Here is a 428,518-nt window from a genome sequence, read left to right as displayed (position 1 = left end):
TTTTTCCTGATATATTAGTTTGATAACTGTGGTAATTCCAGAGCTAATACCTGCCAATGAGAGCTGACCTGTACGGTGCCATAAAGAACTTGTGCTGTGTACAAACACTTATGCCTTCTCAAGGTGTCATATCTGTTTTGATCAGTTTCAGAGTAAGAAATACACATTTATTTATAAAAATAATAAAAAAAATGTCAAGGTATTAAAATAATTCTAATTTATAATTTTCAAAATAAAGTTAACAAAGTCAGCAGGTGTCAGGCTGGCAGCAGGCAGCAGGCCTGCTTGCCATTCGTGGTGGGGGTGGTGTCACCCAACTCCAATGCAGAGCCACGCAGTGGAGACTTGCAAGCAATGGAACGCTTCTCAGCTTTTTTGGCTAAGATCGGGTGGAGTATCGGTTTTGGTAAGTTTCAAGGAAAGGTAGGTTATAGAGATGTAGAGAACGGTTCGCCGGTGAACGGTTCCAGGCGAACTTTGGGGGTTCGCGTTCGCCTGGACCAAGCGAACTTTTGTGGAAGTTCGATTCGCCCCATAATGCACTATGAGGGTCAACTTTGACCCTCTGCATCACAGTCAGCAGGCACATTGTAGCCATTCAGGCTACACTAAGCCCTGGAGCCCCACCCCCCCCCTTATATAAGGCAGGTTTGCCGGCCATTACACTCACTCATGTGCCTGCTAGAGACAGACTAGGGACAGCTGCTGCAGACTTGTTCTCCTAGGGAAAGATTAGTTAGGCTCTTGGTCTTGGCTTGCTCCTAGCTGATTGTTATTGCTAAAATAGCACCCCTCAACAGCTCTTTTGAGAGATAATGTTTTCCAGATGTGTTTTTTTGTGTGTGTTGCTCACTGACATTATACAGCCCTATCTGTTGCAGCTGGACCTTTGTAATTGTTGTTACTGTGCCAGCCAGGCCCTGCCTAACTATCTATACTGGGACACCTACCTATGCCTACCTAACTACTGGGGCACCTACTTACCTATACGGGGACACCTACCTACCTACCTATACCAGGGGACCTACCTATGCCTACCTACCTATACTGGGTCTCCTACCTATGCCTAGCTAACTACTGGGTCTCCTACCTATGTCTAGCTAACTACTGAGGCACCTACCTATGCCTACCTACCTATACTGGGACTCCTACCTATGCCTACCTACCTATACTGGGACTCCTACCTATGCCTAGCTAACTACTGGGACACCTACCTATGCCTACCTACCTATACTGGGACTCCTACCTATGCCTACCTACCTATACTGGGACTCCTACCTATGCCTAGCTAACTACTGGGACATCTACCTTTGCCTACCTACCTATACTGGGACTCCTACCTATGCCTACCTACCTATACTGGGACTCCTACCTATGCCTAGCTAACTACTGGGACACCTACCTATGCCTACCTACCTATACTGGGTCTCCTACCTATGCCTAGCTAACTACTGGGTCTCCTACCTATGTCTAGCTAACTACTGAGGCACCTACCTATGCCTACCTACCTATACTGGGACTCCTTCCTATGCCTACCTACCTATACTGGGACTCCTACCTATGCCTACCTACATACAAGAAGATAATAAGGTCGTTGCTTCATTGTGGACAGACCAAATTTGATCAGCTGGACACAGTCACTGTTGTTCTATCATTGAGCTACCACAGCCCGGCGACCATATGGGCTTGAAAAACGCCACGGCCTGCACTCTCGCCATGGTGCGCACCAGTCCAGCACGGCCGTCACTACGCAAACAGCTGTTTGCGGTGCATTACACAGTGAGTTTGGTGCGTCAGTGTGAAGCAGTACTCTAATTACACTACCTGATTGATGTATACACATGCAAGATGTTTGAAAGCACTTCAGGTCTGCAATTTAGCATTCAATGTGATTTCTGCCCTTAAAACGATGCTTTGCGTCAAATCCAGATTTTTCCCCAGGACTTTGGGCATGTATCCCACTCCGCGATGCCCCCTCCACGTGTTAGACCCCTTGAAACATCTTTTCCATCACTTTTGTGGCCAGCATAATTTTTTCTATTTTTCAAAGTTCGCCTCCCCATTGAAGTCTATTGCGGTTCGCGAACTTTTCCGCGAACCGAACCTTCCGCAAAGGTTCGCGAACCGGGTTCGCGAACCGAAAATCCGTGGTTCGCGACATCTCTAGTAGGTTATTGAAAAAAAAATATTTTGAAAGTTATTTATGGTTATGGACAGGGGTGTTTCTAGCCACTTTGTCACTCCAGGCAAGAAAACCTGTGGCGCCCCCCCCCCCCCACTCAAATCTCAGGGCCAGCCAGGGGAGAGTGGGGCATATAATATCAAGAGGGGTCACGCCACTCACTATGAGGGTGTCCCCTCTGCTGCTCTGTACACTGCGCAGCAAGTGTGTCTCCCTCCCTCCGAGTCCTGCCCAGACCCACACAGCAGCAGGCATGATGCTATATATGCCTGTGTTTAATATCCATTCCCAGGAGCCACTGGGCGAGCGGGGGGGATATGGGCGAGCGGGGGGGGGGGCGGAATCAGGGCCGGCCAGCCAGCCAGGATGCATATAAAAAAATTATCAAGAGCAGCAGTCAGATCTGAGGATTGGCACTCACTGTCTGTGTGTGTGTCGTCTCTCAGGCTCTGCTAGTTTGTGCGCTGTGTGCACACTGACTCAGGTCAGGTGTCAGCCGGCGGTAGCACTGGTCCCTCCGTCTGGCGTCACACACAGGGCCGCCATCAGAAATTTTGGGGCCCCTCACAAATCATCAGTCCGGGCCCCCCCCAACGAGGTGCAAGTGTCCGAATGGACGCGTTGCAAGCCTCAATATCGAGCACTTCCTCCTTCAAGCCGGAAGGAGAAAGTGCTCCATCATTTTTTTAGAACCTCCCAGTTTTATTTTCTGTTTGAAAAAGCTAAAAAAGTAGGTTTAATGCTATTGTCTCATATGGTAATGATTCAGCTTTTCCCATAGTCTCGCAGTTAGCAATCATGTGACCCCCAACAAGACAAATTCAGCAATCATGAGGCCCCCAACAAACCATGAGGCCCCCAACAAGACAAATTCAGCCATCATGAGGCCCCCAACCAGACAAATTCAGCAATCATGAGGCCCCCAACAAGACAAATTCAGCAATCGTGAGACCCCCAACAAGACAATTTCAGCAATCATGAGGCCCCCAACAAATCATGAGGCCCCCAACAAATCATGAGGCCCCCAACAAGTAAACATTCAATCATTAGGCCCCCAACAAGACAAATTCAGCAGTCATGAGGCACATAGACAGACAGCATTTCACATAAATAGGCAGAATGCCCCCTTATTATGGTAGACACCTCTCACCTGGATTCTGACAGGGACCCCCAGGTTAGGTAGTGAGTGACATGGAGCCCTTTTAGGTAGTGAGTGAGTGACAGGGAGCCCCTTTAGGTAGTGAGTGAGTGACAGGGAGCCCCTTTAGGGAGTGAGTGCCAGGGAGCCCCTTTAGGTAGTGTGTGAGTGACAGGGAGCCCCTTTAGGCAGTGAGTGAGTGCCAGGGAGCCCCTTTAGCTAGTGAGTGAGTGACAGGGAGCCCCTTTAGCTAGTGAGTGAGTGACAGGGAGCCCCTTTAGGGAGTGACTGAGTGACAGGGAGGCCCTTTAGGGAGTGAGTGAGTGACAGGGAGGCCCTTTAAGTAGTGAGTGAGTGACAGGGAGCCCCTTTAGCTAGTGAGTGAGTGACAGGGAGGCCCTTTAGGGAGTGAGTGAGTGACAGGGAGGCCCTTTAAGTAGTGAGTAAGTGACAGGGAACCCCTTTAGGGAGTGAGTGAGTGACAGGGAGCCCCTTTAGGGAGTGAGTGAGTGACAGGGAGCCCCTTTAGGGAGTGAGTGAGTGACAGTGAGGCCCTTTAGGTAGTGAGTGAGTGCCAGGGAGCCCCTTTGGGTAGTGAGCGAGTGCCAGGGAGCCCCTTTAGGTAGTGTGTGAGTGACAGGGAGCCCCTTTAGGCAGTGAGTGAGTGACAGGGAGCCCCTTTAGGGAGTGAGTGACAGGGAGGCCCTTTAGGGAGTGAGTGAGTGCCAGGGAGCCCCTTTGGGTAGTGAGCGAGTGCCAGGGAGCCCCTTTAGGTAGTGTGTGAGTGACAGGGAGCCCCTTTAGGCAGTGAGTGAGTGACAGGGAGCCCCTTTAGGGAGTGAGTGAGTGACAGTGAGGCCCTTTAGGTAGTGAGTGAGTGCCAGGGAGCCCCTTTGGGTAGTGAGCGAGTGCCAGGGAGCCCCTTTAGGTAGTGTGTGAGTGACAGGGAGCCCCTTTAGGCAGTGAGTGAGTGACAGGGAGCCCCTTTAGGGAGTGAGTGACAGGGAGGCCCTTTAGGGAGTGAGTGAGTGCCAGGGAGCCCCTTTGGGTAGTGAGCGAGTGCCAGTGAGCCCCTTTAGGTAGTGTGTGAGTGACAGGGAGCCCCTTTAGGCAGTGAGTGAGTGACAGGGAGCCCCTTTAGGGAGTGAGTGAGTGACAGTGAGGCCCTTTAGGTAGTGAGTGAGTGCCAGGGAGCCCCTTTGGGTAGTGAGCGAGTGCCAGGGAGCCCCTTTAGGTAGTGTGTGAGTGACAGGGAGCCCCTTTAGGCAGTGAGTGAGTGAGTGACAGGGAGCCCCTTTAGCTAGTGAGTGAGTGACAGGGAGGCCCTTTAGGGAGTGAGTGAGTGACAGGGAGCCCCTTTAGGGAGTGAGTGAGTGACAGGGAGGCCCTTTAGGGAGTGAGTGAGTGACAGGGAGCCCCTTTAGGGAGTGAGTGAGTGACAGGGAGGCCCTTTAGGGAGTGAGTGAGTGACAGGGAGCCCCTTTAGGGAGTGAGTGAGTGACAGGGAGGCCATTTAGGGAGTGATTGAGTGCCAGGGAGCCCCTTTAGCTAGTGAGTGAGTGACAGGGAGGCCCTTTAGTGAGTGAGTGAGTGACAGGGAGGCCCTTTAGTGAGTGAGTGACAGGGAGGCCCTTTAGTGAGTGAGTGACAGGGAGGCCCTTTAGCTAGTGAGCGAGTGACAGGGAGCGCCCCCTCAGCCGCCGCCGCTTTCCCTACCTTGCCAGCGTCAGACCTCAAGATCAGCGGCGACCCGACCAGAGCGGGCGCTGGACGCACCCGCTCTATATGCGGAAGTTACGTCACTTCCGCATATCAGTGCGGGCGCTGGGTCCTAGCGCCCGCACTATTGTCGCCGCCTGATCGGGGTCTGACGCGGCGGAGGCAGCGGCGGAGGCAGCGGCTAGAGGGATGGAGGGAAGGAGCAGCGGCCAGGCGGGGGTTGAGCGGCGGCCGGGCGGCACCCGCCAGGTCCGCGGCGGGGATGGGGCCCCCCTACAGGCCCGGGGCCCGTGACGGGAGTCACGGATGTCCCCCCCTGATGGCGGGCCACACGGTGCCTTCAAGCACGTGTGACAGGCGGGGGGCGGAGTTAGGGGCGGCGCCGGCGCGGCGTGTAAACAAACTAGCGTGCGGCGGCCGCACGCTCTAAACAGAGAGGGAGAGAGGGGGCGGGGAGAGGGGGCGAACCAGTAGGCGGCGGCACAGCACTCCCACATAAACTAATGTGCGTGCTGCTGCTGCTCGCTCGGAAAAGAGGAGAGGAAGGGGGCGGACCAGTAGGCGGCGCCGGGCACAGGCTGAGCTGCCTGTCACAGCCGGCGCCGACCTGGCTGAAAAAAAGAAATAAAATAAACACGAACAGAGCGGTGACTTGTCGGGAGGGCGCCCACTTCCACCAATGGCGCTATAGGCAAAAATTTAGAGTTGCCTAGTGACTCAGACGCCCCTGGTTATGGATAGATTTGTTATTTATAACAAAGTAAGGAATACAAATGTATTTATAAAAAAAAAAAATAGTTAAATATTAATTCTAGTTATAATATATTCTAGTTATTATAATTGTTCTGCTCTGCCACCATCTCAGGCAAGGATGTGGCATTCCCTCTCACTACATATGTGTAATGAACACTGCAAACCTCAGCTCTGACCATCTACAAAGGTTGACTGTTAAATTGTTCCATTGTGTTATTAACAAAGTAAGAAATACAAAATTATTTATAAAAAAAAATAGTTAAAGATTATTTCTAGTTTCAATGATATTTTTTCTGCTCTCCCACCATCTCAGGCAAGGATGTGGCATTCCCACTCACTACATGTAACGATTGGTGTCAGCAAGAGGCACAAATATCTGATTAAGTGGTGATATACAGAATCACCACTAATGCAGATATGTTAGAGTGAAATAGTCAGTATCTTCCTGATGGTAAATCAGCGGAAGGCTCACTAACACGGTAAGTGCCTGAAATGATCTACTCAGACCAGTGTCACACCCCGAACCTTGATTATTGGGGATCCGCAGTATCGCCAATAATACAAGGATAGACCCGATTATATAGCAATCTGCGGAATTGCTAATAATGCGGGTAGATGTAAAGCAGTGGACACACGAACAACATGGAAATAAACAAAACAGTAAATATTCACAAAGTTGTGGAAATATCCACCACACGGCAATTCCTCAGAGGTGTGGTTACCTCTGAATGGGAACCCCGTGTGTGAGATCCCCCAAAGTGGCAGTGGAGGAATCTCGGCCTCTGGCAGTAACGGTCTGCTAGGGCCGGCGTCTCAGGGAGGCAAGTCTCAGATAATAACCCAACAGTGGGAGACGTTCCACTGAAGGGAGCAAGGTCAGACAGAAAGAGGTTCGGCAACAGTACAGGCGGCAACAGTACAGAGACGTGAGACGAGAGAATAGTCAGGAACCAAGCCAATAGTCGTTAACGGTACGGGCTGGCAGAGTACAGAATCAGGAAGCAGAAGAGAAGTCAAGACAGGCACAGAATCATACACAGAGAATCAATAACAATAATAATAATAATCTCCTAGTCTAGGTGTGAAGTCCTTGGTTTCAACACCTGGGATCTAGTCTAAGGTCTGAGTGCTGACACAGGGTATCGCAAACACAGACGAAGTGTGACTGAAAAGCACTTCCTTATATACTGCCTAGGAGAGAAGTCTCCACCCCAGGCAGCAACCAATCAGAGCAGGCTAAAATGTCAGCTGACCTCCAGGTCAGCTGACACGCTTTCTAAGAGTATAAAGGCGTGTCTGGCGTGCGGCCGCACCCCCTAGAGGCAAGATGGCAGAACCCTGGTGAACAGCATGTTGGTGAGTTTGGAGCAGAGTGCTCGGACGGGTGTGCGCAGCGGATGCGGACGAATTTCCGCATCCCGCGTTGGAAGGTCCGCTTGCCGGACTGGATGCGACCATATTTCCGCAATCCATCCGGCGTTGCAGATTTTTCATTACAGTACCCCTCCCTCTAGGCGTGGACTCCGGACACGTCCCACCTGGCCTGTCAGGATGGAGCTCATGGAACCGTCTCCTAAGTTTATCAGCATGTAAATCACCTGCTTTGACCCAGGATCTTTCCTCTAGACCGTACCCTCTCCAATGCACCAAATACTGCACTGAACCCTGAACTCGTCTGGAGTCCAAGATCTCCTCAACCTCCCATTCAGGCTCACCATCAACCATGACAGGGTGAGGAGGGGGGGAATCCACCTGAACAGCTGGTTTCAGGAGTGACACATGAAAGGCTTTCCCCACCTTTAGAGAATGCGGTAACCTGACTCTGTAAGTAACACGATTAACCCTTTCGGAAATTGGATATGGTCCAATATACCTGGGCCCCAGTTTCGCGGATGGCTGCCTCAGAGCTATATGACGAGTTGATATCCAAACTCTGTCTCCTGGTTTAAACTCCCACTCCGCAGACCGTCTCTTATCTGCCTGCCTCTTCTGTATGATGAAAGCCTTTTTTAAATTTTCTCCGACATTAGCCCAAATCCTCTTGAAAGATTCCTGCCACTCCTCCAGGACAGGGAATGGAGAGGTCGACACTGGCAAAGGAGAAAATTTGGGAGATTTCCCATTGACAATTTGAAAAGGTGCATAACCAGAGGACTCATTCCTGAGATTGTTATGTGCGAACTCAGCAAATGGTAGAAACTCCGCCCACTGGTGTTGGGCGTCCGCCACATAACATCTCAGGAACTGTTCCAAAGATTGATTGGTCCTCTCTGTCTGGCCGTTGGTCTGTGGATGGTAACCTGATGAAAAGGACAACGACATACCCATCCCCTTACAGAAGGCCCGCCAGAACCTAGAGACAAACTGGACCCCTCTGTCTGAGACAACATTCTCTGGAATGCCGTGTAATTTAAAGATATTTTGAATAAAAAGATCTGCTAATTTTTGAGCAGTAGGGAAACCAATCAAAGGCACAATGTGGGCCATCTTACTGAATCTGTCTGTGACCACCCATATGACAGTCTTTCCATTGGAATCTGGAAGTTCTCCCACGAAGTCCATGGAAATATGTGTCCATGGCTCCTGAGGGGAGGGCAGAGACTGCAAAGTTCCAACTGGAGCCAGTCGGGAGGGTTTGCTCCTGGCACAGACGGTACAGGTCTTAACAAATTCCTTGCAATCTTGTTGTAGAGATGGCCACCAGACAGATCTACACAACAATTCTTGGGTTCGGGTAATGCCAGGGTGTCCAGCATTCTTGTGTCCATGAAACAACTGCAGCACTTTGGGACGTAAAGTACAAGGGACATAAAGAACCCCTCTTGGTTTCCCTTCTGGGACTTCTAATTGAAAAGGACTTAAGAGGCTAGGAAGGTCTTCAACTATCTCAGTGGCTGCCAGGATGATCTCTTTCGACAGAATACTTTCTGAGGAAGGAGATGGAGCAGTTTCAGGTTCAAAACAACGATAAAGGGCGTCCGCTTTAACGTTCTTACTCCCTGGTGTGAATGTAATTATAAAATTAAAACGGCAGAAAAAGAGAGCCCATCTAGCCTGTCTGGGGGTGAGTCTTTTAGCTTTTTCAATGTACTGTAAATTTTTATGATCCGTGTACACAGTAATTACATGCTCCGCCCCCTCTAACCAGTGGCGCCACTCCTCAAAAGCAAGCTTGATGGCTAATAATTCCCTGTTTCCAACATCATAATTTCTCTGGGCAGGGGAGAATTTTCTGGAAAAAAAAGCACAGGGATGAAGCTTGCCCTGAAGTCCTGAACGTTGAGACAATACTGCTCCTACTCCAACCTCTGAGGCATCCACCTCCACTATAAATGGGTAAGCAACATCTACATGACGTAATATGGGAGCAGAACAGAATGCCTCTTTCAGAGAGGAAAATGCCACAACTGCTTCTTCTGACCAATGAGTGGCATCAGCCCCTTTTTTTGTCAAATTAGTAAGCGGAGACACCACCGAAGAGAACCCCTTGATAAATTTTCTATAATAATTTGCGAATCCCAAGAATCTCTGTAGTGCTTTAAGCCCAGATGGTTGTGGCCAATCCCTTACAGCAGAGACCTTTTTGGGATCCATGGACAACCCTGATGTAGAGATAATGTAACCAAGAAAGGCAATCTCCTTTACCTCGAAAACACATTTCTCTAATTTCGCAAACAATTGATTCTCCCTGAGTCTTTGTAACACATACTTCACATGTTGGCGGTGTTCCGTGATATTTTTAGAAAATATCAAGATATCATCTAAGTAGACGATTACAAAGCGACCCAGTACCTCCCTAAAAATCTCGTTGACGAACTCCTGAAAAACTGCAGGAGCGTTACACAACCCAGAGGGCATCACCAAGTATTCGTAATGCCCCTTGGGAGTGTTGAATGCCGTCTTCCATTCATCTTCCTCCCTGATACGGATCAAATTGTAGGCCCCCCTTAGATCCAACTTAGTAAAAACAGAAGCCCCGGGAACCTGTGTAAATAAATCGTCGATTAACGGTAGTGGATACCGATTCTTAATCGTGATCTTATTTAGACCCCTGTAGTCAATACAGGGGCGCAAACCACCATCTTTTTTCTGAACGAAAAAGAATCCCGCTCCTGCAGGAGATCTTGAAGGGCGGATGAAACCCTTCTGCAAATTTTCCTGAATGTACTCGTCCATGGCCAATTTTTCCGGGGACGAGAGGTTGTATAGGTGGCCCCTGGGTGGCATGGTTCCTGGTTTCAAATCTATTGGGCAATCAAAAGGTCTATGGGGGGGTAATTGATCTGCTGCCCTAGGACAAAAGACATCAGCATATTCCTGATATTGTGGAGGTACTCCTTCCACTTGAATCTTAGTAGAACACAAAACTACATTCTGTAAACAATGTTGTGTACAATAAGGCGACCAAGTAGTCAACTGCCCATTCCCCCAATCAAACTGAGGAGAATGTAATCGTAACCAGGGCAACCCTAGTATCACCGTAGAGGTAGACATCTTTAAAACGAAAAACTGTATGACCTCCCTGTGCAGAGCTCCCACTTGCAGCGAGAGGGGAGGTGTCTGACACAGTGGGGACTTTCCTTGCAAAGGAGTGTCATCAATCGCTGTAACATATAAATGTCTTCCTACTGGAAGTACAGGGATATTTAAACTTAAAGCAAAGCTTAAATCTAAAAAGTTAGCTGTTGACCCGGAATCTACAAATGCTGTGGTAGGAAAGTTCTGCCCTTCCCAATTTAGGGAACAGGGCAATAAAATTTTCTCTTGTTTTGGAGGTAAAACAATTCCGCTTAGGGTGGTACCCCCTACCACACCTAAGCCGAGGAGTTTCCCGACTTCCTACCACAGTTTTGTGCAATGTGGCCCTTTTCCCCGCAGTACATGCAAAGACCCTCTCTGCGTCTTCTTGACCTTTCCGCCTCCGTGAGGCGCCCGTGGCCTAACTGCATCGGCTCCTCAGTCTCAACTGCTGCCGAGCTACTGGCCCCAGAAGTCCTAGAGTACATGGGGTACCTGCCCTTCTTGTTGTACCTCAGACGCCTATCTATTTTAATAGACAGCGTAATAGCCTCATCTAGATCTTTGGGTTCCGGATGACTAACCATCACGTCAGTTACTGCTTCTGACAACCCATCTAGGTATCTATCCAAGAGTGCATATCGCTCCCATCTAGAGGACACCGCCCACTTCCTAAACTCTGACGCATACTCCTCAGCAGTATTGCGTCCTTGTCTAAGGTTTTTGAGCTTACGTTCTGCCGTGGCGGCGCTATCTGGATCATCGTAGATGACCGCCATGGCCTTAAAAAACTCCTGGACAGAAGACAGAGCAGGATGCTCATCAGGTAAGCCATAAGCCCACGTCTGGGAATCTGCATGCAATAGAGTCTTGATAAGAGTGACCTTCTGAGCCTCGGTTCCCGAGGACACAGGTTTCATCTCAAAGTAAGACAGCACTCTGTGACGGAAATTCTGGAAATCTGACCTTGTGCCTGAAAATTTCTCAGGAATGTTCATTTTAGGCTCGCTAAGAGCCGGGGGAGGTAGAACGTTAAGTGGTGATTGCAACCTTTGGACAGTCTCATTTAACTGAGTAATCTGAGCCTGCTGTGCAGTTACAGTAATCTTCAGCTGTTCTAACTCTGCCCTTACAGTCTGAAGCTGGTTTATCACCCCCTCCATCTTACTTCTTTATGGTCTGTGTTTCTGTAACGATTGGTGTCAGCAAGAGGCACAAATATCTGATTAAGTGGTGATATACAGAATCACCACTAATGCAGATATGTTAGAGTGAAATAGTCAGTATCTTCCTGATGGTAAATCAGCGGAAGGCTCACTAACACGGTAAGTGCCTGAAATGATCTACTCAGACCAGTGTCACACCCCGAACCTTGATTATTGGGGATCCGCAGTATCGCCAATAATACAAGGATAGACCCGATTATATAGCAATCTGCGGAATTGCTAATAATGCGGGTAGATGTAAAGCAGTGGACACACGAACAACATGGAAATAAACAAAACAGTAAATATTCACAAAGTTGTGGAAATATCCACCACACGGCAATTCCTCAGAGGTGTGGTTACCTCTGAATGGGAACCCCGTGTGTGAGATCCCCCAAAGTGGCAGTGGAGGAATCTCGGCCTCTGGCAGTAACGGTCTGCTAGGGCCGGCATCTCAGGGAGGCAAGCCTCAGATAATAACCCAACAGTGGAAGACGTTCCACTGAAGGGAGCAAGGTCAGACAGAAAGAGGTTCGGCAACAGTACAGGCGGCAACAGTACAGAGACGTGAGACGAGAGAATAGTCAGGAACCAAGCCAATAGTCGTTAACGGTACGGGCTGGCAGAGTACAGAATCAGGAAGCAGAAGAGAAGTCAAGACAGGCACAGAATCATACACAGAGAATCAATAACAATAATAATAATAATCTCCTAGTCTAGGTGTGAAGTCCTTGGTTTCAACACCTGGGATCTAGTCTAAGGTCTGAGTGCTGACACAGGGTATCGCAAACACAGACGAAGTGTGACTGAAAAGCACTTCCTTATATACTGCCTAGGAGAGAAGTCTCCACCCCAGGCAGCAACCAATCAGAGCAGGCTAAAATGTCAGCTGACCTCCAGGTCAGCTGACACGCTTTCTAAGAGTATAAAGGCGTGTCTGGCGTGCGGCCGCACCTACTAGAGGCAAGATGGCAGAACCCTGGTGAACAGCATGTTGGTGAGTTTGGAGCAGAGTGCTCGGACGGGTGTGCGCAGCGGATGCGGACGAATTTCCGCATCCCGCGTTGGAAGGTCCGCTTGCCGGACTGGATGCGACCATATTTCCGCAATCCATCCGGCGTTGCAGATTTTTCGTTACACTACATATGTGTAATGAACACAGCAAACCTCAGCCCTGACCATCTACAAAGGTTGACTGTCAAATTGTGCCACATATTTGTGTTATTTATAACAAAGTAAGAAATACAAATGTATTGTGATGATCTGCTCGGCTGCCTGTGCAGGCAGGCAGCTTTTTGACCATTGTTTAGGTTTGCATGCTGCAGGACTCTGGAAAGAAGAGCTTCTGTCAGTTTTGCAGCTTGTGCTTGCAGAGGAATTTGCATACGTTGTCATGCAAATTGCCTGGCCACATTCATTGGAGGCGTGTACTATAAGTACTATGTGTTTCCCACAATGCTTGGCTGGTCATATGGATTTCTTCCTGTGAAACACTCCTGGAGAGTGTCAGCCATGCTCTTTGTTTGAAGATCAGCTTAGAGTAATTCCTGGAAACTGTGCTAGGCAGATTCCCTAGTGCAGTTAGGATTGTTTATCTGTTTTGTTTGTTCTGTTGCGGTTGTCCTGTCCCAACGGTGGTCAACAGGAAATCGTTCTGATCTCTGTTCTTGGAGTATAGCTGGTGCAGCGGTTGCTACCAGCTATCTCTTCTGTTCTGCCTCCCTTGGATCGCACTAGCATCTTGCGCTAGCGCTGTGGATCCTTCTATTCTGTCTCCTTAGATCACGCTAGCCACTTTCCGCTAGTGCTGTGGATCCTTCTGTTCTGCCTTCCTGGATCGCACTCACCTTGCGCTAGTGCTGTGGATCCTTCTGGTCTGCTACTCTGTTCTGCCTCCCTGGATCGCACTAGCATCCTGCGCTAGTGCTGTGGATCCTTCTGTTCTGCTACTCTGTACCTGGATCGCACTCGCTTCGCGCTAGTGCTGTTGATCCTTCTGTTCTGCCTCTCTGGATCGCGCTAGTCACTTTCGCTAGTGCTGTGGATCCTATCTCCCGCCTGTTCCTGTTTTCGTGTGTCTGTCTTGTCTGCTACGAGCGCTTGCTGGAGGCTCGATGAGGTAACCATTGAGCAAGCGCTCGCGTCCTCTGTTTCATGTTTGTCTGTCGATGGTCAGTTAGGCGTGCTTGTCTCTATTGTGCTTATCACGTGGAGACCGCGCATAACCGCATGCACTGTTGCGAATGAGTGCGGTGTTCGCGGTTAGCTAGCGTTTGTTATTTTCCGCATCTCCTCATTGTATGATTTGCTGTGCCTTTGCTATCCTCGTATTCTGTTCTGATCTGCCTTGTGTCACTTCTGGCAATCGCCTTTCTTGCGGTTGCGTTTCTGTTTCGTATCTGCTGTTGTGTGTGCGCGGTCGCGGGGTGGTGACTAGATTGGCGCACACACATACAACCTGTCCCTTTGCTCGTTCTCATTCGCAATCGCCTTCTCTTGCAATTGCGTTTTGCGCTGCGTACAATTCCTGTCTGGCATTTGTGGAGGTACAGAGGATTGGTTCCTCTGCACTCCCCAGCGCCATCTGCCAACAGGAATTTCCCTCTACGGGTGCGTAGCACCTTTTGCTGGGTGCCAGCAATTATACGCTTGTGGAGGATTTCCGCCGTATCAGCGCACGTGTTGTGCGCTGATCACGGAGAAAGTTCCACAATCGTTTCATGTATTTATTAGAAAAAAATAAAGGTAATAAATAATTCCAGGGACCATCCGAGTGCCAGCACTCTGCAAATATGCCCACCACAAGGCGGCTTTCCTGTCTGGGCAGTTCCTTCACCATTGAGCCTTCCATTCAGTTGTGTGATAAGCTCATCTTTCTTTAAGTGTTGGCAACAACGGGCATCATTTTTTGCCTATCGCCCACAAAATAACCTTGCTACGAATAGGTTTTTTTTTTATATTTGTGTGTTGCTTTTATTAATTTGCAATCAGGTGCCTTCGCAAAGCAGTTGCCCCTAGTTGGGTGTTGGGCTTCCCATGACTCATTTTCTTTTGGCAGAGGTTGCAGATGGCATTGCTAGTATCAGAGGAACACAAACAAAAAGAATGCCACACTGGTGAGCTTTGGAATTTTGGCATTCCGGTTTTGGCAACAGCAGGCATTGAAGGGCGTGTTGGCTGGATGACCCCAAGTGTATCACTAAATGCATCATGTGTGAATAACTCCTCTGACACATGAAGTGGAGCAGCTGGGTTGCTAGTGGTAGTAGTGTTAAGTTTTTATGTGAAACCAGAAGCGAAGCAGCAGGAGGGCGGTGCGTCATGGAGGTTCTGAGCGGAAGCTGTAGAAGATGTGATGCGCTGTTTAAGCCAATCAACCACGTCCTCAGAATTTTGGGCATTGAGGCAGGTACTTTCCCTCTGAACACTGTACTTTGGTTGAGGGCCACACAAAATCACGACAGCACGACCTCGAAAATACTTGCGGGGTGGCCTGCCGCTGACTGTTATTTGTCCCATATTGGGGGTATGCAGTAGTACTAACAATATGCAATAGTGGTAGAGAGTGTGTGTAATCACAAAGAGGCACACAATCAGTGTCAAATACACAGCAGCTGTGTGTGTGTGTGTGTGTGTGTGTGTGTGTGTGTGTGTGTGTGTGTGTGTGTGTGTGTGTGTGTGTGTGTGTGTGTGTGTGTGTGTGTGTGTGTGTGTGTGTGTATCACTGGGCTGTGTACTTAAACACACACAGAGAGATATCCTATATAGTACTTTCAATCACAAATACAGTTGCAAGCGAAACACTGCTTATGATAGACAGTGTATTGGCTTGCTTGCAGTAGTTAGAAGAGTATAGTAGAACTACAAGGGCCAGCAACTGACTGTGGCCTGTATGCAGTGTGTAACTCACACAGATATCAATAACAGATACAGTTGGAAGCTAAGCACAGATTATGATGATAGACAGTGTGCTGGCTTGTAATAGATAGTAGAACTGCAAGGCCCAGCAATGACTGTGGCCTGGCCTGTATGCAGTGTCTGTCTCTCTCAAACACACACACACACACACACACACACACACACACACACACACACACACACACACACACACACACACACAAAGACAGCTATGCTTTAGTAAGTTACATCACACATACAGTGAAAAGATATGCACTGGTACGGTAATACAATGTGCTGCCAGTGTGGGACTACAAATCCCAGCTGGCCTGGCAACTGTCTGTGGGCTCTATCTATGCAGTGTCACCCACAAAGACAGCGATGCTTTAGTAAGTTAAATCAAAAATATAGTGAAAAGATATGCAATGGTATGGTAATACAGTGTGCTGCCAGTGTGGGACTATAAATCCCAGCTGGCTGGCAACTGTCTGTGGGCTGTATCTATGCAGCGTCACCCAAAAAGACAGCTATGCTTTAGTAAGTTAAATTACAAGTACAGTGAAAAGATATGCAATGGAAATACAGAGTGTGGGCCTGGCACAGTAGAGCAACTAGGCCCAGCTGCGACAGGGCTATATCTATGACTGTGGTCACACACACACAAAAAAAAAAACGATCTGAACAATATTAGCTCTCAAAAGAGCTTTTTGTGGGGTGCTTTCAGCAACAACATTGAGCAAGGAACAAGCTAACAACAGCCCAACTAACGCTTTCTCTAGCTCTCCAGCAAGCTCTCCCTGCTCTCACTATAACAGCATCAGCAGACTGAGAACATGGCCAATGCTGCAGCTTTTTTATAGAGGGAACGGGGGTCCATGGGTGAGTGCAGCCTGATTTGCTGCCATGTGTCTGCTGAATGTGATGGGTCAAAGTTTAGCCCAATGATGAGGTATAGGAGGCGGGATGAATGGGCTATGTATTTGCTACTGTAGCTGATATCCACGTAGACTATCCGCCGGGCGAACCTGCTGCCTTTGCTGCTCCCACCACCAGGGTGCCACAGGCCACTGCTGCTGTGCTGATACCAACTATATTTAACCAAAAACATAATTGCTGCTTAATTTTCTGGAGGTGTCTGGGCTGAAAAGTGCCATGTCCTAGGTGTGCGGTTGGACTTTGGACACAATGTGGGCTGCACGACTGCTGTCTGGAACCTAGTCCTGATGTTAATAGACAGCCATTTTTTTTTTATTTAGGGGGGGGGGATTTTAAAGAGACTCCGTAACAAAAATTTCAGCAGTATTTCTCCTATCCTACAAGTTCCTAAGGCTGTTCCATTGTGCTCTGGCTTACTTCAGCACTTTCTACTTACACCATCTCTGTAATAAATCAACTTATCTTTCCCCTGTCGGATTTGTCGGCTGTGTCTGGAAGGCTGCCAACTCTTCAGTAATGTGAACAAGTTAACTCCTTCCAAGCCCCTCCAGTGCTCCTGTGATGATTATTCCTCACAGACAATGTCCCTTGCTCTCACTGTAAGCTTGTCTGCTATCTGTGAGGTTGATAAACACAGACTGATAAACTGAACAAAGAATAGCTGGCTGAGGAGGAAGCTGCCTGGCAGGCTAACACGACTCCAGGCTCTAACACAGCTTGTTATGCTTCATTGACACAGAGCTGTTTCAAAACTTGCACATAACCTCTGGAGACTGAATTCAATGTGTAACTCACTGAATTCTCTGTGTACTCACTGTGTATTAACTGAGTTCACTGCTCTGCTGATGTACTTCCTGTTTTGGTGGACATCTTTTTTGTTTACAAAACAGTTTATAAAACATTTTTTTACCCTCTTTATTGCAGCGGAGAGCAGCAAAAATATTACAGAGGGGGCTAGGAGATGACCCCAAACAGGCAGGGATGTTTGTTTATACTTCATTTTGTGAATACAGATTCTCTTTAAGTTCCCAAATCATCAATTAGTGTTTCCCTTTAAAAAATAATTATGCTACATGCCTCATATACCCTAAAAAACATTTTTAAAGCAATTTAAAGGCCACTTCTGTTTTTTCTATCCAGATATCCGAATTTGCCCAGATATCCCGGATACTGGGGTCGGATATCCGATCCTGGTCGGATACCAAAATGGTCAAATCTGGATATCTTATCTGGATCCGGATATCTGGGTATCAGTGGCATAGCTAAGGAGCTGTGGGCCCCGATGCAAGTTTTACATTGGGCCCCCCAAGCACTCTATATATAACAATTGATACGGCGCACCAAAACCTGCCAAAGACAACCACGGTGTCAGAGGTGCAAGAAGGAGATGGGGAAAAGCTTGATAAAGATTACTACTATTCAAAGTATCTATAGAAGTGGTTATTATGAGCACAGGACCAACAGAAAGCTAATACTGCAGTTGAAGGAAAGCCCCTCGGGGCCCCTCTGGTCCAAGGGCCCCAATGCGGTCGCAACCTATGCATCACCTATTGCTACGCCCCTGCTGGGTATCCGGATCTGGGACAATCCGGATTTTTAAAAGGGGTTTCCGAGCAGCACTGGTTGCAAGCTAAGCACAGCTTATGATACACAGTGTGCTGGCTTGTAATAGATAGAGGAGGATGGTAGAACTGCAAGGCCCAGCAGTGACTGTGGCCTGGCCTGTATGCAGTGTGTGTAACCCACCCACACAGATATCAGTAACAGATACAGTTGCAAGCTAAGCACAGCTTATGATAGACAGTGTGCTGGCTTGCTTGCAATATAGATAGAAGCATATAGTAAAAGTACAAAGCCCAGCAATTACTGTAGTCTGCAAGGCCCAGCAGTGACTGCTTATGATACACAGTGTGTTGGCTTGTAATAGATAGAAGAGGATGGTAGAACTGCAAGGCCCAGCAGTGACTGTGGCCTGGCCTTTATGCAGTGTGTGTAACCCACCCACACAGATATCAATAACAGATACAGTTGCAAGCTAAGCACAGCTTATATGATAGACAGTGTGCTGGCTTGCTTGCACTATATATAGAAGAATATAGTAGAACTACAAAGCCCAGCAACTCACTGTAGCCTGTAAATGTAACCCAAACAGATATCAATATCAGATACAGTTGCAAGCTAAGCACAGCTTATTATAAACAGCACAGCATGCTGGCTTGCTTGCAATATAGATAGAACAGTATAGTAGAACTACAGAGCACAGCAATGACTGTGAGCGGCCTGTATGCGGTGTGACCATTGTCTCACACACACACACACTAGAATAGTTTTATGGACAGAGATCACATTCAGTGCTAAATTGCAGGCCTACTACAGTACTGCATGTGTATACATCAATCAGGGATTGTAATCCTCCCTTCCTCCTCCTCCGGAGGAGGATCTTTTCATCCAGGGATTTGTAGGATGTCAAAAGCACACTCACATACATTGGCCAGGAATCAAATCCAGGTCAACTGCTTGGGGGCAGCTATACTCACCACTATACTACCAACACTACAGGCTGAAGTCAGCTTAGCTGGCCTGGGAAGGATGAAAAGCTAGGTGGCCATGCAACCATTCCTGCTAACCTAAAGCTTACTTGTGTCTTACAACACATTGGCTTAATACTTTACCAAATCCAATGCTCCAATATGGGGAAGCTTCTCTGTTTGCTGGCTTCAGCCTGTAGTGTTGGTAGTATAGTGGTGAGCATAGCTGCCCTCCAAGCAGTTGACCTGGGTTCGATTCCTGGCCAATGTATGTGAGTATGTTTTTGACATCCTACAAATCCCTGGAAGACAAGATCCTCCTTCGGAGGTGGAGAAGGAGGGGAGAAGGAGCTGTTGTAGGGTGGTATTTAACCTCTTGACGACCAGCTAACGCCGATTGGCGTAAACTGGTCGTCTGCGGGTTACTATGGAAACGGCCGCTCGATCGAGCGGCCTTTCCATGTCAGTTCACGGAGGGTGTCTCCGTGAACAGCCGGAGAGCCGCCGATCGCGGCTCGCCGGCAAAATGTAAACAGGCGGGGAAGAAATCCCCGCTGTTTACATCATACCGCGCTGCTGCGCAGCAGCGCCGTAAGGCAGATCGGCGATCCCCGGCCTCTGATTGGCCGGGGATCGCCGGCATATGATAGGCTGAAGCCTATCCTTCAATGCACAGGACAGAAATCCGTCCTGCGCAGCTCACAGGGGGAGGGAGAGGGAGGGAGCGGGAGAGACGGCGGAGAACGCTGCGGAGGGGGGCTTTGAAGAGCCCCCCCACACTAAGCAAATGCAGCCGGCGGCGATCAGACCCCCCCAGCAGGACATCCCCCTAGTGGGGAAAAAAGGGGGGTAGTCTGATCGCCCTGCTGCACTCCTGATCGGTGCTGCGGGCTGTAGAGCCCACGCAGCACCGATCAGTGAAAAATCCCCTGGTCGGCAAGTGGGGAATAACAATCAGCCAGGAGCAAGCTAACAAGTCTACAAGAGCCTAACTAAGCTTTCCCTAGCAGAGTCTGTCAGCAGCTGTCCCTTCACTAATTACTGTAGGCAGACCAGTGAGTAAAACGGCCGGAGAACCCTGCCTTTTATAAGGGGGGAGTGGCTCCATGAGTGAGTGTAGTCTGATTGGCGACAATGTGCCTGCTGACTGTGATGTAGAGGGTCAAAGTTGACCCTAATGGAACATTATGGGGCGAACCAAACTTCCGCAAAAGTTTGCCTTCGCTGGCGAACGCGAACCACCCAAAGTTTGCCTAGAACTGTTCATGGGCGAACCGTTTCGGGCAATCTCTACAGCCTAATTGGCTGCCATGCTGACTGTGTTGTAGATGGCCAAAGTTTAGCCCAATGACGAGGTATAGGGGAAGGGTCGCGTCCCACCGCGGAAGCTACCCGTCCAGCGAACCGTTCAGGCCATCTCTATAAAGTGATAATAACACAGGCCCTGGAGCACTATTGTGCTTGTAGTGGACACTGGGCACAATGGTGGTGGGTGCCTGTTGGCCGTAGCGAGGCCTTAAAGCTGCAGTGGACTAATTTATAAAAAATAGCCTGGTCTCTCGGGGGTTTAAGTCCGTGGTCCTTAAGTGGTTAAAGGACCACTATCGCGGAAAAAGTAGGCAGTTAAAATCTGACAGAACCAACAGGTTTTGAGCCAGTCCATCTCCTCATGGGGGAATCTAAGAGTTTTCTTTGTTTTCAACAGCATTTCCTGAACAGCAGTTGCAAAGTCTAACTGACAAAATAGTGTGCAAGAGAGTAGGGAGGCTGGCTGATATCTTACTATTTTGGCAGTTAAACTGATGTTCAGGAAATGCTGTTGAAAACAAAGAAAACCCAGAGAATGCCCTATGAAGAGATGGACTGCCCCCAAACCTGTCCCCATTATAGGTAGACAGTTATAGGTGCCCCTGTATAGGTAGCCAGGTACAGGTATAGGGACCCCCAGTATCACTCCAGGTATAGGTTCCCCCAATATAGGAAGCCGGATATAAGTGCCCTCAGATTTCATTCAGATACTTCATATTCTCCTACATCTTCAAAACATACTTATAAGTCAACTGGTTTCCCCCAAAACAATCCTATAGTGAAAATATTTGTCTATGACTATGGTAGGATTATACTATGAGCTCCTCTGAGAACAGTCAGTGACATGACTATGTACTCTTTAAAGTGCTGCAGGAGATGTCAGTGCTATATAAATACATAATCATAATATGGTAGGACATTAGATTATGACTATGGCAGAGATTAGAAAGTGAGCTCATCAGAGGACAGTCAGTGACATGACTACAGTGGGTTGCAAAAGTATTCGGCCCCCTTGAAGTTTTCCACATTTTGTCACATTACTGCCACAAACATGAATCAATTTGATTGGAATTCCACATGAAAGACCAACACAAAGTGGTGTACACATGAGAAGTGGAACGAAAATCATACATGATTCCAAACATTTTTTACAAATAAATAACTGCAAAGTGGTGTGTACATAATTATCCGGCCCCCTTTGATCTCAGTGCAGTCAGTTGCCTATAGACATTGCCTGATGAGTGCTAATGACTAAATAGAGTGCACTGTACAAAGTTGGCCTTTATGGAAGAGTGGCAAGAAGAAAGGCATTGTTAACAGAAAGCATAAGAAGTCTTGTTTGCAGTTTGCCACAAGCCATGTGGGGGACACAGCAACCATGTGGAAGAAGGTGCTCTGGTCAGATGAGACCAAAATGGAACTTTTTGGCCAAAATGCAAAACGTTATGTGTGGCGGAAAACTAACACTGCGCATCACTCTGAACACACCATCCCCACTGTCAAATATGGTGGTGGCAGCATCATGCTCAGGGGGTGCATTTCTTCAGCAGGGACAGGGAAGCTGGTCAGAGTTGATGGGAAGATGGATGGAGCCAAATACAGGGCAAACTTGGAAGAAAACCTCTTGGATACTGCAAAAGACTTGAGACTGGGGCGGAGGTTATTATTATTATTATTGATTTATAAAGCGCCAACATATTCCGTGGCGCTGTACAAAGTAAGAAACAAACATGGGGTACATAATACAGACAATGGTGTACACTAATATACAAGATACATAATTAGTGACAAAATACAAAATATGATACAGCATACTGAATACAAAATACAGAAGTGGTAATGACAGTGATAAAAGTAACATGATGAATAAAATGTATAATGATTTCCAAGACACAAAAGGGGGAGAGAACCCTGCCCTTGCGAGCTTACAATCTAAAGGGAATAGGGGGGAAACTCGAGGAGGGGTAGTATATGATAAAATATATTAAGGCAGTGTGTTTTAGGATACATAGTAGGAGTGCAATTTGGTCTTAGGACAAAGGGAAGTGGCCTAGGGTAGCGCATATGCTTGTCGGAACAAATGAGTTTTTAGAGAGCGTTTAAAAGTAACAAAGGTCGGTGAGTGACGGATGTGTTGTGGGAGGGGATTCCAGAGAAGCGGTGAAGCGCGTACAAAATCTTGTAAGCGTGAATGTGAGGAGGTGATTCTAGAGGAGGACAACAGAAGATCGTGTGCAGATCTGAGATTGCGATTGGGTTTGTATCTGGAAATTAGTGATGATATGTACCAGGGAGAGAGATTGTGGAGAGCTTTGTAGATTAGGGTTAGGAGTTTGAACTGGATCCTCTGGTTAATTGGCAGCCAGTGAAGAGCTTGACAGAGAGGGTCAGCCGAGGAAGATCGAGAAGAAAGATGAATGGGACGAGCAGCTGAGTTCAGTACCGACTCGAGCGGGGCCAGTTTGTTAGAAGGTAGTCCACAAAGTAGTACATTGCAGTAGTCCAGACGAGAAATTATAAGAGCATGTATTAACATTTTGGTTGTGTCTTGAGTGAGAAAAGGACGGATGTGAGATATGTTTTTGAGTTGGAGATGGCAGGAGCTGGTTATAGAGTTAAGATGAGGAATAAAAGAGAGAGAAGAGTCGAATATTACCCCCAAGCACCGTGCTTTGGGAACTGAAGTTATGGGAGTGTTATTAACATTTATAGTTACTTCAGGCAGAGAGGTGGCCAGAGACAGTGGAAAAATTATTAGTTCCATTTTACTCATATTAAGTTTTAGGAAGCGAGAGGACATGAAGGAGGATATAGCAGACAAGCAGTCAGGAACACGTTTGAGGAGGGAGTTAAGGTCTGGGTCCGAGAGGTACAATTGCGTATCGTCTGCATACAGGTGGTATTGAAACCCGAATGAGTTGATTAAGTCACCAAGACCGTGCATGTAGATGGAAAAGAGGAGGGGACCAAGGACAGAGCCTTGAGGAACCCCGACAGACAAAGTATGAGGAGAAGAGATCTGATCTGAGAAAGAGACTGTGAAGGACCTTCCAGCAAAGGCGTCTGAGCCACCAGGCAACTCTAAATTTTTGCCTATAGCGCTGTGGGAGTTGGAGAGCGCAACGCAGGGGGCAAGTCGTGTTTTTTTTTTTTAATTCTTTTAATCATGCTGCTGGCCGCAGCTGCTGCGCCTCTAAGACAGGCAGCTGTGCCGCCTACCGGACCGCCCCCTCCTCAGAGCGAGCAGCCGCATGAGTAGTTTGTTTACTAAGTGCGGTGCCGCCTCTAACTCCGCCCCCGCCTGTCACACGTGCACGCAGGCAGCGTGCTTGAGTGTGACCAGGTATTTTGATTTTGGGCGCCACTGCTGGCTGCACTACAGAGACAGCCTGAGCCTGGAGTCTGCCTGAGCCCGAAGCCCACCCACCCTGTTGCACATGGAGGATGGTGGCAGGTCGGAGGCAGAAACTGATTTGAAAGGAAGAAGAGCGCTGCCCCCCTGCCTGCCCCCTCTGCTATCACCACGATGGAATTGTCAGTGTGTCAAGCAGCCCTGCAGAGATGACGATACCCAGCCGCTGCCCGCCAGGAGTCTGGACAAGGGGTAAGCAAGACAGTCCTGTTTCTCCTGTTCACTATCAATCAATGGGAGAACGGAGTGGTCAGGACAGTAGCCTGTGTTTGCGTGGGGGCTGGGGGAATCAGAGTTAGGTTGTTGGTGTCCGTGTGGGAGCCTGTAATCATCATCATCATCATCTCACAGTAATCCAGGCAGCAGGGGTGACAGCAGCCAGGCCTGGTCCGAGGAAGCCTATATTGTCCCCTTGTGTGTCTGTTTTGTGTTTTATTTTTTAAGCCAGCCTATACAGTGAGTTCTACCTGGTTGTCCAACATTTCTATAATAGAAGGGGAGGAAAATAAGTCAGCAACGATCCACAGGTGGAGGCTGGAATACTGTGCTGCCCAAAAAAAAAACCAGGGGGCTCCCTGGTGGGGATTGGCTGAGGCTGTGTGAGACAGAATGACCTGAATATCAAAAGCATGCTTTGTGGTTAAGATCAGAGGAGCAAGGCATTTAGCAGCAAATGGCAATTGGTTACATTCCGATGGTGGAATGGATCAGAGGTCCTCAGAGCTGAGCTTTTTTGCAAAGGAATTCTCTCCCACCATTCCCCCCTGGGATTCCCTCTGTATTCCAGGATTCAGGTATACACCTCTGCCTGACCCCTGCAAGTCACCTGCCCACCAGAGACATCCCACCTCTGGTTTGTGATAACTGACATTTCAACTCCTCCAGCTCCCAACCTGCTTACAACCTATCTTCAAAGCCCACTGCTCATCTTCAGGCTGACAATTAGGAATTATTGAACATGTCATTTTTTTCAGGGACTGCAGACTGCTAGAAGACAGTTAGTTTGTAAGTGCACAGCTGGGAAAGTGGCTGAGCGCTGTAGAATCAGACAGGGAGCAATGGAATTCCTCTGAGGCATCTTTTACTAGCTGCAGTGTGTCCTGATCTCTGCTGCCTTTAGTATGTGCAGTATAAGTTGTTGGGTACACATGATGTGATTTCCTGCTCGATCGATTATTTCTGACATCTTCGATCAGGTCTTGATCGATGCAGCCATCAATTCACTCATGTTAAGTATGCAAAATCGACGGCTGTTTCGATCAAAACCCAATCGAACAGGTCAGAAATAATCGATCGATCCCGCCGATTGAGCAGGAAATCGCATTGTGTGTACCCAGCATTACTCTGTGCCTGTATTGATAGTACACTAGCTGCAGTGTGTGCTGATCTCTGTTATCTCCAGTATGTACAGTATAAGCTGTTACTCTGTGCCTGTACTGATTGTAAACTAGATGCGGTGTGTGCTGATCTCTGCTTCCTCCAGTATAAGCTGTTACTCTTTGCCTGCGCTGATAGTAAACTAGCTGCAGCGTGTGCTGATCTCTTCTACCTCCAGTATGTACAGTATAAGCTGTGACTCTATACCTGTACTGCAGTGTGTGCTGATCTCTACTAGTTGCACAGCAGAAAGGAGGAGGTGGCGCTGCTGTCCTGACTGGAGGAATGGAGGATGGACGACTGGCTGAGGGTGTGCAGTTTGTTTATCATAGACCCACAGCCAGCCACCCAACCAGTGTGTTATTGTGTTGTGGAATAAGGGTTGACGCTACGTGTGTGTATGAGAGGGGGGGGGGGGGCGCCAAAGGTTTTCTTGCCTGGAGTGACAAAATGGCTAGAAACGCCCCTGCCTTCCAGAGAGGTAGGAAGATAACCATGTGAGAGCAAGTCTCCTTAGTCCTACATTTGAAAGTATTTGTAAGAGTAAGGTGTGGTCAACCGTATCAAATGCTGATGACAGGTCAAGAAGGATGAGTATGGAAAATTGACCTTTGGATTTGGCTGTAAGAAGGTCATTGGCCACTTTGGTAAGGGCCGTTTCCGTGGAGTGGTTGGAGCGAAAGCCAGACTGGAACTGATCAAGTAGGGAGTTAGCTGATAAATAATGGCTTAATTCTGCATGTACTGTATGTGGTGTTCAATTAGTTTGGATGCAAATGGGAGAAGTGACACTGAGCGGTAGTTGGCGAGTGTGGTAGGATCTAGAGATGTTTTTTTTAAGTAGTGGTGTCACAACAGCCTTTTTGAGTGGCGACGGAAAGATGCCAGTGGAGAGGGACAGGTTAAATAGCGTTGTTAGTGCAGGCATGAGAGATGAGGATAGCTGCGGAATGAAATGGGAGGGAATAGGATCCAAAGAACAAGTGGTTAGATTAGCTTTGGATATTATAGAGGAGAGAGAATGTTCAGAGAGTGGAGAGAAGGCAGTTAGAGAGCAGTCAATGAGAGGTGTGGAGGTTGGATTTGAGGGCTGCTTGTCCAGCAGGACAATGACCCTTAACATAAAGCCAGGGCAACAATGGAATGGTTTAAAACAATGGTTTAATACTTTTGCAACCCACTGTATGTAAAGTGGTGCGAGTGATGGATGCGACAAAACCCCTGGCACTGTTCCCCAACTGTATACAGTAAATGGGCCCCCATGTGTGCATTTATAAATTACCTGTCCTGTGTCGTTTACCAGACGGTGCCCATCCATCTTCAGCTTCTTCTGTTCCATTTGTGGCTCACATGCCACCAGCATATAGTGTGTGACGCATGTGTAATGTCACGTGTGCTAAATGCCAGCGGCGTGTGAAGCGCAAATGGAGGAGCGGATGACGGATGGGCACCGCACGGTGGGAAACACGCCCTGTGTTTCCCATGTATGAATACACACTGGGGGGCACATTTATACACTAGGGGGTTGCGGCGGATACAGCAGAAGCAGGGGACTCGTCTGATTCCCAAGAGATGTCATGCTAAAATTGATGGTGAATCGGTCTGAGGTGTATGGACACCTGACAGATCTCTCTCTAATCAGATTGGATTAGAGAGAGGTTTGTCTCTTGGTGAAATCTGCCCATCATCGCTAGATGTATGGCTGCCTTTACTCTAGCATGGCAGCATTAGGACACTGCAGTGTCATTTCTGTAACTCCAGGTCCTTATCAGTACTAGGAGTGGAGGGGGGTAGGGAGAAGCACAGAAGCCTTTACAACCTGTCTTCCTGACTTCCAGAGCACAGCTTCAGGATAGAGGAAGGGCGCAGGGCTGCTCTCTCTGCGTACATCAAAAAAGGGCATCGGGAAAAAAGGGCGCGTGGTGTAAACGATAAACAGTATTATCGTTTATAGAAATATTGTGTAGAATTTCGTTTGGAAATAGTGTTTTAAGAATTTATAAATCACTAAATAATGTGTATGAGATCGGCAATTCTTAAAACGTTAATCTTCCCTGTTTGTAAACTGAAACTTATATTTACGTTTGTTAAAAACCCTCCCTGTACCTATCCCTAACCCCTAGACCCCCTGTTGGTGCCTAAACCTAAGACCCCCTAGTTGGTGCCTAAACCTAAGACCCCCCTGTTGGTGCCTAAACCTAAGACCCCCCTGTTGGTGCCTAAACCTAAGACCCCCCTATTGGTGCCTAAACCTAAGACCCCCCTGTTGGTGCCTAAACCTAAGACCCCCCTGTTGGTGCCTAAACCTAAGACCCCCCTGTTGGTGCCTAAACCTAAGACCCCCCAGTTGGTGCCTAAACCTAAGACCCCCCAGTCGGTGCCTAAACCTAAGACCCCCCTGTTGGTGCCTAAACCTAAGACCCCCCAGTTGGTGCCTAAACCTAAGACCCCCCTGTTGGTGCCTAAACCTAAGTCCCCCTGGTGGTGCCTAAACCTAAGACCCCCTATGGATAATAATGTTTTACAGACATTAATAAATAAAAAATGTAAATAATTTTTTTGGGTGGATAATAATGTTTTAGAAATGTTTTTGAAATAGTGATTTAGTATCTTTATAAACGTTATTCGTCACGGGCTCATTTTGTAAAGTTAAATCATCACAAACATAGTTATAAATCCTTAAAAATCTCTGGGCGCCGTTTGTTAAAACGTTAATAATCTCCAGCGCATTTGTTAAAACGTTAATAATCTCCAGCGCCTTTTTTTCCCCTGTTCGGCACCCATTAAACGATATTTATAATGGGAGTGAATGGGGCGCCCTTTTTGTCCACTTGTCTCATGCGCCCAAATCTGCTGCTTCCCTCTCTCTCACATACACACACACCACACATACCTTTCTCCTTCCCGGTTAGTATTCCATTCTCCATCAGCCAGCCATGCGTGACTGGGCGGCTTCCTGGGGGAGCAGCTGGATGACATCACTGACAGAAGTCAGTGAAGAAGCATTAAAAAAACAAACAAACTTGCAAGACCAGCTGAGCGCCCTTACTGGTGTGCTAGGAACTGTCTACCAATCTTACTAATCTAAACTATTTAGCTTTGAAGGGCAACAATGGTTAATTTGCATATATTCAGCAGTGATGCACTGGGAGACATCTCAAGCTCACTCCAACCTGAATTATCACAAATTATTTCTGTTTTAAGAAAGCAAACTAGTCACGAATGGGGCAGCTGCGGTGAACAGCGCCGCCGCAGTTGCCTCCACGCCGCCACCCGTCCTCCCGGCATCTAGGAGGCAGAGGACGGAACGTTTGTGTCAGGAGGTCGCCGTCTCTATCACTCTCTCCAGCTTGCTGGGGCAAGTTCTCTGTTATACACTCTGGTACTGATAGTACCTCACCAGCCCCTCTGGTGAGGTCTCGCCAAACTACTAGGTTACAGTCTGTGTATTATAGTACCTTACCAGCCCCTCTGGTAAGGTCTTGCAAAACTAATAAGTTACGGTTGCACCAAGCACTACACACATAGCATCCTTTCAGCTATACCAGTATTATTGGTGATTCTGCAGATCACCATATAATCAGACATCTGAGTTGCTATACCCAACCGTTACAAAACTCTTGTTTTCCTTAGTATTTTAGTAAGGTGGCTTTTAGGACCATTGTAGCCCCTCCAATGAGTTCTGGGTCACCATGAGCTTGCTGGTTAGTCTGTACCTCTCGGTGTTTCAAGCCCTACTCCATAGAGCCAAATTAATCCATGTGTGAAGAAACGCGGAAAAGCCGCCGCATGTACGCAGGATGAGGCGGCTGTTTCCGCGGCTGGCATAGCGGAACGCGGAAAAACCGCCGCATCTGACGCGGCGGTTTGCGCGCACAGGCCTGCTACTGACGGTCTGACCAGGCGTGGGGAGGCCACCGCATGTGCAGATAGCGGTGCATCTCACCCCGCGTGCAGGCCAGCAGAGACATTGCAAAACGGGACTGGTGTGGCTGGGACTGATAGTCCACACAGGTTCAGAATGACGCGCGCGCGCGCTGCGAGGCAGAGTTTATATGACAGCCAGAAGTAGGTCAGCTGACATTTCCACCACTTTTCATTGGTCCAGCACTTAGGGTGGCGCTGGAGAGCGCTATAGTATATATACTGGGTGCTGGTCATTCTCTGGTTGTCTGTCGTTGCGATCACTACGTGGTAGCACTCAGGCCTTGTCTGTTTCTGTGTTCTAGCATAGTTTCCAAAGGTGTTGATATCAGTGAGTTCACACCTTAGCATTAGGAATATTGAATTGTATTATTTGTTATGACCTTCTGCCTGCCTGACTATTCCTCTGAACTCTGATCTTGTACCTTGCTATTTCTGATATCCTGTTGCCGATCTCTGCTTGTTCCTGGACTCTGTACCTGCCTCCTGATTCTGTACCTCGTTATTCTGATTCTCCGTTGCCTGACCCTGCCTGTTATTGGATTCCGTATCTGCCTTCTGATTCTGTACTTTATCTGTCTGTGTGTTGACAACCTGGCTTGGCCGACCTCGAGAACTAGCCTTACTGTTAGAGGCAGTTCCCAGATCTGTTAGTGACACCCGCTCATTGGTGTCACTCACGCTCTGTCCTTCCCACATTCTGCTTAGCTCCTCCCCCGGGAGAGTCTAGGCTTACGGAAGGAGCTTTCTTCTGTGCAGTATTCCTTACTGCCACTGTGCCTACTCCTTAGGTACAGTCCACTGTGTTACTGTTACACCCAATCACTCACTTGTTATCTCAGGTGTCCAGAGGTTAGTAGATATATCTGATTATCGGTGATACTGCAGATCACCAATAATCGGGTATATTCTGTATTCTCGGTGATACTGCAGTTCACGGTAATCAGACCCTCTCTGTGTTACACCAATCGTTACAGAACGACAGACCAAAAAATGCAAATGGACGCACGCACTGACCGTCTGGGCGCACTTGCCACTTCAGTGGAAAACATCAACCAAGTGCTGGGTAGCCACAAGACTATGATTGAAGCCTTGTCTGGTTCTTTACAAACCCTCCAGACAGCAGTGGATGAGGTGCGATCCCCTCCTAGCTCTGACATACGTTTGCCTGTACCTGAGAAATTTTCTGGTCACAGATCTGACTTCCGAAATTTTAGACGTAAAGTGTTATCTTATTTTGAGTTGAGACCCCGTTCTTCTGGAACTGTGTCCCAAAGGGTCACATTTATTAAGACTTTGTTATCAGGCGATTCTCAGACGTGGGCGTACAGTTTGCCCACCGGAGACTTAGCCCTCACTTCAGTGGATTAATTTTTTAAGGCTATGGTGGTAATTTACGACGACCCAGACCTTGCTGCGACTTCTGAGCGGAAGCTCAAGCTTTTGCGTCAAGGCAAGGGTCCGGTCGAGGATTACGCAGCGGAATTTAGGAGGTGGTCAGTTTCAGCCAGGTGGGACACTTATGCCCTTTTAGATTGTTTCTTATCGTGACTGTCAGATGAGGTCTAAAATCTTATGTTGAGTCTGCCTGAACCTAAAACAGTAGATGAGGCCATTTCATCGGCCATTCGAGTCGACCACAGGCTACGTTATCAGAAACAGACCCGGGGTAGTAGTAACGTAAAGATGGTGTCCTACGCTGCGCCCCCAGTAACGCCACCTCCTCCCGTCTCGCCTCCACCCGAACCAATGCAGATTGGTCGGTCAAAGCTATCCCAAGTGGAGCGAAGACGTAGGATGTCTGAGCAGCTGTGTCTTTACTGCGCAGAGGGGGGTCATAGAGTACGTAATTGTCCCAATAAGTCGGGAAACGCTACCGCTAGGAGTTGTAGGGGGTAACACCCTAGGCGTGCGTCTCTTACCCCTAGAGGATAAACGGTTATTTCTTCCTTGTACTGTTACATGGGAAGATAAAACCGAGGATTCCGAGGCCTTTGTTGATTCAGGCTCTGCAGCAAATTTTATGGATTTCGAATTTGCAAGTAAATTAGGTATTCTGCTCACCCCGGTAAAACCACCTATTCAGGTTACGGCAGTAGATGATTCCCCCCTGCAAAGTAATCATCTGCTGTCTCAGACACCAGAGGTGGAAGTCACTATAAGGGTACTACACACCGAAAAATTACAGTTTTTTGTATTACACATGACCACCTCCACAATCATCCTTGGCATGCCATGGTTGCACCTTCACTCTCCACAGATCGATTGGACCACTGGGCAGTTAACTAGCTGGTCAACCCATTGTTTCCAGCAATGTTTAGGGAAGGTGACATTGGGCCAGACCAGGATACATGTGGAGGGGATACCAGTATAATATTCCGAGTATTCAGATGTGTTCTGTCCCAAGGCTGCTGATATGTTACCTCCCGCAGCTAATTGCCCCATCGATCTCCGATCTGGTTGTATGCCCCCAAGGTGTCATCTCTACAATTTATCTGGGCCAGAGAAAGTAGCCATGCAGGAGTACATTCGTGAGAATTTAGCCAAGGAGTTTATTCGCCCCTCTCGGTCGCCCGCTGGTGCAGGGTTCTTTTTTGTTAAGAAAAAAGACGGAGGCCTGCGACCATGCATAGATTACCGGGGCCTGAATAAAATCACAGTGAAGAATCGCTACCCTTTGCCCCTGATAGATGACCTGTTCACACAAGTTACCAACGCTAAGATCTTCTCGAAATTAGATTTACGGGGTGCATACAACCTGGTGCGGATTAGAAAGGGCGATGAATGGAAGAAGGCCTTTAACACGCCCGAAGGGCATTACGAGTACTTGGTGATGCCCTTCGGGCTGTGTAATGCCCCGGCTGTCTTCCAGGAATTAATCAATGAGGTATTCAGAGAGGTGTTGGGCAAATTTGTGTTAGTATACCTGGATGACATACTTATTTTTTCAAACAACCTCTCTGAGCACAGGTCACATGTCAAATTTGTACTGGACAAACTCAGACAAAACATGCCTTACGCTAAATTGGAGAAATGCATCTTCGAGGTGACATTTGTCACCTTTTTAGGGTACATAATTTCCACCTCAGGCCTGTCTATGGACCCTGCCAAGGTCTCTGCTGTGCTGGAATGGCCTCAACCTGTGGGGTTAAAGTCTCTTCAGAGATTCTTAGGCTTTGCCAATTACTATAGAAGGTTCATAAAGGGGTACTCCACGGTCATTGCACCCCTCACCAGTCTCACTAAAAAAGAGGCAGATACTACCCACTGGTCTCCAGAAGCTCTGCAAGCATTCTCCGCTTTAAAAAACTTGTTTTGCTCTGCACCCATCCTAAGACACGTTGACACTTCCTATCCCTTTATTGTTGAGGTGGACGCCTCGGAGGTCGGGGTAGGGGCTGTGCTGTCTCAGCGATCAGGGTTGCAGGGTAGATTACACCCATGTGCCTATTTTTCTCAAAGGTTCTCTACGGCAGAGAGAAACTACGACATAGGCAACAGGGAGCTCCTGGCCATCAAGTTGGCCTTTAAAGAATGGCGTCATTGGTTGGAAGGAGCAGAACATACGATCACAGTTTACACTGATCACAAAAATTTGGAATACATCGAGGGAGCTAAGAGATTAAGTCCCTGTCAGGCTCGATGGTCTTTGTTCTTCTCGAGGTTCAGATTTATAATTATGTACACTCCAGGTAGCAAGAACATTAAGGCAGATGCCCTGTCCAGATGCTTTGAGCCAGAGACAGCACAGCCCTCTACCCCAGAGACCATTGTCCCACAAAGACTGGTTCTAGCAACAACTTAGACATGGGAAGACTGGACGGAGACGTTAGGGCCCTTTCAGCAGGACATTCTGGAGGGGAAGCCTGAAGGGGTTATGTTTATACCACTGCCATTCCGTCTTCAGATCTTACAGATGTTCCATTCACACAGAAATGCGGGACATCCTGGGGCCTCCAGAACACAGGATCTTGTTGCCAGGTGCGCTTGGTGGCCTTCTCTGGCAACGGATTGCAAGGAGTATGTTAGAGAGTGTGCGGTGTGTGCAAAAAGTAAGCCCTCCCGGCTGGCACCTGTGGGAACGTTGCAGCCCTTGCCCACCCCGAGTGAGCCATGGACCCACCTGTCCATGGATTTTGTGGGCGAGCTTCCCAGGTCTGAGGGCATGTCGGTCATTTGGGTGGTAGTCGGCCGCTTTAGTAAAATGGCCCATTTTGTGCCCTTGAAAGGACTCCCCTCGGCCCAGGAGTTGGCCGATTTGTTCATCATCCACGTTTTCCAATTGCATGGCATTCCGGAAAACATTGTGTCAGATCGGGGAGTCCAATTTGTTTCGAGATTTTGGAGGGCATTTTGTCACCAAATGGGCATGGAACTGTCATTTTCATCGGGCTACCACCCACAGACCAATGGTCAGACTGAGAGAGTCAACCAATCATTGGAACAATTCTTGAGGTGTTACGTTGCAGAAGCGCAAAATGATTGGGTCAAGTTTTTGCCCTTCGCAGAATTTGTGCACAATAATTTGAAAAGTTCTTCCACGGGATTCTGTCCATTTCAGATAGTTACTGGGAAGCTGCCCAAATGTTCCCCATTGCCAATCGCTTCCACTCCGTTTCCAGCTCTGGAGGCCTGGCAAAAGTCATTTAAGGACGTGTGGGGGATCGTGAAAAATAATTTGGAGAAGGCGTTTCAAAGTCAGAAAGGTCAAGCTGACAAAAGACGTTCCTTGGAGTGGAGGTTTCAACCAGGAGACTTAGTCTGGGTGTCCACACGTCACTTGACCTTGAAACAGCCTTCAGCTAAGTTGGGGCCCAGGTTTGTGGGTCCATTTCCAGTAACTAGAAAGATTAACAATCTTACTTATGCCATTGATCTTCCTGCCAGTATGCGTGGCGTAAGATCTTTTCATGTGTCTCTGCTTAAGCCAGCAGTCCATGTGGGTCCCACTCCTCCTCCTCCTGTGATGATAGATGACCAACCTGAGTACGAGGTAGAGAAGATTTTAGACTCACGCATAGTTCAGAACTCAGTACAATACCTGGTTCATTGGAAAGGGTATGGTATTGAAGAGATATCATGGGTACCTGAATGTCGCATGCGTGCTGACAAACTGAGAAGGGAATTCCACGCTTTACATCCTGAGAAGCATGGAAGGATCTGTCCGGAGTCCACTCCTCAGGGGGGGTACTGTGAAGAAACGCAGAAAAGCCGCCGCATGTACGCAGGATGAGGCGGCTGTTTCCGCGGCTGGCATAGCGGAATGCGGAAAAAACGCCGCGTCAGACGTGCACAGGCCTGCCACTGACGGTCTGACCAGGAGTGGGGAGGCCACCGCATGTCCAGATAGCGGTGCGTCTCACCCCGCGTGCAGGCCAGCAGAGACATTGCAAAACATGACTGGTGTGGCTGGGACTGATAGTCCACACAGGTTCAGAATGACGCGTGCGCGTGCTGAGAGTGCTGAGAGCGTGCTGAGAGCAGTTTATATGACAGCCAGAAGAAGGTCAGCTGACCAAGCTGGTCAGCTGACATTTCCACCACTTTTTATTGGTCCAGCACTTAGGGTGGCGCTGGAGAGCGCTATAGTATATATACTGGGTGCTGGTCATTCTCTGGTTGTCTGTCGTTGCAATCACTACATGGTAGCACTCAGGCCTTGTCTGTTTCTGTGTTCTAGCATAGTTTCCAAAGGTGTTGACATCAAGGAGTTCACACCTTAGCATTAGGAATATTGAATTGTATTATTTGTTATGACCTTCTGCCTGCCTGACTATTCCTCTGAACTCTGATCTTGTACCTTGCTATTTCTGATATCCTGTTGCCGTTCTCTGCTTGTTCCTGGACTCTGTACCTGCCTCCTGATTCTGTACCTCGTTATTCTGATTCTCCGTTGCCTGACCCTGCCTGTTATTGGATTCCGTATCTGCCTTCTGATCCTGTATCTTATCTGTCTGTGTGCTGACGACCTGGCTTGGCCGACCTCGAGAACTAGCCTTACTGTTAGAGGCAGTTCCCAGATCTGTTAGTGACACCCGCTCATTGGTGTCACTCACGCTCTGTCCTTCCCACATTCTGCTTAGCTCCTCCCCCGGGAGAGTCTAGGCTTACGGAAGGAGCTTTCTTCTGTGCAGTATCTCTTACTGCCACTGTGCCTACTCCTTAGGTACAGTCCACTGTGTTACTGTTACACCCAATCACTCACTTGTTATCTCAGGTGTCCAGAGGTTAGTAGATGTATCTGATTATCGGTGATACTGCAGATCACCAATAATCGGGTATATTCTGTATTCTCGGTGATACTGCAGTTCACGGTAATCAGACCCTCTCTGTGGTACACCGATTGTTACACAATGCCATGCACTGATGAGGATCAAACAATCCGAAACAGTCTGTATACATGTTGGATTATTCTGGCTCTGTGAAAATTAAAAAGCTGACACATCATTGCATTCCAGCAGTTCTGGAAGTGTGTTTAGCTTCTAAGGGTAACAATGGTTAATTTGCATATAGTCAGCAGTGATGCACTGGGAGACATCTCAAGCTCACTCCAACCTGAATTATCGCAAATTCTTTCTGTTTTAAGAAAGCAAATTCTTGTTTTCCTTAATCTAAACTATGTATGACTCCTTATCAGGTGCAGTCTTTAGAACAACTGTGCAAACATCTTTTTATCTTCGCTCCCTTAGCTGTGTCTCTCATGACAGTGGAAAAAAAACACTTTTTTTTCTGGACTGCCTGTGCATTGAAATGCCTTTGAAAGTGCCCCATCCTGACCTGATGACCTGCCGCTCAAAGGCCGGGGCCTCTTCTGCCTATGTGTTGTCCCGGCCCTGTTGGGAGGTATGGACTTACCGAGCAAGGCTTAGTGAACTGTAGGATTTTTTTGGTGTATTTCTGAACTTTTACTGAATACGGTATTTAACTGGCCTAAATTCTTTTACCGAACTACCCTTAGTAAATTGAGGCCATTTAGAGTAATGCTGCAAAGGCTGATGGAAACTGGAATGTTTATATGCAAAACAAAGGAGGCTGAAGATGTAACCTACATTACTATTGGCTACTGGATTGGCAATGAAATAACAATAGCATTAATTAATTCTTGGGAAGGAGTCACCTGTTAAATGTTTTTAGCAGTAAAACTTTGAAATAATGTTCAAATCGACTTGGATTTTAGCTGTGATTGCATGTGATCACGGATTAGACTTTAACGTTAATAGCAAAGCCCCCATACATGCTACAATCACCAAAATTGCATGGGTTATAAAGGTGAGATGTGGCTACAATTTAAAATAAAAATTCAAAAATAACTTTTCGTTTTTGAGAAAATCGATTTTAAAGTTAGAGTAAAAAATTATCACTTTAAATGCACTGCGCACAGCAAACTGCACGCTGGCACAGTACAATGTCACTGACTACACTGAGTGACTAACTTAAAGAGGAACTCCAGTGAAAATAATGTAATAAAAAGTTCTTAATTTTTACATTAATTATGTATAAATGATTTAGTCAGTGCTTGCTCATTGTAAAATCTTTCCTGTCCCCGATTTACATTATGACATTTATCACATGGTGACATTTTTACTGCTGGCAGGTGATGTCACTGGAAAGAGATGGTGCTTGCCTTTTTGGAAGTTGTAAACAGCTGTTATTTCCCACAATGCAACAAGGCTCCCACAGTGTCATGTCAGTGCCTCAGTGCTGTGAGGAGCTGACATCATTTGTGGGAGGGGTTTCACCACAAAATCAGCCATACAGAGCCCCCCGATGATCCGTTTGAGAAAAGGAATAGATTTCTCATGTAAAAGGGGGAATCAGCTACTGATTGGGGTGAAGTTCAATTCTTGGTTATGGTTTCTATTTAAAGGAGTCATCAGGCAAAAAAAAAATGAGTTTCACTTACCTGGGGCTTCTACTAGCCCTATGCAGCCATCCTGTGCCCTCGTAGTCACTCACTGCTGCTCTGGTCCCCCTCCGTCAGCTTGTTTAGTTTTTGCCGACCTAGGGGTCGGCGGGCCACATTGTGTACATTTTTACGCATTCCCGTGGGTGCAGGAACATTATAACATACATTTTTACGCGTTAGTGGTTCAACGTATAAAATTTTACGCGTTGAGCCACTAATGCGCAAAAATGTATGTGTTAATGTTCCTGCCCCAGCGGGAATGCGTAAAAATGTACGCAATGTGGTTTGCCGACCCCTAGGTCGGCAAAAACTAAACGAGCTGATGGAGGGGGGGACCAGAGCAGCAGTGAGTGACTACGAGGGCACAGGATGGCTGCATGGGGCTGGTAGAAGCCCCAGGTAAGTGAAACTCATTTTTTGTTTTTTTTGCTAAAGACTCCTTTAACCACTTAAGCCCAACTGGACGAGATTTCTCGTCCAGTTGGGCTGTGCGCACTCCCGCGGGTCGCGCGCGCGCCCGCGGGCCCCCCCGTGCACGCCCCCGCTACTGGCCGCTAGCCCACCGATCAGTGAAAGGGATTATAAATCCCTTTCGCTGATCGGACCCCCCCGGAGAAAAGCCGACATCGTCTCTTCAGACGCTGCGGCTTTTCTGAGCTCTGGTCTCCTTTCTTCTGTCTGGGAGCGAGATCGATCGCTCCCAGGACTTTTTGATTCTGGCCATCTTGTGGCCAAATAGCAAATTACACCCAAAAAATTTTTTTTTAAGAATAAACCTATAAATATATTAAAAAAAACCCTGTTTACCTCCCACACCAAAAAATACCCACATACAAGTTTAAATTAAAAAAAAAAAAAAATACAATAAAAAAAAATAAATAAATAAATAAATAGTTACCTAAGGGTCTGAACTTTTTAAATATTCATGTCAAAGGAGTATATCAATATGATTTAATAAATTATGGGCTTCTAAACAGTGATGGACGCAAAACGGAAAAAATGCACCTTTATTTCCAAATAAAATATTGTCGCCATACATTGTGATAGGGACATAATTTTAACGGTGAAATACCCGGGGCATATGGGCAAATACAATACGTGAGTTTTAATTATGGAGGCATGTATTATTTTAAAACTATGATGGCTGAAATCTGAGAAATAATGAATTTTTTCCATTTTTTTCTTATTCTTCCTGTTAAAATGCATTTACAGTAAAGTGGCTCTTAGCAAAATATACCACCCACAGAAAGCCTAATTGGTGGCGGAAAAAACAAGATATAGATCAATTAATTGTGATGAGTAGTGATAAAGTTATTGGCAAATGAATGGGGGGTGAAAGTTGCTCGGATGTAAAAAAATTTCAACCCTTCGGGCTTAAGTGGTTAAGTTGATCACTGGCTGGCTAGCTAAATACAAGTATCAAATACAATCATAGAGCAGTAAAATCAGTGAACACATACCTGCCTGCACTAAGCACAGCACTCATTAGACTGTCCCTTACAACTACACTGACTACAACTAACTTACAGTAAGTTAATCACTGGCTGGCTAGCTAAGCACAAGTATCAAATACAGTAATAGAGCAATGAAATGAGTGACAACGCTGTGTTTTACATAAATAAGCACTCTTGCTGTGTGGCCTGGAGATGCTCTCAGTGCCACAGAGTCTAGCAAGGACGGAGCTCTGGAAATGGCCGCCGCTTTTTATACAGGCAGGGAAGGCATAGCCTCCCATCCTATGAATGGTATTGGGCCTACACTGGGGGCCTCTGATTGGCCCAGTGACATTATTAACCCCAGTCACGGATTACCGTCGGTGATCACGGCCGTGATCACGATTCGATTTTTCACAATTTTGGCCGAATGCGTGATTGAAATTCGTGATCGCGGACCGATCACAGATTCGGATCACGATGTCGGATAGTGAAAAAATACTCATGAATCACGGGTATGCCGTAATCACGAGCTCATGATGAGCATCACTGGTCTCCAGCGCGTCTGACTGTACTTTCCACTAATCAGGAAGTAGAGTCAGCGGCGTTGGAGACATAGAAGATAGGAAGACATATTTTATGATAGATAGACAGATAGGGCTCGATTCACAAAGCGGTGCTAACCCAGTTAGCACGCCTAAAAGACTTTAGGCATGATAACCATTGCACCATGCTGGTGAAAAGCCAGTTTAGGCGTGATAAGTTTAGGCGTGATAAGTTTAGGTGTGATAAGTTTAGGCATGCTAAGTTTAGATAAGTTTAGATCGCACACAAAGTCCCGCACGCAAAGCAGCGCCATTAAACTTTATACAAAGTGCACCAGTCTTTGCTAGCGTAAAGCTTTTGATCAGCTGTGCACTGCGGTGCTAACGCAGTTGCCGCTTAAACTTATCATGCCTAAACTTATCACACCTAAACTTATCATGCCTAAACTTATCACACCTAAACTTATAACACCTAAACTTATCATGCCTAAACTGAGTTTAGGCATGATAAAGGGCTTTTCACCAGCGTGCTAACTGTTAGCACCGCTTTGTGAATCAAGCCCATAGATTGATAGATAGATCTTATATTTGCTAACACCACAGGGACTGTGGAAATTCCTTCTGGAAGTGTATTTAGGCCCCATTCACACTTGCAAAACGTAAAACTCTAGCGCTTTTGTTAGCGTTTTGCTCTGGCAATTAACGCCCCCAAAAAAATCGCCATTCACACTTGGAGCAATTTTCCACGATCGTGATTATCGCTTCTATAGCACTAAATGCGATCGCCGGGAAATCGCCTGAAAATTGTGCAGGATACAAATTTGCGTTTAACGCAAATTGCCCAAGTGAGAACGGGCCCATAGGTTATTATTGCACTAGCACTTTAAATAGTGCTAGCGCTTGAGCGTTATGCCGAAATCTCAGGCAAAACGCTCAGGTGTGAATGGGGCCTCAAACTATTTTTCAGGGCAGAAAAAGCATTTTTTAAGTGTTCTTTAAAGTGAATAATACATGTTATTGTTACAGTACAAAATGGTATTTGAAAATGAATTGCAAAAACTCGGATGGAAACTTTTATTTGTTCATTTTATTATTTTTTGATAGAATACTGAATGGTGGTGACTATAACACCCACCCCAGTCATATCTCCATCACTGCCTAATTTGTCCCCAGGCAGCAATTTCACTCCTGGTAGCGCGTACCCCAAACACCTGAACTTCACACAGCACGAGGGGTTTCTGTTTATAGGGATTGGCAATGTTAACATATTGGCCAACCATATTGTTACACTTGAAGCTCAGATCTCCACTGTTCTGTATGGAGGAGATCACTGCACACCTATGGAAAATAAATAAAATAATTAATACATCAGACTTAAACTTCAGCCTAAACAAACATACTGTCATTAAGTTACATTAGTTATGTTAATTAAAATAGATAGGTAATATAATCTCTTACCCACCCTGTTTTAAAAGATCAGGCAAATGTTTGATTTTATGATGGCAGCCATCTTTTTGGTTGAAAGGAGGTGACAGGGAGCATGAGACACAGTTCCCAACTGTCCTGTGTGCTGATCATCCTTCCCAGTTGCTAGGCAACGCGAATAACAACATAGGAAATCCCATCATGCTCTGCACAGCATCAGGGAAAAAAGCCCGGGCTTTTTTTCTTTGATGTGTGGAGCTTAGCTAAAAATGCAGCTAAAAATGATGCTTTGGTAAGAAAAGTTCTGATGCTGTGAAAATGTTAAAGAAACACCAAGCCTTTTCAGTTCTGTTGAGTAGATTTTTAGTCCGGAGGTTCACTTTAAAGTAAACCTGAGATGGTGTAAAAGGAAGAAATGATACCTACCTGGGGCTTCCTCCAGACCCCTCCAGTCTAATCCCTTCTTCGCCATCCTTCTACACCACCTGGATCCTGCACAATTTGCATGGCCGGACTGTGAAGATTGTCTGGGGACACTTGTGGAGGATCCGAGTAGTGCAGAAGGACGGCGAGAAACCGATCAGCCTGGAGGAGCCTGGAGGAAGCCCCAGGTAAGTATAATTTCTTCCTTTTACACCATCTCAGATTTATGGCATGGCTGTTCAGATGCATTACTGCAAGCGTCAGCATTCATCTCGAAAAACGCACACTGGCACAGTGGAAATCATGTGTTCTGTTGCCATGGAGTGCGGAGGAGGGATGGAGATTGCCACAACGGAGTGGCCTCAATCGGTTGGGGGTCCTTGTAAAAAGCATTGCAAAGGTCATACATGCATCATGGGTGTTTAAAAATCCCAGAAGACTAGAGGTAGCCCGAACGGTTCGACCGTGAACCGATTCACGCGAACATCAGTGGTTCGTGTTCGTTTTTTTTAGGGGCCCACTGACACTTGCATATACAGCCCTATCAGTCAGTCGCAGCTGGCCCTTGGTAATTCCTACTGTGCCACTGCCAGGCCCAGCACAATCAGTGCCTACCTTTTCACTGCACGTGTGTGACAGCTGCGCATTTATAATACCACTCAATGCATACCTGTTCATGTTTACTGCAGCTGCGTGACAGAAGAACGCAGTGTTATATACCGGTCACTGCACCTGTTCATGGTACCTGTGTGTGTAACAGCTGCACATTTGTAATACCACTCACTTCCTACCTGTTCACGTTTACTGCAGCTGCGTGACAGAAGCATGCAGTGTTATATACCAGTCACTGCACCTGTTCAAGGTACCTGTGTGTGTGTGTGACAGCTGCACATTTGTTATACCAATCCCTGCATACCTGTTCATGTTTACTGCACCTGCGTGACAGAAGCACGTAGTGTTATATGCCAGTCACTGCACCTAGTCACAGTATCTGTGTGTGTGACAACTGCACATTTGTAATGCCACTCACTGCATACCTGTTAATGTTTACTGCGCCTGCGTGACAGAAGCACGCAGTGTTATATACCAGTCTGTGCACCTGTTCACGTTACCTGTGTGTGTGACAGCTGCACATTTGTTATACCAATCACTGAATACCTGTTCATGTTTACTGCACCTGCACATAGGCCCCAACCGTCCCGTTTTCATCGGGACGGTCACGATTTGGGGGGCCCCTCCCGCCATCCCGTGCTACCCCCCCCTTGTGTCCCGGCCACTGGGCAAGGGGGGAAAAAAACCTGATTGAGGCACCAGCCGCCGGGGATCCCGTATGCTATTTGGGATGGGTGGCCGCTATTTCTCCCTCCCTCCCTCCTAACGTGCCCCCCAGTGTCCCCCCAGTAGAGAAAAATGCGCAGCAGCGGAGCGGGCTGTCATTATTGCCTCTCCGACTACCGGCATCTGGATCTTCTAGGCTTCCGGCTTCCTGTGACGTCACAGGAAGCCGGAAGCTGAGAAGACCAGACGAGATCCCGGTAGTCGGAGAGGCAATGGTAAGATTTATGACAGCCCGCTCCAGCCAACACGCAGTGTTATTACCAGTCACTGCACCGGATCACGGTACCTGCGTGTGACAGCTGCACATTTGTAATACCACTCACTGCATACCTGTTCATGTTTATTGCACCTGCATGACAGAAGCACGCAGTGTTATATGCCAGTCACTGCACCTAGCCAATTAGGGGGTGTGACATTCAAAGATTGATGTTAAAACGTGAAGCTTTTTGGATTCATAGATTGGGCACTCGCACACCACAGGGTTTGAATAAGAAGTGGGATTTAAGCTTAGTTTACACATACTGAGTATTTGTTCCTCCTTCAATTGTAATATGTGCTATGCCCAATTATTACATTATGTGGTCTGTCACTGACGTTTTTCTCTTTCTTTTGCTTACATAGAATTTTGTATATTTCAGTGGTAATGAAACATTTTTACATCTTTTTATATGCCATTTTTCAATGATATTATTGTATTTTTGTATTTTTTGTATTGTACCTTTTGAGGATGTTTGTCCCTTTAAGGAGCATTTTGCATGGCTCCGGGGGTGGAGTCCACTCCTCCCTGGTCCCATATAAATTTCTCCTTGGACAGGTTCACTTTTAACTACGATTAAGGGCAGATGGTAGGCCCGATACGCGTGAGTTGATCCTGTGATTTTATTGCATGTCTGTGGATTTTTTGAATAAACATATCAGCCTTTTACCTCAACCTGGACTGCGGATCTTTCTGTGCATATCTATTGCGTTATGGCTTGGCTTGCCTGATCCTGCACCGACTGGTATGATGCCTGGGGGTCCTGAGCATATATGAACTTTTCTTGCTGCTGATACCTGTTCAATGCACCTACGTGACCGCACTCAGTGTTATATCATATACCAGTCACTGCATACCTGTTCACGGTACCTGTGTGTGTGACAGCTGCACATTTGTAATTCTAGTCAATGCATACCTGTTCAGTGCAACTACGTGACCGCACGCGGTGTTATATTATATACCAGTCACTGCATACCTGTTCACGGTACCTGTGTGTGTGTGACAGCTGCACATTTGTAATACTAGCCACTGCATACCTGTTCAGGGTACCTGTGTGTGTGACAGCTGCACATTTGTAATACCAGTCACTGCATACCTGTTCACTGCACCTATGTGACCGCACGCTGTTTTATATACCAGTCCGTGCATACCTGTTAAGTGCACCTGTATGACAGCTGCACATTGTATTGTAATACCAGTCACTGCATACCTTTCACTGCACCTGTGTGACTGTAAAATGTATTAGTCAAGTGCATACCTTTCACTTTATCCCCCCCGATATGGACAAAACAGGCAGAGGCAGAGGCAGACCCAGAGGCAGGCCACTCGGCAGGTCTGTTCGAGGTCGTGCTGACGGGATTTCGTGCAGCCCTGGACCAAAGTACAGTGCTTAGAAGAAGGCATGTTCCATCAACTCCCAAAATTGTCAGGACATGGTTGACTATTTAACACAGAACACCTCATCTTCCGCAGCCACCAGCACTACTCCAAGCACCCCATCCGCTACATTTGACACTTCGCAGGAGTTATTTGGTGGGGAATTCACTGATTCACAGCCATTATTTTTACAACAAGATGAAGGCGCAAAGCAAGTTACACCACCTCATATGTCTGAGTTAGGCGACACTATGGACGTAAGGCGTGAGGAGGAGGATGATAAAGTACCTGCTGTTGGAAAATTGAGCTGTGGAAAGGCCAACACCCTCATAGGGACAACTGCCTTACGAAGGCACATGCAGAAAAGGCAAAAACTGTAATGGAAAGACCACCTGAGGAAAAACAGCACACAAAAGCAAAGCCACCCTCTTTCTCCTCTTCGTCCTTCAGGTGCATCATCTTCAGCCGCTTTCTTCCTTACACCTTCACAATCACAGCCACCCTCCTCCACTCTGCCTTTCACCTTGAGCGGTTTCTGCTCCTCTGCCCACAGTAGCAGCCAGGTGTCCTGAGGGAAATCTTTGAGCGGAAGAAGCCAATGTCTGCTAGTCACAACCTTGCCCAGCGTCTGGCAGCTGGCTTGGCGAAACTGTTAGCTCACCAGCTGTTACCATACCAGCTGGTGGACTCTGAGGCACTGGGACACCACAGTGGAAGATACCAGGCCACAATTATTTCTCAAAAAAGTCGATACCCAAACTGTACCGTGAAGTTTAAAGGCAAGTGGTGTCATCTCTGGCACACAGCGTTGGGTCAAGGGTTCATCTGACCACGGATTCCTGGTCTGCCAAGCACGGTCAGCACAGGTACATTACTTACACAGCCCATTGGGTCAACCTGGTGACCGCTGGCAAGCAGGGAGTATGTGGCTGTGCAGTGGACCTAGTTGTGACACTTCCATGGCTTGCAGGCAGGTCTCCTGCCACCTCCTCTCCTTCTCCTCCTGCTACATCCTCTTCGCTGTCATCCTCCTCCTCTTCCTTGGCTGAGTGGCTGTGCAACTCTACTGGTGCTGCGATCTCCTCTCCAGCTACACAGCCCCAGCTCCCCAGGGCCCATGCTGCATACCAGGTACAACGGTGTCACACCATCTTAGACATGTCTTTGCCTCAAAGCGGAGAGTCACACTGGAGCAGCTCTCCTGGCTGCTCTTAACAGGTGGATCAGTTTCTGACCCCGCACCAACTGGAGTTCGGCAACGTGGTGTGTGACAACGACAGCAATCTCATTTGGGCTTTTAATTTGCGAAAGTCGACACATGTACCCTGCATGGCACATGTGCTCAATCTAATAATTCAGAGATTTGTGTGTAAGTACTCAGGCTTACAGGATGTCCTGAAGCAGTCCAGGAAGGTGTGTGGGCATTTCAGGCGGTCTTACACGGCCATGGCATGCTTGGCTGATATTCAGCGGAGAAACAACTTGCCGGTGAGGCGCTTGATTTGCGATAGCCCGACTCGCTGGAGTTCAACGCTCCTAATGTTCAACCACCTGCTACAACAGGAGAAAGCCATCAACCAGTATCTCTACAACTACAGTAGAAGGACATACTCTGGAGAGATGGGCATGTTCTGGCCGAAGTACTGGATACTCATGCGAAATGCCTGCAGGCTCATGCGGCCGTTTGAGGAGGTGACAAACATGGTGAGTTGCAGTGAAGGTGCCAACAGTGACTTGATCCCATCTGCTTTCTTCCTGAAGCGTGCCGCACATAGAGTGGTGGATGAAGCTGTGGAGGAGTGTGAACAGGAACAGGAGGAAGAGTTGTGGGATCAATTCTCAGCAGAACCAGATGTTTCCTCAACACCTGCGACAGAACAGAGGGGGGAGGAGGAGGAGGAAGAGGAGTGTGAGAAAGAGGAGTCAGATGATGAGGATGGTGTTTGTTTTGAGGAGGAGGAGGAGGCAGAAGAACAACCACAGCAGGCGTCGCAGGGGGCTTGTGCTGCTCAACGTTCCTGTGGTATTGTTCGTGGCTGGGGGGGGAGGAGAACTTACCTGACATCACTGAGAAAGAGCAAGAGGAGATGGATAGTACATCTGCATCCAAATTTGTGCAGATGGTGGCTTTCATGCTGTCCAGCCTGTTGAGGGACCCCGTATAAAAAAACTCAAGGAGAATGAGCTGTACTGGGTGGCAACACTACTAGACCCTTGGCATAGGCACAAAGTGGCGGATATGTTACCAACTCACCTGAAGGCAGAAAGGATGCAGCACTTGCAGAACAAGCTGGCAACTATGCTTTACAATGTGTTTAAGGGTGATGTCACAGCAAAATGGAATAAAGGTGCCACTGGCAGTAATCTTCCTCTTTCTCCCATGTCCACGCAGGCAAGGACAGGACGCTCTAGCGACCTCATGGTGATGTCGGACATGCGGACATTCTTTAGTCCAACGTCTCGCCTTAGCCCTTCCGGTTCCACCCTCCACCAACGCCTCGACTGGCAGGTAGCTGACCTTAAGCGTGGATGTAGACACTATGAGCAGCGATGAACCCCTGGACTACTGGGTGCGCAGGCTTGACCTGTGGCAAGAGCTGTCACAATTTGCCATCCAACTTCTGTCTTGCCCTGCCTCAAGCGTCCTGTCAGAAAGGACCTTCAGCACAGCTGGAGGCATTGTCACTGAGAAGAGAAGTTGCCTAGGTCAAAAAAGTGTTCAGTACCTCACCTTTATCAAAATGAATGAGGCATTGATCCCGGAGGGCTACTGCCCGCCCGAAGACTAAGTCAGTCCCCACACACAGCATCTCTGCCTGCATGCCGTGTGACTGACTGCCTGCTCCAAGACTAAGTCAGTCCCCACACAGCATATCTGCCTGCAGCCTGCTTGACTGCCTTCTCTGCTGCCACCAACAGGGTCCAGGACTCCAGGTGGATTAGCACCGGCAGCTATAATAATTTTTCTAGTGTGTGTACATGCTTGCCTAATTTTTCTGGCTGCACTGCGGGCGGCTGCAACAACAAAACAAAAGGCATGTACATGTGTCAATTCCCCTTCGTGATCGTTACCTTGCTGCGGTGAAGGGGCTTGCGTATCACAATGAAATAATGACCGCCGGTTATATGAGTGTCTCGGGGGATAATAAATAATAAGGTCGTTGCTTAATTGTGGACAGACCAAATTTGATCAGCTGGACAGTCACTGTTGTTCTGTCATTGAGCTACCACAGCCCGGCGACCATATGGGCTTGAAAACCTCTATTGCCTGCACTCTCACCATGGTGCGCACCAGTCCAGCACAGCCGTCAATACACAAGCAGCTGTTTGCGGTGCATTACACATTGAGTTTAGTGTGTCAGTGTGAAGCAGTACACTAATTACACTACCTGATTGATGTATACACATGCAAGATGTTTTAAAGCACTTTAGGCCTCCAATTTAGCAATAAAATGTGATTTTTGCCCTTAAAATGCTTGTGTGCATCAAATCCTGATTTTTCCCCGGGACTTTTGGCATGTATCCCACTCCGCCATGCCCCCCTCCAGGTGTTAGACCCCTTGAAACATCTTTTCCATCATTTTCTGTGGCCAGCATAAATGTTTCTAGTTTTAAAAGTTTGCCTCCCTATTGAAGTCTGTTAGCGGTTCGTAAGTTCACGCGAACCCAAACTTTTGCGGAAGTTCGCGTTCAAGGTTCGTGAACTGAAAATCGAAGGTTTAAGCCATCTCTACCCAAGACGGATCTTTAACAATGCTCGAGCAATATCAATTGGTGAGCACTGTACAAACATAAGATCAGTCACAGGACATGGGGTCTAAGCCAGCACAGGTCTTCACCCTGCAAGGGATGATGGGCAATCACCCCTAAAGGAGTACTTTGCTGCCTGCTGCTCGCCCAGTCATGACCCTCAGGACCACTGCACCAGTAACGAGAACAGAAGTGGTACCTTGCCGATGTGGGAAGGAGTACAGGACAGGAATAACTAACAAATTCACTGGACAGGACAGTGCGGACTGGATCAGACAGATGGGACAGGATGGACAGGAAAACCAGGGCAGACTGAACAGGATGGATGGGAGTGACTAGATGGGAAGGACTAGGCAGGATGGAATAGGCAGTGAAGGACATTCTGGATGGAACAGGCTGAATAGGGACTAGCTGGATAAGTACGTGGACTCTGGACAGGGGACTAGAGACAGTTCTCTCACGAAGCAAGAAAAAACACATGCATTAGGCGTAGAGATTACAAGGGAGGCATGTTTGTACTGTGTGTTTCTACTTGCAGCACAGAGAAAGCAAGCGAGGTGAAGAGGTCATCATTGAGGGAAGCAGCTTGTTGTGCTGTGTGAGGAGTCTGACAGTGAGTGAGGAGGGGGAAGGCAGGAGAGCAGCATTGAGGGAAGCAGCTTGTTGTGCTGTGTGAGGAGTCTGACAGTGAGTGAGGAGGGGGAAGGCAGGAGAGCAGCATTGAGGGAAGCAGCATGTTGTGCTGTGTGAGGAGTCTGACAGTGAGTGAGGAGGGGGAAGGCAGGAGAGCAGCATTGAGGGAAGCAGCATGTTGTGCTGTGTGAGGAGTCTGACAGTGAGTGAGGAGGGGGAAGGCAGGAGAGCAGCAGTGTTTTATTTGACTTGCACAACAGAAGGGAGGAGGTGGCAATGCTGTCCTGACTGAGGAGGAATAGAGGACGGCCAACTGGCTGGGGGTGATCAGTTTGTTTGTCACAGACTCACAGCCAGCCAGTGTGTTATTGGGTGGAGCTGCAGCATGTCATGGCTCAGGTTGTTGCATATGCTCCCTTGCTGACTGAGAACATTAAATGAAGCAGAATAAATTGTCAGGTCCTGTGTGATCATTCCAAATCATAAGGTCTAGAACCAGCCCTGCAGGGGACGCTGGGTAAGTACCAAAATGGTGGAGTGCGCAGCCTGGGTTTAGCTAGCCGGGTAGGAAAATCTGGGCTGTACTGACAGGGCTGTATAGACAGTGATGTACTAGCAAGGCTGTGCTGTCCAGGCCATAACTGGCGGGGCCGTATTGACAGGCTACAATGACAGGGCTGTACTGACAAGCACCAGACTGGCAGACAGGACAGACGGGTAGTAAAAGGTCACACTGGAGAAAATAGGTGCAAGGTAATGACAGACAGGCAAGTGACTAGGCTGGAAGAGTAGAACAGGCATGTCAGGACTGGCAGGAAACAGACTGACATGGACAGGACTGGCAGGGATCAGACTGGAGTGACAGGACTAACAGGATCAGACTGGAGTGACAGGACTGGCAGGGATCAGACTGGAGTGACAGGACTGATAGGATCAGACTGGATTGACAGGACTAACAGGATCAGACTGGCAGGGATCAGACTAACAGGGACAGGACAAACTGACAGGCAAGCAGGCAGTGTAGGCTGCCAGCACAGACTTAGCCAGGCAGGGAGCAGAGACAGCGAGCACGGATGCTGCAGCTGTGTGGGGCGATGCAACAGCACTGGTGGATTGAGAGTTCAGGGTTTAAATACCCTGACTCTCAGGCCAGTGCTGAAGCCACACCCACCACTGCCAGAACTAGAGGAGACGGTGCGCATGCCTGCCTAGCAACCGAAGGACACCTAACTCGGAATTCCTCCAGGTCAGTGTCCTGCCACCATTGAGGAGTCGGCGCTGGACTCTGGGATTGGTGAGTAATGAGCTGCATTACAGATGTGGAGATATTAGAGCTGGTGTGTAATAGGGATTAGGGAACACAGGAACCTCCTACCTCTTCGGGGAGCCAAATCAGTAGCTCATTATACCCACACGTCATTATTGCTTAGGGAGAAATCTGAGGGTAATTAATATACTTTACTACACTTGTCCTTTTATTTTCTTCTCATTGGCTACACAATCAATACTTTAGGGCAGCAAGCAGCCTTCAGGCCACAGTGACCAGTGACAGTGACCAGTGACAGTGACCTAAATCAATACAAGCATTAATAACATTGTAAAAGTTACATAAATAGTAATAGTCACCTTGGATTAAGATTTCCATCATTTCCAGGATTGTTCCCGATAAGGATACTGGCGCCAACCATGTAATCCCAGAATTCCCTATCGCTAATGATGATGACTTTTGAGATCTTATAGGGCCACCGTAATTCCAGCCTCCACCAGGGGGAGATATCATAGCGAGTGACGGAACAGGAGCCATCAAATAGGAGAGTGTTCAAGTTTCCATCAATGGCTTTGTTGGCAGTGTTCTGGGCATCGTCGTTAGAGGACTGATATGCTATACCATGAAGGGCAATATTTCCATCTGTATTAATAAAATACATCCAGATAAACATTAATACATTGGGGAAACATTGATGTTAACTGCTTATATGGTAAATGGCTACAACACCTTAAAGGACAATTATCAATCAGAACTTCTAATCTTTGCTGGAGAAGGTGTGAGAATAGGGGAATGATAGGGTACATTTGCTGGTATTGTCCAGTTCTCTCTCCTTTTTAGTTTTCAGTGATCCAAACCACCAGGAAAGTATAGGGGGCTAAAAGAGACCAAAAAGCCCTCCTACAAAAAAGCAATGTGATTTGCCTTCTTAAAACAGAAGGTACTTGCGATACATGACCTTTTTGACGTGAACTCCTGAAACTAATATCCGAGGTGTTGAGCAAATCTGTGCCTCTTGTCCCATATTCATGCTGTTGGGTAAGGCAGTACCTTCTGCTCGTAAATTTGATAAAATATTGATTAATCGCATACATCGGCTCACCATTGCTTCTAATTGGAAGAAGGTGACATCTCCAAAAATGTTTGAAGTTAGGGTGAAGATTAATTGGAATGATGGCGCCGTAGAAGCGCCAACAGCGTGAAACAGCTGTAAGGCTATCAGTGCCCAGCACGGTACATCCATTTTTTATGCATGTCACTTATGCACGATTTGTAAGAGATTGGAACCTATTGAATTGTTATATTAAAGCCACAGAAGCAATGCTTCTGTTGCTTTTATATCTTTACTTCTTTAACCACTTAAAGCGGAATATAACCCTGCATTTCAACTTTGCTCTAAAATATTATTTACAGCATATTATATGCAAAAAGCATTTTTACTAGATCAGCATTGGAAGGGTTAAACACAGAGGTTTAAAGTTCCATGGAGAGATATGCAGAAGTTCAGATAGATACCGTATATACTCGCATATAAGCCGACCCGCATATAAGCCGACCCCCCAACTTTTCCCTGAAAAACCAGGGGAAAATGATTGACCCCCATATAAGCCGGGGGTAGGAAATGCTGGCCGCCTTATTCCCCGAGTGTGTCCCAGTATAGCTAGTAAAGTGTCCAGTATGGGTAGGTAGTGCCCCAGTATAGCTAGTATAGTGCCCAGTATAGCTAGTATAGTGCTCAGTATAGCTAGTATAGTGCTCAGTATAGCTAGTATAGTGCTCAGTATAGCTAGTAAAGTGCCCCAGTTTAGCTAGTATAGTGCCCAGTACAGCTAGTATAGTGCTCAATATAGCTAGTAAAGTGCCCCAGTTTAGCTAGTATAGTGCTCAGTATAGTGCTCACTATAGCTAGTATAGTGCTCAGTATAGCTAGTATAGTGCTCAGTATAGCTAGTATAGTGCTCAGTATAGCTAGTATAGTGCCCCAGTTTAGCTAGTATAGTGCTCAGTATAGCTAGTATAGTGCTCAGTATAGCTAGTAAAGTGCCCCAGTATAGCTAGTATAGTGCTCAGTATAGCTAGTATAGTGCCCCAGTATAGCTAGTATAGTGCTCAGTATAGCTAGTATAGTGCCCCAGTATAGCTAGTATAGTGCTCAGTATAGCTAGTATAGTGCCCCAGTTTAGCTAGTATAGTGCTCAGTATAGCTAGTATAGTGCCCCAGTTTAGCTAGTATAGTGCTCAGTATAGCTAGTATAGTGCTCAGTATAGCTAGTTTAGTGCCCCAGTTTAGCTAGTATAGTGCCCCAGTTTAGCTAGTATAGTGCTCAGTATAGCTAGTATAGTGCTCAGTATAGCTAGTAAAGTGCCCCAGTATAGCTAGTATAGTGCTCAGTATAGCTAGTATAGTGCCCCAGTATAGCTAGTATAGTGCCCCAGTATAGCTAGTATAGTGCTCAGTATAGCTAGTATAGTGCCCCAGTTTAGCTAGTATAGTGCTCAGTATAGCTAGTATAGTGCCCCAGTTTAGCTAGTATAGTGCCCCAGTTTAGCTAGTATAGTGCTCAGTATAGCGCTCAGTATAGCTAGTATAGCGCCCCAGTTTAGCTAGTATAGCGCTCAGTAAAGCTAGTTAAGTGCCCCAGTTTAGCCAGTACAGTCCCCGCTCCCCATGGCCGCCGCCGCCGCTATTACCTGGCTGCATCTTCTATTTCAGTCTCCGTTCTTGTAAACATTTAGAGCAGCGCGCCCGGCGCTGCTACTGTGACGAGCGGCGAGCCAGGAAAGAGCTGTTCCCATAGTAACAGGACGCTCTTTCCTGCCTCGTCACAGTAGCAGCGCCGGGCGCGCTGCTCTGAATGTTTACAAGCACGGAGACTGAAATAGAAGATAATTACAGGTAATAGCAGCGGCGGCGGCCATGGGGGGAGCGGGGGACCCGCGGACCAGCGGAGGGGGGGACCCGCGGACCACCATGACTCTCATACAAGCCGAACCCCCAACTTTTGGCCCCCTTTTTGGGGGTCAAAAATTCGGCTTGTATGCGAGTATATACGGTACATTCTATTTAGTGAAATGTAACTATTGAGAAATGTTTACACACTCTTTGGCTGTCCTCCAGCTCTTCTCAGTCAGAGAGATGAGTCACATTCAACACTTAGATACATTTATGTAAACAAAATGTATCTCTTTCAGCTTCGGATGCGTCTGCAGAAATCTCCAGGAACTTTAAAGCCCTGTGTAACCCTTCCAATGCTGGTCTAGTAAAAAAAAAAATGCTGGTTGCATATAATATACTGTAAATAATGTTTTAGAGCAAAGTTGAAATGCAGGGTTATATTCCGCTTTAAGGACCGCGGTGTTAAACCCCCCCCCCCCCCCCCGGCCTTAGTGTCCAGGCCAATTTTTACAATTCAGACCACTGCAGCTATAACGGTTTATTGCTCAGTCATACAACTTACCACCCAAACAAATTTTGCCTCCTTTTCTTCTCACTAATACAGCTTTCTTTTGGTGCTATTTGATTTCTGCTGTGATTTTAGTTTGTATTATACTAATCAAAACAGACTGGAATTTTGTAAAAAAAAAATATAGTTTTAACTTTCTGATGTAAAATTTTTCAAATTAAGTAAAATTTCTATTTAAGTTTTGTCCAAATTTATTGTACTGCATGTCTTTAATAAAAAAAAATCTAAGTGTATATTTATTGGTTTGGGTAAAAGTTATAGCGTTTACAAACTATAGTACAAAAAAGTGAATTTGCACAGTTTGAAGCAGCTCTGACTTTTCTGAGCACCTGTCATGTTTCTTGAGGAGCTAGAATGCCAGGATAGTATAAAAAAAACAAATGACCCATTTTGGAAAGACAACACCCCAAGGTATTTGCTGAGGGGCATGGTGAGTTCATAGAAGATTTTATTTTTTGTCACAAGTTAGCAGAAAATGACACATTTTGACAAAAAAAACTAAAAATAAAAAAAGTGTTTCCATTTCTGCTAACTTGTGACAAAAAAATAAAATAAAATCTGCCTTGGACTCACCATGCCCCTCAGTGAATACCTTGGGGTGTCTACTTTCCAAAATTGGGTCACTTGTGGGGTACTTGTACTGCCCTGACATTTTTGGGGGCCTAATTGCAGGGTTGCTCGGGTAGTACTTTTTAATACCCGCCTGGATCCGGATCCAGGTACCCAGATACCCGGATCCGATTTGGGTATCCGACTGGATACAACCTTACAGATATCCGAGTGAATTCAGATATCCGACCAAATTACCCACGGGTACCCGACCTATTCATGTACCCGGATAGAAAAAAATGTAAGTGCCCTTTAAATAGCTTTAAAAAGGGTTTCTAGGGTAAATGATGCATGTAGCATCATGTTTTTTTTTAAAAGGAAACACTAATTTATTATTTGGTGGACATAAAATGAAAAAAAAAAAGCTGTCAATTAACATCAGGACTAGGTTCCAGACAGCGGTCGTGCAGCCCACGTTGTGTCCAAAGTCCAATCGCACAACTGGGACATGACAGTTTTTAGCCCAGACACCTCCAAAAATAACACCGCAAGTCCGCAATTGTGTTTTGGGTTGAATATAGGTGGTGGTATCAGCAGCAGTGGCCTGTGGCACCGTGGCGGTGGGAGCCAGCGCCAGCTTGCTTCAGCCTCATGAACTCCTCATGCTCAACAACATGTTTTTTGGCCAGATGGGTGATGAAGCTGGAGGTGCCATACTTGTAGGGGTCACAACCTCTGCTCATCTGTAGTTTGCACACATTGCATATGCCAAACTTGCTGTCCAATGAGGGCAGAGTGAAAAACCGCCAGATTGGAGAGGTGAACATTCCCCTGCGGCCTAAATGGGATGCTGTGGCTTTTCTCCCTGTGGCGGTTGGGGGTTGAGTGGTTCGGCTGGTGGTAGCGGCAGAAGGATGTGGTGGGTCCCGCATTCCACGGCCACTGTCTGCAATGCTGATCCTCCATGCCAAACCCACCGACGCATCCTCCTCCTCAGAGTCAGAGCTGACATCCCCATCCTGTGGATGGTAGTCACGGTCCTTCATCCCATCATCAACATCATACCCCCCCTCCTCAAAACCCAGAACATCCTTCTTAAACTCCTTGCGGCTAACAGCCCTGAGTTCAATCGTGGCGCCTGGAGCGAAAAGCTCGCTGACTGAGGGTAGGCTGCCTACTGGGGTCGACACTGACACGGCAGACCTTCTGAGGGTGGCCGTAATGTTGCTCCCTGTCCTCTTGCCCTTGCTGCCCCTCCCCAGGCTGCCGGTGCCAGCAGACATAGTACAACTTATACATGATGATGTCACCAGATGATGTGGGGTTCTTTTACTTTAGTGAAATCGGGTTTGGACTTTAAATCAAATCAGCACGGAGTGACAGACCGCAGAGTAGAGGACAGACAGTGCACACTATGGGCCTGATTTACAAAGCGGTGCTAACAGTTAGCACGCTGGTGAAAAGCCCTTTATCATGCCTAAACTCAGTTTAGGCATGATAAGTTTAGGTGTGATAAGTTTAGGTGTGATAAGTTTAGGCATGATAAGTTTAGGTGTGATAAGTTTAGGCATGATGGCCTCGATTCACAAAGCGGTGATAACCCAGTTATCACGCCTAAAAGACTTTAGGCGTGATGACCTTTTCACCACTGAGTTATCACCGATTTTTCCTGCTCTTCGCGCGAAGTTACCGCGCGTAAGCGCGTTCGCGCGTACGCGCGTGAGAGCGCGCGCAAAGTCCCATAGGGCTTAATGGGAGCTTCGCGCGAAGCGTCGGGTGTTGCGCGCGCACTTACGCGCGTACGCGCGTACGCGCGTACGCGCGGCAACTTCGCGCGAGTTTCTTCTTATCATGCCTAAAGTGACTTTAGGCGTGATAAGGGCCTTTTCACCATGGTGCTAACACTTTGCACCGCTTTGTGAATCGAGCCCGATAAGTTTAAGCACCAACTGCGTTAGCACCGCAGTGCACAGCTGATCAAAAGTTTTGCGCTAGCAAAGTCTGGTGCACATCGCATAGAGTTTAATGGCGCTGCTTTGCGTGCGGGACTTTGCGTGCGATCTACACTTATCTAAACTTAGCATGCCTAAACTTATCACACCTAAACTTATCACGCCTAAACTGGCTTTTCACCAGCATGGTGCAATGGTTATCACGCCTAGGGCTCGATTCACAAAGCGGTGCTAACCCAGTTAGCATGCCTAAAAGACTTTAGGCATGATAACCATTGCACCATGCTGGTGAAAAGCCAGTTTAGGCGTGATAAGTTTAGGTGTGATAAGTTTAGGTGTGATAAGTTTAGGCATGCTAAGTTTAGATAAGTTTAGATCGCTTGCAAAGTCCCGCACGCAAAGCAGCGCCATTAAACTTTATACAAAGTGCACCAGTCTTTGCTAGCGTAAAACTTTTGATCAGCTGTGCACTGCGGTGCTAACGCAGTTGGCGCTTAAACGTAGCATGCCTAAACTTATCACACCTAAACTTATCACACCTAAACTTATCATGCCTAAACTGAGTTTAGGCATGATAAAGGGCTTTTCACCAGCGTGCTAACTGTTAGCACCGCTTTGTGAATCAAGCCCCTAAAGTCTCTAACTGGGTTAGCACCGCTTTGTGAATCGAGCCCTATGGGCCTGATTCACAAAGCGGTGCTAACAGCACGCTGGTGAAAAGCCCTTTATCATGCCTAAACTCAGTTTAGGCATGATAAGTTTAGGGGCCTGATTCACAAAGCGGTGCTAACAGTTAGCACCCTGGTGAAAAGCCCTTTATCATGCCTAAACTCAGTTTAGGCATGATAAGTTCAGGTGTGATAAGTTTAGGTGTGATAAGTTTAGGTGTGATAAGTTTAGGTGTGATAAGTTTAGGCATGATAAGTTTAAGCGCCAACTGCGTTAGCACCGCAGTGCACAGCTGATCAAAAGTTTTACGCTAGCAAAGTCTGGTGTACTTCTTATAAAGTTTAATGGCGCTGCTTTGCGTGGGGGACTTTGCAAGCGATCTAAACTTATCTAAACTTAGCATGCCTAAACTTATCACACCTAAACGTATCATGCCTAAACTTATCACACCTAAACTGGCTTTTCACCAGAGTGGTGCAATGGTTATCATGCCTAAAGTCTCTAACTGGGTTAGCACCGCTTTGTGAATCGAGCCCTAGGGGCTCGATTCACAAAGCGGTGCTAACCCAGTTAGAGACTTTAGGCATGATAACCATTGCACCACTCTGGTGAAAAGCCAGTTTAGGTGTGATAAGTTTAGGCATGATAAGTTTAGGTGTGATAAGTTTAGGCATGCTAAGTTTAGATAAGTTTAGATTGCTTGCAAAGTCCCGCACGCAAAGCAGCGCCATTAAACTTTATACGAAGTGCACCAGTCTTTGCTAGCGCAAAACTTTTGATCAGCTGTGCACTGCGGTTCTAATGCAGTTGGCGCTTAAACTTATCATGCCTAAACTTATCACACCTAAACTTATCATGCCTAAACTTATCACACCTAAACTTATCACACCTAAACTTATCATGCCTAAACTGAGTTTAGGCATGATAAAGGGCTTTTCACCAGGGTGCTAACTGTTAGCACCGCTTTGTGAATCAGGCCCTAGGTGTGATAAGTTTAGGGGCTCGATTCACCAAGCGGTGCAAAGTGTTAGCACCGTGGTGAAAAGGCCCTTATCACGCCAGGGGCTCGATTCACAAAGCGGTGCTAACCCAGTTAGCATGCCTAAAAGACTTTAGGCATGATAACCATTGCACCATGCTGGTGAAAAGCCACTTTAGGCGTGATAAGTTTTAGGTGTGATAAGTTTAGGTGTGATAAGTTTAGGCATGATAAGTTTAGATACGTTTAGATCGCTTGCAAAGTCCCGCACGCAAAGCAGCGCCATTAAACTTTATACGAAGTGCACCAGACTTTGCTAGCATAAAACTTTTGATCAGCTGTGCACTGCAGTGCTAACGTAGTTGGCGCTTAAACTTATCATGCCTAAACTTATCACACCTAAACTTATCATGCCTAAACTTATCACACCTAAACTTATCACACCTAAACTTATCATGCCTAAACTGAGTTTAGGCATGATAAAGGGCTTTTCACCAGCGTGCTAACTGTTAGCACCGCTTTGTGAATCAGGCCCCTAAAGTCACTTTAGGCATGATAAGTAGAAACTCGCGCGAAGTTGCCGCGCATACGCGCGTACGCGCGTAAGTGCGCGCGCAACACCCGACGCTTCGCGCGAAGCTCCCATTAAGCCATATGGGACTTTGCGCGCGCTCTCACGCTCAAAGGGCTCGATTCACAAAGCGGTGCTAACCCAGTTAGAGACTTTAGGCATGATAACCATTGCACCACTCTGGTGAAAAGCCAGTTTAGGCGTGATAAGTTTAGGCATGATAAGTTTAGGTGTGATAAGTTTAGGCATGCTAAGTTTAGATAAGTTTAGATCGCTTGCAAAGTCCTGCACGCAAAGCAGCGCCATTAAACTTTATACAAAGTGCACCAGTCTTTGCTAGCGTAAAACTTTTGATCAGCTGTGCACTGCGGTGCTAACGCAGTTGGCGCTTAAACTTAGCATGCCTAAACTTATCACACCTAAACTTATCATGCCTAAACTTATCACACCTAAACTTATCACACCTAAACTTATCATGCCTAAACTGAGTTTAGGCGTGATAAAGGGCTTTTCACCAGGGTGCTAACTGTTAGCACCGCTTTGTGAATCAGGCCCAAAGTCTCTAACTGTGTTAGCACCGCTTTGTGAATCGAGCCCTATCTGTCTAACTGTCACACTGACAATGCTCAGCACAGCAGCACTGCAGTAATCTGTAGTAGGCTAACACAGTACTACTCTCTCTAACAACTAACTGCAGTACTAACTATATAATACAATACAATAACACAGTAATCCTATTCCCTCCCTAACCTATACTGTCCTGCTGGCCTGCACAGCACACATAGACAGGACTTAACTGAGTGAATGAAATCAAACAATTACACTAGCTAGCTAAAAAAAAAACAATAGTGTAGTGAAGGTGTTTAGCACTCAAAGCTTTAGGTTTATCACTGTATACAGGCAGCACTTGCTAAGCCAACAGCACTGGAGCAAGTCTGTCAGTAACCACTGACCAGCCAGCCAGCCAGCCAGCCACACAAGCGAGGACGATCTGTCTCATCATGCCAGCCCTCTTATTACACGGGGGGCTGGCCAGGGTTCCCTTCTGTGATTGGGTGCCAGGGCTTAGGCTGGGAGGCCTCTGAATGGCTGGGAGCCCTCTGATTGGCTCAATGACATCATCTTCCTTGTTAGAGTACCCGGATCCGGATATCCGTCGGATATCCATGGGTACCCGCGGGTATCCGGATTATGCGGCCAGATACCCGCATAGAGCTATCCGGATATTGGCCCAGGTATCCAGAATCTGGATCCGACCCGGATAGCGGAAAATGGTTGGATACCCGGGTTAATCCGGGTACCCGGAATCCGGATGAGCATCCCTGCCTAATTGTGAGCACCCCTGTAAAGCCTAAAGGTGCTCATTGGACTTTGAGCCCCTTTGTGCAGCTAGGCAGCAAAAAAAGTGTCACACATGTGGTATCGCCGTACTCAGAAGTGGTATAATGTGTTTTGGGGTGTCTTTTTACACAAACCCATCCTGTGTGTGAGAAATATCTCTGTAAATGACAATATTTTGATTTGTTCACAGTAAATTGTCCATTTACAGAGATATTTCTCCCACCCAGCATGGGTATGTGTAAAAATACACCCCAAAACGCATTATAATATTTCTCCTGAGTACACAGATACCACATGTGTGATACTTTTTTGCAGCCTAGCTGTGCAAAGGGACCCAAAGTCCAATGAGTACCTTTAGGATTTCATAGGTCATTTTTACTCATTTAGTTTCCAGACTACTCCTCACGGCTTAGGGCCCCTAAAATGCCAGGGCAGTACAGGAACCCCACAAGTGACCCCATTTTGGAAATAGGACACCCCAAGGTATTCTGTGAGGGGTATAGTGTGTTCATAGAAGATTTTATTTTTTGTCACAAGTTAGTGGAAATACTTTTTTTTTGTTTTTTTCTCACTAACTTGTGATGAAAAATAAAATCTTCTAAGAACTCACTATACCCCTCATGAAATATTCTTGGGTGTCTTCTTTCCAGAATGGGGTCACTTGTAGGGTTCCTATACTGCCCTGGCATTTTAGGGGCCCTAAACCGTGAGGAGTAGTCTGGAAACCGAATGAATAAAAATGACATGTCAAATCCTAAAGGTACTCATTAGACTTTGGGCCCCTTTGCACAGCTAGGTTGCAAAAAAGTGTCGCACATGTGGTCAGTGTTGCTCAGATACCTCATTATCCTATTCGAGTGAGCAGTGAGCACAGTACAACGTAACTGAAGGGTATCACTGGGTAATGAGATAATTAATACCAGTGAGCAGTGAGCACCAGTGTTGCTCGGATACCTCATTATCCTATTCGAGTTTGGTCGAATTTGGATAGTAAACTATCCGAATTCACTCGAAGTTCAATATTCAAGTTAATCGAATATCCGATTCGACCTCGGATAGCCGACATCACTATCCGAGTCTGTATTCGAGTAAAATATTCGAGCTGGCCTTAAATAGCTCGTAAAACTTGTATTGGAGGTCAATGATGCATGAAACCACCTTTTTTATGAAGAAAAACATCAAGTGATTATGTGGTGATGTAGTAGTTATAAAAAAGGTATCAAAAATAGTAAATTAACTTCATGAAAAGTGTTTGCATGAGAAGGTGTGTCCAAAATGGTTGTAAGTTGGAAGTCTTCATTTACGTCGTCTTCATCTTTTTCTTCTATATCTTCTTCTTCTATATCTTCTTCTATATCTTCTTCTACTTGAATCTTCTTCATCTTCTACTTCTTGTATTTTCTTCAATTATCTTTTTCTTCTTCTATATCTTCTTCTTCTTCCTCTTCTTCTATATCTTGATTTGACAGACATAATAGGCCCTGGTTCCTAGTGGTGGTACCAGGGCCGTAAATAAACAGGATGAGGTTCCAGACAGCGGTATATGTAGGTATATATGTATATATATATATATATATATATATATATATATATATATATATATATATATATATATATATATATATATATATATATATATATTATATATATATTAGTATATAGTATAGTATATAGATCAATTTCATATACAAGTATACATGTATCTAATCAGTGTGATATTAGGGTGTCTTCAGAACAACCAGCCTCACATCTGTGCAGGAAAACACTGGCTGTATGAAACCCAGAATAGGCAAATTCTCTCTGGGCAAATCCCCTGAATATCCCTCAAGCAACTGTATGTTCATAAATAACATATTTCCCCGTGATCATTGAACTGTGTTAATTCTTGTAAATCACATGACTTTCTGTAATTATGGTGACATATGATGATATACTGCGCATGAGCAAATCCTGTATTCTGTAGCATATAAGGAAGTCTGGAACTCATAATACAGAACGATTTTGGGCTCACAACTTCTGTGTGTGTGTGTCTTTTGTTAACTATTTGGTGTCCTGGCGCCAGGAAATTAAGTAGTCTAAAGCATCTGATATCTGACAAGGCCGTGACATGAACTTAAATAACAACCACTCCTTTCAGCTGGGGTCTCGCCGCGGATGGTCTTCTTCAGAATTCACGTAAGTAATATGACTATATTTCTCTTTTTTTTTTTTAAAGAGAGAGGTGTCTATATTATTTATGTGAAATTTCTGTTGATACCAAAACGAATCCGGTTTTGGAGTTTGTGTTTTTTGATAGTATAATTTTAATTATATAAATTATAAGGTTTTTAGAAGGCCTTAGTTTAAAAAAAAAAAAAATATTAGGGAGAAGGGACTTTTGGTAAGTCTATTGCACTTCTCTTAGTAGGTCTAAGGGAAATATAGATTTTTTGGGAAAAATCTAACAAATTTGAAGTCTGATCAACTTCAATAAATATTTTCTTTTAGTAAGAAAATAGTGTTCATTTGGGAAATGAACAGGGCACCATATGGTATGGATTTTTGGGTACTTGTAGTTCTTCTTAGGTTTTGGATGGGTTTATTATAGTTTATTTTTGTAAGGTTTTTATAATGTCAGATAAGATTCAGATGTTTTAGATTATTTGTCTGTGTTTGTTTTGTAAATAATAATCTGTTTTATTAGTAAGGTTAAGAAAAAAGTTATTCAATTCTAAGAAACAGTTTGGGTTTAGATAGGTTGTAGAAAGAAAAAAAAATCCCTAGACAAAGTTTGTTTTGTTCTCATGAGATGAGAATTATAGAATTATTGATAAATATTAGTTATTGATAAAAATAGTTTTGGTACGGCAATATCTTATATTTGTATTTGACACATAGATTTAATAGAGGGCCAATAAATTACAGTATAAAACTGAAATTAGATCAATGGGTCAAAATATTATCAAAATGTTTCCTATCCCAATCCCTAATATAAATGAAATTTATGAACCTTTGTGTTGCCAGAATATCTGGAAGAAAAATATTTTGTTCATCCTTGGTTAGAATATAATATAGTATATTAGTCTTGGGCTGTCATTCCCTTGGGGGGAGAGAGGAGTAATAGTTCAATCCATATACAATTGGCTCAAGAATTATGTCTAATGGTGATTAGAATTATATATGTCCAAGTCTGTCTTGTTTGTGTGTTAATCTTGACTAACAGTGTGTTTTTATGTATGTTCTCTGTGTATAGGTTGCGCAAGCGATGATAAATTATTATATAAATTGTTATAAGATCCTTACTGTGTTTCTGAGAGATGATTAGTAAAATTAATATTAAGGACACTCATGAAATTCAGATAAGAGCGGTCACTTACAAAAATCGCCAGTATAAATTCTATGTACGTACAAACTGGTTTCAGATGCCACCTTTGGAAAAAATCTGTTATACTGAAATTTCTGTAGAGACCGGTCATCCAAATTATCTGAATAAATTATGCATGTGTCATTTAATATAAGCCTTTCTGTAAGAGAAAAATTTCAGAAATATAGTAATGTAATTAATTATTGCAAACTTAGGTAAAGTTCATAAGGATATAGAATAACATGTATCATAATGTATTCATATGTATTGTGTGTAAATTGACACATATGTGTATAAATTGAGAATTGTATTGGGTACATGCCTGTGATATGTAAGGTATGGAGGAGGCACCCGTGAAAGTATGTGTGAAGTATGAATATATTTGTCTCATAAAATAATAGGTTTCTCTCTCTCCTTATTAGAAGAGTGTTCCTTTAAATTATTTAGACAGATACACACTCCTATGGGTAATGATTTTTAGATAAATGCAGATGTAATTTTGAAATAGTTAGAAATAAAAGACTTAAATTGTATCGAGATATGTCCGGTTATGTGACAAGGGATTCATTTTTTTCTTTAATTGGTGTTTCCGGGTTGCTGCGCGAAACACCTGCTTGTGGGTTTTTTTCTTCTGCCAGTAAAAGAAATGAGGAAGTAAAAGTTTATTGTTTTTTAATCTAACGGGGTTTAACATTAAACATTAGATTAATTAAGAACATATATGTCCGTATGTATGAAGTAATGTCAGGTATATTTGCCTTATGAAATAATAGTATTTTTTTATCTCTTTTTCTCTGTTAATAATGATTTCTGCATATATACGGATGTATTCTTGATAGTCAGAAATAAAATAGGAAAGTAAGAAAATTCTGGTAGTGAATATAATGTTTGTATAAAGTTATATTTTATATAATACTTTTAACAGAAGTTTATAACTCTGATATAATGTTCATTTGTGAGCTTAGAATAGGGCTAGAGTCTGGAAAGGGTTAAATGTCATTTTTAAAAGTGGGTTTTTTTTCTGGGGAAGCTATGCCACCAGCAGTAAAATGAGGAAGTAACTTAAGCGTACTACTTTGTCATTTTTTTTCTGCTGAAGGAAAAGAAAATGCATTTAAAAGTCTGTATGAGTGTAAAATATATCTGTATACATGTACAGTATACATACATATGTATATATGTATATACGTGTATAGAAGTAGAAAGGAATTTTGTGAGTTATATTATTGGATTGTTCGGAACAGTGGATAATTTATATGTTCTTTTTGGGAAATGTTTTAAGTTAATTGTCATATTTATCTAAACAACATCTTAGGTTTTTCTCTTAGTTAAATGTTAGAGGCTAGTAAATAATGACATAATAGGTTTTGTCCCTATCTTTCCTTAATAAGTCTTGTCCCTATTTTTCCTTTATAGTACGATCTTACTATTGTTGAATATACCTGCTGCTGTGTTCACTACACACGTGACAAGTCCAAAAGTTTAGTATAGAATTTTTTTTAATAAGAATGATTTTTCTCCTGAAACTTAGTGTCCTTACATTAAATTAGATTAATTAATTGATACCAACTGTCACCCAGGTCTATATGTATATGAATGAAGTTTCCCATATTGCAGAATAGATTTTTGGAATTTTTATATCATGACCAAAAGAGGTTCAGATTTTTTTTCATAGGTAGCATAGTGAAATCATATATCATAGTTTGGGGCCAATTTGGAAGGGAGCCGGTTGACTTGTCTGTGTTTTTTTTTTGGGTGAGGAAACTGGAATGCCTGGGGGAAAACCCATGCAGACACGGGGAGGACATGCGGACTCCTTGCAGATGTTGACCAGGCAGAGATTTGAGTAACATTGCAAGGCGAGAGCACTGGCCGCTACGCCACCGTGTTACCTTAGTTTTTTTGTGTAAAATGAATTGAGTTTTAGTACAACCTAAATAACCTTATGGATATGATGGCATTTGTCACTTGGACCCATAATATGTGTAATGAGAGTTAAAAGTTTTATCACATTTTTTAAAAGTAGTAGTTAGTAGTGTTCATTTGAACAGAATTTCTATGGACTACTGAAATAACATTATATTTCGGAGTCATATAGGATTCATATATTATATTCAGTGGTTCAATGCTATCATTCCTAGACATATTGAAGGGAAAATTTTTCTCATATGTTGATAGGGAATGTTTTAATTAAAACTCCTGACAGATATATATTTTATATAAAAATACACCTACTTTTTGTTGAAATGCTGCCTCTGTAAAGCCTCTGATAAAATCCTCCACAATTTGCTGGTCTGGTCCACCAGTATAAAAAAAAATAATAATAAGTCCTCATCATAAATCTATCTCTCTGCGCCACACAGAGGGAAGAGAAAAAACTGCTCCTCCAAGCCACATTGTTAAAACAAAATGCAAATGCCGACATTATGATTTAAATGGTTCTAAGTATCACTGTTACGGAGATATTGTATCTGATCTTAGATTTGTAAAACTATGAAGCAATTTGGGATCTTGCAGCAAGATTTGCATACAAACACTGAACTTTCTGTATCTGAGTATCTGTGGGTATATGCTGAAAACTGCATATGCTTTAGCAGAAACGCCATTTAAGGCTTAATATATGACCCAGGTCATTCTTGTGGTCATCTCCTGTATTTAGTAAGAATATATGTTTTTTTTAAGCCAAAGAAGTCCTTACACTCAGCATAGGAAAATAAGAACATTTTTTCATCCTTAGAAAAATAGTTTTATTTTAGTTTGCTTGAACTTCTTGACAAACTGTAGAATTATTTGATGACAATTATACTATAGATTTTTCACTGTTCTGCAGACTCCAGGAAGAAAAACACTGTTTAATTTTATAGTGTATTGAAACTTTATCTCTGACAGGATTTTAATTTCAGTTCTGCTTGTTCTGTAGTTCAGTGTCTGTTTAGTAAGGAGGCCTTAGTCTAGTCTCTCTAGTGCTGTTTCTGCCTATAAAGTGTGTCTCGGGGAAAACCATAGTTGTAGTACCTTAAGCGCACTATGGGGAAAAGGGACACTATAGATGTTCTTTGTATGTCTGTGGCTAAAAATCTGAAAGGGGACCCAACCCTATTACAGGGAGACAGTGCTGGCCACTGTTCTGCTGTACTGTGACCCTGCTCATATTATGCCATATAGCCTTTTACTAACTCTGACCAGACATTAAAATAACTTTAATGTATGGTCAAAGAGGGGAAAGAGCCCTGCCCAGGCCACCTAAGTTCTGTAAAAAGAAAGAGCCCTGCCTAGGGCCACCTAAGTTCTTTAAATACATCACTATTTAGGGTTTGTGGTTTGATTGTGGCAGGTATGATGGAATGAAAATGGAAAATGGGAATTCATTATGGTGTAAAAATTCATTGGGAGTTCATCCTTTCTGCCATGTATGGAGTCACATACTCGCACGGGTACAGCGACGTCATGCGAACGGGGTATTGCGAGAGATCCGTTGGGATCATAGAAAGATCCGCAAAGTATGTTTTGAAGTTCATGGTGGAGAGTATGAATAATATTAGTATTACAAGTGCTAGGAAAAATAAAGAATTTATTGCATTTTTGGGAAAACATGATGCTCGCACATTTTTCTTTTTCTTTCAGAAACAACTTGCCAGACATCTATCCTGAGGAGGATAAGAGCTGACTACCTGACCAGAGTCCATCCGGAGGTAATCCATCCAGAGGGAGCCTGTCTAGAGAGACCGATCCAGAGGGAGCCATCCAGAGGGATCCATCCAGAGGTAGTCTGACCAGAGGCTATCCTGAGTCTATCTTTACAGAAGGATTTCCTACTGGATCCACTGTATTGGGTGAAATAGTTCGACTAAGTCCTGAATTCCAAGTGGGAAAAGAGACTTTTCATCAGATGGACAGTGACAGTGTGCTAAGACTTTTCTGATAGAAGTTTCAAAGTTGCTTGTGTCATCTGTTGAAGAATGGAACAAGATCTGGATCTCAGACCCAGGAAGATTGTATGGATTGTGGGACATTCTTATGTGTATTGGGCTCGTAGGAAAGCTATTGATAGTAGCCATGGGGAAAACCTTGGTTTATCTAAAAAGAACTTTATGAACTATTGGTTCAGTACTAGAGGGATGATTTGGGATATGTTTTTCGGTAGGGTTACTTCTTTAATGCGGAACTTTCCTCCGCCAGACATTCTTATTTGTCATTTGGGTGGGAATGATGTGGGTAAAGCTGTAGTTGTTGTAAGTTACATTATGGGTTAATGCTTTCTGAATAGTAAAAGCCTTTATTTCTGCGATATCACCCTTTAAGTAAAGATTAGGATTAGGGTTTTTGTAAGTTAGATAATAGGTTGATATGTAATGAGCTGATATTTTTTTTATCTCAATTACTAAATAAGGCCAAGTGCTGATGATCCAGGGATTTTTTCTGATTGCCATTTTGGAGTCAGGAAGGAATTTTTCCCTTTCTGGGGCTAATTACACTATGCCTTATAAGGGTTTTTGCCTTCCTCTGGACCAGCAGTGAAATGGGCCGGTGTGGTGCTTTGTTTTTGGTCAAATTTTATGTACACACATCTTTCTTCAACCCAGATAACTATAAAACTGTATATTTATCAGACAGTAAAAAAATAAAAATAAAAAATAAATAAATATATATATATATATATATATATATATATATATATATATATATATATATATATATATATATATATATATATATATATATATATATATATATATATATATATATATATATATATATATATATATATATATATATATATATATATATATATATATATATATACGCATATGTGTTACTACACATATAATTCAGCAGGCCTGATCTTAGTGGGCGATTTTCAGGGAACAAGTCTCCTACTTTTTGATACCTTGGTCTTTAGTAGATTCAAGTTGGCCATAATTGTCTTGCTAAGTTTTGCTAGAGTATTATATTTTGTCCTATCCTGATTGTGAATATAGTTGGTGAGTGTCCATATGTGTGATTAGCAGAGTCCTTCTAGTATGGTTAAATCTGAAGGTAGCCATCATTACAGTTGTCCTGTTAGTCCTGACCTTGAAAGAGTATCTATGGCAGCGGTTGCTATTAGTTACATCTTTTTCTGCTTCGATTTGTAGTGTGTCTGTATAGATATTTACCATTACTGTGGTAAAAAGTCAATTAGCTAACATTCCCTTCCCCTACTAAGCTAGAGTTTGTTTATCTGTTTGTCTGAGCAAGCATAACAGGCTTTGGTCAGTATGATTGGTGTGATGGACTACAATTTTACAGCACCACAGTTGCCTTGAGCAACCCGATTGGTATATTTAATATGGGATAATTGGAAGGCCAAAGATGTTGAGGGTCTCATGTAGCCTTATTCCCTAGTCTCCTGCTGTGATCTGTGTATTCCCTTTCCCAGATATGTCCTGTACTGAGGCCTGTAGCTACGTTTGACTCGCCTGGTGAGTTCTGGCAGTACTCCTGTATTTCTGATCTCAGCCTCTGTACTCTGGGCATTAAGGCCTTAGTATGATTGTAGTTGGGTTGATGTTATCTTTCCACCCCCTGTTTTGACAGGAGTGTGTAACTTAGAGTAAAGAATACAGAAATAGCTTGGTGTACAGAGGCTGATGGAAGGTGAGAAGTCTGCCATGCCTCACAAACAGTTTGTGAACTAAACTGTAGAGTCAAGACCACCCTCCCCCAAATCTCATATCTTGTAACATAGCCACCTTATGCAGGAGTTAGTTGCCATCATAAGGGTTTTGACCTTGGCCTACCTGAGGCCTAGTATTTAGACAAGCCCTTTTCTAAAATAGAGCAGATGGAAGTTTCTCTTGGAGTAAGTGCTGAGATAAGAAAGCTTCTTATATTGATCTAAGAGAAATATCCCTGCCGCAGGCTAAGTTAAACACATGAGTGTGCTCCGTGCATGCAGTCCGCATAAGATTTTTACTAGATTACATCAGGAAAGAGAAATGTTCTTAGTTCTGATCTGCATCAGGAAAAATAATTATTGGGTTTTTCCTGATTAATTTCTGATTGGGTTCTTTTCTGATTTGTTTGACCATTAGATTGGCCAAAATTGTGTAATTGGTTGTTTAAGGTTACAGGTTAGTTAATCATTTTCTTTGTTATGAGTACTTTACCAAATAGTTAGCCGTGATTTGACCATTAGGAGACTTCGACCAAAATTTTGCCTACTGTGATGCTAGCTCTGCCTGTTTTAGGTATTGGCTTTAGTATGGTCATCTTCTTCCTTTGGAAGAAATGACCAAAGGGGGGACTGAAAGGATATGTAGGTATATATGTATATATATGTATATATATACATTAGTATATAGTATAGTATTTAGATCAATTTCATATACAAGTATACATGTATCTAATCAGTGTGATATTAGGGTGTCTTCAGAACAACCAGCCTCACATCTGTGCAGGAAAACACTGGCTGTATGAAACCCAGAATAGGCAAATTCTCTCTGGGCAACTCCCCTGAATATCCCTCAAGCAACTGTATGTTCATAAATAACATATTTCCCCGTGATCATTGAACTGTGTTAATTCTTGTAAATCACATGACTTTCTGTAATTATGGTGACATATGATGATATACTGCGCATGAGCAAATCCTGTATTCTGTAGCATATAAGGAAGCCTGGAACTCATAATACAGAACGATTTTGGGCTCACAACTTCTGTGTGTGTGTGTCTTTTGTTAACTATTTGGTGTCCTGGCGCCAGGAAATTAAGTAGTCTAAAGCATCTGATATCTGACAAGGCCGTGACATGAACTTAAATAACAACCACTCCTTTCAGTGAAGCCCACATTGTGTCCAATACACAATTGGGACAGCATAGTTTTCATCCCGGACACCTCTAAAATAATTTCAATTTTTTTTTTTCCAAAATAATGCAGGCAGCTATTTTTGAGCGTAATAGCTGTTGGCGCATGGGCAGCAGCACCTTGTAATGTGTTCCCTGGCAGTGGAGAGGAGACACAGACAGCAGGAGGAAATACAACAGCAGGCAGCGTGAGGAGGATGAGTGTGTGTGGCAGACTGGCATTTAGCAGCAGGCAGCAGGAGGGCAGGCAGCAAGACATAATAGACCCTGGTTCCTAGCGGTGGTTTCAGGGCCGTTAATACACAGCATGAGGTTCCAGACAGCGGTCGTGAAGCCCACATTGTGTCCAATACACAATTGGGACAGCACAGTTCTCAACCCGGACACCTCTAAAATAATTTCAAATTTGTTTTTTTTTTCAAAATAATGCAGGCAGCTATTTTTGAGCGTAATAGCTGGTGGCGCATGGGCAGCAGCACCTTGTAATGTGTTCCCTGGCAGTGGAGAGGAGACACAGAGAGCAGGAGGAAATACAACAGCAGGCAGCGTGAGGAGGATGAGTCTGTGTGACAGACTGGCATTTGGCAGCAGGCAGCGTGAGGGCAGGCAGCAAGACATAATAGGCCCTGGTTCCTAGCGGTGGTTCCAGGGCCGTAAATACACAGCATGAGGTTCCAGACAGCGGTCGTGAAGCCCACATTGTGTCCAATACACAATTGGGACAGCACAGTTTTCAACCCGGACACCTCTAAATTAATTTAATTTTTTTTTCCAAAATAAATAATGCAGGGCAGGCAGCTATTTTTGAGCGTAATAGCTGGTGGCACATGGGCAGCAGCACCTTGTAATGTGTTCCCTGGCAGTGGAGACACAGACAGCAGGAAGAAATACAGCAGCAGCAGGTGTAATGTGTGTGCGCCACTTCATGTCCCCCTCTCGCCGACAGGCAGCCAGAAGGGAGTCAGCTGACCAAGCCGGTCAGCTGACAATTCCACCACTTCCCATTGGTCCAGCACTTAGGGGAGGCGCTGGAGAGCGCCTTGCTATATATACTGGGTGCTGGTCATTCTCTGGTTGTCTGCCATTGCGATCACTACGTGGAAGCACTCAGACCTTTTTGTAAGATTATGTGTTATTCTTTAGACCAGTTTCTGGGTGTTGATGACCAAGGACCTCACACCTCAGATTAGGAATTCTGTATATCACTTGTGTTATTCTCTAGACCAGTTCCAGGGTGTTGATGATCACGGACCTCACACCCCAGATTAGGAATACTGTATAGTATCTGTGTTATTATTCAGACTAGTTCCAGGGTGTTGATGACTATGGAGCTCACACCCAAGACTAGGAATTAGCTTTACCATCCTGTTATATCTTCAGACTAGTTCCAGGGTGTTGATGATCAAGGAGCTCACACCTTTAGACTAGACTATTGTTGATTATTTGTTATGACCTTCTGCTTTTCCTGACCTCCCTTCTGATCTCTGATTTGGTACTTCGCTATATCTGATACTCCGTTGCCAAACCTTGCTTGCCTTAGGATTCCGTATCAGTCTCTTTCCTCTGCATCTGATCTGTCTGTCTGTTGCCGACCTGGCTTGTCCGACCTCGAGAACTATCTCCTCTGTTTAGATATAGTTCACAGATCTGTCAGTGACACTCCACCATTGGTGTCACTCACACTCTGGTCCTTCCCACTCTCAGCCTGACTCCTCCCCTTGGGGAGCCTCAGGCCTTGGAAGGAGCCTGTTCTTTGGGCAGTATCTCTTACTGCCTTGCACCCTCTATACGGAGGCTCTCCTCAAAGTATTACTGTTGCACCAAACACTCATATTACTCAGGTGTCCAGAGGTTAGAGATATATCTGATTATCGGTGATACTGCAGATCATCAATAATCGGGTATATATCTGTATTCTCGGTGATACTGCAGATCACCGGTAATCAGATCCTCTCTGTGTAACACCGATCGTTACAGTTATACTTGCATTATTGGTGATTCTGCAGATCACCACATAATCAGGTATAGTGTCTGCATTATTGGAGATACTGCAGATAACGCAATAATCAGACGTCTGTGTTGCTACACCAATTATTTGGTCATCAAACTTGCATTTGAGGAATGGCGACATTGGCTCGAGGGGGCTGAACATACTATAACAGTCTATACTGATCACAAGAACTTAGAGTATATTGAAGGAGCTAAACGTCTCAGTCCCAGACAGGCTCGTTGGTCCTTATTTTTAACGAGATTCAGGTTCATTATTACCTACAGGCCGGGTAGTAAAAACATTAAAGCAGATGCTTTGTCTAGATGTTTTGAGCCCAAGACAGTGCAGCCCACTACCCCGGTAGGCATCCTCCCTGAGAAAGTGGTCCTGGCTGCTGCTGAGATTCGGGAGGATCGAGCTTCTACGTTAGGCCCATTTCAGCAGAAGGATTGGAGACGGTCTAAGGAATGGGAGGTTGTTCCAGGTGACATAGTGTGGGCCCTGCCTTCCAGAATGAGAGGGGGTAGATCTTCCCATGTGTCCCCGGTTAAGTCTGTTGTGCAGGGGGATTCCTCTCCCTCCCTCCCTGTGATTATTAATGCAGAGGAACTTAAGGAAAAGGTTCATGACAGACCTGGTAGACCGTGTCCGGAGTCCACGCCTCAAGGCGGGGGGGGGTACTGCAATATTCCCTGAAGTGGCAGCTGCGGACACCTCCGCAGCTGCCCCGGTTTCCTTGGCGAGGGGTCCGCCCGTTCCTCCGGCGTCTAACACGCTGAGGACGGGATTGTCAATTGCTCATAGGGTCGCTGTATTGCGCGGGCGCGCGCTCAGACCGGACCTTTATGCTGGGAGGAGGCGCATTAGCTGACCTGCCGGTCGGCTGATGTCAGGGGAGACTCACGGCGCTCCTGATTGGCTGATCAGAGGGGGCGCATCCGTTGGGTCTCCTCTGCTTCATAAGCCTCTGGGAATCACTCGCAACTTGTCTGCTGTTGCAAATACTCTGTGTGAGCGCTCAGACCTTAGGCAGTATCCGGGGTGCTTTGATCCGGGAGGAAACCAGGGATTTCACACAAGACTAGGATTATTGTATTATTGTTATTACTTGATATTCTGTGTATGACTCTGGCTCACCTCTGACCTTGCTCTTGCTTATCAATTCTGTACTTCTGCCCATCTGACTCCGTTGCTGACTCTGCCTGATATATCACTATTCTCTTGCCTGCCAATTTTGTACTGTATCTGTCTGTCTGTTGCCGATCCTAGCCTGTCTGACCACTCTACTCACCAGTGAGCCCTTCTCACTGGTGAGGTGCTCACTGATAGTACCCACCAGCTCCTCTGGTGAGGTCTTGTCAAACTTATCAGTACTGTTGCACCAAGCACTATACACTCAGTATTTCTGCTAGTTATACTTGCATTATTGGTGATTCTGCAGATCACCACATAATCAGGTATAGTGTCTGCAATATTGAAAATACTGCAGATCACGCAATAATCAGACGTCTGTGTTGCTACACCAATCGTTACAAGTGCAGACCTCAACCCCTGTAGATACCTTCCCCGAGAAAGTGGTCCTTGCTGCTACTGAGACTTGGGAGAACTGGGCATCTATCTTGGACCCGTATCTGCAGGAGGTTCCAGAGGGGAAACCAGATGGGGTTCTGTTTGTGCCACTTCAGTTCCGATTAAAGGTTCTCCATGTATTTCATTCTCATAAGAATGCAGGTCACCCAGGGGTTGCCAGAACGCAGGAGTTGCTGGACAGATGTGTTTGGTGGCCATCTATCGTATCTGACTATAAGGACTTTGTCGGAAACTGTTCTGTCTGTGCCAGGAGCAAGCCATCCAGAAGAGCTACTGTGGGTACTCTACAGTCCCTACCGGTGCCTGATCAGCCATGGACTCACCTGTCTATGGACTTTGTGGGTGAACTGCCCAGGTCTGATGGGAAGACGGTGAAAGGATAGGACAGTTATCACTCCTTTATCATTCATTATTAGTTAATCAATATCTTTTGCTTGCTCATACACATATCCTTATAAGAGAAGTAGGATTATATTAATATACTCATACAATTATAATACATAGCTTAGCACAGTAACCACAAGGCAAATATACATCACAGCTTGGCATAAATGCTTAGCCGGGAGCCATTTTGTCTCTCAGATGTCATAGGGTCTGCATAAGAGACAATCTCTAGAATAAGCCTCTCAGATAATATTCAGTATTTAGTTTATAGGTTACAAGTTACCAGCTATATAGGACACGCTGTACTAATTGACTCCTTTTGATGTAGAAATTTAGTCTTTGAAGCACACACCGCAGGTTCCTCTTTTCCGCTCCACTTTAGACTACATGAAAAGTCTCCTAACATGTAATCACATTCTGGGCGTATAGCCAGGAACACTTGCTTTAAGTTCCTGACAGCTAAAACAGTATAATGATACTTTCGCTTATTTGCCATTATCTAACTGATATTCTATTTTTCCTTATATACATAAATATGCAAGGAAATGAAATAAGCATTGATATACCCATATAATCTTACTATTAGGGTACTATGCTCAGCTTATGGACTGTAAGGCATACACATTGAGGCTCAGCTAAAGTGCATAGTAAGGCCAAAGACGCCATATTAAGATGTGTTATTAGGATGTAGGTCATCTCTCTAGCACCTCTGTTTGAAGCCAACCACAAGAACATATCTGGAACATATTTGTTACTGAATCCTATGTTAAAATCCATTCTAGCATCCTGCCACATAGTCTGGGCATGATGCCAAAAAAAAACAGTGCACTTGCTGATATTTCCTGCTTACATATCCTGTAGAAAATGAACATTAAGTAATTTTTGAAAATGATGTATAAGATGTTCAAAAATCCCCCTACCTGTATTATAATTTTGTGCGTTTTTTGCCCTTTATAAGCCAAGGGCAGAATAAAGACTCCGTTCCTATCCACGATACCTATCTCTGTGTATCATTTCATGTGAAAAGGATCCTGACATGTCATTGCTATTGGGTCCAATTACATACTAAGTGTTATTGTTAATTCTTAAGTTTATTTTAGAATAGTGGTTAAGTTAGTAAACGCTTTCAGACGGTCATATGGGTGGTAGTCGATAGGTTCAGCAAGATGGCCCATTTCATTCCCTTGGACGGACTCCCCTCTGCACAAGAACTGGCAGAACTCTGCATTCACCACATTTTCCGGTTGCATGGTATTCCGGAGAATGTGGTGTCAGACAGGGGAGTCCAGTTCGTATCCAAGTTTTGGAGGGCCTTCTGTCATCATCTGGTTATGAACCTGTCATTTTCCTCCGGCTACCATCCACAGACTAATGGGCAGACTGAAAGGGTTAACCAGTCCCTTGAGCAGTTCTTAAGATGTTATGTGGCAGACGCTCAGTTGAATTGGGTGAAGTTTCTGCCATTCACAGAGTTTGCACATAATAATTTGAAATGTACCTTCTCAGGTTTCTCCCCATTTCAGGTGGTAACAGGGAGATCACCCAAGTTCTCTCCACTGCCCATGGTGTCGTCTTCTTTCCCTGCTCTGGAAGAATGGCAGGGAATATTGAAGGAAATCTGGATTATGGTCAAAAGAAACCTAGAAAAGGCCTTCCAGACACAAGCAGGCAGATAAAAAATGGTCTGTGGAGTGGGAATTTGCACCAGGTGACATGGTGTGGGCTTCTACTCGGCATTTGGCTTTGAAACAGCCTTCTGCAAAATTGGGTCCCAGGTTTATAGGTTCGTACCCCGTGTCCAAAAAGATTAATAACATCACTTATGTCATGTCACTTCCATCCAGTATGAGAGGTGTTAAGTCTTTCCATGTGTCCCTGCTAAAGCCTGCTGTGCATGTGGATTCCTCTCCCCCCCCCCCCCCCCCTGTGGTGATTGATGGGGAACCTGAGTATGAGATTGAACAGATTTTGGACTCTCGGGTAGTGCGGAATTCCATACAATACCTTGTTCACTGGAAGGGGTATGGGCCTGAAGAGAGATCTTGGGTGCCAGCTCATCGCATGCATGCGGAGGAACTTAAGGAAAGGTTTCATGAATTGCACCCTGAGAGACCAGGTAGACCGTGTCCGGAGTCCACGCCTCAAGGTGGGGTACTGTAATATTCTCTGGAGATGCAGCTGCGGGCAGTCAGGGTGCCTTTGCAGCTGCTTCGGTTTCCTTGTCGGGCAGTTCACACGTTCCTCCGGCATGCAGCACGCCGAGGACGGGGTTGTCAGTGGCTCATAAGGTTGCTGTATCATGCGCGCGCGCGTGCGCATAGACAGGACCTTTATGCTGGGAGGAGGTGTGTCAGCTGACCTGCCGGTCGGCTGATGTCAGGGGAGACTCACGGCGCTTCTGATTGGTTGATGGGAGTGGGCGCGGCCGAGGGGTCTCCTCTGCTTCTTAAGCCCCCGGAAGTCACTTGCAAACTGTCTGCTTTTGTGAATACTTCGTGTTAGCGCTCAGACCTTAGTCAGTATCCGGTGTGCTTTGATTCGGGAGGAAACCGGGGATTTCACACAAGACTAGGAATTGTTATATTGATATATATATATTGCTTGATATTCTGTGTATGACTCTGGCTCACTTCTGACTTTGCTTTAGCTTCTCGATTCTGTACTTTAGCCCATCTGATTCTGTTGCTGACTCTGCCTGATTAATCTCTGTCCTCTTGCCTGCCGATTTTGTACTGTATCTGCCAGTCTGTTGCTGAACCTTTACTGTCTGACCACTCCACTCACCAGTGAGCCCTTGTCACTGGTGAGGTGCCTACTGATAGTACCCACCAGCTCCTCTGGTGAGGTCTTGTCAAACTGATCAGTTATCTAGTTGCACCAAGCACCATACACTTCTGTTACCTGTTAGCTATACTTGCATTATTGGTGATTCTGCAGATCACCACATAATCAGGTATAGTGTCTGGATTATTGGTGATACTGCAGATCACACAATAACTAGACGTCTGTGTTGCTACACCAATCGTTACACAGACAGAATGAACGCTGGCTAATCTAGTCACTCCTCAGTGACAGCAAGCATTCACAAACAGGACAGACTAGAATGAGGCAGCAACTCGCGACCGCAGCGATGGCTTACCTCGCAAGAACAGGACTGGAAGGATTCGCTACTCCTCCACAGGAGATGGCGCAATCCACAAGGCAAGACAAAGGCAGAGGAAGAAACAAGTAAAGGAAATACACAAATAAATACAGTAATCCACATCGCAATATGGAAAATAACAAACGCGCTAGTATGCGTATATATTGGCAATGAACCAATATATGACACAACACTAACTAAAATGCAATAATCCGCGTCACAATATGGAAAATAACAAATGCGCTAATATGCGTATATATTGCCAATGAACCAATATATGATGCAAGACTAGCAAAATAACAAATCTAACTAAGATACAGATATTGGCGAACCAATATATATGCACGTATCAGGAACTAACTACGGTCCCGAAGGACACACATAAACAAGGACTAAGACAAACAGGAATGAACGCTTGCTAATCCAGTCACTCCTCAGTGACAGCATACGTAGACAAACACACAGAAGTGAGATAGTCAATAGCGACCACACCTATATGACTAATCTCCAGGAACAGGACTGGAAGGATTCACTGCTCCTCTGCAGGAGCCTAGTGCAATCCACACGAGATACACGAGAACCAGGAACAGAGGCCCAAGAGTAACAGCTTAGACAAACTGAGACTGAAACTATGACGGGCCGGGAGCACAGCAGGAAGCAAGTCTTTATGCTGAGGTCATCCACTGGGAGTTGACATGCGAATTCCCACACAGGTGAATGGTAATCAGTCACAAGCTGACAGCAGGAAAAGGCAGACAAAACTATGCAACCTGCATGAAAGGAATTGCAGCTCAGCTGCAACAGGCAATGTTTGAATTCACCAGAGAATCCCAAGCTGCCATGAACTGCATAGCAATTGCAGATGGAATCAACACTTAATGTGAGTGCAAGCAAAGCTATGCAAGCAAATGCATGTAAATAAATCAGAACTGCTTGGCTGCAGTACAACTGCAGCCAGCAGTACATGCTGCAGAAGCGAGCATGACACCTAGCTGCTGTGTTCAGTGAACCCACCTACCTACGTGAGTGCACACAGTGTGATCTACCACGCCGTGCATACCTGTTAACTGCTGCACCTATGTGACTGCACTTTGTATTAGTCAAATCAGTGCATACCTTTCACTTCATTCCCCCGATATGGACAAAACAGGTAGCGGAAGAGGTAGAGGCAGACCCAGAGGAAGGCCACCCGGCACCGGCAGGTCTGTGCGAGGTCATGTTGAAGTGATTTCGTGCGGCCCTGGCCCAAAGTACAGTGCTCAGAAGAAGGCACGTCCCTTCACCTCCCAAGATTGTCAGGATGTGGTTGACTATTTAACACAGAACACCTCATCTTTCGCAGCCAACAGCGCTACTACAAGCACTACATCCGCTGCATTTGACAATTTGCTGGAGTTATTTGGTAGTGAAATCACAGATTCACAGCCACTACTGCTCCAACAAGATGAAGGCACTAAGCAAGTTACACCACCTCATATGTCTGAGTTAGGTGGCAACACTATGGACGTAACGTGTGAGGAGGAGGATGATGAAGTACCTGCTGTTGGTGCAGTTTTGGAGTTGTCTGAGGCAAGCAAAGCTGGGCAGGATGATTATAAAGATTATGATGATACGGATCCCACATGGGTTCCTAAGAGACTAGATGACCAAGGAGACAATTCAGAGGAGGAGTCAGAGAGGAGTAGGAGGAGACAAATTGCTGAAAGAAGCAGGGGGAGCTCGTTGTCAGAAACAGCTGGTGGCAGTGTCCGGCGCCATGTATTGCAACCTATGGACAGCCAGCCAACATGCCCTTTAACATTAGCTGCTGAGGCCAACATAGTGCCCACACCCCAGGGGGGCTCAGCGGTGTGGACATTTTTTGATGTGTCTGCCTCAGATCGGAGTAAAGCCATCTGTTCTCTCTGTCTCCAAATATTGAGCCGTGGAAAGGCCAACACTCATGTAGGGACAAGTGCCTTACGAAGACACATGGAGAAAAGGCACAAACTGCAATGGGAAGAGCACCTGAGCAAAAGCAGCACACAAAAGAAAAGCCACCCTCCTTCTCCTCTTCCTCCTTCAGGTGCAGCATCTTCAGCCGCTTTCTCCCTTGCACATTCACAGCCACCCTCCTCCACTCCGCCTCTGCCCTTGAGTGGTTCCTGCTCCTCTGCCCACAGCAGCTAGGTGTCCGTGAAGGAAATCTTTGAGCAGAAGAAGCCAATTTCTGCCAGTCACCCCCTTGCCCGGTGTCTGACAGCTGGCGTGGCGGAACTGTTAGCTCGCCAGCTGTTACCATACAAGCTGGTGGACTCTGAGGCTTTCCGTCAATTTGTGGCCATTGGGACACCGCAGTGGAAGATGCCAGGCCGCAATTATTTCTCTAAAAAGGCGATACCCAAACTGTACCATGAAGTAGAGAGGCAAGTGGTGTCATCTCTCGCACACAGCGTTGGGTCAAGGGTCCACCTGACCACGGATCTCTGGTCTGCCAAGCATGGTCAGGGCTGCTACATTACTTACACAGCCCATTGGGTCAACCTGGTGACTAATAGCAAGCAGGGAGTACGTGGCTGTGCAGCAGACCAACTTGTGACACCTCCACGGCTTGCAGGCAGGCCTGCTGCCACCTCCTCTCCTTCTGCTACATCCTCTTCGCTGTCATCCTCCTCCTCCTCCTTGGCTGAGTGGCAGTTCAACTCTACTGGTGCTGCAATCTCCTCTCCAGCTACACAGCCCCATCTCCCCAGAGCCTATGCTGCATGCTAGGTACGACTGTGTCACGCCATCTTAGACATGTCTTGCCTCAAAGCGGAGAGTCACACTGGAGCAGCTCTCCTGGCTGCTCTTAACAAACAGGTGGATCAGTGGCTGACCCCGCACCAGCTGAAGATCTGCAATGTGGTGTGTGACAACGGCAGCAATCTCCTTTCCACTTTGAATTTGGGAAAGCTGACACATGTACCCTGCATGGCACATGTGCGGAATCTAGTCGTTCAAAGATTTGTGTCAAAGTACCCTGGCTTAGCAGACATCCTGAAGCAGGCCAGGAAGTTGCGTATGCATTTCAGGCGGTCTTACACGGCCATGGCATGCTTTGCGGACATTCAGCGGAGAAACAACTTGCCGGTGAGACGCTTGATATTTGATAGCCTGACTCGCTGGAATTCGACCCTGCTCATGTTCTCTCACCTGCTAGAACAGGAGAAAGCCATCACCCAGTACCTGTACAATTACAGAAGAAGGACACAATCTGGGGAGATGGGGATGTTCTGGCCAACGAACTGGACACTGATGCAAAATGCATGCAGGCTCATGCAGCCGTTTGAGGAGGTGACCAACCTGGTGAGTCGCAGTTAAGGCACCATCAGCGACTTGATCCCATATGCATTCTTCCTGGAGTGTGCCGTGAGTAGAGTGGTGGATCAAGCTGTGGAGGAGCGTAAAGAGGAACAGTTATGGCAGGAAGCGTTGTGGGATCAATTCACATCAGAACCAGATGTTTCCTCAACACCTGCAGCAGCACAGAGGGGGAAGGAGGAAGAGGAAGAAGAGGCATGTGGGGAAGAAGAGAAGTCAGACACGGATGATGAGGAAGGTGTGTCTGTGGAGGAGGAAGAGGTGGTGGCAGAAGAACAACCACAGCAGGCGTTGCAGGGCGTTGTGCTATTAAATCCCGTGGTATTGTTCGTGGTTGGGGGGAGGAAGAGGACTTACATAACATCACTGAGGAAGAGCAAGAGGAGATGGATAGTACGTCTGGATTTAACTTTGTGCAGATGGCGTCTTTCATGCTGTCCAGCCTGTTGAGGGACCCCCGTATAAAAAAAACTCAAGGGGAATGAGCTGTACTGGGTGGCCACGCAACTAGACCCTCGGTATAGGCACAAAGTGGCGGACATGTTACCAACTCACCAGAAGGCAGAAAGGATGCAGCACATGCAGAACAAGCTGGCAACTATGCTTTACAATGCATTTAACCCTCCTTGTGGTCTATTAAAACCGCCAGGGGGCAGCACAGCATTTTTTTTTATTTTTTTTAAATCATGTAGTGAGCCTAGGGCTCGCTACATGATAGCCGCTGTGCAGCGGCATCCCCCCACCCGCTCCGATCAGGAAATCCCGTTCAAAGAACGGGATTTCCTGGAGGGCTTTTCGTGATGACGTCATCGACGTCATCGGGAGTCCCGATCCACCCCTCAGTGCTGCCTGGCGCTTATAGGCCAGGCTGCGCAAGGGGTCTGGAGGGGGGGGGCAGCACGGCGGGTAGTGGCGAATCGGCGCGGAACGGTGGTGATCGGTGTGCACACGCAGCTAGCAAAGTGCTAGCTGCGTGTAGCAAAAAAAAAATTTGCAAATCGGCCCAGCAGGGCCTGAGAAATCCTCCTGCACGGCTTACCACCAGGAAGGTTAAGGGTGATGTCACACTACAATGCAAAGGTACCACTGCCAGTAAATCTTCCTCCTCCCATGTCCACGCAGGCAAGGACAGGACGCTCCAGCGACCTCATGGTAATGTTTAGGGATGATCAGAAAGGGGAAATTCCGTTCCGCCGGAATTATGGAAATTCCACCAGCGCTAAATTCTGTCGCTATCAGATTTTCGCGGAATTTTGCGGATTTCCACAGAATTCCGTATTCCGCCGGAAAAATTAAAGTAATCACAAATGAAACCTCTTTTATGCCAAATGGTAGCACAGGGATCATTTTTATTGATTTTTTTTTTTTTTGCAGCAGGAGGTGTCCCTTTAAGCCATGGGACCTATTGGTGGTCCCATGGCGGTCATTTTGGCACCGCAAGAGGTGTCCCTTTAAGCCATGGGACCTATTGGTGGTCCCATGGCGGTCATTTTGGCACCGCAAGAGGTGTCCCTTTAAGCCATGGGACCTATTGGTGGTCCCATGGCGGTCATTTTGGCACCACAGGAGGTGTCGCGTAACCTTTGGGACCTGGCGGTGGTTCCATGGTGGTCGTTTTGGCACCACAGGAGGTGTTGCGTAAACTTTGGGATCTGGCGGTGGTTCCATGGTGGTCGTTTTGGCGCCACAGGAGGTGTCGCGTAAGCTTTGGGACCTGGTGGTGGTTCCATGGTTGTCGTTTTGGCGCCAAAGGATGTGTCGCGTAAGCTTTAGGACCTGGCGGTGGTTCCATGGGGGTCGTTTTGGCGCCACAGGAGGTGTCACGTAAGCTTTGGGACCTGGTGGTGGTTTCATGGTGGTCATTTTGGCGCCACAGGAAGTGTCACGTAAGCTTTGGGACCTGGCGGTGGTTCCATGGCAGTGGTTTTTGGCGCCACAGGAGGTGTCACGTAAACTTTGGGACCTGGCGGTGGTTCCATGGCGGTCGTTTTGGCGCCACAGGAGGTGTCGCGTAAGCTTTGGGACCTGGCGGTGGTTCCATGGCGGTCATTTTGGCGCCACAGGAGGTGTCGCATAAGCTTTGGGACCTGGCGGTGGTTCCATGGCGGTGGTTTTTGGCGCCCCAGGAGGTGTCGCGTAAGCTTTGGGATCTGGCGGTGGTTCCATGGTGGTCATTTTGGCGCCACAGGAGGTGTCGCGTAAGCTTTGGGACCTGGCGGTGGTCTCATGGCGGTGGTTTTCGGCGCTGCAGGAGGTGTCGCGTAAGCTTTGGGACCTGGCGGTGGTCCCATGGCGGTCGTTTTGGCGCTGCAGAGGTGTTGCGTAGGCTATGGAAGCTATACAAAATGGTTGGAATAGGTGACATAGCTAGGGAGCTGTTTGCTAACATAGGATTGATTGGTTTTTGTTAAGACTGTAATTCCTGATGAAATAATTCCTATCTTCATGTGGGAAATCCGTTTTTTGTCACTTTAGTCTTGTTCTAGGGGCTTCTTTGTGATTAGCTCACAAAAAATTTGCATTCCGCGAAATCCGCATCGTTCTGCGGAAATTCTGCCATACCGCTATAGCAATTCCGTTCCGATACGACGGAACGGAACCACCAAATTCTGTCCGGAATTGCGGAAAACGGAATTCTGCAGAATTTTTTGAGCATCCCCAGTGAAGTCGGTCATGCAGACATTCTTTAGTACAACGCCTCACCTTAGCCATTCCGGATCCACCCTCCACCAATGCCTGGACCGGCAGGTAGCCGGAGGCATTGTCACTGAGAAGAGAAGTTGCCTAAGTCATGGATCCCAGATGGCTACTGCCCGCCCCAACACTAAGTCAGTCCCCACACACAGCATCTCTGCCTGCAGGCCATGTGACTGACTGCCTGCCCCAAGACTAAGTCGCTCCCCACACAGCATCTCTGCCTGCAGGCCACTTCACTGCCTTCTCCGCCACCACCAACAGGGTCCAGGACTCCAGGTGGATTCCTAAATTTTTAAGGCCGCTATACTAATTTTTCTGGTGCGTGTACATGCCTGCCTAATTTTTTAGGCTGCACTGCAGCTGCAACAAAAAAAACAAAAGGCATGTACATGTGCCATGTGTGATCATTACCTTGCCGCGGTGAAGGGGCTTGCATATCACAATGAAGCAATGACCGCCGGCTATATGAGTGTCTCGGGGGTTGGCACACCAAAGATAATAAGGTTGTTGCTTCATTGTGGTCAGACCAAATTTGATCAGCTGGACAGTCACTGTTCTGTCATTCAGCTACCTCAGCTCAGCGACCAGATGGGCTGGAAAGCCGTCATCACCTGCACTCTCGTCATGGTGCGCGCAGTAGTCCAGCACGGCCGTCACTACACAAACAGCTGTTTGCGCTGCGTTACACAGTAAGTTTGGTGTGTCAGTGTGAAACAGTACACTAATTACACTCCCTGATTGATGTATACAAATGCAAGATGTTTTAAAGCACTTTAAGCCTGCAATTTAGTATTCAATGTGATTTCTGCCCATAAAATGCTGCTTTGCGTCAAATCCAGATTTTCCCCGGGACTTTTGGCATGTATCCCACTCCGCCATGCCCCCCTCCAGGTGTTAGACCCCTTGAAACATCTTTTCCATCACTTTTGTGGCCAGCATATTTTTTTCTAGTTTTCCAAATTCGCCTCCCCATTGAAGTCTATTGCGGTTCGGGAAAGTTTGCGCGAACTGAACTTTTGCGGAAGTTCGCAAACCCGGTTCGCGAACCGAAAATCGGAGGTTTGTGACATCTCTAATACTGATCACTTAAATTAATAAGTCACATTTGAATTTCCTGTAGGATAAATCGATCATCTCCTCTTTATGCAAAAAAATAAAATAAATTAAAATGATATATATATATATATATATATATATATATATATATATATAATATATATATATATATTTTATTTATTTTTTTAATTTAATCTGTAATTTCAGTGTGAAGGAAGATGGTATGTTATTGTGTATAAGGCATCTAAAGGGTTTCATTATGTATTTTATATATTGTGTGTTTTTATGTAGTCACATCCAGCAACCATGGCTCCATCATTTCCTATAGAAGTACTCCACTTACCAAGGGGCACCCCAAACACCTGCACTTCACACAGGGCAAGGGGTTGGTGCTTCCCTCTAATGACGATATTCACATATTGGCCAACCATATCGTTACACTGGAAGGTCAGAGCGCCATTGGTCTGTATGGAGGAGATCACTGCACATCTGTGAAAAAATAATAAAGGCAAGTCAATAACTCTATGTGTAGTAAGTGTATATAGGGCCCAATTGGCCTCTTTAGGAGCGGTAATACTGACTTTTAGATCGTAGTAGTTTGGTGTCACACAGCTGCCACCAGCACGCAGCCAGTGGAGTTGGGGCCTGAATTACTAAAGTATATCCCAATGTTTAGGGACAGTTTTCCAGATGTTTCTATCTCTATTTCCCTCCACCAGTGTATAATTCTTTAATTGGGCTGAATAAGAAGTACTGACAGGCAGCAAGTGGTCTTCTTACCACTGAAACAGCACCGGGGAGCCAGGCCAATATACTAACTAATGACTCCATAACCATAATAGTAAGAGCTACATGAATAGTAATAGTTACCTTGGGTTATTATTTCCATTGTTCTCCAAAGAATTCCCAATAAGGATACTGGCGCCATTCAGCCGTTCCCTGCAGCAGTCAGCTCTGTTAGTGATGACGACTGTGGAGATTTTATGGGGCTGCAGCAAGTCCACCCTCCACCAGGGGGAGACATCATCATTGGTGTGGCTACAGGAGCCGGAATGGTAATTAGTGTCCAAGTTTCCATCAATGGCTTTATTGGCCGTGCTTATAGCACCATCGTAGGTAGAGGACTGTGATGCTTCACAATTGAGGGCAACATTTTCACCTGTGTTAATAAAATACAACCAGATAAACATTAATACATTTTGGGGAACCATTGATGTTAACTTTTTATATGGTAAATGGCTACAACACCTTAATTAACATGTTATCGGAATAGCTTGTCAGGTGTTCCTAAGTACTGCTGCATATCTCCCCGTTTTTCTAATCTATATATATAAAATCGTATGTATGTGTGTGTGTGTGTGTATGTGTGTGTGTGTGTGTGTGTGTGTGTGTGTGTGTGTGTGTGTGTGTGTGTGTGTGTGTGTGTGTGTGTGTGTGTGTGTGTGTGTGTGTGTGTGTGTGTGTGTGTGGTGTGTGTGTGTGGTGTATGTGTATGTGTGTGTGTGTGTGTGTGTGTGTGTGTGTGTGTGTGTGTGTGTGTGTGTGTGTGTGTGTGTGTGTGTGTGTGTGTGTGGTGTGTGTGTGGTGTGTGTGTGGTGTGTGTGCGTGTGTGCGTGTGTGCGTGTGTGTGTGTGTCTGTGTGTGTGTGTGTGTGTGCGTGCGTGCGTGTGTGTGTGTGTGTGTGTGTATGTGCCGCGATCACGCGAAAACGTCTTGACCGATTTGAACTAAACTTGGTATACAGATCCCTCACTACCTGGGATGATATGTTCTGGGGGTCTCGCGTCCCCCCTGCACACGTGGGCGGAGCTACAAACAGCAAATCAGATTTCACCCATTCAAGTCAATGGAAAAAATGGAAAAGGCTGCCATTCTCACAGTAATCAAGCCAGAGTTCCCACAGTTGGTCACTTGGTGACCGAGGTTACAAATCCAGGAAAAGTGGGCGGAGCATAAAACAGCCAATCAAATTTCAGCCATTCATTTTAAATGGGAAAATATAAACTGCAGCCATTCTTAGACTGTTAATCGCAGGGTTCTCAAACTTGCCACACTTGGTCACTGGGTGAATGCAATTAAGATTCAAGAAAGTGGGTGGAGCCTACAACAGCCAATCAAAATTCACCTATTGATTTTCAAGGGGAATATTTAAACTGCTGCCATTCTTACACTTTTAATGACAGAGGCTTCAAACTTGCTACAGTCGGTCATTGGGTGAATGGGGTTCAAATTCACTAAGGGGCGGGGCCACAAACAGCCAATCAGATTTACTTGCTGTATAAACTGCTTCCATTCACACATTTTTGATGCCAGGAGCCTGAAAGCTCAAAAACTTGGTCATTGAGTGACTGTGTGTCAAGGTTACAAAATGTGGGCAGAGCCAAAAACAACATTTACTGGGAAAATATAAACTGCAGCCATTCTTACACCGTTAATGGCAGGGTTCTCAAACTTTGCACAGTTGGTCACTGGGTGAATGATATTACAATTTTGGAAGGTGGGTGGAGCCTACAACAACCAATACAAATTCACCTTTTGATTTTCAAAGGGAATATTTAAGCTGCTACCATTCTATTATACTGTTAATAGCAGATGCCTCAAACCTGGTACAATTGGTCACTGGGTGACTGGGGTTCAAATTCAGAAAGGGGGGCGGAGCCACAAACAGCCCGATTTTTTTTATTTTTCAATGGGAATATACAAAGTATTGATACCAAGGACCCCAAAGCTGATAAACTTGATAATTGAGTGACTGTATGTCAAAAGAGGCGCCCTGGTGGTATATAAAAGCATTTAAAAGCAGTTTAAAACCGAGAAAAGGTTTGAGGTTGCTTACCTCAAGGACGACAAATCTTTGTAGGGACAAAAGATTATTGGTAGCACAGGCAACGCATTTCACGGGTCTGAGCCCGCTTCCTCAGGCCAATAGCAGTGCCTATATTAGTAACCATGAGACTCCTAAGCATACTAGTATTAAAGATATACATACATTTACAGCATCAGATTGTAATCAGCGATAGCATTGAATCCAGTGTTTCATTTCATATATATTATTACAGATTATATATATTATTACAGATGATATATTATAAATAAATAATGTACATATTATATTAGGAGTATTTACCCTTGTCTTACGGAGCTGCTGGCGTTTATCAGCCAGAGGTATATAGATAATCAAAACATGATTTTTCAAACATATGGAAAATTATGAAACATTGTTTAAATAAGGTGGGGGGGAGGGGGGTTGGGAGGAAAAAAAAAAAAAACTTTAGTTTTCCACCTTAATGTAAAAATATAATAAAAACTTCCTTTAATTTACTGAAACACAACCCTCATTTGTCACCCGTTTTTGTTCAAATCATAGCAACATACGGTCGGTCATTAACAAACACTGGCCAACACTACAAAAAGACCAGGGGCGTAGCAATAGGGGGTGCAGAGGTAGCGACCGCATCGGGGCCCTTGGGCCAGAGGGGCCCCAAGAGTCCCTCCCTCAACTACAGTATTAGCTCTCTATTGGTCCTGTGCTTATAATAATCACTTCTATAGATTCTTTGAATAGTGGTAATCATTAACAAGCTGCTCCTCATCCCCTTCTTGCACCTCTGACACTGCAGATGTCCTTGGCAGGTTTTCAAGCGCCGTATCAATTGTTATGTATAGAGTGCTTGGGGGGCCCCATTGTAAAACTTGCATCGGGGCCCACAGCTCCTTAGCTACGCCACTGAAAAAGACCCGTATTTGAGTTCCCATTTAGAACACAAACCCAAGCTAATCTTCAGAAGGGCAAAAACCCTAAAAAATATATTAGCGCCCAGTAGACCTCGAGCCCTTGCTTTGGATAATTCCCCTTCCAGGGACTCGCCTTGTATAAGAAGGTGCCATTCCAAGAAGTGCCTAGCATGTGATGACCTACACCCTGGCAACCTGACCTTCACATGTAACATCACAAATGAAACATTTAGTATCCATCAATCCTTTAGTTGCAATACCACGTTCATTGTTTATCTCATTACATGTCCCTGCAATAAGCAATATGTTGGCAGAACGAGCCAGCAAACCAGAGCCCGCATAGGCCAACACAAAAGAAATATTAAAAAAGCCTATCCCAAACATAGTCTGTCTAGACATTTTGCTCAACATCATAATTCCAATCCAAAACTGTTTACATTCATACCAATTGAACATATACCTGACAGCCTGCCCCACACAGAACGGATCACCCGACTAAGAGCACGCAAAATGTTTTGGATCTTCAATCTCAGAACACTAAAACCTGAAGGGTTAAATGAATGCCTAGAACACAATTATTAATCTCCTAGTATTAATTAATTTTTCTAGCCCTAACCTGCCCAACAGCCATCGCCCTATTAGCTAACTGCTAAAACAGTATAATTTCCCTTACTTTAGAAGCTTATTTCCATCTGGATCAATCGTTCCTCTATCCTAACTTCCTCCCTTACCTCACTCTTCTCCTCACTTCACCCACACACTAGTGTAATATCTTATCACAGTTCAAGTAACATCTTATTCTATTACTTCTAACCACTATACATTGATGGGGTTTAAACACCATCAAAAAATTGTCACAAGTAATATTGGTACAAAAAGATCACGCTTATTAATACATCGGGCTTATAAATCAATGATTAATATAACACACACGTCAATCGATTATTCACAGTTTTTCATCAATATCTGCTATAAAAAAATCCCATACATCATTTTTGCATCATAATTCATTCTGAAGTATGTTTATTATCAAATACTAGTTTATTATTATTATTACATCATTTAAAGTTCACTTATCCTACTAATTATACCCTTGGGGACCCTACAAACAGCGACCTAAATTAGAAACGTCTTTTTACCTTATAAAACTGCATTTTACAAACTATACATAGCTTCTAATTTAAAAGTTAGTTTACTGTGCATAAGAATGCAATTTCTTATCCTTTGGCGCCATCTAGTGGAAAAAATATGCCATTAACACATTCACAATGAATCCCATTCATTGAATGGGACTACTGGTAAAGTATACTATGAATCAATGGTGCGCCCTTATCCAAAATGGTGCCGCCAGAACTTCCTGTAGGAATGGCATAAGCGAGGACATCACAGTGTTGAGGCCACGCCCCTTCCTGTCCACCACGAGCCTGCAATTCAGCAGCTGTTCAGCACATTTGCTACATCTATATAAGCCAGAGTGGTATTCCCCCCCCCTAGAGGCTCCCTTAGCTTGCTATTTCAATTGGCCTGGTAAGTAAATGCTTACACTATATGTTTGCTCTTCATGCACTTCTGCTATGCCAGCACTCCCCCTGCTGCTAACTTATGTGTACATATGCACTATTTGTTTTTAGCCACCAGTGACCAGCTTACTTTTTAACACATAGAGAAGCGCAGCCTTTTTGAGCCCAGCACTCTCTAAGAAATGTCATTTTATCCCAGTAGCTGGCCAAGTCTTTTTAGGTCTAATTATATGTTTTCATTATTTATCTGTTTATCATGACAGCACACCTTTCTGGCAATCTCTTTTAATCCAAATTGTCCATAGTAATATGGGCAGAAAATTGTGTGCATATATATAGTTATTAAATTAAAGGAAGTTTTTTATTATATTTTTACATTAAGGTGGAAAACTAAAGTTTTTTTTTTTTCCTCCCAACCCCCCTCCCCCCCACCTTTTTTAAACAATGTTTCATAATTTTCCATATGTTTGAAAAATCATGTTTTGATTATCTATATACCTCTGGCTGATAAACGCCAGCAGCTCCGTAAGACAAGGGTAAATACTCCTAATATAATATGTACATTATTTATTTATAATATATCATCTGTAATAATATATATAATCTGTAATAATATATATGAAATGAAACACTGGATTCAATGCTATCGCTGATTACAATCTGATGCTGTAAATGTATGTATATCTTTAATACTAGTATGCTTAGGAGTCTCATGTTTACTAATATAGGCACTGCTATTGGCCTGAGGAAGCGGGCTCAGACCCGTGAAACGCGTTGCCTGTGCTACCAATAAAATCTTTTGTCCCTACAAAGATTTGTCGTCCTTGAGGTAAGCAACCTCAAACCTTTTCTCGGTTTTAAACTGCTTTTAAACGCTTTTATATACCACCAGGGCGCCTCTTTAAACCATTTAGTGCATCCCTAACCCCCATACGATACCCGTGTGAGGGGTGGAGGCAGAACATATGTGGTTTACACCACGGTGGACATCTGCCTCCCTTCTTTTTTCCAAGGAGAGCGACCGCATCCAGGTCCTTAGTGACCTCTCCGAGTGGAGTCGGGTTAATTGTCTCTTCCTGCTTCCTGTAGTCGGTTGCCCCTCTGCAACCCACTCTTGTGAGTAGATTTTTATCTTCTATATTGACAATTTTGACTTAACATATCACACTATTGGGCTCCCGTGTTTTTTGTTTCCTGTGCCTTTTCCCCAGAAGGTGTCCTGACACCAATCATCCACGACTGTATGTCAAGGTTAGAAAAAGTGGGAGGTGCCAACAACTAAATTTTTAACATGGCAGGGTTCCCAAATTTGACACAATTGGCCACTGGGTGACTGGGATGAATATTCAGAAATGTACGTGGAGCCTACAACAGCCAATCAAAATGTACCTATTGATTTTCAAGGGGAATATTCACATTGCTACCATTCTTACACTGTTCATGGCAGAGGCCTCAAACCTGATACAGTCAGTCATTGGGTGACTGGGGTCCACATTCACTAAAGGGGTGGAGCCACAAACAGCCAATCAGATTTGTTAGATTGATTTCAGCCATTCTGTTATTGGCAGGGTTCTCAAACTGGGTGGGTGGGTGACACAGTTGGTCACTGGATGACTGGGACTAATATTCAGGAACGTCGGTGGAGCCTACAGTAGCCAATCAAAATTCACCTTTTGATTTTCTAGGGGAATATTTACATTGCTGCCATTCTTACACTCTTAATGGCAGAGGCCTAAAATCTGCTACAGTCAGTCACTGGGAGACTGGGGTTTAAATTCTGAAGGGAGCGGGCCAAAAACAGCCAATCAGATTTGTTTAATTTCAATGGGAAAATGCAACTTATTGATGCCAAGGACCCCAAAGCTCATAAAATTGGTAATTGAGTGGCTGTATATCAAGATTACAAATAGTGGGCGGAGCCAAAAACAAAAACTTTTTTCATGGGAAAATGTAAACTGCAGCTTTTCTTACACTGTTAATGGCAGGGTTCTCAAACTTTGCACAGTTGGTCACTGGGTGACTAGGATTAATATTCGGAAAAAAAGGTGGAGCCTACAAGAGCCAATCAGAATTCACCTATTGATTTTCAAGGGGAATATTGAAACTGCAGTCATTCTTGCACTGTTAATGGCGGAGGCCTCAAACCTTCTACAGTGGGTCATTATGTAACTGGAGTTCAAATTCAGTAAAGGGGTGGAGCCACAAACAGCCAGATTTCTTTGATGGATAAACTGCTTCCAGTCACACAATTTTGATGCCAGGTACCCGAAAGCTCACAAACTTCGTCATTGATGACTGTGTGTCAAGGATACAAAAAGTGGGTGGAATTAAAAACAGATTTTTTCGGGGAAATTGTAAACTGCAGCCTTTCTTCGCTGTTAATGGAAGGGTTCTCAAACTTTGCACAGTTAGTTACTGGGTGACTGGTATTAATATTCATAAAAGTGGGTGGAGCCTAAAAATGCCAATCAAAAATCACATGTCGCTTTTCAAGGAGAATATTACATTTGCTGCCATTCTTGCACTGGTAATGGCACAAGCCTCAAACCTAATACAGTTGGTCATTGGGTCACTGGGGTTCAAATTCAGAAAAGGGGACAGAGCCACAGACGGTGATTCAGATTCATGGAAAAATACAAATTATTGATGCCAAGGACCCAAAAGCTCACAAACTTGGTTACTGAATGACTGTGTATCCAGGTTACAAACAGTGGGCGGAGCCAAAAACAAATTTCACTGGGAAAAAGTAAATTGCAGCCATTCTTACACTGTTTATGGCAGGGTTCCCAAACTTTGCCCAGATTAATATTCAAAGAAGTGGGTGGAGCCTATAATAGCCAATCAAAATTCACCTGTTGATTTTCAAGTGGAATATTTAAATTGCTGCCATTTTTACACTGTTAATAGCAGAGGCCTCAAACCTGCTACAGTTGGTCATTGGGTGACTGGGGTTCAAATGCTGGATAGGGGGTGAAGCCACAAACAGCTAATCTGATTTGTTTAATTTCCATTGGAATATACAAATTATTGATGAAAAGGACCCCGCTCACAAACTTGGTCATTGAGTGTTTGTGCGTTAGGGTTAGAAAGTGGGCCAACACCAGTAAAATACATTCCCGGGCAACGCCGGGTCATCAGTGGAAGGGGACAAATACAAATTTAACTGGGAAAATGTAAACTGCAGCCATTCTTACACTGTTAATGGCAGGGTTCTTAAACTTTGCACAGTTGGTCACTGGGTGACTGGGATTAATATTCAGAAAAGTGGGTTGAGCCTAAAAAAGTGAATCAAACTTCACCTATTGCTTTTCAAGGGGAATATTTAATTGCTGCCATTCTTGCACTGTTAATGGCACAGGCCTCAAACCTGCTACAGTTGGTCATTGGGTGACTGGGGTTCAAATTCAGGAAAGGGGGTGGAGCCACAAACAGGCAATCAGATTTTTTTAATTTCAATGCAAATTATTGATACCAAAGACCGCAAAGCTCACAAACTTGGTAATTGAGTAATTGTGTGTTAGGGTTAGAAAAAGTATGCAGAGCCAACACCAGCCAAATACATACCCGGGCAACGCCGGGCAATCAGCTAGTCCTTTAATATTTTTAAAGTGTCTCACTGATGGGTGCCAGGGATTGTTGTCGGACCAGTGAATCATGAGGGGAGGGGGGAATCCTCTAGCTATATCTGTTAACCCTGTGTGTACTTTCTAGCATTTGCATATGACAGGTCTGGTTAGCTGCCTTTCTCTCCCTGAATGAGCTGTCCAGAAAACATGTGAGTTTTTCAGTGATAGCTGTGGTTTCTGAGGAGAACTGGTGTGCAGCCTAAGACAGGGTTTCCCAACCCATGTGCCATGACACATTCATAGTATGTGTCGCCGCCCCGCTCTCTCCCATGCTGTCTGCCTCCGCTCCGTGCAAATAGAGCAGGGCAACGAAAAAATGGCCACCAAAATCCACAAGCGTGGCCGCCGGTGGCCATTTTGTTGTAGACCTGCTCTAATTATACACGGAGCAGAGACAGAGCAGAGAAGCAGAGAAGGAGACAGAGCGGGGTGCAGAAGAGACGTCGTTGCTGGAAACCACGGACCTGGGTGAGTGAGCTGCGGCCGCCGACTGCTCATGCTACTCTGGGGGCACTGGGCACATTTGCTTGGTTACCTACACCTGACTTCCTAAACTGAGGACCCCTATGATTGGCTACCTATACTGATGACACCGACATACCTATACTGCGGACAACTACATACCTATATTGAGGGCACCTACATACCTATACTGCAGGCACCTACATACCTATACTACGGGCAACTACATATCTATTTTGAGGGCACCTACATACTTATACTCAGGGCACCTTAATACCTATACTGTGGGCACCTACATACCTATACTGAGGGCAACTACATAGCTATAATGAAGGCATCTACATACCTATACTGAGGGCACCTAGATACGTATGCTGAGGGTACATACATATCTATGCTGAGGGCACCTACATACCTATACTGAGGGCACCTACATGCCTATACAGAGGGAACCTATGATGACACCTACGTACCTATACTGAGGGCACCTATGATGGCACCTACATACCTATACTGAGGGCCCCTACATACCTATACTGATGACACCTACATACCTATACTGAGGGCACCTACATACCTATACCGAGGGCATCTACATACCTGTACTGAGGGCATCTACACACCTGTACTGAGGGTATCTACATACCTATATTAAGGGTACCTACACCTGAATTCCTTTACTGGGGGCACCTCCTATACTTGTCTAACTAACTACTTACACTGAGTCTTAAGGGTTTTTTGTTCTTTCGAGGGGGGGGGGGACTACACCGCGGCTACAACACGCAGTGAAAATTGTCGGTGCTGGGGTGGGGGGGGGTGATGTGTCACTGTTGGACATCTGAGTGTTTGGCGTGATGTGTCATGACTTCAAAAAGGCTGGGAACCACTGGCCTAAGTAGAAAGAAATGTCTTATTTGCTACATGGAGATAAATAAACATTCTGTACTTTTCTATGTGAAACCTGACACCAAGGCAGGACTTTCATTCACGTTCTGTCAAAGAAAATTAGTTTGTATTTTTCTGAGTAACACAGAGACCAGCCGTGGCTGAAATGTTACGTCAAATAAAAAAATAAAAAAATTAATCTCTGCTAATGGATGCAGGTAAAAGCTACAGAAACCAAAGTACAGCTGTTGGCTCTGATTTTCAACATGAAAAGTAGGAACATGCTTACACAGCTATTAAATAATACTTATGTGGTAAAAAGAGTGGCACTCACTCAAAAGGGGGAATGGCGTGCTCAAGCCTCAAGGGTTCCCCACACCTGGGATCCAGTAGACAAAAATTCCAGTTGGAGGCAAGCACTTCCAAAATTATAAAAAGCTCTTTTATTGAATCATCAATAAAAACATGTGGCTATACGGCGACAGCCCGCTGTTTCAGGACTCAGCCCTTTCTCAAGCCGAAGTGCCCACAAACTGACAAAACAAACACCATCCTTATATAGTGATCTAACTTCCCCTTAACCAATGAATTCAAAAAGTCAGCAGCCAATCACCTTACCTGGTATCACAAGCGGACCTGAGAGAGAACTCCTGGCTTTATATGCAAATATCCACCTCTAGTCGCACAGACTATGTGGCATATATATTAACACTGCTGTATCTTTGCAACGGCGCAGAGAGGCCACCACTACTGACGTCAGAGCCAGTCCGGCTCCCGTGTGCTATACTATTCATCCCCGTCATGTGTAAGGCGGGGTCAGGCAATCCGCGCACAGTGTCGGCTGGCGTCATGAAGCCGACACCCCAAGAGGCGGGGACTCGTCACTCACACTCATCAGCCCCAGCGTGCACTTCGCCTGTTAAAGCAGCCAATCAGGGCTGTCCATCAGCACACGGGAAGCGCGTCCCTAGCAACCAGCGTCACACATAAACATAAACAGAACATTAGTACTTTACCTCTCAGCGGCGGCGCAGCGATTAGTGTTAAGCCATAAACTCTCCCACGATCCCCCCACAAACCAGCAAGATGAAGCTCTGCATATAAAGAGCAAATTTATACATTAAAGGAGCATGCAACACATTTTGTCCTAAACAGAGATCTAGTTAGATGCAAAAACCAAGGTCATATTCTCTGTTTAGCCCCCCTTCCCCCAACACTCCCAATCTTCTAATCCACCCAGCCTCCCTTTTTAATAGCTCTTTCACCCTACTATGTCTACCTCTCCAACTATGTGGAACTCCATCAATAATCTGTACACGGAGTTGGGATACATTATGATGCATTTCAAGAAAATGAGCTGAGACTGCCTGTTTCCTATCTCCATTCCTTATAGCACTCTTATGGGAACATATCCTGTCTCGTATTTTTTGGGTAGTCATCCCAACATATCCCAACCCGCAAGGGCATTTTAGTAGGTATACTACATAACTGGAATCACATGTGTAAAAATCCCTGATCCCATATTTAGTACCCTTAGAAGGGTGTCTAAACTCTGAGCCTTTTATGACATGTCCACAAAGATGGCACCCGAGGCACGGATATGTTCCCACTCTCCTACCTGTCTCCAAGGATGGTGTGGCATGATGGAACACCTTGTCCCTAACAGTAGGGGCCTTTTTAAAAGACAGAAGTGGAGGATATCTAAATTCTGGAATGCGTGGAAAGGCCTCACTTAATAGGCGCCAATGGCGTCTAATGATCCTCCCAACCTCCTGACTACATGTATTGTAGGTAGAAACAAATGGGAGCCTAAATTGCTTGTGGATCTTCCTAGGGGAATGAGTTTCCTCTCCCACTACCTGTCGTGGATATCCTCTCTGTCGAAATTTTAGGTCCATGTCCTGCTGTCGTCTCTCCAATGTATCTGGATCAGATATTATCCTAGATAACCTTTTAAATTGTCCCTTTGGAATGGCATCTTTAACATGAGGGGGATGAAAGCTAGCATAATGTAACAAAGAATTACGGTCAGTGTCTTTCACAAACAGATCAGAGACAAGGACATCACCCTTTCTCTCTATTGAAGTATCTAAAAAAGAGACTCTATCAGGGCTAATATGGCTAGTCAGTCTAATCTCATTGCAGCTTTGGGATAAATTAAACAGGAATGCATCAAGGGTCGACCGTGGCCCCGCCCACACGCAAAAAATGTCGTCTATATAGCGCAGCCAACATCTGGCATATTGCTGAAACAGACGATTTGTATATACAAAAGCCTCTTCATACAAACCCATATAGAGATTAGCATAGGACGGGGCCACGTTCGACCCCATCGCCGTACCCCGTTGCTGCAAGTAGAATTCACCCTGGAACGAGAAATAATTACAGCGTAAAACAATATTCAATAAGTCCAACAAAAACACTCGTTGGTCGCTAGACACATCTGACCTAGTCATCAGGAACCAGTCTATGGCCTCTACACCCCCATCATGTGGGATGGAGGTGTAGAGGCTCTCGACATCCAATGTCACCAGAAGGAGATCCTCCCCTATAATCTCTAAGTCCCTGATCTTTTGAAGAAACATATCTGTATCTCTGATGTATGAATCTAGAGTCAGAACAATAGGCTGTAATATCCTATCCAGAAATTGAGCAATGGGCACAAATACCGAACCCGTGCCGGCCACAATGGGTCTCCCCGGTGGACGGCACGGGTCCTTGTGAATCTTAGGCAAAGTATAGAACCTTGGAGTTATAGGGTTTTCTGCTATCAAAAATTTGGCTAGAGCCTCATCAATAATTTCTTTGGACTTTGCTTTTTCAACTATGCTTTTAATTTTTCCCTGTATAGAGACAATGGGATCCTCTTGTATCCTACAATAAATCTCAGACTGTGCCAATTGTCCCCTGATCTCCTCCTCATAGTAGATGCTATCTAGCACCACTACGGCACCCCCTTTATCAGCTGGACGGATGGTCAATTCAGTTCTCCTCTTGAGATTGTCCAATGCTATTCGTTCATCTCTGGTGAGATTAAATTGTGTCCTTGTCCTCTGCTGTGTTCGTTCTAGCATTTTAAGATCTTCCATTACCTTAGTGCAAAAATTATCTATTATCATATTGCCTGAGGGAGTAAACTGACTCCTATTTCTTAAACCTGTTTCTTTCAAGGTAAACTAAGGGTACTAAATATGGGATCAGGGATTTTTACACATGTGATTCCAGTTATGTAGTATACCTACTAAAATGCCCTTGCGGGTTGGGATATGTTGGGATGACTACCCAAAAAATACGAGACAGGATATGTTCCCATAAGAGTGCTATAAGGAATGGAGATAGGAAACAGGCAGTCTCAGCTCATTTTCTTGAAATGCATCATAATGTATCCCAACTCCGTGTACAGATTATTGATGGAGTTCCACATAGTTGGAGAGGTAGACATAGTAGGGTGAAAGAGCTATTAAAAAGGGAGGCTGGGTGGATTAGAAGATTGGGAGTGTTGGGGGAAGGGGGGCTAAACAGAGAATATGACCTTGGTTTTTGCATCTAACTAGATCTCTGTTTAGGACAAAATGTGTTGCATGCTCCTTTAATGTATAAATTTGCTCTTTATATGCAGAGCTTCATCTTGCTGGTTTGTGGGGGGATCGTGGGAGAGTTTATGGCTTAACACTAATCGCTGCGCCGCCGCTGAGAGGTAAAGTACTAATGTTCTGTTTATGTTTATGTGTGACGCTGGTTGCTAGGGACGCGCTTCCCGTGTGCTGATGGACAGCCCTGATTGGCTGCTTTAACAGGCGAAGTGCACGCTGGGGCTGATGAGTGTGAGTGACGAGTCCCCGCCTCTTGGGGTGTCGGCTTCATGACGCCAGCCGACACTGTGCGCGGATTGCCTGACCCCGCCTTACACATGACGGGGATGAATAGTATAGCACACGGGAGCCGGACTGGCTCTGACGTCAGTAGTGGTGGCCTCTCTGCGCCGTTGCAAAGATACAGCAGTGTTAATATATATGCCACATAGTCTGTGCGACTAGAGGTGGATATTTGCATATAAAGCCAGGAGTTCTCTCTCAGGTCCGCTTGTGATACCAGGTAAGGTGATTGGCTGCTGACTTTTTGAATTCATTGGTTAAGGGGAAGTTAGATCACTATATAAGGATGGTGTTTGTTTTGTCAGTTTGTGGGCACTTCGGCTTGAGAAAGGGCTGAGTCCTGAAACAGCGGGCTGTCGCCGTATAGCCACATGTTTTTATTGATGATTCAATAAAAGAGCTTTTTATAATTTTGGAAGTGCTTGCCTCCAACTGGAATTAAATAATACTTAGACATACTGTAATTTGTACATTGTACAACACTTGCTTATTGATAGTTATCCTTTAAAAAAAACCTGTAATAAAAAGAAAAGGTCCCCTGGGGGTACTCACCTCAGGAGGGGGATGCCTCAGGGTCCCAATGATGCTTCCCCATCCTTGTAGCTACAGGCAATCCAGCGCTGGCTCCCCCAAAGCGTCCCGCAATCCACCCTGACCAGTCTGACAAGGGATGGTTTATTTACAATACCTTGCTGGTATCCAGCACAGGTGCAGTAGCGGCTAGAAATGGCTCGAACCTCCGATTTTGGGTTTGTGAATCGCGAACGTGAACTTCCGCAAAAGTTTGCGAACCGGCGAACTCGGCAAACCGCAACAGACTTCAATGGACAGGCGAACTTGAAAAACTACAAACACTGTTTGTGGCCACAAAAGTGATGGAAAAGATGTTTCAAGGGGTCTAACACCTGGAGGGGGGCATGGCGGAGTGGGATACATGCCAAAAGTCCCGGGGAAAATTACAGATTTGACGCAGAGCAGGGTTAGAATCCCTAAAAGGCAGAAATCACATTGCATTCCAAAATTAGAGGCATAAAGGGCTTGAAAAAAAATCTTGCCTGTGTAGAGATGGATCAGCAGGTAGTGTAAGTAGTGTACTGCTTCACACTGACAGACCAAACTCACTGTGTAACGCACCGCAAACAGCTGTTTGTGCAGTGATGGCCGTGCTGGACTGTTGCGCACAGTGGCGAGAGCCCATATGGTCGGCGGGCTGAGGTAGCTCAATGACAGAACAACAGTGATTGTCCAGCTGATCGAATTTGGTCTGTCCACAATGAAGCAATGACCTTATTATCTTGGGTGTGCCCCCAACCCACTCGTATAGGTAATTGCTTCATCATACCTCCCAACATTTTGAGATGAGAAAGAGGGACACCTGCCACACCCCTTATCACACCCCTGTCACACCCCTAGTCACGCATACCATAAAGATTTCCTAAGAAAAATATGTGGTTTTATAATTCAAACCACACTGGTCTTTTCTATCCTGGTTCATTTTCCTTCATATTAACATTTTAAAATTAGTAATATATCAATTTAAAGTATCTCCACAGTGTATGTAGCCAGGTGTATAGGTCTCCCCAGTATATGTAGCCAGGTGTATAGGTATCCCCAGTAGATGTAGCCAGGTGTATAGGTCTCCCCAGTATATGCAGCCAGATGTATAGGTCTCCCCAGAATATAGCTAGGTGTATAGGTCTCCCCAGTATATGTAGCTAGGTGTATAGGTCTCCCCAGTATATGTAGCTAGGTGTATAGGTCTCCCCAGTATATGCAGCCAGGTGTATAGGTCTCCCCAGTATATGCAGCCAGGTGTATAGGTGCCCCCAGTATATGCAGCTCGGTGTATAGGTCTCCCCAGTGTATGCAGCCAGGTGTATAGGTCTCCACAGTATAAGCAGCCAGGTGTATAGGTGCCCCGAGTTTATGCAGCCAGTTGTATAGGTCTCCCCAGTATATGCAGCCAGGTGTATAGGTCTCCCCAGTATATGCAGCCAGGTGTATAGGTCTCCCCAGTATATGCAGCCAGGTGTATAGGTCTCCCCAGTATATGCAGCCAGGTGTATAGGTGCCCCCAGTATATGCAGCCAGGTGTATAGGTGCCCCCATTATATGTAGCTAGGTGTATAGGTCTCCCCAGTATATGCAGCTATGTGTATAGGTCTCCCCAGTATATGCAGCCAGGTGTATAGGTGTCCCCAGTATATGCAGCCAGGTGTATAGGTGTCCCCAGTATATGCAGCCAGGTGTATAGGTGTCCCCAGTATATGCAGCCAGGTGTATAGGTCTCCCCAGTATAGCCAGGCGTATAGGTCTCCACAGTATAACCAGGTGTATAGGTCTCCCCAGTATAGCCAGGCGTATAGGTCTCCCCAGTATATGCAGCCAGGTGTATAGGTGCCCCCAGTATATGCAGACAGGTGTATAGCTGCCCCCAGTATATGCAGCCAGGTGTATAGGTCTCCCCAGTATATGCAGCCAGGTGTATAGGTCTCCCCAGTATATGCAGCCAGGTGTATAGGTGTCCCCAGTATATGTAGCCAGGTGTATAGTGGCCTCAGTATATGTAGCCAGGTGTATAGGTGCCCCCAGTATAGCCAGGTGTATAGGTCTCCCCAGTATATGCAGCCAGGTGTATAGGTGTCCCCAGTCAGAGCCGGATCTTCAACCAGGCAAACTAATCAATTGCTTATGGGCCCCAGGAGGTCAAAAGGGCCCCATAAAGATGTCTTGCCTCTGTTCATGTAGTCTTTTAGTAACTCTTTCAGTCTTTAAAAACAAGATCTCTGCAGTAATTATCTACTAAAGAGATAAGAAGTTATACAAGCAGGCACACAAATAGTGTTGGGCGAACACCTAGATGTTCGGGTTCGAGAACGTTCGCCAAACATCGCCGCGATGTTCGGGTGTTCGCGCCGAACTCCGAACATAATGGAAGTCAATGGGGACCCGAACTTTCGTGCTTTGTAAAGCTTCCTTACATGCTACATACCCCAAATTAGCAGGGTATGTGCACCTTAGGAGTGGGTACAAGAGGAAAAAAAATATTTGAAAAAGAGCTTATAGTTTTTGAGAAAATTGATTGTAAAGTTTCAAAGGAAAAACTGTCTTTTAAATGCGGAAAATGTCATGTTTCTTTGCACAGGTAACATGCTTTTTGTCGCCATGCAGTCATAAATGTAATAAAGATAAGAGGTTCCATAAACAGGGACCGGTAACGCTAACCCAGCAGCAGCAGCAGCACACGTGATGGAACAGGAGGAGGCGCAGGAGGAGAAGGCCACGCTTTGAGACACAACAACCCAGGCCTTGCATGAGGACAAGAAGCGTGCGGATAGCATGCTTTTTACCGCCATGCAGTCATAAATGTAATAAAGATAAGAGGTTCCATAAAAAGGGACCGGTAACGCTAACCCAGCAGCAGCAGCAGCACACGTGATGGAACAGGAGGAGGCGCAGGAGGAGAAGGCCACGCTTTGAGACACAACAACCCAGGCCTTGCATGAGGACAAGAAGCGTGTGGATAGCATGCTTTTTACCGCCATGCAGTCATAAATGTAATAAAGATAAGAGGTTCCATAAACAGGGACCGGTAACGCTAACCCAGCAGCAGCAGCAGCAGCAGCACACGTGATGGAACAGGAGGAGGCGCAGGAGGAGAAGGCCACGCTTTGTGAGACACAACAACCCAGGCCTTGCATGAGGACAAGAAGCGTGCGGATAGCATGCTTTGTACCGCCATGCAGTCATAAATGTAATAAAGATAAGAGGTTCAATAAACAGGGACCACGCGGCAACGCTAACCCAGCAGCAGCAGACGTGATGGAACAGGAGGAGGCGCAGGAGGAGAAGGCCACGCTTTGAGACACAACAACCCAGGCCTTGCATGAGGACAAGAAGCGTGCGGATAGCATGCTTTTTACCGCCATGCAGTCATAAATGTAATAAAGATGAGAGGTTCCATAAACAGGGACCGGCAACGCTAACCCAGCAGCAGCAGCACACGTGATGGAACAGGAGCAGGCGCAGGAGGAGAAGGCCATGCTTTTTGAGACACAACAACCCAGGCCTTGCATGAGGACAAAAAGCGTGCGGATATAGCAGCAATGCTTTTTGCCGCCATGCAGTCATAAATGTAATACAGATGAGAGGTTCAATAAACAGGGACCGGAAACGCTAAACCATCCCAGATGTTCATTGGTCATGTTACTTGGTTGGGGTCCTGGAGTGTTGCGTAGTCGTTTCCAATCCAGGATTGATTCATTTTAATTTGAGTCAGACGGTCTGCATTTTCTGTGGAGAGGCGGATACGCCGATCTGTGACGATGCCTCCGGCAGCACTGAAACAGCGTTCCGACATAACGCTGGCTGCCGGGCAAGCCAGCACCTCTATTGCGTACATTGCCAGTTCGTGCCAGGTGTCTAGCTTCGATACCCAATAGTTGAAGGGTGCAGATGGATTGTTAGACACAGCTACGCCATCTGACATGTAGTCCTTGACCATCTCCTCCAGGCGATCGGTGTTGGAGGTGGATCTGCACGCTTGCTGTTCAGTGGGCTGCTGCTGCATGGGTGTCAGAAAATTTTCCCACTCCAAGGACACTGCCGATACCATTCCCTTTTGGGCACTAGCTGCGGCTTGTGTTGTTTGCTGCCCTCCTGGTCGTCCTGGGTTTGCGGAAGTCAGTCTGTCGGCGTACAACTGGCTAGAGGAGGGGGAGGATGTCAATCTCCTCTCTAAAGTCTCCACAAGGGCCTGCTGGTATTTTTCCATTTTGACCTGTCTGACTCTTTCTTCAAGCAGTTTTGGAACATTGTGTTTGTACCGTGGATCCAGAAGGGTATAAACCCAGTAATTGGTGTTGTCCAGAATGCGCACAATGCGTGGGTCGCGTTCAATGCAGTCTAGCATGAATTGAGCCATGTGTGCCAGAGTCCTACCAAAATCCTCATCATCCTCTTGTGAGCGTTGTGATAGTTGTTGTGATGCATCATAGTCGTCACCTTCTTCCTGGTCTGCTTCTGCTGACCATTCGCGCTGAATTGTGGAAGTCCAACGTGCACCGCTCTGGCCCTCGTCAGTGGTGGCAGGAAATTCCTGCTACAACTCCAGCTGTTCCTCCTCCTCTTCTTCGTCATAGCTGCTGGGGCCAGCGTTTCCTGAGGCGGATGGCCTGATGTTGGTACCATCACGCTGATTGTTTTCTCCTTCAGATTCCCCCAGTTGCATCATGACAGCTGTTTCCTTGATTTTCAACATTGACCTCTTCAGTAAACACAGCAGTGGTATGGTAATGCTGACTGAAGAGTTGTCACTGCTCACAAGCAACGTGGATTGCTCAAAATTTTGGAGGACTTGGCAGAGGTCCAACATGTTGGCCCAATCGGATCCACAGAAGCTTGGCAGCTGTCCGGATGCGCCTCGGTACTGCGCCGTCATGTACTGGACCACTGCACTCTTCTGCTCGCAAAAGCGGGCTAGCATGTGCAGCGTAGAATTCCAGCGCGTAGGGACATCACACAGCAAGCGATGGTGGGGGAGATTGAAGCGCGCCTGCATCTTGGCGAGTGCCCCCGAAGCAGTACTTGAATTTCTACAATGTTTGGCCACTCGTCGCACCTTCAACAGAAGATCGGCCACGCCTGGGTATGTCTTCAGGAACCGCTGAACTACTAGGTTCATCACGTTCGCCAGGCAAGGGATGTGTGTCAGCTTAGCCAACCTTAAAGCGCGAATGAGATTACTCCCATTATCACACACAACCATGCCCGGTTTCAGGTCCAGCGGTGCCAGCCACAAATCCGTCTGTTCCTTTATTCCCCTCCAAATTTCCTCCCCTGTGTGCTGCTTATCCCCAAGGCAGATCAGCTTCAGCAACGCTTGCTGACGCATGCCAACAGCTGTGCTGCACTGCTTCCAGGATCCTACTGCTGCTGGTGCTGTGTTCGCGTTTCCGGATGAGGTACAGCTTTGAGATGCGTTGGAGGAGAAGGAGTCAGAGAGGTAGGTGCTGCTGTTGTTATCCAGTGGGAGGGATGGCGGTGCAGCTGTTTGCGGCGTGGGCAACACCCGCGCCGTAGCAGGTGAGGAATCGCTGCCAGGCTCCACAAGGTTCACCCAGTGCGCGGTAAGGGAGATGTATCGACCCTGGCCGAACGCACTCGTCCAGGTGTCAGTGGTGAGGTGAACCTTGCAGGCAACGGCATTCTTCAAGCTTCGGGTTATTTTGCTGACCACGTGCTCATGCAACTCAGGCACTGCAGAGCGCGCAAAGTGGTAGCGGCTGGGAACCACGTAACGTGGGATGGCCACTGACATCATACCCTTGTAGCTGTTTGTTTCCACCACTCGATATGGCAGCATTTCGCAGGCCAGAAGCTTGGCTATGCTGGCTGTTAGTGCCACGGCCCGGGGGTCATTTGCTGGCAATTTCCTCTTGCTCTCAAACATCTCCGAGACAGACAACTGAACCGTAGGGCTGCACACTGAAGGGCTGTTGGTTGTTGTGTTTGATGAAGACTGGGAGACCTCAAGAGCACTACTCCGGAAAGTGACAGTGTCAGCGTCGTCTGATGTTTGTGAATGTTGTGAACCGCGCAATGGCTGGGCTACTGCTGCTGCTGAGGCGGGTCTGGTGGTGAGTCTGGTGAACCCAAGGGAGGCAGTGTTGCTGGTACCCTGTCCTGTCGAGTTTGCCCACAGAGTGGGATGTTTGGATAGCATGTGGCGGCTCATGCTGGTGGTGGAGAGGTTGTTAATACTTTTCCCCCTGCTCAGGCGGGTCTTGCACACCTTGCAAATCGCCATGGTAACATCCTCAGTGCAGTCTTCAAAGAAAGCCCAGACTTTGGAGCACCTGCCTTGCTGCCGATTTCTGTTTGCGCCTCTTTTGCCTCTCACTTGAACTTCCACGCTTGTGGTGCCTGAAATTGCGCGCCGCCTACCTTGTGGCACAAGGCGAACTCGTGCAGCAGTGGGTTATTCAACAGACTCATCTGTGCTGCTGCTACGACGGCGATGTTCTCGTTCACAAACAAAATCTGGGTCTATGTCCACATTGTCCATACCCTCCTCTTCCATCTCCTCAAACTCGTCATATGTCATTGTGGGGGGCCGCCGCCGTGGAGTAGAGCTCCCCAGAACAACCTCTGCGCAGCTCACTCCAACGTCGTCTTCCAGAGCTTCTCGGCCGACCTCCTGCAATTGCAACCCCTCCTGCCCAACTTGCTCTGGGATTTGGGTTTCAAAGTCCTCGGACTCGCCTTGTTGTATTTCAGTGCCCGGTGCATTTCCCACAGTTAATGGTTGTGAATCCGGGCACAACATTTCTGGCTGTTCCTCCATTGACCTTTCAAAGGTGGAAGTTTGTTGGCCTGGGAATAGCTCCTGCGAATACCCCATTGTGTCCTGAGGTAATTCATCGGACTGGTTATCTGGCAGTTGTGTGCGTGGTGTCGCTGCCGGTTGTGTCAGCTTTGTGCCCACTGGCTCCTTGTAACTGGCTGAGGACTCGGACCTCGTGCGTGATGTGCTGGTGCTGCTTAACCCACTGCTGGACGCTTGAGAGGTCATCCAAGTAATTATCTGGTCCTGTTCTTTTGGATCTGTGAGGGTTGTTGTCCTGGACAACATGGGCGGTATTGAGTGGGTTTTCTTTGGTGCTCCCCTGTGGCCTGTACGTGAACCGTTAGGGGAAACACCTCTTCCCTTGCCCCTCCCTCTTTCACCGGATTTCTTCCTCATTTCACTTATCCTTAAAGTACACGCTGACTGGCAGCAGTACAGTGGCAGTACAGAAATGCTATACAGTGGTGGGTGAGCGGTGTACCACTATTGCCAGCAGCGACACAGAGCACAATGCTATACAGTGGTGGGTGAGCGGTGTACTACTGTTCCCAGCAGACACAGAGTGGCAGTAAACACAATGCTATATAGTGTGGCTGAGCCGTGTACACACAGTGGCAGTAAACAATGCTGTATAGTCTGGCTGAGCCGTGTACACAGAGTGGCAGTACACACAATGCTATATAGTCTGGCTGAGCGGTGTACACACAGTGGCAGTACACACAATGCTATATAGTCTGGCTGAGCGGTGTACACAGAGTGGCAGTACACACAATGCTATATAGTCTGGCTGAGCGGTGTACACAGAGTGGCAGTAAACAATGCTATATAGTCTGGCTGAGCGGTGTACACAGAGTGGCAGTACACACAATGCTATATAGTCTGGCTGAGCCGTGTACACACAGTGGCAGTAAACAATGCTATATAGTCTGGCTGAGCCGTGTACACACAGTGGCAGTAAACAATGCTATATAGTCTGGCTGAGCGGTGTACACACAGTGGCAGTACACACAATGCTATATAGTCTGGCTGAGTGGTGTACACAGAGTGGCAGTACACACAATGCTATATAGTCTGGCTGAGCCGTGTACACACAGTGGCAGTAAACAATGCTATATAGTCTGGCTGAGCCGTGTACACACAGTGGCAGTAAACAATGCTATATAGTCTGGCTGAGCGGTGTACACACAGTGGCAGTACACACAATGCTATATAGTCTGGCTGAGCGGTGTACACAGAGTGGCAGTACACACAATGCTATATAGTCTGGCTGAGCGGTGTACACAGAGTGGCAGTAAACAATGCTATATAGTCTGGCTGAGCGGTGTACACAGAGTGGCAGTAAACAATGCTATATAGTCTGGCTGAGCGGTGTACACAGAGTGGCAGTACACACAATGCTATATAGTCTGGCTGAGCCGTGTACACAAGGTGGCAGTAAACAATGCTATATATAGCGTGGCTGAGCGAGGTACACAGTGGCAGTACACACAATGCTATATAGTGTGGCTGAGCGAGCGGTGTACTACTGTTCCCAGCAGCGACACACAATGACTGGGGGGACCCTGGCTAGCGTGGCTGAAGCGCGAACTACCCTGCCTGCCTACCCAAAGCTAAACCCACAGACAAATGGCGGAGATATGACGTGGTTCGGGTATTTATTTACCCGAACCACGTGACTGTTCGGCCAATCAGAGCGCGTTCGAGCCGAACCACGTGACCCGTTCGGCCAATCACAGCGCTAGCCGAACGTTCGGGGAACGTTCGGCCATGCGCTCTTAGTTCGGCCATGGGACCGAACGGTTTGGCCGAGCACCATCAGGTGTTCGGCCAAACTCGAACATCACCCGAACAGGGTGATGTTCTGCAGAACCCGAACAGTGACGAACACTGTTCGCCCAACACTACACACAAACAGTTACTCCCCCTCCCCTTAGCTCAGAGCTGTCAGACCCCGACTGGGGGCTGGAATTTGATCTCTTCATATAGGAGCTGCTTTCTAGCTTAGCAATGCTCTACCACAGAGATAAGAAATTCTACACACAGACACACAATGTTACTACTCCTCTCTTTAGAACAAACTGCTCTGCTGTAAAGCCTCTGAGTTTTACTTGTGATGTTCACAATTGGTTCCTGTCATTGCTGAACTTAAAGCGGAATATAACCCTGCATTTCAACTTTGCTCTAAAACATTATTTACAGTATATTATATGCAACCAGCATTTTTTTTTTTACTAGACCAGCATTGGAAGGGTTACACAGGGCTTTAAAGTCCCTAGAGATTTCTGCAACCGAATCCGAACTTGAGTTAGATACTTTTTGTTTACAAATATGTGTTTATTATGACTCATCTCTCTCACTGAGAAGGAGCTTGGAGGACAGCCAAAGAGATGTATCTATTGATAAACAGTTACACACTAACTAAATAGAATGTAACCATCTGAATGTCTGCACGGAACTTAAAACCTCTGTGTTTAACCCTTCCAATGCTGGTCTAGTAAAAAAAAAATGCTTTTTGCATATAATATGCTGTAAATAATGTTTTAGAGCAAAGTTGAAATGCAGGGTTATATTCCGCTTTAACCTTAATTTTATCACCCTAGTTGGCCAAAAAATATCTAAAGCTGGCTATACACACATCGATTTTGAACACTGATTGAATCTTCCAGTAATCTCTTGCTCATTTATATCCAATTGATTGGCTTTCAAGTGATATTGTGCTATTTATCAGTCTCTGTGGTGTGGAGGCAGGACAGGAGTGGTGGGGGATCGATGGTCCATAACTTTGCTCTGTATTAAGCAGTACAGCACTTGCAGTTTGATTGAAGCTTGTAGCTGCCCGCCCAAGCCAATCTAACAACTGAACAGCATAATCCATATGTTCTCTATAGTCACTGTTAATATATGAGAAGTTGATAGCAATTTAGTGCTAGTTTGCAGTACAGAACAATATATAAATATATATATATATATATATATATATATATATATATATATATATATATATATATATATATATATATATATATATTATATATATATATATATATATATATACCTATATAGGTCTGTTGTATAAGCAGAAAAGTTAGCCTGCTGTTAAAGTTCATTTGTGTGTAGAGTAACAGCCTGCAGCATCAGCTAATAATAGCTAGCTAAGCACAGGACATTACATGGTTAATCTGAGCACTCCAGTCACCTGACACTCTAGTCCAATCAGAACCCAGCCTCACTCTGAGATCTTCTAGAATATTCTAGCCAGACATGCCAGCAGCCATCTTACAGACAGAATCTTCAGAGCTTATGAGAGAGACAGACCAGAGAAACTGCCCTTAAGATCCTATGAGGTCAAAATAGGTGAGCTGTCTTGGTTTATGTGTACTGATTCATGCTGCTAATGGCAATGTTAGTGGTTATATGTTAGAGTCTATACTGAATACTGTTTTTGTATGTTTGCCCCTAGTTCTTCCGCTTCCTACGCTTGAAATCGCTTTCTACCACTTGAAACTGCTAAGATTGCATTCTACCATGTTCAGCCACCAATAATACTAAAACTGTGATCATCTTTATTCCTGATTCCCTATCCTGATGATGTTACCAATAAAGAAAGTTATTTTTGTACCAGCGGTATGTTCTTAAAGTCTTTCAAGGATCCGAGGACAGTTACAGTAGAACGATTTCCCTCTGAGGAGGCGAGAAGACGCACCTCATCAGAGCTAGAGCAGAAGCCATACCAAGTGTGCCTCAGAGTGTAATTGCAAAGCCCTTAAAGAGACAGCGCACAAAAGGTCAAAAAGCAATGTAAAGCTAACCTGCCTTCCCTGTGGCCACAGAGTTTACAATACACCACAGTAGAAGCAGAAATAGAGCCAAATATTGCACCCAAGTAGATGTATGCCTTTCCTGCGGCCTTCAGAGTCACAGCATTACCCCAGTGAGAGTACACATATCGACAAGCGCGCCACCACACAGAGTGAAACAACCACATGCTGCAATTCACCCCGAGCAACCGCACACAATCAGAGCAACAATCTTGACATCTCTGCAAGTAAAGACACAGCTGCATCTCTGCAATTAAAGACACAGACACTCACTGCTTCATCTCTGCAAGTAAAGACACAGACAGTCTGCATCCTGTAAGCAACTACAAGCAAATCAAAGTCCCTGAATCTACATCTGCAAAGACTGATCCTGAGTGATTCCTAACTTCTGTTTCAAAAGAGACTCTAATATTAAATCAGCAGTCAAGTCACTGTATCCTGCTCTTCATAATAAGGTCAGACTTTCCTGTTTATTCCTTATTGATGATTATGTGCTGAATTTGGCACATCAAGAGACATTTGCATTATAAGGACTTTATGTGTATTTGAACAAAGTTATTATTCCTTTGTGTTTAACTGCTATTTAACTATTTCAGGTCAAAATGTCTGTTTATAGTATTTCAATGCCATTGTTAGAGGGTGAAGAGTTAAATAGTGAGAGATATTCCTTACAGCAGAAGGTATTAGAGTTGAGGGAAACCTTAGAGGCAGAGACAGATCCTGAAGAGATAGAAAGGATAAATTGTGACATAAAAGAGTACCTGTCTAAGATAGAGAATTTAGAAGCTGAGCTTAGGGAGTCTCAGGCAGTCTCAGAACAGATAGGCCAGTTGAGACAGTCATCTCGTGAGAGAAGACCCACCCCCAAAATGCTAGATTATATGCAACAAGAGGCTGCACAAAGAGAAAGGAAATTCAACCAAATGTACATAAAATGGAAGACGCACACCAATGAGGTTGGCATGAAGCTAAAACTAGAGTGTGCAGAGGATGAATTATCCAACATGATGGATGCTATACAGAAGCATGAGTTAGATATGAAGACAATGTATGACGAGCTAAGGTCACACACAGCACCCTCCCAGGACATTAAGAGGAAGATTGACACATGCATTGCAATAACAGCAGATTTATTAGGGCTTATGAGAATACGATCAATTGAAACCGACTTTGATGCAGAGACAGAGAGGACAAGGCTACTACAGCTTTATAAAAGGGATTATGCCAAGTCTGTATATGGATCTACAGTTTCAAGAGTAACCTCTTCTAGCAAGCATTCTAGCCACGTATCTAAGTGCACAAGTACCTCAGCCAAAAGGGTAAAAGCATCTGCACGACTTGCCGCTAAAAGAGCTGAGATTGAGATGGACGCTGCAATTGATGCACAGCGCCTACAATTAAAAAAGTTGAAAAACCAAAGAGACATTGAGGTCATGGAAGCTAAACTTAGAGTATATGCTGAAGAGGAAATAAAAGAAAATGGTGATGGATCCAGAGCAGCACTACATGAGAGAACAGATCCCTGTCCTTCTGTCCTCACTGACGAAAATAGAAAGAAATCTAAATCAGTGTGCAGTGAGAGAACAGATTCCTGTCGTTCTATCCCCACAAGTCATCATAGTGACCAAGAAAATGTTGCAGCTATTGCCCAAGCAATACATGAGACAATGGTTCTTACAAGACTTCCAACTCCTGAACCCACTGTATTCTCAGGAGACCCACTGAAGTTCATAGAGTGGAGTACAAGCTTTGAAGCACTTATTGCACGTCGCTGCCCCAATTCAGCAGACAAGTTGTTCTACCTACAGAAGTATGTTAGTGGAAAAGCAAAGAGTGCTCTTGAAGGTAGCTTCTACAGGGAGGATGAAGAAGCCTACAAACAAGCATGGGAAAAACTAAATGCAAGGTATGGTCATCCCTTTGTAGTACAGCGAGCCTTCAGAGAGAGACTTAACAGTTGGCCACAGATAGGCTCTAAAGAGTATGTTAGGCTTAGAGAGTATGGTGACTTCCTGCAAGCATGTAGCAACGCCATTCCTCATGTAAAGGGTTTGCAAGTACTGAATGACTGTGAAGAAAACCAGAAAATGTTACTTAAGCTACCTGACTGGGTGACCTCAAGATGGAATCGTCATGTAACTAAACAGTTAGACCAAGGCAAGGAGTATCCCAGCTTTGAAGAGTTCTCTTCATTTGTCAATACAGAAGCACGCATAGCATGCAATCCAGTGTCATCCCTCCACATTCTGAAACCTTTGGAAGGAAAGCCAACAAGAGAGGTAAAGCGTGCAAAGGCAACTTCATTTGCAGTCAATGCAGTGGATAAAGGCCATGATACCAAGGAGAGTAAGTCTAAGGTCATTGATGTGAAGAAAAGAGAGAAAATACTGACAGATAGTCACACACCTCTTCAATGCATGTTCTGTGGAGAGAACCACTCCATCTACAAATGTCAACAAATAAAGGAAAGGTCTGTAGAGGAGAAGAAAAGATTCATACTGGATAACCGGCTCTGTTTTGGGTGCCTACGAAAGGGACACAGTGCTAAGGACTGTAAGAGAAGAGCCACCTGTGGCATTTGTAAAGGACGTCACCCAACCCCATTACATGAGGAGCGCCCAAAGAAGGATAAAGCTTCAACACCCAGTACTCTCATTGAGGGAGAAAGCGTATCCACACTATCCTGCTGTATGGTTGAAAGTGAGAGCAAGAATACTTCAATGATCATCCCAGTGTGTATCTCATCTCTAGGAACAGGAAGTAAGGAGGTACTTGCTTATGCACTACTAGACACACAAAGCAGTAACACTTTTATAGACCAAGAGGTCTGTCAGAAATTGCAAGTAGCCATGGAGCCAGTGAAGCTTAAGTTCTCAACAATTATGGGAAAAGACTCATTGGAAGATAGTCAAAGAGTCACAGGACTAAAAGTCAAGGGACTTTGCTCAGATGTCAGAATAGATCTACCTCCAGTCTATACAAGAGACTTCATACCCCTTGATCGTGAACACATACCTACCTGTGAAACAGCTAAAAGGTGGGAGCACCTATCAGTCATCTCTCATAAAATACCCCCTCTGAAGGAGTACAGTGTTGGGCTCCTGAAAGGTTATGACTGTTCTAAAGCACTGATGCCACAACAAATAATCGCAGGAGGGGATGATGAACCATATGCCATCAAAACGGATTTAGGATGGAGCATTGTTGGAGGGTCACAACAGGCTGCAAGCTCAACACAAATAACCGGGTTATGTCATCGCATCTCTGTCAAGATGTCACTAACTCCAAGTCCTGCTACAGTAATCAAGATTCTTGAGTCTGACTTTGCAGACACTAGCTCAAAGGAAAGGAGCATATCTCAAGAAGATATAAAATTCCTACACATCTTGGAAGGAGGCATTGAGCAAAACCAACAAGGACATTTAGAGATGCCCTTACCTTTCAGAAAACGCCCTTACCTTCCAGACAATAGGAATCTCGCCTTATTACGACTAAGACGTTTGGAGAGGAAGCTGGGAAGAGAGCCGAAATTCAAAAGTGACTATTTTAAGTTTATGGAAGGCATCATCCAAGACGGAGATGCAGGAAGAGCTGACAATCAACCAGACCTGGGAAAGGTTTGGTACATTCCACATCAAGGTGTCTATCACTCGAAGAAACCAGACAAGATCAGAGTGGTATTTGTCTGCTCAGCAAGGTATGATGGTGTTGCATTGAACGATTATCTGCTAACGGGACCAGACCTCACGAATATGCTTTCTGGAGTTCTCAGCAGATTTCGGAAATACCCCATTGCTGTCATGTGTGACATAGAAAAGATGTTCCACAGGTTTCATGTGAAAGAGGAAGATAGAGATTTTCTGAGGTTCCTATGGTGGAAGAATGGAAATACTAATACAGAGCCTGTAGAATATCGCATGAAAATTCATCTGTTTGGAGCAGCATCATCCCCAGGTTGTGCCAATTATGGTATGAAACACCTTGCCAGTCAAAACGAAATAAGTTATCCATCTGCAGCAAACTTCATTAAGAAAAACTTTTATGTCGACGATGGACTTATAAGCCTGGAATCTGCTGACTCAGCAATCAAATTAGTGAAAGAAACCCAAGAGTTGTGCGCAAAGGGAAATCTGCACCTTCACAAATTTATCTCAAACAACAGAGAAGTGTTGGAATCAATTTGTGAATCTGAACGTGCATCAGCAATGGAAAATGTAGACCTCAACTATGATGATCTTTCAGTCCAGAATGCACTTGGCCTGAGGAGGGATAATGAAAGGATGAGTTCTTCTTTAAGGTCTCTATTGAAGAGAAACCAGCAACAAGACGTAATATTCTCTCCATGGTAGCTTCTGTGTATGATCCATTGGGATTCTTAGCCCCAGTGATCCTCAGAGGAAAAGGAATACTCCAAGAGCTGTGCAGGCAGAAGCTAGGTTGGGATGACTCTATAACAGAAGAACTGAGGCCAAGGTGGGAGAGTTGGATTAAGGATTTGCAAGATCTTGAAGGGGTCAGAATACCAAGGTGCTTCGCACCCTACAACTTTGGAAAGTATGACAGAATTGAACTGCATCTCTTCTCAGATGCTAGTACTTACGGTTATGGCCAATGTTCCTACATCAGGGTGATAAGAGATGAAAAGGTACATTGCTCCCTTGTCATGGCCAAGACCAGAGTTGCACCTACCAATGTTCTCACAATACCAAGACTGGAACTAGCAGCTGCTGTAGTTTCTGCTTCAATAAGCAAGTTCCTGAGAGATGAATTAGAGTTCAAGATAGATGAAGAGTACTTTTGGACAGACTCGCAGGTTGTTCTAGGCTACATAAATAATGAAGCTCGAAGATTTCATGTCTTTGTGGCAAACAGAGTTCAAAGAATTAGAGAAATTACTGATCCAGACCAATGGTACTACATTGAGTCAGAAAAGAACCTAGCTGGTCATGCTTCAAGAGGTCTTAAAGTTTCAGAAATGAAGGACTCAAACTGGTTTACAGGCCCACAGTTCCTATGGGAAAGGGAAATAGTACACAAGAAAGGTTTCCTAGAGCTATCAATGTGTGATCCTGAAGTGAAGGTCATTCAAGCCTTAAACTCAACAGCCAAGGACCAAAAATTGCATACTCCTAGGAGAAATGTTCAAATAAATGACATAGTGATGGTCAAAGAAGAGGACATACCCAGAAATCGATGGAGAATTGCTAAAGTTCTTGAAGTCCAGAAAGACAAAGATGGATTGGTGAGAAGAGTGAAATTACAGATGGGAGATTCCAAATTAGGTAAGAGAGGAGAACGTCTCACCACTCCACTCATACTAGAACGTCCTATCCAAAAAATTGGTTGTCCTTATCGAGAATAATAAAAGCCATTCCAAAATGCCTAGCAAGAAGGAAGAAGTAAAATTCCCTTAATTTATGCAACCCCTCTCAACAACTTAAACATAAATTAGAGGTAATTTGGTGGGAGTGTAGCTGCCCGCCCAAGCCAATCTAACAACTGAACAGCATATTCCATATGTTCTCTATAGTCACTGTTATTATATGAGAAGTTGATAGCAATTTAGTGCTAGTTTTCAGTACAGAACAATATATATATATATATATATATATATATATATATAGGTCTGTTGTATAAGCAGAAAAGTTAGCCTGCTGTTAAAGTTCATTTGTGTGTAGAGTAACAGCCGACAGCATCAGCTATAATATAGCTAGCTAAGCACAGGACATTACATGGTTCATCTGAGTACTCCAGTCACCTGACACTCTAGTCCAATCAGAACCCAGCCTCACTCTGAGATCTTCTAGAATATTCTAGCCAGACATGCCAGCAGCCATCTTACAGACAGAATCTTCAGAGCTTATGAGAGAGACAGAGCAGAGAAACTGCCCTTAAGATCCTATGAGGCCAAAATAGGTGAGCTATCTTGGTTTATGTATACTGATTCATGCTGCTAATGAGAATGTTAGTGGTTATATGTTAGAGTCTATACTGAATACTGTTTTTGTATGTTTGCCCCTAGTTCTACCGCTTCCTACGCTTTCTTCGCTTGATATCACTTTCTACGCTTGAAATCACACTTACGCTTCCTACGCTTGAAATCGCTTTCTACCACTTGAAACTGCTAAGATTGCATTCTACCATGTTCAGCCACCAATATTACTAAAACTGTGATAATCTTTATTCCTGATTCCCTATCCTGATGATGTTACCAATAAAGAAAGTTATTTTTGTACCAGCAGTATGTTCTTAAAGTCTTTCAAGGATCCGAGGACAGTTACAGGCGGCGCGAAATTTCAGGCACCACAAGTGTGGAAGTTCAAGTGAGACGCAAAAGAGGCGCAAACAGAAATCGCCAGCAAGACAGGTGCTCCAAAGTCTGGCCTTTCTTTGAAGACTGCAGTGAGGATGGTACCATGGTGATTTGCAAGGTGTGCAAGACCCGCCTGAGCAGGGGGAAAAATATTAACAACCTCTCCACCACCAGCATGACCCGCCACATGGTATCCAAACATCCCACTCTGTGGGCAAACGCGGCAGGACAGGGTACCAGCAACACTGCCTCCCTTGGGGTCACCAGACTCACCACCAGACCCGCCTCAGCAGCAGCAGCAGTAGCCCAGCCATTGCGTGGTTCACAACAACATTCACAAACATCAGACGACGCTGACACTGTCACTTTCCGGAATAGTGCTCTTGAGGTCTCCCAGTCTTCATCAAACACAACAACCAACAGCCCTTCAGTGTGCAGCCCTACGGTTCAGTTGTCTGTCTCAGAGATGTTTGAGCGCAAGAGGAAATTGCCAGCAAATGACCCCCGGGCCGTGGCACTAACAGCCAGCATAGCCAAGCTTCTGGCCTGCGAAATGCTGCCATATCGAGTGGTGGAGACAAACAGCTTCAAGGGCATGATGTCAGTGGCCATCCCACGTTACGTGGTTCCCAGCCGCTACCACTTTGCTCGCTCTGCAGTGCCTGAGTTGCATGAGCATGTGGTCAGCAAAATAACCCGAAGCTTGAAGAATGCCGTTGCCTGCAAGGTTCACCTCACCACTGACACCTGGATGAGTGCGTTCGGCCAGGGTCGATACATCTCCCTTACCGCGCACTGCGTGAACCTTGTGGAGCCTGGCAGCGATTCCTCACCTGCTACGGTGAAGGTGTTTCCCACGCTGCAAACAGCTGCACCCTCGTCCCTCCCACTGGATAACAACAGCAGCACCTACCTCTCTGACTCCTTCTCCTCCAACGCATCTCAAAGCTGTACCTCATCCGGAATCGCTAACCCAGCAGCAGTAGGATCGTGGAAGCAGTGCAGCACAGCTGTTGGCATGCGTCAGCAAGCGTTGCTGAAGCTGATCTGCCTTGGGGATAAGCAGCACACAGGGGAGGAAATTTGGAGGGAAATAAAGGAACAGACGGATTTGTGGCTGGCACCGCTGGACCTGAAACCGGGCATGGTTGTGTGTGATAATGGGAGTAATCTCATTCGCGCTTTAAGGTTGGCTAAGCTGACACACATCCCTTGCCTGGCGCACGTGATGAACCTAGTAGTTCAGCGGTTCCTGAGGACATACCCAGGCATGGCCGATCTTCTGTTGAAGGTGCGACGAGTGGCCAAACATTGTAGAAATTCCAGTACTGCTTAGGGGGCACTCGCCAAGATGCAGGAGCGCTTCAATCTCCCCCACCATCGTTTGCTGTGTGATGTCCCTACGCGCTGGAATTCTACGCTGCACATGCTAGCCCGCTTTTGCGAGCAGAAGAGTGCAGTGGTCCAGTACATGACGGCGCAGTACCGAGGCGCATCCGGACAGCTGCCAAGCTTCTGTGGATCCGATTGGGCCAACATGTTGGACCTCTGCCAAGTCCTCCAAAATTTTGAGCAATCCACGTTGCTTGTGAGCAGTGACAACTCTTCAGTCAGCATTACCATACCACTCCTGTGTTTACTGAAGAAGTCAATGTTGAAAATCAAGGAAACAGCTGTCATGATGCAACTGGGGGAATCTGAAGGAGAAAACGATCAGCGTGATGATACCAACATCAGGCCATCTGCCTCAGGAAACGCTGGCCCCAGCAGCTATGACGAAGAAGAGGAGGAGGAACAGCTGGAGTTGGAGCAGGAATTTCATGCCACCACTGACGAGGGCCAGAGCGGTGCACGTTGGACTTCCACAATTCAGCGCAAATGGTCAGCAGAAGCAGACCAGGAAGAAGGTGACGACTATGATGCATCACAACTATCACAACGCTCACAAGAGGATGATGAGGATTCTGGCAGGACTCTGGCACACATGACTCAATTCATGCTAGACTGCATTGAACGTGACCCACGCATTGTGCGCATTCTGGACAACACCAATTACTGGGTTTATACCCTTCTGGATCCACTGTACAAACACAATGTTCCAAAATTGCTTGAAGAAGAGTCAGACAGGTCAAAATGGAAGAATACCAGCAGGCCCTTGTGGAGACTTTAGAGAGGAGATTGACATCCTCCCCCTCCTCTAGCCAGTTGTACGCCGACAGACTGACTTCCGCAAACCCAGGACGACCAGGAGGGCAGCAAACAACACAAGCCGCAGCTAGTGCCCAAAAGGGAATGGTATCGGCAGTGTACTTGGAGTGGGAACATTTTCTGACACCCATGCAGCAGCCCACAGAACAGCAAGCGTGCAGATCCACCTCCAACACCGATCGCCTGGAGAAGATGGTCAAGGACTACATGTCAGATGGCGTAGTTGTGTTGAACAATCCATCTGCACCCTTCAACTATTGGGTATTGAAGCTAGACACCTGGCACGAACTGGCAATGTATGCAATAGAGGTGCTGGCTTGCCCGGCAGCCAGCGTTATGTCGGAACGCTGTTTCAGTGCTGCCGGAGGCATTGTCACAGATCGGCGTATCCGCCTCTCCACAGAAAATGCAGACCGTCTGACTCAAATTAAAATAAATCAATCCTGGATTGGAAACGACTACGCAACACTCCCGGACCCCAACCAAGTAACATGAACAATGAACATGTGTGATGGGTTAGCGTTTCCGGTCCCTGTTTATTGAACCTCTCATCTGTATTACATTTATGACTGCATGGCAACAAAATGCATTGCTATCCGCACGCTTCTTGTCCTCATGCAAGGCCTGGGTTGTTGTGTCTCAAAGCGTGGCCTTCTCCTCCTGCGCCGCCCGCCTCCTGTTCCATCACGTGTGCTGCTGCTGGGTTAGCATTACCGGTCCCTTTTCCTGGAACCTCTTATCTGTATTACATTTATGACTGCATGGCGACAAAAAGCATGTTACCTGTGCAAAGAAAAATGACATTTTCCGCATTTAAAATACATTTTTCCTTTGAAACTTTACAATCAATGTTTTAAAAAACTATAAGCTCTTTTTCAAATATTTTTTTCCCTCTTGTACCCGCTCCCAAGGTGCACATACCCTGCAAATTTGGGGTATGTAGCATGTAAGGAAGCTTTACAAAGCACGAACATTCGGGTCCCCATTGACTTCCATTATGTTCGGAGTTCGGCGCAAACACCCGAACATCGCGGCCATGTTCGGCGAACGTTCGCGAACCCGAACATCCAGGTGTTCGCTCAACACTACCTGTCACTCACTCACTCCCTAAAGGGGCTCCCTGTCACTTACTCACTGCCTAAAGGGGCTCCCTGTCACTCACTCACTGCCTAAAGGGGCTCCCTGTCACTCACTCACTCCCTAAAGGGGCTCCCTGTCACTCACTACCTAAAGGGGCTCACTGACACTCACTCACTCCCTAAAGGGGCTCCCTGTCAGTCACTCACTGCCTAAAGGGGCTTCCTGTCACTCACTCACTGCCTAAAGTGGCTCCCTGGCACTCACTCACTGCCTAAAGGGGCTCCCTGGCACTCACTCACTGCCTAAAGGGGCTCCCTGTCACTCACTCACTCCCTAAAGGGGCTCCCTGGCACTCACTCACTGCCTAAAGGGGCTCCCTGTCACTCACTCACTGCCTGAAGGGGCTCCCTGTCACTCACTCACTCCCTAAAGGGGCTCCCTGGCACTCACTCACTGCCTAAAGGGGCTCCCTGTCACTCACTCACTGAATAAAGGGGCTCCCTGTCACTCACTCACTCCCTAAAGGGGCTCCCTGTCACTCACTCCCTAAAGGGGCTCCCTGTCACTCACTCACTGCCTGAAGGGGCTCCCTGTCACTCACTCACTCCCTAAAGGGGCTCCCTGTCACTCACTCCCTAAAGGGGCTCCCTGGCACTCACTCACTGCCTAAAGGGGCTCCCTGTCACTCACTCACTCACTCACTAAAGGGGCTCCCTGGCACTCACTCACTGCCTAAAGGGGCTCCCTGTCACTCACTCACTGCCTAAAGGGGCTCCCTGTCACTCACTCACTCCCTAAAGGGGCTCCCTGTCACTCACTCCCTAAAGGGGCTCCCTGTCACTCACTCACTGCCTAAAGGGGCTCCCTGTCACTCACTCACTCACTCACTCCCTAAAGGGGCTCTCTGTCACTCACTCCCTAAAGGGGCTCCCTGGCACTCACTGCCTAAAGGGGCTCCCTGGCACTCACTCCCTAAAGGGGCTCCCTGGCACTCACTCACTGCCTAAAAAGGCTCCCTGTCACTCACTCACTACCTAAAGGGGCTCCCTGGCACTCACTCACTGCCTAAAGGGGCTCCCTGGCACTCACTCACTGCCTAAAGGGGCTCCCTGGCACTCACTCACTGCCTAAAGGGGCTCCCTGTCACTAGTGTTGGGCGAACAGTGTTCGCCACTGTTCAGGTTCTGCAGAACATCACCCTGTTCGGGTGATGTTCGAGTTCGACCGAACACCTGATGGTGTTCGGCCAAACCGTTCGGCCATATCGCCGAACTAAGAGCGCATGGCCGAACGTTCCCCGAATGTTCGGCTAGCGCTGTGATTGGCCGAACGGGTCACGTGGTTAGTACCCGAACGCGCTCTGATTGGCCGAACGGGTCACGTGGTTCGGGTGAATAAATACCCGATCCACGTCATTTCTCCGCCATTTGTCTGTGAGTTTAGCTTTGGATAGGCAGGCAGGGTAGTTCTCTTTCCAGCCAGGCTAGCCAGGGTCCCCCCAGTCATTGGCCTCGATTCACCAAGCGGTGATAACTCAGTTATCACGCCTAAAGTACTTTAGGCGTGATAACCTCTTCACCACTGAGTTATCACCGCTTTTGCCTGCTCTTCGCGCGAAGTTATCGCGCGTACGCGCGTGCGCGCGTACGCGCGTAAGAGCGCGCGCAAAGTCCCATAGGGCTTAATGGGCACTTCGCGCGAAGCACGGTGCGCTGCGCGCGTAGCGCACCGCGCTACGCGCGCAAAACTTTGCGCGCGGGAGTTCGCGTGAAGCCCTGCTTATCATGCCTAAAGTGACTTTAGGCGTGATAAGGGGCTTTTCACCGCGGTGCAAACACTTTGCACCGCTTGGTGAATCAAGCTCATTGTGTCGCTGCTGGGAACAGTAGTACACCGCTCACCCACACTATATAGCATTGTGTTTACTGCCACTCTGTGTACACCGCTCACCCACCACTGTATAGCAATGTGTTTACTGCCACTCTGTGTCTCTGCTGGGAACAGTAGTACACCGCTCACCCGCCACTGTATAGCATTGTGCTCTGTGTCGCTGCTGGGAACAGTAGTACACCGCTCACCCACCACTGTATAGCATTGTGCTCTGTGTCGCTGCTGGGAATAGTAGTATACCGCTCACCCACCACTGTATAGCATTGTGCTCTGTGTTGCTGCTGGGAATAGTAGTACACCGCTCACCCACCACTGTATAGCATTGTGCTCTGTGTCGCTGCTGGGAACAGTAGTACACCGCTCACCTACCACTGTATAGCATTGTGCTCTGTGTCGCTGCTGGGAACAGTAGTACACCGCTCACCCACCACTGTATAGCATTGTGCTCTGTGTCGCTGCTGGAAACAGTAGTACACCGCTCACCCACCACTGTATAGCATTGTGCTCTGTGTCGCTGCTGGGAATAGTAGTACACCGCTCACCCACCACTGTATAGCATTGTGCTCTGTGTCGCTGCTGGGAATAGTAGTACACCGCTCACCCACCACTGTATAGCATTGTGCTCTGTGTCGCTGCTGGGAATAGTAGTACACCGCTCACCCACCACTGTATAGCATTGTGCTCTGTGTCGCTGCTGGGAACAGTAGTACACCGCTCACCCACCACTGTATAGCATTGTGCTCTGTGTCGCTGCTGGGAACAGTAGTACATCGCTCACCCACCACTGTATAGCATTGTGCTCTGTGTCGCTGCTGGGAACAGTAGTACACCGCTCACCCACCACTGTATAGCATTGTGCTCTGTGTCGCTGCTGGGAACAGTAGTACACCGCTCACCCACCACTGTATAGCATTGTGCTCTGTGTCGCTGCTGGGAACAGTAGTACACCGCTCACATACCACTGTATAGCATTGTGCTGTGTGTCGCTGCTGGGAACAGTAGTACACCGCTCACCCACCACTGTATACCATTGTGCTCTGTGTCGCTGCTGGGAACAGTAGTACACCGCTCACCCACCACTGTATAGCATTGTGCTCTGTGTCGCTGCTGGGAATAGTAGTACACCGCTCACCCACCACTGTATAGCATTCTGCTCTGTGTCGCTGCTGGGAATAGTAGTACACCGCTCACCCACCACTGTATAGCATTGTGCTCTGTGTCGCTGCTGGGAATAGTAGTACACCGCTCACCCACCACTGTATAGAATTGTGCTCTGTGTCGCTGCTGGGAATAGTAGTACACCGCTCACCCACCACTGTATAGCATTGTGCTCTGTGTCGCTGCTGGGAATAGTAGTACACCGCTCACCCACCACTGTATAGCATTGTGCTCTGTGTCGCTGCTGGGAATAGTAGTACACCGCTCACCCACCACTGTATAGAATTGTGCTCTGTGTCGCTGCTGGGAACAGTAGTACACCGCTCACCCACCACTGTATAGCATTGTGCTCTGTGTCGCTGCTGGGAATAGTAGTACACCGCTCACCCACCACTGTATAGCATTGTGCTCTGTGTCGCTGCTGGGAATAGTAGTACCCCGCTCACCCACCACTGTATAGCATTGTGCTCTGTGTCGCTGCTGGGAATAGTAGTACACCGCTCACCCACCACTGTGTAGCATTGTGCTCTGTGTCGCTGCTGGGAATAGTAGTACACCGCTCACCCACCACTGTATAGCATTGTGCTCTGTGTCGCTGCTGGGAATAGTAGTACACCGCTCACCCACCACTGTATAGCATTTCTGTACTGCCACTGTACTGCTGCCAGTCAGCGTGTACTTTAAGGATATGTGAAATGAAGAAGAAATCCTGTGAAAGAGGGAGGGGCAAGGGAAGAGGTGTTTCCCCTGACGGTTCACGTACAGGCCACAGTGGAGCACCGAAGAAAACCCACTTAATACTGCCCATGTTGTCCAGGAAATCAACCCTCACAAATCCAAAAGAACAGGACCAGATAATTAATTGGATGACCTCTCAAGCGTCCAGCAGGGGGTTAAGCAGCACCAGCACATCATGCACGAGGTCCGAGTCCTCAGCCAGTTACAAGGAGCCAGTGGGCACAAAGCTGACACAACCGGCAGCGACACCACGCACACAACTGCCAAATAACCAGTCCGAAGAATTTCCTCAGGACACAATGGGGTATTCGCAGGAGCTATTCCCAGCCCAACAAACTTCCACCTTTCAAAGGTCAATGGAACAGCCAGAAATGTTGTGCCCGGATTCACAACCATTTACTGTGGGAAATGCACCGCGCAATGAAATGCAAGGCGAGTCCGAGGACTTTGAAACCCAAATCCCAGAGCAAGTTGGGCAGGAGGGGTTTTAATTGCAGGAGGTCGGCCGAGAAGATCTGGAAGACGACGTTGGAGTGAGCTGCGCAGAAGTTGTTCTGGGGAGCTCTACTCCACGGCGGCGGCCCACAATCACATATGATGAGTTTGAGGAGATGGAAGAGGAGGGTATGGACAATGTGGACACAGACCCAGATTTTGTATGTGAAGGAGAACATCGCCGTCGTAGAAGCACAGATGAGTCTGTTGAAGAACCCACTGCTGCACGAGTTCGCCTTGTGCCACAAGGTAGGCGGCGCGAAATTCCAGGCACCACAAGCGTGGAAGTTCAAGTGAGACGCAAAAGAGGCGCAAACAGAAATCGCCAGCAAGGCAGGTGCTCCAAAGTCTGGCCTTTCTTTGAAGACTGCAGTGAGGATGGTACCATGGTGATTTGCAAGGTGTGCAAGACCCGCCTGAGCAGGGGGAAAAATATTAACAACCTCTCCACCACCAGCATGACCCGCCACATGGTATCCAAACATCCCACTCTGTGGGCAAACGCGGCAGGACAGGGTACCAGCAACACTGCCTCCCTTGGGGTCACCAGACTCACCACCAGACCCTCCTCAGCAGCAGCAGTAGCCCAGCCATTGCGTGGTTCACAACAACATTCACAAACATCAGACGACGCTGACACTGTCACTTTCCGGAATAGTGCTCTTGAGGTCTCCCAGTCTTCATCAAACACAACAACCAACAGCCCTTCAGTGTGCAGCCCTACGGTTCAGTTGTCTGTCTCGGAGATGTTTGAGCGCAAGAGGAAATTGCCAGCAAATGACCCCCGGGCCGTGGCACTTACAGCCAGCATAGCCAAGCTTCTGGCCTGCGAAATGCTGCCATATCGAGTGGTGGAGACAAACAGCTTCAAGGGCATGATGTCAGTGGCCATCCCACGTTACGTGGTTCCCAGCCGCTACCACTTTGCGCGCTCTGCAGTGCCTGAGTTGCATGAGCACGTGGTCAGCAAAATAACCCGAAGCTTGAAGAATGCCGTTGCCTGCAAGGTTCACCTCACCACTGACACCTGGACGAGTGCGTTCGGCCAGGGTCGATACATGTCCCTTACCGCGCACTGGGTGAACCTTGTGGAGCCTGGCAGCGATTCCTCACCTGCTACGGCGCGGGTGTTGCCCACGCCGCAAACAGCTGCACCGCCGTCCCTCCCACTGGATAACAACAGCAGCACCTACCTCTCTGACTCCTTCTCCTCCAACGCATCTCAAAGCTGTACCTCATCCGGAAACGCTAACCCAGCAGCAGTAGGATCGTGGAAGCAGTGCAGCACAGCTGTTGGCATGCGTCAGCAAGCGTTGCTGAAGCTGATCTGCCTTGGGGATAAGCAGCACACAGGGTAGGAAATTTGGAGGGGAATAAAGGAACAGACGGATTTGTGGCTGGCACCGCTGGACCTGAAACCGGGCATGGTTGTGTGTGATAATGGGAGTAATCTCATTCGCGCTTTAAGGTTGGCTAAGCTGACACACATCCCTTGCCTGGCGCACGTGATGAACCTAGTAGTTCAGCGGTTCCTGAGGACATACCCAGGTGTGGCCGATCTTCTGTTGAAGGTGCGACGAGTGGCCAAACATTGTAGAAATTCCAGTACTGCTTCGGGGGCACTCGCCAAGATGCAGGAGCACTTCAATCTCCCCCACCATCGCTTGCTGTGTGATGTCCCTACACGCTGGAATTCTACGCTGCACATGCTAGCCCGCTTTTGCGAGCAGAAGAGTGCAGTGGTCCAGTACATGACGGCGCAGTACCGAGGCGCATCCGGACAGCTGCCAAGCTTCTGTGGATCCGATTGGGCCAACATGTTGGACCTCTGCCAAGTCCTCCAAAATTTTGAGCAATCCACGTTGCTTGTGAGCAGTGACAACTCTTCAGTCAGCATTACCATACCACTGCTGTGTTTACTGAAGAAGTCAATGTTGAAAATCAAGGAAACAGCTGTCATGATGCAACTGGGGGAATCTGAAGGAGAAAACGATCAGCGTGATGATACCAACATCAGGCCATCTGCCTCAGGAAACGCTGGCCCCAGCAGCTATGACGAAGAAGAGGAGGAGGAACAGCTGGAGTTGGAGCAGGAATTTCATGCCACCACTGACGAGGGCCAGAGCGGTGCACGTTGGACTTCCACAATTCAGCGCAAATGGTCAGCAGAAGCAGACCAGGAAGAAGGTGACGACTATGATGCATCACAACTATCACAACGCTCACATGAGGATGATGAGGATTCTGGCAGGACTCTGGCACACATGGCTCAATTCATGCTAGACTGCATTGAACGCGACCCACGCATTGTGCGCATTCTGGACAACACCAATTACTGGGTTTATACCCTTCTGGATCCACGGTACAAACACAATGTTCCAAAACTGCTTGAAGAAAGAGTCAGACAGGTCAAAATGGAAGAATACCAGCAGGCCCTTGTGGAGACTTTAGAGAGGAGATTGACATCCTCCCCCTTCTCTAGCCAGTTGTACGCCGACAGACTGACTTCCGCAAACCCAGGACGACCAGGAGGGCAGCAAACAACACAAGCCGCAGCTAGTGCCCAAAAGGGAATGGTATCGGCAGTGTCCTTGGAGTGGGAACATTTTCTGACACCCATGCAGCAGCCCACAGCCACAGAACAGCAAGCGTGCAGATCCACCTCCAACACCGATCGCCTGGAGAAGAAGGTCAAGGACTACATGTCAGATGGCGTAGCCGTGTTGAACAATCCATCTGCACCCTTCAACTATTGGGTATCGAAGCTAGACACCTGGCACGAACTGGCAATGTACGCAATAGAGGTGCTGGCTTGCCCGGCAGCCAGCGTTATGTCGGAACGCTGTTTCAGTGCTGCCGGAGGCATCATCACAGATCGGCGTATCCGCCTCTCCACAGAAAATGCAGACCATCTGACTCAAATTAAAATGAATCAATCCTGGATTGGAAACGACTACGCAACACTCCCGGACCCCAACCAAGTAACATGAACAATGAACATCTGTGATGGGTTAGCGTTTCCGGTCCCTGTTTATTGAACCTCTCATCTGTATTACATTTATGACTGCATGGTGACAAAATGCATTGCTATCCGCACGCTTCTTGTCCTCATGCAAGGCCTGGGTTGTTGTGTCGCAAAGCGTGGCCTTCTCCTCCTGTGCCGCCCTCCTCCTGTTCCATCACGTGTGCTGCTGCTGGGTTAGCGTTACCGGTCCCTTTTCCTGGAACCTCTTATCTGTATTACATTTATGACTGCATGGCGACAAAAAGCATGTTACCTGTGCAAAGAAAAATGACATTTTCCGCATTTAAAAGACATTTTTTCCTTTGAAACTTTACAATCAATTTTCTCAAAAACTATAAGCTCTTTTTCAAATAATTTTTTTCCTCTTGTACCCACTCTTAAGGTGCACATACCCTGCAAATTTGGGGTATGTAGCATGTAAGGAAGCTTTACAAAGCACGAAAGTTTGGGTCCCCATTGACTTCCATTATGTTCGGAGTTCGGCGCGAACACCCGAACATCGCGGCCATGTTCGGCGAACGTTTGCGAACCCGAACATCCAGGTGTTCGCCCAACACTACCTGTCACTCGTAAAAAACAGAACAATTATTAATTGGCCTCATGCTCCATTTGATCTTGGTTCAAACATGGTTACTTTATTGCACAAACATAGGTCAAATCACAAAAGGGCTCCTTTATGGAACCAATACACAGGTGTCAGTTTAAAACTTTTTTCTGCGCAGAAAGTTTCTACATTAAAAACCACCAGAACCTGCCCACATTACCCCTCAATGGGTGCTAGGCTTGCGTGCATGGAGTCTGTCCTCAGACTATTCTGCTCCATGCACTCAAGCCCAGGCCACCTAACTGTCATTCAACAGCACACCACCAAACACACAGCAGCTGCCTCCCCCTATTGGGGATAAGTCATTTCAGGATATAAAGCACAAAGCTGCAGCACAAATATGTTAGCCGGCTTAAGCACAGAAGGCAGGTTAGTAGACTTGGCAAGCCACATAGAGACAATGCTGCCCAGACATTTTTCCTCCAGTATTAATCATGGATTGTTATACTTGCATTAGTCCACAGGGTATAGCTTCTCCCAGCTGAATGCCAGAGCGCTCTTTTCATCAGGTGATCTGTGGCTATTACTGTAGAGGGTGGTCACATATCGCTCATATTCTTTGTATGGGAGCTCGATCTCCTCCTGGCGCTTCCCAGTATTTCACCCCAGTACCACCTCACACATACCCCCTGTTTGTGGGTTGCTGCACTCGGCTGCCATCACCCTCTCATGTCCTTCAATCAGCGCTTAATATTGCCGGCTGGCTGTGTCAGTGTATGGTGGCGGGGAACGCTAGTGCAGCGTGGTGTGGGGTCAGGCTCCTCCCACCGACCAGTTTCGCGTCACATGTCACTCACCTGTCACTCACTCACTCCCTAAAGGGGCTCCCTGTCACTCACTCCCTAAAGGGGCTCCCTGTCACTCACTCACTGCCTAAAGGGGCTCCCTGTCACTCACTCACTCCCTAAAGGGGCTCCCTGTCACTCACTCCCTAAAGGGGCTCCCTGTCACTCACTCACTGCCTAAAGGGGCTCACTGACACTCACTCACTCACTCCCTAAAGGGGCTCCCTGGCACTCACTCACTCCCTAAAGGGGCTCCCTGGCACTCACTCACTGCCTAAAGGGGCTCCCTGTCACTCACTCACTACCTAAAGGGGCTCCCTGGCACTCACTCACTGCCTAAAGGGGCTCCCTGGCACTCACTCACTGCCAAAAGGGGCTCCCTGTCACTCACTCACTGCCTAAAGGGGCTCCCTGTCACTCACTCACTGCCTAAAGGGGCTCCCTGTCACTCACTTACTGCCTAAAGGGGCTCACTGACACTCACTCACTCACTCCCTAAAGGGGCTCCCTGTCACTCACTCACTACCTAAAGGGGCTCCCTGGCACTCACTCACTGCCTAAAGGGGCTCCCTGGCACTCACTCACTGCCTAAAGGGGCTCCCTGTCACTCACTCACTGCCTAAAGGGGCTCCCTGTCACTCACTCACTGCCTAAAGGGGCTCCCTGTCACTCACTCACTGCCTAAAGGGCTCCCTGTCACTCACTCACTGCCTGAAGGGGCTCCCTGGCACTCACTCACTACCTAAAGGGGCTCCCTGGCACTCACTCACTACCTAAAGGGGCTCCCTGTCACTCACTATCGGGGTCCCTGTCACTCACTACCTAACTGGAGGCGCCTGTCACTCACTAGCTAACCTGGGGGTCCATGTCACTCACTACCTAACTTGGGGGGCTACCATATTAATGGGGCATTCTGCCTATTTATGTGAAATGCTGTCTATTTATGTGCCTCATGACTGCTGAATTTGTCTTGTTGGGAGCCTTATGATTTGTTGGGGGCCTCAAGATTGCTGAATTTGTCTTGTTGGGGGCCTCATGATTTGTTGGGGGCCTCATGATTGCTGAATTTGTCTTGTTGGGGGCCTCATGATTTGTTGGAGGCCTCATGATTGCTGGATTTGTCTTGTTGGGGGCCTCATGATTTGTTGGGGGCCTCATGATTGCCGAATTTGTCTTGTTGGGGATCACATGATTGCTAACTGCGAGACTATGGGAAAAGCTGAATCCTTATCATATGAGACAATAGCATTAAACCTACTTTTTTAGCTTTTTAAAACAGAAAATAAAACTGGGAGGTTCTAAAAAATTTAATACATTTTTCAGGAGTACGATGGATGAAATTGTTTATCTTCACAGTTTATTTTCAACTTGGATTTTCCATAATGTTCATGTATGAGTTAAAACGTTTGTACAGTATTTAGTTTAAATTGCTGTTGCCACTTTGCGATAGATAAGTGACTTTTGGGTTGCAGTTTGGGCACTCGGCCTCCAAAAGGTTCGCCACCACTGTCATAATCTAATGTCCCACCATTGCTAGGTTCATGTAAATTTGTCTCCACCCATTACCACACCTATATTCTGGTCCATGGCCCACCCATTTTTCGGTGCGGCGCGATAAGCACGCCGCACAACGTAATCCTCATATTTTTGGCACGCTAGCTGCAGTGTGCTGAATTCTGCTCCCTACAGTATGTACAGTATACGCTGTTCTCTAGTGCCTGCACTGTGTGCTGATTTACCTCCAGTGTGTACAGTGTAAGGTGTTACTCTGTGCCTTTGCTGATTGTAAACCAGCTATATTGTATGCTGATCCCTGCTACTTTCAGTATGTACAGTATTAGCTGTAAAGCCTGGTACACACATACAATTTTGATTAGCCAATTTTAGCTCTGTTCATAAAATTCATTGTCTGTTGGCCCACTTACTGCATGGGGGTGGTAAAATTGGGGGTCAGTGATTGACCAATCAAAATTGTATGTGCGTATACATCTTTGATCTATGCCTATACTGATTGTAAATTATCCAAATAAAGGACAGGGGGCTCCATCCAATATTTCGATGGGCAGGCCCGTTATCTGTAGCTTACACCGCTGCTAAGTTCATGTACTTTTGGCCCCACACATGGCCACGCCCACTCACCTCATGGCCACGCCCATTTTTGCAGCGGCGCGCGGATATACCTCCCCGCCTCGTGCCCACAGGTGCCCCCGATCTCCAAGGACCCTAGAAACGCCCCTGGCTGCCGCATGTTCTGATCTCTGCTACCTCCAGTATGTACATTATAAGCTGTTACTCTGTACTTGTACTGATAGTAAACTAGCTGCCGCATGTTCTGATTTCTGCAACCTCCAGTATGTACATTATAAGCTGTTATGCCAGATGCACACCATGCAATATCCCATCAGATAGATGGGTTGACAGAATTTACCGACAGATCCGCTCAGATTTCTGATCTTTTCTATGGAAATCGATCAGAAAAAGGATTGGAAATCAGATCGGACCTGTCGGAAATTATCTAATCGACCCATCTATCTGACGGGAAACTGCATGGTGTGTACCAGGCGTTACTCTGTGCCTGTATTGATTGTAAACCAGCTGTATTGTATGTATAGTATTATCTGTAAAGCCTGGTACACACGTACAATTGTCATTAGCCAATTTTACTACTTCTAGGTATTATGAGAGTTCAGCTCTGTTAATAGTATTTATAGTCTGTTGGCTCTGATACTACATGGGGGTGGTAAAATTGTTCTGTGATTGATCAATCAAAATTGAATGTGTGTGTATGCATCTTTTCTCTATGCTTATACTAAGAGTAAACTATGTACTTAAAGCATAAAGGGCTCCATATAACATTTTGCTGGGCAGGCCCTTTATCTTTAAATTACACTGCTGCTAAGTTCATGTACATTTGGCCCCACCCATGGCCACATCCACTTTCTGAATGGCCATTCCCATAATTTTCTGCGACGCGCAGCGCACGCCGCTGTTTCTCTTTACCTCCTAGGACCCTAGCAACGCCCCTGCTATGAAGTCATGTCCAGCAACCATGACTCCATCATTTCCTACAGAAGTACTCCACTTACCAAGGGGTTCCCCAAACACCTGCACTTCACACAGGGTGAGGGATTGCCGCTTCCCTTTAATGACGATATTCACATATCTGCCAACCATCTGCCAACACAGGATGGTCACAGCGTCACTGTCCTGTATGGAGATTATCTCTGCACAGCTGTGAAAAAAGAATAAAGGCAAGTCAATAACTCTGTGTGTAGTAAGTGTAGATAGCGTGGCCCAAGTGGCCTCTTTAGGAGTGGTCATACTGAGTTTTAGATTGTAGTAGTTTGGTGTCACACAGCTGCCACCAGCACGCTGCCACTGGAGTTGGGGACTAGAGATGGGCCGAACCTCCAATTTTAGGTTCGCGAACCGGGTACGCGAACCGAACCTTCAGCGGAAATTCGCGTACCCGGTTCGCGAACCTAAAATTGGAGGCGAACCGCCATAGACTTCAATGGGGAGGCGAACTTTGAAAAATAGAAAAAATTATGCTGGCCACAAAAGTGATGGAAAAGATGTTTTAAGGGGTCTAACACCTGGAGGGGGGCATGACGGAGTGGGATAGACGCCAAAAGTCCTGGAGAAAAATCTAGATTTCACATAAACCCCTATTTTAAGTTCAATGTTCAATTACAGGCCTACATTGCTTACCCTCCTACCGGAAGGAGGAGGGTCTCATCTGACAGGGAATCATAGTATTTCAAAAGCCAACTTACATACCATGGCTGGGAATTGAACCCAGGTCTCAATGTGTGGTAGGTAACTAACTTAACCATTATACCACCAACACTACTAGCTGAAGCTAGCCTAGCATGTACCATTTATGCTCAATCCAAGAGAAAAATTAGACAAGACAAATAACATTTATATCGCGCTTTTCTCCTCGCGGACTCAAAGCGCCAGAGCTGCAGCCACTAGGGCACGCTCTATAGGCAGTAGCAGTGTTAGGAAGACTTGCCTAAGGTCTCCTACTAAATAGGTGCTGGCTTCCTGAACAGACAGAGCCGAGATTTGAACCCTGGTCTCCTGTGTCAGAGGCAGAGCCCTTAACCATTACACCATCCATTGTTGAACACAAAAGGCAGAGCCATGCCTGGCTAAAAATCCTTAAGCAGTGGCTGGATGGTGTAATGGTTAAGGGCTCTGCCTCTGACACAGGAGACCAGGGTTTGAATCTCGGATCTGTCTGCTCAGTAAGCCAGCACCTATTCAGTAGGAGACCTTAGGCACGTCTTCCTAATACTGCTACTGCCTATAGAGTGTGCCATAGTGGCTGCTGCTCTGGCGCTTTGAGTCCGCCAGGAGAAAAGTGCGATATAAATGTTATTTGTCTCGTCTAATGTTTCTCTTGGATTGAGCATAAATGGTACATGCTAGGCTAGCTTCAGCTAGTAGTGTTGGTGGTATAATGGTTAGGTTGGTTACCTACCACACACTGAGACCTGGGTTCAATTCCCAGCCATGGTATGTAAGCTGGCTTTTGAAATACTATAATTCCCTGGCAGATGAGACCCTCCTCTCTCCGGTAGGAGGGAGGAGGGAATGAGTAGGAGGATAGAGGGTAGGAGGGAGGAAGTAATATAAGGAACAAGCCTACAAGAGCCTAACTAAACTCTCCCTAGCAGAGTCTGTCAGCAGCTGTCCCTTAAATAATTAGTGTAGGTAGATGAGTGAGTAAAACGGCAAAAGGACCTTGCCTTTTATAAGGGGGGGGGGGGGGGGCTCCAGCAGTGAGTGCAGTCTGATTGGTAACAATGTGCCTGCTGACTGTGATGTAGAGGGTAAACGTTCTGCTCAATAGAGCATTATGGGGCGAATCGAACTTCCGGGAAAGTTTGCCTTCGCAGGCGAACGCGAACCACCTGAAGTTCGCCTGGAACCGTTCGCCGGCGAACCATTCGGCCCATCTCTATTGGGGACTGATTTAATAAAGTTCATTCCAATGTTTAGGGACAGTTTTTCAGATGTTTCTATCTCTATTTCCCTCCACCAGTGTATAATTCTTTAATTGGGCTAAATAAGAAGTGCTGATGGGTAGAGATGGCCCAAACGGTTCGACGGCGAACGGTTCCCGGTGAACTTCCGGGGTCCGCGATCGTGGAGAACCGCAAACTTTTCCGGAAGTTCGGTTCGCCCCCATAGTGCATCATGAGGGTCAACTTTGACCCTTTACATCACAGTCAGCAGGCACATTGTAACCAATCAGGCTACACTCCCTCCTGGAGCACCCCCCCCCCCTTATAAAAGGCAGGCAGTGTCAGGCTTTTCACTCGTGTGCCTGCAGTAATTAGAGAAGGGACAGGTCTCTGCTGCAGACAGCTTAGTTAGGCTCTTGTAGGCTCGTTAGCTTGCTCCTTGCTGATTCTTATTGCTAAAATAGCACCCCACAACAGCTCTTTTGAGAGCTAATCTTGTTCTTGTGATCCTTTTTTTTTTGTGGCCCACTGACACTTGTGTTGCATAGACAGCATTGGTAACTCCTACTGTGTGTGCCACTGCCAGGCCCAGCACATTCAGTGACTACCTGTGTGTGTGACAGGTGCACATTGTAATACCCATTACTGCATATACCTACCTGCTGTTGTTCACTTCAGTGCACCCACCTACCTACGTGAGCGCATGCAGTGTCACTGTTCCTATCCGGTACCTGTCTGTGTGTGACTGACAGGTGCACAGTGTAATACCCATTACTGCATATACCTACCTGTTGTTCACTACAGTGCACCCACCTACCTACATGAGCGCATGCAGTGTCACTGTGCCTATGCGGTACTTGTCTGTGTGTGACTGACAGGTGCATATTGTAATACCCATCACTGCATATACCTACCTGCTGTTGTTCACTTCAGTGCACCCACCTACCTACGTAAGCGCACACAGTGTCACTGTGCCTGTCCGGTACCTGTCTGTGTGTGACTGAGAGGTGCACATTGTAATACCCATCACTGCATATACCTACCTGTTCACTTCAGTGCACCCACCTACCTACGTGAGCGCACGCAGTGTCACTGTGCCTGTCTGCTACCTGTCTTTGTGTGACTGACAGGTGCACATTGTAATACCCATCACTGCATATACCTACCTGCTGTTATTCACAGTGCACCCACCTACCTACGTGAGTGCACACAGTGTGATATACCATTCCTTGCATACCTGTTAACTGCACTTGTGTGTCTACACATTGTGTTGGTCAAGTCAGTTCATACCTTTTACTTCACCCCCCCCCCCCCCCCCCCCGAGTACAGTGCTCAGAAGAAGCCACGTCCCATCAACTCCCAAGATTATCAGGACGTGTTTGACTATTTAACACAGAACACCTCATCTTCCGCAGCCACCAGCGCTACTACAAGCACCACATCCACTGCATTTAACAGTTTGCAGGAGTTATTTGGTGAGGAAATCACTGATGCACAGCCATTCTTGTTACAACAAGTTTTAGGCGCTAAGCCAGTTACACCACCTCATATGTCTGAGTTAGGCGGCGACACTATGGATGTAACATGTGAGGAGGAGGATGAGGAAGTACCTGCTGTTGGTGCAGTTTTGGAGGTGTCTGAGGCAAGCGAAGCTGGGCAGGATGATTGTATGATGACGATGATACGGATACAACATGGGATCTTAAGAGACAAGATGACCAAGGGGACATTTCAGAGGGGGAGCCAGAGAGGAGTAGGAGGAGATGAGTTGCTGAAAGAAGCAGGGGGAGCTCGTCATCAGAAACAGTTGGTGGCAGTGTACGGCACCAGCCAACATGCCCTTCAACGTCAGCTGCTGATGCCACCATAGTGCCATCACCCCAGGGGGGCTCAGCGGTTTGGAAATGTTTTGATGTGTCTGCCTCAGATCAGAACAATGCCATCTGTTCTCTCTGCCTCCAAAAATTGAGTCATGGAAAGGCTAACACCCACGTAAGGACAACTGCCTAACGAAGGCACATACAGAAAAGGCACAAACTGCAATGGGAAGAGCACCTGAGCAAAAGCAGCACACAAAAGAAAAGCCACCCTCCTTCTCCTCTTCCTTCTTCAGGTGCAGCATCTTCAGCCGCTTTCTCCCTTGCACCTTCATTGCCACCCTCCTCCACTCCGCCTCTGACCTTGAGCGGTTCCTGCTTCTCTGCCCACAGCAGCCAGGTGTCCTTGAAGGAAATCTTTGAGTGGAAGAAGCCAATTTCTGCCAGTCACCCCCTTGCCCGGTGTCTGACAGCTGGCTTTGTGGAACTGTTAGCTCGCCAGCTGTTACCATACCAGCTGATGGACTCTGAGGCCTTCCGTAAATTTGTGGCTATTGGGGCACTGCAGTGGAAGATACCAGGCCGCAGTTATTTCTCTAAAAAGGCGATACCCAAACTGTACCGTGAAGTTGAGAGGCAAGTGGTGTCATCTCTGGCACACAGCATTGGGTCAAGAGTCCACCTGACCACGGATGCCTGGTCTGCCAAGCACGGTCAGGGCAGGTACATCACTTACACAGCCCATTGGGTCAGCCTGGTGACCGATGGCAAGCAGGGAGTACATGGCTGTGCAGTGGACCAACTTGTGACACCTCCACGGCTTGCAGGCAGGCCTCCTGCAACCTCCTCTCCTCCTGCTACATCCTCTTTGCTTTTGTCATCCTCCTCCTCCTTGGCTGAGTGGCAGTTCAACTCTACTGGTGCTGTCATCTCCTCTTCAGCTACACAGCCCCAGCTCCCCAGGGCCTAAGCTGCATGCCAGGTACGACAGTGTCACACCATCTTAGACATGTCTTGCTTCAAAGCGGAGAGTCACACTGGAGCATCTCTCTTGGCTGCTCTTAACAAACAGATGGATTAGTGGCTGACCCCGCACCAGCTTCAGATCAGCAACGTGGTGAGTGACAATGGCATCAAACTCATTTCCGGTTTGAATTTGGGAAAGCTGACACATGTACCCTGCATGACACATGTGCTGAATCTAGTCATTCAAAGATTTGTGTCAAAGTACCCAGGCTTAGAGGATGTCCTGAAGCAGGCCAGGAAGTTGTGTGGGCATTTCAGGCGTACTTACACGGCCATGGCACGCTTTGCCGACATTCAGCGGAGAAACAGGTTGCCGGTCAGATGCCTCATTTGCGATAGCCCGACTCGCTGGAATTAGACCCTCCTTATGTTCTCTTGCCTGCTAGAACAGGAGAAAGCCGTCACCCAGTACCTATACAATTACAGTACAAGGACACACTCTGGAAAGATGGGGATATTCTGGCCCAACAACTGGACACTGATGCGAAATGCATGCAGGCTCATGCGGCCATTTGAAGAGGTGACCAACCTAATAAGTCGCAGTGAAGGCACCATCAGCGACTTGATCCCGTACGCTTACTTCCTGGAGCGTGCCGTGCGTAGAGTGGTGGATCAAGCTGTGTAGGAGTGTGAACAGGAACAGTTACAGGAGGAAACATTGTGGGATCAATTTTCATCGGAACGAGATGTTTCCTCAACACCTGCGGCAGCACAGACGGGGGAGGAGGAGGAAGAGTTGTGTGGGGAAGAGGAGTCAGACTCGGATGATGAGGAAGGTGTTTCTTTGGAGGAGGAGGTGACAGCAGAAGAACAACCGCAGCAGGCGTCGCAGGGGGCTTGTGCTGCTCAATGTTCCCATGGTATTGTTCGTGGCTGGGGGGAGGAGGAGGACTTACCTGACATCACTGAGGAAGAGCAAGAGGAGATGGCTAGTACGTCTGGATCCAACTTTGTGCAGATGGTGTCTTTCATGCTGTCCAGCCTGTTGAGGGACCCCCGCATAAAAAACTCAATTGGACTGACCTGTACTGGGTGGCCATGCTACTAGACCCTCGGTGTTGGCACAAAGTGGCGGACATGTTACCAACTCACCTGAAGGCAGAAAGGATGCAGCACATGCAGAACAAGCTGGCAACTATGCTTTACAATGCGTTTAAGGGTGATGTCACAGCACAACGCAATAAAGGTACCAATGCCAGTAATCCTCCTCCCATGTCCACGCAGGCAAGGACAGGACGCTCCAGCGATCTCATGGTGATGTCGGACATGCAGACATTCTTTAGTCCAATGCCTCACCTTAGCGCTTTTGGATCCACCCTCCACCAACACCTGGACCGGCAGGTAGCCGACTACCTGGCCTTAAGTGTGGATGTAGACACTGTGAGCAGCGATTGGACTACTGGATGCGCAGGCTTGACCTGTGGCCAGAGCTGTCACAATTTTTTTATACAACTTCTGTCTTGCCTTGCCTCAAGCGTCCTGTCAGAAAGGACCTTCAGCGCAGCTGGAGGCATTGTCACTGAGAAGTAGAGATGACCCGAACCTCCGATTTTAGGTTCACGAACCGGGTTTGAACCTACCGCGAAAGTTCGGTACGCACGAACTTTCGCGAACCGCAATAGACTTCAATGGGGAGGTGAACTTTGAAAACTAGAAACATTTATGCTGGCCACAAAAGTGATGGAAAAGATGTTTCAAGGGGTCTAACACCTGGAGGGGGGCATGGGCGGAGTGGGATAGACGCCAAAAGTCCCAGGGGAAAAATCCGGATTGGACGCAAAGTAGCGTTTTAAGGGCAGAAATCACATTGAACGCTAAATTGCAGGCCTAAAGTGCTTTAAAACAACTTGCATGCGTATACATCAATCAGGGAGTGTAATTAGAGTACTGCTTCATACTGACACACCAAACTCACTGTGTAACGCACCGCAAACAGCACTATAGTGAGAGTGCAAGCCATGGCGGTTTTCAAGCCCATATGGTGCGTAGTGACGGCTGTGCTGGACTGGTGCGCACCATGGCCAGATTGCACTTCCTCACTCAATGATGTCACGTAATGTCTGACTGCCTTATCAACTTTCAATGGTTCTTTCTCTAACATAGTTAAAGCTTACATCTATTTTTTTAAAGAGACACTGAAGCGGAAAAAAAATGATGATATTATGATTTGTATGTGTAGCACAGCTAAGAAATAAAACATTAAGATCAGATACATCAGTGTAATTGTTTCCAGTACAGGAAGAGTTGAGAAACTCCAGTTGTTATCTCTATGCAAACAAGCCATTAAGCTCTCTGACTAAGTTAGTCATGGAGAGGGCTGTTATCTGACTTTTATTATCTTAACTGTTCCTGGACTATTTACTTTTCCTCTGCTAGAGGAGAGGTCATTACTTCACAGACTGCTCTGAAAGACTCATTTTGAATGCTGAGTGTTGTGTAATCTGCACATATTATAGAAAGATGCAATGTTAGAAAAAACACTATATACCTGAAAATAAAAGTATGAGAATATTTTCTTTGCTGCTAATCTTCTAGTAATTATTCATAGTACACAACCAATTCACTATATCATATTTTTTTTTTCGCTTCAGTGTCTCTTTAAATTACGTTTTCTGCTGGCTGTTCACTGCCTGTAACGAGAATCTGTTATGGAGGGCAAGTCTGCAATTGTGAGTGACCACGGGTAATGGCCGGGGAATCCTGGTTCGATTCCGGTCCGGAATGGGAGCCTTAAGCTACGTACACACATACGACAACGATCGTTCGTTGTGAACGAAAAACAAACTTTTAATTGACGAAGGAACAACCTAAATAAAGTTAGCTTTTAAAGACGAACCTTCAGCGGAAATTCGCGTACCCGGTTCGCGAACCTAAAATTGGAGGCGAACCGCCATAGACTTCAATGGGGAGGCGAACTTTGAAAAATAGAAAAAATTATGCTGGCCACAAAAGTGATGGAAAAGATGTTTTAAGGGGTCTAACACCTGGAGGGGGGCATGACGGAGTGGGATAGACGCCAAAAGTCCTGGAGAAAAATCTAGATTTCACATAAACCCCTATTTTAAGTTCAATGTTCAATTACAGGCCTACATTGCTTACCCTCCTACCGGAAGGAGGAGGGTCTCATCTGACAGGGAATCATAGTATTTCAAAAGCCAACTTACATACCATGGCTGGGAATTGAACCCAGGTCTCAATGTGTGGTAGGTAACTAACTTAACCATTATACCACCAACACTACTAGCTGAAGCTAGCCTAGCATGTACCATTTATGCTCAATCCAAGAGAAAAATTAGACAAGACAAATAACATTTATATCGCGCTTTTCTACTCGCGGACTCAAAGCGCCAGAGCTGCAGCCACTAGGGCACGCTCTATAGGCAGTAGCAGTGTTAGGAAGACTTGCCTAAGGTCTCCTACTAAATAGGTGCTGGCTTCCTGAACAGACAGAGCCGAGATTTGAACCCTGGTCTCCTGTGTCAGAGGCAGAGCCCTTAACCATTACACCATCCATTGTTGAACACAAAAGGTAGAGCCATGCCTGGCTAAAAATCCTTAAGCAGTGGCTGGATGGTGTAATGGTTAAGGGCTCTGCCTCTGACACAGGAGACCAGGGTTTGAATCTCGGATCTGTCTGCTCAGTAAGCCAGCACCTATTCAGTAGGAGACCTTAGGCACGTCTTCCTAATACTGCTACTGCCTATAGAGTGTGCCATAGTGGCTGCTGCTCTGGCGCTTTGAGTCCGCCAGGAGAAAAGTGCGATATAAATGTTATTTGTCTCGTCTAATGTTTCTCTTGGATTGAGCATAAATGGTACATGCTAGGCTAGCTTCAGCTAGTAGTGTTGGTGGTATAATGGTTAGGTTGGTTACCTACCACACACTGAGACCTGGGTTCAATTCCCAGCCATGGTATGTAAGCTGGCTTTTGAAATACTATAATTCCCTGGCAGATGAGACCCTCCTCTCTCCGGTAGGAGGGAGGAGGGAATGAGTAGGAGGATAGAGGGTAGGAGGGAGGAAGTAATATAAGGAACAAGCCTACAAGAGCCTAACTAAACTCTCCCTAGCAGAGTCTGTCAGCAGCTGTCCCTTAAATAATTAGTGTAGGTAGATGAGTGAGTAAAACGGCAAAAGGACCTTGCCTTTTATAAGGGGGGGGGGGGGGGGCTCCAGCAGTGAGTGCAGTCTGATTGGTAACAATGTGCCTGCTGACTGTGATGTAGAGGGTAAACGTTCTGCTCAATAGAGCATTATGGGGTGAATCGAACTTCCGGGAAAGTTTGCCTTCGCAGGCGAACGCGAACCACCTGAAGTTCGCCTGGAACCGTTCGCCGGCGAACCATTCGGCCCATCTCTATTGGGGACTGATTTAATAAAGTTCATTCCAATGTTTAGGGACAGTTTTTCAGATGTTTCTATCTCTATTTCCCTCCACCAGTGTATAATTCTTTAATTGGGCTAAATAAGAAGTGCTGATGGGTAGAGATGGCCCAAACGGTTCGACGGCGAACGGTTCCCGGTGAACTTCCGGGGTCCGCGATCGTGGAGAACCGCAAACTTTTCCGGAAGTTCGGTTCGCCCCCATAGTGCATCATGAGGGTCAACTTTGACCCTTTACATCACAGTCAGCAGGCACATTGTAACCAATCAGGCTACACTCCCTCCTGGAGCACCCCCCCCCCCCCCTTATAAAAGGCAGGCAGTGTCAGGCTTTTCACTCGTGTGCCTGCAGTAATTAGAGAAGGGACAGGTCTCTGCTGCAGACAGCTTAGTTAGGCTCTTGTAGGCTCGTTAGCTTGCTCCTTGCTGATTCTTATTGCTAAAATAGCACCCCACAACAGCTCTTTTGAGAGCTAATCTTGTTCTTGTGATCCTTTTTTTTTTGTGGCCCACTGACACTTGTGTTGCATAGACAGCATTGGTAACTCCTACTGTGTGTGCCACTGCCAGGCCCAGCACATTCAGTGACTACCTGTGTGTGTGACAGGTGCACATTGTAATACCCATTACTGCATATACCTACCTGCTGTTGTTCACTTCAGTGCACCCACCTACCTACGTGAGCGCATGCAGTGTCACTGTTCCTATCCGGTACCTGTCTGTGTGTGACTGACAGGTGCACAGTGTAATACCCATTACTGCATATACCTACCTGTTGTTCACTACAGTGCACCCACCTACCTACATGAGCGCATGCAGTGTCACTGTGCCTATGCGGTACTTGTCTGTGTGTGACTGACAGGTGCATATTGTAATACCCATCACTGCATATACCTACCTGCTGTTGTTCACTTCAGTGCACCCACCTACCTACGTAAGCGCACACAGTGTCACTGTGCCTGTCCGGTACCTGTCTGTGTGTGACTGAGAGGTGCACATTGTAATACCCATCACTGCATATACCTACCTGTTCACTTCAGTGCACCCACCTACCTACGTGAGCGCACGCAGTGTCACTGTGCCTGTCTGCTACCTGTCTTTGTGTGACTGACAGGTGCACATTGTAATACCCATCACTGCATATACCTACCTGCTGTTATTCACAGTGCACCCACCTACCTACGTGAGTGCACACAGTGTGATATACCATTCCTTGCATACCTGTTAACTGCACTTGTGTGTCTACACATTGTGTTGGTCAAGTCAGTTCATACCTTTTACTTCACCCCCCCCCCCCCCCCCCCCCGAGTACAGTGCTCAGAAGAAGCCACGTCCCATCAACTCCCAAGATTATCAGGACGTGTTTGACTATTTAACACAGAACACCTCATCTTCCGCAGCCACCAGCGCTACTACAAGCACCACATCCACTGCATTTAACAGTTTGCAGGAGTTATTTGGTGAGGAAATCACTGATGCACAGCCATTCTTGTTACAACAAGTTTTAGGCGCTAAGCCAGTTACACCACCTCATATGTCTGAGTTAGGCGGCGACACTATGGATGTAACATGTGAGGAGGAGGATGAGGAAGTACCTGCTGTTGGTGCAGTTTTGGAGGTGTCTGAGGCAAGCGAAGCTGGGCAGGATGATTGTATGATGACGATGATACGGATACAACATGGGATCTTAAGAGACAAGATGACCAAGGGGACATTTCAGAGGGGGAGCCAGAGAGGAGTAGGAGGAGATGAGTTGCTGAAAGAAGCAGGGGGAGCTCGTCATCAGAAACAGTTGGTGGCAGTGTACGGCACCAGCCAACATGCCCTTCAACGTCAGCTGCTGATGCCACCATAGTGCCATCACCCCAGGGGGGCTCAGCGGTTTGGAAATGTTTTGATGTGTCTGCCTCAGATCAGAACAATGCCATCTGTTCTCTCTGCCTCCAAAAATTGAGTCATGGAAAGGCTAACACCCACGTAAGGACAACTGCCTAACGAAGGCACATACAGAAAAGGCACAAACTGCAATGGGAAGAGCACCTGAGCAAAAGCAGCACACAAAAGAAAAGCCACCCTCCTTCTCCTCTTCCTTCTTCAGGTGCAGCATCTTCAGCCGCTTTCTCCCTTGCACCTTCATTGCCACCCTCCTCCACTCCGCCTCTGACCTTGAGCGGTTCCTGCTTCTCTGCCCACAGCAGCCAGGTGTCCTTGAAGGAAATCTTTGAGTGGAAGAAGCCAATTTCTGCCAGTCACCCCCTTGCCCGGTGTCTGACAGCTGGCTTTGTGGAACTGTTAGCTCGCCAGCTGTTACCATACCAGCTGATGGACTCTGAGGCCTTCCGTAAATTTGTGGCTATTGGGGCACTGCAGTGGAAGATACCAGGCCGCAGTTATTTCTCTAAAAAGGCGATACCCAAACTGTACCGTGAAGTTGAGAGGCAAGTGGTGTCATCTCTGGCACACAGCATTGGGTCAAGAGTCCACCTGACCACGGATGCCTGGTCTGCCAAGCACGGTCAGGGCAGGTACATAACTTACACAGCCCATTGGGTCAGCCTGGTGACCGATGGCAAGCAGGGAGTACATGGCTGTGCAGTGGACCAACTTGTGACACCTCCACGGCTTGCAGGCAGGCCTCCTGCAACCTCCTCTCCTCCTGCTACATCCTCTTTGCTTTTGTCATCCTCCTCCTCCTTGGCTGAGTGGCAGTTCAACTCTACTGGTGCTGTCATCTCCTCTTCAGCTACACAGCCCCAGCTCCCCAGGGCCTAAGCTGCATGCCAGGTACGACAGTGTCACACCATCTTAGACATGTCTTGCTTCAAAGCGGAGAGTCACACTGGAGCATCTCTCTTGGCTGCTCTTAACAAACAGATGGATTAGTGGCTGACCCCGCACCAGCTTCAGATCAGCAACGTGGTGAGTGACAATGGCATCAAACTCATTTCCGGTTTGAATTTGGGAAAGCTGACACATGTACCCTGCATGACACATGTGCTGAATCTAGTCATTCAAAGATTTGTGTCAAAGTACCCAGGCTTAGAGGATGTCCTGAAGCAGGCCAGGAAGTTGTGTGGGCATTTCAGGCGTACTTACACGGCCATGGCACGCTTTGCCGACATTCAGCGGAGAAACAGGTTGCCGGTCAGATGCCTCATTTGCGATAGCCCGACTCGCTGGAATTAGACCCTCCTTATGTTCTCTTGCCTGCTAGAACAGGAGAAAGCCGTCACCCAGTACCTATACAATTACAGTACAAGGACACACTCTGGAAAGATGGGGATATTCTGGCCCAACAACTGGACACTGATGCGAAATGCATGCAGGCTCATGCGGCCATTTGAAGAGGTGACCAACCTAATAAGTCGCAGTGTAGGCACCATCAGCGACTTGATCCCGTACGCTTACTTCCTGGAGCGTGCCGTGCGTAGAGTGGTGGATCAAGCTGTGTAGGAGTGTGAACAGGAACAGTTACAGGAGGAAACATTGTGGGATCAATTTTCATCGGAACGAGATGTTTCCTCAACACCTGCGGCAGCACAGACGGGGGAGGAGGAGGAAGAGTTGTGTGGGGAAGAGGAGTCAGACTCGGATGATGAGGAAGGTGTTTCTTTGGAGGAGGAGGTGACAGCAGAAGAACAACCGCAGCAGGCGTCGCAGGGGGCTTGTGCTGCTCAATGTTCCCATGGTATTGTTCGTGGCTGGGGGGAGGAGGAGGACTTACCTGACATCACTGAGGAAGAGCAAGAGGAGATGGCTAGTACGTCTGGATCCAACTTTGTGCAGATGGTGTCTTTCATGCTGTCCAGCCTGTTGAGGGACCCCCGCATAAAAAACTCAATTGGACTGACCTGTACTGGGTGGCCATGCTACTAGACCCTCGGTGTTGGCACAAAGTGGCGGACATGTTACCAACTCACCTGAAGGCAGAAAGGATGCAGCACATGCAGAACAAGCTGGCAACTATGCTTTACAATGCGTTTAAGGGTGATGTCACAGCACAACGCAATAAAGGTACCAATGCCAGTAATCCTCCTCCCATGTCCACGCAGGCAAGGACAGGACGCTCCAGCGATCTCATGGTGATGTCGGACATGCAGACATTCTTTAGTCCAATGCCTCACCTTAGCGCTTTTGGATCCACCCTCCACCAACACCTGGACCGGCAGGTAGCCGACTACCTGGCCTTAAGTGTGGATGTAGACACTGTGAGCAGCGATTGGACTACTGGATGCGCAGGCTTGACCTGTGGCCAGAGCTGTCACAATTTTTTTATACAACTTCTGTCTTGCCTTGCCTCAAGCGTCCTGTCAGAAAGGACCTTCAGCGCAGCTGGAGGCATTGTCACTGAGAAGTAGAGATGACCCGAACCTCCGATTTTAGGTTCACGAACCGGGTTTGAACCTACCGCGAAAGTTCGGTACGCACGAACTTTCGCGAACCGCAATAGACTTCAATGGGGAGGTGAACTTTGAAAACTAGAAACATTTATGCTGGCCACAAAAGTGATGGAAAAGATGTTTCAAGGGGTCTAACACCTGGAGGGGGGCATGGGCGGAGTGGGATAGACGCCAAAAGTCCCAGGGGAAAAATCCGGATTGGACGCAAAGTAGCGTTTTAAGGGCAGAAATCACATTGAACGCTAAATTGCAGGCCTAAAGTGCTTTAAAACAACTTGCATGCGTATACATCAATCAGGGAGTGTAATTAGAGTACTGCTTCATACTGACACACCAAACTCACTGTGTAACGCACCGCAAACAGCACTATAGTGAGAGTGCAAGCCATGGCGGTTTTCAAGCCCATATGGTGCGTAGTGACGGCTGTGCTGGACTGGTGCGCACCATGGCCAGATTGCACTTCCTCACTCAATGATGTCACGTAATGTCTGACTGCCTTATCAACTTTCAATGGTTCTTTCTCTAACATAGTTAAAGCTTACATCTATTTTTTTAAAGAGACACTGAAGCGGAAAAAAAATGATGATATTATGATTTGTATGTGTAGCACAGCTAAGAAATAAAACATTAAGATCAGATACATCAGTGTAATTGTTTCCAGTACAGGAAGAGTTGAGAAACTCCAGTTGTTATCTCTATGCAAACAAGCCATTAAGCTCTCTGACTAAGTTAGTCATGGAGAGGGCTGTTATCTGACTTTTATTATCTTAACTGTTCCTGGACTATTTACTTTTCCTCTGCTAGAGGAGAGGTCATTACTTCACAGACTGCTCTGAAAGACTCATTTTGAATGCTGAGTGTTGTGTAATCTGCACATATTATAGAAAGATGCAATGTTAGAAAAAACACTATATACCTGAAAATAAAAGTATGAGAATATTTTCTTTGCTGCTAATCTTCTAGTAATTATTCATAGTACACAACCAATTCACTATATCATATTTTTTTTTCGCTTCAGTGTCTCTTTAAATTACGTTTTCTGCTGGCTGTTCACTGCCTGTAACGAGAATCTGTTATGGAGGGCAAGTCTGCAATTGTGAGTGACCACGGGTAATGGCCGGGGAATCCTGGTTCGATTCCGGTCCGGAATGGGAGCCTTAAGCTACGTACACACATACGACAACGATCGTTCGTTGTGAACGAAAAACAAACTTTTAATTGACGAAGGAACAACCTAAATAAAGTTAGCTTTTAAAGATGTGTAACGATCTGATCGTTAGAATGAACGTTACATCACGTAAAGCAACTATTGCGCTTGCGCATAAAAATGAAAAGTTCCATAGCGAAATAGCAAAATGCGCATGTCAAGCTTAGTACGAATGACCGTTTCGAACGATGTACTACTTTTGCAAACGATCGTCGTTGGAAAAAATCCACCAAGCTAGATCTTTCATTTTTAACGATCTAGCTCATCTGTCGTTAGACTTAATGGTCGTTGGCTGCTTTTTTTTAAACGATCGTCGTTTGAAATGATCGGGGAACAATCGTTTCAAACGACTATAGTCGCATGTGTGTACGCACCTTTAGAAACGGCTACCACCACCACACATCCAAGGAAGGCAGCATGCATGCTGTCGGCAAAGGAGCAGGAACGGTCTAACACACATATCCAAGGAAGGCAGCAGGCATGGCATGCACGTCCCGAGGTAGTGACCAAAAATAACAATACAGGAGGACTTTCGAGGCCCTACTGTATATGAAATGAATCAACTTTAAATCCTTTAACGAGAATCTGTTATGGAGGGCAAGTCTGCCATCCATTCAAGTGAAAGGTATGCACTGACTGTGACTGCCAGGTATAATACAATGTGCAGTCAAAGATGCAGTGAAAGGTATGCAGTGACTGCAAACAGCTGTTTGTGTAGTGACGGCCGTGCTGGACTGGTGCACACCATGACGAGAGTGCAGTTGATGGTGGCTTTCCAGCCCATATGGTCGCCGGGCTGAGGTAGCTGAATGACAGAACAGTGACTGTCCAGCTGATCAAATTTGGTCTGTCCACAATGAAGCAACGACCTTATTATCTTTGGTGTGCCACCCCCCGAGACACTCATATAGCCGGCGGTCATTGCTTCATTGTGATACGCAAGCCCCTTCACCACAACAAGGTACTGATCACGAAGGGGAATGGGCACATGTACATGCCTTTTGTTTTGTTGTTGCAGCCGCCCGCAGTGCAGCCAGAAAAATTAGGCAGGCATGTACACGCACCAGAAAAATTTGTATATCGGCCGCTGCTATCAGCGGCCTTAAAAATTCAGGAATCCGCCTAGAGTCCTAGACCCTGTTGGTGGTGGCGGAGAAGGCAGTCAAGCGGTCTGCGGGCAGAGGTGCTGTGTGGGGAGCGACTTAGTCTTGGGGCAGGCAGCCAGTCACACGGAGTGCAGGCAGAGATGCTGTGTGTGGGGACTGACTTAGTCTTCGGGCGGGCAGCAGCCCTCCGGGATCCATGCTTCATTCATTTTGATAAAGGTGAGGTACTGAACACTTTTGTGACTTAGGCGACTTCTCTTCTCAGTGACAATGCCTCCAGCTGCACTGAAGGTCCTTTCTGACAGGACGCTTGAGGCAGGGCAAGAAAGAAGTTGGATGGCAAATTGTGACAGCTCTGGCCACAGGTCAAGCCTGCGCACCCAGTAGTCCAAGGGTTCATCGCTGCTCACAGTGTCTACATCCACACTTAAGGCCAGATAGTCGGCTACCTGCCGGTCCAGGCATTGGAGGAGGGTGGATCCGGAAGCGCTAAGTTGAGGTGTTGGACTAAAGAATGTCCGCATGTCCGACATCATTATGAGATCGCTGGAGTGTCCTGTCCTTGCCTGCGTGGACATCAGTGGCAGCTCCAGGATTTTTTTGGGGGGTGCTATGCAGGTGCTGGACCAATTTCTGGGGTAGCTGAAGACCTGCGGCGCAGCAATAATGGGCGTGGCCATGACCGGATGAGGGCAGAGCTAACTGTAATTTAAAGTGAACCCAAGGTGGCTGCCATATTTATTTCCTTTTAAACAATACTAGTTGCCTGGCAGCCCTGCTGATCTATTTGGCTGCAGTAGTGAACTGAATTACACCAGAAACAAGTATGCAGCTAATCTTGTCAGTTCTGACAATATTGTCAGAAACCCCTGACCTGCTGCATGCTTGTTCAGGGTCTATGGTTGAAAGAATTAGAGGCAGAAGACCAGCATGGCAGCCAGGCAACTAGTATTGCTTAAAAGGAGAGAAATATGGCAGCCTCAATATTATTCTCACCTCGGGTTCCCTTTAAAAGTGCAACACAAAGACAGTGGGCCCAAGTTTTGGTGACCCTTTCCCCAGAAAATTCACATAATTGTGCAGGTTTTCTCAAGAAAATACGCGTAATGTGAGCAGATTTGCCCAGAAAATATGTTCAATCATGTTGGCAGATTTGACCAGAAAACACGTTCAATCATGTGGTAGATTTGACCAGAAAACACGTTCAATCATGTGGCAGATTTGACTAGAAAATACGTGCAATCATGTGGCTGATTTGACCAGAAAATAGTTTATTCATGTCGCAGATTTGCCCAGAAAATACATGCAATCATGTCAGCAGATTTGCCCAGAAAATACATGCAATCATGTGGAAGATTTGACCAGAAAATACATGCAATCATGTGGAAGATGTGACCAGAAAATACGTGCAATCATGTGGCAGACCTAGCCAGAAAACACTTCAATCATGTAGCAGACCTGGCCAGAATATACACGATACACCTGCTACTATAAAAAAAAAAAAAAAAAAAAACATTTTCTCACCTGAAGCAGACTTTCTGTCCCAGCCTCCGTCCTGCGCGCATCTCCCACAATCCTCTGCTGCCAGCAACTGAAACTCCCGCATTGAGAGCAGGGCTACGGGAAAATGGCCCCCGAAGCCCTGCACTGCAGACTCAAAGTCTCCAGAGCAGGGCTTCGGACGCCATTTTACTGTAGCCCTGCTCTGCCGCTGCCAGAGCTGCTGGCTGCTGCTGCGGTGAAATTACACGGTGTCTATTAGACGCCGAAAGTCAGTTTACGCTGGGGGGTGCTAATAATGCTTGGACGGCAGCGTCGGTAACGTCGAGCAGCACAAGCCCCCTGTAATGCCTGCTGTGGTTGTTGTTCTTCTGCCGCCTCCCCCTCCTTCTCCTCAAAAGAAACACCTTCCTCACCATCCGAGACTGACTCTTCTTCCCGACACGACTCTTTCTCCTCCTCTCCCCTCTGCGCTGCCAAAGGTGATGAGGAAACATCTGATTCTGATGTAAATTGCTCCCACAACCGTTCCTGCCGTAACTGTTCCTCTTCACGCTCCTCCACAGCTTGATCCACCACTCTACGCATGGCACGCTCCAGGAAGTAAGTTAACGGGATCAAGTCGCTGATGGTGCCTTCACTGCGCCTCACCAGGTTGGTCACCTCCTCAAATGGCCGCGTGAGTCTGCATGCATTTCACATCAGTGTCCAGTTGTGCCAGAACATCCCCATCTCCCCAGATTGTGTCCTTCTACTGAAATTGTAGAGGTACTGGGTGACGGCTTTCTCCTGTTCTAGCAGGCGAGAGAACATGACCAGGGTCGAATTCCAGCAAGTCGGGCTATCACATATCAAGCATCTCACCGGCAAGTTGTTTCTACGCTGAATGTCCGCAAAGCGTGCCATGGCCGTATAAGACCGCCTGAAATGCCCACACAACTTCTGCTTCAGGACGTCCTCTAAGCCTGGGTGCTTTGAGACAAATCTTTGCACGACCAGATTCAGCACATGTGCCATGCAGGGTACATGTGTCAGCTTTCCTAAATTCAAAGCAGAAAGGAGATTGCTGCCATTGTCACACACCACGTTGCCAATCTCCAGCTGGAGTGGGGTCAGCCACTGATCCACCTGTTTGTTAAGAGCAGCCAGGAGAGCTGGTCCAGTGTGACTCTTCGTTTTGAGGCAAGACATGTCTAAGATGGTGTGACACCGTCGTACCTGGCATGCAGCATAGGCCCTGGGGAGATGGGGCTGTGTAGCTGGAGAGGAGATTGTAGCACCAGTAGAGTTGAACTGCCACTCAGCCAAGGAGGAGGAGGAGGATGACAGCAAAGAGGATGTAGCAGGAGGAGAGAAGGTGGCAAGAGGACTGCCTGCAAGCTGTGGAGGTGTCACAAGTTGGTCCGCTGCACAGCCACGTACTCCCTGCTTGCCATCGGTCACCAGGTTGACCCAATGGGCTGTGTAAGTTATGTACCTGCCCTGACTGTTCTTGGCAGACCAGGCATCCGTGGTCAGGTGGACCCTTGACCCAACTCTGTGTGCCAGAGATGACACCACTTGCCTCTCAACTTCACGGTACAGTTTGGGTATCGCCTTTTTAGAAAAATAATTGTGGCCTGGTATATTCCACTGCGGTGTTCCAATGGCCACACATTTACTGAAGGCCTCAGAGTCCACCAGCTTGTATGGTAACAGCTGGCGAGCTAACAGTTCCGCCACGCCAGCTGTCAGACACCGGTCAAGGGGGTGACTGGCAGAAATTGTCTTCTTCTGCTCAAAGATTTCCTTCACGGACACCTGGCTGCTGTGGGCAGAGGAGCAGGAACCGCTCAAGGGCAGAGGCGGAGTGGAGGAGGGTGGCTGTGAAGGTGCAAGGGAGAAAGCGGCTGAAGATGCTGCACCTGAAGGAGGAAGAGGAGAAGGAGGGTGGATTTTCTTTTGTGTGCTGCATTTGCTCAGGTGCTCTTCCCATTGCAGTTTGTGTCTTTTCTCCATGTGCCTTGGTAAGGCACTTGTCCTTACGTGAGTGTTGGCCTTTCCACTGCTCAATTTTTGGAGGCAGAGACAACAGAGGGCATTGCTCCGATCTGAGGCAGACACATTAAAAAATGTCCAAACTGCTGAGCCCCCCCGGGATGATGGCACTATGGTGGCATCAGCAGCTGACGTTGAAGGGCATGTTGGCTGGCTGTACATAGGTGGGGATACATGGCGCCGGACACTGCCACCAGCTGTTTTTGACGACGAGCTCCCCCTGCTTCTTTCAGCAACTCATCTCCTCCTACTCCTCTCGGACTCCCCCTCTGAACTGTCCCACTGTTAATCTCCTCTATTGGGAACATACGTGGGATCCGTATCATTGTCATCATCATAATCATCCTGCCCAACTTCGCTTGCCTCAGACACCTCCAAAATTGCACCAACAGCAGGTACTTCATCATCTTCACACGTTATGTCCATAGTGTCGCCGCTTAACTCAGACATATGAGGTGGTGTAACTTGCTTAGCGCCGTCATGTGGTTGTAACATAATGGCTGTGAATCAGTTTATTCCCCACCAAATAACTCCTGTGAAGTGTCAAATGCTACAGATGTGGTGCTTGTAGTAGCGCTGGTGGCTGCGGAAGATAAGGTGTTCTGTGTTAAATAGTCAACCACGTCCTGATAATCTTGGGAGTTGATGGGACGTGCCTTCTTCTAAACACTGTACTTTGGGCAAGGGCCGCACAAAATCACATCAACACGACCTTGCACAGACCTGCCAGGTGGCCTTCTTCTGGGTCTGCCTCTACCTCTGCCTGTTTTGTCTGTTGTGTCCATATTGGGGGGGAAGTGAAAGGTATGCACTGACTTGACTAATACAATGTGCAGTCACACAGGTTCAGTTAACAGGTATGCACGGAGTGGTATATCACACTGCGTGCGCTCACGTAGGTAGGTGAGTGCACTGAACACAACAGGTAGGAATATGCAGTGATGGGTATTATAATGTGCACCTGTCACACACAGACAGGTACCGGACAGGCACAATGACACTGTGTGAGCTCACGTAGGTAGGTGGGTGCACTGTGAACAATAGGTAGGTAGGTAGGTATATGCAGTACTGGGTATTACAATGTGCACCTGTCACACACAGACAGGTAGCGGACAGGCACAGTGACACTGCATGCGCTCACGTAGGTGGGTGGGTGCACAGTGAACAACAGGTAGGTATATGCAGTGGGTATTACAATATGCACCTGTCACACACAGACAGGTAGCGGACAGGCACAGTGACACTGCGTGCGCTCACGTAGGTAGGTGGATGCACTGTGAACAACAGGTAGGTAGGTATATGCAGTAATGGGTATTACAATGTGCACCTGTCACACACAGACAGGTAGCGGACAGGCACAGTGACACTGCGTGCGCTCACGTAGGTAGGTGGATGCACTGTGAACAACAGGTAGGTAGGTATATGCAGTAATGGGTATTACAATGTGCACCTGTCACACACAGACAGGTAGCGGACAGGCACAGTGACACTGCGTGCGCTCACGTAGGTAGGTGGATGCACTGTGAACAACAGGTAGGTAGGTATATGCGGTAATGGGTATTACAATGTGCACCTGTCACACACACAGGTAGTCACTGAATGTGCTGGGCCTGGCAGTGGCACACGCACAGTATCAATTATCAAGGCTGTCTATGCAACACAAGTGTCAGTGGGACACACAGAAAAAAAATAGATCACAAGAACAAGATTTGCTCTCAAAAGAGCTGTTGTGGAGTGCTATTTTAGCAATAAGAATCAGCAAGGAGCAAGCTAACAAGCCTACAAGAGCCTAACTAATCTTTCCCTATGAGAGAGTCTACAGCAGCTGTCCCTTCTCTAATTTGTGCAGGCACACAAGTGAGTATAATGGCCAGCAGTGCCTGCCTTTTATAAGAGAGGGAGTGGCTCCAGGAGGGAGTGTAGCCTGATTGGCTACAATGTGCCTGCTGACTGTGATGTAGAGGGTCAAAGTTGACCCTAATGGTGCATTATGGGGGCGAACCGAACTTCCAGAAAAGTTTGCGGTATTCCGTAATCGTGAACCTCCGGAAGTTCGCCGGGAACCGTTCGGCGGCGAACCGTTCGGGCCCTCTCTACTGATAAGAGCCTAAGTCAAAAAAAGGGGTAAAGTACCTCACCTTTATCAAAATGAATGTGGCATGGATCCCGGATGGCTACTGCCTACCCGAAGACTAAGTCAATACCCACACACAGCATCTCTGCCTGCACGCCGTGTGACTGCCTGCCCCAAGACTAGGTCGCTCCCCACACAGCACCTCTGCCTGCACGCCGTGTGACTGCCTGCCCCAAGACTAGGTCGCTCCCCACACAGCACCTCTGCCCGCAGGCCGCTTGACTGCCTTCTCCACCACCACCAACAGGGTCCAGGACTCCAGGTGGATTACCAAATGTTTAAGGCCGCTGCTAGCAGTGGCCGCTATACTAATTTTTCTGGTGCGTGTACATACCTGCCTAATTTTTTGGGCTGCATTGCAGCTGCAACAACAAGACAAAAGGCATGTACAGTGCATGTGCCAATTCCCCTTCGTGATCATTACCTTGCCATGGTGAAGGGGCTTGCGTATCACAATGAAGCAATGACCGACAGCTATATGAGTGTGTCGGGGGGGGGGGGGGGGGGGCACACCCACGATAATAAGGTCGTTGCTTCATTTTGGACAGACCAAATTTGATCAGCTGTACAGTCACTGTTCTGTCATTCAGCTACCTCAGCCCGGTGACCATATGGGCTGGAAAGCTGCCATCACCTGCACTCTCGTCATGGTGCACACCAGTCCAGCACGGCCATCACTACACAAACAGCTGTTTGCAGTCACTGCATACCTTTCACTGCATCTTAGACTGCACATTGAATTACACCTGGCAGTCAGTGCATACCTTTCACTTGAATGGATGGCAGACTTGCCCTCCATAACAGATTCTCGTTAAAGGATTTAAAGTTGATTCATCTCATATACAGCAGGGCCTCAAAAGTCCTCCTGTATTGTTATTTTTGGTCACTACCTCGGGATGTGCATGCCATGCTTGCTGCCCTCCTTGGATGTGTGGTGGTGGTAGTCGTTTCTTAGGCTCCCACTCCGGACCGGAATTGAACCAGGATTCCCCGGCCATTACCCGGGATCACTCACAATGGCAACCTTGCCTTCCATAACAAATTCTCGTTAAAGGATTTAAAGTTGATTCATCTCATATACAACAGGGCCTTGAAAGTCCTCCTGTATTGTTATCTTTGGTCACTACCTCGGGATGTGCATGCCATGCCTGCTGCCTTCCTTGGATGTGTGGTAGCCGTTCCTGCTCCTTTGCCCACAGCGTGCCTGCTGCCTTCCTTGCACACCAGTCCAGCACGGCCATCACTACACAAACAGCTGTTTGCAGTCACTGCATACCTTTCACTGCATCTTAGACTGCACATTGTATTACACCTGGCAGTCAGTGCATACCTTTCACTTGAATGGATGGCAGACTTGCCCTCCATAACAGATTCTCATTAAAGGATTTAAAGTTGATTCATCTCATATACAGCAGGGCCTCAAAAGTCCTCCTGTATTGTTATTTTTGGTCACTACCTCGGGATGTGCATGCCATGCCTGCTGCCCTCCTTGGATGTGTGGTAGCCGTTCCTGCTCCTTTGCCCACAGCGTGCCTGCTGCCTTCCTTGGATGTTTGGTGGTGGTAGCCATTTCTTAGGCTCCCACTCCGGACCGGAATCGAACCAGGATTCCCCGGCCATTACCCGTGATCACTCACAATGGCAGACTTGCCCTCCATAATAGATTCTCGTTGAAGGAACTGCCCAGACAGCAGAAAAAGTAATTAAAAAAATAGATGTAAGCTTTAACAATGGAAGAGAAAGAACCATCGAAAGTTTATAAGGCAGTCAGACATTATTACCTGACATCACTGAGTGAGGAAGAGCAATCTCGCCATGTTGCGCACCAGTCCAGCACGGCCATCACTACACAAACAGCTGTTTGCGGTGCATTACACAGTGAGTTTGGTGTGTCAGTGTGAAGTAGTACTCTAATTACACTCCCTGATTGATGTATACACATGCAAGATGTTTTAAAGCACTTTAGGCCTCCAATTTAGCATGCAATGTGATTTCTGCCCTTAAAACGCTGCTTTGCGTTAAATCCAGATTTTTCCCCGGGACTTTTGGCGTGTATCCCACTCTGCCATGCCCCCCTCCAGGTGTTAGGCTCCTTGAAACATCTTTTCCATCACTTTTCTGGCCATCATAAATGTTTCTAGTTTTCAAAGTTTGCCTCCCCATTGAAGTCTATTGCGGTTTGCGAAAGGCTGCACGAATAGAGGTGTAGCGAACGGTTCGCCGGCGAACGGTTCCAGGCGAACATTGGTGGTTCGCGTTCGCCTGCACCAGGCGAACTTTTACGGAAGTTCGATTCGCCCCATAATGCACTATGAGGGTCAACTTTGACCCTCTGCATCACAGTCTGCAGGCACATTGTAGCCATTCAGGCTACAGTAAGCCCTGGAGCCCCACCCCCCCTTATATAAGGCAGGCTCCGGCGGCCATTACACTCACTCGTGTGCCTGCTAGTGAGAGGAAAGGGACAGCTGCTGCAGACTTGTTCTTCTAGGGACAGATTAGTTAGGTTCTTGGCTGCTTAGTTTGCTCCTTGGCTGATTGTTATTGCTTTATAGCACCCTAGCTTTTGTCAGAGCTCATCCTGTACTTTTTTTTTTTTTTTTTACTGTGTGTCAATCAAACTGACACTTTTGTTGCATGCACAGCCTTGCTAATTGATAGTGTGTGTGTGCCACTGCCACTGCCAGCAGCCCAGCACATTCAGTGACTGACTGCCTGTGTGTGTGTGACAGGGAGCTGCACATTGTACTACCCAGTACTGCATATACCCAGTACCTGTAGTGTTGAGTGAACCCAGCTCACTGCATATACCTACTACCTGTTGTGTTGAGTGAACCCAGCTCACTGCATCCTACTACTACCTGTTGTGTTTACTTAACCCACCTGTAGTGTTGAGTGAACCCAGCTCACTGCATCCTACTACTACCTGTTGTGTTAACTTAACCCACCTCATCACTGCACATAACTACATGTAGTGTTGAGTGAACCCAGCTCACTGCATACACCTAATACCTGTTGTGTTTACTTAACCCACCTACTCACTGCACATAACTACCTGTAGTGTTGAGTGAACCGAGCTCACTGCATATACCTACTACCTGTTGTGTTGAGTGAACCCAGCTCACTGCATCCTACTACTACCTGTTGTGTTTACTTAACCCACCTCATCACTGCACATAACTACCTGTAGTGTTAAGTGAACCCAGCTCACTGCATATACCTACTACCTGTTGTGTTGAGTGAACCCAGCTCACTGCATCCTACTACTACCTGTTGTGTTTACTTAACCCACCTCATCAATGCACATAACTACCTGTAGTGTTGAGTGAACCCAGCTCACTGCATATACCTACTACCTGTTGTGTTTACTTAACCCACCTCATCACTGCACATAACTACCTGTAGTGTTGAGTGAACCCAGCTCACTGCATACACCTAATACCTGTTGTGTTTACTTAACCCACCTCATCACTGCACATAACTACCTGTAGTGTTGAGTGAACCCAGCTCACTGCATTTACCTACTACCTGTTGTGTTGAGTGAACCCAGCTCACTGCATCCTACTACTACCTGTTGTGTTTACTTAACCCACCTCATCACTGCACATAACTACCTGTAGTGTTGAGTAAACCCAGCTCACTGCATATACCTACTACCTGTTGTGTTGAGTGAACCCAGCTCACTGCATCCTACTACTACCTGTTGTGTTTACTTAACCCACCTCATCACTGCACATAACTACCTGTAGTGTTGAGTGAACCCAGCTCACTGCATATACCTACTACCTGTTGTTTTTACTTAACCCACCTCATCACTGCACATAACTACCTGTAGTGTTGAGTGAACCCAGCTCACTGCATACACCTAATACCTGTTGTGTTTACTTAACCCACCTCATCACTGCACATAACTACCAGTTGTGTTGAGTGAACCCAGCTCACTGCATCCTACTACTACCTGTTGTGTTTACTTAACCCACCTCATCACTGCACATAACTACCTGTAGTGTTGAGTGAACCCAGCTCACTGCATCCTACTACTACCTGTTGTGTTTACTTAACCCACCTCATCACTGCACATAACTACCTGTAGTGTTGAGTGAACCCAGCTCACTGCATATACCTACTACCTGTTGTGTTGAGTGAACCCAGCTAACTGCATTCTACTACTACCTGTTGTGTTTACTTAACCCACCTCATCACTGCACATAACTACCTGTAGTGTTGAGTGAACCCAGCTCACTGCATATACCTACTACCTGTTGTGTTAAGTGAACCCAGCTCACTGCATCCTACTACTACCTGTTGTGTATACTTAACCCACCTCATCACTGCACATAACTACCTGTAGTGTTGAGTGAACCCAGCTCACTGCATATACCTACTACCTGTTGTGTTTACTTAACCCACCTCATCACTGCACATAACTACCTGTAGTGTTGAGTGAACCCAGCTCACTGCATACACCTAATACCTGTTGTGTTTACTTAACCCACCTCATCACTGCACATAACTACCTGTAGTGTTGAGTGAACCCAGCTCACTGCATATACCTACTACCTGTTGTGTTTACTTAACCCACCTCATCACTGCACATAACTACCTGTAGTGTTGAGTGAACCCAGCTCACTGCATATACCTACTACCTGTTGTGCTGAGTGAACCCACCTCACCGCATCCTAGTACCTTTACTGTTCAGTGAACCCAGCTCACTGCATATACCTAGCATCCCCCCGAGATGGACAAAATTGACAAACCAGGTAGAGGATGAGGTAGAGGCAGACCCAGAGGAAGGCCACCAGGCACCGGCAGGTCTATGCGAGGTGGTGTTGCTGTGATTTCGTGCGGACCTGCCCCGAAATACAGTGCTCAGAAGAAGGCACGTGCCATCACTTCCCAAAATCGTAAGGAGGTGATTGAGTATTTAACACAGAACACCTCATCTCCCGCAGCCACCAGTGCTACAACAAGCACCACATCCGCTGCATTTGACACTTCGCAGGAGTTATTTGGTGGTGGTGGTGGTGAAATCACCGATTCACAGCCACTACTGCAACAACAAGAAGAAGGCGCAGGTACACCACCTCCTACGTCTGAGTTAGGTGGCGATAGTATGGACGTAACGTGTGTGGAGGGGGCTGATGAAACACCTGAAGTTGGTGCAGTTGAGGAGGTGTCTGAGGAAAGCTCAGCTGGCCAGGAGGATTATGATGATGATTATACGGATACCACATATGTTCCCGGTAGAGGAGATGACCATGGGGACAGTTCAGAGGAGGAGTCAGAGAGGACTAGGAGGAGACGACTCCATGATAGAAGCAGAGGGAGCTCGTCCTCAGAAACAGCTGGGGGCAGTGTCCGGCGCCATGTATCGCCAGCTATGGCTAGACAGCCAACATGCCCTTCAATGTCAGCTGCTGATGCCACCGTAGCGCCATCACCCCAGGGGGGCTCAGCGGTTTGGAAATTTTTTAACGTGTGTGTCTCAGATCGGAGCAAAGCCATCTGTTGTCTCTGCCAGCAAAAATTGAGCCGTGGAAAGGCCAACTCTCATGTAGGGACAAGTGCCTTACGAAGGCACCTGGAGAGAAGGCACAAACAGCTATGGCAAGAACACCTGAGGAAATGCAGCACCCCTCAAAAGACAAGCCGCGGAGAACAACCGCGGCAGCCGTCACAGGGGGCTTCTGCTGCTCCACATTCCCATGGTATTGTTCGTGGCTGGGGGGAGGAAGAATGGCTACACTTAAACAATTTAAAAATACAACCATCTAAACTTTCAACCAATTTAAAAATACAACCATCTAAACTTTCAAACAATTTAAAAATACAACCATCTAAACTTTCAAACTATTTAAAAATACAACCATCTACATTTTCAAACAATTTACAAAAATGCCAACAAAAATTGCCCTCCGTAAAAAATTCTTGCCAAATGCTTTCGACTTGGTTTGTCTTCCGCTGGCTCAAGGGTCCATCTAACCACAGATGCCTGGTCTGCAAAGCACGGTCAGGGCAGCTACAGCATGGGTCTCAGCAGGCTCCCACTTCGGGCCGGAATCCAACCTGCATTCCCCGCGGTGACAATGGCAGACTTGCCCTCCATAACGGATTTCCGTTAAAGGATTTAAAGTACATTCATTTCAAATACACAGCAGGGCCTCGAAAGTCCGCCTCCTGTATTGTTATTTTTGGTCACTACCTCGGGGCGGGCGTGCATGCCTGCCTGCTGCCCTCCTTGGATGTGTAGTGGTAGCCGTTTCTCAGGCTCCACACCGGATTCCATCCCTCATTCCCCGGCCATTACCCGGGGTCACAAATGGCAGACTTGCCCGCCTCCATATGATTCTCGTGAAAGGAATGTGGTGTCATCTTTGCCCGCCATAACTGGTTCTCGTTCAAGGATTTAAAATACATTCATTTCAAATACACAGCAGGGCCTCGAAAGTCCGCCTCCTGTATTGTTATTTTTGGTCACTACCTCGGGGCGGGCGTGCATGCCTGCCTGCTGCCCTCCTTGGATGTGTAGTGGTAGCCGTTTCTCAGGCTCCACACCGGATTCCATCCCTCATTCCCCGGCCATTACCCGGGGTCACAAATGGCAGACTTGCCCGCCTCCATATGATTCTCGTGAAAGGAATGTGGTGTCATCTTTGCCCGCCATAACTGGTTCTCGTTCAAGGATTTAAAGTACATTCATTTCAAATACACAGCAGGGCCTCGAAAGTCCGCCTCCTGTATTGTTATTTTTGGTCACTACCTTGGGGCGGGCGTGCATGCCTGCCTGCTGCCCTCCTTGGATGTGTAGTGGTAGCCGTTTCTCAGGCTCCACACCGGATTCCATCCCTCATTCCCCGGCCATTACCCGGGGTCACAAATGGCAGACTTGCCCGCCTCCATATGATTCTGGTGAAAGGAATGTGGTGTCATCTTTGCCCGCCATAACTGGTTCTCGTTCAAGGATTTAAAGTACATTCATTTCAAATACACAGCAGGGCCTCGAAAGTCCGCCTCCTGTATTGTTATTTTTGGTCACTACCTCGGGGCGGGCGGGCGCTGCCCTCCTTGGATGTGTAGTGGTAGCCGTTGCTCAGGCTCCACACCTGATTCAAACCCCTCATTCCCCGGCCATTACCCGGGGTCACAATGGCAGATTTGCCCGCCTCCACAGGATTCTCATTGTAGCGGTACTGAACAAGTACACAGCAAGTAGAAAATGTAATTTAAAACCAAAACGTAAGCTTTTTAACAATGCCATGGAAAGTTGAGAAGGAAGTCACACATTACCTGACATCACTGAGTGAGGAAGAGCAATCTCGCCATGTTGCGCAGTAGTCCAGCATGGCCGTCACTACACAAACAGCTGTTTGCGGTGCGTTACACAGTGAGTTTGGTGTGTCAGTGTGAAGGAGTACTCTAATTACACTCCCTGATTGATGTATACACATGCAAGATGTTTTAAAGCACGTTAGGCCTCCAATTTAGCATTCAATGTGATTCTCGTGAAAGGAATGTGGTGTCATCTTTGCCCGCCATAACTGGTTCTCGTTCAAGGATTTAAAATACATTCATTTCAAATACACAGCAGGGCCTCGAAAGTCCGCCTCCTGTATTGTTATTTTTGGTCACTACCTTGGGGCGGGCGTGCATGCCTGCCTGCTGCCCTCCTTGGATGTGTAGTGGTAGCCGTTTCTCAGGCTCCACACCGGATTCCATCCCTCATTCCCCGGCCATTACCCGGGGTCACAAATGGCAGACTTGCCCGCCTCCATATGATTCTCGTGAAAGGAATGTGGTGTCATCTTTGCCCGCCATAACTGGTTCTCGTTCAAGGATTTAAAGTACATTCATTTCAAATACACAGCAGGGCCTCGAAAGTCCGCCTCCTGTATTGTTATTTTTGGTCACTACCTTGGGGCGGGCGTGCATGCCTGCCTGCTGCCCTCCTTGGATGTGTAGTGGTAGCCGTTTCTCAGGCTCCACACCGGATTCCATCCCTCATTCCCCGGCCATTACCCGGGGTCACAAATGGCAGACTTGCCCGCCTCCATATGATTCTGGTGAAAGGAATGTGGTGTCATCTTTGCCCGCCATAACTGGTTCTCGTTCAAGGATTTAAAGTACATTCATTTCAAATACACAGCAGGGCCTCGAAAGTCCGCCTCCTGTATTGTTATTTTTGGTCACTACCTCGGGGCGGGCGGGCGCTGCCCTCCTTGGATGTGTAGTGGTAGCCGTTGCTCAGGCTCCACACCTGATTCAAACCCCTCATTCCCCGGCCATTACCCGGGGTCACAATGGCAGATTTGCCCGCCTCCACAGGATTCTCATTGTAGCGGTACTGAACAAGTACACAGCAAGTAGAAAATGTAATTTAAAACCAAAACGTAAGCTTTTTAACAATGCCATGGAAAGTTGAGAAGGAAGTCACACATTACCTGACATCACTGAGTGAGGAAGAGCAATCTCGCCATGTTGCGCAGTAGTCCAGCATGGCCGTCACTACACAAACAGCTGTTTGCGGTGCGTTACACAGTGAGTTTGGTGTGTCAGTGTGAAGGAGTACTCTAATTACACTCCCTGATTGATGTATACACATGCAAGATGTTTTAAAGCACGTTAGGCCTGCAATTTAGCATTCAATGTGATTTCTGCCCTTAAAACGCTGCTTTGTGTCACATCCAGATTTTTCCCCGGGACTTTGTATCCCACTCTGCCATGCCCCCGTCCAGGTGTTAGACCCCTTGAAACATCTTTTCCATCACTTTTGTGGCCAGTATAATTTTTTCTATTTTTCAAAGTTTGCCTCCCCATTGAAGTCTATTGTGGTTCGCGAACTTTTCCGCGAACCGAACCTTCCGCGAACTGAAAATCGGAGGTTCACGACATCTCTATGCACGAATAGAACTTTTGCGGACATTCGCAATCATGAACCGAAAAGCGAAGGTTTGGGCCATCTCTACTGATGGGCTAAATAAGTAAAAGGGGGGAAGGTTTCGCATCCCTAAAAACATGCTGCAGTTGACTGGTTAATCGCTCAGGCATACACCACCTCTATTAGGCTGAAAATGCATGCTCTGCGTCCAAAACAAATGCTACATTTATTACATTATGGAGAAACTTTGGCTTCCACTATAGTTTGCATGCAAAGTATAATATACTGGACACTTGCGCCACGGTGAGGCAAACCTCCGGGCAAGTGGCCTAACCTAAATTAAAAACAACATATGTATAACCTTAGGAGCAGCTAAGCAAAAATGTGTAAGTTACATTTTAATGGACAGCGAGGAGAGGGCCAGCGCCTACCACAAAGGCATCATCTGAAATGACCAACAGCTCACATGTGCAGCACCTCTAATAAGCTATCTGCACACTTTGCATTCAATTCAGATGCAAATCATATGCATAACTACTATTACTTACCATGCAAACGGGAAACTCAGGAGTACGTCTGGGAGCAGCTAACCTGGTAAGCAGCTAACATACTAACTAAATAAGGAAAAGGGGGGGAAGGTTGTGCATCCCTAAAAACATGCTGCAATTGACTGGTTAATCATCAGTTTGCGTCACCGTGGTGCAAGTGTCCAGTATATTATACTTTGCATGCAAACTATAGTGGAAGCCAAAGTTACTCCATAGTATAATAAATGTAGCATTTGTTTTGGACGCAGGGCATGCATGTTCAGCCTAATAGAGGTGGTGTATGCCTGAGTGATTAACCAGTCAATTGCAGCATGTTTTTAGGGATGCGCAACCTTCCCCCTTTTCCTTATTTTGCTAGTATGTAACTACCAGGTTAGCTGCTCCCAGCCCGTTCTCCTGAGTTTCCCATTTGCATGGTAAGTAATAGTAGTTATGCATCTGATTTGCATCTGAATTGAATGCGAAGTGTGCAGACAGCTTATTAGAGGTGCTGCACATGTGAGCTGTTGGTCATTTCAGATGCAGCCTTTGTGGTATGCGCTGGCCCTCTCCTCGCTGTCTACTGACGGGCTGCATGTGGTCTTCTCAAAAACTGAAACAGCACCGGGGAGCAAGGCCAATATACTAACTACTGCCTCCCTTAAAGTAAAAGCTACATGAATAGTTATATAGTTACCTTGGATTATTATTTCCATTGTTTTCCACAGAATTCCCAATAAGGATACTGGCGCCTGTCAGCCGATCCCAGCAGCAGTCACCTCTGTTGATGATGATGATTTTAGAGATTAAATGGGACTGCAGTAAGTCCACCCTCCACCAGGGGGAGACATCATCTCTGGTGTGGGTACAGGAGCCGGAAAAGTAATAAGTGTCCAAGTTTCCATCAATGGCTTTATTGGCAGAGCTCTGGCCATCGAGGGTAGAGGACTGTGATGCTACACCATTGAGGGCAACATTTCCACCTGTGTTAATAAAATACAACCAGACAAACATTTATACGTTTTGAGGAACCATTGATGTTAACTTTTTATATGGTAACTAGCTACAACACCTTAACCATTTCAGCGCACGGGGATTTTTCACCTTATGCATCAGAGCAATTTTCACCTCCCATTCATTCGCTAATAACTTTATCACTACTTAACACAATTTGTTGATCTATATCTTGTTTTTTCCGCCACTAATTAGACTTTCTTTGGGTGGTACATTTTGCTAAGAATTATTTTTTTATAAATGCATTTTAACAGGATTAATAAGAAAAAATGGAAAAAATTCATTATTTCTCAGTTTTCGTCCACTATAGCTTTAAAATAATCCATAATTAAAACCTTTGTATTTTATTTGCCCGTTTGTCTCGGTTATGACACCATTTAAACTTTGTCCCTATCACAATGTATGACGCCAATATTTTATTTGGAATTAAAGGTGCATTTTTTCTGTTTTGCGTCTATCACTATTTACAAGCTTATAATTGAAAAAAAATTTGTAGTATACCCCCTTCACATGCATATTTAAAAAGTTCAGACCCTTAGGTAACTATGCTTTTTTTTATTGTATTTTTTTTCCCCATTTTCAAAAAAAGTTATTTTTAACTGACATTTCTTATAACAACGAGCGATTTATACAAAAGAATCATGACGATTAACAAGGATGCCCAAACTTTTGCATCCATATATAATATATATATATATATATATATATATATATATATATACATACATATATATATATATATATATATATATATATATATATATATATATATATATATATATATATATATATATATATATTGTAATTTCAGTATGAAGGAAGATGGTATGTTATTGTGTATATGGCATCTAATGAGTTCTGTTATGTATATTATATATTTTGTGTTTTTATGTGGTGACGTCCAGCAACCATGGCTCCATCATTTCCTATAGAAGTACTCCACTTACCAATGGTGACAGGGAAGGGCACTCCAAACACCTGAACTTCACACAGCTGGAGGTATCGCTGCTTCCCTCTAATGACGATGTTCACATATCTGCCAACCATATAGTTACACTGGAAGGTCAGAGCTCCACTGTTCTGTATGAAGGAGATCTCTGCACAGCTGTGAAAAAAATAATAAAGGCAAGTCAATAACCCCATGTGTAGTAAGTGTAGATAGCGTGGCCCAAGTGGCCTCTTTAGGAGCGGTCATACTGACTTTTAGATTGTAGTAGTTTGGTGTCACACAGCTGCCACCAGCACGCAGCCAGTGGAGTTGGCGACTGAATTACTAAAGTCCATCCCAATGTTTAGGAACAATTTTCCAGATGTTTCTATCTCTATTTCTCTCCACCAGTGTATAATTCCTTAATTAGACTGAATAAGAAGTACTGACAGGCAGCCCCAGGGAGCCAGGCCAATATATTAACTACTGACGCCTTTACCATAAAAGAAAAAGCTTCATTAATAGTAATAGTTACCTAGCAGTGCTGCTCACCCAGATTCCAGATATCCGGGTAGCCCGGATATCCAACCTTTTTTCAGCTATCCGATTCAGATTCAGAAGGGTAGCTATCTGCAGATAGTTGGCTGGCAATGCAGATATCCGCAGAAATCCGACTATTGAGATACTGTAACTAAGTAGATGATGTCCAGGACGTCATTGAGCCAATCAGAGGGCTCCCAGCAGAAGCCCTAGCAACCAATCACAGAGGGGAACCCTGGCCAGCCCCACCTGACCTCATTGAGCCAATCAGAGTGCTCCCAGCCTAAGCCCTGGCACCTAATCACAGAAAGGAACCCTGGTCATTCCCCCCCCCCCCCCCCCTGTATAATAAGGAGGGCTGCCATGATAAGAAATATCTGCCTAGCTTGTGAATGCTCACTGAGAGACATGCTCCAGTGCTGCAGGCCTAGCAAGTGTTGTATACAGTGATAAACCTAAAGCTGTTCAGTGATTAACACCTTCACTATCACTACACTATTGTTATATTGTTAATTAGCTTGATTTCCATTGTGTGACAGTCAGAGTGTATGCTGCAGGGCCAGTGTTGCTCGGATACCCCCTAATCACGGATCCGCATGCGGCCGTGATTATTGGAGCCGCATACGTATCAACTCGTGATCGCGTCCCGTATTTTTTGCCGCAACCGGAGCCACCCGTCTTTTGCCGTGTTCACTATTGTAAAAATCCGCAATGTCGTGTCGTAACTAGTCGTGACCCATAAATGTTCCATGCGTATCGCCATGCCGCCATGCGTAGAAATGTACGTGTTAACAGGCGAGATTGCGCAGGCGCATGCGTACCTGTTGGCCATGCGTACATAAAATCCGCATGTATGTACGTGTCATATTGTTCAATACGTAACTACGGCTCAGGACCCGTACTCACTAACTGCGCATGCGCATGCGTAACTTCGGCTCGTACACGTACAAACGTATGTGTTCATGTGCGTGCTGGCCAATGGGCATGCATACAACTATCTGGAACTTTCTGCAGGTAAAGCAGGGAAGCAAGGAGGTGACCCAGCCAGGACTTGCAGAGACCCCCAGACAGAAGGAACTATGGCTCCCAAGATCCCCCCTGAGATCAAGAGACTACTGATTGTTGTAAGTAATCAATATTAACAAAATGCATATTGCAGAGTGTTATTGAAAGTGATATATGGTGTACTTATATTGCAAGGGTACTGTTAACTATTGGGAGTGGCAGGGGCATAGCAATAGGTGCTTGCTGCTTATTGCAATTTGCAGTGTTAGTGGTGATATATGATGCAGTTAAATATATATTGTAATGGTATTGTAAACTTTGGGAGTGGCAGGGCCACCCGTAACAATAGGTGATTATTGCAGAGTGTTAGTGATGATATTATATATGATGCAGTTATATTGTAATGGTACCAGCATCAAACAGGCCCAGCGGACCACCGTCATTAAAGGGCACTAGGGCAAAAAATTGTGAAATTTAAAATATGTGCAAACATATACAAATAGGAAGTACAGTTTTTCCAGAGTAAAATGAGCCATAAATTACTTTTCTCCTATGTCGCTGTCGCTTGCGGTAAGTAGTAGAAATCTGACAGAAGCGACAGGTTTTGGACTAGTCCATCTCTTCTTCATAGGGGATTCTCAGCAAGGCTTTTATTCTTTATAAAGATATTCCCTAAAAGGATTTAAACAATGATGATGGCCAGCTTCCCTGTTCGCTAATCGCTACACAGTTTTTTTGGCAGTTGGACAGAGCAACTGACATTCACTAAGTGTTTTAGAAAATAAATAAATCTCCGAGAATCCCCCATGAAGAGATGGACTAGTCCAAAACTTGTCGCTTCTGTCAGATTTCTACTACCTACTGTAAGTGACAGCGACATAGGAGAAAAGTAATGTTTGGCTCATTTTACTCTGGAGAAACTGTACTTCTTATTTGTATATGTTTGCACATATTTTACATTTCACAATTTTTCGCCATAGTGCCCCTTTAAGTCCGGTCCCTCTTGCGGCTCGCCTCTACTCTCACTCTGGCCTCTGCACCTGGGATGATGATAGTGTGTGGAAATGACATTTGGCCAAAGGATGGGGGACCAGAGAAAATAGGGTGATATCAATTCAGTACCAACCAATGCATATTCACTCGAATTTCAGCGGGGAGTTCACTGGTAATTATGAGAACTGTCATTTTGAACTTGGTATAATGTATCATGTGTGCCATACCTTGGGCTTTGTACAGCCCACCGTAGGCCTGGAGGTCCCCCGACGTCGTCCTGGCTCCTCTTCGTGTCCCACAGGCGGCTGCGGTAACCGGCGACACTCGGGCCTAGTGCTGGGATGGTTACCTCCTGTTCTGAGGATGCTGGCTACTAGTACACGACACGTCATAGTGGTTGGCGGCCTGACACTCTGCACGGTTTACAGTTATAAAAACCGCGCACGCCTCAGACCACGAATTAGCCGTCCCGTCGACAGTAGTCCCGAGTGTCGTCGGTTTCCAGAGTCGACAGCAGGACCCAAAGAGAAGCCATGAGGACGCCGGGGGAACTCGTGGCCTACAGTGGGCTGTAAGAAGCCCCAGGTAAGTGAATTTTTTTTATTTTAAGTTGAATTCGGGATCCCTTTAATACTCTATTATTTATTTTCCAGAACTTTGGGATTGGAAATTACGACCTCAGCACTGGGCCTGCCAAGCGGGACATAGTCCCCAGGGTCCGGGAGATCCTGCGGACCGAGCACAACCGGGTCCTGTCCACCCAGCAGGTCCAGATGCTGTGGTCCAATCTAAAGAGGAGGGACCAGAACCTCATCAGGCGGGTGACGGAGGAAATCAGATGTAAGTCAGCAGACTATTAGTTGATGTACGTGTATCTTGGGCTTAATATGCTGCATCTATTTATCCTATAAAAATGTCATGGGCTGTGTGAATAGTAGAGTTGTGTAGTATATACAGTAAAAGGATCAGTAAGGTATTCATTATCACAGCGCATCACTTTTCCCACAGTGTTTTATTGTTATGGACTTATCCCAAATTGGGTTACCTAAATTATTTTTTGTGCTCCTGTGTGGGCATAGGCATAGTGATGATATTTGTGCAGTATTTGCTAATTGTTAGTTTTTGATAACCACTGATGATCGATCACCAGGCTTTTTCAGAAAGATTTGATAGGTGCTATCATCCATCATGACCCTAGATCTTCTCCAGGCCCTAGGCAACTGCCTAGGTTTGCCTTGTGGATGATTTGGTTCTGGTGCACAGCCATTTTAAGATCTCGCCAGTTATTCAGTTTTATTGATGCTTATGCTCTTGCTGGGCCACTTAAGGGCATACACAGAGTTGTCTCAAAGCCACTCCTTTGATATCTTTTCTGTGTGGACTGGATTTAGACACACCTGTGGCTTCCTACAGCCCCATGGGCATGGATCGCTCTCACGCCACCATCCTCAGTCTTCTCCATCTTCTGCACCGCGTCCCGTTACTTCGGACAGTCGTAGTAAGTCTGTGCAAGTCAAATTCGCCCACTACGTATCTCCCCAGAGATACGTCAAGAGTGCACTTGTCCTACGTCAGACTTTCCGTGACGGGCCCAAGTAACTGGACCAGGTGCAGGAGACTGAGGATGGCGTGTCGTGGAAGCGATGGAGGAAGCCCCATGTGTGTGTAAATCTTTTAGTTTATTTAATCTCTGGTTTCCCTTTAAAGTGAATTTTTACTGTGACGCTATTACAAAAGATTCACTTAACTGGAGCTTCTACCAACCTTCTTGAAGACGTACGGTACAGGCACAGTACTTGACAATCCTTTAGTTCCCTGCCACTTCAGAGTGTTGCTTTTGAGCCACTGCGCGTCCTCGCACCCGTCAATGTCCAGTGCACTGCGCAGTCACAGGTGGTAAAACCCCCAGATAAATTTTTTATTTTTTGCCACATTTAAGGTTCACTTTAAGTAGGGGTTTTTGAAACATTATTTTCAAATACAAATCAAAATAATTGTAGTTTGAGTAAAAAGTTTAAAGTTTTGTACCCATTTTATGACCAATTTAGTTCAGATTACATTATGTATTTTTTTTTATTACAGCTGGCAATGCTCCTCCGCAACCAGGGCGCCCACAGCCGCGTCGCCCCGCGAGAGCCAGCTCCCGCTCATCCTCCCCGGGTCCCTCACACCACAGTGAGCGGATGCACGCCGCAAGACATCAGTGTGGTAAATATCTTGCACTGTTTAATGTATTTCTCATATATATTAGGTTAACTGAAGACCTGTTCCATTTCTATTACATGCGGTACGATCCGGCACACCCAGTGGCGTACCTAGGGCATTTGGCACCCGGTGCTGGGTATTAAAAGACACCTCCCCCCCCCCCCTTAAAAAAACCAACTGGCAAAAAATTGGGCGTGGTCATGACCGGATGAGGGCAGAGCTAACTGTAATTTAAAGTATTAGCTAGTATAGTTGCCCCCAGTATAGCTAGTATAGTTGCCCCCCGTATAGCTAGTACAGTTGCCCCAGTATAGCTGCCCCAGTGAAGCTAGTATAGTTGCCCCCAGTATAGCTAGTATAGTTGCCCCCAGTATAGCTGCCCCCAGTATAGCTAGTATAGTTGCCCCCAGTATAGCTAGTATAGTTGCCCCCAGAGCTGCCCCAGTATAGATAGTATAGTTGCCCCGAGTATAGCTAGTTTAGTTGCCTCCAGTATAGCTAGTTTAGTTGCCCCAGTATAGCTAGTTTAGTTGCCCCCAGTATAGTTGCCCCAGTATAGCTAGTATAGTTGCCCCCAGTATAGTTGTCCCCAGTATAGCTAGTATAGTTGCCCCCAGTATAGCTGCCCCCAGTATAGATAGTATAGTTGCCCCCAGAGCTGCCCCAGTATAGTTGCCCCCAGTATAGCTAGTATAGTTGCCCCCAGTATAGCTAGTATAGTTGCCCCCAGTATAGCTGCCCCCAGTATAGCAAGTATAGTTGCCCCAGTATAGCTGCCCCCAGTATAGATAATATAGTTGCCCCCAGAGCTGCCCCAGTATAGCTAGTATAGTTGCCCCAGTATAGCTAGTATAGTTGCCCGCAGTATAGTTGCCCCCAGTATAGCTAGTATAGTTGCCCCAGTATAGCTGCCCTCAGTATAGCTAGTATAGTTGCCCCAGTATAGCTAGTATAGATGCCCCCAGTATAGCTAGTTTAGTTGTCCCCAGTATAGCTAGTTTAGTTGCCCCCAGTATAGCTAGTATAGATGCCCCGCAGTATAGCTAGTATAGTTGCCCCAGTATAGCTAGTATAGATGCCCCCAGTATAGCTAGTATAGTTGCCCCCAGTATAGCTAGTATAGCTGCCCCCAGTATAGCTAGTATAGATGCCCCCAGTATAGCTAGTTTAGTTGCCCCCAGTATAGCTAATATAGTTGCCCCCAGTATAGCTAGTATAGCTGCCCCCAGTATAGCTAGTATAGATGCCCCCAGTATAGCTAGTTTAGTTGCCCCCAGTATAGCTAGTTTAGTTGCCCCCAGTATAGCTGCTCCAGGAGGGGGGAAGCAGCGCTAGAAGGAGGGGCAGTGGGGGCAGCGGCGGGGAGGGGGGAAAGATCCCCCCCCTCCTTCACCTGGGTCCCCTCCTTCTGCCTCTCTTCTCCTCCAAATGACAGCGGGGGCAGCGGGCAACTTAGAGTAAGGGAGGGAGGGCGGGTGGGCAGAGACTACTCACTTTACGTCTGCGTTCCATCAGCTGGAACGCTCCGTCGCTGTCATGTGCCTCTGCGCCTCCAATGCGTGTCACAGCATTGGAGGCGCAGAAGAGGCACGTGACGGCGACGCAGCGTTCCAGCTGCTGGAACGCAGAAGTAAAGTGAGTAGTCTCTGCCCGCCCGCCCTGACTGTAAGTTGCCCGCTGCCCCCGCTGTCATTTGGAGGGGAACAGAGGCAGAAGGAGGGGACCCAGGTGAGGGGGGGGGGATCTTTCCCCCCTCCCCGCCGCTATCCCAGTCACCCCTCCTTCCAGCGCTACTCTACCCCTCCTGCACTGTCTGCAACAATGGGGGGTCGTGGCGACACCCCCCTGGCTGGCTGTCACCCGGTGCGCCACGCCCCCCTGCGCCCTATTGTAGGAACGCCACTGGGCACACCTCTGGTGTCCTAAAACTATTGAACGGCAATGGAATAGTTTCTATTGCGTTCAGGTTATGCGGAGCGGTGTAGACTGATCCAATAATCTGCAGCATGCTGCAGATTCTCGCAGGGCCCCATCCGCATCCTATCTCCTCTTTTTACTTATGCATCCAGACTCGGGAGATGTGGAATTGATGGCTGTAGGACAGCAGAAGCAATGCAATGCGGCAAGGTGGCTATCTTCGTATCACTTGTATAGTGGAACAGGGCCCAATAAACATCACAGGTTTATTTTTTTATTTTTTTTCTCATATTTAAAAGGTTAACCCTGATTGATACAATGATTATACATATTTTCCCCATTCTTTCCATAGTTTCTCTCTCTACACATCTCCAGCTCTGGAGGGAAATGAGGCGGGAAGTGGAGAGGCTTACAGCCAGACTAAGGAGGCAGGAGCGGGGAGGAGTACCCATGCGTGACTTCAGGATCATGCAGCAGCAGATCCTGGAGCTCAGGGAGCGCTCGGCCAGGCAGGCTGAAGAAATAGCCCAGCTGAGGGGCACTGGAGGCAGGCCGGACGCTTAAAGAGACTCTGTAACAAAATTTTCAGCCTTAGTTCTTCTATCCTACAAGTTCCTTTGCCTGTTCTAATGTGCTCCTCTGGCTTACTGCAGACTTTCTTAATTGCACAGTGGCTGTGTTATCTCTGTTATATGATCTAATCTGTTTCCTTCTGTTGGCTTTCTGGTCAGCACACTGTTAAACTGTAACATTGCCCACTTGAGCCATAGGGAAACATGGACATTACCGGGCATATCAGTTGTCCACTCAGCTATAACTGACAGCAACTGATGTATAACTGACAGCAACTGATATATTTCAGTTCTGACAAAATGTTGTCAGAACTGGAAGGTATCATTGTCAGAAGAAAATGGTGAGCTTCTGAGAGGAACTGAGGGCAAGGTTAACTATTTAATGTTCATTTGAAGTTACCTCATGTGTTTATTTTAAATAATTTTACTCAGTACAGGTTCTCTTAAAAGAGGAACTCCAGCCTAAACAAACATACTGTCATTAAGTTACATTACTTATGTTAATTAAAATAGATAGGCAATATAATCTTTTACCCACCCTGTGTTACAAGAACAGGCACATGTTTGATTACATGATGGCAGCCATCTTTTTGGTTGAAAGGAGATGACAGGGAGCATGAGACACAGTTCCCAACTGTCCTGTGTGCTGATCACCCTTCCCAGTTGCTAGGCAATGTGATTAACAACATAGGAAATCCCATCATGCTTTGCACAGCATCAGGGAAAAAAGCCCGGGTGTTTTTTCTTTGATGGGGCAGAGCTTAGGTAAAAATACAGCTAAAAATGATGCTTTGGTAAGAAAAACAAAGTTCTAAAGCTGTGAACCTGTTAAAGAAACACCAAACCTTTTCAGTTCTGCTGAGTAGATTTTTAGTCCTGAGATTCACTTTAACCCTTTTTTTTCTTTTTTGTTTTGTAAATTGTTATTTTATTATTTATGTTGTTGGCACTGCAGCTTCATAAATGCTTTTCTGCATACCTATGTTGTACTGAGTGGTTATTTCTGTCAACGTTGCTCTTCTATCAGCTTGAATTAGTTACCCCAATCTCATGATCTGACCTGTAGTATCACTATCAACAAGTCAGTTTCGCCCACAAGACTGCCTGCCACATACTGGATGTTTTTTTCTTTTGACACCAAAATTGAGGAGGAATCTGTGTGTTGAGTTGGACCCTGGCGGTGTCCAGCACTAACACACAATTGAATTGAGTAAGTGAAAATGTGGCAGAAGGGAGAACTGTGGCACCTATGATGGAACCACAGCATGGTTGTAATTTTGCCCCCAAAAATTGAGGAGGAATCTGTGTGTGGGGTGGACCCTGGCGGTGTCCATCACTAACACACAATTGAGTAAGTGAAAATGCGGCAGAAGGGAGAACTGTGGCACCTTTGACGGGACCACAGCATGGTTGTAATTCTGCCCAAAAAAATTGAGTAATAGAAATTGTTCAGCAATCATTAGCAGCATATGTGAGGCCATTGGACCTCACCTGACAGGTGGAACCAGGGGCAAAAAATCTGAAGATATTCCGTATACAGGGAAACAAAAAAGTAATAATATCCTTTCAGGTGTGCCACAAGTTAAACACCTGCATAGACTTTATACTGATAACAATAGGATATATGTAGCTAAAAACTGAAGAAACTTGAGGAGTTTATATGCAAAAATACAAAAGATTTTTATTGAAGACAACAGTGGCGCAAAAATATTTATGAAAAGTATCTGTCAGGAAACCTTTTCCATAGCAGAGAATGCCAAAAATGCGTCAGTTGTTGTTGTTAACATCAAGATTAGTGCAGTTGTGCAAAATGAGGCGACAACGTCAACTTGTTTCGGGATAGACCCTTCATCAGGCCTCCACAAATAGAGACAAATCTGTATAGTTAACACATGTTCCTAATAAACATCTGGATGAAATGAAGCCAGGTATAACCACTTATCCAATTTTCAAACCCGGGAACCGCACAAGGCAGGAGCTGGAGAGGAATTCCTCTCCAGCTCCTGCCTTGTGCGGTTCCCGGGTTTGAAAATTGGATGAGTGGTTATACCTGGCTTCATTTCGTCCAGATGTTTATTAAGAACATGTGTAAACCATACAGATTTGTCTCTATTTGTGGAGGCCTGATGAAGGGTCTATCCCGAAACAAGTTGACATTGTCGCCTCATTTTGCACAACTGCACTAATCTTGATGTTAACAACAACTGAAAATAAATCAACAAGAGGAAGAGCCCACTAATAACAGCACCAAACCACTCCAAGATAATCCAATATGTATAAACTTTATTGACAATCGATAACAAATTTTAAAATCAATTAAAAATCACACAAGGTGATTACAGCGGTACACGTGGGGATAACACCAATTTTACACCTCTCAAAACAAAGAGCCTCAATTTAATGCCAATCACAGGCTAAATAAATAAGTGCATTATATCATGTCATAAAGAATTCATTGCCATGAGGGTCATGTGTAAACCAATAAATAAATATATATATATGTATATAGGAATAAATATTTGCACAAAATCCAAATCCTAACAACAATTAATGTGGTCCTTGAAAGACACCATATATGTGATAACACAGTGAGTTAATTACTATTGTGTGTACAAAGAAAAATTTGCGCTTATAAAGGGGGGGGGGGGACCCCAAGAGCACCAAAGGATAGAGTGCAGATAGAAGGCAAGATTCAGGACTTACGTGGCAGAGGCTGGAGGAAAAGGTGGGCACCGCTGTGCACCTTAATGCATCTCGCGGGCTCTACCCGCTTCAGGAAGAGGCAACATCAAAACTGCGTGGAGCGCTTTTAAACCCCACCGGCCAATCAATGCAACAAAAGAACCCGCCCCCTCCAGACGTGACGCGGCCGCGTCATAACGCAGGAGATGTCGGGTTGCCATAGCACCCGAACGCCTCCGCGCCGTCTACAATGAACCATTTGCGTCCTCCGTAGCTAACAGGAGGACGCAACAACGCATGCACAGAAAAGGAGGGCAGCGGAAATTGACAGGGTTTAAAACGGAGATACCTTATGTCAATAAAGACATTTCTTTGAATAAGAAAAATTATAAAACATTTTTTATATATATATATAAAAAAAAAAAAAAACACACAAAAGAAATCTTCTTAAATTAAGCTAACCTGTGGAGAAAAAGAGGGGAGGAAAACAGTATATATATGGAGAAAGCGAAGGAAAACTACAATTGTGCATAGTTATGTATACATATACATACACAGCTAGGGAGATACGTACCACCTCAGAGATTGGCATCTAGGGGAAGAAAGTGGTATTACAGCGGGGAAACTAATTACATACAAAATTTGCATAGAGAGGACTTTTCAAAAATAGAGACATCTCAGACAATTATACATAGAGCCACAAATTGGGAAAGCAACAACATTTATGGTTGCGAGAAGGTCGATCCAGACGACTTTTCTCATATGTAATCTTCATTCATTCGTTGTTTTTTTTTATGCGTTGTTGCGTCCTCCTGTTAGCTACGGAGGACGCAAATGGTTCATTGTAGACGGCGCGGAGGCGTTCGGGTTGCTATGGCAACCCGACGTCTCCTGCGTTATGACGCGGCCGCGTCACGTCTGGAGGGGGCGGGTTCATTTGTCTCACTGATTGGCCGGTGGGGTTTAAAAGCGCTCCACGCAGTTTTGATGTTGCCTCTTCCTGAAGCGGGTAGAGCCCGCGAGATGCATTAAGGCGCACAGCGGTGCCCACCTTTTCCTCCAGCCTCTGCCACGTAAGTCCTGAATCTTGCCTTCTATCTGCACTCTATCCTTTGGTGCTCTTGGGGTCCCCCCCCCCCCCTTTATAAGCGCGGATTTTTCTTTGTACATACAATAGTAATTAACTCACTGTGTTATCACATATATGGTGTTTTTCAAGGACCACATTAATTGTTGTTAGGATTTGGATTTTGTGCAAATATTTATTCCTATATACATATATATATATATTTATTTATTGGTTTACACATGACCCTCATGGCAATGAATTCTTTATGACATGATATAATGCACTTATTTATTTATCCTGTGATTGGCATTAAATTGAGGCTCTTTGTTTTGAGAGGTGTACAATTGGTGTTATCCCCACGTGTACCGCTGTAATCACCTTGTGTGATTTTTAATTGATTTTAAAATTTGTTATCGATTGTCAATAAAGTTTATTTATATTGGATTATCTTGGAGTGGTTTGGTGCTGTTATTAGTGGGCTCTTCCTCTTGTTGATTTATTTGATGTTTAAATACCCACTTAGCACATACCACTCTATTATTATTATTATTATATTCTAATTTATAATTTTGATGGTGCTGTCCATACTTGTTGTGTTAATCAAATTGTTAACAACAACTGATGCATTTTTGGCATTCTCTGCTATGGAAAAGGTTTCCTGACAGATACTTTTCATAAATATTTTTGCGCAACTGTTGTCTTCAATAAAAATCTTTTGTATTTTTGCATATAAACTCCTCAAGTTTCTTCAGTTTTTAGCTACATATATCCTATTGTTAGTATAAAAAAATTCAAAATAACCAAGACAATATTAAGAGTTGGTAATGGTAACTGTAAGTTAAATTTAAATTCCCAGGCAGGCAGCCACTTCATTTCCCCCTGTCGCCGACAGGAGGGGCCAGGAACTCACCTTCCACCCAAGCCTGGTTCATTTTGAAGAAGGTACGTTTGTCCACAGAGTCCGTGCTCAACTGAGAGCGCCTCTCAGTGACCACGCCACCAGCCGCGCTGAAGCATCTCTCGGAGAGGACACTCAAAGGGGGGCAGGCCAGGACTTCGAAGGCGTACTGGGCAAGCTCCCTCCAGATCGACAGTCTCCTGACCCAGTATTCCATGGGGTCCACGGGGCGGTTGGTGTCAAGGCCGGTGAATGACCCCATATACTCAGACACCATGCGGGAAAGTCGCTGCTCCTGGTCGGTGGAGGATTCTGTGGCTGTGACCTCTACTCTGGGCAGCTCCACTGCATATAGAGTCTTGGTTAGGCTTAGCAGGTCTCCAAGGCGTATACTGCTGCTGGTGGTGGTGGATGGAGGCCTCTGTTGCTGAGATGGCGGAACAGCAACAGTGGGGGTGGTGGAAGGCTGGGGGAAAGCTTCCTGCAGTCTTCGCACGAGGGCTTCCTGCAACTCCTTTGTGCGGTTTGCGGTGGTAGATGGCGCCATAAACTGTCCCAACTTCCCCTTTAGACGCGGGTCCAGGATTAAGGAGATCCAGATGTCCTCCCTTTCCTGCATCTGGATCACCCGGGGGTCCCTGCGAAGGCATCGCAACATGTGGGCAGCCATGGGGAAAAGGCGGGCTTTGTTAGCGAAATTTGGGTCGTCTGCTTCCAAAATAACATTATTAGTGACCTCTTCTTCCTGCGCACTGTCCTCATGAAGCCGCCAACCCCGCACAACAGAAGCGGCACTCTGCAGCTCCCCCTCATTTTCTACATTTGGGACCTCCAACTCCACCCACACTGCCTGAAGGTCATGGTCCTCTTCCTCCTCCGCGGTGGACAATGCTGCTAGCTTCTCCTTTTCCAGCTGGCTCACAGCTTCCGCTCCTGTTTCCAGCAAATTATCCACCGCCCTCTCAAGCATGCAAATCAGGGGCACCCACTTGCAAACCAATGCCTGATCTCGGCTCACCATCTGGGTTCCCTGCAGGAAGGGAAGCAAGATCAGACAAACTTGCTGAATTTCTACCCACTGATCATTGGATATCACCGGCAACCTGATGGAGCTCTGTGACCGGCTGGTCCTTTTGTAATTGAAATCATAGATGTATTTATCTACAGCCTCCCTATGCTGCAACAGCCGCTTCAGCATCGCCAGGGTCGAATTCCAACGAGTTGGTAAGTCGATGATGAGGCGGTGTGATGGCAGGCCCTTGTCATGCTGCAGGTCGGCCAGGGTTGCAGTGGCAGTTGCGGATTTTCGAACATGCCTCACCACCTTGCGTGCCGTTTCCAGTAGCTGTTCCATCCCCGGGTAGGTGTGCAGGAAGTGCTGCACCACCAAATTGAGGATGTGGGCCAAGCAGGGGATGTGCTCCAGGTCTCCAAGGCGGACAGCTGCCAGCAGGTTGGAGCCGTTGTCCGACGCCACGTACCCCACTTTTAGTCCTCTGGGGGTCAGCCAACTCTCCTTCTGCTCCTTGAGGATCTCAAGGATGTATCTTCCGGTCAGCTTCTCCTTCCCCAGGCTGACCAATTTTAAGAGTGCTTGGCACTGCTTTGGCTTTATGCTGCTGCTGAGCTGGGCTTTCTTGCGGGGTGTGGAAGGAATGGGATCCCAGGAGCCTGCTGCATCCCCCTTCAATGCTCGTGGTGGCACCACCAACTGGCCTGCTGCCGTAGGGTTCTCACCTACTTCCACTAATGTCACCCAGTGGGCGGTAATGGACAGGTACCGGCCTGTCCCAAATCTGCTGCTCCAGGAATCCATTGTAATGTGGACCCGCTCACCCACGGCGTGGTCAAGTGAACGGACAATATTTTCCACCGCAAAAGCGTGCAGTGCTGGGATTGAAGTACTTGAAAAATAATGCCGGCTCGGGATTTCCCATTTTGGGACCCCAAACTGGAGCAAAGCACGCATATCACTCCCTTTGTTAACCAGGGAGTATGGCAGGAGTTGTGAACACATGGCCTGGGCCAGCAGGCCATTCAGCTTGCGGATGCGCCAGTTTTTAGGAGGCAGAGGCTTGATCGTACGCCCAAAATTTTCACTTAACAGGCTCTGGCGAAGCCCTGCCGAGGAGCACTGGAGAGAGAGGATGTTCTTTGTAGGATTTGCCCTTGCCAATGACCATGAGGGAGGGATGATGCTGCTGCTCCTCCTAAATGCTGCACGATGGTTCTTGTGCTCTCACCACCCGCTTTCTGTTCCTGCAGCCTCTTAAAAATGACATAATCATTTCTGTGCTTCGTCTTCAGGTGGGCCTGCAGGGATGAGGTGGTACTCTTTTTCCCACGGCTCAGTACTTTATTGCAGGTGTTGCACACTGCAAACTGCTTGTCTTTTGGAGACACAGCAAAAAAATTTCAGATGGGGGATGTAAGATTCCCCTTCTGGCTTGAAGTGGGTGCGGCAGCTTTGCCTGAGAGTTGCGTGGTGGTGCTGCTGCTTGTGATGGTGGTGCTGGCTGAAGGCTGTGGCTTCTGCCTTCCACGCCCACTTCTGGACCTGCCCGTGCCTGACATGTGGCGATTCCCACGCTGCTGTGACTCGTCCTCCTCTGAGCTGCCTCTGCCTTCAGAGAACTCGTCATCAGGCACATAAGGTGAATGTTCCTCCTCATCAATAGACAAATCATCTTGTCCTCCTGACCCAAACACCTCTTCCTCCACACACATAATCCCATTCCCCTCCGCCTCCTCATAAGAATCTTCTGCTTGTTGTAGTGCATCATCGTGCACAACAGGAACCATCATGGCATCATCGCCTAACACACCCATCAAGACATTTTCACTCGCCGGCCTCAACGGCGGAATGGTGTCATCCTCAGAGGGATTATCAATGACTGCTGGGGTGGATACAGCAGAAAGCGGGGGGCGTGCTGCTGGGAGTGCTGGCAATCACCGAGATCTGTGAACTAATGGGCTCTTCAGGTACGTCATCATCAACCGCCGTCATCAACTCCATCACTGCCTCTGAGTGCCTTTCCACATTGGCACCACGGTTGCTGAAAATGGATGCCATTCTCATTGGCAATGGCATACGCTGTGATGATGATGCTGTTTGACGCCTGGCTCCATCCCCTTGTGCCCCTACAGCTGAGCACACTCTTCCTGCCCGTGAAACAGTCCCAGAAGTGGTGGAACTGCCACTCCCTCTCTTCTTGGGTCATCCTTGTGCCCTTCCAGACATTCTTTGTTATTATAATAACTAACTGACAGTCAGTCAGTAATCACTGGCAGTGGCTACTGGCTAGTTAATACAGTACAGTACTATATATACAGCAGCACAGAAACCTGCGTGCAGTGCCGGCCTGCACAGTAGCAAAACAGCAGACACTAGCAGCACAGACAGTACACTCTGAACTACACTGACTAACTGACAGTCAGTATTCACTGGCTAGCTAATACAGTACAGTAGTATATAATATACAGCAGCACAGAAACCTGCGTGCAGTGCCTGCCTGCACAGTAGCACAACAGCAAACACTAGCAGCACAGTACACTCTGAACTACACTCACTAACTGACAGTATCACTGGCTAGCTAGTACAGTACAGTATAGAAACCTGTGTGCAGTGCCTGCCTGCACAGTAGCACAACAGCAGACACTAGCAGCACAGTACACTCTGAACTACACTCACTAACTGACAGTGTAATCACTAGCTAACTAAATAGAAGTAATATCAGCAATATGAGTTCACTGTAATGAGCAAAAAGCGCTGGGTTTTTACACCAAAATGCTCTTGCTTGTGACAGAAATGGCCTGGAGATACTCTCTCAGACCACAGTCTCTTGCAAGGACGGAGTTTGTGATAATGGCCGCTGGTTATATACAGGAGGGGAGGGCATAGCCTCCCCTCCTGTGATTGGTTGCTCTAGCCTGCGTCAGGGGCCTCTGATTGGCCCAATGACATGTATTGGGAAAAATCCGCATCACGGGCGCATCACGGCCGTGATTACGGGTCGTGACCCGTATTTTTGTACGCATGCCGTAATCCAGATTTGATGCGATGTCGTGATCCATGCGTATCACAGCATGCGGATCATGGCCTTTGTGATGCGGAAAAATGGCCGTGAATCACGCGTACCCGTGATCACGACCATTCGTGAAAGCACCACTGTGCAGGGCTGCTGCAGCTGCTATGTGTCTGTGTGTGTGCTGTGCACAGACAAGGCCAGCTGCTGCCTGCTGGCCAGCTATTAGCTTTAGCTAGCTACAGTATAGGTTAGGTTAGGGATTGGGGAATAGGATTACTGTGTTATTGAGTAGTTACTACTGTAGTACTGCAGTCAGTGCTAGTAGTTGTTAGAGTAGTAGTAGTACTGTGTTAGCTTGAACATATATGAAAAAGAAATGCTCCACGCGTGGCGTAGTCCACGTGACTACTTTGTCAGGAGGCACTTGGACTACGCCACACGTGGAGCATTCTGCGTGCCTGCCTCTGCCCTCCATCCGCTGCTGCTGGTGATTCATATGGGACCTTGTCCTGGGAATATGTATGTATACCACTCCCTGCATCCCCTTTCCTTATATGCATCATTCATTATCAACCATACATGTTTGTGAGCATATCTCACTCTATACCACTTGATTTTCATATGCACTGGGTTTTGCACTCCTGGTTTTTGCTGCTTAGTTTTTGCCGACATGCATTAGCATTTTAGCACAAGTTATTTCCCCCTGGACCCGAGTCCTACATACTTCTTGTTGGGAACTCTTTTGAACCCAAATGAAGATTGTGCAGCAATAGGGTTAATATTGTATATTGTGAGGTGAGGCACTATGACTGACTGTATTTCCTCCCACATTACGTTGTGTCCTGGAGGGTTGCTCATATTGTGCGTTGCACATTTTTAAATGGTTTTAATTGTTTGTACCTTAGTGTTTTTTTAATAAAGATGTTATGAATGTGTAAACTTGGTGGTGCAGCCTATTTTCATACAGGGGGGTTGCACGCCACAATTTCTATTTGGAGTGCGGATTTATCTTCCTTTATATACTGCAGTACTACTGTGTTAGCTTACTACAGAACTGCTGTGCTGCTGAGCAGTGCCAGTGTGACAGTTGGTGTCTTCTCCTCTGCTGTCTGATTGTCACTAGGCATGTGGTACTTGGCACGTGGCTCTTGGCACTTGGCACGTGTAACCTGGCACTTGGCACATGGCACTTGGCACGTGGCACTTGGCACGTGGCACTTTGCACTTGGCACGTGGCAGGTGGAACTTTGCACTTTGCACATGGCACTTGGCACGTGGCACTTTGCACTTGGCAGTTGGCATGAAGCGCTTTGCACTTGGCACTTTGCGCTTGGCACGTGGCACTTTGCACGTGGCACTTTGCACATGGCACTTTGCACTTGGCACGTGGCACTTTGCACTTGGCACGTGGCACTTGGCAGGTGGCACTTTGCACGTGGCACTTTGCACTTGGCAGGTGGCACTTTGCATGTAGCACTTTGCACGTGCCACGTGCAAAATGCAAAGTGCCACCTACCAAGTGCAAAGTGCCACAGGCAAATGGAAAGTGCCATGTGCAAATTGCCACGTGCTAAGTGCCACGTCCCAAGTGCCACATACCAAGCCAAGTGCCACATCTGGAATGCTCTTGGCAGACGTTACACCTGCTGCTGCTGCTGCATTGCCCTGCTCCTGCTGCCTTTGCTGCTCCCACCGCCAGGGTGCCACAGGCCACTGCTGCTGTGCTGATAACACCTATATTTAACCCAAAACACAATTGCTGCGTAATTTTTTGGAGGTGTCTGGGCTGAAAACTGCCATGTCCCAGTTGTGCGGTTGGACTTCGGACACAATGTGGGCTGCACGACCACTGTCTGGAACCTAGTCCTGATGTTAATTGACAGCCATTTTTTTTGGGGGGGGGTGGGGGGGATTTTAAGTCCCCACATCATCAGTTAGTGTTTCCCTTTAAAAAATAATGATGCTACATGCCTCGTTTACCCTAAAAAACTTTTTAAAGCAATTTAAAGGCCACTTCCGTATCCAGATATGAAAATTTGCCCAGATACCCCGGATACTGTGGTCAGATATCCGATTCGGATCAGAAAATTTGAACTCGGATATCCGACCCAGATCGGATATCTGGGTATCCGGATCCGATCCGGATTTTGAAAAGGGATATCCTAGCAGAACTGTTACCTAGGATTATTATTTCCATTGTTTTCTGTAGAATTCCCAATAAGGATACTGGCGCCAGTCAGCCGTTCCCAGCAGCAGTCACCTCTGTTGGTGATGACGACTTTGGAGATTGTATGGGGCTGCAGTAAGTCCACCCTCCACCAGGGGGAGACATCATTTCCGGTGTGGGCACAAGAGCTGGAATGGTAATTATTGTCCAAGTTTCCATCAATGGCGTTCTTGGCAGAGGTCAAGCCATCGAGGGTAGAGGACTGTGATGCTACACCATTGGGGGCAACATTTTCACCTGTGTTAATAAAATACAACCAGATAAACATTAATACATTTTAGGGAACCATTGATGTAGCCATTTACCATATAAAAAGTTAACAACACCTTAAAGGAAACATCCAAGGAGGAAAAAAAAGATCCACTTACCTCCAGCCCGTGGCAGCCATCCTGTACCCTCGCCGCAGCTTTGGTGGGTCCTGTGTTCTCTGCTGCAGAAGCCGACCTGGGCAGGTCGGGTTCCAGGTCGGCGTCTTCTGCACTCCACTCCAGCACAGTTCACGTGGTCTCAGTGACGTCATCGGGAACGTACTGCGCAGGCACAGTACTACTGCGCCTGCGCAGAACGTTCCTGATGACGTCATACAATTTCTAGGTGAAAGTGGCCAAAGATAGAGGGACATACGTGTCTACTTTTTGAAAAGATCATCTGCTATATAATCATAAAGACTACACAAGCACATACATAATGAAAGTATAAAAATATGGTTGCTTTATTAATCAAAATTACAAAAGAGTGCTTTAAAGCCAATGGGTACCACATTAAAAATAAAAAAGTCAGATACTCACCTAAGGAGAGGGAAGGCTCGGTCCTAATGAGCCTTCCCTCTCCTCTCCCGGAGCCCTTGGTGCTGCGCTGGCTCCCCCGTTCGCGTCCGCCGCCGCAGGGACTTCGGAGGTCTTCGGGAGCACTCGGGCTTCCGAAGACGTGCCGCTCCATACTACGCATGCGTGATTGCATCATAGAGGACGCTCGCGCATGCGTAGTATGGAGCGGCTCGTCTTTGGGAGCCCGAGTGCTCCTGAAGGCTTCCGAAAGCTCCCTTCGGCATGCGGAAGTGGCAGTATTTGACCGAACTGGTCGAATACTGCCACGGGGAATCCTGCGCGGGACTGGCGACCGGGACAGGAAAGGGAAGGCTCATTAGGACCGAACTTTCCCTCTCCTTAGGTGAGTATCCGACTTTTTTATTTTTAAAATGGTAAACACTCACTTTAAAAACAACATGGGATGGCCACCCCGCCACAGACAACCACATACACCCGCACACAAGCACACCATGGCCGTATACTGGGCACGCCAGGAGCTGGCATATAGCGGAAAAAGCGCTTGCAAGATACAATCTCCAAAACAGTTCCATAATTACACCTCCACAGCAAGAAAAAGTTAGTCCAGCAAGCTCGGTTAGTGGTTTTAGCAGTTTTCAGCAGGTCAGGAAAGCAGAAAAAGCCATATGCAATGTAAGCTCATAGCACACAGGCGGCCATCGCCGCAACAGATGAAATAAGCAGTTCCAAATTCATTGTATATTCAATAAAGTCTCACCACACCGGAACCTTGCTGGGTACTTGATGGTTGAGGCTGATGTTGGAGAAAGTTGGGGCTGGCACGCATGTAGTGTGCTGGAGAGATGTCCACCAGATAGAGCGGAGCGGCCTGCAGCCACGGGTCCAGGCACAATTGCCCAGTTAGCTACGCTGGGCAGAGTGCTATGCGGATGGATCTCGCCAAATGGATCCCGCTGCTAGGTGGCCCGGGGCGGTGCGGTGTCCCATGTGGGAGAGAGAGAGCGCTCCCAACAGTTTTGCTGGCTTCCGGCTTCCTCAGGGGGGCGTGGCTTCCCTCCGTATACACACTCGTCCTAAAAACTCCCACCACAACCAATAACACAAAGGCCGGGGAGGTGCATCCAGGGCAGCCAATGGCGGAGGTGCAGGACGACAGGTCAGCAGTAGTGTTGGGCGAACAGTGTTCGCCACTGTTCGGGTTCTGCAGAACATCACCCTGTTCGGGTGATGTTCGAGTTCGGCCGAACACCCGAACTAAGAGCGCATGGCCGAACACGTTCGGCAAGCGCTGTGATTGGCCGAACGGGTCACGTGGTTCGGACCCGAACGCGCTCTGATTGGCCGAACTGTCACGTGGTTCGGGTAAATAAATACCCGAACCACGTCATATCTCCGCCATTTGTCTGTGGGTTTAGCTTTGGGTAGGCAGGCAGGGTAGTTCGCGCTCCAGCCACGCTAGCCAGGGTCCCCCCAGTCATTGTGTCGCTGCTGGGAATAGTAGTACACCGCTCGCTCAGCCACACTATATAGCATTCTGTTTACTGCCACTCTGTGTACCTCGCTCAGCCACACTATATAGCATTCTGTTTACTGCCACTCTGTGTCTGCTGGGAATAGTAGTACACCGCTCGCTCAGCCACACTATATAGCATTCTGTTTACTGCCACTCTGTGTACCTCGCTCAGCCACACTATATAGCATTCTGTTTACTGCCACTCTGTGTCTGCTGGGAATAGTAGTACACCGCTCGCTCAGCCACACTATATAGCATTCTGTTTACTTCCACTCTGTGTACCTCGCTCAGCCACACTATATAGCATTCTGTTTACTGCCACTCTGTGTACCTCGCTCAGCCACACTATATAGCATTCTGTTTACTGCCACTCTGTGTCTGCTGGGAATAGTAGTACACCGCTCGCTCAGCCACACTATATAGCATTCTGTTTACTGCCACTCTGTGTACCTCGCTCAGCCACACTATATAGCATTCTGTTTACTGCCACTCTGTGTCTGCTGGGAATAGTAGTACACCGCTCGCTCAGCCACACTATATAGCATTCTGTTTACTGCCACTCTGTGTACCTCGCTCAGCCACACTATATAGCATTGTGTTTACTGCCACTCTGTGTCTGCTGGGAGTAGTAGTACACCGCTCGCTCAGCCACACTATATAGCATTCTGTTTACTGCCACTCTGTGTACCTCGCTCAGCCACACTATATAGCATTGTGTTTACTGCCACTCTGTGTACCTCGCTCAGCCACACTATATAGCATTCTGTTTACTGCCACTCTGTGTCTGCTGGGAATAGTAGTACACCGCTCGCTCAGCCACACTATATAGCATTCTGTTTACTGCCACTCTGTGTACCTCGCTCAGCCACACTATATAGCATTCTGTTTACTGCCACTCTGTGTCTGCTGGGAATAGTAGTACACCGCTCGCTCAGCCACACTATATAGCATTCTGTTTACTGCCACTCTGTGTACCTCGCTCAGCCACACTATATAGCATTGTGTTTACTGCCACTCTGTGTCTGCTGGGAATAGTAGTACACCGCTCGCTCAGCCACACTATTTAGCATTCTGTTTACTGCCACTCTGTGTACCTCGCTTAGCCACACTATATAGCATTGTGTTTACTGCCACTTTGTGTCTGCTGGGAATAGTAGTACACCGCTCGCTCAGCCACACTATATAGCATTGTGTTTACTGCCACTCTGTGTACCTCGCTCAGCCACACTATATAGCATTCTGTTTACTGCCACTCTGTGTCTGCTGGGAACAGTACTACACCGCTCGCTCAGCCACACTATATAGCATTGTGTTTACTGCCACTCTGTGTACCTTGCTCAGCCACACTATATAGCATTGTGTTTACTGCCACTCTGTGTCTGCTGGGAACAGTAGTACACCGCTCGCTCAGCCACACTATATAGCATTGTGTTTACTGCCACTCTGTGTCTGCTGGGAACAGTAGTACACTGCCGCTCACTCAGTCACCCCATTACTATATAGCATTGCTGGGATCTGTAGTACTCTGCTCACCCACCCATACCATTGTACTGCCAGTCACTGTGTATATTGCTGGGATCTGTAGTACTTCACTCACCATCAACCACTATATAGCATTGCATACTCTGCCAGTCAGTGTGTATATTGCTGGGATCAGTAATACTCCACTCAACGTCAACCACTATATGAGCTCACCATGAGTTCCTCAGAGACCTCTGCTGTGAGCAGCACTCCCAACAACAGCAACAGCCAACGCTCCACGCAAGCTATAACATCCACCCCAGCACCAGCAGCCAGTGGTCAGCAGCAGCCCTCCCCGGAGGAGAACGTTGTGTCCATCGGTCCGGCGCCAGAGCGATTATTGAGGGCTGCCATTGAGGAGATGATGGGGCCTGATGTGGAGGAGGAGGTCGGGCTCAGGCCAGCATCCCAAGTTAATGTTGAGGACGATGAGGGGTCTGTGTCTGGGGATGTTGGGGTGGCAGAGGTGGTGGATGGGTCAGACTCAGGAGAAGAGTTGTATGATGAGGATGATGATCGGGACCATCTGTATGTGCCTCAGAGTCCGACCCCGGAAAACATGTTGTATCGTGTGTTTAGGTACTAAAATCTGCGTTCCCACTTCCCAGTACTGCCCGGGTCCACGGCATTCTGTTTACTGCCACTCTGTGTCTGCTGGGAATAGTAGTACACCGCTTGCTCAGCCACACTATATAGCATTCTGTTTACTGCCACTCTGTGTACCTCGCTCAGCCACACTATATAGCATTCTGTTTACTGCCACTCTGTGTCTGCTGGGAATAGTAGTACACCGCTCGCTCAGCCACACTATATAGCATTCTGTTTACTGCCACTCTGTGTACCTCGCTCAGCCACACTATATAGCATTCTGTTTACTGCCACTCTGTGTCTGCTGGGAATAGTAGTACACCGCTCGCTCAGCCACACTATATAGCATTCTGTTTACTGCCACTCTGTGTACCTCGCTCAGCCACACTATATAGCATTGTGTTTACTGCCACTCTGTGTCTGCTGGGAACAGTAGTACACCGCTCGCTCAGCCACACTATATAGCATTCTGTTTACTGCCACTCTGTGTACCTCGCTCAGCCACACTATATAGCATTGTGTTTACTGCCACTTTGTGTCTGCTGGGAATAGTAGTACACCGCTCGCTCAGCCACACTATATAGCATTGTGTTTACTGCCACTCTGTGTACCTCGCTCAGCCACACTATATAGCATTCTGTTTACTGACACTCTGTGTCTGCTGGGAACAGTACTACACCGCTCGCTCAGCCACACTATATAGCATTGTGTTTACTGCCACTCTGTGTACCTTGCTCAGCCACACTATATAGCATTGTGTTTACTGCCACTCTGTGTCTGCTGGGAACAGTAGTACACCGCTCGCTCAGCCACACTATATAGCATTGTGTTTACTGCCACTCTGTGTCTGCTGGGAACAGTAGTACACTGCCGCTCACTCAGTCACCCCATTACTATATAGCATTGCTGGGATCTGTAGTACTCTGCTCACCCACCCATACCATTGTACTGCCAGTCACTGTGTATATTGCTGGGATCTGTAGTACTTCACTCACCGTCAACCACTATATAGCATTGCGTACTCTGCCAGTCAGTGTGTATATTGCTGGGATCAGTAATACTCCACTCAACGTCAACCACCATATGAGCTCACCATGAGTCCCTCAGAGACCTCCGCTGTGAGCAGCACTCCCAACAACAGCAACAGCCAACGCCCCACGCAAGCTATAACATCCACCCCAGCACCAGCAGCCAGTGGTCAGCAGCAGCCCTCCCCGGAGGAGAACGTTGTGTCCATCGGTCCGGCGCCAGAGCGATTATTGAGGGCTGCCATTGAGGAGATGATGGGGCCTGATGTGGAGGAGGAGGTCGGGCTCAGGCCAGCATCCCAAGTTAATGTTGAGGACGATGAGGGGTCTGTGTCTAGGGATGTTGGGGTGGCAGAGGTGGTGGGTGGGTCAGACTCAGGAGAAGAGTTGTATGATGAGGATGATGATCGGGACCATCTGTATGTGCCTCAGAGTCCGACCCCGGAAAACATGTTGTATCGTGTGTTTAGGTACTAAAATCTGCGTTCCCACTTCCCAGTACTGCCCGGGTCCACGGATCCATATAATTTTTTGGGCAGCACTATCAAACTGTGGTACTATGAGTTGCCATGGTCCTTCTGTGCTGTCACACTCACCGTCTGTCTGCAGATGGATTGTTCAACACAGCTACGCCATCTGACATGTAGTCCTTGACCATCTTCTCCAGGCGATTGGTGTTGGAGGACGTGGAACTGCCCGATTGCTGTTCTGTGGGCTGCTGCATGGGTGTCAGAAAATGTTCCCACTCCAAGGACACTGCCAATACCATTTCCTTTTGGGCACTAGCAGCAGCTTGTGTTCTTTGCTGCCCTCCTGGTCCTCCTGGGTTTGCTGAAGTCAGTCTGTCGGCGTACAACTGGCTAGAGAAGGAGGAGGATGTCAATCTCCTCTCTAAAGTCTCCATCCTCAAGGGCCTGCTGGAATTGTTCCATTTTTGACCTGTCTGACACTTTCTTCAATCAGTTTTTTAACATTGTGTTTGTATAAACTGGGTATAAACCCAGTAATTGGTGTTGTCCAGAATAATGAATAATAATGAATAGTGAATAATGCGCGGGCCGCGTTCAATGCAGTCTAGCATGAATTGAGCCATGTGTGCCAGAGAATCCTGCCAGACTCCTCTGTCTTCATGTTCTTGTGAGCGTTGTGATTGTTGTGATGCACCATATTCGTCACCAGCATCACTTTCTTCCTCTTCTGCTCTCCATTCCCGCTAAATTGTGGAAGTCCAACGTGCACCGCTCTGTCCCTCGGCAGTGGGGGCATCCAATTCCTGCTCCAACTCCAGCTGTTCCTCGTCCTGTTCTTTGTCATAGCTGGGACCAGCGTTTTCTGAGGCAGGTTGCCTGATGTTGGTATCATCACGCTGATCGTTTTCATCTTCAGATTCCCCCACTTGCATCATGCCAGCGGTTTCCATCTTCAACATTGATTTCTTCAGTAAACACAGCAGTGGTATTGTAATGCTGACTGTAGAGTTGTCACTGCTCAGTCACAAGCAATGTGGATTGCTCAAAATTTTGGAGGACTTGGCAGAGATCCAACATGGTGGCCCAATCAGATCCACAGAAGCTTGGTAGCTAGCTGCTGGAATGCGCCTCGGCACTGCGCAAAAGCGTGCTAGAATGTGCAGCGTAGAATTCCAGCGCGTAGGGAGGGACATCACCCAGCGAGCGATGGTGCGCTACATTGAAGCGCTCCTGCATCTCTTGGTGAGTCCTTCAGAAGCGGTACTGGACTTAAAAAATGTTTGTTTTTTTTCCTTCAACAGAAGATCTGCCACGTTGGAGTGAGGAGGACGCCGCCGACCCCGACACCAAGCTGAACCCCGGGGAACTCCAAGCAGAGGATCTTCAGGAACCCTCAAGGCTTTGAGCAAGCTGAGGAGGATCAGCAGTCCCGACGAGACCTCTCCTCATATGTGACTGTGTGCAGTGGAGTAGAGCTCCCCAGAACAACCTCTCACTTGTCACTTTGTCACTGGTCACTTTGTCAGTTTGTCACTTTGTCATTTTGTCACTTTGTCACTTGTCACTTTGTCACTTGTCACTTGTCACTTTGTCACTTTGTCACTTGTCACTTTGTCATTTTGTCACTTTGTCATTTTGTCACTTTGTCAGTCACTTTGTCACTTTGTCACTGGTCACTTTGTGACTTTTCACTTTGTCACTTGTCACTTGGTCACTTGTCACTTGGTCACTTGGTCACTTGTCCAGATGATCTCGGTACACCTCCTGCAATTCAAATTCCTGCACACATTGCTCTGGGATTTGGGTGTGATGAATGATGCATCTAACTGGCCACCGGAGGCAATTAAGGCCTTCAAAACATTGAAAGCAGCTTTCTGTTCCACCCCCATTTTGCGTCATGTTGAGTTGTTGACGTCATGTTCATCCTCGGCCTCGCCTTGCATTTCAGTGCGAGGTGCATTTTCCACAGAAAAAGGTTGTGAATCCGGGCACAACATTTGTGGCTGTTCCATTGACCTTTCACAGGTAGAAGATTGTGGGGGTGGGAATAGCTCCTCCGAATAGCCCATTGTGTCCTGAAAACTACTCATTGCATTGCTTTGCGCACGCATTTTTTTGTCCTCATGCAAGGCCTGAGTTGCGCCTGAAAGCGTGGCCTTCTCCTCCTGCGCCTCCTCCTGTTCCATCACGTCTGCTGCTGCTGGGTTAGCGTTGCCGCCCGGTCCCTGTTTATTGAACCTCTTTATGACTGCATGGCGGTACAAAGCATGCTATCCGCACGCTTCTTGTCCTCATGCAAGGCCTGGGTTGTTGTGTCTCAAAGCGTGGCCTCTCCTCCTGCGCCTCCTCCTGTTCCATCACGTGTGCTGCTGCTGCTGCTGGGTTAGCGTTGCCGGTCCCTGTTTATGGAACCTCTCATCTTTATTACATTTATGACTGCATGGCGGTAAAAAGCATGCTATCCGCACGCTTCTTGTCCTCATGCAAGGCCTGGGTTGTTGTGTCTCAAAAAGCGTGGCCTTCTCCTCATGCGCCTCCTCCTCCTGTTCCATCACGTGTGCTGCTGCTGGTGCTGGGTTAGCGTTACCGGTCCCTTTTCCTGGAACCTCTTCTCTGTATTACATTTATGACTGCATGGCGACAAAAAGCATGTTACCTGTGCAAAGAAACATGACATGTTCCACATTTAAAAGACAGTTTTTCCTTTGAAACTTTACAATCAATTTTCTCAAAAACTATAAGCTCTTTTTCAAATATTTTTTTTCCTCTTGTACCCACTCCCAAGGTGCACATACCCTGCAAATTTGGGGTATGTAGCATGTAAGGAAGCTTTACAAAGCACGAAAGTTTGGGTCCCCATTGACTTCCATTATGTTCGGAGTTCGGCACGAACACCCGAACATCGCGTCGATGTTCGGCGAACGTTCGCGAACCCGAACATCTAGGTGTTCACCCAACACTAGTCAGCAGTAACCAGGCAGAAAAAAAGAGAAAGGGTACATTGTGACAGACGCAAGCACCATAATAAAACTGGCGACTGAAAATGTCGCCCAACACAAGAGCACACTGCTCAGCATATCTACAAGTGTACCTCATCCGTCACAATGACCTAGGTCCTGCTAGATTCCCCCAAGGCGGAACCCAGGGTGAGCATCCCCAAGCCCAATCAAAAACAAGAGAGCAAACATTTAAACTAAAGCTAAAGCTATATATTTAAACTAAAGCTGGTGGGCACCACCAAGACAGTATCAAATTCAAAAGATTGATCGTCAAATAAGCCACATCATAGACACTATCGCTATAAAGCATATATAACTATGTAGATATGGTCCTAATATTCAAAAAATAGAAAAATGGTTTCAGTCCCAATAACTATATGGGATCAAAAACAAAACGGGACCCAGCACCGTAGGCACAATGGGTCCGAGGACCACCTACATAATCACTCATGTGCCTATACTCGATATATTAATGAACCTCATTTACGACAATGTGGCCCTATATAAGTTAGGAGGGATGTCGCAACCGGGACCCCCACACAAGACACAGGACGAGGGACAACAGCACACCGAAGCGAGAGCACAGTGCATGCAGACAAAAGGCTATACTGGAAAAAAATGGGCATAGTTGAGCTGTTCATTCAGACCTGGATGAGAGCATGCCTTTAAATTGTAAATCCATCTGGATTCGCAACGTAGCAGGAGGCAATCCAAATTCCCCCCTCTCATTGTAGGGTGGATGGGATCTAAACCCACAAATTTCACCGCCCTCACATTCCCATTATGGTGGAGTGCGACATGCCTGGCGACAGGCCTGATGACGTCAGCCAGACCACGTGACCCAGGCCGTGGAGCGCAGAAGACACTGACACGGAACCCGACCTGATGAGGTCAGCTTCTGCAGCGGAGAAGACCGGGAGCCTCCGGAGCTGCGGCAAGGGCACAGGATGGAGGAAGCCCCAGGTAAGTGGATCTTATTTTTTTTTCTTGGACCATTACTTTAAAGGACAACTAGTATTAATAAACATGTTTTTTAAACGGATATCAGAATAACTTGTCTAAGTGTTCCTAAGTACTGCTGCATATCTTCCCCTGCTTTTCTAATCCTTTAATGTTTTTAACGTGTCTCACTGAGTAGTGTCAGGGATTGGTATCAGACCAGTGAATCATGAGGGGAGGGGGGAATCTTCTAGCTACATCTGTTAACCCTGCGTGTACTTTCTAGCATTAGCATGTGACATGTCTCGCTAGCTGACTTTCTCTCCCTGAATGAGCTGTCCAGATAACATGTGAGGCTTTTAGCGATAGCTGTGGTGTCTGAGGAGAACTGGTGTGCAGCCTAAGCCAGGGTTTTCCAACCCATGTGCCGCGGCACATTCATGTGTCACGGCAGCCTCGGGTATGTGTTGCCGCCCCACTCTATCTCCCTCCCACGCTCTCTGCCTCTGCTCCATGCAATTAGAGCAGGGCTACAAGAAAACGGCCGCCGATATCCACAAACGCGAACGTCGGTGGACCTTTTGTTGTAGCCCTGCTCTAATTATACACGGAGCAGAGAAAGAGCAGAGAAGCAGAAAGGGAGACAGAGCGGGGCGCAGAAGAGACATCATCGCTAGAATCCACAAAGCTGGTGTAATGATCCGCTCAGCTGGCTGCACAGGCAGACAGCTGTTTGACCATTCCTCTAGTCTGTGGGCTGCAGGTCTCTGGAAGAGAGACCTGTCTTTTCTTTGCAAGTTTCTGATCTGCTCTGCTGCTGAGGGATTTGCATACATTGCTTATGCAAATTACCTAGCTGCCTCCTTTGTGGGCTGGCAGTATAGGAAGCTATGTTTTCCCAGAGTCCTTTGCTGGTCATTCCTTCATGGTTTGTTGAAACACTCCTTGAGTGTCAGCCGTGCTATTGCTTGTTAAAGTTATCTTCGAGTAATTCTTGGTACTGCACTAGGCAGCTTCCCTAGTGCAGTTAGCTTGCTATCTGTTTTGTCTGTATTGCCTCTCTGTTGCGATTGTCCTGTCGCCAACGGTGGTTGTCAGGAAATCGTTCTGTCTGTCTGGGGTGCTAACCAGAGCAGCGGTTGCTACTGGTAGCCCCTTCTGTTCATCTGTCTGTCTTCCTTGGATCGCACTAACCCCTAGCGGTAGCGGCTGTGGATCCTTCTGATCTGCTTTCTTGTCCCTGTACCCGGATCGCACTCGCTCTGGCGGAAAGAGCAGTGGATCTTCCCTATCCTTTTCCTGTACCCGGATCGCACTCGCTCTGGCGGAAAGAGCAGTGGATCCTGCTAACTCTGTTGCTGTACTTGGATTGCACTTGCTCTGGCGGAAAGAGCAGTGGATCTTATCTGACCTATACCTGTTTTCTGTTGGTCTGTCTGTCTTGTCTGATACGAACGCTTGCTGTAGGCTCGGTGAGGTAACCGTTAAGCAAGCGCTCATGTCCTCTGTAGCGTGTTTGTCTGTCGGTGGTTAGTTGGGCGTGCTTGTCTCTGTTGCATTTAATGTGCGGAGATCGCGCTGTAAACGCGTTCGCTGTTGCAAATGAAAGCGGTGTTCGCGTTTAGTTAGCATTTGTTATTTTCTTTATCATTCTCATTGTATTATTTGTTGTGCCTTTGCTCTGCTCCTGGTTTACCTCTGCTCTGTCTTGTGTCACTTGTGGCAATCGCTACTCTTGCGATTGCGTTCCTACTTTGCTTCTGCGGTTGTGTATTCACCGTTGCTGGTTGGCGACTAGATTGGTGCATACACATTTACCCTGTCTCTGTGCTCTCTCTTTAAGGGCTATCTTGCCCTACCTGGTTGCAATTCGGACACTTCTCATCTGGCATCTGTGGCAGCGCGGAGACCTTGCTTCTCTGCGCTCCACAGCTTCACCTGCCGGTGAGAATTTCCCTCTACTGGTGCTTGCACCAAAGTTGGGTTCCCCCTTCATACGCTTGTGGAGGATTTCCGCCGTGTCAGCGCACGCCTTGTGCGCTGATCACGGAGATTATTCCGCAATCGTTACAACTGGGTGAGCCGCAGCCGCCTGCTCATGGGGGGCATCAGGCACCTATGCTTGGCTACTTGCACCTGACTTCCTAAACTGGGGACCAGTAATGCTCGGATGGTGATGCCGTGATTCCACGACCATTTTTCAGCTATCCGCCACAGGTATTCATTGCCGTGAATCAATTTTCATTCACTAAAATCCGCTTCGGCAGACCGTGAATTAACGCATTCAAACTCGTATAAATGGCGCAGAACTCATGGTTAGGTCGTGAATAGCGGAAGAAGGCGGTAGTGACTTCCCTGGGTCAATCAGGGGCCCCCAGCCAGGCCCTAGCAACCAATCACAGGAGCGGAGGCTATGCCCTTCCCTCCTACATATAAAGCAGCGGCCATGATGAAAAAGCTATGTCCTTGCTAGATTCTGCTACTGAGAGGATCATCTCCAGACCATTGTTCCTTCAGCAAGTGCATTTTCTGTGACAAAACCAAGCGTTTTTACTCCTAACAGTGCTCTTATATTGTACTTGTCAGTTGTATTTAGTTAGCTAGCCAGTGAGTCATTGCTGTAGTCAGTGTACTGGTGATTAGTGTGTTTAGTGCAGGCAGGCAGGTTAAGAGTGCTCACTTGTATTCAGCTAGCCAGTCATACACTTCAGCTACTACTTACAGACAGTCACACTGCCACTGCCAGTAGTGTTCATTCAGTAAGTTTCAGTAGGGTATTGTACCGTGTTAGCCATCAGTAAAAGCAAGAAGTTTTAAATCAGGATGATACCATTTATTGGCTAACTAAAAACGAATAAAAATTCATAAAAATAAGCAAGCTTTCGGCCTTGCAGCCTTCGTCAGGATGTAAACCTGATGAAGGCTGCAAGGCCGAAAGCTTGCTTATTTTTATTCATTTTTAGTTAGCCAATAAATGGTATCATCCTGATTTAAAACGTCTTTCATTAAGTTTCGTTAGTGACATTGTGTACTGTGCTCACTGCTCACTGGTATTATTCATCTCTTTACCCAGTGATACCCTTCAGTTAGGTTGTACTCTGCTCACTGCTCACTGGTATTAATCATCTCATTACCCAGTGATACCCCCGGGTATTAATCATCTCATTACCCAGTTATACCCTCCACTTAGGTTGTACTGTGCTCACTGCTCACTGGTTTTAATCATCTCTGATGTCACAGCACAATGCCATAAAGGTGCCACTGCCAGTAATCCTTCTCCCATGTCCACGCAGGCAAGGAAAGGACGCTACAGCGATCTCATGGTGATGTCGGACATGCGGACATTCTTTAGTCCAACACCTCGCCTTAGCGCTTCTGGATCCACCCTCCACCAATGCCTGGACCAGCAGGTAGCCGACTACCTGGCCTTAAGTGTGGATGTAGACACTATGAGCAGCGATGAACCCCTGGACTACTAGGTGCGCAGGCTTGACCTGTGGCCAGAGCTGTCCCAATTTGCCATCCAACTTCTGTCTTGCCTTGCCTTGAGTGTCCTGTCAGAAAGGACCTTCGGCGCAGCTGGAGGCATTGGGCCTGATTCACAAAGCGGTGCAAACTTTTTCGCTGACTTTTGCGCGCGCAAAGTGCCGTGATTTGCGCGATCGCGGACTTTTGCGCGCGCAATTTGCCGCAATTCGCGCAAATCACGGCAAATTGCGCGCACAAAAGTCCGCGATTGCGCGAATCGTGGAAAAAAAGTTTGCACCGCTTTGTGAATCAGGCCCATTGTCACTGAGAAGAGAAGTCACCTAAGTCACAAAAGTGTTCAGTACCTCACCTTTATCAAAATGAATGAGGCATGGATCACGGAGGGCTACTGCCCGCCTGAAGACTAAGTCAGTCCCTACACACAGCATCTCTGCCTGCAGGCCGCTTGCCTTCTCCACCACCACCAACAGGGTCCACAACTCCAGGCGGATTCCTGAATTTTTAAGGCCGCTGCTAGCAGCGGCCGCTATACTAATTTTTCTGGTGCGTGTACATGCCTGCCTAATTTTTCTGGCTGCACTGCGGCTGCAACAACAAAACAAAAGGCATGTACATGTGCCCATTCCCCTTCGTGATCATTACCTTGCTGCGGTGAAGGGCCTTGCGTATCACAATGAAGCAATGACCGCCGGCTATATAAGTGTCTCGAGGGGGGGTGGCACACCCAAGATAATAAGGTTGTTGCTTCATTGTGGACAGACCAAATTTGATCAGCTGGACAGTCACTGTTGTTCTACCATTGAGCTACCACAGCCCGGCGACCATATGGGCTTGAACACCGCCACGGCCTGCACTCTCGCCATGGTGGGCACCAGTCCAGCATGGCCGTCACTACGCAAACAGCTGTTTGCAGTGCGTTACACAGGGAGTTTGGTGTGTCAGTGTGAAGCAGTACTCTAATTACACTCCCTGATTGATGTATACACATGCAAGATATTTGATAGCACTTTAGTCCTGCAATTTAGCATTCAATGGCCTCAATTCACTAAGCTTAACTCCTGTCATTAATAACTCTTCTGAGCTGTTTTATAGTTATCACAATCAGGGCAGTTTCTAGGCTGGAGCCAGGTATAGGTGCCCACAGTATAGGTTAGCTACGTAGGTGCCACCAGTATGTGTTAATTAGCTAGGTGCCTGCAGTATAGGTTAGATAGGTAGATGCCCCCAGTGTAGGTTAGATAGGTAGGTGTCTGCTGCATAGGTTAGGTAGGTAAGTGACTGCAGTATAGGTTAGATATGTAGGTGACTGCAGTATAACTTATATAGGTAGGTGACTGCAGTATAGTTTAGGTAGGTAAGTGACTGCAGTATAGGTTAGATTGGTAGGTGACTGCAGTATAGGTTAGGTAGGTAAGTGACTGCTGTATATGTTAGATAGGTAGGTGCCAGTATATAGGTAGGTGACTGCAGTATAGGTTAGGTAGGTAAGTGACTGCTGTACAGGTTAGATAGGTAGGTGAATGCAGTACAGCTTAGATAGGTAGGTGCCAGTATAGGTTAGGTAAATGACTGCAGTATAGGTTAGGTAGGTAAGTGACTGTGGTATAGGTAAGGTAGGTAAGTAATTGCAGTATAGCTTAGCTAGGTAGGTGACTGCAGTATAGGCTAGGTAGGTAAGTGATTGCAATATAGCTTAGATAAGTAGGTGCCTGCTGTATAGGTTAGGTAGGTAAGTGACTGCAGTATAGGTTAGGAAAGTAAGTGACTGCTGTATAGGTTAGGTAGGTAAGTGATTGCAGTATAGCTTATTAGGTAGGTGACTGCAGTATAGCTTAGATAGGTAGGTGCCAGTATAGGTTAGAAATGTAGGTGCCTGCAGTATAGCTTAGATAGGTAGGTGACTGCAGTATAGGTTAGGTAGGTAAGTGACTGCTGTATAGGTTAGGTAGGTAAGTGATTGCAGTATAGGTTAGGTAAGTAGGTGCTGCAGTATAGGTTAGGTAGGTAAGTGACTGCAGTGTAGGTTAGGTTGGTGCTGCAGTATAGATTAGGTAGGTAGGTGTTGCAGTATAGATTAGGTAGGTAGGTACTGCAGTATAGATTAGGTAGATAGGTGCTGCAGTATAGATTAGGTAGGTTAGGTAGGTGCTGCAGTATAGATTAGGTAGATAGGTAGGTGCTGCAGTATATATTAGGTAGGTAGGCGCTGCAGTATAGATTAGGTAGGTAGGTGCTGCAGTATAGATTAGGTAGGTAGGTGCTGCAGTATAGGTTAGGTAGGTAGGTGCTGCAGTATAGATTAGGTAGGTAGGTAGGTGCTGCAGTATAGATTAGGTAGGTAGGTGCTGCAGTATAGATTAGGTAGGTAGGAAAGTGCTGCAGTATAGATTAGGTAGGTAGGTGCTGCAGTATAGATTAGGTAGGTGGGTAAGTGCTGCAGTATAGATTAGGTAGGTAGGTAGGTGCTGCAGTATAGATTAGGTAGGTGCTTCAGTATAGATTAGGTAGGTAGGTGCTGCAGTATAGATTAGGTAGGTAGGTAGGTGCTGCAGTATAGATTAGGTAGGTAGGTGCTGCAGTATAGATTAGGTAGGTGCTGCAGTATAGATGAGGTAGGTAGGTAGGTGCTGCAGTATAGGTAGGTAGGTGCTGCAGTATAGGTTAGGTAGGTGGGTAAGTGCTGCAGTATAGATTAGGTAGGTAGGTAGGTGCTGCAGTATAGATTAGGTAGGTGCTTCAGTATAGATTAGGTAGGTAGGTGCTGCAGTATAGATTAGGTAGGTAGGTAGGTGCTGCAGTATAGATTAGGTAGGTAGGTGCTGCAGTATAGATTAGGTAGGTGCTGCAGTATAGATGAGGTAGGTAGGAAGGTGCTGCAGTATAGGTAGGTAGGTGCTGCGGTATAGGTTAGGTAGGTAGGTGCTGCCGTATAGATTAGGTAGGTGGGTAAGTGCTGCAGTATAGATTAGGTAGGTAGGTAGGTGCTGCAGTATAGATTAGGTAGGTAGGTGCTGCAGTATAGATTAGGTAGGTAGGTAGTTGCTGCAGTATAAATTAGGTAGGTAGGTTGGTGCTGCAGTATAGATTAGGTAGGTAGGTGCTGCAGTATAGATGAGGTAGGTAGGTAGGTGCTGCAGTATAGGTTAGGTAGGTAGGTGCTGCAGTATAGATTAGGTAGGTAGGTGCTGCAGTATAGATTAGGTAGGTAGGTAGGTGCTGCAGTATAGATTAGGTAGGTAGGTGCTGCAGTATAGATTAGGTAGGTAGGTAGGTGCTGCAGTATAGATTAGGTAGGTAGGTGCTGCAGTATAGATTAGGTAGGTGCTGCAGTATAGATAAGGTAGGTAGGTAGGTGCTGCAGTATAGGTAGGTAGGTGCTGCAGTATAGGTTAGGTAGGTAGGTGCTGCAGTATAGATTAGGTAGGTGGGTAAGTGCTGCAGTATAGATTAGGTAGGTAGGTAGGTGCTGCAGTATAGATTAGGTAGGTAGGTGCTGCAGTATAGATTAGGTAGGTAGGTAGGTGCTGCAGTATAGATTAGGTAGGTAGGTGCTGCAGTATAGATTAGGTAGGTGCTGCAGTATAGATGAGGTAGGTAGGTAGGTGCTGCAGTATAGGTTAGGTAGGTAGGTGCTGCAGTATAGATTAGGTAGGAAGGTGCTGCAGTATAGATTAGGTAGGTAGGTAGGTGCTGCAGTATAGATTAGGTAGGTAGGTGCTGCAGTATAGATTAGGTAGGTAGGTAGGTGCTGCAGTATAGATTAGGTAGGTAGGTGCTGCAGTATAGATTAGGTAGGTGCTGCAGTATAGATGAGGTAGGTAGGTAGGTGCTGCAGTATAGGTTAGCTAGGTAGATGCTGCAGTATAGGTTAGGTAGGTAGGAAGGTGCTGCTGGATAGGTTAAGTAGGTAGGAAGGTGCTGCAGTATAGATGAGGTAGGTAGGTAGGTGCTGCAGTATAGGTTAGGTAGGTAGATGCTGCAGTATAGGTTAGGTAGGTAGGAAGGTGCTGCTGGATAGGTTAGGTAGGTAGGTAAGTGCTGCAGTATAGATTAGGTAGGTAGGTAAGTGCTGCAGTATAGATTAGGTAGGTGGGTAAGTGCTGCAGTATAGATTAGGTAGGTAGGTGCTGCAGTATAGATTAGGTAGGTGCTGCAGTATAGATGAGGTAGGTAGGTAGGTGCTGCAGTATAGGTTAGGTAGGTAGGAAGGTGCTGCAGTATAGGTTAGGTAGGTAGGAAGGTGCGGCAGTATAGATTAGGTAGGTGGGTAAGTGCTGCAGTATAGATTAGGTAGGTAGGTAGGTAGGTGCTGCAGTATAGATTAGGTAGGTGCTGCAGTATAGATGAGGTAGGTAGGTAGATGCTGCAGTATAGGATAGGTTAGGTAGGTAGGAAGGTGCTGCAGTATAGATTAGGTAGGTAGGTGCTGCAGTATAGATTAGGTAGGTAGGTGCTGCAGCGTGGTGGGATCGGGCATAATAGTAATAACTCACCTTTTTCTTCAGCAGAATAGCCAATCTCATCCCACGCTGCTTCAATGTACTTCCTTTCCCGGCATCTGTCTCAGAAACAGCTCCCCCTGTGTTGACATGCGGAACATCAACACAGGGGGCGCTGTTACTGAGACAGATGCCGAGAAAGGAAGTACATTGAAGCAGCGTGGGACGAGATCGGCTATTCTGCTGAACGAAGGTGAGTTATTACTATTATACCGGCTCCCACCGCCACAGCGCCCCCCTTAGGCCGCAACAATACAGTGCCCCGGGCGATTGCACGCATCGCACGCCCATAGAAACGGGGCTGATCACAATTATATCACCATGGTGATAACTGTAAAACAGCTCAGAAGAGTTATTAAAGACAGGAGTTAAGCTTAGTGAATTGAGGCCAATGTGATTTCTGTCCTTAAAACGCTGCTTTGCATCAAATCCAGATTTTTACCCGGAACTTTTGGCATCCATCCCACTCATCCATGCCCCCCTCCAGGTGTTAGACCCCTTGAAACATCTTTTCCATCACTTTTGTGGCCAGCATAAATGTTTCTAGTTTTCAAAGTTTGCATCCCTATTGAAGTCTATTGTGGTTCGCGAAAGTTTGCACAAACCAAACCTTTTGCGGAAATTCTAGAATCGGAGGTTTGGGCCATCTCTAGTGGCCACTGACCCTGATGTCTCTGCTGGACGGACCACCCTGTTCCCCATGGCAGCGCTAGTGATGTTGCGAACCTCCGATTTTCGATTCGCGAACCTCCACGGAAGGTTCGGTTCGCGAAAAAGTTTGCGAACCGCAATAGACTTCAATAGAGAGGCAAACTTTAAAATGTAGAAAAATTTCTACCGGCTGGAAAAATTATAGAAAACATGTTTCAAGGAATCTAATACCTGGAGGAAGACATGATTCAGTGAAATACACATCAAAAGTCCCAGGCAAACATCTAGATTTCAAACCAACCCTTATTTTAAGGTCAATTCAATTACAGGCCTACCTTCCTCTCTTCTGCCAGGGAATTATAGTATTTTAAAAGCCAGCTTACATACTGTGGTTGGGAACTGAACCAAGGTCTCAGTGTGTGGTGGGTAACTACCTTAACCACTGTACCACCAACACTACCAGCTGAAGCCAGCCTAGCATGTACCATTTATGCTCAATCCAAGAGAAAAATTATGTTGCTTAAAGGGAACCTTAACTGAGAGTGTTATGGATGTTTCCTGTTAAACAATACCAGTTGCCTGGCAGTCCAGCTGCTCTCTGAGGCTGCAATGGTGGCTGAATCACACCCTGAAACAAGCATGCAGCTAATCCAGTCTGACTTCAGTCAGAGCACCTGCTCTGCATGCTTGTTCAGGGGCTGTGGCTAAAAGTATTAGAGACACAGGATCAGCAGGCGAATCAGGCAACTGGTATTATTTTAAAAGGAAAAATCCATATCCTTCTCAGTTTAGGTTCCCTTTAAGGATTTGTAGCATAAAAGCCAACTCACATTGGCTGGGAATTAAACCCAGGTCTCAGTGTGTGGTGGGTAACTACCTTAACCACTGTACCACCAACCCTACTAGCTGAAGCTAGCCTAGCATGTACCATTTATGATCAATCCAAGAGTCGTTTGAATCCGGTGTGGAGCTTGAGCAACGGCTACCACTACACATCCAAGGAGGGCAGCGGGCGGGCATGCAAGCCCGAGGTAGTGACCAAAAATAACAATACAGGAGGAGGACTTTCGAGGCCCTGCTGTGTATTTGAAATGAATTAACTTTAAATCCTTTAACGGGAATCCGTTATGGAGGGCAAGTCTGCCATTGTCACCGCAGGGAATGAAGGTTGGATTCTGGCCCGAAGTGGGAGCCTGCTGAGACCCATGCTGTAGCTGCCCTGACCGTGCTTTGCAGACCAGGCATCTGTGGTCAGATGGACCCTTGAGCCAGCGGAAGACAAACCAAGTCGAAAGCATTTGCCAAGAATGTTGTACGGAGGGCAAGTTTTTTTGCCTTTTTTTTGAAAATTATAGATGGTTGTATTTTTAAATTGTTTGAAAGTTTAGATGGTTGTATTTTTAAATTGTTTAAAAATGTATCCATTCTTCCTCCCCCCAGCCACGAACAATACCATGGGAACGTGGAGCAGCAGAAGCCCCCTGTGACGGCTGCCACGGTTGTTCTCCGCGGCTTGTCTTTTGAGGGGTGCTGCTTTTCCTCAGGTGTTCTTGCCATAGCTTTTTGTGCCTTCTCTCCAGGTGCCTTCGTAAAGCACTTGTCCCTACGTGACAGTTGGCCTTTCCACGGCTCAATTTTTGCTGGCAGAGACAACAGATGGCTTTGCTACGATCTGAGACACACACGTTAAAAAATTTCCAAACCGCTGAGCCCCCCTGGGCTGATGGCGCTACGGTGGCATCAGCAGCTGAGGTTGAAGGGCATGTTGGCTGTCTAGCCATAGCGGGCGATACAGGGCGCCGGACACTGCCCCCAGCTGTTTCTGAGGATGAGCTCCCTCTTGTATTGCGTTCCGGAGTTGGAGCCTGATCAACGTCTACCACCACACATCCAGGCAAGGAGGGAGGCAGGCAGGCATGCACGCCCGCCCCGAGGTAGTGACCAAAAATACCAATACAGGACTCAGGAGGACCTTTTGCGGTCCTAATTGAAATGAATTAACTTTAAATCCCTTAACGGGAATCCGTTATGGAGGGCAAGTCTGCCATTGTCACCGCGGGGAATGAAGGTTGGATTCCGGCCCGAAGTGGGAGCCTGCTGAGACCCATGCTGTAGCTGCCCTGACCGTGCTTTGCAGACCAGGCATCTGTGGCCAGATGGACCCTTGAGCCAGCGGAAGACCAACCAAGTCGAAAGCATTTGCCAAGAATGTTTTACGTAGGGCAAGTTTTTTTACCCTTTTTTTAAAAATGTTTTGAAAATGATAGATGGTTGTATTTTTAAATTGTTTGAAAGTTTAGATGGTTGTATTTTTAAATTGTTTAAAAGTGTATCCATTCAAGTGCAAGTTATGCACTGACTGCCAGGTATAATGTGCAGTCACAGATGCAGTGAAAGGTATGCAGTGACTGCAAACAGCCGTTTGTGTAGTGACGGCCGTGCTGGACTGGTGCGCACCATGACGAGAGTGCAGGTGATGGTGGTTTTTCAGCCCATATGCTCGCCCGGCTGATGTAGCTGAATGACAGAACAGTGACTGTCCAGCTTATCAAATTTGGTCTGACCACAATGAAGCAACGACCTTATTATCTTTTGTGTGCCACCCCCACCCGAGACACTCAAATAGCCGGCGGTCATTGCTTCATTGTGATGCGCAAGCCCCTTCACCGCGGCAAGGTAATGATCACGAAGGGGGATGGGCACATGTACACGCACCAGAAAAATTAGTGTAGCGGCCTTAAAAATTCAGGAATCCGCCTAGAGTCCTGGACCCTGTTGGTAGTGGCGGAGAAGGCAGTCAAGCGGCCTGCAGGCAGAGATGCTGTGTGTGGGGACTGACTTAGTCTTCGGTCGTGCAGTAGCCCTCCGTGATCCATTCCTCATTCATTTTGATAAAGGTCAGGTACTGAACACTGTCGTGACTTAGGCGACTTCTCTTCTCAGTAACTATGCCTCCAGCTGCACTGAAGGTCCTTTCTGACAGGACGCTTGCGGCAGGGCAAGAGAGAAGTTGTATGGCAAATTGGGACAGCTCTGGCCACAGGTCAAGCCTGCGCAACCAGTAGTCCAAGGGTTAATTGTCGCTTTTCGCAGAGTCTACATCCACACTCAAGGCCAGGTAGTCGGCTACCTGCCGGTCCAGGCGTTGGTGGAGGGTGGATCCGGAAGGACTATGGCGAGGAGTTGGACTAAAGAACGTCCGCATGTCCGACATCACCCTGAGATCGCTGGAGCGTCCTGTTCTTGCCTGTGTGGACTTGGGAGGAGGAGGGTTACTGCCAGTGGTACCTTGATTGCGTTGTGCAGCCACATCACCCTTAAATGCATTGTAAAGCATCATCGACAGCTTGTTCTGCAAGTGCTGCATCCTTTCCGCCTTTTGTTGAGTTGCTAAGAGGTCCGCCACTTTGTGCCTGTACCGAGGGTCTAGTAGCGTGGCCATCCAGTACAGGTCATTCGTCTTGAGTTTTTTGATACGGGGGTCCCTCAACAGGCTGGACAACATGAAAGAGGACATCTGCACAAAGCTGGATGCAGACGTACTCTCCATCTCCTCTTGCTCTTCCTCAGTGACGGGACGCAATTCCTCTTCCTCCCCCCAGCCACGAACAATACCACGGGAACGTGGAGCAGCAGAAGCCCCTGTGATGGCTGCCGCGGTTGTTCTCCTTCCGCCGCCTCTTCCTCCTCCACAGAAACACCTTCCTCATCATCACCATCATCAGAGTCTGACTCCTCTCCTTCCCCACACGACTCCTCTTCTTCCTCCTCCTCCCCCCTCTGTGCTGCCGCCGGTGTTGTGGAAACATCGGGTTTGTGTGTAAATGGCTCCCACGACTCCTGCTGCCCTAACTCTTCTTGTTCACGCTCCTCCACAGCTGTATCCACCACTCTACGCACGGCACGCTCCAGGAAGTAGGCGTAGGGGATCAAGTCGCTGATGGTGCCCTTATCGCGACTCACCAGTTTGGTCACCTCCTCAAAGGGCTCCATGACCCTGCATGCATTTCGCATCAGTGTCCAGTTGTTGGGCCACAACATCCCCATCCTCCCAGATTGTGTCCTTGTACTGTAATGATACAGGTAGTGGGTGACGGCTTTCTCCTGGTCTAGCAGGCGAGAAAACATCAGCAGGGTGGAATTCCAGCGAGTCGGGCTATCGCAAATCAGGCGTCTCACCGGCAAGTTGTTTCTACGCTGAATCTCCGCAAAGCATGCCATGGCCTTGTAAGAGCGCCTGAAATGCCCACACAACTTCCTGGCCTGCTTCAGGACATCCTCTAAGCCTGGGTACTTGGACACAAATCTTTGCACGACCAGATTAAGCACATGTGTCATGCAGGGTATGTGTGTCAGCTTTCCCAAATTCAACGCAGCAATGAGATTGCTGCCGTTGTCACACACCACATTGCCGATCTCAAGCTTGTGCGGGGTCAGCCATTGCTCCACCTGTTTGTTAAGAGCAGCCAAGAGAGCTGCTCCAGTGTGACTCTCCGCTTTCAGGCAAGACATGTCTAACACTGCATGACACCGTCGACTCGCACCTGGCATCAGAGCCGGGACAAGGTCCTCCAGCACCCAAGGCTGAGACACCAAAGTGCGCCCCTCCATTATTATTATTATTATTTATTTATTTATTTATTTATAAAGCGCCAACATATTCCGTGGCGCTGTACAATGTAAGAAAACAAACAAGGGATACATAATGATACAGACAATGATATACATGAAAATATGAACACTGATACAAGATACAGCACTGCTGATTGCAATTTGATTTAACAGGATGACTAAAATGTATAAATGTCTAACAGTGTGCAAGCAATTGAATTAATAACATTCCATGACACAAAAGGGTGAGAGCCCTGCCCTTGCGAGCTTACAATCTAAAGGAATGGGGTGGAAACAAGAGGTGGGGGAAGTATACAGTATATGTACAGGCAGTGCGTAATTAGGTTATTTAGTGGGTGCATGGCGTAAGCTAGAAAATATGCTTGTCGGAAAAGGTGGGTTTTGAGGGAGCGTTTAAAGATTTCAAAGGTGGGAGAGTGGCGGATGTGTTGTGGAAAGGCATTCCAGAGGAGGGGTGAGGCACGTGAGAAGTCTTGTACACGTGAATGTGAGGAGGTAATTGTAGAAGAGGATAGAAGAAGCTCGTGTGCAGATCTGAGATTGCGGTTGGGTTGGTATCTGGAGACTAGTGAGGAGATGTACAGGGGAGAGAGATTGTGGAGAGCTTTGTAGGTTACGGTTAAGAGTTTGAACTGAATCCTCTCATTAATTGGTAGCCAGTGAAGAGCTTGACAGAGAGGGTCAGCAGAGGAAGAGCGAGAGGAGAGATGAATGAGTCGAGCAGCAGAGTTCAGTACAGAATTGAGCGGTGTTAGTCGGTTAGTTGGAAGTCCAACAAGCAATATATTGCAATAGTCCAATCGAGATATAATAAAAGCATGAACTAACATTTTGGTTGTGTCATGGGAGAGAAAAGGTCGGATACGTGCTATGTTTTTCAGTTGGAAATGGCAGAAGCTGGTTAGGGAGTTAATGTGAGGAGTAAATGAGAGAGAAGAATCAAATATTACCCCCAGGCACCGTGCTTTGGGAACTGATGTTATAGACGTGTTGTTAACATTTATTGTAATATCAGGCAAAGGGGTGGACAGGGATGGTGGAAAGAGTATTAGTTCAGTTTTATTCATATTGAGTTTTAAGAAGCGAGAGGACATGAAAGAGGAGATAGCGGACAGGCAGTCGGGAACCCGTGTGAGGAGGGAGTTAAGGTCTGGGGCCGAGAGGTACAGTTGTGTATCGTCTGCATATAGGTGGTATTGGAAACCGAATGAGCTGATTAAGTTACCAAGACCGTGCATGTAGATGGAGAAGAGGAGGGGACCGAGGACAGAGCCTTGAGGTACCCCTGAAGACAGAGGATGTGAAGAGGAGGCCTGATCTGAATAAGAAACAGTGAAAGACCTTCCAGACAGGTAGGAAGATATCCAGGAGAGAGAGAGGTCCTTTATTCCTATAGATGAAAGGATCTGTAGGAGTAGAGTGTGGTCGACAGTGTGGAATGCTGATGACAGATCTAGAAGGATGAGTATGGAATAATAGCCTTTGGATTTAGCTGTGAGGAGATCATTAGCTACCAGCCGTCTCACACTGATTGCTATTAGACTAAGAGGGCCACAGGGTCCACAACCTCCCCAACACCTTAATATCTAGCTATCTGGCTTGCAGTCACTGCTATGTATCCCCTTTTCTTATTTCTTTCTGCTTCATACGCAATTAGGAATGATAGCTGAATGAATTGTGCGCCCCCTCCTACACTGCGCCCTGAGGCTGGAGCCTCTCCAGCCTATGCCTCGGCCCGCCCTGCCTGGCATGCAGCATAGGTCCTGGGGTGCTGGGGCTGTGTAGCTGGAGAGGAGATGGCGGCACCAGCCAAGGAGGAGGAGGATGATGACAGCAAAGCGGTGATAGCAGGTGGAGAGGAGGTGGCTGGAGGCCTGCCTGCAAGCCGTGGAGGTGTGACAAGTCGGTTCTCTGCGCAGCCACGTACTCCCTGCTTGCTGCCATCGGTCACCAGGTTGACCCAATGGGCTGTGTATGTAATGTAGTGGCCCTGCCCGTGCTTGGCAGACCAGGCATCCGTGGTCAGGTGGACCCTTGGCCCAACGCTGTGTGCCAGAGATGACACCACTTGCCTCTCAACTGCACGGTACAGTTTGGGTATGGCCTTTTGTGAAAAATAATTGCGGCCTGGTATCTTCCACTGCGGTGTACCAATGGCCACAAACTTACGGAAAGCCAACGACTCCACCAGCTTGTATGGTAATAGCTGGCGAGCTAATAGTTCCGCCATGCCAGCTGTCAGACGCCGGGCAAGAGGGTGACTGGCAGACATTTGCTTCTTACGCTCAAATACTTCCTTCACGGACAGCTGGGTACTGCTGTGGGCAGAGGAGAAGGAACCGCTGAAGGGAAGAGGCGGTGTGGAGGAGGGTGGCTGTGAAGGTGCAAGAGAGAAAGTGGATGAAGACGATGCACCTGAAGGAGGAAGAGGAGAAGGAGGGTGGCTTGTCTTTTGAGGCGTGCTGCTTTTCCTCAGGTGTTCTTGCCATAGCTGTTTGTGCCTTCTCTCCAGGTGCCTTCGTAAGGCACTTGTCCCTACGTGAGAGTTGGCCTTTCCACGGCTCAATTTTTGCTGGCAGAGACAACAGATGGCTTTGCTCCGATCTGAGACACACACGTAAACAAATTTCCAAACCGCTGAACCCCCCTGGGGTGATGGCGCAAGGGTGGCATCAGCAGCTGACGTTGAAGGGCATGTTGGCTGGCTGGCCATAGCTGGTGATACATGGCGCCGGACACTGCCCCCAGCTGTTTCTGAGGACGAGCTCCCTCTGCTTCTATCATGGAGTCGTCTCCTCCTACTCCTCTCTGACTCCTCCTCTGAACTGTCCCCCTGGTCATCTCCTCTACCGGGAACATATGTGGTATCCGTATAATCGTCATCATAATCCTCCTGGCCAGCTGCACTTTCCTCAGACACCTACTCAAGTGCACCAACTTCAGGTGGTCCACCATCATCCCCATCCACACACGTTACGTCCATACTATTGCCACCTAACTCAGATGTATGAGGTGGTGTACCTGCGCCTTCTTGTTGTTGTTGCAGTAGTGGCTGGGAATCAGTGATTTTACCACCACCACCAAATAACTCCTGCGAAGTGTCAAATGCAGTGGATGTGGTGCTTGTTGTAGCGCTGGTGGCTGCGGGAGATGAGGTGTTCTGTGTTAAATACTCAATCACCTCCTCACGATTTTGGGAAGTGATGGCATGTGCCTTCTTCTGAGCACTGTATTTTGGGGCAGGTCCGCACGAAATCACAGCAACACCACCTCGCACAGCCACAGACCTGCCGGTGCCTGGTGGCCTTCCTCTGGGTCTGCCTCTACCTCTTCCTCTACCTGGTTTGTCCATTTTGTCTATCTCGGGGGTATGCTAGCTATATGCAGTGAGGTGGGTTCTCACTCAACACAACAGGTAGTTAGATGCAGTGAGCTGGGTTCACTGAACAGTAAAAGTACTTAAGATGCAGTGAGGTGGGTTCTCACTCAACACAACAGGTAGTTAGATGCAGTGAGGTGGCCAGGTGGGTTCTCACTCAACACAACAGGTAGTTAGATGCAGTGAGCTGGGTTCACTCAACACAACGCTAGGTATATGCAGTGATGAGGTGGGTTAAGTAAACACAACAGGTACTGGGTAGTTAGATGCAGTGAGCTGGGTTCACTGAACAGTAAAGGTACTTAAGATGCAGTGATGTGGGTTCTCACTTAACACAACAGGTAGTTAGATGCAGTGAGGTGGCCAGGTGGGTTCTCACTCAACACAACAGGTAGTTAGATGCAGTGAGCTGGGTTCATTGAACAGTAAAGGTACTTAAGATGCAGTGAGGTGGGTTCTCACTCAACACAACAGGTAGTTAGATGCAGTGAGGTGGCCAGGTGGGTTCACACTCAACACAACAGGTAGTTAGATGCAGTGAGCTGGGTTTACTCAACACAACGCTAGGTATATGCAGTGATGAGGTGGGTTAAGTAAACACAACAAAACAGGTAGTTAGATGCAGTGAGCTGGGTTCACTGAACAGTAAAGGTACTTAAGATGCAGTGAGGTGGGTTTTCACTCAACACAACAGGTAGTTAGATGCAGTGAGGTGGCCAGGTGGGTTCACACTCAACACAACAGGTAGTTAGATGCAGTGAGCTGGGTTCACTCAACACAACGCTAGGTATATGCAGTGATGAGGTGGGTTAAGTAAACACAACACAACAGGTAGTTAGATGCAGTGAGCTGGGTTCACTGAACAGTAAAGGTACTTAAGATGCAGTGAGGTGGGTTCTCACTCAACACAACAGGTAGTTAGATGCAGTGAGGTGGCCAGGATGGTTCACACTCAACACAACAGGTAGTTAGATGCAGTGAGCTGGGTTCACTCAACACAATGCTAGGTATATGCAGTGATGAGGTGGGTTAAGTAAACACAACACAACAGGTAGTTAGATGCAGTGAGCTGGGTTCACTGAACAGTAAAGGTACTTAAGATGCAGTGAGGTGGGTTCTCACTCAACACAACAGGTAGTTAGATGCAGTGAGGTGGCCAGGTGGGTTCTCACTCAACACAACAGGTAGTTAGATGCAGTGAGCTGGGTTCACTGAACAGTAAAGGTACTTAAGATGCAGTGAGGTGGGTTCTCACTCAACACAACAGGTAGTTAGATGCAGTGAGGTGGCCAGGTGGGTTCTCACTCAACACAACAGGTAGTTAGATGCAGTGAGCTGGGTTCACTCAACACAACGCTAGGTATATGCAGTGATGAGGTGGGTTAAGTAAACACAACAGGTACTGGGTAGTTAGATGCAGTGAGCTGGGTTCACTGAACAGTAAAGGTACTTAAGATGCAGTGAGGTGGGTTCTCACTCAACACAACAGGTATTTAGATGCAGTGAGGTGGCCAGGTGGGTTCACACTCAACACAACAGGTAGTTAGATGCAGTGAGCTGGGTTCACTGAACAGTAAAGGTACTTAAGATGCAGTGAGGTGGGTTCTCACTCAACACAACAGGTAGTTAGATGCAGTGAGCTGGGTTCACTGAACAGTAAAGGTACTTAAGATGCAGTGAGGTGGGTTCTCACTCAACACAACAGGTAGTTAGATGCAGTGAGGTGGCCAGGTGGGTTCTCACTCAACACAACAGGTAGTTAGATGCAGTGAGCTGGGTTCACTCAACACAACGCTAGGTATATGCAGTGATGAGGTGGGTTAAGTAAACACAACAGGTACTGGGTAGTTAGATGCAGTGAGCTGGGTTCACTGAACAGTTAAGGTACTTAAGATGCAGTGAGGTGGGTTCTCACTCAACACAACAGGTAGTTAGATGCAGTGAGGTGGCCAGGTGGGTTCTCACTCAACACAACAGGTAGTTAGAGAGGTGCTTAATTTGAATCCTTGTGCAGATTGTTTGATACTCCTCCCTATATTGCCTGATGAAGCGGGGTTGAACCTGCGGGGTTGAACCTGCGAAACGCGTTGCATTTCTTTTTGGAGTTCCTAATAAATGTGTTTGACTGTCTGAATCGCAGTCGTTGTCGTGTCTGCTTGAGGGAGGTAAGACCACCACTTCCTCCTTCAATTTTGCCATTTAAGTTGGTTTTTAAGCTCATTTAATCTAATCTTATACTTTTGGCGCCTCTGTTCATTGTATACAATTTTGAGTCCACCCTTGGTGGAGGGTTGCTACCCTTTCTTCCTGTCTACAGAGAGCGACTTCTTAATCCTGAGTGGGGTCAGGACAATCTCCCCACCTGCCTTTACAGTGGTTGCCTGCTGGTGACCCTGACTTGTGAGTATTTAGCAATACAAACTTATTGCCACCTTGTCCAGTACGAATTACACTATTGGGGCTCTTGGTGTTCCCTGTTTTTATCTCTTAGGTAGTTAGATGCAGTGAGCTGGGTTCACTCAACACAACGCTAGGTATATGCAGTGATGAGGTGGGTTAAGTAAACACAACAGGTACTGGGTAGTTAGATGCAGTGAGCTGGGTTCACTCAACACAAAGCTAGGTATATGCAGTGATGAGGTGGGTTAAGTAAACACAACAGGTACTGGAGTATATGCAGTACTGGGTAGTACAATGTGCATCTCCCTGTCACACACACAGTTAGTCACTGAATGTGCTGGGCTGCTGGCAGTGGCACACACAATATCAATTAGCAAGGCTGTGCATACAACAAAAGTGTCAGTTTGACACACAGAAAAAAAAATGTACAGGTTGAGCTCTAAAAGGAGCTGTTGCTGGGTGCTTTAAAAGCAATAATATTCAGTCAGGAGCAAGCAAAGCAGCCTAGAACCTAACTAATCTGTCCCTAGGAGAAAAAGTCTACAGCAGCTGTCCCTTTCCTCTCTCTAGCAGGCACACGAGTGAGGCTAATGGCCGCCGGACACTGCCTTATATAAGGGGGGGGGGTGGGGCTCCAGGGCTTAGTGTAGCCTGAATGGCTACAATGTGCCTGCTGACTGTGATGCAGAGGGTCAAAGTTGACCCTCATAGTGCATTATGGGGCAAATCGAACTTCCGCAAAAGTTCGCCTGGTGCAGGCGAACGCGAACCCCCTAAGTTCGCCTGGAACCGTTCGCCGGCGAACCGTTCGCTACATCTCTACAGCTGGCACAGTATGCCCTGGAAGTTCTGTCTTGCCCCCCTTCCAGCATGCTGTCCGAGAGTGCAGCCGGTGGCGTGGTGACCGAGAAGTGCTCTCGTCTGTCCCCAGAGTCAGTGGACAGACTCACATTCCTGAAGATTAACCAGGCCTGGATTGAAGGCATGTTCCAGGCCCCTGTTGTCGGTGACAGGAGGACATGAGGTGCCTGGGAATTATTGTTTGACAACATCAACCTTCAGTCCCCTGCCAATTTGGCCTGGTTTTTCTTTAGGTGCTGTGGTACCACGCTAGGTACCATGACTCGTTACATTGCTGCTCCTGCTCCTCCTACTGCTGCTGTATTTAACCTCCTGCTGTCTGTGTTTCCACCGCCAGAGTCCACAGAGTTATGCGCCACTAGCTATTATGCCACTACAATAGCTATATACTGTTGTAAACAAACAAAAAAATTCTGAGGTGTCTGGGTTGAAAACTGTGCTGTCCCAATTGTGTATTGGACACAATGTGGGCTTCACGACTGCTGTCTGGAACCTCCTGCTGTTTGCTTGGTCTTTATTACAGCCGTGGTACCAACGCTAGGTACCATGGCCGGTTACATTGCCTGCTGCCACACGTCACTCCTCCTCCTCCTGCTGCTGCTGTATTTAACCTCCTGCTGTCTGTGTTCCCACCGCTAGGGTCCAGAGAATTATGTGCTGCTGCCATGTGCCACTAGCTGTCACGCTACTACAATAGCTATATTTTCTTGTAAAAAAAAAAATCAGAGGTGTCTGGGTTGAAAACTGTGCTGTCCCAGTTGTGTATTGGACTCAATGTGGGCTTCATGACTGCTGTCCGGAACCTCCTGCTGTTGGTGTTTATTTACAGCCGTGTTACCAACGCTAGGTAGCATGTCCCGTTACCTTGCCTGCTGCCAAACATCACTCCTCCTCCTCCTCCAGCTGCTGCTGCTGCTGTATTTAAGCCCCTGCTGTCTGTGTTCCCACTGCCAGGGTCCACAGAATTATGCACTGCTGCCATGGGCCACTAGCTATTATGCCACTACAATAGCTATATTTTCTTGTAAAAAAAAAATCAGAGGTGTCTGGGTTGAAAACTGTGCTGTCCCAGTTGTGTATTGGATACAATGTGGGCTGCATGACTGCTGTCCGGAACCTCCTGCTGTTGGTGTTTATTTACAGCTGTGGTACCAACGCTAGGTACCTTGGCCCGTTACCTTGCCTGCTGCCAAATGTAACTCCTCCTCCTCCTGCTGCTGCTGCTGTATTTAACCTCCTGCTGTCTGTGTTCCCACTGCAAGGGTCCACAGAGTTATGCGCCACATGCTATTACGCCACTACAATAGCTACAGTATATACTGTTGTAAAAAAAAAAATCAGAGGTGTCTGGGTTGAAAACTGTGCTGTCCCAGTTGTTTATTGGACACAATGTGGGCTTCACCACTGCTGTCCCGAACCTCCTGCTATTGGTGTTTATTTACAGCCGTGGTGCCAATGCTAGGTACCATGGCCCGTTACATTGCCTGCTGCCACACGTCACTCCTCCTCCTCCTCCTGCTGCTGCTGTATTTAACCTCCTGCTGTCTGTGTTCCCACCACCAGGGTCCACAGATTTATGCGCTGCTGCCATGCGCCACTAGCTATTACACCACTACAATAGCAAGAAGTTTTAAATCAGGATGATACCATTTATTGGCTAACTACAAATGAATAAGAATAAACAAGCTTTCGGCCTTGCAGCCTTCGTCAGGTTTACATCCTACAATAGCTATATTTTCTTGTAAAAAAAAAAAAAAAATCAGAGGTGTCTGGGTTGAATTGTATTGGACACAATGTGGGCTGCACCGATGCTGTCCGAAACCTCCTGCTGTTGGTGTTTATTTACAGCTATGGTACCAATGCTAGGTACCATGGCCCGTTACATTGCCTGCTGCCACGCATCAATCCTCCTCCTCCTCCTGCTGCTGCTGCTGTATTTAACTTCCTGCTGCCAGGGTCCAACCTCAGTATCCGGGGTATCCGGCCGAATTCGGATATATGGATAGAAAAACCGGAAGTGGCCTTTAAATTGCTTTAAAAACGTTTATTAGGGTAAATGAGGCATGCATCATCATTATTTTTTTAAAGGGAAACACTAATTGATGATGTGGGGACTTTATATCCCTCCCCCCCAAAAAAAAAATGTCTGTCAATTAACATCAGGACTAGGTTCCAGACAGCGGTCGTGCAGCCCACATTGTGTCCAAAGTCCAACCGCACAACTGGGACATGGCAGTTTTCAGCCCAGACACCTCCAAAAAATTACACAGCAATTGTGTTTTGGGTTAAATATAGGTGTTATCAGCACAGCAGCAGTGGCCTGTGGCACCCTGGCGGTGGGAGCAGCAAAGGAAACAGGAGCAGGGCAATGGAGCAGCAGCAGGTGTAACGTCTGCCAGGAGCATTCCAGATGTGGCACTTGGCAGTGGCACATGGCATGTGGCACGTGGCCCTTGGCAATTGGCACGTGGCACTTTGCACATGGCCCTTGGCACTTGGCACTTGGCACATGGCACTTGGCACGTGGCACTTGGCACGTGGCACTTGGCACTTTGTACTTGGCACTTTGCACTTGGCACTTGCACTTTGCAAAGTGCCACCTGCCACATGCAAAGTGCCACGTGCCAAGTGCCACGTGCCAAGGGCCATGTGCCAAGTGCCACGTGCCGAGTGACAGTCAGACAGCAGAGGAGAAGACACTAACTGTCACACTGGCACTGCTCAGCAGCACAGCAGTTCTGTAGTAAGCTAACACAGTAGTACTACTACTCTAACAACTACTAGCACTGACTGCAGTACTACAGTACTAACTACACAATAACACAGTAACCCTATTCCCTAATCCCTAACCTAACCTATACTGTAGCTAACTAAGGCTAATAGCTTGCCAGCAGGCAGCAGCTGGCCTGGTCTGTGCACAGTACACACACTGACACATAGCAGCTGCAGCAGCAGTACAGCACACACTCTGATTGTCACACAAGGAAATCAAGCTAATTAACAATACAATAGTGTACAATAAGGGTATAAGAGGTGCCCTGGTGTAATAAAAGCATCTAAAAGCAGTTTAAAATGGGAAATAAATAGAGATGGCCCGAACCTCCGATTTTCGGTTCGCGAACTTCCGAAAAAGTTTGTGAACCGCAATAGACTTCAATGGGGAAGCACACTTGGAAAATTAGAAAAAATTATGCTGGCCACAAAAGTGATGGAAAAGATGTTTCAAGGGTAGTGTTGGGCGAACATCTGGATGTTCGGGTTCGGTGTGGTTCGGCCGAACATGCCCCTGATGTTCGGCATGTTCAAGCCGAACCCCGAACCCAACCCGAACATGTCCCTTTGGGGCCCCTATAGGGTCCAAGCATAAAAGGAGAGCATGCCCCGAGCGCGGGGGGGGGGGGGGGGGGTTCGGAAATGCCCCCACCCCTCCCCGCTAAGCTCTCCCTTCTGCCGGTACCCTATAATTAAATTGAAGTGCCCAAAAGTACCTGAGGAGGAGGAGGGCAGGAAGAGGGCAGCCGGAGTTCTTGGGCACTAGTACCATCTGGTGCTTCCGCCCTCTCTTGACGCACTTCCTGTTTACATTTGTAGTCGCGTCAAGAGGGCGCAGAAGTACCAAGATGATGCGAACGAGGGTACGCGTCATCTACATGATGACACGTACCCTTGTACGCGTCATCGCGGTACTTCTGCGCACTCTTGACGCGACTTCAAATGTAAACAGGAAGTGCGTCAAGAGAGGGCGGAAGTACCAGATGGTACTAGCGCCCAAGAACTCCGGCTTCCCTCTTCCTGCCCTCCTCTTCCTCCTCAGGTACTTTTGGGCACTTCAATTTAATTATAGGGTACTGGCAGAAGGGAGAGCTTAGCGGGGAGGGGTGGGGGGCATTCCCGACCCCCCCCCCCCCCCCCCCCCCCGCGCTCGGGGCATGCTCTCCCTTTATGCTGGGACCCTATAGGGGGCTATGTTCGGCCGGACACGGCTGTGTTCGGCCGAACAAAGAAGGCCAGTTCGGGTTCGGGCAGCGTGCCCGAGCACCCTCCCAAACACCATGAGGTGTTCGGGGGGTGCTGAACCGAACCCGAACAGGCCAAAATCCGGGCGAACCCGAACAGTGGCGAACACTGTTCGCCCATCACTATTCAAGGGGTCTAACACCTGGAGGGGGACATGGCAGAGTGAATACATGCCAAAAGTCCTGAGGAAAAATCTGGATTTGATGCAAAGCAGCATTTTAAGTGCAGAAATCACATTGAATGCTAACTTGCAGGCCTAAAGTGCTTTCACACATCTTGCTTGTGTATACATCAATCAGGGAGTATCTTTCCTCCCTTCCTCCTCCTCCTTGCCTTGTCTTCCAGGGATTTGTAGGATGTCAAAAGCCAGCTTACATACATTGGCCGGGAATCAAACCCAGGTCAACTATTTTGAAGGCAGCTATGCTCACCACCATACCACCAACACTACATGCTGAAGCCAGCCTAGCTTGTACCATTGTGATATGCCCAAGAGAAAAATGAGCTTGCTTAGGGATTTGTAGGATGTCAAAAGCAACCTCACATTCATAGGCCAGGAATCAAATCCAGGTCAACTGCTTGGAAGGCAGCTATGCTCACCACTGTACTACCAACGCTACATGCTGAAGCCAGCCTAGCATGTACCATTGTGATATACCCAAGAGAAAAATGAGCTTGCTTATTTGCCTAATTTGCTAGATGAATGCAGTGGGACACATGGTGATACTGCTTACAGGCTTCAATTCAAGACTTCAGAAAGATCATGTGCCCCCCTGGATGATGCTGGTGTAACACACACAGCAAAGGACAGCAATTTGAAGTCTGGAAGATTCCAGGGCAAGGGTGGGAAGGATGAAAAGCTAGGTGGCCATGCAACCATTCCTGCTAACCTAAAGCTTACTAGAGATGGGCCGAACGGTTCGGTGAACTTTCCCGGAAGTTTGATTCACCCCATATTGCTCTATGAGGGTCAGCTTTGACCCTCTACATCACAGTCAGCAGGCACAGGGTATCCAATCAGGCTACACTCAGCCCTGGAGCCCCACCCCCCCTTATACAAGGCAGGCTCCGCTGGCCATAACACTCACTTGTGTGCCTGCTATAGCCAGAGAAGGGACAGCTGCTGCAGATTGTTTCTCCTAGGGACAGATTAGTTAGGCTCTTGACTTGCTAGCTTGCTCCTGGCTGAATCTTATTGATTTAATAGCACCCCTCAACAGCTCTTTTCAAAGCTAATCCTGTTTTTGTGATCTATTTTTTTTCTGTGTGTGTGAGAGAACGCAGAAAAGCCGCCGCGTCTGTCGTTGAGGAGGCGGCTGTTTCCGCATCCAATGCGGCGGTTTGCACGCGGACGCGTGCGTCTGGTGGCAGGGCAGAACGCGGAAGAGCCGCCGCTTGTAACAGCAGTAGGGCGGCGGATTCCGCGTCCAGGGCTGCGGTTTATGCGGAGCAACGTGGGTCTGGTGTGGCTGGATCTGTTAGTGCACACAGGCTTAGGAACACGCGCGCGCTGAGAGGCAGAACTCTTATGCTAAACAGAAGAAGGTCAGCTGATCACGCTGATCAGCTGACGCCAGGGCAAGGTTCTATTGGTTGATCATTTAGGGGTGGTGCTGGAGAGCACTGCTCCATATATACTTGCTGCTGGCCATTCTCCAGTTGTCTGCCGCTGCGATCACTATGTGGAAGCACTCAGACCTTAGTCAGATCCCACAGTGTGTTAGAACCAGGAGGACCTGGGAATTCACACTTAGCCAGAGACATTGTATTGTTATTCTGCTTATGCTCAGACTAGTTCCAAGGTGTAGAGACCACGGACCTCACACCCAGATTAGGGAACTGTATTGTCATCTGTGTTATACTCGAGACTAGTTCCAGGGTGCTGAGACCACGGACCTTGCACCCAAGACTAGGGAACTGTATTGTCATCTGTGTTATACTCCAGACTAGTTTCAGGGTGCTGAGACCACGGACCTCGCACCCAAGATTAGGGAACTGTACTGTCATCTCTGTTATTCCCCAGACTAGTTCCAGGGTGCTGAGACCACGGACCTCGCACCTAAGTCTAGGGAACTCGTGCAAATCATTCTGTTATTCCTCAGACTAGTTCCGGGGTGTAGAGACCAAGGACCTCACACCCAGACTAGGCATTGTTTGATATCTGTAATGACTTATTGCTTTCCTGACTACTCCTCTGTAATCTGATTCGGTACCTCGCAAATCTGATACTCTGTTGCCAAACCCTGCTTGCCTTGGATACCGAATCAGCCTTCTGTTTATGTACTTTATCTGACCGTGTGTTGCCGACCTGGCTTGCCCGACCTCGAGAGCTATCTCTCCCATTAAGAGATAGTCTCTAGATCAGATAGTGACATCCACTTTCAGGTGTCACTCACCTTCTGATCCTCCCGACCTTCAGCCTGACTCCACCCCTTGGGGAGCTTCAGGCTGCTGGAAGGCTCTGTGTTCTTCAGAGCAGTATTTCCTTACTGCTTATGTTCACTTGCGTGCAGGTGCTGTACTCAAAGTATTACTGTTACACCAAACACTCACATACCTTAGGTGTCCAGAGGTTAGCAACATATCTGTATTATCAGTGATTCTGCAGATCATCAATAATCCGGTATATATCTGCATTCTTGGTGATACTGCAGATCACCAATAATCAGATACTCTCTGCCTGCTGACACCAATCGTTACAGTGTGTCAGTCAAACTGACACTTGTGTTGCATAGACAGCCTTGATAATTCATACTGTGTGTACCACTGCCAGCAGCCCAGCACATTCAGTGACAACCTGTGTGTGTGACAGGGAGCTGCACATTGTAATACCCAGTACTACATATACCTAGTACCTGTTGTGTTGAGGTAACCCACCTCATCACTGCATATACCTACCTTTGTGTTTAAGTAACCCACCTCATCACTGCATATACCTACCTTTGTGTTGAGGTAACCCACATCATCACTGCATATACGTACCTTTGTGTTGTGTGAACCCACCTCATCACTGCATATACCTACCTTTGTGTTCAGTGAACCCACCTCATCACTGCATATACCTACCTTTGTTTTCAGTGAACCCACCTCATCACTGCATATACCTACCTTTGTGTTTAGGTAACCCACCTCATCACTGCATATACCTACCTTTGTGTTGAGTGAACCCACCTCATCACTGCATATACCTACCTTTGTGTTTAGGTAACCCACCTCATCACTGCATATACCTACCTTTGTGTTGAGTGAACCCACCTCCTCACTGCATATACCTACCTTTGTATTGAGTGAACCCACCTCACTGCATATAACTACCTTTGTGTTCAGTGAACCCACCTCACTGCATATAACTTCCTTTGTGTTGAGTGTACCCACCTCACTGAATATAACTACCTTTGTGTTGAGTGAACTCACCTCACTGCATCTAACTACCTTTTGTGTTCAGTGAACCCACCTCACTAGATATAACTACCTTTGTGTTGAGTGAACTCACCTCACTGCATATAACTACCTTTGTGTTCAGTGAACCCACCTTACTGCATATACCTACCTTTGTGTTGAGTGAACCCACCTCACTGCATCTAACTACCTTTAGTGTTCAGTGAACCCACCTCACTGCATATAGCTAGCTGTTGTGTTGAGTGTCCCACCTCACTGCATCTAACTACCTTTTGTGTTCAGTGAACCCACCTCAATGCATATAACTACCTTTGGGTTGAGTGAACTAACCTCACTGCATCTAACTACCTTTGTGTTGAGTGAACCCAACCTCACTGCATATACCTAGCATCCCCCCGAGATGGACAAAATGGACAAACCAGGTAAAGAAAGAGGTAGAGGCAGACCCAGAGGAAGGCCACCTGGCACCGGCAGGTCTGTGCGAGGTGGTGTTGCTGTGATTTCGTGCGGACCTGGCTCAAAGAACAGTGCTCATAAGAAGGCACGTGCCATCACTTCCCAAAATTGGGAGGACATGGTTGAGTATTTAACACAGAACACCTTATCTCCCACAGCCACCAGCACTACAACAAGCACCACATCTGCTGCATTTGACACTTTGCAGGAGTTATTTGGTGGGGAAATCACTGATTCACAGCCAATATTGCTACAACAAGATGAAGGCGCTAATCAAGTTACAACACCTCATAAGTCTGAGTTAGGTGGCGATAGTATGGACATAACGTGTGAGGAGGGGGGTGATGAAGTACCTGGTGTTGGTGCAGTTGTGGAGGTGTCTGAGAAAAGCGAAGCTGGGCAGGAGGATTATGATGACGATTATACGGATGCCACGTATGTTCCCAATAGAGGAGATGACCAGGGAATTCCTGAATTTTAAAGGCCGCTGCTAGCAGCGGCCACTATACTAATTTTTCTGGTGCGTGTACATGCCTGCCTAATTTTTATGGCTGCACTGTGGGTGGCTGCAACAACAAAACAAAAGGCATGTACATGTCCTTCGTGATCATTACCTTGCCACGGTGAAGGGGCTTGCGTATCACAATGAAGCAATGACCGCCGGCTATATGAGTGTCTCGGGTAGGGGTGGCACACCAAAGATAATAAGGTCGTTGCTTCATTGTGGTCAGACCAAATTTGATCAGCTGGACAGTCACTGTTCTGCCATTCAGCTACATCAGCCGGGCGACCATATGGGCTGTAAAGCCACCATCACCTGCACTCTCGTCATGGTGCGCACCAGTCCAGCACGGCCACCACTACACAAACGGCTGTTTGCAGTCACTGCATACCTTTCACTGCATCTGTGACTGCACATTGTATTATACCTGTCAGTCAGTGCATACCTTGCACTTGAATGGATGGCAGACTTGCCCTCCATAACTGATTCTCGTGAAAGGCAAGTGGTGTCATCTTTGTCTGCCATAACAGATTCTCGTTAAAGGATTTAAAGTGAATTCATTTAAAAAACAGCAGGTCCTCCCGAGTCCCGGATTGTTATTTTTGGTCACAAGACGTGCGCTGACACTGTGGAAATCCTCCACAAGCGTGTAATTTGAGGGAACCCAGCAAAAGGTGCAATGCACCTGTAGAGGGAAATTCCTGTCGGCAGAGGAGCTGTGGAGTGCTGAGGAACCGTTCCTCTGCCCTGCCACACACGCCAGACAGGAATTGCACGAAGGGAAGAAACGCAGGGCAAGATAGCCCTAAAAGGAGGAGATCAAAGTGACAGAGGGTATGTGTGTCCACCAAACTAGTCGCCACCCTGCGACGATGAACACACAACCATGAAGACAAAGTGAGAAGGCAATCGCCAGGGTTGGTGATTGCTAACAGCGACACAAGACCGAATAAGCACAGATGAGGAATGTATGGATGTCCACCAATCTAGCCGCCAACCTGCGACGGTGGACACACAACAGAAGAAACCAAAAGAGAGCGCAATTGCAAGAGAAGCGAATGCGGAAGAGAATAAGCACAGGGACAGATTGTATGTGTGTGCACCAAACTAGTCGCCAACCCGCGACGGTGCATACACAACAGCAGATATGAAGTAGGAACGCAATCGCGAGAGAGGCGATTGCCAGAGGTGACACAAGGCTACAGCAAGGCAGAGCACGAGAGTAGCAAAGGCACAGCAAATATACAATGAGAAGATAAGGAAAATAACAAACGCTAACTAAACGCAAACACCGCACTCATTCGCAACAGTGCACGCGTTTATGCGCGGTCTCCGCGTGTTAAGCACAACAGAGACAAGCACGCCTAACTAACCACCGACAGACAAACATTGAACAGAGGACGCGAGCGCTTGCTTAACGGTTACCTCACTGAGCCTCCAGCAAGCGTTCGTAGCAGACAAGACAGATACACGAAAACAGGAATAAGCGAGAGGATAGGATCCACAGCACTAGCGCAAGAGGCTAGTGCGATCCAGGAAGACAGAACAGAAGGATCCACAGCACTAGCGCAAGGCGAGTGCGATCCAAGTACAGAAAGAGAGATGGAGATCAGACGGATCCACAGCACTAGCGCAAGGCGAGTGCGATCCTAGTAAGACAGATCAGATGAGATAGCTGGTAGCAACCACTGCTCCAGCTATACTCCAAGAACAACAGATCAGAACGACCTCCCGTCGACCACCGCTGGGACAGGACAATCGCAACAGACAAACAAAACTGATATGCAATCCTAACTGCACTAGGGAATCTGCCTAGTGTAGTCCCAGGAATTACTCTAAGCTAATCTTCAAACAATGAGCAAGGCTGACACTTCAGGAGTGTTACACAGGAACTAACCCTTATGACCAGCCCAGGTCTGTGATATCACATGGTATATGTAGAGCAAGCCTACAAAGGATGTGGCTAGGCAATCTGCATGACAAACGTATGCAAATTCCTCAGCAGCAAGCTGCAAAACTGACAGAAGGTCTTTCTTCCAGAGACCTGCAGAATGCAGACCTGAACAGTGGTCAAAAGGCTGCCTGCCTGCGCAGGCAGCCACGCGGATCCTCACACTTGCCCTCCATAAAACATTCATGGCAAATGCTTTCGAGTTGTATTGTCTTCCGCTGGGTCAAGGTTCCATCTGACCACAGATGCCTGGTCTGCAAAGCACGGTCAGGGCAGGTACAGCATGGGTCTCAGCAGGCTCCCACTTTGGACCGGAATCGAACCTTGATTCCCCGGCCATTACCCGTGGTGACAATGGCAGACTTGCCCTCCATAACTGATTCTCGTGAAAGGCAAGTGGTGTCATCTTTGTCCGCCATAACAGATTCTCGTTAAAGGATTTAAAGTGAATTCGTTTAAAAAACAGCAGGTCCTCCCTAGTCCCATATTGTTATTTTTGGTCACTACCTCAGGGCGGGCATGCCTGCTGCCCTCCTTGCCTGGATGTGTGATGGTTAGAGATGTCGCAAACTGCCGATTTTCGGTTCACGAACTTCCGCGGAAGGTTCGGTTCGCGGAAAAGTTCGCGAACCGCAATAGACTTCAATGGGGAGGCGAACTTTGAAAAATAGAAAAAATTATGCTGGCCACAAAAGTGATGGAAAAGATGTTTCAAGGGGTCTAACACCTGGAGGGGGGCATGGCGGAGTGGGATAGATGCCCAAAGTCCCGGGGAAAAATCTGGATGTGACGCAAAGCAGCGTTTTAAGGGCAGAAATCACATTGAATGCTAAATTGCAGGCCTAACGTGCTTTGAAACATCTTGCATGTGTATACATCAATCAGGGAGTGTAATTAGAGTACTGCTTCACACTGACACACCAAACTCACTGTGTAACGCACCGCAAACAGCTGTTTGTGTAGTGACGGCCATGCTGGACTACTGCGCAACATGGCGAGATTGCTCTTCCTCACTCAGTGATGTCAGGTAATGTGTGACTTCCTTCTCAACTTTCCATGGCATTGTTAAAAAGCTTACGTTTTGTTTTTAAATTACATTTTCTACTTGCTGTGTACTTGTTCAGTACCGCTACAACGAGAATCCTGTGGAGGCGGGCAAGTCTGCCATTGTGACCCCGGGTACTGGCCGGGGAATGAGGGGTTTGAATCCGGTGTGGAGCCTGAGCAACGGCTACCACTACACATCCAAGGAGGGCAGCAGGCAGGCATGCACGCCCGCCCGCCCCGAGGCAGTGACCAATAATAACAATACAGGAGGAGGACTTTCAAAGCCCTGCTGTGTATTTGAAATGAATGTACTTTAAATCCTTTAACGAGAGGGGGGCGTGGCCGGAACGAGGATGTGAGCGGTCGCACCTCTCGGAGCTCTCCTCCTCGTGAGCAACCTCAGCTTTTATCCTGCTCTTATCCTGCTGCAATAGGGACTTCAAACTCACCTACAGCTGCTTATTTACCTCGCTGATCGTTAGCCGGAGCAAGATGGGTCCGAAGAAGGCAGATAAAGTTACTGGCCCGATGGATAAGTTCCGCCGCGCAGACCAAGATGGCGGCAGCCCGGCCGGAGAGGAAGATCCTGCTTCCCCATCAGACCAGGTCTCCTCCGCCGAGGCTCAATCCATCCTCGCTGGAATTTCTGCCCGACAAACTTCACTGACCGATACTTTTACTATCAAAATTGAAGAGGTCAAGGTCGACTTGCAACTCCTTCGTCAAGATGTCCGCAACCTCGGCGAACGCGTCTCTGACGCCGAGGCCCGAATATCTACACTTGAGGACAACTATAAATCGCTTCCATCTGATATGCGTACGACGCAAGGCCAAATCAAGACCATCATAGCTCGGCAGGAGGACATGGAGAATCGCCTACGCAGATCAAATATACGGCTGGTGGGCCTTCCCAAGAAATCGGAGGGAGACGACCCTTCCCGCTTCCTGGAGGATTTACTTATTACGCAGTACGGTAGGGATTCCTTCTCCCAAGCCTTCTCAGTTGAACGGGCCCACCGTATACCCTCCAAAGTCAACCCGCCCGGGGCTCCTCTGCGTACCTTTATTGCTAAACTCCTTAATTTTAAGGATCGCGACGCAGTCCTCCGATTATCCCGTGAGCAGGAAAACATTAAGCTGGACAATACCTCCATTTCTATATACCCTGATTTTGAAGTGGAAACCCAGAAACAACGCGCCAAATTCCAGGATGCAAAACGTAAGCTGAAGACCTTAGGCCTGCAATACGCCATGCTTTTCCCCGCCCGTCTTAGAGTCATTTCAGATAGTGTTGGGCGAAAAGTGTTCGCCACTGTTCGGGTTCTGCAGAACATCACCCTGTTCGGGTGATGTTCGGGTTCGGCCGAACACCTGATGGTGTTCGGCCAAACTGTTCGGCCATATGGCCGAACTAAGAGCACATGGCCGAACGTTACCCGAACGTTCGGCTAGCACTGTGATTGGCCGAACGGGTCACGTGTAGTGTTGGGCGAACATCTAGATGTTCGGGTTCGGGCCGAACATGGCCGAACTCCGAACATAATGGAAGTCAATGGGGACCCGAACTTTCGTGCTTTGTAAAGCCTCCTTACATGCTACATACCCCAAATTTACAGGGTATGTGCACCTTGGGAGTGGGTACAAGAGGAAAATTTTTTTTAGCAAAAAGAGCTTATAGTTTTTGAGAAAATCGATTTTAAAGTTTCAAAGGGAAAACTGTCTTTTAAATGCAGGAAATGTCTGTTTTCTTTGCACAGGTAACATGCTTTTTGTCGGCATGCAGTCATAAATGTAATACATATAAGAGGTTCCAGGAAAAGGGACCGGTAACGCTAACCCAGCAGCAGCACACGTGATGGAACAGGAGGAGGGTGGCGCAGGAGGAGAAGGCCACGCTTTGAGACACAACAACCCAGGCCTTGCATGAGGACAAGAAGCGTGCGGATAGCAATTTGCATTTTGTCGCCATGCAGTCATAAATGTAATACAGATGAGAGGTTCAATAAACAGGGACCGGAAACGCTAACCCATCACAGATGTTCATTGTTCATGTTACTTGGTTGGGGTCCGGGAGTGTTGCGTAGTCGTTTCCAATCCAGGATTGATTCATTTTAATTTGAGTCAGACGGTCTGCATTTTCTGTGGAGAGGCGGATACGCCGCCGATCTGTGACGATGCCTCCGGCAGCACTGAAACAGCGTTCCGACATAACGCTGGCTGCCGGGCAAGCCAGCACCTCTATTGCGTACATTGCCAGTTTGTGCCAGGTGTCTAGCTTCGATACCCAATAGTTGAAGGGTGCAGATGGATTGTTCAACACAGCTACGCCATCTGACATGTAGTCCTTGACCATCTTCTCCAGGCGATCGGTGTTGGAGGTGGATCTGCACGCTTGCTGTTCTGTGTGCTGCTGCATGGGTGTCAGAAAATGTTCCCACTCCAAGGACACTGCCGATACCATTCCCTTTTGGGCACTAGCTGCGGCTTGTGTTGTTTGCTGCCCTCCTGGTCGTCCTGGGTTTGCGGAAGTCAGTCTGTCTAGAGGAGGGGGAGGATGTCAATCTCCTCTCTAAAGTCTCCACAAGGGCCTGCTGGTATTCTTCCATTTTGACCTGTCTGGCTCTTTCTTCAAGCAGTTTTGGAACATTGTGTTTGTACCGTGGATCCAGAAAGGTATAAACCCAGTAATTGGTGTTGTCCAGAATGCGCACAATGCATGGGTAGCGTTCAATGCAGTCCTAGGCCGAAAGAGGTAGGGTCACAAAACCTGTTTATTTGGGCAATTTCAATGGTGGTGAGTCTGACGTACATAAATCGCAGCAATGGCCGTTAGCAACGTCTGAATCTCACGAAATGTCTCATGCAGGTAGAAGACATATTGTTAGACTTGGGCTCCAAAGATGGGTTCCCTACATCTCTGCAAACCAGAGTTACAGGGCTCCAAATTTGGTAAAATCCCCCATAGGCTTTCATTGGGCCTCCTATTTACAGTTCCAAAATCTCACATCTTTTCAAAGGGCAATTACTCAGCAGTGGCAAATTTTCTAGCATTGTAGGGACCCTTAGGGGGAACATGACTGGTGAGTTTTGGGCCCCTAGGCCAAAGAGGTCATAGCCTAGGGTCACAAAAACCTGTTTATTTGGGCTATTTCAATGGTAGTGATGGTGACGTACATAAATCGCAGCAATGGCCGTTAGCAAAGTCTGAATCTCACGAAATGTCTCATGCAGGTAGAAGACATATTGTTAGACTTGGATTCCAAAGATGGGGTCCCTACATCTCTGCAAACCAGAGTTACAGGGGTCCAAAATTGGTAAAATCCCCCATAGGATTTCATTGCCTCCCTATTTCACTTTCCAAAATCTCACATCTTTTCAAAGGGCAATGGCTCAGCAGTACCAAATTTTCTAGCATTGTAGGGACCCTTAGGGGGAACATGACTGGTGAGTTTCGGGCCCCTAGGCCAAAGAGGTCATAGCCTAGGGTCACAAAAACCTTTTTATTTGGGCTATTTCAATGGTAGTGATGGTGACGTACATAAATCGCAGCAATGGCCGTTAGCAAAGTCTGAATCTCACGAAATGTCTCATGCAGGTAGAAGACATATTGTTAGACTTGGATTCCAAAGATGGGGTCCCTACATCTCTGCAAACCAGAGTTACAGGGGTCCAAAATTGGTAAAATCCTCCATAGGATTTCATTGCCTCCCTATTTCACTTTCCAAAATCTCACATCTTTTCAAAGGGCAATGGCTCAGCAGTACCAAATTTTCTAGCAATGTAGGGACCCTTAGGGGGAACATGACTGGTGAGTTTCGGGCCCCTAGGCCGAAGAGGTCATAGCTTAGGGTCACAAAAACCTGTTTATTTGGGCTATTTCAATGGTAGTGATGGTGGCGTACATAAATCTCAGCCATGGCCGTTAGCAACGTCTGAATCTCACGAAATGTCTCATGCAGGTAGAAGACATATTGTTAGACTTGGATTCCAAAGATGGGGTCCCTACATCTCTGCAAACCAGAGTTACAGGGGTCCAAAATTGGTAAAATCCCCCATAGGCTTTCATTGGGCCTCCTATTTACCGTTCCAAAATCTCACATCTTTTCAAAGGGCAATGGCTCAGCAGTACCAAATTTTCTAGCATTGTAAGGACCCTTAGGGGGAACATGACTGGTGAGTTTCGGGCCCCTAGGCCAAAAAGGTCATAGCCTAGGGTCACAAAAACCTGTTTATTTGGGCTATTTCAATGGTAGTGATGGTGACGTACATAAATCGCAGCAATGGCCGTTAGCAAAGTCTGAATCTCACGAAATGTCTCATGCAGGTAGAAGACATATTGTTAGACTTGGATTCCAAAGATGGGGTCCCTACATCTCTGCAAACCAGAGTTACAGGGGTCCAAAATTGGTAAAATCCCCCATAGGATTTCATTGCCTCCCTATTTCACTTTCCAAAAACTCACATCTTTTCAAAGGGCAATGGCTCAGCAGTACCAAATTTTCTAGCATTGTAGGGACCCTTAGGGGGAACATGACTGGTGAGTTTCGGGCCCGTAGGCCAAAGAGGTCATAGCCTAGGGTCACAAAAACCTGTTTATTTGGGCTATTTCAATGGTAGTGATGGTGACGTACATATATCGCAGCAATGGCCGTTAGCAAAGTCTGAATCTCACGAAATGTCTCATGCAGGTAGAAGACATATTGTTAGACTTGGATTCCAAAGATGGGGTCCCTACATCTCTGCAAACCAGAGTTACAGGGGTCCAAAATTGGTAAAATCCCCCATAGGATTTCATTGCCTCCCTATTTCACTTTCCAAAATCTCACATCTTTTCAAAGGGCAATGGCTCAGCAGTACCAAATTTTCTAGCAATGTAGGGACCCTTAGGGGGAACATGACTGGTGAGTTTCGGGCCCCTAGGCCGAAGAGGTCATAGCCTAGGGTCACAAAAACCTGTTTATTTGGGCTATTTCAATGGTAGTGATGGTGGAGTACATAAATCTCAACCATGGCCGTTAGCAACGTCTGAATCTCACGAAATGTCTCATGCAGGTAGAAGACATATTGTTAGACTTGGATTCCAAAGATGGGGTCCCTACATCTCTGCAAACCAGAGTTACAGGGGTCCAAAATTGGTAAAATCCCCCATAGGCTTTCATTGGGCCTCCTATTTACCGTTCCAAAATCTCACACCATTTCAAAGGGCAATGGCTCAGCAGTGGCAAAACTCACCAGTCATGATCCCACTAAGTGTCCCTACAATGCTAGAAATTTTGGTACTGCTGAGCCATTGCCCTTTGAAAAGATGTGAGATTTTGGAAAGTGAAATAGGGAGGCAATGAAATCCTATGGGGGATTTTACCAATTTTGGACCCCTGTAACTCTGGTTTGCAGAGATGTAGGGACCCCATCTTTGGAATCCAAGTCTAACAATATGTCTTCTACCTGCATGAGACATTTCGTGAGATTCAGACTTTGCTAACGGCCATTGCTGCGATTTATGTACGCCACCATCACTACCATTGAAATAGCCCAAATAAACAGGTTTTTGTGACCCTAGGCTATGACCTCTTCGGCCTAGGGGCCCGAAACTCAACAGTCATGTTCCCCCTAAGGGTCCCTACAATGCTAGAAAATTTGGTACTGCTGAGCCATTGCCCTTTGAAAAGATGTGAGATTTTGGAAAGTGAAATAGGGAGGCAATGAAATCCTATGGGGGATTTTACCAATTTTGGACCCCTGTAACTCTGGTTTGCAGAGATGTAGGGAGCCCATCTTTGGAATCCAAGTCTAACAATATGTCTTCTACCTGCATGAGACATTTCGTGAGATTCAGACTTTGCTAACGGCCATTGCTGCGATTTATGTACGTCAGACTCGCCACCATTGAAATTGCCCAAATAAACAGGTTTTGTGACCCTAGGCTATGACCTCTTCGGCCTAGGACTGCATTGAACGCGACCCACGCATTGTGCGCATTTTGGACAACACCAATTACTGGGTTTATACCCTTCTGGATCCACGGTACAAACACAATGTTCCAAAACTGCTTGAAGAAAGAGCCAGACAGGTCAAAATGGAAGAATACCAGCAGGCCCTTGTGGAGACTTTAGAGAGGAGATTGACATCCTCCCCCTCCTCTAGCCAGTTGTACGCCGACAGACTGACTTCCGCAGACCCAGGATGACCAGGAGGGCAGCAAACAACACAAGCCGCAGCTAGTGCCCAAAAGGGAATGGTATCGGCAGTGTCCTTGGAGTGGGAAAATTTTCTGACACCCATGCAGCAGAACACAGAACAGCAAGCGTGCAGATCCACCTCCAACACCGATCGCCTGGAGAAGATGGTCAAGGACTACATGTCAGATGGCGTAGCTGTGTTGAACAATCCATCTGCACCCTTCAACTATTGGGTATCGAAGCTAGACACCTGGCACAAACTGGCAATGTACGCAATAGAGGTGCTGGCTTGCCCGGCAGCCAGCGTTATGTCGGAACGCTGTTTCAGTGCTGCCGGAGGCATCGTCACAGATCGGCGGCGTATCCGCCTCTCCACAGAAAATGCAGACTGTCTGACTCAAATTAAAATGAATCAATCCTGGATTGGAAACGACTACGCAACACTCCCGGACCCCAACCAAGTAACATGAACAATGAACATCTGTGATGGGTTAGCGTTTCCGGTCCCTGTTTATTGAACTTCTCATCTGTATTACATTTATGACTGCATGGCGACAAAATGCAAATTGCTATCCGCACGCTTCTTGTCCTCATGCAAGGCCTGGGTTGTTGTGTCTCAAAGCTTGGCCTTCTCCTCCTGCGCCACCCTCCTCCTGTTCCATCACGTGTGCTGCTGCTGGGTTAGCGTTACCGGTCCCTTTTCCTGGAACCTCTTATATGTATTACATTTATGACTGCATGCCGACAAAAAGCATGTTACCTGTGCAAAGAAAACAGACATTTCCCGCATTTAAAAGACAGTTTTCCCTTTGAAACTTTAAAATCGATTTTCTCAAAAACTATAAGCTCTTTTTGCTAAATTTTTTTTCCTCTTGTACCCACTCCCAAGGTGCACATACCCTGTAAATTTGGGGTATGTAGCATGTAAGGAGGCTTTACAAAGCACAAAAGTTCGGGTCCCCATTGACTTCCATTATGTTCGGAGTTCGGGTCGAACACCCGAACATCGCGGCCATGTTCGGCCTGTTCGGCCCGAACCCGAACATCTAGATGTTCGCCCAACACTAATTTCAGATGGTAAGACTTTATTTTTCGAATCTCCCGCTGAAGTTTACACATGGATTGATAAGAACAAACCACAGTCAAGCCTGGAGGACTGAGACACTTATTACAGCCTTCCCATCTTCAGGTCGCAAGCAATAACCCTCACCATTTCTGTTATTATTTGCTGCGTCACCCGGCATGACTTGCTGCTCTGCCGCGGACTACACCCTTCCTCTTCACCCTCCATGATCTACAGTTAGTAACTATGTGACAGCTTTTTGTCTTTACTTCTTCGGAACACTACACCGGTTATATTTTATCTACTAAATCTCCTTCCCTCTCCCTTCTTTGATTGTTTTCTAAACAGTCTGCTATAATGCCCGAGGCACAAGACTTCAGGTTGCTCGCTTGGTGTATAGAGCAAGGCTTTATGCGACACCAATCTTTGATGTCGCACCCACAGTTACTTTTATTTTGTTATGTTCTCCTAACATGTTTTTTTCCTAGCTTTTACAGGATACTGCATGTTACATACGCAATGTATACGTTAATATATGTTTTTGGGATAAAGCTCAGGCCCTATGTTTTGGGTTATGTGCTGGGTAATACTTTTCAGAGTTACATTCACCCCTTGTCTCTCAGCCGGGACCCCCCTACCTCTTCCCTGTACCCTACTAAACTGCATGGCCTCCTCGTCTATATAGTTTTTTAGTATGACTACTCTGTCTCGACCCCCTTGCGCTTCCCTGTCTTTTTTGACATGGAATGTTAGGGGCTTACGAGACAGAATTAAGAGAACAGTGGTATTGGAATTTCTACGCAAGCAGCAGGTGGATATACTTGCGTTACAGGAGACTCATTTAGATGGTGGTCTCCCTATGGCCCTGCGCCGTGCCTGGATCGGTTGGTCCTTTCACTCCATGTACACTTCACAGTCTAGGTGTATCTCTTCTAATTGCTAAAAGTGCTCAATTTCAATTAATAGATCAAGTCACTGATGATGAGGGCAGATATGTGTTCCTACACTGCCTACTGTGCAATGTCCCTACTATACTTATTGCCATCTACCTACCTCCTCCATTCTCCTTTGCTGTAGTGAAACTTGCACTGAATTTTATTGCTCTTCATCCACAGGTGCCCTCGATCTGGCTCTGGGATTTTAATTATGTCTTATATCCAAGCACTGATAAAATCCCCCGGCCGGATACTCCAACTCCTAACGTTCCCAGAGACACTAAACTGCTAACTCTTTTTACGGAGGTATCCTTATATGACACCTGGTCTGCAATATCCCCTGATACTCCAGCATTCTCGTGTTACTCTGCATCGCACAAATCTCACTCTCGCTTAGATTATATCCTAGTATCATCATCTCTACTTACTAATATACGCAAGGTCTGCTTCCTCCCCTCCCTCATGTCAGACCACTCTCCATACCTTATCCATCTAAATTGGTCCTTTCCTCCTAAGATACCCTTCTGGAGATTGCATCCCTTTTGGCTAACCAAAATAAGTGAGGCAAAATCAACTGAAGAAGCTTTATCTCGTTTCTTCGACATACAAGGTCAATCCGCATCAGTTACATCGATATGGGAGGTTTTCAAACAATTTACTAGACAGTACTTTTCCTCTGAAATAAAAAGCATCAAGATCAGCTCTGCTATGATCGAACATGCTGCACTCCTAGAGTTACAACAATCCCTATCCGACTTTGCAACCAATCCCACCCCCTTTTATAATGACTCCTGCAAGTCTAAACTTGCTGCTTATGAACAGCTCCTTCTAGTTAAGGCAAAGCGGAAAATCCTATTTTCCAAACAAAGAATTTATGAGATGGGTGAGCAATGCGGTGCACTCCTAGCTAAATTATCTAGAGAACTGACCGCCCCACAGGTTATTCTTAAAATAGAAGACGCGGATGGCTCTGTCCTTTCTTCCCCCCATGAGATACTGCAATGCTTTGCCTTTTACTACAAATCCCTATATACAAAGTCCTCCTCTGCATCCGTATCTGAAATAAATACATATTTAGAGGCCATCCCCCTTTCCTCTTTAGACGATTCTAATAAGTTGCTACTACATGCCCCAATTACAACTCAAGAGATCGAGGATGCTATCTCTTCCCTTCCTGCTTCCAAGTCTCCAGGCACTGATGGCCTGCCAGGCGAATTTTTTAAGCAATATAGATCCCTACTAGCACCTAAGCTTCTAGCATTATATAACCATGCTCTAGAACTGGGGTCTCTCCCCTTCTCTATGAGAGAAGCCTTAATAACTTTAATCTTGAAACCAGGTAAAAATCCTCTCCAATGTGATGCATATCGTCCAATCTCCCTAATTCAGACTGATACTAAGATCCTTGCCAAGCTACTGTCACTACGGTTAAACAAAGTAATAACCTCTCTGGTACATTCAGACCAATCTGGATTTATTCCAGGCAGATCAACCTCCTTAAACATTCGTAGACTGTTTCTCGCTATGCAGACAGAGCATGAGAATGTTGGAACTAGGGTGGTGGCGTCTCTTGATGCCGCTAAAGCCTTTGATACAATTGAGTGGGATTTCCTGCTGGCAGCCTTACATCGCTGTAATATTGGTCCACGATTCATTTCTTGGGTAAAACTCTTATATACTGATCCTCACGCCAGAATACGTATTAATGGTTTGATCTCCGACGTTTTTCCCATAACAAGAGGCACGAGACAGGGTTGTCCTTTATCCCCCCTTTTATTTGACCTGGCAATCGAGCCCCTGGCTGCCCTGATAAGATTAGACCCTTTAATTCAAGGCCTTAAAAAAGCTAATAACACTGACAAAATCAGTCTCTATGCAGACGATATGCTCTTATATCTAAGTGACCCTGGACCCTCACTACATCGCTCCCTCCAAATTATAAACAACTTTGGTCAATATTCAGGATTACGCATTAACTGGTCCAAATCTTACATACTCCCCATTGATGTGTTCCCCCCAACCCTGTCTCAGGCCTCTTCTCCTCTTCAATGGGCGTCAATCATCACCTATCTTGGTATAAAGATTTCACGTACATCTCAAGACTTCGTGTCTTTAAACTGGACACCGCTGCTACATTATATAACTGCTAAATTCTAGGCCTGGTCCAAACTCCCTATAGGTATAGTTGGTCGAGCTAATCTCTTCAAAATGATCCTACTTCCTAAGATGCTCTACGTTTCATGGAATGCCTCGATCTACTTACCATATGTTAATTTTGTTAAAATAAATACTCTTTTAACTCAATTTATATGGGGATCTTCGAGACACCGCCTTTCTCTTACTACTCTCCAAAACCCAAAAGATCTAGGGGGCATAGCAGTCCCTAACTGCCATATATACTACCTGGCCTCTCAACTGTCACACATATTCTTTGATCTCACCATCAACAGGAATCGCTCCTGCGGTCTGTTCGGTGACATTCCTCCACTCCACCACATGGACCCCCTTTCCATCATAGCAACTGGTGCCAAAAACTCCCCCCATATCAAGTCATTCCCGGATACTTTCCGCCAAACTCTTAAAGTCTGGGATACTGCACATACATTTCTTGAACCAGATGCCCCTATGGAATTTACTCCTCTCTGGGAAAATCGAGGCCTTCCTGAACTCCGCAAGCTTCCCAATAGCAGACTATGGGTTGACCGAGGTATACTCTACTTGCACCAGGTCATTGACTCTGGATCTATTGTCCCCTTTGAGCAACTAGTGGCCAAATTCCAAATGCCATCATATATGCAATTTTACCACATATTATCACATGCTCTAAAAACTCAGTTCTCTACAATACCACCTACTCTTTTTGTCTCCGGCATACTTATTATTGTTACAGGCCCCTCTTCCAGTCAGTTAATTTCTGCTTTGTACTCTGCCATTATGATAACTGGTGCCACGTGTAGAGCCTTTGTCAAGAAATCTCAGTGGGTGCAGGATCTTGGGGAGATCTCCGATGAAGATTGGGAGGAGGCTCTTGAAGATTCTGCTAGGGTTTCCCCCCACGTACCAGATAGACTACTCAGTCTCTACGTGATACATAGAGCCTACCTCACTCCGGTCCAACTGGCTAAGTTTCGACCCGGATACTCACCTCTATGTCCTAAATGTGCCCTAACCCGGGGTACCTACTATCACATGATTTGGTCCTGTCCTGAGGTGAACCTTTATTGGCAACAAATTATAAAATTTCTAAACGACAAAATGGGCTGTCCAGTAACTCTTGACCCCAAACTTTGTCTGCTCAATATGTTTTCGCACAATATCCATAACAAATTTACTAAACTCCTACTCAACGTGCTTCACGTTGCCCGCAAGGTTCTTACCCGGGCCTGGATACAACCACTGGTCCCTGAACTATCTGACTGGATTAGAGTCATAAACACTATGCTACCATTCCATAAAGCATTATATATACGTAGGGGAGCAGAACGTAAATTTCACTCCATTTGGGATACTTGGATCACTTCCCGCTACACTCGTTCTAGAGTCTAATCTCTATTAATGGACCATGTAACTATATGGAACTTGTATGGTGGGAGGGGGGGGGGGGGGCGGGGGAAATCCCTCCTGGATCTCGGCTGTTCTGTATATATTTTGTTTTTTGTTGGGTTTTCTTCTATGTTAATTAGTTTATAACATGTCACTTTGTTGGCTAACTCCTCCTTAGCTAGTGTTGGGCGAACAGTGTTCGCCACTGTTCGGGTTCTGCAGAACATCACCCTGTTCGGGTGATGTTCGAGTTCGGCCGAACACCTGATGGTGTTCGGCCAAACCGTTCGGCCATATGGCCGAACTAAGAGCGCATGGCCGAACGTTCCCCGAACGTTCGGCTAGCGCTGTGATTGGCCGAACGGGTCACGTGGTTCGGACCCGAACGCGCTCTGATTGGCCGAACGGGTCACGTGGTTCGGGTAAATAAATACCCGAACCACGTCATTTCTCCGCCATTTGTCTGTGGGTTTAGCTTTGGGTAGGCAGGCAGGGTAGTTCTCTCTCCAGCCAGGCTACCTAGGGTCCCCCCAGTCATTGTGTCGCTGCTGGGAACAGTAGTACACCGCTCACCCACACTATATAGCATTGTGTTTACTGCCACTCTGGGTCTGCTGGGAACAGTAGTACACCGCTCACCCGCCACTGTATAGCATTGTGCTCTGTGTCGCTGCTGGCAATAGTGGTACACCGCTCACCCACCACTGTATAGCATTGTGCTCTGTGTCGCTACTGGGAACAGTAGTACACCGCTCGCTCACCCACACTATATAGCATTGTGTTTACTGCCAATCTGTGTACACCGCTCACCCAGCACTATATAGCATTGTGTTTACTGCCACTCTGTGTCTGCTGGGAACAGTAGTACACCGCTCACCCGCCACTGTATAGCATTGTTCTCTGTGTTGCTGCTGGGAATAGTGGTACACCGCTCACCCACCACTGTATAGCATTGTGCTCTGACTCGCTGCTGGGAACAGTAGTACACCGCTCACCCACACTATATAGCATTGTGTTTACCGCCACTCTGTGTACACCGCTCACCCAGCACTATATAGCATTGTGTTTACTGCCACTCTGTGTCTGCTGGGAACAGTAGTACAACGCTCACCCGCCACTGTATAGCATTGTGCTCTGTGTCGCTGCTGGGAATAGTGGTACACCGCTCACCCACCACTGTATAGCATTTCTGTACTGCCACTGTACTGCTGCCAGTCAGCGTGTACTTTAAGGATAAGTGAAATGAGGAAGAAATCCGGTGAAAGAGGGAGGGGCAAGGGAAGAGGTGTTTCCCCTGACGGTTCACGTACAGGCCACAGGGGAGCACCCAAGAAAACCCACTCAATACCGCTCATGTTGTCCAGGACAACAACCCTCACAAATCCAAAAGAACAGGACCAGATAATTACTTGGATGACCTCTCAAGCGTCCAGCAGTGGGTTAAGCAGCACCAGCACATCACGCACGAGGTCCGAGTCCTCAGCCAGTTACAAAGAGCCAGTAGGCACAAAGCTGACACAACCGGCAGCGACACCACGCACACAACTGCCAGATAACCAGTCCGAAGAATTACCTCAGGACACAATGGGGTATTCGCAGGAGCTATTCCCAGCCCAACAAACTTCCACCTTTGAAAGGTCAATGGAACAGCCAGAAATGTTGTGCCCGGATTCACAACCATTAACTGTGGGAAATGCACCGCGCACTGAAATACAAGGCGAGTCCGAGGACTTTGAAACCCAAATCCCAGAGCAAGTTGGGCAGGAGGGGTTGCAATTGCAGGAGGTCGGCCGAGAAGATCTGGAAGACGACGTTGGAGTGAGCTGCGCAGAGGTTGTTCTGGGGAGCTCTACTCCACGGCGGCGGCCCCCCACAATGACATATGACGACTTTGAGGAGATGGAAGAGGAGGGTATGGACAATGTGGACACAGACCCAGATTTTGTATGTGAAGGAGAACATCGCCGTCGTAGCAGCACAGATGAGTCTGTTGAAGAACCCACTGCTGCACGATTTCGCCTTGTGCCACAAGGTAGGCGGCGCGAAATTTCAGGCACCACAAGCGTGGAAGTTCCTTTGAGACGCAAAAGAGGCGCAAACAGAAATCGCCAGCAAGGCAGGTGCTCCAAAGTCTGGGCTTTCTTTGAAGACTGCACTGAGGATGGTACCATGGCGATTTGCAAGGTGTGCAAGACCCGCCTGAGCAGGGGGAAAAGTATTAACAACCTCTCCACCACCAGCATGAGCCGCCACATGCTATCCAAACATCCCACTCTGTGGGCAAACGCGGCAGGACAGGGTACCATCAACACTGCCTCCCTTGGGGTCACCAGACTCACCACCAGACCCGCCTCAGCAGCAGCAGTAGCCCAGCCATTGCGTGGTTCACAACATTCACAAACATCAGACGACGCTGACACTGTCACTTTCCGGACTGGTGCTCTTGAGGTCTCCCAGTGTTCATCAAACACAACAACCAACAGCCCTTCAGTGTGCAGCCCTACAGTTCAGTTGTCTGTCTCGGAGATGTTTGAGCGCAAGAGGAAATTGCCAGCAAATGACCCCCGGGCCGTGGCACTAACAGCCAGCATAGCCAAGCTTCTGGCCTGTGAAATGCTGCCATATCGAGTGGTGGAGACAAACAGCTTCAAGGGCATGATGTCAGTGGCCATCCCACGTTACGTGGTTCCCAGCCGCTACCACTTTGTGCGCTCTGCAGTGCCTGAGTTGCATGAGCACGTGGTCAGCAAAATAACCCGAAGCTTGAAGAATGCCGTTGCCTGCAAGGTTCACCTCACCACTGACACCTGGACGAGTGCGTTCGGCCAGGGTCGATACATCTCCCTTACCGCACACTGGGTGAACCTTGTGGAGCCTGGCAGCGATTCCTCACCTGCTACGACGCGGGTGTTGCCCACGCTGCAAACAGCTGCACCGCCGTCCCTCCCACTGGATAACAACAGCAGCACCTACCTCTCTGACTCCTTCTCCTCCAACGCATCTCAAAGCTGTACCTCATCCGGAAACGCTAACCCAGCAGCAGTAGGATCGTGGAAGCAGTGCAGCACAGCTGTTGGCATGCGTCAGCAAGCGTTGCTGAAGCTGATCTGCCTTGGGGATAAGCAGCACACAGGGGAGGAAATTTGGAGGGGAATAAAGGAACAGACGGATTTGTGGCTGGCACCGCTGGACCTGAAACCGGGCATGGTTGTGTGTGATAATGGGAGTAATCTCATTCGCGCTTTAAGGTTGGCTAAGCTGACACACATCCCTTGCCTGGAGCACGTGATGAACCTAGTAGTTCAGCGGTTCCTGAAGACATACCCAGGTGTGGCCGATCTTCTGTTGAAGGTGCGACGAGTGGCCAAACATTGTAGAAATTCCAGTACTGCTTCGGGGGCACTCGCCAAGATGCAGGAGTGCTTCAATCTCCCCCACCATCGCTTGCTGTGTGATGTCCCTACGCGCTGGAATTCTACGCTGCACATGCTAGTCCGCTTTTGCGAGCAGAAGAGTGCAGTGGTCCAGTACATGACGGCGCAGTACATGACGGCGCATCCGGACAGCTGCCAAGCTTCTGTGGATCCGATTGGGCCAACATGTTGGACCTCTGCCAAGTCCTCCAAAATTTTGAGCAATCCCCGTTGCTTGTGAGCAGTGACAACTCTTCAGTCAGCATTACCATACCACTGCTGTGTTTACTGAAGAGATCAATGTTGAAAATCAAGGAAACAGCTGTCATGATGCAACTGGGGGAATCTGAAGGAGAAAACGATCAGCGTGATGGTACCAACATCAGGCCATCTGCCTCAGGAAACTCTGGCCCCAGCAGCTATGACGAAGAAGAGGAGGAGGAACAGCTGGAGTTGGAGCAGGAATTTCATGCCACCACTGACGAGGGCCAGAGCGGTGCACGTTGGACTTCCACAATTCGGCGCGAATGGTCAGCAGAAGCAGACCAGGAAGAAGGTGACGACTATGATGCATCACAACAATCACAACACCCACAAGAGGATGATGATGGTTCTGGCAGGACTCTGGCACACATGGCTCAATTCATGCTAGACTGCATTGAACGCGACCCACGCATTGTGCGCATTCAGGACAACACCAATTACTGGGTTTATACCCTTCTGGATCCACAGTACAAACACAATGTTCCAAAACTGCTTGAAGAAAGAGTCAGACAGGTCAAAATGGAAGAATACCAGCAGGCCCTTGTGGAGACTTTAGAGAGGAGATTGACATCCTCCCCCTCCTCTAGCCAGTTGTACGCCAACAGACCGACTTCCGCAAACCCAGGACGACCAGGAGGGCAGCAAATAACACAAGCCGCAGCTAGTGCCCAAAAGGGAATGGTATCGGCAGTGTTCTTGGAGTGGGAAAATTTTCTGACACCCATGCAGCAGCCCACAGAACAGCAAGCGTGCACATCCACCTCCAACACCGATCGCCTGGAGAAGATGGTCAAGGACTACATGTCAGATGGCGTAGCTGTGTTGAACAGTCCATCTGCACCCTTCAACTATTGGGTATCGAAGCTAGACACCTGGCACGAACTGGCAATGTACGCAATAGAGGTGCTGGCTTGCCCGGCAGCCAGCGTTATGTCGGAACGCTGTTTCAGTGCTGCCGGAGGCATCGTCACAGATCGGCGTATCCGCCTCTCCACAGAAAATGCAGACCGTCTGACTCAAATTAAAATGAATCAATCCTGGATTGGAAACGACTACGCAACACTCCAGGACCCCAACCAAGTAACATGAACAATGAACATCTGTGATTGGTTAGCGTTTCCGGTCCCTGTTTATTGAACCTCTCATCTGTATTACATTTATGAATGCATGGCGGCAAAAAGCATTGCTATATCCGCACGCTTTTTGTCCTCATGCAAGACCTGGGTTGCGTGTCAAAAAGCATGGCCTTCTCCTCCTGCGCCTCCTCCTGTTCCATCACGTGTGCTGCTGCTGGGTTAGCGTTTCCGGTCCCTGTTTATTGAACCTCTCATCTGTGTTACATTAATGACTGCATGGCGGCAAAAAGCATTGCTATATCCGCACGCTTTTTGTCCTCATGCAAGCCTGGGTTGCGTCTCAAAAAGCGTGGCCTTCTCCTCCTGCGCCTCCTCCTGTTCCATCACATGTGCTGCTGCTGGGTTAGCGTTGCCGGTCCCTGTTTATTGAACCTCTCATCTGTATTACATTTATGACTGCATGGCGGCAAAAAGCATTGCTATCCGCACGCTTCTTGTCCTCATGCAAGGCCTGGGTTGTGTCTCAAAACGTGACCTTCTCCTCCTGCGCCGCCCTCCTCCTGTTCCATCACGTGTGCTGCTGCTGGTGCTGGGTTAGCGTTACCGGTCCCTTTTCCTGGAACCTCTTATCTGTATTACATTTATGACTGCATGGCGACAAAAAGCATGTTACCTGTGCAAAGAAACATGACATTTTACGCATTTAAAAGACAGTTTTTCCTTTGAAACTTTACAATCAATTTTCTCAAAAACTATAAGCTCTTTTTCAAATATTTTTTTCCCTCTTGTACCCACTCCCAAGGTGCACATACCCTGCAAATTTGGGGTATGTAGCATGTAAGGAAGCTTTAGAAAGCACGAAAGTTCGGGTCCCCATTGACTTCCATTATGTTCGGAGTTCGGCGCGAACACCCGAACATCGCGGCCATGTTCGCAAACCCGAACATCCAGGTGTTCGCCCAACACTATCCTTAGCTAACAGTAAGACTACGGTCATTCTCCTGCAGGGTTTTTTCCTCTATATTAAAATCAATACCTTAAGATAATGCTTTTTACACCCTTTTCTCTACTCTTTTGTACCACTTACCTGCAATTGTATAATGCAAGCCGTCTGCGTACGGTCGATACCTGTATGTCTTATTTATATCCACAATAAAGCTGACTTGTTAAGTTAAAAAAAATCCTTTAACGAGAACCAGTTATGGCGGGCAAAGATGACACCACATTCCTTTCACGAGAATCATATGTAGGCGGGCAAGTCTGCCATTTGTGACCCCGGGCAATTGCCGGAGAATGAGGGGTTTAAATCAGGTGTGGAGCCTGAGCAACGGCTACCACTGCACATCCAGGCAAGGAGGGCAGCAGGCAGGCAGGCATGCACGCCCGCCCTGAGGTAGTGACCAAAAATAACAATACAGGACTCAGGAGGACCTTTTGCGGCCCTAATTGTCATGAATCAACTTTAAATCCTTTAACGGGAATCCGTTATGGCGGGCAAAGATGACACCACATTTCTTTCACGAGAATCATATGGAGGCGGGCAAGTCTGCCATTTGTGAGTGACCCCGGGTAATGGCCGGGGAATGAGGGATGGAATCCGGTGTGGAGCCTGAGAAACGGCTACCACTACACATCCAAGGAGGGCAGCAGGCAGGCATGCAATGCAGGACTTTGAGGCCCTAATTGTAATGAATCAACTTTAAATCCTTTTAACGAGAATGCGTTAGGGAGGGCAAGTCTGCCATTGTCACCGCGGGGAATAAAGGTTAGATTCTGGCCCGAAGTGGGAGCCTGCTGAAACCCATGCTGTAGCTGCCCTGACCGTGCTTTGCAGACCAAGCATCTGTGGTCAGATGGACCCTTGACCCAGTGGAAGACAAACCAAGTTGAAAGCATTTGCCAAGAATGTTTTACGGAGGGCAAATTTTTTTGCCCTTTTTTTAAGTTGTTTGAAAATGATAGATGGTTGTATTTTTAAATTGTTTGAAACTTTAGATGGTTGTATTTTTAAATTGTTTGAAACTTTAGATGGTTGTATTTTTAAATTGTTTAACCTCCCTGGCGGTAAGTCCGAGCTGAGCTCGGGCTATGCCACGCAGGAGGATTTCTCGGGATCTGTTGGGGCGATTTGCCCCATTCAAAGTGCTGTGCGCGCAGCCAGCACTTTGCTAGCCGCGCGCACAGCTCAATCGCCGCCGCTCTGCGGCGATCGCCCGCACGCAGCGGCGGAAGAGGGCCCCCCCGCCAGAGCCCTGCGCTGCCCGGACCAATGAGTTCCGGGCAGTGCTATGGGCTGGATCGAGTGCGCCTGATGTCAGGACGTCGGCTGACATCCATGACGTCATGCCGATCGTCGCCATGGCGACAGGAGAAGCCAAACAGGGGAACGTGTTATATACGCGCTCCCCTGTTTGCTATTGATGCCGGCGACGATCGCACTAGAGGGCCACATGCGCCCTCTAGTGGTGTTTCATGTAGCTACCACTCTGGTAGCTTTACATGAAACAAAAAAATAAAAATAAAAAAAAAGGATTTTTGCCCATTAGGCAAGATAAATTAACCGCCAGGGAGGTTAAAAGTGTATCCATTCAAGTGCAAGTTATGCACTGACTGCCAGGTATAATGTGCAGTCACAGATGCAGTAAAAGGTATGCAGTGACTGCAAACAGCCGTTTGTGTAGTGACGGCCGTGCTGGACAGGTGCGCACCATGACGAGAGTGCAGGTGATGGTGGCTTTTCAGCCCATATGCTCGCCCGGCTGATGTAGCTGAATGACAGAACAGTGACTGTCCAGCTGATCAAATTTGGTCTGACCACAATGAAGCAACGACCTTATTATCTTTTGTGTGCCACCGCCACCCGAGACACTCAAATAGCCGGCGGTCATTGCTTTATTGTGATGCGCAAGCCCCTTCACCGCGGCAAGGTAATGATCAAGAAGCGGGATGGGCACATGTCCACGCACCAGAAAAATTAGTGTAGAGGCCGCTGCTAGCAGCGGTCTTAAAAATTCAGGAATCCGCCTAGAGTCCTGGACCCTGTTGGTGGTGGCGGAGAAGGCAGTCAAGTGGCCTGCAGGCAGAGATGCTGTGTGTGGGGACTGACTTAGTCTTCGGTCATGCAGTAGCCCTCCGTGATCCATTTATCATTCATTTTGATAAAGGTCAGGTACTGAACACTGTCGTGACTTAGGCGACTTCTCTTCTCAGTAACTATGCCTCCAGCTGCACTGAAGGTCCTTTCTGACAGGACGCTTGCGGCAGGGCAAGAGAGAAGTTGTATGGCAAATTGGGACAGCTCTGGCCACAGGTCAAGCCTGCGCAACCAGTAGTCCAAGGGTTTATCTTCGCTGCTCGCAGAGTCTACATCCACACTCAAGGCCAGGTTGTCGGCTACCTGCCGGTCCAGGCGTTGGTGGAGGGTGGATCCGAAAGGATTATGGCGAGGAGTTGGACTAAAGAACCATTTGTTAGGCTACAACTCCAGACCGGAATCACACCAGGAAGGGTTCCCCCACCATTACCCTTGGTCACAATGGCAGACTTGCCCTCCATAATAGATTCTCGTTGCAGGTACTGAACAGCAAGTAGAAAATGTAATGTAAAAAAAAATAGATGTAAGCTTTAACAATGGTAGAGAAAGAACCATCAAAAGTTGATAAGGCAGACAGACATTACCTAACCAGACATCACTGAGTGAGTAAGAGCAATCTCGCCATGGTGCGCACTGCGCAGTAGTCCACCATGGCCATCACAACACAGACAGCTATTTGTGGTGCATTACACAGTGAGTTTGGTGTGTCAGTGTGAAGCAGTACACTAATTACACTCCCTGCTTGATGTATACACATGCAAGATGTTTGAAAGCACTTTAGGCCTGCAATTTAGCATTCAATGTGATTTCTGCCCTTAAAACGCTGCTTTGCGTCAAATCCAGATTTTTCCCCAGGACTTTGGGCATCTATCCCACTCCGCCATGCCCCCCTCCAGGTGTTAGACCCCTTGAAACATCTTTTCCATCACTTTTGTGGCCAGCATATTTTTTTCAATTTTTCAAAGTTCGCCTCCCAATTGAAGTCTATGGCGGTTCGCGAAAGTTCGCGCGAACCGAACCTTCTGCGAAAGTTTGCGAGCCTAAAATCAGAGGTTTGGCCCATCACTAAAGCTTACTTGTGTTTTACAACACATCGGGCTTGATTCACAAAAGAGTGCTAACTGTTAGCACGGCCGTTTTCGCGCGAATTTTCGCATTGCACGCGATCACGAATTTTCACGCGAAACGATAACGTTTTCGCGCGCAAACGCGAATTTTACCGCGAAATCGATAACGTTTTCGCGCAAAAATTCGCGTTTGCGCGCGAAAACGTTATCGTTTCGCGCGAAAATTCGCGATCGCGTGCAATGCGAAAATTCGCGCGAAAACGCCCGTGCTAACAGTTAGCACTCTTTTGTGAATCAAGCCCATTGGCTTAACACTTTACCAAATCCAATGCTCCAATATGGGGAAGCTTCTCTGTTTGCTGTTTTTTTTTTTTTTTTTAAGGGTGGTGTCACAGTTCACTCATCGCTTCAACTATAAGTAAGGCCCAGGAGGAGTCTTAGTTACCGTATTATCTATGTTACGGCAGGGCCCTTGTTACACTTTCTCTTACAGGGCTATTGAAACCGTTTTACCCATGCGATAAAGCGAGGTGCAAAAATGAAATCATGCCTAGCAGAGGTTGGTCAACCTCTGGGTTATGGGCCCTGCACACTTCTGCTGAGCCACTCTGCAGTCTGCTTACCTTTGTATATAATCTTCAAGTTTAAGAAGAGTACATTAGTTGAAATAGTTACACTACTATCTATGTTACTATCTATGCTACTATCTATGCTACTATCTATGTTTTTGTTGGGTTTTCTTCTATGTTAATTAGTTTATAACATGTCACTTTGTTGGCTAACTCCTCCTTAGCTAGTGTTGGGCGAACAGTGTTCGCCACTGTTCGGGTTCTGCAGAACATCACCCTGTTCGGGTGATGTTCGAGTTCGGCCGAACACCTGATGGTGTTCGGCCAAACCGTTCGGCCATATGGCCGAACTAAGAGCGCATGGCCGAACGTTCCCCGAACGTTCGGCTAGCGCTGTGATTGGCCGAACGGGTCACGTGGTTCGGACCCGAACGCGCTCTGATTGGCCGAACGGGTCACGTGGTTCGGGTAAATAAATACCCGAACCACGTCATTTCTCCGCCATTTGTCTGTGGGTTTAGCTTTGGGTAGGCAGGCAGGGTAGTTCTCTCTCCAGCCAGGCTACCTAGGGTCCCCCCAGTCATTGTGTCGCTGCTGGGAACAGTAGTACACCGCTCACCCACACTATATAGCATTGTGTTTACTGCCACTCTGGGTCTGCTGGGAACAGTAGTACACCGCTCACCCGCCACTGTATAGCATTGTGCTCTGTGTCGCTGCTGGCAATAGTGGTACACCGCTCACCCACCACTGTATAGCATTGTGCTCTGTGTCGCTACTGGGAACAGTAGTACACCGCTCGCTCACCCACACTATATAGCATTGTGTTTACTGCCACTCTGTGTCTGCTGGGAACAGTAGTACACCGCTCACCCGCCACTGTATAGCATTGTTCTCTGTGTTGCTGCTGGGAATAGTGGTACACCGCTCACCCACCACTGTATAGCATTGTGCTCTGACTCGCTGCTGGGAACAGTAGTACACCGCTCACCCACACTATATAGCATTGTGTTTACCGCCACTCTGTGTACACCGCTCACCCAGCACTATATAGCATTGTGTTTACTGCCACTCTGTGTCTGCTGGGAACAGTAGTACAACGCTCACCCGCCACTGTATAGCATTGTGCTCTGTGTCACTGCTGGGAATAGTGGTACACCGCTCACCCACCACTGTATAGCATTTCTGTACTGCCACTGTACTGCTGCCAGTCAGCGTGTACTTTAAGGATAAGTGAAATGAGGAAGAAATCCGGTGAAAGAGGGAGGGGCAAGGGAAGAGGTGTTTCCCCTGACGGTTCACGTACAGGCCACAGGGGAGCACCCAAGAAAACCCACTCAATACCGCCCATGTTGTCCAGGACAACAACCCTCACAAATCCAAAAGAACAGGACCAGATAATTACTTGGATGACCTCTCAAGCGTCCAGCAGTGGGTTAAGCAGCACCAGCACATCACGCACGAGGTCCGAGTCCTCAGCCAGTTACAAAGAGCCAGTAGGCACAAAGCTGACACAACCGGCAGCGACACCACGCACACAACTGCCAGATAACCAGTCCGAAGAATTACCTTAGGACACAATGGGGTATTCGCAGGAGCTATTCCCAGCCCAACAAACTTCCACCTTTGAAAGGTCAATGGAACAGCCAGAAATGTTGTGCCCGGATTCACAACCATTAACTGTGGGAAATGCACCGCGCACTGAAATACAAGGCGAGTCCGAGGACTTTGAAACCCAAATCCCAGAGCAAGTTGGGCAGGAGGGGTTGCAATTGCAGGAGGTCGGCCGAGAAGATCTGGAAGACGACGTTGGAGTGAGCTGCGCAGAGGTTGTTCTGGGGAGCTCTACTCCACGGCGGCGGCCCCCCACAATGACATATGACGACTTTGAGGAGATGGAAGAGGAGGGTATGGACAATGTGGACACAGACCCAGATTTTGTATGTGAAGGAGAACATCGCCGTCGTAGCAGCACAGATGAGTCTGTTGAAGAACCCACTGCTGCACGATTTCGCCTTGTGCCACAAGGTAGGCGGCGCGAAATTTCAGGCACCACAAGCGTGGAAGTTCCTTTGAGACGCAAAAGAGGCGCAAACAGAAATCGCCAGCAAGGCAGGTGCTCCAAAGTCTGGGCTTTCTTTGAAGACTGCACTGAGGATGGTACCATGGCGATTTGCAAGGTGTGCAAGACCCGCCTGAGCAGGGGGAAAAGTATTAACAACCTCTCCACCACCAGCATGAGCCGCCACATGCTATCCAAACATCCCACTCTGTGGGCAAACGCGGCAGGACAGGGTACCATCAACACTGCCTCCCTTGGGGTCACCAGACTCACCACCAGACCCGCCTCAGCAGCAGCAGTAGCCCAGCCATTGCGTGGTTCACAACATTCACAAACATCAGACGACGCTGACACTGTCACTTTCCGGACTGGTGCTCTTGAGGTCTCCCAGTGTTCATCAAACACAACAACCAACAGCCCTTCAGTGTGCAGCCCTAAAGTTCAGTTGTCTGTCTCGGAGATGTTTGAGCGCAAGAGGAAATTGCCAGCAAATGACCCCCGGGCCGTGGCACTAACAGCCAGCATAGCCAAGCTTCTGGCCTGCGAAATGCTGCCATATCGAGTGGTGGAGACAAACAGCTTCAAGGGCATGATGTCAGTGGCCATCCCACGTTACGTGGTTCCCAGCCGCTACCACTTTGCGCGCTCTGCAGTGCCTGAGTTGCATGAGCACGTGGTCAGCAAAATAACCCGAAGCTTGAAGAATGCCGTTGCCTGCAAGGTTCACCTCACCACTGACACCTGGACGAGTGCGTTCGGCCAGGGTCGATACATCTCCCTTACCGCACACTGGGTGAACCTTGTGGAGCCTGGCAGCGATTCCTCACCTGCTACGGCGCGGGTGTTGCCCACGCTGCAAACAGCTGCACCGCCGTCCCTCCCACTGGATAACAACAGCAGCACCTACCTCTCTGACTCCTTCTCCTCCAACGCATCTCAAAGCTGTACCTCATCCGGAAACGCTAACCCAGCAGCAGTAGGATCGTGGAAGCAGTGCAGCACAGCTGTTGGCATGCGTCAGCAAGCGTTGCTGAAGCTGATCTGCCTTGGGGATAAGCAGCACACAGGGGAGGAAATTTGGAGGGGAATAAAGGAACAGACGGATTTGTGGCTGGCACCGCTGGACCTGAAACCGGGCATGGTTGTGTGTGATAATGGGAGTAATCTCATTCGCGCTTTAAGGTTGGCTAAGCTGACACACATCCCTTGCCTGGAGCACGTGATGAACCTAGTAGTTCAGCGGTTCCTGAAGACATACCCAGGTGTGGCCGATCTTCTGTTGAAGGTGCGACGAGTGGCCAAACATTGTAGAAATTCCAGTACTGCTTCGGGGGCACTCGCCAAGATGCAGGAGTGCTTCAATCTCCCCCACCATCGCTTGCTGTGTGATGTCCCTACGCGCTGGAATTCTACGCTGCACATGCTAGTCCGCTTTTGCGAGCAGAAGAGTGCAGTGGTCCAGTACATGACGGCGCAGTACATGACGGCGCATCCGGACAGCTGCCAAGCTTCTGTGGATCCGATTGGGCCAACATGTTGGACCTCTGCCAAGTCCTCCAAAATTTTGAGCAATCCCCGTTGCTTGTGAGCAGTGACAACTCTTCAGTCAGCATTACCATACCACTGCTGTGTTTACTGAAGAGATCAATGTTGAAAATCAAGGAAACAGCTGTCATGATGCAACTGGGGGAATCTGAAGGAGAAAACGATCAGCGTGATGGTACCAACATCAGGCCATCTGCCTCAGGAAACTCTGGCCCCAGCAGCTATGACGAAGAAGAGGAGGAGGAACAGCTGGAGTTGGAGCAGGAATTTCATGCCACCACTGACGAGGGCCAGAGCGGTGCACGTTGGACTTCCACAATTCGGCGCGAATGGTCAGCAGAAGCAGACCAGGAAGAAGGTGACGACTATGATGCATCACAACAATCACAACACCCACAAGAGGATGATGATGGTTCTGGCAGGACTCTGGCACACATGGCTCAATTCATGCTAGACTGCATTGAACGCGACCCACGCATTGTGCGCATTCAGGACAACACCAATTACTGGGTTTATACCCTTCTGGATCCACAGTACAAACACAATGTTCCAAAACTGCTTGAAGAAAGAGTCAGACAGGTCAAAATGGAAGAATACCAGCAGGCCCTTGTGGAGACTTTAGAGAGGAGATTGACATCCTCCCCCTCCTCTAGCCAGTTGTACGCCAACAGACCGACTTCCGCAAACCCAGGACGACCAGGAGGGCAGCAAATAACACAAGCCGCAGCTAGTGCCCAAAAGGGAATGGTATCGGCAGTGTTCTTGGAGTGGGAAAATTTTCTGACACCCATGCAGCAGCCCACAGAACAGCAAGCGTGCACATCCACCTCCAACACCGATCGCCTGGAGAAGATGGTCAAGGACTACATGTCAGATGGCGTAGCTGTGTTGAACAGTCCATCTGCACCCTTCAACTATTGGGTATCGAAGCTAGACACCTGGCACGAACTGGCAATGTACGCAATAGAGGTGCTGGCTTGCCCGGCAGCCAGCGTTATGTCGGAACGCTGTTTCAGTGCTGCCGGAGGCATCGTCACAGATCGGCGTATCCGCCTCTCCACAGAAAATGCAGACCGTCTGACTCAAATTAAAATGAATCAATCCTGGATTGGAAACGACTACGCAACACTCCAGGACCCCAACCAAGTAACATGAACAATGAACATCTGTGATTGGTTAGCGTTTCCGGTCCCTGTTTATTGAACCTCTCATCTGTATTACATTTATGAATGCATGGCGGCAAAAAGCATTGCTATATCCGCACGCTTTTTGTCCTCATGCAAGACCTGGGTTGCGTCTCAAAAAGCATGGCCTTCTCCTCCTGCGCCTCCTCCTGTTCCATCACGTGTGCTGCTGCTGGGTTAGCGTTTCCGGTCCCTGTTTATTGAACCTCTCATCTGTGTTACATTAATGACTGCATGGCGGCAAAAAGCATTTCTATATCCGCACGCTTTTTGTCCTCATGCAAGCCTGGGTTGCGTCTCAAAAAGCGTGGCCTTCTCCTCCTGCGCCTCCTCCTGTTCCATCACATGTGCTGCTGCTGGGTTAGCGTTGCCGGTCCCTGTTTATTGAACCTCTCATCTGTATTACATTTATGACTGCATGGCGGCAAAAAGCATTGCTATCCGCACGCTTCTTGTCCTCATGCAAGGCCTGGGTTGTGTCTCAAAACGTGACCTTCTCCTCCTGCGCCGCCCTCCTCCTGTTCCATCACGTGTGCTGCTGCTGGTGCTGGGTTAGCGTTACCGGTCCCTTTTCCTGGAACCTCTTATCTGTATTACATTTATGACTGCATGGCGACAAAAAGCATGTTACCTGTGCAAAGAAACATGACATTTTACGCATTTAAAAGACAGTTTTTCCTTTGAAACTTTACAATCAATTTTCTCAAAAACTATAAGCTCTTTTTCAAATATTTTTTTCCCTCTTGTACCCACTCCCAAGGTGCACATACCCTGCAAATTTGGGGTATGTAGCATGTAAGGAAGCTTTAGAAAGCACGAAAGTTCGGGTCCCCATTGACTTCCATTATGTTCGGAGTTCGGCGCGAACACCTGAACATCGCGGCCATGTTCGCAAACCCGAACATCCAGGTGTTCGCCCAACACTATCCTTAGCTAACAGTAAGACTACGGTCATTCTCCTGCAGGGTTTTTTCCTCTATATTAAAATCAATACCTTAAGATAATGCTTTTTACACCCTTTTCTCTACTCTTTTGTACCACTTACCTGCAATTGTATAATGCAAGCCGTCTGCGTACGGTCGATACCTGTATGTCTTATTTATATCCACAATAAAGCTGACTTGTTAAGTTAAAAAAAATCCTTTAACGAGAACCAGTTATGGCGGGCAAAGATGACACCACATTCCTTTCACGAGAATCATATGTAGGCGGGCAAGTCTGCCATTTGTGACCCCGGGCAATTGCCGGAGAATGAGGGGTTTAAATCAGGTGTGGAGCCTGAGCAACGGCTACCACTGCACATCCAGGCAAGGAGGGCAGCAGGCAGGCAGGCATGCACGCCCGCCCTGAGGTAGTGACCAAAAATAACAATACAGGACTCAGGAGGACCTTTTGCGGCCCTAATTGTCATGAATCAACTTTAAATCCTTTAACGGGAATCCGTTATGGCGGGCAAAGATGACACCACATTTCTTTCACGAGAATCATATGGAGGCGGGCAAGTCTGCCATTTGTGAGTGACCCCGGGTAATGGCCGGGGAATGAGGGATGGAATCCGGTGTGGAGCCTGAGAAACGGCTACCACTACACATCCAAGGAGGGCAGCAGGCAGGCATGCAATGCAGGACTTTGAGGCCCTAATTGTAATGAATCAACTTTAAATCCTTTTAACGAGAATCCGTTAGGGAGGGCAAGTCTGCCATTGTCACCGCGGGGAATAAAGGTTAGATTCTGGCCCGAAGTGGGAGCCTGCTGAAACCCATGCTGTAGCTGCCCTGACCGTGCTTTGCAGACCAAGCATCTGTGGTCAGATGGACCCTTGACCCAGTGGAAGACAAACCAAGTTGAAAGCATTTGCCAAGAATGTTTTACGGAGGGCAAATTTTTTTGCCCTTTTTTTAAGTTGTTTGAAAATGATAGATGGTTGTATTTTTAAATTGTTTGAAACTTTAGATGGTTGTATTTTTAAATTGTTTGAAACTTTAGATGGTTGTATTTTTAAATTGTTTAACCTCCCTGGCGGTAAGCCCGAGCTGAGCTCGGGCTATGCCACGCAGGAGGATTTCTCGGGATCTGTTGGGGCGATTCGCCCCATTCAAAGTGCTGTGCGCGCAGCCAGCACTTTGCTAGCCGCGCGCACAGCTCAATCGCCGCCGCTCTGCGGCGATCGCCCGCACGCAGCGGCGGAAGAGGGCCCCCCCGCCAGAGCCCTGCGCTGCCCGGACCAATGAGTTCCGGGCAGTGCTATGGGCTGGATCGAGTGCGCCTGATGTCAGGACGTCGGCTGACATCCATGACGTCATGCCGATCGTCGCCATGGCGACAGGAGAAGCCAAACAGGGGAACGTGTTATATACGCGCTCCCCTGTTTGCTATTGATGCCGGCGACGATCGCACTAGAGGGCCACATGCGCCCTCTAGTGGTGTTTCATGTAGCTACCACTCTGGTAGCTTTACATGAAACAAAAAAATAAAAATAAAAAAAAAGGATTTTTGCCCATTAGGCAAGATAAATTAACCGCCAGGGAGGTTAAAAGTGTATCCATTCAAGTGCAAGTTATGCACTGACTGCCAGGTATAATGTGCAGTCACAGATGCAGTAAAAGGTATGCAGTGACTGCAAACAGCCGTTTGTGTAGTGACGGCCGTGCTGGACAGGTGCGCTCCATGACGAGAGTGCAGGTGATGGTGGCTTTTCAGCCCATATGCTCGCCCGGCTGATGTAGCTGAATGACAGAACAGTGACTGTCGAGCTGATCAAATTTGGTCTGACCACAATGAAGCAACGACCTTATTATCTTTTGTGTGCCACCGCCACCCGAGACACTCAAATAGCCGGCGGTCATTGCTTTATTGTGATGCGCAAGCCCCTTCACCGCGGCAAGGTAATGATCAAGAAGGGGGATGGGCACATGTCCACGCACCAGAAAAATTAGTGTAGAGGCCGCTGCTAGCAGCGGTCTTAAAAATTCAGGAATCCGCCTAGAGTCCTGGACCCTGTTGGTGGTGGCGGAGAAGGCAGTCAAGTGGCCTGCAGGCAGAGATGCTGTGTGTGGGGACTGACTTAGTCTTCGGTCATGCAGTAGCCCTCCGTGATCCATTTATCATTCATTTTGATAAAGGTCAGGTACTGAACACTGTCGTGACTTAGGCGACTTCTCTTCTCAGTAACTATGCCTCCAGCTGCACTGAAGGTCCTTTCTGACAGGACGCTTGCGGCAGGGCAAGAGAGAAGTTGTATGGCAAATTGGGACAGCTCTGGCCACAGGTCAAGCCTGCGCAACCAGTAGTCCAAGGGTTTATCTTCGCTGCTCGCAGAGTCTACATCCACACTCAAGGCCAGGTTGTCGGCTACCTGCCGGTCCAGGCGTTGGTGGAGGGTGGATCCGAAAGGATTATGGCGAGGAGTTGGACTAAAGAACCATTTGTTAGGCTACAACTCCAGACCGGAATCACACCAGGAAGGGTTCCCCCACCATTACCCTTGGTCACAATGGCAGACTTGCCCTCCATAATAGATTCTCGTTGCAGGTACTGAACAGCAAGTAGAAAATGTAATGTAAAAAAAAATAGATGTAAGCTTTAACAATGGTAGAGAAAGAACCATCAAAAGTTGATAAGGCAGACAGACATTACCTAACCAGACATCACTGAGTGAGTAAGAGCAATCTCGCCATGGTGCGCACTGCGCAGTAGTCCACCATGGCCATCACAACACAGACAGCTATTTGTGGTGCATTACACAGTGAGTTTGGTGTGTCAGTGTGAAGCAGTACACTAATTACACTCCCTGCTTGATGTATACACATGCAAGATGTTTGAAAGCACTTTAGGCCTGCAATTTAGCATTCAATGTGATTTCTGCCCTTAAAACGCTGCTTTGCGTCAAATCCAGATTTTTCCCTGGGACTTTGGGCATCTATCCCACTCCGCCATGCCCCCCTCCAGGTGTTAGACCCCTTGAAACATCTTTTCCATCACTTTTGTGGCCAGCATATTTTTTTCAATTTTTCAAAGTTCGCCTCCCAATTGAAGTCTATGGCGGTTCGCGAAAGTTCGCGCGAACCGAACCTTCTGCGAAAGTTTGCGAGCCTAAAATCAGAGGTTTGGCCCATCACTAAAGCTTACTTGTGTTTTACAACACATCGGGCTTGATTCACAAAAGAGTGCTAACTGTTAGCACGGCCGTTTTCGCGCGAATTTTTGCATTGCGCGCGATCACGAATTTTCACGCGAAACGATAACGTTTTCGCGCAAAAATTCGCGTTTGCGCGCGAAAACGTTATCGTTTCGCGCGAAAATTCGCGATCGCGTGCAATGCGAAAATTCGCGCGAAAACGCCCGTGCTAACAGTTAGCACTCTTTTGTGAATCAAGCCCATTGGCTTAACACTTTACCAAATCCAATGCTCCAATATGGGGAAGCTTCTCTGTTTGCTGTTTTTTTTTTTTTTTTTTTTTAAGGGTGGTGTCACAGTTCACTCATCGCTTCAACTATAAGTAAGGCCCAGGAGGAGTCTTAGTTACCGTATTATCTATGTTACGGCAGGGCCCTTGTTACACTTTCTCTTACAGGGCTATTGAAACCGTTTTACCCATGCGATAAAGCGAGGTGCAAAAATGAAATCATGCCTAGCAGAGGTTGGTCAACCTCTGGGTTATGGGCCCTGCACACTTCTGCTGAGCCACTCTGCAGTCTGCTTACCTTTGTATATAATCTTCAAGTTTAAGAAGAGTACATTAGTTGAAATAGTTACACTACTATCTATGTTACAGCAAGGCCCTAATGACACTTTCTCTTACGGGGCTATGGCCACCGATTGGCCCATGTGGTAAAGCAAGGTGTAAAAACCAAAGTACACCTAGCAAAGGATGGTTTCGATCCATCGACCTCTGGGTTATGGGCTCAGCACGCTTCCACTGCGCCACTCTGCTGCTGTACAGCAGATATTTCTTTGTAGGAAAAAGGGAGTGAGACCGCTTAGCCATACGGAAAAATGGGCACTCCTTTGCCTACATCTTTCTGGCCTTTGTCATCATGAAAGGATCATAGAAATATATGTAGAAATTTGATATATACAGGTTTTGTTTAAAGTGGCATTAAACTTCTTGGAGCAGACTTTTTACCTCCCTCCACAAGACACACATGTATCCACATAAAATCATTTAGCAACAACTGTATGCACAGTCTCTGTGGTGCAATCAGTTAGCGTGTTTGGCTGTTAACTGAAAGGTTGGTGGTTCAAGCCCAGAGAGAGAAAGAGATGATTCTACATGGCTATCTGGGGTTCTCTTTGGACAATTGATGAATGCAAAAGGCAAGGCTGTTTCTGGGTGGGCTTGAACCACCAACCTTTTGGTTAACAGCGGAATGCGCTAACCGATTGTGCCACAGAGACTGTGCATGTAGTTGCTGTTGAATTATTTTATGGGGATGTATGTGTGACTTTTGGAGGGAGGAAGTAAGTCTGCTCCAAGAAGTTTCTGCATGTAGTGTTGGTGATATAGTGGTGAGCATAGCTGCCTTCAAAGCAGTTGACCTGGATTTGATTCCTGGCCAATGTATGTGAGGTTGCTTTTGACATCCTACAAATCCCTAAGCAAGCTCATTTTTTTCTTGAGTATATCACAATGGTACATGCTAGGCTGGCTTCAGCATGTAGTGTTGGTGGTATAGTGGTGAGCATAGTTGACTTCAAAGCAGTTGACCTGGGTTCGATTCCTGGCCAATGTATGTGAGGTTGCTTTTGACATCCTACAGATCCCTGAGCAAACTAATTTTTCTCTTGGGCATATCACAATGGTACATGCTAGGCTGGCTTCTGCATGTAGTGTTGGTGGTATAAGGGTGAGCATAGCTGCCTTCAAAGCAGTTGACCTGGGTTTGATTCCCGGCCAATGTATTAAAGCTGGCATTTGACATCCTACAAATCCCTGGCAGACAATACAGGAGGGGGAAGATAGAGGGTGCAGGGGGGAAAAAGTACAAGAACTACAGGTCCCTAAAAAATTAGCATATTGTGATAAAGTTCATTATTTTCTGTAATGTACTGATAAACATTAGACTTTCATATATTTTAGATTCATTACTCACAACTGAAGCAGCTCAAGCCCTCTATTGTTTTAATATTGATGATTTTGGCATACAGCTCATGAAAACCCAAAATTCCTATCTCAAAAAATTAGCATATTTCATCCGACCAATAAAAGAAAAGTGTTTTTAAACCAAAAAACTCAACCTTTAAATAATTATGTTCAGTTATGCACTCAATACTTGTTCGGGAATCATTTTGCAGAAATGACTGCTTCAATGCGGCGTGGCATGGAGGCAATCAGCCTGTGGCACTGCTCAGGTGTTATGGAGGTCCAGGATGCTTCGATAGCGGCCTTAAAGAGAATCTGTATTGTTAAAATCGCACAAATGTAAACATACCAGTGCGTTAGGGGACATCTCCTATTCCCCTCTGTCACAATTTCGCCGCTACCCGCCGCATTAAAAGTGGTTAAAAACAGTTTTTAAAAGTTTGTTTATAAACAAACAAAATCGCCACCAAAACAGGAAGTAGGTTGATGTACAGTATGTCCACACATAGAAAATACATCCATACACAAGCACGCTGTATACAGCCTTCCTTTTGAATCTCAAGAGATCATTTGTGTGTTTCTTTCCCCCTGCAGCTATCACCCACTGAATAGTGACAGGCTCTTTCTTCCTGCAGAGTGCAGACAGCTCTACCCGTCTGTAATTCCTCAGTATGTGAAAGCCCAGCCAGCTCAGAGGACGATTTATCCAGCTTGTAAAAGATAATAGAGCAGAGAGAAGCTGCCCTAATTTAAATAACACACAGGCAGTGTGCATAGAGGGGCCTGGAGGGGGGAGATGCATCACAGAACCACAACACTGAAGAACTTGGCAGCCTTCCAGACACAGGGTGAGAAGTCAGACGGGAAAGATAAGCTGATTTATTACAGAGATGGTGATAGTAGAAAGTGCTGCAGTAAGCCAGAGCACATTAGGATAGGTTTTGGAACTTGTAGAATGGTAGAAAACAGGATGAAATTTTTGTTACGGAGTCTCTTTAAGCTCATCCAGAGTGTTGGGTCTTGCGTCTCTCAACTTTCTCTTCACAATATCCCACAGATTCTCTATGGGGTTCAGGTCAGGAGAGTTGGCAGGCCAATTGAGCACATTAATACCATGGCCAGTAAACCATTTACCAGTGGTTTTGGCACTGTGAGCAGGTGCCAGGTCATGCTGAAAAATGAAATCTTCATCTCCATAAAGCTTTTCAGCAGATTAGCGGCATTGACCCTGCCCTTGATAAAACACAGTGGACCAACACCAGCAGCTGACATGGCACCCCAGACCATCACTGACTGTGGGTACTTGGCACTGGTCTTCAGGCATTTTGGCATTTCCCTCTCCCCAGTCTTCCTCCATACTCTGACACCTTGATTTCCGAATGACATGTAAAAGTTGCTTTCATCCGAAAAAAGTACTTTGGACCACTGAGCAACAGTCCAGTGCTGCTTCTCTGTAGCCCAGGTCAGGCGCTTCTGCCGCTGTTTCTGGTTCAAAAGTGGGTTCATTCTTCTGGTATTAAAGGGGGTGACAGGCTGAAGAGAGGGTCTCTCTCTCTTTGCTTCCTGTCACGGCTGGTTTCAACCTTTTACTCTTATTTATGTCTTGTTGTCTTAGATAACTATATGCTGTATATAGTAGATAGGCCTCCGGGCTATTTAGTATAGATGTAACGTAGTATATGTAAGATCCTTAGAGGGTCTTGCAAGGTATGGCCCTTATGATAGCCAAAGTGACCTGTGTTTCAGTCAAAGATTATGTGCAGAGTTATCTTTCTATACAGATTCTAGAAGACCAGAGAGTGGAATAGAAGAGGGAACATTACAGGGAATAGTAAAGGTCAGAATGCAGTATTATCTATGTGATGTGCAGACTGGCTGTCTGAGCCTGGGATAGACAGGGCCAAAGAATGCCTGGTGTTTCTAAACACCAGCTTCTAAGTATTTAGGGTACAGGGCATAGGCTTCGCGCTTGCGCACTAGACGGATGTCAATCACAGAGTTCTGGATGTCAATCACAGAGTTCTATAAGCCAATAGCAAGTGTTTAATAGGGGTGACATCTGGGACCCACCCATATCCCACCGTCGGGGGCGTGTGGTTAGTTAACACTTGGGGATCTGGAGGTTTTTCCATATACAAGATTGATCCTTATAGGCCGGGGCTATCGCGCTCATATTAATCTCAGCTTTGCTCAATATCCGTATTATCCCATGCTGATGTTTGCTTTGCTTCGTATGTTTTTCAATATAAGTTTGTAACCAAGATTGTAACGAGTATCCCGCTTGGATACAATAAAGACTCTTAATTTGCTCTGGCGTTCCAAGTTCTGTGAAAGTTTGCTATTGGCTGTATACTTTCCGAAGGTGATAAGGACAAGCGCTGATCTAAAGGTAGTCACACACAGAGACTAAATATTTGATTATTACAGTGGTGCCGATTTAACCCGTGTTCTACGGTGAATGGAGAGAGCCGGTGACTGGCCTGTGAAAGCAGAATTGTCTCTTATCAAGAAGTGATAAGTGCACAACCCTGCACCGCAGAGGGAAAGTTCGAACAGCGGCAGAAGTTGGATCGTGTCTACGACTGTTCCGTACAAACAGTTTTTGCTAAAGGATTTCGTAGAGCACTCCTTGCACTGGGCCAGCAGACCTGTCACGGTCACTTACGTGTTTAGGGAAGGCGGCGGCTACAGACTGGTGTCCGTGGGCGTCCTGGCGTGGGTGGCCGGGCTCCTGGGGGCCTTGCTGTCCGTGCCCGCGGGCGTGATGCGCGTTAGCATGGCATGGGCGTGGAAACGCGTCTATGTGGGTGCGGACGTGCGTGCGCCCGTACGGGGCGTCCGCGTGTACATGTATTAGTTGAGGTGCGCGTGCGTGGCGTGACGCGTACTAATGTACGCGTGCGTGGCGTCATGCGTACTAACGTGCGCATGCGGGGCGTGATGCGTATTGACGTGCGCGTGTGTCGCGTACGTCACTTCCGTCCAAAGGCCTATTTAAACCTGGAGAGACTAACGATCGGTGCTGTAGTATTGCAGCTTGTCCGTTCGTGTTACTTGTCGTGTCTCCCGTGCTTGATCCTTGAATCTGTCCTCTGCTCCTGGAATGCTGACCCTGGCCCGGCTGATTACCCGCTCCGTTGCTGAACCCTTGCCTGTCCGACTATCCGCTCTGATACCGACCTCTGCCTGGCTGACTACCCGCTCCGTTGCTGAACCCTTGCCTGTCCGACTATCCGCTCTGATACTGCCCTCTGTCTGGCTGACTACTTGTTCCAGTATTGGATCCCTGCTTGTCTTCAGATCTGCTTCACTAAAGAACTCAACTTGTGCAACGAAGACTGAGAAACCTATTGAACAGTCATCCTCCGGGGTTACGACCTGCAGAATATACCAATCTTGCTGCAAGGTCATTGAACAACCCCCGTGGGAGTGCCGGAGAGTCAGTTTGGTCACGCTTCTCGACGTCACACCGGCTGTCTCACTAGCGCTCCTGCCCCTTGTCTCCCACTGGTCCCTGTTTCATCTTCAGGGCCTGGGGGTGGTAAGTCGCAGGGGAGGCTGTCCTCTACAAATCGGCCGCACCTGCTCCAGGTACGTAGTTATTCTTGTGACAGAATACTACAGCCAAAAAATGCAGGCCGAAGAGGCAGCTAAAGTTTTGTCCACATTATGCCAGCAAGTGACTACATTGACCTAGGCAATAAAAGAGCTACAGTCCAGCTACCTTGCTCTAGAAGGAAGAATGAACACCCTAACCGCAGCTCCTGCCTAGTGTTGGGCGAACATCTAGATGTTCGGGTTCAGGCCGAACAGGCCGAACATGGCCGCGATGTTCGGGTGTTCGAGCCGAACTCCGAACATAATAGAAGTCAATGGGGACCCGAACGTTCGTGCTTTGTAAAGCCTCCTTACATGCTACATACCCCAAATTTACAGGGTATGTGCACCTTGGGAGTGGGTACAAGAGGAAAAAAAAATTAGCAAAAAGAGCTTATAGTTTTTGAGAAAATCGATTTTAAAGTTTCAAAGGTAAAACTGTCTTTTAAATGCGGGAAATGTCTGTTTTCTTTGCACAGGTAACATGCTTTTTGTCGGCATGCTAAGGCTACATGTTTCTGCTCTAACAGTTGGTGTGCCCAGGACTGGGGTTCTCCTTGTAATAGAGATATAATAAATCCCACCTTGGTTCCTTCATCGGCAAAGGTGCGGGGTTGAAGAGCAAAGTACAAAGTACAGGAATGACAGAAGGCTCGGAAACTGGAACGTTTTCCTGAGAACCGATCAGGAAGTGGAACACGAGGTTCTGGTGGGAGGTTAACGGGTGCTGGAAGAGCTGGAGGTTCGGTAGGAGCTGGTGGTGGAACTGGAGCTTCCATTGGAGCAGGAACTGCAGGTGCGGCAGGAGTAGTGTTGGGCGAACAGTGTTCACCACTGTTCGGGTTCTGCAGAACATCACCCTGTTCGGGTGATGTTCGAGTTTGGCTGAACATCTGATGGTGTTCGGCCAAACTGTTCGGCCATATGGCCGAACTAAGAGCGCATGGCTGAACGATCCCCGAACGTTCGGCTAGCGCTGTGATTGGCCGAACGGGTCACGTGTAGTGTTGGGCGAACATCTAGATGTTCGGGTTCGGGCCGAACATGGTCGCGATGTTCGGGTGTTCGAGCCGAACTCCGAACATAATGGAAGTCAATGGGGACCCGAACTTTCGTGCTTTGTAAAGCCTCCTTACATGCTACATACCCCAAATTTACAGGGTATGTGCACCTTGGGAGTGGGTACAAGAGGAAATTTTTTTTTAGCAAAAAGAGCTTATAGTTTCTGAGAAAATCGATTTTAAAGTTTCAAACGGAAAACTGTCTTTTAAATGCGGGAAATGTCTGTTTTCTTTGCACAGGTAACATGCTTTTTGTCGGCATGCAGTCATAAATGTAATACAGATAAAAGGTTCCAGGAAAAGGGACCGGTAACGCTAACCCAGCAGCAGCACACGTGATGGAACAGGAGGAGGGCGGCGCAGGAGGAGAAGGCCACGCTTTGAGAAACAACAACCCAGGCCTTGCATGAGGACAAGAAGCGTGCGGATAGCAATTTGCATTTTGTCGCCATGCAGTCATAAATGTAATACAGATGAGAGGTTCAATAAACAATAAACAGTAATTGGTGTTGTTCAGAATGCGCACAATGCGTGGGTCGCGTTCAATGCAGTCCTAGGCCGAAGAGGTCATAGCCTAGGGTCACAAAAACCTGTTTATTTGGGCAATTTCAATGGTGGCGAGTCTGACGTACATAAATCGCAGCAATGGCCGTTAGCAACGTCTGAATCTCACGAAATGTCTCATGCAGGTAGAAGACATATTGTTAGACTTGGGCTCCAAAGATGGGTTCCCTACATCTCTGCAAACCAGAGTTACAGGGCTCCAAATTTGGTAAAATCCCCCATAGGCTTTCATTGGGCCTCCTATTTACAGTTCCAAAATCTCACATCTTTTCAAAGGGCAATTGCTCAGCAGTGGCAAATTTTCTAGCATTGTAGGGACCCTTAGGGGGAACATGACTGGTGAGTTTCGGGCCCCTAGGCCAAAGAGGTCATAGCCTAGGGTCACAAAAACCTGTTTATTTGGGCAATTTCAATGGTAGTTATGCTGACGTACATAAATCTCAGCCATGGCCGTTAGCAACGTCTGAATTTCACGAAATGTCTCATGCAGGTAGAAGACATATTGTTAGACTTGGATTCCAAAGATGGGGTCCCTACATCTTTGCAAACCAGAGTTACAGGGGTGCAAAATTGGTAAAATACCCCATAGGCTTTCATTGCCTCCCTATTTCACTTTCCAAAATCTCACATCTTTTCAAAGGGCAATTGCTCAGCAGTGGCAAATTTTCTAGCAATGTAGGGACCCTTAGGGGGAACATGACTGGTGAGTTTCGGGCCCCTAGGCCGAAGAGGTCATAGCCTAGGGTCACAAAAACCTGTATATTTGGGCTATTTCAATGGTGGCGAGTCTGACGTACATAAATCGCAGCAATGGCCGTTAGCAACGTCTGAATCTCACGAAATGTCTCATGCAGGTAGAAGACATATTGTTAGACTTGGATTCCAAAGATGGGGTCCCTACATCTCTGCAAACCAGAGTTACAGGGGTGCAAAATTGGTAAAATCCCCCATAGGCTTTCATTGCCTCCCTATTTCACCCTCCAAAATCTCACATCTTTTCAAAGGGCAATTGCTCAGCAGTGGCAAATTTTCTAGAATTGTAGGGACTCTTAGGGGGAACATGACTGGTGAGTTTCGGGCCCCTAGGCCGAAGAGGTCATAGCCTAGGGTCACAAAAACCTGTTTATTTGGGCAATTTCAATGGTAGTTATGCTGACGTACATAAATCTCAGCCATGGCCGTTAGCAACGTCTGAATTTCATGAAATGTCTCATGCAGGTAGAAGACATATTGTTAGACTTGGATTCCAAAGATGGGGTCCCTACATCTCTGCAAACCAGAGTTACAGGGGTCCAAAATTGGTAAAATCCCCATAGGCTTTCATTGCCTCCCTATTTCACTTTCCAAAATCTCACATCTTTTCAAAGGGCAATTGCTCAGCAGTGGCACATTTTCTAGCATTGTAGGGACCCTTAGGGGGAACATGACTGGTGAGTTTCGGGCCCCTAGGCCAAAGAGGTCATAGCCTAGGGTCACAAAAACCTGTTTATTTGGGCAATTTCAATGGTAGTTATGCTGACGTACATAAATCTCAGCCATGGCCGTTAGCAACGTCTGAATTTCACGAAATGTCTCATGCAGGTAGAAGACATATTGTTAGACTTGGATTCCAAAGATGGGGTCCCTACATCTTTGCAAACCAGAGTTACAGGGGTGCAAAATTGGTAAAATACCCCATAGGCTTTCATTGCCTCCCTATTTCACTTTCCAAAATCTCACATCTTTTCAAAGGGCAATTGCTCAGCAGTGGCAAATTTTCTAGCAATGTAGGGACCCTTAGGGGGAACATGACTGGTGAGTTTCGGGCCCCTAGGCCGAAGAGGTCATAGCCTAGGGTCACAAAAACCTGTATATTTGGGCTATTTCAATGGTGGCGAGTCTGACGTACATAAATCGCAGCAATGGCCGTTAGCAACGTCTGAATCTCACGAAATGTCTCATGCAGGTAGAAGACATATTGTTAGACTTGGATTCCAAAGATGGGGTCCCTACATCTCTGCAAACCAGAGTTACAGGGGTGCAAAATTGGTAAAATCCCCCATAGGCTTTCATTGCCTCCCTATTTCACCCTCCAAAATCTCACATCTTTTCAAAGGGCAATTGCTCAGCAGTGGCAAATTTTCTAGAATTGTAGGGACTCTTAGGGGGAACATGACTGGTGAGTTTCGGGCCCCTAGGCCGAAGAGGTCATAGCCTAGGGTCACAAAAACCTGTTTATTTGGGCAATTTCAATGGTAGTTATGCTGACGTACATAAATCTCAGCCATGGCCGTTAGCAACGTCTGAATTTCATGAAATGTCTCATGCAGGTAGAAGACATATTGTTAGACTTGGATTCCAAAGATGGGGTCCCTACATCTCTGCAAACCAGAGTTACAGGGGTCCAAAATTGGTAAAATCCCCATAGGCTTTCATTGCCTCCCTATTTCACTTTCCAAAATCTCACATCTTTTCAAAGGGCAATTGCTCAGCAGTGGCACATTTTCTAGCATTGTAGGGACCCTTAGGGGAAACATGACTGGTGTGTTTTGGGCCCCTAGGCCGAAGAGGTCATAGCCTAGGGTCACAAAAACCTGTTTATTTGGGCTATTTCAATGGTGGCGAGTCTGACGTACATAAATCGCAGCAATGGCCGTTAGCAACGTCTGAATCTCACGAAATGTCTCATGCAGGTAGAAGACATATTGTTAGACTTGGATTCCAAAGATGGGGTCTCTACATCTCTGCAAACCAGAGTTACAGGGCTCAAAATTTGGTAAAATCCCCCATAGGCTTTCATTGGGCCTACTATTTACCGTTCCAAAATCTCACACCATTTCAAAGGGCAATGGCTAAGCAGTGGCAAAACTCACCAGTCATGATCCCCCTAAGAGTCCCTACAATGCTAGAAAATTTGGTACTGCTGAGCCATTGCCCTTTGAAAAGATGTGAGATTTTGGAAAGTGAAATAGGGAGGCAATGAAAGCCTATGGGGGATTTTACCAATTTTGCACCCCTGTAACTCTGGTTTGCAGAGATGTAGGGACCCCATCTTTGGAATCCAAGTCTAACAATATGTCTACTACCTGCATGAGACATTTCGTGAAAATCAGACGTTGCTAACGGCCATGGCTGAGATTTATGTACGTCAGCATCACTACCATTGAAATTGCCCAAATAAACAGGTTTTTGTGACCCTAGGCTATGACCTCTTTGGCCTAGGGGCCCGAAACTCACCAGTCATGTTCCCCCTAAGGGTCCCTACAATGCTAGAAAATTTGCCACTGCTGAGCAATTGGCCTTTGAAAAGATGTGAGATTTTGGAAAGTGAAATAGGGAGGCAATGAAAGCCTATGGGGGATTTTACCAATTTTGGACCCCTGTAACTCTGGTTTGCAGAGATGTAGGGACCCCATCTTTGGAATCCAAGTCTAACAATATGTCTTCTACCTGCATGAGACATTTCGTGAAATTCAGACGTTGCTAACGGCCATGGCTGAGATTTATGTACGTCACCATCACTACCATTGAAATTGCCCAAATAAACAGGTTTTTGTGACCCTAGGCTATGACCTCTTCGGCCTAGGGGCCCGAAACTCACTAGTCATGTTCCCCCTAAGGGTCCCTACAATGCTAGAAAATTTGCCACTGCTGAGCAATTGCCCTTTGAAAAGATGTGAGATTTTGGAAAGTGAAATAGGGAGGCAATGAAAGCCTATGGGGGATTTTACCAATTTTGCACCCCTGTAACTCTGGTTTGCAGAGATGTAGGGACCCCATCTTTGGAATCCAAGTCTAACAATATGTCTTCTACCTGCATGAGACATTTCGTGAAATTCAGACGTTGCTAACGGCCATGGCTGAGATTTATGTACGTCAGCATAACTACCATTGAAATTGCCCAAATAAACAGGTTTTTGTGACCCTAGGCTATGACCTCTTTGGTCTAGGGGCCCGAAACTCACCAGTCATGTTCCCCCTAAGGGTCCCTACAATGCTAGAAAATTTGCCACTGCTGAGCAATTGCCCTTTGAAAAGATATGAGATTTTGGAAAGTGAAATAGGGAGGCAATGAAAGCCTATGGGGGATTTTACCAATTTTGCACCCCTGTAACTCTGGTTTGCAGAGATGTAGGGACCCCATCTTTGGAATCCAAGTCTAACAATATGTCTTCTACCTGCATGAGACATTTCGTGAAATTCAGACGTTGCTAACCGCCATGGCTGAGATTTATGTACGCCAGCATAACTACCATTGAAATTGCCCAAATAAACAGGTTTTTGTGACCCTAGGCTATGATCTCTTCGGCCTAGGACTGCATTGAACGCGACCCACGCATTGTGCGCATTCTGGACAACACCAATTACTGTTTATTGTTTATTGAACCTCTCATCTGTATTACATTTATGACTGCATGGCGACAAAATGCAAATTGCTATCCGCACGCTTCTTGTCCTCATGCAAGGCCTGGGTTGTTGTGTCTCAAAGCGTGGCCTTCTCCTCCTGCGCCGCCCTCCTCCTGTTCCATCACGTGTGCTGCTGCTGGGTTAGCGTTACCGGTCCCTTTTCCTGGAACCTCTTATCTGTATTACATTTATGACTGCATGCCGACAAAAAGCATGTTACCTGTGCAAAGAAAACAGACATTTCCCGCATTTAAAAGACAGTTTTCCCTTTGAAACTTTAAAATCGATTTTCTCAAAAACTATAAGCTCTTTTTGCTAAAAAATTTTTTCCTCTTGTACCCACTCCCAAGGTGCACATACCCTGTAAATTTGGGGTATGTAGCATGTAAGGAGGCTTTACAAAGCATGAAAGTTTGGGTCCCCATTGACTTCCATTATGTTCGGAGTTCGGCTCGAACACCCGAACATCGCGACCATGTTCGGCCCGAACCCGAACATCTAGATGTTCGCCCAACACTACACGTGACCCGTTCGGCCAATCACAGCGCTAGCCGAACGTTCGGGGAACGTTCGGCCATGCGCTCTTAGTTCGGCCATATGGCCGAACAGTTTGGCCGAACACCATCAGATGTTCAGCCGAACTCGAACATCACCCGAACAGGGTGATGTTCTGCAGAACCCGAACAGTGGCGAACACTGTTCGCCCAACACTACTCCTGCCGCACCTGCAGTTCCTGCTCCAATGGAAGCTCCAGTTCCACCGCCAGCTCCTACCGAACCTCCAGCTCTTCCAGCACCCGTTAACCTCCCACCAGAACCTCGTGTTCCACTTCCTGATCGGTTCTCAGGAAAACGTTCTAGTTTCCGAGCCTTCTGTCATTCCTGTACTTTGTACTTTGCTCTTCAACCCCGCACCTTTGCCGATGAAGGAACCAAGGTGGGATTTATTATATCTCTATTACAAGGAGAACCCCAGTCCTGGGCACACCAACTGTTAGAGCAGAAACATGTAGCCTTAGCTTCTACCACCACCTTTTTTGAATTAATGGCCACATTATATGATGATCCTCAACGAGCTGTCACAGCGGAAACCATGCTTCGCAATCTCAGGCAAGTGCGAAGACCTGTTGAGGAATACACCTCAGAATTTCGGCGATGGGCTGCAGATCTTGATTGGAACGAGGCCGCTCTGAAGTCTCAGTTCCGGATTGGACTTGCAGAATCGTTAAAGGATGAGTTAGCCCGGGTAGGTGTTCCTGAAACATTAGAGGCCTTAACTACTTGCTATACAGATTGACCGAAGGTTCAGAGAAAGACAGGCAGAAAAGACTGGTACAGGACATCAGCCTTGGTCTTCAGGGGCTTCCTTCAATCCTGCTCCAGTTGTTGGGCCAATACCCGATCAAGTTGAACCTATGCAATTAGGTGTCATGCGTCCAAGTCTGACTGCAGAGGAAAGGATGAGGAGGAGGAAGGAAAATTTGTGCCTTTACTGTGGGGCAGTGGGACATTTCTTAAGAACCTGTCCTGAGAGACCCACAGGTAAGAATTAGTGTTGGGCGAACAGTGTTCGCCACTGTTCGGGATCTGCAGAACATCACCCTGTTCGGATGATGTTCGAGTTCGGCCGAACACCTGATGGTGTTCGGCCAAACGGTTCGGCCACATGGCCGAACTAAGAGCGCATGGCCGAACGTTCCCCGAACGTTCGGCTAGCGCTGTGATTGGCCGAACGGGTCACGTGGTTCGGACCCGAAGGCGCTCTGATTGGCCGAACTGTCACGTGGTTCGGGTAAATAAATACCCGAACCACGTCATATCTCCGCCATTTGTCTGTGGGTTTAGCTTTGGGGAGGCAGGCAGGGTAGTTCGCGCTCCAGCCACGCTAGCCAGGGTCCCCCCAGTCATTGGGCTCGATTCACAAAGCGGTGATAACCCAGTTAAAGACTTTAGGCGTGATAACCATTTTTATCATGCCTAAACTCAGTTTAGGCATGATAAGTTTAGGCATGATAAGTTTAGGCATGCTAAGTTTAGATAAGTTTAGATCGCACGCAAAGTCCCGCACGCAAAGCAGCGCCATTAAACTCTATGCAAAGTGCACCAGACTTTGCTAGCGCAAAACTTTTGATCAGCTTTGCACTGCGGTGCTAGCCCAGTTGGTACTTAAACTTATCACACCTAAAAACTTATCACACCTAAACTTATCACACCTAAACTTATCATGCCTAAACAGAGTTTAGGCGTGATAAAGGGCTTTTCACCACGGTGCTAACTGTTAGCACCGCTTTGTGAATCAGGCCCATTGTGTAGCTGCTGGGAATAGTAGTACACCGCTCGCTCAGCCACACTATATAGCATTGTGTTTACTGCCACTCTGTGTACCTCGCTCAGCCACACTATATAGCATTCTGTTTACTGCCACTCTGTGTCTGCTGGGAATTGTAGTACACCGCTCGCTCAGCCACACTATATAGCATTCTGTTTACTGCCACTCTGTGTACCTCGCTCAGCCACAGTATATAGCATTGTGTTTACTGCCACTTTGTGTCTGCTGGGAATAGTAGTACACCGCTCGCTCAGCCACACTATATAGCATTGTGTTTACTGCCACTCTGTGTACCTCGCTCAGCCACACTATATAGCATTGTGTTTACTGCCACTCTGTGTCTGCTGGGAATAGTAGTACACCGCTCGCTCAGCCACACTATATAGCATTGTGTTTACTGCCACTCTGTGTACCTTGCTCAGCCACACTATATAGCATTGTGTTTACTGCCACTCTGTGTCTGCTGGGAACAGTAGTACACCGCTCACCCGCCACTGTATAGCATTGTGCTCTGTGTCGCTGCTGGGAATAGTGGTACACCGCTCACCCGCCACTGTATAGCATTGTGCTCTGTGTCGCTGCTGGGAATAGTGGTACACTGCTCACCCACCACTGTATAGCATTTCTGTACTGCCACTGTACTGCTGCCAGTCAGCGTGTACTTTAAGGATAAGTGAAATGAGGAAGAAATCCGGTGAAAGAGGGAGGGGCAAGGGAAGAGGTGTTTCCCCTGACGGTTCACGTACAGGCCACAGGGGAGCACCCAAGAAAACCCACTCAATACCGCCCATGTTGTCCAGGACAACAACCCTCACAAATCCAAAAGAACAGGACCAGATAATTAATTGGATGACCTCTCAAGCGTTTAGCAGTGGGTTAAGCAGCACCAGCACATCACGCACGAGGTCCGAGTCCTCAGCCAGTTACAAGGAGCCAGTGGGCACAAAGCTGACACAACCGGCAGCGACACCACGCACACAACTGCCAGATAACCAGTCCGATGAATTACCTCAGGACACAATGGGGTATTCGCAGGAGCTATTCCCAGCCCAACAAACTTCCACCTTTCAAAGGTCAATGGAGGAACAGCCAGAAATGTTGTGCCCGGATTCACAACCATTAACTGTGGGAAATGCACCGCGCACTGAAATACAAGGCGAGTCCGTGGAGGACTCGGAAACCTAAATCCCAGAGCAAGTTGGGCAGGAGGGGTTGCAATTGCAGGAGGTCGGCCGACAAGATCTGGAAGACGACGTTGGAGTGAGCTGCGCAGAGGTTGTTCTGGGGAGATACTCCACGGCGGCGGCCCCCCACAATGACATATGACGAGTTTCAGGAGATGGAAGAGGAGGGTATGGACAATGTGGACATAGACCCAGATTTTGTTTGTGAACGAGAACATCGCCGTCGTAGCAGCAGCACAGATGAGTCTGTTGAAGAACCCACTGCTGCACGAGTTCGCCTTGTGCCACAAGGTAGGCGGCGCGCAATTTCAGGCACCACAAGCGTGGAAGTTCAAGTGAGAGGCAAAAGAGGCGCAAACAGAAATCGCCAGCAAGGCAGGTGCTCCAAAGTCTGGGCTTTCTTTGAAGACTGCACTGAGGATGGTACTATGGCGATTTGCAAGGTGTGCAAGACCCGCCTGAGCAGGGGGAAAAGTATTAACAACCTCTCCACCACCAGCATGAGCTGCCACATGCTATCCAAACATCCCACTCTGTGGGCAAACGCGGCAGGACAGGGTACCAGCAACACTGCCTCCCTTGGGGTCACCAGACTCACCACCAGACCCGCCTCAGCAGCAGCAGTAGCCCAGCCATTGCGTGGTTCACAACATTCACAAACATCAGACGCTGACACTGTCACTTTCCGGAGTAGTGCTCTTGAGGTCTCCCAGTGTTCATCAAACACAACAACCAACAGCTCTTCAGTGTGCAGCCCTACGATTCAGTTGTCTGTCTCGGAGATGTTTGATCGCAAGAGGAAATTGCCAGCAAATGACCCCCGGGCCGTGGCAGTAACAGCCAGCATAGCCAAGCTTCTGGCCTGCGAAATGCTGCCATGTCGAGTGGTGGAGACAAACAGCTTCAAGGGCATGATGTCAGTGGCCATCCCACGTTACGTGGTTCCCAGCCGCTACCACTTTGCGCTCTCTGCAGTGCCTGAGTTGCATGAGCACGTGGTCAGCAAAATAACCCGAAGCTTGAAGAATGCCTTGCCTGCAAGGTTCACCTCACCACTGACACCTGGACGAGTGCGTTCGGCCAGGGTCGATACATCTCCCTTACCGCGCACTGGGTGAACCTTGTGGAGCCTGGCAGCGATTCCTCACCTGCTACGGCGCGGGTGTTGCCCACGCCGCAAACAGCTGCACCGCCGTCCCTCCCACTGGATAACAACAGCAGCACCTACCTCTCTGACTCCTTCTCCTCCAACGCATCTCAAAGCTGTACCTCATCCGGAAACGCTAACCCAGCAGCAGTAGGATCGTGGAAGCAGTGCAGCACAGCTGTTGGCATGCGTCAGCAAGCGTTGCTGAAGCTGATCTGCCTTGGGGATAAGCAGCACACAGGGGAGAAAATTTGGAGGGGAATAAAGGAACAGACGGATTTGTGGCTGGCACCGCTGGACCTGAAACCGGGCATGGTTGTGTGTGATAATGGGAGTAATCTCATTTGCGCTTTAAGGTTGGCTAAGCTGACACACATCCCTTGCCTGGCGCACGTGATGAACCTAGTAGTTCAGCGGTTCCTGAGGACATACCCAGGCGTGGCCGATCTTCTGTTGAAGGTGCGACGAGTGGCCAAACATTGCAAAAATTCCAGTACTGCTTTGGGGGCACTTGCAAAGATGCAGGAGCGCTTCAATCTCCCCCACCATCGCTTGCTGTGTGATGTCCCTACGCGCTGGAATTCTACGCTGCACATGCTAGCCCGCTTTTGCGAGCAGAAGAGTGCAGTGGTCCAGTACATGACGGCGCAGTACCGAGGCGCATCCGGACAGCTGCCAAGCTTCTGTGGATCCGATTGGGCCAACATGTTGGACCTCTGCCAAGTCCTCCAAAATTTTGAGCAATCCACGTTGCTTGTGAGCAGTGACAACTCTTCAGTCAGCATTACCATACCATTCCTGTGTTTACTGAAGAGGTCAATGTTGAAAATCAAGGAAACAGCTGTCATGATGCAACTGGGGGAATCTGAAGGAGAAAACGATCAGCGTGATGGTACCAACATCAGGCCATCCGCATCAGGAAACGCTGGCCCCAGCAGCTATGACGAAGAAGAGTAGGAGGAACAGCTGGAGTTGGAGCAGGAATTTCCTGCCACCACTGACGAGGGCCAGAGCGGTGCACGTTGGACTTCCACAATTCAGCGCGAATGGTCAGCAGAAGCAGACCAGGAAGAAGGTGACGACTATGATGCATCACAACAACTATCACAACGCTCACAAGAGGATGATGAGGATTCTGGCAGGACTCTGGCACACATGGCTCAATTCATGCTAGACTGCATTAAACGCGACCCACGCATTGTGCGCATTCTGGACAACACCAATTACTGGGTTTATACCCTTCTGGATCCACGGTACAAACACAATGTTCCAAAACTGCTTGAAGAAAGAGTCAGACAGGTCAAAATGGAAGAATACCAGCAGGCCCTTGTGGAGACTTTAGAGAGGAGATTGACATCCTCCCCCTCCTCTAGCCAGTTGTACGCCGACAGACTGACTTCCGCAAACCCAGGACGACCAGGAGGGAAGCAAACAACACAAGCCGCAGCTAGTGCCCAAAAGGGAATGGTATCGGCAGTGTCCTTGGAGTGGGAAAATTTTATGACACCCATGCAGCAGCAGCCCACAGAACAGCAAGCGTGCAGATCCACCTCCAACACCGATCGCCTGGAGAAGATGGTCAAGGACTACATGTCAGATGGCGTAGCTGTGTTGAACAGTCCATCTGCACCCTTCAACTATTGGGTATCGAAGCTAGACACCTGGCACGAACTGGCAATGTACGCAATAGAGGTGCTGGCTTGCCCGGCAGCCAGCGTTATGTTGGAACACTGTTTCAGTGCTGCCGGAGGCATCGTCACAGATCGGCGTATCCGCCTCTCCACAGAAAATGCAGACCGTCTGACTCAAATTAAAATGAATCAATCCTGGATTGGAAACGACTACGCAACACTCCTGGACCCCAACCAAGTAACATGAACAATGACCATCTGTGATGGGTTAGCGTTTCCGGTCCCTGTTTATTGAACCTCTCATCTTTATTACATTTATGACTGCATGGCGGCAAAAAGCATTGCTATATCCGCACGCTATTTGTCCTCATGCAAGGCCAGGGATGCTGTGTCTCAAAAAGCGTGGCCTTCTCCTCCTGCGCCTCCTCCTGTTCCATCACGTGTGCTGCTGCTGCTGGGTTAGCGTTTCCGGTCCCTGTTTATTGAACCTCTCATCTTTATTATATTTATGACTGCATGGCGGCAAAAAGCATTGCTATATCCGCACGCTATTTGTCCTCATGCAAGGCCTGGGATGCTGTGTCTCAAAAAGCGTGGCCTTCTCCTCCTGCGCCTCCTCCTGTTCCATCACGTGTTCTGCTGCTTGTGCTGGGTTAGCGTTACCGGTCCCTTTTCCTGGAACCTCTTCTCTGTATTACACTTATGACTACATGGCGACAAAAAGCATGTTACCTGTGCAAAGAAACATGACATTTTCCACATTTAAAAGACAGTTTTTCCTTTGAAACTTTACAATCAATTTTCTCAAAAACTATAAGCTCTTTTTCAAATATTTTTTTTTCCTCTTGTACCCACTCCCAAGGTGCACATACCCAGCAAATTTGGGGTATGTAGCATGTAAGGAAGCTTTACAAAAGCACGAAAGTTTGGGTCCCCATTGACTTCCATTATGTTCGGAGTTCGGCGCGAACACCCGAACATCGCGGCGATGTTTGGCGAACGTTCGCGAACCCGAACATCTAGGTGTTCGCCCAACACTAGTAAGAATGTGAATTTTCGGAATCTCGCCCAAAAATCGGCTATTGTACCAACTAATCACTTTGTTGTGCCTATCTCGTTTCAATTTCCCGGAAGACTACTTAGAGCCTTTGCCATCATCGATTCAGGAGCTTGTAGTTGCTTCCTAGATTCCAACTTCGCCGCCATCCATCAATTTCTCATCCGGCCCCGTCAGGAACCTCTTCATATCCGATTAGCCGATGGATCTTCTATTTGTTCTGGTCCAGTTCTCAGTGAATCTGTTCCTGTTATGACTTGTGTGATGGATCATCATCAAGAGTTGTTACGATTCGACCTGATTACTTCTCCTATGTACCCTATCATCCTAGGACTTCCCTGGTTAAAGGCACATAACCCTGATATCAACTGGTCCACCGGACAAATGTCATTCCCATCGACCTACTGTAACAACCATTGTAAGGACAACAATGGTCAAACTACTGAGGGATCTTTACTTTGTTCATCTCTGCCTCCAGATAGCCTTGTTCCTGTTTGTTATCAAGATTTCTCAGACGTTTTTGATAAGAGAAAAGCTGACCAATTGCCTCCACACCGCCCCTATGATTGCCCGATCGATCTGTTACCAGGATCCCGAATTCCGTTTGGAAGGATGTTCTCCCTTTCTGAAACTGAACAGGCAGCCCTTAAACAATATATCGATGAAAATCTGGAAAAAGGGTTCATCCGCCCATCAACATCACCTGCGGGAGCAGGCATTTTCTTTGTGGAAAAAAAAGACAAGACATTACGACCTTGTATTGACTATCGAGAGCTTAACAAGGTTACAATCAAAAATCGATATCCTCTACCCCTGGTTACAGAATTATTCCAGAAACTCCGAGAGGCAAACATTTTCTCTAAACTCGATCTGCGTGGAGCCTATAATTTGGTACGAATAAGAGAAGGAGATGAGTGGAAAACGGCATTCAGATCACGATACGGGCACTATGAGTATTTAGTCATGTCTTTTGGATTATGCAACGCGCCAGCAACGTTTCAACACTTTATCAACGATGTCCTTAAAGAATTTATCGACCATCTTCTTATTGTTTACTTGGATGATATCCTAATCTTTTCATCGTCTTTGGAGGAACATCAACAGCAGGTACGGAGGGTGTTATTACGACTCGGGGAGAATAATCTGTATGTCAAGGCCGAAAAGTGTGAGTTTCACAAGTCATCAGTCCAGTTTTTAGGTCTCATAATCTCTACCGAAGGTCTAACTATGGATCCACAAAAAGTACAGGCCATTTTGGATTGGCCTCCACCAGCAAATAAGAAAGCAGTACAGAGATTCGTGGGATTTGCAAACTTTTATCGGAGATTCATTAAGGAGTTTTCTGCAATAATCCTTCCCATTAGCCAGCTAACACAACAACATGTTCCTTTTAAATGGAGCCCTGAAGCCCAGACAGCCTTTGATAAGTTGAAGAAATTATTTACTTCTGCTCCTGTCCTCAAACACCCTGACCCTGCTCTTCCGTACACCTTAGAGGTAGACACCTCTGACTCAGCTGTGGGAGCAATTCTTTCACAAAGACAGGGACCCAAGTCTGTTCTGTATCCACTGGCCTTTTTCTCCAAGAAACTATCAGAAGCAGAGAGGAATTATGGTGTAGGAGACCGTGAACTACTCGCAATTAAAGAAGCATTAGAAGAGTGGAGATATCTGCTGGAGGGAGCACTTCAACCAGTCCTCATTTTTACAGACCATAGAAACCTTGAGTATTTGAAAACAGCGAAGAGACTTAATCCACGCCAAGCAAGGTGGGCTTTATTTTTTTCACGTTTTTCATTTCATATTACTTACCGTCCGGGTTCGAAAAATATAAAACCAGATGCACTCTCCCGCATGTATTCAGAAGAATCTCAGCCCATCATTCCTGATTAGTGATGCTCGGATACCCCTTTTTATAATTCGAGTTTGGTCGAATTCGAATAGTAAATTATTCGAATTCGGTCGAATATTCGAGTCGAATATTTTTTACTATTCGATTCGACCTCGGACTTCGACCTCACTATTCGAGTCGGTATTCGAGCTCATTATTCGAGCTGACTATTCGAATTGGCCTTAAATAGCTTCCAACACTTGTTTTGAGGGTGAATGATGCAAGAAACATCTTTTTTTCCAAGTAACAACAGCAAGTGATTATGTGGGGATGTTCCTTTAAAAAAAAAAAGGTGGAAAGAGAAGTTGTGTCCAAAATGTTGTTCAGTACTGTATATACTTCTTCTTCTTCTTTATCTTCTATATCTTCTTCTTCTTCTTCTATATCTTCTTCTTCTATATCTTCTTCTTCTATATCTTCTTCTATATCTTCTTCTTCTTCTTCTTCTTCTATATCGTCTTCTTCTTCTTCATCATCTTCTTCATCATCATCTTCTTCTTCATCTTCTTCTTCTTCTTCATCATCTTCTTCTTCTTCTTCATCTTCTTCATCTTCTTCTTCTTCATCTTCTTCATCTTCTTCTTCTTCATCTTCTTCTTCATCATCATCATCTTCTTCTTCTTCATCTTCTTCATCTTCTTCATCTTCATCTTCTTCATCTTCTTCATCTTCTTCTTCTTCATCTTCATCTTCTTCATCTTCTTCATCTTCTTCATCTTCTTCTTCTTCATCTTCTTCATCTTCTTCATCTTCTTCCTCTTCTTCTTCTTCATCTTCTTCTTCTTCATCTTCTTCATCTTCTTCTTCTTCATCTTCTTCTCCTTCTTCTTCTTCTTCTCCTTCTTTTTCTTCTCCTTCTTCTTCTTCTTCTTCTCCTTCTTTTTCTATATCGTCTTCTTCTTCTTCACTTATTTCTCTTTTATATTTTTTTTTTAAAGAAATGCAGCTATTTTTGAGCGTAATAAATAGCTGGTTGCGCACGCATGTTGGAAGCGCCATTGTATGTGCTCCCTGGCAGTGGAAACACACAGACAGCAGGAGGTAAATTCAGCAGCAGGAGGAGGAGGATGATTGTGTGGCAGCAGGCAGTCAATGAGGCAGGCAGCGAGACGAGACATATTAGGCTGTGGTACCTAGCGGTGGTACCAGGCCGTAAATACACAGCATGAGGTTCCAGACAGTGGTCGTGAAGCCCACATCATGTCCAATACACAACTGGGACAACACAGTTTTCAACCCGGACACCTCTAAAAATAATATCACACAGTATTAATAAAAAGTATATATAATTTTTAGTTTTTTTTAAAGAAATGCAGCTATTTTTGAGCGTAACAAATAGCTGGTGGCGCACGCATGTTGGAAGCGCCATTGTATGTGCTCCCTGGCAGTGGAAACACACAGACAGCAGGAGGTAAATTCAGCAGCAGGAGGAGGAGGATGAGTGTGTGGCAGCAGGCAGTCAATGAGGCAGGCAGCGTGACATAATAGCCCTGGTACCTAGCGGTGATACCAGGGCTGTAAATAATCACAGCAGGAGGTCCCAGACAGCGGTCGTGCAGCCCACATCGTGTCCAATACACAACTGGGACAACACAGTTTTCAACCCGGGCACCTCAGAAAAATTAAACCTTTTTTTTATGGTTTATTTGTTTTGTTTTTACAACAAATTACACAGACAGATATAGCTATTGTTTGACGTAATAGCTGGTGGCAGAGTGGCAGCAGAAGGTAATTCTGTGTACCCTGGCAGTGGGAAACACAGACAGACAGCAGCAGCAGCAGGAGGAATGGAGGAGTAATGTGAGCAACTATTGTTTGACGTAATAGCTGGTGGCAGAGTGGCAGCAGAAGGAAATTCTGTGTACCCTGGCAGTGGGAAACACAGACAGACAGCAGCAGCAGCAGGAGGAATGGAGGAGTAGTGTGAGGGTGGCAGCAGGCCAGGCAGGCACCGTGACATAATAGCCCTGGTACCTAGCGGTGATACCAGGGCTGTAAATAAACACAGCAGGAGGTCCCAGACAGCGGTCGTGCAGCCCACATCGTGTCCAATACACAACTGGGACAACACAGTTTTCAACCCGGGCACCTCAGAAAAATTAAACCTTTTTTTTTATGGTTTATTTGTTTTGTTTTTACAACAAATTACACAGACAGATATAGCTATTGTTTGACGTAATAGCTGGTGGCAGAGTGGCAGCAGAAGGTAATTCTGTGTACCCTGGCAGTGGAAAACACAGACAGACAGCAGCAGCAGCAGCAGGAGGAATGGAGGAGTAATATGAGTAACTATTGTTTGACGTAATAGCTGGGGGCAGAGTGGCAGCAGAAGGAAATTCTGTGTACCCTGGCAGTGGGAAACACAGACAGACAGCAGCAGCAGCAGGAGGAATGGAGGAGTAGTGTGAGTGTGGCAGCAGGCCAGGCAGGCAGCGTGACATAATAGCCCTGGTACCTAGCGGTGATACCAGGGCTGTAAATAAACACAGCACGAGGTCCCAGACAGCGGTCGTGCAGCCTACATCGTGTCCAATACACAACTGGGACAACACAGTTTTCAACCCGGGCACCTCAGAAAAATTAAACCTTTTTTTTTATGGTTTATTTGTTTTGTTTTTACAACAAATTACACAGACAGATATAGCTATTGTTTGACGTAATAGCTGGTGGCAGAGTGGCAGCAGAAGGTAATTCTGTGTACCCTGGCAGTGGGAAACACAGACAGACAGCAGCAGCAGCAGGAGGAATGGAGGAGTAATGTGAGCAACTATTGTTTGACGTAATAGCTGGTGGCAGAGTGGCAGCAGAAGGTAATTCTGTGTACCCTGGCAGTGGGAAACACAGACAGACAGCAGCAGCAGCAGGAGGAATGGAGGAGTAGTGTGAGTGTGGCAGCAGGCCAGGCTGGCAGCGTGACATAATAGCCCTGGTACCTAGCGGTGATACCAGGGCTGTAAATAAACACAGCAGGAGGTCCCAGACAGCGGTCGTGCAGCCCACATCGTGTCCAATACACAACTGGGACAACACAGTTTTCAACCCGGGCACCTCAGAAAAATTAAACCTTTTTTTTTTTTTTTTTTTGGTTTATTTGTTTTGTTTTTTATAGAAAATTACACAGACAAATATAGCTATTGTTTGACGTAATAGCTGGTGGCAGCAGAAGGTAAATCTGTGTACCCTGGCAGTGGGAAACACAGACAGACAGAAGAAGGGCAGTACACAGCAGCCCACTGTAGGTGTAAAATGTGTGGCTGCAGGCGACGTAATAGTCAAAGTGAACCAGGCTGGCTTAGTGAGCAGGAGCCAGGAGGTGGTAAAGGGTGGTAAGGCACATTAGCGATGGTTCTTCAGTTCATGTCCCCCTCTCGCCGACAACAGGGGCCAGGAACTCGCCTTCCACCCACGCCTGGTTCATCTTGAGAAACGTCAGTCTGTCCACAGACTTGTGAGACAGACGTGAGCGTTTCTCGGTGACCACGCCACCAGCTGCACTGAAGCAGCGCTCGGACAGCACGCTGGAAGGGGGACAGGACAGCACTTCCAGGGCGTACTGCGCCAGCTCGCTCCAGATCTCCAGGCGCTTGACCCAATACTCCATGGGATCAACAGGGGCATCGCTGTCAAGCCCGCTGTAGGACCCCATGTAGTCAGCCACCATTCGGGTCAGGCGCTGGCTGTGACCGGAGGAGGATGCTGCTGCATGCACCTCCTCTCTAGTCACTGCTGACGGAGCCTCTAAAGTCCTGTAGAGCTCGTTGCTGAGAGACAGCAGGTCTGTGGGGCGCTTGCTGCTGGATGCAGGCACCTGCTGCTGCCTCTGTGCTGGCTGGACAGTGGGGGTGGAAGGCTGGGGGAAGGCTTCCTCCAAGCGCTCAACAAGGGCCTGCTGCAAGCTCCTTATTTGTTGCGCTGGGTCTCCTCCTGCAGGTGGCAGGAACTGGCTCAACTTCCCCTTGAGGCGTGGGTCCAACATCATGCTGATCCAGATGTCCTCCCTCTGCTTCATCTGGATCACCCTGGGGTCCTTGCGCAGGCACTTCAGCATGTGCGCTGCCATTGGGAAGAGGCGGGCCACGTGTGCTGGCACATCGGCGGCAGTGCTGTCCTCATTCTCCTCCTCTCCCTCCTCAGCCTCATCCTCTCTCCACCCCCGCACCAACTCAGCTGCACTGTGCTGATCCCCCTCATCAGCAGCAAGGTCAGGGACCTCCACCAAGTCCTCCTCCTCCTCCCCCTCAGAGGTGGACTGTGCAGCTGCATGACGCTCCTGCTGGTCCAAGGCTGCCGCTCCCTGTTCCAGCAAAGCATCGAGGGCCCTGTTCAGCAGACAAACCAGGGGCACCCACTCACAGACCATAGCATGGTCCCTGCTCACCATGTTAGTGGCCTGCAGAAAGGGAGCCAGCACTAAGCACACCTGCTGCATGTGCCTCCAGTCATCATCGGGGACGATGGACGGGATGTTGCTGGTCCTGTCCCTTCTCTGAGCGGCGGACACAGTGGCCAGGGCAAGGTACTGGTTGACAGCGTGCTTCTGTTCAACCAGACGCTCCAACATCGCCAGGGTGGAGTTCCAGCGAGTCGGAACGTCAAGGATCAGCCGATGGCGTGGCAGCTCCAGCTCCTTTTGCACGTCTTCCAGGCTTGCACAGGTTGCAGCCAAACGCCGGAAGTGACGCACAATGTTCCTTGCCGTTTCCAGCAGTTCGCCCATCCCCTGGTAGGTGCGCAAGAACTTCTGCACCACCAGGTTCAGCACGTGGGCAAGACAGGGGATGTGGGTCAGGTTTCCCCTGTCTATTGCGGCAACCAGATTGGCCCCATTGTCGGCCACCACCTCTCCGACTCTGAGGCCTCTGGGGGTCAGCCAAATCCTCTCCTGCTCCTGGAGTTTGGCCAACACATGGGTTGCCGTCAGTTTGGTCTTCCCAAGGCTGACCAAGTGCAGCAGCGCTTGGCAGTGGCGGGCCTTCACGCTGCTGCTGAGGCGGGGGGTTTGGCCAGGTGTGCCGGAGGATGGCAGAGGATCGGAGGAACCTGCTGCAGTTCCCCTGACCCTGCGGGGTGGCACCACCCACTGTGTTGCTGCTGCTGCTGTGCCCGCTGCTGCTCTCCCATCCTCACCCCCTTCCACCAAGCTGACCCAGTGGACAGTGAAGGACAGGTAGCGGCCTGTCCCGAAGCGGCTGCTCCAGGAGTCCATGGTGACGTGGACCCTTTCACCAACCGCGTGCTCCAGCCCTCGCTCCACATTGGCCATCACAAAGCGGTGCAGTGCAGGAATGGCCTTGCGGGCGAAGAAGTGTCTGCTGGGGAGCTGCCAGTCTGGGGCTGCACAAGCAAGCAGTGCACGCATGTCGCTCCCCTCCTGCACGAGCGTGTACGGCAGGAGTTGGGAGCACATGGCCCGTGCCAGCAAGCCGTTCAGCTGCCGCACGCGACGGCTGCTGGGAGGCAGAGCCCTAACCACCCCCTGGAAGGACTCGCTCAAAAGGCTCTGGCGTGGCCTTTTGCTGGCACGGGAATCAGCAGACACAGCAAAGAGGCCACTGAGGACTGGCTGCCAGAACAGGCCTCAGTGTCGGCGGCAGGAGTTGCAGAGGGGGGAGGAGCAGTGCGTTTCCGCACTCCTGCTGGTGCTGCTGGAGGAGCAGGAGGGCGGGTGGCTGCTGTTGCTGCTACTGCTGCTGCTGAAGGCTGTGCAGTGATGGGTGTGGTGCCACTGCCAGCACCAGATGCCTTCAGCCTCTGGAACTCCTCATGCTGGTGGAAATGTTTCGCAGCAAGGTGGTTGATGAGCGAGCTGGTGCTGAACTTTAAGGGGTCTGCACCTCTGCTCAACTTCCGCTGACAGTGGTTGCAAGTGGCGTACTTGCTGTACACTGTGGGCATGGTGAAAAACCGCCAGATTGGTGACAAAAACAACCCCCTATGGCCTGAAGCCGCTGCTGCCTGTCTCCCTGTGGTGGTTGGGGCGGGGGCTTGGGTGCAGCTGGTGGTGGTACTGGCAGATGCTGCTGCTGCTGCTGAGCCTGAGACACCAGCAGGCTGTGGGACCTGCCTACTGCTGCCAATGCTTGCAATGATGCGCCTCCTTGCAAGGCCCACAAGCGCATCCTCCTCCTCCTCAGAGCTGCTGATGACGACATCCCCTGGAGCTGGTGGCACCCAGTCTTTGTCTGTCACCGTGTCATCATCATCCTCCCCCTCCTGAAACATGTCCTGCTGGGATGATGACCCCCCAAACTCCTCTCCTGATGCATGGATGGGCTGCTTGACTGTCGCCACAGTCTTGCTGTCCAATCCCTCCTCCCCCAAAGTGCCCATCAGCATCTCCTCCTCAAGATCGCCAACAACAGCAGACAATTTACTCATGATGCCTGGGGTCAAAAGACTGCTGAATGACAGGTCGGCGAGTGACGGTGAACTGGTTTCCTCCCCAGGCCCTGCTGGGCGGCTGCTGCGAACAGGGGTGGTGGTGGTGGTGAGGGTGGAGGCCTCGGATGCAGAGCTGATGGCGGGCTGCTCCTCTACTGTCATCAGTTGCACCACAGTGTCTGCATCCTTTTCCTCAATGGGACGTTTCCGACCCGGCTGGAGGAAAATCGGAGCAGGTGCTACACGCTGCTGCTGTGTCTCTGCAGCGTGAGTTGCAGATGCTCCTGCTGGGCGGCGCTCAAGGCGTCCACGGCCAGTGGCTATAGGAGGAATGTTAGCCACTGACGCTGCTGCTGCTGCTGCGGAACTGTGCATGGTGGCGCGGCCGCGGCTTGCCACAATGCTGCTCCCTCTCCTCCTGATTCCCTTGCTGCCCTTCCCCTTGCCCAAACCGCGCTGGCTGCCACTTCCAGACATCTTAGATGTTTTGGGCGTAAACACGAAAGTTTTTTAAAAGGGCGGGTGAAAAGTGGGGTACTTTAATGGAGTGGGTTGGTGGGTGAGGTGACACTAATCACTAAGTGATTAGATCGCTAACTGATTAGTACAGTACAAATACAAAATACAATAATCGGTAATCAGTAAGTGTGAACAGTGAACAGTGAGTGTGTCCCCTAGTACACTAACTAGAAATTACAATAATCAGTAGTAATCACAAGGAAATAGAGTGTGTGTACACTACAGACAGTGAGTGCACGCACGCGCACACACGCGCAGGAGCTAGCCTATGAACAGTGACTGAGTGAGTGTCCCTAGTACAGTAAGTAAGTAGTAACAGTCAGGAAGTACAGCTAGAAATTACAATAATCAGTAGTAATCACAAGAAAATAGAGTGTGTGTACACTACAGACAGTGAGTGCACGCACGCGCACACACGCGCAGGAGCTAGCCTATGAACAGTGACCGAGTGAGTGTCCCTAGTACAGTAAGTAAGTAGTAACAGTCAGGAAGTACAACTAGAAATTCCTGGTCTGGTGGGGCTGGTGTTGTGCTCGTCCTCGCCCGCCCCCTCCGGCGGCATGTCTGGGCGTGGGGGCGGGGCTTGGCGGACGCGCCGTGTTGGTTGCTTGGCGACTTTCGCGTGGTGTCTGCCTGCCCCGCCCCGTCGCCCGGCGGGTGTTCGGGCGGGTGGGCGGTGCCGTGCTGACGCTTCGGGTGGATGATTGGTACCTGCCCGTGGTGTCGGCCGGCTCCGCCCTCCCGCCCGGCATTGGCCGCCGGTGGGGGCGGGCGGGGTTTGGCCTCTCTGCCCTTGCCGAGACCTCGGGGGGAATAAATAGGAGGCGACACAGGAAGTGTCATACCTCCAGAGGAAGCCGGAAGTCCGGCGAAACCGGTCGAGGACGCATGTGCTGCGTCCCGGCCTCCCCGCACCACGCACCTGTGATTTGCCTGGCCAATGGCCGTACATCTGGGCATCTAGTCCACCCGGCAGCCTCATCCAGCATCCACTAGCCCCAGCCGAAGACCAGCCTGCAATGATTATCCAGCCGCAGACTATTGAGGCCATCTGGCGGGCAACTTCTGGTTGATCCTGGAGAGGAGCTACAGCATATGTAAGAACAATCCATGTTACTTAAGGCTTGCTTGCTCTCTTCTTCTTTGTGCTGCTGCTGCTGCCAAACGGATTCTATTGTGCTGGTGGCCTGCTTGCTGTGTTGCTTGTGCTGCATTAACCTGATTGAACTGTGCTGAGGCAATGATAATTACATGCATTACCCTATGAGGGAGAATTTGTACGCATGGATGGTTATCTCTACTGCTTGAACCAGAGGCTTATGCTACTGTGGCTTGCTACTCTTGTTGGATTTCCTTGCCTTACCTTTTTCTATTGGATAAGATGACCCTGGCCTATACATCTGCTGACTTAATGTCCCTATCTGTGGCTTATACACTAGGAATATATGAATCAACCTACCATCATTTGAAGATATTGCATCATCTTTGAACTATCCGCTTGTCCTATAATTGGAACTTTCATATATATTATTGTTTCTTTGCAGTGGGGCAGGTGCACATGCTTCACTTTATCTCTTTGATTACAGGTCCAATAGGGGCTAGTTATTGGATGAGGGTAATTGAAGGCTGTAGGGGAGGGGCTTTTTAGGTGGGGTGGGTGCTTCTTTGGGGAGGCTTGGGAGGCTCACATTTTTAAATTGTTTTTGATACAGTGATTAATAAAAGTTTGTGTAGATATTTTCTTAAAAATAGTCTGAGCTGTTTTTGTTTGATTTGGACCATACCCACCCATATATATCTCACAGTGTTTGATATAGAAATTACAATAATCAGTAGTAATCACAAGGAAATAGAGTGTGTGTACACTACAGACAGTGAGTGCACGCACGCGCACACACGCGCAGAAGCTAGCCTATGAACAGTGACTGAGTGAGTGTCCCTAGTACAGTAAGTAAGTAGTAACAGTCAGGAAGTACAACTAGAAATTACAATAATCAGTAGTAATCACAAGGAAATAGAGTGTGTGTACACTACAGACAGTGAGTGCACACACGCGCAAACACGCACAGGAGCTGGCCTATGAACAGTGACTGAGTGAGTGTCCCTAGTACAGTAAGTAAGTAGTAACAGTCAGGAAGTACAACTAGAAATTACAACTTAATCAGATTCAGTAATCAGTAGTAATCACAAGGAAATAGAGTATGTGTACACTACAGACAGTGCACGCGCACACACACGCAGAAGCTAGCCTATGAACAGTGACTGAGTGAGTGTCCCTAGTACAGTAAGTAAGTAGTAACAGTCAGGAAGTACAACTAGAAATTACAATAATTAATCAGTAATCAGAAGGAAATAGAGTGTGTGTACACTACAGACAGTGCACGCACACACACACGGTCACACGCAGGAGCTATGAACAAACAGTGACAGTGAGTGTCCTAGTTAGTCCTAGTACAGTTATATAACTACAATACAAAATACAATCACTCAGTAGCTAGTAAAGGACAGCAGAAATACTGGTATAGATGAGAAATAAACTAACAGAGTACAGGAGAGAACAGCTGAGCTGCCCACACAGGCAGGCCCTGAGGCCTAAAGTTGTGTAAGCTTGCTTTCAGCAGCTGGCTCTCTAGTAACACACAAGCTACTAACTAAAATACAATGTCTATCTAACTAACAACAATATAGGTGTATATAGGAGGTGTATGTGAGCAAAAACGCTAGGTGAATGACCACAATAAAGCTCTTGCTAAGCCAAAGCACAAAGGAGCAGATCTCTCTCTGTACAAAGTCAGGCAAGGACGGAAAAACCGAACATGGCGGCCGCTATTTATAGGGTAGGGGCTGGCCAGGGTCCCCCTCAGTGATTGGCTGCCGTCAGAGAGCCTGGGAGCCCTCTGATTGGCTCTGAGGACATCAATCTGGGCTATGATGCTATTCGAGCTCGGTATTCGAGCTCGAATAGCGCTGTTAGCTCGAATAGCGCGAATAGTGAATGTGCTTTTCGAGTTCACTCGAATAGCCCATTCGAATATCTCCAGCTATTCGGAGTTCGAATACCGAGCTCGAATAGCTGAAAAAGAGCTCGAATATTCGAGCTACTCGAATATTCGAGCTCTGTTTAGCACCACTGTTCCTGATACAATCTTATCTACTCAACATTTTTTGCTTCTACACACAGATCTAACGCAACAACTTCAACAAACAAGAGATCTTCCCCCAGAGGAATTCCGCTCCAAATTAGTGCTTAAGAACGGATTGTGGCTTTTTGAAAACAAGATCTTTGTCCCTGAATCACTTCAAATTCAAGCCTTTTGTCTATCTCATGACCACCCTTTAGCTGGACATATTGGATATTTCAAGACGTTAGATCTGCTACAACGATATATTTGGTGGCCAACTTTGAAGATGGACTGCAGGAAGTATGTTGACTCTTGTCCTACATGTAATAGATGTAAAAGTAGCAACAGTAAACCATGGGGATTACTAAATCCACTTCCAGTTCCTTCTCGACCCTGGCATTCCATCTCTATGGATTTCATCGTGGATCTTCCTCTATCCGAAGGATATAATACAATTTTCGTGATTGTGGATAGACTTTCTAAGATGGCTCACTTTGTTCCGATGAAAGGTACTCCTTCGGCCCGAATGACTGCATCTGCCTTTGTCAAGGAAACAGTGGCGGCGCCAGGGGGGTGCTTGGGGGTGCTCGAGCACCCCCTAGAATTGTCCAAGCACCCCCAAAGCACCCCCTGGAGTGAACTGACTTCAGGCGTCTAAAAGACGCCAAGTCAGTTCACACACCGGCAGCACGGAGCAGCAGGCAGGGCTACGGTAAGATGGCCGCCCGGAGCCCTGTTCTGCAGACTTCGGGCGGCCATTTTCCCGTAGCCCTGCTCTCTGCATGCAGGCAGGAAGTCTCGTCGTGACGTCGGGAAGGAAGAGGATCGTGGGCGCGCGGGCGCTGCGCGCCACAATGAGGTCGGGACTCGGGACGGGAGGTCGGGAAAGAAGGTCTTCTGGCTGTAGGTGAGTAAATGGGTTTTTCTTTTCTTTTTCAGGTGATGCGGATTGTGCATATTGGGGTCATATCTGCTACGGATTGTGCATATTGGGGTCATATCTGCCACGGATTGTGCATATTGGGGTCATATCTGCCACGGATTGTGCATATTGGGGTCATATCTGCCACGGATTGTGCATATTGGGGTCATATCTGCCACGGATTGTGCATATTGGGGTCATATCTGCTACGGATTGTGCATATTGGGGTCATATCTGCTACGGATTGTGCATATTGGGGCGATATCTGCTACCGATTGTGCATGTTGGGGTCATTTCTGCTACCGATTGTGCATATTGGGGTCATTTCTGCTACCGATTGTGCATATTGGGGTCATTTCTGCTACCGATTGTGCATATTGGGGTCATTTCTGCTACCGATTGTGCATATTGGGGTCATATCTGCTACCGATTGTGCATATTGGGGTCATATCTGCTACCGATTGTGCATATTGGGGTCATATCTGCTACCGATTGTGCATATTGGGGTCATATCTGCTACCGATTGTGCATATTGGGGTCATATCTGCTACCGATTGTGCATATTGGGGTCATATCTGCTACCGATTGTGCATATTGGGGTCATATCTGCTACCGATTGTGCATATTGGGGTCATATCTGCTACCGATTGTGCATATTGGGGCCATATCTGCTACCGATTGTGCATATTGGGACCATATCTGCCACCGATTGTGCATATTGGGACCATATCTGCCACCGATTGTGCATATTGGGACCATATCTGCCACCGATTGTGCATATTGGGACCATATCTGCCACCGATTGTGCATATTGGGACCATATCTGCCACCGATTGTGCATATTGGGACCATATCTGCCACCGATTGTGCATATTGGGACCATATCTGCCACCGATTGTGCATATTGGGACCATATCTGCCACCGATTGTGCATATTGGGACCATATCTGCCACCGATTGTGCATATTGGGACCATATCTGCCACCGATTGTGCATATTGGGACCATATCTGCCACCGATTGTGCATATTGGGACCATATCTGCTACCGATTGTGCATATTGGGACCATATCTGCTACCGATTGTGCATATTGGGACCATATCTGCTACCGATTGTGCATATTGGGGCCATATCTGATAACGATTGTGCATATTGGGGCCATATCTGATAACGATTGTGCATATTGGGGTCATATCTGCTAACGATTGTGCATATTGGGGTCATATCTGCTACCGATTGTGCATATTGGGGCTATATCTGATAACGATTGTGCATATTGGGGCCATATCTGATAACGATTGTGCATATTGGGGCCATATCTGATAACGATTGTGCATATTGGGGCCATATCTGATAACGATTGTGCATATTGGGGTCATTGGACGTGTTTTTTGTTAAAATCTGCTCACATTACGTGTATTTTCTTGAGAAAACCTGCACAATTATGTGAATTTTCAGGGAAAAGGGTCACCAAAACTTGGGCCCTCTGTCTTTGCGTTGCACTTTTAAAGGGAACCCGAGGTGAGAATAATATTGAGGCTGCCATATTTATCTCCCTTTAAGCAATACCAGTTGCCTGGCTGCCGTGCTGGTCCTCTGCCTCTTATTCTTTCAACCATAGACCCTGAACAAGCATGCAGCAGGTCAGGGGTTTCTGACAATATTGTCAGAACTGACAAGATTAGCTGCATGGCTTGTTTCTGGTGTAATTCAGTTCACTACTACAGCCAAATAGATCAGCAGGGCTGCCAGGCAACTAGTATTGTTTAAAAGGAAATAAATATGGCAGCCACCATATCACTCTCACCCTGGGTTCACTTTAAATTACAGTTAGCCCCGCCCTCATCCGGTCATGACCACGCCCATTTTTTCGCCGCGGCGCGCTTCGCGCGCCGCAGGTTGTGGCCACACCCATTTTTGGCGCGGCGCGCTTCGCGCGCCGCAGGTCGTCAGCTCCCCCGGAAATTGGTCCAGCACCTGCATAGCACCCCCTAAAAAAATTTCCTGGAGCCGCCACTGCAAGGAAATTATCAGGCTACATGGTGTGCCCAGTGACATAGTCTCCGACAGGGGGGTACAGTTTACCTCAAAATTTTGGAAAGCATTATGCAAACTTCTTAATATTCAGTTATGTCTTTCTTCAGCATATCACCCACAGTCAAACGGACAGACTGAGCGAACAAATCAAACCCTGGAACAATACCTTAGATGCTTCCTGAACAGTTTACAAGACAATTGGCTTCAGTTATTACCGTTTGCAGAGTTTGCCTATAATAATTCAGTTCATTCCACTACGCAACAATCACCATTTTTTGCAAATTATGGTTATCATCCAACTCCGTTACCCGACCTTATTTCTGAAACTACTGTACCAGCTGCTGACGAACTTATTAAATCAATATCACAGAATTTCAAAACTTTACAGAGGTTTATGACCAAGGCTCAGGAGGATTTTAAATCCCTGGCAGACCAACATAGAAGAGGAAACTTGGACTTGGAAATTGGGGATATGGTCTGGATATCTTCACAGAACTTAAAAATTCCTGGTCCATCCCGTAAACTAAGACCTAAGTTCATTGGTCCATTTCCGATCAGGAAGAAGGTGGGGAAGGTGGCTTATGAATTAACGTTACCTGAAAGTTACAAGATCCACCCTGTTTTCCATGTGTCACTACTGAAGCCAGTTTCCCCGAATGTTTTCCCTGGTCGAAGCACGGACCCTCCACCGCCAGTTTTGGTGGATGGTGATCAAGAGTTTGAGGTTGAGGCTATCCTGGACTCTAGAAGGAGAAGAGGACAACTTCAGTATTTAATTAAATGGAAAGGCTATGGCATAGAGGATAATACCTGGGAGTCGGCTTCAGATGTTCATGCATCAAGACTTATAGGAAATTTCCATCGGAGATACCCTGCCAAGCCTGCACCAGTAGGCATCCGGAGGCTGCCCTTTAGGGGGGGGGGCATTGTCACGGTCACTTACGTGTCCAGGGAAGGCGGCGGCTACAGACTGGTGTCCGTGGGCGTCCTGGCGTGGGTGGCCGGGCTCCTGGGGGCCTTGCTGTCCGTGCCCGCGGGCGTGATGCGCGTTAGCATGGCATGGGCGTGGAAACGCGTCTATGTGGGTGCGGACGTGCGTGCGCCCGTACGGGGCGTCTGCGTGTACATGTATTAGTTGAGGTGCGCGTGCGTGGCGTGACGCGTACTAACGTACGCGTGCGTGGCGTCTTGCGTACTAACGTGCGCATGCGCGGCGTGATGCGTATTGACGTGCGCGTGCGTCGCGTACGTCACTTCCGTCCAAAGGCCTATTTAAACCTGGAGAGACTAACGATCGGTGCTGTAGTATTGCAGCTTGTCCGTTCGTGTTACTTGTCGTGTCTCCCGTGCTTAATCCTTGAATCTGTCCTCTGCTCCTGGAATGCTGACCCTGGCCCGGCTGATTACCCGCTCCGTTGCTGAACTCTTGCCTGTCCGACTATCCGCTCTGATACCGACCTCTGCCTGGCTGACTACCCGCTCCGTTGCTGAACCCTTGCCTGTCCGACTATCCGCTCTGATACTGCCCTCTGTCTGGCTGACTACTTGTTCCAGTATTGGATCCCTGCTTGTCTTCTGATCTGCTTCACTAAAGAACTCAACTTGTGCAACGAAGACTGAGAAACTTATTGAACAGTCATCCTCCGGGGTTACGACCTGCAGAATATACCAATCTTGCTGCAAGGTCATTGCACAACCCCCGTGGGAGTGCCGGAGAGTCAGTTTGGTCACGTTTCTCGACGTCACACCGGCTGTCTCACTAGCGCTCCTGCCCCTTGTCTCCCACTGGTCCCTGTTTCATCTTCAGGGCCTGGGGGTGGTAAGTCGCAGGGGAGGCTGTCCTCTACAAATCGGCCGCACCTGCTCCAGGTACGTAGTTATTCTTGTGACAAGACCCCAGAGAGGAGGAATCCGTTAGGAGACGAGGCAACTCGTGGGAGCATCGTTGGGTTGCAGACCGAGATGTACTGAGATGCCTGGTGCCCGTATCTACACCTAGGAGGTGTGAGTATGACAATTACAGTGTAAACATATAAGTTTTGTTACTATTGCAGTGTTAACGTGTAAAGTCTAGTTGAAGAGACTAGGGTTAAACTCAGGGGCGTAGCAATAGGCCCTGCAGCGCCTGCGCCCGCGGGGGGGCCCGGCCCCCCCTGGGGCCCGCTCGGGGCCATTTTTTGGGGGCTGGAGGGGTGGCAGCAGGGGCGTAGCAATAGGCCCTGCAGCGCCTGCGCCCGCGGGGGGGCCCGGCCCCCCCCTGGGGCCCGCTCGGGGCCGTTTTTTGGGGGCTGGAGGGGTGGCAGCATGAGGGGAAAGCCTTGCCCACAGTCGGCGGGGAGAGGGGAAGTTCCCCCCTCTCCCTCACCTCGGGGCTCTCCCCTCTGCGCTCCCCTCCAGCTAGTGAATGTGTGTGGGCAGCGGGCAGCGGCGGCGGGATACATACCTTCTTCCTTGCGTTCCATCGCCGCCTTCTCGCTCTAGCGGCTGACGTCACTTCCGGAAGCGGAAGTGACGTCAGCCGCTAGAGCGAGAAGGCGGCGATGGAACGCAAGGAAGAAGGTATGTATCCCGCTGCTGCCCGCTGCCCGCTGCCCGCTGCCCACACACATTGAAATTCTGCAGGGGGATTTTCAGGTGTCTGCTGCCCACATTACGATTTTCAGGTGTATGCTGCCCACATTACGATTTTCAGGTGTCTGCTGCCCACATTACGATTTTCTGGTCACTGCTGCCCACATTGCGATTTTCTGGTCACTGCTGCCCACATTGCGATTTTCAGGTGTCTGCTGCCCACATTACGATTTTCAGGTGTCTGCTGCCCACATTACGATTTTCTGGTCACTGCTGCCCACATTGCGATTTTCTGGTCACTGCTGCCCACATTACGATTTTCAGGTGTCTGCTGCCCACATTGCGATTTTCAGGTGCCTGCTGCCCACATTACGATTTTCAGGTGTATGCTGCCCAGAGCCGGGACAAGGTCCTCCAGCACCCAAGGCTGAGACACCAAAGTGCGCCCCTCCATCCCTCCCACCCGAGCCATCAAACGCTGATTGCTATTAGACTAAGAGGCGCCACAGGGCCCCCAACCTCCCCAACACCTTAATATCTAGTTATCTGGCTTGCAGTCACTGCTATGTATCCCCTTTTCTTATTTCTTTCTGCTTCAAACACAATTAGGAATGACAGCTGAATGAATTCTGCGCCCCCTCCTACAGTGCGCCCTGAGGCTGGAGCCTCTCCAGCCTATGCCTCGGCCCGGCCCTGATGCTGCCCACATTACGATTTTCTGGTGACTGCTGCCCACATTACGATTTTCAGGTGCCTGCTGCCCACATTACGATTTTCAGGTGTCTGCTGCCCACATTACGATTTTCTGGTCACTGCTGCCCACATTGCGATTTTCTGGTCACTGCTGCCCACATTGCGATTTTCAGGTGTCTGCTGCCCACATTACGATTTTCAGGTGTCTGCTGCCCACATTACGATTTTCAGGTGTCTGCTGCCCACATTGCGATTTTCAGGTGTCTGCTGCCCACATTACGATTTTCAGGTGCCTGCTGCCCACATTACGATTTTCAGGTGTCTGCTGCCCACATTACGATTTTCAGGTGTCTGCTGCCCACATTACGATTTTCTGGTGTCTGCTGCCCACATTACGATTTTCTGGTGTCTGCTGCCCACATTACGATTTTCAGGTGTCTGCTGCCCACATTGCGATTTTCTGGTGTCTGCTGCCCACATTACGATTTTCTGGTGTATGCTGCCCACATTAGGATTTTCTGGTGACTGCTGCCCACATTGCGATTTTCTGGTGACTGTTGCCCACATTGCGATTTTCTGGTGACTGCTGCCCACATTGCGATTTTCTGGTGACTGCTGCCCACATAAGGATTTTCTGGTGACTGCTGCCCACATTAGGATTTTCTGGTGACTGCTGCCCACATTATGAAATTCTGGTGACTGACTGCTGCCCACATTAGGATTTTCTGGTGACTGCTGCCCACATTACGATATTCTGGTGACTGCTGCCCACATTAGGATTTTCTGGTGACTGATGCCCACATGGCGATTTTCTGGTGACTGCTGCCCACATGGCGATTTTCTGGTGACTGCTGCCCACATTGCGATTTTCTGGTGAACTCTGCCCACATTACGATTTTCTGTCCCACATTACGATATTCTGGTGAACGCTGCCCACATTACGATTGTCTGGTGAATGCTGTCCACGTTACAATTTTCTGGTGACTGCTGCTCACGTTACGATTTTCTGGTGAACTCTGCCCACATTATGATTTTCTGGTGAACTCTGCCCACATTATGATTTTCTGGTGAACGCTGCCCACATTACGATTGTCTGGTGAATGCTGTCCACGTTACAATTTTCTGGTGACTGGTGCCCACATTACGATTTTCTGGTGAACTCTGCCCACATTATGATTTTCTAAAGGCCCACATTACGATTTTCTGGTGAACTCTGCCCACATTACGATTTTCTGGCCCACATTACGATTGTCTGGTAAAATGCTGCCCACTTTATAATTAATTTACAGTGAAACGCTGCCCCATTACGATTATTTGGCACCTATGGGGGGGGGGCCCATCCAAATATTCGCAGGGGGGCCCAGTGATTTCTAGTTACGCCCCTGGTTAAACTGCAGTGAAGAAATGCTGGGTAGCGGCAGCGAAGTGACAGTTTATATTGTAGAATTGTGTTTTTTTCTTTCCTTCTCTCTCCGGTGTTATTGCTTGTTCAGTAAGACGGTGTTGACAAAACATGGAAGCCTTGCATTTCTTAGGCAATAAGAGCTCTGTGGTGTTTTCGCTACAAAGGAATGAAAACATTGTGAGAACGTGGGACCGCCTCTGTTCACAGCTCGTGGAAGAATGGGAAACATTGGAGGGGGGAGAAAGTTGTACCTCGCTTGGGGCTCGATATGTTGAGAAAGTTAGATTGCTGGCGAACGCAGTCCAAACTTTTAAAGCATTTGTGAGAAAAGCTGTGTACAACTGCAGAGAAATTCCAGACATAAGGGTAGTAGAGGGGTGCGATTGATGTCTGGATTTCAAAATTCAGGTTCAGCAGTTTAGAAATGCACTGGGAGGTACAGCGACAGTAGGGGTCCCCATTAAAGCAGAAGAGGAGGGGTCCTTTATGGGAATACAGGAAGAGCAGGAGGAACCGCTCTGGGGGGCAGAGGGAGGAGAGGAAGATGAGGTTTCAGAAAGTGAGGAGGCAGAAATGGGCCCGCAGCCACAAAGTTCCACCGCGATCTCAAGAGATAGCAAGGGGGGGAGGTGTGGGGGACAGCAAGGTAGGGGAGCAGAGGAGGAAGATGCGGGAATGCCTGCCCCAAGGGGAGGGGGGGAGGAATCCCACTCCCTGACATCAATCCACAAAGTTTAACAGGATACTTTGAGGATAATGAGTCTGCACGTGGTATCCCAACACCCTGGGCCCCCCAATGCCTTATAGACCTCGGTCTGCCCAAAGTTTACCACCACCTGGGCAGCCATCCGGGATCCCTAGAGCTCCTAATAAGCCTCCAAAACCTAGAGCTCCCCCATTGCAGACTCCAGAGTGGAAGATGGTTAAGATGGGAAGATGGTTAAAACCATAACACCATATAACCCCAATTTGAGTGCATTTCAAAATTCTCAGATTTTTGAAGTGTGGGCTAAACGCTACAAATGGGGGGATGAGCAGGCATGCCTTGCAATGTCTCTCTGGGTTCCATACAATGTAGGTACTCAGCTGGAATACAGTGGTCTGAACAGAGCACAGTATCTAAGTGGTTTGTATCCCAATGAGAGTGAGCGAACAAAGCTGCTTGTGGAAGCAGTCACAGGGGCTCCACTTGTAGGTCTAAGCGCTCTGGAATCCTTCAGGTTCTCAAAGGACGATAGCCTAGAGCAGGCCTCAGCAGTTTTTGAAAAAGCCTGGCGGATGGTTACTAGAGATGGGCCGAACCTTTGGACAGATTTTAGGTTCGCGGAAAAGTTTGCAAACCGCAATAGACTTCAATGGGGATGCGAACTTTGAAAAATAGAAACAATTATGCTGGCCACAAAAGTGATGGAAAAAATGTTTCAAGGGGTCTAACACCTGGAGGGGGGCATGGCAGAGTGGGATGCATGCCCAAAGTCCCGGGGAAAAATCTGGATGTGATGCAAAGCAGCGTTTTAAGGGCAGAAATCACATTGAATGCTAAATTGCAGGCCTAAAGTGCTTTAAAACATCTTGCATGTAGCTCAATGACAGAACAACAGTGACTGTCCAGCTGATCAAATTTGGTCTGTCCACAATGAAGCAACAACCTTATTATCTTCTTGTATGTAGGTAGGCATAGGTAGGAGTCCCAGTATAGGTAGGTAGGTATAGGTAGGAGTCTCAGCATAGATAGTTAGGCAGGGCCTGACTGGCACAGTAATAACAATTACCAAGGTCCAGCTGCAACAGATAGGGCTGTATAATGTCAGTGAGCAACACACACACAAAAAAACACATCTGGAAAACATTGGCTCTCAAAAGAGCTGTTGAGGGGTGCTATTTTAGCAATAACTATCAGCCAGGAGCAAGCCAAGAGCCTAAATAATCTTTCCCTAGGAGAACAAGTCTGCAGCAGCTCTCCCTAGTCTGTCTCTAGCAGGCACATGAGTGAGTGTATTGGCTGGAAAGCCTGCCTTATATGAGGGGGGGGGGGGGGGGGGGGGGCGGGCTCCAGTTCTTAGTGTAGCCTGAATGGCTACAATGTGCCTGCTGACTGTGATGCAGAGGGTCAAAGTTGACCCTCATAGTGCATTATGGGGTGATTCGAACTTCCGCAAAAGTTCAGGCGAACGCGAGCCACCGAAGTTTGCCTGGAACCGTTTGCCAGCGAATCGTTTGGCCCATCTCTAATGGTTACCCGCCAGGAGAACAAGCAGATGTCTCCAGGAGAGGAAGAGTTAATGGTTATAGAATTTTTGCGATGTTTGAAACATTTGGATCGTACTTTGGTGAGCTTAGCAGCACAATCCGGTACAATGGCAGGGGCAGTGAAAGTTCTCAGGACTGCTCAATTGTACGATGGAGGCCCTGGCATGGAAAAGAAGAAGATCCATGCAATGGCCATATGGGGGGGGGGGGGGCAGCTACCAAAGACAAACAGAAAATGGAAGCTCAGCAAGGAAAAGAGCCTCTGGTTTAAGAAGTAGGACAGAGAAGGAAGTCTCCATACACTGAGGCCATGAAGCTGATAGCTGCAATGTACCTTAACGATCAAAGCAGTGAGGATGCAGACACCGCCTCCGATTGACGGTGTACACCCCCCACTGCTTTGTCCTTCGTTGCACCCATTGTAATGGGGCGGGATAAACGGCCTTATCTTAAAGGGGCAGTGGAGGGGTTTGAGGAAAAAATGTTGTTAGACACAGGTGCATCAGTATCAACCACGGTCTGCCATTAAAAGAGAAGGGTTCCACAGAAACTACTAATCTGATTAGTTTCAATGGATACCAAAGCAAAGCCAGATTGATTCCGCAAGCACGGGTAAAACTGGGTGGATTCACTATGGTTGTTCCACTGTGGAAAACGGACATCAAGGGGACACTTCTGGGGTCGGATGCAATCCGAAAACAGGGGTGGCTTATTGATATGCCAAATTAGGTCATGTGGAGTACTGGGGTACCTGATCAGAGCATAAAATGTGTCAATCAAGAGGGTTGGCAAGATGTTTTCAAGGTGTCAAGAGAGGATCTGGAGGAAGGTCTGAACAATTTGATCCAAACCTTCGCCCGTATCTGGAAAAATATCCAAAGTTATGGGCAAAGAGCAAAACAGACATTGGGAGGATGAATGTGGTGGTCAGGATTTCTGGTCCGGACCTCCCATCCATTCGGCAGTACCGCCTTCCCCCAGAATCTGAGGAACCAGTGATTAAAATCATTCAAGAGTTCCTAGACAAGCAGATTATCAGGCCATGTAATTCGGTGTCCATAGCCGAGACTATGTGTGGATTTGAAGGCGGTGAACAAGGTAACTCCGCCTGTGACCACAATTGTGGCTTCAATGCTAGGCATTTTAGCCAGAGTTGATGCAAAATGCTGTGTGTTCAGTTGCTTGGATATATGTCAAGGTTTTTTCAGCATACGATTGCATAAAGATTCCCAGTACAAGTTCGCCTTCTACTTCCGGGGTAAACAATATACCTTCATGGTTTTGCCTATGGGATTGCACAGCAGTTCCTCTCTTTTTCATCAGGCGCTGGCACATGTTTTAGAACCCCTGAACGTGGGAGATGCATTGCTCTTTTATGTTGATGATCTTTTTGTCCAAAGTGTTACTGTAGATCAGCATAAAGAGTGTAAAGGATTGCGGAGATGAAGCCGCACGGTCTGGCAGCGGGGCGGCTGTCTCCACGTTCAGACCGCCGGTTTCCGCACAGCAGCATTCGTCTGGTTTGTCTGAGCCTTCTAGTGCACACAGATGGAGAGCTACGCGCGCGCTGGGAGGCAGGACCTTTATGCCAGGAGGAGAGGGATCAGCTGATCAGGTTGGTCAGCTTATCCCAGAGCGGACTGTCATTGGCTGAGTGGCGCTGGGTGGCGCTGAGGAGCGCTGCACTATATATAGATCTCGCCGCTCAGTCTCAAGTTGTCTGCCGTTGCGAATACATACATGTTAGCACTCAGACCATAGTCAGATCCCACAGTGTATTAGAACCAGGTGGACCTGGGAATTCACACTGAGCCAGATTACTCTTGTGTCAATTATTGTGTTATACTTTAGACCAGTTCCAGGGTGTTGTGACCAAGGACCACACACCCAAGCTTAGGGATACTGTGCCATTGATGTGTTATACTTTAGACCAGTTCCAGGGTGTTGTGACCAAGGACCTCACACCCAAGCTTAGGGATACTGTGTCATTACTGTGTTATACTTTAGACCAGTTCCAGGGTGTTGTGACCAAGGACCTCACACCCAAGCTTAGGGATACTGTGTCATTACTGTGTTATACTTTAGACCTGTTCCTTGAGACCACGGACCTCACACTCTAGACTAGGCCTTTGCTTATATGTTATGACCCTTTGCTCTCTAGACCTCTCTCTTGTCTTCTGATTTGGTACCTTTGCATATCTGCCTACCTGTTTCCAAACCCTGCCTGTACCTGGTTACCGAATCAGCGTTCTGTCTTTGTACCTTATCTGCTCGTGTGTTGCCGACCCGGCCTGAACGACCCTTCTGGCTGTCACTCTCCCCTTGAGTGTCAGTCTGTCTGTACTACCTGTGACACGTACCTGCTAAGTGTCAGGTAGCTGCAGAGACCTCCTGTTGCTCAGAGAGGCCTCTCTGCAGTCCAGCCAGGGGCTCTATTCCTTTGGAGTCCTTTGGCTGCAGTAAAGTCTGATTCCCAGTATTACAGGGAATCACTGGATAGCCAGTTATCTCTATCCCTTTTCCCAGGAGATAGTCCCTGCTCTCCCAAGGGCCACCTGCTCCTCAGGTGGTCCGTGCTCTTTTGTTATCAGCGTCTCCCGTTCCACGGGAGACAGCTGACTGTTGCACCAAACACTTACACGTTATCAGGTGTCCAGAGGTTAGTCATACTTGCATTACTGGTGATTCTGCAGATCATCAATAAACGGGTATATATCTGTATTGTTGGTGATACTGCAGATCACCAATAATCAGATTCTCTCTGGTTGCTGACACCAATCGTTACAGAACGGCAGACCTGAAAAGCAAAATGGATGCACTCCACAGCCGTCTTGATGCACTCACCACCTCGGTGGAGAATTTCATCAGAGTGCTGGACGGTCATCAGACCCAGATCACTGCCTTGTCTGGGTCTATACAGGTCCTTCAGATGGCTGTGAATTCAGTGCGATCTCCTCCAGTTACAGACTTACGTATGTCTGTACCCGAAAAGTTTTCTGGTCATAGATCTGACTTTCAGAATTTTAAAAATCGAGTAATGTCGTATTTTGAGTTGAGACCCAACTTGTCAGGGACTGAGGCACAGCGGGTTACATTTATTAAGACCCTGCTGTCAGGGGATTCTCAAACATGGGCATATAGCTTGCAAGCAGAGCATGAGGCTTTAACGTCAGTTGACGAATTCTTTAAGGCCATGGCCATAATTTATGATAATCCGAACATTGCCTCTACTGCTAAGCGGAAGCTCAAAACTTTGCGTCAAGGCAAGGATCTGGTAGAAGTCTACGTAGCTGAGTTCAGGAAGTGGGCTGTGTCACCTAGGTGGGGGACATTTGCTCTGTTAGACTGTTTTTTATCAGGGTTGTCAGATGCAGTCTCGGATTTGATGTTGGGACACCCTGAATCTAAGTCTATCGATGAGGCCATCACCTTAGCAGTACGGGTTGATCAGCGTTTACGCTATCAGAAACAAACCCGGGGGAAGAACACTGTAAGGTATGTCTCCTACGCCTCTCCTCCACCCGTGTCACCTCCACCAGAACCAATGCAAATTGGTCAGTCAAAATTGACACGGGTGGAAAAGAATCGCAGGAAAACAGAACAACTCTGTTTATACTGTGCAGAGGAAGGTCATAGGGTGCAGAATTGTCCCAAGAAGTCGGGAAATGCTGCCGCCTAGTTGTAGTCAGAGGTAATACCCTAGGCGCGCAGCCTTTACCTCTAAATGATAATCGTTTGCTCCTTCCCTGTTCTGTCACATGGGAGGGTCAGATGGTTTCCACTGAAGATTTTTTAGATTCTGATTTAGCGGCCAACTTTATGGATTACGAGTTTGCAAAAAAATTGGGGATTCCCCTACTTCCAATGGACCAGCAGGTTTTGGTCACTGCAGTAGATGACTCTCCTCTGCAAAGTAGACATCCCCTGTCCCGGACCCCGGAGTTGGGGTTCAGAGTTGGGGTACTACATAAAGAGAGTCTACAATTTCTGGTCATGTGTATGGCAACCAGGGCTGTGGAGTCGGTCCAAAAATCCACCGACTCCGACTCCTCAGTTTAGGATTCCACCAACTCCGACTCTGACTCCTCGACTCCGACTCCTCTAATTTGCATATTACAATTTTGTTGATTAAAAGTATGTAACATGAAATTTGTCTCTTAACTGCCAACGCTTAGGAATTTTACAAGACAACTGAAGTGAGAAGGATATGTAGACTACTATATTTATTCCCTTTAGACTAAAACTAGTCCTTGGTAAGAGTACTTGTAAAAGGTACAAACTGGAACAAAGAACATCTATCAGGCCCTAGGCAATGTAAGTGTGGGTACATGTAAGAATGATGTGCAGGTACTCTGCAGGGGAATGAGGAGATTCTTCCTCTATTACACATTCTTCATGCACAATCTGAACAAGGTTTATGGGTGACAGACAACACCTCTGTGTTCAATGTGCACAGCATTCTCAGTGGATTCCCTGCAGCTCTGTGGGGAGTGCATATGTAGAGTATAGTACTACTGTGTAGCAAAGTAAACCTGAGACAGAGGAAATTAAAGTTTTATACATACATGGGGCTTCCTCCAGCCGCCTTCAGGATAATCAGTCCCTCGTTGTCCTCCTCCACCACCTGAATCTTCTGCTATGAGTCCAGGTACTTGAGCCAGTCGGGCGTAGTGCGCATGCACACACTCCGCCGCCAGGAGCATACTACACCTGTGCAGCACTATTGCGCAGGTGCAGAATGTTCCTGGCTGTGGGAGCGGCATGCGGCTGGACAGCGCTGACTGGCTGAATTACCAGGACTCATAGCAGAAGATCTGGGTGGTGGAGGACAGCGAGGGACTGATTAGCCTGAAGGGGGCTGGAGGAAGCCCCAGGTATGTATAAAACTTTACTTTTCATCCGTCTCAGGTACCCTTTAATTTGCAGTCACCAAACCAAATTTTAACAACAGATCAAATTATTTGATTTCATCAGCAAAGGGAGTGCATACATTTGCATAAATCAGCATCAATGCAGAATTATTTCCATCTCATTGACCATCTCTATTAGTGACACAGCTACACATCAGGCTTTATTCTTACAGCATAGATGTTATTTAGTATATATAAGAGATTCCTGTGTACACATCATATATACAGCCACAATCAGATGTGTATATCTGACCTTAAAAATACGGGGACTGCTTTATTGAAGCAGCACAAGTAACTAATTTTGATTGGTTCATTTCATTTTTGCGGACGAAGCACAGCTATTACTGTATATATACTGTATATATACATTATTTTTAATGAATATTATCTGAGAAATAGAACATTTTATCATATTTTCTATTTTAATTACAGTTACAAATTCATTAGGAGTCGAAGTCGGTGCATTTTTTCCCGACTCCGACTCCAGGCACCCAAAATTGCCCGACTCCACGACTCCGACTCTACAGCCCTGATGGCAACTTCCACCGTTATTCTTGGCATGCCATGGTTACAACTTCACTCACCTCAGATAGACTGGGTTTCAGGTCAGCTATCGAGCTGGTCTACCCATTGTTATCATCACTGTTTAGCGAAAGTAACCGTGGGTAACACCAAGATCCAGGTTAAAGGTGTGCCAAGCCAATACGCAGAATTTGCAGACGTCTTTTGTCCCAAGTCAGCTGATAAACTTCCCCCCCACCGTACTTTCGACTGTCCCATCGATTTAAGATCTGGTTGTATGCCTCCCAGAGGTCACCTCTATAGTCTATCTGGGCCTGAGAAATTGGCAATGCAGGAGTATATCAAAGAAAATTTGGCTAAAGGTTTCATCCGTCCCTCTCGTTCACCAGCAGGGACAGGATTGTTTTTTGTTAAAAAAAAAAGATGGAGGCCTTCGTCCTTGCATTGATTACCAAGGTTTAAACAAGATTACAGTGAAAAATCGTTATCCTCTGCTCTTGATTGACGATTTGTTCACGCAGGTTACTAATGCCAAGATTTTCTCAAAATTAGATTTAAGAGGTGCGTACAACCTGGTTCGTATCAGGGATGGTGACAAATGGAAGACGGCCTTCAACACACTACGAGTTCCTGGTGATGCCCTTCGGGTTGTGTAATGACCCGGCTGTCTTCCAGGAGTTGATTAATGAGGTGTTCAGGGAGGTGTTGGGAAAGTTTGTCCTAGTGTATTTGGACGATATTTTGATCTTTTCGTCTAATCTCTCGGAACACCGAAAGCATGTCAAATTTGTCCTAAGAAAGTTAAGACAGAATCTGCTTTACGCTAAGCTTGAGAAATGTCTTTTTGAAGTGACCTCTGTTGCCTTCCTGGGGTACATTATCTCTACGTCTGGCCTCTCTATGGATCCTGGTAAGGTTTCTGCTGTCTTGGAGTGGCCTCAGCCTGTGGGACTGAAGGCGCTCCAAAGATTTTTGGGCTTTGCCAACTACTACAGGAGGTTTATAAAGGGGTACTCTACTGTGGTCTCGCCCCTCACTAGTCTCACCAAAAAGGGGGCTGATACTTACCACTGGACAGCAGAGGCGCATACTGCTTTTTCCACACTGAAAAAAATGTTCTGTTCTGCACCCATATTGAGACATGTGGATGTCACTTTCCCCTTCATCGTGGAGGTGGATGCTTCAGAGGTGGGGGTGGGGGCTGTATTGTCTCAGCGTTCAGGGTTACAAGGTAAACTTCACCTATGCACCTACTTCTCTCATAGGTTTTCACCCGCAGAGAAAAACTACGATATAGGCAACCGGGAGCTTTTAGCCATCAAGTTAGCATTCGAGGAATGGCGACATTGGCTAGAAGGAGCAGAACACACTATCACAGTTTATACAGATCACAAAAATTTGGAGTATATAGAGGGTGCCAAGAGACTTAGCCCCCGTCAGGCCCGGTTGTCTTTGTTCTTCTCGAGATTCAGATTTGTAATTACGTACACCCCTGGTAGTAAAAACGTCAAGGCCGACGCCTTGTCCAGGTGTTTCGAGCCCGAGACGGTACAGCCCTCAGCCCCTGAAACCATTCTACCTCAGAAGGTGGTTTTGGCAGCCACAGAAACCTGGAAAGATTGGACAGTCACGCTGAGCCCTTACCAACAGGATGTTCCAGAAGGAAAGCCTGACGGGGTTATGTTTGTGTCACTGCCTTTCCGTCTACAACTGTTACAGCTGTTCCATTCTCACAAGAATCCTGGGGCCACCAGAACTCAGGATTTGCTGGCCAGATGTGCTTGGTGGCCTACATTAGCAACGGACTGTAAGGAGTTTGTAAGAGAGTGTGCAGTGTGTGCTAGGAGTAAACCTTCTTGTCAGGCTCATGTTGGTACCTTACAAGCTTTGCCAGTCCCGAGTGAACCATGGACTCACCTGTCCATGGATTTTGTGGGAGAACTCCCCAGGTCTGAGGGCAAGATGGTTATTTGGGTGGTAGTAGACAGATTCAGTAAGATGGCTCATTTTGTCCCCTTGAAAGGACTCCCCTCAGCCCAGGAATTGGCTGATCTCTTCATCCAGCACATTTTCCGGCTGCACGGCATTCCGGAAAATGTAGTGTCAGATCTGGGAGTCCAATTTGTATCTAAGTTTTGGAGAGCTTTTTGCCATCAGCTGGACATGGACCTTGCATTCTCATCAGGCTACCACCCACAGACCAATGGCCAGACCGAGAGAGTTAACCAGGCCCTGGAACAATTTCTTAGATGTTATGTAGCAGATGCGCAATCCGACTGGGTAAAGATTTTGCCGTTTGCAGAATTTCCGCACAACAACCTGAAGAGTTCTTCCTCAGAGTTTTCTCCATTCCAGGTAGTGTCGGGAAGGTCACCCAAGTTTGCCCCATTGCCAGTGGCATCTACACCATTCCCAGCCCTGGAGGATTGGCAGAGGGCTTTGAAGGAGATTGGGGAATGGTTAAAAGAAACTTGGGGAAAGTCTTCCAGACCCAGAAAAAGCAGGCAGACAAAAGGCGGTCCATAGAGTGGAAATTCTCTCCGGGGGACTTGGTGTGGGTGTCCACTCGGCATTTGGCGCTGAAACAACTGTCACCCAAACTGGGCCCTAGATTCATAGGACCTTTTCCAGTGACCAAAAAGATTAATAATGTCACTTATGCAATTGATCTCCCAGCCAGCATGCGAGGTGTGAGATCATTTCATGTGTCTCTGCTAAAGCCGGCAGTGCACGTGGATCCCCCCCCCCCCCCCTGTGTTAGTTGATGACCAACCTGAATATGAGATTGAAAAGATTTTGGACTCCCGCTTAGTGCAGAATTCCATGCAGTATCTGGTTCACTGGAAGGGATATGGTGTGGAGGAAAGAACTTGGGTGCCAGATTGTCGCATGCATGCGGAAGAATTAAAGAAGGAGTTTCATGACTCACATCTTGGGAAGCCTGGTGGGAAGTGTCCGGAGTCCACTCCTCAGGGGGGTACTGTAAAGGATTGCGGAGATGCCGCCGCACGGTCTGGCAGCGGGGCGGCTGTCTCTGCGTTCAGACCGGCGGTTTCCGCACAGCAGCATGCGTCTGGTTTGTCTTAGCCTTCTAGTGCACACAAATGGAGAGCTACGCGCGCGCACGCCGGGAGGCAGGACCTTTATGCCAGGAGGAGAGGGATCAGCTGATCAGGTTGGTCAGTTGATCCCAGAGCGGACTGTCATTGGCTGAGTGATGCTGGGTGGCGCTGAGGAGTGCTGCACTATATATAGATCTCGCCGCTCAGTCTCAAGTTGTCTGCCGTTGCGAATACATAAGTGTTAGCACTCAGACCATAGTCAGATCCCACAGTGTGTTAGAACCAAGTGGACCTGGGAATTCACACTGAGCCAGATTACTCTTGTGTCATTATTGTGTTATATTTTAGACCAGTTCCAGGGTGCTGTGACCAAGGACCACACACCCAAGCTTAGGGATACTGTGTCATTGATGTGTTATACTTTAGACCAGTTCCTGGGTGTTGAGACCACGGACCTCACACTCTAGACTAGGCCTTTGCTTATATGTTATGACCCTTTGCTCTCTAGACCTCTCTCTTGTCTTCTGATTTAGTACCTTTGCATATCTGCCTACCTGTTGCCAAACCCTGCCTGTACCTGGTTACCGAATCAGCCTTCTGTCTTTGTACCTTATCTGCTCGTGTGTTGCCGACCCGGCCTGAACGACCCTTCTGGCTGTCACTCTCCCCTTGAGTGTCAGTCTGTCTGTACTACCTGTGACACGACCCTGCTAAGTGTCAGGTAGCTGCAGAGACCTCCTGTTGCTCAGAGAGGCCTCTCTGCAGTCCAGCCAGGGGCTCTATCCCTTTGGAGTCCTTTGGCTGCAGTAAAGTCTGATTCCCAGTATTACAGGGAATCACTGGATAGCCAGTTATCTCTATCCCCTTTCACAGGAGATAGTCCCTGCTCTCCCCAGGGCCACCTGCTCCTCAGGTGGTCCATGCTCTTTTGTTATCAGCGTCTCCCACCCCACGGGAGACAGCTCACTGTTGCACCAAACACTTACACGTTATCAGGTGTCCAGAGGTTAGTCATACTTGCATTATTGGTGATTCTGCAGATCATCAATAATCGGGTATATATCTGTATTGTTGGTGATACTGCAGATCACCAATAATCAGATTCTCTCTGGTTGCTGACACCAATCGTTACAAAGAGATACTGGACATGGTTTTCCAAGCTCTCCAGGATTCAGGCATAAATCTGAATCCAGGGAAAGCACAGATCCTGAAGGATGAGGTAACGTATCTGGGAGTTCAAATCTCTGGGACGGGCAGGAAACCGATACAAAAGAGGGTGGCAGCAGTTCTGGCACTCCCAAGACCCACAATAGTGACAGGGCTCAGGAAATTCCTGGGATTGGTCAATTTCAGCAGAGAATTCATAGAAGGGTTTGCAGAAAAAGCGAAAACCTTATATGAACTTCTGAGAGATCAGGAAGAAGCATCCAAAAGCCTCCCATGGACTGACGAGTGTCAGACAGCATGGGAAGGGCTGAAACAAGCTTTGGCACAAGCGCCAGCTCTGTGCACAGTGCACCTAGACTTGCCATTTGCCATACAGGTGTTTGCTTCAGAACAGGCCATCTCGGCCGTGCTGTTGCAAAAACATCCAGATGGGCCTAAAATCCTAGGTTATTTCTCCAGAGTCTTGTCACCTGTGGAATAGGTGTAAGTTCACACAGTGGTCGCGCTATGTCTGCATGTTTGTTCGCTCCGGATCAATCCTATCTTAGGGCCACCGTAGTCCCTTTCACTATGCGCTCAAACGGGGTTTCCGCATGGTGAAGCGCATTTACACATACGCACTGGTAGCTCTCACATACCCGGGCACCGTAGTTCATCTGAGCGCGCACCGGCCGGGCACTTCCGGCCTGTGTTGATGCACATCCGCTGCTTCGTGCGCCTCATTGACAGGAAGCATTTGCCGGAGCGTTCCACAGCAGACAGGTAATTACTAACAGGCTGCGGCTGATTACGCCGTTTAATTTTAGATATATAAGCATCCAATACCCCATAATCTTTAGCTCCTGATGAAGTGATCATAGAGATCACGCCACGCGTGGAGCTTCACATGCCTCCCTCAACCTGAGATCATCACCATTTATTCTGTGGAGTCCCTGGTCGGTACAGTATGCCATACCATTTGGTGGTCACATGTTGTCCGGCTGTATATCTGCTCACCATCATTGGATTGTTTGCATCACGCAATTTAACAGCATGTCAATGAGCATATGCCTTATTGCACGTTAGGTGATAGATCTTTTCACCCACCTATTCTTTCTTTCACTTACACTCTATTAGCAACTGTTTCCAGTGAATGACCTGGGTCTCCATTCTTTACTTGGGGCTCTTATTTTGAGCCTCAGGTTAAAGTGCATTGTTTTTACAGGCTGCATTATTATATTGAGGTGAAGCATTATCATGTGTCTTTATAACGGGGTTTTGACTTAGTGGGTTACAGGACCCCCTTTTTAAGTGTTTTTATGGTCTTTTGATGTTCAATAAAATTTGTATTTTTCTAAATATTGTTTTGGTGGTGCAGTTTGTGTACAGCCTTGTCCCCCTGTTCACAAGGTTTCTGTTTGTTAGACTACCTTGAGCCTCAGTGTGTTTGGATCGTATTGTCTACATTCTAGTGTAGTTAATATTGGGGAGTGCATTCGGCATCCTATTAGTGCAGTTAGTATTGTGTATTATTTGTACTGCCTAATCTTGTCTTGTCCTGAACTTGCGATCGCGCTGCCTCTGGCGGTGGCTGGTAGCGAATCGTTCTGTCTAGTCCTGTTTTGTCTTGCCGTGCGGATCGCACTCGCTCTTGCGGAAGAGCAGTGGATCCTTTCAGTCCCGTTCCTGTGTACGGATCGCACTCGCTCTTGCGGAAGAATAGTGGATCCTATCTGACCTGTTCCTGTTATCGGTTTGTCTGTCTGTCTGGAGCAAATGTTTGCTGTTGCCTGAGGTAAGGCAACCGATTAGCTAGCATTCCTGTTATCTACTTGTTTGTGTTCTCTGTGTTCATTTGGTTAGTCAGGGTTGGTACGCTTGTCACTGTTGCGCTTCTCGTGCGGTGACTATACCGTTAACGCACTTTGTCGCTGTTGCGCATAACGTGCGGTGACCGCATTTAGCTATTGCGTTTGTTATTTTCCTTGACGTTCTGATTGTGCTTATTTCCTGTGTCTTCCTCTCTCATTTCGTGCTCTGACTTTACTCAGTCTTGTGTCTCTGATTGCAATCGCCTCTCTCGCGATTGGCTTCTCTCTGGTCTGTTTCCTTTGTCTACCGTCCGCAAGGGGCGACTAGATTGGTAGACATTCGTAGTCTATCTCTGTTCCTGTTTTCTGCTGTCTGGCTGTCTTGTTCTCATTGCTCTGTTTGGTTTGTAGTCATGCAATTCCAAACTGACATCTGTGGACGTGCAGAGAGCTTGTTTCTCTGTACTCCACAGCACCACCTGCTGGTTGGAAATTCCCCTCTACATATATACATCTATTTACTGGGTACTCTGCTTCCGTGATTGTGGGGATTCTCATCTGTCAGCGCACACAGCGTGCGCTGACTCTGGAAATCTACCTCAGATCATTACAGTATGACGAGCCAAACCAAAATTCCCAGTGTGGAGGGAATTTCTGAATTGTACGATTTTGTTCCGTATGGGTCTTGTGTCTTTAAAAGATTTAAGACACTGAACTCTGAAACCAGAGATGATTTTATATCAGAGTGTTCCAGATTTTTGGTGAGTCCTGAATTCCAGGCCACTAAAATTTCCACTTGGAGTGCTCAGATTGCTTACAATCTTCTCCAAGGGGATCTGTTTGTGTGGGCTAGTGAGTATGCCAGACACTGGAGTCTGAGACATAATCCTCACAGATTTCTTGCTCATTTATTTTCTCGTAAGCTTGAAATTCCTATGCCATGCTATTTCAATGAGTTTTTTCCTGCAGTGCAAGATACTGATCAGATTGGTTCATGCAGCGCCTCTCAGTCATTACCATATGCTAATGAGTTGCTGGTTGTAGCCCAATCTGTTGATTCAGTAATTCCCTGCAGTTCTATTCAGTTCAAAGGTTCTTTTTCATCTGATCAGCAGCAAGCTAATGCTGTAAGGATAAAAAAGAAAAGATCTAGGAGACGTACTCACCGGAAAGAGACGCTTCCTGTAACGTTTGCAAGGGAAAGTTCCAAAGGATCTTCTTCTTCCGGCCAGCAGCAGCATATAACTGATACAAGTGAAAACTGTGCTCCAGTTGAATCTGGTGGAGTTTTTCACCCTGATTTTGCTGACACATCTGAATGTTATATGGGCAATGTCATTGCTTTTATTAGAGGTGTAAAAGATTCCCTTTATGTTCCTGACCCCAATCCGTATCAGTGCTTTGTGGATACAGGGTTGTGGGAGCCTCCATTTGCTCCTTGGGAAATCGGGGCACTGATTGAAAACTTTGACTCTGATTTGAAGTCATTTTGCGACTTCTATTTTAGAAAAAATAAAGTGTGCTTGGATGCCTGTATTGATTCTATGTGCACCTTGATTTAATCTGGTGAGTGTGTGGAATATTTGGTGTATCCGGTGATTTGTGTGTGTGGCAAACGATCTTGTCTGAATTACATACACATCAATCAGTTAATTCATGCAAAAACACATTGTCAACAGATGATTGTTCCAATCTTCCTGAGATGAAGCAAGTGAGTTTTGAGTGTGTTTCATTCCCCAAAGCAACAGATTGTGTGAATTCTGAAATGGCAACTGTTTGTGTGGAGTCTGAATCTGTGCGATCTGATGCCTTTATATCAGGTGTTTCTGCAAATCATGATCAAAAGGAATGTGTTATTTTTGCAAAAGATTTGTGTGTTCCCTTGTCAAATAAAAACAGATCTTTTCCCCCCAGTTCTCTAAGATCTTCTATTTATGAACTTGCTATGGGGAAAATTCCTAAACTATGCAACTTTAAGAATAATGTTGATGTGCCTAATAAATCTCCTTGCATGTCTGTCTCAATTTCTTCTGTTGAGAAATCTACGCCTCACTCTGACACCTGTGTAGACACATTGTCAGATGAAAGTTGTTCTTTAGAAACTTCAGTTCCACAACCGAAGGCGATAAGGGATCCGCAAATTTTGCGCTCTGACTCCCCTGATTCAACACAGTTGGCCGAGTTTAACCACTTGAGGACCCACCCTTTACCCCCCCTTAAGGACCAGCGCTGTTTGTTGGGATCTGTGCTGGGTGGGCTCTACAGCCCCCAGCACAGATCAGCGGGCATGCAGAGTGATCAGATCACCCCCTTTTTTCCCCCCTATGGGAATGATGTGCAGGGGGGGTCTGATCGCTCCGGTCTGCAGGCATGTTGCGGGGGGGGGCACCTCAAAGCCCCCCTCCGCGGCGAAATTCCCCCCTCCCTCTCCTACCTGTCATGCCCAGTGATCCGGGCTGCACAGGACGCTATCCGTCCTGTGCAGCCAGTGACAGGACGTCCCCTGTCACATGGCGGCGATCCCCGGCCGTACAATGTAAACAAATCGGATTATTTCCGCTTGTGTTTACATTTAGCCTGCGAGCTGCGATCGGCGGCCCGCAGGCTATTCACGGAGCCCCCCGCCGTGAATTGACAGGAAGCAGCCACTCGCGCAAGCGGCTGCTTCCTGATTAATTAGCCTGCAGCCGGCGACGCAGAACTGCGTCGCTGGTCCTGCAGCTGCCACTTTGCCGACGCGCGGTATGAGTGCGCGGTCGGCAAGTGGTTAAGAGTAGAGTTGGGCCGAACCTCCGATTTTAGGTTCGTGAACCGGGTTCGCGAACTTTCGCGGAAGGTTCGGTTCGCGTAAAAGTTCGCGAACCGCAATAGACTTCAATGGGGATGCGAACTTTGAAAAAAAAAAAATTATGCTGGCCACAAAAGTGATGGAAAAGATGTTTCAAGGAATCTAACACCTGGAGGGGGCATGGCGGAGTGGGATAGATGCCAAAAGTCCCCGGGAAAAATCTGGATTTGACGCAAAGCAGCGTTTTAAGGGCAGAAATCACATTGAATGCTAAATGACAGGCCTAAAGTGCTTTAAAACATCTTGCATGTGTATACATCAATCAGGTAGTGTAATTAAGGTACTGCTTCACACTGACACACCAAACTCACCGTGTAACGCACCGCAAACAGCTGTTTGTGTAGTGACGGCCGTGCTGGACTGGTGCGCACCATGGCGAGAGTGCAGGTTTTGGTGGCTTTACAGCCCATATGGTTGCCTGAACAGGTATACAGTGGCGGGTTCACTGAACAGAACAGGTATACAGTGGCGGGTTCACTGAACAGAACAGGTATGCAGTGGCTCGTTCACTGAACAGAACAGGTATACAGTGGCGGGTTCACAGAACAGGTATGCAGTGGCAGGTTCACTGAACAGGTATACAGTGGCGGGTTCACTAAACAGAACAGGTATACAGTGGCGGGTTCACAGAACAGGTATGCAGTGGCAGGTTCACTGAACAGGTATACAGTGGCGGGTTCACTGAACAGAACAGGTATACAGTGGCGGGTTCACAGAACAGGTATGCAGTGGCAGGTTCACTGAACAGGTATACAGTGGCGGGTTCACTGAACAGAACAGGTATACAGTGGCGGGTTCACTGAACAGAACAGGTATGCAGTGGCGGGTTCACTGAACAGAACAGGTATGTAGTGGCAGGTTCACTGAACAGAACAGGTATACAGTGGCGGGTTCACTGAACAGAACAGGTATACAGTGGCGGGTTCACTGAACAGAACAGGTATGCAGTGGCGGGTTCACTGAACAGAACAGGTATGCAGTGGCGGGTTCACTGAACAGAACAGGTATACAGTGGCGGGTTCACAGAACAGGTATGCAGTGGCAGGTTCACTGAACAGGTATACAGTGGCGGGTTCACTGAACAGAACAGGTATACAGTGGCGGGTTCACTGAACAGAACAGGTATGCAGTGGCGGGTTCACTGAACAGTACAGGTATGCAGTGGCAGGTTCACTGAACAGGTATGCAGTGGTGGGTTCACTGAACAGGTATGCAGTGGTGCGTTCACAGAACAGGTATGCAGTGGTAGGTTCACTGAACAGGTATGCAGTGGTGGGTTCACTGAACAGGTATGCAGTGGTGGGTTCACTGAACAGGTATGCAGTGGTGGGTTCACAGTACAGGTATAAAGTGGTGGGTTCACAGAACAGGTATGCAGCCAGGAACAAGCTAAGCCTTACTAAGCTTTCCCTATGAGAGACAGTCTGCAGCAGCTCGCCCTACTCTCACTAATGCAGGCAGTGGCACACGAGTGAGCGTAATGGCCGCCGCTGCCTGCCTTTTATTAGGGGGGGAGTGGCTCCAGGGGCTAGTGTAGCCTAATTGGCTACACTGGGCCTGCTGACTGTGATGTAGAGGGTCAAAGTTGACCCTCAGGGTGCATTATGGGGCGAACCGAACTTCCGCAAAAGTTTGCCTGCGGGACGCGAACGCGAACCACTAAAGTTCGCGTGGAACCGTTCGCAGGCGAACCGTTCGGCCCAACTCTAGTTAAGAGAGATACAGAGCTTTGGTTGTGCAAATCTGATACTGAGAAAATTCTGTTTTGTCCTGAAAATATTCCTGTGGGTTTGGTCTGTTCCATGAACGAAATAAAGTTGTCCAATCAAGTTGACATTTTTGAATCCATTTCCTGTCCTAAAGAAAGTACCGATTTTTCATCCTGTGCTCCGTATGAGTTCCTGCCTGAAGGGGAGGAGCTTTTGGGAGATACTTCCTGCCCTCTAAGTCCTTCTGAGGTTTTGCCCACTTCAGTGGGCATCGCTGTGATATTGACTACTTTTGCAGCCCTTTTGGAGCTTCAGTCATGTGTAGTCACAGAGACTTCTAAGTCTGATTCCGAATTTCCTTTTGAAAGTCCGGTACCAGTGACCACTGGTCGTGATGATTTTTTGTCTTGCTCTGAATCTGGTCTGGCTGTGTCGGTTTCTGAGGTCTACAGTTCCTCAGCCGGCCCAATGGTTGCTCCTGTTCCAGTGTGCCCAGATGTTTTCTGTGACTCAGAGTGTCCGGAGGTGCCCTCTGTGCTTGTGTGCTCTGATGTCCCCCTGGTGGTGTCTTGTCCAGAAGGCGTTAGTGGCACCACATGCCTCAAAACGGTTCTGATTCCTGAAATCTCTATTTGTGACAGTTGTCCTTGTGACTTTGGCTTGAGGATTTCCCTGAGTCATGTGGGGGGTCCTGTTGGATCACCAGGTGGCTCTCTGAGATCTTCTAATCTCTTGGGGTCTCTTTGAAATTTTGAGTTATTCTGGGAGATTCCTGGGGGCTCTTGCCTTGGCACTTTGGACTGGTCCAATAATGGGTATTATGCTGGAGAAGACAGTTGTAGTGGGCACAGTGCTGAAGGTCTTAGGTTCCTTGGACTTGACCTGGGGGACTGGGTGTTTCATGCCAAGGCTCTCGGTGGGCATTGTTCTGATAGTCACGGTACTCATGGGTATCACTTTGGAACTCGTTGTACTGGTGGGCATGGTTTTTGGGGTTCTGGGGCTGATTGTTTCTGTCATGGTTTGGTCAGTTCAGGAAGCATGCCCGGTTGGTCTGCACCGGCCCTGCTAAAAAACGTTTTTTGTTGTTGTTGTTTTGTGGCAAGGAGACTCTTTGGTGTGGAAAGACGTCTGGAGGCCGTCTTTAAGGAAGAGGGGGTAATGTTAGGATAAGCTTTTCTGGCCTTGTTTCCCTGGACATTTGGATGGTTTCTTATGCAGGTTGCATAATGCAAGTCCAGGGGAAACAGGCCTTTTCTGTCAGCTTGCTGCTGTGGATGGATTTGCATCCACTTGTCATGCAAATTGCTTGTTGGCTTCCTTGGAAGGTTTCCAGTATAAATGTCACTTCCTCCCAGAATTCCTTGCTTGTCATAAGGTTTCTGTTTGTTAGACTACCTTGAGCCTCAGTCTGTTTGGATCGTATTGTCTACATTCTAGTGTAGTTAATATTGGGGAGTGCATTCGGCATTTCCTATTAGTGCAGTTAGTATTGTGTTTTATTTGTACTGCCTAATCTTGTCTTGTCCTGAACTTGCGATCGTGCTGCCTCCGGCGGTGGCTGGTAGCGGATCGTTCTGTTCATCCTGTCTTGTCCGTACTTGCGATTGCACTGCCTCCAGCGGTGGCTGGTAGTGAATCGTTCTGTCTAGTCCTGTTTTGTCTTGCCGTGCGGATCGCACTCGCTCTTGCGGAAGAGCAGTGGATCCTTTCATTCCCGTTCCTGTGTACGGATTGCACTCGCTCTTGCGGAAGAGTAGTGGATCCTATCTGACCTGTTCCTGTTATCTGTTTGTCTGTCTGTCTGGAGCAAATGTTTGCTGTTGCCTGAGGTAAGGCAACCGATTAGCTAGCGTTCCTGTTATCTGTTTGTTTTTGTTCCCTTGTTAGTCGGGTTGGTACGCTTGTCACTGTTGCGCTTCTCGTGCAGTGACCGTACCGTTAATGTGCTTTGTCGCTGTTGCGCATAACGTGCGGCGACCGCGTTTAGCTATTGCGTTTGTTATTTTCCTTGACGTTCTGATTGTGCTTATTTCCTGTGTCTTCCTCTCTCATTTCGAGCTCTGTCTTTACTCAGTCTTGTGTCTCTGATTACAATCGCCTCTCTCCCGATTGGCTTCTCTCTGGTCTGTTTCCTTTGTCTACCGTCGCCAAGGGGTGACTAGATTGGTAGACATTCGCAGTCTATCTCTGTTCCTGTTTTCTGCTGTCTTGTTCTCATTGCTCTGTTTGGTTTGTAGTCGTGCAATTCCAATCTGACATCTGTGGACGTGCAGAGACCTTGTTTCTCTGTACTCCACAGCACCACTGTGAGAGAACGCAGAAAAGCTGCCGCATGTGCTGATAGCAAGGCGGCTGATTCCGCGTCCGGCGCGGCGGTTTGCACACGGAAGCGTGCGTCTGATGATCTGAAAGAATGCGGAAAAGCCGCCGCATGTATGGACAGCAAGGCGGCTGGTTCCGCGTCCAGCGCGGCGGGTTGCACGCAGCAGCGTGCATCTGGTGTGGCTGAGTCTGTTAGTGCACATAGGTTCAGGAGTGTGTGCGTGCGCGCTGAGAGGCAGAGCTTTTATGATGGCCAGGGAGGGATCAGCTGACCAGGCTGGTCATCTGACCTCGGAGCTGGTAACCATTGGTTCATCACTTAGGGGTGGCGCCAGAGAGCGCTGCTCTATATATAGTTGCTGCTGGCCACTCACAAGTTGTCTGCCGTTGCGAACACTACATGGAAGCACTCAGACCTTAGTCAGATCCAGCAGTGTGTTTGAACCAGGAGGACCTTGGAATTCACACTGAGCCAGATTACTTGTGTTATCATTCTGTTATACTTCAGACTAGTTCCAGGGTGTAGAGACCACGGACCTTACACCCAAGATTAGGGAACTTGTGTTATCATTCTGTTATACTTCAGACTAGTTCCAGGGTGTCGAGACCACGGACCTCACACCCAAGACTAGGCATTGTTTGATATTTGTTATGACCTATTGCTTTCCTGACTATTCCTCTGCTCTCTGATTCGGTACCACGCATATCTAATATTCCGTTGCCAAACCCTGCCTGTCTTGGATACCGAATCAGCTTTCTGTCTTTGTACTTTGTCTGTCCGTGTGTTGCCGACCTGGCTTGCCCGACCTCAAGAGCTATCTCTCCCCTTAAGAGATAGTCTCCAGATCTGTCAATGACATCCACCTTCAGGTGTCACTCACTCCTACCTTCAACCTGACTCCACCCCCTGTAGAGTCTCAGGCTGCTGGGAGGTTTCTGTACTCTCTAAGAGCAGTATTGTCCATACTGCCTAAGATCACCTGCTCAGCAGGTGCGTTACTCAAAGTCATACTGTTACACCAAACACTCACGATTACATACAGGTGTCCAGAGGTTAGTACTATATCTGTATTATTGGTGATTCTGCAGATCATCCATAATCAGGTATATATCTGCATTCTTGGTGATACTGCAGATCACCAATAATCAGATTCTCTCTGCGTGCTGACACCGATCGTTACAACCACCTGCTGGTTGGAAATTCCCCTCTACATATACACATCTATTTACTGGGTACTCTGCTTCCGTGATTGTGGGGATTCTCATCTGTCAGCGCACACGGCGTGCGCTGACTCTGGAAATCTACCTCAGATCATTACAAAAACACTTCAAAAATCACTATGTATAATTACAAAATTGATAGGCAAGTGCCTGAAACCGATCCGGAAACTCTTAAGAAAAATAGTTTTGTGATAACACTAGCGCTGTTAGGAGTGCACCAGCCCTAACAGTGTGTCTTTAATGGCTTTTTTTTTTCAGAGTAACACAGTTGTAGATTTACTTTCCGTATTTTGCTTATGTAGTTATTTTGTTTGTGAATGTCCATTTAACAACGTATCTTGATGTTATTTTTTTTCTTTTGCAGAGCAACGCACCTACAGTCGCAGATTTCCTTAGTCCTGTTCTGCTTGAATATTAAAATGTCCCTTTCATAATGTGTCTTTTTTGTTGTTTGCAAATGTCGCTTTAACAGCGACATGCGCAGAGCTGACTGTATTTTTTTTTTTTTTGTGTGAGCCGAGTCCGAGAGCAGTGCGAGAGCCGGCTCACATTCCTAGCTGTGCGCACTGCGTCCCTGTTGCCCTAGCAAAAGGGACACATGCAGAGCTCACTCGATTTTTTTTTTATCTATTAGAGCCGCGTGCGAGAGCCGGCTCACATTCCCAGCTCTGTGCATTGTGTCCTGTTGCCGGACACGCGCAGAGCTGACTGGATCTTTTTTTTTTTACCTGAGCCCAGGGACAGCGCGTGAGTCGGCTCACATTTCCAGCTCTGCATACTGCATCCCTGGTGTTGCTAAGGCAACAGGGACACGCGCAGGAGCTCACACCATTTTTTTTAAACTATCAGAGCTGCGTGACAGCCGGCTCACATGCCCAGCTCCTGCGCACTGCATCCCTGTTACCCTAGCAACAACAGGGACGCACGCAGAGCTAACGATCTCTGCGCACATGCGCAGTTGCTCTATAGGACACACACAGGGACATAAACATAGGGACGCAGAGACACATCCATCTTATATAATAGTGATGATCAAATCCGATCCGGGAGGTACCCGGATAGTAGCTATCTGGATATCTCCCAGTAAAGCTGTGCGGGGGGCGGGTGGGTCAATGTTCCTTGTCTGACGTCTTCTTAGCTCCGTCCTCGGCGCCTCCCACGATACGCTCCATGCGACTCCAAACACTTCCTCTCTCCGGGTTGAAAGAGGAAGTGTTTGGAGTCACGTGATGCGCGTGGAGCGCATCGTGGGAGGCGCCGAAGACGGAGCTAAGAAGACGTCAGACAGGTAAGTATATAAGTATATACACACACAAATATCTATATATATATATATATAAAATCGTGTGTGTGTGTGTGCGTGTGTGCGTGCGTGCATGCATGCGTGTGTGTGTGTATGTGCCGCGATCACTCGAAAATGCCTTGACCGATTTGAATGAAACTTGGTATGCAGATTCCTTCCTGGGTTGATATGTTCTGGGGGTCTCGCATCCCCCCCCTGCTCACCTGGGCGGAGCTACAAACAGCAAATCAGATTTCACCCATTCATGTCAATGGAAAAAATGTAAAAGGCTGCCATTCTCACAGTAATCAAGCCAGAGTCCCCACACTTGGCACAGTTGGTCACTTGGTGACCGAGGTTACAAATCCAGGAAAATTGGGTGAAGCATAAAATAGCCAATCAAATTTCAGCCATTCATTTTTAATGGGAAAATGTAAACTGCAGCCATTCTTAGACTGTTGATCGCAGGGTTCTCAAACTTGGCACACTTGGTCACTGGGTGAATGAGATTAAGATTCAGGAAAGTGGGTGGAGCCTACAACAGCCAATTAAAATTTACCTATTGATTTTTAAGGGGAATATTTAATCTGCTGCCATTCTTACACTGTTAATGGCAGAGGTCTCAAACCTGCTACAGTCGGTCATTGGGTGACTGGAGTCCAAACTCACTAAAGGGGCGGGGCCACAAACAGCCAATCAGATTTTCTTGGTAGATAAACTGCTTCCATTCAACATTTTTGATGCCAGGAACCTGAAAGCTCACTAACTTGGTCATTGAGTGACTGTGTGTCCAGGTTACAAAAAGTGGGCGGAGCCAAAAACAAATTTCATTAGGAAGATATAAACTGCAGCCATTCTTACACTGTTAATGGCTGGTGTTCTCAAACTTTGCACAGTTGGTCACTGGGTGACTGAGATTAATATTCAGGAAAATGGGTGGAGCCTAAAACAGCCAGTCAAATTCACCTGTTGATTTTCAAGGGGAATATTTAAATTGCTGCCATTCTTACACTGTTAATAGCGGGTGCCTCAAACCTGGTGCAGTTGGTCAGTGGGTAACTGAAGTTCAAATTCAGAAAGGGGGCGGAGCCACAAACAGCCAATCAGATTTGTTTGATTTCAATGGGAATATACAAATTATTGATAGCAAGGACCCCAAAGCTCAAAACTTGGTAATTGAATGACTGTATGTCAAGGTTAGAAAAAGTGGGAGGCGCCAATAACTACATTTTTACATGGGAAAATATAAACTGCAACCATTCTTACCCTGTTAATGGCAGTGTTCTCAAACTTGGCACAGTTGGTCACTGGGTGACTGGGGTTGATTTATTTTCAAGGGGATTATTTACATTGCTGCCATCCTTACACTCTTAATAGCAGAGGCCTCAAATCTGGTACAGTCAGTCACTGGGAGACTGGGGTCTAAATTCTGAAAGGGGGCGGGCCACAAACAGTCAATAAGATTTGTTTAATTTCAATGGGAAATTGCAACTTATTGATGCCTAGTACCCCAAAGCTCATAAACGTGGTCATTGAGTGACTGCATGTCAAGGTTAGAAACATCCAAAAACAACTAACTTTTTACATGGGAAAATATAAACTGCAGCCATTCTTACACTGTTAATGGTAGGGTTCTCAAACTTGACACAGCTGGTCACTGGGTGACTGAGAATTATATTCAGAAATGTGGGTGGAGCCTACAACAGCCAATCAAAATTAATCTATTGGTTTTCAAGGGGAATATTTACCGTATTTTTCGGGATATAAGACGCACTGGGGGGAAAAAAGTGGGTGCGTCTTATATTCCAAAGGTACGGTATTTTCGCCCCATAACGTACTTACCGGATCCTGCCGCCGCGATCCTCGCCTCCTTCGTCTGTCCGCCGTCATCCAATGTCGCAGCAGCCATCATCAGAGGGTCCAGCAATCCCATCCAGTATCCCCGCTCTTTAAGTGTCCAAGTCGCCGGCTCTTCTTCACTGCAGTCATGCTTGTATGCAGGCCCGCGGTGATCACGCGGTGATTATGCGCTGCCGGGGCCGCCTTCCTCCATAGTTACGGCGTCCTCTTCTTAGATACAGTGCCCCCTTCTGTGTGACGAGCGGCGCATGTGCGCTGGGGTCACGCATGACGTCAGGCGCACATGCGCCGCTCGTCACGCAGAAGGGGGCACTGAAACTAAGAAGAGGACGCCGTAACTATGGAGGAAGTCGGCCCCGGCAGCGCATAATCACCGCGTGATCACCACGAGGCTGCATACAAGCATGACTGCAGCGAAGAGGAGCCGGCAACCTGGACACTTAAAGAGCGGGGATACTGAATGGGATTGCTGGACCCTCTGATGACACCTAATGGGACCCTCAGATGACGGCTGCTGTGACTCTCGGGTGATGACAGGCAGATGGAGAAGGGGAGGATCGCGGCGACAGGATCAGGTGAGATGCAGCAGGGGTGTAGTGTAGTGTAGTTTGGGTTGGCTGGAAGGGTTACTTAGTGAAGTGTAGTGTAGTGTTGGGCGAACAGTGTTCGCCACTGTTCGGGTTCTGCAGAACATCACCCTGTTCGGGTGATGTTCGAGTTCGGCCGAACACCCGATGGTGTTCGGCCAAACCGTTCGGCCATATGGCCGAACTAAGAGCGCATGGCCGAACAGTCCCCGAACATTTGGCTAGCACTGTGATTGGCCGAATGGGTCACGTGGTTCGGACCCGAACGCGCTCTGATTGGCCGAACGTGTCACGTGGTTCGGGTAAATAAATACCCGAACCACGTCATTTCTCCGCCATTTGTCTGTGGGTTTAGCTTTGGGTAGGCAGGCAGGGTAGTTCTCTCTCCAGCCAGGCTAGCCAGGGCCCCCCCCCTGTCATTGTGTCGCTGCTGGGAACAGTAGTACACTGCTCACCCACACTATATAGCATTGTGTGTACTGCCACTCTGTGTACACCGCTCACCCACCACTGTATAGCATTGTGTTTGCCACTCTGTGTCTCTGCTGGGAACAGTAGTACACCGTTTACCCGCCACTGTATAGCATTGTGCTCTGTGTCGCTGCTGGGAACAGTAGTACACCGCTCACCCGCCACTGTATAGCATTGTGCTCTGTGTCGCTGCTGGAAACAGTAGTACACCGCTCACCCGCCACTGTATAGCATTGTGCTCTGTGTCGCTGCTGGGAACAGTAGTACACCGCTCACCCGCCACTGTATAGCATAGTGCTCTGTGTCGCTGCTGGGAACAGTAGTACACCGCTCACCCGCCACTGTATAGCATTGTGCTCTGTGTCGCTGCTGGGAACAGTAGTACACCGCTCACCCGCCACTGTATAGCATTGTGCTCTGTGTCGCTGCTGGGAACAGTAGTACACCGCTCACCCGCCACTGTATAGCATTGTGCTCTGTGTCGCTGCTGGGAACAGTAGTACACCGCTCACCCGCCACTGTATAGCATTGTGCTCTGTGTCGCTGCTGGGAACAGTAGTACACCGCTCACCCGCCACTGTATAGCATTGTGCTCTGTGTCGCTGCTGGGAACAGTAGTACACCGCTCACCCGCCACTGTATAGCATTGTGCTCTGTGTCGCTGCTGGGAACAGTAGTACACCGCTCACCCGCCACTGTATAGCATTGTGCTCTGTGTCCCTGCTGGGAACAGTAGTACACCGCTCACCCGCCACTGTATAGCATTGTGCTCTGTGTCGCTGCTGGGAACAGTAGTACACCGCTCACCCACTACTGTATAGCATTGTGCTCTGTACACTGCTCACCCGCCACCGTATAGCATTGTGCTCTGTGTCGCTGCTGGGAACAGTAGTACACCGCTCACCCGCCACTGTATAGCATTGTGCTCTGTGTCGCTGCTGGGAACAGTAGTACACCGCTCACCCGCCACTGTATAGCATTGTGCTCTGTGTCGCTGCTGGGAACAGTAGTACACCGCTCACCCGCCACTGTATAGCATTGTGCTCTGTGTCGCTGCTGGGAACAGTAGCACACCGCTCAACCGCCACTGTATAGCATTGTGCTCTGTGTCGCTGCTGGGAACAGTAGCACACCGCTCACCCGTCAATGTATAGCATTGTGCTCTGTGTCGCTGCTGGGAACAGTAGCACACCGCTCACCCGCCACTGTATAGTATTGTGCTCTGTGTCGCTGCTGGGAACAGTAGTACACCGCTCACCCGCCACTGTATAGCATTGTGCTCTGTGTCGCTGCTGGGAACAGTAGTACACCGCTTACCCGCCACTGTATAGCATTTCTGTACTGCCACTGTACTGCTGCCAGTCAGCGTGTACTTTAAGGATAAGTGAAATGAAGAAGAAATCCTGTGAAAGAGGGAGGGGCAAGGGAAGAGGTGTTTCCCCTGACGGTTCACGTACAGGCCACAGTGGAGCACCGAAGAAAACCCACTCAATACCGCCCATGTTGTCCAGGAAATCAACCCTCACAAATCCAAAAGAACAGGACCAGATAGTTAATTGGATGACCTCTCAAGCGTCCAGCAGTGGGTTAAGCAGCACCAGCACATCACGCACGAGGTCCAAGTCCTCAGCCAGTTCCAAGGAGCCAGTGGGCACAAAGCTGACACAACCGGCAGCGACACCACGCACACAACTGCCAAATAACCAGTCCGAAGAATTTCCTCAGGACACAATGGGGTATTCGCAGGAGCTATTCCCAGCCCAACAAACTTCCACCTTTCAAAGGTCAATGGAACAGCCAGAAATGTTGTGCCCGGATTCACAACCATTTACTGTGGTAAATGCACCGCGCACTGAAATGCAAGGCGAGTCCGAGGACTGTGAAACCCAAATCCCAGAGCAAGTTGGGCAGGAGGTCGGCCGAGAAAATCTGGAAGACGACGTTGGAGTGAGCTGCGCAGAGGTTGTTCTGGAGAGCTCTACTCCACGGCGGCGGCCCACAATCACATATGAGGAGTTTGAGGAGATGGAAGAGGAGGGTTTTGACAATGTGGACACAGACCCAGATTTTGAATGTGAAGGAGAACATCGCCGTCGTAGCAGCACAGATGAGTCTGTTGAAGAACCCACTGCTGCACGAGTTCACCTTGTGCCACAAGGTAGGCGGCACGAAATTTCAGGCACCACAAGCGTAGAAGTTCCTTTGAGACGCAAAAGAGGCGCAAACAGAAATCCTCAGCAAGGCAGGTGCTCCAAAGTCTGGCCTTTCTTTGAAGACTGCAGTGAGGATGGTACCATGGTGATTTGCAAGGTGTGCAAGACCCGCCTGAGCAGCTGGAAACATATTAACAACCTCTCCACCACCAGCATGACCCGCCACATGGTATCCAAACATCCCACTCTGTGGGCAAATGCGGCAGGACAAGGTACCAGCAACATTGCCTCCCTTGGGGTCACCAGACTCACCACCAGACCCTCCTCAGCAGCAGCAGTAGCCCAGCCATTGCGTGGTTCTCAACAACATTCACAAACATCAGACGACGCTGACACTGTCACTTTCCGTAATAGTGCTCTTGAGGTCTCCCAGTCTTCATCAAACACAACAACCAACAGCCCTTCAGTGTGCAGCCCTACGGTTCAGTTGTCTGTCTCGGAGATGTTTGAGCGCAAAAGGAAATTGCCAGCAAATGACCCCCGGGCCGTGGCACTAACAGCCAGCATAGCCAAGCTTCTGGCCTGCGAAATGCTGCCATATCGAGTGGTGGAGACAAACAGCTTCAAGGGCATGATGTCAGTGGCCATCCCACGATACGTGGTTCCCAGCCGCTACCACTTTGCGCGCTCTGCAGTGCCTGAGTTGCATGAGCACGTGGTCAGCAAAATAACCCGAAGCTTGAAGAATGCCGTTGCCTGCAAGGTTCACCTCACCACTGACACCTGGACGAGTGCGTTCGGCCAAGGTCGATACATCTCCCTTACCGCGCACTGGGTGAACCTTGTGGAGCCTGGCAGCGATTCCTCACCTGCTACGGTGCGGGTGTTGCCCACGCCGCAAACAGCTGCACCGCCGTCCCTCCCACTGGATAACAACAGCAGCACCTACCTCTCTGACTCCTTCTCCTCCAACGCATCTCAAAGCTGTACCTCATCCGGAAACGCTAACCCAGCAGCAGTAGGATCGTGGAAGCAGTGCAGCACAGCTGTTGGCATGCGTCAGCAAGCGTTGCTGAAGCTGATCTGCCTTGGGGATAAGCAGCACACAGGGGAGGAAATTTGGAGGGGAATAAAGGAACAGACGGATTTGTGGCTAGCACCGCTGGACCTGAAACCGGGCATGGTTGTGTGTGATAATGTGATTAATCTCATTCGCGCTGTAAGGTTGGCTAAGCTGACACACATCCCTTGCCTGGCGCACGTGATGAACCTAGTAGTTCAGCGGTTCCTGAGGACATACCCAGGCGTGGCCGATCTTCTGTTGAAGGTGCGACGAGTGGCCAAACATTGTAGAAATTCCAGTACTGCTTCGGGGGCACTCGCCAAGATGCAGGAGTGCTTCAATCTCCCCCACCATCGCTTGCTGTGTGATGTCCCTACGCGCTGGAATTCTACACTGCACATGCTAGCCTGCTTTTGCGAGCAGAAGAGTGCAGTGGTCCAGTACATGACGACGCAGTACCGAGGCGCATCCGGACAGCTGCCAAGCTTCTGTGGATCCGATTGGGCCAACATGTTGGACCTCTGCCAAGTCCTCCAAAATTTTGAGCAATCCACGTTGCTTGTGAGCAGTGACAACTCTTCAGTCAGCATTACCATACCACTGCTGTGTTTACTGAAGAAGTCAATGTTGAAAATCAAGGAAACAGCTGTCATGATGCAACTGGGGGAATCTGAAGGAGAAAACGATCAGCGTGATGGTACCAACATCAGGCCATCTGCCTCAGGAAACTCTGGCCCCAGCAGCTATGACGAAGAAGAGGAGGAGGAACAGCTGGAGTTGGAGCAGGAATTTCATGCCACCACTGACGAGGGCCAGAGCGGTGCACGTTGGACTTCCACAATTCAGCGCGAATGGTCAGCAGAAGCAGACCAGGAAGAAGGTGACGACTATGATGCATCACAACAATCACAACGCCCACAAGAGGATGATGATGGTTCTGGCAGGACTCTGGCACACATGGCTCAATTCATGCTAGACTGCATTGAACGCGACCCACGCATTGTGCGCATTCAGGACAACACCAATTACTGGGTTTATGCCCTTCTGGATCCACGGTACAAACACAATGTTCCAAAACTGCTTGAAGAAAGAGTCAGACAGGTCAAAATGGAAGAATACCAGCAGGCCCTTGTGGAGACTTTAGAGAGGAGATTGACATCCTCCCCCTCCTCTAGCCAGTTGTACGCCAACAGACTGACTTCCGCAAACCCAGGACGACCAGGAGGGCAGCAAACAACACAAGCCGCAGCTAGTGCCCAAAAGGGAATGGTATCAGCAGTGTCCTTGGAGTGGGAAAATTTTCTGACACCCATGCAGCAGCCCACAGAACAGCAAGCGTGCACATCCACCTCCAACACCAATCGCCTGGAGAAGATGGTCAAGGACTACATGTCAGATGGCGTAGCTGTGTTGAACAATCCATCTGCACCCTTCAACTATTGGGTATCGAAGCTAGACACCTGGCACAAGCTGGCAATGTACGCAATAGAGGTGCTGGCTTGCCCGGCAGCCAGCGTTATGTCGGAACGCTGTTTCAGTGCTGCCGGAGGCATCGTCACAGATCGGCGTATCCGCCTCTCCACAGAAAATGCAGACCGTCTGACTCAAATAAAAATGAATCAATCCTGGATTGGAAACGACTACGCAACACTCCCGGACCCCAACCAAGTAACATGAACAATGAACATCTGTGATGGGTTAGCGTTTCCGGTCTCTGTTTATTGAACCTCTTATCTGTATTACATTTATGACTGCATGCCGACAAAATGCATTGCTATCCGCACGCTTCTTGTCCTCATGCAAGGCCTGGGTTGCGCCTCAAAGCGTGGCCTTCTCCTCTTGCGCCTCCTCCTGTTCCATCATGTGTGCTGCTGCTGGGTTAGCGTTTCCGGTCCCTGTTTATTGAACCTCTTATCTGTATTACATTTATGACTGCATGACGACAAAATGCATTGCTATCCGCACGCTTCTTGTCCTCATGCAAGGCCTGGGTTGCGCCTCAAAGCGTGGCCTTCTCCTCTTGCGCCTCCTCCTGTTCCATCACGTGTGCTGCTGCTGGGTTAGCGTTTCCGGTCCCTTTTTACGGAACCTCTTATCTGTATTACATTTATGACTGCATGGCGACAAAATGCATGTTACCTGTGCAAAGAAAACAGACATTTCCCGCATTTAAAAGACAGTTTTCCCTTTGAAACTTTAAAATCGATTTTCTCAAAAACTATAAGCTCTTTTTGCTACATTTTTTTTCCTCTAACCCAAGGTGCACATACCCTGTAAATTTGGGGTATGTAGCATGTAAGGAGGCTTTACAAAGCACGAAAGTTCGGGTCCCCATTGACTTCCATTATGTTCGGAGTTCGGCGTGAACACCCGAACATCGTGGCCATGTTCGGCGAACGTTCGCGAACCCGAACATCCAGGTGTTCACCCAACACTAGTGTAGTGTAGTTTGGGTTGGCTGGAGGGGTTACTTAGTGAAGTGTAGTGTAGTTTGGGTTGGCTGGAGGGGTTAGTTAGTGAAGTGTATTGTAGTTTGGGTTGGCTGCAGGTGTTAGTGAGGGAAGTGTAGTATACTGTAGTGTAGTGTAGTGTAGTTGTAGTAGGGGTTAGTGAAGTAATGTGTAGTTGGTGGGGGCAGCAGGGGTAAGGGAAGTGTAGTGTAGCAGGTGTTAGTATAGATGGGCAGTGTAGCTTAGATCAGTGTTTTTCAACCAGTGTTCCGCGGCACACTATTGTGCCGCGGAACGTTGCCTGGTGTGCCGTCCTCTTCTCCCCCTCCCGCCCGTGCCGCCGCTGTTATTAGCTTAGCAGCGGCCGCTCTCCCCTCTCCGGCGCGTGTATATTCTAGCAGCGTATCTCCGGCTGCTCTGTCTGTGTGATGCGGAAGGAGGGAGGGCTCGGTTCCCATAGTAACGGCGATACATATCGCCGTTACAGGAAGCCGCTGCCCTGCTTCCTTCCGCATCACACAGACAGAGCAGCCGGAGATACGCTGCTAGAATATACACGCGCCGGAGAGGGGAGAGTGGCAGCTGTTAAGGTAATAACAGCGGCGGCCGCGGGGACGGGCGGGAGGGCACTATACCGGGGCACTATACTGGCTATCCTGGGGCACTATACTGGCTATCCTGGGGCACTATTCTGGGGCACTATACTAGCTATACTGGGGCACTATTCTGGCTATACTGGGGCACTATACTAGCTATACTGGGGCACTATACTGGGGTACTATTCTGGCTATACTGGGGCACTATACTAGCTATACTGGGGCACTATACTGGGGCACTATACTGGCTATACTGGGGCCAGAGCCGGATTCAGGCTAAATGGGGCCCTAAGCAAAGTAACTGATTTGGGCCCCCCCATCATGTTGTAATAGAACCAGAAGATGCAGCTGCACAGCAACATGCCGCACACACCGGGGCAGCCGAGCTACTGGTTGCTATGGGCAACAGCCCGCTTTCCTCTGTGGGTGCACAATGCAGGGAATAGCAGCGGCAAAATGCAGAGTGAGAGATGAATGGCTGGGACATTTGCACTGAGGGGCTGGGGCACCCCTGTGAAGAGGGCGCCAGATATCACAGCAGCAGCACTTTCCCCCTGCATCTCCAGCCTGGCAATAGCAGAAAGCTCTGGACACCGCCAAACCGGAAGCCGTTCCCCAGACAGAATTACATAACCACTCCCACCACTGAACAACCAATTTCCTCCCAAACTAGACAGCCACCATGCAGCCTCCATCCCAGTGAATACGATAGTCCAGCAGAGAAAGCAGCCGCAGCGGGGGAGAATGACAGCACCAGATGACTCACATTCACCTATTGCGATCCAAGCAATAGAGGTCCCGTCATCCGGAGCCCATCTGTCTCCTCTAGAGTGCTACCGCTCTGTTACCACTACTATTACTACTTCCTACTTCCTGTCTGATCTGAGAATCAGGATGTTCAGAGCGAGTGGCTGCACTGTAGAAGAGACAGATGGGTTTCAGATGATGGGATCTCTATCGCTTGGATCATGGATAGGTGAGTGAGCGTTTGCCATCTGCTGTTAATCATTCTTGCTGCAGCTGTGGTTCTCTGTGGGAAGGGAGGGCGGAGTGGGCAGCGGCAGAGCGCACAGTAGCAGGAGGGGGACCTAGGAGGAGAGCCTGGCTCTGAAGACAATCACGGCATCATTTGAAAAGACAAGACAAATAACATTTATATCTCGCTTTTCTCCTGGCGGACTCAAAGTGCCAGAGCTTCAGCCACTAGGACGCGCCCTATAGGCAGTAGCAGTGTTAGAGAGACCTGCCTAAGGTCTCCTACTGAATAGGTGCTGGCTTACTAAACAGGCAGAGCCGAGATTTGAACCCTGGTCTCCTGTGTCAGAGGCAGAGCCCTTAAAGGGACTCCGAGCAGTGCCTGTGGGTATGCCTTTAAGCATACCCACATCTAATTAATTACATCTTCACACCTACCAGCATGATGTTTGTAATTATATCCCCCTGGGTTCCTTATATTTCATTGCATTGTGCTGAATCGAGCTGCCGACTTTGGAGAAAAGTCGTCCTGTGGCTGCGATTTCGATCGCGAAAATAGCGAAAACTAAAAGGCATAGGGCAGCCGTTTATATATCGTTGGAAAGAGGAGAAAGGGAGCTTTAAAATGATATGCATCTTTCCATAGTTACTGCACTGCTCAGAGTTCCTTTAACCATTAAACCTTCCAGCCACCGCTGACTGGATGGCGAGGGCTGGTTTATGTGCTGATGGGGCCCCTTTGACTCTGAATGGGGCCCCAAGCAACTGCTTTTGTTGCCTGGTTGATAATCCGGCCCTGACTGGGGCGCTATACTGGGGGGCTATACTGGGGCACTATACTGGGGCACTATACTGGCTATACTGGGGCACTATACTGGGGCACTATTCTGGCTATACTGGGGCACTATACTGGGGCACTATACTAGCTATACTGGGGGCTATACTGGGGCACTATACTGGGGCACTATACTAGCTATACTGGGGGGCTATACTGGGGCACTATGCTGGCTATACTGGGGCACTATACTGGCTATACTGGGGCACTATACTAGCTATACTGGGGCACTATTCTGGCTATACTGGGGCACTATACTGGGGCACTATACTGGCTATACTGGGGCACTATACTAGCTATACTGAGGCAACTAAACTCCCTACACTGGGGCAACTATGCTAGCTATGCAGCCGCACCCCAGCTCCCCCCCCCCCTCATAGCCTGCTGCGCACAGCACTGTCCACTAGGTCGCGCAAACAACCGGGGGCCGCAACCCCGCCCCTCCCCCCCCCCCCCCGCGCCGTTCCCCGGAGAAAAATTTGGTCAGGCAGTGTTCCCCGGGCCGGAAAAGGTTGGGAACCACTGGCTTAGATAAAGACAGTTTTGGGGGAGTTAGAGGTCCATAAGAAGCCCCTGCACCATAGACGCACCTAGGTTTAGTTTTTTTTTTTTTCCTGATTTTTGCCCTCTAAATCTAGGTGCGTCTTATATGCCGGAGCGTCTTATATTCCGAAAAATATGGTACATTATTTATATATATATATATATATATATATATATATATATATATATATATATATATATATATATATATATATATATATATTATATATATATATATATATACAATCTGTAGTTTCAGTATGAAGGAAGATGGTATGTTATTGTGTACGGTGGTGCTCATCTGGATTCCGGATATCCAGGCAACCCGGATATCTGAACTGTTTTCAACTATCTGACCGGATACGGATTCCGGATACCTGGGCCCAAATTCGGATAGCAAACTGCGGATATTTGGTCGCATACCCGGATATCCGTGGATATCTGGCGGATATCCGGATCCGAATACTGTAACTAAGAAGATGACATCATTGAGCCAATCAGAGGGCTCCTAGCCTAAGCCCTGGCCCCCAATCACAGAAGGGAACCCTGGCCAGCACCCCATGTGGGTGCCATGATGAGAAATCTCGTCCTGTGTGACTGCTCAGTCACTGAGAGACATGCTGCAGTGCTGCTGGCCTAGCAGTGCTGTATACAGTGATAAACCTAAAGCTGTTCAGTGATTAACCCCTTCACTATCACTACACTATTGTTAAATAATTTATTAATTGATGTCATTGTGTGACAGTCAGGGTGTGTGCTGCAGGCAGCTGCTATGTGTCTCTGTGTGTGCTGTGCACAGACCAGGCCAGCTGCTGCCTGCTGGCCAGCTATTAACCTTAGGTAGCTACAGTATAGGTTAGGTTAGGGATTAGGGGATAGGATTACTGTGTTATTGTGTAGTTAGTACTGTAGTACTGCAGTCAATGCTAGTAGTTGTTAGAGTAGTAGTACTGCTATGTTAGCTTTCTACAGAACTGCTGTACTGTGAGCAGTGCCAATGTGACAGCTAGTGTGCACTAGTGTCTTCTCCTCACTTGGCATGTGTCACGTGGCACTTGGAACGTGTCACGTGGCACTTGGCACGTGTCACGTGGCACTTGACACATGTCACATGTCACGTGGCACTTGACACGTGTCACGTGACACGTGCCAAGTGCCACGTGCCACGTGACACGTGCCAAGTTCTACGTGACACGTGCCAAGTGCCACGTGACATGTGCCAAGTGCCACGTGACATGTGCCACGTGGCACGTGTCAAGTGCCAATTGCCACGTGCCACGTCCGGCATGCTCCTGGCACACGTTACATCTGATGCTGCTGTTTTGCCCTGCTCCTGCTGCCTGTGCAGCTCCCACCGCCAGGGTGTCACAGGCCACTGATACCACCTATATTTAACCCAAAACACAATTGCTGCGTAATTTTTTGAAGGTGTCTTGGATAGAGATGTAGTGAACGGTTCGCCGGCGAACTGTTCCAGGTGAACTTTGGTGGTTCGCATTCGCCAAAAGAAGGCAAACTTTGGCGGAAGTTCGATTCGCCCCGTAATGCTCTATTGAGCAAAACTTTGACCCTCTACATCACAGTCAGCAGGCACATTGTTACCAATCAGACTGCACTCATTGCTGGAGCCCCCCCTTATAGAAGGCAAGGTCCTTGTGCCGTTTGACTCACTCGTCTGCCTACAGTAATTAGTTAAGGGACAGCTGCTGCCAGACTCTGCTAGGGAGAGTTTAATTTGGCTCTTGTAGGCTTGTTCCTTATATTACTCACTCCCTTCCTCCCTCGCCCCTCCTACCATTGGGAGGTGGGTCTCATCTGCCAGGGAATTATAGTATTTCAAAAGCCAGCTTACATCCCGTGGCTGGGAATTGAACCCAGGTCTCAGTGTGTGGTACGTAACTAACTTAACCACTTGTACCACCAACACTACATGCTGAAGCCAGCCTAGCATGTACTATTTATGCTCAATCCAAGAGAAAAATTAGGTTGCTTAAGGATTTGTAGCATAAGCCAACATTGGCTGGGAATTTAACCCAGGTCTCAGTGTGTGGTAGATAACTAAGTTAACCACTTGTACCTCCAACACTACTAGCTGAAGCTAGCCTAGCATGTACCATTTATGCTCAATCCAAGAGAAAAATTAGGTTGCTTAAGGATTTGTAGCATAAGTCAACTCACATTGGCTGGGAAATGAACCTAGGCTGGGCTAGGAATTGAACCCAGGTCTCAGTGTGTGGTACGTAACTAATTTAACCACTTGTACCACCAACACTACATACGGAATCCAGCCCAGCATGTACCATTTATGCTCAATCCAAGAGAAAAATTAGGTTGCTTAAGGATTTGTAGCATAAGCCAACTCCCGTTGGCTGGGAATTGAACCCAGGTCTCAGTGTGTGGTAGGTAACTAACTTAACCACTTGTACCACCAACACTACATGCTGAAGCTAGCCTAGCATGTACCATTTATGCTCAATCCAAGAGAAAAATTAGGTTGCTTAACCACTTGCCGACCGCCCACAGCCCATGGGCGGCGGCAAAGTGGACGCCTTAAGGACCGCAATACGCCTGACGGCGGCGGGTCCTTAAGGCGTGTCCGGGGAGCGATCGCGTCATCTATGACGCGCGCTCCCCGCGGCGAAAGGTCCCGCCCACCTTGCCCGATACCCCGCCGGCCAATTAGCAGCGCCGGCGGGGTTTAAAAATACGATCTGGCCAATAGTATTGTATAATACACTTTGTTTACGTAACAAAGTGTATTATACAGGCTGCCTCCTCCTCCTCTGCACGCATCTTCGCACGGATCTCGGAGGAGGAGGCAGCCCTGTTAGAGCAAGCACAGAACAGGTTTTTTACACCCACAGACCCCCCGATCGCCCACCCCAGCCTTCAGAACCCCCCCTGACCACCCCAGCAGACCCAAGTTTGCACCCAAGCACCCCCTAATAAACCTATCAATCACCCCCTGCCACTATCTGCCGACGCTATTATTTAGATTAGGTCCCTAACTGCCCCCTAGGGTCCCTTGATCACCCCCCCCTACCCTCAGATCCCCCCAGACCCCCCCCCCCAGCCCCCCACCCCTGTACACTGTATACTGTACTGCATCTGCCTCACCCACTGACCACCTGTCTATCACCTGTCTGTCACTTGTCTATCACCCCTTGTCACCACCACCCATCAGAGCAGACCCTAAACTGTCCCTTGGGGGCACCTGATCACCCACCCAGACCCCCAGATTGTCCTCAGACCCCCCCCCTGATAACCTCCCCAGTGCATTGTTTACATCTATTCTCCCCTGTAATCACTCACTGACCTCCCATCGGTCACCCTCTGTGTCTGCCACCCATCAGATCAGGACCCAATCTGCCCCGTGCGGGCACCTAATCAACCCCCCTCACCCTCAGATCACCCTCAGACCCCCCCCCCCCCAATCACCTTCCCAGTGCATTGTATTTGATTGTGCTGTCATATTGTGCTGTCATTGTATTTGATTGTCCCGTAATTGTATTTGATTGTCCCGTGATTGGCCTGTGATTGTCCCGTGATTGGCCTGTGATTGTCCCGTGATTGGCCTGTGATTGTCCCGTGATTGGCCTGTGATTGTCCCGTGATTGGCCTGTGATTGTTCTGTGATTGTCCCGTGATTGTCCCGTGATTGTCCCGTGATTGGCCTGTGAGTGTCCCGTGATTGTCCCGTGATTGGCCCGTGATTGGCCTGTGATTGTCCCGTGATTGGCCTGTGATTGCCCCGTGATTGGCCTGTGATTGGCCCGTGATTGGCCTGTGATTGTCCCGTGATTGGCCTGTGATTGGCCCGTGATTGGCCTGTGATTGGCTTTGATTGTCCCGTGATTGGCCTGTGATTGTTTCTGATTGCTTCTGATTCCCCACTCGCCACCACCCCCTGTCACTATCCTAGTGATCTAAAAACAGTGATCAGTGGAAACTGTCACTTTTTTAGTATCACTAGTATTAGCAGTTAGGCCAGTTAGCTAGGCCCCTTTGTTAGTGTCAGTTAGTGCTCAGCCCACTGCACCACAGTCACTAATTAGCGTCATCACTGTCGCTAATCAACATTGTTACTATATAGTATCTGTAAGTGATCATTACTGATCGCAGTCAGATCTATTAGGGTCACTAGGATCCACTAAAAAACGCAGTGTTTGCCCGATCAGGTCTGATCGCTCGCCTGCACTTGCGTTCAGCCCACCCCACCGCAGTGACAGAATTTTTTTTTCTGATCACTGCAAAAACCACTGTACACTAGCTGTGCACTGTAAACATCAGTTTTGATTTTTTTTTTAATCAAAACTCAGTGATCACAGCTTTCTACCGCTCAAATACTCCCTTTCGCTAAGTAGGTGCTCTTTTTTCTGGGTAGTCTCAGAGGAATACCCCCTAAATTTAGCAGTCCACCATGGCAAAAAAGGGGTATTCCGATGATGAGGTTCTCAGGTACATGGCCCAGTCGGATGAGGACGATTGGGACGAACCATTCGACGAATCATCTGGGTCAGAGTTTGTACCTGAATTGAGCAGTGGCTCACTGACCGATAGTGATGACGAGGTTGAGGTCCCGGCTAGAGCCAGCCGTACCACACCCCATGTCGTTGGACCGCAGGTGGCGCAGGATCAGCCTCAAGGGCAGCAGAGTGGTGCTCGTGCTGGTCTGAGATTTCATGGTGGGGCAGGCAGCACAGCATCTCCTGGACCTAGAACCAGTACTTCCGTACACCCTGGTGAAGTGGCGAGCACCAGCGTGGAAGTTGAAACTGGTTCGGTGGCACGTGTAGTAACACCCCAGTCGCAGCCATCAAGTAGACGGGCCTGTACTACCCCTAGTTTACCAGAGGTGCTGGCAAATCCAAATTGGCAATCCCCTGATACCGCCGCACCCGTACTGCCCCCTTTCACCGCCCAGTCTGGAGTCCAGGTGATGACAGATAATCTAGGATCGCCCCTAGACTTTTTTTATCTGTTCATAACCCAGGATCTCTTAGACCTAGTCGTGGCAGAGACCAACCGTAAAGCCACACAATTTCTAACCGCCAATCCGAATGTCTTCCTTGCCCAGCCATTTCGGTGGAAACCAGTCCAAGTTTCCGAACTTAAAATTTTTTTGGGCCTTCTCTTAAACATGGGTCAAATCAAACAAAATGTGTTGCGGTCTTATTGGTCTACAGACCCATCACAACATGTTCCCTTGTACTCTGCTGCCATGTCCAGGACACGATTTGAGAACATCCTGCGCTTCCTGCACTTCAATGATGATGAAACCTGTCATGAAAGTGACCACCCTGCTTTTGACCGGCTCCACAAAATGCGGCCCCTCATAGACCACCTGTCATCAAAACTTGCAGATGCTTATACCCCTGAACAGCAAATCTGCGTAGATGAGTCCCTCATACGTTTTACCGGGCGCCTTGGCATCAAACAGTACATCCCAAGCAAGCGCGCCCGGTATGGGGTGAAACTGTATAAGCTCTGTGAAAGGGCCACAGGCTATACATCTTATTTTAGAGTCTATGAGGGAAAAGACTCCAAATTGGAGCCGGTCGGATGCCCTGACTACCTGGGGAGCAGTGGAAAGGTTGTGTGGGACTTGGCGTCACCCTTGTTCCAGAAGGGGTACCATCTTTATGTGGACAATTACTACTCAAGTGTGGCCCTCTATCAGCACTTAAAGTTAGAAGGAATCCGATGCTGTGGCACCGTGCGGCATAGTCGCCGGGGCTTCCCCCAACGGCTCATTACCACCAAACTTCAACGGGGGCAGAGGGCCGCATTGAGTGCTGACGACCTGCTCGCGGTGAAATGGAAGGACAAGAGGGACGTTTACTTTCTGTCCACCATTCACGCAGACACGACAGTCCAAATTCAACGGCGAACTGAGGTCATTGAAAAACCCCTTGTCGTCCACGAGTATAATACCAACATGGGAGGGGTGGACTTCAATGACCAGAGGTTAGCGCCCTATTTACTTTCCCGCAAAACAAGGCGCTGGTATAAAAAAGTGTCCTTTTATTTAATTCAATTGGCAGTTTACAACAGCTTTGTTCTCTACAGTAAGGCTGGGAGAACTGGATCGTTTCTACAATTTCAGAGACAGATCACTATGGAACTCCTGTATCCAGGAGGTGCCCGGGCCCAACCCCAAGATGCAACTAGCAGGCTGCATGGAAGGCATTACGCCTATCCGATTCCAAGTACCCCAGGTCACCGAATCCGAAGAAAACGCTGTCGTGTCTGCAGCAGGGCTGGAACAAGGCGTGACACCACTGTTTATTGTCCCCGCTGCCCTGACCAGCCTGGACTATGCCTAGGGGAGTGTTTTGAGAGGTACCATGAGCAGGTACACTATTAGAGAGTAGGGAACTACAGACACAGCGGTAGGCACACAAGGGTCTCTCAGTGCTATTTCACACTGCTGCGATGCGTTAGGGCAAAATGCCTAGCGAAAGTCACACTTTGCGGTCCCCCCCTACGCCGGAAGTGCTTGACTTAACACTAGTGCATGCCTACGTTACTGCGTGGCTTCTGTGGCAATTTCGATCGGCCCGGAAGTCATGTTAGTCTATGGCGACGCAGTTCATTACTAGGCCGAATGCTACTCTTGTGGTATTCCCTGAAGGTCTGTTTTGGACGATACGGTGCGGCGGGCTCGACCCACCGGATATGTCAATATGCAGTGTGAAACCAAACATCTGGTTTTGAGAGAGCGTAATACACAGGGCTGCCAGAAACCTCTCCTTTCACTTGGGACAAAATGCGTAATGTACTTCGCCACAACTCTGTGCGATTTGCACTTCGCACATTGTCCCATGGGGGAGGAGAGGTTTGTCCTCGGGAGGTAAGTTAAAAAAAACAAAAAAAAACAAAAAACAGGTAAGCAAAGAAGCTAATGTTTAGTTTGCAATGTTAAGGTTTTTATTAAAAAAGTTCAGTTTATTAATGTTAATGAAGTAATTGCTTTGCTGCTTGCCTGTTTTTTGGTTTTTTTTTGTATTTTTTTTCCTTTTTCCATCCAATAACCTTCCAGGTGGACCGAGCGAACGACTAACCAGCTGCAGCACTGATGGTGCATCCTGACAGAACATTGCGCGTCTGTCAGCTTACACATAAGTCGGTGCATGCAGCGCTGCAGGACGAGATTTCTCCTCCGCAGTCAAAAAGATACGTTTGCCGAGGCATATGGGCCGAGGAGTGGTGTTGGGGATTCATATGCTTTGGCAAACACTTTGTATCAAAAAAGAACTCTAGCAATGATTTGTTCATCCACATCGATCGGTGTGAATGGATAAATCAGGTTTGCCAGGGCATACGAGCTGGTGGGTTTGGATTTTTGGGGCGGCAGCTCCTATGTCCTGGCAGACGCCTTCTCCTCCTTTTTGTATTGTTTTGTCTTTTTTCTTCTCTCTTTTTTCTATCCAGACCGACCAATCAGCTGCAGCACTGATGGTGCATCCTGACAGAACAATGCGCGTCTGTCAGCTTACACATAAGTCGGTGCATGCAGCGCTGCAGGACGAGATTTCTCCTCCGCAGTCAAAAAGATACGTTTGCCGAGGCATATGGGCCGAGGAGTGGTGTTGGGGATTCATATGCTTTGGCAAACACTTTGTATCAAAAAAGAACTCTGGCAATGATTTGTTCATCCACATCGATCGGTGTGAATGGATAAATCAGGTTTGCCAGGGCATACGAGCTGGTGGGTTTGGATTTTTGGGGCGGCAGCTCCTATGTCCTGGCAGACGCCTTCCTCTTTTTTTTTTTTTTTTTTTCTCCAAAATTTTTTGGCAGATATTTTTTCATCCACATTGATTGATTGTTTGACGTTAATTTTTCCTTTCAGCCCACAGTGCATTACCCTTATGCCCAATATAAGGAGTATAGCAGAAACTCCTAATACTGGCCATACATGTAATGATTGCAGAGACCCTAAAATGCCAGGACAGACCCCACGAATGATGCCATTTTGGAAAGAGGACACCCAAAAGTATTCCGTGAGGTGCATGGTGAGTTCATAGAATGTTTTATTTTTTGTCACAAGTTAGCAGAAATTGTGGTTTTGTGTTTTTTTTTTGTTTTTTCACAAAATGTCATTTTCCGCTAACTTGTGACAAAAAATAACATTTTCTATGAACTCACCATGGCCCTCATGGAATACCTTAGCGTGTATTCTTTCCAAAATGGGGTCATTTGTGGGGTTTGTTAACTGTCCTGGCAAGTGGGCGGGGTGCTAAATTTTGAGCACCCCTGTAAAGCCTAAAGGTACTCATTGGACTCTGGGCCCCTTAGCGCAGTTAGGGTGCAAAAAAGTGCCACACATGTGGTATCGCCGTACTCGGGAGAAGTAGTACAATGTGTTTTGTGGTGTATTTTTACACATACCCATGCTGGGTGGGAGAAATACCTCTGTAAATGACAATCTTTTGATTTTTTTACACACAATTGTCCATTTACAGAGTTATTTCTCCCACCCAGCATGGGTATGTGTAAAAATACACCCCAAAACACATTGTACTACTTCTCCCGAGTACGGCGATACCACATGTGTGGCACTTTTTTGCACCCTAACTGCGCTAAAGGGCCCAAAGTCCAATGAGTACCTTTAGGATTTCACAGGTCATTTTGCGGAATTTGATTTCCAGACTACTCCTCACGGTTTAGGGCCCCTAAAATGCCAGGGCAGTATAGGAACCCCACAAATGACCCCATTTTAGAAAGAAGACACCCCAAGGTATTCCGTTAGGAGTATGGTAAGTTCATAGAAGATTTTATTTTTTGTCAAAAGTTAGCGGAAAATTGATTTTTATTGTTTTTTTCACAAAGTGTCATTTTCCACTAACTTGTGACAAAAAATAAAATCTTCTATGAACTCACCATACTCCTAACGGAATACCTTGGGGTGTCTTCTTTCTAAAATGGGGTCATTTGTGGGGTTCCTATACTGCCCTGGCATTTTAGGGGCCCTAAACCGTGAGGAGTAGTCTGGAAATCAAATTCCGCAAAATGACCTGTGAAATCCTAAAGGTACTCATTGGACTTTGGGCCCTTTAGCGCAGTTAGGGTGCAAAAAAGTGCCACACATGTGGTATCGCCGTACTCGGGAGAAGTAGTACAATGTGTTTTGTGGTGTATTTTTACACATACCCATGCTGGGTGGGAGAAATACCTCTGTAAATGACAATCTTTTGATTTTTTTACACACAATTGTCCATTTACAGAGTTATTTCTCCCACCCAGCATGGGTATGTGTAAAAATACACCCCAAAACACATTGTAATACTTCTCCCGAGTACGGCGATACCACATGTGTGGCACTTTTTTGCACCCTAACTGCGCTAAAGGGCCCAAAGTCCAATGAGTACCTTTAGGATTTCACAGGTCATTTTGCGGAATTTGATTTCCAGACTACTCCTCACGGTTTAGGGCCCCTAAAATGCCAGGGCAGTATAGGAACCCCACAAATGACCCCATTTTAGAAAGAAGACACCCCAAGGTATTCCGTTAGGAGTATTGTAAGTTCATAGAAGATTTTATTTTTTGTCAAAAGTTAGCGGAAAATTGATTTTTATTGTTTTTTTCACAAAGTGTCATTTTCCACTAACTTGTGACAAAAAATAAAATCTTCTATGAACTCGCCATACACCTAACGGAATACCTTGGGGTGTCTTCTTTCTAAAATGGGGTCATTTGTGGGGTTCCTATACTGCCCTGGCATTTTAGGGGCCCTAAACCGTGAGGAGTAGTCTGGAAATCAAATTCCGCAAAATGACCTGTGAAATCCTAAAGGTACTCATTGGACTTTGGGCCCTTTAGCGCAGTTAGGGTGCAAAAAAGTGCCACACATGTGGTATCGCCGTACTCGGGAGAAGTAGTACAATGTGTTTTGTGGTGTATTTTTACACATACCCATGCTGGGTGGGAGAAATACCTCTGTAAATGACACTCTTTTGATTTTTTTACACACAATTGTCCATTTACAGAGTTATTTCTCCCACCCAGCATGGGTATGTGTAAAAATACACCCCAAAACACATTTTACTACTTCTCCCGAGTACGGCAATACCACATGTGTGGCACTTTTTTGCACCCTAACTGCGCTAAAGGGCCCAAAGTCCAATGAGTACCTTTAGGATTTCACAGGTCATTTTGCGGAATTTGATTTCCAGACTACTCCTCACGGTTTAGGGCCCCTAAAATGCCAGGGCAGTATAGGAACCCCACAAATGACCCCATTTTAGAAAGAAGACACCCCAAGGTATTCAGTTAGGTGTATGGCGAGTTCATAGAAGATTTTATTTTTTGTCACAAGTTAGTGGAAAATGACACTTTGTGAAAAAAACAATAAAAATCAATTTTCTGCTAATTTTTGACAAAAAATAAAATCTTCTATGAACTTACCATACTCCTAACGGAATACCTTGGGGTGTCTTCTTTCTAAAATGGGGTCATTTGTGGGGTTCCTATACTGCCCTGGCATTTTAGGAGCCCTAAACCGTGAGGAGTAGTCTGGAAATCAAATTCCGCAAAATGACCTGTGAAATCCTAAAGGTACTCATTGGACTTTGGGCCCTTTAGCGCAGTTAGGGTGCAAAAAAGTGCCACACATGTGGTATCGCCGTACTCGGGAGAAGTAGTACAATGTGTTTTGGGGTGTATTTTTACACATACCCATGCTGGGTGGGAGAAATAACTCTGTAAATGGACAATTGTGTGTAAAAAAATCAAAAGATTGTCATTTACAGAGGTATTTCTCCCACCCAGCATGGGTATGTGTAAAAATACACCCCAAAACACATTATAGTACTTCTACTGAGTATGGCAATACCACATGTGTGGCACTTTTTTGCACCCTAACTGCGCTAAGGGGTCCAAAGTCCAATGAGCACCTTTAGGCTTTACAGGGGTGCTTACAATTTAGCACCCCCCAAAATGTCAGGACAGTAAACACACCCCACAAATGACCCCATTTTGGAAAGTAGACACTTCAAGGTATTCAGAGAGGGGCATGGTGAGTCCGTGGCAGATTTCATTTTTTTTTTGTCGCAAGTTAGCAGAAATGGAAACTTTTTTTTTTTTTTTTTGTCATTAAGTGTCATTTTCCGCTTACTTGTGACAAAAAATAATATCTTCTATGAACTCACTATGCCTCTCAGTGAATACTTTGGGATGTCTTCTTTCCAAAATGGGGTCATTTGGGGGGTATTTATACTATCCTGGAATTCTAGCCCCTCATGAAACATGACAGGGGGTCAGAAAAGTCATAGATGCTTGAAAATGGGAAAATTCACTTTTTGCACCATAGTTTGTAAACGCTATAACTTTTACCCAAACCAATAAATATACACTGAATGGGTTTTTTTTTTTATCAAACACATGTTTGTGCACATTTTTCGCGCTGCATGTATACAGAAATTTTACTTTATTTGAAAACTGTCAGCACAGAAAGTTAAAAAAATCATTTTTTTGCCAAAATTCATGTCTTTTTTGATGAATATAATAAAAAGTAAAAATCGCAGGAGCAATCAAATAGCACCAAAAGAAAGCTTTATTAGTGACAAGAAAAGGAGCCAAAATTCATTTAGGTGGTAGGTTGTATGAGTGAGCAATAAACCGTGAAAGCTGCAGTGGTCTGAATGGAAAAAAAGTGCCTGGTCCTTAAGGTTTAGAAAGACTGTGGTCCTCAAGTGGTTAAGGATTTGTAGCATAAGCTAACTCACATTGGCTGGGAATTGAACCCAGGTCTCAGTATGTGGTACGTAACTAACTTAACCACTTGTACCACCAACACTACATGCTGAAGCCAGCCTAGCATGTACCATTTATGCTCAATCCAAGAGAAAAATGAGGTTGCTTAAGGATTTGTAGCATAAGCCAACTCACATTGGCTGGGGATTGAACCCCTGCTGGGCATTGAACCCAGGTCTCAGTGTGTGGTAGGTAACTAACTTAACCACTTGTACCACCAACGCTACATGCTGAAGCCAGCCTAGCATGTACCATTTATGCTCAATCCAAGAGAAAAAAATAGGTTGCTCAAGGATTTGTAGCCAGGCATGGCCTTGCCTTTTGTGTTCAACAGTTGTCCAAAGAGAACCCCAGATAGCCAGGTAGATTCATCTCTCTCTCTCTCTCTCTCTCTCTCTCTCTCTCTCTCTCTCTCTCTCTCTCTCTCTCTCTCTCTCTCTCTCTCTCTCTCTCTCTCTCTCTCTAGTAGGGATGGTCAAATTGTATTTTCCTGAATTTTTAGGCGGAATTGGTTGGAACGGAATTGCTTTTTCAATCTGGCGGAATTCCGAAATTGCCTGTGAAATTCTGCCGGTATCCATTGATGGTTTTAAGCTGAAAATTCAGTTCAATGGCATCAAGTCCTAGAGAGAGAGAGAGAGCTATTTTTTCTCTTGGATTGATCATAAATGGTACATGCTAGGCTAGCTTCAGCTGGTAGTGTTGGTGGTACAAATGGTTAAGTTAGTTACGTACCACACACTGAGACCTGGGTTTAATTCCCAGCCAATGTGAGTTGGCTTATGCTACAAATCCTTAAGCAACCTAATTTTTCTCTTGGATTGAGCATAAATGGTACATGCTAGGCTGGCTTCAGCATGTAATGTTGGTGGTACAAGTGGTTAAGTTAGTTATGTACCACACACTGAGACCTGGGTTCAATTCCCAGCCAATGTGAGTTGGCTTATGCTACAAATCCTTAAGCAACCTAATTTTTCTCTTAGATTGAGCATAAATGGTACATGCTAGGCTGACTTCAGCATGTAGTGTTGGTGGTACAAGTGATTAAGTTAGTTATCTACCACACACTGAGACCTGGGTTCAATTCCCAGCCAATGTGAGTTGGCTTATGCTACAAATCCTTAAGCAACCTAATTTTTCTCTTGGATTGAGCATAAATGGTACATGCTAGGCTGGCTTCAGCATGTAGTGTTGGTGGTGCAAGTGGTTAAGTTAGTTACGTACCACACATTGAGACATGGGTTCAATTCCCAGCCAATGTGAGTTAGCTTATGCTACAAATCCTTAAACAACCTAATTTTTCAGTTGGATTGAGCATAAATGGTACATGCTAGGCTAGCTTCAGCTGATAGTGTTGGTGGTACAAGTGGTTAAGGTAGTTACCTACCACACACTGAGACCTGGGTTCAATTCCCAGCCATGGTATGTAAGCTGGCTTCTGAAATACTATAATTCCCTGGCAGATGAGTCCCTCTGGTAGGAGGGAGGCGGAAGGGGAGGAGGGCTTTTAATTGAACATTGACCTTAAAATAGGGGTTTATGTGAAATCTAGATTTTTGCCTGGGCCTTTTGATGTGTATTTCACTCAATCATGTCTTCCTCCAGGTATTAGATCTCTTGAAACATGTTTTCTATCATTTTTCCAGCCGGTAGAAATTTTTGTAAATTTTAAAGTTCGCCTCCCCATTGAAGTCTATTGCGGTTCGCGAACTTTTTCGCAAACCAAACCTTCCGCGGAGGTTCGCGAACAGGGTTCACGAACCAAAAATTGGAGGTTCGCGACATCACTAGTCTTGGACTTTGAACACAATGTGGCCTGCACGAACGCTGTCTGGAACCTAGGCCTCATGTCAATTGACAGCCTTTTTTGGGGGGGAGGGGGGGAATTTTAAGTCCCCACATCATCAATTAGTGTTTCCCTTTAAAAAACTAATGGTCATACATGCCTCATGTACCTTAACCCTCTGGGCGATACAATTATATCGCCCAGGAGGTGGCGCAGCACTATTTTTTTAAAATTTTTATTTTTTAAATCATGTAGCGAGCCCAGGGCTCGCTACATGATAGCCGCAGCGCAGCGGCATCCCCCCACCCACTCCGATCGCCTTCGGTGATCAGAGTAAGCAGGAAATCCCGTTCAGAACGGGATTTCCTGCTGGGCTTCCTCGGTCGCCATGGCGACGGAGCAGGATGACGTCACCGACGTCATGGACGTCGTGACGTCAGAGGGAGTTCTGATCCACCCCTCAGCGCTGCCTGGCACTGATTGGCCAGGCTGTGCAAGGGGTCGGGGAGGGGGGGGGCTGCGCGGCACGGCGGGTAGCGGCGGATCGGTGGCGAGCGGAAGTTACACGCAGCTAGCAAAGTGCTAGCTGCGTGTAACAATAAAAAATTATGCAAATCGGCCCACCAGGGCCTGAGAAGTCCTCCTGCGCGACATACCCCGAGCTCAGCTCGGGATTATTGCTCAGGAGGTTAAAAAACGTTTTTCAAGCAATTTAAAGGCCACTTCCGGTTTTTATATCCTGATATCCAAATCCGCCCGGATACTGAGGTTGGATATCTGATTCAGATTGGAAAATTTTGAACTCGGATATCTGACCCGGATCGGTTATCTGGGTATCCGGATCCAAATCGGATCCAAATTTTGAAAAGGGGTATCCAAGCACCCCTGATTGTGTATAAGGCATCTAATGAGTTCTGTTATGTATATTATATATTTTGTGTTTTTATGTGGTGACGTCCAGCAACCATGGCTCCATCATTTCCTATTGAAGTACTCCACTTACCAAGGGGTACACCAAACACCTGTACTTCACACAGGGTGAGGGGTTGCTGCTTCCCTCTAATGATGATTTTCACATATCTGCCAACCATATTACACTGGAAAGTCAGAGCGCCACTGTTCTGTATATAGTAGATCTCTGCACAGCTGTAAAAAAAAATAATAAAGGCAAGTCAATAACCCCATGTGTAGTAAGTGTAGATAGGGCCCAATTGGCCTCTTTAGGAGCGGTCATACTGACTTTTAAATCGTAGTAGTTTGGTGTCACACAGCTGCCACCAGCACACAGCCAGTGGAGTTGGGAACTGAATTACTAAAGTATATCCTAATGCTTAGGGACAGTTTCCCAGATGTTTCTATCTCTATTTCCCTCCACCAGTGTATAATTCTTTAATTGGGCTGAATAAGAAGTACTGACAGGCAGCAAGTGGTCTTCTTACCACTGAAACAGCCCCGGGGAGCCAGGTCAATATACTAACTACTGACTCTCTTACCATAAAAGTAAAAGCTACATGAATAGTAATAGTTACCTAGGATTATTATTTCCATTGTTTTCCACATAATTCCCAATAAGGATACTGGCGCCAGTCAGCTGTTCCCAGCAGCAGTCACCTCTATTGGTGATGACGACTTTGGAGATTGTATGGGGCTGCAGTAAGTCCACCTTCCACCAGGGGGAGACATCATTTCCGGTGTGGGCACAGGAGCCGAAATGGTAATTATTGTCCAAGTTTCCATCAATGGCCTTCTTGGCAGAGGTCAAGCCATCGAGGGTAGAGGACTGTGTTGCTACACCATTGGGGGCAACATTTTCCCCTGTGTTAATAAAATACAACCAGATAAACATTAATACATTTTGGGGAAACATTGATGTTAACTTTTTATACTGATATCGGAATGTAACAATCAGCGGTGAGGCAGCTGCGGTGAACTGCGCTACCACCGCAGCTACCTCTGCCGCTCTGCCTAGTGACTCTCCCGCTCCTCGTGCGTCTAGCACGCCGAGGACGGGTCTTTCTGCAGCACATAAGGTTGTATTAGCGCGTGCGCACGCTCATAGACAGGACCTTTATGCGGGGAGGAGGCGCCGTCCGCTGACCGGCCGGTCGGCTGACATCACAGGACACGCCAGCCATTTTCCATTGGCTAATCAGTGTGGGCATGCCGTCAGGGTCTCCTCCGCTTCTTAAGCTCAGCAGATTCACTTGCAACTTGTCTGCTGTTGAGAATACTTCGTGTTAGCGCTCAGACCTTTGTCAGTTCCCAAGTGTGTTAGAACCGGCAGGAGACGGGAATTCACACTTAGTTTAGGATCTGTTGATAGTTGTAATATTATCCTCATTACCAGGCTCGGACAGAGCCGCCGAACCACCGACGGTCCCATCGGTGGGCCCCGACCCGACTGCCCCTCCTCCTGACCTGGGGGCCCCTAGAAGGCGTGCGCTGCATGGGAGAGCCGGGGAGGGCAGCCCGACTGTTTTTTTTTTTTTTTATGTCCCTTAAAAAAAACTATTTTCCCCGGGGGGGGGGGGGGCCCTCCTATCCTCCCCCTCCCTCACCTCGGAGGGCCCCCCTCCTGTTACGAGCGGCGGCGGTTACAGCAAAGTTCCTGCGAGGTATAGCAGAAGATAGAGGTCCAGCTGCCTCCCGGGCTACGCTGTCTCCTCTATGCCGCTCGCACTGCTTCCTGGTTTAGTGCGAGCGGCATAGAGGAGACAGCGACTGGGAGGCAGCTGGACCTCTATCTTCTGCTATACCTCCCCGGAAGTTTGCTGTACCCGCCGGCCGCCGCTCGTAACAGGAGGGGGCCCTCCGAGAGTCCGAGGTGAGGGAGGGGGCCCCCGGGGAAAATAGTTTTTTTTAAGGGAAAAAAAACAAACAAAAAAAACAGTCGGGCTGCCCTCCCCGCGGCTTGTAAGGAGGGGGGACACCCAGGTGAGGGGGAGCATAGGAGTCGGGGGCCCCCACTGGCTACCCACCCGGCTACCTAACTGCCCACCCTCCCACCCGGCTACCTAACTGCCCACCCTCCCACCCTTCTGCCTACCCTCCCACCCTTCTGCCTACCCTCCCACCCGGCTACCTAACTGCCCACCCGGCTACCTAACTGCCTACCCTCCCACCCGGCTACCTATCTACCCACCCGGCTACCTAACTGGCTGCCCACCCGGCTACCTATCTACCCACCCAGCTACCTATCTGCCTACCCTCCCACCCGGCTACCTAACTGCCCACCCGGCTACCTAACTGCCTACCCTCCCACCCGGCTACCCTTCTGCCTACCCTCCCACCCGGCTACCTAACTGCCCACCCGGCTACCTAACTGCCTACCCTCCCACCCGGCTACCTATCTGCCCACCCGGCTACCTATCTGCCTACCCTCCCACCTGGCTACCTAAATGCCCACCCGGCTACCTATCTACCCACCCAGCTACCTATCTGCCTACCCTCCCACCCGGCTACCTATCTGCCCACCCGGCTACCTATCTACCCACCCGGCTACCTATCTACCCACCCAGCTACCTATCTGCCTACCCTCCCACCCGGCTACCTATCTGCCCACCCGGCTACCTATCTACCCACCCAGCTACCTATCTGCCTACCCTCCCACCCGGCTACCTATCTGCCCACCCGGCTACCTATCTACCCACCCAGCTACCTATCTGCCTACCCTCCCACCTGGCTACCTAACTGCCCACCCGGCTACCTAACTGCCCACCCAGCTACCTATCTGCCCACCTGGCTACCTAACTGCCTACCCTCCCACCCGGCTACCTAACTGCCCACCCAGCTACCTATCTGCCTACCCTCCCACCCGGCTACATAACTGCCTACCCGGCTACCTATCTGCCTACCATGCCATGGGCGTCCCTACATAGGGCAAAATGGGGCATGCGCACTCCCCTGGCTAGCTGCTGCCCCCCCCTAGCTACCCGGACGTGGCTGGCCCGCCCGCCCTGGGGTGGCAGCGGAGAGAGAAAAGAAGCGGCAGGCACAGCGGCGCTGCCTGCCGCATCACTTAATTCTAAAGGGGGGAGCGAGAGAGGGGGAGCCCCAAGGTGAGGGAAGGGGGAGGGGGAAACGTCCTCCCTTCCCCACCGCTTCTCTTCTCTCTCCGCTGCCACTGAGGACACCTATAGATCTGGCTATTTAAACTGGGGACACCTATAGACCTGTCTATCTATACTGGGGGGCCCTGTCACTACCTAAACTAGGGGCTCCTGTCACTATATACACTGGGGGGGGGTCCCTGTCACTGCATACACTGGGGGGCTCCTGTCATACCTAAACTGGGGGTACCTGTCACTAACTGAACTGGGGGGGCGCCTGTCAATACCTGAACTGGGGGCACCTGTCACTACCTGAACTGGGGGGCACTGTCACTACCTAAACTGGGGGCTCCTGTCACTACATACCCTGGGGGGCACCTGTCACTACAAACACTGGGGGCTCCTGTCACTACATACCCTGGGGGGCACCTGTTACTACCTTAACTGGGGGGCACCTGTCACTACAAACACTGGGGGCTCCTGTCACTACCTAAACTGGGGGGTATCTGTCACTAACTAAACTGGGGGGCTCCTGTCGCTACCTAAACTTGGGGGTCCTGTCACTACCTAAGCTGGGAGGCTCCTGGTGCTACCTAAACTAGGGTGCACCTGTCACTACCTAAACTATCCAGGCCAGCCCAGCATCACCACCAGCCAACCAGCCCAGAATCACTGTCAAAAAAGCCACAGCATCACCACCAACAGTCAGGCCAACATTTACTTCAACCAGCCAAGTACAGCCCAGCATCACCGCCAGGCCGGCCACAGCATCACCGCCAGGCCTTTCAGCCCACACATCATCCCCAATCCAGCCAAAAACAGTATTGCCTGGCACAGCAGCCAGTAGAGGAGAATTCAGAAGCCAGGTGAGAGGTGTCTACCATATTAAGTGGGCATTCTGCCTATTTATGTGAAATGCTGTTTATTTATGTGCCTCATGACTGCTGAATTTGTCTTGTTGGGGGCCTCATGGTTACTGAATTTGTCTTGTTGGGGGCCTCATGGTTACTGAATGTCTTGTTGGGGGCCTCATGATTGCTGAATTTGTCTTGTTGGGGGCCTCAAGATTGCTGAATTTGTCATGTTGTCATATTTGTCATATCTAACCTATGCTGAGTGAAACTATTCTGGCTACCTATATTAGCCCACTGCCTTACTGTTACAGTTACATTACAATTACCCCCCACCCATGTGATGTCATGTCCACACCCATTTTTTTTGTCGCTGCGCGCTTTGCTTTTTTGGGGGGGGGGGGGGGGTGTTGGTAAATTATCCGCACCGGGTGTCAAACACCCTAGCTACGCCACTGGAGGGGGGCACAGCTTGGAAGGGGGGGAATTGGGCACAGAGCGGCGGGGAGGGGGGGAAAGCGTCCCCCCCTCCCTCACCTAGGGCCCCCCCCCCCCTTCCGCGCACCCCCCTCCTCCAGAAGTGCAGCCAGCAGCGAGCGGAGAATAGCTACAGAGATGATGCTATCTCCGCTCCGAGTCCGCATGCCGCTGCCCTGCTGGTCTCTGACTGTAGTGTGTGACGCTGTCCAATCACGTTCTCGCAGTACTTCCTGCTAGAGCGTGATTGGACAGCGTCACTACAGGAGACAGAGACCAGCAGGGCAGCAGCGGCATGCGGAGCGGAGATAGCATCATCTGAAGCTGGTAAGCTATACTCCGCTCGCTGCTGGCTGCACTTCTCGAGGAGGGGGCTGCGCGGAAGGGGGGGCCCTAGGTGAGGGAGGGGGGGAGGCTTCCCCGCTGATCTGTGCCCTCTGCCCCCCCTTCCAAGCTGGGGGGGACTTGCATTGTGTGGGGGTATCTCTGCCACCAACCTGATTGCATTGTGTGGGGGTATCTGCAGCCAACCTGATTGCATTGTGTGGGGGTATCTGCAGCCAAACTGATTGCATTTTGTGGGGGTATCTGCAGCCAAACTGATTGCATTTTGTGGGGGTATCTGCCGTCATCCTGATTGCATTTTGTGGGGGTATCTGCCGTCAACCTGATTGCATTTTGTGGGGGTATCTGCCGTTAACCTGATTGCATTGTGTGGGGGTATCTGCCGTCAACCTGATTGCATTTTGTGGGGGTATCTGCCACCAACCTGATTGCATTGTGTGGGGGTATCTGCCGTCAACCTGATTGCATTTTGTGGGGGTATCTGCTGCAATTTGACTACTTGATGAATTATCATGAGGCATGTAACTACTTGAATATACAATGTATCTGGTCGGACCTAATCTCTGTGAATAACGCCGCTACTTATTTTGTGTTTTGTATTTTTTTTTTTTTAAGTCTGCCCATGACTCATCATGACCACGCCGATGTTCCAGTGCATGGTGACACCCATTTAGTTTCGCATTTAGACATATCCCTATTGGAGACTGTCCTCAGAATTGCTCACAATCTATTCCCTACCATAAAGTCATGCAAAATTTCTAAAGTACATGTGTATGTGAGCCCAAAATGGGGGGGGGGGGGGGGAGGGAGGAGGAGGAGGAGGAGAGGGGGGGGGGGGCCCAGGCTGAAACTTCCTTGGTGGGCCCTTGGTGTCCCAGTCCGACCCTGCTGTGTACTTTATTGTGTATGACTCTTTGCTTGTCTTGAAATACCTTCTGCCTTGTGATTCTGTACCTCTGCTCATCTGACCTTGTTGCCAACTCAGCTTGTTCATAGTTCTGCCTCTGCCTTCCGATTCTGTTCCTGATCTGCCTGTCTGTTGCCAACTCGATTGTCTGACTATTCTTCTCTCACCAGTGAGCCCTTGTCACTGGTGAGGAGTTTTCAGTACTGTCTGTATCACCAGCTCCTCTGGTCAGCAGCTCTGTCTGTCTAACCAGCTCCTCTGGTGAGCAGCCTGTTAGTATCACCAGTTTCTCTGGTGAGCAGCTCTGCCAGTGTCACCAGTTCCACTGGCAAGCAGCAACCTGTAGTATTGTCTCTACCAGCTCCTCTGGGGAGATTATATCTGTATTACTGTTGCACCAAACACCTATCTGTGTACATAGCTATCACATCATCTTTACGCTATACTTGTATTATTGGTGATTCTGCAGATCACCACATAATCAGAAATCTGTTACTTGCTGACACCAATCATTACACGGAATAGCTTGTCTAAGTATTCCTAAGTACTGCTGCATATCTCACCCTGCTTTTTCTCATCCTTTAAAGCAGTAGGATTAGCCATACTATGCCAGGGGAAAAAAAACACATATATAAGTAGATAAATACTTGATCTACTTACATAACACATGTATTATACTGTCCACGTTTTGATTTCAGTGAATGTTATATAGTAAATGACGAGAATTCTGTTCCTGGTGGGGGCCATGTCTTTTGCCCACAGTTAAGGCTAACTCGTGATGTCATTTCTGCTCTTTACTTGTTTTCTTGTCTCCTCCAATCGCTGAGTCGCCTCAGCCTTGCTTGTAAACACAAATGAGTAGGGGATTAGGTTTCAGATAAGCAATTGGCAGGGAAATAAAGGGAAGAGGAGGAATAGATTATAGATAAAAAGAACCCCCAGCATGCAATTCTTTGGCATGACTACTAAAGGGCCAGGGCTCCTTAAGTATGTGATAACTCCAAATCATAACAGCAGAAAAAGTTTTGAAAGTTTTGAATGCAGGATTAGCATCTTTATCACTTAATACACTCAGACCAGTTGCTGTTGAAATTTGATTTTTATGGTGACGATAACGCTTTAATGTTTTAGAAGTGTCTCACTGAGGAGTGTCAGGGATTGGTGTCAGACCAGTAAATCATGAGGGGAGGGGGGAATACTCTCACTACATCTGTTAACCCTGTGTGAGAAAATGCGGAAAAGCCGCCGCAAGTAATCAGAGTAAGGTGGTTGATTCCGCGTTCAACATAGCAGCTTGCGCGCAGACGGAGCGCGGAGAAACCCAGAGAACAGGGTGGCGGATTCCGCGTCCGACGCGGCAGATTGCACGCATAGGCCTACGCCTGTCAGTACTGCTGAATGCGGAGAAAACGCCGCACGCACGGACAGCGATGCGGCGGATTCCGCATCCAAAACAGCAGAGGCATTACAACACATGTCTGGTGTGGCTGGGACTGATAGTCCACACAGGTTCAGAAGGACGCGCGCGTGCACAGAGAGGCAGAGCATTTATGACAGTCATAGGGGTGTCAGCTGACCAGGCCGGTCAGCTGACAATTCTTTCAGTTTTCACTGGTCCAGCACTTAGGGGAGGCACAGGTGAGCGCTGGTGTATATATACTGGTTGCTGGTCATTCCTCTGGTGTCTGGCGTTGCGATCACTACGTGGTAGCACTCAGACCTTGTCAGTATCTGTGTTTATTAGACCAGTTTCTTAGGTGTTGATGATCAAGGAGCTCACACCTTAGTCTAGGAATTCTGTTATCATCTGTGTGGTTATCTAGACCAGTTTCCAAGGTGTTGATGACCAAGGAACTCACACCTTAGTCTAGGAATTCTGTACCATCTGTATTATCTATATTATCTAGATTAGTTCCAGGGGTGTTGAGAATCAAGGAGCTCACACTCAAGTCTAGGCATTGTTGATTATCTGTTATGACCTTCTGCTTTCCTGACCATTCTTCTGATCTCTGATTCTGTACCTTTGTCATTCTGATACTCTGTTGCCAAACTCTGCTAGTCTTAGGATTCTGCATCTGTCTCCTGTCTCTGTACTTTATCTGTCCGTGTGTTAATGACCTGGCCTGCCCGACCTCAAGAACTATCTCGCCTGTTAAGAGGTAGTTCACAGATCCGTCAGTGACACTCCCTCATTGGTGTCACTAACGTTCTGTCCTTCCCACTCTCAGCCTGGCTCCGCCCCTTGGGGAGCATCAGACCTGTGGAAGGAACCTGATCTCTAGCAGTATCTCATACTGCCTAGCACCCTTCTTACGGGTGCTTTCCTCAAAGTATTACTGTTGCACCAAACACTCTTATCACTCAGGTGTCCAGAGGGTAGAGATATATCTGATTATCGGTGATACTGCAGATCATCAATAATCGGGTATATATCTGTATTCTCTGTGATACTGCAGATCACCGGTAATCAGACCCTCTCTGTGTTACACCGATCGTTACACCCTGTGTGTACTTTCTAGCATTTGCATGTGGCAAGTCTTGTTAGCTGCCTTTCTCTCCCTGAATGAGCTGTCCAGATAACATGTGAGGCTTTCAGTGATAGCAGTAGTGTCTGAGGAAAACTGGTGTGCAGCCTAAGCCAGGGTTTCCCAACCCATGGGCCGCGAAACATTCACTTGTTACAGCAGCCTCGGGTATGTGTTGCTGCCCTGCTCTATCTCCCTCTAGAGATGGGCCGAACGGTTTGCCGGCGAACGGTTCCAGGCGAACTTCGGGTGGTTCGCCTTCGCAGAGAACCGGGAACCTTTTTTCAAAGTTCGGTTCACCCATTGACTTTAATGGCCGCCGACTTTAACGGTTAATAGCAAAGTCCCCTTACATAGTAAAAACACCAAAATTGTTGGGAATATTAAGTGGAATAGTGGGAACAAGAGGAATTTTTTTTTTCAAAAAGACCTTATACTTTTTGAGAAAATCAATTTAAAATTTTTAAAGTAAAATGAGCCGATTCATTAAAAAAAAAAACAACGATTCATTAAAAACAACCGGGTGATTCATGAACCGTTAGTATAGCAGAGAATGCGTCCTAAGCAGGACGTGAAGCTGCCGGCTCCGCTGCTGTCTCTCCCCACCTGCCTGCACCTGTCACCCTCACCTAGCCTGGCACCCGGTACACCCATGGGTGCCAGGCTAGGTGAGAGTGACAGGTGAGGAGGTGGGGAGAGACAGCAGGAGCCGGCAGCTATGCATCCAAAAGGACGCATCTCTGCTATGTGGGAGGCTCGGAGATCTTCAATCAACTTAATTGAAGATCGCAACATAAGAGGATACAGTTCGTTGGATTGTTTACAGTGGATTTTGGCATGGGAAAGCTTTTTTAAAGGTACAGGTAAGTATTTATGGTTAATTTAGAATAATAAAATACTTTTCTTGTGGGTGTGTTTTTATTTCATTTAACCCTTTGTGGAAATGGGTAAGGGGTACTTTGTACTCCTATACTCATTTCTCCTGGGAGGGGGTGGGCATCTGGGGTCCCCTTCTTAAAGGGGACTCCCAGATGCCACCATGAAATCCCCCCCCCCGGGAGTCATCACCCCCACCTCCTCCTGGGGCACCGGAGGTGGGGAAGAGCCCCTTGGCCATGGATAGGAGGATAGGACAAGGGCTCCGGGGGGGGGGGGGGGGGGTAGGAGGGGAAGGCTTGGTCGCCCCTCCCCCCCCCCCCCCCGGAGCCCCCTCTTACCATGGACCATGCGGGCTGGTATAGCTCAGGGTGCGAAACCCCAGTCGGCTGGGGCTCCGCATTCTGGCTATCCCAGCCTGCATGGGGGACAAGGGGTTACAGAGGCTCGGGAGGGAGGGGGGGGGGGCTACGCCGGATGCTGGTGGTGGCCTGTATGTGTTGTAACTCTTATTTAGTACACACACTACAGATGATAATAAAATCACACAGTAACAGTGAAAAAAAAATAAGTGAACGGGTACTAGTAGACTAGTAGTAGAGTAGTAGACCCTAGTAGTAGTACGCACGCACGCACGCAGGTAACTAAGAAACACCTAGCGTACTACACTATACGTAAGTCATGCGGCAGACAGTCGGGGACAATTACAATCGGTCACACACGGTCAGACGCAATCAATCGATCAATAGGCTCGGGCAGGTGACAGACAGTCACAGGTCACTCACAACGGATGCTGGTGGTGGCCTGTATGTGTTGTAACTCTTATTTATTACACACACTACAGATGATAATAAAATCACACAGTAACAGTGAAAAAAAAATAAAATTGAACGGGTACTAGTAGACTAGTAGTATAGTAGTAGACAGTAGTAGTAGCACGCACGCAGGTAACTAAGAAACACCTAGCGTACTACGCTATAAGTAAGTCGTGTGGCAGACAGTCGGTGACAATTACAATCGGTCACACATGGTCAGACGTAATCAATCGATCAATAGGCTCGGGCAGGTGACAGACAGTCACAGGTCACTCACAACGGATGCTGGTGGTGGCCTGTATGTGTTGTAACTCTTATTTATTACACACACTACAGATGATAATAAAATCACACAGTAACAGTGAACAAAAAAAATAAGTGAACCGGTACTAGTAGTATAGTAGTAGACACTAGTAGTAGTACGCATGCATGCAGGTACCTAAGAAACACCTAGCGTACTACACTATAAGTAAGTAATGCGGCAGACAGTCGGTGACAATTACAATCGGTCACACACGGTCACACGCAATCAATCGATCACTAGGCTCGGACAGGTGACAGACAGTAGTATATGGATATATATCAGTGCAACCAAAACATAAAATCACAATTTATATAATCAATTAATTGATATTAGCAAAAAGCAGCCAAAAGTCCAACACTTCAGTATAGTGTCCTTGACAGTAGTATAAAATCCTTCAGCGCTAGTCAGATAAGTCCACCACCACGTACACCATAGAAAATGGATGCGCTTACCAGATGGTGACAGACCTTAATTACAGGGTCTGTAGTAAAGCAAGATAGGTCAGCGGCTCGTAACTTCCCTGCTGGCCTCCTCCTCCACATAAACACTCAGCGATATCTCAGATTCTCAATGAAGTGCACATCAAAGTTTGCATAAAAAAATAATAATAGACACAACTAAGCGTATCTATCTTCAGTTTAATAAAACGTTTTGTTAAAAACAATGAATAAAAGTTGATCTTCAATCACTTACATCTGGGTCCTTTTTACAGGGACCCACAGCAGTAATCAGCATATAAAACAATACAGGACGCCGTCCAGCCACGCATCCGCCTCACCCGACCAGTTTCACTGTTGCAGTTTCATCAGGGGCTAGTAAACAGAATGGCTGAAATGGCTTACTTATATAGGGATATCCCTTAACAAGAGGGGAGTTTCCTAGTGTAATCACGCTGAAACATCGGCAATCACTTCCTGGAACATGGCGCTGCATTCCACGCGGCGTCATTTCCGCTTCCGCTTCACCTTCACATGGCTAATGTGTCATCCATAGCAGTAACCAATGGTGAATGCGGAATTACGTGCGCATCAATCCTACGTGATAAAAATGACAAAGTCATATACGCATAAAGCACCAGTATGCGGATAAAAGGATGTATATAAATATACGCTACATCATATTGTATTACAATTTATGGAAATTAACTGCAGGCAAGTGTGAAAATGGACGGCATCCTGTTTACAATACATCAATTTAAACCTAATCCTACACTGCCATCTGCTGGCCTAAAATTTCATTTACATCCAACACTATATCAAATTTCTAAAATCAATCCTATACTGCCATCTAATGGATTAAATCAAAACTACCCACAGAGAAGAAAACAATGTTTATACATTAGAAATGAAACAATTCAAGTCTAATTCAATGTTTAAACCATAAGGCGTCATACAGTTTAATTCATAGATCCATTTTGTCTTTAATTTAGATATTTCTCTGATTGTATTAGAGCCTCTCCAATTATCCAGATATTTTTGTATACCACAAAAAATTAAACCTGATGGATCCTTATTATGTTTTAATCTAAAGTGATCTGATACTGAATGACCCTCAAAACCATTTTTTTAATTGTTCACATGTTCCCCTAATCGTTCCCTAAGCTTTCTTTTTGTCCTGCCAACATATTTTAAACCACACGGACATATCAGTAAGTATACTACAAATTTCGATTCACAAGTTAAAAATTCTTTAATCTCATAATGTTCTGAAAATATGATTTGTTTTCTAGGGGTCTGAATGCATGTTGTACATACAATGCATTTTCTACATTAAGGCTAATTTCACACCAGGACGTTGCGTTAGAGGGGGCGTTAAGGTCGCATAACGTCCCCCTAACTCAACGCCTGGTGGTGCTGGATCTGGACGTCAGAGTGAGCCGCGTTGTGCAGCTCACTCTGGCGTCAGTGATGCCGTGATGCGCACTCTTGTGCGCATGCGGCATCACGTGGTCCCGCCGGCCAATCGCCGCACAGAGCGGCTGCTCCAGGAACTAAACACTGCACATCACAACGTGCAGTGCATATTAATTAGCCATGTGGACAACTTGAAAAGAGGTGGGCCGGCACTCAGAATGAACCGTGATGACAGTATGATCAGCTGTATAGATGGGCAAACTTCAGCAAAAACTGCGTGCTCAAGACAGTGTTGGAAACATGGCATCAAACGTAGAAAAGAAAAAGGAAATGATGTCTGGCACTGTAGTTTAATTTTCAGCAGCAAGTGTACAGCAGTAGAATACAAACATCCATACAGGGTATGTGACACAAGATGTGGTACTTATCGTGCTGGTTGCTGGAGGTGGGAGGCACTGTGGGCGCCAGTGGGTGCACGGCCTTACGACCGTTTCGCTTGGGGTGAGCCTTTCTTCCTCTGAGGCCTAACGTGCACGTTAGGCCTCAGAGGAAGAAAGGCTCACCCCAAGCGAAACGGTCGTAAGGCCGTGCACCCACTGGCGCCCACAGTGCCTCCCACCTCCAGCAACCAGCACGATAAGTACCACATCTTGTGTCACATACCCTGTATGGATGTTTGTATTCTACTGCTGTACACTTGCTGCTGAAAATTAAACTACAGTGCCAGACATCATTTCCTTTTTCTTTTCTACGTTTAATTAGCCATGTGCCTGGCCGCTCTCCGCTCCTCCCCAAAATTACTGAGCATGTGCAAGCAGTCTAACGCGGCTCAGCCGCGTCTAAAGTACTGCATGCAGTACGTTGTCTTGTGACGCAGCGTTACAATGTAACGCAACGTCGGCACTGTGAACAGCCCCATTGATTTTTCATTACTGTGCGGTGGGCTGCGTTACAGGCTGCTCTAACGTGCGCCTGTAACGTCCCACTGTGAAACCAGCCTTAAAGAAACCTTTTTCCCCACAAAAACTTAATCCCCGATAATGTGGTTGATCAATAGCATTTCCCGTGATCAGATCCTTCACTGTGGGTGCCTTTCTGAATATAACTTCTGGCTGCTTGGGTATTAGTGGGCCCAATACCGGATCCTCTCCCAAAATGGGCCAATGTTTCTTTATGATCTTCTTTAATTTTTTATGATGTACCCTATAATCAGTCACAAAGGGGCAAAACAACACCTTCTTAGCATCCTGTCCCTTATCTTCCAGAAGGATGGCTCTATCCATATTTATAATATCTCCTTCTATTTTTTCTAAGTCATTCCTATTATATCCTTTCTTGATAAAACGATCCCGTAGGACCTTAGCTTCTTCTCTATAATCATCATGATTACTACAATTCCTATAAAGCCTCATATATTGTCCCTTGGGAACGGCTCTCATCCAATTTTGGTCATGGCAACTACCCATTGGGATAAAACCATTTCGATCTGTAGGTTTAAAAAAAGTTTTGGTCGTTACTTCTTCATTATTCATTTTGATAGATAAATCCAAAAAATGTACGGATTCTCTGCTGAACTCACAGCTTAATTTAATATTTAGCTCATTGTTATTCAAATTTTCCAAAAATTCCAACAAAGATGACTCTCCCCCACTCCACATGAAAAGCACGTCGTCTATGTACCGCCCCCAGAAAACGAGTTCCAAGGGTGCAGTCTCATAGATGACCCACACCTCCCACTGTGCCATAAACAGGTTGGCCATGCTTGGGGCAAATTTGGCCCCCATGGCCACTCCCACCTTCTGGAGAAAATAATTCCCCCCAAACCAAAAATAATTGTGTTTCAAAGCAAAATCAACGCATTCCAGCAAAAACGTAATCTGTCTCTCTGAATATGAACCTGATCTCTCAAGGAAAAAAGAAATAGCCTCTAGTCCCTCTCTGTGACCAATTATAGTGTACAAAGAAGTAACATCAGCAGTGGCCAGAAATGGAGGGTTTTCAAATACCAAGGTTTGTAAGATATTAATCACATGTTTTGTATCTTTCAAATAGGATCTAGTTTTAACTACCAAGGGCTGTAAAAATTTATCAATGAATTCCCCCAAACGGTAGGTGACGGACTCTATCCCACTAACTATCTATCCCACTTGAAAAATAGGAAACAAAAGAAATTTTTAAGAGACCTTGATGATTATAAGCGAGGTAATGTATACAAATGGCAAAAAAACAGAAAAAATAGTGAAAGAAACAAATCCCCCCCAAGAATCCAGAAGAGAACCGTCCCATAGCTAGGAAGGAGGTGCAGAATAGAGATATTCAGAGTGTTCAAAATTATGAGGGAATGGGTGCAAGACCAAAAAGAACTTACCATGGGAGGAATTATGATTACAATAATCATTTTTATTATGATAACAGAAGGATTAACAACAAACCTAGACAAGATGATAGGAGACATAATAGCCCAGTAGAGCGCCCCCCTAGGAGGGTTTTTGAGAATCCCCCCCAAAAGAGAAGACAGCAGAAAGGGTGGAGACCAAGACCCACATATGTACCCAATGTGAAAACATAGCAGATAAAACCCCAAAATATTAATATCCAAAAAATTTTATCCCAATGGGTAGCTGCCATCACCAAAATTGGATGAGAGCCGTTCCCAAGGGACAATATATGAGGCTTTATAGGAATTGTAGTAATCAGGATGATTATAGAGAAGAAGCTAAAATCACACAGTAACAGTGAAAAAAAAATAAAATTGAACGGGTACTAGTAGACTAGTAGTATAGTAGTAGACAGTAGTAGTAGTAGTACGCACGCAGGTAACTAAAAAACACCTAGCGTACTACGCTATAAGTAAGTCGTGTGGCAGACATTCGGTGACAATTACAATCGGTCACACATGGTCAGACGCAATCAATCGATCAATAGGCTCGGGCAGGTGACAGACAGTCACAGGTCACTCACAACGGATGCTGGTGGTGGCCTGTATGTGTTGTAACTCTTATTTATTACACACACTACAGATGATACTAAAATCACACAGTAACAGTGAAAAAAAAAAAAGTGAACGGGTACTAGTAGTATAGTAGTAGACACTAGTAGTAGTATGCACGCACGCAGGTAACTAAGAAACACCTAGCGTACTACACTATAAGTAAGTCATGCGGCAGACAGTCAATGACAATTGCAATCAGTCACACACGGTCAGACGCAATCAATCGATCACTAGGCTCGGGCAGGTGACAGACAGTCACAAGTCACTCACAACGGATGCTGGTGGTGGCCTGTATGTGTTGTAACTCTTATTTATTACACACACTACAGATGATAATAAAATCACACAGTGACAGTGGAAAAAAAAAATAAGTGAACGGGTACTAGTAGTATAGTAGTAGACACTAGTAGTAGTACGCACACACGCAGGTAACTAAGAAACACCTAGCGTACTACACTATAAGTAAGTTGTGCGGCAGACAGTCGGTGACAATTACAATCGGTCACACACGGTCAGACGCAATCAATCGATCAATAGGCTCGGGCAGGTGACAGACAGTCACAAGTCACTCACAACGGATGCTGGTGGTGGCCTGTATGTGTTGTAACTCTTATTTATTACACACACTACAGATGATAATAAAATCACACAGTAACAGTGAAAAAAAAAAATAAGTGAACGGGTTCTAGTAGACTAGTAGTATAGTAGTAGACACTAATAGTAGTACGCACACAGGTAACTAAGAAACACCTAGCGTACTACACTATAAGTAAGTCATGCAGCAGACAGTCGGTGACAATTACAATCGGTCACACACGGTCACACGCAATCAATCGATCAATAGGCTCGGGCAGGTGACAGACAGTCACAGGTCACTCACAACGGATGCTGGTGGTGGCCTGTATGTGTTGAAACTCTTATTTATTACACACACTACAGATGATAATAAAATCACACAGTTACAGTGAAAAAAAAAATAAGTGAACGGGTACTAGTAGTATAGTAGTAGACACTAGTAGTAGTATGCACGCATGCAGGTAACTAAGAAACACCTAGCGTACTACACTTTAAGTAAGTCGTCCGGCAGACAGTCGGTGACAATTACAATCGGTCAAACACAGTCAGACGCAATCAATCAATCAATAGGCTCGGACAGGCGACAGACAGTCACAAGTCACTCACAACGGATGCTGGTGGTGGCCTGTCACAGTAAGTAACTAACTAGCACAGTACTGAAACTAATAAAGTAACAGACTACAGCAGTAATAATTAACTAAACTAGTACTACTAAGTACAGAACTAACTAGAATCCCTAACCTACCTAAGCTAGTAGTAGGCTAAGGCTACCTAGGCTAGCAGGCCTAGCCATGGGCGTCCGCAGAAAATTTTCCAGGGGGGGGCAAAAAGGGGGGAGGAACAAGCGGTATTCGGGGCGGCGTTGCGTGGCACGCGCAGCGCTCCAAAAGTGGGGTACGGCATGCGGCGCGCGGTGCCGAAAAATGGGTGTGGTCATGAACCAGAGTGTGGGTGTGGTCGTGGGTGGAGACAAGTTTACATGAACTTAGCAATGGTGGGACATTAGATTAGGACAGTGGTGGCGAACCTTTTGGAGGTCGAGTGCCCAAACTGCAAAGTCACTTTACTATCACAAAGTGCCAACAGCAATTTAAACTAAATACAAACGTTTTAACTCATACATGAACATTATGGAAAATTCAAGTTGAAAATAAACTGTGAAGATAAACAATTTTATCCATCCGACTCCTGAAAAATGTATTCATTTTTTTTTAGAACCTCCCAGTTTCATTTTCTGTTTTAAAAAGCTGAAAAAGTAGGCTTAATGCTATTGCATCATATGATCATGATTCATCTTTTTCCATAGTCTCGCAGTTACCAATCATGTGACCCCCAACAAGACAAATTCAGCAATCATGAGGCCCCCCCCAACAAGACAAATTCAGCAATCATGAGGCCCCCAACAAGACAAATTCAGCAATCATGAGGCCCCCAACAAGACAAATTCAGCGATCTTGAAGCCCCCAACAAATCATGAGGCCCCCAACAAGACAAATTCAGTAACCATGAGGCCCCCAACAAGACAAATTCAGCAGTCATGAGGCACATAAATAGACAGCATTTCACATAAATAGGCAGAATGCCCCCTTAACATGGTAGACACCTCTCACCTGGCAGCAGTTCCCCAAAATAAAGTCTGTGAACACCGCTGTCACCCACAGGAGCCGAGGCTGTGCACGACCAGGTCAGCAGGCCCACAGGAATACAGAATGCTATGATTAAGGGCCTGAATGGCTCGAAACATGTCAGCTCTCTGATGCTTGTCCTAATGTCTTGCTGATGTATATGTCCGAATAAAGCTTGGAACCTTGGACTGGTGCGGACCTTCTGTTTTTTCCCAGTTCCCCAAAATACACTCAATCTGACAGCAGTGGTTCCCCAAAAATAGGTAGCCCAGGGTCTATAGGTGTCCCCAGAATAGGTGGCCAGTGGTATAGATGTCCCCAGAATAGGTGGCCAGTGGTAGAGATGTCCCCAGAACAGGTAGCCAGGGGTAGAGATGTCCCCAGAACAGGTAGCCAGGGGTATATGTGCCCAGTATATGTAGCCAGGGGTATATGTCCCCAGTATATGTAGGCAGGGGTATATGTGCCCAGTATATGTAGGCAGGGGTATATGTGCCCAGTATATGTAGTCAGGGGTATATGTGCCCAGTATATGTAGCCAGGGGTATATGTCCCCAGTATATGTAGCCAGGGGTATATGTGCCCAGTATATGTAGCCAGGGGTATATATCCCCAGTATATGTAGCCAGGGGTATATGTCCCCAGTATATGTAGACAGAGGTATAGATGACCCCAGTATATGTAGTCAGGGGTATATGTGCCCAGTATATGTAGCCAGGGTTATATGTGCCCAGTATATGTAGTCAAGGGTATATGTGCCCAGTATATGTATTCAAGGGTATATGTGCCAAGTATATGTAGTCAGGGGGATATGTGCCCAGTATATGTAGGCAGGTGTATATGTCCCCAGTATATGTAGGCAGGTGTATATGTCCCAGTATATGTAGGCAGGTGTATATGTCCCAGTATATGTAGCCAGGGGTATATGTCCCCAGTATATGTAGCCAGGGGTATATGTCCCCAGTATATGTAGGCAGGTGTATATGTCCCAGTATATGTAGGCAGGTGTATATGTCCCAGTATATGTAGCCAGGGGTATATGTCCCAGTATATGTAGCCAGGGTTATATGTCCCCAGTATATGTAGCCAGGGGTATATGTCCCAGTATATGTAGCCAGGGGTATATTTCCCCAGTATATGTAGCCAGGGGGTATATGTCCCCAGTATATGTAGCCAGGGGGTATATGTCCCCAGTATATGTAGTCAGGGGGTATATGTCCCCAGTATATGTAGCCAGGGGGTATATTTCCCCAGTACATGTAGCCAGGGGGTATATGTCCCCAGTATATGTAGTCAGGGGGTATATGTCCCCAGTATATGTAGCCAGGGGGTATATTTCCCCAGTATATGTAGCCAGGGGGTATATGTCCCCAGTACATGTAGCCAGGGGGTATATGTCCAAAGTATATGTAGCCAGGGGTATATGTCCCAGTATATGTAGGCAGGGGTATATGTCCCAGTATATGTAGGCAGGTGTATATGTCCCCAGTATATGTAGGCAGGTGTATATGTCCCCAGTATATGTAGCCAGGGGTATATGTCCCCAGTATATGTAGCCAGGGGTATATGTCCCCAGTATATGTAGCCAGGGGTATATGTCCCCAGTATATGTAGCCAGGGGTATATGTCCCCAGTTTATGTAGCCAGGGGTATATGTCCCAGTATATGTGGGCAGGTGTACATGTCCCCAGTATATGTAGGCAGGTGTACATGTCCCCAGTTTGTGTAGGCAGGTGTATATGTCCCCAGTATATGTAGGCAGGTGTATATTAGAGTTGGGCCGAACGGTTCGCCTGCGAACGGTTCCACGCGAACTTCAGTGGTTCGCGTTCGCGTCTCGCAGGCGAACTTTTGCGGAAGTTCGGTTCGCCCCATAATGCACCCTGAGGGTCAACTTTGACCCTCTACATCACAGTCAGCAGGCCCAGTGTAGCCAATTAGGCTACACTAGCCCCTGGAGCCACTCCCCCCTTATAAAAGGCAGGCAGCGGCGGCCATTACGCTCACTCGTGTGCCACTGCCTGCATTAGTGAGAGTAGGGCGAGCTGCTGCAGACTGTCTCTCATAGGGAAAGATTAGTTAGGCTTAGCTTGTTCTTGGCTGCATACCTGTTCTGTGAACCCACCACTGCATACCTGTACTGTGAACCCACCACTGCATACCTGTTCAGTGAACCCACCACTGCATACCTGTTCTGTGAACCCACCACTGCATACCTGTTCTGTGAACCCACCACTGCATACCTGTACTGTGAACCCACCACTGCATACCTGTTCAGTGAACCCACCACTGCATACCTGTTCAGTGAACCCACCACTGCATACCTGTTCTGTGAACCCACCACTGCATACCTGTTCTGTGAACCCACCACTGCATACCTGTTCTGTGAACCCACCACTGCATACCTGTTCAGTGAACCCACCACTGCATACCTGTTCAGTGAACCCACCACTGCATACCTGTTCAGTGAACCCACCACTGCATACCTGTTCTGTGAACCCACCACGGCATACCTGTTCTGTGAACCCACCACTGCATACCTGTTCTGTGAACCCACCACTGCATACCTGTTCAGTGAACCCACCACTGCATACCTGTTCAGTGAACCCACCACTGCATACCTGTTCAGTGAACCCACCACTGCATACCTGTTCAGTGAACCCACCACTGCATACCTGTTCAGTGAACCCACCACTGCATACCTGTTCAGTGAACCCGCCACTGCATACCTGTTCTGTGAACCCACCACTGCATACCTGTTCTGTGAACGCACCACTGCATACCTGTTCTGTGAACCCACCACTGCATACCTGTTCAGTGAACCCACCACTGCATACCTGTTCTGTGAACCTGCCACTGCATACCTGTACTGTTCAGTGAACCCGCCACTGCATACCGGTTCTGTTCAGTGAACCCGCCACTGTATACCTGTTCAGTGAACCTGCCACTGCATACCTGTTCTCTGAACCCGCCACTGCATACCTGTTCTGTTCAGTGAACCCGCCACTGCATACCTGTTCAGTGAACCTGCCACTGCATACCTGTTCTGTGAACCCGCCACTGTATACCTGTTCTGTTCAGTGAACCCGCCACTGCATACCTGTTCTGTTCAGTGAACCCGCCACTGCATACCTGTTCTGTTCAGTGAACCCGCCACTGTATACCTGTTCTGTTCAGTGAACCCGCCACTGTGTACCTGTTCTGTTCAGTGAACCCGCCACTGTATACCTGTTCAGGCGACCATATGGGCTGTAAAGCCACCAAAACCTGCACTCTCGCCATGGTGCGCACCAGTCCAGCACGGCCGTCACTACACAAACAGCTGTTTGCGGTGCGTTACACGGTGAGTTTGGTGTGTCAGTGTGAAGCAGTACCTTTATTACACTACCTGATTGATGTATACACATGCAAGATGTTTTAAAGCACTTTAGTCCTGTCATTTAGCATTCAATGTGATTTCTGCCCTTAAAACGCTGCTTTGCGTCAAATCCAGATTTTTCCTGGGGACTTTTGGCATGTATCCCACTCTGCCATGCCCCCCTCCAGGTGTTAGACCCCTTGAAACATCTTTTTCATCACTTTTGTGGCCAGCATAATTTTTTTTTTTTTCAAAGTTCGCATCCCCATTGAAGTCTATTGCGGTTCTAGAACTTTTACGCGAACCGAACCTTCCGCGAAGACCAGAGTGCGGCACCAGAACTTCCGGCGCAGGAGCGAGACGAGGTAAGTTCCGCCCGCTGCCCAGCCGCTGCACACTTCGTTCCGGACTCTGGAGGGGAGAGTGAGGGCGGGAGGTAGAGCCCCCTAAGGTGAGGGAAGGGGGGGGGGGAGAAGTCCGCCCTTCCCCACTATGCCCATAGCTCTGCCTCTTCTCTGCGCTGCTCCCCTCCTGCTGGCCGCATGGGCACGCGGCCAGGGGGGGGGGGCAGCGGGCGGCCAGGGCCGGGCAGATGCCCCAATTTGCCATACGTGCGGACGCCCATGGGCCTAGCCTGCACACAGACTAACACTAGCCTAGCACAGTATACACTATACACTAGCTGACTAAAAACAATAAAAATACTAGCTAACTATATAAGACAACAATAAATGTGTTTAGGAGGTGTTTAGGAAGAAAAACGCTAGGTTTAGCAGTGAAAAGCACTTGCTCAGACACAGCACAGCACTGGAGAATCTTTCAGTACCAGCAGCAGTCACACAAGTGCGTGGCTCCGCAAGATGGCCGCTGCCTTATATAGAGGAGGGGAGGGCCAGGCTCCCCTCCTCTGATTGGTTGCTAGGGTTGCCAGGTCCTCGGCAGGAGGACCTCTGATTGGCCCAATGACGTCATCCCCGAATCCCGAAGCCGAAACCGAAACCACAGCTCCATCCGGCCGAATTCGAGTGCGCACATTCGGCAGGCTTCGTATTCGGGTTCGGCTTGGATTGCAGCATTCGAGTTCGGGTTCGCATTCGGCAAACCAAAAAAAACACCCGAATTTTCGTGGAAACTTCGCATTCGGGGTCCTGCTGAGCACCCCTGATCACTACTGCATTTCTTTACTTGTATCATTATTAACTGTATGTGTGCGCACCTGTCCTCTGTCCTCTTGTACTATGTCTATGCCATGTGTACCACAATCAATTCCGAGTATAGCCAGGGGCAAACCCAGGATTTTTAAGGGGGGGGATTTCTGAAAGGTCTCCCTCAGCCACGCACAATACAGTATAATAATGTGGTAGGACAGCATGCTGGGTACGCATAACGCAATTTCCCGTCCGACTGACAGGATCTGACAATTATTTCCTAAATGTCCGATCTGCTCCCTATCGACAATGGGATCGATCAAAAGCAGTTCACATAGCCTTCACACAGTAGGCTTATACCTGGCTCTGTTAAGTTCCCCAGAGCTGCTCCATCCAAAGTCAACTGTAGCAAGGAAAGAAAGGGGCGGTGCTATGAGCTGCAGGATACCTGCAGATATTCTGGTGTCTCAACTTGTGCCTGTCCCCCGACACTGCACTAGCCCTGAGGGGGGATTCTGGACAGCTGTAACCTCCCCCTGCATTTGCCTATGTATAGCTCTGCTGTACTTGGCGAAATAAAGTGATTCTGATTCTGATTCATATTGCCATACAAGTAGGAGCTGAAAGCTCTTAGTTTGTACTAGCCTACCAATCTCCTGAGAAGACACACGAGGCAGCAGCTACCTTCCCACAAGTGGTTCTAGATGCTGAAGAGATGACAGAGAAGGGGTAATATGCTTAAAAATATTCTGGTGATTTACTTTATTAATTTTTCAGCATTAAGTTCTGTTAAGATGTTAGCAAGAAGTTTTTTTAGAAGCTATTTTTTATGCAATTTCTTTAAGAAGATTACTACAAGTTTTACACAGATACTAGATACACAGCTATTGATACAGATGAGACTACTTTTGATCTTATTCTACATAACACAACTATTATATTCTTTTTTGAATGTGCTTAGAAGATTGATGATCGCTTGGCTATAAATCCTTGATGAGATGGAATACTGTTAGAAGGAAACACTACTTGGAACTGTTCATATTTTGTATATATGCTGTATGATAAGCAAATACAATTTTTTATATAAAATCATATACTGAGTGCTCTGATTCATTTCAAGGTATACCGACGATACCGTCAATCTATAATTACTGTTATAGAGGGTTCAGACCCCGCTATGCCGGATTTATATGATAGCAACGCTGTTGGATATTATTTTGTTGGGAAATATGGAACATGCAATGGACCAGGTGAATGAACTATAAAACCAGCTTGTGGTGTTTACAAGAAACCAAGATCAAAGAGTGAGACTCTCTGGCAGATCTGTGATAAACCAAGATCAAAGAGTGAGACTCTCTGGCAGATCTGTGATGTTAGCCTTAAGGATCAAAGAGTGAGACTCTATGGCAGATCTGTGATAAACCAAGATCAAAGAGTGAGACTCTCTGGCAGATCTGTGATGTTAGCCTTAAGGAGGAACTGGTGCAAAGAATGGGACCCTTAAAGCACAATCAATAGGCTTCCTGTTAGGAATGCCCTCTGGGCCAGCAGCCCGAGCACCACCTGGCTCCATAAACAATGATCTCTGTCGAAACAATAGGTTTCCTGTTGACAAGATAAGCAAGAAGCCGGAAAGGACAATATAACACCCCAGCAGGAGGTCGGTCCTTTGATGCATGAAAGCTATCTCAGTATGAGTCAAAGGTCACAGTCCAGACCCCAAACACCTGTATGATCAGGGTGCCCCCTGGTGGACAGATAACCAACATCACAGGACTTCATGGATAACACCATCTAGTGGTCCAAGACGTAACTGAGGAGGAGACCAAAAGGAGGCGGAATGATACCTGAGCTAGGGGTGGTTGTGTGGGTGTGTATGTGAATGAGTGAGTTTCAGTGAGTATTTAAGAGGCAAGCCTAGCACAGAGCTAGAGAGCAATAGCAACAGCAGCAACAGAAGGGGCAGCAGCAGCTTAAGACCAGCAGCATAGAGAGACAACAAGCCTCCATTTTGATGTAAGCAGCAGCCATCTTGATTAAGATATAGAGTGCCTGCATTGATACGCAATTAGTAGATAGGACTAGAGGAGCGCCTTATCTTGTAACTTTGCTGTCTACTTTGTTATATTTTTCTTTAATTTGGAAGAACAATAAATAACTTGATTACAACCAAGGACTGTTATTTACGCAAGTAGACTGGGAAACCAAGTAGCAGATATATCATTTGGCACCCCAGATAGCGTGTGGAATAGTCAAATCCACATAGAACTCCACAATATTGTAACTGCTACAGAAAACGGATCAAGAACATCCAGTCGCTGCAATCCAGGTTTCCTAGACGATTGATGAAATCCACCTGACGGTTACTACAGACGCCAGGACTCCTCAAAGAATCCAGGTCCAAGGGCATCGCCTGAGTTTCGCGCTGGTCGTGAAGACAGAGACGCCTGAATCGTTACCTGAAGTGCTGTGAAGTATTCCATCGCTGAGCGGACGCGCAAAGCTGGTGAAGTATGAACACTTTCTTATCTATGACTAATATGCATATATAGTGCTGTATTGCTGTTGTTGTTTTTTTGTTGTTGTTTGTTAGTTCTTAATTGTGTTAGTAAGCCTGTATTAGCTATTCAGTGGTTGCCGGCAGAGACAGGATTGATCACCCTGTGCTAACTGAAGTACCCATAGGATCTATAGGAATAAAACCAGACGTTTTTGAGGGAAAGTGAATTGGAATATTTTCTAGTGTTCACGTGAAGGGGAAGTAGCCTTCTGCCCAATAGGAAACCTCTCTGGCCTGGATCTGAGATCAGTAAGAAATTGGTCTGTGTATGTGGGATACGGTCAGTTAGAAGTAGGTAGAGCATTGAACCAATTTGTGTAATTGGATGCACGATACCTGTGGAACAGACTTGTATGTCTGAATTGATAGTAGAGATGGGACGACGAATCCGGCGAATCCACGAATCCCTCGAATATTGGGAAATATTCGAGATTCGTGGATTCGAATCCCGACGCCATTTTCCACTTTACGAATCCGCCGAATCCCGACGCTGCATCGCCGCGCATCCGCCGCTCGCACTCGTCCTCCTCCGACCGCCCCGCGCCTCCTCCGCCCGGCCGCCCGCATACTTTGTATCAACTCACCCGTCCAGTGGAGCGCAGACAGAGCGGCAGACCTCTCGCTGACTTCCTGGTTCCCTCTAGTGACGGCTTTTACAATGACGTCATCAGTAAAAGCCGGTCCGGCCACTAGAGGGAACCGAGAAGTAAGGACGAGGTCTGCCGCTCTGTCTGCGCTCCACTGGACTTGTGAGTTGATACTTATGCAGGGGTGAGCGAGGAGGCACGGGGGACGGAGGAGGCCATGGGGGGGGGGGGCGCCCAGGGAGCGACACCTACCTACCTACCTACCTACCACTTTACCTACCTACCTGCCACTATACCTACCTAAAGGCCCCCTATACGTACCTACCTACCTACCGGGCACTATACCTACCTACCTACAGGCCCCTATACCTACCTAAAGGCCCCCTATACTGCCTACCTACCACTATACCTACCTACCTACAGGCCCCTATACCTACCTAAAGGCCCCCTATATGTACCTACCTACCTAAAGGCCCCTATACCTACCTAAAGGCCCCCTATACTACCTACCTACCACTATACCTACCTACCTACAGGCCCCTATACCTACCTAAAGGCCCCCTATATGTACCTACCTACCTAAAGGCCCCTATACCTACCTAAAGGCCTCTATACCTACCTACCTAAAGGCCCCCTATACGTGCCTACCTACCTAAAGGCCCCTATACCTACCTACCTAAAGGCCCCTATACCTACCTACCTACATACCTACCTATACTTAAGGCCTTATACCCTGCTACCTATACTGAAGGTCCCTTTAACTACCTACCTACCTACAGGACACTATACCTACCTACCTACCGGCCACTATACCTACCTACCTACCTACAGGCCACTATACCTACCTAAAGGCCCCCTATACGTACCTACCTACCTACCTACCTAAAGGCCCCTATACCTACCTACCTACCTAAAGGCCCCTATACTTACCTACCTACCTACCTACCTAAAGGCCCCTATACCTACCTACAGGCCTCTATACCTACCTACCTACTTAAAGGCCCCCTATACGTGCCTACCTACCTAAAGGCCCCTATACCTACCTACCTAAAGGCCCCTATACCTACCTACCTACATACCTACCTATACTTAAGGCCCTATACCCTGCTACATATACTGAAGGTCCCTTTAACTACCTACCTACCTACAGGACACTATACCTACCTACCTACCGGCCACTATACTTACCTACCTACCTACAGGCCACTATACCTACCTAAAGGCCCCCTATACGTACCTACCTACCTACCTAAAGGCCCCTATACCTACCTACCTAAAGGCCCCTATACCTACCTACCTACATACCTACCTATACTTAAGGCCCTATACCCTGCTACCTATACTGAAGGTCCCTTTACCTACCTAAAGGCCCCTATACCTACCTACATACCTACCTATACTTAAGGCCTCTATATACCCTGTTACCTATACTGAAGGCCCTATACCCTGCTACCTATACTGAAGGTCCCTTTACCTACCTAAAGGCCCCTATACCTACCTACATACCTACCTATACTTAAGGCCTCTATATACCCTGCTACCTATACTGAAGGCCCATATACCCTGCTACCTATACTGAAGGCCCCTATACCCTGCTACCTATACTGAAGGCCTATATACCCTGCTACCTGTACTGAAGGCCCATATACCCTGCTACCTATACTGAAGGCCCATATACCCTGCTACCTATACTGAAGGCCCATATACCCTGCTACCTATACTGAAGGCCCATATACCCTGCTACCTATACTGAAGGCCCATATACCCTGCTACCTATACTGAAGGCCCATATACCCTGCTACCTATACTGAAGGCACATATACCTTGCTACCTATACTGAAGGCCTATATACCCTGCTACCTATACTGAAGGCACATATACCCTGCTATCTATACTGAAGGCCCCTATACCCTGCTACCTATACTGAAGGCCCATATACCCTGCTACCTATACTGAAGGCCCATATACCCTGCTACCTATACTGAAGGCACATATACCCTGCTACCTATACTGAAGGCACATATACCCTGCTACCTATACTGAAGGCCTATATACCCTGCTACCTATACTGAAGGCCCATATACCTTTCTACCTATACTGAAGGCCCATATACCTTGCTACCTATACTGAAAGCTACCAATATTGAAGGCACCCATACCTAGCTAGCTATACTGAAGGCACCTTTACCTCGCTACCTTTACTGCGGGCAACTATACCACGGATCGCACAATTCGTATGTGCAGGATTCGTTAGATTCGGGATTCGAAAGGTTCGAGATATTCGAGAACCTTTTTAGATTCGGATCCGGATTCGGATTCGAAGAAATTGTGGATTCGTCCCATCCCTAATTGATAGCTATAGGATACGTATTACATGTATAAGTGTTAATAACACTTGTGTAACTTGGTATTGACATTGGTGTAACTGGTTATTGAAACTAGTATAATCGGTATTGAAATTGGTGTTGTTTGTATTAAAACTGGTCTAGTTTTGTATTGAAGCTAGTGTATTTAATTGTTGAGAATTGTGTAAGTTGTCAGTCATTGAAACTTGCTAGCATTGTTGTGTTAAGTGGTCTCAAATTGTCATAGTGAGACGATAGTGAAGTACTGTTTGTGTGTTTTTGTAATCAAAGTTTTTTTTTAACTTTGAGCTGCGTTACTTGGAAATTGTAAAAATAGAAGTTGCTTCAGAATTCCTTAAAAAATATTCATCTGCAAATTATCGCTCATGTGTGGATGAGGCTTTGACTCATCAGTATAGTGATTTAGAAAAGCAGTGTGAAATGCAGAATGAAAGATTACAGACCAAGGTTTCTTCTAAAAAAAATAGAAAACAGAGAATGGCCAATCTCATTGATATGTTAATTAAGATGAAAGAGCTAGCGTTACAAAAGGAGTTGCAGTTTTACACTGAAAAAGCTCAGCTAAGAGAAGAAATTGATAGCATTACAAAAAATTGCTTAGCCATGGATATTAAAAATAATGCTTGTGAATGTGAGGAATTGAAGGAGGAAGTTGATAAACTTTTTGTAGAGAATGGTGATTTACAAGAGTGTTTAGATGATTGTGATTCTACATGTAGACTCAGGGAATTACAGATAGCATCTTTGGAACAAAGAGAGTCACAGAAAGACAATGTTATTCAAATGCTTACAGAGCAGCTGGCTCAAAAGGAACAATGTTTACAGTTGTTAAAAGCACAAGGTAACAATGCATGCAACCAGGGTAATAGCTCAAGTTACAGATCCCTGGGAAAGGAGCAAAGAGGCAGAGAGGAGCATCCGATTTGTACTGCAGATGAATCTCAATCTCCTCCTGAGCTGTCATTAAATCAAAATTCCACACTCTTTACTCCTATCCCAGACAGGATTGATCACCAACACAGAAATGCTCAAGGGCAAGGTCATGCAAATCATAATGTGCACTCCACAACACTCTCTATACAGGATCGCACAAACCTGTGCCAGATATTGGGGAAGTTTGACAATTCAGCCTCACCTGTCAGCCTCTCCAATAAGCTGGAAGCTGTAGTCACTCAATATAATTTGGGAAACAGAGATGCCTGTGCGCTACTGCGTGCATGGCTCCCTTCACAGCTGTGTGAGAAATTACTGCCTCCTGTGGGGACTCATACTGGTCTGTTGGCAGAACTGAATTCCAATTGGGGAAATGCAGCAGACAGAATGGGAGAGTTACAGAGAGTGATGGGAGGGAGAGATGCTAGAGGAACCAATGCGCTAGAAAATGCCAGATTTAGAAAAGGTGAAGACCCTGTTTTATTTTGCAGTGAATACTTGTCACTGTACAAATCCACATTTAATTGCCCAGATATGTCTCCTGACGACGGTAGTTTTCTTTACTCGATGGCTAACAAGTGTACCTTTGTGGATTATCACACAAAGATTGCACTCAGAAATGCTAATTCATACCAGACATTTCTGAACATAATAAAGGACTGGATTCAGGAGACAAATCAGGACAGTAAAGTGCAAAGGAAAATTGCAGAGGTAACTAAGAGTGAAGGAAGGGTCAGATCCACTGGCAAATGTTATAAATGTGGGCATATGGGACATTTCATGAGAGACTGTAAATTGAACAGGAGAGTAGGGGGTAACAGAAGTTTTTCTGACAGGAAAGATCAGAAGAGGCCTGGACCAGACAGGGTGCAGAGGGAAAAAGTCCAAGATCCCGATGTTACCCTATATGGTCCACTCCTAAAAGAGCTAGAGAGGGTTAAAAGTAAAATCGCTGAAATTCCAGAGGAATACAAGACCCCACCCCCATCCAATCCTTATGTGAAACCATAGGGATTACAGGCCCCACCCTTGTCCCCAGTATGTCAACTTGAAAGGGACAAGGGCAATAGACCACATATCCAGGGAGCGGTAGGGGGCCATCGCGCTGATATACTTCTGGATACAGGAGCAGCTGTCAGTTTGACAAATATGACATTGACAGCTGACCCTAATGGCAAGTCAATTTTTTTGGGAGGTTTTGGAGGTCAGGTAGTTCCTGCGTTGCAATCAATGCCAGTGCCCATAAACATAGGAAACATGGACATACAACACAGTATGTACCTGTCTCCTACACATGAGGGCACCATCATTGGATCGGATGTGATGAGAGCACATGGTTTCGTGGTCGATCTATGTAATTGGATGTTGTGGAGAGGGCCCAGGTACAAAGGGAAGGTTTGCATGATCACTGACAATTATGGGGTGGCATCAGTGAAACCCAGTGACACGATGGATCCCAGAGCATTGTTAAAAACGAATGATCAAAGGTTAGCTGAAATCTTGTGGCAGCATGACAAAGTGTGGGCGACATACAAAAATGAGTGTGGCAAGGTGACAAATATGATTGTCAAAGTAGAAGGCCCAGATCCCTTACCACAGAAACAGTACAAGATTCCCCCTGAATCAATTCCATTTGTACAGTGCACCATTGAAAATTCGTTGACACAAGAAGTGATTAGAGAATGCCAATCAACAAATAATGCACCCCTATGGCCAGTAAAAAAGGGTAATGGTTGGCGACCCTGTCTAGATTTCCGTGCACTAAACAAATGTACCCCATCTGTCACCAATGTTGTGGCCAAAATGCCCGATATGATGACAGCACTCAAATCATCTGCAGCAGTGTATTCGTCTATCGACGTCTCAAATGGCTACTTTTCGATCCCCATTCACCCAGATAGCCAATACAAATTTGCATTTTGTTTCCAAGGAAAGCAATACACTTTCTGCAGGTTGCCACAAGGGTTCAAGTCCAGTTCAACCTATTTTCATAAATGCATGATTGATGTTTTAAAATCTTTTTCAGAACCAGAATGTATCATTCAATACGTGGATGATGTGCTTATCCAGACAGACACTAGGGAGCAGCACTATGCTCTCCTTAATGAGTTACTAACATTAATTGAGAAAGCAGGGTTAAAGCTAAACCCAATGAAGGCCCAGTTAATGAAAGATTCGGTTTCCTTTTTGGGAGTTGTAGTTTCAAAGGGGGGGAGGACTCCTGACCCAAACAAATGTGAAACTATCCGGAAACTTCCAAGGCCCAATACAAAAACAGCACTGCGACAATTCTTGGGTGTTGTCGGTTTCTGCCGAGACTTCATTGAAGGATTTGCAGAAAAGGCAAAACCTCTTTATGAGTTATTGAAAAGTGACAAAAGGGAAGCAGATCCGCTAGAGTGGGCAGAAGAACAGGAACAGGGATTTAAACTGTTGAAAATCACTTTAATGCAAGCCCCAGCATTAAGGAATCCCAACATGGAATTGCCATTTGCTATACAAGTGTACACATCAGATGTAGCAATCACGGCTGTGTTGCTGCAAGAGAGGCAAATAAAATGGGTACCTGTTGGATATTTTTCTCGAGTGCTTAGTCCAGTTGAGAGGGGATTTGATGATTGTGTCAGGAACTTGATGGGTGTGCATTGGGCTGTTCTTGCAACTGAACACATTGTAGGCTTTGGGACGCTGACTCTACAGACACCCCATACTCCCATTAAGATGCTTCTAGAACGCACCCTCAGTGGAGTATCATCCCAAAGGGTAGCCCGATGGCTGATTGATCTAACGCCTAGAAACCTCACGGTGATGCACAATGTCACATACGTTCTTCCTCAGTTAATGCAATATGAGGGTACGCAACATGATTGTGGAGAATTCCACCGAACAAAAACACAGGAGATCTTCAGATTAGTGGAAGGAAAGGAAGATCTTAGAGTCTGGGTAGATGGATCTCGGTACTGGGAGGGAGGAAGTTTCCACACAGGATACGCCCTGTGGTGTCCACAGACACGAGAGGAAATTTTGATAAAATGTCCCAGGAATTTCTCAGCCCAAAGAGCAGAATTAGAGGCAGTAAGAGAAGCCATTATGCATTTCAGTGCAGGCCCAATTACAATCTTCTCAGATAGTGCATATGTCACCAGGTCACTGACTGAATACATGCCCTTATGGCACACTAGAGGATTCAGTGATGCTTCTGGTAAATCCCTAATGCATACTGCAGTGTTCCAAGACATTTGGGCCAAAGCAAGCTCTGAACCACAAAGAGTGGCCATAATCAAGGTAAAAGCACACCAGAAAGGCAGTGATGAGTTAGCAGTGGGAAACAACAAGGTAGATGAGCTAGCAAAAGAGGCAGCTTTGATAGGGGTTAAGTGGGCTCCCTATGACATAGAGGGGCAACAGGCTTGGGAAGAAGAGGATTTTGAAGGCAGGAAAAATGATACAGACCTAGCTGAACTACTGCCTGTACTTAAGACCCCTACCCCTTGTTTAGCCGAGGAGCAGGATAAAGATGAATCCTTAAAACATCTTAAAAATCTAGTTAGAGGCAAAGCGGCAGATGTTCCTCAGGATTTTGTAATGCGAGATAACCTTCTCCTTAAAAACACCATTGAAGGATTATGTTTTGTTGTGCCATCCCAGCATCAAAAGGACATAGCAAAGGAAAATCACCGACTGACAGGTCACATGGGTGTTCAAGGCACCTTAAAATTCATTCAGACAAAGTATTGGTGGGAAGACATGAATAACACAGTTCTGAAAATTGTTCAAGAGTGTCTTATTTGTGCTCAGATGAACCCCAGGCCAAAAGGCCAGAGACCTGTGCTTGCTAGAGTGCCTGTAGCTGAAGGCCCCTGGGAAAATCTACAAATTGATTTTATAGGTCCTTTACAAAGTGCTCCGGGAGGGTACAGATATCTGTTGGTGGTGGTGGATGTGTTTTCAAAATAGGTAGAAGCCCTACCTATGAGGAAAGACTCAGCTGCGGCTACCGCCAAGGCCTTATGGACAGAGGTCCTGTCCCGGTGGGGATTCCCAAAAACAATCGAGTCAGATAGAGGCACCCATTTCACAGGGAAAATCATGACCGGAGTTTGTAATCTGCTTGGGGTAGAACAGAGATTTCATGTACCATATCATCCCCAGTCCTCTGGCATGGTGGAAAGAATGAACAGAACCCTAAAAGAGAGGCTTAAAAAGTTGGTCCTACAATCGGGTAAAGATTGGTTGACTCATTTACCAACCATTTTAATGGCCATAAGAGGGTCAGCAGCCAGAGGCACGGTACTGACCCCATATCAATTGATGACAGGGAGAATCATGAATCTCAGCCACCCAGCTGATCCCATGCTCAGCACACCCCTGAAAGAGAGTGCGGAAAAGGAAAAATTCCTGAGTCAATTACAGGAGCAAGTGCAAAAGTATCTGCACTTTGCGGCCAGTAATATGGCTCCAAAGCAAAGGGAACACCCTAACAGACCACCGATTGCATTAAAAGTTGGGGATAAGGTGATGGTGAAAAATTTTGTACCCAAATCCTCATGGGATGCAAACTGGACAGGTCCCTTTGAGATCACCATAGCCTTAAGTGATCAAGTGGTCAAGGTTAAGCGTTTGGGCATTAAAAATGGCAAATGCATGAAAAGGAGGGAAGTGGAGAAATGGGTTCATGCAGATCAGTGTAAGAGATATGACTGTTAAGAACTGATACCGCACTTGTCTTCTTCTTTTCCAGAGCCCAGTGGAGCGAAAATTAACAGAACAGAGGCATCTGGACAATGTACATAAAAAATTTATTTTTCATGGTGCTGATTATGCTGTGTAGTAGTGACACAGTGGAACTTGAGGAGGAATACTCTGGGTATGGAGATGAAGAAATGGAATTACATAATCCAGAGTCAATAATGACAAAGCAGATAAAACAATGGATATATTTGCAACAAAAACATGAGGACAACAATAACAGGAGAAGAAAATCTAGACTGACAATGGATCGCCGTGTGCCATTGGAAACATACCAATGGGGCAATCAGGACGGAGATCAATATAGAAAGTTTTTTTCATTTGGCAGGTTTAATCCCAATTCCAGAGACAATAGGCTTTCATTTGTACACGGAAATCCTGAGTTTAAACTTGAATCTCTGCAGTCATATGTGAATGTTAAAATATATATGAACGAAACGGGTTATTGGTTGGGGGGTGAAAAAGGAACGCAGGTTCAAGAACACAAGGATATACACTATGGGATTATACATGAACACTTAAAGGAAGGAGAATATGTATTTATGTGTGGTGTATATTGGTATAGAAACCTGCAACCAGCAAACACACCCAAGGAGATTACATTCACATACACGGATGAGAATCTGGGCGGATTCCGAAGGGTTCCGATGACACAAGAACGGGGTGATAATTTCATAATCGGGTCAATATCCAGAGCCTATAAGTCATACAGAGAGGCAGTAGGCTATTGGAAATGTGAAACAGCAGACATAGAAGTGGGGGAGATACAAATCCTCGATGGGTCATCGGAGCACTTGGAAATCTGCACAGAGAGCAAGACAAATGACTCGAGGGAGTATGAGTACTTGGAGTTAGGACAACCACTCCAAGTAAATCTAAATTCTAAAAGAACACTTATCACTGAGGTACAATATGCCATGTCCACCTGGCACTTTAACATATCTCAGTGGTTAATAAAGACCTACTATCCGGTATGTGCTAAATACACCCGCAATCAAGTACGTGGTTTGTACAACTGGATTACTCCCAAGAGTAATACGGGTAGACGTGCAAGCACCAGAAATGGGCGCCTACTCTTGAGGAGTAATCGAGAGAAAAGGGATGTATTTGGCACTGTACTCGGAGGAGTTGGTACAGGAATGGGAATCCTAAATGAAGCCGATATTGAGATTATAAGGAATAAGTTGTCTGCCATAGCATTAGATAGCAAACAAGGATTGGTTAGACAGAGAGAGATCAATGATATTCTTGACAACATTCAGCAAAAACACATAAACACACAGGTGAATGTAGCTAGAGATTTCATTGAGAACTTCAAGACACTGGTCGACAACGTAGTGAGAAGAGGAAGGAATACATCATGGGCGTTGGTCTGCACGCAAGGACAGACAGAACTGTCAACCAACATCAAATTAATAATACAGTCACTGCATGAAGGTGAATGGCCTTTTGAGCTGCTTTCCCAAGTTGGTAAACATCTCCCAAAACACATAACTTTTACTAGTCCAAAATGGTGGGCGAGTTCGTGGTTGGGGTGTACTGATCCAGATTCTGAAAAATGCTATGCGACTTCACTTATAGTGTATTCAGAGTCGCGCCCGGTTATTATATATGATATTAAATCCATTGGTATACTAACCGGAGAATCTTTAATCTTACACCCGAGGCTGAACTTCCCACAGGTGATTAGGGAGAAGGGAAAATGGCAACAGGTTGATGTTTCCCTCTGTCTGCAGCGAAACCATGATGTATTGTGTTCCCCAGGTCAATTCAGGAGGGTAGATGAAAGATGTTGGGAGGATGCTTCCATTTGTGTGTTGGATGGGGAGAACATTGGCAGGGACAAGGCACCAGTGTACTATTTAGGACATAAAAGGGTTTGCTTTTTTGTCCTGGATACTACTAACGTAACATTAATCCTAGACCAAGGATGCTCTGTAACAGTATCTGTGGCTAGAGGCTCTTGGTGTACCCTTGGCAATGTTTCTGAAATCCAAACTACTAAATGGAACTATAGCATTCCTTCTGTCGCACGGTGGGTCATTGATTTTAAGTATAACAATCCTGTTGATATCCAGATGATGAATTTGGGAATGGGAAAAGAGTTACAGGATTGGTTGGAAAAGTTAGACAGAGAGGAGTATGTGCTGAGGGAATTGCAAGAAGAAGGTGCTAATGCAACTATAATGGTACACCATGATCAAAATGAACTTAAGAAGGTGGAACGTATGTTAGAAACAGACTCAGAGGGATACTGGTGGGAATATATCTTTGGTTATTCTGAAAAAGCTAATACTATACTGAACTACTTGATGCACCCAGTTGTAGTGTTACTAATTGTTACCATAACTCTATCAGTAGGACAGATAGGCATGTGTGTTTTTATGAGGTACTTGTATAAAAAGATGCAGTTCCCTCCTAAGATGACGGGAACGCCACCAAACAGTGCAGTCTCCTCCTTCCAGGCAGAGACTTTACTGTGTGGGGTAGAACCGGAACGAGAGCAGATCTGTAAAAATTGTCACAGAGAAGGGCACGGCATAGAGAACTGCTTCATTCCTTACCGAAAAACACAGATGTATATATGAGGAGTCTAATATGATGAAGGGATATAGGAAAGTGACAGATGAATGAATATAGGTATATGAAGAGTGAAGCATAGCCAATATGCCAGTGACGCACCCTTGTGTGCCACACATATTCAGAACGGTTGGATGACATAGAGACGAAATTGGCAGAAAAAATGGTAGCAACCGATGTAATGACTTTATTTGCATAATTTTTGTATTGTAATTTTTCTTGATTATAATGTATATGATAGTGAGTGTATATGATTGGGTGGCTCCTCTAGGTCCAGGCTATCATAGTGGGTATAATACATTGGCATGGTCAGTGTGAATTAATTTGAGTGAAAAGTGTGCGAATGGACTACCCTAAGCAAAGGAAGAGTTCTCGCCCCCAAGAGCGAAAGAGAACCCAGGTACTGCATACTACCTGGACAAGGATGAAGGACTGTGTGCCTTTCAGGCACAAAGCGGCATATGTTGGATATTATTTTGTTGGGAAATATGGAACATGCAATGGACCAGGTGAATGAACTATAAAACCAGCTTGTGGTGTTTACAAGAAACCAAGATCAAAGAGTGAGACTCTCTGGCAGATCTGTGATAAACCAAGATCAAAGAGTGAGACTCTCTGGCAGATCTGTGATGTTAGCCTTAAGGATCAAAGAGTGAGACTCTATGGCAGATCTGTGATAAACCAAGATCAAAGAGTGAGACTCTCTGGCAGATCTGTGATGTTAGCCTTAAGGAGGAACTGGTGCAAAGAATGGGACCCTTAAAGCACAATCAATAGGCTTCCTGTTAGGAATGCCCTCTGGGCCAGCAGCCCGAGCACCACCTGGCTCCATAAACAATGATCTCTGTCGAAACAATAGGTTTCCTGTTGACAAGATAAGCAAGAAGCCGGAAAGGACAATATAACACCCCAGCAGGAGGTCGGTCCTTTGATGCATGAAAGCTATCTCAGTATGAGTCAAAGGTCACAGTCCAGACCCCAAACACCTGTATGATCAGGGTGCCCCCTGGTGGACAGATAACCAACATCACAGGACTTCATGAGTGAGGGGATAACACCATCTAGTGGTCCAAGACGTAACTGAGGAGGAGACCAAAAGGAGGCGGAATGATACCTGAGCTAGGGGTGGTTGTGTGGGTGTGTATGTGAATGAGTGAGTTTCAGTGAGTATTTAAGAGGCAAGCCTAGCACAGAGCTAGAGAGCAATAGCAACAGCAGCAACAGAAGGGGCAGCAGCAGCTTAAGACCAGCAGCATAGAGAGACAACAAGCCTCCATTTTGATGTAAGCAGCAGCCATCTTGATTAAGATATAGAGTGCCTGCATTGATACGCAATTAGTAGATAGGACTAGAGGAGCGCCTTATCTTGTAACTTTGCTGTCTACTTTGTTATATTTTTCTTTAATTTGGAAGAACAATAAATAACTTGATTACAACCAAGGACTGTTATTTACGCAAGTAGACTGGGAAACCAAGTAGCAGATATATCAAACGCTTTAAGGGCTGGTCCTTTACTGAGTTAGCAATCATGAAAAAGGCAAGAACCGCTCAGGTTTTTGACAGTATTGACAGCTGCAGGATGGATGCCCTCATAGAGATGGGGCTACAGAGCAGCCACCATATTACATAGTTACATAGTTATTTTGGTTGAAAAAAGACATACGTCCATCGAGTTCAACCAATAAACACAGTACAACACCAGCCTGCTCCCTCACATATCCCTGTTGATCCAGAGGAAGGCGAAAAAACCCTTAAATTAACACTTAATAACTTAAATTAACACTGTCCCCCCACATAGCTCACATAATTAACAAACTATTTTTACAGTGACAGAGCACTACTTTACAGAGCACTTAAAGGAACACTTAAGTCAAAAAAAAAAATGAGTTTTACTCACCTAGGGCTTCCAATAGCCCCCTGCAGCTGTCCGGTGCCCTCGCCGTCTCCCTCCGATACTCCTTGCCCCGCCGGCAGCCACTTCCTGTTTCGGTGACAGGAGCTGACAGGCTGGGGACGCAAGTGATTCTTCGCATTACCAGACACATTAGCACCCTCTATGCTGCTATATGGTATATGATATATGCTATAGCAGCATAGATGGCGCTATTGTGGCCAGGAACGCGAAGAATCACTCGCGTCCCCAGCCTGTCAGCTCCTGTCACCGAAACAGGAAGTGGCTGCCGGCGGGGCCAGGAGGATCGGAGGGAGACGGCGAGGGCACCGGACAGCTGCAGGGGGCTATTGGAAGCCCCAGGTGAGTAAAACTCATTTTTTTTTTACTTAAGTGTCCCTTTAAAGGGTACTCAACAAGCAATACTGTAATGCCCCATAAGAATAACACTGTCCCATAACTGGTACAGCTACCACTATGACACAGAAAATTCAGAGCAAAGCTATAGGAAAATGTTTTGTTTCACACATTTGAGTTTAGTTCATTATTTATATGTGAAAGAACAAGAGACATATTTCACATGAGCAATACATCTCTTTTTTTGCTTATTTGAACATGTGTTGGAATTGATGGTGTATAAATTATTTCTGTTCTTATAATGTAATGATGTACTTCCCAGTGCTCCCAGTAGGGGGCAGTGGGAGGGGGGGTTCTGATTTCAACTGGCAATCCCCCCCCCCCCAAAAAAAAAAATACAGTATAGGTAGCCAGGTATAGGTGCCCCCAGAATAGGTTATCTAGGTTATCCAGGTATAGGTGCCCCCAGGATAGGTAGCCAGATCTATAGATGCCCCCAGTATAGGTTAGCCAGGTATAGGCTCCCCAAGTATAGGTAATCCAGGTATGGGTTTCCCCAGTATATAGGTAGCCAGCTCTATAGGTGCCCCCAGTAAAGGTAGCTAGGTCTAGGTGCCCCAGTATAGGTTATCCAGGTATAGGTGCCCCCCATATAGGTATCCAGGTCTATTGGTGCCCCCAGTATAGGTTAGCCAAGTCTAGGTGTCCCCAGTATAGGTTTTACAGGCATAGGTGTCCCCCATCGAGGTATCCAGGTCTATATGTGCCTCTAAATATAGGTTAGCCAGGTATAGGTGCCCCAGTATAGGCAACCAGGTCTATAGGTGGCCTCAGTACAGGTTTCCAAGTCTAGGTGCCCCCAGTATAGGTTAGCCAGGTATAGGTGCCCCTAGTATAGGTAGCCAGGTCTATAGGTGCCCCCAGAATAGGCTAGCCAGGTTTATAGGTGCCCTGTAACGATTGGTGTCAGCTAACAGATTTTCTGATTATTGGTGATCTGCAGTATCACCAATAATACAGATGCTATACCTGATTATGTGGTGATCTGCAGAATCACCAATAATGCTAGACCTTCTGCGATTCTTTTCCACTTGTGTCAATCTAGAATGTCCGATTTGCATCGGCTCGTCTGGAGATGACGAGGGTGGAGGAGAGGCGTAGGATACAGATCTTACCGTGGTTTTACCACGGGTCTGTTTCTGATAACGCAGGCGGCGATCTACCCGCACTGCCAAATAGATTTCTTCATCTATGGATTTGGGTTCGGGATGTCCCAACATCAAATCAGAGACTGCATCAGACAACTCTGACAGAAAACAATCTAGTAATGCATACGTCCCCCATCTAGCTGACACAGCCCACTTTCTAAACTCCGCAGCATAAACCTCCACCGGATTACGACCCTGCCTGAGAGTTTTTAGTTTCCTCTCAGCAGTAATCGCAATATCCGGATCGTCATATATAACGACCATGGCCTTAAAAACCCATGTCTGCGAGTCTCCTGACAATAGAGTCTTAATAAATGTTATCCTCTGGCTTTCTGAACCAGACAAGTTAGGGCTTAACTCAAAATAGGATAGCACACGATTCCTGAAATTCTGAAAGTCAGATCTATGCCCTGAAAACTTCTCGGGTACAGCCATGCGTAGATCTGTAACTGGAGGGGATCGCACTGTATCGACAGCCGTTTGAAGTACCCTGACTGTCCCAGACAGTTGGGTGATCTGAGTCTGCTGGGTATTAATCACCCCGGTGAGATTATTCACCGCGGTAATCAGGACTTCAACTTGTCTGCGTAGTGCATCCATATTGTTTTGGTCTGCTGTTCTGTAACGATTGGTGTCAGCTAACAGATTTTCTAATTATTGGTGATCTGCAGTATCACCAATAATACAGATGCTATACCTGATTATGTGGTGATCTGCAGAATCACCAATAATGCTAGTATAGCCAGATACAAGACTACTAATGTGAGATAGTGTTTAGTGTAACAGTAATTAGGATGAGCGGGTTCACCCGAGGAGCGGGTGACCCAGACAGTACTGCAGCCGGTGCTCACTATTGGGGAGGTGAGTCAGACCGTGCTGCAGCCGAGAGTGTTGGAAGCACAAACGCAAGTAGAAGATAATACAACCAGAGCTGAACAACTGATCACCTGTGGAGCAGGTGATTCAGGTAGTACTGCAGCCTAGTAGTGTTTGGTGCACAGCACAAGGAGGAGTAATACAATTAGTACTGCACTAACGATCCCCTGTGGAACAGGTGATACGAACTGTATTGCAGCCTAGGCGTGGTTGATACAGAAGGTACTGCAGCCTAAGTGTAGGCAATACAGACAGTACTGCAGCCTAGGAGTAGATGATACAGACAGTACTGCAGCCTAGGAGTTGGTAATACAGACAGTACTGTAGTCTAGATGTGGATGATACAGACAGTACTGCAGCCTAGGAGTAGATGATACAGACAGTACTGCAGCCTAGGCGTTGGTAATACAGATGGTACTGTAGTCTAGGTGTGGATGATACAGACAGTACTGCAGCCTAGGAGTAGATGATACAGACAGTACTGCAGCCTAGGAGTAGATGCTATAAACAGTAATTTCCCTCACCAGTGGCTAGAGGTGTACCGAACGGTTCGCCGGCGAACGGTTACAGGCGAACATTGGGGGTTCGCGTTCGCCTGCACCAGGCGAACTTTTCCGGAAGTTCGATTCGCCCCATAATGCACTATGAGGGTCAACTTTGACCCTCTGCATCACAGTCAGCAGGCACATTGTAGCCATTCAGGCTACAGTAAGCCCTGGAGCCCCACCCCCCCTTATATAAGACAGCCTCCGGCGGCCATTACAGTCACTCGTGTGCCTGCTAGAGAGAGGAAAGGGACAGCTGCTGCAGACTTTTTCTCTTAGGGACAGATTAGTTAGGTTCTAGGCTGCTTTGCTTGTTCCTGACTGATTAATATTGCTTTTAAAGCACCCAGCAACAGCTCTTTTCAGAGCTCAACCTGTACATTTTTTTTTCCTGACACTTTTGTTGCATGCACAGCCTTGCTAATTGATAGTGTGTGTGCCACTGCCAGCAGCCCAGCACATTCAGTGACTGACTGCCTGTGTGTGTGACAGGGAGCTGCACATTGTACTACCCAGTACTGCATATACCCCAGTACCTGTTGTGTTTACTTAACCCACCTCATCACTGCATATACCTAGCTTTGTGTTGAGTGAACCCAGCTCACTGCATCTAACTACCCAGTACCTGTTGTGTTTACTTAACCCACCTCATCACTGCATATACCTAGCGTTGTGTTGAGTGAACCCAGCTCACTGCATCTAAGTCTAACTACCTGTTGTGTTGAGTGAGAACCCACCTCACTGCATCTTAAGTACCTTTACTGTATACTGTTCAGTGAACCCAGCTCACTGCATCTAACTACCCAGTACCTGTTGTGTTTACTTAACCCACATCATCACTGCATATACCTAGCCTTGTGTTGAGTGAACCCAGCTCACTGCATCTAACTACCTGTTGTGTTGAGCGTGAGCCCACCTGGCCACCTCACTGCATCTAACTACCTGTTGTGTTGAGTGTGAACCCACCCGGCCACCTCACTGCATCTAACTACCTGTTGTGTTGAGTGAGAACCCACCTCACTGCATCTTAAGTACCTTTACTGTTGAGTGAACCCAGCTCACTGAATCTAACTACCTGTTGTGTTGAGTGTGAACCCACCTGGTCACCTCACTGCATCTAACTACCTGTTGTGTTGAGTGAGAACCCACCTCACTGCATCTTAAGTACCTTTACTGTATACTGTTCAGTGAACCCAGCTCACTGCATCTAACTACCCAGTACCTGTTGTGTTTACTTAACCCACATCATCACTGCATATACCTAGCCTTGTGTTGAGTGAACCCAGCTCACTGCATCTAACTACCTGTTGTGTTGAGTGTGAGCCCACCTGGCCACCTCACTGCATCTAACTACCTGTTGTGTTGAGTGTGAACCCACCTGGCCACCTCACTGCATCTAACTACCTGTTGTGTTGAGTGAGAACCCACCTCACTGCATCTTAAGTACCTTTACTGTTGAGTGAACCCAGCTCACTGCATCTAACTACCCAGTACCTGTTGTGTTTACTTAACCCACCTCATCACTGCATATACCTAGCCTTGTGTTGAGTGAACCCAGCTCACTGCATCTAATTACCTGTTGTGTTGAGTGTGAACCCACCTGGCCACCTCACTGCATCTAACTACCTGTTGTGTTGAGTGTGAACCCACCCGGCCACCTCACTGCATCTAACTACCTGTTGTGTTGAGTGAGAACCCACCTCACTGCATCTTAAGTACCTTTACTGTTGAGTGAACCCAGCTCACTGAATCTAACTACCTGTTGTGTTGAGTGTGAACCCACCTGGTCACCTCACTGCATCTAACTACCTGTTGTGTTGAGTGAGAACCCACCTCACTGCATCTTAAGTACCTTTACTGTATACTGTTCAGTGAACCCAGCTCACTGCATCTAACTACCCAGTACCTGTTGTGTTTACTTAACCCACATCATCACTGCATATACCTAGCCTTGTGTTGAGTGAACCCAGCTCACTGCATCTAACTACCTGTTGTGTTGAGTGTGAGCCCACCTGGCCACCTCACTGCATCTAACTACCTGTTGTGTTGAGTGTGAACCCACCTGGCCACCTCACTGCATCTAACTACCTGTTGTGTTGAGTGAGAACCCACCTCACTGCATCTTAAGTACCTTTACTGTTGAGTGAACCCAGCTCACTGCATCTAACTACCCAGTACCTGTTGTGTTTACTTAACCCACCTCATCACTGCATATACCTAGCCTTGTGTTGAGTGAACCCAGCTCACTGCATCTAATTACCTGTTGTGTTGAGTGTGAACCCACCTGGCCACCTCACTGCATCTAACTACCTGTTGTGTTGAGTGAGAACCCACCTCACTGCATCTTATGTACCTTTACTGTTGAGTGAACCCAGCTCACTGCATCTAACTACCCAGTACCTGTTGTGTTTACTTAACCCACCTCATCACTGCATATACCTAGCCTTGTGTTGAGTGAACCCAGCTCACTGCATCTAACTACCTGTTGTGTTGAGTGTGAACCCACCTGGCCACCTCACTGCATCTAACTACCTGTTGTGTTGAGTGAGAACCCACCTCACTGCATCTTATGTACCTTTACTGTTTAGTGAACCCAGCTCACTGCATCTAACTACCCAGTACCTGTTGTGTTTACTTAACCCACCTCATCACTGCATATACCTAGCCTTGTGTTGAGTGAACCCAGCTCACTGCATCTAACTACCTGTTGTGTTGAGTGTGAACCCACCTGGCCACCTCACTGCATCTAACTACCTGTTGTGTTGAGTGAGAACCCACCTCACTGCATCTTAAGTACCTTTACTGTTGAGTGAACCCAGCTCACTGCATCTAACTACCTGTTGTGTTGAGTGTGAACCCACCTGGCCACCTCACTGCATCTAACTACCTGTTGTGTTGAGTGAGAACCCACCTCACTGCATCTTACGTACCTTTACTGTTGAGTGAACCCAGCTCACTGCATCTAACCACCTGTTGTGTTGAGTGTGAACCCACCTGGCCACCTCACTGCATCTAACTACCTGTTGTGTTGAGTGAGAACCCACCTCACTGCATATAGCTAGCATACCCCCGAGATGGACAAAATGGACAAACCAGGTAGAGGAAGAGGTAGAGGCAGACCCAGAGGAAGGCCACCAGGCACCGGCAGGTCTGTGGCTGTGCGAGGTGGTGTTGCTGTGATTTCATGCGGACCTGCCCCAAAATACAGTGCTCAGAAGAAGGCACGTGCCATCACTTCCCAAAATCGTGAGGAGGTGATTGAGTATTTAACACAGAACACCTCATCTCCCGCAGCCACCAGCGCTACAACAAGCACCACATCCGCTGCATTTGACACTTCGCAGGAGTTATTTGGTGGTGGTGGTGAAATCACTGATTCCCAGCCACTACTGCAACAACAACAAGAAGGCGCAGGTACACCACCTCATACGTCTGAGTTAGGTGGCGATAGTATGGACGTAACGTGTGTGGATGGGGATGATGGTGGACCACCTGAAGTTGGTGCACTTGAGGAGGTGTCTGAGGAAAGCGCAGCTGGCCAGGAGGATTATGATGACGATTATACGGATACCACATATGTTCCCGGTAGAGGAGATGACCAGGGGGACAGTTCAGAGGAGGAGTCAGAGAGGAGTAGGAGGAGACGACTCCATGATAGAAGCAGAGGGAGCTCGTCCTCAGAAACAGCTGGGGGCAGTGTCCGGTGCCATGTATCGCCAGCTATGGCCAGGGAGCACACATGCCCTTCAACATCAGCTGCTGCTGATGCCACCGTAGCGCCATCACCCCAAGGGGCTCAGCGGTTTGGAAATTTTTTCACGTGTGTGTCTCAGATCGGAGCAAAGCCATCTGTTGTCTCTGCCAGCAAAAATTGAGCCGTGGAAAGGCCAACTCTCACGTAGGGACAAGTGCCTTACGAAGGCACCTGGAGAGAAGGCACAAACAGCTATGGCAAGAACACCTGAGTAAAAGCAGCACTCCTCAAAAGACAAGCCAAACTCCTTCTCCTCTTCCTCCTTCAGGTGCATCGTCTTCATCCACTTTCTCCCTTGCACCTTCACAGCCCTCCTCCACACCGCCTCTTCCCTTGAGCGGTTCCTTCTCCTCTGCCCACAGCAGTACCCAGCTGTCCGTGAAGGAAGTATTTGAGCGGAAGAAGCAAATGTCTGCCAGTCACCCTCTTGCCCGGCGTCTGACAGCTGGCGTGGCGGAACTATTAGCTCGCCAGCTATTACCATACAAGCTGGTGGAGTCGGAGGCTTTCCGTAAGTTTGTGGCCATTGGTACACCGCAGTGGAAGATACCAGGCCGCAATTATTTTTCTCAAAAGGCCATACCCAAACTGTACCGTGCAGTTGAGAGGCAAGTGGTGTCATCTCTGGCACACAGCGTTGGGTCAAGGGTCCACCTGACCACGGATGCCTGGTCTGCCAAGCACGGGCAGGGCCACTACATTACATACACAGCCCATTGGGTCAACCTGGTGACCGATGGCAGCAAGCAGGGAGTACGTGGCTGCGCAGAGGACCGACTTGTCACACCTCCACGGCTTGCAGGTAGGCCTCCAACCACCTCCTCTCCACCTGCTATCACCGCTTCGCTGTCGTCATCCTCCTCCTCCTCCTCCTCCTTGGCTGGTGCCGCCATCTCCTCCCCAGCTACACAGCCCCAGCACCCCAGGGCCTATGCTGCATGCCAGGTGCGACGGTGTCATGCAGTGTTAGACATGTCTTGCCTGAAAGCGGAGAGTCACACTGGAGCAGCTCTCCTGGCTGCTCTTAACAAACAGGTGGAGCAATGGCTGACCCCGCACAAGCTTGAGATCGGCAACGTGGTGTGTGACAACGGCAGCAATCTCATTGCTGCGTTGAATTTGGGAAAGCTGACACACATACCCTGCATGGCACATGTGCTTAATCTGGTCGTGCAAAGATTTGTGTCCAAGTACCCAGGCTTAGAGGACGTCCTGAAGCAGGCCAGGAAGTTGTGTGGGCATTTCAGGCGCTCTTACAAGGCCATGGCACGCTTTGCAGAGATTCAGCGTAGAAACAACTTGCCGGTGAGACGCCTGATTTGCGATAGCCCGACTCGCTGGAATTCCACCCTGCTGATGTTCTCTCGCCTGCTAGACCAGGAGAAAGCCGTCACCCACTACCTGTATCATTACAGTACAAGGACACAATCTGGGAGGATGGGGATGTTGTGGCCCAACAACTGGACACTGATGCGAAATGCATGCAGGGTCATGGAGCCCTTTGAGGAGGTGACCAAACTGGTGAGTCGCGATGAGGGCACCATCAGCGACTTGATCCCCTACGCCTACTTCCTGGAGCGTGCCGTGCGTAGAGTGGTGGATACAGCTGTGGAGGAGCGTGAACAAGAAGAGTTAGGGCAGCAGGATTCATTGGAGCCATTTACACACGAACCCGATGTTTCCACAACACCGGCGGCAGCACAGAGGGGGGAGGAGGAGGAAGAAGAGGAGTCGTGTGGGGAAGGAGAGGAGTCAGACTCTGATGATGGTGATGATGAGGAAGGTGTTTCTGTGGAGGAGGAAGAGGCGGTGGAAGGAGAACAACCGCGGCAGCCATCACAAGGGGCTTCTGCTGCTCCACGTTCCCGTGGTATTGTTCGTGGCTGGGGGGAGGAAGAGGAGTTGCGTCCCGTCACTGAGGAAGAGCAAGAGGAGATGGAGAGTACCTCTGCATCCAGCTTTGTGCAGATGTCCTCTTTCATGTTGTCCAGCCTGTTGAGGGACCCCCGTATCAAAAAACTCAAGACGAATGACCTGTACTGGGTGGCCACGCTACTAGACCCTCGGTACAGGCACAAAGTGGCGGACCTCTTACCAACTCAACAAAAGGCGGAAAGGATGCAGCACTTGCAGAACAAGCTGTCGATGATGCTTTACAATGCGTTTAAGGGTGATGTGGCTGCACAACGCAATCAAGGTACCACTGGCAGTAACCCTCCTCCTCCCAAGTCCACGCAGGCAAGAACAGCACGCTCCAGCGATCTCAGGGTGATGTCGGACATGCGGACGTTCTTTAGTCCAACTCCTCGCCATAGTCCTTCCGGATCCACCCTCCACCAACGCCTGGACCGGCAGGTAGCCGACTACCTGGCCTTGAGTGTGGATGTAGACTCTGCGAAAAGCGACGATGAACCCTTGGACTACTGGTTGCGCAGGCTTGACCTGTGGCCAGAGCTGTCCCAATTTGCCATACAACTTCTCTCTTGCCCTGCCGCAAGCGTCCTGTCAGAAAGGACCTTCAGTGCAGCTGGAGGCATAGTTACTGAGAAGAGAAGTCGCCTAAGTCACGACAGTGTTCAGTACCTGACCTTTATCAAAATGAATGAGGAATGGATCATGGAGGGCTACTGCACGACCGAAGACTAAGTCAGTCCACTCCCCACACACAGCATCTCTGCCTGCAGGCCGCTTGACTGCCTTCTCCGCCACTACTAACAGGGTCCAGGACTCTAGGCGGATTCCTGAATTTTTAAGGCCGCTGCTAGCAGCGGCCGCTACACTAATTTTTCTGGTGCGTGTACATGTGCCCATCCCCCTTCATGATCATTACCTTGCCGCGGTGAAGGGGCTTGCGCATCACAATGAAGCAATGACCGCCGGCTATTTGAGTGTCTCGGGTGGGGGTGGCACACAAAAGATATTAAGGCCGTTGCTTCATTGTGGTCAGACCAAATTTGATCAGCTGGAAAGTCACTGTTCTGTCATTCAGCTACATCAGCCGGGCAAGCATATGGGCTGAAAAGCCACCATCACCTGCACTCTCGTCACGGTGCGCACCAGTCCAGCACGGCCGTCACTACACAAACGGCTGTTTGCAGTCACTGCATACCTTTCACTGCATCTGTGACTGCACATTATACCTGGCAGTCAGTGCATAACTTGCACTTGAATGGATACACTTTCAAACAATTTAAAAATACAACCATCTAAACTTTCAAACTATTTAAAAATACAACCATCTATCATTTTCAAAAAATTTAAAAAAAGGGCAAAAAAACTTGCCCTCCGTAAAACATTCTTAGCAAATGCTTTCGACTTGGTTTGTCTTCCGCTGGCTCAAGGGTCCATCTGACCACAGATGCCTGGTCTGCAAAGCACGGTCAGGGCAGCTACAGCATGGGTCTCAGCAGGCTCCCACTTCGGGCCGCAATCCAACCTTCATTCCCCGCGGTGACAATGGCAGACTTGCCCTCCATAACGGATTCCCGTTAAAGGATTTAAAGTTAGTTCATTTCAATTAGGGCCGCAAAAGGTCCTCCTGAGTCCTGTATTGTTATTTTTGGTCACTACCTCGGGGCGGGCGTGCATGCCTGCCTGCTTCCCTCCTTGCCTGGATGTGTGGTGGTAGACGTTGATCAGGCTCCAACTCCGGAACGCAATACAAGAGGGAGCTCGTCCTCAGAATCAGCTGGGGGCAGTGTCAGGCTCCATGTATCGCCAGCTATGGCCAGACAGCCAACGTGCCCTTCAACGTCAGCTGCTGATGCCACCGTAGCGCCATCAGCCCAGGGGGGCTCAGCGGTTTGGAAATTTTTTCACGTGTGTGTCTCAGATCGGAGCAAAGCCATCTGTTGTCTCTGCCAGCAAAAATTGAGCCGTGGAAAGGCCAACTGTCACGTAGGGACAAGTGCTTTACGAAGGCACCTGGAGAGAAGGCACAAACAGCTATGGCAAGAACACCTGAGGAAAAGAAGCACCCCTCAAAAGACATGCAGCGGAGAACAACCGTGGCAGGGGGCTTCTGCTGCTCCACGTTCCCATGGTATTGTTCGTGGCTGGGGGGAGGAAGAATGGATACACTTTTAAACAATTTAAAAATGCAACCATCTAAACTTTCAAACAATTTAAAAATGCAACCATCTAAACTTGTAAACAATTTAAAAATACAACCATCTAAACTTTCAAACAATTTAAAAATACAACCATCTAAACTTTCAAACAATTTAAAAATACAACCATCTAAACTTGTAAACAATTTAAAAATACAACCATCTAAACTTTCAAACAATTTAAAAATACAACCATCTATCATTTTCAAAAAATTTAAAAAAAGGGCAAAAAAACTTGCCCTCCGTAAAACATTCTTGGCAAATGCTTTCGACTTGGTTTGTCTTCCGCTGGCTCAAGGGTCCATCTGACCACAGATGCCTGGTCTGCAAAGCACGGTCAGGGCAGCTACAGCATGGGTCTCAGCAGGCTCCCACTTCGGGCCGCAATCCAACCTTCATTCCCCGCGGTGACAATGGCAGACTTGCCCTCCATAACGGATTCCCGTTAAAGGATTTAAAGTTAATTCATTTCAAATACACAGCAGGGCCTCGAAAGTCCGCCTCCTGTATTGTTATTTTTGGTCACTACCTCGGGGCGGGCGTGCATGCCTACCTGCTGCCCTCCTTGGATGTGTAGTGGTAGCCGTTTCTCAGGCTCCACACCGGATTCCATCCCTCATTCCCCGGCCATTACCCGGGGTCACAAATGACAGACTTGCCCGCCTCCATATGATTCTCGTGAAAGGAATGTGGTGTCATCTTTGCCCGCCATAACTGGTTCTTGTTAAAGGATTTAAAGTACATTCATTTCAAATACACAGCAGGGCCTCGAAAGTCCGCCTCCTGTATTGTTATTTTTGGTCACTACCTCGGGGCGGGCGGGCGTGCATGCCTGCCCGCTGCCCTCCTTGGATGTGTAGTGGTAGCCGTTGCTCAGGCTCCACACCGGATTCAAACCTCTCATTCCCCGGCCATTACCCGGGGTCACAATGGCAGACTTGCCCGCCTCCACAGGATTCTCATTGTAGCGGTACTGAACAAGTACACAGCAAGTAGAAAATGTAAATTAAAAACAAAACGTAAGCTTTTTAACAATGCCATGGAAAGTTGAGAAGGAAGTCACACATTACCTGACATCACTGAGTGAGGAAGAGCAATCACGCCATGTTGCGCAGTAGTCCAGCATGGCCGTCACTACACAAACAGCTGTTTGCGGTGCGTTACACAGTGAGTTTGGTGTGTCAGTGTGAAGGAGTACTCTAATTACACTCCCTGTTTGATGTATACACATGCAAGATGTTTGAAAGCACGTTAGGCCTGCAATTTAGCATTCAATGTGATTTCTGCCCTTAAAACGCTGCTTTGCGTCACATCCAGATTTTTCCCGGGGACTTTTGGCATGTATCCCACTCCGCCATGCCCCCCTCCAGGTGTTAGACCCCTTGAAACATCTTTTCCATCACTTTTGTGGGCAGCATAATTTTTTCTATTTTTCAAAGTTCGCCTCCCCATTGAAGTCTATTGCGGTTCGCGAATTTTTCCGCGAACCGAACCTTCCGCGGAAGTTCGCGAACCCGGTTCGCGAACTGAAAATCGGAGGTTCGCGACATCTCTACCAGTGGCTAGGCCCACTGGTGCGGGTAGCGAGGTCAGACAGGCAGAGTAGGCAACGAGCGGACAGGTACAGTACAGAAACGGAAGACTGATTCAGTGTCAATAACAAGCAGGGTCGGCAACGTGAATCAGATGGCTGAGTTACAGAATCGACAAACAGGAGGATAGTCAGAGTAAGCAGAAAGTCATAACAAATAAACAATGCAATTAGTACTTTAAGCTATCAACATAATCTGGCTAAGTGTGGATCCCCGGCTCCGGCCGGTTGTAGCACACTTTGGGATCTGACTAGGGTCTGAGCACTAACACGATAGCATTTGCAACAGCAGACGAGGAGCTACTGACAGGCCTGTCCTATATATACCCAACCATGCTCCACAGCGCCGCCCCAGTCACTCAGCCAATCCGGACGCTGGCTGGAATCAGCTGACTGCGCGTCAGCTGACTCCCCTCCTAGATGCATAAAGCTCCTGTTGCTCGGCTCGCGAGCGCATAGCCCTTAACCACTTGAGGACCCACCCTTTACCCCCCCTTAAGGACCAGCGCTGGTTTGAGTGATCTGTGCTGGGTGGGCTCTGCAGCCCCCAGCACAGATCAGGGTCCAGGCAGGGAGATCAGATTGCCCCCCTTTTTTCCCCCCTATGGGGATGATGTGCTGGGGGGGTCTGATCTCTCCTGCCTGCTGTGGGTGGCGGGGGGAGGCACCTCAAAGCCGCCCTCCGCGGCGAAATCCTCCCCCTCCCTCTCCTACCTGGCCCCCTCCTGGAGATCCGGCTGCACAGGACGCTATCCGTCCTGTGCAGCCAGTGACAGGCTGTCTCCTGTCACATGGCGGCGATCCCCGGCCGCTGATTGGCCGGGGATCGCCGATCTGCCTTACGGCGCTGCTGCGCAGCAGCGCCGTACAAATGTAAACAAAGCGGATTATTTCCGCTTGTGTTTACATCTAGCCTGCGAGCCGCCATCGGCGGCCCGCAGGCTATTCACGGAGCCCCCCGCCGTGATTTGACAGGAAGCAGCCGCTCGTACGAGCGACTGCTTCCTGATTAATTAGGCTGCAGCTGGCGACGCAGTACTGCGTCGCTGGTCCTGCAGCTGCCACTTTGCCGACGCACGTTATGAGTGTGCGGTCGGCAAGTGGTTAACCTGTGAGCAATAGAAGGACCAGGCAAAATTTCAGCATGTAACCGCGCGGCAGAGGCTGCTGGCTGATACGCGGAGATAGCCGCCATGCCGCTTGTCTCTGCGGCGATATCTCCGCTATCTATTACATGCCCTAGTATAGGTTAGCCAGGTGTGGGTGCCCCCATTATAGGTAGCCTGGTCTATAGGTGCCCCAGTATAGGTTAGCCAGGTCTATAGGTGCCCCCAGTATAGGCTAGCCAGGTCTATAGGTGCCTCCAGTATAGGTAACCTGGAGGGGGGAGCAGTGGGCACACAGTGGTGGGGAGGGGGGCCCACTCCCCCCTCACCTAGGGCTCCATCTTTAGTGCTTCCCCTCCAGTAATTAGTGCAGTGGTGCGGGCAGACAGGGGACGGGACGCTAACTCACCTCTTCCTCCTGGTTCCATGTGAAGGAACTCTGCATGATGCTGTCTTCTTCCTCTACTTATGCTGCTCATTATACTTCATGATAAGTGGAAGTACAGTGAGTGGCATTAGGGAGATGTAGAAGACCCACGCAGAGCTCCATCGCATAGAGCCAGGAATCAGTGGCGGCTCCAGAAATTTTTTGGGGGGGGTGTTATGCAGGTGCTGTACAATTTTGCACGGGGGCTAAAAAAAGTTGGGGGCGTGACCAAAAAAGAGGGTGTGGTCAAAAAACCAAGGAATGGTCATCAAAAGGGGCGTGGTGAAGTGCTGGAGTATATTCCAGGCAGGCAGGCAGGGGCCCAGTCCCCAGCCCAGACCCCGGGATCCAAACCGCCCCACCCCGGCCCCCACCCTGCCCGATGCCCGCGCTGAACTGGCTGGCAGTGGGACTGAAAAATGACTGGCTGCTGTGCTGGCCTGCTGCGAGACGAGAGTGACTCACTCACACAACTCCGGTGTCCAGCAGCTCCAGTCTCGCTTGTCGTCTCGCTCGCTCCGTCCTCGCCAGTCAGTCGCTCGCTCGCTCTTGTCTCTCCACACGGCACGCCACGCAAACACACGCGTGTGTGCGCTGTTTTATACTGCCTGGGCCAGCCCAGGCCGAGTGACGTCACGTCAGTGTGCGCTGCGCACACAACGTCTGACATCGGCCGCCCCGCCCGCCAGTACACAGCAAGGGGGAGAGACAGGAGACAGCTGACCACAGCGCAGGCTCAGGCAGACTGGGCTTAAAGAAACAGAGCCCCCCCCCAAAAAAAAAAAAAAATCAGCACCTTTTTTTTTAGGGGGTGCTAATATGGTGCTTGGACAAATTTAGGGGGTGCTTCAGCACCCCCCTGGCGCCGCCACTGCCAGGAAGAGGTGAGTTAGCGCCCCCTGCCTGCCTGCTCTGCTACTCTAATTACTGGGGGCGGGGAAGTGCTAAGGGAGGAGCCCTAGGTGAGGGAGGGGGGAGTGGGCCCCCTTCCCCATCACTGTTTGTCTGCTGCTCCCACGTCGTGCTCTGCACCTAAAAATGGCCCGGGGCAGCCCCCCACATGTTTCTTCCCCCATGCCCCCCCAGCGCCGACTAGCCCTGACTGGAGAACTTTCTGGGCGAGTTGCGAAGATCCTGGAGGACAGGAAGGGAGCGATCAGAGTAGAGGGAGGTGGAGGAAGCCCCAGGTACGTATAGTTTTTCCTCTCCTGCCCATTTCAGGTACATGTTAAAGAATTTCCAGCCCTTACTCCTGCTGAGCCCGTGTGTCCACTGGCCTTAGAGCCAGCATGCTATGCACATGCCCCGACCGCGTGTGTGTGTGCCTTCTCCCCCTTTCACCATGAGCGTAGTAGTTGTAATATGCACCTGCAGCATTGTGGCAACACCTGCATATTACAACTGCCTTTTTAGATATATAAATTAGAAGAATCTGTAACCGAAGTGGATGCCCAGAGTCATCTCTGTAATTAATAAATACACTTACAAATTTCAGCACTACTTGCCAGAGTCCACAAGAGCCCAAACGTGAGCCAGATCATCCTTCTTGCAGTTGTCTTCATGTCTGATGACTTGGGTGATTTTACCTGAAAAAAAAAACGAGAGACATCGGTCACAAGGATGAAGTCAGAAGAGCTGGGACTTTGAGGTGTATTCCTAAACCAACATTAAAACTGCCATGTGCAAGCAGTGCACAGCATTGTAAATATTATGTAGAGATGGCCCGAACCTCCGATTTTCAGTTCGCGAACCGGGTTCGTGAACCTCCCGCGAAAGTTTGGTTCGCGCAAACTTTCGTGAACCGCAATAGACTTCAATGGGGAGGCGAACTTTGAAAACTAGAAAAAATTATGCTGGCCACAAAAGTGATGGAAAACATGTTTCAAGGGATCTAACACCTGGAGGGGGGCATGGCGGAGTGGGATACATGCCAAAAGTCCCAGGGAAAAATCTGGATTTGACGCAAAGCAGCGTTTTAAGGGCAGAAATCACATTGAATGCTAACTTGCAGGCCTAAAATGCTTTAACCTGCTGGGCGGTCTGGACGAGCACAGCTCGTCCAGTACCGCCGGAGGCTGCCGCTCAGGCCCTGCTGGGCCGATTTGGCTGAAATAAAAAGCAGCACACGCAGCCGGCACTTTGCCAGCCGCGTGTGCTGCCTGATCGCCGCCGCTCTGCGGCGATTCGCCGCGAGCAGCGGCGAAAGAGGGCCCCCCTAGCCGCCTGAGCCCTGCGCAGCCGGAACAAAAAGTTCCGGCCAGCGCTAAGGGCTGGATCGGAGGCGGCTGACGTCACGACGTCGGCTGACGTCGATGACGTCACTCCGCTCGTCGCTATGGCGACGATATAAGCAAAACAAGGAAGGCCGCTCATTGCGGCCTTCCTTGTTTATTCTGGGCGCCGGAGGCGATCGGAAGATCGCCTCCGGAGCGCCCTCTAGTGGGCTTTCATGCAGCCAACTTTCAGTTGGCTGCATGAAATAGTTTTTTTTTAATTAAAAAAAAACCCTCCCGCAGCCTGCCTGGCGATCTTAATAGAACGCCAGGCAGGTTAAAGCATCATGCATGTGTATACATCAATCAGGGAGTGTAATTAGAGTACTGCTTCACACGGACACACCAAACTCACTGTGCAATGCACCGCAAACAGCTGTTTGCGTAGTGACAGCCGTGCTGGACTGGTGCGCACCATGGCCAAAGTGCAGGCCGTGGCGATTTTCAAGCCCGTATGGTCGCCGGGCTGTGGTAGCTCAATGATAGAACAACAGTGACTATCCAGCAAATCAAATTTGGTCTGTCCACAATGAAGCAACGACCTTATTATCTTTGGTGTGCCACCCCCGAGACACTCATATAGCCGGCGGTCATTGCTTCATTGTGATACGCAAGCCCCTTCACTGCGGCAAGGTAATGATCACGAAGGGGAATGGGCACATGTACAAGCCTTTTGTTTTGTTGTTGCAGCTGCAGTGCAGCCAGAAAAATTAGGCAGGCATATACACACACCAGAAAAATAAGTATAGTGGCCGCTACTAGCAGCAGCCTTAAAAATTCCGGAATCCGCCTGGAGTCCTGGACCCTGTTGGTGGTGGCAGTCTGGCAGAGAAGGTAAGCGGCCTGCGGGTAGAGGTGCTGTGTGGGGAGCGACTTAGTCTTAGGGCAGGCAGTCACACGGCGTGCAGGCAGAGATGCTGTGTGTGGGGACTGACTTAGTCTTCGGGTGGGCAGTAGCCCTCCGGGATCCATGCCTCATTCATTTTGATAAAGGTCAGGTACTGAACACTTTTGTGACTTACGCGACTTCTCTTCTCAGTGCCAATGCCTTCAGCTGCGCTGAAGGTCCTTTCTGACAGGACGCTTGAGGCAGGGCAAGACAGAAGTTGGATGGCAAATTGGGACAGCTCTGGCCACAGGTCAAGCCTGTGCACCCAGTAGTCCAAGAGTTCATTGCTGCTCACAGTGTCTACATCCACACTTAAGGCCAGGTAGTCTGCTACTTGCCGGTCCAAGCGTTGGTGGAGGGTGGATCCGGAAGGGCTAAGGCGAGGTGTTGGACTAAAGAATGTCCGCATGTCTGACTTCACCATGAGATCACTGGAGCGTCCTGTCCTTGCCTGTGTGGACATGGGAGGAGGCTTACTGGCAGTGGTACCTTTATTGCATTGTGCTGGGACATCACCCTTATACGCATTGTAAAGCATACTTGCCAGCTTGTTCTGCATGTGCTGCATCCTTTCTGCCTTTAGGTGAGTTGGTAACATGTCCGTCACTTTGTGCCTATACCGAGGGTCTAGTAGCGTGGCCACCCAGTACAGGTCATTACCCTTGAGTTTTTTTATACGGGGGTCCCTCAACAGGCTGGACAGCATGAAAGACACCATCTGCACAAAGTTGGATCCAGGCATACTCTCCACCTCCTCTTGCTCTCCCTCAGTGATACATATCAAGCATCTCACCGGCAAGTTGTTTCTCCGCTGAATGTCCGCAAAGCGTGCCATGGCCGTGTAAGACCGCCTGGAATGCCCACACAACTTCCTGGCCTGCTTCAGGACGTCCTCTAAGCCTGGGTACTTTGACACAAATCTTTGAATGACTAGATTCAGCACATGTGCCATGCAGGGTACAAGTGTCAGCTTTCCCAAATTCTAAGCAGAAAGGAGATTGCTGCCGTTGTCACACACCACGTTGCCGATCTCCAGCTGGTGCGGGATCAGGCACTGATCCACCTGTTTGTTAAGAGCAGCCAGGAGAGCTGCTCCAGTGTGACTTTCCGCTTTGAGGCAAGACATGTCTAAGATGGCTTGACACCATCGTACCTGGCATGCAGCATAGGCCCTGGGGAGATGGGGCTGTGTAGCTGGAGAGGAGATTGCGGCACCACCCAAGGAGGAGGAGGAGGATGATGACGACAGCGAAGAGTATGTAGCAGGAGGAGCGGAAACGGCAGGAGGCCTTCCTGCTAGCCATGGAGGTGTCACAAGTTTGTCCCCTGCACAGCCACGTACTCCCTTCTTGTCAGCGGTCACCAGGTTGACCCAATGGGCTGTGTAAGTAATGCAGTGGCCCTGACCATGCTTGGCAGACCAGGAATCCGTGGTCAGGTGGACCCTTAACCCAAGGCTGTGTGCCACAGATGACTCCACTTGCCTCTCAACTTCATTGTACAGTTTGGGTATTGTCTTTTTAGAGAAATAATTCCGGCCTGGCATCTTCCACTGCATACATTTACGGAAGGCCTCAGAGTCCACCAGCTTGTATGGTAACAGCTGGTGAGCTAACAGTTCCGCCACGCCAGCTGTCAGATGCCGGTCAAGGGGGTGACTGGCAGAAATTGGCTTCTTCCGCTCAAAGATTTCCTTCACAGACACCTGGCTGCTGTGGGCAGAATAGCAGGAACCGCTCAAGGTCAGAGGCAGAGTGGAGAAGGGTGGCTGGGAAGGTGCAAGGGAGAAAGCGGTTGAAGATGCTGCACCTGAAGGAGGAAGAGGAGAAGGAGGGTGGCTTTTCTTTTGTGTGCTGCTTTTGCTCAGGTGCTCTTCCCATTGCAGTTTGTGCCTTTCCTCCATGTGCCTTCTTTGGCCTTTAGAGATGGCCTGAACGGTTCGTCGGCGAACGGTTCCAGGCGAACTTCCGGTGGTTTGCGTCCACTATCTAAGGCAAACTTTTCCGGAAGTTCGGTTTTCCCCCATAGTGCACCATTAGGGTCAACTTTGACCGTCTACATCACAGTCAGCAGGCACATTGTAGCCAATCAGGCTACACTCTCTCCTGGAGCCACTCCCCCCCTTATAAAAGGCAGGCCCCGCCGGCCATTACACGCACTCGTGTGCCTGCAGTAATTAGTGAAGGGACAGCTGCATCAGACTCTCTCATAGGGAAAGATTAGTTAGGCTCTTGTAGGCTTGTTAGCTTGTTCCTTGCTGATTTCTTATTGCTAAAATAGCACCCCACAAAAGCTCTGTTGAGAGCTAATCTTGTTCTTGTGATCTTTTTTTTTTTTCTGCGTGTCCCACTGACACTTGTGTTGCATAGACAGCCTTGCTAATTAATACTGTGTGTGTGCCACTGCCTTGCATAGACAGCCTTGCTAATTCATACTGTGTGTGTGCCACTGCCAGGCCCAGCACATTCAGTGACTACATGTGTGACAGGTGCACATTAAAATACCCATTACTGCATATACCTACCTACCTACCTGTTGTTCACAGTGCACCCACCTACCTAAGTGAGCACACTTAGTGTCACTGTGCCTGTCCACTACCTGTCTGTGTGACAGGTGCACATTGTACTACCCATTACTGCATATACTACCTACCTGTTGATTCTTTTCACGTATACAGCAGGGCCTCGAAAGTCCTCCTGTATTGTTATTTTGGCCACTACCTCGGGATGTGCATGCAATGCCTGCTGCCTTCCTTGGATGTGCGGGGGTGGTAGCTCCCAATTTGGAACAGAATCGAACCAGGATTACCCGGCCATTACCCACCGTGGTCACTCACAATGGCAGACTTGCCCTCCAAAACAGATTCTCGCCTCCTTGAGGAGGTGACCAACCTGGTGAGTCGCAGTGAAGGCACCATCAGACTTGCCCTCCATAACAGATTCTCAATAAAGGATTTAAAGTTGATTCATTTCACATATACAGCAGGGCCTCGAAAGTCCTCATGTATTGTTATTTTTGGTCACTACCTCGGTCATTAACTGCACGTAATGCCTGCTGCCTTCCTTGGATGTGTGGTGGTAGCCATTTCTTAGGCTCCCACTCCGGACCGGAATCGAACCAGGATTCCCCGGCCATTATCCCTGGTCACACGCAATGGCAGACTTGCCCTCCATAACAGATTCTCGATGCAGGTACTGAACAGCAAGCAGAATAAGTATTTACAAAAATAGATGTAAGCTTTAACAATGGTAGAGAAAGAACCATCGAAAGTTGATCAGGCAGTCAGGCATTACCTGACATCACTGAGTGAGGAAGAGCACTCTGGCCATGGTGCGCACCAGTCCAGCATGGCTGTCATCCTTCCAGGTGTTAGACCCCTTGAAACATCTTTTCCATCACATTTGTGGCCAGCATAATTTTTTCTAGTTTTCAAAGTTCGCCTCCCCATTGAAGTTTATTGCGGTTTGTGGAAGTTCCTGCGAACTGAACTTTTTGCGGAAGTTCGCGAACTGAAAATCGGAGGTTCAGGCCATCTCTATTGGCCTTTCCACGGCTCAATTTTTGGAGGCAGAGACAACAGATGGCACTGCTCGGATCTGAGGCAGACACATGAAAAAATTTCCAAACCGCTAAGCCCCCCTGGGGTGATGGCACTATGGTGGTATCAGCAGCTGATGTTGAAGGGCATGTTGGCTGGCTTTACATAGGTGACGATACATGGTGCCAGACACTGCCACCAGCTGTTTCTGATGACGAGCTCCCACTGCTTCTTTCAGGAACTCGTCTCCTCGTACTCCTCTCTGACTCCCCCTCTGAACTGAACCCCTTGGTCATCTTGTCTCTTAGGAACCCATGTGGGATCCGTATCATCATAATCATCCTGCACAGCTTCACTTGCCTCAGACACCTCCAAAACTGCACTAACAGCAGGTACTTCATCATCCTCCTTCTCACACATTACGTCCATAGTGTCGCCTAACTCACACATATGAGGTGGTGTAACTTGTTTAGCGCCTTCATCTTGTTGTTGCAGTAGTGGCTGTGAATCAGTGATTTCACCACCAAATAACTCCTGTGAAGTGTCAAATGCAGTGGATGTGGTGCTTGTAGTCACACTGGTGGCTGCGGAAGATGAAGTGTTCTGTGTTAAATAGTCAACCACGTCCTAACAATCTTGGGAGTTGATGGCACGTGCCTTCTTCTGAGCACTGTACTTTGGGCCAGGGCCGCATGAAATCACATCAACACGACCTTGCACAGACCTGCCGGGTGGCCTTCCTCTGGGTCTGCCTCTACCTCTTCCTCTACCTGTTTTGTCCATTTTGTCCATATCGGGGGGATGAAGTGAAAGGTATGCACTGAATTGACTAATACAATGTGCAGTCACACAGGTGCAGTTAACAGGTATGCCCTGAGAGGGATATCACACTGCGTGCACTCACGTAGGTAGGTGGGTGCACTGAACACAACAGGTAGGTATATGCAGTGGTGAGGTGGGTGCACTGAACACAACAGGTAGGTATATGCAGTACTGGGTATTACAATGTGCACCTGTCACACACACAGGTAGTCACTGAATGTGCTGGGCCTGGCTGGCAGTGGCACACACACAGTATGAATTAGCAAGGCTGTCTATGCAACACAAGTGTCAGTGGGACACACAGAAAAAAAAATATAGATCACAAGAACAATATTAGCTCTCAAAAGACCTGCTGTGGGGTGCTATTTTAGCAATAAGAAATCAGCAAGGAGCAAGCTAACAAGCCTACAAGAGCCTAACTAATCTTTCCCCATGATAGAGTCTACAGCAGCTGTTTCTTCTCTAATTAGTGCAGGCACACGAGTGAGTGTAATGGCCGGAGGTGCCTGCCTTTTATAAGAGGGGAGTGGCTCCAGTAGAGAATGTAGCTTGATTGGCTACAATGTGCCTGCTGCCTGTGATGTAGAGGGTCAAAGTTGACCCTAATGGTGCACTATGGGGGCGAACCGAACTTCCGGAAAAGTTTGCGGTTCTCCGTGATCGCGAACACCGGAAGTTCGCCGGGAACCGTTCGCCGGTGAACCATTTGGGCCATCTCTACTGGACAGTCACTGTTCTGTCATTCAGCTACCTCAGCCTGGCAACCATATGGGCTTGAAAACCTCCTCGGCCTGCACTGGGGTCATGGTGCGCATCGGTCCAGCACGGCCGTCACTACGCAAACATCTGTTTGCGGTGCGTTACGCAGTGAGTTTGGTGTGTCAGTGTGAAGCAGTACTCTAATTACACTCCCTGATTGATGTATACACATGCAAGATGTTTTAAAGCACTTTAGGCCTGCAATTTAGCATTCAATGTGATTTCTGCCCTTAAAACGCTGCTTTGCGTCAAAGCCAGATTTTTCCCCGGGACTTTTGGCGTCTATCCCACTCTTCCATGCAAAAACTCAGATGTTAGACCCCTTGAAACATCTTTTCCATCACTTTTGTGGCCAGCATAAATTTTTCTAGTTTTCCAAGTTCACCTCCCCATTGAAGTCTATTGCGGTTTGCGGAAGTTCGCGCAAACCAAACTTTTTGCGGAAGGTTGTGAACCTGGTTCGCGAACCGAAAATCAGAGGTTCGGGCCATTTCTAGTGGACAGGTGAAACCAAAGTTGAGTTGTTTGGAAGAAACACACAACACTATGGGGTTGATTCACTAAACCGTGCTATTACAAATATCACACCTTATCAAAGTTAACGCACCATATCAGAGTAGCATAGCAAGTGCTACAAACTTATTCCTGCTAATTGGCAATGACACTCAACCTGCGCTGAGCCCATGCGGGTTCGTAGCACTCACTATGCTACTCTGATAAGGCGTGTTAACTTTGATAAGGTGTGATATGTTTGATAAGGTGTGATATTTGTCATAGCACAGTTTAGTGAATCAACCCCTATGTGTGGAGAAAACGAGGCACAACACGCCAACATAAAAACATCATCCCAACTGTGAAGTATGGTGGTGGGGGCATCATGGTTTGGGGCTGCTTTGCTCTGTCAGAGCCTGGACAGATTGCTATTATTGAAGGAAAAATGTATTACAAACTTTTTCAAAACGTTTTGCAGGAGAACGTAAGGCCATCAGTCCACCAGCTGAAGCTCAGCAGAAGATGGATGTTGCAGCAGGACAACAACCCAAAGCATAGAAGTAAATCAGCAACTGAATGGCTTAAACAGAAAATACGCCTTCTGGAGTGGCCCAGTCCTTACCTCAACCCGATTGAGATGCTGTGGCATGACGTCAGGAAAGCGATTCACACCAGACATCCCAAGAATATTGCTGAACTGAAACAGTTCTGCAAAGAGGAATGGTCAAAAATTACTTCTGGCCGTTGTGCACGTCTGATCTGCAACCACAGGAAACGTTTGGTTTAAAGGGAACCTTTGTTTTTCTAAGCTGAGAAGGATATGGATTTTTCCTTTTAAAATAATACCAGTTGCCTGACTTTCCTGTTGATCCTGTGTCTCTAATACTTTTAGCCACAGCCCCTCAACAAGCATGCAGATCAGGTGCTCTGACTGAAGTCAGATTGGATTAGCTGCATGCTTGTTTCAGGTGTGTGATTCAGCCAATCCACAGCCAAAGAGATCAGCAGGACTGCCAGGCAACTGGTATAGTTTAAAAGGAAACATCCATATCCCTCTCAGTTAAAGGATACCCGAAGTGACATGTGGCATGATGAGATAGACGTGTATGTACAGTGCCTAGCACACAAATAACTATGCTGTGTTCCTTTTTTTTTTTCTTTCTCTGCCTGAAAGAATTAAATATCAGGTATGTAAGTGGCTGACTCAGTCCTGACTCAGACAGGAAGTGACTACAGTGTGACCCTCTCTGATAAGAAAATCCAATTATAAAACACTTTTCTAGCAGAAAATGGCTTCTGAGAGCAAAAAAGAGATAAAAAGGTCAGGACTGAACTTACATACCTAATATTTAACTCTTTCAGGCAGAGAAAGAAAAAATAGGAACACATGTCACTTCGGGTATCCTTTAAGGTTCCCTTTAAGTTATTGCTGCCAAAGGAGGTTCAACTAGTTATTAAATCCAAGGGTTCACATACCTTTTCCACCTGCACTGTGAATTTTTACATGGTGCGCTCAATAAAAACATGGAAACATTCAATTATTTGTGTGGTATTAGTTTAACCACTTCAGGACCAGCACCCTTTGCCCCCTTAAAGAGGAGCTGTTAGGTATAAGGTCTCAGAGAAAAAAAAACACATATATCAGTAGCTAAATATTGGCTGTACTTACATTACATATGCATTTCACTGTCCACGTTTGTACTTCACATAATTTTTGCAGAGAATGATGCTCCTGACAGCTCATGGCAGGTTCCATGTTTGTCTCCTATGAAGCCAAATGTGATGTCATATCCTCCCTGCTTCCTGATGATTTGACTCACAGAAAACCTCGTAATGAATAACACTACTGTGCAGTGAATATTAATTAGCCATGTGGCTAGGAACAATAGCGGACTCCTGCAGTGTACTCTGCCTGGAGATTTATCAGTGCTGTGCGCTGGACTGAGTTACATGCTGTTGTAACTTGACCCTGTAACTTCTCACTAGCAGCCGAGGGTAGGGCCCCAGAATGCTTTGCTGTATGTTATGCGGCCTCTCGTTCTTTTAAGAGCTTGGGAATACAGAGCCTTGCTGTCAGCACACATCAAAAGTAAGAGAGATTTTTAACTTCAGTATTGCCTTTTTGGCTTGCTTCTAAACTGTTTAACACAGGAGAATAGAGGTTTAAATTAGCTTTTGCAGCCTGACAGTTACTCTTTAAAGGGAACCAGAGGCCCCGAAAAAAAGCTTTTATACATACCTGGGGGCTTCCTCCAGCCCCATACGCACGGATCGCTCCCACGCTGCCGTCCTCTGCTGCCTGGATCCGCCGGTACCGGGTCCCGTCATGGCCGCCAGTCGGCCAGTCGGCCGGCAGACGCGGCCAATTGTCCGCATCACACGGGGCTCCCTCCATGTATGTACGCGTGAGGCTGCCTACTGCGCAGCCTCACGCGTACATACATGGAGGGAGCCCCTGTGAAGCGGACAATTGGCCGCGTCCGCCGGAAGTGACGGGACCCGGTACCGCCGATCCAGGAAGCGGAGGATGGCAGCGTGGGAGCGATCCAGGCTTATGGGGCTGGAAGAAGCCCCAGTTATGTATAAAAGCTTTTTCTTTTTTTTTTTTCGTTCCTCTCTGGTTCCCTTTAAGGACCAGAGGGTGCTGGTCCAGTAAACCGCCGCTTCCCGACGAATCGCCGCTAAAATTTGCCGCTCCCGATGGTCACGCCGCTCTGTCCCTGCCGCAGGCTGCTCTCTCTGCCGTCGCTATGACGGCAGAGCGCTGTGCGCCGGTCAGGAGCCGCTTTAATTGGCTCCTGACCCTGTCACTCCATGTAAGCCAATGGGAACGGCTTACATGAATGACAGGGCCAGGAGCCAATGAAAACGGCTCCTGCCCGGCTCACAGTGCTCTGCTATCATAGAGGCGTCAGGGCAGCACATTGCGGCGGAGATCGAGCAGCCGACAGCGGCGGGGACGGGCGGGGGCGCGCAGTCAATAGGACGTAGAGTTTATGTCCGGTCAGAACCGCAGCGCCCCCTGCCCGCCGTAGATTTATACTGCGGCGGTCCGCAGGCAGTTAAGCAGACTGTGATTGTCTATTGTTGAGGCTTAGATGAAGATCAGATCACATTTGATGACCTATTTGTGCAGAAACCCATCTAATTCCAAAAGGTTCACATACTTTTTATTGCTACTGCAGATTGAAGTATACCCCCCGATGTGCGTGTGCAAAGCTGGACCGGAGAGGAGAGACACATCAGGCTGTGCATTGCAGGCAATGACACTACACTTACCTCCCTCTGCTTCCTCCAAGATAGCATCTCCTTGTTGCAAAAAAAAAAAAATATATAGGAAAACAATCATGGTCATATTTTCTTAGCAATATTAATTTACAGCTGAAGGTTCAGTGGTATGTGCCTCCAACTCCAGACAGGATGGCGCTCTATAGCCAGAGGGGTGGTTATTATATTAATAACATACCTGAGGAGGAATTACTCTCTACAGTCAGGAATCTTCCTCCGCAATGATTGTGTGACTGCAGGTCTGCCTCGTGTTTATACTTACATAGGATGAACTGTCACCTCCATTGCACTGACCCCCCTACCACCACTCAGTCATAAAACACCATTTGCTCTCAGTGAACGTGGCTGTTATTATGAAATAGGGTTTCTTTAGAATTGTTTTTTGTTTGTTATTGAAATGACCGCTTATCTAATGTAAATACCCCAATGTCAGCACCGGTGATACAAAGTAACATTCCAGAGAACACAGGAAGATTTATCTACAGGGCCTGAGTAGTGTTGAGCCAAAATTTTCATAATTTTGCGTTTCCTTAATTACGGATGCGAATGTTGTCAGTACAACACAAATTGCCATATAAATCATAATTCAAAATTCCATAGGTGAAATTTCAATTTCGTAATTTCACGTTTAACACGAAATTTCGTCATTTTGTGTTTTCTATAGAAGCAAAGTTATTTTAATTACGAAAATGGACATAATTTTGTTTCTAATAGTAATTATGCACATTTAGGAAATGATTAAACTCAGGAAAGTCACTCATTGATTGCAATTACTGATTGCAATTACTGATAATGCAAAGGCCCCTGCATGTGCTGTTGCTTTAACTGCATCAGGAGGCTCTACCTGCAGCCACTTCTAAGACAGGTGCTCTTTTTTAAGGTGCACTTAATGTCATGCATGTTGTGACACTTGGTTTTGGGCCTTGCAATATCTGATAATGCAAAGGTCCCTGCAAGTGCTGTCGCTTTAAATGTATCAGGAGGCTCTACCTGCCACCACTTCTAAGACAGGTGCTCTTTGCTAAGGTGCACTTAGTGGTCATGCATGCTGACACACTTGATTTTGGGCCTTGCAATATCTGATAATGCAAAGGACTCTGCACGTGCTGTCGCTTTAAATGTATCAGGAGGTTCTAGCTCAGTGATGGCTAACCTTGGCACTCCAGCTGTGACAAAACTACAAATCCCATGATGCCTCTGCCTCCCCGAGTTATGCTTAGAGCTGTCAGAGTATTACAATGCCTCATGGGACTTGTAGTTCCACCACAGCTGGAGTGCCAAGGTTAGCCACCACTGCTCTAGCTGCCGCCACTTCTAAGACAGGTGCTCTTTGCTACGGTGCACTTAGCGGTCATGCATGCTAAGACACTTGATTTTGGGCCTTGAACATCTTATAATGTAAAGGTCCCTGCACGTCACTTTAAGGGCTTGATTCACAAAGCGGTGCTAACCTAGTTAGGGCTTTGGGCTTGTAAAGTAGGGTGCTAACTAGGTTAGCACCATTTTTGAAAACCAGTTTGCGCGCAAAGTCCCGCGCACAAAACTTTGCGTGCGCACAGTGCGGTGTGCGCGAAACGTCCCATTGTGGTGCGATAAAAACGGCGCACCCGATACTCCTATAAGGTCGCATGGGGTGCGACCTTAAAATGCAATAGTGTCTGACATCCTTGTCATCTTACCCAAAGGCGAGATAATGGGTGGGGCTAAACCTTGCATAGAGCACATGTACCAAAACCTCTTTCCAGTATATATAGGTCACCAGCCACTTTAATGTACAAAAGGACCTTTATTAATACATAATTCAGACACTCATTAATCCAATATACTATACAAAAATGGGACATAACATGATTTTATACATTAAAATCTGGCATGAAAGCAGATCATATTGCCATGAAGATATTAGATATTGGTGCTGTGGAAAATACTTAATTGCAGGGATGCTCGGATACCCCTTTTTAAAATCTGAATTTATTCAGAACCGGATACCCAGATATCCGGATCCGAATCGAATATCCGAATCCAAACTTTCCGGTACCCGAATAGATGCGGATATCCGAACGCATTATCCGACGGATATCTGAATAATTCGGATATCCGAATAGTAAACCGAAAGTGGCCTTTAAATTGCTTCCAAAACGTTTTTTTAGAGTAAATGATGCATGTAGCATCATGTTTTTTTAAAGAGAAATACTAATTGATTATGTGGGAGTTAAAATACAAAAAAAAAAAAAATAATAATAATAATAATAATAATGTCTGTCAATTAACATCAGGACTAGGTTCCAGACAGCAGTCGTGCAGCCCACATTGTGTCCAAAGTCCAACCGCACAACTGGGACATCCCAGTTTTCAGGCCAGACACCTCAAAAAAATTACACAGCAATTGTGTTTTGGGTTAAATATAGATGGTATCAGCAGCAGTGGCCTGTGGCACCCTGGCGGTAGGAGCAGCACAGGCAGCAGGAGCAGGGCAATGCAGCAGCAGCAGGTGTAACGTGTGCCAGGAGCATGCCGGAGATTGTACCGTGGTACGTAGCGTTGGTACCATGGCTGTAAAAAATTGTGAACCAGGCAGCTTAGTTAGTAATAGTTAACAATCAGGAGGAGCCAGGAGGTTGTGGTGGTAGTAAAGGGTGGTAAGGCAGGCATAGTGATTCCCAGCCACTTCATGTCCCCCTCTTGCCAACAACAGGGAAAGACTTGCCCAACAGGGTCTGGCGGCGTTTTTTCCTTGCACGGGAAGCAGTGGAGGGAGCAGAGGAGGCCACTGAGGACTGGCTGCCTGAACAGGCCTCAGTGTTGTCAGGAGTGGCAGAGGGGGTTCTGGTGCTGCTCCAAATCTGAGCACTGCCAGTGCCAGCTTGCTTCAGCCTCTTGAACTCCTCATGCTCAACAAAATGTTTTTTGGACAGATGAGTGATGAAGCTGGAGGTGCCATACTTGGAGGGGTCACAACCTCTGCTCAGCTTTAGTTTGCACACATTGCATATGGCAAACTTGCTGTCCAATGAAGGCAGAGTGAAAAAAACACCAGATTGGGGAGGTGAAGATTCCCCTGCGGCCTGAATGTGATGCTGCTGCTTTTCTCCCTGTGGCGGTTGGGGGTTGAGTGGTGCGGCTGATGGAAGCAGCAGAAGATGAAGCAGTAGGCTCTGGGTCCCGCATTCCACGGTTACTGCTGCTCCTACCACTGTCTGCAATGCTGATCCTCCATTCCAAACCCACCGACGCATCCTCCTCCTCAGAGTCAGAGCTGGCATCCCCCTCCTGTGGATGGTAGTCACGGTCCTTCATCTCATCATCAACATCATACTCCCCCTCCTCAAACAACTGCTGGTGGGATGATGACCCCCCAAACTCCTCTTCTGCTGCCACATGCAAGGACCCCCCTCCCCAACAACCACCGTCTGCATCTGTGACTCCTCCACATAGCCCAATGCGCCTGGAATATCCTCCTCAAACTCGCTGCGGGTAACAGCCCTGATTTCAATCGTGGTGCCTGGAGTGAAAAGCTCGCTCACTGAGGGTAGGCTGCCCGTTGGGGTCGACGTGATGACCGAGTCCCCAGGAACTGCTGGGCGGCTGCTGCTGCTCCTGCGAACAGGAGTGCTGGTGGGGGTGAAGGTCTCTGTTTTAGAGCTGGTGGTGGCCTGCTCATCCACCATCAGACGGAAAATAGCCGCTGCACGCTGCTGCGCCTCTGCAGTGTGACTCCCCCTAGCAGCTGGATGGCCAATGGCTAGCGGCGGAATGGACACTTACACGGCAGTCCTTCTAAAGGGTGGCAGCAATGTTGCTCCCTCTCCTCTTGGCCTTGCTGCCCCTCCCCCGGCTGCCAGTGCCAGCAGACATAGTACAACGTATACGTGATGATGTCACCAGATGATGTGGGGTACTTGTACTTTATTAAAATCGGAGTTGGACTTTAAAGCAAATCAGCACGGAGTGACAGACAGCAGAGTAGAAGACACAAGTGCACACTGTCTATAATCTGTCACACTGACAGCTCAGCACAGCAGCACTGAAGTAATCTGTAGTAAGCTAACACAGTACTACTCTAAGCACTAACTAGCAGTACTAACTATACAATACACAGTAATCCTATTCCCTAACCTATACTGTAGCTAGGGCTAATAGCTGGCCAGCAGCAGGCCTGGTCTGTGCACAGCACACGCAGACACAGGACCTAACTAGCAGCTGCTGCAGCACCCTTTCTGACTGTCACTGACTGAAATCGCACACAAGCTAGCTAACAGTGGTGCTCATCCAATATTCTGATATCCGAACTACCCAGATAATCCAAACTTTTTCAGCTATCCAACCTCGGATTCAGATTTCGGATATCTAGGCAAATCCGACTCCGAATCCGCATCGCATGAGGATAGCATGCGAAATCCGAAACGGAATTCGGATATCCAGTTCGGATATTCGAATCCGAATACTGTAACCATGGAGATGACTCCATAATGTCTTTGAACCTCCCAGGAGTCCCAGCCTAAGCCCTAGCAACCAATCACAGCAGGAAACCCTGGCCAGCCCCTCCTGTATTTAAGGAGGGGGGCCATGATGAGAAATTGTCCTTGCTTGTGACTGCTCAGTGAGAGACATCTCCAGTGTGCTGTGTGGGCTAAGCAAGTGCTGTATACAGTGATAAACCTAATGTTTTGAGTGCTAAACACCTTCACTACACTATCGTTCTATTGTTTGTTAGTTAGCTAGCTTGTGTCATTGTGTGAGTTCAGTCAGTGACAGTCAGAAAAGGTGCTGCAGCAGGTCCTGTGTCTGTGTGTGCTGTACACACACAGGGCAGGCCTGCTGCTAACCTGCTATTAGCCATTAGCCTAGCCTTAGCTAGTACAGTATAGGTTAGGGAATAGGATTACTGTGTTATTGTGTAGTTAGTACTGTTAGTTATGCTTAGAGTAGTACTGTGTTAGCTTACTACAGATTACTGCAGTGCTGTTGTGCTGAGCTGTCAGTGTGACTGATTTGCTTCGGTCCAACCCCGATTTTAATAAAGTACAAGTACCCCATATCATCTGGTGACATCATCACGTATAAGTTGTACTATGTCTGCTGGCACTGGCGGGGGAGGGGCAGCAAGGCCAAGAGGAGAGAGAGCAACATTGCCGCCATCCTCAGAAGGTCTGCCATGTCAGTGTCGACCCCAGTGGGCAGCCTACCCTCAGTGAGCGAGCTTTTCATTCCAGGCACTGCGATCGAACTCAGGACTGTAAGCCGCAAGGAGTTTGAGGAGGATATTCTGGGCGCATTGGGCTATGTGGAGGAGTCACAGATGCAGACGGTGGTTGTTGGGGGGGGGGGGGTCCTTGCATGTGGCAGCAGAAGAGGAGTTTGGGGGGGTCACCATCCCAGAAGCAGTTGTTTGAGGATGGGGAGTATAATGTTGATGATGAGATGAAGGACCGTGACTACTATCCACAGGATGGGGATGTCAGCTCTGACTCTGAGGAGGAGATGTGTCGGTGGGTTTGGCACGGAGGATCAGCATTGCAGACAGTGGCAGGAGCAGCAGTGTGCGTGGAATGTGGGACCCACAGCCTGCTGCTTCATCTTCTGCCACTACCACCAGCCGCACCACTCAACCCCCAACCGCCACAGGGAGAAAAGCAGCAGCATCCCATTCAGGCCACAGGGGAATCTTCACCTCCCCAATCTGGCATTTTTTCACTCTGCCCTCATTGGACAGAAAGTTTGCCATATGCAATGTTGCAAACTAAAGCTGAGGTTGTGACCCCTCCAAGTATGGCACCTCCAGCTTCATCACACAACTGTCCAAAAAAACATTTTGTTGAGCATGAGGAGTTCAAGAGGCTGAAGTAAGCTGGCGCTGGCAGTGGTCAGACTCGGAGCAGCACCAGAACCCCCTCCGCCACTCCTGCCGACACTGAGGCCTGTTCAGGCTGCCAGTCCTCAGTGGCCTCCTCTGCTCCCTCCTTCGCTTCCCGTGCAAGGAAAAAATGCCACCAGACCCTGTTGGGCGAGTCTTTCCCTGTTGTTGGCAAGAGGGGGACATGGAGTGGCTGGGAATCACTATGCCTGCCTTACCACCCTTTACTACCACCACAACCTCCTGGCTCCTCCTGATTGTTAATTATTACTAACTAAGCCACCTGGTTCACAATTTTTTACAGCCGTGGTACCAACGCTACGTACCACGGTACAATCTCTGGCATGCTCCTGGCACACATTACACCTGCTGCTGCTGCATTGCCCTGCTCCTGCTGCCTGTGCTGCTCCCACCGTCATGGTGCCACAGGCCACTGCTGCTGATACTGCCTATATTTAACCCAAAACACAATTGCCGTGTATTTTTTAGGAGGTGTCTGGGCTGAAAACTGTGATGTCCCAGTTGTGCTGTTGGACTTTGGATATAATGGGCTTGATTCACTAACCGACACTAAGCCGGTTAGTGTGCCTTATCACTTAGTGGGCGCAAACTACAGCGCTAACCTTATCTGAGGTTAGTGTGCCTTATCTGAGTTAGTGTGCCTTATCTGAGGTTACTGTGCCTTATCTGAGTTAGTGTGCCTTATCTGAGGTTAGCGCCCCTTAGGTAGCTTTGTGCACACTAAAAGATATAGCTTTGTGCATCTTTTACTGTGCACAAAGCTACTTAAAGGGCACTAAGTTCAGAAAAAGGCACACTAACTCAGATAAGGCACACTAACCTCAGATAAGGCACACTAACTCAGATAAGTCACATTAACCTCAGATAAGGCACACTAACCGGCTTAGCGCCGGAAAACTCTTTTTTACTCCGGTGCTAACACTTAGCGCCGGTTAGTGAATCAAGCCCAATGTGGGCTGCACGACCGCTGTCTGAAACCTAGTCCTGATGTTAACTGACAGCCATTTTTTATTTCTTTCTTTTTTTTTTTTTTTTTTTTTGTATTTTAACTCCCCACATAATCGATTAGTGTTTCTCTTTAAAAAAAACATGATGCTACATGCATCATTTACTCTAAAAGACGTTTTAAAAGCAATTTAAAGGCCACTTCCGGTTTACTATGCGAATATCCGAATTAGTCGGATAACCGCGGATAATGCGTTTGGATATCCGGAAAGTTCGGATTCGGATATCCGCGTTGGATTTGGATATCTAGGTATCCAAATCTGATTCAATTCAGGTTTTAAAAAGTGAATTCCGAGCACCCCTGCTAGCTAACTAACAAACAATAGAACAATAGTGTTGTGAAGGTGTTTAGCACTCAAAACGTTAGATTTATCATTGTATACAGCACTTGCTTAGCCAACACACCACTGAAGATGTCTCTCAGTGAGCAGTCACAAGCAAGGATGATATTTCTCATCATGGCCCCCCTCCTTATATACAGGAGGGGCTGGCCAGGGTTCCCTGCTGTGATTGGTTGTGTCATCTCCATGGTTACAGTATTCGGATTTGGATATCCGAACCGGATTCCATTTCGGATTCTGCATGCAAATCCGAATTCACCCGGATACTGATTTTGGATTTCCGCAGATATCCGAAATCCGAATCCTAGGTCGGATAGCGGAAAAAGTTTGGGTAATCCGGGTAGTTCGGATACCCAAAATCCGGATGAGCATCACTGCTTAATTGTTAGGAAGGAGCGAGTCTGAGGGGGAATGGAAGGGAGTTCCATAGGGTGGGGGCAGCTCTTGAGAAGTCTTGTAAGTGTGCATGGGAATGAGAAATGGGTGGGGAGGTCAGGCGGAGATCATTGGAGGACCGGAGGGGGTGGGCAGGTATATATCTGTTGACGAGCTAAGAAATGTAGGTTGGGCAGGTCTTGTGCACAGATTTGTAGGTAAGGCACAGAACCTTAAAAATGATCCTGAAGCAGATAGGGAGCCAGTGTAGGGCTTTGCAGAGGGGGGAAATGGAAGCAGAGCAGTGGGAAAGATGGATGAGTCTAGCTTCTGCATTCATGACTGATTGAAGGGGTGCAATGCATTTTAAGGGGAGGCCAGATAGTATGGCATTGCAGTAGTCAAGGCAGGAGATGATGAGGGCATGGATGAGAAGCTTGGTAGTGTCCGGGGTCAGAAAGGGGTGGATTTTGGAGGTGTTGCGAAGGTGGAAGTTGCAGGTTCTGGTAACATTTTGGATGTGTGGGCTGAAGGAGAGGGCAGAGTCTAGGGTGACGCCCAGGCAGCAGTCCTGGGAGGTAGGGCGAATGGTAGTGCTGTTGATAGTGATGTGAATATCTGGGAGGGGTGGTGCAGAGCGGGGCGTGAAAATTATGAGCTCAGTTTTATCCAGGTTAAGCTTCAGGAACCTAGCTGACATCCAGGAGGAGATGGTTGATAGGCAGGAGGAGACCTTGTCCATAGTGGAGGGGGAGAGATCGGGGGTGTGGAGATAGATTTGGGTATCATCGGCATATAGGTGGTATTTGAAGCCCAGGGAGGAGATGACTTTACTTATAGATGAGATGTAAATTGAGAACAGTAGGGGGCCCAGAACAGAGCCCTGGGGGACTCCAAACGGGAGGGGTGTGGGAGTTGAGGAGGACCCATTAAAAGAGGTGGTGAAGTGGCGATTAGAGAGGTATAAGGAGATCCAGGCAAGGGTGCTTTCACAAATCCCTAAGGACTGTAGGAATTGAAGGAGGAGGGAATGGTCAACTGTATCAAATGCTGAGGGTCTATAATGCAAGACTGATAGATGGGTTAAAATGCTAAAATGCTACCAAACACATCTTGTTAAAGCACAGTAATCGTTCAACACATACAGAACTTTTAAAGAGCTGAGGTAAGGGGTTCAGAGTTACCGCATGAACATCAAAGACCGTATACCATGCAGCCTTGTAAATGGCCCCCAGCCGCATTCATTGGCTCTGGGACAACTGCATGTCCACATAATCGTCACTTCCCGATGATCCATAACTTGCTGGAATTTGTCCTGCGGCACATCCTCCCACAAATACTACCAACCTCTGGAGCCCCTTCCCCTCCAACACGAGCCGGCATGACACCTCATGCCTGCGAGGCCCCTAAACTCAAAGCTCTCCGAATCCCATCCTCAATGCCTAAAGTCTGTACCAATTGCATTAAAGAGAATCTGTACTCTAAAATTCTTACAATAAAAAGCATACCATTCTCTTCATTATGTTCTCCTGGGCCCCTCTGTGCTGTTTCTGCCACTCCCTGCTGCAATCCTGGCTTGTAATTAACAGTTTTAGGCAGTGTTTACAAACAAAAGACTGGCTTCTAACCAGAGGAGCATAGGCTGAGAACAGCTTTCTGTGTGACTCATGCAGAGCTTGAAGAGGGTGTGTAAAGCTTCTGCCAATGACAAGCAGTGCTGCACATTCCACACATTCCAGCCTCAGCCGACAGAGCCGACAGAGGAAAGAAGAAAAGATTTATTACAGAGATAGTGCAACTAGAAAAGGTTGCAGTAAGACAGACCACGTTAGAACAGGCATAGGAACTTATAGGATAGAAGAAATAAGGCTCAGAATTTTGTTACAGAGTCTCTTTAAGATGCACTCCATCCCTCCTCAAGAATAATTGGGTATCTTCCTCTAATTACTTGTGTCTAATAGCAAAACTCCCATTCTTGATAACAAACCTGGACACCTCCTTGTTAAGCTTCACTCTGGTCTTGTTCATTTTCTGAACAGATCTGGCCAATCTCAATGAAGACCGAGCCACAACATCGGACCACACCACAATCGTATCTGGGAAAAACAATCTGATTCTCAGGAAGTAAAATTTTATATCTTTAATGATGGCCCAGGTAGACCTAGAAGCCAGATCGTTTCCCCCCCAACATGTAGCACCTATATATTAGGGGCTCTATCCAGCCTGGAAAACCTGTGCAGTTCAGGCATAACCCGTCCATGGTGTCACATAGGCAAAGGGGGCCGCCAATCCGGAAAAGTAACGGCCCTGCCTTTTTCCCCTTGGTCGGTTTTGGAACATCTTAAGTAAATGACCACCGAGTCACTGTGCAACGTGACGTCCTCCAAAAGAATGCCTCCCACTCTAGCTTTACTGCGACTGACCAACTCACCTACCCTAAAAGCGCCAAAAAAGGACAACACGAACCCCATCTTAAAAAAGGTTGACCTCATAAACAGAAGAACATAACCCCGTGAGCGACTGGACAAGCTTCCCCAGCAACTCGCATGTCACTGGACGTCTTGAATCTCTGCGCACCGAACCTGCCTTGAAGCCATTCAAATCCTGCCAAATCCTAAAATCTTTTGTGACATCCGGTAATCCTCTTAAATTAAACCAAAAGGCCAGTGCCGCTACCCTCTTGTACATGGCTGATATCGAAACACCCTCTGAAAAACTCTTCCCCACAAAATACAAAAGCAAAGTCTATTGTCATCGTAACGACAGCCTCCCACCTGAGTCATCAAAGCGTCCCACGTGTTCCATACCACTGTGTATGCCGCCTTTGATGATTCCAACAAGGATCTGCTGATCAGGTCGGAGACAGCCCAAATGGAATCTTCCACACCAATGCTGGGCAGGGCGCCCCACACTTGTCCACCGCCGGAGCCGCCGCCTGGAACCTGTCCCACTCAGGGCCGGATTTCTGGAAAGGCCAGAAAGGCCACGGCCTAGGGCGATAAAATCAGATAAGATAAGAAGGGCGGCATGACTTGGAGAGAGAAGAGGTCATATGTCAAAGTAAATCATCTCTTCTGGTCCCGCAGCGCAGCTCTGCGCAGCGCCCTGCTCTGCTGAATTCCAGAATTCCCCAATCCCTGCGTCTCTCTCTCACATTTCCTGATGTGTTATAACAATCAGGATCAATCATACCTGTCACCATTCCTCTGTATGATAGACATACAGATGATGTGATAAATGGCAAGTATACATTACAAAGCAGATAGAACTAAGTTACGCTGAGTTTTAATGCAGGCATTCACAGACATCAGTGAGCTCTGCTAGTTTCTTTACTTTCTCTTTTACAACTTTGACACTGACCCAGCAGTTGTAAATTACTTTAACTAATCCTAATTTATGACTCTCTCTCTTTTTTTCCTAGCTAGCAGTGATCCTTTGTCTGATTCAGTTAACTCTTTCCTGGCTCATTTCTGTTCTTCATCTCCTACCATCTATGAGAACTGCTTGCTTCCCTTTCATTGCTAAACTGTGACTTTAAAGGACACCTGAACTGTTACTACCTCTATGGTAGTGTGTATGGTTTGGCATACTTCTGCTTTCCTGTAGCAGCAGAGCATTGTACCATCTGAACCATCAGCGAAAGCAGAACGTTTTGAATCAGGATGATACCATTTAATTGCTTAAAAGAAAAAGAGAAAGCTTTCTGCTAATAAGCCTTCTTCAGACTTTGTTCCTGTATACTGTCTATATGTTAGAGCACACCACCATATGTACATTCAACATTCAAAAGAGATGCATAGATTTTTCAGCAAATATAAATAAATGTCATTCAGATGCTTTAAAGTGGAGCTGAACTCTTGCACAGGACAGAAGGAAAACAGAGACTGTACCATGTATGTATTTAGAGAGCCTGTCTAATTACCCCTTCTCTGTGTCTAATCACAAGTTGTAATTTATCTCTACAATGTGTCACCTGACTGCCACAACATCTAAGCTCATTTGAAAGCACAGGATGTTAAAAATATGTCTGCTTCCATAAAAGCAGGAAGTAGACACACTGCAGATTTATTGCAGGATTTGTATCAGCTGTAACAAAGAAATGTTTTTCTTTAAAGGTTATGTTGTTGCGTATCTTTTAGAGCAGAGAGGAAGTTCTGAGTTCAGGTCCACTGTAATTACAACAGAACATCCAAAGTGGGTCCTGACAGGATGTTTGCTACTTACCTGTTCTCTGGTTTGGATGGGATTCTCTCCATTGCACTGCCCTGCCACCTGTTTGTGGCTCCGACTGCAGCCAGTCGCACAGAGGACAAAGAAGCAGCGCATGCTCTGGCCACTCGCGCTCCCTGTAATTTCTCGCTCCTGCCCATGGCCGGTACAGTGTTATGCATTCTTGACAAGTACCAGTCATACATCAGCGTCATTTCTCAAGTATGCATGCCCAGAACACTATCGGCTGCTGTGCACATTCGGGCAGGAGCGCAAATTACAGGAATTATTTGTTGAATGGGGGGCAGAGCAGCACAACTGAAATGAGCCCATTCAAACCAGTGATTACTAGTCAGAGTGTTGGACAAAATATTTTTTTTTTTGCGGGGGGGGGCAGGGTACTTTGTCACAGCAGGCCTAGGGCACTGGAAAGTACAAATCCGGCCCTGGTCCCACTAGAATCGAGAGAGCGCATCAGCAATAACATGTTTAAACCCAGGCAAATGCACTGCAAAAATGTACATATTCAAACACAAGCAATCTAACACCAATTGCCACATCAGACAAATAAAAGGAAGAGATGATGCTGAGAAGTTATTAATTGCACCACCGCCGTGCTATCGCAATTGATCCTGATTCGCCTGTTAGCCAACTGCTGACCCCATAACTGTATCACTAACACAATAGGTAACAACTCCAGCAAAACAAGGTTGGATGTAAAACCCGCCTCCACCCATGACTCATCCCAGGGGGCAGCGCACCACTCACCTGCAAAGAAAGCTTCAAACCCATGTGAACCCGAGGCGTCTGTAAACAGATCCTGGTCAAAGTTACTCACCATGTTTTGAAACCATAGAGATCTCCCATTGAATCCACTCAGAAAGACAGACCACACCTGGAGGTCAGCTCTCAGATCCGCATTCAGCCAAATGCGGTGATGCGGGACCATTTTGCCTGCTGTCGCCATGGACAAACGCCTGCAGAATATACGCCCCATGGGCATAACTCTGCAGGCAAAATTCAACTTACCCAACAAGGATTGTACCTCACTTAGCGTAAGTTTTCTGCACTAGATTGCAGCCGCAATCCTGTCTTTAAGATTGACCACCTTGACCTGCGGCAACTGACATTCCATAGCCATTGTGTCAATAGTGATCCTTAGAAATTTTAGCGACATTGTTGGGCCCTCCGTCTTATCCTCTGCTAGCGGAATTCCGAAATGCTCGCACACATGCCTCATGCTGGCGAGAGCATAAGCACAGTTGGGCGAACCCGCCGGACCCATAAACAGGAATCATCGAGATAATGGATGATTGATGGTACATCTGACATGTCTTTCACTACCAATTCAAGGAAACCACTAAACTTTTTAAAGTATGCACATAAAATAGAGCATCCCATCGGAAGACACTTGTCTACAAAATACTCACCATTCCAGAAACACCCCAGCAAATGGAAACTCTTCGGATGAACAGGTAACAACCTAAAAGCCAATTCAATATCAGTCTTTGCTAACCAAGTACCTAATATCAGTCTTTGCTAACTCACCCCAGAGCCACATCAAATGATGTATAGACCACAGACGCTTCTGCATCTGAAAGACCATCATTAACCAAAGAACCCTGGTGCTGGATCATCCGAAAGGACCCTGGTTCCTTCTTAGGCACCATCCCCAGTGGTGACACCACCAAGTTGTACAACGGGCGATCTACAAACGGACCAGTGAGGCAGCCAGCTGCCACCTCTTTTTTTTAATTTCTTGGACACCATCTCAGGGAACTCGTTGGCAGATTTCAAATTCCTAAAAGGAACCATGGATGGAGACTGACAACAACTAGGGACAACAAAACCAACTTCAAAACCCTTCCGCAGAAACTCTGCCACATCTGACTTCGGATACCTACTTAGGAACGGCTCCCATCTCATGCACTTTCACCGACGTCATCCCTCTTATTAGCAGACTCTGCGGACTTACCTTTACTTTGCTTGAAGCATCGTGATGCTGCATGTGAGCCCCCGCAGTTGGAGTTCTCATGCTTGAAGCGGCAGGAATGAACGAAGCGCCATGAATGAACCCTCATTGAACTGCCAACATAGGCCCTTTCCCCTGTCGGCACGCTGTCCGGCTGAGGCTGTACCGCTGGCCAGTCCAGGAAAGGACTGTGGCTCTCTAGTCGGGATCATTAGACGCATCCACAAATTAATATCCTTGTGGTCCCACCGCACTGCGGGCCTGACCACTTCCTCTGCCTAAATAACTCCTTGTACCGTAGCCACGCATTCCCACCATATGCCCAATACACCTCGCCAATGGAATCCATATAACCAAAAAGAGCCAAACAGCATTCTGGCTGCTCTTCACCAGTAACACTTGCCAGAATTGTGAATGAATGTTTGCAACCAATTCTTCTCATCTGGCTTGCCCTTATCCAAATTAAACTTTTCTAATGGCAAGAGTGAAAACATTTCCATGAACTGGCCCCTCAAAATGCGTTTTTAACCTCTGATTTTAAAAGAGACCCCAGAAGCCCCTCAAAGCATACATACATCTCTCCATGAGCGGCGTCTGCCAGGCGAACCACCTTGTACTTAATTTCTCTCCAGCTATCCCCAATATTTTTTTGCAGTGTTCAATAAAGGGATAAAACTTACATTTACCACACTTAAATGTTCCATTAGGTACCCTTCTCTAAAGCCAAGTATTGTTCACAGGCAGAAGTTCACTGTGAACCAACCTGTCGTTAAGATTTGAAGCTCTTCTTGCTGTCAATAGAGGGCGAGGACCCACAATATCTGCAATCTCTTTGGATGCCATTAAGATTGGCCAAAAGGTAGTTAATAATGCTTGCAGATCCTCCCAATGGGCTCCACAACTAGTCACGAGCCGCATATGTCCCTCTCCCTCCACCCTGGACCTCCACCCACGTTTGTCCAGAAGGTCAGCATGGTCGAGGTTCCATGCCCGCTTCAAAGCATGGCGCAAAACCGAATGGGGATAGCCACGCTCGTGGAAACGCCGATACATATTCCTGGATTCCTTTCCTGAAATCATTGTCTATTGAGCAATTCCTCCGTAAATGAATTGATCAAATGGGATACCCCGCTTTAGAGCTGGTGGATGATGGCTGGCGGTGTGGAGAAGTGTATTGCCTGCAGTAGGCTTACAAAAAGAGGTGGAAACCACTTTATTCCCATCGATTCTAAGCAGCAGGTCCAAAAATGATATCTCGGGCCAGGCACGTGCAGAGGGGGGTGCTCTGGGTGCCCAAGCACCCCCTTTCTTTATTTGAAAAAAAAAGGCCCCCTCCGCCACGCGGTAAGTCCCACCCACATCTCACGAGTAGCTCCGCCTCCCACACCAGGGACCGTGCTGTCATTAGGGCAAAGTGGCCAATTGCTGCTGCTGGTTCCTTGCTCTGCCAGACACTCAGGAGGGGTTTCAGCAGAGAGAATGCAGCAATAAACTCCCTGTTCCAGAGTGAAACAACAACATACACAGCTGCAGAAGCAGAGAGGTGCTATTGAGAGACCTGTAGTTAAAGGATGTAGCAGGGGAGGAGATTAAGCCCCACCCCCCAATGCTTCACAAGCTGACAGCATGGGAGAAGAGATCGCAAGGCTGGATCACACACAGCTTAGGAGTGGAGACAGGAGCTTAAGGCTGCTCATGCTTCTTTCTGCACATTTGTAAGGTGACACCTCTCTCTGTCAGTGCTGCTGCTGACCTGCCCCAGACCACTATCAGTATAGAAGCACCGATATCCAGTGACAGCTCCTCTTCTCACGCTGCAAACTTCATTGTGCAGAGTAGCCATCATTTGTCCCTGCGCATCTGATGCCACCCTGTCCCTGAGCCAGAGTGCTAGGCATTGCCCTGGGTCCCTCTGCATGCCCTGTCCCTGAGCCAGAATGCTGGGCAGCCCCTGGTCCCACTGCGTGCCCTGTCCCTGGGCTAGTGAGCTGGGCAGTGCCCTGGGCCTCTCTGCGTGCCCTGTCCCTGAGCCAGAATGCTGGGCAGCCCCTGGTACCACTGCGTGCCCTGTCCCTGGGCTAGTATGCTGGGCAGTGCCCTGGGCCTCTCTGCGTGCCATGTCCCTGAACCAGTGTGCTGGGCAGCCCCTGGTCCCTCTGCATGCGATTGTCCCTGATCCAGAGTGCTGGGCAATGCCCTGGGTTCCTCTGAGTGCCCTGTCCCTGAGCCAGAATGCTAGGCAGTGCCCTGGGTCCCTCTCCATGCCCTGAGCCAGAGTGCTTGGCAATGCCCTGGGTCCCTCTGAGTGCCCTGTCCCTGAGCCAGAGTGCTGGGCAATGCCCTGTGTCCCTCTGAGTGCTCTATCTCTGAGCCAGAGTGCTTGACAATGCCCTGGGTCCCTCTGAGTGCCCCGTCCCCGAGACAGAGTGCTGGGCCGCCCTGAGTCCCTCTCCATGCCCTGAGCCAGAGTACTTAGCAGTGCCCTGGGTCTCTCTGAGTGCCCTGTCCCTGAGCCAGACTGCTGGGCAATGCCCTGTGTCCCTCTGAGTGCCCTGTTTCTGAGCCAGAGTGCTTGACAATGCCCTGGGTCCCTCTGAGTGCCCTGTCCCCGAGACAGAGTGCTTGGCAGTGCCCCTAGTTCCTCTGAGTGTCCTGTCCCTGAGGCAGAGTGCTTGGCAGTGCCCTGGGTCCCTCTGAATGCCCTGTCCCCGAGCCAGACTGCTGGGCAATGCCCTGTGTCCTTCTGAGTGCCCTGACCCCGAGACAGAGTGCTTGACAATTCCCTGGGTCCCTCTGAGTGCCCTGTCCCTGAGCCAGAGTGCTTGGCAGTGCACTGGGTGCCCTGTCCCTGAGCCAGAGTGCTGGGCAGCCCTGGGTCCCTCTGAGTGCCCTGTCCCCGAGACAGAGTGCTTGGCAGTGCCCCTAGTCCCTCTGAGTGCCCTGTCCCTGAGCCAGAGTGCTTGGCAGTGCCCTGAGTGCCTCTGGGTGCCCTGTTCCTGAGCCAGAGTGCTTGGCAGTGCCTCTGGGTGCCCTGTCCCTGAGCCAGAGTGCTGGGCAGCCCTGGGTCCCTCTAAGTGCCCTGTCCCCGAGACAGAGTGCTTGGCAGTGCCCCTAATCCCTCTGAATGCCCTGTCTCTGAGGCAGAGTGCTTGGCAGTGCCCCTAGTCCCTCTGAGTGCCCTGTCTCTGAGGCAGAGTGCTTGGCAGTGCCCTGGGTCCCTCTGAGTGCCCTGTCCCCGAGGCAGAGTGCTTGGCAGTGCCCCTGGTCCCTCTGAGTGCCCTGCCCCTGAGGCAGAGTGCTTGGCAGTGCCCCTGGTCCCTCTGAGTGCCCTGTACCTTAGCCAGTGTGCTGGACAATGCCCTTGGTCCCTCTGAGTGCACTCACTGTCCCTGAGTCAGAGTGCTGGACAGTGCCCCTGGTGCCTCTGCCTGAGCCATGAGCATGCTGCCTAAAGGTGAGTCGGAAGCTTTAGGATTGTCCTAAGGTGGTCCCCCCAACTGCTCCCAAATTCCCTGCACAATGTGCGGCTGCATTGTAATAACTCGCCTGTCCTGGTTTGCTGCTCTGTCCATACTCCGACTTCACCCCCTGCCTCTTCTCCATGACCCAGAGAGGGTTATTTAGGCATACTAGGTGCCAAATGGAGAAGAGGCAGGCAGTGGAGCTGAAGATGGAGCAGGGATGGAGCAGACAGGGGAGTTATTACAATGCAGCTTCACATCAGGAGCCCCGTGGAGAAGTCAGGGGGAAAACCACCTGGGGAGGCGGAATGATGTTGTCGGAAGTTGGCTCCAGGGTCCTGGTGGCTGACTTTGCTGGGGAAGGGGGGTAGGGGGCCCCCAGTCCACCTTTGCCCCGGGGCCCCCATGCCACTTAAACTGTCCCTGCTCCCACCAGGGCACTTTGAAGTTGAGAGTCAGCCCTTGGACAGGACACCTATAGCCAAGCATGTGAGAAGCACTTTGTGGGAGCAAGTAAGACACTGATGCCCTCTCTTCCCAGCTCCAACAGTGACCTCTCCTTCCCCCAACATGCACTGCGACCTCGCCCTCCTCCACCAGCACCCACACTGACCTCTCCCACCCCCAGCATCCACACTGACCTCTCCCTCCCCCAGCAGCACCTTTACTGTTCCTAGCAGCACCCACAGTGACCTTTCCCATTTCAAGCACCCACAGGGACATCTCACTTTACCCAGCATCCAAAGTGAACTCCCCCCCTCCTGACCCACAGTGACACCCCCATTCCGAGCACCCACATTATATTCAACCAGGAGCACCCTTCCTCCCCCCTATAGCAAGCACTCACATGCTACCCAGAGCCCACACAGCTTTCTCCCACATCTGGCACCCAGTACTTTCACCTACATAATATCCAGTACCTGCACCCAGCCACAACATGGCACCCAGTACTTGCACCTGCACCCACATGATATCCATACCTGCACCCAGCCTCGACATGACACCCAATACTTACACCTGTACTCAGCCTTCACATGGCACTCACTTTCTGCACCAAGTAGCACTCTAATAGTGGGCACCTATCACTGCTGATTTAGGGTAATAGAGCAAAAAGCTGCCTCATACTGGTATACAAGTGAAACTCAAAAAAAATAGAATATCGTGCAAAAGTCCATTTATTTCAGTAATTCAACTTTAAAGGGGAAACTAATATATGAAATGGACTCATGCAATATGAGATATTTCAAGCCTTTATTTGTTATAATTTTGATGATTATCGCTTATAGCTTATGAAAACCCCAAAAGCAAAATCTCAGACCATTGGAATATTGTGAAATGTTCAATAATCTGGACTCAAAGTGTCAGACTCTAATCAGCTAATTCATCTAAAACACATGCGAAGGGTTCCTATTATATTAGTTTCACCTTTCAAGTTGAATGACTGAAGTAACAATATTTGCACAATATTAAATTTGAGTTTCACCTGTATAGGGGGTTGAGAGGGGACACAAAATCTGCCTGGCACTGCTATCAAGGAAAGGTGGGGGGGGCTGCCTAATACTGCTTTCTGGGGGCGGAGAATGACATACATAATTTTTCACAATTGATTGCTACCCTTTTTAAAATTTAAGCACCCCCCCTTTGAGTGTCCTGTGCACGGCCCTGTCTCGGGCCCATACACATAAGTAAGTCTAATACTCTGCCCATTTTCATTAAGCCTGGAGATGAAAAGATCAAGCTCCTGTGTACTCCCTCTCCACACCGCCAGCACATCATCAATGTAGCAAATCCATAGGGCAACATGTGCCCCGTAATCCAGATCCAGGAAAACCAATTCTTGTTCCCATAGACCTCGATGCAAACATGCATATGCTGGGGCACAAGCCACCCCCATGGACGTACCCTGTATCTGTCAGAAAAATCTGCCACAAAATGAAAAATAATTCTGTGTCAAAATCAAATGCATGGTCTTCGACTAAAAACCCATTATGGGTACCAGCGGAGGGATATCTCTCACGGAGGAAAAAGGACATTGCCCGGAGACCCTCCTCATGTTGAATCGAAGTGCAAAGAGATTCAACATTGATCCCATTCCCCACAAGGAGGGACCCTGGGGGCAGCTCAAGACCAGCAAGGACACCCAAAACATCATGGGTATCCTGTGCATATAAAGGCAAAGACTGGATCAAGGGACTCAATTTTTTATCAATTAATTGGCCCAAGCGTTGATACGGACTCCCCACTGCCGACATAATTGGTCTCCCTGGAGGATTGACAGGAAATTTATGCAACTTGGGTAAGGTATACATGGTAGGTACTGATTGTGCAACTGCAGGTCTGCCTTGTATTTATACATACATAGGATGAATGGTCTCTAGCATCGCACTGACCCCCCCCCCTTCCCCTTACTCAGTCATAGAGTACCATTTGCTCTCAGTAAACTTGAGTGTTATTATGAAATAGGGTTTCTTTACAATTGTTTTTTATTTAACATCTAGTCACAGCTTATCTTATGTAAATACCTCAATATCAATACCAGTGATACAAAGTAAAATTCCAGAGAACACAGGCAGATTTATCAATAGGGCCTGAGAGAAAAATCTTAAGAGGAACTCTAGCGAAAATAACATAATGAATAAAGTTGTTTATTTTTTACAATACTCATATGTAGATTATTTAGCCAGTGTTTGCCCATTGTAAAATCTTTCCCCTCCCTGATTTACATTCTGAAATTTACCACAGGTGGTGTGACATCTTTAGTCCTGCCAGATGATCTGTACAGAATGTCCGTTACTGAAAGTTCCATGCACAGAGGGAGATATTGCTTGCTTGGCAGTTGGATAAAGCTGTCATTTCCCACAACAACGCTCACATGCAGGAAACTGTCAGGACCATGGTCATGACATCAATATCACCCATACAGACCCCCTGATGATCTATTAGAGAAAAGGTAATGTTTTTTTGTGGTGAATGGGGGGGGGGGGGTATCAGGAGGTACTGATCAGAATGAAGTTCAATCCTTGATGAAAGTTCCTCTTTAGGAGGTTTGTAGAAATCATGCAGAACTGTCTCAGACATTTTAAAGCGGAATATAACCCTGCATTTCAACTTTGCTCTAAAACATTATTTACAGCATATTATATGCAACCAGCAATTTTTTTTACTAGACCAGCATTAGAAGGGTTAAACACAGAGCTTTAAAGTTCCGTGGAGAGATATGCAGAAGTTCAGATAGATACATTTAACTAAATAGAATGTAACAAGTGATAAATGTTACACACTCTTTGGCTGTCCTCCAGAGAGAGTGAGTCACATTCAACACTTAGATACATTTATGTAAACAAAATGTATCTATGTCAGCTTCGGATGCGTCTGCAGTGCTCTCTAGGAACTTTAAAGCTCTGTGTAACCCTTCCAATGCTGGTCTAGTAAAAAAAAATGCTGGTTGCATATAATATACTGTAAATAATGTTTTAGAGCAAAGTTGAAATGCAGGGTTATATTCCGCTTTAAGAAGATGCAATTTTTTATCTAGAACTGTTGTAAAACAGGAAGAGATAGGCAGGATTACAATACAAAAATAATTACCGGATATCAACCTTTAAATTTAATCACTCGTCTCACCTATGGAGAATAGCTGTATATATCATAAAGTTAGGGAGCCCTGAGTATACTGTATAATTAATTACTTTATTAAGCATCTAGAAAATTTCACATTGTACAATATATAAAAAAACCCTAAAAACAAATGGGGCATATTGTATAAGGGCACCTAATAGTTCTCATTGGAATGCACTCCTATTTAGAGACCTTTAGTGTATACACATGTTAATCTTCGGGCCCAGAGATCGAGATTATGCTTCCATCCTTATGTGAATGCCGGATATCAAGTGGAAGTTTGATGTGTCAGCTACAAGGCCCCCCGTATGCCATAATGTAGCATGCCTCTATGCAAATATATATATGCATTCATTACAGGCCTGTATAAGGCCAAACCTCAATCAATATGCCGGTGTGACCTTCTGATCTTTCTGACTCACGTTTCCTTAGGTGACCTTTGCCTGCAGTCTGTTTAACTTTCTCAGCGGAATGTCCGTGGAGACACAGCTCAACCGCTCGGCATGCTCCTCAATCTGAGCCTGTTGATAGTGCAACAATAGCATCAACAGCAGCATCAACAGGGTCGCCTATTGAGACTATAAGGTTGCATGAATCTGCAGCGTCAGCACATTTTTTCGGTGCGACGGTAAGATTGCATTAACCAGCAAATGAGAAGATGAATGCGGAGGCATGAGGGATGCCGTATAGAGGCAGCTTCCGGGTCACACAGCACCTTAATAAAGTAGATAGGCAGGGTTCCCAGAATTGGAGCAGTCTGTGAGAGAATCCTCTGAGCGAGGTGAGGTGTACCGTGGCAGCTTCAACACACAAAGGTATTTTAATGGTTAAATAACAGCAAAACATAAGGAAAAAATGAACTGCTTCCAGACACCCATCAAGGGGTATGGCTGTATACAGGCTACTTATGTCCATGGTGACCAGCAGAGAGTCGTCATCAAGATCATTAATCCCTGAGATAGCATCTAGGAAATGTTTTGTATCCCTAAGATATGAATCCAAATTGATTACCATTGGTCTTAGGATTCTATCCAAGAACATAGCTATGTTAGAAAAAATGAAGTCAAGGCCCGATACCATACCTCCCAACTTTCTGAGATAAGAAATAGTATTGATCGAACATCCAGATATTCAGGTTCGGTTCGGCCGAACATGGTCCAGATAATTGGCATATTCGTGCCGAATCCCGAACATAATGGAAGTCAATAGGGACTCAAATATTCCTGCTTTGCAGGCCATAAAAACCACAAAAAATGAGGGAAACTTCTGCAAAATGGCTTGGAAATAGTGTGTGTGTGTGGGGGGAGGGGCAAATGAGATCCTGAAAAGCTGTTGTAGTACCAATGGGACCGGCAACGCTAACCCCGCACACAGGATGGAAGAGGAAGTTCAGGAGAGCAAGGCCACACTTTGTGACACAACCCAAGCCTTGCCTGAGGCCAAAATGCATGCATAAAGCAATGCATTTTGTTGCCATGAAGTGATAAATGTAATAGAAATGAGATATTCCTGAAAATGGGACTGGCAACCAGTGCTGCTCAACAGGATTCCGGATATCCGGGTAGACCCGGATATCCAAACTTTTTAGGCCTATCCAATCGGATCCGGATTCCGGATATCTGGGCAGAAATCCGGATAGCTCTATGCGGATATTTGGCCGCATAACGCGGATATCCGCGGATATCCGGATCTGGGTACTGTTACCATGGAGATGACGTCCATGACGTCATTCATCCAATCAGAGCGCTCCCAGCCTAAGCCCAAACACCCAATCACAGAGGGGAACCTTGGCCAGTCCCGCCTCCAGTATATAAGGAGGGGGCCATGTTGAGAATCTCATCCTTGCTTTGTGACTACCACTGAGATAGTTTGTCCAGTGTGTTTGGCTGAAGCAAGTGCATCATCCCAGTGATAACCCAGCGTTTTAACACTAAAACACCTTCTTGTTTCACTGTGTTGTAGTTAGCTTAGCTAGTCTGTGTAATTTGTTAGTGTCAGTCAGTCAGTCTTGTCAGTCAGTCTTTCAGCTGCAGCAGCTGCCTGTGCCTGCTAGTTAGGTGTGTCTTTGCGTGTGCTGTGTCTGTGTGCACACACTCCAGGGTCCTTGCTGCTGGCTGGGCTGCTATTATACTGTGCTGTTATATTGTGTAGTTTCAGACAGTAGTTGTTAGAGAGTGAGAGTAGTACTACTACTGTCACTGTGTTAGCTGCTAGCCTGCTACTACAGATTATTGCTGCTGTGCTGCTGAGTGAGCGGTATCAGTGTGTTTAGTTGTTGTACTCTGCTCCTGTCTGTGTCAATCTGTGCTGATTATTTCCAAGCCCGCAGCCAATAATAAAAGTGCAACAAGTACCCCACACACATCATCTGTGACGTCGACTCATCAGTCTTGTACTATGTCTGGCACTGGCAGTGGCAGCCAGGGGAGGGGCAAGGCCAAGAGGAGAGGGAGCAAAATTGCGGCCTCTGGCAGCAGTTCTGCCGCATCAGTCATTCCGCTGCTACCAACTGGCCGTCCAGCTGTTAGGAGTCCATTTTTAAGCAGGGTCAGCAGCGCAAATTGGAGAAGAAAGATGCCGCGTCTGTGATGCAGCAGATGGCATATGACGAGGAGCAAGCCAGTGACAGTGAGGCCACCACCACCAGCCCTAGAGAAAATATTCTCAGCAAAATTGGCTTTGCAGAAGAGTCTGAGATGCTGACAGTAATTGTTGGGGGGGGGGGGGGGAGCCCATCCATGATGTGTCAGCAGAAGAGGAGTTTGAGGTGGGCTCATCATCCCAGCAGCAGTTGTTTGATGAGGGGGAGTTTGATGATGAGGTGAAGGACCAGGATTACCAGCAACCGGAGGGGCATGTCAGCTCTGACTCTGAGGAGGAGGAGGAGTCAGTGGGTCTGGCACGCAGGTTGAGCATTGCAGGGATTGGCAGGAGCAGCAGTGGGCATGGAATGCGTGACCCGCAGGCTGCTGCTCCATCTGCCAGTGGCACTACTACCACCAGCCGCACCACTCAACCCCAGGCCCAAACCACCACCGGGAGAAAATCCTCAGCAGCATCCCGTTCTGAGCCACGTAAGGGCAAACTCCAATCCCCAATATGGCAGTTTTTCCATCTGCCCTCAATGGATAGCAAGTTTGTAACGTGCAAATTATGCCATGTGAAGCTGAGCAGAGGGTCTCACCCCTCCACTTATGGCACCTCCAGCTTCATCAACCATCTGGGCAATAAGCACAAACCTGAGCATCAGGAATTCAAGAGGCTGAAGGAAGCTGGCGCTGGCCCTTGCAGAGGTCAGAGCACTATAACCAGCTTTGCCACTCCTGCTGACACTGAGGCCTGTTCAGGCAGCCAGTCCTCCTCAGTGGTCTCCTCTGCTCCCTCCTCGGCTTCACGTGCAAGCCTAAAATGCCACCACCACCAGACCCTGCTGAGTGACTCTTTTGTGGTCAGGGCTCAGCCTCCCGACAGCCGTCGCATACGCCAGCTGAACGGCTTGCTGACACAGGCCATGTCCTCCCAGCTCCTCCCATACTCGTTTGTGCAGGAGGGGAGCCAGATGCGTGCGCTCCTGCAGTGCGCAGCGCCAGATTGGCCAATCCCCAGCCGGCACTACTTCGCACGCAAGGCCATCCCAGCACTGCACCGCTTTGTGAAGGCCAACGTGGAGCGTGGGCTGGATCATGCGGTTGGTGCGTGCGTCCATGTGACCATGGACTCATGGAGCAGCCGGTTCGGGACAGGCAGCTATTTGTCCTTCACTGCGCACTGGGTCAGTTTGGTGGAAGGGGGTGAGGAGGGGACAGCAACATCATCACCCCAGTGGGTGGTGCCACCCCGCAGCAGGGTCAGGGGAAGTGCAGCAGGTTCCAGCTCTGATCCGGTTCCATCCACCACCAAACAACCCCACCTCAGCAGCAGGGTGAAGGTCCACCACTGCCAAGCACTGCTGCAGATGGTCACGGTGGGCAAGAACAAGCTGGTGGCCGACAATGGGGCAAACTTTGTTGCCGCCATCCAGCGGGGAAACCTCACCCACATCCCCTGTCTGGCCCACGTCCTGAACCTGGTGGTGCAGAAATTCCTGCACACCAACCAGGGGATGGACAGTCTTTTGGGAGCGGCAAGGAAAATGGTGGGTCATTTTCGCCGCTCGGGTGGTGCCACAGCATCCCTGGAAGCTGTGCAGCTGGAGCTGAACCTCCAACGGCACCGGCTCATTATAGACGTTCCAACACGCTGGAATTACACCCTGGCAATGTTGGAACGTCTGGTTGAAGAGAGCTGTCAACCTGTACCTGGCCAGAGCCACCATGGATGCCAACTTGTTGGGGACCAGCACCACCCACCTCCCAGACATCATCCGCCCTGCTGAGTGGGGAAAAATGCAGCGGGTGTGCTTGGTGCTGGCACCCTTCCTGGAGGCCACCAACATGGTTAGCCGGGACCATGCGTCGCTGTGTGAGTGGGTGACCATTGTGTGCATGCTGGACAAGGCCCTCGATGCTCTGCTGGAAGTGGGAGAGGAAGCCTTGATCCAGCAGGAGCAGCAGCAGCAAACTTCGCAGTCCACCTCTGTGCAGCAAGAGGAGGATTCGGAG

General features: G+C 47.6%; 2 protein-coding genes across 4 annotated transcripts; one reads left to right on the top strand and one right to left on the bottom strand.

Annotated features, from left to right (window-relative positions):
* Positions 1-39,848: 39,848 nt before the first annotated feature.
* On the bottom strand, positions 39,849-403,355 carry LOC137571164 (uncharacterized). Its single transcript, XM_068279960.1, has 12 exons — positions 403,240-403,355; positions 392,487-392,586; positions 340,191-340,476; positions 339,665-339,807; positions 180,748-181,033; positions 162,680-162,837; positions 161,416-161,701; positions 129,817-129,962; positions 84,036-84,324; positions 83,509-83,654; positions 49,610-49,892; positions 39,849-40,119 (listed from the first exon to the last, which is right to left on the bottom strand). The coding sequence occupies exons 2-12, from the start codon at positions 392,560-392,562 to the stop codon at positions 39,933-39,935; spliced, it is 2,286 nt and encodes a 761-aa protein (XP_068136061.1). The 5' UTR covers positions 392,563-392,586; positions 403,240-403,355; the 3' UTR covers positions 39,849-39,932.
* On the top strand, positions 88,323-114,632 carry LOC137571163 (uncharacterized). Of its 3 annotated transcripts, XM_068279957.1 has the most exons (3): positions 88,323-88,427; positions 89,149-89,249; positions 108,077-114,632. In XM_068279957.1, the coding sequence occupies exon 3, from the start codon at positions 109,037-109,039 to the stop codon at positions 112,781-112,783; it is 3,747 nt and encodes a 1,248-aa protein (XP_068136058.1). In that variant the 5' UTR covers positions 88,323-88,427; positions 89,149-89,249; positions 108,077-109,036; the 3' UTR covers positions 112,784-114,632. The 3 variants fall into 3 exon arrangements, with proteins under 3 accessions (XP_068136058.1, XP_068136060.1, XP_068136059.1); XM_068279959.1 differs by lacking the exon at positions 89,149-89,249 and having other exon boundaries at positions 108,220-114,632; XM_068279958.1 differs by lacking the exon at positions 89,149-89,249.
* Positions 403,356-428,518: the final 25,163 nt, after the last annotated feature.

The sequence above is a fragment of the Hyperolius riggenbachi genome, chromosome 4 (genome assembly GCF_040937935.1).
Source record: "Hyperolius riggenbachi isolate aHypRig1 chromosome 4, aHypRig1.pri, whole genome shotgun sequence".
Classification (NCBI taxonomy): domain Eukaryota; kingdom Metazoa; phylum Chordata; class Amphibia; order Anura; family Hyperoliidae; genus Hyperolius; species Hyperolius riggenbachi.
The sequence above is the reverse complement of the archived record's forward strand: the minus strand, read 5'-3'. Positions and strand labels throughout refer to the sequence as shown.

Bases quoted from the DNA above. Each gene is read 5' to 3' on its own strand.
- LOC137571163 (XM_068279959.1), top strand. From the start codon at position 109,037: ATGTCTGTTTATAGTATTTCAATGCCATTGTTAGAGGGTGAAGAGTTA.
- LOC137571164 (XM_068279960.1), bottom strand. From the start codon at position 392,562: ATGAAGACAACTGCAAGAAGGATGATCTGGCTCACGTTTGGGCTCTTG. The intron at 181,034-339,664 runs GTAAGTGGAGTA...TTATTAACACAG, and splicing joins GGTGTTTGGTGTACCCCTTG to GTGAAAATGTTGCCCCCAAT. The intron at 40,120-49,609 runs GTGACTATTACT...TATTTTCCATAG, and splicing joins GATGGAAATCTTAATCCAAG to GTGTGCAGTGATCTCCTCCA.